Genomic DNA, 476,079 nt, shown 5'->3' with positions numbered 1-476,079 from the left:
AGATGTCCACCAGCCAGAGGCAGCACGGCAGGACGGGCAGGTGTTGCACGACGTCAGGGCAGGCACACCGGTGAGGAGTCGTCGGTTGGTTGGGGATGGTGGAAGGGGGCACTGGGGGGGGTTGGACTTGGGCTGGGTCGAGGCGGGTGGTCAGCTTCCATGCACGCATTTGTGCGCACGGTGCATGCTGGATTTGGGAAGGGCTGGGACGGGCCAGACGGGGGGACGACGATGGGGGTTGCAGTTGGTAATCGGGATGGTGGTGTCGCGGGTGGTCGAGGGTTGCATGGGGAGGGAGCGAGATGATGGAGGATTGGACGAGATGAAGTGACGAGCTGTGGGAGCTGCATGCTGCAGGCAAGTCGATGTAATGCTGGGGTGGGCCGCGCTAGCAGCTTCGGGCCGTTCTTAGATCGGATTGGCTCGAGCGGCACAAGCCTGCGCAGCAACCTTCTCCGCAGCCGGCAGCCTCTGGTCCAATTGCCGTGCAGAAACGGCCTGCAGACAGGAAGCACGGGCCCGCCTCCCATGGGACGAAAGAGCAGAAAGACCCACCCACGGGAAGGAGGGGCCAGGGGTCATGGAGCTAGGAGACAGGGGGGCCAGCCAGGGACCAGGGGTGCATACGCAGTGCTCGCAGTGCTCATGACTGCAGGACCTGCTGGAGTGCTGGGCATGGTTCCTTCTGCTGGGGCACGTGCGGCCCTCCTCTTCGGCTGATGGGCACTGATGAGCACTGATGAGCACTGATGAGCACTGATGAGCACCCAAGTACCAGACCAAGCTGCAGAGCTACCCCTGTCCTCAAAGGCCCTAGTGCACAGTACGCGCCTGTGATGCGATGCTTCATCGGTTGCGCGCGCTAAACCAGTCTTCTACAGCCAGGGACCCATCTTGGGTCTAATTTTGGCACCCACAGACTGCCACACTGCCAGACCTGCCAGGACGACCAGGACGACCAGAGTCAACGGCTGCGCTCGCCCACCGCCCTCCATCGGCGCTTGTGCTCGAGCTATCGACAGATCGCTGCAACCCGGCTGCTCGACATCCGCGCCTGCTATTTATACCTGGCCAATTCGAGCTGGCCTTGGCTGGCCGGACAAGCGCAACCGCCGCGTGAGTCGCCTATGGCGTTACGGCTACCAAGATGCTTTCGGCCTCGACATGCTCCGCTAACAATTTTGGTCCGCAGCCTCTTACTCAGCCCTTCCAGCCTGCCTCCGTGCCACCGTGTCACCGTGCCACCTCGGCACGTCTCTGGCCCTCCTCCCTGGTCCTCCACCACAAGCCCTTGCTGGCCCACCATTTATCCTTCCATGCCGCAACATGCGGGAAAGCTTGCCCTTTCCCACGGCCCAGCTCCTCCCACGTTACTTCCGGCTCTGGGGGCTGGACAAACCGAGATTTTCTTTGGGCTGATCGCATTCAAACCCCGTCCTTGACTCGCCTGCCATCCACTCGCCAGGCTCGCCTGGGTAGATCTTCACCTAGGGTCTAAGGCCACACACACGGTGACAGGCTTCGTTTTCAAATTCCAGAGTCCAAAGTCCACTCCAGATGTGCACCTCGTCCAGTTCGCGTTCGGGAGCTGAGGAGTCGGGTAGACCCTCAACACCCACACCGGTGAATAGCAAATGAGACCCTGGCCCATTGGACAATATCTCATATCTCCACCTCTGGTCTCTCTCTGTTACCTCACTCCCGTAAATCAAATCGGAATCTCGGCAGAAAGGCTTCAGGCTGAAGAAGCCATCGACAATTCCTCGCCCTCGGCCATGTCCTCAGCCCCGGCCTCGACCCCACGAGAACTCATATGGGGCCTTCCTTCATGTGGCCCGAGTGTCGGCTGTTGGTAAGCATGTGTGTATGACGTGCCCGTCACTCCCCAATTGCAACCACACTCCGTTCTCGTCTGATGGTTGAGTTTGATTAGGGAGGAATGCGAGATGTCGTCCCAACAGCCTAGGCTTTGAGCATTGATCAACGCTCAGACGTCTGGCCTTCCTATCACCAGCTTCATCTATGGCAAACTTCTTTTTTCCCCTTTTCGGAGGGGGTGTACTCGTATACGCGTCTCTTGTTTTGGAATTGTCAGCCAATAGTCGATGTGATGCGTGATGTCTAGGACCAGCCTTGCAGCTGCCGCGGTCTCGATCAGGCGTTATCTTGGTTCAACTCATTCAAAGGGTTGCTGACCATGCCTGAACAAGTCAGGCTCGCATATGGGGAAGATCCCGGAGATGGTGTCGTCGCCTTGTCATTCGGCTAAGCTAATGCATTTTTCAACCATTCAAGAAACCCACTCCCGTCTTCGTCAGCAGCCAAGAGCTCGCTCGCTCCACGGGTGCGGAATGCTATCTGATCGGACTCAAGTCATGACAAAACAATTAGTCTTCAAGCCATGAATCATGCCCAAGCCTTGGTCGATTCCCGGAATAGCGAATACCATCCACGAACCCTCATGGTGCCCCAGATTCCCATGGTTGCATGAACTCTCCCGCACAAGGAAGCACCCAGAAGCTCCAGAGTCGCCTTATGAGAGTTTGCGGCTCCCAAGAGTCTCTCAGTCCTTAGATGCGACTGTGACGCCGGGCTAGTATCTAGCATCCACTGTGGTACGCTTTCCGGGTCCCAACTCGGGCATCTGAAGATCATTGCTGCGTCTCTATACGCGAGTTCCGGGGTGCCTTCATGCCTAATATCTTCGGGTCAATGCGCACCGCGTTGTGCCAGGCGACGAAGCGGAATATTCCCTCGAAATGTTGGTGACAAGGGGCCTCATATCCCAGGGTTACCACTGAGACTGCCCATGTCCTCTAGGCGAAGCTCGAGGGAAGCTGCCCTCGCCCTCGATCATGGATCATGGGTGGCGGCGGGCAAACCCATCGTGGGCCTACTGTGGTCCACACATCCCAAATCGTCAGGTCTAGCAGATGATCTTGCCGAATCTGGATCTACATTCGATTGCATTGTTTAAGTGCAGCCGCGGGAACCCTCGCCTAGCATTATGATTGAACCTGCTCCTCTGCATAGGAGTGGGTTATCATCAATTACGTGTGGACTGTTATCAAACGCGATTGCCATTCAGCTTTCACACAGCAACTAGTGCGTCCTTCTGAGTCAACCACACACCACAATCCGGGTAGACTCATTGGCCTCGCATTCTGTCATCATCATGTGAGGCCCTCTGAGAGCCACAGGAGGTGTTTGCGTCGTCTTCATTGTGGGCAATAAATGCATGTGTATGCACAACAGGCCTGGTGCTCCGGTGAGGTGTGGATTCGCAATGAACCCGTCAAGTCCACTTTCCTCATTCAGAATGGAGTGTATCTATCACACGGCCGAGTGGATCCTGTCAACTTTTTTGTGAGGAAGGATCGGTCCTCACCGGTCTCACAGGCCAGACAAGCAGATCTATGAAAACTTGATGCGGAGTCGTGCTAAGGTGAAAAAAAAAATCATTTTGCTGTCTCTGGCGGGAACAGATTCTCCAGAAAGTCTGGTTGTCATGTGGCTCTGTGGGCCGCCGATTACAGATGGCCATATGCCGGGGACAAAATACGATCGAAATCTGACCGCCATCGCCATACGCAGCACAGGGCCGAGACGAAACGTGGGTCGGTGCCCGCCCGAGACAACGACGTCTCTCTGGTCCCCGTGGGTTCGGGCACGAAAGCAGACAAAGATGCCCAAGGTGAATCAAGGTCTCACGATTTGTACAACATGACTGAATTTTTCTCGAATGAATCAAACTGTCGGTGAGCTGCGGAACAATGTAAGCTGAAGCGGGGGGTTGCGGTGCTCGTCATCGTGCTTTGGGCCCCCGGTGGCTGGGCCGACAGAACCTGCCGCAGTGAAGCGGTCGACGGCAGGATTCACGATTTCACGATTGCATCGCGCAGTCGAGCAGGAAGCCTGCATACTAATTGTGGGACAGTGTGGCAATCGCGGGTTGGGTGACGGGAGGAAATTCTGATTCAGCAGTTTGCTCGTCAACAGCCACCCCCCCTCCCCTTCCGCTAGAGAAGAAGGCTTGCCACACTCCTACGAAGAGCTGTCCCGAAACGACACAAGTCAATTTCATGCAGCTGGTTCCGAGTTCGATGATAAATGGCCGAGAGGATATATTCCATCATTAACTATGCCTTGAGAAAGGTAAGCACTCTCGCAGATATTGATTAATGAGAGAGTGATGCTGTGTGATAGACCCCTCGCATATGCAGGTGCACCCAGAGTTCCTTGCGGAAGCGGACCGAGTGACACCTGCATAATTTGCCAACTGTGGATTATGGACCAGGTCCCAGAAAGTGAGGCTTGACCAAGGTGAAGCTCAAGCCCTACATGGCCTGCAGATTGGCCGCAGATAGCGTCTTTACCCCATGCCTGTCTGCAACTGGACTGGCAGGCAGGCAGACAAGCTGCTGGAGTGACCTCGGCGACCCATTATCTGGCACCCGTCTTCAGCTCTAGTCGCAGGCCACAGAAACGGCGGTACACAGGTCATGTGGCCCCGAGGCGTGGTCACGATGTATGCCGAACATCGCGTCGATTGGACATAGAGGCCAGGGAAGGGCAATGAACAAGATCGCTTGGTCTCCATTCTTGGACACAGCTCCCGGGCGAGCCCGTCTCACACGATATCCTCGACTTGACAGAGACGAATGGCAGACCTGGACCGTTCCCACAGGGACAAAATCTTGCTCGACTAGGGGCCGCTGTGGGCATCTCGGAAGAGAGGAGAGATCCACGTTAGGCCCAATCTAGGCTTCCCGAGGACAAGCAAGAAGAAAAAGGCAAAGATGGGGGACGACCGAATGGTCTATTCGGCCGCCTTGGCTGTTGCAACCCCCATGATACGACGATCGAGACCCTTCTTTTCCCGTCCTCGCCAGTGGGCGCCGCACATCCTCGACCTTTGAGCCATTGCTTGCTCGGGGCTACTGTGAGACCCATGCAATAATATTGTCAAGGAGGACAGGATGAGGGGAAGCGTCGCGCAGAGTCATGCAGTGCTGTGCAGCGTCTAGCCGAAGCAAATCCTCCCGTACTGCCGTCTTCCTTCCCATCCCTCCCCATGCCAACCCCACGCAAGCCACAGCTTGTGCTACATGCGAGCTTGTTTGACCTCGTCCTCTGTTCAGAGTCTTCCCAAGAGACTTGTGTCACCCAAATTTGCGGGGAACAGCTCGAGAATCAAGGAGAACCGCAACCCTTACAGTCGCAATGCAGTTGACTGACTGACTGACTGGTCGTTTGTCAGTCAGTCAATGCGAATCGAGCCACGCACCCTCTTTCCTTTTTCCTCCCCAGGGAGCCACACATGCGAACAATGAACAATGGACCTGCAGGTTGCGGTGATAGTGAACAGGTGCATGGAGGCACACCCTCTTCCTCGGGGCCCGCGGTGGATACCCCTCAGTCCTCACCCTGGCATGCTCAACGTCGCATTCTTGCTCGTCCCCTGGACCCCTGCAACATCGCCCTTGTCCCCACGCTACGTGCCCAAGGCGAGGACTCCCATGCCTCGCTCCCGCCCAATGGGCAGAGGTCAACGGCCGGCGCTTGCGAGGAGCCAATCACGGGGATGACCTCCCCAACCTCCACGCCAATCACCACCCAGAAGAAGCAGCTCGCGGGCTATCGGTGCAGCTTTCATACCATCGCTGTTGCTGTCGCTCCCTGATGCCCGACTTTGTAGCCAACCAGCCCGCGATGCTGGCCCGCTTGCCGCTGCACGGTGGGCTCGACCGGCTCGACCCTCGCTATGGATCTGCCAAAAATACACTGGATAACGCACCATGGCACCACCGCCTGGTGCTCGTGGAGGGTCGCCCTGCCCTGCCAGTGCCTGTCTGGTCTCCAAGGCGCCATGCCATCACGATTGACAAGCGAGAAGCATACACTGCCGGCCTAAGTGTGGAGGCCGGTCTAGCGAGAGAGAGAAAGGCTTTTTGCTCTTCCTTCCGCCTCTCCACCCCGCGTGGACGTATGTACCAGCTGCTCACCGATACTGCGCCGGGCTACCTCTACCTTTGCTCACCTCCTCGCAGTCGCCCCACCGCCGCGCTCTATTTGTTCGAAACGCTCTTCTCTGCCCGCCATCACACCTGTGACCGACCATTCTCATGCATATGCCGGCTCTGTGAATCTTCTCACCACACACACAAGCGTAGTGTTGTCTCGTCCTGCCATACATAACGTCCTGTAGACGCCCGCCCGAACAAGTCGTGGTCTGACCCCTTTCCCGGTTTGCGACCTTTCTTTGATTATATGAGCATAGCGGGATATTTCCTTTCAGTATTACTGGCATCGACAACATCACCAATGTGAACGGGCACTTTTCCTACTTTTTCACACGTACAAAAACACGCGCTGGCAACGGCACCACGGAACGGCACCCAGCAGACAGGTATTCCGTCCAGGTATTCTCTGGCACCGAATCTCGGAGCCACCCAAAATGGTGAGTGTCACAGCACATACATCCATCAGAGCAACACCCCAATGCACATGTCGCTAATATCGCCCTACAGGAATTCGCCTCAAGGCACGCAATGGCCGAGAGGCCACATCGAGAAATGATGGAGAAGTCTCATTTTCGCGAAACTTTCTTCTCAGTCAAGAATGTCCCACCACCCAGGCCGGACTCGGTGCATACCGAGTTTATGGAGACAGACTGGGAGGAAGATGATATCCTCAGCGAGCTGGATGACGGCGACTCGTCTCCACGTCTAAGTCTCGACTCCGTAAGTACCTTGCTGCCTGCGAGCCAGCCATCGACTGCTCTAACCCCTTGCCCGGGTCTGGACGCTGACGCGAAATTCCATAACAGTCGAGAGGCGGGCCAAGTATGACGACCTTGTCCACGTACGATGAAATCCGCACTCCCGATCAGCGGTCAATTGCGCGGTTTGAGATGGGGCCCGACCCGGTGAAGCCAATTGTCGGCCCAAGAGGACCTCACCTGTTCCGCAGTTCTATTAGCAGCGCAAATTCGGTCGAGTACGAAAACGCGCTCTCGCTGTCACCTATCACACCAAAGGTGTTCAACCGAGATGTCAACTACCAAATGCCCATTACCCTGGATATGGATCTGCCGACACCGAGGGCGCCTCGCGACGGCCCATTCCAATTCACGAGCCGAGAGCTGGAGACCAAAACCCTGGCGCAGTGGTCCCCCGAGATGGTCGCACAGTGGATGCTCAATGCTGGCGTTGAGCTGCAGTTTGCAGAGACGTTCGTCGAGAATGACATTAATGGCGCGATTTTGATTACCTTGAAGTTTGAAGACTTGAAGGAGTTGGGTATCGCCTCATTTGGCGTAAGGACCAAAATCTGGGAGGAGATCCACGTTATGAAGGACATCCAGATTGCTTCGCCCGACCCCGAAACGCCCATTGAGGACGAGCCAAGCAGGGAAGTGAAGAGGGAGGAAAGGAGACGCGACAAACAGGACAACGGCGGTGAGTTGAAACGTCGCCAGAGCAGTCGCAGGCGCAAGCACCCCAGCAACGAGGATACTATCCGGCCCGGGGAGTCCGTCTCTATCGTTGGCATCGAGCAGGTGATGCCCAAGCCACACTATTGCTCCAAAGGCGAGAACTGCCGCAAGTGGCGAAAACAGCAAAGAATGATTGAGGCATTCAAGAACGATCATCCCTTTGTCAATATGGAAAGCGGCGGTGTCATCATGGTTGCCGGCGACCCGGGGAACCCGGAGACTGCCAGAAGGATCGAGCCCGATGAGGAGGTTGTCTTTCGCCCGGTGTCTGACGCCGTCCCCTCCGTCGTGGCGTCGTCAGATGTTCTCGGTACAGAAGGGCTCCCTCCGCTGCAGTATTTGCAGCAGGCCACCCTGCGCAACGCTCAGGAGCAACAGAAGCGGGATAATGTCCGCCAGTTTCTTGAACTCCAGAATACCACTTCCTCAAGTGAGGTTCCACCGACGCCACCATTCGAGATGCTACCTCCTCGCAAGGCACCTCACGGGGGTCTTCGGTCTCTCTCCAAGTTGTCCATCCCCACTCAGGCCAGCCGCAGCCGCTCAGTCGAGGACGTGCCGGAGTCAGCTTGCCCTGGCTCGGCCTGTCCCGGCTCAGCATACCCTTCTGCGCACCCTTACAACCAACCCTCACAGCCCTCATTCGCGGCCCAGCAACGTCAGTTCTCCCTGCCGTCGCCATCACCTTCCCCGGACTCTCGTTCAAACACACCAAATGGCGTATACCGTTTCGGCACACCCTTCTCCGAGATGGACGTACCGGTCACTGCTGTGCCCATGGCACCCATCGCCCGCGACACCTCTCAGTCTGTGCCACCAGAGATGAACTACCACTCGGCTTCCAACCCACCACCCCGCTCTCTATCACGGTCCACCTTCCGCAGGCGATCCTTCCTGACCATGCCGCCTGTGGACGAGAACAATGCGACCCAGATCGCGGAGCCCCGCCGCATCCCATCCCCTATCACCACATCACAGATCTCTCCGAAGTCTAAGCAGCAGCGGCCGCTCCAGCCCCCACCACGGGTCCAATGGCCGTGGTCGCCGCCAGCCAGTGCTCGGCAGTTCGAGACGGCCATCGCCCCCTTACCCAAGGGCCCTGGGAGCAGCTCATCAAGCAGCCGCAGCAGCAGCGGGCAGCACACACCCAACAGCAGCGTCTCCTACACCTCAAAGATCGGCTCCCCGCTGGGTGGCCACGCCAAGGACCTAAACAACTATCAGTACCAGGGCTACATGAAGAAGCGCAAGACCAAGATGCTCCGCCACGAGTGGCACGAGCACTACGTCACGCTCAAGGGGACGCGGCTCGCGGTGCACAAGGACCACCAGGCCATAGACAAGACGCTGGAGTACGTGGACGTGGACGACTACGCGATCGCGTGCTCATCGCTGGCGACGACGTCCAAGCTCAACGCGGCGTTCAAGGCTATGAGCATCCGCAAGGACAGGGGCTTGAGCAAGGAGGACATCGCGGCCTTCAGCTTTCAGCTCATCCCGCAGGGCGACATGAAGGGCGGCGGCCTGCCGAGGCTTCGCAAGAGGGAGAGCTCCATGAGCGGGGCCACGGGCCATCACCAGCGGAATGGCAGCTGGGACGGCGGGTCGGATATGTCGGCCGCCGCCCCGCCGCCGCCTCCCGACGCCGCGAACGGCACCGGCAAGACGCACCACTTCGCCGTGCGCAGCCGCGACGAAAGGATCGACTGGATGAGGGAGCTGATGCTGGCCAAGGCGCTGCGCCAGAAGGGCGAGGGCTTTGAGGTCAGCGTGAACGGCAACATGATTTAGGGCACTCATTATCACATGAGTCTTCCTAGACAACGACGATTTGACGACCGACGGGAGGCTAATTGCATTTGGTAAAGGCGTTTTGGGCATTATGACTTTCTTCACTTTTTGATTTGCTCTTTCGTATTTCTCATCTTCTTTTCGAATTTCGTTTCCTCCTCTCACTTATACCACTACCAGATACGACACGATACCGATGATACCTTGAATTGTTTTTGTTTTCTTTGTATTCTCTGGAGATGAACGGCGCAAGCCCATAGTTTGGTGTGCAGGGCTTATGGGCCGAACGCGAGAGACGTAAGAGCGTTGAGATGAATTGAGTATTGCAGAAGCGGAAAACAAGAAGCGGAAGAGAGAGGCAGAGAGAGCTTGATGATCGCAAGATGCAAAAAACGACAGAATTGAGAGTGAATAGCTTAGTTGTTTGACGGTGAGACTTAGCCAACATACCACGCTCCTTCAATGGGATGGCAATCTGATAGCAATTGGAGTCTCGAGCAATTAATTTTCCTAAGCACACTCGTTTCTAACAGTGATGACCAACTATTGAAACTCTTCTTACCGTCAAACCTTTCACCAGAATGATATGGGTACCTCTTGGTTGGGTAATTGCCTGTTTGAACGAAACCATAGCTTGCAAGAAATAGTTGAGTGCTATAATAATTTATACGGTGTCGCGGGATGACTGTCAAACTTTCCTTCTCACTCGACCTATATACCACGCAACTCTCCGTGAACTCATGACAGGCTTCGACCTTGGCTATATTTTCGCGACAAGTAGAATAAGTGAAGAATTGCTCATAAATAGACTGCCAATCTGAATACCTCCTCGGACCAACGTCCCTTAAAGCGCGATATGAATGTGGAGAAACGGAACAACGCCCGCCCAGTGAGACCCTAGAGCAAGAGCCGGCCTTGCCTGGCGCCATACCCGTCGGACGAGCCCCATCCCGAAAATTGCTTGATTGACGAGAAGCGGGTGGTTGAGCTACAAATTGGCACTGCTGGGTGGAAACTGTGAGAAGGCATAGCACATGGTAGAATGTTGCCAACGAATGACGGGGTGAGTACGGAGTCCGTGAGAGATACGCGAGATCGGTGGATACTATCTTCGCGCTGTTTTATTTGTGTATATATTTGACACTTATCGTCTAGTATCACCCTGGCAGTGGTATAACAAGGGTGTGTGGGATCGCAGCGAGATTTCTCGGTATCCGACAGGCCGCGAGATCTCACATCGCATTATCTGCGTGTCGCAGGAGTCATAGACCGGCCACAGGCGGCCTTAGACCCCACACCCGCCGCGTCACGGTAAAAAGCCTGAGCCGTGTACCCTTCGCCCAGATAGATCGACGAGAGTCCCCGAAGCTGCCTATTGCTTCTTCTTCGCAGCGCCCTTGGCCTGCTCTTCTGACTTCTCGATCTCGTCGTACTCATCCAGCTCCTTCTTCTCGGCGTACCACTGGCCGCCCTGGAGGACCAAGATTCCAACCAGGACCAGCGCAAGGATCGTGTTGCTCGCGGCCATCACCTTCAGGCTATCATCCCGCCCCAGTATGATCTCTCCAGTAAGGGGACCATCGTGCTTCTCCAGATACTCCCCGCTGGTCCACAGATCGCTCGATATGGTCCTGAAGCCCTTCACAATGTTCGCCAGATAGACCCCCATGCCGATGACATAGAGGACCAGGGAGGCGCCATCGAAGAGCATGTTGCTCTCGGAGGGCTTGAACAGCTTGATGAAGAAGCCCAGGAAGCCGACGGCCATGACGATGTGCAGGAGGCGGGCGATAAGCGGCGGCGACTGGTGCATCCATTTCAAATGTGTCTCGAGCTGGTCGAAGAACGACGCGGCGACAGGCTCGGAGGTCCAGAGGAGCGGGTAGTCGTACGGGAACTGGGCAAAGATTATGCCGAGGAAGAAGCATACGGCTGTCCGACGTAGGTTAGCAGGTGGTTACTTGCGACAAGAACTAGCAAAACATCCGTAGTAAAAGGAGGGGAGCACTCACGCCCGACAATCATGAAGGTCGCGAAAGAGCTGGACCCGCGGTAGTCTTTGGACTTGACCGTCTTGGACCGGTCTATCTTGGGGAGCAAGCCTGACATGGTGGAATGTTTGGTGGGGGAGCGGGGCGGAGGAAAGAGAGTTGCGACTTGGCACAATGAAGCCAATTGGCAACGACGTTGTGTATTTGTCGACTTCTGGACCGTCTGCGCAATGAGGCAGCTGATGGCGTCAAAAGCTGATGTAGTTGAAAGGGCAAGGAATTTTGGATGCGATGCTGACCCCGAGCTTGGCCTCGGTCGTCACCTCGATAGCGCCTGGGCAGTGTAAGCTTACCTAAAGGATTGACCTTATCTTTTATTGGCAGAGGGGCCCCGAGTCACTGACAGATTCTGGACATGGCATACCCCAGCGAGCCCAGCAGCCCCGGGCCCGCTCTCAGACATCTACAGATACCCAAGCACGTGCCAAGCACCCAGAGTCGGTGCCATGGTAACCGAACGTAAACCCCTCCATGAATATATGAATAACACAAAGATGTACGGCGATGGGTCACTGATACCCCGAATATAACTGGACTATGCGCTGGACATCATCAACTTCGTAAACCTCACAAGATGATATTGCCCAGTCACAACTCACCTGCACAGGACCGCCCATGGCTTACATGAGAATCAAGGTTTGGATTACTGCGAAGATCACATGTTTGACCCAGGCTCTTAATGACACTTGAGACAGGCACGACAGTTGCTGCAAGACCCAGATGGATCAGTGACGTCTGTTATTGTACTTCGTTTATTTCCCCCTCATAAATCACAGAGCAGCTAAGAAATCGTCATATAAAAGGAAAAGGCCAAATTCCAAACTCTGAAATCACATAAGAGAGCGAGTGAGAGAGTGAAAAGAGCGAAAGAGCGTGCGGTGTTCGTTGATCCCCGGCCCAATACCAGAAGCCTGGTCCTCAAATAGAGGAGAGCAGTTGCCTAGTGCCTCTTCCTCAGGGTATAGTGTTCAGCGAGATGGGATCCTCCATGTACTTGCTGATCTTTTCCTGCGTCCACTTCCCCGTACTCCCAATAGTCGTCACCACACCAGTGGTGATGCCGCCTCCGAGCAGCACAGAAAAGATGCCGCGCAGCGGGAAGTCGTCGTAGGCTGGGTAGCTGAGGTCAAAGGGCACGGAGCTGTTGAAGAGCGACTCTACAGTCTCCTGATGCACGAGGTCCGCCGGCTTGATGCTGAGCACGACAGGGTGGATGTTCTTTACCTCGGATCCGATGGCCGGGTCTCCGAAGATGTACGTGCCGCCGGTGCCCCAGTGGTCCGGCTCCAGCGAGGCGATCGTCACGGGCTCGTCGGTGTTCGGGATCCGGCTCGCGGGGATCTGCCACGGCATCACGGGCGTCTTGAGCTCCAGGGCGACCGTCTTCACGAAGTCGTAGAACTTAGCCCACTCTTTCGGCCCGTAGCAGTACCCATTGCCGTAACCCCGGTACGTGAAGTCGTCGGCCTCATACCGGTCGATGGCCAGGAAGTCGGGTGCGAAGGCGCCGTCATACACGCCGAGAAGTTTGACGTAGTCGGCTGTCTCCTTCGCCTTGTCGATAGCCATTGTCATATCATCGGTCTGGTCGTAGATCCACGCGGACGAACCGACGCCCCAAAGGTTCACCTGCCAGCCAAACGTCGCCTCGGGCGCGACAGTACGGATCAACCAATTGACCGCTTGTACGTAGCCACTCAGCGTGTTCGTGATGGTGGATGGGACTACGGCGTCGATCTTGCGGTAGGCCAGCGCCTGAGTGAGTGGTTCGACGACAGGCATGCTGTATTCCGCTCTGCGGTTATGCTGCTGGTTGTCGCCCAGGAAGTCAGGGTTAACAATGAACCCGGCCGACACCTCGTTTTTAGACTCCTTCTTGGCCAGCTGAAGGCTCAGTATCAAGTTGCCGAAAGAGTGCTCCAGTCCGCTGGCGTCTTGCAGGAGCTTCTCACTATCGCCGAGGCTCAAATTGACCGTATAGTTGATCATAACAGGCAACACAGGCTGCCCACCAAGGTTTTCCGACACCAAGGCTGCTAGCTTGACCGTCTTGGTCGTGGCCGGGTCGTCGGTTAGGTAGCCTCCCGCATCTCCAGCTCCGTCGGTGCCGGCGTACTTGAACACGGACGTGACCTTAGCCGATGTCAGATCCTTACCATCAAGATCGACGAGATCGGATAGGGCGCCGAAGCCCAGGTAGTTGGGAAATCCCCGGACCAGAAGGTTTGGCCCGCGTGTGATCTTCAGGTCGAGCTTGGAGGAGCCATCGGACGCGACCACAATCTTGTCGACCACCTGCGTGGCGGTAAGGGTGCCGTCCTTGACGAAGCCGGGCGCTCTAACCGTGTACTTTCCCGGCGCGACGGGGGTACCGACAGTGATGGTTCCACTCTTCATGGCGATGTCCTTGGAGTAGATGAATGCTGTCTGATCAGTCGAGACAAGGCGGAAAGCAATAGAGTCTCCCGTGAGCTCCGGGTCGGCAGTCACGTTGATAGGCAGGTCGACGAATGACGAAGTGTCAATATTCTCAGACGAGAACTGATCGCTCTCGATGTTGACCTTAACCAAGGAGTTAGAGAGCTCTACAGACTGCTGGCTGGTGTACCATTTGGTGTTGTTCAAGGTTAACACAGCATCGATGGTGGCTGTGCCAGAAGATGGCAGCCTCCGCAGACTGGTGGTCTGGTTGTTTGGACTGTCGAAGGCCCTGGGTTCTTCATTGCCCACCGCCACCTGAACATGAATCTGCTCCTTGTCCAAGGGTGGAGACAGCTGACCAACAGTGATGTCCAAGGCGGAATACCTCTGGGCAGGTCCGTACGACACTGTCAGCTTGGTGGTTGAGTCCTCCTCGACAGTGATGTCTGTCGGGGAGACAGATGGGGTTGCGGTGACGGTCTCATCTGCGTTAACTAACTCGTCTGCCTTGACATTATATTGACCACTCGCCACTGTGAACGAGGTTGTCTGGCCAGGTCTCGCTGAGAGAGGGAACGATTGCCCCCCTCGAGTCAGAGTGATGGTCTGCTCGGAGTCGGACAGCGCAGCGTCCGGGACATCTGAGACCTCGACCTCGAGTATGCCGCTGGGCAACTTGTCGGCATAAAGCTCGAACGAGCCAGTGTACAGGGAGGCATCACCCCTCAAGTCACCATTGACACCCCAGGTAAACGTGTCCGAGGTGTTGAAAGTGTACGGGCCGGGAAACTGGATCGCGGCCGTAATGCCAAAAGTGCCCTGAGTGTCGCCTGGTTCGGAGCTAATGGTGCAAGTGACGTCCTGCCAGGGGCTGAGGGTGTTGAGCAGAACAGAATTGGAAGGCGACAGAAATTTGACGTAGAGCGTGTTCTGAATTGTGACGCGACTACCGTCTTCGTATTTGATTCCATCGGTGACAAGCGTACCGTAATACTCGCTGGGATTGTCGCCGACAGTTGTGTTGGACACGATGTGAGGCATATTGGCAAGGTTGCAATGATGGAGTAGGGCTCAGGCAGAGTGGGTTGTCCGAGATGGGATCAAGGCGTGTTGATATCACGATCGAAGAGAAAGCTGGAGTAGATACTGATGGTCGAGATGAGGACTGGTGATTGTCTGCTTGAAAAGATGTCCGGTAATGGAGACGGGACAGGGCCTTTATAGTTTTGAAGCGTCTTTAACCATCCAAAGCCACCCACACAATGTCTCGGGCAGATCATAGATCGCGAAAGACATGGTTCCTTGGCTCGAATCGACTCCGGTCCTACCTCGGTTCTCTAAACACCAAGCCTTCTAAGAACCATTCCAGCTGAGGATCAGCTTTGAGCTGCAGAGGTTATCATGAAGCCGGTGGATACTATGGGAGTGAGGGACAGGAGGACCGAACCTTACCATTACACACAAGACCGCGTCAGACCGCAATCATTCTATGCATTATCTACTTATCCTTAGCACGGCTGAGGCCAGAATCGCCACTAGACATCTATCTTTCACCGTCCGGCGTGGTGTGTGTGGTATCGTCGGGAACCACCTGCGTCAAGCCTTGCGTCTCGCTCCCCGAGATCTCCTCGGAAGTTCTCAGATGGGATCAACTCTTTCCTTTTCATCGCGACTGCAAGCACATGTCTCTCACCCACAGGTGAGAGTTATTGCAAGGATGAGATGTGACCAAGGCCGAGGCCTGTGAGCAGCGGTCGGCGCAAGAGGCTGGCTGAAGATAGCTGCAATGGAAATCATATGCATCGGTAGCTCCGGAGAGCCTGTTGTGGTCAATGTCGTGATGCCGGCAAGAACAGGTGGTGGGTGATACCAAGCGATGGCCAACACTGCAATATGCTATACAAGTTTGAATGTCCTGATAGTATGCAAACTAGTCTTGGCGTCAAGAATAGTTGTATATATTATCGCAGCAAACAATACTCTGTTGTATGAAATAATGTTTTACAATGCTTCATCTTATACAAAACTGAATAACATCGAGCCTCAATCACGCACGAAGTGTCTATCAAGTTATCATCTAGTCCCGAGGTTTGACTTCTCTCGAGGTCATTATCCTGTATTAGTTCTCACATCCAATTACTTGAAGCTAGGACATGAAAGATAAATCAAAAGCGAGTCAATTATTGAATGCAAGAAAGTCACAGTGTACTTAGTCATATAGTGTGACACTACATCACCACCTCCTTCCATTCGCCGCCACACAGTCATAGACGAGCTGACCGATGCGGAGATGTTTCGGAGGTCAGCCTGACACGCAGATCTTTGTGTGAGCTGAGAGTCAAGAGCATATTCGGGAGTTTTTAACGAGCTGCAGACTTTGGCGTTGTGAAACTTTGTTACGGATGAGGCTATTGCAAGCAGACCGCCCAGCGCACAATCTCACCTCTCCCTGCCGAATGCGGGATCCTTTGTCGCATCCTCAAAAATTGGATGATGCTAATCCGACTCTTTCACATGTTACCGCTTGTAAATGTCTCTCTGGTGTGAGTTCTCGTGACTGTACAGCCGGTGAACAACGTATCTTTGCATATCTGCGCGAATTTGAAGTTGCATTTGTCATAATTATTTCTCATTCCTGTAATGAACTCGGTGGACATGGGGGTCGGGAAGGCCCTCCTGATGAGATGCTATACTGGCCCTATCTCAATTAAGTTCGAGAGGTAACGGCAGTAAAAGAAAGACAGGTAGGATCCATCGTCCTAGAGCCAAAGGCCTCGACCACGACAATACATGCAGTATTCTACATAAACTTACCCCGTTCATTGAGATTTGCGAGTCTGAAGCCAATCCAGGTGCTCCTTGGTCCTTGTCTGGAGGCTGCCAAGCAACTGCTGCTGAGTGTCCCGCAGAGCGCAGTGTCTACAAGTTGAGATACTCGTCTCCGTTCTCAATCTGTACTGTATTGCCGCACTTGCCGAAGAAGTCTTCGTCGGAATACCAACATAGGAGGGTCTTCTCATCCATTCTGAGGCACATCCTGCGGACGTTCCACGCCTGTGTTATGGCACATTGTAATTTTAGTGGGTAGATGTGGTTATTTTCTTGGTTGTAGCTAGTTTTTGCGAGTTGTAGAGGCAATTCGATCAAGAAGAAAATGGCAGAGACGCGAGAATTGGCCTTCGATTAGATTACAGCCTCAGGCGTAGAGCTTTACACATTGCCCTGAGGATAGTGGCTTTGTTATTAGAGCTTTGTGTGTTATTGAGTGAGAGTGGTCATCGGCAAGGACCTAAATGAGACCAAGTGAGGCTCATGATGCACACAACTCGCCCTTGCGAGTCCCTGAAGATCAAAGACACTGATAAAGATGGTTGTTTACTGTTGTGATGGGTGCATCCTCATTGTTCTTCTTCTCGTGGCAAGGTTCTTGGTCAGCTGATGAAGCCAGTGCTGGGAGTAGTGTTGCAGGAATAGCACCCATGGGGACAGTTGGTTGTATACGTTTTTGTGATAGCTGTGATGATAAAAAGAGAATAAAGACTCGATTTCACTTTTCAAACACTCCAGCGGTCCGGACTGATCTAGGCGAGACTTTGGGCTCCGACTTCTATGGAAAGTGGTAGCGTTACCCACTCAACCCAGTCTGCCAGCAAGTGTTTGAGTAAGACAAAGTATAAGAATCTATTGTCTGTGACTGCACTCAAAAAGTTATTCGGATTTTCAAGTACGGAAAATGGTAGCTTAATTTGTAGACATCAAGTCCTAACTTGTCGGGTGGCACAACGCAACTCAAAAACGGCAACTTGGGGGTTCGTGTGAGCTTCAGCGATGGGAATTGCATAATTGATACACTCATGTGCGCAACGGTGTTGGCATTCGATGGTGCAACAGCAGGAGGAAAAAAACACAGGCTGGCAGACATGCGAAGTACCTACCTTTTTAGCATCTCCCAGGTCATAGAGCGTATTCAATAGTTGACAGGTAGGTTGAATGGTTTTATTTTACTGCGAACAGTAGCCTCTGTTGACATAGAAGACGTAACTGCAAGGTTTCCCGAAGTCTTTTTAGAAATCATTACAATTTAAGGACGCCAGGCAACAAATGCGAATTTGTACGAAGCGGTGGCTCAAAGTACAGCATGATGATTCTCGAGACCGACTGAACATGTGCAGCATTGAAAACAGACGGTGGAAGCCAAATGATGGATACTAGAGAACTGGTTTGAATTCTCTAGTAGTGTTACCAACAGCATGGTCTAAGTCCTGTAATTACATGCCAAATGTCTAAACTTTTCAATGACGAAACCGCACTTCGAGAGCCGCCGCACTCGGCACTCTGCGCTATGCCCAACAGCCGTGAAAGCAGCCCACGGAGTTTGCTTCACGGGAGTCATCACCATGCAAATATAAACCCCCAAACAAACTCACCCAAGCAGCTTCTGTCTCACCAGCTCAACCTCCTCCGCCGTGCCACAAGCCAACCCGGCCCTTTCGTCGGTACTCTGCAGCACGGCATCCAATATCCTACTCCCATCAGCAGGATCAATAGCCTGGCCCCCAGCAGCTTCGATTATCAGTGCAACAGGGAACAGCTCATACAGCCTCCGCAACTTCGCCTTGCTCTGCGCAGTCACGGGGTTGATGTAGATCCCGTGGCCCTTGACCAGCGCGTGCACCACGTCGGGCACCAGGCCACCCGAATAACGCAGCGTGTACGCATCAGTGATATACCCATTTACGAGCGCCATATACCTCGCGTCGTGCCCGGCAGCGCGCAGGTTCCCAGGCGCAAAATAGCGCGTCTTGAACGGCGGGGCGTCCAGCCGGACGGCCGTCCGCAGGACCTCGCAGTCCCGCGGCGACCCGTCGCCGCCGCCGCCCAGGGCGACCTCGAAGCAGACGTCAGAACCAGCCGAGCCCGGCAGGCGGATGGCGACCAGGGCCGTGGTGCGCGGGCCGTAGACACCCAGCACCGACGCGACCTGCCTCTCGGCCGGCTGGCCCACGGCCGTGGCGCCGTCCCACACGCCGAGGATGGTGCCGACCGTCCAGTTGGGCGCGATGATGGAGCTGCCGTCCAGGGGGTCAAAGGCGACGGCGTAGCGCTCCGCGCCCTGGACGGGAGGCGGCGCCGCGGCGTGGACGGGCTTCTCGACCGGGTCCTCCTCGCTGCTGGCCGCCACGACGGACGCGCAGCGCGCGGCGAGCGTCTGGCGCAGGATGTCCTCGGCCTCGACGTCGACGTTCAGCTGGTCGTCGCCGAAGGTGTTGGCCGTCCCGGCGAGGGCCACGCGGTGGGCTTTTTGCAGGGCCTTGGCGATATCGCTCACCGCGCCTAGCACGGCGGGTATCACTGAGCCGAAGAGCTCCGCCCGCGAGCCATCTGTGGGTGCGAGGGTCTTGAGGTGCGACTCAAGGCTCACGGGGCCTGGGGTCGCGGGCTCGCTGCTCATCGTGTATGAGTGATTATTGATGTGATTTAACAGGGGATGGTGGTGATGATGATGATGACTCAGAACTTGGGCAAGTTTGTCTAAGGCACTAGTTCGGCGGCTGGAGCGAAGATCTTTCACGATCGCTTTTTGAGACGATTGATGTAGAATAAGGTCACGGGCTGGTCAAGAGATACTTGATCCGTGTACTCTGCGATTGATGAGGTTAATCTGGTTTCTTTCTCGCATCACGTCACATATATGACTCCTGAATCAGGTGACGCCCGACTGCGCGAGCTGACTTTGCAGACATTGATATCGTAAAAGTGCGAGTATTTGTACGGACCATCAATACATCCCAGACAGTCATAACAAGCCAGGTAATCAGATGAAGCATCCCAGAATGAATGGCGCCGTGCTATGCTTTTCTCGCCCAAACGCCTACCGTAGCCCATACATGACCTTGGACTCCACACCAACCGTGCTGACCATGGCCCAAATTCATCACCCGGCACAGACAACCATCACCACTCGTCCCGTTGACCGAAAAGGCTCTCAGCCTGGACGAGCGCTCGGCTGCACGACAACGACGACAATCAAGGATATCACCATCAATACCAGCGCCACCAGTGACACCAGGATGACCGTCCCGCGACTCGCTGGGAACTTGCCCAGTATTATGTACTTCTGCGACTGGAAGTACCTGTGATAGCCGAGGAAAAGTATTAGTATGCTGATGCCGAGGAACACAGCGCCAAGGGGCTTGCCCAGGTGGCGCAACGTGTGCTGGCTCGTGCTGTCAGATGGGCTGTCCGAGATGGAGGTGTTGAGCCGGAAGAGCTGGGTGATGGCGACGCCGATGGAGGCGAAGGAGAGTGACGTCCGTAGCCATGCGAGGAATGTCCGTTCTGCAGGTAGGAATTGTAAGCATAGCGCCCAGTGTCACCGTTGTCGTCTCACGACGACCAGTGGATCTCCCCGGGGAGCGTTGAGCCCTACCTAGCGCCAGGTGGTCCCTCGCGACGGAGCCCTTGTTCTCCAGCTCTATCGACCCGAAGTTGGCCAGTGTCGCCCTCCACCACGCCTGCTCCTCCTTGTCCCCCGCGGCCCCGTTGCCGTTCTCCTGCCCGCGGCCGTTCTGCGCGCCGTTCCCGGCCCCAGGCAGCGGAGCCCTGGCAGCACCGCCGCCCTTGCTGGCGTCCCGGGCGTCATCCGGCCTCTGCGGCTCGTCCGCGGGCGCGTCTCCGTTCCTCGACGCCGCGGCCTTCCTCGCCCTCGTCCCTGCGGATTCGACCGTGCTCTGGTAGTTCATGCCCGAGGCGGCGCTGGTGTTGGGCGCGCGAGTGATGATGCCCGTGGTCTCGTCCGGCTCCTCCTGCTGGACCTCGTCGTGCTCGCCAAAGGTTGCGGTGTTCGTCGGGGTGCTCCCGCCCCGGCGAAAGAAGGCTGGCGGGCTTCTGGCCGGCGACATAGTCTCGGCGCGTTCACGGCCCAGCTGCGAGCCGCATTGCACGTCAGTCACACGAAAGTGGTAGGCAGGACAGACGACAAGGGGGTAAGGAGACGAAGTAGCAGTTTAAGAAGCGAGTAATGCGGTTGCGTCCATGGCTGTGTCATGAGACGGCCGTTGGAGACATGTGACCGACGGGCCGGTAGCGATCGGCTGCCAAACTAGGATAATCCAGCAACACCTTTTGGTGCTGGCAGAGACGGGACAGCAGTAGTAGTAAAGCCTAATGAGCTAGTGCGCATACCTCGAGTATATCACCTATCCTGTCCTGAGTGTTGACTCTCCTGATGTGCTTCGTGGATGCGCCGCTGCTCGTCCTCCGGAGCTGTTGGGGCGTGGGAATGGAGGGCGCTGAGGCGGTAGTTCTGGCCCTTGTCACATTCGGCAGAGCTCCAGCTGGGCCTGGGATAGAAGACGGGGAGTGGGAGTAGGAGGAGGAAGATGGTGGGCTTCCCCCGGGTCTTGGGGCAGCCATTCCTGCACGCCGAGAGTCGCGTAAATCTGATAAATCTTAGTGCCAAGCAGGCGGGGATCAGAAGAATCGGGAGAGTTTGAGGTTAATGCAGGGTTTGGTCGAGCACGACAGCAGATGGCAGGGCACGGCAGGATGGTCGATGATTGCGACGTCCGGAAGGAGGAAAGTGTTGCCCAATGAGAACTGGCTCGCGCTTAGCAGGCCGACCGGCATATGGAAATGGATATGGCACTATGGGAAGCAAGGCTGCAGTGCTACGCAGTAATGGTGCTATGAGCTAGAGCTGCAGGCCTCGGATCATCACGGCGGAGGAGGACAAGACGAGACGAGACGAGACGAGGGTATGCTGCCTTTTCCCGGGACGTGTATATTGACAATTGTGAGGAAATTGTGATACCGAGGCCGCGAGACCGCAGCGGATCCACCGCGCGAGATCTACAAGATCGAGCCGCCTGACCCCTCCTCATACCTCACACAGTATCCTCATCAGTCAGACCTACACTAGTCCAATGACCCCTCCTCCACCCACCCACATGCCGTAGTCAGCGAAGGTACATTGTCCAGATTGTTTAATACAGGTATTCAAGTCTCTACTGTGTGTGTGCAAGCATGCAAGCATGCAAGCATGCAAGCATCATCATGCCCACCTGATGAGACACATATAGCTCACCACACCACTAATGTAGCACAGGGGGGACTGGCTTGTATGGCGCAAAGCATATCAGAATTCTCATCATCACCAGCGCAGATCCAAATACTTTTTTCTCTGAGTATTGGCGCCCGCGCTGCCGAGCTACTGCAGATGTGCAGTTAGGGCAGACGGACCACTACAACACCCACAACCCCTACCCCTGGCCCTGGCCCTAGACGCATTCGCAATCGCAGGCTGGAATGAGACGATGCCGTGGCTTGCAGCTTGCACAGAGCCTCAAACCTCCTCGGCCTGTTATTCGAGGAGCTCGACACTCAAGATTAGACTACGATGTGGGAGAGAGGGCACTTCACTCTGCACCAATGACACGACTGATAGACCAGACCAGGCCTGATAACGCATGTGCCGACCCGACCTTGGCTGTGCAACCAAACCCGTTCGAGGACATGTGAATAGATGCAAGCCGAACCGCAAGTCCCCTCTTCCACATCTAAGTAGAGCCAGAGATGATAGAACAAAGCAAAACTTCAATCCAAAACTTCAATCCAAAACTTCAATCCAAAACTTTCTCGGATATTGCAGCCATGACAGTAGTCAGATATCTGCTATTACAAATAAAAAAAAAGAACAAGAAAAGTCGAGTACGGTACAGCGACCTTGGTGTCGAATGTCAATTAAGACAACGCTTTTCCAAACCGTGGTGCCCCATTTTGGTATCTTGACGCCATTGAAAGTCAACCGCTGATATGCACATGTGTCAAACAGACAGACAGAGAGAGGGAGGGAGGGAGGGAGGGAGAAGAGAAGGAACCAGAGAGAGAGACGGAAGAAGGACGGAAGCAATCTCACTTCCTCCGCTCTCACCTTTGCCTCGCCACCTTATTCACTCATCCCGCCATGGTCAACACGTAACTCGTGATGCTGCTCATCCTCTCGCTCGTCAGCTTCAGCCCGATTCTCAGCAGCTCCTGCGCCACGTCCGGCTCGCGCTTCTGGAGCCGGTCCCAGTTCTCCCGGTCCATTAGCCACACCACGCAGTCCCTCTCCGCCGTCACTTTGGCTGTGCGGTTTGTCTCTGAGAAGAACGGCAGCTCCCCGCACGTGGTGCCCGCCACGATGCTCTCGTACAGCCAGCCCTGCGGGAGGTCGTACTCGGCTTTGAGGATCCCGCTCTCCACCAGATAGAACCCTTCGGCCGGCTCGCCCGCCTTGAACAGCACATCGCCCTTGTAGAACTCCTTTCTGACAAAGAAGTCCTTGGCTCGCACCCAGAAGTCCTCATTCTTGTCCGAGAGGTCGTGGAAAATCTGCAGCATCAGGCGCAGCGGCTCCTTGAAGTTCTGCCACCGCGAGAGCCGCTGAACTTCGCGCTGCGTCATGGATTCCTGTGCCGCCTTGTGCAGATGGGTGCGGCGCGGCGAGCTTCCGAGCATGTCATCGCTCAAGGGGTTGTCCCCAGCACCAAGAATCTTCGCAATTGGGACGTCTAGGCCTGGCGTCACGGCGTTCCTCGACGACTTGTACGCCTCCTGGCTCGTGTAAAACGTCCGCAGGAGCTCGTTCTCGCAATCTTCCAGTGCCGAGTTGAGACTAGGGCTGAAAATTACCTGCGTACCGTTCGAGCTGGAACCTAGGCCCACCGCTCGCAGGTCGCGCCCTATCGGGCCGTCTGTGTCTACCCCGCTCAGCATGAGGATGATTTCCTTGGCCGCAAGTAACCGGCTGACTGTGCTGAAGGCTTCGCTGGCGGAGTAGTCTAGACCCGTGACTTGCTGGAGGTCTAGTATAAGATATTTGATGGGCCGTCTCGCGAATTCCTCATCAGCGATAAGCTTTCGAATCTTATCTTCGACGCCGACGATTGTCCCAAAGAACAGGAAGCCCGATAATTTCATTAGGAAAACCTGGTTGCCGACCTTCTGGAGGTAGTGTTGCTGTGACGGGTTCCTTCGCACGGTGGACCCCACGATTTCCCCGGAGTATGTTGCGCGGATGGCTGAAACTCTTGATGCCTGGAAGATCAACGACGCAAAGGCTAGGAGAACCCCGACCCCGATACCAATCACAAAGTCGTACATGCCCATCACTAGCACTATAGCGACGACCTACAATTCGTTAGCAGGCGCCCCGGGTTTCGTCTAGGCCTCAGTAGTTCACATACCGTTAAGTATTCAAGCCGGTTCAGTTTGGATTTAGGGTCCCAGAGCGCATCTACCAGCAGCTCGAAGCCCAGGATGAAGATCAGGGTTCCGACCATCATGACCGGGATAAATCCGATGATCACCGGGCCAATGACCATGACGATACCAGTGAAGAGCGCCAAAAGATATCCAGCAAGCCGATTGTTGCCACCAGACTTGATGAAGAACTGACTATTGGCATACACCAGGTAGTTCTGTATGCTACCTACACACCCGGAGAGAAAGTTGGAGAGACCGTGCAGCTTCAGCTCGCGATCGAGGCTTGCGTGGTCTTCGCCGGTCTGAAGAGCCAGGGCTGGAACGTTGATGGGAACGTGCAACACACCGAAGAAGGTGAGAGCCAGCATAGCTGGTATGCATTCTGCTACCGCTTCCCAGTGGATTAAATTGAACTCTATAGTTTGTTAATTGCTCCGTCATTAGCACTGGAAGTAGGTAGACTTACTGAACAGTGTATAAAAATACCACCAAGGTTCACCGGCGGGCGGCGCCTCAAAGATCCAGCCTTTATGCCGCAGTGGCTCAGGCTCCAGTGAATCCAGGACCACAACGAAGAACCAAAAGATGGCAGGCTCCAAGCAGATGAAGACAGGAAGGACATAGTGGTTGTCCTTGAGCTTCTTGGTGCTCGATAGAAAGTAAAGAATTATGGCGAGGCCAAGGGGTATTGTCCAGAGGGGAAGAGTATTGGCTCGGAATAGAAGCCGAGCCGTGTCCAAGTCGTAGTGAAAGCTCCCCTCAAGTCTTGCGGACACCTCAAAACCAGTCTGAACAAGGAACCAACCGACACCGCCAATACATCCAATTAGGATGTGCCGTGGGATAAAGCCGACCAAGCCCCCCAGTTTGAGTGCGCCCATGATGAAGAATACGGCACCCGTGATGAGGGAACTAAAGGAAAAGCAGAAAATTGTCGTGGCAATGACTGCGTCTGGGTTGTCCTCCCCAACAAGTGCTGTGATGGTCGACGCCATGTTGTGGAAAAATGGAACAACCTCGATAAGCTCGGAACCCACGCCCCCCTTGAATATACTGCCTGTCGAAAAGACAATCTGTGACACAATCGTGCTGACATAAAAAATCGAAATACCGGCCGGGCCCAGATTCGCAAATATGGGGTTACCCAACGGGAAGAGAATCATGCCGTAGGACAAGGCATCAAGAATATTGAGGATGAGGCCGACGACAACTGCTGGCAAGGTCTTCACCGGATCGACGACCAAAGTGTGCAGGAGCGCCTTACCGTCCCAACATCGGGGATCACTAGCTGCCTTTGTAAGACCTTGCAGGCTTCTCTTTGCACGCCCCGCTCTCTCTGCCAGCCAGCTTTGTGGCTCAAGTGGCTTCTGGCTCTCGATGTCCACTTCGGCGGCAGAACCGTTCCCATTCTGAAGATAGGAGCTCGCATGCGACCTCTGTCGCAACAAAGGTGTGTTCTCTGTGTCTTCCTCGGATACAACGTCCTCAACTGGCGCCCAGAGCTTGCCATCACTGCGTCTTGCTGTGCTCGGTCGACTGTCGTATGGGGCAGACAGGACCGCGGCCTGCTCCAGCTGGGAAGGCTGTGTATCTTTGGGCACAAATCCGTCTTTGTAGCTTTCTGGAGGTGATCTCCTCAGCATGTTTGTGAGCATCGAGGGCCCGTCATCCTGGGGCGGGTCTTGAAATCCCTCGTCAGGCGAGGGCGGCTCAGACTCCTCAATTATGGTGTCTGCCGTGCCACCAGCGGTGGAGTCATCCTCGTCATCCTCACCCACGAGCAGATCTTCAGTTCTCTGTTGCGAAGACTGAGACCTCTGACGCGAAAGGAAATTGGGACTAGAACGGGGGTTCTTGTCAGAAAGAAAATAAGAGGCAAGCTCTGCTGTGTCCTCCCGAACGCTCCTCGCGTACTGTGCGCTGTCGATAGGTGCTGGAGTCTGTATTAGTATGGTGGTGGTTGCCATGTTTGGTTGGGGCGAGACCAGATATGAATGAGATCGTTGAGCCAAGGCAGTGAGTGAGCGGCCATATATGTGTTGTACGACAACAAATTGCTCTAATTTGGAAACATGCATAGCCGGCCCAACGTGTGCCATGTGAAGACTGGAATGTAGGGGACATCAAGGTGCTCACCTGGACTGTCTCGGGCACTTCCAGAGATAAAAGAACGAATGGGCTCTCTATGAGCGGTTGAGCTCGATGTGGACAGGAGCCGTGCGTCACCGATATTCTGTGGTTTGGCTCGAGGGGAGCTCAAGAGAGCCGGAGTAGGAGTCGAGGAGTCCCGGTCCTGCGAGCTGACGGACTGAGTCCTCCTGTGCCATGTAGAGGAGCCAGTAGACGGTGATGCCATCGTCGCAGTTGTGGTGTTATCTCACGAGTCGAGCAGACCAGAGCCACATCATCCACCAACTGACTGGGCCTTGCAATGGGCAAGAATTATGTCTCGGATGGCAATATGGTGCAATCTTGATAAGCGGCCCGCGGGTATTTCGTGACGGGGCGTGGCACAGGTTGTTGCTGGGTGAATCAAAGATATCGGATCAAAAAGTGTACAGCGTACAGCGTACAGCGTACAGCGTACAGCAGTCAAGATGACGGAATATATGCGGCGGCTAGCCCAACTGCAGCGATCGTCGCTGTGCTCAAGGAATAGATCGCAGCCGGCAGAATGGCAAGTGGAAACAGCGGGTAGAAAAGAAGCAGGTATGGCGAATGCGGTACCGTGGTAGAGGCCCAGTCTGAGGAATCCAATGCAGGCGATAGCAGAGCAAAGGACTGGAGCTTGGGTGCTGGTGCTGGTGGACTTGAAGAATGATCTCCCGCAGAAAAGCATGTGGATGCCAATGCCACTCCGGTCTAGGATCCGATGTCCATGCAAAAGCTTTCAACGCGCAGGGATCCCCAGGCCGCGCCACCTGCAGTGGAATGGACAGCGACGGCTAACAAGCACCTAGGTCCAATTCTCGGGTTTGACCTGACCAGTACATGAGATTGCGCCTTTTCCTGTAGAATCACACTCTATAGAATGTCCTCCTGTTCAATGAAATTCTGAGGCACAAGTCCTCAACGGCGCCTGTAATTTGTAAAGTTGACCTGTGAGATAGTATGTACATAGGCAGGCGTTCTTTTATTGTTCTATTCGTCATTTTGATCCTTACTACTGTTCTGCACGTACTCTTGAGACCCTGGCCAAACTCTGGGATCCCTGCAAGTATTTGGGAGAGGCATCCAAGTACTGGTACTGGCCCCTAAGTGCACACTGGCGTTGGCCTGGCTGGTGTGGCCTAGCCCTGTCCATTGCGACTCGATCCCGTAGAAACTAGACTAGATAGATCCTGCCTGTGGTAGCAAAACTTTGGCCCACTCACAACATGCAACTGGAAGTGTCGATGAGCAGGCGAGGCAGGGCACTAGCGCAGTGTACCTTGTGAGCGAGCTGAGTTTTGCCCGCCCTAGCGACGACGCATGCGCACATTAATACCGAGAATTGGACAATAAGCTCAGCAGACATCACACAGCATCTGTCCAAGATGCGAGGTTAAAACAACTGGAGGGTGTGGTTTGATGAACCCGATCTGGAGACAGCCAACACATCACGTCGCGAAGTTGGAGAACTTTCCGCAGCAAAGGAGGGGCCGATGTCAGATGCAAGTCAATTGGCGAATGAAACATCCACTGAGGACGACCAGGGGCAGCCGCATGGACCGGGGGGCTGTGAAAAGGGGATGGCAGTGCGGTGGGTTGGACCGTCTGGCCGTTTGCAACGTTTGGAGAACATGTTTTTGGCTTTTTGTCTTTCCACCCCCTTCTGAACCTCTGGTCCTCTGATCTTGCGTGTGCTTATCTCCATTCCCAACGAGCACCTGTCTCAGTCTTATATCACAAGCCTTGCCTTTTCTATTCTCCTATCAGGCCCATCTACCTACCGACAGCCATTGCCTGGGTCACCCTCGTACCGCGTCTCCCAGGGGAGGCAATTTCTGGCGACGCCGCTTTCCACGGCGATCATTCCCCAGAGCTACAGAACAGAACCTGTCAAGCTCGAGCTATATTTGGCCCCCATTCCCACCTTGCGTGCAGCAGATCTGCCTAGCCGAAGTAGCTTCTCCCCGGCTCCCCCACGGCCGTCGACTCCTCATGTGGGAAATTTTCAATCCCCCATGTGAACTGCTTCTGCAGGAACTTGGCCATTACCATCTTGATTGCCTGACTGCAAGTCCATCTTGCATATCCCCTCCCACGCAGCCTACAGTTCCCCGCTTGGCACGCAGGCAGGACCGTTGACTGTGACAAAACCTCAGTCCATTTAATCCCGTCACTCCGCATGGCCCCTCATGCACGTAAATTGCCTGTGAGCCAATCCAATAGTAGAGACTGCCGACCGCGTGAGCTTGACTTCATGGCTCCCACGATGCTGGTCATGCCGCGCGGGAATATTATCAATGCCTCTTAGTATGCGTAACTTGGAAGGAGTCGCGAGAGCCCGGTGCTCCGCCATCTTACGTGGCGTCAGTTCTCGCGCATCTTGCCCTCATCGCTGGATAATTTCGCAATGCAGGAGTGCTGCAGGTGACGAGCACCCAAACAAGGTCGCGACATCCCCCTCCTGCACGGGCTCTTTCTTCTTGCTCCGATCCATTCGCCGCGGAAATGGACGAACAGCTCGCCCATCTATGAGCTAGGGGCGTGTAGCCATTCAGCCGAAGACAGTTGCAGGCCCCGCATCGTCGAAGACTCGCACCACTCGATGTGCTAGGTTGAGCGGCTCGAGACCTTGCGAAGTCGCTTTTTAACCCAGCTTCTGGAGGTAACCCTGGGCAATAAGTCGTTCTACGTCTCCCTGTCGAACGTAGAACTGGCTGTTCTTGGTCAAAGTAATGGCACTGTACAGTGATGTCAGTAAGCCATCTCGGCCAAACGCGATGTTCTTGGCCTACCCGTATTCAGTCTGGATCTCGCCCGCATCCTTGAGCACCCGCACGTCGATGAACAAGTCTCGCGGAGGCTCGAGACTTCCGGTGAGATCGATATCGGTCCACTGCCCCTTGTATGCCGCCAGTAGATCACCAAATTGCCTCACATAGTCCTCCTCTTGTGGACTGAGACTGCTGGTCCCCGAGTCGCCAGAGCGCAAGGCAGCCCCACCAGAACCAGGTCCAGCCCCTTCCCTGAGCTGCTGTCCGGACAGGTCAATCAAGTCTGCGCCGCTCCAGACCAGTTCCTCGAGCTTGTCGGTCCTCGTCTTGTGGTACGCAAGCAGACACCGCTTGTTTCGCCTCATGGACAAGTGGTTGACGAGGAGCGTGCACGCTGTTGCCTGGTCGGCGTTGGGATCGAAGGAGCCCTGGAAGGGCTCAAGAAGACTAGCGACATCGCGGTCTAAGTCACGGACTTCGCGGGCGACTTCACGGACAAGTTCGGCCTGATATGGAGGGAGATTCGCCAAGTTCTGTGTCCGTTTGGCATGGCCGACCTTGGAGAGAAGAGGGCTGGTTAGTCAGGTCCGCGATCAAAGTTTATGGACTGGGTGGTGTCCCGACAGAGGGGAAAGTACCAATTTATTCCCTTGTTCACCGTACATAGGCATTGGGACGCATTTGTCGCTACAAAAGGCAAACAAATCATTCGATGGGTAGGTTTGACAAATTCGGAGGTGGACAAGCCGGCCCTTGGGGCATGAGGTTGTACAGACGCGTCTGGTGGACGAGCGTTTTGGAGATTATTGTCGCGTACCCCAGTCTACCTAGGTCAGCAAGGACGGGAAGACTCCATCCTGGGAAACTGAGTACAGGGGGTATTAGAGCTCAAGCCTGCGAAACGTCCGGGGCTCTCTGTCAAATCGCCCAATGAAAACCACCAGAAACTTTATTTCGATTTGAGCAGCACGTCACAGGCCCTGCAGCACAGCGCGGGCTTGCGATAAGCCCCTCCAAATTTCTCTGTACCCCGCGGGGAGCAGAGTCAATGTAGTAGGGTTTTTTTTTTCTTCTTGCCCACCACCAAAAGCAGAGAATTACCTGCACCTCCTCCGGATCCCAATCGTGCCGCTGCTGCTGTAGCTTGTCTTGTTCTCCAAATTGTCTCTTCAGCAGCCGTATTCCTTACCTGGCTGGTTGTTTGCATATACACAAGCACCAACCGGTTGTCGAGTCACCACCGATCTCGCAGCAGACAATAGTCAACACCCAACAAGATGGCCTCGCAGAATCAGTCCGCGGGACAACGCATCGCCATTGTCTCCGTCTATGACAAGACTGGCCTGCTCGACCTTGCCAAGGGACTGGTCCAGCAAAATGTTCGTATTCTCGCGTCCGGAGGAACATCAAAGATGATCCGCGAGTCTGGCTTTCCCGTCGAGTATGGATGAGTCCTCCACCCACCAATATCATGTGTGGTTGCTGCGCTAGTATTGCTAACGATCTTGTCTCCCAGGGATATCTCAGCCATCACCAAGGCCCCTGAAATGCTGGCCGGCCGTGTCAAGACCCTTCACCCTGCCGTCCACGCCGGCATTCTCGCGCGCAACCTCGCCTCGGACGAGAAGGACCTGGCCGAGCAGAGCATTGACAAGGTCGACTACGTCATTTGCAACCTGTACCCTTTCAAGGACACCGTCGCAAAGATCAACGTCACTGTTCCCGAGGCTGTTGAGGAAATTGACATTGGCGGTGTCACTCTGATCCGTGCAGCCGCGAAGAACCACTCGCGCGTCACAATTCTCTCGGACCCTGCCGACTACGCAGAGTTCCTCAAGGAGATTGAGGCAGGCGAGGTCAAGGAGTCAAGCCGCCGTTTGTACGCCCTCAAGGCTTTCGAGCACACCGCGGACTACGATGCCGCCATTTCCGACTTCTTCCGAAAGCAGTACGCCGCCGATGGTCTGCAATACATGGCCCTTCGATACGGTGCCAACCCCCACCAGAAGCCCGCAGCCTCGTATGTTAAGGAGGGGAAGCTGCCCTTCAAGGTTCTGGGTGGCTCTCCAGGGTATATCAACTTGCTCGATGCTCTGAACAGCTGGCCTTTGGTCAAGGAGCTCAAGCGAGCCCTGGGCAAGCCCGCAGCTGCAAGCTTCAAGCATGTCTCACCTGCAGGCGCGGCCATTGGCCTCCCTCTTACCGCCGAGGAGAAGAAGGTCTACTTCGTGGAGGATATTTCCGGCATTGATGAGTCTGGTCTGGCCCAGGCCTACGCCCGTGCTCGTGGTGCCGACCGCATGAGCAGTTTTGGTGACTTTATTGCCCTGAGCGACACTGTGGATGTAGCCACTGCGAGCATTATCTCCAAGGAGGTTTCTGACGGTGTCATTGCCCCTGGGTACGAGGATGCGGCACTGGCTATCCTCAAGAAGAAGAAGGGTGGTAAATACCTCGTCCTGCAGATGGACCCCGAATTCGAGCCCAGCCCCAAGGAGACACGTACTGTTTATGGCATCACGCTTGCTCAACAGCGCAACGACTTTGAGATAAGCCCCAAGTCATTCGGTACTGTCATCACGCCCAAGGACGCCAACGTCCCTGAAAGCGCTCTCCGCGATCTCACAATCGCCACCATCGCCTTGAAGTACACCCAGAGCAACTCTGTCTGCTACGCTGCCAGGGGCCAGGTCGTCGGTCTCGGAGCTGGCCAGCAGTCGCGCATCCACTGCACGCGTCTGGCTGGTGACAAGGCTGACAACTGGTGGCTGCGGTTCCACCCCCGTGTCCTGGGTATCAAGTGGAAGAAGGGCACCAAGCGCCCTGACAAGAGCAACGCGATTGACTTGCTCGTCAGCGGCCAGCTGCCCAAGGACGGTCCGGAGCGTGAGGCCTTCGAGGCGACTTTTGACGAGGTTCCCAAGGCCTTCACCGCAGAGGAACGGGAGGAGTGGCTTGGCAAGCTCACAGATGTCGCTGTGTCGAGTGATGCTTTCGTAAGTACCTCTATTGTCCCTGTGACGGAGCTTGAAAACTGACTAAACTCTACAGTTCCCCTTCACGGACAATGTCTACCGCGTTGCAAAGTCCGGAGTCAAGTACATCGCAGCTCCAGGCGGCAGCCAGAACGACCAGCCCGTCTTCGAGACGGCCGAAAACCTGGGCATCACCTTCATAGAGCAGAACATCCGCCTTTTCCACCACTAAAAGGTAATCGTGCAGGAGTGGTTTTCGGGGCGACTGCAGAGCAAATGAATTAGACTGTGTAGATACCCTTTTTCAGAAACTTGGACATGACTTGCGTTTGCGCTTATCTACGACATTCATGATACGCCGAAACAGAGGCTGGTTTGGGCATGGGACAGGGAGCGGGGCGAACCAAAAGATACTTCAACACTGGTGTAGCTGTCGAGCTTTCAACATCTTTTCAATGAGGAATGGCGTTCAGTGGTTAGGCGCACTTATATGATTCTCTTGCCCATCCGTGACAAGTCCAAGTCCAGGGACCAGAGCCCGGTCGAGGTTTACAAGATCTTAAGCACATAGCAACCCGAAATGAATGGTCTCATAACATGTTACAAGTCAGTCGGGGCAGCAGACCGGTAGGCACCGACGACTGGAAAGTTTTGCGTGAGGCGATTCTCAAGAGAGAAGGGGGGGGGGTACAGCATCCCTCAATCTGGCCACATTGTTTGTGAAACTATTCGCACGCATACCTCCGCCATATCAGCTGCGTCAGGCAGATTCGAAGTCAAATTGGCATGGTCTTTGAAATTTGTCCGGTCTTTACACATTTCCTAGCTTGAAACTATCAAGATACTCTAAACATATCGATTAAAACTTCTGAATGATACCTTCTATCTACATCTTCTGCTAGATCTATCCGAAATGTGGGCAGCAACTTCAGCTCAAGGCTGCCCTTGAACGACACACTGGAGCTATGAGAGCATCAAGAATGGTCCTAGGCGGACACACGCGACCCCGAGCTGTCAGAAGCAATACACTCCGCACAGCACCAGGCAAGCAGTGTTGTGGTTGTGTGGCCCTGATTCTCCTGCTCTATAGCAGACCCAGAGTCACGGGAGCGTATGGCCGAAGATGGTCATATCCTGATAGATTCGTCAGCAAGCTGATGAGGTATTGGACGAAGTGCAGGAGTGCAATGTGAGGGAAGGATCAGAAACGCACAGAACGTGCTTGTTTGTTTCCTCATATGAACAGGGTCTTAAGCTGCTCAGAAACACGGACCAATTTATTCATCACGTAAGGGTCGTACAGTAGTGAAATATGTGATAGGGTTGCTTACCTCTGAAGTTTCATTGACACAGGTGCCGCATATCGCGATCTCGAGACGCGTGCTCGAGATGCTGCTGCTCCCTGTGTGTGTGTTGAGAATATGAAAGGAACCGATTGGAAAAGTTGAGATCGAAAACTTATTTATGGGGCGCAAGGATGCGGGTCTGAGGTGCTTATCGATAAGCCGGCGACCAGGGTATTGAGAGCTGCACCGGCGGCCGGAGCTCGAAGCTTCTCGAGATATCCAGTCTCGTCGGCGTCATAGTTAAGTTAGGTTCGGCAATTTGGTGTTTCGTGGGTCCCACCATTCTAGAATTCTATTTCATGCGGAGGACATGGGGTTTTCTTTTCTTTCCAAGTCTCCCTCTTGCAGCGTAAATTATCGCACAGTCGCCATTCCTTCACCATGTTAACGAGAAGACAACTCCTTTCATCCACACGGCGCATCGCAAGTGCGCCTACCAGTCGATCTACCGCGAGATTACTGGCTTTGCGGCCACACATTGCCAACTCAGCTTCAACACCCACGACCACAACACAATGTAATTCTCTGCGACTCCTCCCCTCCGTCTCAGCGGTCCGATACTATGCAAACGGCCGACCGCACCCACCGGGGGGCACCCACCGGATGGACATGGGCGGTGGTGGGGAAGAAAAGCCAGCGCTCGAGCAATTTGGAATCGACCTCACGGCCAAAGCGAAAGAAGGCAAGCTCGACCCTGTCATCGGGCGAGACGCAGAAATACAGCGAACAATTCAGGTCCTGTCTCGGAGAACAAAAAACAATCCGGTGCTGATCGGCCAGGCGGGTACGGGCAAGACCGCCATCTTGGAGGGTTTGGCTCTGAGAATCGTCAGGGGCGATGTCCCGGAATCTATAAAGAACAAGCGCGTCATTACGCTAGATTTGGGCAGCCTCATTGCCGGCGCCAAGTTCCGCGGCGACTTCGAGGAGCGGTTGAAGAAGGTACTCAGCGAGGTGGAGAAAGCGGAGGGTCAGGTCATCCTGTTCATTGACGAATTGCACACGTTACTTGGGCTTGGGAAAGCCGAGGGCTCGATCGACGCTTCAAACCTTTTGAAACCAGCTTTGTCGAGAGGGGAGCTCCAGTGCTGTGGTGCGACCACGCTGAATGAGTACCGGCTCATCGAAAAGGATGTCGCATTAGCTCGACGATTCCAACCTATTTTGGTCAACGAGCCGACCGTGGAGGACACAATCAGCATTCTGCGTGGTATCAAGGACAAGTATGAAGTCCATCATGGTGTTCGCATCACAGACGGAGCCTTGGTTGCGGCAGCCACATACTCGAACCGGTATATCACAGACAGATTTCTTCCCGACAAGGCCATTGATCTGATGGATGAGGCGGCGAGCTCACTGCGACTGCAGCAAGAGAGCAAGCCGGAGGATATCATGCGTCTGGATCAGAGGATCATGACTATTCAGATCGAGTTAGAAAGCTTGCGCAAAGAGAAAGACATTGCAAGCCGAGAGCGGCGAGAGAAGTTGGAAAACGACCTGAAGTCGCTGCAAGAAGAGGTCAAGGCGCTCAATGAGCGCTGGGACAACGAGCGAGGCGAGATCGAGACCATCAAAAAGACACAGGCAGATCTTGAGAAGGCAAAGGTCGAGTTGGAGATGGCTCAGAGAGAGGGCAACTTCGGCCGTGCCTCCGAGCTCAGGTACAGCGTCATCCCGTCTTTGGAACAGAAGTTACCGAAGGAGGGAGAGCAGCCGAAGACAGACGGTACTCTCATCCATGACAGCGTCACGGCAGACGACATCGCCCAAGTCGTCGCTCGAATCACCGGCATACCAGTGTCCAAGCTCACATCAGGGCACATCGAGAAGCTCGTACACATGGAGGACACTCTCCGGCAATCTGTCAAGGGTCAAGATGAAGCCCTCAAAGCCGTCGCCGACGCCGTGCGCATGCAGCGTGCCGGTCTTTCGGGGGAGAACAGGCCACTTGCCAGCTTCTTCTTCCTCGGCCCGACGGGCGTGGGCAAGACGGAACTGTGCAAGAAACTCGCTGGCTTCCTGTTCTCCACCGAATCCGCGGTTGTCCGCTTCGACATGAGCGAGTTCCAGGAGAAACACACCATCTCGCGGCTGATCGGCGCCCCCTCTGGCTATGTTGGCTACGAAGATGCTGGCCAGCTGACTGAGGCCGTGCGGAGGAAACCGTACGCGGTGCTCTTGTTCGACGAGTTCGAGAAGGCCCACCGCGATATCTCAGCCCTGCTGCTGCAGGTCCTCGACGAGGGCTACCTCACGGACGCCCAAGGCCACAAGGTGGACTTCAAAAACACCATCATCGTGCTGACCTCGAATCTTGGCGCGGACATCATCGTGGGCGAGAATTACAAGGAAAGCGATGATGGGTCAATCTCTCCCGAGGTCAAGAAGGCTGTCATGGACGTCGTCGGCGCGAATTATCCGCCCGAGTTCATCAACCGGCTCGACGAGTTCATCTTCTTCAAGAGGCTATCCCGCGATGCGCTGCGTGACATCGTCGACATCCGCCTGAAGGAGCTGCAGGAGCGTCTCAACGACAGAAGGATAACACTCAGCGTCCCCGACGAGGTGAGAACGTGGCTTGCGGACAAGGGCTATGATCCCAAGTACGGCGCAAGGCCGGTAAACAGGCTCATCACGCACCAAATTAGCAACAACCTGGCAGACAAGATCATCAAGGGCCAGATCAAGATGGGTGAGACGGCTGTGGTGTCTGTCAAGGAAGACGACTCTGGTCTTGAGGTGAATGCCGATAACAAGGCGTAAGGCTCTCTGTTAGTGATAGGATGATTTTCATGACGGCGTTTGAGGATAGGTTCCACGTGTTGTGGGAGGTAGGAGAATTCTTGACAGTGGCATGTATTGGCGTTTTATTATGTGTGTATATATCCACATCTCTTCTCATGATACCAAAAATTTCAGCGTTCAAGTCCAGCAGCTGTAGCTCATCTTTGAGTGGTGTCGGATTGACTTTCCCAATTACAACTTCGTCATGAACTGTTACGTCTCCGTACCTTAGTGACTCTTGAACTCCAGTCTCCAAACCTGCGGGAACACTACCATGCAGGGTTCGAGGTCGCACCACCCAATGCCTATGTGAAATTTATCCACCACAAGTCCAATGTCTAGGTGATGTGACCCCTTTGTCCAATAAGTACACCGTGTATGCTGCAAGCTGTCTCCAGGTCCAAACCATCGATCAAGGTCCTGGGATACCCCATCCTTTCACACGGCTGTGCGCACCGATCCCTGACACCCAAGCGAAGACCCTGAGCCCACAGCTCAGCTTATAACGTATCAACATCTGCCGCGGCGGGATGGCGAGACAAAGAAGACAGGAGGAGTTCGGCGGCAGAGGCCACTTGTCCACGTCTGTTTCGTTTTGCGCCGCAGAGGCTACTGCTTACCGTCCGGGGCCCGACCGTAGCCTGGCTTGGGTAGCTTTAGGCTTCACCATTAATTCCATTTGTTTTCTTTCCGTCTTTTGGAAAGTAAGCAGTGGTAGGCAGGCAGTAAGGAGTGTAGTGCGTGTCAACAGAGGAATCCAGATTCATCCCATCTCGACTACCAAGGGGGTTAAGGGACAAACTGTCAGAAGCTTGAAACGCACACATTACTAGTGCGGTCATCCGAGCCGAACAGATAGATACTGGCGTGTGCGTGCACTCAAGGGACCAGAGGCTCGCTCTCGCTTCTAGAACGTTTCCCTGCCGTTTCCCCGCCACCGTCGGTATGGGACTCGTCAATCGTTTCAACGATAATCAAACGTCCGTAGGCGAGTAGACAACAGCACGTCTCGGCGAGCGGCGAGCCGCACGCTGCTCGAGTACTCGGAAAGGTTATGAATGTATTGCGAACTTTTCTTCTTACTTGACTGGATGAATGCCGACCCCAACCAAGCCTTTCACACAAGACAGTGGTTGCTTGACGGGAACAGGAGAGGGGGGATTTCCATGACGCGTGCGAGAAAGAATGAGGCGCGGCGGAAGAGCAAATAAAACCAGTCTATGTAAAACGACGATAACAAGAAGACTCCTGCTTTGCGTATCAAGACGGAGCCTGGGAGACGGGGAAAGCGAGCTCATGCAAGGGTGTACCACTGATTCCTCCTTCTCTCCCACTCGCATATCTAAAGCTCGAGAGGCGGCGAGGATGGAAAGACCAGACCGGTATAATGCCTTTCGTTTTGATTCGTAACCCACTCCCTCGTATCAATGCTGTTGATGAAAGAGGGACGTGACGTGTCTTGAAAAAGTCGGAATCATTTCCTCAAATCGTACAAAGATTCCTTGCCCCGTTGCGCCCCTTGTCCCGCCTTTCTTTCCGCGAAAGACCAAGCGTGCGAAATGACCTCGACTGCCCCAATTAGCGGCTCTACTGATTCATTCGTGACCACCTTGCGATGCATTATGTCCTGGATCAATGTCCTTAAAAATCAATCGATTGTGTTGAGGTAACTTGCGAGGCACAACCGAGTCCGGACCGCCGAGGAATATCCGTCAAACGTGACACCTTAGGCGCTGCCAGCCTTGCGGAGCGACGTAGCGAGCCACTCGAGACCTTCGTAGAGACCATCACCGGAAGTAGCGCAGGTAGATTGGATGTACTGTTCGTCGGTTAGTTGATTGCGTCAGGATCAAAGGACGGTGGTTAGGCAACATACCCAGGCACGCTGTCGCAAGCTGTGGAGGCCAAGCTTGTCTGTGATCTCTGCGGCATTCATGGCGTTCTATAGAGCAGTTAGAAATGACATCCGTCAGATGGGAGACAGCCGATCGCATATTGGAAACTTACAGGCAAATCCTGCTTGTTGGCGAAGACCAGAAGGTTGGCATCGCGAAGCTCGTCCTCGTTCAGCATACGCTGCAACTCCTCCCGAGCCTCGACGATACGATCGCGATCGTTAGAATCGACGACGAAGATGATGCCTTGGGTGTTCTGGAAGTAGTGCCTCCACAGAGGTCGAATCTTGTCCTGTCCACCAACATCCCACACGGTGAATGAAATGTTCTTGTACTCGACCGTCTCAACGTTGAAGCCTTGATGTGAGTCAGCACATCAGCTGGCCCCTATTTGGTGATTGAGGTTTATTGCATGGATTGGGCCGACATACCGATGGTAGGGATGGTTGTGACGATTTCACCCAGCTTGAGCTTGTAGAGAATGGTAGTCTTTCCGGCAGCGTCCAAGCCAACCATCAGAATTCTCATCTCCTTCTTTCCCCACAGACGGTCAAACAGCTTTGAGATGGAGAGACCCATGTTTGCGAATATGTGACGACGGTTGAGCTAGGGTGTATTGAGGGAGGCGAGAAGACCCTTTATCTGCGCGATCGATTCGGGGTCAGTAAGTCGGACAATTCTTGACTGGATCAAGATGGTGACTAAGTGACTGCGATGGATGGGCGACGCAGGTGTTGATGCCACGGCAGAGAGGGCACACCTTTGTACTCGAGGCGGCGTAGATGACAGATAGCAGGAATGGGCGTCGCAGGGAAGACTCGGGCACAAGGCAGCAGGGATGCAAAGCAGGTGTCGCCAGGCTGCCGTTAAGATGGGTGAAGGTGACAGATAAATGGGTAGAGAGTGCAGGGAGGGATTGAGGTGACTGTCACGAGGCACGCGTTGTCGTTTGCAAGTTTGCCCCTTGATAGGAGGGAGAGCGACGATGACGATGTAGATGATAATGATAGAGGTGGACTTTCGCGATGTGCGCAGGACAAAGCCGGTTGTTAAGGAAAGGGGGCAAGTCAGACTCACATGCAGTGGGGTCTCACAGTGTCAGTGTTGATAGAGGTTGAGCGAGGTGATGCTCGTGGTCTTGTCGGTCTCGTGTCGTGTCGTTGGGATACTGTCGGTGTGAAGGGAGGATTGGACGTGAGACTGGGCGGTAGAAAAATAACGGGGCCTGTTGAATGAGAACAGATTGGTGGTTTTTTTCGGGCAATGGGACAGGACAGGCCTTACTTGCCTGAGGCCTTGGCCTGGCAGCGACTGCAGTGGCAGCGGTGGGCAGGTTACAGTAATCAGCACGGCAACAGGCAGGAGGCGGACCACGCCCCCTCCCCTACCCTAGCACCCTTTGGTGAAAGGCACTGCACTGCGGCCCAGATTTGCGGCGAGCACTTGGGAGCAGAAGCAAGGCATCGAGGGGCCAGACCAACCAGCGGCCACCTCCACTACTGTACTCTACGCAATACCTGGGCACGCAGCTGCAGCTGCGAGGGGTTGTGGACTTCTCCTGCCAACCCAGACCAGCCTCTCAGCCTACCAGCCTACCTGGGCAGGTGGGCCCGTGCTCCTCAATCCTGCTCTCCTGCTTGCCCATGGACCCGCGACATCTACCTCGAGCCCCTTCCGAGGTACTTCTAGCACCCGCGAACACTAGGACAAGGCCTAGGTAGCCCTCAGCCTAGAGTCTGTATCGCTCTCCACTCGGGGAATCCACCCAATCGGCGGAAGGACACGCGATCCGCTCCCCCCCAAGGTTCCTGAGCCTGCCGACTTGCTGCTGGGAACAGCTCCAAGCTTGTGAATAATCGCCAGCTTGTCCCTTTTTCGCTGGAGGCTCCGCGTCGCGACGACAGACATCACCACCAGCAACCGACCCCCATCCCCACCCACCACATCGCCCAAGATGCAGTTCCTCTCAGCCTCGTCGCTGCTCCTGGCAGCAGGGCTGTTCACTTCTGCAGTAGCACACAACATCCAGCTGCCGGCCCACGGCCGGGAGTGCTTCCACGAGTCCCTCCACAAGGATGACAAGATGACCGTGTCCTTCCAGGTCGGGGACAGGGAGTTCGGCGGCGCAGGAAATCTGGAGATTGACTTCTGGGTATGTGCTTCTGTCTTGCTGCCTAATACGAGCGGGATGACGATTCAATTGCTGACACGAGGCTCTCCTGATTAGATCACGAACCCAGTCGGTCAGTACGAGGTCTTCGAGAAGTCCACCTCCAACGGCGACCACTCCTTCGATGCCAAGCACGACGGCAAATACATGTACTGCTTTGGCAACGAGCACTGGGGCTCTTCCAGCAAGGAGGTCTCCTTCAACGTCCACGGTGTTGTCTATGTCTCCGAGTCAGACGCACCGCAAGATCCCCTCGAGGCTGAAGGTACGTGGACATAGAGGCGTCTTGCGTGCCTGCGATACTCTCACTGTAATTTTCCCCCGCTGACACGTTCTCCTAGTGCGCAAACTCTCGGAAGTTCTCGCCCAGGTCAAGGACGAGCAGTCATACATTGTCGTCCGCGAGCGCACACACCGAAACACTGCCGAGAGCACAAACAGCCGAGTCAAGTGGTGGAACGTCTTCATCATCGGCGTTGTGATCGGCGAATCTGTCTTTCAGGTCTGGTGGCTGAGGAGATTCTTCGAAGTCAAGAGGGTCGTGTAGATGTTATCGCGATGCAATGGATAGTTGATTAATACGAGCGGGCTCAGTTCTCAATACCCAAGACGAGGAACATGCAAGCCGACGCATTGTGCACTTTCAGGCGTATCAGGGAATGAACTTTATAGGCAAGCAGAAAAGGACCGTGATGGGAAATATTTTATGTATGTTATTGTACGAATGCAAAGTCTATGAAGGCTCCTGCTTGACCGATCAACCTGCTTGAATACCTTTGGGCGACACCATCGACGGGGCTAATCAACATCACCGGCTGTTTTCTACTGTGGATATCCGCACAATTACGACATGCCCGGAGGCTCGTTCGAGAAGCTTGTATTCGATCTTTAATCGGTTAGGAGATATTACGGTGGAGCACCGCAAATAAGGTCTTGACGATCCGTGGTAATCAAACGAAGGAATTTCCAGGAAGCCAACATTTCTGAATACAACCGCCAAGCCAGAAAGACCACTACTCCTTTTGAGAGAATTGACGCACCAACTCAGAGTCTCTTCTTGTGGCATAAAGTTTAGATTTAGAAAACACTTATCGAGGCGAGGCGCATGTTGCTCAATGCGCAAGTCTTCTATATTCAGCCGCAGTAAATGAAAATGAGACTTAAGAGAGCCGCAGAGAATGCAAGCTTCAAAAAAGAGTCGAGATTGTATATTTTCAAATAGTAGGTTCGACGGAACGGGCTTCGAGGCAGTGTGTGTCTTTCGACGCGAGGAGAACAGGTGGATCATCATCCGAACAGAAAGGCACATTGGAGCAAAAGCGCAGAGGTCCCATCGCCCTATACATACACAGGTATATGTGTATACACACACATATCACCAACTCAATAATTGGGATTTAGATAGACGAATGACTGGCCGGTGAAAAGAAACGGAGGATAAAGCACCACCCCTTTCTTTGCGTTCATAGATTAAATCTTGCGATTAAGAATTGATGACCACTGGCGTCTATTATGAATCTTCAAGCAATCTAGATCTGATTTAGCTTCTTCGATCCTCCCGTGTGACGAGCACCGACGCAGTCGTCCTCCCGCTCAGGTACAACACACATGCCATCAGGGCCGGTAGATCTTCAAATGTAGCCCACACCACCGATCCCGTGAGCCACAACCGAGCGTTGAGACACACTGTGCGCGGTCGGGATGCAGAGACACAATCAAGTCCCCTCAAGCGCTGTCCTATCAAGCAGATGAGTAACAAGTAACATCACGTTTGCGAACAATCCCACAACAAGGAGCGGTGTCAGTATCATTCATCACTCGTTATTAGAGCACCGTGGTGCAATTCTATCGAACACATGAAGAGTATGTACATACATCCCCTTTTCTACCCAGCGCCTCGAATGTCCTCGCGCGTAGCTGTGATGATGAGGAATCGCATCTCTCTTGTACACGGTTGAAATAAATAATAAAGGAGAGGCATCGAGGACAGGAACAAAACAGAAACCACCCTATTTTTGACAGGTGGGCGAAATCCAAGCACAGCAGGATAGCCAATAGTGTAAAAAGCCAACTACAAGGTAGGCCAGACACCCCGTTTCCCTGCTCCCAAGACATGATATGCTTTCATCAGTGTGTTTGTGACCGAATGCCAAAAAGCCTCGATGATTCGATGATGGCTCAACCGTCCCTGCCCTCCGAATATCTTACGCCAAGAACTCCTGATAGTGCTCTCTGATTGCCGACCAGCTTGTCGGCCGTGTGAGACCTGTGCAAGGGTGGACACCGTTTGGTGTCACCCTTGCTGTGTAAGCACAGCGATCCTTCCGCCGTTTTATATATGCATCCAACCCCATCTCTCCTTATGCGGCTGGGTCTGACTCAACGACTTCCTCTTTAACCGGGTCCTGCTCAACAGGCAGTTCAACCCCTTTAATGGGATGCAGCAACATTGGTGGTAGGCACATGCGCCCCTCGCCGCCGCGCATCAGGCCGACCGTGCTCTCATCCTTGCTCATATCCCTCACCTGCTCGAACTCCTCGCCGCCGTCATTGTTGACCTTCACCCCCAACCATCGACGGTAAAGGTTCGGTGCGAAGCCTGAGTTGTAGAACCATGACAGACCCTGGAGGTTGTGTTCTCTCTGGCCGAATACCGACGTCCTCGCGCCACCCGTACCGCCGTTCTTGCCGCCGTTGTAAACTCGAGCCATGTACTGAGTGGGCCACTCGCGATCGACATACAGCGGGTGCGGGACATAAACCGCTTTGTATCCGTGCTGCAGGGCTACCGTTGCCGGCCACATCTCAGGAAACGCATGGTGTTTCTTGAACGCCGTCTCGCGGTGCATGGTCATGAGCATCCGGCGGGACATTCGCGAAGCCGTGATGATCTGGGCGCGACGGGGAGGCTTGCCGATACCCTCGGACTCGTTATAGCCGGTGATATCGTCAGCCAGCAGCCAAGTCGTACCCTCTGGATCAAACATGGGGTTCAGTGTGATCAGGTCGGGTTCTTCACCAACGCCCCACTGGTACTTGTCGTGCTCGTACGCTCGTGGCGGGACTGGATCATTTTCGGGCTCGAACCAATCTTTATCGTCGACAGGGCGGACTGGGCCCCAGATGACCTTCTCTCCGCGCGAGTATTCAAGTGGCTTCGGCTTGCCACCCAGACCATTCCACATGTTGTCGGCACCGGGTGTTCCCATCTCGGATTGCACACGCGCCATCTGCTTGAAGTCTTCCCAGGTGCCGTGCTCCGCTGGTAGGTAAAAGCGACCGTTTCGCTCCCAGAGACCTTTCCTCGGCTGCTGTACAGCCCACTGCTCCATCTTTGTGAACAGATCGAGGTAGTGGCCGGTATACCGTATGTCCATTTCCCATTGCCAGAAGTAGTCATACTCTGGGTGGTTGTATGCGAAGTACTGCATGGCCATTTGCAAACCGCGATACACTCCGTGAACAGGCAAGTCCATCCCTCGAGTCCACAGGTCATGGATACCTTGATAGAGAGAAAGCATCTGCGTTTCAGTCCAAAGAGTGACCATGCTCTGCAGCTCTTTAGGAACCGTGTCTTTGATCCTCTGCTGGTAAACTTCGTCGGCGGCCCAAATAGGGTATGCTGCATCGTTCTTAACTTGGACAAGCAGGTGGACGTCGTAACGTCCGCCAGACGCAAGAGACAGCTCGGTGATGATAGTCCTCATATACAGGACATCCTCCTCTCTCCACGGATACTCATCCCAACAACGGATGACGATAGCTGTCCGGGGCAAGCCATCGACTGGCTTCTGAGCTGCCTTGTCAGTTGCCTCGCCGGTAGTCTTGCCTTTGGTTCCCTCCTTTAATTCCGCTGGAGGCCTGGCGACGTCCGCAACTGAGCCAGGTACCTGTGCCTCCCCGATCTGTGGAATACCTTCATCTCTCTTGAATAGGGTCTCGTTGGCGAGCTTCTCGTTGATATAGAACCCACGAGGAGGGTGGTGTCTGCGGGTGAGTGGCTTATAGAGCTCTGCGTTGGACTGATAGCACCGACGCTGCACATCAGCCCAGTCGGTGTTGCGCCAGTCAATTTGCTGACGATCTTTCCATACCAGTTGCGCCCCATCCTTGTCTCCGTGCTCGCCAATACCTAGACCACCAGAACGGACCGAATATCCAAATCCATACGGGCTGAGCCTGCCATGGCGGTCGAAGCAAATATCTTCGGGAAGATCCAGGAGCTCGTAGGAACCTAGCACGTTTTGAGGGAACCCGGCAGGACGCCCATCGTAGTACCGAATATGCGGGACTTTAATAGTCTGTTCGCTATCCAGGAAACACTCATTCACCGCGCCAGCTTTGGCGAAAACCGATTTCTTATACTCGGACGCAAATGCCTTGCTCGGAGGTACGGCGGAGCTCTCAACAGGCTCACGCGCGCCCGTGTAGAACGCCGGCCCAGCCTCGTCCGTGCCATTGAAGGGCATCTCATCGACGAGTCGCGGGTATTGAGGCACGTTGTCCTGGAAAGGTACTAGCGTTCTTATACCTCCATAATACCGTGTGAGAAAGTTGAAGGATTCCCAAGTATTTGGGCCGGGTGGTCGTGGCGGAAATTCACCCTTCATTATCCTCCGGTTTTCTGATATGCCTGCATGGTACAGTGCAGAGATGAACAATATTATGCCTACCAAGAGGCCGAGGCAGAGCAGGCGTGTAATCTTGTGAGGGAGTCGGTAGAGTTTCCAGCCGGTACCGCGGCGCGAGAGGGTGAAGGTGGTTCGTCTGGAGGCAATAGGACTCAGTATGGTGGCTGCGGTTGTTGGTGGTGCCAGGGTGGCATTGACGGTGAGTTTTCGCTTGATCATGTTTGTTTTCGAGGACAGGGAGGAGGTTGTCCGTCTTGAGTCTCGACTGGGCGAGGATGCGGCCGAAGAGTCGTCTTCGCGCTCGTCGTCTGTGATTTCGGAATCATAGTCCTCCTGAGAGGACAATTGATCTTTGGGGACCTTCTCGTAAACGGGTAGTTGAGGCCCATGGCCGTGCCGCGAGCGGAGGGGGTTAGAGAACCCCATGACGTATCACGTATCGAGGCAATTTGGAAGCCCGTGCCAGTGGTGGCAGCAAGCCAGTCAAGAGGAACGGGTTCGGGGAGGCAGCTCAGACATGTGGCGTTGACCACAAAGGCAGACAGAGGAGCTGCTGCGTGTCTTTTCTTCCCAAACTCGCAATAAGGTTTGTGTCGGGCAACAAACAACCTGGCTGGCCCTGCAAGGTTTGGGGGCAATGTTTCGGTCAAGCTTCGCGGTGATGATCACTGGGGCAATGGAGGCGAGGAAACAGGGCCAAGAGTCGCGAGGGTTGAGGTTGTGTTGTCTGTGGAGGGGCAGAGAGAGGTGAATAAGGAGGTTGACAGAGACGTAAGGAGTAGATTGAACGGTCGGGATGGTATGGAGAGTCGTAGGGATGCTGGCTGGAGATGTTGAGTCGAGAAGGGGGATCTGCGACTATGGGGTTATGGTGCGTGTACCCGTCTGGCTCCCACTTAGTCGACGAGTGTTCGTGGAGTCGACGACGACGCCTTGGTCAGGCTAAAAGGAGGAGGATGGATAGATGAGTTTTGCGAAATGAAGAGGGTTCCAAGGTCCAGGACCAGAGATGCAACGCAAAACATCCAGTCTGATTGTTGTAGAAATGGGAGAGGGGGTTGGGATGGAAGTCCAAGGTTTAGTTTGGATGTACCACGCACTACGGGGCACACTAGTCGTCCCTGGTCGAGGCGACAGTACCGTAGATGGGGCCGTGGTATGGAGACGGTCGCCGGATCCAAACATTGCAAGACAAGAACAAAGAGCAGGAGCGCGAGTGTTGTACCGCACAGTACCCAGCGGTGGGTCTAGAATGTGTGGGTACCTGGGGGGCTGGGGATCCCTCATGAATAGGCAGGATGGCCGGGCGACAGACAATCGATTGATTGATTTCTTGTTGAAATTTGGCAGGGCAATGCAGGGGTTCTGCAGCCCATGAATGGCCATCGTCATGCGGGTGCAGACGCAGCAGGTGATAGTACCTGTGGGTACATGGACGGGCAGGATTAAGGCTGGAACCTCAGAGCCTGCACCCGCCTGCTGCTCGAGAAAAGTTGCTGAGCAACGGGGATCCTCACCCTATCAGAGCTGCACCTCACCATCCTTCTCCTGCGAGCTGCTGCAGCTTCTAACGCCATCGGGAGCGGGTGCATTTTGCCGAACACAATTTCAAGATTGCTGAAAAGCCCAGGATGCTGGTTGCTGGATGTTAGTTACTATTTAGACTGCAATACTGCAGTCTGCTATTATGAGCCATCTCGTCCGTTCATCGTCATCACTCTTGGGATGCTTCGTGCACTGCTGGCCCCCTATCGTCTGTGCAAATGGGCGGCGCGGGACGAGGCTCTCCTTCAAGATAGGCGATGTGATGGCGGCGGCTTTCTCTTCTCCTGACTCGAGGAACAAATTCAAATTGATAATCATATAGACGTCACTAACTTTCTACACTGGCAGACTGCGGGCGTTTGGCTGCCAAGTCGGCGGACGTTCTGTGAGGGCTCCTCTTTTTTCTAAATGACTGGGAGTCGGACGCGTATCTCTCCCGTCTCTAGCGAAACTGGTTTTACAAAAAAAAATGGGGGCCCTCCTGAGACTTGAATACCCTGAGACCAAGGACAAACACGCCGTCGCAGTGGGTGACCTGACCCTCGACTTTTTCACCTAGGTACAGTACCTCGGGAGTCTGGGCCTCTGGGCCTGTCGGCGTTCCAAGTTTTGTATTGCGAGTTAATATCCGATCGCCCTGCCACGCACGCCAGCGCTCTTGATCTCAATCAATACTGTCCCGTCAATACCAGAACATGTAACAGTAATATCGTGTTTCTATTTTGGTCTGGTGCAAAGCAACGGGCGGCATTGATCCCGCCCTGGTCTCGTCGCGTCGCTCGACCTCCCCCTTTTCCGGATGATCGATCGAAGGCGAGCAACAGCCCAATCATTGCTGCCAACACCAACATCTCCGTCCGAATTGGCTTCCGTCCTGACAAGCATCTAGCGATCGCCTCTCCCGGCCTGGGCACGGTGGCGGCGGCAGTTCACTAGCTATTCCTTTTTCGTGAAACCCAACCACGCAGAGCACATGCCAACCCTAATTCAAACATTAACCTCTGCAGACACACACACTGCGAATACAGAAGACACAGTCAAGTGTCACCTGCCACAGCAGAAATTCTCCGAACTGGTGGGAATGGGTGCGGAACATAGCCCTCGCCTGGAGCCAAGTTGGACCACTCTCAGCGGCTCCATAACAAACCAATCGAGGTTGCCTTTCACATGTTGCATGCTGGCAAGCGTTGGCAGCCCCGTCGTTCGTTGGTAGCAACAACAGTAGAGAGCACTGCATCCAGGCCATCACTGGCTAGTCTCCGAAGCATTGCCCTCGACCCGCCGGGCTCCTGCAATCCTACCACTGCAGCATCACGACGGCAGGACGGCCAGCTTGCAATTGACCCGTCGTGATGCGTTTTGCTCCTACAAATGTCTGCTCTCGCTTGTGCATCCCGGGCTGTGTGAATGAGTGGAACCCAAAAAAAAGAGGTCCAGAACCGACGTCATTCCGCCTCAACTTCCCCTCCATACCCACCCCGACTCCGCTGCCTTACAGTAATCGACGACCTGGCGGCTGAACCAAACAACGGCCCAAGACGTCCTCGTGTCGGTGTGCCATTGTGTGCCATTGTGTGCCATTGTGTGCCAGTCGTGCTTGCTCCGGTGCAGGCAGGGCCAGAAGCCAGCAAAACTGAGGAGTGGGAGAGAGCTTGGCGCTTCGTGTCTGCAATAGACGTGATGTGGCGGGTTTCCCTGGACGCGACCAACAGAGCCACTTTTCGCCAGCTGCTTCGTGTTCGCTGGTCTGCTGGTCTGCTGGTCTGCTGGTCTGCTGGTCTCGTGCTCACGATCGTCCCTAGTTCGTGTGAAGCGGCATCACATCACGTTGACAATCTGACACAAATTTCCCCAAGCCGCCTGCCGTCCCCAGGGTCAAGCCAATCGCTCTACTATGGTATGCTGGCTTGACCTGGAGCATCACCAGGCGGGGTTCACGCCCCTGCCCCTGCCCACCTACCCCAACCTGCCAGTCCTCTGCCCCAGATCCACGGCCCATATACCGGAGGACTTGGCCCGCTATGCCACTGGCCGTCGCTTTCTAACATGCCCAGGCTTGTGCCTCCGACGTCGTCCCTTGGGTCGCACGCACGCAGGGCCACAAACGCATCGTTGAGAGCAGAGCGGCATAGCTTCCGCATCGGCGTGGGCGTCGGCGTGGGATTGAGGATGGTCGAGTCGGAATCAAGCCAGAGCAGGCAGCTGACCGGTAGCCTCTGCCCGCCCGTCCGGTGTGCTGCTGGGTGGTTTGCTAACCTAACTTCTAACCACGCCCTTCACTGCATGTTCACCATGCTGTGCCGCCTTCCATACCGAGTGCCGCGAGAGTCGGCAAACCCTCGTCGAGTTGCTAGGTATTAAAGCCAGTTGCTGCGGCCTACTGCATTGACAACAAACCCCTTCGCCTGACTTAGCTTTATTGAGCTTATCGCCAGCGCACGCACATTCAACCTTCCAAACCGCCCAAGAAATTGTCTCATATCTGCGTTGCCCGACTCACCGGTGTGCTCAAAGAAACGGTTCCCGCCCGAAAGGTTGTCATTGGGAAGTTTGCTGCCCCTTTTTCTCACTGAGAAGACCCTAAGCCGTACTCCTCATCGTTTGACAGAAGATCGTCTAGGTCTCAAACTGACGTCCCTGTGACCACATACCCTAATTACCCTCTAGTTCCGTCATCCTGTCCTGTCATAAATATATCACCTCGTTCGTTTGTTCCTGTAAGCGTCGTGCGTACTGGCCGAAATCATTGTCATTGTGTGTGCCTCGATGATACTGTCAAGATTTACTTGACATCAGTTATTAGACTGTCTCTATACTACTCTCCTCTCACCTTGACGTTTCAGTTCCACATATTCCTACCAAGTGGGCACAAATCCAAAGAAATACAAGTCAATTCCTGTCGTGCGTCTAAGGGCCGTCACCGAACCTACCATGTCGTTCCTCGCAACTACTCAGACGGAGCAACTCACCCCAAATGAGACCGCATCCGATGTTCCACCCAACATGGGCAGCCCTCGCTTCGAGAGAAAGAGCCTCCTCCTCGGCTCGGCCACCGACAACGTCCCAAGCCCAGCGGTGAACATGGTTATACGGCAGGACCCCTTCTCAATGACCTTGGATGCCAATGCCCTCCTTGCCGGCTCGGTCTTCCTTATCATGGGCTTGCACTTCGTCCCTCACTACCTCCTGGAGTCCTTTATCCTCGCTGTCCCAATTCTCCTACTGGTCTGGAACGACTATCAGAACTTCCTCCGTCTTGGGCCAGGCGGAACTCCACCCACCCTATCCGGCTACGCACGGCTGGCCTGGTTCCGCCTCTTCGTGCTCCGGGACCCTTTCAGTCCGCCCTCCGCAGGCGCCGTGTCCAGGCCGGCATCCGGCATCCTCGCACCGCAGAACCTCCCATACCGGCCCGGACCCCGGCCCACGGTTGCGGGCCTCGCCCCGCAGCGCCAGCTCAACCAGCACGGCTCCACGGCGGCCTTCGCCGCGCTCAAGGACGTCATGAACAGGCTGTCGGCGGCGCACGCCGCCAAGTTCGGCATCGCGACCTCGTGCATCGAGAAGCACGGCTTCGCCCTCTTCGCGCGGCACCCCGTCAACGTGTGCGGCAACGGCGAGGTCTGCCACATCCACAACTCGGACCGCAGCATGCATATGAACCTGCACCCGGACGACATCGCCGAGGTCCTTGGCAAGGGGTGGGGTCAGCGTCATCCCATGGCCTGGGGCAAGGGCCAGGAGACCGCCGGCGGGGCCAGGGCCTGGATGATGCCGAGGAGTCCCCTGCCGGAGACGTTCGTCCTGGTTTACGCGCCTCGAGGTGAGCAACCCCTGTTGAAATTCTGAGGCGTCCTTTATTTCCTTTCCTCCTGAGACGCAAGCGATCGTTGAGGTGGATCGAAGTTGCTGATTATACCGAAGACGAGACCGATCTGCGCGTGGTGCTGAAGATCATCGAATCTGCAATCTGGTACACGGTCGAGGAGCGTGTTGACCTCGAGCCCCTGCTGGAGCAGCAGTCCTAAGAGCCCTGGAGTCCACTGAGGATCCAGCTCGCCTCACAGATAGGAAAGGAACACAGGACAAAAATCTCAAAATAAAGACAAAAAAAAGGCCTCCTAGCTCCATCGCTTGCGCTGGGCAATCACTGACGCCGGGCGACAGTCACTTGTTCCTGCCTGCCCGCCTGCCTCTATCTATCAGAGCAACACACCTCCCGCCTCCTGCGGCCTCGACAGGTTTGAAACCGCGTGTCGTGTGGTCTTGATTTTATCCTCCGGACTGTGAGTCTTCACATCCTCCACTGTTGATCCCTAACGCTCCAGGGATAGTCTGGTTGTGTGGGAATTCATCATTTGCGAGCATCAAATTTTGGGCTGGGATGGGGGGTTCCAAATTGCGAAAATGGCGTTAGGTGCTCGGCCATTGCTGGGTGTTGGTGTCATGGTGTTTCATCGAAAATTCTTCTATTGTCGCAGATTGGTACCTATATCGACTATGTAGCAACAAACCGTTCACGATTCGGTGTCCATTATGAGTTGTGCTAGTCGTCTTGTGCCATCGAGGTCTTCTGATGTATGCCGTGAAGAATAAAGGAGAACACTCTCATTACCAACTCACCTCGTCCGTCGGACTCCTCAGTCATCCTCTCCCGCATCGTCGTTGTTATCCTTGGACCTCTGAAACTTGAGCCGCCCACTTGGTATGTAGGCCTCGACCCTCTGCCCGCCAAAGGCCCTCCCGTTCATCAGCTGCACACAAGCGTCGGCCGACTCTGGCTTCTTGTACTTGATGCTCACCACACCGTCCTGCTCCAGGTCGTACAGTACCACGTTGGTCACCTCGCCCAGCTTCTCGCACTCCTCGCGGATGTCCTCCTTGATCTCCAGCAGCGCTGCCGGGTCGTCCTCGAGCTCCTGCAGCGTAAACATGTGCTTGAGGATGACCATCTTGTCCTTCTTGCCCGTGCGCTGCTCAGGTGGTACGTAGGCAGACTCGTCGTCGGACCAGTCGGCCAGCTTTGCGTCGAGCTTCTGCGTTTTCTTGATCACCTTCTCCCTGTCCTTGCCCGCGCCTTTGCCATTGTTGTGCTGCTTTGCCCCTGGCTCTTTAGCTTCAGCGCCCTCGGCACCCTCAGTGTATTGTGTCTTCTTGTAGCTGGACTCCGCAGCCTGTACCCGCATCTTGCCTGACCCTAAGCCAGAATCGCTGTACCGGAAATGTGTGTCGTCCAGAAGCATGATGGCCATCTCGACGCTTGGCGGCTTGAAGAACACGATGAGCGCGTCTCCCTTGAAGTTGCCATCGCTGTCCGCGTATAGCTTAATCCGAGGCCGCCCGCTGTCGATCTCCTCGGCGATGACGCCGCACTTGCGGCTGAACACCTCGGCGACCTCGTCTACTGTCACGTCGAGAGGCAGGCCAGTGACGTAGATGGCTCTGTTCTGGGGTGGCTGTTTTTGAGTGTTTTGCTTCTTGTTTTTGCGGTGGTTGTTGGAGGCAGAGGAGGCACCATTATTGTCCTGATCCTGGAGTAGCGCGGGGTGCGTGTCAGTTTGTCACCAGATTGTTTCCCATAAGCAGTTGAACTCGGTAGGTACAGTTGCTTCTGGTCTCTGTTGCACATGCTTCTTCTCCATTGCTCATTCGGTGCGATTATAAGGCGGTTTGGCTCAATCGAAGTAGTGCTCAAGGATTGTCTCGACCGCTGTGGACGGACCAGCGTGCGCAGCTTACCTCGACTTGGTCTTGCTTCCGCTTTCTGCCGTTGCTAGGCTGAGCACTGCTGTCTGCACTTGGGTCTTGGGCGCTCCCGTATGCGTCTTGATGCTGTTGAATGAAGGCTTCCTCATCCTCATCTGCGACTGGAATCCATCGCTTCAGCTGATGATCAAACTCGAACTCGGTGCCGTCAGACTCCTGGACAGCGATGAACTTGTTGTCCAGCTTGGAGAACGAGATGCGGTCGTCATTCTCGAAATCCGCTGGATTTGTCGGGAAGGTGAACACCTCCGCGACTGGCTGCTCTGCCATGTTGTTCTTGATCGGGCTCTTCAGGCGAGGTGCGTCACGACGTAGAAAGTCTCCAGGGCGGGCTTGCAGAGAGCTGTCAACGAAGTTGGTGTCAAGCAAGGAAGCTTCCCAGAAAACCCCAGTCAGAAAAGTTGCGGCAGGGGTTGGCAACGCCCAGTCTGCGCACGGGCCTTCTCCATCAATTTCACCACTATGACTGTCTATCCAACCGTTGCTGGTTAATCCTCCCTTCGCAGACCCGTAACTTATTGAGAATCTTGCTACGTTCCGCATCGTCTATCATATGCACTAGAATGACTTCTTTTGAAGTCCATTAGACTTGAAAATTAAACTAAGAAAAAAAGTCGATTTAATTAGTGATAGGTTATATGAAGACAGGATTTCGCATCGAACACGGATCTTGATCCAAAAAATAAACCTTCTCTAATTTGAAGTCCAGGGCTAAGTCGAGGTCTGGGGCGATTCATAATCCAAAACGACTTAAACCAGGACAACTTGATCCAGGGTAACTTAATCTGCGATGGTTTTTCAAAGCGGCTTGGTCCAGGGCGAATTCAAGCCCAGGGCGACTTGATTCACAGCGACTTGGTCTATGGCGATTGACGCAGGGCAAATTTGAGCCCAGAGCGACTTGCAGTCCAGATCGGCTTATAGCCCAGGTCAACTTGGTTTACAGCGACTTGTCTACGGCAACTTGTCTACGGCGACTTGTCTACGGCGACTTGTCTACGGCGACTTGTCTACGGCGAATTTGAGCCCAGGTCGACTTGTAGTCCAGGTCGACCTACAATCCAGGTCGACTTGGTCCAAGAGTGACTTGGTCCAGGGCGACCACTCTCACTGTCTACAGCACCGTTTCTAGTCGATCCTCCTTTGCAGATGCCTCGAGGGCTATCATATACATTTTTGGAACGACCCCGCTACATTTAACTTGCTTGCTCCCATTTATCAGATCACTATACGGAAGCTTATCCTATAGATTGTCCTATAGAGGTTTATAACATAGAAGCTTATCTCATAAAAGGTTATCCCATAGGATGTTGTATTATAAGAGGCTATCCTACAGAAGGTTATCCTTTATGAGATTATTATAGAGAAGGTTCTTCTAGAAAAGGTTATATTAAAGGAGGTTATTTTAAAGGAATTTATCCCAGAGGGAATTATTCCACAGGAGGTTATCCCACAGGAGGTTATCCCACAGGAGGTTATCCCACAGGAGGTTATTCTATTTCCCATAAGAGGTTATCCCACAGGAGGTTATCCCAGAGAGGGTTATCCCAGAGGAGGTTATCCCACAGGAGGTTATCCCATATCCTATAGGAGGTCATCCCACAGGAGGTTATCCCATATCCCATAAGAGGTTATCCCACAGGAGGTTATCCCATATCCCACAAGAGGTTACTCTAGAAGAGGTTATCCCACAGAAGAGAAACCCATAGGAGGTTGTCCTATAGAAGGTTGGTTAATAAAAGATTATCCCCTAGGTGATTGTCTGGCAACGGGTTATCTTATAAGGGATTCCTATTTTCTGTAATATTTATTCACTATTATTTAGACACTGTGACCGCGAAGCGGATTCGTTCTTTACGTAGTAGCAATGCATTATAAGAATACCTGATATGTATCTCCATTCGTCCTAGCTACGGGGACCAAGGACAATTGCACGTCTCAACATGAACTATTTATTCACACAGAGCCTGTATGACGCAGGCAGCGCGCCAATCCTTCGGAAGTTGCGTTTTCGCGCATCGTTAGTTCCACAAAGCTAATCTGACTTCTTCTCAGGCGGCGCCTGGCCACCAGTCGTGGGGAGGCCCATGAAGATCTTGAAGTAGTCCTGCAGTCAAGGTGTCAGAGATACTAGATCCACGATGCAACATTCAGCAGGCCATTTAAGACAGGAGGAGCTTACATATATCATCCACTGAAGGCCAGTCAGAGTTCCAATCATCACAATACGCATGGGTAGGCCATTCCAAAGCCCCCTGAAGCCGATGTCCTTGTAAATCCTCGAGAGGACCGTTCCAAAGGCCTCGCCAGGCTCACGGTAAGCATTGAGTTTTGAGACCATGACGTCTGCTGGATGCGATACTATGGCGCAGAGGATACCAGCCAGGTAGCCACCTGTGAAGGACACGCCGGTTTGTGCAGCCTTGCTGTAGTCGTTCTTGGATCCAGGCAGACGGGCGTAGATCATTTCGACAATGGTCTCAAACGAGGCAAACTTCATCATCGTGTAGGGGATCTGCCGGGCCCAGAGCGGGTACAGGCCCTTGTACAGTCCACCCCACCCTTCCTTCGCAGTGATCTTGCTGATGCCATCGAAGGTACCGGAATACGGGGGCGGAATCGTAGCTTGCATGCGTACCTTGACAGATTCAAAGGGGCAGAGTGCGATGTCCGCAAGGAACTCGGCAGAAGCAGAGGCCGTGAGATAAAGCGTGGTCTTGTACTTTGTCGCATTCTCGGGGCCCGCGATGTCCGCGTAGGTTTTCTTGAAATACTCGTCTGAATGCGTCAGTCACTTGCTACGGAGCTGGAAGCGATGCATTCTGGAAGATCCTAATAAAAGACGGGGGGTCAACCGCAATGGGATAAGGCTTGTACTTACACCAGCCGTATTTGAAGGCACCTTGGGCTGAATAACCGAAAAAGGTCGGAGACCAGCCCGTGAATATCCCACGGACGCCCTCGATCCGGTATATCTTGCCCCAGGCCTGGAAGTTGCCTGTGTAGAGCTTAGAGTCGACCTGTCGCCGAGTTTTGACGACGTCCAGGGGCGTTACTGCCGTGTGTGTGAGACCACACGCCAGCAATCCTCCAAATGTGCACGCGGCGTAGTACTTCCCCGAGTACAGCTCAATCTTGCCCGTCTTGGCCTGGGCAGCAGCGCTGGCCTTGTTGAACTCCGCCGTCGCTTCGGCGCTGAGCTTCTTGGCCTTGTCCTCGATGGTAGAGTAGGCGGAGTACAAGTCCATGCGGGCTTGGTACGGAGTTGCCTTACTCCCTTGCGCCTTCAGGCCATCCTGAGGCTGGTGAGGGAAGGTCTTCTGAAGGGTGTCGTAACGAGGGTACAAGTGAGACATCTTGTTAAGTGAGGTTGCGTCTCATTCCAAAGCTGGAGGAATTCCAGAAGCTTTGAGATTCTCAACTAGATTCAATCAGTCAACCGTTGCAATTGGGTCGGAGAGATGAGTATGGAAACAGAGGTCCTTGGGTGCAAGGTGAAAGCTCCTGGCCGGAGTTATCGGGACCCCGGAACTCAGAAGTAGGTAGACTGAAGGTGGCTTACAGTGGAGCAGATCAAGGGACACGAGCTCTTCACACTCCTCCGTGCTGAAGCCCAATCCTGATGCAAATTTCTCTAAGAGTATGAGCTGAAGAGCCGGCTTGAGACGTCAAGCAGATGAAAGGTTACCTGGGGCACCTTGAGGTGGGAGGTGGGAGGTTGGAGAAGCTGAGAAGAGATCTGAAGCTCCTCGTCCCAAAAGCACCTGGACACACCCATCAAAGGTCCCTTCCAACCATTGGTTCCAGATATCGCACCCGGCTGTCAGACACCCAGCAGGCGGCAGCAGGAGAAACCGGCTCGTTGCTCGCTGCGGCCCTTGCGCGCATCTGTCACCAGCGCATCTCCAATGACGTCGGTGTGCTTGGAGCTACGGTTGCTCTTAACCCGTTTGCCTCAAGTGTCCAGATCGTAATCTAAAATAATTGTTCTTATATTCAGCGATTGTGCAGTAGGATATTCATTCTCAAACACACTGATTCGCTGCGCCTGGTGTTTCGATCAAATGTTAGGATGTCAGGATGTCCATTTCAGGGTCAGCAAGATGCTTGCAGTCCCAGTCAAACGTCCAAGCTAGACACAAGCAATATCAGCTGGCAGTGCTGGCTTCATGTGGAGAGGAAAAGCATCAAGAGGACAATGAAAAGGATCAATATCATCCTGCGGGTACTGGTTCCGAAACACAGTCTTCAGTAAAGAGACCATGCCTGCTCTATGCTCAACAAGTCAATTGTCTTAGTCTGACCCGCTATTAGCCATGCAGACGGGAGCACACGGCCCCACCACCCCGCCATTCAGCGGACATCAAGGTGGTGCCAAGGGCCGACCTGCGACTCACAGAAATCTAGGCCCTTTCAGGACTGAGTGACCAACGCCGACTCATACCATCGCAAGCCGACAGACACATACTTATCTACCAGAACTGGCCCGCCCCACGACACATCTTGCAGCTTCATAACCATTTCAAATTCCACCACTCAACAAGTCAAATATGGCAACAGGCATAATGGCTCCCCCATCGACGAACACCACACAGGCAAATTCAGGCCCGTTCGTCTCGAAATGGGCATCTCGGTACCGCGGGGTAAGTCATGAGAGTCGAAGAAAACCCCAGGATCCTCACCACGACAAACGGACGAACTGACCATGAAATGAACCTGCCCACCAGGCTGCAGTAGAGGACCTGCAACCACCCGCGGCCCTCTCGCTCACACCCTCCGACCCCATCTCTCTCGCCCTCGAAGCCGCCTTTGAGCGGGACTACACGCACCTGACGATCGTGGACAGCGAGACGCGGAGCCTGATGGGCTACATCTCGATCCCGAACCTTCAGTCACTGCTCGACGGCGGCAAGGTGGCGGCCGAGGACCCCATCAGCGCCGCCATGACGCGGTTCCAGCGCCGCGGCAGGAAGTACAAGGTCATCACGATGGACACACCGCTCGAGGAGCTCGAGGCCTTCTTCGAGGGCGCTCAGACGGCTGGCCAGAAGCAGGAGTTCGCCGTCATCACTGACGACAACAGGCGCTTCGTGCTCGGCGTCGCCACTAGGGATGACCTCGAGCAGTTCGTCAAGAGGAGGCCGGCGTAGGCTGCCTGCGTCCTGCCGCGGAAGCGAGCGCTGCCTGCTGGGCTGAACTGCGACAGTGGGCGGCATATGAGGGCCGGGGGATGACGGGACAGCAGAGTCTGGCAAGGTCTACGGAGGACAGGGTGAGGAGTCTCACCCAGGCCAGGCATGTGACGTAATGACCGAGCAAAAGGGAAGAGACGCAAAGGAAAAGATACCCTGATAGAGCCGAGAAAAGGTCGAGTCTCAAAACAACGGGGCGAATGCATATTCATCTATGGGCGTTCGTGGCATGGGTATCTTTTCTTAGAATTGGGCATTCACAAACGGCGTCCCTTCAACAGGAACAGGAACCAGGGCAGGGGCAGGAGGTGCGCATGCTGCCTAGGTAGACTAACAATATCACTGATCAATCCGTCCCACGTCCAGGGTTTTTGATAAATATTGAGGGCCTTGTCAGAATTGGCAGCAAGCAACTGATGTATACGCACGTTTTTGACAGTCCACGAACTTATGGGGTTTCATGGCTGACGTTCGTCCTGTGGCCCCTTGCACTGGCCTGCTCATGACCAGAGAAGCCAACAAGACCATGTATTACACACAATAAGTGCCCAGGTCGGCAACCAATAAATGAATTATACGTATCTCTTGTATGGCCACTCTATTTCACTTACTATGAGTGATCGAATTAGGGATAAGAGTGGCTTGCGGTGGAGATTGACTGCTGAGAGAGGCGACGCACATTGAGTGGGGCACACGGGGCATAACCAGAACATTCAGTTAATAGCATTTAGAAAAGTGTGTGCCATCCTCAACGAACAATTGAGGTATCGAACAGTCCTAGCACATTTAAAAGCGACCTGAAAGCGACCTGGCAAGCCCAGACTCATGATTCTAAGCAGCCCCATGATCTAGCACAAGGAAATGCGCGCCCGTGTACTCTAGCCACGTCTCTCCTGCCATCTAAGGCTCCTCCGAGTAAAAGTCGTAGACGAGCCTCATCTCGACCCGCTCGTCGCCCTTGGCCACGACGATGTTGCGCGCGTACCTCCGCTCGCCGTTGACCTCCTGGAAGCCCCAGACCTGCCAGGCGGTCCAGCCGCGGTCGAGGCTCTCGACGTAGCCGACGACGAACTCGGCCTGGGCGTCCTCCCAGCCCTTCTTGAGGAACTCGTCCTTGCCGTCGGCGATGCCGTCCTTGGACGCGACCCAGCCCGTGCGGCCCTTGACGTTGCCGAACAGCCAGTCGCTGTGCTCGCGGAAGCTGTTGTCCAGCGTGCGGTTCTCCGTGTTGCCCTTGACGCCGCCCGTCGCCGTCTGCTGGATGTCGACGTGCGTCACCCCGGCCTCGTCCACGTACTCCTTGATGTGCAGCGTCACCGTCGCCAGGCCGATGGCCTTGCGGGTCAGCCAGCCCACGCCCTGCAGCGCCAGGGCTGGGTCGGCCGAGTCGGACAAGGACTTGTTCTGGTAGCGGGGTTAGTTTTCGGCTCATTAATTTTGGGAGGGGTCAGTGTGGCACAATCCCGGGCCCATTGTCCTGCCATGCCTCACGGATATTGGCACTTACCATGACCCAGGTGCCATCTAGGTTTCGAAGGGTCTTTTCTGCTGGGGCAGCCATTATGGTTGGTCTTGTCTTGGTCTGAGTTCTAAGATGTCTTGTATGAGATAGTGATAAGGAGTTTCTATGAAGGTGGTGGTGGCGGTGGAGTTGTTGTCGACGGCGGATGGAGCCTTGTTTCTAATAAGAGCGCTACTCTGTTCGAGGGACAGTGTTTCAGCGTTGGGACGGAAAACGGAGGTGTGCAACAGGAAGGCAAACAGGTAATGTTCTGTAGGTAATTTTCCAAAGCGAAGGAGAGTGTCCTTTTCAGTAAAGTTATTCAAACAGGATTCGAGGGCGTGCAAGGGTTCGGGAGCTCTGTCACAAGAAGGCAAAAGAGGACCTGCATGACAAGCGGCCGAGGCTTTTTGGGGTTGGCTGGTCGAGGCATCGCGCCTGACGGTGGCTCTTGGATGGAACCTTGCTCGGGAAAGCGACAGGCTAGGTCTACTGTAATTGCCCAGCATGCCCCCATTGGGGAACATCTCATGTCACTCGCAACTCATCGACCACTCGCCCAGCAATTGGGCCTCGGGAGCTCTCCTAAAGGGGCAACAAGCTTCGCTCCAGGAGGGTTGTCAGCCAGCAGGTGGGCACCTCCAAGGCTGCCGATCTGGGATTGTAACCAAGACTTAGACATGGACTAAGAAGTCGCCTCTTAAAGTAAGCCATGGCGGCGAACCGACCCGGCCACGAGAAATCTGTCCTGGACATAAAAGTTGCTGGGTCCAACCTTGAAGACAGTTCAACGGTCCCGAGGTCCTCTTTTCCTCATCTTTCGCCTTCTTCCGCTTCTTGATCGTGCTTGCAATGGAAGGTCTTCGAGGGCCCACCTAAGAGAAAAAAGGAACTCGAAGAAGCACTCGACACTGCCCACGTCATTGTATACATGACATCCCTCTTGTCCCAGGGGTCTCACTCCCCCACCATAAAAGTACGGTACCAAATTCTGCTACTCAGCAGCAAGCAGCCTCGGAGACCTGCAAAGAGATTCCCACTACACACACTTATCGAGGATCGAGGGCGCCACCGCCGCCTTGCAGGGATCGAGGGGCTCTCACCTCGATCGGTCCGCCCCCACCCACCAGGCCTGCCTGTCCGGCCTGCAGGCTTAACTACTGCATGGTTCCTAAATTCTTCCCCCGGACGGTGGATTCCTCCCGCGCCGTGTCCAAACCTTGTCCCAGCACCGGCCAGCGACAACCGACAGGATGGCTGCCCCGATGGCTCGGTTCTGACAGCTTCCCTCGGGCAGCTTGGCATCATACGATGGGGCCTCTTCCTGTATGCCTCACTGCTGTGCTCTCAAAGGTCTGTGATCAAGCTCATCAACAACCCAATCACCTGCATGCCCTGATATCATCAAGATGGTGCCAGGTCCGGGCCTGTCTCGGAGGTCGTATGCGATGGGATCGATATGGGTAGATCTAGACGTTCCAGAAGGGCCGCCCTAGATATACTTTTCCTGCGGAGTCCATGCGAGAGGCTGGGCCTGGAAGACGCACATGGGCAGACAGACTGTGTTGCCATTTGCCCAACAACTCATACATACATACAGCCAGCCGGCCCGCCAGCCCTGCCAGCCCTGCCTACGCGCCCTGCCCGGACATAACCTAACTGTGATACACGAGAAGGCACGCAGTAGCATTGCATGCCAGATAACCAATCGGAGGATTTAAGCCGGCCAGTCAAAGATCATCCAAGACATGAAGGAAACGTGACAGAAGACCGCGCGGCAGATGCGGGCCCGTTGACCAAACTCGTTGTAGAAGTCGCTATGCATGTGTGTGTGATTTGTAGTATATATTTGGTCTGTATTACCCCCGCTGTTCGACCTCGAGCCGTGGACGCTTACTCACCCGTCTGCTTTTTTCCCTCGCTTTTGTTTGCTGGCTGGAATTAAATCTTCGTCGCAAGCCAGGGACCGAGTCCACGCCGCTGCTCGTGTCCCACTTCCCACGCCCTCCGCTTCTGTACGAGTCTTGTGTGATCGAACACATAGAATATGGCCCAAGTGAGCAGAGCAGGAGACCACAAAGGAAACCGGATATCCTAATGTTACATATATAGGCTAGGAAAAAATTGCGTTGTGATGTTGCGGATGGGACAGGCCGCCCCAACTAGGCTGACGGTGTTCAACGGTGGGTGAGACAATATATCCAATTTTTTCAGGATGGTTTTGACCGTGGCCTGCTGGTCCCTCGCTCCGTTCGTGGCGTCATGGCTGGAAAGAGGCAGTCCCGTCGGCATTTTCTTTTCCCGTGGATACGCCCCCTTTTGGGCCGAAAGAGCATCCTCGACCACACGGGTCCTACATCGTTCTCCTTGTCAAGCTGTTGCTTTATTCCTTATGGTGTCTTTTTGAGGGTTTCTCGCTACGGCCACCATTTCATCTTCTTATAACTCTCAATAACCTCTTCCAGGAGTTCTCGGTCGACCTTCGGTTTTTGGTACTCAAAGCCCAGCACCTTCTCCAGCCTGCTGCCGTCCATGCTCAGGTCTGTGTCCTTGAGCAGCTCCTTCTCCATGTATGGCGTCAGCGGCCCCGGCCTTGTGATGCCGGCGGCTTCAAGAAGGTCCGCCCAGGGGCCGAGCAGCTCGTCGTTAACGTCTTCGACCACAGAATCCATGTTGAGCTTGGCGAAGCTGCTGATCAGCGTTCCCTGGAAGCCTGTCTTGATGCCAAAAATCGCGCCGATCAGCTCAGCCATCTTGCCCTGCGTCGTTGTGCCCTTGTCTACGACGTTGAAAATCGGTACTGGCCCTCCCATGGTCTTGTCGTCCCAGTTGTTCTTGCCGGCCGCATACCAAGTTGCTACAGACCAAAGCGCACGCACGACGTCATCGATGTGTACCGTGTTTGTCCGGAGGTCCTTGGTCCAGAGGAATTTCATCTCCTCGTTTTGAGCTTTGTAGACGCGCGCCATGCAAAGCGCTGTCGCGACCCATTGGGAGGCGTACGGTCCGTAGACGTGGGCGAGACGGATAATGGCGAGGTTCAGACTGGAAAGAGGCGCGCTTGATTAGTTGGATGTTCCAGATGCCCACCACGATGGGACCTGTGCTTGCTCACCCTGGTATCTTTGCTAACTGCTCCTCAGCCTGCAGCTTAAACGTCGCGATCTTGCTCCAAGGTTTTAACTTGTCGGTCTCTTTGCTCAGCGCAGAATCTGACTTGTAAACCATGCCCGTGCTCAGTTCGATGAAGGCTTTCACTCCTCGTTTGGCCGCCTCCTTGCCGACGGCCAGCGACAGACCCAGCGAGCGCAGCTTGTACACCTCATCCTCCTGTGAATACCGGGTCTCGCCGCCGCAGTTGAATACGTAGTCGAATTCTTTGCCGTCTTTTCGGTCGAATATCCGGGCTAGCGCCTCTGTAATTGGGATGGATCCTGTCAGACACGTTGCCTTTTGGAACGATAGAAAGGGGGTTTAGGTTAGGAGAAGCGGTGGCTCACGTTCTCTACTGGCGTCGGCCTGCAAAAACTTGTCGCCAGCGCAGGCCTCGTCAAACTCGGGTGCCAGCCACGCCAGCTGCGGCAGGACCTTGTCGACGACGCGAACTTCAGAGGCCAGGTCGTTCTTGTGGATGTAGAGGGCCAGGAAGCGTCCAATATATCCCAGCCCTCCAATGATCAACACCGAGGGCTTCTCCGCCATCATGGACCGATGCGTGGGAAAAGGGGGCACAGAAGGGGGCGGCGGTGGCGGCGCAAGGACTCTCGCTACGAGTCACACCCAGCAAAGCAATGACGCTCGGTTCAGGTGTTTTGTTGCAGAGCGTGAGGGATGTTGTAGGTTGATTGAGGGAGGGGTGGCTCAAATTCCGTATGCCTGTGCCCTGGGCGGGGCTCTCGTCCCAATCGATGTAACTCTTGGAAGGGGGCTTCAACGAACGGTTGGCCCGGGACGACTCGACGGAAACTGGGATAGACTCGTTGTCTTTGAGGGGAGTCGGGAGGGCGCTGGCCAATGTCGAGCACAAGGTATATAGCTGATGAGGTTTTCCTCGAGAGAAATGCTCAGTTGCAGATGAGGATGCGTGGTTTGTGAGTGCTCTCAAGGGGTGGGGGGGAGACAAGTCGACTCAAGAGGAGGGAGCCGTGGGAAAATTGGTTGGTCGTCAGCAGCCGAGCAGCTGCAAAATACGCGAGATTAAAGCTATCATGGGAGCAGCGAAAACACGGTCGTTACGATCCAGGTCGAGCTGGGGGGGTTTTGTTCAGTCAGGTCCTGCTGGGGTTGGAAGAGTGGATGGGTGGGTTCTGGGGCAGGCAATCTTGAGGTTCCAATGGACGGGTGGATGGACGGCTGTCCAGGTGCCAGGATGGATGGCACCTGGGATGGACGATCGCTCGCTTCGTCGAGAAACTTAAGCCAACTGCAGGAAGCCAAAGCCAGCCCGACTTCGGAAAGACGCCGGCTGCTCGATGTGGTCCTGGAGCGAGCCTAACGAAGGGGAGGGGCTAACAATCTGATCTGGGGGGGGGGGGGGGCAGACGAACGGTCAGGATCAGGACGAACTGAGGCTGCAAGATGTCGTCTGATCGATGCTACCCTCTTCAATCGTGGACGGGCAGCCAACTGGGATGGACGATGTCCCCAAGATGAAAGACAGCGGGCGGGTGTTAAGTGGATCGGACCGGACCATCCACTTCTGAGTCGGTCGGGAAGGGAAGACTGGCCCTTCTTCAACTTTTCCTGTCTGTCGGCCTGGAACCCCTACTTGGACTCGGGCAGGGTCCTTGTATCAGCGGCGGGCCAGGCGGGTGACGTGGGTTGAAATTGAACTTGTCTAAGTAGACTACTGTAGGTAACAGTAAGGTAGGCAGGTAGTTTGGCACTCTTTGGGTAACATGTCAAGTCAGTTGAGCATAATTGCGGTCGACCAAGGACCAGGGACTTTACCAGACATCCCATGTACCTTCTACCACAGTACCTAGGTCGACTACCTACCTACCTCCCTAATCTACCAACCTGCCTACCACCTGTGTACCAAGGCAGGTGGGTACTTGCACCGCACTGTCGTCGCTGGGCACGCGCTGTAGGGCAGACATGGCCAACATCTTTTTTCACTTCCTCTCCCACTCCCACTCCCGCTCCCACTCCTCCTCCTCCTGCTCTCTCTCATATCTCAGGTCTCACATCACCACCATTTCGGATCGCTCGCAGGATAGGGCAAGGCAGCGCAAGGCAGCGCAGCGCAGGGTAGGCGCAGGGCATAGTTGCACGCCCAGCTGCATGCGGACGGACGGACAAGCCAGGCCAGGCCTCCTGATTCCTGATGCATGAGCCGGGGCTCGCTGGCTCGCTGGCTCAGTAACGAGGCAGATCTCTTCTTCAGGATTGCTCGTCTACGACGCCACCGAAATCTCCCTCTTCCAGTCACAAGGGCCGTATCTCAATGTTTCTCGGCTGCCATAGTATCTGTGACACAATGGGGTTCTGTGAGCTCTCCTCCCCTCGGGCACTTCTCCCTGTCGAGGGCCCTCGTCGCATATGAGATGTGACAGAAACGACCGCTCCAGGGGATGACATGCATGTCGTTGGAAGTGCACTGCTGTATGACAAATTACCAGACGCGTGCCGTCTGTACCACCGCAGCCTACTTGAAGGCTCATGCAGGTTGGAGCTGGAGCTGGAACTGGAGCTGAATCTTGGAACTTTGGGGCAGCAGCCATTGACCTTCTCGGCGCAGTCTGGAGATGATCGATGATCTGGCACAACCACAAACCCCTTACATGAGAATGTCGCTCTGTGGCACGAAGCACTCGGGGTTCCAGTGCAGGACAGACTTGAGACAGCCATGCCGATGCATCGTAACAGGGAGCCGCACAAAGACCCTGCTCTGCTACCTGAATACGGCACTCACCATGCTTATAATCTCTCTAACACTCTCAATCGCTCACACACGGACACAGACACACATTCACACACACACACAAACGCACACACATACACGCACACACACTTCCACCGAACGACGGGAGGCGGGACACGAGATGACAACCATTTGGACATATGCGCTTGTCTCACGAACAGCAGATCGCCCGCCCTACCACAATCTCCACGCGCAGTATCATCAGGGCGCACTGTCAATTCACGACTGTTGGCCCGCGGCGTTCCCGTCCATGATTTCCTCTAGTTTCAGGCCTGCATAGGAGCATGCGTTAGTGAGGGGAGTTTTTGGGGCCCCGGGAACAACACTACTGAGTGCCCTCCGTCGAAGGGCGGGAGAACGCGGCAGAACGATGCCCAGGTGTGTGGGCCCCAGAGGGGGGAAAGCTTCGGCCTCCTCCGCCGTAATTCTTTGCCTGTTACAGAGGTGCCCAGTACTTCGACAGGTCATGCTTCTAGAAAACTTCGATGAAACTACCCGAAACGGAAAGCCCGGTGTCAAGTATTCTTTGCAGACATTTCCCTTTGACAACGTCACGTCACCCCGTACATCAAGATTCGCGAGACTGCAAGATGTGGGTGACAAGGGGGACACGGTTGAGAAGACCAATGCCACGCCCGCTATATGGATCAGATGGCGTTGAAAACCTTCGCACACGCCGTGCCACCGCTACCGCGGCCACAAGACATGGTGAGATTCTCTCGCGAAGGGTCCGGTCCTCAACGCCCCTTTCTCATCTCGCAGACGGAACACGATCGCCTGCTGATCGAGCGTCACCGAAACTTTGAAGTTTGAAGCCTAGCATGCCCACACGCGAGTGAGTGACCCTAGATGGGGTCATCAGACTCTCGTGCAAATTTCTCGCTGCAGGAGTTGTCTATCGTCCAATTTCCCCTGCAGAAAGTCTGCAGTAGAAGCCTCCATTGAACTCCAGAAAATGGGGGCCCCGGATCCGACTAGTCTGGAGGACACCCTTCCCACCACAAACAACATTTCCAAGACCTCTCGGCTCTGGGAGAACCAGCCAAATCCCTCTCTGATTCCAATCCTCCTTCCTGTCTTGTCAAACGCGGTGCTCCGGCTGAAATCTTTGCAGCCCCTCATCCCTTTCCTCCCCACCGGGAGGCTGGCACACGAGGTGAGGTAGTGACGACGTGTACAGGCTCGATTGGGATCAAATCTCCCCTGGTCATAGGACTCTCCGAACGTACACTATATTGCGCCAGTAATATTCGGGCTACTATGGCGATCCAGCCCGATGGCCGCATCGCGGGCCGCTTGAACACCGCTCGTAAACCAGCCTGAAGGAGGAGGTCAAACTCGCGGCCACAGAGAACCAAGCGCTCACCCAGACGGGCTCACCGAGAGAGGAGTAATGCTTGCGTGCCGCGAGACAACCTCCGTCTCGTCGCTCGGCCTTCCCACCGCACCGGGAACCCCAATTAGCCTTTTGGCCGTCGTCATCCTCAGATGATACCGGCCTTAGCGAAAAAAGAGACGTGTGAATCCAAAAAACCCAGCCCTGCGTGGCTTGAAGCGAGCGAGTCCTGCACCTGCTGTACCTGACGGCGTCAAGGGGCCGCCCCTACCCCCAGGACCAGAGTGTTGGGATAAGCCTGTCTCGGTCGATCGTTCATCGTGCAGAAGTGCAAAGTCTCTTTTTCCCATGCCCAGCCTCTCAGGGGGCCCTGCTGGCAACTACAGCGGGTGGGGATGGCACACACGAACACAAGAAATGATTAGGCCTCATTCGAGGGTTGCGAACACGATGCGCATGTCTGAACTGCCTGCAGAAGCTGGTCACGTTGTCGGCTTTCCGAAAACACGCGACGGGAGTTTAACCCCTTAGCTAAGTACTTGTCTTCCCTATGAGGATAGTCTGGCCTTCGCTTCAGGGAGTCTCTCCTGTCTCTGCCGGGACATCAGACTCTGAACCGAACAAAAACCGAATTCCCTTCCTGGAGCCCTACCAGGTCTCGCCATAGATGTGGACCCGGTTGTCCATAGACATAGGACTGGATAGTTCAGAGACATAATGCGACCCGGTCCTCGCCGCAATGCTCATTGCAGGGACCGACAAGCGACAATTACCGCGACAGAGGACGTCCGGAACGTAACGGAGCGAACCTAGGACTTCCGAGCTCCCTGCCGACAAAAGTATTTCCGTGGGTGGTGACGGTGTGTTGTTTGCCAGAGCCAACCCTAAGGCGCGAAACAAGCCGGCTCCTCGGAAAACCGTGCCGGCGAACGCAGTGCTTGGGGGCGTGCAGTGTCACAGCGGCCGGAGCCGAGCCTAGATGTCTACAGTACGGCATGTCAAGTTCATTGCCTTACCGCCAAGCTCGACCGATGTGCATTACATGCAGAGAGTATGAGGAAAAAAGTCTAAAGGGATTGCATCTGACAGCGGCGGATGGGCTTTCCCAATGAGGCAAATCCGCACGCCCATCGGGCCTAGCGACTGTACATGTGTTGTGTGTTGGTGTGTATGCAAGTCATTCCGCCACCGGCGATCCTACAGAGCAAGAGCGCCTTTCCCCTCTCATTCACGCTCCCCTGCCGGCTTCCGCCATGGATGGCGGAAGAAAACTTCCTCGTTAATTAACCGAGATCCGTCGTGCTCAAATCGGATGTGCCAGGCACGAAACCGCGTAGGACGTGATGTCCCTGTTACCTTGACATAAGGCGTATGGGAACGCGAGGGCGGGAGATTATACTTCTCGAAACAACACGTTACACGAAAACGCCGTCTCATGGTCTATCGTTCATCTCCGTGTAATGAGAGCATGACGCATGTGTCGTATCCTCCATGTCCGGCAGGGATAGTGTCAACTCCTGCAATCAAGACCCGCGTGTGTGTCATGAGCCTGCCACTTCACCCGTCACGGCACGCAGCCGGCCTGTCCAGTTACGGATATGGGGCATTGGTCCCCTCACCGCCGCATGCTGCCAATGATCTCCCTCTGCGCGTCCCTGTCCCTCTGGCCCTCGCTCAGGCTGCCCGCCGATCTCAGGTCGCCCACGACGTCCTTGGCCTTGCCGAAGTACACCTCCTGCAGAAGGTTGCGCATCTTGAGCTCCATGTCCTCGACCAGGCGGCCGATGTTGGCGATGTGGCTCTCGTCGGTCTCCACGGGCAGCTCCTGCTCGATCTGCCGTGTCATGTTGCCGCTGAGGTCCATCTCGCCTAGCGTGACGTTCGCGTTGGCGGCCAGGCTGAGCATCACCGTCGAGGTCATCCGGTAGCTTGTTGTGCGGCCTCGCTCGGAAGCCTCGAAGACATGGATCGAGTCCCAGACACCGCTGCTGCTGCCGCCAGACGGGGAGGCTGGGCGAAGGTGAGACACGTTAGTTCAGCTGCGAGAGCAATTGTATAGGCAGGGAGAGACACTGAATCTTGGGAGAAACGCGCTGATGAGCGAGAGACGCCCTCGCTTATAGCCGATTTCCCCTCGCTCCTTTAGGCCAACTCCCCGAGGGCACAGGGACAAGACTCACACTTCTTCAGCAACACCACGCCGGCAAATCCGTCGTCCAAATTCCACAGGTAGACACTCGACACGCCACCCTCGTAGTACAGCTCGCGGTAGATGTCAAAGGCCTCGTTCGCCTTGATCTCCATCTTCCTGACACGCTCGCCCGGCACGGCGCCCTCGCCCGCGCCGTCGTTGCCGCCAGCACCTACGCCGCCGGGCCCGGCCTCGTCCAGCGGCGGGTCGAACTGGTTGGACCACGGCGACCGGTATGAGTCGCCATCGCGGTTGTAGTCACAGAGCAGGTAGTCGCGGCCGGACTGCTTGCAGCGCTTGACGACGAGAGGCTGGTCCACGGATGACAGAAGGTCCTCTGTCAGGTCTGGTGCGAGGCGGATGATGTAGTCAAGGTTGCGTTGGGTGTACTTGGGGTTGAGGCGGCGTAGGAGGTCGCTGGAGCATGACATCCAAGATTTAGCATTTGGCAGTCAGGGGCCATAGGCAGAGAGGCACGGGCACAGGAGCTTGGCTGTTGGCCTCTCAGGGGGTTTGGGTGGATTGGACTCACAGGGCCGAGTCGAATGGATCTGCCGAGGACATGTTGAGCTTGGCTGGGCTTCACAGGGTTGCCGGAAGCCTAAATTGATGTGAAGGATTGACGTGTAGATGATCCCGGACTGGTTGATAGTTCGCAGGTGGATGTACAGACGAGGTCGGGCCGCTGAGGTGGATGTTGGTGGTACTGGAGGTTGTTAGCTACACCGACGTTATGGGTGCCCCTCAAGCTGCCCCTCCAATCCCTGGGGGTCCCCGACCCCCCTGTCGTTGCTTGCGGCTGCCAATCTTGAGCCGCTTCCCCAGATTCTGTTAGACTGCTACCTCGCATCTTGCCACAGCAGATCTCGTCCTTGTGGAACACTGCGGCCCTTGATGCTGCTTCTGCTGCTTCTGCTGCTTCTGCGGCGGCACAAGTTGGATACGATAGTTTCTGCCCCTTCTGGTCATTGGTAGCCTGTCTATCATGCCCATCAGGGGGGACCACGTGGGTATAAACAAGTGACACGGGGCAGAGACAATCCCGACAGATCGTCTCCTCTCATGCCGTGTTAACCAATATCAGTCGCGAGTTCAAGGCCCTAGGTAGATATTGAGTCTGAATCTTTGATTAGCGCATGGCAGGTCAACACATTGCCAGCATTTAGAGCTTCAAAATAGGATTTCCCCCGCCAGTATTCCCTGCTTTCTTGTGAGGAATGGTTTGTTTGCGACAGCGCCTGGACCAGGCAGCGGCACCCAAGGACTGCGGCTAGCTGCGGGTAAAGCCCTAACAAGCGGACCTTTTGGACGACTGGGTCCTGAGACGAGGGACCTGCCCGTCTGAGGCACTCTCGCGAGGCAACTATAGCACCGTCCGCGAGCTAAAACCAACATTTGTCGGGCAGGCACAGCGGGATTGCTGGCTTATGTTACGTGGTGAAGGCCGGGAGACGTCGATAATAAATGCATCGTCTTTCCCTCTCTGCAAAGACTGCAGCTCGTAGACTCGTCTCGAGACCAATTGCGCCCAAGACACCCGCACTTGCCTACCCCAGAGCCTCACGTGTCTCCTCGTTTGTCTTCACAGACCCAACCCGACGATACCTCACCATGGATGCCAAGGAGCTCTCCAACTACCTGGCCGACTCGCCTCCGAGCGTCGTGCGCCTGGAGATCGCCAAACACTTTGACGCCCTGACCGACAAGCAGAAGCGATATGCCCACTACATCAGCAAGTGAGTTGCTTATCCGACACTCACTTCAGTACCTCAACGCCCTCCGGCTGGGTCGTGGGTCGTCTTCCTGTAGCATAATCTCCCATGGGATCTCCTCTGGAAAGCGTGCTTCATTCCCATATCTCTCATCATCTATTGCTCTTCTCTTGATGGCATTCCTCGACTTGCTAACACTCAGACCAGGGCTTCTTTTGCTGGCCAGCGCATCACCCTCAGACAGGTGTCCCCAGAATCTGAGCCCATTTTTGACTTTATCCTCTCCCTGCACAAGAGCTGCAATGGCGATTGGAAGTCACTGGGACAGAAGGCCGGCGTCACTGAGGAAGACTTGACCTTCTTTTTACACTGGGCCGCTCAGTTCCTTGGGAACAGGTAAGCGACCACATAATGCACACCCTGAAGGCCTATGGTTCGGCTATACTGACACCAGACTTCAAGTGGTAATTACAAGTCATTCGGCGATAAAAAGTTCATTCCGAGATGCAAGGAGAGCGATGTCGACAAGCTGGCTGCCACGTCACCTGAGGCTGAGAAGTTCTATAAGGCAACCAACGGTGGCATTTTCTCAGCCAGTAGTCCGGGCTTGATGCACTTGGGCTATCCGGATGATGGTCATCTGACCACCTACTACCCCGACTCCCCAGATGTCACCAAGGCGGAAGTTGCTGCAGTCGCCGACTTCATGGAGAAGAAGGGCCTTTTGCCGGAGAATACCAGGCTGAGGAAGACCAAGGATGGAGTCTTTGAAATTCTCATCGCATCAGCCCAGACCAGCATACCCGCGGAGGGAGGTGACATCGGAAAGGAGACCGATTTCAAGGTGGACGATGGCGCCTTGGCTGGAAAGACTATCAAGCTTGTTTACGGAGACCATGCCAAGGAGATGTCTATCATTGCGAAGAACATCTCCAAAGCGGCCGAAAATGCAGACAACGACATACAGCAGAAGATGCACCTCGAGTACGCCAAATCCTTCGACACTGGTTCTCTGACGGCTTTCAAGGACAGCCAGCGGTACTGGATCAGGGACAAGGGCCCCGATGTGGAGACCAACATCGGTTTCATCGAGACATACCGCGACCCAGCAGGCGTGCGTGGCGAATGGGAAGGCTTTGCCGCTATGGTCAACAAAGAGCGGACTCGTGCCTTCGGGGAGCTTGTCAGCTCGGCACCCAAATTGATCCCTCTTTTGCCTTGGAGTGCCGACTTCGAGAAGGACAAGTTCCTTGCTCCTGACTTCACATCCCTGGAGGTTTTATCTTTCGCAGGATCGGGAATACCAGCCGGTATCAACATTCCAAACTACGATGATATCAGACAATCGGAAGGATTCAAGAATGTCTCTCTCGGAAATGTTCTTGGTGCCAAAGCCCCTAACGAGAAGGTGCCTTTCATCCGAGATGAGGACCTCGAGGTGTACCAGAAATACCGCGACGCTGCTTTCGAGGTTCAGGTTGGTCTGCACGAGCTGACGGGTCACGGATGTGGCAAGCTCCTCCAAGAGACGGCCCCTGGAGTCTTCAATTTTGACAAAGAAAACCCACCTGTTAGCCCCCTCACCAACAAGCCAGTCACATCCTGGTATAAGCCCGGACAGACCTGGGGCTCTGTCTTCGGTGGTCTAGCTGGGGCCTACGAGGAATGCCGAGCTGAGCTGGTTGCCATGTACCTGAGCTGCGAATTTCCCGTGCTCAAGATCTTTGGGTTCGGCGATGGGAGTGAGAAGATGGACAGCGAGGCAGGCGATCTTCTGTATGCCTCGTACTTGTCTATGGCGCGTGCTGGTTTGGCCTCGGTCGAGTTCTGGGATCCCAAGAGCCAGAAATGGGGACAACCCCACTGCCAGGCGCGTTTTGCTATCTTGAAGAGCTTCTTGAACGCCGGTGAAGACTTTTGCAAACTGGAGTCCTCGGCCGATGATCTTTCAGACCTGAAGATCAAGCTGAACCGAGACCTGATCCTCACCAAGGGTCGCAAGGGTAAGTGAAACTTATGTCACCAAACCATGGCCCCCCTTCCTCCGCTTGTTTGCATAGTTCCAGCGCTGATAATATCATCTTTCAGCCGTGGGAGACATGTTGCAGAAGATACACATTTACAAGTCCACAGCCGATGTCGAACACGGCGCAAAGTATTTCGCCGAAGAAATGTCCGCCGTCGGCCTCGACTACTGGGGCACCAAGGTCCGCCAGGTCGTCGTGGCCAACGCGCAGCCGCGCAAGGTCTTTGTCCAGGCCAACACGTACCTCGATGAGGCGACGGGCAAGGTGGCCTGCAAGCAGTACGAGCCAACGCTGGAGGGTATAATCCAGAGTTGGGTCGAGCGCGAGGAGCAGCAATAGGGACGGAGAACGACGGCCTCAACTTTGGCAAGCGGGCCTCGACCTGTAGCCGGAATACGTGCTATGTTGTGACATGAGGAAGGGCTGGGTCGGAGGAATCTGAGCTAGATTTACAGGAGAGCCGCGGCAAATAAATGAAACATAAATCACCGAGTCCACTTATATCTGTCAAGATCACATGTCAAGTCTGCAATGCGTGACGTATAAGAAATTCGCATGCAGCAAGAAGGGCAACAGCTCGGCGCTTAGTTGTCAGTGTCACAGCTTCTGCTGTGCACGTCTTAGATTGGGGATGCATCTCGATGCTCAGCACCGTACTGGATTTACAAGCCCCCGGAGAGGAGTTTTGTCCTTCTTTTCACTTGTGCCACAACGCAGCCATACTTCTTTGGCTCTTTCTTGTCAAAATTCGTTTCATGTCCTCATTCGTGAAATTCGGCACGTGGAACCCCGAAATCTTTTGGTTGACCGGTTCTGTTTGGTTTGTGATGTTTGGTAGAATTCCCTCATTACAGACGCCGCGAACCGAAATCTTCGATGTGGAAGATGCAAGTGGCCTAGCCGTAGGTCATCCCTAAATCCGATTTCCACGAATGCCGCTTTGTAAACCCCTCCCTAAAAGCAAAGTTTCATCTTTTTCCGGAAGGTGTTCTGTGTGTCGTCGTGCGCCACGCCCCCCTCCCAACCAACAACAGCTTGACGTATCTACCACTTCATCTCGTGGGGCTTGTCGCCCTTGCGCAGGCTGAAGGAAGAGGCCAGGTAGCTCGCGAGGAACTCGACCTTCTTGATGTTGGCCAGCAGGGACTTGTCGATCGCCTTCTGGTCCGCTGCCCGGGTGGAGGAAACCTCCTTCTTCTGTAACCACAGCCCTGTTAGCTTCTGTCTCTTATATGCGCCCATTCATCACTTCTCGCTCCAAAGGAACCAGCACCAGTGACTCGGGATCGGTCGTACCTGTGGCTTCTCTCCCTGCTTGAAGAAAGCCTCCTCGCCGGCCTTCTCCTTGGACTTCTCTCCGACGAAGTACTTGGGCTGGCTGATCTCCTCGACCTTCTTCTCGTCGACTCCGGCCAGGTCAACCTTCTGGGATGTGGCGATGACGTATCGGGAGTTGACCCTGCGCAGAGGGACACCGTTGATCTTGAAGGGACCGGTAACGAGGAGGACACCCTGGTCGAGGTTCTTCAGGAGGACGACACGCTTGCCGCGGAAGCGGCCAGCCAGGAGGATCAGAATGGTACCGGGCTGGAGGGACTTGCGAGGTGCCCAAGCGCGGACGGCCTTGCGGACCTGTGATGATGCCAATGTTAGCTCCTACGCCGGGTGATTTGTTTACGACATCCACATGAATCAAGCCCCGGATATCCCGCCCTTCCTGTCGCGTTGACTTGCGCATCGATTTGCCGTGATTTTGATGGTGTCGCCGGGGATCGAGTTTTCGGTAGCACTGTCGTCGATGCCGCTGCTCTTCTTGTCGTATTTGTTGTCGTCGAGCAATATGGCCCTCATTGCGCATCTTCCTCGTCTCCACCAAATCCCTTTATGCCACCAACATCTCTCGCGTCCGTATACTCCAGGCTCCTCAACGATTGGGGCAATCTCATCTCAAGGAATTCGCAAACGTACCTTGCGAGGCTGGGCATCGGCCTCAGCAGGGTACCACTTCTGGGCCTTCTCGGAGTGGTGAGGCACCGTTCGGGTGGACTTGCCGAACTTCTTGGACTCAACCTTCGCCGACATTTTGAATTGATGGGGGGTTTTGAAGGCGAGAAGGAAAGAAAACGAAAGGTGGTGCTGTCGTCGTCGTCGTCTTGGGAAGTGTTGCTGGGGGGCGGGTCGGGTTCGCGATAAGCCAGAAAATCCAGAAAACCACTTGGTGCGGAACTGGGGTGACTGCCCACTAACAATTTCTGGCGACGGAATAAGTAGGGCTCCGATTTTCGAGCAGGAGCGACCCCAGCGTGTTGCCGGCTTCCCTCTCTGGGTGGGGCGAGCTGTGGAGGACGGCTGGCAGTTTTTGGAACAGCTGGCACCAGCTGGCATCAGAGCAGCGGGTCCCTTCCCCAAGGTACCTGAACTTCACCCCCTGTCAGCAACACGTCAGGGACCGCAGCCTTCCCGCCTGCTGCTTGGTTGGAGCTCCATCCGAGCTGCCTGTCAAGACGAATTCACGATCATCACATTCTCGACCTCAACCTCCTCCCATCAACGGCACCGAACACGGGATAATCTTCAGTCCGCCTTTGTTGAACGATCCGATTCCACACTTATCCTCCTTCTTGAGCAGTCAGCCAGCCATGTCTGTGCGGCCAATAATCACCTTCAAGGCCGGCATTTGCGAGGTCGACGTTAGTCCCCCTAACTGTACATGTAATCCGCATGCGCGCACTGAGTGGCTGACACACAAAGCAGCAATCCAGCAAGCCATACAAGGTGAAGCCATCACCACGGACCGGCTACATCTACCTTTATCAAGCTTCCGACGATGGTAGGCAACGACTCCCTCACCAGCATGCCACCACCTTCCCCTCATGACCTGGGCCCTAACCTCCGTTCGCAGACCTCCTTCACTTCTGCTGGCGCGAGCGCAGCGTCCCCGCCGACCAGCCTGAACTCGACCTCACCATGATCCCCGGCGACGGCACCTTTGTACCCGTCGAACCCCCCGCCAACACCCCCTCCGCCAAGACCCAGGGCCGCATCTTCGTCCTCAAGTTCGAGTCCTCCTCCACAAGACACCTCTTCTGGCTACAGTCACACCCCCAGAGCAGCAGTGGCGACGCTACGTGGCTCTCCCCACGCGACCGCAAGATCGGCGAGACTGTGAACAACTTGCTGCAGGGCGACGAGGTCGACGTCAACGCGGAGCTCGCCTCGGTGCGGAATGGAGGTGGCTCCGGCGGCCGGGACAGGGACGGCGACGAGTCCATGGAGGATTCTCAGGGCCAGGGCGGTGAGCACCATGAGCCTGGAAGCGGTGGCGCTGGTGCGGATGCCACAGGCGGTGATGTTCGGGACGAGGGCGAGGAGGCGCGAGAGGGTGGCGCTGATGGCGCAAGAGCGTAGGTTCCTTCTCCCCTGTCGTTGTTCCGTATCACAAGCCGACTTCAGATCCATGGGTCCTGCAAGCCAAATTGTTGGCATTGTGCCATGAAAGGGCGTCTTTTGGGGTCATAATACCAAAGAAGCCTTTTGGGCATGGGCATTTGAAGCGTGAGCCGCAAGGCCAACAAAAGTTTACGATATCAAGATGTACTCATAGACATGACTTGCACGGGGAAAGAATTGATACTATGGATCTAGACCCCGACCGTTTTACTTGCTCGCTCGCACTCTCCATGCCTTCCAAGTGAACCATCCGCTAACAGGTCGACAGAGCGAGCAACGTGGCCCCCGACGCGGCGGCGGCAGTGCGGAACTTCCTCGCCTCCCTCCAGGGCGGCCAGGGCGGCGTCCCGGGCGGGCAGCAATCAGCAGAGGGCAAGGCGTACCCGCTCCTGAGCGACCTGCTGGAGGCGCCGACGACGGTGCCTATGGTGCGGACGGCGGAGGAGAGCTACGTCGACAGTCTGCTGTACTTCCTGCCGCCGGTGGTGCTGGTGCTGGCGCAGCAGGGGGCGGACGGCCCCGGGGACGAGGTGGAGAACGAGCCGGGCGCGGATTCGGCAGCGGCGGCTATCGCGACCATGAGCCTGGGCCAGAAGAAGGCGCTGCTCGAGAAGGTGCTGCGGTCGCCGCAGTTCCACCAGTCGCTGACCAGCCTGACCATGGCGCTGCGCGACGGCGGGCTGCCGTCCATCTCGGAGGCGCTGGGCGTCCGGGTCCAGAACGGGGGCTACATGCGCGGCGGGAGCATGCCACTCGGTGGCGGGGAGGCTGTGGAGGCGTTTGTGGAGGGCGTGAAGAAGAGTGTTCAGAATCCGTGATTCATCCAGTGGACGGCACTCTGGGGTTCGAGGACCACCTGTACATGGGCATGCGGAGATAGCTCAAGCGCCACTGCTGCTTTGCCTCATGTCTTGCTCATAGAACATGTCGGCATGGGGAGTTTTGACAATAGAAGCAAGATAGAGAGCTGCATAATCACAAAGTGCAACTCATTGCATCACAATCGAAGGTTCTGAGTCACCAGGGCCATATCATGAGCATGACGTGCCGTCGATCGTTCGGTGAACATGCCAACGACATGATCTCCGACAGCCGTAAAAAGACCAACATATCAGTAACTCCTACGGGCGTGCTGTCGTCGTCCGGAGCGCTCGCCATACCTTTGAATGAAAGGCACGTTACAGCGGATGATTCCGGGTGTTTGTGGGCAGGCAATCAGTCGACAGCCGCGCAAGGCGTGTACGCAGGTCAGTCTCTGCCTGCCTTCGCCTTCGCCGTCGTCTTGGCGTACCTCACACACCCTTCTGCCGACCTCGTGAGGACGAGACGCTAGAGCGGCGGTGGCTGCACTGGCACCAGGTCAAGACTTTTTCTATTCGTGCGATGCGTCTCGAAGCTTTTGTGCGGGTGTGGGATGCGATGGGATGCACGAAATGTTGCTTGCCGAAGTCGCCCAGAGCCCTGCCGCCCACGAGACTGGACGGACGAGCGTGACACATTGCGGCTTGCCTTCTCGTTTATCATTGAATACGTCGAAGGCACAGCATCGCAGCCCCAGCCGAACAGCCCTATGGCCTGCCTGATTATGCTGCTTCCACAATAAGGCTGGCCATGGTCGATTGGCATCACGGTGCTTCCTCGGCCCTCCTCATTGAAGATGCTGTAGGGCCATGCAAGGTGGTTGGTAGAGCAGGTTGAAGCAATGCGTCATGCTCTGTATGTGGTGTGGAGGCACGGCATACGACGAAGGTGGGCTGCGAGCGTACAGTGCAAGAGGTCGACCACATTACTGTGAGCGGCGGCGACAGCCGACCCCGACTCCAATGACGATCTGCGGGGGTGTACGGGGTCGCTTATTCCTGAGCCAGACAGAGCGAGATAATTCTTTTAATGAGACGCAAGGGGGCCGAGCTTCTGGCATTTGCTGGAGAAGCCAAGCATACAGCGGACAGTAAACCGGCGATCCTGGCTTCAATGGGCAGAGACAAAATGACCGTGGTGTTCGAGAAGCTTTGATGGTGCGGGATATCGTTAAAGGCTGACATGGCTGCACGGAGCTTCCAGGTTTGAGCCCAAGCTTGATACCGTCGGGTCGGTTTTTTTTTACCCCACACACAGACTACTGGTAGGTTGTGTGTTAGCAGGCGCCTGCTATGGACAGGATAGTTGCCACAGTATGCGTAGGGCTTATTAGAGCACAGAATAAGCAAGAAGCAGGCTTGTCCCAGAAGTTGGTGAAGACATCTGTCCCTTCTGGATGCGGCTTCATCGTGTGGCGCATGTCACGGTACACTGTATACCACATCCCCTGCCTCGAACAACGAACCGACTCTTGTATGAGCGAAATAGGATGGTTCGGAGCACGCAGAGCTGGCGAGTCTCGGGCCGTGAGATGGCAGCACCTGGCAGAAGAAAAACGTTGTTGGGCCGATGCACCAGAGAGGGTTGGCCTGTCGGAGCAATGTAACGTCGTCGACGATCCAGGCGCGGGATACAGATGGTGCGTCCCACCAGATCGGGACGGTCACCATGGGACACCACCTATAGTCGAGAAAGAGACTGAGCGAGTCCAGGCGGGGCCAGGTAGTCACCCGCAGGGTAAAGGAGTGAGGAGTGAGCGAGTGCCTACTGTCGAAGAGCAGTGGTTGCGGAGGTCACGAGGTCTCGAGGTCTTTTTGCTAGCGGCGGATGGCTGTGACGTCCGAGAGTCGCTGATGAAACAGATTCGCTGGCTGACTCGAACCGGTCGTCCGTTCTTCAACGTTCAGCGTGGTAGTGCCCAGCCGCATCTTGACACGCAGGTTCGGTTGAATCGCATCGTGTGACCCCTCTTGATGATGATGAGAATGTCAAAACGAGCAACGCGGCATGTTCTGGAACCTAGACCTGGACCTGGACCTGGACCTGGAATCTGTTGTGCGCCCTGGCGCGTGGAAAAAGTCAATGGCTGCATTCCTGTAGTCTCCAGCGGCCAGTAGGGGGTCTGGAAACCCGGGACAGGCCATGTGGCTTTGGGTGTGTCGACACGGTGCGTGTCTGCAACTGATGTACCTCCCGATGGATTCCCTGACCGTCCCATACCACACAGTGTATGACCACCTATTTTCTGATTGGGCCCGGCTGTCTGGCAGAGAGGGGAAACGGCGAGCGACCCCCCCTCCAATGACCGCAGCAACCACGCGCTTGATCTGCAGCTGCAGCACCCCTGCCCTGTCTTCTAGTTCTGCTTGAGCGGATGTCGCTCGCTGTCTGTCCAAGGATTGGTCTAGGGGTCGGCTTTTGGCTTTGGGTTGAACCTGGCACATGGAAGGCTTCTATCGCGGCATCTGTACGACCTGCTTCCTCGAGACACTCAACCCTACGACTGCGACACGGGGGACTTTGCCGCCTCAGCAGAGTTGCAGTAGGAAGCATCTGCACCTGCACCTGCACCTGCACCTGCACCTCACAGCGCCTATCACACTGATCCCACGCCGACTCTGGAGCCAACGGCGGATCAATCAATCGCTCCCTTCTTTTGAGCCCGGCTAGGTTATTACTAGCTTCTCCCTTAGGGCCCTACAATGGTGGTGCAGTGGACAGGCCCACGGAGTTCGCGACATCTCCCTACCGAAGCGTGTGTACGGGTTAGTCTAGTGTACTTAGCACGCCTAGGTACTGCGTGGTAGAGTCCAGGTCGAGGTCGAGGTCCAGACCATCTCGACATTGATGATGATGATTATTATGCTCGAATACAGTGACATGGCTTCCAAAGCTCCTCCAACACCGCCACATTGGAGGAAACATCTGCAAGTTGGTCGTCTGGTCTGGTCTGGTGTCTGGTCGTTTGACGTGTGGCCACTTCCTGGGGTTCTTCTGCTCGTTGCAACCTCCGGATATTCATAGCCTGCCCACCCACGCTCGACGATCCTTCATGCCCGTCAAGCCGAGTCAAGCCAGGTCGACTCGAGACGATAGTGTGAAAAATGCCTCGCCACACAGTATGCCCGCCTGTCACCCACTGCCTCTGGCAGTCGGGCAGTCGGGCAGTCTACGTACACAGCACCTAGTCCACTGTACTGGATCTTGTATCTGCAGTCAATTCAAGCTACTCCACAGACAAGCCAGCCCCCCTGCCCAGTCACTCCAATTTGGCGGATGAACCGATCCCCAAGGCCATGGCTGCCATGGGGAAATAGGCAAACTGCCCCGGACTTGCAGCATTAGTAACCACTTGTAATGATTCCTTCCGCCGCGCCTTCGCATATTCCCTCGACTGTTTGACTGGCTACGACAAACTGCTCATTAGTCTACCTGCCCTCCTGTTGCTGCTGCTGCTACTGCGACTGCTACTGCTACTGCTACTGCTACTGCGGCTGCTCCTACTCCTGCGCCTGCTGCTGCCCTCCTTACCACCGCAGATCACCTCGCTTACTCGCTCAACCAGGTAGCTTGCCCTCGTGCTGCTCATATTGTCGCTTCATTTGCGACCTCTTTGGCGAACCAATTCGTCCTTCCAACGCCCTCGCCCATGCCCTCGCCCTCGCCCTCGCCCTCGCCCAACTTACACGACGAACCCACCTCCCGAGATAAATAGAGAAACACGCCCGCCCGCCTGCCCGCCGTGCTGCGTTGCATGGGAAGCTCGACGCACATCCGCGCCGCACGATTGCATACCTCACTGTCACACACCCGCCACTACGGCCAGCCCGGTCAGAATACCTCGCCTCGAGAGCTGACCTGATTCGAGCGGGCAAAGTCCCAGGACTGTTGCGCACATCCCGAATGTTGGACCTTCGACCTCGCCCATCTACCTGAACTCCTGGGTTCGGCCGGTCAACCGGTTCGACGTACCCTTCTCCTCCCCCGCGCATTCTTCGCTCGCTCAGGCCACCAACACATTCGCTGCTACACTATCATGGCGGGCTTCATGAAGAAGCTGAGAAGCGCCAGCACTGTGAGTCGCATGCGACTGCTCCTCTGCGGTCTGCAGTCCTGGCACAATACTCTACTGGGTCCTCCATGGCGTTGTTTCCCCAGACAAGGGCTAATTCAAAATACACATGGCTTGTAGGGCGCTTCGACTGCTACGAAAGACCCCACACTCAAATCTAAGAAGGACGAGCCGCCACAAGAATTGACCCCGCTGGAGAAGCTGCTACAAAATGCAGGGCCGGTACGGGGCGACGGAAGTGACAAGTTCTTTGGCCTTGAGAATGTGCGTTGCGAGCCTTGCTTGACCTCTGGTTCTGACACGAGCTAATTTGGTGTTTCTTCAGTTCGGCAACACATGGTACGAGACAGTTTACACCACATTCGACGATAATGCGCCCAAGACACTGACCGTGGCACAGTTACTGTAACTCCATCGTACAGGCGCTCTACTACTGCGAGACCTTCCGAACTAATGTTGTGAGCTATCCACCGCACACGCCCGTAGGGACACCGAATGGACAACAGAGCCAAGTCAAGGTCACAATCAGACCGCCGATGAATGGAAATGCTACCACTCCGGCAAACAAGCAAAAACCGTTGACGGCCACTCAGGCCATGAAGCAGAGACAACAGATCAGTACTGGGCAATTACCACCCGGGCAGCAAAAACCAGAGGACAGGCCAGATTCCCCTGAATACAAGAAAAAGCAGGCAATGATCAAGGGTCCAGTGTTAGAACTGGCACAGGAAAATACCCAGGCTTATGGTATGGACGAATGCACTTTTACGGGCCTGAAGGACATTTTCACGGCTCTGATCGAGAGCAACACCCGGACAGGCGTGCTCAGCCCTCAGCGGTTTCTCGAAATTTTCAAGCGCGATAACGAGAATTTCCGAAATCAGAATCACCAGGACGCACACGAGTTCTATGGCCTCGTGTTGAACGACGTTATATCAAGTGTGGAAGCCAATGCGATGCGGTTGCAGGAACTCGAGACGACAAATGCAAATGGATACGCAAACTCGGTTGGAAATGCTATCGGAGCTTCAGCCGCACTGATGAAGGCCCAGCAGGCCATAGGGACGACTTCTCCCGGGACCGGCTGGGTCCACGATATTTTTGAAGGAGTTCTGACATCAGAAACGAAGTGTCTATCTTGCGAGACTACCTCACAACGAGACGAGACGTTCCTGGATCTTTCAATCGACCTCGAGGAGCATTCATCCGTGACAGCCTGCCTGAGGAAATTCTCTGACGAGGAGATGCTGTGTGAGCGGAACAAGTTTCATTGCGACCAGTGCGGTGGTTTGCAGGAAGCTGAGAAGAGGATGAAAATCAAGAAGCTGCCAAAAGTATTGGCTCTTCACCTGAAGCGATTCAAGTACACGGAAGATTTCACTCGGCTGCAGAAATTGTTCCATCGAGTGGTTTACCCGTATCACTTGCGCATGTTCAATACCACAGATGACGCGGAGGATCCCGATCGATTATACGAGCTATACGCCGTCGTCGTGCATATAGGAGGAAACGCCTACCATGGACATTACGTATCTATCATCAAAACGCCAGACCGAGGATGGCTTTTGTTCGATGATGAGATGGTAGAACCGGTGGATAAGCATTTCGTCCGGAATTTCTTTGGTGATAAGCCCGGTATGGCTTGCGCATACGTCCTATTTTACCAAGAAACCACACATGAGAAGGTCATGGCAGAACAAGAAGCGGAAGGTCTCGAGGAAGTCCGGTTGGAGCGTGAAAAGGCCGACTTAGCACTGGACCGCGTGAAGTCGAATGGTGAGCCAAAATCACCACTGCTCAGGCAGCTCACCACGCCTATCTCGCCGATAGACGACAAGGACCACTTCGCTGTGCTGGACCATGCAATAACTGCACCTGGGGTCTTTGATCACCCACCCCCAGTACCGCCTATTCCGGAAAACATTCCCGAGCCCGTACACACACATCCGCTGAATGCCGCACCGCCTCCAGCACCAGCCGTGGAACCCAAGACCCCTGTCACTCCTGCGCGGCCCTCAGAAGACATCCACACGCCGAAACAAATTAAGGAGGACAAGAAGCTCGAAAAGAAGGAGCTCAAGGCTGCCGAGAAGGCACGTAAAGTCGCCGAGAAAGAAGCAGCCAAAGAGGAAGAGAAGCGACGCAAGGAGAACGCCAAACGCATCATGGAGGCACGCAGAACTAACGAAGAGGAGCTGCAGAGAGCGCTGGCCGAGAGCAAAGCAGCGGCCGTGGAGGAAGAGAAAAAGCGCAGAAAGGAGGGCAAGGATGTGGTTGCGTCGAGTCCTATCGCCACCACCAACGCGAGCCCCAAGTTACTGAGCCGCGGGCACAGAGGGAGCAAATCATTGAGCCGCAAGTCTATGGGCTGGCTGTCAGGGAGCTCCAAAGACAAGGACAAGGACAAGAACAAGGACGAGAAGATCCAAAAGCAAGACAGTGGCCCGTCCGAGGGAGGCGACGCCAACGGCACCGAGGCCAGGCCCTCTTCCAACGCGGACCGGCCCGAAAAGCATGCTCTCAAAGAGCGTTTCAGTATCAGCGGCATCGGGCGGAAAAAGAGCAATGTGTTTTCGTAGACAGTGAAATTTCAGCGGGTCTCAGCCGAGCAACTGCGCCTGCATGGGCGTTTCACGGGACTTCTTGCCATAACCACGAGAAGATGGTCGAGCAAAGGCAAGGGTGCCGCGTTGAAGCTGCTGGCCTCAACTAGCATGGCTCAAGGAACAGTCGTGCACCTCGGCCAAGGGCTGGCTATGTCTTGGGTACACTGGGGTCAACTTGAGCGGACTTGATTGTGGATAGCGAAACCAGTCAGCGTTTGGCTTTGGCATTCTGGACAACCAGCCCGTTGCGACGGCCTGGCTGGTATATATACCAAACGGAGCAAAAATAAATACAGACTTGTACGGTCGCCAGTGTGGATGGAAGGAAGCCGCCCGGATCTCACAAGCTTTCTCGAAGGTTTGTTCTTGATGTACAATGCCTGAGGTACCGTTCACGAAGCGAGCGCGTACATGTAAATATAATAGAAGACAGCGAAATTTAATTTCCGGGTCTCACAAGAGATTGTTTAGAAAAGCTCACTATCTTGCAGCTGTTCTACGGACACCAGGTTTGCGCGACGATGAAGCCCAGAAAGTGTCATGTTGACACGAATTGTCACCAAGTGGCTTTTGCAAATGTGACAGAGACTAGTGAAGTCCTATAGAGTTTATACAGTAGTTCATATATTGTAAATCGACGACCTCTGAGCTGGGTATGCCTGAAAGAGAATCATCCTCATCTGCACCCGGCCAGCCTTCCAAGGCAAAGGACTGGCGAGTGACCTTCTTAGCCCCGAGGACATCGTAACCACCGTTCAGTAAAACGTGGCCACCCGTTTTTCCCTCCCAACCAACGCCTTGACGCCATGCACATCCGAGCATAGGTGATTTTGACCATATATGCCCGCTTTGCCCACACCATCCCTAAGCATGCCAAAATAACACAAAATGTGTCACGTAGCCAGATAGCTACTCTGTCTCCTGACTGCGCGAATCCGTCTGGTCTCGAGGTTCTCAAGGTAGAATAGAGCGCTGAGCAGCATTACCCATAGGACCGCTCATCCTAGGATCAGCTCGTAGACTATTATCACGGCGTTTACGAATATGAGAGGGACTGTTTGTGTGCGGTTGGTGTCAGCTTTTTGTCAAATGTACGAACTTGCGCCACGGCCACAGCCGCCAGGGGAGGGAGGCAAGGGATGTGCCCTTGGTCCGACGTACATCTCACGACCATCCGCACGCTCGATATCAAACTCGCAACCTTGCTCCAAACGCTGGCATCTGCTCCTGATTGTCCGAAGGCTGGGTCGATGGATTTTGGGGAGAGGTTGACTATGGGTTGAGAGAGGTCAGTCTCTTGGATATTCTGGCTGGTTACTTGTTCATGGGTCGGATCGCCCCCTTTGCCGAACTTGACAGGCGATGCGCGACCACATCGTGGGACTGATACGGGGACTGGACAATTTCTGGGCTCAGTTCAACGTACTGCGCGCGAGGAATCGGTCTTCGGAGAGGATACACATCGCATTGAGGATGAGGATGACGACTGGAGACGGTGTTAGTTCCTTGTGTCCGCAAATGGAGAGTCACTTGAACTGACCGTAAAGAATCCCACTGATGAACCCCATGATGAGTGGTGTTGCGGCTTTCGCAGCCGTCGAGCGAGAGTCTCTTGGTTTCGTGGAGAGGATCCGCAGTGTGTAAATCCCAAGGTTGCGAACAAGCTGTCGCCAAAAGGAGACCACACCAGGGATGGATGGATGCCTGTCTGCGCGGCCTGTGAAAGATGACAGAGTACTGGCCTGTGCTCCAGCTTTGGACCCCTGCAGCTCTGGAAGGTGTCCACTGTCAGCGGGTGGCTAGTGTGGTCCCCCAGCTTGCTCACGGCCGGCAGCGTTACGCGCATTGCTTGAGCTGCCTTGAGCTCCAACGACATCAGCTCGCCAAACCATCGTCCCGTCGTCAACCTCATCGACCCTTTGCCCAACCCACTTGTCTTCCGCCTTCGCACCTCCACCATATTCGACCGCGGTGGCCTTTTCAGTTTCGTCTCCATTCCTTCAAGCATCTGGGTGAATCATTTCGAGAGAAGCATACACACAACCGACGTCACCATGGATACCCTCGTCGCAAAGTACAGCCGGCCGGCCTACGCCCAGAACGAGGGCCTTACAGAGCAGGATGAGATGGACTTCGTCGATGGCGTGCCTGGCCCATCTCTGAAGTTTGCCATGCCCCCAGTAGCACAGGTAAGGTCACTACCTTCACTCTCGACCACTCTTACCGTCCATCTCGCGCCTACTTACACTACATACAACCTCTGCAACTGAAACCATCACTGACAATTCCCCCATTAGCCCTCATCCTGGCTCCGTGCCGCAACCGACGACCGCTCGAACCCACAATGCCCCATCAAGATCGCCCACGGTACCACGACCCTCGCGTTCCGCTTCAAAGGCGGCATCATCGTAGCTACCGACTCCCGCGCCACGGCGGGCAACTGGATCGCCTCGCAAACCGTCAAGAAGGTCATCGAGATCAACAGCCAGCTGCTGGGCACCATGGCTGGCGGTGCCGCCGACTGCCAGTACTGGCTGGCGTGGCTGGGCATGCAGTGCCGGCTGCACGAGCTGCGGCACAAGCGGCGCATCTCGGTGGCGGCGGCGTCCAAGATCCTGGCGAACCTGGTGTACCAGTACAAGGGCATGGGCCTGTCGATGGGCACCATGTGCGCGGGCGTGACCAAGGAGGAGGGCCCCGCGCTCTACTACATCGACTCGGACGGCACCCGGCTGTCGGGCAACCTGTTCTGCGTCGGCTCCGGCCAGACGTTCGCCTACGGCGTGCTCGACGCCGAGTACGACTACGAACTGTCGGACGAGGACGCACTGGAGCTCGGCCGCCGCAGCATCCTGGCCGCCACGCACCGTGACGCGTACTCAGGTGGCTTCATCAACCTCTACCACGTCAAGGAGGAGGGATGGGTCAGGCACGGCTTCAACGATACGAACCCAATCTTCTGGAAAACGAAGCTGGAGAAGGGCGAGTTCACCAATGTCACGAGTAACCTGGACTAGATGGAGGACGAGGGGTTGAAGGATGGGGCTTAGAAATGGGCATAGAGACATGGACATGGCAAACCTCGAGATTGGTGGTGGGCTAGACGCAGATGGACCTGGACTTCTTTAGCATGGGCCCAGGCTATCTCATCATCTCGACTATATCCATGGCGGCTGCAGAAGTTGACAGACGCCCGTGTACCTGTACAAATAAATGACAAAGTTTTGCAATGCACACTGTCCCCGACCTCAACGCTATGCTAGATCGCTGGTTGGATTATGACACGGCCCACAAAGTGTCCTCGACGCCCTCTCATGCGAGTTGCGATTTCCATATCTTACAAATCACATGTTATTCCGCGACAATCTGGCGGAAAGCAGTCCCTCGAGACCGTCCATTGTCTCGAACACACCGCGTAGCACAGGCCTTTCTGACAGCCCGCTGGTATGGTCACCTATTGATCCTCAGCAGGATCGATATCCAATTTGGGACTTGCCCCTCACACGTCCCGGTCTCGTTTACAGACCAACCCATCTTTTGAGCGAATTGAGTCCTGTTCGGAGCGGCCCCTCAGGGACCGGGTTTTCCGCCCGCGGAAGCAGCCGTACGACGGTCCTCTTCTTCTCAGGCTCGACGGAGGTGTCATCCGCGGTCGGGCGCAGCCGCTCGAGACGCTTCTCACCCTTCTCCTCTTTTCCCTTTTGCTTCTCGTTCCGCTTCCGCACCTCCGCCGCCTGGTGTATGACCTCGTCGGTGGACACCTTTGTTGGTCCTGAGGCGAAAGGACCGACCTTGGCCCGGGACTCGCCAGCTCTCTCGAGTCGATGCCTTGGGGTCCAAACCCTGTCCACACCGGCACGACTTGGCGATCTGGGGCCAGTACCGGTCTCTGGCCTTCTGAAAGGGTCCGCTGCTCGCCGACTGATAGGGCGCAAGAGCTCCCTCTCTTTCTCTATCAAGTCTCGCACCGAACTCGTGTGCTCCCTGCCCCTCCTGCGGCGCTGCAGTCCTGACGGGGACGACGTCCTCCGCGCCAACTGCGTAGATGAGTCTTCCGACTGGGCTGGGCGTTTTCGTGCCTGCGTCGATGGAGGTCCTGGGGTCCCTCTGGGCAGAGAGTCTGGCTCCTCACTGTTCGGAGCGTGCAGTTCACCCTGCAACGACGGTCGACATGGACCATGTTCCACACTTGGCTTGCCGTCGTCATACTCGGCCTTGGCTGTAGTGATTTGCTCGAGCTTGCGCTGAATACGTTGCAGTTTCTCCTCTAGTGAAAAGGACTTCTCATTTGCTTCACATCGATTTGTTTTGTCAAGATTCGGCTTAACACTTGCATCCGACTTCGCAGGAGCATTTGATGTTGAGGAAAGTATTGGCTCCTGGGGTTGCAAGTTATCCGGTACCTGGGACGTGTCCTGCGGAGGAGCCGCCACATTTTCCGTAGGTTTCAAAGAGGCGGCGTCACTGTTTTCAACCCAACAGTCGACGCCTGTCAAGATCTCCTCGATCGGCCACTCGCCTTGGGGCAGAAACGCGTTGTCCGTGGTCCAGCCAGCTTGATACATCTTATATCCTGTCCAGGCGATCATTGCAGCATTATCAGTGCACCAAGCGGGTCTGGGGGCCGTGACATCAATATCACCAAAACCTCGTGCCTGCAACATAGATGCGGCAACTTTCCTAAAAAACATATTGCTGGCCACGCCCCCAGAAATGACCAATGCCTGTGGGGGATTGGCCAAGAGCTCTTCGTCATTCTGCAATGCAAGAATGACCCTGCTCATGACGTGCTCGAAAGCGAGCCGCATGGTGTGATAACCCAGCTCTTGCCTTTCATCGGTCTTCATATCAGACCTCTCGTCCATGATCGCACGGACCTTGCCACCCAGCCCCGTAAAGTCGTAAATCATATCTCGCGACTGCCGAAGAGGGGGAGGAAGAGCCCACGTGCCGTTTTCTGATTGATAATATTCGATCTCGTCCTGCCGTTTTCGAGGAGCCTCATAATCGTGACGCATCAGGTCACGGTATTTCTCCTGGCTTTGGCAATAACCGTGCATGAGCTTCGCATAGACGACAGCATCTGCATTGCTTGGAATAGCGCTTGGTGGGAGGACTGAAACTTTGTGAGTAAAAGATTGCTACTAGACGCTAGTTCCAGATAAACGATGCTGTGAGGCGGCCACAGAGGTCTTGGTGTTCAGGGCCTCTATAACAAGAACAATCCTGCAGGCGAGATTTGAGAACTACTTACTAACCCTGGCGCATTTGTCCAGCATCTCTCCGATGGCAGTGGCTGAACCCTTCTCGCGCGGATTAGTGATGCCGCGCTGCGTCGACGCCAGGACCCTATGCTCGGTGACCGATTTGGTGTAAAGCAGCATTGTGTGGCCACCAGAAACCCTGATCATGCCCCATAGTCAGCGACCGTGTGCATACAGACGGGAAACGGGGAGGTCGTACAGCAGAGTGAGAAAGGGATACCGTGGCTGGGATCCTCGATTGGCGAGTGATCCCTCCAGGTGGATAGTAAGGGCATGTGCTTGCATGTGGTGGACACCGACGAGCGGTTTATCGAAGGCGACAGACAAAGCCTTGGCAAATGAGACGCCGACACCCAGACAAGCATTCATGCCTGGACCTCTGGTGACGGCAATAAGATCTGGCACGTGGCCTTCGAGGGAAAGAAGAGCGTCGTGTACAAGTGCGGGGAGATTCCGAGTGTGTGACCGAACCGCTTGTCTGGGCTCTATTCCACCGAGTTTCCTATTTGCACAAGAGACCTTGAGGTTACGGTGCAAATGTGACAAGTTCTCTGTGATGTTCAGGAGCGCGACACATGTGTCATCACAAGATGTCTCAATACCCAGGACGTAGAAACCCCGGCGCTGAATGCATCTTCGAAGTGATGGACGGCAAATACTGAGGTCCCTGACAACGCCAGGCCGGACCGCATGTAGCCTGAGCATAGCGTAGATACAGACAGAATGGTCCAAGGTCTGGAGGTTGAATATCTCAGCATCTACAAAGGTAGCAATGCTGCAGTGAAAACGCGCACAGCCGATGCAAATGGGTTTACACGCCTTGACGCGTGGCCACACTGGTAAATAAGCGGCCGAGTGACTAGGTGGGTTGTGCCGTTGAAAATATGTGAGCTGGCAGCCCTGGTGGTTGACGAGGCAGGGTCTCGAAGGCGAAGGGGGAGATGGCCGAGGCTGTAACTGTAGCTATACACGGCTTGGGCCAGCCTTCGGCGATCTGCTGCTTAATCACACATTCTGAGGGGCCTCGTCTGCTGTTTAATGTCAGACTTTAATCGTCGACTGTGAGCGTAGATAATCGGCTGGAGTTGAGGGCCAGAAAGAGAGAGAGCAAAGCGGAGGTGGTATAGAATTGGACGTGGGTTTAGTGAGGTGAAGTGAACATTTATTTTTGAAGGCTGCAGGGGGGCAGGGTGCGGGTTGGACGCAGGCTTCCCGCACCACCCCTGCCCATGTCCACACGCACTGGGGCAGAGCAGAGAATACTGTGACGTTCAATAGCCTTGTTTCTTTCCCCTGTTCTTCATTTCTTCATGGTGAGAGAGGAAGGAAAGGTGAGGCACGAGAACAGAAACCCCCAGCAAAGAAGACAGATTTTAGCATTCGAAGTTTGCATGAAATGCACACTGGGCTCCCTCAGGTCGGCTTCGGTTGCGCTGCCATCCCTTGACAATGTACATCAAGAAAATACCCTGGGCAAAGGTAGAATCTGTCTGAGTACTTTCTCGTACCAGGTATCGATGAAGGAATCCACCCAACAGGACACGGATGAGCATCAGTCGCCCAATTGTGCCTGTGGCCTACGAATTCGAGTACAACCCTCGTCATTTTCTGGTCTATCATATTTGTGTAATGTGATCAACCAGTTCAAAAGTCACTGCGTCTGCGCGCTGGAAATATGAAGGGGTGCTCTGCTATACTTGCTCTGCTACACCACAACTATAACTACAGCATCAACGTCAACACACTTGAAATTCTCACCAATCACCAACCGCTCAGCTTTCCAAAGCAAGCGTCAATCTCAAAGTGGAGAAGAAATGAAAGAGTAAATGCCGTCACTAAACCATTATCTGCCCAAGCCTGACCTCAGCTAGATGTTTCCCGTCACGCCCGGCGCAATCTCCTCCAGGATCTGGCTCAGCTCTTCCCACACCTTCTGCCCGGCCCTGTTGCCCTCGTCGCTCTTCACAAAGTCCGACACGTCGTAGTCCTTCACCACCGCGTCCGACATGTACTTTCCGTGGCTCTCCTCGCCCGCCAGCCCGGCCGCCACCAGCGTCCGCGACCCAACCTCGGTCGACCGCGCCAGGAAGAACTTCATGACCGTCAGCCCGAGCCCGGAGTCGCGCGACAGCTCCGAGTGGCACAAGCCCGGGTTGAGCATGTTGAGGACGACGCCGCTGCCCTCGAGCCGCGGCGCCACCTGCCGGATCACCAGCACCTCGAGCAGCTTGGACACCATGTAGCGGTCGCTCATGTCGTCGGTCGCGTCCAGCGCCGAGATGACCGACTTCTCCCCGCGCTCCGGGAACTTGGCCCACGCGTGCACCTCGGACGCCACCACCGTCAGCCGCGGCCGCACCCCGAACTTGCGCGCCGTCTCCTTGAGCTGCGGCAGCATCAGCAGCGCCAGCAGGAACGTGCTGACCACGTTGACCGTGATGGTGCTCTCGTGGCCGCCCACGATCCGCTTCTTGTCCGTTGCGATGCCCGCATTCTCGCACAGCACGTCGACACGCTCCAGGTCCCGTGCCGCCCGCGCCGCGAACGCCTTGACCGAGCTGTAGTCGCTCAGGTCCAGCGGCCACACCTCCACGGTTCCTGGTGCACACTGTGTCGTTTGCTCGATGTCGATCTTGGCGGCCTCGCCGGCCTTGGTGTTGCGCACGGCGAGGATTAGCTTGGCTGCGCCGAGCCGCGCGAAGTGCCGGGCGGCTTCCTTGCCCAGGCCTGTGTTGGAGCCCGTTACGATGACCGTTTGGCCATTAAGCATCCGGGTGGGGTACGCCGGCTTGACGAAGAGTTGGCGGTAGAAGAAGGACATTGTGGGCTGGAATTGGTGCTGCTTTTTCAATATGTGGAACTGGGTGTTATGTGCTTGGAGATGCAGACACCTGAAAATAATACCCCAAAGCGAGCAGAGATAATGGGAATCTCCGAGCTACATATATATAAGCTATCGACCCAGGGCGGTTTGAATGTCTTTACTAGCCCGCCGACTACATCATGGATGAAGCTTAATGGACGGCTGGGGTTAAGCGGCGTTAAGCCCCTCGGCGTAGCGCCCTCGTCCGACCCTTACGGTACCATAAAGCCTTCGGCATCCTGAATTGATCCGATTCGATCTGAACATTCCGGGAGCAACAATTATTGCGAAAAGAACTGCCGAGCAAGGAGATACCAGTGTCGCGTCAGTGCGATATGTCCGTGGCTCAGTACTGCATTCCAGCGCTTGGATTGCTGGCCCAATTAGCTTCGGGTTTTCAAGAGCAGCCAAATCAGAATCGCTTATTGAATGTATCCGGAGATAAGTAAGTCGTGAGAGGATTCATACATTAGAAGTCTACCGGTTCGGTGTAATTGTTTCTAATGCTACTATATGGAAAGCCAAATATGCAATCATCCAGGCTATGAGATGCCACCATCGATCCAATCATTCAAACCCACCACCAGCACCTATACTAATAAAATGTAGAAAGTCTCGGCCCTCGCCCTCACTTACACCCCTGGGACGGTAAAGTCGGGGAAATTGGGCCAGTTGCCCAGCTCAGCCGGATCCCCCCCAATCCGCACATAAACGCCCACGGCTGGCACGCCCCCGTCCACCACAAAGAATTGGTACCAACCAGGCGGGCATACGTGCGCGTTGGGCGGCGCGTCGACGGTGCAGCTTGTACCCGCACATGATATCTTCGGCACCAGGTTCCGTGCGCCCATGCTATTGCCGTGCGTGCTGTGCACGGCGCCCAGCAGTGTGACCTTGATGGCGCCATTCTGGGCCGCGCCGCCCAGCGTGAACGGGATGCCCGTCGCGCCGTACGCCCAGTCGCGGTTGGCGATCGTGAAGGTCGGTCGCGGCTTGCCCTCCAGCAGGTATGGCGGGCTAAAGACCTCAATACGGTACTCCTGGGGGTTCTGAGCAGCGCTTGTATCTTGGGGGTCCGACCCCGAGATGAGGACGCGCCCGTCGAGCAGCGTGATAGCCTCCGAGTGGTAAAGCCGCGCGATGGTCGTGTTCGCCATGACGCTGATCCTGGATCCCATTGGCTTTGAGGTGTCGTAGAGCAGGGCGTTGAGGTTGGGCTTGTTGGCGAGGTTGAAGCCGGCCCAGCCCTGCACTGCACCGTTCACAATGAGATATGTACCGTCGGGGAGGGGCGCCATGCATGTCATCACGCGGGGCGAAGGCATGCGCTCCAGGGTCCATGTCGGGTTGGCATCCTCGGGAAAGGTGGTTACACAGTTGTCAATCGCGTTGCCTGGCCCGTCGACGGTGCTGCCTCCGCAGATGAGTACTCCCAGGTGGTCAGTGTAGGGATACACCTGCGGCAAGAGTACGGCTGTGCCTTCTTGAGGGTATGTCCTACCACCCAGGGTACCATAGACTACACCGGGTACGTTCGGCAGGGTCTTCGTGGTTTCAAAGGTCTGCTCGTCCAGAATACGCGCTTCATTCCAGTATTGAACGAAGATGCCGCCGGATGGGAGCACAGAAACGAAGGGATACAGGTTGTTGGGGTTAGTCCTGTCCAGCCACTGTCCAAAGAAGTCAGCATCGAGACCTGCCAAGGGAGGATGGCATAAAGATGAGGGTTTCTTACATCCATATACAACGGCGCTGTGCCAGTGTGAGGCAGCACCTCGATCGAAGGCACAGCCGCACCATTGGACCCGACCTCACCACCAATGACCATAATAGACCCATTCGCCATGACCAAAGCCGAAGGGTACCAGCGTCCGACCTGGAGGCTAAGCTCATTGACGTTCTCCTGCCAGTCGTTCGTGCCCCAGACACCAGGCGAGCCGTCGGGCCAGTACAGCCGGACACCCTCAGTCGACTCACCAGACCATCCGCCCACCGTCAACTGACGGCCCCCCTTGTCAGGAAGCACCACACCAGCCGCACAGAAGAGATCCGTCTTAACGTGCAACGTCCTCCACGCGTTGGCGAAGTTATTCACTTGCGTGAGGTCGAGCTCATATGCACCCGTCTCGTTGCCCGGCCCGGTGCCCCACTTGGACAGGAAGCTGACCTTGCCGGTGATGGACTCGGACACCATCAAAGGGATTGTCACACCTCCAATGAGGAACTGGTATTCTCCAGCTGCGGCACCTGTGGGGTAGCTAAAAGTATAGAGAGGTTCTGTGCCGTTCCAGAAGTACGTTGAAAGTCGGCTCTCACCTCCGCATATGGCCGAAGAGTTACCCGCGCAGACCATACTGCAGCCTGTCTCGGCTTGCTTCGTAGCGTTGTTCTTTGTGATATCGGGTGGATCACCGCCTTGAAACCATGAAGTCAGTTTGAGGCTGGAAGACCAGGGCATGTCAGGATTCAGGAGCGACTCACAATAACACTCTTGGCCGTACTCCAGGCCGGCAGCTGCGTAACCAAACGACGCGCACTTATCCAAGCATATTGCGGGAGTTAAGGTTCCGGCGTAGATGAGCTGCCACGGGAAGGTCCGTTGGTTGGCGCCATTGGCATTGTCATTGTAACATCCCTGGTACGTCCAACTGCCCACCTGCCCGATCGGCGCTGGAGGCAGCTCGACACCAGGTTCTCCTTTGGAGACAATGGACAGCCTGTCGGGCCCACCACATGTCTGCGTGGTGTCTCCCGCGCACGCTGAGTTACATTCTGTGGCTGATGTAGCCTGGACACCGCCATTCGAAATGCCATTCCCACAGAAGCACTGGGTGCTATACTCGGTTCCTGAGACGGTGTAGCCGGCGTTGCTACATGTGAGGGCGCAGGACTGGGGGGTCATTGTTTGAGAGTCGGGGGCCATGAAGGAGAGAATACGGTTCTGGTTGTTATCGACCCAGCATCCTTGGGCTGACCAGCCCGTTGGAAACCCTGTGGCTGCCGGCGTGGAGGCCGTTGACGTGCTTGCGGATACAGTGGAACTCGGAGCGCTGGGCACAACCCCGTTCAGAGAGTACATGGAGAGGCGACTGCTACCTCCGCAGATTTCCGTCTGATTTCCATTGCACACCATGTTACAACCACTCGTGGCCGGTGCCCCGCCGTTTTGGATGCTGTTGTCACAATCTGTGGAGGATTAGCACAGAAGGAACATTGTGGACGTGGCATACAAGAGAGATCCACGTACAGCATTCATCTGAGTACTCAGTGCCAGCCAGTGAGTATCCGGCTGCCTTGCAAGCTGAGATACACCCGGCATTTGTCATCTGTGCCGCTGGAACGGTTCCAATGCCGTGTGTCAAGGTCCTGCCACTTGATCCCTCTCTGAGCTCGATGTTAGGAAAAGAATTCATCCATGTTTGCCCGGTAAGTTTCAGAATGACTTACGAATAACAGCCAATGTAGCTGTATCCGTTCGCGCCTGGGTTCGGCTGAGGGCCCACAGGCTGAGAGCTGTAGTATAAAGTCAAACGATTCGCTCCCCCACAGGCTTCGTTGGCATTACCCGTGCAGGGTGATGAGCAGTCTGCTTCGGTAACATTTGCTGCGGCGGCTGCAAGTTGGCTTCCACAGTCTTTCGGATACCTGGTCAGCGCTTGCTCATGGAAAAGGTGCGGCGTGGATAGACATACAACACTCCTGGCTGTACTCCGTTCCGGCATATTGGAAGCCCCTGGATGAGCAAAAGCTGATGCAGTTAACAGCGGTCATGTTCGTTGCGTCATTGTAGGCGGCTTCATTGATTGTTCTCCCAACGTCCCTGCATCACAATATCAGTCATAGCGGTCATCTAGGCGCATCAATGCCTGCTTACGTGTAGCAACCTTGGTATTGCCATGCTCCAGGTAGTGTAGCAGATGGGCTCAGGGCTCTTTTAACGATCACAGCGTTGCATGTGGATAACTAAACATTGTGAGCTGGACGTCGGGCTGTCTCGATGGTGAGGACTACTTACAAAAGACAGAAGCACAAGCACGGAGGCCTGGGGGCCGCAGACTGTGGCCTTCATCGTGAACGAAGCGCCCACCCCGGAGCGAAAACAGGACGAGTGTTGGATCAACGAGCGCAGACGGTGAGGTTATGCAATGCTAACCGAGGGCCCGGAAGATGGGAATCGCCAGTGGATATATCATGACGATAAGAGCGCCGCCAATCTGACCCGTCAAGCTCAAGTACACAGTAGTATCGTCCCACGTCTGCAGACACAGTCAGCGAAAATACGAGGCTCAGACCATCAGCTCGTCCTATCCTGCCCAAGAGCGGAATCGTCCACCCTCAAGGTCAATGGGATTGACAAGCTTGGCCTCCCCGAGAAACGGGGTGGACAGGGGACAGGCCGGGCTGCAGATGAGGACATGGGTTGGCAGCAAGTACATAGGTAAGCTTGGGGGTTAGCCTCATGCACATTTGCTCAAGCGAGCGTTGAGGCCTAGACAAGCGCGTCGTATTTGCCAAGATGGCATGGAGGCAGGGTGTTGACTGTTGGGCAAGCTGGACTGCATGTCCAAGCCGAATTTCGGGACTTTCTGTGATCGACGAGCGGCTATGTGGTTGTACTGCAGGTCAAAACGCGTGACAAGGCGGACTGGAAATTTGCTGGGAGACAAATCTGGAAGACCCTGAGAGGAGAGCCTCTCTCGTCATTCGATATTGATTGAAGAGCCTTGGTACCGGGCTTCATAATGCCTGGGGTCTTTGTATGTATCTACTTAGTAGTACCACAGTAGATTGGGTTGCCCGCTAGCAGCCCTTCTTGAATACTAATATCCACCTAGGTAGGCAGTAGGTCCAGCTCCTGGATCCATGTCATGGTTGCTCAAAAACTTGATGGTGACCCTGGATAGGCTCTCGACTGTCTGCCTAGCCGTGCTCTAATCGCCTTTCTTCGCTGCTGGTGACGGACATGACCAATCTCGGCACCGCCAACTCGGTAAAGCCGGCAGAGAGGTCGGTATCAAAGGGACGAGGGTGAGAAAATGCGAGGAAAGGGGAGGCGAGAAGCCAAGGCAGGCAGATAGCAGGCAGAGATAGAGATCAGAGATTTTAGATTTGGGATGCAAGAGGTGTGGATGGCTCCTGCAGGAAACATCCCGCGCATATCATCCATGTGCATGTAGTTTGGTTAGTCCACCTGCCCAAATGGGAAACTGGCCAATCCAAGCGCGTATCAGCAAAGCAAGAGCTTGCCAACAGCACAGAGCAGACTTCAGTGCTTATCCCGACAATACGAGGGCGGGCCAGCATCCTGATCCTACTCCTCGTCTCATCCGTCCGTTTTCCTCTACAGTACTTACTGCTTGCTGATGCTGCTGCTGCTGCTGCGGCTACTTCACGCCCACCACCCAACCCACACCACTGCCGTTTATCACTACCGCTCTTCAGCTCCTCAGTACTACTATCCACTGCGTACAGTAGTCCCTCGTCCTGCACAATGGCGTCTTGATGACCTGGCACCAAGGTCACTTGATTGCTGTGCAATGCAGATAGTGCTATCCATTGCTGCGATCTCCGTCAAGGGTTCTGGCCTCTGCCGGTAGCGAGTAACCCTCAGTTCGGCATTATTGTGGGGTGCATCGTTGGTGGTGGCATCGTGAATGTGAAATATACAGGACACTTTGTCAGCGCACAAGCTTACTTTTCTTCGTGCTCTTCTTGGTCTGTCTCTTCGCAACTCGACGTTCATCGGCCCATTTCTCTGACCCGCCATCTCTCTTAGAAATTGGCTGTACGCCACAGTCATTCTCACTCTCGTACCTGCAGGCACACGGAGAAGAGCTTCAAGAGCCGGGCACCTGGCCGTGCTCGACGATTCCAACAGCCCTCAACTCAAAGCTCTCAACATGATGCACGGTTGCTGTATGACTGCCCGGGGCGGCGGTCAGCAAATTGCAGTCCGTCGGGACCCTACATATGGCAGGGTCACATCGGTGATTACCACGCGCCACACCAGAGCTTGGAGTGGTACACGTAAGTAACGACGGCGTCCACGCTCGAGAACCCACCTGCAGTATGACTCAAAGACTCCGCGAGGCTTCCAGCTGGCTTTCACTGGGAGGACAGTTAATGGACTGGTTCTCGCGATATTTTCTGGTCGGGCATGCAAGTCCTCGAAGCTCGGCAACCGTCAGCACTGCCCACGTATCTTCATGCCAGGAATGGAAAATGCACCACAGGAAGCTAGCCAGAATCAGATACAGCCTCCAATGGCACACTTCATCTTCTCGGTACTCTAACCGGTTTGACGTCGGCTGCATGCATGGAAGCAGGCTTTGCATGTCTGTCCTGTAGTCTCGGGGGATATCGAATGCGTTTCGGCACAGTCTGAAGCAGCTTCGATTTGTCGAGGCTTGGGTCACCTTGGTGTTACCCGACCATCTTTGTTATAGTGAGTTCTGTCGGCAGTCGGGTTCAACGTTGGGTCAATTTCAGCCTGACATCATATACTGAAGTTTGTATAAGCCCATGCACACGGGGGTTTGTCATCTACTCCAAAGTCTGCACAACTTTCTCGACGTTAATAGAACTACGAGCTCGATGAACCAACCGCTGCCTAGTTGTTGATGCGCCGAACTGCGCTAATAGTAAGAGTCTCACACCATCAATCTATATCAGATGGTGCCTCTAGCCAGCCACATGCGCAGCCACGATGGTCTCCAGACCACATGCCTAGTACTGCTAGATGGTAAGAAAAGTTGGGCACCTCTCTACATACGCGGGCTCATTCTCCGCAAGACGGGGCTTTCGTCACCATACCGCTGGGAGAGTACATGTGCAACTAAGCTGAATGTCTCAGATGTTGCCGCTTCCCGTCCGATGACCTCGAAGCCTTCTCCCGCGTTGCCAAGTCCACATGTCAGGTCATCGTCTGCCCACCGCCCAGAATGAGACATGCATAACTCACGTTGAGCGCCCACGCAGCTTTCCAGCTCCTGCAGCCGCGGAAAGCGGCTGTGTGAGAGCAACACAGGTGCACATACTATACGATCCCGCCTTTACCCCACTGGTTCCCATCGTGGGATCATCAGCCACGCCCCAACGTCTGGGTCTGGCCCGATTCGGCCACATATTTCCCTCTCAGCACTCAATCTGCGCCGCCGTTCTCAGCCCTTAGATAGGGTGAACAATAAGCCAGTCCGTCGCTCACTGGCTCGTGAAGGAGGCAGCTTACCTATACTCTCGCGGCGCTATATGACAGACTATCGACTGCTTCACACCCACAACCACGGTGCCCGTCTGACCTTACGAGCAACCCCTTTCGATGCCGCGAGAACAGCTGATCATTATCCCACTCTCCATGCCTCGGCACTTGCCTCATAGGGTCTTCCGTTGCTGATACAGCCCACGTTGTGTCTGTAAATAGAAAGACCATGTTGCGGTGGCCACAAGCTTAAAGTAATAGTCTTGTAGTCAGCTTACCGGGGATGACGGTCCCTGAGCCAAGCGTGGAATCAGGTCCCACCGCTCGTCCCGTATAGTTTGTGTCGGGATTTCCCGTACTCTTATCTGTGTTCCTGATCTCACTGCTCAGATCCACTCAGCCGGGAACGAGCATACTATGGATATCCAGGTGAGAGGCTTCGGACCTCTTTTCGGCCAACACTTTTACACTGATTAAGCACTGGTGTAAATGCTGCCACCTGGAAAGGTTTAGATTGATTGCACGAAATTTCCAGTCTATATGATCGATACTCTATCACTCACTATCTTGTCGCCACCTAGGCAGACTTAACTCAATCACTTGTATCCATACAGGTTCTTGAACTTCTCAAGAGTCATGTTATTCTCTTTGACCTTCATCATCATGTTTTCAAGATCCTTCTCCGATGGGTCCATGATATCGTGGGCGTACATGCCGAGCAGCAGCAATGTCTTTCCTGCGAATAACTTCTCCACGAGAGCCCATTGTCGTTGGGAAGTTCGGCGGCCTTGGCGCCATCTTTGACAAAACGTTTCAGCTCATCCAGACTGGCGGGTTCTTTCTCGGATCCTAGTTTGTCAGCGGCCGAAACAACTGCTGCGAGCAAAGAGACAGTGAAAGTAATCCAGGTGAGTGCGTCTTCCTTGCCTTTGGCACCCGAAGGCTGCTTGAATTCGACGGTGCCTTTGCCGCTCTTACAATCGAGGAAGTTTCAGCGGAAAAATGATGCTAGGAACAGCTCCTTCTTGCGGAGCTTTTTTCTGTATGGTGAATTCTCCGACATTAGACACATGCGCCGAATCACGCTATCAACCTCAGAAAGGCCCTTGAGTTCCTGAAAAACCTGTAGCATCTTAAGCGACTTTAATTTGGCATTATGGCGATTACTCTGACACTAGATGTTGGCCCGACGAATTTCAGGAACCAGGGAATCGATGAAGCGCTCGAAATAGACGGCAGCCACTGCCAACTTTATAATCCAATTGAAAGTTCAGCCGCCCTTAGCATCGGAGAAAGATGAATATTAGTGCTCATTTAGGGCACTTGTTTTTCAACAATGAACTTAGAATCTAGAACTAACCACACTCTGGTGATCTGGTCTGGCCACTTCTCATGTAGATAAAGAAGAATAGGCGATACGATTTAAAAACTCCCTGAAAGTACCAATTATTAGTATGCAATTGCAAGTTGCTAGTAATGACATGCTGTAGGTAATTCAATGCTTATAGCGTGACTGACGAGGAAAATTAGGAATGGTTGTATCTTTGATCAACGATTACTCCTGATAAAATCGATCTCATTTTTTGTCAATTGCTTGTTGACATGGTTTGGGATTCTCGCCCTCGCAAGCTCCTGGCTTACGTCCGAAGCAAGTAAAAGCCAGTCTTGATAATTATGAACCTTACTCCCCATCCTTATCTCTATCTCAACCCCGAACCTGAGTTCGATTGAGTGAGACATTTCCAAGATCCCAGATTAATGCTGACCAGGAATACTCAGTTGGAGAGGAGGCGGTAGCAGTATTCGGAGATGAGAGTTGTGAAATGGAGCAGCTTTAACTGGATGGGGAAGCTGAGTGGGATGAAATAACAAGTGTTTGCATAGAAACTTATAATTTTTGAGTAGTTTTGTCGCCTTCAGAGTATGAACTTGGATCGGATTGATGGATAAAGAAAGAGAAGGGTGCGAAGGCATTGCTATTTATGTTGTTCTAGTCTTCTGTCCACCCATCCTGTCACCGTAACGGTGGCACGCACACCCAGGTGAACATGCTCCTCTAGTGGCTCCAGTCAATTTGGCTGGCTGTCCAGGCCGCCATGCTTGCAAGACCGAAGACCACGGATGTGACCACCATGTATGCACCAAAATAGAGGCAAACCTCCAAATTCAGTCTACGACAGAACCAAAATTTGAAACCTGCGCTGCAAAGGCGACGACGACAAAGGGCCCATGAGAGATGACTGTGACCATTTCTCCAGGTCAGGTGAATCCACTTCCTGGGAATAGAGACTCTGTTAATAGAGTAAACCCAACATGAAGAGATTTCGTTATCTCCATTTGTTCTGCGTGCAGGAGGCACCGCTTACGGGACCAGTGGAGATGACACGATTCTGAGCGTGCTGTAAGTTAGTATGGAATACTATAGAGCGACTTGACTGGATACCCACGCTATCGACACTGGGCAGAGGAAGCTTCTATTTATAAGCGAGCACCACAGCAGTGAGAAATAAATGTAACAAGCAACATAGCATGCAAAGTCCCCAGGTCGGCAAATATGTGGGAGGAAGACGTTACATACTATGCAGCGTGCAAGGGAAGAGTACTTCTAACTTTAAAATAGACGGGTTGGACTATTCTCTTCTATTGTCCCCTCTTCCTGTTCAAGGGAACTCAGGGATTTACATCTTTACGTCGGCGCAAATCACTTCGAATACCAGCACAACAACTCACGCACTTGTACGTACTATGCCATTATGTAAGTGTGTCAGTGGGTTGGTTCATTAGCGAAAATCCTTCCAGCCCAGCACATTGCGGCTAAGTAGATAGCTGATGTTCCCAACACCAAACCCCAGCCACTTCACTGGCATACAAAACCAAGCAAGCCAACCTGGGAAGTACCTACCACGAATGCTGCTTTAAGCCCTTCACGCTTATTTTTGCAGCATCACAAATTGATCAAAGAGCGCCCCAATATCCGAGGACATGGACAACAGTACGCGTGATCAGCCGGACAGGGCATCCCCGCCACTGGAAATTCCAACCCAAGAAGAACAGGAAGCTATGAAAAAAGCCATGATGGAGATGCTGGAATCCAACCCCGAATACATGAACACGATATTGCATCTCTATCGCCAGCCCGACCTGGAATCGAAACCCAAAAACTTATTCTTCTACGGGTCCCTCATGGATCCCGATGTCATCAGAGTGATTGCAGAGACATCGACTGAACCAGACCTGCACAAAGCTTCGATCCACGGCTTCAAACTGAAAATGTGGGGGTTCTATCCGACTCTAGTTCCTGGGGACATCGAGGACACAGTCCATGGAGTGTATTGGCAAGCAGAGAATAACCGGCAATTGAGCTTGCTCCAGCGCTACGAGACACACCGATACAGGCCAGCAACGTGTTCCATCCATGTTGAAAAGGATGGGAGCATCATCGAAGATGGGCTGACATTCGTGTGGGCCAGCGACCCGGGAAGCAGCGAGCTCAAGGACGGAGAGTTTTTACTGGAAAGATATCAGTTGTACTTTAAACCAGATGCGTTCAAACGAAAAGCTTAGGTAGCGACCTGTAAGATATTTGTCCCGTGACTTCTTGCACTCTCTCATCTGCATATAGAGGCAGATGGTGGCTGAGTTAGATAAAAGATGTAGGCCGAATGGGAGCACATCAATCGTATATCTCACATTGGCCCACTTTTTGAGGTGAGAGACTCTACCACTGAAGCGCTCAATTAAAACAAAGTAGCTCTCGGAAACCTTTGCGTGACGGCGGCCGCGAAGCTTATCGTGTAATAGGTTTTGCTAGAGGAAGCCACTCCTTGCAACAATTGAAGGCATCACAGGCTGTGTGGATAAACCTCAACGCCAAAGTTCAGCATTAGTGCCAATTCCACCGCTTTGTGATGGTCTAGGAAGATACCAAGTTCTAATGAGGTATTCTCGTTCCCAGAACCCCAGAGCCTTTACATGTCTTTGACACTTGTTGCCGAGTGTTGTATGGGATTGAGCCACGCTCGCCCATGCCAGCTTGAGGAGTCATAGGCTCGAGGTTCTCAGTCAGCCTCAAGGATAGCATGGTTATGTTTTCTTGCTGGCTTCGGCAGGGCGGTGCAAAGAGTCACACACAATGAGACCGCAGGATGACATTGTGCAACTGCTTGGCAATCTCTGGCGGAGGCTCCACCGAATCCAGACTCCCGGGGCGGGACTCTGGTGGCAAAACGGCGCCTTCATTCGGGCCCGCTGGCCCATAAGCGGCTAGAGGAGCTCGCTTGCAGGGGTCTACAGGGGTCTACAGGTGCCTATTTTGACTGCATCAAATCGTCCCGGTCATCATTCATTCTGAGTCACTCTTAGACGGCTTCGCCTCGGCCGGAATCTCTGAATTCCTGGACGACTGTGAAATCTTTGTTTCCCACCTGCGCCCTGGGGGGTTCTGGTAGGTCCGCTCCAGATAAGACCCAGCCAAGTCGCCACCTGTGCACTAGGGAGGAGCCTCGCTTGTCTTCTCTGCACCGAGTCTACGAAGCAACAAAGTTTTACGGCGACTGCATGCAGTGGCCAAACGGATTACCTCAGCCTCTACCAAGATCGACTGCCCAGCCATATCGCCTTCAACTTTCATCTCTTCACCTCGAATCACTTTCACAATCTGCTTCGAGAGGACGCCCAATTCTTCTGTAGATTCACCAACGTTTACAAGTCGCTGTATTTCAAAAAGCGCAACGCCACACCTCAGCACGCTGGCTTCCCGACATCCCAGTCTGGGACGCCACAACTCACCATCCACTCACATCGTCATGGCTGAACCTCAGGTCACGCCGGTCACACCGGCACCGACACAGTCATCCTCACAGAGGGGCACTTCAAACTCAAACAGGAGAGGCAGATCCGGCCGGGGAAGAGGCCGAGGAGCGCATAACAGAGCTCTCGCTCATGGAAGCGGAGGACCACCGCGGTCGAGCGGCAATGCTGACCCAGCCACCGCACAAAACCCAAGCATGCCCGCCGAGGAGAGGCCTTCTAGCTCAGTAGAGCCCAGAATTGCAACCTCAAGAGGCAGGGGGGATAGGAGGGGCGGGAGGCGAGGAGGCAGGGGAGGCCAGGCTGGCCAGGGAACCCAGATTGCTCCTCGCAGAGCATTCGGCGGGCATCTGTCATCTGCAGTGGATCAAGAAGCTGCAACATCTCTTAGTGCCGATGCTCCTTCCTTCGTCCCAGGCCAGCCCATATCACAGAGGGAGAGGCGACCGCCCAAGTCGAAGCCACAGGATGCGCCAAAACCCCTCCCCAGAAGAGCATCCAAGTCTGAGGCGCCAGACTTGACGACTCGTATCCACGAGGACATCGATAATGGACAGTACGAATGCGTCATCTGCTCATCTGAAGTCGTTCGGACGTCACGTATATGGGCGTGTACCACTTGCTGGACAGTTGTTCACCACCACTGCACCAGAAAATGGTACAAGAGCCAGATGGAGGGTGAGCAGCCCCAAGGCCAGGAACCTACATGGCGATGCCCCGGCTGCAACTCGAAGTTGACAGAAGAGCCGGGCCCCTACCACTGTTGGTGTTCCAAGGAGTTAAATCCAAGGTCGACCCCCGGCCTACCGCCTCACTCGTGTGGTCAGACTTGCACGAAACCACGAGCAACTTGTCCACATCCGTGCCCCTTGTCATGCCACTCGGGCCCATGTCCTCCCTGCACGCTCATGGGCCCTGTTCAGCCTTGCTTTTGCGGCAAGCATACCTCTCAGAAACGATGTGTCGACACAGATTATGTCAACGGCTTCAGCTGTAACGAGGTTTGCGGAGATTTACTACCCTGTGGAGAGCATTTCTGCAGTCAAACTTGTCATCCTGGTCTTTGCGGGTCTTGCAGTGTCCCAGTGCTTTCGACCTGCTACTGTGGTAAGGAACGCAAAGAAATCCTTTGCAACAGACGCGAGGACGTACTCGAAAGTTACAATTTTGGACAGTTGCAGGCCGATTCCACAGGAGAGCCCGATGATCCCACCGGCACCTGGTATGAAGGCTCATTCGCATGCGAGCAAGGCTGCGGGCGGAAATACGACTGCGACTTCCACACGTGTGAGAAGCCTTGTCATCCTCAGGATGAAGAAGCGGCCCACTGTCCGTTGTCTCCTGATGTGGTCACACACTGCCCTTGCGGCAAGACTCCCCTCGAGGAGATCATGTCACAGCCTCGACAGTCATGTCAAGACAAGATCGCCCATTGCACGCAGACCTGTGGCATCAAGATGGCATGTGGCCATTTTTGTCAGGAGACTTGTCACACCGAGAAATGCCCACCCTGTTTCCAGAAGATGGATATTTCCTGCCAGTGCGGCCGGACAACCGTCGAGTCCACTTGCCAGCAAGTGCCTCCCGGAGAAGTCCAGCAACCAATGTGCTTCCGAACATGCCGAGCGACCTTGAATTGTGGAAGGCACCAATGCGACTCCCGCTGCTGTCGCGGCGAAAAAGCTGCAGCCAAGCGTCAGGCGAATAGACGCAGGGCTGGTGCTGCTACCGAAGATGTTGAAGATGAGCACATTTGTTCTAGAATGTGCGGGCGTCTTCTGACATGCCAGAAACACTTCTGTGAGCAACTCTGCCATCGAGGAAGTTGCAACTCCTGCCTCGAGGCAATATTTGAGGAAATTAGCTGTGCTTGCGGTCGCACACGGCTCTATCCTCCTCAGCCAGTATGTATTTATCAGTCACCAGCCCCCAGTCCGACATTCACTGATCTTGATCTTGTAGTGTGGTACGCAGCCTCCTCAATGTAGGTTCCCATGCACTCGGCCTCGAACGACGTGCAATCACCCCCAGGTTGAGCACCAGTGCCACCCGGACGACGTGGACTGTCCAAAATGCCCGTTCCTGGTCGAAAAGCGATGCATCTGCGGCAAAGAGATCCTGAAGAACCAGCCATGTTGGTTTGAGGAACCTCGCTGCGGCCGGCCTTGCATGAAAAACTTGAAATGCGGGTATGTTTTACACATTCATGAGCTCGCGTGGCTCTTTAGGCTTACTGACACATACACTTTAGTTTGCACGCATGTCAAAATCTTTGCCATCGAGAAGGTGAATGCGAGGATGTGAACATTCCCGGCACGCATTGTTCTCAGCGATGCAATAAGCCCAGACGGTCGTGTCCGCAGGGTCACGAATGTGTTGATGAATGTCATACACCATTGCCTTGCAATGAGGACAGACCATGTCAATCGGAGACCTTCCTAGTTTGCGACTGCCAACGGCGCAAGCAGAAAGTGAAGTGCCTATCCACCCGAGTCAATCCGGAAGGGCCACAACGCGAGCCATTGAAATGCGACGACGAATGCGCCCGGCAGAAACGGAACCGACAGCTTGCCGAAGCGCTCAATGTCGACCCAGATCACACGGATGATCACATTCCCTACCAGGCCGTCACGCTCAAGCTCTTCCGGGACAACACCCAGTGGGGCCAGACGCAGGAGCGTGAGTTCCGCGTCTTCGCCGAGTCGAACCTGCGCAACATGCGGTTCAAACCCATGAAGTCGTACCAGCGGCAATTCTTACACGCACTGGCGGAGGATTTTGGTTTGGACTCCGAGAGCCAGGATCCCGAGCCCCACCGACATGTCAGCATCTTCAAGGGCCCGCGCTTCGTGTCCGCCCCGAAGAAGACACTGATGCAGTGCGTGCGGATCGCCAAGGCAGCCGCGCCAGCACGTGCAGAGGCACCCACGAAGCCCGCCCAGCAGCCGTACAACGCCCTGCTGCTGTCGAGGCCGAAATTCGGCCTCACCATCGAGGAGCTGGACTCCGCTCTCGCCGCCGACCTAGCCTCCGCGGTCCCAGCAGAGCACAAGAACAACCTCGCCTTCGCGACCAGCTTCCTCCCTACGGACGAGGTCCTCATTAAAGCCACGACTAAGACGATCGCCGCGACCATAGCCTCGGGGACCCTGACCCCGGCACAGGTGGAGTCGCTCCTCGCCACGCTCAAGCCAAAGGTCGCCAAGGCCATTGCGGCCGGCGGCCTGGCCGGCGGGGTGGTTCTGTGCACGGCCGACGCCACCTCGCTCCACGTCCTGCGGCGCGAAGGCGACGGTTCCGGCGGCAACGGCGGCGGCTGGTCCCAGGTCGCGAGTCGCGGCGCCGCCCGACCTAGGCAGTGGGCCGCGGCGCCGGTCATCGACGCCAAGGTCCCCGGTACTGGGTTCGTCGCGCTGCGGCGGCTCGGCGCGAGGAAGCAGGATAGCAAGGGGGAGGTGCCCGCGGAGGAGTAGGCTGCGTTGTGTCGCTTACCGGCTGGAAGGAGGAAAACAATGCAGACAGCTACTCTGCACAATTGTTCGGCCTTTCAATGTGAGCCGAGACATACATGGTCAACAATTTTCCTTTAAAAGCCCTTGGCCAAGCTGAGCTGGAGGGTTGTTTGACGAGATGCAATCTCGCTTTTACTCCCTCGCGCAGTCGGGCTCACACAGAGCCGGGGCGGGCTCCAACGAGTGAGCCAGGACCTCCATCTACCACGTGCATGGACCGTGCTATTTAAAATCCCATGCACGCTTCATCCATAGCAATGGCGATAGCAATGAAATGATCGTCAGTCCATGTGCATTCTGTGCGCTGATCAGCCCCGATGTGATATGATGTCGCTTGTGGTTAGCACCTTGGACCGGAAATTCTACGCGAGATAGGCGAGAGTAGTAAGATTTATCTCTCCGTCCTCAAAATGAATCCCCAGGCATCTTTGCTTTCGTTTTTCGGTCTTTTCTGAAACACCGTCATTTCTCACCATGATCACCGGGGGGACAAGGGGTGGGGGTTTCCCTTCAAACAGAAATCTCGACATTGGACTGCTTCTTTGAGTGTTGTCGCTGCTGTGTTTCTTTTCTGAATACTTTGTATGCTGGGACCCACCCAGATCCCTGGCCCAAACCCCATCATTGGACGGCCGTGTTGTTACCTCGAATGCTTCCATTCCTCGTGCACTCCAACACAATTGTAAAGCTCTGTGTGAGACAGGCAAATACCGGCTCCGACGTAAACATGGTCGCTTGCTAGGTAGATAGATGTTACAGTCAAACTTCAAAAGGGGGTATCTTTATCAAAGGCGCGATTTCTTCCCACTCCGCAGGCCAAAATAGCCTCGTTAATGCATGCCTAACGGCGCCGGTCTGCCAACCAGCCATGCCGCCAGATGCCCTCCCACTCGAAGCCGAAAATTCCACGTTGATACAAATAAGTAAACTTTTTCTGGGTTCCCGGACACCGGGGGGCGGTGAGAGACGTCCGGCACCGCACTATGGCCCTTAGTTCACGACCCATCCCGCTCCAACTCCAAGAACTCGCGCGACTACATGCGACTCTTCTCGGGTGGCGTGGTGGGATATTCCTGGGTGATGGACGCGATAAAGTCCGATATGGACTCGAAGTAACCCTCCTCGAGCACGCTAGAGTTATGATCGCCTCCGGGGAGCGGCTTGAAGATCTTGTTCGGTGCTTGCGATAACTCGTAGAGCTTGCGCATGTGACTTGGTCTGAGACATACATAGTTAGCGCGAGACATCAGGTCATGCATGAAGACAGCGATATGGCAGTTACAAGCCAGAGTATCCAGTGCCGGCCAAGCCTATCAAGAAGGATACTGCTTCGGCATATGGAAATGAGGTTCTGTGTGAATGCTGGAGTGCGGAAGTGCTGTAGGCCAAGACGAGCTAACGGAAGGTACTTACGGAACAATCTCATCCTGTTGGCCAGACAGAAATAGGACGGGCACTTTTGTGATGCTGGGTATTATCGAGTCGCTGGGCCAAACTTGGTGGCATAAAAGCGACAAGTACTTCGCAGGGGGGAGGACGGACGGAATGAGCTTCCGCATTGAGAGGAAGGTGTTCTCCAGGATCAAACCCGCAATGTCGCCGTCTTTCTGGTTCTCTGCCACGAGCTTGATGCTCACTGCCCCGCCCAAGCTCTGCCCATAGATCACGAGTTTGTGACTACTCGTCTCTGCGCGGTCGCGCAAATAGTCGAGAGCGGTTTGCGCGTCGAGACATATTCCTGACTCGCCCGGCTCGCCCGTGGAGAGACCATAACCTCGATACTCCAGCATGAAGACATTGCAGCCCGTGAGACTGATCAGCATGCGGGCGATGGGTAGACGGTGCCCTATGTTGCCAGCATTTCCGTGGAACATCAACACGGTGACCTTGGAGTTGCGACCATGACGCGGGCCGCGCATGTAGAAGGCGGACAGCTTTTCCCCGTCATTGGTGGGGATCATCAACTCTTCGAAGTCTTGTATGCCAAACTGCGAGGGTCGGGGGACGTCTGTTCGGGCATTTGGTGGCATGTGCGAGGGGTAAATAAGAGCCCTGGGAGTTTGTCAATGTCTTGATACTAGACTCGGCGAGCTGTCATGTAGGCTGGCAGCCTGGACCAGAGGGACTGGGCACACTGTGGAAGGGGGTCGGGCCAGACTCACTTTTGCTTGAAATAGAGAAGGGAGGTGAGCACAGCAGCAACGCCCTTGGTCGCGATCAGATTAGCGAAGTGCCTCAGGTCGCGCCTTCGGTCGTCGGTCACGGACCGGCGCATTCGGAGGTGAGGGAGGCAGATGCCGGGGCGAGGGCAAGTCGAGCGACATGTAAAGGCGCGGAGGGGAGCAAACAGAAGGGGTGTGACATAGGCAGCACCGGGAGCAGGGGAAGGGAGGCAGTATGCCTTACAGTCGAAGCTATGGCCGGCAGACGCATCCAGGAGGCGGCGGTGTAGAGGAGCGTGCCGGATTGCTCCAAGAAGCCTTGGGATGGAGGACCGGGGGAAGACATCGTAAAGAACAAAAGGAAGGAAGGAAGGAAGCAGGAAAGAAAGGAGATCGACCGGAAGATGTTGGGACTGTAGGAACAAGCGAGGTCTGCCCTAGATCCGTGAACTGGGTCTGGGTCTGGGTATGGATGGGTATGGGGACGCGGACGGGTAATGGGACGGACGGGCAGAGGCAGAGGTAGAGGTAGAGGCGGGCGGAACTGGCTGACACCACAGCCGAGACGAGACTGGCAGGGCAGGCGGGCAGGCAGGCCACTGGTTGACAAAAGCAAGTCGAAGAGGTCGTTATTTGATGTGTCGTGCAGTGAATTGTAATGTAATGTAAATGTAATGTCATGCAATGTGGTCTAATGCAATGCGACTTGTCCCAGGCGATGTGAGGGCGGGATGGAGCCTTGTGCAAGTTGATGCCAGACGAGTTGGATGACTTTCGTTGAATGAACAAAACGAGCAACGAACGAACGAACCGCGAACCTCGAATTGCTGAGCTCCATGCTCCATGCCCCATGCCCCATGCTCCATGCACCATGCGGGCGCAGCGAGATGGCCTGCCAGGGTACCTCGGTACCTGGATACTTGGGCGGGCCTCTGCCTGGCCTGCCAAAGCAGTGGTACCACGCGCGGGCGACCAGGGCCTTGGGAGGTCCCGGCAGCCAGGAGCTCCTGGGGTGTCAGGGCGTCTTTGCTCGCATGTGGGGCTCTGCTGCGTGTCCCGCCTTTCATCCGCTCAGGGGTCCAGCTAGCCAGCCCGCCGTCTCAAGAGCTGCACAACACCGTGCCAGTGTGCAATGTAATGCCCTAGCAATCCGGAAACTGCAGCCTTGATTACGACGTCGTGATGGTACCACACGATGGATGCGTGGCATATGCCTTCTCTGCCTGGAAGGCTCCTGCGCAAGCATGATGGTGCCGAGACGTTGGCTGTAGAGGAGAGCCGTCTGGAACTGTCTGTGGATGCCTCGGGACTGTTGATCTGGGTGTCAAGCATGACTAAGTTGGCTTGCGAGACCATGTCCACATCCATCTCGTATCGGGCGCTCTTTGACGGGGTAGTCTATCAGAATGTCAGATCTGTTGATCTGTAGTTGAGCCAGTATCCAGTCACCGCGCAGTATCCACCACCTGGCACAGTGCTCGCATGCTCGCATGCTCGCCGGGCCAGCCCGCCAGCATCTAATTACACCCAGTAGCCCTGGGCTGAAAAGAGAAGACGCCGTTTCAACCTTTTCCTCATGAGCTGATGTTCTGTGGAGCTTTTCTTCTATTTCTTCCAGGTGGGAAAGAGCAGCTGGCCCCTTGATCCCTGGCGCCGAAGAGACGTGAAGATCTGGGCATATCTATCACGACACATGACCTCGGCTACAATTCGCAAAAGTTTTCTTCCAACGTAAAGGACTGGGTCCGACTGGACGACATGTGTGGCGAGTGCAATTTGTGGAAAGTGTGAGCATTTCCACAATTCCCAAGGCCAAGAGATATTCGCCGGCTAAGAGGGTGGGCTCCCTACAACAAGCCCCCCTAGCTGCCGCGACTTGTTCGCAAGCCAAATAGTCGCCAGTAGCATACGCGTTTGTGGCTTGGTGCAATCACCTCGGGAAGCATACCGGCTGTTCATGTTGGGCTGCCTGGCAGCTCTTATACCCAGATTGACTGCACCGGACTGCCCGCCCAGGATTGTGCTGACACAAGTCCTTCATCGGTGCGTGGCCACACGTCTCGGAGTCGAAGAAGCTTGTCGTGTGCAACCTGAAACACATTTCCCTGCTGCCCCAGGGCGACTCCCTTGTCGACCCGGTGGGGACATTGGTCTACCCCAAAGGTACTGTGGTAGAATCACGTTCAGATATGGTCGAAAAGACAGGGTCATGCCTCGTTCGGGCTCCAGATTGAATGACAGCGCGCACCATCCACGCTCCAGCCCGTCCAGCTGGAAGTGAGCTTATGATTAAGCTAGGCAGGAAGCTGTCCGGCTCCGAAGATGGACCCGCGAGTCTAGCGGCGTCAAAGACCGGATGGCTCTAGATCCATGAGCCCACTTGGAGCCGGCCAACCGCGACTTCAGATGAAGTCTGGAAGAGATTGAACCTTCGAGATGCTCGGACCCCTCGTCGGCGTCCGTATGCGCTCAGCAACATCCTCGAGCAGTTGTCAGAGACGATGTCCCGAGCTGAACCATGTTGCTCGATTTGGATGGGCCATGACCTGCTGTGGCGTGCTCTGGCCGATCAGTCATTGAGGGCACTGTATATGCTCAGAGTCCTCGATTTCCACCAGGGGACGAGGCGCCTGGTTCATGACAGCTCGCACTGAGTCAGCCCCCAAGTTGATCAGCTGGTCTCGAAGGAGATGAGAGTGAGTGTATCGTCATTCGTGTGGCTTGCTCTTCGATGGACTTCAGATAGTCCAGTCCTAGTCCTATTATAGGTCTCGGTATCTACTATTGTATGTCACACAAGTCGCGGCATTAACGAGGCTTTCTATCTCTGGTAACCTACCATGTAGTCAGTAAATTGAGGAAGCTAGGCCGGTAGCTGGGAGCTTGACCCCCGAGTTTCCAGAAGAGAGAGCTGGGCTGGCTGACGGCCAACTAGGCTCACACCCCGACATCGGCAATTCTGCTCGACCTGCTTGGCATCCGCACTTGGTGCTTCACACAGAGGATCCAACCAATCGAGCACGCGCCTGTCGTTTCGCGCTGGGGCGGGAGGAAAGTTGTTTTGGCGACCAAGAAGGGCAAGGGCCGAATCCAGAATGCAGAGGCCAGAGGCCAGAGGCTAGATGGCCCGTGGCGCTAACAGCGCTCGAGAGAAGCACGAGAAGGTCACCACGTCAAGGTGCAGCTGTCTGTCTCCCTCGCTGGCTCGTCCACGGCCTAAGCGAACTGCATGGGCGCCCGACTAGCAAAAACTTTTCCACTTCCCGAGCCCGTCTTATCTCGCTGGATTGTCAACAGTCAACAACATTGGCCAGACTGGCGACAGAAGAAGAAGGAGGAAAAGAAGCAGCAGAAGCGGCAGCAGCAGCAGCAGCAGCGTCAGCAGCACCAGAAGGACTGACGCCCATCGTGGTCGAACCTCGCCGACCTCTTCTTGATCACACCACTGTTTACGTGCTGTCCTGACTCCTGAGGCTCTGCGGATTCTCCCACGCCCAAAGATCAAAGATCTTGTCACGGCGCGCTCTTCTTCAGCCCTGCGACCCAGACCTGCGGCAAAGAAACTTTCGCTATTCTTTTCCGTCGCGGCCCCACCGCTCGCTTTTGCAGTCAACAACCGCCAACTTCAGTCACAGTGGAAGAAAGCCTCTCTTGTTGCATCGTTCCCAGCACGACGGTTCTCGCTTTCGCGCCGGCCTTTGATTGTTATTGTCCAACCGCCGCCAATAAGCCGGGCCCAACGGTTCAGTTCATACAGTCGCGCGTCCAAGCTCAATCCTTCATCACTTCATCTCCATCCCTCCATCCGCCTCCAACTGCAGGGCGTTAAATTTAACTCGCCAACCAACCTGGCTCTGTCAGTCTCAGCCCCGGCGTCCAAGGCGTTTCAGCTGCATCGCACCCAAAACTACCGTTCTCTGTCGACGAACTCTTTTTTTGGGCACAGGTACTGTAGACCTGAAGACTCCCAACGGCAAGTTCGAGGTTCGAGGTTCGCCGAATCAACGTGTGTCTGTGTACCGAGCAGGATCGCCGTCTCCTGTTGCCCAGCCAAATCCTCTGGCAAACATAGCCAAAGAGGCAAATCTGCAAGACAGCGCAGCTTAGTGCAGCGCGTCCAGTCAAAGACACCCACACGTCCTGTTCGTCATCTTCGGCTCCCTGGTACCAATCACTTGCTCGCCTAGTTCTCAGAGAGGGCACGAACGGCCACTTGCGATTACTACCCGCAGCCAAGATGGTGAGCTTCCAGTGCGAAGGTAAGTCAGGACATCCCCGACTCGACCCTGCCACGAGATCACCCCAATCCTTCATCACTTGATTAGACTCTGTGCCACTATGGTGAGCTCATGTCTTGTCTACACATCCTCCCCGGCCCTCCCTATGCACACCCCTCCCTCCCTCCTACGCCATCTTGGTGCCACACAGGCCGGACTTGATGTCACACACCCCCTCCACCATGTCCTCCCTCTGTCGCATTCCCGCCCTCCAGCTACTGCCCCTTTCCGTCTGATGGCATTGAGACCACCCCCAGTCCGTGTCTCTGCTGCATTATGACAATCCCAATTCCAGTATATCCTTCCCCAGAACCCAAACACCCACGCACGCCTCATCTCGGGCTTTATGCAACTCCTTCTTATCAACCTTCCGCCACCTGCGCATCATCCGCCTCATCGAAAGCAAACTGACCTTCTGTCCCAAATGTAGCCTGCGGTGATGTCTTGACCAAGAAGAAACTTGATCCACACAAGAACCGTTGTCGTGGCGCTACCTTCACTTGCATTGATTGCATGGTCCATTTCTACGGCAACGATTATCGATCCCACACGGTATGACATCCAATGTTACGCTAGGCGTACCACCTGGGCCAGCAACCCCAAACTGATCAGCTCGCAGAGTTGCATGACCGAGGAACAGAAGTATCAAGGAGCTCTTTACAAAAACAAAAAGGCAAAGACTGCACCAACAAACACACAGTCTGCGCAAAAGGACATGGCTTACGCAGCTTACGTGGAGGAGGTCGCCGACTATGAGGGATGGGAGGATGTACCGGCCGCACCACCTCACGCTCCCAGCCCGCCAGCGACTTTTGGTGGTTTCAACGTCTTCGACTATCAGGTGAACGCAACACCGAGCGCCTCCACCGTCGCAATACCACAGGCTGTTGGTCCAGCCCAGGAACCTGCAGAGAGCACGGAGCTGGTGCGATACGAGTACAAGCGGGAACCCTACCAAGATATCGATGCGGACATGATGGCCGACGACGAGGCCCTCATCCAGTACGGCTCAGGCCCTGTACCGGCCGAGGCCAACTCCTATGATACGCCTGCACCCAGGAGGGAACGAAAGAAGGCAAGCAAGGAGGACAAGAAGGACAAGAAGCGAAAGCGTTTGCACGTGGACACCCGTGACCTCGAAATGCCGGATGCGCCCATCCTTCACTCTGATCTAACCGGGGGACTGAACCGCCTCATGAGCAGGCCGCATGCCTTCCCCCCATCACCTGACTATTCGGGTTCTGGCGGAGAGGTTGCTGAGAACCCTGCGAGTCCATTGAAAAAGTCGAAACATTCCAAACACCACAAGTCCAGCCGGCCAGATAGTGGGATTTTTAGTGGTATTACCTCAATGCTTGCAAGCGGGAACTCGAAAACGGCAACCAAATCCAAGAAGCGCAAGCACACTTCCACAACAACGTCAGCTTCCACCAAGAAGCGTCATTCCCACACCTCAAAACGACTAGAAGGTGCCAAGGAGGTTAAGATGCTCGAGTACAACAAGAATGACGAGGGAGAGTCCAGAGATGGGCCAGGCACTTTGGTCGTCTACAAGCCTCAGGCAGACTTATTCTTTAGCCTGGTCAAGAAGGGTCTGGACAGCCACCGCGGCTGCAGTGTGAGCAAGGCTTTGAGACGATATCACCGCGAACGCAGCAACACCGGCCACGACGTGTCCAGGTCAAGGGAAGAGAAGGAGCTGTTCCGCTCGCTACGCCTGCGTCGCAACGAGCAAGGGGAGATCGTGTTGTACAGCGCACCCGACGAGGAGTGATGGGTTATCAAGTGGGTTTGCAGCATATCACGGTTTTGCATATCAGCCGCCGAGGCGGCATCTGGCCTTGACTTGGCTTGGAGTGGAGTTAACATGGTGATTTGGGACGGTCTTAATGATACCTCAATGTGTACTATGGGCTTGATGCTCTGTATTTGGAAGACAAAGCGCTTACTCTTGCACCCTTCCCCAAAAGGGTTCAATGCAAAGGCAGCTCTGTATGAACGGAAATGCCCTGACGGACGGTTAGGACACCTGGGATCCTCATGTCACGTATTTTCCACTTATTAGGAAGCGGTCGCAGACTAATGGGTTCGCTCCTCAGCTGGATCTCAATGGAGCTTATAGAGCAGGGACAGGAGTAGCGGCCAATCCTGCACGGGCGCTTCGGGTTTCATGTCTTCTTTTCCTGGTTCCAATAGCCTGGCCAAGTAGACCAATTTTACTCATTCTTGGGTGTTTCTGATGAACGAAGTGGCCGTTTAATTTCGTCTTGGAGGTCTAATATAGCATAGCCTCCTGTGAGAACGATGTCCTAGGAATGCTCGCAACCCTGCTCACCCATGGGACTTCGCGAATGTTTCAGCCCGCGGGCGCTCTTTTTCGTACTCATAAGTTCATTTCGCTATTGCACATCCGATAATGGTTACAAGCTCGCCGTCCCACAACCAAAGCTAGAGGCCGCCTCTCAGCTTACGCCACGCGCAAGGGCAGGATGTGCTGCACCAAGGCCTCCCGCCTGCACAGCGGGCACTCGGGCTTCTCCCTGACCCAGTCGCCGATGCACGACCAGCAGAAGACGTGTCCGCACTGCGTCGCCGAGGGGTCCTTGAGCTCCTCCAGGCACAGCGTGCACTTGCGCTGCGACCGGCCCTTGATCCATGCCATGACCGCGTCGCCGCCGCCGAGGTCGTACCTGGCGCCGTCGCCCCTGGGCACCGGCGTGTGCGTCGTCGCCCCGATGGCGGCCTTGGACCGCCGGCCCCCGGCCCCGGCCCCGGCCCCGGCGCTCAGGAGCAGGTCGTTGTTGCCGCTGCCGTAGCTGTGCGCGTGGTCGAGCGAGACGTCGGCGGCCGCGGCGGAGCCAAACGCCCGCTCCCGGATGGCCGCCTCGACGCTGGCGTCCTCGGCGGTGCCGGCGGTGGCGAGCGTGGACCGCATGTGCAGGTAGGCCTGCACGGCCAGCTGCACGACGAGCAGCACGCCCAGCACCTCGTAGCCGGCGCGCCCGTCCCTGCCCTCGGCGGCGCCGCCCGGGTGCTCCGGCAGCCGGCGCGTGAAGACGTAGCGCAGCCCCGTGAGGCGCTTCGACAGCGAGTAGTAGGCGCCCGTGAAGTAGAAGGTCGCCAGCACCGCGGCGTGCAGGTGCGCGCCCGACGTCAGCCCCGTCAGGTGCGTCAGCACGTACCGCTTCACTCGGTACTCGGCGCTGTTGTGCGCCGCCTTGTGCTGCCTCTGGAGCTCCGCCAGGCGCCCCTCCAGGCGCTGGCGAAGCCGGCTGCGGACCTTAGGCAGGAGCCGCGAGAGGACGTAGGGCACGGCGACTGAGAGGGCGATGAGGCTCGACCGGCGGCCGATGGACGGGAGTTTTGGGCCGCCTAGTGATGCTGCAGCTGTGCTTGTTTTGTCATCGTGATTTGAGGATGTCAGCTTGGGCGTGGAGGGCTCCTCGATCTGTATCAGGTCGCAGTACTCCTCGCCCAGTGTGCGGTTCCCTATCAGGGTGGTCAGGCAGAGGTAGAGCAGGTCAGCCGCGGTGCGCGACTCGTTGGCCCATGCGTGTGCGGAGCGGGCGCCGAGCAGTCGTCTGTGGAGGTCGACTAGCTGGTTCGTCAGCAGCCCTTGGAAGTATGCGTCTTTCTGGTGGGCGCGGATGATGTCTGGTGCAGAGGCGTATGGGAAAGGCGACGAGGCAGTGCTCGACCGCGCCGCGGGCAACTGAGTGGTAGAGGCCATAGTTTCAAGGTGTATTCTGCCCAGGAGTCGTCAGCAGTTCACCTAGTCGACTTGCGAGCATTTTCCTGGCCGCGTCGTGGTCGGTGACGAGGCAGTAGCTGGGGGTCTGAACCGTCAATCTCGAGGCTTCACGTTGTGGTTGTAAGGCTGATAACCGGCATACCTGGGCAGATGAGGAGATGTGCCTCGGCACAAGACGCCCACTGGAGCGCAGGGGTACCGTCCAGGTTGACAGGGAAGGCTGGTCCCAATTTCAGCCGCTAATGCAGGCAAGGGGGCTCCGCTGCCGATGACGTTCAAGCCCCTAAAATTAAAGAGGCACTTTTCAAACTGCGACGTGTGCATGTAGAGACTACGTACGACCTCCACGTAGCTTGCTTATCGGTGTGTTTCCTCCATCCTCAGCCTGGTCAATCGACGCCCTCTCGACGCCCTAGGCCCTATGTCCTACGGGATCTCCTCTCATTCAACCCTTTTCGATGTATTCGGCTACCAGACAGCGCTTCATAGGAGGACGGATATAGGCAGGCGACCACAATGGACGGCGACCCGGCGGTTGAGCCACAGCTCGACTCCTTCAGCCTGACCTTCCCCTTGCCCTACCGCGTCGCCTTCATCGTCGTCCTAGGTAAGACACCAACCCCCCCCCCCCCTCCAATTGACAGGTCTTCACTGGCCGATGCTAACCACTGTATTCCTCTTGCAGCTGTCTGGGGATGGGGCATCAACCTACACCATCTTTACAATCTCAAGATTGATGTGCCCTCGCTCATTCGCTACCCACAACGGCCCTCAGCCTCCCATCCTCCCCACCACAGATCGACCTATCGGCTCGCGACCGTGATATCGTCGACCCTGGCCTTCTCAATCGTCACCTTTTGGCTGTTCTCCCACCGCGATCCGAAGCTCGTCGTCTACTATGACTGGATGCCCATGACCTACCTGGTCGTCCTGGCCATGCTCTTCATCCTACCGTTGCGGCCCCTTGCGCTGTCGCATGGCGGGCGGTCCCGCCTCGTGGCGACGCTGAAGCGGGTGAGCATCGGCGGCCTCGCGCAGGCCAGCGACGGCAAGTTCGGCGACATCCTGCTGGCCGATGTGCTGACGTCGTACGCCAAGGTCTTCGGCGACCTGTTCGTGTGCATCTGTATGATGTTCTTCCACGGCGAGACCGGCAGCGCCACCGACCGACCCGACCGCAACTGCGGCGGCAGGGTGCTCGTGCCGCTCATCATGGCCCTGCCGTACCTGATCCGGCTGCGCCAGTGCCTGATCGAGTTCGTGCGCGTGCGCGCCGCCCCCTACAAGGAGAGCGTCGGCTGGGGCGGCCAGCACCTCGCCAACGCGTGCAAGTACGCCACGGCCTTCCCGGTGCTCCTCTTCAGCGCCCTGCAGCGCAACCTGCCCAACGACGCCCCTGGCGTCAGCAAGGTCGGCCTGTACCGCGCTTGGGTCGCCGCCTGCCTGGTCAATAGCCTGTACAGCTTTTACTGGGACGTCACCAAGGATTGGGACCTGACGCTCTTCGCGCCGAAGCGCGAGCGCGAATCGCCTGAGCACGCGTTCGGCCTGCGGCGGAGGCTGATGGTCGGCGGGCCGGCCCTCTACTACCTCGTCATCGCGATGGATCTCATGCTAAGGTGTACGTGGAGTCTGAAGCTCAGCCCGCACCTGGATCACATTGTCGATTTCGAGTCCTCCATCTTCGTCATCGAATTCCTCGAGGTCTTCCGCCGTTGGGTCTGGATCTTCTTCCGCGTCGAGACCGAGTGGCTGCGGAATAACAACAATGCGGGTCTGGCGGTGGACGACATACTTTTGGGTGACTATCAGGGCAAGTATGAAGACGATGAGGAATAGGGCTTCTTGTTCCTTATTCTGCCAAGGCTTTGTGAGAATGACAGGCGGTTCGATTTCTACACCAGGGGTTACGGTCTTGGGTAATTGTTTTTCATAGCATTTCGCAGTGATGATACCACGTTTCAAGAGATTGGGAGTTTGATGGCGCAATCATAATTAGAATTGAATTAGTACATATCAAGCCATTCCGACCTGACTTTTTTTGGTTCCTTGGTCTGAGAACGCCGCCCTATGCCCAGCTAGACTGTCTTCGCTGCCGTGCAAAACAGCAACTGGAGTCTTGAAAGCCAATCCCGTCATGAGCTCAGAACCCCTTCTATCTTTGGAAAACGCCAGTCATGAACCATGCTCATATTGCCTCCGCCGGCAAGAGTAAAGCAGAAACGAATGGGGGGGTATCGTAATAATTTTCTTGGTCTTCTTCCCTTCACAATTGGCAAAATCATCGCCACGAATCTTCAGTACACGTTCAGAGGAACCACGTCAGCCATGGCCGCTTGGGGCTGTTGGGCTGCTTGAGCTTGTTAGCGCAGTAGCCCGGGAAGTTGATCGGCTTGCTCGCGTCGCATGTGCACCGGCAACCGACGCCGCCTTCCTGCTCCTCGGAGTACAGGGCGTCGCCCAGCGCGACCGAGCCCTCGAGCTGGCCGCCGAGCGTGTTGGCCGGGCACTGTTGGTAGCTGCCGTGGCGATACGCGAAGTCGGAGAAGTGGTGAACCCGCTCGGGCCCGACAAGCATGCCGAGCGCGAGGGAGTGGACTGCAGCGTCACCCCACTGGAGCATTGGAGTTAGCATACCCTAAACCTTGTGGTGCGAATGGCGTCAAATGTTGCGACCTACCCTCTCGTGATAAAAGCCCTCCTTCTGATCCAGATATTGGAAAAGGTCCTGGTAGCTTTTGCTCCTGAAGAAGTCCAGATCGGCAATCTCAAAATTACTCCAATAGTGGCACATGCTCCACACATCGCCAAGCTTGTCATGATGGGGCAGCCAGCTAAAAAACCTCCGGAACGGGTAGGGCAGCCAGGACGCCGACATCATAGCTTTCCACAAGTCATTGGTCGGGATCTTGTTGGCTTCCTTCCAGTCAGCCATGTGCCGGAAGAGGCTCGGGCAGGTGTTGCCCTCCTCCCACAGGCTCATGGTCCATCCGTACACTTTCTTGTGCTGGGCCATTTTCACAAAAGGGTCGTAGGTGATCGAGCACGAGAAGTCGACGTTGGGTTCTAGTCGCCAGTACCACTTGTATTGTTGCAGGGCTTCCAGGGTGTAGAACTTGCTGTAGAGGCGCATCTGCCGTCAGTCACGAGAATCACCAAACCAACTGAGTGTGCACGCAAAATTGCTTGGCTCATGGACGTACCCTGAAAAGAAGCGGCACATGTGATGGTATCCTTCTCTGCCTCCGTAGTGTACTCCCCTCTCCCCTTGCTCCAGAATGCTCTGCTGCGCCGCCTCCTTGTCGATCCACGACGGGTAAGTCCACTCCCTCTCTGGGATGACCTCGAACTTCGCCTCCCCGCTGACGGTCTGGTTCATGATGCGCACGAACTCGGGGTCCCAGGGCTTGTCGTTGAGGAAGACGTAGGGGTAGTGGAACCAGCGGTTGAACTTGGCCTCGACAGAGTCGACTGTGCGCTTAGCGGCGTCAATCTCCGAGTTCTGGGCCAGCATGACCAGTGCAGCGTTCTCGCGTTTGCCATGGACGTCTGGCTCTCGGCAGCCCAACTGGAAGGGAGGGTCGAGGTCGTGCGAGGGGCGCGGGATGTCGAAGGTGCGCCAGTGGAGGAAAGCTTCGATATAGAGGGGTATCAGGATCGAGGCGAGGATGATGAGGAAGCGCCGCGAGGGGCGAGGTAAGGACTGGAACATATTCACGGCGTGATTCCTAGGTGGCTTGTGAAGTTGTTGAAGAGTATCGCATTCTCGTCGCCTAGGCTCTACTGGTGGTGAGAAGGACTGTTGGCTGCTCTGCTCTGCTCTGTTGTGTCCGAACTTGCCGTGGACGGATGTGACAGAGCTCTCCCTTTGGAAGGCAGGAGTAGGCGAGAGAGGGACGCGATTGACCGGAGGCGACGGTCACGGACGCAAGTGACGTGAGATGGACGTGGACTGAACTGGAAAGGACGAGACGAAACTCGCGAGGAAAGCAGATGCGACGAGCTGGATCTTGGATCCAGGCTTGAAACCACCACACGCAAAGGAATGCGCCACTAGGAGCTTTCACGGGCACAGCCTTGTTGTAGTCTAGATAGTAGATAGAGATGGGAGAGGTAATAAATCTGCCATATCCACTCGGATGTCAAGGGCAGGACAGACGTCGGCCAAGCCCAAGGAAGGAAACTCTGGGGACCATCCTTGGATCAAGCTGTCCACGATCGGTCTGAGCCTCTGCGGAGACTCGCGTCGGGCCAGCATCCACCGTCGAGATGAGGGAGAGCCAGTCCCAGTGACGCAAGCAGCCAGGAGACCCATAGCCGTCAGCAACCAGGACTCAGGAGGACTCAAGGACAGACAAAGGGCTCGCCAGAGCCCGACTGAGGTATCCGACGTGTCCAGTCATCAGCGTGCGCGCGCACAAATTAGTATGGGCCAGGCTGGGGCCAGGGCCAAGGAGGATTGGAAAGTCAAGCGGTGCCAATCCCATACGGCTCCACCTTCACGAGGAGGATCTCGTCTGGATGGCTGGATGGCTGTGTCTCACCTGTTGCATTGCTCACCCGCGGAAAACAGACAACCACCAGCCCAACAGATCAACAGACCAACAGGCAGCAGGAAAGGCACAACATGGCCATCACCCATCATCGGATTAGTTCACTAGAGCTGTTTCGCCAGTTGTTGTCCATGAACGGCCTGCACTAGCAGACACCGAGTCGGCTGGCCCCGTGCTTTGGCGCCCCGACTTGACTGGTTGCGTGTTTCATCGGGGAACCAGAGTAGCAATGCAAAGCAACCACGGCAAGAGCAACAGCTCTCCCCCGGATCAGGAACAAGAACAGACAGCCTCCCCAGCGCTTCGCCTGTTCTGTTGTCTGTCAGTCAGCAGATCGTCGGTGGTGTGGTGGTGATGGTGGTGGTCCTGCTGATGGTGGGAGGCGGTGAGGTGCAAGGAGTTGGAACCTTCTGCCCCTCAGCATTTCTAAGATTGTCAACGACGCGACCGAAAAGTGGGGCCTAATGATGGCGATCGGTCCAGGAAGGGGAACTCTGACAGAGACTGAACGCGCGCTGCCCTCCCTCACAGCTGCACAGCACAAATCATTCCTCAGGGGCTGGGGGCATGAGCACTGAGGACTGATGGGCTGAAGACAGACCGACGGACCGAGCCCCCTTGCTCCTTGCTGCTGGATCAGATGGAAATAAATCCGCACGTCTTTTCCCCTTCCAATTCGACGTGGCATTGCCAAGCTGCGACAGTTTGTGACAGGCTTTCGTTCGAGCTAGATGAGATCTGTCGGCCCAAATGACTCTCTTGGCCGTCTGTTTTTGCCTGCTGTCACAAATCTCCCTCCCTCTCATCAAATATCGCAACATTCAGCCGGCGACCAGACGCCTGTTTCTATGGGTAATCGCTATCATCTCACCCACACGCCCGCCGATCGTCATTGTATGAGCCACGGCAACACAAACACATGCCCTGTGTAGCCCGGACATCCCTGGTACAATCCTTCCAGAAGGGGTGTCGTCAATCAGTCCCCCAGGCCAGGTAACACCAATGCCGTTCCGGGGTTCCGGGGTGGCTGCAGGATCTCTTTCCGTCTCTTGGCGAACGCGGGAAGGGCGCAAAATCCCCCGACGCCGGAGACTTTGATTGATTCATAAATTTTGCACTATTCCCGGTTGCTGGTTGGCGGTCCAGGCTATGCAGCCGAGACACAGCGTGGTGTTTCCCAACGTCTGTCCCAAATGGCACTGCTTGATTCCTCAGATCCACAGAACAGGTGCCTTCAAACCGCTGACTACCCGCGGTAGATCCTTATTCTTTTCCCCCGCCCGTAGAACGGCGTCAAGGGGCATTGTGCAGATGTGCACACAGCGCCAATCAGCACGCGTCCTCATTTGCGCCAGCTTGGAAGCCCTGGTGCCCTCTTTACCAAGTCTTGCAGCAAGTGGGCGCTCATGATTCACGACAAAAGACTACTTGACAGTCAATGGGCTGCTTGTGGTGCTGTGCGTAAGGATTTGAAGCTGCAATTGATCTTTTTTTACACGGCGACATATCGAGGCTGGGCTTTTTGGCCCCCTTGGATACGCACATCTCGCTTTCAGCTTCAGCAGAATGAGCTGGGGCAGAGGCGCGGTTCGATGATCCGCCCATACGCCAAAGGACGTCGGCTTGGTGCTCCTTAAAAGTCCACCGACGCCCGTTGTGGCAGCGGCTAGTGTCCGTCATCATTGATCATGAATGACAGCAATGCAGCATTAGTTTGAGCTAAGCATGCGGTAGGATCTACTCTCCATCGTGCATTTCTTTGTTAAAAAAAAGACGGGATGGCATCGTCAAGTGACACGGGCTGAAAGCGGCTGGTCGGCTGCGCCAATCTTACGCCGTCTTTGTATGCTGGACCCCAAAGGATGATAGCACCGCGACCACAATCAATATAGTCAGTTGGCACCTTCAGGTGCACATCTCGCATCCATGCTGTCTCCGGACAACACCGTGGCTTGGTGATACTGGCGAGTGATACTACCTGAACATGAATACGGGCCACCACGATGTTGTCGGCGCCGGCAGGGTGCCGGCAATCATCATGGACGCCGATTTTGCACCGCCGAAGCATTCGGCCGACTACGAGGCGAAGCCGTTGCCAGCCATTCCGCCTCGGACATCATTCTCTATTCCAGACTTGAAGAACGCTTTCAAGACATCAAAGCGAGACTTGAACAACAGGCACTATGTCGACTGGGATAAGCGGAGTGATGAGACACCGGTCATGTTAGACGGTCGCAATGGAACACCACGAAGCCGCTCTCTTCCAGAGAATGACGCGAGTAGCATTCCTACGATACCATCTAATGAGATACTGTCTCCTCAACCGAGACATAGCAGGCAGAAGATACTTCGCCTGACTGGAAATATCAGCCCGTCCATGAGCCTGGCCTCCTTGGAGCCATCGTTACATAACTCAGCGCAGAAGATCAAGCAGCTCACAGGATTGGAGGATATCGGCTCGAGCAGCTCCAGTGAGACCCACCAACAACCAGAGCAGTACTCGATCCCGGATGAAGTGTCCCCTATATCGCCAGCTTCCAGCACATATTCCATGGAGGGCTTGGAAGCGACGATCAGCGAGCCCGACTCGGACTTCTCTGAATACTCCTTACACAGCGACCCCAATGGGTTAATGACACAACTTACCGCGCCCACCTATAGTACCCCCTCGAGTCGACCCGTCTCGACGGCGCCCGTCCCCGAGGCCCCAAGGCTTCGGTTGAGCAGTTTTGCTTTGCGGGAAACAGACACGTCCAGCCAGCGCGGTTCGCTGACAGACTTCAAGGCCCATTACCGCCAAAGCAGCAACACGGGCTCTTGGGGGTCGTCCAGGAAGAGCTCGGCCACCGTTGTCCCTCACTACGCCAGTGGCAGCGACACAACCAAGTGCAGCCCGCGCGCCTCGGAGTTGATGACCAGTGTAGACACGGGCCCATCTTCCCCTGTGTACAAGCAGCGCAGCCTCGTTTGGGACGCCAGCCCAGTCGAGGCCCTCACCGTCGATGGGCATGACCAAATCTCGCCGTCGTCCTCACCGCAGCCTCTTTCGTCACCTGTCTCAGTCGACCGAAGGCCAGGGAGCCTCTCCGACCGCCGCGCGTCCAGCAGGGGCCGCGTGCCAACACCGCTTGAACCGAACGGGGAGTCCCCCAAGCCCGGGAAATACAGCGTGCCCCAGCGGACGCCCTACCCGCCCCCGAGCTCGGCGCGGAGCGCCTTCGACAACGACGAGGAGGACAGCAAGCGCACCTCGATCCTGGCCAAGGTCTTCGGCGGCGGCAGCGGCAGCAGCAGCAAGCGGCAGTCGCGCGCGCCGACGCCGTCCTCGTCGCCGTCCCCCTACGGCGACCACAAGCTCTCCGCGGCCGCCAGGGTCGCGGCGCCACCGCCCGAGTCCCCGCGCTGGTCTGAGGGGCCGGACGCGCCGCGGTCGCCGGCTGAGGCTGGTTCTACGGGGTCGCGCAGCCCGCTATCCGCCAGCGCGAGCTTGTTCCAGCGCGCGAGGCAGAGTGTGGGCTTGCGGAGCAGGGCGGACAAGCGGAGAGAAACGCTGAGGGGGAAGATCAGGGTTGTTGAAACTTGAGATGCCCGGGCTGGGTTGCGGCGCGATTGGGTTGGTGTACCGGGTGGACTTGTACGATAAGTGAGATGAAATTGTATTTCTGCGTGATACACCTTACCGAGACTGAGGGAATGCAATCTGTGAACCACGAAATAAGCATCTAGGGCTGGTACATTTTATTCTCAGTGCGGTAAATAGCATTGAGACAGAACATTCTGATCCTGGGCCATCACATGAACAACATATCATGAAACTGCACTTGCTTAGACCAGGTGACAACATTTGACTTCGAGCAGATACATGAAGTGATGGCTGTTCTAGCAAAAGACCATGTTGACCCAAACGGGGGCATCGTTTCAAGTGTCTGACAGCTTACTCTGTACAAGGTCTGATCCGATCATATAGTCAGATTCTAATTGCGTAGTTAACGAATTGAGTCTGCAGCGATGATCAATTTGTACATCATTGGCAGGTAGAATAGTCAATACACAGACAGCAGTTCCTGGCCAGCAATTATTATCAAACAAGCTGAGAAATATTGTTATGGGAGATAGGCAGTTGGCTACTCATCCATTGAGAGCCCCTGACATGATGTAAGGAATGTACTCTTAGCCACTCGTTCTCTTAATCCTTATATGCGCTGGGCTGACCCGTCTGAGTGGCAGCTACCAGGCTAAGAATCATAAGAGCGCTGCGACAAAGCAGAAGGAGGAGTTGTACAATGCTAACGCTCCTGTTGTTAATATGGGCGGTCACGGTATATATCCCGTGCCGTCCCGAGCCTGGACTTCTTAAAGCAAGTATATACCTTCGACAGACTTGTTTAGAGGTGTCTCATACTATTGTGGGCCCAGAACTCCCGGGATATATCGCCCCCCGGGGGAGGGGGGTCCGCCATAGGTTCCGTCCATCAGGTTGTCTCGAAACAAACACCCTATAATAATTTCTGATAAAAAACTCGCCCAAGTCGATTATATCTAGAAGGTGAGAATGGTTACTCGTGCTCGCTCTGGACGGTACCCTCAGCCAGACAGACATTCATCGCAATATTGTAAAGACCGGGTTGGCAAAGGGCACGCTTTTGGATGAATACGAGCAACTAGCTCAGGCCAACTGTTTGTAACGTGCTGTTACTGGTGGTTAGTAGGAGGAGGCGTGCCTGTCTGCTTTGCGTTGGACCCGACTGTCTGGAGGCAATGTTGCATCCATCTTATCGAAGGTTTCAAGGCTGTGTCTCAATGTCTTGACAAGGTCTCATCGCGAGTGACTGAGTGATTGGGTGTGGCTGGACTTGAGGTCTAGGGACCACGAGTCTAATCTAATTAAATCAGTTGAACTACTGTAACTAACAAATACTGTAGCCTTCCTCAGCCTGTTCCCATAGCGGCTCTCGCCTCTCTGTGGAGGCCCAAATGTTCGCAGGCACATGCCACACCATACCACCCGTTTCGTTTCATGTAGTTGCACTTGGGCAATAAATGACTTCGCATATAAGCACTTCGATCAAAGCAGGCACTTCGACACGTCACGGCTTCCGTGACCAACGCAGCAGTGGTTGAATTGGGTCGGACTGGTGGCGTCTTTAGCCTCCAAAAGGAATGAGGCGGCGGGGTTCAATGGCTGGCAGCTCGAGGGACTCGATGGTTGGTTCAAGGATGAGCCCTCAAGCCCGCAAAAGCAAACACACGCGCCGGGTAACGTTGAATGGGGACAGAAATTGCCATCTTTATGCCTTGCACAAGACGACGACTGCTCGTCGGTCGTCCCCTCCGGAGTACGGATCTTGGGTCAATGCCGGGCCCAGAGCCGAACAGGCGACCCACTCACTGCTGCTGCCAGATGGGCAACCCGCGAGCCGCAGTGCCGCACCTGCGCCTGCTCCTGCGTCTCCCCCCACACACATGAGCAGGAACAGGAGGGTCCACAGCCGCTTCAACCCACAGCCCGACCTCCCACCTCTTCCCACCCTACTTGCCTACTGTCACAGTACCTGCTTGCCGCACCTCGAGAACCTCGAGATGAATTCCTTGTACTTCAATTCTGGTGCCTCAGCCTGCTGACTTCCAGGTGCTCTCTTCTGCCGTCTGCCTCCCCGGCCTGGCCGTGTCTCTGCTCGGCCACCGTCACTGCTCTCCCCCCTCGATGCGCTCGATTTTTGTCTGACCGTCCTCCCCGCGGCCCCTGTCGCTGTGTTGTACTGAGACTGTACTGCACTGTACTCTGGATTCTTGCCAGTCTTCTCTTGCACATATAGACTACACGAGCCATCTCGGCGCAGGTTACATCAGTGTCGACCCCTCGCCCTCGTTGTCGCCAGAGAGCCGGGTCCCACGGCCCAATTCCGAGTCTCCCGCCATCCCGACCAGCGACCCCTTCCGCACCCGACGACTCTGACCTGATCGACACGGAGCATAACCAAAAACAGTGCTTCTGCACCTCTCGAGCTGCACCGAGTGCGCCACTCCTGATATGCCGGAGAAGCCCTTAACGGTCGCTGCCTACGCGGCCGGGGCGTCTCTGGCCGCCGCAACCCTCATCTATGTTTTTGCGCCCACCTACTTCCTCGACAGCGATGCCGCCGCCTCCAGCTCCACCAACTTCTTGACCGGCGGCGGCCGGAAGAAGGGCGTCATTGTCGGCCTCGCCAACCCGGCCAATGACTGCTTCATCAACTCCATATTACAAGCTATCGCCGGCCTTGGCGACCTGCGCGTCTACTTGATCCGGGAGATGCACCGCCGCACCATTGACGAGGGCTGGATATATACTCAGGCTGTTCCGAGGGACTTCAAGGAGTATGCCAACGGCGACAACGAGCACATAAAGTCGGAGCCGGAATGGAAGATCGAGGGCCAACAAAGGGGTCTCGTCACACAGGGCTTGAAAGAAATGCTTGACCAGTTGAATGAGAGACCGATATACAAGAAGACCATCACTGCCGCGCCGCTTGTAAAGTGCCTGGAGGAGGCATTCCGTCAGCGCATTAGCAGACAGCAGCAGGATGCGCAGGAATTTCTACAGGTCCTTGCCGAGAGGTTATGTGACGAATACCACGCGGGCCACAGGGCAAGGGGCTACGCCAGATGGAAAGTGGGACTGGAAAGCTCGAGCGGACCGCCCGGCGACATAAACGGCGACGCTTTCAAACAGAGGCTCTCTGAGCTAGCAGGTCAAGAGACGGCTGAGAATGGTCGCGGCCCAGGAACTTTTCCCTCCACGCAAAGCAAGGTCGCCTTCAGCTCACCGGACGATGATGATGAGGAGGGTTTCCCAATGGAAGGGAAGACGGAGTCTCAGATCGAGTGCTTGAGCTGCGGATTCAAGCCGAGGCCGACCGAGTCGAGGTTCTGCACGCTCACGCTCAGCGTTCCGCTCGACGCAACTTCGACAACATTGAATGCCTGCTTCGACGGCATGTTCAAGACCGAGTACATAGAGGACTACAAGTGCGAAAAGTGCAGGCTAGTACACGCTCAGGAAGTCTTTAAAGCTGAGATGGAAAAGTCGAGGTCCGAGGATTTCAAAAGACAGGTCCAAGAAGCATTGGACAAACTCCAACGCGCAATAGATACGAATCCAGAGGAGCCGCCAGAGGACATCGTCTTGCCGGACAGTAAGCATGCGCCGAGACGCAAGATTGCCAGGCATACTCGGGTCACGGTTTTCCCTAAAATTCTGGCCATCCACCTCAACCGTTCCATCTATGCCAGGCAGACATCCCTCAAGAACTCAGCAAAGGTCGCTTTCCCAGAACGGTTGCCGCTAGGAGGGCTCCTCCTTCGCAGAAAATACAAGCTGTTAGGCCTTGTCACCCACAAAGGCAGCCATCACAGCGGCCACTACGAATCTTTCAGGAGGCAAAACATTCATGCTCCGTACTCGAATCCAAATACGTTCCAAGCTTCTGGCATCTACAGCAAGACTGCTAGTCCCATGTCAACGCCTCAGATGAATCCCACGAAGCGGTTCTCAGAGGACGGAACACCCATGACTGCCACGCCCGATCTTCCCTCCCCAGCATCAGGCTCGACCCCGTCACTAGACCACGTCAACACGAGTCGTCGGAGCTCGCCGAATCTCAATGGTAATAGCAGGGGATCTGTCAAATTAGGGCCGACCTCCGCACCGAGGGAGAAGGACCCCGAGACAAGCAGTCTGAGGTCAATAGCTGCGTCAGCCCGGTCAACAATGTCAAAGATGTCCCCATCGAAACACGGAAGCGTCAGTGGCGGCAGCCGGGCGGGGACACCCACATCAAACGGGACCGCGGCGGCGTCCGCGCACACGATCAAGCCGCCAAAGAAGAAACAGCAAGACCGCTGGTGGCGCATCAGCGACGAGAAGATCAAGGAGGCCAGCACGCGGGAGGTTCTCGGCATGCAGCGCGAGGTATACCTCCTGTTCTACGAAATCGAGCGGGATGGCCTGTAGGACGGCCGCCCCGACCCAGGCAGCGATGGGGGCACGCTCGGCTCCTCCCTGTACACGAGGGGCGACGTAAGCTACCTCGACGGCAGCGATGACGACGGCCCGCCGGGGCGACTGCGAGGTTGTCTGCCCTGCGGCCGGGCGAGCGAGCGTTTTCACGCCTTCGCGGCCACGCTGAAGGAGCGCCGCCGCATCTCATGGTCGTCCGCCAGGGATCACCGGTACCGCCAGCTGCATGAGGCGGCGGCATGGCTATAGATTGTGGGGTGCTTGCGCATGGGCGGTCTTGGAAATGGCATTGCATTATCTTGGAAAATTATTCGGTTTGGTCCATCAGCATTAGATCGGAGAGGTGTAGAACTTCCAAATCGGTCAGCATGGGTGGTTTCTAGGGGTTGCGAGGTGGGCATGTCTCTGGCGGACGCGGTGGGTTAGAGGAGGGACTGGCCGATGCGCGCCTAGAACCGCCGGAGCGGGAGACCTGCAGCTTGTACAAAAGCATTTCATAAAAGACCAGTTCAAAAGAGAAATTATTCATCATCTGCATCAGTACTTGCATGTCTTTTTGTGCCGCCGGCCAACCCTGTCCGTTCCTGCTTGCCCACATCCGTAGGAGTCTCGACGACTCGTGAGTGGCGCAGATATATTTTTGCCTCTGGCCCTCAGCGTATCAAATGTGCATATGTTGGAACGAAGTATTTGAGGTAGCTTGCTTGGCATGCGAAGAGATTGGACGCCATTGAATTACATCTTGATGGCGAGATGCCTCCGTGATGATGACCGGCTTCAGAACTAGCACGATAGAGGTTTGAGAGAGAAAGGGATGAGTCTAGCGGGGGAGAAGGATCGTTATCTAGGTACTCATACATCTACGGACATGGCATTGTTGTTCGTGATGGAGAAAGAGCTGAGCCTCCAATTTTGTGCGTGGCGTGTCAGGATAAGCTCTCTATTCTACCTGCACTTAGCATGTAGATTCTTTCCAGAGCAGATAGTCACAGGGATCTCACAACCTACGAATATAATACTTAGGTCATAGTGGCCTGGTCGCAAGAGTAGTGGAGTGTGGAAGCAATCTGTGCAAAAGCTCTTGGTTTGGAGATCATTCAGAGTTACTTACAGGGTGCACCGCACGTATAGACTACTTGTTTCGCGGAGTGAACAACATCGGGTGGCGGACGGCGACCACCACGATGGGTTTTCCAGAGAAATGATGAACCCCATGTGGTATCTACGCATGCTGCAGCTTAGCAGACCGTGTTCTTCTAGTGAATGGTTGGACATTCACGGCATCTCCACTAAGATCGAAGACTATGACAAAAACGAGGATGATCCACGACACCTAGAATTCCACGAGGAAGTACACGGACTTCTACACCCTCAGGCAAAGCGGCTGCGACCCCCGCAACGTTGACGACATCCATGACAAGGTCGAGGTCGCAAGTATGAGTCTGGCAAGGCTCAGCGGGACGCAAAATCATGACAAGAGACGTACATCCAAGACCACCCCACAGCTAGTTCGAGACGAACCTCACGGCGCCCCTTACAGTGTCGCAGGCCCGCCTGCCCCTAGTGCGAATCCCAGGGATGTCTGTGATGCGGCCGAGGATCCGATCGATGCAGGGCTTGTCAACAGTCAATATGTCATTGTGAATGAGAGAGTAATAAAAAATCGAAAGGACTTCAATATGTTCTAGTTCTGCTCTACGAGATAGGATTTTGGCACCAGTGAGAAGTCCAAATTTGGCTGTTGGTAGTATTCTTATTCGCGTATCCTTGGCGGGACGGGCCGAACCTTATGTGGACTAACACGAGAGGTCGGGATGAAATATCAATTCCATACACAAGCGCATCTGTAGGCTGCTGTTAGTGAAGCCGATATTGTGAAAATCAGCGCCAAATTACATTGATCAATTGTTTGCTCGGTCATCGCCTCATTAAGTTCAGGCTCCGGTTGCTCTGGACTGTCTAAAGATGCTGTCTGTCTACCGGCGTTTTACGCCGTGGGCCTTCCTGTCGTCACACCATCATCCAACCGCACTTTCTTCCTCCCTACAACCACACAAGTCGCCCGACATCCGTACTCGTGCCTCCTCGTCTTCGAGGCCAGCAAAAATGGCTTCTCAAACACCCACACCACCAGAAGGACCACCACGAGAGCCCCCACGTCCGGAACCACCACCGCGGGCCACATCACCTCCTCCACCGTCACCGTTGGCTCCTTCCTTCTTCTGCCGCTTAGCACCGCGCCTTTCCTCCTCATGACGCAAGTACTCGTTGAGCACGTCCTGTCGCTGCTGGATCTGCTGGTCATTGGCGACAACTTGGGCGTCCGCAACGCCGTGGAGGCCGCGCCCGCCACCATGAAGCGTGTTGGCGGCACCAGCCAGGGCCAGCGCAGCCTGCTCGCCCTCCTCGCGCCGCACGCGCGCGACCTCCGGATCGTCCAACAGCTCGCCGTGCAGGCTCTTGGCACCGGGCTTGCTGGCGGCCTGATCCAGCTCCGCCGACAGCGTCGAGTCGACGGGCGACGCCCGCGAGAGGGGCTGCTTCTGGTCTGTGTTGTCGCTGTCGTCCGACTCTTCAGAAGGAGAATAAGGCCAGCCGTCGTTTATTATGATGTAGTCTTCGTCGTCGTTGCCCTGCTTTCGTGGCTGTTGGGCGTGGCCCGGCGGGGAGCCGGCCCAGCGCCTTGCGGTCTCGTCGTAGTGGCTGGATCGACCGGCGGCAAGGTCACGGGCGAACGCGGGGATGCCGAATGGCCGCTGCGTGTAGTCCACCACGTTCGGAGAAGGCTGGTGGTCTCTTCTCTGCACCTGGGATGATTGGACGATGATGTTGGTCTCCAGGCCCGCCTGCCGTGGTGCTGGAGCTGGGACTGCCGTCTGTGACTCCTGAAGACCCTGAAGGCTCGAGGTGGTGACGGGAGGAGGCCCACTGACAACACGGGTCTCTGTGACGGGACGGATGGGTTGCTGTTGAGACCGTTGCTGCCCATGCTGCTCTAGTCTCTGCTCCCGCGTCTGTTGCTGCTGCTTTTGCTTTTGGGCCTGTTGTCCCTGCTGCTGCGCCATCCGAGTGGCTCCCTGAGCCACTAACTGCTTCTGGTGTTGCTGCTGGGGAATGGCCTCTACATTTCGCCGGATCGTTTGCTGCACGGGTTGCTGCGATAGTTGCTGTATAGCTTGTTGCGCCCGTTGCTGCTCCTGCTCCCATGCCTGCTGCTGCTGTTGCTGCTGCACTCTCAAGAATCCAAAGGGTTGCTCAGCGTTCCCATGGGACAATGGCGTACGAACCCCAGCCTCTCGAGGATACTGGGCAGAGCGAGGATTCTGTCCGCCTTGTGCGAGCCTGCTCTCCCGTCCACGGCCTTGGGGCGGCTCCTGAGATGGTGAAGCGCGAGGGTGTGGACTTCCGCCGTAGGGCTGGCTGAGGTACTGAGCCGGGCCAGGAGCAGGTCGAGTATTGGGCATGTTGCCACGCGGCACGTATCCTCTGCCATTGTACATCGAGGCTTCAAGAGGCTGCTGCTGAGAAGGGCTGTGGTAGAATCCCGGGCCAGCAATGCCTTGAGGAATTGGGGCTGGAGTGTATGCCTGGGCATAAACTCCATGGTAATCTCCAGAATTCTGGGGGATCACGTACGCGTTTGGAGGGAATGGCTGAGCAAAAGCATAGAAACGAGGATCAGGCTGCGGCTGCAATCCAGGAGCGGTAGAAAAGTGGTGTCCATACATTGGTCCTGGTGGCATGGAGAGCCCTCCCTGGCTATGGAGTTGACCGTGCTGGCCAGGCCTAGACATTCCAACATCATGCTGCAAAGCATGTGGCGGCAATGGAGCAGCTCCGGAAGGGTATCCAGGGGGAAGCTGGCCGTACGAAGAGGGGCCATGGCCGGCATACTGATAGTTATCAACGGGCGTGTTGAAATCGCCGCTGGAGCGAGGATTCATTTGCTGCCAAACTCTCGGGTCCTGAGATCCATTTCCATGAATAGCAGGCCCGTGCTGGTCACCAAATGGATGAGAGCCCTGAGGGGGTAGGGGGTTCCGAGGCTTCTTCTGGTGCTGTTCTCGTCGGGTCGTGTTGGGAGGCGCAGACTCGGTGACTTCGGCCGCCTTGCGTTTCTGGGAACGTTGAGGCTGGGCAGAATCCCTCCACTTCAGACCGTCGAAGGTTTGGGCATCCATTCGGTGCTTTTCGTCTTTCTCCAGCATTCCATTCTCAATGCACTTGCGGCAAATCTGAAGAGAACAATTCTCGCACATCTGCAAACCGAATTTGTTTTTGGTGCTGTTGCCGGCGCTACAATAATCGCAACGCATGGTCACTATCGTGGCCAACTTGAAATTCGTGTGACGATCCATTTTTACTCTCCGAGTAGGACTGTGCAATGAGAATTGGTACAGCGTGGGGAGGTGGGAGTATGTTTGTTGACGGGCTTCTACCAAGGCAGGGTAGGAAGACCGTTCTTGAGTGCAAGGACTGCAGAGGGTGACTATCAAGAGCCACAACAGAGGGGAGATGTAGACACCTAGTGAGCGGGGAAGAAAAGATACAGAATCTGCTGTTTACTGTGCGGTCAAACAGAACCTAACAGTGCAGAAGACAGTTGGTGGTGGAGGATTTGTTGTGTTATCAAGTGATTGGCACGATCCAGTCTCGTGTATGGTGACTGGACCTAGATCAGGAGTAAGCTGAGGTGAATTCAAGACTGTAAACCAGCCTGTAAATCAGCGATGAGTTCACGATCCAGACTTCGGGAACAAGTACTGCTGCCATGCAAGAAGGAGATGGGAGGCTGTGGGCCGGGGACTGTAGGCTCCCAAGACTGGGATGGTATCAACTGCGGTTGAATGCTGTGAAATAACTCACCACCTTTATGTTTGACTGTTAGCAGGATTCACTGCTGTCTGAAGTTTCTCTGCCAAGTAGAGTGTGGGCTCGCTACGAAGTTGTCCAAGGGAGGCTGTCCACAAACGCAAAAGTGAGGCGGTAGGAGAAAGGCAACAGAAAGGTTTATTTCGAAGTGCGAATGTGATCATGAGAGGCTCAGTGACTGGTGAAATATTGTTGTTCGCGCCCTCATACATCTCCACGCCGTTCTGGAGCAAGCGTCTTGTGAGCTGCCACCTGACAGTTCGGACGAATTCCAAGTCAGAAATCTCCCATTTCAACTCTGACAATCAGAGGGAACGGAACAGTCGTTTGTAGAGGGGACGACTTCCTCCCAGTAGTCACTGATCAGACGGTCACTGATCAGGAGAACAGATCCATGCAGTGACTGCATGTTCAAACCTTTTTATTCCCACCCTGCTCTTCCCATTATGGCAGACTCTCCATTCGTTGCAAGACCATTTCAGCCTGCCAGAAGTTGACGTGTGTTGGAACTGTCCATCGAACCGATCATCACAGCTTGTGACTCTGCTTCAGTAATTTGATAGGAAGATACCAGATGGGCTTCCAGACAATTCCACTGTTGCCGTCTTGTGTCATTATCATGTAAACGACATTAGCATTGCTCGACTATTATCTATATGTGAAATAAGGACCAATAGGTGAATGAGAACAAACATAGTGAGTAAATTGGCTGTGCTCCCAAGCTGCAGCAGATTGATTATACAACAAATCAACATCGTAATAGTTGATAGTGCAAAGAGTATACGCAAGCTTGGTGGCCCTCAGGCTGTTTGTATCTAGGGGGATAGCACAAGAGAATCTCCTTGCAATTCAAGTATAGTTCAAGAATCTGTCATCACCAGTGACGGGAACACCATTTAGTCGAGCAATAACACCAGACCAGTCTTTCATCACTTTTGTGTGAAACAGCAAGAATGGGATGCAAAGACTCCGACAGACACGGGGTGGCTCACACACTTGTGTGTGTCACAGTTCACGGCTGTGATTACTAAATGTATCTGAGAGAATGCTGACAAGTAATAGCTTGTTGAATCATGAGTGTCTACTTGAGCAATGCTGACCAATTTGCACCAGTATGCTCCGGCTTAGCCTTGCCCATAGCATGTAGTTGGGTAGCACATCGCCGGGATCTATCTCCTCAGCCGTGCCAGGGGCAGCATCTAATGTTAGCCATAGCCTACCTTCCTGCCGGCCAAAGACTGAAGGCGACAAAGAGAACCCTGTCAAGTCATTGACACCAAGACCAGAGACACCACTCGTGACTAGGCAACTCGGAAAATTCTGATCTCCCAGGGAAGACCTGCCCGTGATGAGGCAATTTGGCAAAACCACGAATTCCTTGTTCTGAACCCTTGGGCTGGCCGGTCCGGTGTTGCAGGCTAGCACTAGCTCCCGGGCGACCCTGAGGCGACCCTGAGGACCCTCGAAGTTCTTGGAGCTTCCAAGAGCCCAGGGATCCAAGCTCCGGGCCAGAGGTGGTTGATTTATGCCCGTTACAGTCAAGCCGGCCGGCGTTGGGCCTGAAATTGCAAGCGAGTCCCTCGCCTCGCTTGCATAGCACTGCAACGCGTGGCAAGACTGATCTCCGTGAGTTGAGTGACGACCCCCGGCGGTGGCGAATCCATGCGAGTTGTCCATTTGATCGATATTCGATGACAAGATTGGATTTGAAGCTGAGAGAACTTGTTGGTGGTGCAAACGCGCAAGGGGTGAATGCGCAAGCATGCTGCATAAAGAAGATCCCAGGCGCATGACAACCTCACTCGGGGCCGGGCCGCGAAGGAAAGAACACTCCGGGTCAACGGGGATGGAGTTGTACAAATGAGCCAGGGATTGCACTTGGAAAACTTTGAAACTTCCAAAGTTCTTCGCCCTACGGACACAAGCCTGTGCGCTTGCTTCTCTTGGCCAGATGAGATTTATGGATCATTGCAACGGTCCGGGAGGAAGGTTTGATGACGGGCGTTGCATGAACTCGGGGGATCAAGATAGAACACGGGTGGGTAAGGAAGAATCGAAGGCAGGGGATGCTGACCGTGATGGCCGATGTAGAGAGACAAATTGCAGGCACCGTCAACAGTTCTGGCATTTCCTCTGTAAGTATTGGGCGGATTTAGAGGTTGACAGGCTTGTGGGTTTCAGATGGTATCCGTCGGCTCTGCCGGTTATTGCAATACTCTTAGCTGGCATGTCTATGAAGTAGGCAAAAGGGAGAGAGCACATCTGACCCCAACAAATTCAGGGTATCGGGTTGCCTTGGCAGGGTCCTGGTTGTTGCAGCCGAGGCACCACTGGTTTTGGGCAGTGTACTATTGTCGGCGCAATTCAAGACGGCCGAGTCTGCATCGAAGGGTGTTTCTCATCTCACCGCCCCTCCCGCCTGTGCTGTCTCGTCTGTCAAGGGTATGATGCAAAAGTGACTTTTGGCATCATGGAAGACGACGGGTCCGCATCCTGCATGCCACGATACATCTGGGTCTCTGGGGAATCCAAAAAGGGGATCCGGTGACTCCTCAGGGGAAACGTCTGGACGAAGAGGTTCAGTCGAAAGACGGGTCCGGATCTTTCGGGCGGTGAGCTCCTAGCGCGTGGCCAGGGATGGGCGTGCATGTTGCAGCCGCGATGCGATCTGGCATTGTCACATCGACTGGTACCGAAGCCAGCGAGGGGTCCGACAATCCATTCGCAAATGGGGCGCGCTGGAGAGAGTCAATCAAACTTGGTGTAAGACGATTGGTCAATGGGCGAGTCAATTTCCCGCTTCGCGTCTCCACCCGGCGGAGACGCGATTTTCCCCAAGACGCGTCTCGCTGCTGGCGTTCAAGCTTTGGCACCGCATGCACATCCCCCCCCCATTCCCCCCTTCGTTCCACGCTTCTCTCGTTTCTCTGGTGCTGGCCACCCGAGTGAGGTGGTTCGTAGGCTACTATTGTGAGCCCATCCCACCCGATGCTGATTTGTGCATCAGGCGCACATGGCGCACAAAATGATTGTAGTAGGCTGTCTCTGTCTGAAGGCAGTGCTCCGTCATGCCATCAACTGGTGGTCATGCTCTCCACGATGACACGCTCCGTTGCGGATTCCAATAGTCACATGGCCGCTCAAGAACCAATCAGGCCCATGTGCCTAGCCATGCTGTACGGTGATTAGATGGCATTCATCGAAAAGGAAAACCTTCTCTGCCATTGTTGAAGCAAGATGGCATTGGCCAGACTTCCCGCACGGTGTGAGAAGAAGCATTCGTAATCACTTACCCCTCCTGCTCCCTGAAAATGCAAAGGCGTGGCTGGTAGTGTATATGTGAATGGCTGGGAGAAAGTGGGAAGTTGAGAGCCGGGGAAATCCAGTCTGCAGGGCGAATGTAACAGAAGCATCGCAGAAGCGGAAGTGGTTGCAGAAGAGGGGAACAAAAGGGACGGTGCGGTTCCCGGAGCTCTCCACGATGGAGTCAGGAGCCAGAAGTCCATGTGCGGCGCTGTGCAAATCCCCCGGGGCCAGGAGGAGTCACTGTCATACCCTGGTCCCACAAGAATGACTTACACGCCGTGTAGCCCAGCCCAGTCAATGAAGATGACCGGACCTACGGTGGACAACAATCATTCCTGGCTCAGTGCTGTTGCAGCTGTGGCAGCGAACGTCATCGGCGGGCTAGATTCAGGGCTCGACATATCTCACGGGCGACGGGTGTTATAGATCGCGATGGTGGAAGATGGAGACAACGGTTGAGATGTGAAGTTGCATAAGAGGCCAAGATAGCACCCTGTAGCCTCGAGCAAGGGTGGTCACCGTTGCCATCCCCGAACGGTCGGAATATTCTAGTGAGTTGCCATGAAAGGCCGAAGGAACCTGCAAAGTATGATGTAGTCACCGCCGTCCCAAGGCGTGGTGACGATCGACAAATGCGCGATTGCATCGGTGAATAGGCTGTTGATGGCGTTGTCATCCCAGCACGACTGGTCGACACGAGGACTACCGGACGGGATACGTCGTGATTGTCTGCTTTGTTTAGAAATCAGGAATCGAGATTGTCAGATTGTTAGATTATCCCCTTGGAGATGAAGGCGAGCATCGCAAGGGCACACCAATTTAACGGGTCCCTGGGTTCGTCTGTTGTTAATCTCTGGCATATTTCAGCGGCCCACCGAGGGTATCTTGACACAGGTGTACATCGACCCGTGCGAGTGCATTCGGGAGCACCCTTCGCACGGCCATGTTGTCAGCGGTCAGAGCAGCAGTCAGCGGGCCCGGTTGTCAAGGGAGAAGGGCAACGGGAGTAGGCGAGACTGTCAGACTCACCTTTGAGACTAGAAGAACCACGAAACCGAACTAGACAGACCAGAGGGGAGGGATATGCCCTCTAGGCATCGAGCAAGGAGGATATCAGCGTCCTGCAAGTGGAAAGGCTCGCCTGCCCATGTTCCGGAACTGCTGGAGGGGGACATATCACAACCAAGAGAGGTCGGCACAGGGTGTTGAGCGCGCGAGAGAGAGAGAGGAAGGATCGTGGGACGCACCATGCCAGGTCGCCCGTGATACCAACCACAGACCGACTGTTGTCGTCCGGTTTCCCCTCACCTGAGTGCGGTGTGGATACATGTCAGGTGTGACTGAGGGTGAGAGGATGGGTAAGTACTGTAGATAACCTGCAGATGGACTGCAGGTGGACTGCAGGTGGGAATGCATCTGCCCCTCTTGATGCGAAGAAGGGCTAGAGGGCCAGCAGGCAGGGCAAGGGACAGGAGCAGAGGGGGTAGCGAATGGTCGAAGGGGGTTGGAAGACAAGAAGGACAAGGCAACGCAACGCAACGCAAGGCACAAGTCGGTGTCAGGTACTTGTCATGGCTGTGTCAGGACCTGCAGGATAAGATGCTTGAGGCGGCAGTTCCCACGGCTCTGGCCTGGTGAGACTCAAGTACTGTGCAGCAGACGCAGATGCAGATGCAGACGGCGAGGAATTGAGAGGAGAGGAGCCAGGCAGTTTGCAAGTCAGGTATCGCGGTGGTGCGCCATGTACCTGGGCCATCTCGGGTACCTTGAGACAGGGACATGGTCAAGGTCAAAGGTCTGAGCCCCAGACCCCCTGTCGTGCCGCCCGTGCCCCACTTGGGCGCAGGTGCAGTTGTACTCTACACTCCCAAGTGGACCGGCCCCCATCGAGCGGCCCCAGCCTGTGGCCAGTACGGTGGTACGTACTCTGGGTAGCCGGGTCAACTGGGCGATGGCCTGGGTCTGACCCTTATTACGGGCGACTTATTCCCCTCTAGCCTCCTGCGCTCCCGCCCTCTTGTCATCCCAAGTCTCTTTTTCCTGCTCGCCGCCCGTTTCGCTCCTCACCACCAACACACAACCACCCGACTTCTGACACCCATTGTCTGCCCCTGCGACGACCGAATTCGATCCAATTTGATCGCGAAGCTGCTCCTCATCCCTCGCGACTGCTCTCAACAACTGTTTCCGCTCTTCAGCCCGCCGCGCACGCCTGTTGCCCCCGGCGCATTCGCTCTGTTGTTGTCTTGTTGACTCTATCGCATCCTGTCGCAAACCAGTCGCATTTGTTCGCAACCCTGCTGTTCGCTGTCGCAGCTACAATTCCAGCCCTTCAAACCGAGACCCAACCGTTGCGACCCATCACAAGACTGCGCGCATCATTGAAAATGTTACTGCCGTCTGCCCTCTCCTGCGACCCGTCGCATCCGCGACTGCAATCCGCTCTCTTCATCTCGCCGCCCGCGAGCCCTCCTCAACTCTCCACCCAGACCGCAATTGGAAACCTTATCAACTCTTGCCGTAACCTACACACTATGCTGTCATCGCCCATCCCCAACGAGCCGATTCCAGATGCAAACTCGCACCTCCCGTCGCCGCCACTCGCCAACATGCCCAGCCCTCTGAGCAAGCCGCGCCTCCGTCGTCGCAAGGCTGAGCCAGTACCAGGTCCGTCATCATCGCTGGCACAGGCCGAGCCTCTCCGATACAGGATCAAGAAGCGCGCACCGCCTCGCGGAGCGAACAAGAGAAGACGAGACGAGGATGACGACATGGACCGAGAGGACGAAGCGCGGTCAAGCAGTGACGCTCTTCACGGCAAGGAGAACATCAACATCTTTGACTTGAACAATGAGAACAAGAGGGACACCGGCCTGTTCGTCTTCAAGGGTTACTCCGACACATCATCACGGGCCGCCCCATCAACGCCTAAAAGACAGCGGATCGCACCACCAGACGTCCCACGCGGACTCACTAAGGAAGATTTCCACAAGTTGGGAGCACCAGATGCGTCCGAGATCGAAGTTTCCAAGGGCACCAACGTCGAAGTGGGCGAGCGCGGTGATCAGTGGAGTCTAGAAGATGACCATAAGCTAGTCGAGGTCGTGCTGGAGAAGGTCAAGAACATGGATCTGTCCAGTGAGGTCTGGGATGACTGTGTTCGGAATCTACCAGGGAGGGACCAAAGCAGCGTGAGCTTGAGATGGAGAAGTCTACTCAACAGGGACAAGATAGGTCTGCAGAATAGGGGTGCGAGGCCGAGGGCGAAGCTACATGGGACATGGTGATCCCAAGTCGAGGCCTACACATTCTTTTCTGCTGCTGCAATGACATTGCAAACTGTTTCGTATATTCTTATTTTATTCACTGCATCATGATAACGGCTGGAGTTGGACGACTACTACTAGACAGGGACACTGCACTGCTTTTTCTCGAGGCAAACCTCGAAGGCACTTAGCGAACTGCGATGGCTAAATGAACAATTACCGTTTCTCAAACACCGCACTGTTGGTGCTTGCTTGCTTGCTCTCTCTGATGAAACAATACTCACCCTCACATATACGTATAGCAAGTTATAACCCAGCTATAACGGGTGACCAACCAAGCATCACCCAAAATGCGGCTACGCTAACAGCGCACCGGTTCATCAGAGCGACAAGCCATCCAGGCAATAGGTACACTGGGGCCGCTGGACCGTTGCCAGCTGAAATGCTACAACAACAGACTGTCCCTTCGGCCACACTCAGCTGGCTCGTCCCAAGCAGCGATTTGTTCAGGTAGAGCGACAAGAGACTGGGGGATTCCAACCTTAACGGCGCGGCCTGACCGCAACAAACGTCAAGACTCTGGCGTCGAAACCTTGTTGATAGCTGGATATGTGCTTTGTGCAGCTACCTACCGACTCTTTGCATTGTTCGAATTGGGAATCGAATTGTAATTGGGCCAGCGCAGCAGAACATGATCGTTCGTGCGCTCGCTCGCCCGGCCTTGATCCCCGCGAAACCTTCACGCTTCTTGCAGACCACATTTGGCTCACCAAACATGAGCGAATCGAGGGATCAGAGAGATGGGTTTCTCTGAACCCCCCCCGCCTCCCCTGATAAGATTACAATGCAGTCGAGGACGGCACGAGGCGTCTGGGATGGATCCAGCACGGCGGGGGAGAAGGGAGAGACGGAAAGAAGCAACTCGACACCATGGCCCCAAAACCTTAGATCCCGTCAACCATGTCCGTCACTCACACCCACGTACTCCCCTTACCTTCCCGCTCTCCCACTGCTACATGCCTAGACGAACCTACCTACCGGCCGACGGGCCCTGCGCACAGATCCCCTCCCCTCTGCCTCCCCCGTGCTATAGCATAGACAGCGGCAAGCAGCTATAGCTTCCTATCTCCCGCTCCCCACTAGCCAGAGCTAACGACTTGACTGCAGGGCTGGCAGCACCTAAGAGAGAGAGACACACATAGGCGGCGAGCGAGGGAGGCAAGGCCGGTAGCTGCCGCGCACAGCCCCCGTCTTGTACCGGGCTGGCCTCGTTTCATGTGTCTGGACTATGGGTGATCTGAGCGGGAGGAGGGCAAACACTTGTTCAGATGACGCGCACGGAGCCCCTTCATACACACCTCCTCTCTGCGGGTTGAGGTATCGATACGCTGTGTATCTAGTGCGTGTGCATTGAAGGTGGTCCTGTAAGGGCCGGCGGGGTGATGTGATGCTGGCACTGGCGTTGAGAGGACTAGGAGGTGCGCATTGCTGGCCTAGGTCGATGGTTTCAGAGACTCATCTCCCTCGCGGCAGGACGGTTCCTCCCAGATGGTTGAGGAAGGTCACGCCGATCTCGAGGTACGCTCTACGGACTCGTTAGAGCGCGACTATCAGGTCTAGATGCTTGAGATGGGTGTCGAGCCTCGCAGCTGGATGTCGGGGCGTGGCTGCTGGGGCTCGAGGCACATGACCTGACTATCTCCCCCCGTGGAGAGGCTATCCCCTCCGTGGAGGGGACCAAGCGCAGACGAGCAGTTCATGCCGGTGGTCCTGGCCTGCAGGAGCGGCCCGGCTCAGTGATGGCGAGCTGAAGTGTTGGTCTTTAGGTGCGAAGACCTGGAGGTTGAATTAACATGTCTTGGACAAGATTGAGTTAACGAAACGACCTGGACATCACGACAGACCTTCCGAACCAAGACTCTTCCCATCAATGGACATGGGGCACCTTTCAGCTCTCAATACGATTTGATTAGCTGTGGTGAATGGAACGGCGCTCGACCTTGTGGCTGAGGTGCTCCAGTCCGTGGGTAGCATACGAACTGGAGCCGTTGGGGGGGGGGGGGGGCTCTTGTGGACTCTGTCACATATCCATAGTGATTTCGCATCGGTGTGCTCCTTTCAGATTCTATCCCGAGTGAACACCACGGTGGGTCTCAAGGCACTCGCCGATATTGTCTTCTGGTTGGAGTGCTATATATACTATATACCAGCCCGAAGGGCGTTGATCTGTGGATGATGGTTACGAAAACATGAGTAGAATGATGTGATAGCATCCAAACTCTCAGATCATTCACGTCAGGAAGGCGGTAGGAAGGTATTCGAGGCTGGCAATCAGAGCCATTGAACGAGTCTCGGGGTTGGAGGGCACTAACAAGATATAGAAAGGGCCCATCAAGGACCTAAATACGGACTCAAGTAGGCACAAGATATCGTCCTACAGGAAGTAATTCCACAGGAAAAGTGCCTGTGGCAAGTAACTCAGCTCACCTGCCGACGTTTGGGATCCTAGATACCCTAATCCAGAAGCATCACACTTCCTCTATCATTAATATTGTTGCTGGTACCTAAAACCGAGATCCGTCCTGATAGCACCATTATTATTGTTGTATATATATACACATTCTTATCTCCATTCAAGGGCCGGCCCAGCAACTGCACATGCTCACCATCCCTCCAGCACTGTCGCCTTCACCCACAGGCCCTTTGCCGGCCTAGACGTCACACCCGCTTTAATTTCCATGTTCTTCTCGTCCATCTCCGCCTTGTCCCTCAGCTCAAATTCCATTCGGCCTACCCAGGCCGCTAGCAAGCACGCGAACTCGGCCCTGGCAAAGTTCATGCCGATGCAGCTCCTAGGACCATGCAGGAAGGTCTCATAACTTAGCTTGGAATCCGAAGGATGGGGAGAGGGTTTCTCAGAAATGTACTCACCATGAAGGCATAGTTGCTACTCGAGCCGCCGGATGCCGCACTCTTGTCGCCGTCGTGCTTGGGCATCCACCTGTCAGGGTTGAACTTGGTGGCGTCGGTACCCCATAGGGCGGTGTCCTTGTTCGTGGCGGCTGGGGAGATGACAATGCGTGTGCCCTTGGGGACACGCCGGCCCTGAATGGTGGTGTCGACGGCAGCCTCGCGCAGCGTCATGGGCACCGGGGAGAAGTACCGCAGGACCTCGGAGCACACAGCGTTGAGGTAGGGCATGTGGTCAATGTCGAGGCTGGAGATGCTGGCGCCGCCGTCATCGATGGACGGAAGCCGCTCCCTGATCTCCTGCCGCAGCCGCGCCTGCACGCCCGGGTGCAGGCACAGCATGTATATGGCCCACGTCATGCTGCTGGCCGTCGTCTCGTGGCCCGCGGCCAGGAACGTCATCAGCTGGTCCACCAGGTTGTCCTCGCTGAAGCCGCCGCTCTCGAGCGCCACCGACAGGATGTCCACGTCCGTCAGCTCCTTGCGCGCCAGCTTCTCCTTCTTCTCGCGGATCAGGTCGAAGCACACCGAGCGGATCACCTTGGCCGCCTCCTGCACGTCCTCGTTGCGCCGCACCGGCAGCCGGGTGACAAACCACGCCGGAAGGATGAGGCCCAATGTGGCCAGAAAGCGTGCCTGGCGCGAAGGCCTGAAGAGATGGTTGTATGTCTGGAACAGCTTGTTCGTCGGGTCTGCTATGGCGCCGAAGTCCCGCCCCAGACCAGCGAGGCCGATGATGTCGAGGGTGATCCGCGAAGCCCATCCTCCAACCTCGAGTATTGCTACTTTGGCTCTGCCCGCCTTCTCGCTCGCTGCCTTTTCTGGGTCCTGAGAGGCCGGAGAAGCTGGTTCCTTGGCCGCATCAACGAGGATCTGCTCCGTCATGGCCTGGACACCTTCGCGCGCCTTGTCCCAGAATACGGGATACAAGTCCTTAGTGTGGCGGAATGCAAACGCGGGCATGAGGTTTTTGCGCTGGAATTTGTGCTCCTCGCCCTCGGCCAGGAGGACGCCGACGCCCAGGATGCGGCCGATTGAGTACCGCACCATGCCGGGCTTCGCAAAGTCGTAGTTCTTGGTGACGAGCACCTCAGCCAGGGCCTTAGGTGAGGTGAGCAGGAGGCGCTCCTGGTTGAGCAAGCCCAGATAGCGGATCATGCCATTGTTGGGCACGGAGTTGACCCTATTGTGCTGTCAGTGTCCGAAGCTGGGTGAGCGAGGGGAGATATCCGGGTCTGTTACCAGTCGAGCATCGGGACACCCGTTGGAAGTTCCCGAATCTTTGCGTATTGTCCATTGATCCATGATGGATTCGGTGGTTCAGGCAAGCCTAATAGAGGCGAGAAGCATTTGGGATAGAGGATGACGGTCCACGACGCCCAGCAGAGGAAGCTCAGTAGCCAGCTGACGGCGAAGTAGTTGGTGAAGGTTGATCGTGACCATGCCTGTTTAAGCGTCGAAGTGGCGACGTATGCGGCGACGGCAGCAACCGCCGTCACCCGTTTCCATGGGAAATCCATCGCGCGCGGTAGACCACTTGTCTAATAGCTTTTGGGCTATACCGTAGCAATAGGATCGAGCCCTGGCTGGGCTAGTTGTGGTTGGTCAATATATATACAGGTCGAGTTCACGATTCTTGCTGCTCCACACAAGTCCAAGTTGGAACGTAAAGTGAAGATCAAACGAAATATCCAAAAACGCTCAAGAATTATCGGTCTTGAGAGTTTGTCTGTACAATTGGCAGCGTCGAGGTACGCGCCGGAAATTATTCCCACTTTCGAGGATGTGTTGCGATCAGATAACAAACAAGGATTGGTTGGGTGGGGGTTGGGGTATTCCAGAAAAGTCCGTTTGGTTTGAGAAATGAAAGTCTGGTCTCGGAATTGGTAACTGGCTGCACATGGACGCAGGGACTCGTATGAGATCTGGGAGCAGACGCAGTTGTTGAAGACGTGCAAGGGGACGCAATGAGAAGAAAGATGGGGGGACAGGCCGACCCATATCAAGGTCATGACGTCCCACCAAGTCCCCAAGTCCTCCAGGAGAAAGACAAGAAACGCTAAACCAGACAAGGAAAGAATAAGATGGAGACGGGCAGCGTGCGAGGCGTGGCCTGCGTGGGCAAGGCGGCAGTCCGTCTCCCGTCTCCGGTGGGCAGAATTGTCATTTCAACGGGCCCGTGTTCGATTGGCTGGCTGGTTTGAAACATTGGCGAGCGTTCCCTTTCGTCGGATGAATTACACAGACATCTGTAACGCGATGGGCCTGCACTTCGATCCGCTGCGTGACAAACGCCCAATCGAAACGATGGCTTAAAGCGGAAATGTTCGCGTGTGGAGCCAGCAAGCAACTCAGTTCCTGATCCCAACTTCCCAGCCAAGATCAACCCAGAGACGAGATGCACTCGAGCCAGATCACCCTGAAGACAAGATCGATGGACCCTGTTCTCGAAGAAGCAATATGTTGGTGGAGGGCGGGGACATGCGAGACCCATGGAGAGATCCTCGGCGTCTGGGTCAACCCCCCAGCATGGCCTGGCTTGTGATGATCGGCTGGATGCTACAGAACCCTTCTAAAGCTCGCAATGGTGCCGATTGGCACATGGCTGTCAAATGTTCTCCACCGCCGGCAGATCCCACCCATCCTTGAAATGAATACTACAGCCGGCGACTTACAACGGACGCTGGACATTCAGTCTGACCGGCCATCGTGCTGTTACCGTGATCAAACGGAGGCGGAGCTCTCAGACATTCCGGCGACGCGGGTCGCCAATTATAGAGCCTCTAATGTCTTCAACGGTTGACCGACTGGATGACGGGCTCGAATGTTTCAGGTCCGCCCTCAGGGTCCAACCCTTTTAGCATTCTCCCCGCCATCCGCCTGGCCACTCGCCTTCTTACCTGTTTAGGTATGCATGTCGTCTGCCAGCTTGACTCACCGCATACGAATTCGAGGATTGTTAAACTTTGCTTCTGATGTCCGTTTCCTCACGTCTACCTTGATTCTCCGTCCCAAGACAATCAATACTTTTGGAGACAGTGTCTATGTTTTGTTATGGATGCGGTGACAAGAAACCACTGCAGAGGGGTGAGTCGAAGCAGGCAGAGGCTTAACTTGCGAGGTTTCCTGTACTTTTCGTACGGCAATCCTACTTTCCTGGCTGCGCCATTTAAGCAGAGTAGCTCTGCCTGCGGTATTTGATGAGTAATATCATGTGAGATGAATGTACTGTGACCGCACCATCACAGCTTGTATCGATCGTGACGGCCGATATTTCTCCAAGGATCTCATATCCCACCCACCAAATTCGGGCATCCTGGTCAACCTTGGAGTCATCTGAATACCCAAGCTCAGAACCATCGAACTAGACATCGGTCCAGATGTGGAAGTCCAGCGAGGGAACACCAAGTGAACTGAAACCGCAGCAGTAGTGCGCAGAAGACGTCTGGGGAAAGGGACTTCAAGCACGCTCCTCGCGTCGGCAGCCCGAAAGAGCAGATAATGGATGTCGGACAGCGAGTGCTTTAGTTTCTTCTTGGCTATTAGAACAACTCGCAGATGTAGAAAGAAACCCCAGGGATGATGATGGCTGCAGCGTTCGGACCGATTTATGCTCGAACTATAATCAACCTCCGTAACAGTCGTAGTGCTGTCATGTGATACCAGCTTTTTCCCTTTTCCAATTAACGATCAAACTACTCTTCATCTGTAGGGATGACAATGCATTCTTCCTTGTCCCTGTTTCAGACACCAGTATTAACATTACACCGTTGAGTCTCGAGGTACTGAAGCCTGTCATCCGAGCCCGGCCTCTGCCTGACACCCATCCTGCACGTCGACAACCGTTGCCAACCAAGTTTTCATCTGCGCCACGAACATCTTGCAATTTCCCTTTTCTTCGCAATCGCACGTCTTGATTCCGGGGCTAGATTTTCACGGCCTCCAGGGGAAGCGATACTTGTCCTCTAACCCTTCTTTTCCCTCTCTTTGTCGATCCAGCCCAAGAACATGCCAACGTCCTTCGCTATCTGGCCTGGCACGGCCTTGGTCTGCAAGAACATAGGCAAGACACCCTTCGCATCGCTCGCAGTAGCCATGATCCACTCAATCTTCCCTTTGTCATCCCCTTGACCAGGTAACCTCCTCACCCTCTCCACACTGACATACGCCCCGATGACGACGCCCTTCTCTACTGACAAAGCAGCCTGATCCTTCATCTGCCCCGTCGCAAGGTCAGACACCGTCACCGAGACGACCACAAACTCGTCCCTAGAACCCTCGGCAGCGCCGCCACCAGGCAGCGCCGTCGCGATGAGCTGCACTATAGGGAACACCCGCGGCTTGAGCGGCGGCGGGATCTTATGTTTCATCTCCAGCAGGGCCAGGCCGAAGCCGCCCCACGAGATGCCGCCCGCCTCCACCGGCTGGACCTGGGCGGCGCCGGCCCACGTGACGGCGGCGCGGTGCGCCAGCACCGTCGGCGTGAAGGCGTCCTCCGTCTCGGCGTGCCGGTCGCGGATGCAGTCGGCAAACTCGGCCCAGCTCGCCGTGCCCTTGGACGCCGCGTCCGCGTGCACGCTGCGCCGGCACGCCCACGTCTCCGGGTCGCCCTTGCCCGCTGCTCCGCCGCCGCCGACGACCCGCTCGCTGAGATCGATCTTGGCGGTGGACTCGGGGAAGCTCTTGGTCCCCTTGGACTTCCAGAGCGTGTTTGATGCCGGCGGGGCCGGCGTCGCCGGGTCCGTGAAGTCCGCGGCCCTGGGCGCCGCCGTGTCGATAAAGGGCACTGCCTCCTCCAGGAGCGCTGTGATGAACGGGGTCAGCTCCTCGGGTGAGGCGGTTGCAGAGGGGAGCTGTGATGATTTGAGGCCTGCCAGGTGGAGGAGAGGACCTCCTTGTTTGTCCGTCATCCTTGCTTCGGCCGTCGTTTAAGTTCCCTAGTATATTTTGGGACGATGGCTGCAGTCAATTATGTGAGTTGCAATGTGCTTCCAAGGGAGATAGTTGTCAGTTTGTGAGTGGTGCATGTATAGATGAAACGAGCTTCGTGGATGACGAGGTTGGAGATGCCTGTCGGCGAGCAGCTGTAGCGAACCGGCCTTCTCTGCGTCATTGAGCAGCCCAATGTCACTCACTCACTTTGTGGGCTGCAGTTCGTCACCTCATCAGCACACACCTCTTCGAAATGAGATTCCCTCAGCGCAGTCTTTCGTTCTGACGTGCACGGTAACCTCAATTGAAACCGTTCTGGACTGGACTCAGGTTTCATGGCCCGATTTGGTGCGTCCGAGCGAGAAACAAAGTGATGGAACCGCAGATCAGGAGCCCGGGCCGTTGACAGAAAGCTTGTCTGTCTGTCCCGTTCAAGCTCCGCAAGTGGGGACTTTGGCTGCAGCCCAAGGCCTGGGTGTTCTATGTTCTTTACACAAAGTGATTTAGACTCCCACATGGTCCTAGTCACAATTTAAGAACACAAGGTCTGTCGAACCTAATCGAAACCTTCCCTCAAGATGGAAACCATGGCTCGCGTCCCTGGGACCTGAACCCGTTAGTTGGGACGCGAATGCATTTGGGGACTCGCGAAATGATCATGCTAGAGTAATTCGTTTCAAGGAACCATTGTCTTGCAGATTGCATGTATTTTACTTCATTATTAGGATTATATGATGTTATTGCGCGGTTATACACCACGACTCGATCCTTCTATCGTGGCTAGCACCCTGGCTCCGTGCTTTTGTTTTCCGAAGCCCCGCCCCACCCTCAAGTCTAGTTCCGAACCGTTATATACAGTCGTAATGAATCTGATCAAAGAAGAGACGATGATTCATGTTCTTCCTATCGCTTCTCCCAGTAGATGGGGGCCGGCTCAAGGGGCCGCGAGAAGAGCGAGGCATAGTCGGTGCCCACCGTCTTGCCAGTCGAACCGTCCACGTTCCTGAGCTTGAACAGCCGAGTGACATTGGCCACGATGGTTTGCAGCTGCAAGTACGCGAACTGCTCGCCGATGCATCGATGCCTGCCAGCGCCAAAGGGTAGGTAAGGGGACGAAGCACCCTTGCTAATCAGACCATAGCCGTAGTCGACCTTCTCCTCGTCATCATCGGTCTTCAAAGACTGGCTCGGCGCAAGAGGGTGGCCCTTCTCCCATCGATGAGGCTCCCACACAGCGGGCTCGGGGAAGTACGCTTCATCGTTGCCCGACACGCCCGGTGCGGCCAGGAGAGTGTGGCTGGTAGGAATGACAAACTTGGTTCCAGGGACGGGCATGGGCGACTTGACCTTTCGCATGATGGAGTGGATGGGGGCATGCATCCTCAACGTCTCCCTGATGATGTTGGCGTTGAGTGGCAGCTTAGCCAGGTCCTCGTACTCAAGAGGCTTGTCGATGGACCCAAGCTCGCGGATCTGCTCCTGATACAGGTCTTCCACGATGTCGGGTCGCGAGGCGAGGCGGCACATGATCCAGGAGCTGGTAGAGGACGAGGAGTGCTGGCCGGCCATCAACAGGGCAATCATCATGTGTGCGATCTCATGGTCAGGAACCGGGGTGCCGTCCTTGTAAGAGGAGTTCATCAGATGGTACATGATGTCGTCAGCGCTCTTCTCGCCGCTCTGTCGTCGGGCCTTGATAGTGTCGGTGTAAATTTTGGCAACAGTCCGCTGGGCATGATCGCGCCTCGAATTGTGGGGCAGAGGAGCCCAGTGCAGCATGAAGTTGATGGGGCTAAAGCCCATGTCCAGATCGTGATACAGGTCAGCCAGGGACTCGTCGAACTGGTCGCGAACGGCCTTGCCCTGGAGGGCGTGAGAAGCAGTGAAGATGGTAAGCTGCGCCATCTTGGGTGGGATGTTGACGACGCCGGATTGGGCCTGGAAATCGGGGTTTCGCTTGAAATAGGACAAGATCTCGTTGGTGATCAAAGGAACGTAACTCCTGAAAGCTTCGGTCGTGAGGACATTCTTGATGAGCTGTCGTTTGTCACAATATCAGCGTAATCCAAACTAAAGCATATCTCAGCACGGGGCGTAGACACACCCTCTTCTGCTCCATGAGCTTGGCATTGGGGCAGTCGTAGACGACGTCCTTGCCAAAAACAGGCCCGGTCAAGTTGTTGTAAATCTCCTCCGCGTTGACGTCCTTTTGCTTTCCGTTGAGGATAAACTCGTTGCCCTGGGGGCCGACATAGACGGTGGTCTTCTTGCCGAGAAGAATGAAGGTGAAAACATCGCCATGCTGCAGGCACATTCAAGTCAGCAAGTTGATAGAGGACGTATGATGGATGGCGGAACTTGATTGACCTTTTTGCTGTTCTCCTTGAAGAATCGAGGGGGGTCCATGCCGTAAGTCACGGTGCTGCCGATCAAGGGCAGCCAGTGGAAGACGACAGGAGGCTCATTGGGATTCTTGAACATCAACTGGTTCAAGACATTGAGAATGATCGAGACGACGACAAAGGTAACGGCAACGATGCCGACCTGAGACGCTGTGCCCAGCTGGCTGAACCGTTGGGCCAGCGGCCCTGCCACCTCTTCAAGGAGCCCCATGGCAGTGCAGTGATGTTGACAAGATGCGCAGCGCCGGTGGAAGAAGAAGATTGATGTCGCGACCTCAGTGGTGGTAAATTGGACTGGCGGGCTGACACGGCTTCGACAGGAAGGTCAAAAGGGGAGCGAGAGTAAGGAATCGGGCCGGACGAAATAAATAACAGGAATCCCCAATTGAGACGGGCGTTCGCGATGGAGCGAACATTGGCGGTCTGCTAATCAATGCGTAGCAATTATTTGCGCCCCACTATTTGCCGCAGGACGACAACCAATCAGCGCCCTCAACGTTGAGGCCCTCTGTGGACGCTCTCTCTCTTGATCATGCCACTTGTGCAGCCCAAACCCTTTGACGACATTTTAGAAGTGCCGAGCTTTCTGTGCTGCAACGAGGCGACTTCGTCACTGCATTTCTGTCGTTCTACCTGGTGATTCGTCGCGGTTGAATGATCAGCCATCTCGTCTGAATCTATGAGTGCTGACCAAGTCTCGAAGAAGAATACGAATAAGAGATAACAGATAAGAGATGCGAATAAGAGACAGCACGCCACCACTCAGACTAGATTAGCTTCACCCGGACAAGATCTCCCGAGGCTATCTTGCAGCCCCCAAGCTTACATTCAGTGCTCCTAATGCAGGGACACTTCTCGACATACAGCCAATCAGTCTCAAGGACAATATAGGTCATGGACCGAGATCCGATGCCGACCAGATCAGATGCCGCCAGTCTGCTTCGTGGGCGAGGAGGCGCAGCAAGTCCGATTCGTAGTCACATCCATGCCATATGAAGCAGAAGTGAAGTCTTCAGTATGCTACTGGACTGGCTTGCCCGGGTGGCAACGAGCATTCAGGCAGAGTTTACCTGCTTATGCTGAACGGGCGCCCCTGGCCACCGTGTCGTAGGCCAGCTTGATGCTGTGACCTGTTTTGAGCATGATTCATTTGGAATAAGAACAGCATGAAACATGAATCCACCGCCATGATCATTCCGGAAGAATTGTCACAAGCTGACATTAACCCAACGGCTAGACAATTTGCGAATGATAGAATCTTGGACCTTGTCGATAAGTAGCAGCAGTGTTGATTTTTGATACTCGTTGTCTCGAGACTTGGGCTTGCCAGTCAAAGAATCAATACGATGTAGACGAGTCTTCATCAAGTTATATACCGCAGTACACGCGTCTGTGAAATGTAAAGTCACTGTGATGCTTGATTCACTGTGCTGAGAGACTGTTACAGGCTGAGATCACACTGTTAGTTATTGTATGTCTCTCGCGTCCGGACTGTTCACCATGCCAAGTTCCGGATTAATAAAGGGGTACAGAATGAAATAGTGAGAAAGATCACCGGTATCTCTATCCTGGCAAGGCACTTAATCATGCTAGTGCCTAGCACCGAAAAGTTGTTCTCAATGAAGACTCAGCTATTTCCTTCCGAGTGGGCACTATGTCTATTGACCGTAATGTTTATGTATCTCGGCATATGCCAACAACAATAAATACTGCATCGTCTCGGAAATCCTGGAATATAGCACGGTACTAAAACCTTTACTTACAGTTAATTTGTCTCGACGATAGACGCTTAATACTCACCTTTGACTGTCTGGACTATTAGTAGATGACAGTAGTACTTCAATCCGTATGGCTTCAATTGCATTCGGATATTTTTGCCCCAATATGCCTATGAATTAGATTAGAGCAATACGACCTGCTTTTGATTCACAGCTGTCTAGATAACTACAGAGCAGACTCGTGGTTCCTAAAAGAAATGACATACTCGTCCACATACGGGGCTGCTCATACGTTGGTCCTGGCCCTCATTGAGCGCTTCGAGGTTACGGTACAGTGCTAGATGTTCTTTCCTTTGCTCGTAGTGCCGTCTCCAGAAAATTCCCCATCATCGCTGTCCAGCTCGAATGCATCACCAAGCTCTTCAGTCTGTTGATCCAACATCTGTAGGTCTCTCTCCTCTTGCAACCCTGCCTGACCCTGCCTCTCGACCTTCAAGAACAGTGTCAATAAGCCCAGATCATACGATGCTTTCATTGACCCTGCCACCACAAACGCGATCCAGAATCGGTCAGAACCGGCTAAGATGCCCGTGACTGTTGGGCCACCACTCTGACTCAGTGTCTTGACTACATTCACGATACCCATCACTGCAGTCCTCTCCTCTGCTGCCACGACCTTGCTCAGGAACGCTGACCGCGGTGCTTGATCCATGCTCGCCAAAAGCCCTCTTGAGACGAGAAGGACCACAGTAAGCCAAATAACGTTCGGCGAAGGTAGAAGCGCCAGAAAGATCGCAGAGGGAAGGTGAGTAAACACCATAGTCTTTACTAGGCCAATGCGTTTCGAAATGGCAGATGCAAAGACGTTCCCGATACTGGACATGATCCAGACCACCGACATGATGTCTCCCAGTGTGCTCTTTGGCATGTGGAACTTGCGGTCCATGTAGAAGTTGATGAGAGAATAAGGGACCATGCCGGAGGCCAGAGAGTCAACTGCGAAGAGTGCGCATAATCGGAGGAGTGTCCACCGCGTCTTGTTCGACAATTGCGCAAAGCCTAGCTTCGGCTTTGATTTAGGCGAAGGGCGCTCGCTCGGGCTCGATTGTGTTGCTCCATCGCCACCATCCTCTTCTGTCTCGTCGGCGGCCACAGCGGGCCTGTTTTGCTTCGCTCCCACCGGCTGGTAGGCATTTTTACCTCCGTCGACCTCACACTGAGAGCTCAAGAGGGTCGTGACTACTCCTTTCACGACACCCACTGCCCCGTACAAGCAGAACACAGCACGGTAAGCTTGCAGCTCAGTCCAGCCTCCCTTCTTCAAGGCTTCCACCAGAGTCCCCGCCCCAGCGAGCCCTGCTGCACTGCCCAGCGTGCCGGCGACGACGTACCAGGCAAACGCATCACTCCTTCCTTCTTCCCCGACCAGACCGGCAAGCACGCTCTCCTCTACAGCCCGGAACGGCCCGATCTCGTTGCCCGAGACAGAGATCACGCCCACCACTGCGGCGATGAGCAGGACCCAGTAGTTGCTGGCAATAGCAAACACCGCCCCGGCAAGGACCATGCCGAAGCAGCCGAGGAGCAGGATCCGGCGGCGGCCCGCGGCATCTGCGATGAGGGTGAGGAGCAGCGACAGCGCAACGTCGCCGAGCAGGGTCAGCGTCATGAAGAGGCCGATCCGCGTCTCGGAGATGTCCAGGGACGCGAAGAACAAGGCCAGAATAAGCGAGGCAGAGCCATAAGCTGCCATGCGCAGGAACCGTGTGAGGTAGATGAGAGGAACGTCGCGAGGTGCATTGGCGATCGTCAGGAGGCCGAGCTCTGCGGCGAACTTCCTGAGCGTGATAGCCATGTTGGTGTTGATAACTACCAACTCCTGGATTCGTGGTGGCACCAGTCGTGCTTCAGGGCTACGGCATCCGCGTGTTGCACCAATATCGTTATCGGTGAGATCGGTAGTCCGCTTGATAGGGCAAGCTACACAAAGTGAAGTTGTGTGCTCATCGAAACGTGTGTCCTGGTGAAGGTTGTTCAGGCTCTTCCACCCCTCAAATGCTCTGGTGGCCAGTCAGTCCACATTATGATGGGAAGAACTTTTTCTTTGGGAAATTTTAATGGAGTCGGGCTGTGACGCATCTTGCAGTAGCTGGAGCCAAACAGACACAACCGGCTTGATGTTGGAGGCTCGGAGCTCCGATTCCGCCGAGAAGCGGAGCTCCTGCCGATTGCTCCGTTCGGCGACGGACGGAGGTAATCTCGAGAAGACCATCATGACCTGATATTTCTTCTATGCTTTCAATACGTGGCAGGCCGTAAAGTGCACAGCCTGCATGTACTGTTCGAATAGTTCTATCCATCTCGTGTGGCCGAGTCCTCGCCACTCAATTCAACGGCAAGGTTGCCCGACTTGGCCCTCGGCCGTAACCACCTTGTTGAATCTACCACTAACACTTCGTCGCATGAGTCTTTATAATACTCAGGACTTCCACTACAAAGACAAATCAGATAGTCAATATGAGGGCAAGTTACAATTTTTTCTGGTTTAAACCTGGCACTTCTTTTTCACTATGCCCATCTGCCTAGCCTCGAGACCGGTACAGAAATCAACACTCTTAATGAAGCACCTCCAGATCTCGAGCCCAACCCGAATTTGCCTTGATAGGTTCTGTATATTGTACGGGCTAGAGATGATACCCGTGAGGTTCATCAGTCGGCCAAGATTCGTCCTGCATGCGCCCACCGTAGGTCATTGAAACGCAGGACTGCTCGTTCGATCTTGCGCTTCATGGGCAGTGCTTGCAACCGGGAAAGCATATTCGCATATACATATAATGGACAAGGTACTTAGTGTTAGTATGTATAATGGTTGGCTGATACTTATAGAGGCGACCTATGCACATGCACTAAAAGAATACCGACTCCCCGGACGCTAATATCGGTCCCGAGACCCATATACAGCCGGGCACGGGGAACGCGTCCATTGCTGTCAGCCTCGACGTCCATATTTCATTGGGCGCACATGCCAAATATCATTGTTCGACATTGCCCGGTCCAAATATACGGCTTGAACAGAAGTCATCTCCTCGGTATCGTTCTAGGCTGGTTCCCATCGCCGCCATCGTTTGTGTTCGCCTACACAGCTTCGGAGAGATCAGTTTAGCTTCGTTATAGTTAGACTCTGGACTGCAGAGTAGAAAAAGCACTGTTATGACTGACTTTTACAAGACTGTCACACACGCCCCCAACTACGGAAAGCAGGAAAGACGTGATAAGTACGAGTTCAGGTACTCCAGCCTATCTGTAGTAGCTTCGTTTGGTCCGGCGATACCTTGAGTCAAGCTCCCGTGTGCATTTGTGTGTGATTCACTACTTGACCCCGTCACATCACTTCGGTCAGTGATCATGCCTTTCTGGTCGTGAACTGAGCTCTGACCGCGGCTTCGCCCGTCAATCCATCATATCATCCCTTGAAGGGCGATCAAATCCTCCGTGATTCTTTGGGGGGGGGGGGGGGTCTGAAAGTCTCTAATCAATCTGTGCCATGGCTTTGCCGGGGGTCCCACGTTCATTCGAACGCCACCGTCATTGGAAGAGCGCCAACACCCAGATGCCCAGCATGAACAAGCTCATTGCCGGGCTCGTGACCGTAACCCCATTCTCTTTCTCATGAAATCCCAGAATACCGTGCCTCCATCGGCTGCCATTGTGCTCGTTGATACTAAGACAATCCGAAAAGTTCTGCTCTGAAGCCAATGCTGGTGGAGCCTCGCACCACGCAAAACAGCTCTCGGCGATGCTGATCGGGTTCGTCTCGCAGCATGCCACAAGCGCTGAATTGCTAGTATCGTTGGATGCGACGTATGCAAAGGTTATGTTGGATGGCATGGGGAGCGCGGAAGGATCTGGGACACCGTCGGGGCAGTTGGTCATGTTCTGGAACATTTCGGGCTTGCGGATGGGACCCGGCAAGCTCTTCGATGAAGAAAGAAGAGCGAACGACGTGAAAATAGGGTCTGAAAGGGGGGGGGGGTTTAGTACTAGATCACCCAACGATGTTGTAAGAATGTGAGGTCGGTCTCAATTGTGTCGACATTCCCTGGATGGCTTGATTCGATTTGTGTTTTATATACTTCCATTGCTTGCGTCTCAAAATTCAGCTAGATCGCTACTGTGCTGAGTTGAATGATCCCAACGGTAGAGTCTTTTGTGACTTGTCAACTGATATGGAAGACGAATCAGTTGTTGCCCAGCCTTTGAACTGAATCTTGAATACAACTGTGGCTCTTTTTTCGGTCCAAGAGTCTCTCAAATCATGAACTCACCGGAACATTGCCGTACGAGCTTCCTGTTTCAGCGGCGGACCAACAAAAGCACCAAAGACTACTCCACTTGAGTATAATACGGCTCTCCACAACAAACAACAAGGGAACAGGTAGCCTGCCAGCGTTGGCAACGGTGACACACCGGAGGGCTGCCCCACCTGAGCCATTCGATAGCACCAACAGCCACATATTTGTGGCTTGGCAGTGGAAGGTATGCTACTGAGAGATTCAGTGCACCGCTAAGAAAAGCGGAAATGCCTCTATAAACACTTCATTACATGATCGTGATGCACTCACCGCACCCTACGCCGCAAATAGGCGGGTCGTCTTATTGCCTTGGACAACTGAGAGAGAATTTCGATACATGAGAGGCAGGAGCTCCAGTTGTTGTCAAGGAGGAATATCTAAACACATTGAATGATAATCTAGAAGGTGATCCGGTGACTGAATTTCGAGGAGATATTTCAAGCAATGTGATCGAAGCATCTCAAGAAATCGCCCATTATAAGCTGAATCCAGAGGAGTTGGACTGGCCTGGGTCAAGACGGCTGGGATGGACTGATGAGGAAATCAAATATCAACAACGAAGCCCCCCCCCCCCCTATGCAAATTACTATACTATCGGCACGGCTAGTGAGCTTTATTCCAGAGGAGTGATCAGGCCCATCAGGAATGTAATATCATGAATATTAGTTTTGGATGCATCGACACAAACACACAGTATAGATCGTCGCACAGCCAAAGGGGCGATGGTGCTGTGGCTTTAAGTCGCCTTGGGTTTAACATAGAAGTATCGACTATTCGCTGGCTTCCGTTGCTTTTTTTCTTCTGTGCAAACGCGGAGCTGTTCAAGCTGTCTACCGTACAAGCAGTGCCTCAGAAGTCAAGGAGGCGTACGTAATTGATGTTGGCTTTCTCTGCGACCACAGTCTTCCATAAACAAAGTCCTCTGCAGGAGGACACCAAACGGTACTGGAGGTCTATTCACCGCCGTCAATACATCATGCGTATTAGTCATTTGAAATCAGGATGATCCATAAGGAGACCAAATATCCTAAGATTGGCAGAAACGGAATATTTATGCTATGTCCGTGATGTATAATTAGATACGGTATAGAGTTATAATAATATTAATTTTCCGAACTATATGAAATAAACATGATAACTGTAAGTTGTACCATCATTCGGAAAGTCCATTGGAAAAACTCTGCTGGAGGTTGTACAAGACCAGTATGAAAGAACAGATCAAGGAAGGATGTGTTTTCGCAACTTCGCTGGCGATAGAGCAGACCTGCAGCATTACCGCAGGGCGTAGGATTGACAGACGCTTACGTGCCAATTCGAATTAGTGGCTGCAGGTGGCAAGTGTCCAGCAGCGGCACAGCGAATCACAGGCGTTGGGGGCACCTAACCGCTTACGTTTTGGCGCTGCTGTGAGGCTGACCACCCTTACACTTCGGGAGAGCGGTCCTGTACCATCAACCTGACCTCACTCTCATTTTCATCAACCTTGGGAGACTCTGTCTTTTCCATCAACATCCGGTGGTCGCAGAGTCTCAACAAACATTATGAGCAGCCGGCTGAAGTCTATACTCAAGAACCCGAACCGCGTACGCAAGAAGCCAGCCGCACCCAAGCGGACAAGCAGCGGTAACGGCACCGCCGCCACCAGCAGCAGATCATCGCCCTCGTCCTCGTCATGGAGCGACTCACTCCCGCGGACGAAACCCGGGCCCCCCAGGCCCAGGCCCTCAAAACAGCAGGGCGATGACGAGGAAGACTTCTTCCACGACAGGCTGGACGACACCGGCCTCGTGCACGCCCTCGCCACAGACCTGACGCTGCGCGACGTGCCCCAGGCGATGCGCTACTCGCGCGAGCACATGTTCACCCCGATGCCGGACCAGCCATCATCGTTAGGCCTGAGCTCCTCGCGCGTGGCCGAGGTGCTGAACGCCCGGCGAGCGCTGCCGCCCGTGACGACCGTCGCGCACCTGCAGGCGCTGCTGCGCAGCCCCACGGCCGTGGACCGCGAGGCGGCCGAGCTGGTGCGCGCCGGCGCCGTGCGCAAGGTCGTCGTGCTCCGCCGCGGCCGCGACGGCGGCGTCGGCGAGTACCTGGTCGCCAGTGCGGACCTGGAGCGGCTCGTTGAGTCGTCGGGCGTGCTGGACGAGGAGGCCAAGGGGGCCTTCTGCCGCTGGCTAAGGGACAACCCGGCCAAGCTCAAGGCCTGCGCTGGCGATGGCGGACTGGAGCCGGGTCATGTCGACCAGCTTGTGAGGGCGGGATTCCTGACGACGTCTCATGACCGCGACGTGGGCAGCGTCACGTCTTTGTTTGCACGGCCGGAAGACCGGGGCACCAACATCAGTCTTGCCGCCGTGTCGCGCGCCGCTGCCGGGTCCATGGAGGCGGTGGGGGGCAGCGGTGCTGTTCATGCATCGGGGGGCAGCGGTGCCCGTTCTGGGGGCAGTAGTACATATCAGGGCAGCCCTGGTGTTGACCTCTCGCTTGCGGTGCCCGGGCAGGGTCCATACCTGAAGCTCGTGTCCGCGGCATTATCGCAGCTGACAGCAATCCTGACCAAGTCGGCCTATAGAGAGATGCCGGAGACGCTGCTGAGGGAGAGGTGGGACGGAGGTGTGGCTAAGCAGGAGTCGAAACAACATGCGTGTAAGAGGGAAAGGCGGGAATTTGCTGGGGTGTTGCCAGCGAAGACGAGGAAATGGCGAGACTTCCATGGCATGGCCTTTGACTGGATACTGCATGAGGCTGTTGGCGCCGGACTTGTGGAGGTGTTTGAAACGGGAAGCGTGGGTAGAGGGGTTAGGCTGCTGTGAAGGAAGCAGAATAGATACCACGGGCGGGGACATAATGCATCCCGATGCCCATGCCCGGCGTGTTCTCTCCGGCCCCGCTCGCGTTCGGATGTGATTGCGACGTTATAGCCGGGCCCCATTCTAGGCAATATGATCACCGTCCGAACCAGCAGGCCCGGAGCCACGGTACCCATTTCCGAGGTCCACCATCCTGTGTTTCACGTACAGCAGTGACCTGCTCGACTCAGCTGTGTCGTCTGACGATATCACCGCGCTCAATGCGCTTGTCTGTTCTTGGGGATCCGCCGCCCCTCTCCATCCCACCACCATCCTAGAGGGCTAGGAGAGCGCTGAGAGGCTAGTGCAAGAGTGCCCGGCTACCTGCAGAGCTATGACCTCCCCGAGAGTCTATGCAGGCCGTTGTGTTTATCTTGGATCAACCCGGTCCCGTCATGCCGCCGGCGGCTCGGAAGCGGCGTGTGGGGATTCACGCCCCCAACCAGGCCATCCTAAAACCCAGCACCCCGTTTTTGACGGGTGCCAACTTGTCTAGCTCACTGCGCCGTCGTCTGGAAGTGCTGACATCCGTACACCCTATCGAGCGCCACCTGAGATCCAGTATGAACAAGAAAATAGGATGAGCGCCACGGCGGCGGCAGGGGCGACGGAATGGCCTTGACTATCGAAACGTGTTCAAGCGTGAGCGGGGACTGCTGAGTTCGACGTCACTACTTAGGGCGCACTGAAGTTTTTTTTTGTCATGTTTAGATTTTGCCAGTGAATGGTCTCTCTTCATTGTATGAGTTTGAGCACTGTGGAAGGATGATCGTGACAGCCACGCCAAGAGACCCGCGTGTCTCGAAATCCTTTTGGTAACCATGTGTGAGAGGAAGCTAATCGTACAGAACGCGAACCATCATTGTCCCATCGGATCTCGCTGCCGCACAAGTCTTATATCAGAGTTGTGATATTGCAACCGTTTTGGATGAACGAGGCAAATTCCGTGCATTGGATTTCCTCGGCAACACCGCTCACTGCGTTACACGGATACACCTGTGAGGCGAACAGTTTGCAGGTCCAGCACGAGGTGTTCAGCTCTTTGACACTTGTCAAAAGGAAAAAAGAAGGCCTTCTCCGTGATCGACCATGCATATGGCTGGACGGCGTTCCCACGATGTCGCGCAGTATGCGCCGTTCTAGAAACCGAACTTTCACCGTTGCACTACTTCTCTTGTCATCCGCAGCGCAATGGTCATCAGCGTGTTGTTGATATGTTGCTGGACCCCAAGCCGAGCCTAAGGAGGCTTGTTTCCCCGAATCGGCCCTGCCTCGCATATCTTGAAGCACTAGCTCCTGCAGAGCTGGCGCGAGACGCAGAATTGCGCCTTAGTGGGCACTGCATCATCACTCTCGACAGCTTCGCTGCGCAGCAGGCGGTGAACAAGGTCCGAGAGAGCAGCCACTGGAACAAGTAGGATTCTCAGACAGGATCACCTTGCCCAAATCGAATTGAATTGTGAGGAGGCAGCTCCTCTGTTGCAGGAGCCGGGTTACAGAACAGCCGAAGCTTGGTTGTAAGGCTCTGGGGTAGCCTTGCAAGCTGCCGAGGTCAAAGCGCTTGATCCCCTCAGCCAGTCGGTGGCTGCTACCTGCAATGAGGGCAAAATGGCGGGCAAAAGTTTGCTATCGTGCTGCTGACAAGACGATGCTGCGAGATATTATGCCGAAGAACAGTAATATGATCAGCCCGTGGGTGTGGCAGAAGTGTATGCCAGATCCTGGCCTATCCACACACCAACCATACAGAAGTGAAGAATATGGCGTATGAGTCGTCATGGTGTTGAGGTATCGCGATGGTAGGGTGTATTGGGCAGTGAATGTCGACAGATGATATTTCTGAAAGCTTGTCAGCCAAAGGAGCAATCATTGCGGCGTTGAGAATGATCACCGCATGCATTCGAAACCGTCTGTGGACGCTCTGACAGTCCTCAGCTGTTTCTTGGTTCACGGCCTGGCTGAGATCCCCCTCGCCGCCCATCCAGGGTTGACATTTATGACGAGAGGCTGGCTGCTAATACCAAGTCGAATTTGGTAAGAACTATATTCTAGAATCAAACGAACGTGCGAAAGTGCGGACGAAAAATTCCTATCCAACCATGGGAAACAATTGTCAGACGCATACAGTCCGAAAGACGATCCTATGAGGACAGGTTGCTGTGGCAGGGAACCAGCATCTTGACTTCCGTTTCAGGAAGCCCGCTCAGCAGCTTGCCATGCCGAACGTGAGCCAGGTTCGCCCGGTATTCAGGGTCGCGGACTCCATGCTCCAAAAAGTCTCGCTCACTCTCGCGCGGAACGGTCCTTTCGCTTGGGCGCCGTCTCTTTGATGCCAACATGTTTCGGCCCTCGATGTAAGTCTTGTGATAGCCCATCACACGTGCGGTCTTGATTCGCCAATCTGCAGAGAGCCGAAACGTCACAGATCTTCCTCGGCACGAGAGTCAGCGACCTGCAGAAATGTCGGGTGGACGAGTGCGACCGAGGGTATGCAGCAGGTGCTCAGACCGAGGGGCGGATCTGTCAATCATCAATCATCTCATCTCAACCATGTACGTATGTGCTTGAGTATGCAGGACGGATGCGTCGGGAGAGGATGTTCCCACGCAGCGGCAACGAGGAACCAGACGAGGCGGTTTCGTTTCGTTGCTCTGAACATGTGCTCTGGCAAGGATATCTGCGGCGCAGATTTTTCAGCCTCCGTGACGAAACCACAGCCGTGTGAGAAAAAGAAAGAAAAATTCGAGGGCCGAGATGCTGTTACTCCTGACCCGAGCCCGGGGCTTGCGCTTTGCCAATCCCCTATAGCTCTGGTGAAGACAACTGCAGCAGTCAATAATGCCAACACCCCTTATATTGAGGTGACGTCTTACAGTGACATCTTATAGACTCGGAATAGGGATAGGGAGTAGTTGCAAGGGCAACACAGGCATGCTGCATCAACGCTGTCATTTCCCAGCAAAACTCTGTAGGATAACACCGAGATTCTGTTGATGCTCTTGCGCCACTTCATGGATGCCAAATTTATCACGGTCGTGCGGGAGACCCTTGGCCGGATAGTTCTGAAGAATCAGGACAGTACTGCGTGGTACGTTTGGCAACGGGTATAGATTGCCGTATTGGGCTGCTGAGGGCCTCGCTCGCAGATCACCGTTCAGTGGCACCCTGCGGAAATTACGGCGAGTGCATCCGTGTCGTGTCAACAACAATTGTGAGACGGAAAACTTTCCTCTTTTGTGTCTCATCTGTCAATCCGGCAAGCTTTCATCTCATTGACAGCGGTACGGAATACCCCGTGCTGACCACAGGAAGGCCTGTGATCCTGGGGTCAGGCTGGGCGATGACAGCTGGTGGAGAAAGCTTGCGGGATTGGCGCCAGAGGCATAGTCGACATGACGAGCCTGTGACTGCCATGGCCTGCGACAGCCGTCAAAGCTGTGTGTGTGAGTGTGTGTGCCATGCCGTTGAGGACGAGGAGTGGAAGACGTTGCAGTCGTGACGCCGAGCGAAAGGATATTGAGGATACGACGTCGAGGGGTAAGGGCTGAAATGAGCCTCGGGTTGGACCTCGCCTCATTCCCGCAGGCCTCTGCCGTGGCAGACAGCTAGAATATGCAGCAGCGTTGGACTCGACAGCTTAACTTTGCTGCATGTCGGGCAGGTGGCCAGGAACAAGATGAGAGAATGGGGGTCTGATTGATCGAGCAGAGGAACTGCGTAGCACCAAGCTGGCAATCAGACGGGCAGGGTGGGATGGGCACATGCTTTGGGTGCTACACAGCCGGGCAGGTCTGTGGTACTAACCGTGGTACGGGCTGTGGTACAGGCTGGCGCGCCATCCCCGATGGAGACGGCCCATGGATCCTGTGCACCCAACTCGGGTCACGGATGGGTGTTGCGTCCAAAGGGAGGGTTACATCCTCGATTCCCCGGCCATCATCCAGAGCCCAACGGCGATGGGCTGAGTGTGAAAGTGTGGTACAGATTTCGGTCCCCTTGCGTCAATAATGGCCTAGACGTGGGCAGAAGGACAGAAGGGCAGGCGGACGGGCTTGGGACGTACGGGACAAGAAGCAATAGCCTCCTGTATGTGTTTCCCTACAGCACATTACCTCCCCGAAAAAAGATCAGACCAGACTTTGGTCGATCTGGGGAACCTTGGAAAGAAGCAAGCCGACGGTGGGCTGCGTGGTCAAAGTGTCCTGCAATATTGTGCAGGGTGCATATACTGTGCTGCACACATTTGATAGTACACGAGCATGTACATGCAGGTAGCACAAATCCCAGGTTGATTCCTCAGACGGGGCAAGCAACTGGCCCAGAGAGCAGGCCTTACCCTGAGCGGAGAGTCATCGATAGGCAGTTATCAAGACAGGCTCCCCGCTGTGACGCTGGACAGGGATCGTGCAGCAACAAGTCAGGGACCCCTATGGGAAGAGAAGAAGGTTGGCCCTGGCAGCCCTGCTTGGCCAGGGTCAAGTCAAATTGCTGCTTGCGAAAACGGCAATGGTTCGTAGGCCTTGGCTCCACACATGAGAAGTCAATCCTTCACGATCTGCCCGACCGACTGACCGATTGATGACTGGATCGTGACCAGATGCTACGCGCGAGGGACGAAAACGGATGGTCGATCTGTCAGTATTATTAAATCGGTCCCATCACTGCCCCTTCTGTCATCTGATGAGCAAGATAGAAGAAGAGAGAGAGAGAGAGAGAGAGAGATCAAGGGGGGGAGAGAAGGTGGAGCAAGAGGCACACTGAGCACAGGGCACTCATGGCACACAGCACCAAGAACAGAGAACAGAGAACAGACAGGCGGAATGACGGACAGACACACAGACGTTGATTGTCACGTTAGGTCATCTTGTAGACTGAACGCCCCACGCCTCCTGCGCCGCCTTGCGCACCGCCTTCAAGCATGTGTGGTTTTGATTTTATTGTCGTCTCCATTTCCGTCGAGTCTGAGCACCCGAGCGTGGCTTGTTCGCCCACCGACACAGAGAGAGCCTTTTTTTGCTTGGGTTGTATATGTGAGTGCGTATGTGGTGTTTAGTGTGTGTTGCGTTGCGTTGCGTTGCGTTGCGTGTCGATGCGTGCGTTGCAAGCCTCCAGCCCCTTGGGTCTCGATTGGTGTGCTCGCCCCCCTGCGCCTTGTGAAGTTGTGTCGAATTGTGCTGTGCGAATCGATTCATTCATCACTCGATTGTTATATTGGCAGTAATAGCACTGTCCAGTCTGCGTGCAGATCGTCCTGGCACTTATCAGCAACCCCGGACGGCGGTCGCCCATCGGTCCCCACCCTGCAGCCGCCGCCCCATAGGCCTCGTCTCTCCAGGCCCAATTTCCTGCGTCCCCTTCGCGTCTTTGTGCCGTCCATCCAGCCCATCTTGGCTGCTGCTCAGCACCTTCCTACACCTCACACGTCCTCGACTTGGACCCGAGATCCAAAAGTCTATCCAACATTGGCTCCCATTTAGACTATTTCGTGGAGGAAGAAGCAGAGCACGAACCACAGGCTGCACCCCCAATCCGTTCTGGTCGCTGGTGGCTGCTTCCGTCCCGTGTCCAGCAGCCCTCTTCCCTGCCCCTCGAGCTCTCCCGTTCTCCCGTTCTGCCAGTCCACAGTACCAGTCACTGCTAGTTACCGTTGGCCCCAAGACCGGTACCAGAATCCCCCCCAAAACGGTCGACCACGAACACGACACGACAACTGCCACCCACTCGCTGCCCACTGCCCACTGCGTCCCATCTTTTCGAAATCCCGACTGATCTCGACTTCCTCCTCCCCGCTCGTCTCGTCTTGCAAAATCTCAAATCCCGAGAGTGTGACTGCTCTGTTCAATTTGTCACTCCAGCCCGTGCTTGCGATTGCACGCTTCGGCTCCACGCTCGGCCGCCTTGACCAAACCCACTTTCCACTCACCGCGAGACCTCCTTACTTTTGCTCGTCACCGCGTTCCCATTGCGAGGCCACTGCGACCTCTCGATCGACAAACGAGCCGCGAGATCCCGCTACAGCAGGCGTGCCATTCCTGTCCTAGATCCGGGCTCGTCTGCCCTGTCGCAAACCGATCGTTTCCTCTGAACCATACACATCTGCACAGGGAGGACGGAGGACGACTTCGTGCGTAGGAATCTGAGACGAGGTCGAAAAGGTATGCAAGGCTATGATCTCGGGAGACTCCAAGACCTTTCCTTCTTCAAGCTGTCGCGCACAAAGAATCCCTTTCACTTGGGCACCAGCCTGCCGTGTGCAGGTAGCCTCAGATGTTGCGGATTTGATATAACACCCCTACATCGCTCTGGTCTCACTTGCCCTTAATTGCTCTTCGAACCAGCCCCAGGTTATACTGCGTTTGGGCTACGACCATTTCACATGCTGTCTACTAGTACGACAGGGCTGTTTTTTCAGGCAGTGCTCCTCCCATGCAGCATCCCCATGTGAATATCTGTTTCTGAGTGTCCAGTCGCTGACAACCCTTAGCTAGCCAGCTACCCCAGTGCTCCTCCTGGGTACTTGAAGAGGTCGGCTTGTGGCTGTTGCATGAAGCCGTTTCACTTCCTCTTCCTTGATAAGCCGGGTTCTGGCCCCTCCGCCTAGCTTGTTTTTTTTTTGGGCGGATCCCTGGCACCACATCGAAGTTCCTTGGACGAAGACGATCAGGGAGTCCATGGTGCAATTGGATACTACATCACCCTGAACTGTGTTCGCTCCGCCACCCGAGATCTCGGATGCCAGTTAATGGACGGGCTCTGGTCGTTCCTTGGGCAACTACAACAGCCCTTTCTTAGGACAACCAACAACTGGTCGACCACATAGTCTTCCTGAACCTGTCCCTAGCATACTCGTGCTCCAACTGTCGTTTGCCGTCGAGGGGGACGAAATCGGCACGAAGCTACCGTTGGGTAGCGTTCCAAACTCAGGATGACGACCGCACTTCCCAAACCACAGCGGAATCCCCATGCGCCGCCGAATATGGCCCTTCCGGCGCTACCTGTCGCCAAAACGCGGAAGTCATCAGGTCTCCAGCAACCGTCCACCCCAGCCAGATCATTAATGACCACACCCAAGAGTGGGTTACGAGCTCCTTCTTCCACCCAACTCCCACCGCCAGCTACACCAGCTCCTACGACTGCGTTGCCGCAACCACGCTCAGTGTCCGCTGCCATACAAGGGACCAAGGCCCTGCGGAAAACAGTTAGCATCAACTCGTTTCCTCAGCCGCCTCGTGGAGACACTCGTATGAGCAGTGTTCCACCAAGCCCCTTGTCAGGCGGCCGAAGGTCAAAAACAGTCACTGCGACAACCTCAACCTCGAATGGAACACCGAGTCTGCTGAACGGTTCCGGCGAAGGAAAATCTGTGACAAGGGCGAGTGCACGATTCTCTGACGGTCTGATAAGCGTATCATCGCCTCCGCAAAGCCGGAGCTCCTCGGCACAAGATTCCTACTCGACGTCGGCAACAACCTATGACGACCCAATTGACGCCTCAGGAGCAAAGTCGGGCGCAGACGCTTCCAGTAAACAACAGTCGAAAGGGGACACCAAAGGCAATGTGATTGTCAGCGTAAGGGTGCGGCCGGACGCTGGAGGTCAAGACCATAGACCTGATGGAGAGTGGATGGTCGATGGACGGAAGTCTCTGATCGGATATCAGGGCAAGGAAGGGGGTGACTATTACTATGGTACGTCAGCGGAGGACATCAGGAGGGTGTTTTACATCGCTAACCTTCCCAGACAACGTTTTCACGACGCATGATGACAACTACCGAGTCTACGATCACCTCGCGAAACGGCTCGTCCGACGAGTCATGGAAGGCTACCACGGGACAGTCTTCGCTTATGGAATGACAGGAACGGGAAAAACATTCTCAATGCAAGGAACTGCTTCGTCGCCTGGTGTGATCCCTCTGGCAATCACCGATATCTTCTCGTACATCCGCGAAACGCCTTCCCGGGAATTCTTGCTTCGAGTCAGCTATCTAGAGATCTACAACGAGAGGATCCATGATCTTCTTGGCATGCCGACCGGTGCGACTGTCGGTGGTCCGGTGGCCCAGGAGGAAATCAAGTTGCGGGAGGACAGTAAGCGAGGTGTCTATGCGACTCCGCTGAAGGAGGAAATCGTGCAAAGTCCGACACAACTTCTGAGAGTAATCGCCCGGGGCGATCAAGCGCGACGAACAGCAAGCACGCAGTTCAATTCCCGGAGTTCTCGAAGTCACGCGGTAGTGCAAATCGTCGTTGAGAGCAGAGAGCGCGTACCTGGAGGGCCTGCAGCAACGGCCGAGAACAAACGATCTGGTCTTTTGCCCGGCGGTGTGCGGGTCTCGACTTTGAGCTTGATTGATCTTGCAGGATCAGAAAAGGCTGCCGAGAGCAAGGAGCGGCGGCAGGAAGGTTCACACATCAACAAGAGCTTGTTGACTCTGGGAACTGTTGTGTCCAAGCTCTCGGAACACAAGGACGGCAAATCGGACAAGGACGGCAAGCACTTGCCCTACCGAGACAGCAAGTTGACCAGGCTGCTCCAAGGTGCGCTGTCAGGCAACTCGCTTGTTAGTATCCTCTGCACAATCCAAATAGGGTCGACAGGAAGTGCCGCATCCGCCAACAGCCACACAACCGAGACACTCAACACGCTGAAGTTTGCGTCGCGGGCGAAGAACAACCTAGTCAGTCATGCGAAGCGTGCTGAGGAGGCATTGGGTGCTGGCGGTGAGGGTGGCGCGAGAGTGCTGCTCGAACGATACCGAATGGAAATCACGGAGCTAAGGGCGCAGCTGGAATCACAGGCCAAGAAAGACAAGAACGAGGACAGCGCGGAGAAGGTCAAGGACGCCAAGGAGGAGCTGGCGCGAGAGAAGGAGGCAGAAGCACGGCACGAGGAGCAGATGCTGGAGATGCAGCTTGCTCGAACGGCGCTCAAAGAGCGCATAGATCACCTCAACCGATTGATCCTGAGCTCCAAATCGATAGGTGTCAACGCCAGCGGAACTTGGAGCTCTCTTGGTTCACATCCACGGTTTTCGCAGGCGTCCATGAGGTCCTCGCGGTCGTCCATGACACCATCCCAAGTAGGTAGGCCCATGCTTGAGCGTTCGGCGTCTTTGACTTCGTCTTCGTCCACGATCGGGCGGAGACCCAGCATGGACCACCGAACATCAAACAGCGGCAGATCTGCAGGGGATGAGGACGATAGTGTCGGCGAGTTCGGCGACGGCATCGCATCCTTGTCGGCCCAGAACCGGGCATTGCAGGCCGACCTTATGGACAAAAACCGATACATCGCGACTCTGGAGAAGCGCCTGCTCCAGGCCCGGAGGGCAAGCTCATCGCGTACGTCAGGTGGCCTATCTTCCGGCAGCAAGGGAATCATGGTTGGCGAGGACCACAGCGTGTCGACAGCTCTGAAGGAGAGGGACGCTGAGATAGCCGAACTGCGTGCTCAGCTGGAAGACAAGGACCGAATGCTCATTGCCCTGCGGAGTGCGGCTAGGAGAGGGGAGATTGCTGACCGAAGCATTGAGACCCGCGCTTCTCAACTGATGATGCTGGAGAACGGGCCGCGCTCCAACCCTACCTCGCCAACGAGCCCCCAACGCCCGCTGTTTCGGCACAGCAGCGTCAGATCCTCACCCAAGGACCGGCGAAGCGTAGACGAGATGAGTCGCATTCTGGACGAGATGATACAGGACCGAGTCGAGACGGGCCACATCGTCAAGAGCACCCGGGGTAGCGTCCGCGTCGTGGCCCCAGCAGAGAGAGAGAAGCCCCTGGTCGACCGCCTTGAGCCCCTCCGGCAGAGCAGCGAGAGCAGCCACCGGCCTTCAGTCGTGCTCGAGGTTTAGAACATTCTTAATTTGCGACAGTTGCTTGGAAACCCAAAAGGCGGGGCCACGTTGCGATCGTCCGCCGCCGCATAGAGGCGCATCAAGCCGAGAGTGTCTCTATTTTTCACTGCCGGGAGTTGGCATTGATGAGGATGAAGAGTCATGAGCCTGTGAAGTCAGCATGGCGATTTGCTTCTTGAAACTTTTTTTTTGGAACCACTGGGATGGGTGTTGATTCGGACTGGCGAGGGACTGATAGTCTGCCCCATTTCGTGGCCAACTGTCTTGGTATTATTTTTTTCATGCATATTTTTCTTTGCTTTCTCCTTCTCATTATACCCGAAATTTTTGAGGCACGGTTAATGTTGGGTTCTGCGCAACGGAAAATGGTATGCGTCCGACTAGTGTGTGTGTGTGTGTGTGTGCGCGCGCGCGCGTGAGTGGTTAGGAGAGTGGTCAACGTGGCGGGAATGCCAATGGCCACGAAGAAGAGCGATATTGAATGGGCTTTTGTGTTTGCGGGAACGATATTATTGATATCTCTAGTGCAAAGGAAGGGAATGAAAGGGAAATGGAACCGTCCGTTACCGGGGAGGACGAAGAACCAAAAAAGACCGGAAGGCTCAAGGCTAGTTGGTGCTCTCTCGATTACGAGCCCGGCTAGTTTTAACGATTGAGGTTCTTTGAGCCAGCGCCTCTTTTTTGCTCCTCTCTTTTCCTTATTTTTTAAACTGTATACCTAAGGTCGGACATAGCTGTCGATGAACGACGAGGGGAAACGATGAATTGATTGAGAGGGCTATTATCATCTCGTGCTACACGAATAACTTGCTTGCTGTGCGTATGAGTGTGTGTTGGGGAGGAGGAAAGTGAAAGTGTGACAAGTCCACTTTGATTATCCACCCGATCAACACCACGCCCCTCGCGGTGGCGATGTCCGCCCTCGACGGACGGACATCTGTGACATGCAAACAAACAGCTTGGACCCAGGGCCTCGGACGGCGGCGGGTTTGGCTCCCCTTTGGGGCCATCTGGAGGAGGGGGCGAGGCATGGTACTTGTTTGGACGCCAGGCATCCCGAACTCTGTTGATTTCTTGCGGGCGAGGACAAAACATCGGACGACATCGAACAGGCTTTGGGAGTTTTCTTGAGCAAGCAGGATTCTCACGAGGCGGTCTCTGTGAGCCGTGCGATTGATCCCCTCGCGGTGTGCGGTGTTGTGTGTGTCAAGCTACCTAGGCCGTTCGAGGTTCTGCGCCGGCGGCTGAGCGGGTGTTTTGATATATCTCCCGCACGGCCCACGACCGGCGCAGATAGGTGTGCCACCTATGCACCTATGTGTGTTTGTGTCTATGTGTGTGTATTACGGTGAGAGTTGGCTGCAACAGTTGCCGGCTACGAGAAAGGCAGGTTGCCAAGTTGGTCGACGAGCAGGTCCATCGTGTCGTGACTTTGATAGGCTGCGGTTACGGTTACGACGACGCGGTATGTACGGCCGAGTGACCGAGCGAGCGAGTGAGTAGGATAGGACATGGTAGAACATGCAGACTGGAGGTTGGTGTATGGATTGCTCTGCGTCAATTTCCCCTAATCTATCTGCGGCCGCGAGATGCCTCGACGTGGCAGTCTACTTTCATCTATTAGATTGCCGTGAGGTCTGTCTCTGCGGTCCTGCTAAATTGGAGTCGCATAGGTCTAGATTAGGCTGAGCTAGGATGACTCTCGCATGAAGATGGAATGTGAGCATATGTGAGTGTGGCATGGGTGGTCTCGCGGCGATATTGGACGGTTTGTTGTATTTTTGACTCGTCATCCCATCGTCGTCACGCATAAGGTGTTGTTTGTCAGATGTATATGTGTACACACACACATATATATACACATATACACATATACACATACACAAGCACAAACACAATTGATAGCAAACACTTTATCCAGAGGACTGAACATGGCAGGATGACACGAGTGTCGCAGTGGCAGCCACAGTCGTGTTACGGGGACACAGGACAGGCAGATATCACGGTGAGGAATCCTGCCTCGGTATTCATCCGTGTAATCCACTGCCGGGCCATCCTACGCTGCGCCTTGTCCCAACGGGAATCACAAGCGCTGACATGACACATGGCCATCTTCCGAACAAGATTGAAGAGATGGCTCTAGGAGATTTTTGGGGTCGACGGGGAGGGAAGGAGAGGGAAGGCATAAGAGCGTAGCGCGAACGAGGGTAAATTCCGTAGACAGAAAGGGGCAAGGCGCGAGAGTTGGGTGCGGAGCAAGGACCCTGTAGGAGTTGACGTCCATCTTGGGCATTCTTGGGTGCGGTGCTCGAGTTTCTGTGATTGGTCGCGTCGTCGCCCTGGGTGTCGAGGTGTTTCAGATGTGACATGGTTCAGGGGTCTAGGGAGATTGGGACCCTTCCTCTGCATTTGCGGCTCGGCCGCTGACGATGACGATGATGTCCATGTCAAATGTCCATGTCAGAGAGGAGGGGAGAGACAGAATGCGCCTGTTCCTAGTTGGAGTTCCGGTTGAGGAGAAGGTTTCTTCGAGTGGTATGGCCAGCCTGGCGCTGTATAGTTGAGGAGACGAGCTCGGAGGGACTTATGCCTTTCTTCACGGATCGACAAGACCGGTGGGTGTTGGGGGCCAATCGCGGGGCGCGCGGGGTGGCGGACGAGAGAGAGGAAGAGAGAGCGAGAGAGAGAGTGTGTGGCAGATTGAGGAGACTAGTCGTTCTGTCACTCTGTCCCTCGCCCCACCTAGCAGCTCCTAATTGCGTCGTCCTGCCCCCGTTGGTTCATCTGGCCGTCTGTCTGGTCAAGTGACACTACTTGTGTATTGTGATGTTACTTCAGCCTGTTGGTTGGTTGGTCGGGCGTCGGGCAGAGTCTAATCAAGTTGACTGGCACGACTGACTGAGCAGCCCTGGCAGCTGGCTCGGTGATATTCATCAGGCAATGACGATCGGTGGCTTGGAATGCTTGGATGCAGCGAGCTGAGAGCCGATCACCTGCTCTGCCCCTCGGTTTGTTTCTTCCTTCACAGGCCAGCACGGCCAGACAGGCTGCAGGATGAAACCCCTAGCCCTCTGCCAGAAGCTGTCAATGCCATCCGCCCACCCGTCATTGTCACTGTCACTGTCACTGTCACTGATTGTCATCGCAATAGCCAGGTGCCAGCCTGCTAACACGGCTCGAGCCTTCCCTTGGTGCCGCACCAGTCGCCCTTCCCCTCCTGATTGGACGCCGTCATCGTTGGGACCAGCAAACAGCTGCTCGCAAACGCAGTGAAACAGTGAAACACTGACACCACCCGTTCACCTCACAACCATCCATATTTATCTATTAAGCATGCCCAGCATGTCTAACCTACCTAGCCAGCCAGCCAGCTCAGAAAGAGCCCCCCCCCCCGGCTGACGCGGCGGAGTTGTCTATGTGAAGATCATCTCAAGGACGCCATCACACCGACGCCCTGGGTCCTCCCCTGTCTTGCTTGACGGGATCGCCGCCAAGAGGGGCTGCCGAGGGAGTGGCATGACAGCTTCTGCTTTATGCGCGCCTCTCGTGCGTGCGTCTGTCCCCAGGTTTTTTTGGGCCACAGGCTTCTCGAATAGGAAGAATATCTGGCTGTCACCCCCCACCCCCCTGGCTATTTCCAACGCTCTGCTCGACTCACTCGCGCGCTCGACCGGCTTGCAGGGGCCCTCTTTTGAACAATCCGAAACTTCCACCTGCTGGATCTGTATAAGCTTGTTGTCATCGAGAGGGGCTGCCTCGCTATTTGAGGAGCAAAAGTGGGCTGCACCTAGCGAATAGAAGCCCCACGCCATCCCCGTTCCCACGGCTGCCCTTCCGGACAAGATCTGAAATAAACTGCACGCCTCGTCCGCGCTTCCGAGGCTGCCATCGCAGTCCCACTAGGCCCCTCCCTCTGTCTACGTCTTCGTCCCTGATGTTTTCAAGTCAGCGAGCATACCAGGTTGGCTAAACTTGGGGATTCTTCTCTCTCCTCTCCCAAGTTTCCAGCCGAGGGGAAAGGCAGCTCAACTCGGGATATTGCCCTTCCTATTCACCCTCGCCATTTCCTGCCGTTTTGTTTCAACTCAGGAGACAGCCCAACGCCCGACCCATCCTTTTACCACGACCGTGGGTTTCTCATGTGGAGCTCATCAACAGATGACAGCAATCTTGGCACATGACACCCGTCTTCTCTTCTCATCGGCTGGTCCATCAGCTTGACTCAGGGACGCTGTTCTTTTTGGCCCATCGTTATCACAGCAACTCAGGAACCCGCCCATGGACTCCTACCTTTCCTCGGCCTTTTGATGAGCATACGGCTGCTTAGTTGTGAGAGTCCTCGCGCTCTCCGCGGTCGCATTTCGATTCTCGCTGCCCTTGGCTTAGGGCGGCTTTTACTATTTTTTTATTCTCCACTTGCTCTTCTGCTGCTTCTCTTCTTGGACACTCTGTTTGGTGGGTTGCGCAGTGAGCGGTGGAACTGCGAACTGCAACCCAGACGATCACCATTTCGCCACCGCCTTAAGCTCACCTCTTCCCTTGTATAACGGCGAGCTGGCACTGCGTCCCTTGACTCCGCTTCAGGAGTCAGCGGGAACTCCTCCTTCGACGAGATGACACCGCCCACAATACAGGTGACGCATACATCGTCACCGCGCTCACACAAGATGATCATCTCGCCGCCTCGCATCAACCTGCGGCGCGCCGCCTCCTACAACCATTCCGACAGGGGCCCGCTATCCTCTTCCTCCTCTCGGTTCGGCTTCGACCACCTCATCTTCAACTCCCCGCCACCCTCGCCGGGTCTGCCCCTGCCGCAACAAGCTCCCCGGATGCGGAAATCGTCCAGCACGCCCCGCCCGAGCCGCGTCGTCCGGTGCTTGCTATGGCTCTCCGGGATGCTCCTCATCCTCTACCTGGCGACCCAGTCGATTCGCCAGGGCCAGGTCGTCCCTGCTATAGGCTGGGGCAAGTCCTCGGACGAGGCCTACGAGATGGTGGGGCAGGATGACCTGCCGGACTTCCCTACGCCCATCGTGGTGACCGACCGGAGGGGACGGGCAAAGTGGACAGTCTCGATACCATCTGACTACCAGTTTCCCCTAACGACGAAGGAATACAGTGATGTTTGTGCCAAGTGCAGGGAGGTCGCCATGAGGGTTCACGCGCTGCACACGCACAACCCTGTTGAGAAGGCCCAGATCAGTTTCAACCGAGGAGATGCTGGGAACGATCGGTATTTTATGGATGTGAAGGAAGCAGAGAAGCACGGATTCCTCCCTGGGGCGGTGGGCACGGTGTCGGGCCGCGAGGGTGACCTGCTAGGCGTGGACAAGAACATTCTGGCCGACAAGCCGGCGTGCACGTTGAGCCTGACTTTTGTGCTGGAATCAGACGACGGCGGGCTGGGCAAGACTCTTATGTCACTGTGGATGGCCTACGGCCTCGCCAAGCGGGAGGGCCGCGCATTCTTCATCGAGGACGCCAGATGGGCGTACGGCGAGTACGCCAACATATTCGACATGCCTCCCGCGCCGGCCTGTCGGCCCCCACCCCGACACGAGATGATACCCTGCCCGCGTAACGCACGGCACCTCGTCGTCTCGTCGGCCAACGCGCGCGAGATATTCGGCGCCCGCGTCCCCGACGGCGACTCCTACGCCGAAGGCGTGGCCGCCAGCCTAGACCACCGCCCTGCGCAGCGCGAGCTTTTCTCCCTCGCACGCGACGGCTACGAGGCCCTGTTCCGGCTCAACAGCGCCGACCGCGAGTACGTCGTCAACCGAATCGCCGAGCAGAGGGCCAAGACGACGTCCGCGGCCGAGGGCGCAGCGCGCAATGGCAGGATCGTCGGCGTGCACGTACGTCACGGCGACCGCCACCCACTCGAGTTCCAGTACGCCGACAGCTACATCCCGCTGGCCACGTACGCTGACGCCGCACACGGCCGTCTGAATGCGACGCTGGGCAGTGGGACCGCCTCCACGGCGAGGTCCAAGTCCCTCCTGGTCCTCGCGTCCGACGATCCGCTCGTCTACGATGCGCCCGAGTTCCGCGGCGCCGCGCGCGCACAGGAGCAGATCCGGCTCGCGGGCAAGGAGGAGCTGCCGCAGAGCTCGCGGCCGGACAAGTCGGTCATGCACAAGTTTGTAGACGAGACGTTCGGCTGGGAAGGTGGCTTCTTCGCGGCCATGTTCTGGAACCTGGGACTGTCGCCCGCGGCGGCGGCCGGCAACAACGCCGCCGCCGCTGGCAGCATAGGGCTCCCGCCGCCACCACCCGCCGGCGCCGAGACCATCCGGCTCAGGAGCCTGGTCGGTCGTGCCTACATGATGGACCTGGCGGTGCTGGCGGACTTGACTGAGGGCGGCGGCGTCGTGTGCGGCGTCGGCGCCATGGGCTGCCGGCTGCTGGCCGTCATGATGGGCGCCGAGAGGGCCTTTGTCCGGAATGAGTGGATCAACGTTGACGGCGAGTTTGGGTGGACGGGGGCTACCTGGCTGTGATGTGAATTCATCCTTCCACGTTTTTATTTCCCTGAACAAGAAGAGGAATATTTTCCTAGTAAGAATTGAGAGAAGTGAAGAGAAAAGAGAGAAAGAAAACAAATGGGGTGGGGAGGGGGCACTACTGCATCATCGCATCATTATGTGTGCATCCAACCATCTATCTATCTGCATAGCACACCGAACGACATTTTGCATGGACACTGGCGTTGAAAGGGAGGGAAAAGACGAAGAGCGAGTTGGAACTTGACGGCCACAACAATGGAGTTTTGATTTGTGATACCACCACCTTCAACAACAAAAATATTGTACTTGGACACAGAAAGAGAGGCCATTTTTCCTTTATATTTTTAGTTGCCTACTCGCTTAGCAGACAGACACTCGTTTGTGTAAACCTTCGTTTGGAAAAGACGCAAGGGAAATAATTTCAATTCATTTTATCTTCCAAGAACTTCCCAGGTGCTGAACGTTGTGTGAAAGGAACCGCAGCTGTACGGGCTTGGCTGGGTTGCCCGAAAGGGAACAGCAAGGCAATTTGATTGGCTGCGAGTGATGCTCAAGCTTGTAACGTTAGCATGGTCACCATCTAACCGGCAGTTGCTTGGCACGCAGTTTGGGGGACAAGGTCGAGCTTGAATTTGAGGAGCCTATCTAACTTGTCTGAGCGTCTTATCGTCAACCCATCGACGAAATCCTACACCCGATGTCCCCCGTTGTCAACCCCCTTGCCAGCTCTAGTACACGCTGACAATAAAGTCCTCCCCCCTTCCAACCAGGGATCACAGTAGAGAGCAATTGGAAACAGCGCGACGTGAAGCGCAACTGTCCCCCAGAGGCGCGACCAGCTGTTGCTCGTTGGTTCACTTCCAACTCCCAATCAAAGCGTTTGGTTTTTCCTTCCTGTTGGCACTCACTCCGCGGGGAGCGGAGAGAATGTTGGCAAAATGGAAGGCTGGATTCTCCTAGGCCTAGTCCTAGATGCTGGCTTCGGAGCCAAATGGCGGCCCGCCGGAGCATTTCTGCATGTTTGCTGAAAGCATCAGGCAGCGGGTGCCCATTTATATCGCGCTTGTCTCCTTCAGAAAGAATCCCGCTTGATGGTAACGCGCGGCCGAGGTATTCTGAGATCGTTTTCAGAATCCCACCGCAACGCGACATCGACTGCATTTGTCCATGCCGCGAATGTTGTTCTACTGGATCATCATCGCGAAAGGCTGTCTATTTATAGGCCACCCGCGAATAAATATGATGCCTAGACGCCGTACCTGTGCCATGATGAGGCGAGGACTGCCACTTGACGTTTGGAAAACCACACATGTCTGGCTGCCCGTGACGTGACGCGTTGTCGAGGATCAAAGTGGTCTTTCTCCACACGCAGTGACCAGCGAGTGGGTCCACTCTCGAGCTCAACACGATCGACCGATGTGAGTGGTGTTGAACTCGCGTGGTTTGGGTGTCGCTTTTACCGTGGTAAAAAAAAAAGTAGGCGCGAATAGAGCAGCATTACCTTCCGTTTTGCGCTTCATCAACCTCGCAAATTGCGATAGGTGTCATTGAGCCTTTTCGTGTCCTGCTCAGGACAAGTTCGGTCCAAAATCGAATCCACTTGTCGAGAATGTTAGCTGGCATTTCACAGAAAAGGGAAGGAAAGAGGGGCAGACACACAAAAGCCAGAGACTCACAAGATGTCGCAGGATCCTTATCACATCGTGAGATAAACTGAGGTCCTAAAAAAAAGGTTCGTTGAAAACGCCGAATAGATGCTCTGTGACAGTCTGTCTTCGTTGATGACATCTCACGTACGTCTCCTATTTTTTTCGTGAACACGGTCTTCCAGTATCCGGATTCCTGAAAGGCCTGAGTCTAGATGCCATATCCTATTTGCTCATCAGTCGCTGAGCTGGAGAAGATGGAGGAGTCTAGAGTGCTCACTATGATGACTCCATGGAGATGGTGTCCGGTGGAGTGATCCTTCATTTCGTCGTGATCATCGTCCACAACCCTGTCGCCAGCACGTCGCTGCTGGACGACACCGTTGGGCAGTTTCAAGTCCTGCCCAGGACCATCCGATTGCCAGCCACTTGTAGCTGAGCAACTCGCGGGGCCTTTTAACGTCCTGCCCAGGACGAAGCTGACCCTAGCGGCGTAGGCGGTCAAGTTGCGGGGTCGCTGGCAAGCCAGGTCGGCGTGATGCCTTGCTGGTTGGCTGCCTCATTTCACAGCCATCGATTCAGACTAAGCAGCGCATCCCTTGAGAGCTTAGAGGAAAGCGACAGGCTTTTGATGACCTGGTGCGGTGGAAGGGTGATGTGCATCGAGGGGGCGATGTGAGGTTGACAGGCAACCTCAGCCTCAGATTATCGAGCTACGTCATGATCCTGTCTGGTGGTCAGATTGGGAAGGGTGCAAAAGTCAATGAGAAAAGAGTCGAAAGCTGGCTTGTTATGAGATGGGCTGCCACCCTTAAAGAATGGGAGGGTTGGGATTATTAAATAGCGGGAGGGAGGAAGCCAAGCTTAAGTAGCAGGTCGACGGTTGAGGTCCGATTTAACCTTGATGGTGACGGCGCGGGGACGGCCTTGTTATGCAGGTACGTACCTCAGATTGCCCGTGCGTTCTAGAGCTGCTGACATAAGATGTGGGGTACGGGAGCTCACCACCTCAACACCTCCCAGGTGACAACATAGCGAGATGTGAAGAGTGCTGGGGGGTCGATGTATAGCTAGAGCAGTGGCCTCGTGCGCATTTCGGAGATTCTGATGCTATCGAAACGGTCATCTTGTACCAGGCTCTTTTGACAGACCCGGCGGGGGGGGGGGGGTGATGCATCACAACCCTCAATTGTGCAGGAGGAAGAACGGAAGGCATCCACAGCGATTGCATGGCTGGGCAGCTCTTATGTCATCTGCAAGGAGTCAGTGAACCATGAATTGAACATCACTATTCATATTTACCTAAGTAGACAAGAGGGGAAGAGAAGACCGCGAATGCGTGTGGCCTAGTGAGTAATGCTGGGGAGATCCAGACAATTGGCACCCCATGGATTGAGATGAAATTCCGAGCTCATAAGCCATTCTTTGTCGGCATCAGACGATCTCGGGTCCCCCGAGCAATTTGTGACTGGCCCGGAGGAAGTCGCCATGTAGTCCAAGGTAGCGGCTAGCGGACTGGATTCATTTGGAGGAAGGAATAGAAGGAGGAAGTACGCATCTGAGCACCTGCTCCCAGCTGTCCACCGACGTACCTTCCAAAGCATGGAGGAAGGCGAAGGACTGCGCAGAAATCTCAAATTTCTACATAAAGAACCGATCCTTAGCGGCTTCATCTTCTCATCTTCAGACGGACCTCTGGGCTTTTCCTTCTTTGTGCAGCCAGGGCTGCCGACTCCTTCTGTATTGCCCTTCCCATACTCTTTCTTTGCCAGGCAGGCCGTATCAATATCATCCTCTCATGCGGCAATGACGCAGTTCAGCCCCACGGCCATGGCAGAAGCTGTTTCTAATTTTCTTCTGACGGCACGGGAGCAGGAAAAGCACAGCGGCCTGGCCAAGCGATTTGACGAAGAGATCAGCTCCTTGCGTGACACCATCGCCGACCTCCAGCACCGCCTCGCCATACAAGAAGGCCGCCCAGCCAGCGATAATTCTGCTGCCGTCAAGCGCCACGAAGAAGACATCAAAGGCCTGCAGGACACTTTCGACTCCGAGCAATGTCGATACGACAAAATAGCAGCTCGAATTTCGAAAATCGAGGCGGACAACACGAAACTGCTGGAGGAAAACACAGATATTTTTGCAGAGCTCCGCCACATTGAGTCTCTGATCATGATAGCCGGTATGAGCTGGCTTAATTTATATGCTGGACTGCCTGATCCCACTGACCATGGTTCAAGAAGCCGCACGTGCCCAACATCAAGGAGAGCATTCTCGTTCCCTGGTCTCACGGCAACTCGCCACAAAGCAAGGAGAGCTGCAGCGACCTCCACTCCGAAACCTGAAACCCCAGGACGTTTATGGACAGCAACTCCTACCTCGACAAGAAGCCGAAGAAGAGACCGGCTTTTCGTCTCCCAGAGGTTATAGTCTCGATCGTGCGCACCAGCAAGTCAGATCACTCGAACAGCCACGCCTCCGAGGCGTCAAGCGTTCTCGCATTGATGACGCTGCTGAGCCTTCTCGCCGAAATCTACCAGCTCAGGGACTGGACAATACGCTTGGATCTGAGAAACCCCACTACCCCGACACGCATCAGATGGAGAGGAGTGGGGAGATAAATGCTTATGGCGAAGTCCCTAATCGCAAAGAAAAGAAGCTGACACGTGAGCAAGCCCCGGCGGAAGCCAGAGTGAGAGCCTTTGCAGACCATTACCATTCCATGCGGCGCGAGTTCCCTGAACACAGGCACAAAAAGGATCAGCGACCTTTCATCTGGCGCTTCATCGACGGTGTAGAGGACCAAGAGCTCTCCCGTTGGTTACAGGAGTGCTTGAAGGAGAATCTGCCCAAGAAAGTGCACCAGGCAAAGCGGCCCGCTCGTCGAGCCGGCGGTCGAATCGTTGCTTTGAACCGAGACGTGACTTGGGAGGAGGTTAGGGATGTTCTAAAGACGACCCCATTGCCGGCCCTCACAGACTGATCGAGAGGTTGTCAAAAGTCTTCCCACATGGAGGTCCGAAGCGCACGAGGATCTGGCTCCTTGGAGTCTAGGTCAAGAGGTTTCAGGTTGCTGACGTTTGGCGTTGTTGGGTCTGGAAGGGTTTCAATCGAGGGAAGCATGTTAGCAGGAATTGCAGGAGCTGAGAACATGGTGTCATGTGGCTTGCTATAGGCCTTCTGTATTGCTCTCTGTTCCAGGTGGCATGTGACAGTGTTTGCAATTTGACTCTATGATGACCACTGCAGCGGCTACCGTGACACCAAGGCTTGAACATGAACCACTTTAATCTCACCGTGACAACCTCGTATCATTTGCTACCGTCACTGACTCCAGAGTACTTATTGAGCCAACCAATGACCTCCTTATGCCAAACCAGTGAATTCTCTGGTTTCAACACCCACTACCAAAGCGTCAGTCGGGACGGTTCAAGTGAGCTCTGAAGCAGCGGAGTGACTTACATGGTTCTCATCTGGAAAGACGAGAAGCTTACTGGGCACGTTCCGAGACTGCAGCACATTAAACGCCGCCAATCCCTCGGTTATTGGCAATCTGTAGTCGAGCTCGCTGTGGATGATCTATAGAAACGGTGCGTCGCGCCCGGTCAGTACGCCGTCTCCTCCTATATACACTAGTCCTACAGTATGTCACTAAGCCCGGGGGGGGGGGGGCTACTTACCAACTGCGGCGTCGCCCACTGGTCCACGTACTTCGCAGGATCCCACTTCTCGTACCCCTCCCTGTTCTTCCACAGCTCGCCCCCAAAGTCGTGTATGGGGAAGAAGAGCTCCTCGCTCGCGTACTGGTTGAGGGTGCTGAAGACGCCGTCGTGGCACGCGAGCGCCTTGAACTTGCGGCCCAGCGGCTGGCCCTGGATCCAGTTGATCATGTAGCCACCGTAGCTCGCCCCAGCGGCCACAGCGTTATCAACATCAACATAGCCACTCAGCTTGTCGGCCACGTAGTCGAAGCAGCGGACCAGGTCCTGGTACGGCCGGCCGCCCCACTCGTTGCGGATGCCGTTCTCGAGCGCCATGCCGTAGCCCGTCGACCCCGTCGGGTTCGGCATGACGCACACGTAGCCCTGCTCCGCGAACACGGCCGGGTTCCACCGCGTCGACCAGCTGTCGGCCCACATCCCCTGCGGGCCGCCATGGATGAGGAGCGCCAGCGGGTACTTCTTCGCCGGGTCGAAGTCGGACGGCTTGACCACCCACGCGTGCACGTCGTAGTCGCCCGCGCCCGGGAACCAGATCTCGTCGACCTGCGCCCGCGACAAGCCGAACGCCCGGCCCTGCTTGGTGTTTGACGAGACGAGGCTGGTGCTCTTGGACGAGGGGTCTATCACGGTGTACAGCGAGTTGTCCGTGAGGCTGGAGCCGCTGGCGAACACCTTGCCGCCGGGGTACGCCCTGACGTCGCCGATGCTGCCCTCGACGTCCGAGATGACCTCGGGCAGCCCCTTCGCCAGCAGCGGGCTGGCAGCCAACCGGAACAGCTTCGACCGGCCCAGGTCCTCTGCCACGACGTAGAGTTCCTTGTCGTCGGAACTCCACAGGATGCTGTCGGGCCTCCGGTCCCAGCCGCCCTCCCCGTCGGCCGTCTCGTAGAACTCCTGCACATTGGACAGGTCCTTGACGTCCGGCACGAGCAGCAGCCGCGTCTTGTCGCTCTCGTACTGGATGTCGCGCATGCGTGTGAAGGCGACTGACTTGCCATCGTGGCTGAACGCGGGCGCGCCGCTGTAACCGCGCAGCTTGCCTGTCTTGATGAGCTGCGGAGCCGGAGGCTTGGACTGCGTGAAGCTGGACAGGGGTACATAGTACAGGTCGCTCTTGGTGTGCGTGGCTGGGTTAAGGTCCGGGTCGCGCGCCACAAACACTATCCCCGAGGAGCTGATGTCGAAGTCGGCCGTGCCACCGAAGGGTGGCACGGGACTCTGGAGCCGCGTGCCGGCGAGGACGTTGGTCAGGCCGGGGGACTCGAGGGCGAAGGCGCCCGAGGTCTTCTTGAGCGAGCCGTAGAATATGGCATTGCGATTCTCGCTCACCCAGGAGTCCCAGTGCCGGACAAAGAGGCTGGTATATACCTTGGCGCTGGAGTGTGGTTTCTTCTCATTCTCCGGGTTGTGGATTGCTCCGGAGGGGTCTACCAATGCGGAGCATGCCACTGCGAAGGTGTCATCGCTCTGCTTGCTCACCTTCAGGTTTGAAATGCTCCCGCTAAACTTGCTGATCTCTTTTGGTCTGAGAGGTGGGGATTAGTATACGTCAAGAGAGGGTAAGATTAAGTAAGAGAAACTCACGATGCGCCTGGACTATTCACGTCGGCGAGCACGAGACTCGACGTGCCCTTCTCGCCGCTCTTGATCAGGACGAACTCAGTCTCCCCTACCCACGTAGGTTCGCTGTAGCTCGAGTCGGTGTACAGAGTCGTGGCGTGGCCAGACTTGAGGTCAAGGACCTGGATTGAATTGGTCTTCTTATGCTCTTGGAACGAGTACGTAGACACCTGGGTCTGGTTAGCTGTGATGTACTCTCGTCCCTTGATGGGCTCTTATCCCGTCTCGTTGCGCCTCATGTCTCTTAAGAGGACGGCAGGACAGGTCAAGAGAGAGGATGGAGCAGCTCACAGTATACAGGACCAGCTTGCCAGAGCTATTGGGGCTGCCCGCGGATCTACGGGGGGCCGAGAGCAGCACCTCCGGGGTCAACTTGGCGCGGATGGTCATCATGAAGACGGTCTGGGAGCTTCCACACGATTGGGGGGAAAGCTGAGGAGGAGGACAATGGTGACAGAGGTAGAAACGAAGAAGAAGCCCCCCACAGCCTTATACTCTTATCCTGCTCTTCTCTACTCTACTACCGTCGCCTTCTGCCTCAATAGGTAGGTAAGGGACCTGCACGTCCTTGTCTCAGTCAAGACACCTTAACGTGCCTGTCCGGCCCATCAACCCCGCAATAAGGCGGGTCCAGGTTGCTCAAAAGAGGAGGAGGAGCTCCTTGTACCCCTCACGATTATGACATTGACGGGCACCCTGATGACACGCTGAGCTGCTTCTCTCGCCCAAGTGTCTGCCGGCAGCTTTCTCTTGCGGGAGAGGGGGCCTGAAAACTGGCTCGCCAATGCACCCTCTCCGTCCCCCTCGTGTCTCGCTTAGGCTTTCCGAAGGATAAAGTGTTGCATACTGTACGGTGCCCCATGTGCACAAACGCACACACACATGCTTGAGGATGCATGCACTGTCGATCTAGGCGTGCCCCGCAGCTGCACACCTCTTTTCGGTCAGGGTGAAGCTCTTTTTCGCGTGGGGGGAGCCGTGCTGTATTATGCTTGGCATTCCCTACTTGCTTCATGCTGCTGCATGTGACAGCCCTATGTCAGAAGAACACATCCGTCCATCCGTGACTCTCGGCCGACGCTGCACGTACACACGGAAGTACAGTCCAGCTCATACCTTGGTCTCCCTGACACCCTATCCGTCCGAAACGCCTCGCTTCAAGTTTAAGCACATATTTAAACAAGAATACAACCCAGACCATGCTCTCCTCTGTCTCGTCCTCTTCTTTCCATGCTCTGATTCAAAAAGCTCAGACGATGGACTCTTCTTCCTCGTCCTGATCTTGCTTAAAATCAAAAGGCTCAAAAGATGTACTCCTTGTCGTCTCCCTTTCCTCCTCTAATCCATGAAACTCAGATGATGTGCTCCTGGTCCTCTCTCTGTCCTCTTCTGATTCATAGGATTCAGACGAGGAACCCCTCGTCCTCTCTCTTTCCTCTTCTAATTCATAGGATTCAGACGATGAACCCCTCGTCCTCTCTCTTTCCTCTTCTAATTCATAGGATTCAGACGATGAACTCCTCGTCCTCTCTCTTTCCACCTCTGATTCATAGGACTCAGACGATGAGCTGCTCGTCCTCTTCCTCTTTCTGTTCCGAGTCTCGGCCGGAGGGACGTATTCATCATCAGAATCGCCCTACTTTCTGGATGCGCCAAAGTTGGTCCTGACCTTCTTGACATTGATGTCGCTCTCGCTATCAGCGGCATCAACGCTCAGGCTAACAGCCTTCTTCTTATCTTTCTTCGACCCGCCACCGCCGCCCGCCTTGCCCGTGGACGCCGTGGCGCTTGTCGGCGTGGGGTGGTTGCTACCACTCCCGCCGGCGAACGTCGTGCTCACCGGCGTCGGGGCGTGACTAGAGCCCGGCGTGTTTGCGGTAGAGTCGGCTGCGTTCGCGTTGTAGGAGATGGACGACCTCGAAAAGACCCTGTGCTGCTCCATGGTGCCCCCTTTGCGCCGCTGGGCCGCGGCCGCGTTGGTCCCCTTGGTATAATTGTCGAAACCGGTCATGATGTTCCCAGCCTGCGTTGATTCGAGATACTCTGTTTCATTGTTATAGATCTTTTCTTCGATGTTGGCCTGCAGCGGGAGTTATTGTTAGAAGATGGCACGACCAGCAGCCTCGGTCGAGAAGTAGCAGAAACACTCACCAGTTTCCTCTCAAGATCGCGCCTCTTGGCCAAGAGCGTCTTAAGCTGTGTGCGCGACTGCTCGTAGAACGGCAACCCGCCAGGCGCATCGGCGCCCGCGGCGGTCTGGTTATTCTCCGTCATGGTAATGACTGTGATGACGGTGATGGTGGTTGTCTTGGGCTCACTGCTCGAAAATCGCACAATTTGGCGTCCTCTGGCCAGTGCACCCTTCTTTGCGCCTGGTTTTCGCTCGACGGGGTATCAGTGTTCGTCGAAGCGGAACTGGAGCTTTCGACTTTCAGATCAGTAGGCTCCGTCGTTGTCTCGGTAGTGATATTTGTTCCGCTCTCAGGACCACCTAGGATCGAAGTAGGATCGTCCAGTGGCCCGGGGGAGGTGTATCCTGGTTGGGGCGGTAGCGAGGCGTCGCGGCGTGCTGTCGCATCCACGAGACTCTCTCCTGATCGACTTAGTCCCGCCGCACGTAGTAACGAACTCGACACGTCTCGAAGACCTGTAGCGGAAGGTAACTACCCTTGAGGCTTTGCAGACTCCCCTTGCGCGTCTTGGTCGGCCCAGTGACCTGATCGGTCAACAGAGAGGGACAACAGTGAATATCGGTATCGGAGCGCGTTGCGCAGGTGCTGCTGCGCGACTGAATATCCTTGAGAGGTGGAGAATCCGGCGTTGAGGCGGGTGTTTTCTTGTGTAGAAGACTGGACTGTTGTCTCCTGCTCTGAGTCGGACTGCGTATCGTCGTCGCTGTTTTGAACGTTCTCGTCGTTGGCGTCGCCTTCGTCGGCGTCGTTTTCTTCAACGTCAAAGGGAGGATCGAAGTCTTCTCTGGCAGATCGAAGAGCTGCAAGATGGGCTGCACGACGAGCTTCGCGATGATCTGTCTCGGATAAGTTTCGACTGTTGGCTGACTTGTAGCTGAGCTTGATTCTCTTTTTCGCCGGCATCGTCAGGCTGGGGAACGGGTTGATTTGGAGCTCTAGAGTACAGTAGTGGGGCTCGCCCACTGCGGCCGCAAGGCTAAACCAATCACCTTCCGAGATTGCACTTACAAATGGACATGTATCTTGGTGATGAGTAGAGCGATGTTATCAATGACTGAAGTTGTTACAAAATCAACGAGCACCGGACAAGGCCGGAGCGGCATTTTGTCTCGCGTTTGAATTGGAATAGATTGCGCTTCCCTCGCGTTGATGTTGTTGTATTTCGAGTGGAAGAAGGCACAACAGAATCATATCCATCCGCCTAGCGCACGGTACCCTGGGGCATGTTTCTAGGCAAGGGCTACCGGGACAGTCATTTAACCAGGGAACGGTCGATTTTTCGATTCTCTGTGCGAAAAACACATCATTCACGCGCGAAGCAAGAGGATTTGCCAGACGCATCCGCAAAGGGTGGTCTATATGACGCCCTTGTAGTTGAGGCTATGGAAGGAGCAAGGGAAACCCAATGCTATGGTGGTAAAAGAAATCACCCGCTTTTGAAGGTGCGAGGATACAACATATGCCAGCTGCTAGCTGGACTTATAAAGTACCTGTGCCTGCGCATGTATATGAGTTGCTTCAACAGAGGTTAGCCTCAGACATTGCTCGGTCCACTCTTCGAGGATCGCCTCAGCTTAATCAGCCGCTCCCGGAGCAGCCTCTCTTTTAATTCAGTGGCCCTCTGCTGCGTGGTCTTCTGCTGGGGCTGAGAACTCGGGAAACATAACAGCTGGTCAGTAGGTGTCTCTCGCGTACAAACTTGAAAGAACCGTGTCGCCCCTCCCATCCTTCCAGTCAAGGAGACTAGCGTACCTTCGATGAGGCGTCTGTCGCTGTCGTCGTCTTGGGCTCGTTGTTGTCATCTTTGGCAGGCGATTTGGGTTTGGGTCTTCTGTTTTCGTCTTCGGAAACATCAGCCGAGTTGTCTCGCGAACGGTCTTTAGATGAGATAGAGGATGTTTTATGTTTTCGTGGGCTTCTCTTGCTTCCTCCTCTTCCTCCACGGCTCGAGCTCCTGCTCCGGCTTCTGCTTCTGTATCTCGACAAGCGTCGGGAGTCACGCGGGGAATCGAACGGAGACCTGCTACGACTTAGCTCGCGTCTTCCCCGACCGCGGACTCGACGAGCACCACCAGGAGAACCACTCCGGCTCCGGCTGTCTCTGTGACGTCTCCTGCGTGGTGGGCTTCGTGAAGGTGACAAGGACCGTCTGTCCGAGCCGGACGATGACAGTGACCTGCCGCGCCTCCGCCTGGCAGGTGATCGACTCCGAGACGAGGAGTAACGCCGACGCTTGGGCGCAGGCGAGTTCCTATCTGAGGAAGGTGACCGCCTGCGAGGGCGGTAATTGTTCTCTCGTGGCAGTGGAGACCTCGATCTTTTGCGTATGTCATGTTCAGGGGACGAAGAGTTACGTCTTCTCGATCTTCGACTGCCGTGTGCACTTGATGAGCGGGAGCGAGAACGGGGCGGCGGGGAGTCCTTCGAGGGCGATCGTCGTCGTGTAGGGCGTCGATCGCCAGGCACGTATGAGTCGCGACCTCGGGTGGGTCCGCGGTAATTATCGCGACCTCCTCGCCTGGACGGTGGCGGAGATCTTGAAGAACTGCGTCCTCGCCCAAAACCACGTCCACCGCCACGGTATGTGTCTCGGTCGCCCCGCCCACCACGGTAGCTGTCGACGCGACCCCCTCCTCGGCCACGGCGAGATTCGAGCTCCTCACGTCTTTTGCGGGCTTCTTCAGCAGCCTTGTCGGCCTCGATCTGATCAATCTATGTTAGTGTTCAAGCCTTAATTGGTCTCGTTGGAGAAGCGTGCCTTCTCTTGTATAAGCTCCAGTTTCTTGGCCTCTAGCAGCTCCTTGGGCACGCCTTGAGGACTGGTCTGGGCACTGAGGCAAAGATTCCATAACTCTTTGCAGAAAGGCGCCGTGTCTTTGTCGAGAAAGCCGGTCAGCTGAATCTGGAGAGACTTGATGTCGGGCTAAGGAGGACGGGGCGTTAGCAATTGGGTGAAACCAGAGGCGGGGGCCGGGGAGAGGCAACTCACGTATCGAGACCCCTCAATGAGATTAAAGCAAAGCTCAATAACCACGTCGTCTTCACTGCCCAAGATCTCCGAGATCTTGCCCGCAATCCATCTATACACGGCGACGCGTCAGTCGCGTCGGACACGCTATGGGGCGGCGGTGGCGGCAGGAACTTGACCTACTTCTTCATGACCTGCAGGTTGACCTTGGTCATGTCAACTTTCTGGCTGAACTCTGGAGGGAATTTGGTGCTCTTGAGGAGCTTCGCATCCACTCCTGTCGCCATGATGGGCAAACTGCTGGATATGCCGCGTCGACTGCGATGTGTTCGGGGGAACAAAAGCGCAGCTGTGACGTCGGGGTGCAATTTTACTGTAAAAAGGGCGGCGGTAGATGGGTGGGGTCGCGAAGCTCGAGTGCCAGCGGTCAGTTTCAGTGGAGCTTCAGGCTCGGGCCAGGCTCGGCTCCCCTGCACAATGATGACATTTTTTTGGGGACGTATATTTACATATATATATATTCATCTCCTGAACTTATTAGTTGGGTCAAAACTGAATCGCAATACCCATTTGCAAGGGAAGACCGAGCGGTAAACAGCAGGCTGTGAAAAGGGTTGCAGCTAGTCGGAGCATTGGGGGCTTGCTGCACGTGTTTTGTTCTTACCTGAAGATGCCATTGCTTCCTGTCAGGTAGTACAGCCAAGGAAATGCGCAAAAACGCCTGAAATTGGCTGCAGGCGATGAGGACTTACTGCGAAGAATGGGTGATTCGCTACACAATATAGTAGTATGGTTGCATCAACCGTCTATTGTACAGACCTATTCGGCCTCCCAAGAAACAAGCATAAGTATGTTTTTTTTTGTACACAATCCCACCAAGTCGTCACCTTGACGTCTTCATTACCGCCGTTGGTCGTTCCCAAACCAGATCATTTATAGTATACCCCGTCCTGTTCCAAAGTCCAAACTGCACCGTAACTAGCAGTCAATATTGGACAGAATTTTCCATGCCACAAACGCCTCGCGCCAAACAATCCCTTTAATGCCTTTCCATGCGCCGCGGACGAAAGTTTGTTTGTAGACAGATTCCCGCTCACTTGCTCTCCGTGTTGCCCGTCGCGTCCGGCTTGGGGAAAGTGTAACGCGACGTCGGTCGGGGTCTCTCCAGTGTCTGCGGCGCGTCACCTCCTTGTTTGCCCTGCTTCTCGACAGCGGCCTTTTGCTTCGCGATCATCGCGTCGATCTTCTCTCGCGCCCTGATCAGACTCGTGTTGTCCTGCTGCTTAATCTTATTGCGAATTTCGTAAAGCGCCATGAGCGTGCTCGCGCGGTCGACGTCGTCCTCGGGCTATTGCACGAAGTTGCACGTCAGCATACTGTCTGTTTGTCATCGGTCGACTAGCAAGATAGACCTACGTCAGAGCCTCCCCGCGGCGTCCCGGGCATGGACCCCTGGGCTGAGTTGGATCGCGTCATGGGGGGTGTCAGGATGCGGCGTCCAAACTTGTCGAGACGGCTGTTGGACACCGAGGGAGAGGATCGCGATGCGCCGGCAGTGGGTGCGAGAGGCTTGAGGCCGTCATGCTGGTTCTGAGCCTGGGCCTGTGTCTGTTGTTGCTGGTTGAGGGCCTTGTTCGCGTTCACGAGGGCGGCTGCTGCTTTCTTGTCGGCGGCGCTGAGGTCCGAGATATCAGCTAGCATCTGGGCCAGCTGAATGGACTCCATGATGCCAGCATGCGATGGCGTTTGGGTTCGAGGAAGGACGTGACAGAAGTGGTGGGTTCCGCAGTTGGGCCAGCGGACAGGTGCTATCAAGTGCTATGGTAAAGGAAGATTGGATGATGCGGTGGGTGGTGAGACGACGGCGAGGGCTGGTGAATGGGGTCCGACGGAACTTCGGGTTCCAGCTGGATTGTTTGAGTCGGAGTTGGGTATCCAGACAACCATGTACGTAATGAGCTAGGCCCGGGTGGAATGTGTCTTGTAAGTAGGGTCCAGCTGCTGTGCAGCGGCTAGGTCAGGGCGGCGGGTACGGGGGCTCGATCGAATGCCAGGTGTCACAATCCTTTGTGAGAGATTCGCAACCATCGGGGGATCTTTGGCAACGGAGAAATGTGCGGAATGAATGCAGAGTAGTCTGGGAGTCTGAGAGGCGCTGGGGGCGGGAGAGCTATCAGCCCAATGTTGTCCCGGGGATTTGTGCAGCCTTTTTTGGCCTGAGTTTTTCTAGAACGTCGGCTCCGATCTTGCCTGTGTGGGGAAGCTGGGCTAGCGGGCGGCGGGGAAGAAGCGGAGGTCCACAGTCGACCCCCCCTGGCCCTCCTTCCAATGACTGATTTCCCCAGACTTTTCCCACTCATCCACGGCTCGTGCCAACCCTGGCATCTGCACTGCCGAGTGCTCAATTTAAAGCCATTTCAATGAAATCTCTCTTGTTTGACATGCCAGGGCAATTTTCATTGAGTGGTCCCATCAATGAATCAAGCCCGAAGTCAAACACAGATCCCGGGCAGCACAAGCCAAACATCTCTCCTCTCTCCAATGCCTGCTCTCACATAGCACCATCCAGGTCTCATCATAACCTTGCAAAGAGACATACGTCACTCTGTCGAAGAAACAAGACCTCCCAATTAATTTGTCCTCCGAGATGCAGGATCCTACACTCTGTGGCTATGGGCAGTCTCGTTGTCTGATGATTTACCAACCTAATGTCATGTCATTCGGCTCAGGCAGCTCAGACCCGGGGTTCTGGGAGCCTCGTCTCTTGCATGCGTTGCTGCAACCCATCCAAGGTTTTATGCTACAGTCCTGAATCATCCGTTCCATCAGGCATCTAAGGTATCCTTGTTCTCCATGCGTCTTATTCAGGCACTGTCAAAGCAGCGCTGCAATTCGAAAACAGTGATCATAAGGTCAAAACGCTCTGGATAACCATGCTCTGTATGAATATGTATAATCGGATGTATGTCTACAAACCCTAGCTCCCACTTGGGCCAACGGACACGCGGAGAAGATCAGATCCATCCATCGGCTGACGTCCACAGCTTATCTCATCTCGAGGTATTGCAAACCCTAACAAAAGATTCAGACCAACAAGCGAGTGTCACCAGTGAGAACTTCAAAGAAATATCTCGCCCTTCATGACCACCTTTGCCGTACCACCAAGCCTCACCTCTTGTATCGCCCTCGTTCCTTCCTGGCCAACTTTGGAGACAATGTGCGTCTCGATATCGCTCTTCCTGCCGAGCTCGACTCCCTGGATGATGTGGTACCTGCTCTCATCGGCATCTCCTTTCAGACTCAGATAGCTCGTCAATGCCGATGCTGCAGAGCCAGTCGCCGGATCCTCAAAGTCAAGTTCCACCATCCTCGAGCGAATCGTCTCATTCCTCACCCCATTCTCATCGGTAGCAACAGCCTGCGAGACGTAGTCTAGTCCAGGCTCTCATTAGTGAAGTCCTCGGATTTCTTATTACAACAACGTTTCTCATGGCCGTGGGATGAGTCCTTTTTATGGCTGGCCATCTTGCCTGCCTACCCTTCAAGGTCCATCCAATAATCACATAGGAGAGCGGAAGGTCACTCACAATATCTCGCCGTGAATCCGTGACCCCATGATCCTGCATCCAAGAGGCTCACGTAGTCACCGAGGTCCAGACGCTTGCGAACGTCGACCTTGGCGAGGTGCTCGAGGCTGGGAAGCTCGACAAGCAGGAAGGTCATCCCCTTCACAATGCTGAAGATGGGTGCGTCGAGCTCGGCAGTTCGGATAGCGTCATCTTCGTGGAGCGCCGGCTTGATCTGGGCTGTGACGTCCTTGTCGCCCAGCTCATAGAGCGAACGCAGCGTGCGCGAGTGCAGGTGGACGTCGTGTGGGATGCTCGCCGTCACCCCGCCGTCCGCTGACTTGCTGATGCGGATGGGCCCGCACGGCGGGATGATGGTGTCGATGAAGTCCCAACCTAGGTGTTGGAGGAGCAGATACGTCGACCCTATGGTCGGGTGGCCCGCGAAAGGGAGCTCGCTCTCGATGGTGAAGATGCTGACCTCGCGGACGCTCGATGAGCGGTCCGGGTGCTGTAGGGTCTCGCCGGGCCGGAGGTAGAGGAAGATGGTCTCGGAGAGGTTGAACTCCTTAGCGATGAGCTGTTGCTTCTCCTTTCCCAAAGCGGCTCGCTCCTTGTCCTCGACAATGATCACAGCTAAAGGGTTGCCGAGGAAGGACGTGTCCGTGAAGACATCAACCGTGATGAACTGCATGATGACTTGAGGGCGAAGCGGGGTTTGATGCGAGGGTGAAGAGTTGAGAGGCTCAGCAGTAAGTTCTTGACAAGCCTCGACCAAAGCCCTCTTTTATATGTCCTGGACACAACACCCCATAAATCATGGCCGTCAGAGCTTTTGCGCTGCGGTTAGTGAGTCACTGTGAAGCTGGCCGGAATCTCGTTCTGAGTGTACGAGTGTATCGTAAGGCGCTAACCTGAATGGGTGGGGGCATTCCTTGTCTATCCCTCAAACCTTCGACGAATCCCGACTTGTGTCACTGTGTGACTGGCTAAACTACACATAGTCTTGGTTGTAAGTGCCGGCTTGCCATGTCAGTGGCTATCTAATAGGAAGAGCAGCCATCCATGATGGTTGTGGTTTTGGGTATGATATCATCGGCAACACCGTCCAACGGAAAAGCAAGACATCATGCCAAGACTGGTCATACGATTGGTTCTACAGGGCTCAATCGCATTCCTTGAACCAGAATCGTACTCTCGAATATCAGTATACAATCTTGTGGTACGAGGACAGGCTCCTTCATGTGGTACCAGCATAGTGCTCAAAGAGGGAAAAACCCACCATCAATTATGTAGTCTTCCTCTGCAGAACTGCTTTGCCACGGAGAACACAAAGTCAAACTGAATTGGAAATGTTCTCTGCCCCAGTTCACTCCATTTAACACTGACCAAATACATCTCAAAATCCTCATCTCTAGATGTATCATATCATCAAACGTTGTTTTAGGCACAAATCGAATACTCTTGTGTGTAGTCAAAGGCTCGGCTTAACGGTGCGAGCTTTGATCCCGAGAAAATTGGAGTTTAAGTTGTGGTCGATATCTCAGTCCTCTTTACCCAGTGCTCTCAGTAAACGTATAGGTACAGTATCTCTACTTGCTATGCTTCTTAATAAGTTGGCTTCATATTGTAAATAACAGCAATGTCCACAAAGTAAAGCTTACAGCCCACACAGATGATCGATAACCAATCATCGCGACATTAAAAATGAGATGAGGCGTTATCTTGTCCTCCTTTTCCCCTCTGCTCATATCTTCCAAGCACAAAGGTCTCAGAAGAAGGTGTGTAGAACTCTTCAGTCTACTTGATCATACTTTCCAACGTCGTTCACTGGCTGGAAACTCTCTCCATTACATCGCAACCGGGCTTGGTCCCCACACTTTGGCGAAAATGATACACAGCTAATATGAGGGTTCCAAACTTGGGCTACGCTATCGAATATAATTCACGTCATCATTATCGCTATAACGATTAGATGAATTGTGTCAGTCGCGTCAAGAACCACCACATGTACTTCCAGCCCGAACCGTCCTTGTCAGCTTTGGGTTGCACGTGGAAATCATATTGTATACTTTTGAATTTTGTGCCTTTTCCAAATCCATCAGCTTCAAGCAAATACCGTCTTGGGACTAGCATCTAATCATTAGAGCTGTTAATATGAGCGCCCATGCATTCATGGGTAATTTCCATTCCCCAGGAACCTCCCGGCTCAGCGTAGAGCCTCTGAAACTAGCCTGATACCACTCGAAGATCTTACACACCACCGCAACTTTTTATAGAGTCTCTTAATCACGTCAATGTCAAGAACTAACGAGAAGAGCACCTTTAAAGAATCGCAACCACACAGCACCAACAAGTCATTTCGGGATGTCTGTGCTGTGTCCCGTCAGGCGTTTCCCGTTTCTAGCGGCCTGTCAACGCCAAGGACCGGGCCGTCACCCGCGGGGGTCCGACCCGTCCCTAGTTTACCGTTCCTGGTGGGCAAAACGGCAACTAGATCACAGACCCATGGATATCCTTCCTCGCCTCCACGTCAGACCGCGACTCCCCGACCTCCGACATGAAAAACTTACAGCGTGAGCTTCGCTTCCTTCGATCATACCCCCGGATGTGACATACAAGCTCGGTGCCGAGAATGTGGCTGACCGCGCATTCTTCGTGCTGACCATGGTCTCAAGCATTGTGCTCCAGTTGGGCCAAGCTAGCGAAAGGATCGCTCGCTCAAGTTTGCCATGTGAATCTGGCCTGAAGTCGAGGCCATGTAGAACAAGCGGCGCCGTTGTGTACACGAGCGGGGCGTTAAGGAATATCGCGGCTGTGAGGCATGTTCCAAGACTTCTGCAGTGGCCTGCCCCTTTTTGGGTTTACATATGCTCCCGTTAACACCGAGTAACTTTCCACCGGCATTGAATTCACGCCGTTTTTCGCCGTATTTCCGAATTTGACCCATCATGATTGGGAAGCAGTGCAGTCGCAGCTAAGCTTTCGAAAATGAGGCCTGAATGCTTGGTACGTACTGCTTGTTAATCGAAGGGGGGAACTCACTCCCAGATCCGTTATATGCCGTCCGTTCCTTCGGGTACCTTCGACACAAGATGTTGCAGTTTTCCCCAGCAACATTTCGGCCCAGAAGATAGAATTTTCTTGAACTTATGATGGCAGAGAAAGGACCAATCTTCCTCGCCGAGGAGAGGAGTATCAGCAATGATGTCGTCGAGAATGCCTCTGGCAAAACCCCCATCGCGGCGAGCATCCGTGAAGTCGATGGGCTTGTGGTCCTTGGGATGGATCAAGATGACGTGAACTTCTACGAGAAGTTCACGCCGCAGATGAGATTAAGGCTGAACCGCAAGGTACGTTCTGTCATCTTCTCAACACACCAGCTCAAGCCATCACCATACGAACAGACCGATCACTTGCCTCGAGACGATGTATGTGACTGATTGTCTGGCCGTTCAAGATTGACCTGCGATTGCTACCTCTGCTAGCCACCCTATACTTGGTCTCGAATCTGGACCGGGCGAACATAGGGAACGCCAAGATTGAAGGCCTAGCTAAAGACCTGAAGTTGACTGGTGTCCAATATAATACTGCGCTAGCAGTGTTCTTCATATCTTATATCCTCTTCAGTAGGCTTCTGGGCATCGGTTAGACCCCTTCAAAACACCCAACTGACCGTCGGGACCAGACATCCCAAGCAATATCATCCTCAAGCAGATCAAGAAGCCATCGTGGTACCTCGGCGCGAGCACCATCACGTTCGGCTTCATCATGACGATGCACGGCGTGGTCCAGAGCTTCACTGGATTGGCTCTGTGCCGCTTCCTCCTCGGCATCTTCGAGTTAGTGCCTCCTTCCCCAGATCTTCAAGGCATAGCCCATGCGCAGCTGCTAACCCAATGATTCAGGGCCGGGTTCTTCCCAGCTGCCACCTACATTTGCACAGCATACTATCTCCCGCGCGAGTTGTCACTCCGCCTCGGTGCCTTCTACTGCACAGGCGCCATCTCCGGTGCATTTTCCGGCCTCCTTGCCGCCGCCATCACGCAGATGGACGGCGTGGGTGGCTACGAAGGATGGCGTTGGATATTCATCATTGAGGGCTTGATGACGGTCGTCATAGGAGTCATTACGGTCTTCTGCTTAGTCGATCTGCCCTCGAACTCGACTCGGTGGCTGAGTCCTGATGAGTTGAGGTTCCTCGAGGTGCAGCGGAAGCTCAAGCAGGGGGGCCTCAGTGCCGACGGGAGTGATGTCGAGGGCGGTGAGCTAGGGTTCCAATGGTATCAGCTGAAGATGGTCTTCACGAACTGGCGCAACTGCCTCCTGGCCCTTTGTCTGGCGTGCCAGGCTGTTGGTTTCTACGGTGAGCTCTCTGTCTTCTGGCCCCTGATGTCGGCTAAGCCTTGGCTAACCACGTCTCAGGCGTCAAGTTCAATCTGCCTACGTTGACAGAGTCCATGGGGTTCACCAGTACAAAAGCGCAGTTGCTAAGTGTGCCGCCTTACATCCTTGCGGGCTTCATGTGTGTGTTGATACCGCACCTGTCCGACCGTTACGGAACCCGAGCTGCCTGTAAGTTGAGTGACTATTGGACACCACAGAGACTCTTCATCCCGGCCCCTTCTCTACATAGGTACAAAAGAACAATACTGAGGATATCACAGTCCTGATACCATGCTTCTTCGCTATGACTGTTGGCTTCGCCGTCGTCTTGTCCTTCCAAGGCGACCTCCACGGCTCACGTGTGGCACGTAAGCACAAATCGTCTCCTTTTACATTTCCCCGTGTATTGTGTTTGGCCATGTTCCAGAATGCACCACTTTTGGCTCCGCAGCAGGTGATTAACACATATTAGCCTCTTATATCATGATGTGCATTGCCATCATGGGTCTTTTCTCAGCGTGCCCATTGCTCATCTCATGGGGCACGAACAACACTGCTCCCGCTGGCCGACGAGCAATGATCTCTTCAATGCTTACTGCCGTGGCAAACTTTGGTGGGATAGCTGGCAGCTTCATGTTTTTGGACAGGGAAGCTCCAGTCTACGGTACGTCCGTTTCCATATCCAAAAACTCACAGCTCTCTCAAATCGCTCGTGAGCCAAACAGACTGCCAAAGTTACTGACGAAAAGTTGGACAGACACTGGATACGGGCTATCCGTAGCCTGTGGCGCCACTGGTATGATCGGCTCGACTGTCTTGTATATTTCCTGGAGGCACTTGAACAAGAGACGCGCCGTTGTCAACGAGGGTGAAATGCGGGATAAGTATACTGACATGGAGCTACTACGCCTGGGAGATAGGAGCCCCTTGTTCAAGTATCAATTGTGAAAGGGTTAGCTCTCGATTCATTCTCTGTTGGCAAGCACCACTCGGACTGCAGGGCAGAGTGGTACGAGTAAGCGCTCACATCGCGAGAGTATAAGCTGCCGTGATGGTTTTAGATGGTTTTCTTGAAAATTTGGAATTGTGGAGTACATTAATCAATTATCCATACATGTTAGTGAGACCTCTGTTAAATATCACCGTACCTAGCACCTTCGACCAGGAATTGTACTATTCTTGATTTGTTTCTTCTCTACACGGCTCTTGTCTGTGGGTTTTGGGTTTTCGTTCTCGGTTATCCATGCTGGGAATCCTCTACGTTCGTTAGCATAGAGATCCCTACAGCATTGATTCCAATGCACAGCCTCGGTACCGTAAAATGTCGAGCAATGAGGCCAGTTCTGACGGCTTCCCTCATTCTTCAGAACAGCCTCCAGAAATAAGCCAAGGAGAACGAGTGAGCCACAGCAGTAAGACACAGGACAAAAGGCTACCACAGTACATGTACAACTATGGCTTCTTTGGTAGAAAAGGATAGAGAAGCGGATAGAAAGAATCGGACGAGATCAAGTCAAAAGACACCTGAGAACGAGGAAGGCAAGTTGAAGATGTGGAAGCATTATTTGGAATTACTAGAATATCCGCCACCACTCAAGCAAATGAGTGTGCGATCTGTCTCATGGTGTCTGTCACCAAACAGACAACCAATCCAAAAAGCCCATTAAAAGGATCTAAATCAGCATCGTGTATGATATCGCAGCAAGAACCAGACCAGCAAGTCCAAGCCCACCACCGCCTCAAGGTCAGAAGCCCGTGTCCCCATGATCGAGTCCCCGAAGCCAGCAAGGTCCAAGAAAATCAAGAAAGAAGCAAGTTGCTCGAGCCATCTGCCTGCCCATGAGGGTCCTTTTATGTGTTGTGTGTTGTATGTTCATATCCATTTCGTATTTTCCATCATCATTATAGTCATCATCAATTCGTAAATACAGTCCTCATCTCAGAAAATGTTTCCTCCACTATATACTCCTCCCTTTCGCTGAGAAGGCCAGCTGCTCAGCAGGCGCCGCCGTAGCGGACGCCTCTCCTGCCAAGCTCCTTGCGGCCGACGGGATCCTCTGGGAAGACCCAGCCGCGGCTTCGCTTCGCCTCCCTCTTCTCCGCAAGCTGGGGCTGCGGCATCCATGTGTCGCGGGCGAGAGCCTTGCGCCTGGTGCCCTCAGCGGGGGCGCCAATCTCGGCGCGCGCCGTGGCGTGGCCCTCGGGGAGTGGCTCGTCGCTGGCGAGCATGCACAGGCCCCAGAGGGCGAGGCAGGCCGTCATGGGCACGCTGCTACCACCCTCGCTGTCGTCGTCCTTGGTCAGGTCGACGAGGTCGCTGGCGGCCGTGGCGAGCTGGCAGCTAGTAACCTCGAGGAAGCCGAAGTGAGGGGTACCCTCGAGGCCGTTGCGCACGACCACGAGCTCGATCTCGGTCAGGATGAAGCCGTAGCGGCAGCCGTGCTCCCGCATAACATGGTGCAGGTGAGCCAGGCCCTTGAGGTACTCAACCTTCTTGACGTTGCCCTCGACGCGCATGCCCGTGTTGAACCGGTCGAAGGACTTGACCAGTCCGACGACGCGGGCAGACGGCTTGCCGCCAAAGATGGCCGCCGCGGAGCTGGCGTCGCCGGCCATGGTCGCGACGAACATCTGCTCAGTGTCCTTGGTGGCGTGGGGTCCGGACTTGGACGGCACGCTGAGCTGGACGGGGCGGTTGGAGGACAGTGCCAGTGCGGCGTTGAGCTTGGGCAGGTACCAGTTGGCGTAGATTGAGTGCAGGGCCGTCTCCGTCTCTGGGTGGCGCTGCGAGCTCATGGGGCTGGGCAGGAAGCTCTCCGGCACCGGGCAGGTGAGAAGGCTGTTTGCCGCGCCGCCAGACAGCGACATGATGGTGGAGGTGTTGAAGGAGGTCCATGGCCGGATTTGCCTGACGTCCCACCAAAAGTGCTTGATGTGGGGGTCCCTCAGGGGGAAGGCAATGGAGTGTACCAGACTGGGCGACGGGTTGGACGTGGTCAGGTAGTTGAGCAGGGTGGTGGTGGGGGCGGGCGCCAAGGCTGACGGCTGCAGCACCTGAACGGGCTCAATGGGTTGAGGCTCAGGTGTGAGACTGGCAGCCGAGGCCATGGGCGAAGAACCACGCGATGCGTAGGGCTGCTGGTAAGGCTGGAAGTAAGAGGATGGGGCCGGAAGGTTTGACAGGTCCGCTGGTGTTGAAACAGGAAGCGTGGCCGGTGTGGGTTGAGGAGTTGGCGTGGGGCTGCCTGAGTGAGCGGTCACCTGTCCGGCGGCCGGGACGTAGGCGGGCATGTGGCGGTAGGTTGGGAACCCATACTTCTCTATCGTGACATCGTCAAGATTGCAAGACGTCGCACGCTGTCCGCGGTAGTCAATTGTTGTCGTTGTCGTTGCTGGGGCGAACTCAGCATCTGTGAACATGACTGGGGAGCACAGCAGGCTTGAGGTGCTGTACTCTTCTGGGAGCGTCGAAGGGAACGAAGCAGCAGACACAACCGGGTTAGGGTTGTAGCTGATCGTCTCTGGGTTTGTGTAGCTGCGCTGGTGTCCAGGGCGGTAGGCGCTTCTGTTGTTCACTGGGGCTGGTGCCGGCGAGGTCCTGGCACGCTTGGAAGGCCTTGCCTGAGGCTGAGGGACCGCGTTCGGCACAATGTTCTGATCCTGGGAGCGGATCTTGGGCAGCAGCATGGGGCCATGCGTCCGGATGGGAGACCGGGACGGCGTGGTCCGGCGTGTGCTGGTGCTCACAATGGAGTCGGAGGGCGACGACTCGAAGGAGTAGATAGAAGACCCATTGGAGACGGTTGAGATTGATCGGGAGTGGCCAGAGTGGCCGTGGTTGTTGTGGGTGAAGGGGATCTCCAACAGTGAAGGGTCAAAGGTGAAGCTTGGGGGTGTAGCTGGGTTACACGGAAACGTGAAGTCGAATTGAACATCCCCTGCCAGACTGTATGGGACGACGATGTTAGCAATGTTGACGATGAGAGTGACTGGCTTGTAGATCATACAGCGCCCGCGGCCACCTGATCTCCAAGCCCGAGGATCGACGAAACTTACGTGGACATGTTGTCGAGCAGACAGGTGTCAGTGTGTCTGTTGAGACACACGACAGCAAGATTATAATTTTAAAAATGGGAAAAATGAGTCTGCGACAAGGGAGGCCCGCTCCGATAGGTGTCGATGTAGAGTCGCAGGAAGATAGCAAGAGTAAAAAGGGGGGGTGAGGTGAATGAAGCACAGTCGCTGCGAGGCGATCTGAAGAGGCAGGTCACGTATCAAACGGCCGGCCTGGGCCTATTTCTCTAACAGATGTTGAAGGAAGGAAAGATTGTTGAAAGGAGGATAATAGGTTGGGAGTGTGAAGTCCGAGGAAGACCTCAGTGAACACAAGTTATTGATGCGACAGAAAGGATGGAGAGATGATGCAAAACAAGCGGCATCGTTGAGGGGGGATGTGGCAGATGTTTAAATCTTCGTTAGAGAAGTGCCCGGATGAGCGGTCGACCAGAGGTGGTTCAAAACAAGTAGTCCAGGTCTCGCGGTCCATGTCGAGCGTCCGGAAGCCCAAGCCGACCTGGACAGGACATGGGCGCGGACGCGCCATCAGCCGACTGCAGGCGTGTATAAGTCGGGAGTGGAGCCTCTCGGGACTTGCCCATGGCCATAGCGCCGTAGTAGTAGACCGGCAGAGCAGAGGTGATGACCGGGGGGGTGAGGGAAGAGGGAAGTATACGGATCAGGTACGATGGTACGAGGCCGAGTATCTGCGGCTACCCAAGATGCCCACTCGGGCATTGTCGAGATAGCAGCGCGGCTGCTCTGATTACTAGACCCAGAATGATCCTGAAACACGAACTTTGAGGTAGCCCGTAATCCCGGCGCATGTCACTCGACGTAAAGGTAGGGCAGATGTGGTGACCAGCCTTGTTAGAGAGTTGTCAGTTCTGGCGGTCCATGTGTGGTGGTCTGGCGGCCGGCGACCACGAGACCCGCCAAGACGCGGATGAGTACCTGAGCAGCTCATACTGGGACGGTCAGCGACGGAAGTACCTCGGGGACACGAGTGATGTCCTTGGTCTGGGGGGCCAAGGTACAACCTACAAAGACCAGGCTGGGCTTGAAAAATGCGATCCTAGAAGCCCATTGGAAGAGGCGGTAAACGACCAAGATGGAGCCACCTTGGGACGCGGTGTGGATGGAAGAAAGCTGTCCCCGGTCCGCAGTCGAAAAGGAACGAGATGAAGTCGAAAACCCTGCAGGCACTGCATAGTGCTACTGCAAGGCCAGCAGCTGGGTTCCTTGCGAGCTGGTCCAAGCTCCTTTCCGCAGAGGGAATAAATCGACGTTGAGCGCGGGAAGGATGGGATGGGACTAAGTCCTGGGGTCGGCTCTGTCGACGCATGCTTCTGGAAGCTGAGTGGCTCGACGGCTGTGGGACTATATGCACGCACCCAGCCCTGCATTGGTGCCATTGGCGTTTATGACTCACAAAATAGACACATGGCAGGCTGTCGCAGGAACAAATCTAGCTTCTCGGTCTTCTGAGTTGCTAGCAACGCCAGGGAACCTCTGCTGATCGGTAGGTCGAGCCATCGCAGGAGCAGGGGCCGAGCTGCGTGAAGGTGGCATCGGGCGTGCATGTCTACTGCACACTATCGCGGTGTGTTCCCTGGCAAAGCTGCTAAAGCAATGTTGGCGTGCCGGGTCGGGTCCGCCGACCTCTGTCTCTCCCTGCCGTCTGGCCCCTTGATGCTGGTCTCTTCTGAATTTTTCGGTGCTCGCCTGGTGCGGGTGCGGACGCGGGCGCGGATGCGGGATGCAAGACGCACCGCAGACGCAGACGCAGACGCGGGTTCGTTCGTGGGGTGGCGAACACCTGGGCAACCGTGGATTGAACGCGCTCTGGATCCTTTCGGGACAAAGAAGACGCGATGGGGGCTGGAAGCTGGAGAACACGTCGAGAACGTGACCTCCGCAGTCCGCAATCTGCACGCTGGCTAGTACGCGGACAGTTTCCGTCCAGACCTGACCTCGGCCAGCCTTCATCGTGAATGATTACCCCCCTCGAGTAAACCCCTCATCAGCCAGCTGGCACATGCTGACTGATGAAGGACGCCCCTCTCTTCTGGCCCAGTCCCGTTGGCCCTGACTGTGAGTGGGACTGCGTACTTTGTACTATGTACAGTACCATGTACTGAGCGAGGGAGTTGAGTTTGCCCTGGTGGCCCCCGTTGTCATGCCTGACAGAGGCAACGTCACAACGTCACTCGAAAGTCTGCATTGATGAGGCAATTTCGCCAATTCGAGCCCTGGCGGCAGCGTATCCCACGCGATGCGGGGAGCTGGAGTGAGTCCACCAAGCCTCAGGAGGGGGTTCACGATATGGCCAGGTTCGTGACCAAGCTGGCTCAGAGCCTGGTGACACCCAGGCCGAAGGGGTGGCCGGGCAGTTTGAGGCTCTGTCTCACTGGACTGGTCAGGCCGCAGTGCGCCGATGTCCCCATAGTCCTGCGGTCCACAATCTAGTTACCAAGTCTACTAGGTAGTACGTGTTGCGCATATCAGGCTCAGGCTCAGGCTCAGGCTCAGCATTGAACCTCGGCCCCCTCGAGGAAGGAATTGATTGACCAATGCCCCCCGTTTGCAAGATGTCCCGATGGGTTCTGCTCTCGTCATGGCTTCGTCAGTCATCTCAAACTGTAGCCGACGGTGATTGCCCCAGCGTAGCGAAATGGCGTCTCTGCAGTATGAATGGCTTGAGCGAAGAGTACGCGCTTGCTATTTTAAGCGCGAGATTGATTGCTCTGTGCAATGCTGATGTCGAAATGCAAATGCACTGTCAAGACCAACATGTCTCTGTCTGTGCGGGCAAAGCTGAGCAGGAGCTGGGAACAGAGAAGGAAAGACGGGCGGCTATTGAGATTGGACTGTGGCCGCGGGCAGGTGCCGCTTAGGTAACCAGCCACAATTAAGCGGGCGGCTAGAGACAAAAGATCATCTCCCTCTCTGTCTCTCTCTCACTGCCTCATCGTCAAGGGCGTCTAATGAGACCCCCGTCCAGCTGAGCCGAGCCGACCTGACCACCTTGAACCATATGGCATGACGGTGCGAGGAAGATCAAATCTCGCGTGTATGATCGCTTGATGTAATCAAAAATCAAAAAGAAGCGCGCGGTGGTCAGCTGGCTCGGCTGTGCTCCTGAGGAGTGGAAGCCCTCGCGCCGTCTCATTGGGCTGTCTGGCGGCTGATGAAATTGCCCTACTATGTGTCTACTACCTGGGGACATGAGAGCACCTGTTCGTCAGCTCGCCTGCCCGTCAGAATGGCCCTTCCGCCCCCCTTGCACAGAAGAGCACAAATCGGATCTCCAAGATGCCGTGTCCCTCTCTCAAGCCTCACCCCTCACCTTACATCGTCTCCTTGCACAGCCGCACTCGAATTACATAGCAAAGCGCGTAGCGACACCGGCTCATCCTCACCGGGCAAGACAGATGGTTTGATCTTCGACCAAGCAATCTACATGGGAGACACCTGGCAGCCCCAGACAGCCAAAGCAAAAGCTGCCCAGCAGCCCAGGTGGTGTGTGTGCAGCACAAGCCATAGTGTGGCACCTCCAAGGTCTCCCCATGGTTCTCCTCCCCCCCTCCAATAGAACCCACCCAAGCAAGATCTTCCCGGATCATCTCAGCGATCATCACCCGTGACACCGGAACGGGGCGACGGGGCGCAGCAAGACTCGCACAAGCTCTCCCACCCCCTCTCCTGACATCTGACGGTAGCACACACACACGCACCCAGCGCGAGAATCGCTCGCTACCCCAACCATCCCTCCTGTAATTGGCTAGCGAGCACGCGCTGACCTGGGCGTGTCTCCGGCGCGTTGCAACCTTCGATCGGCGACCCGGCGCCGTGGACTAACGACGTGTGCCGTTCCCATCCTTCATTCATGCATGGTGTGCCCTTTCGGACGCAGTGTTACTACCGACGATGACTCTTTCGATTTTCGCCCCCGCTACCCCGGCCCATCCTCCACATTTTCCCAGTCTGCCTGTACATCTCGCATTGCTGCATCTTGACCCAATTGACCTGGGGGAGATGTTGCCTTCCTCTCGGTCAACGATGGTACATGGTCCGTGATCACGATGATGATGGTGGTGATGCGGTGTGCCCGCTGTATCGGATGGTGCGCAATGTCCACTTTTTCCCAAGATTCCGCATAATGTCAAATTTCCCCTTTCGGACCACCCGCGATCGACTTGGGTATTGCGTAGGGCAGGCCTGGCAGGCCTGGCAGGCAGGGTGCGATGTCAGGATGCGATGTCAGGATGTCAGGATGTCCGGATGTCAAGGATGCTTGCCAGCTCACCGCCGCCGTCAGCGAAGGGCACGCAACGCATCAGGCAAGCCTGCATATCCACCCCCACAACTTACGAGGTGAGTCACAGGCGCAGACACTGAGAGATGATGAAACATCCCACCACGACCCAAATCTGAAACATGAAACAAAAACTGGGAACGCGGCCTTGCGGTCATTGAGTGTGGGGAGCGGAAGATGCGGGTGTGTCCAACTGGTCGGGCTCGCCTTGTTGCGTCTTGTCTTGTCTTGGTCATGGTCTCTGCTCCCCGTCTGTCCCTTTTCGTCCCCCTTGTCGTTGAGGCAGCGAACGACAGCCACTCGGGGCTAGCACCCACGCCCCACCACCTTGGACCCCTACACCGCAAACCACCAACTGCCCAAGGTGCAGTACCGTAGGAGGAAGTCTGGATTTTCGCTTGCCTCGCTTCCCTCGCCTCGGCCTCTCGGATCTGACAACTCGCCTATCTACGCATAGTGGAGCTCGTTGCCAGGTGAATTGCGTGAGGAGTCGTTCGTGTTGTCTCCATCACCGCTCTTTCTGAAATTCCTCTCTCCAGGGCTCTCTTTACCCCCCCTCCCCCTCCTCACCCTCGCTCAAAAGTGGATTCAACGAACCCTTGGAAAATTCTAGAATTTTCATGCCGTGCTGTCCGAAAAAGGGGAAGAGAGAGAAATGCAGGCATCTACAAGGAAGCACTGCCTCTTTTCGGCATTCAGATTGTCTAGAGAGGGGGAAGACAAGATCGATTGCGACGTCGCGCGAGTCCACTTCTCAATTCTGGATTCCGGGTCTGGATGGAGCCAGGCTGGGAATCCGCGGAGCAAACAGGGACGACCGAGATGCCACCAATGCCAGAGAGCCAGAGTAAGGAGAACAAGTAGTAGACCAGCAAGGCCTGCAAGGTCACCACACAAATCAAAGCTGGATGTGACGAAATCCGAGTGACGCCTCTCCCACCAGCACCCATCTTGGCTGCCCTCAATTCCCCGGGATCACTCCCGCACGCAAAACTGGTCCCTGAACTCAACCAAAGACTCAGAGCTTCCCAACCAATGCTTCACCGCGCCCTCGTCTCACCTGAAGCCCCACGGATCCCGAGCCATTGGGACTCTCTTAGTTTCGCTCCTAGTCAGGAATGGTGTCATCTCTTTCGATTTCTTCTGTTGACTTTCTCTTTCTCTTTTTTCCCCAAGCCCACTTGGGGCCCCAGCTGGAAGGATCTTGCAAGTCCCAAGCTTTTAGCACTTTTAGCATGAAGGCTGTATAGTGCCATGTAGCGTCGCCACTTACTACCTATCCACCAGCCCAAGGGTATCAAGCAGGCAGACACATCTACGTCTACATAGTCAGATAGTTAGTTAGCCGTGCGAGAAGGAGCACAGCCTCGCCCGCTTGCCAGCACAGCAGCCGCAACACAGATCTGCACGCGACCACCAGCGTCAGCTCGACACGTCCCCCATCCATCAACCCATCCATCCATCCTCCTGACCTCGCGTCGCTTTGAGTTCGGTCCAAAGTCAGACCTGCGATCCCTCCCCATCCACCCAATCCACCCAAGTGGGAAACCAAAAAAAGGGTTCCACACTACCCCCAACTCCCATGACAAACCCTCTCTGAAAAGAGGTTGGCTTTGGTGACGTGTTACGCAACTGGGGCCAACGCGATCCCTCCCCATCGTGGCAAGAGATCTACGATTAACTCATGGGGTTTGGTGATGGGATGGTGACTGATGCGGGAAATATCGGGGGTCCATTGTGGATAACAGGCACCGAGGAGCGAGGGCCTCGTCGTTCATTCCCAAGACTATAGTAGTCTAGTAGAGGGAGGCGACCAATTATGCTAGACTAGATGCGTAGACGGGGGCAATGCGATGAACCGCCTCCGTTCATGCTGAGCTGCCCGCTTCTGTCCATCCCATGTTGCTATCGTCCCATCCCTTCCATCACGTCCCGCCCAGTCGCAATTATGCTCTTACCAGCCAGCATCAATGCCGTCCTTCGCCTCCCACCACTTAGAGATGGAGCCCCGGTCAACGTCCTCACCAGCAGGGAACAACAGACTCACCCATACACGTACAGACACATTCCAAAACCACTCGATGTAAGCAAGTCGACGAAAGGGTATCTATCCATTGTCAAAAAGAGTATAGGCGAAAAGCATAAGACAAGAAAAGAAAAAGAAGAGACATAGACCACCCATGCGCTCGCTCCCTGACCTCGACACCATACAATCCAACCCAGTGCCTTCATTATCAGCATCCCCCTTTCTTCCGCCAATTATGTGTTTGGGCGCCCTGTCCTTGTCTTTCTCGCCACTCTATGCAGAGAGGTCCAGATCATTCGCGCCTCGTAAAGTCCTGTAGATCCTTTGCCTTCTTTTTCGGGCAAGTATCCCGCGACGCATGGTCGGCTTGCTCCTATCTACTCTCCCCGCCCTGCCCTGCCACTGCCTCGCCAGTGCTGCCCTCTCGCGGGGTCTCGGTAGGGCTAGGTGATTCCTCGGCCGGTAGCGGTGGCAGTGGAGCGTCGATCCTCGAGCCAGTCGCGTCCGGTTGTGAGGTCTGGACCGCTCGGCCTTCCCCTGGCGATGCCGCTGGGGGACCCGGGTCAGTTTTAGCCTTGCGGTCCGCCTGGATCTCGAGGCCGGCCAGCGCAATGGGCGCGTTGAGGCCCGCGTAGCCGCCAGCAGTATCATTGGCAACCCCACTGTCAACACGGGTTTCGACCCCAGCAAGGGCCTCCAGATAATCCGGTCCGTGGTTCCCTGTGCCGGCATCAACCTTGACCTCGCTCAACTTTCGCTGTGCCCTCTTCATGCCCTCTAGCCTCATCTTCTCCACAACCAACATGCCCCTGGCAAGCTCCCTGATGGCCCTCCTGCCCATCCTCTCGTGCATGTCCTGCCAGCCCGCAAGCTCCATCGCCACCGTCTGCTGTGTGTACCTCAGCTCGCGAGACAGGTTATTGACCTCTGCCTGGCCGGCACGCATCCGCTCCTCACGCTCCTCATTAAGTCGCTGACGTGTGTCGTCAAGGAGGCCCAGAGGCCAACGCGTAGAGCGGCTGAGAGACGAGTAATTGCGCTCCACGGTACGACGCGACACATTGATCTGGTTGATAAGCCGCGGCGGGCGGGCCAGCGCCGAAAGTATGGCATCAATGGTAGATTGCAGCGCTAACAGGGTCGAGTGAAGAGTGGAGTATGGATTGACTGTTGTTGGGGACAGCGCGCGGACGTAGGTCTCAAATGCTGTGATGTGTGTGTTCGGCAGGAAGGGTAAAGTTGCTACAGCTCGGTGAAGTAAGACCGAGGAGTCATAGAGATCTGTGAAATCGCGTTAGAAAACAATCGCACCCAAGAAACTGTACACGTTCAATAGACATACCAAAAGTAGAATTGCCCACGATGTTCGCCCGCCGCGCAACACTCTTGGTCGAGTGGTTGACCCCGCGGACGTTCTCGCGGGCGTGATCCACGAATTGCTCGACCTCACGAACATCCTCCAGTGGCTCGAACTCATCGCGGACCTTTTCCGCACGAGTTTCGGCTTTGAGCTTACTCCGCTGCTCCATCATATCTGGCTGAAGGTCCGGCACCAGGAAGAACTCCCACAACATCTCATGAGTCGCGAACGTCGGGTGGGCCAGGAGGATGCGGAGGAACCAATCCATGCGGACCTGCAGGTCCTTGAGAACCGCCCGGCTGGGCTTGACCGGGATTTGAAACGGGGACCGCAGAGCGGCGAAGGACGGTATCCACGATGCCGGGTTCTCCATGGCCAAAAGCTTCGCGAGGTGCTCGAAGTCTGTGAGTGACCGCCTACACGTGGTGACCGCATAGCTATGCTTGTCTACCGGTGCGCCTGACTTCAGGACAAACCGCACACTGGCATCTTCCACAAAATATGACCTGACGACAGCGGTCGTCCGGGAGTCAGGCCCTGGGGGCGCAGCAAACAGCACGAGGTCGTCTATCTTGTTGCGAACGTCGTCGTCTTTGGCCAAGTCCACAGCCGTCAGGCCTCGCAGCTCCTTCGCAGTGATATCCACTCGCGCATCGCCGAAGAAAGCGCGCACCACATCAAATCGACCGTATTTGCTCGCGACCATGAGTGGCGTAAATTTTCTGTCGTTGATGGCGTTGACATCTGCATCGCATTTTTGCAATATTCGCAGACAAAGCTGGGCATCATTAACAATGTGCAATAAGGTGTTGCCTTTTCCATCAATGTGGTCATCGAGATGAAGAGGCTGCCCGTCACCTTGACAGTCTCTTGCGATTTCCAGGGCTTGCTGTACCATGGTGTGGTATAGTGTGTGGTCGTACGACCTGCATATGGCAAATAGAGGTGACTGGCCGTTCTTGTCCTTCTGAGTCCACGGCATCATTCTCCCGTAGTCGACAATGAGGTAGGGTGCATGGAACAGGTAGTGAGCCACACTGCGCCCCCAAACGTCTTGCTTGGCGAAGTATGCTCGCATGTGCTCCTCCGTGATAGTAGGCTCGTCAACCATGAACTTGAGAAGGATGTTAGTAAGCCGTTCATGGCCTAGCTGCACGGCAGCACTGAGCAGAGTCGTCCCCTCGTTGTTGCTATCTGACAGGACAATGGCTGGTGTATAGTAAGACTTGAGGTCCAACAAATACGTCAGTGTCTCTGGACGCTCATTCTGAACAGCCATCATCAGGACTGATTCACCAAACGAGTCCTGTGTTTGGGACAATCGTTCAATGGATGTGTCGCCTTCGATACCGCTGCCAAGGGTGCCGATGCTCGCAGCTCGAGAGTGGAAGGATATCTCAGAACCGCTTGACAAGCTTCGCATGTCCATGGTTACCCTTTTAATCTTCCTGATAGGGAAGAAGTCGTCTGTAGAGCCGGTAACATCTTCTTGTCTATTGAAAGGGAAGACGTGGCTGAGGTCAGATCCCAGCGAGAAACGCTCGGAATTACTGAGCACAGTCGAGGAAGCCCTGGAGGAGCCATTCGCGAAACTCCAGCTGCTGCTTGTTGAAGTGCGCCGGCTTGAACGCCTCGAGGATGCCGCAGCAGCCTCCTCCTCGTCCAGAGCATCTGCGACGGCGTCCCCGCTAGGTTCCATAATCTTTTGCAAAGTCTCCAAGTCACCTCGAGCAGTAGCATCCCACAATGACTTGTTCCGACGACTCGCTCTCCGGAGTCCGGCTGAGTCACGGTCAAGATATAGCAGTACCGCCTCGAATGTACTAAGAGCGTACCCCATCTCACCACTGTCTACATCATCGACGAAGATGAAGTGGCGCATATACAAAAAACGTGCCTGCAGGTGCTTGACTTGTGCTCTAATCAAGATAAAGAGCAGCAGCGATACGAGAGTGTCGGCGTTCATCGTGAGAATTCCTTTCTCTGAGGAAGAACTTATTGACCGATTGCCAGGCACCGGGGGTGTGTCGCCAAGCTCTGTCACTGACTTCATTGTAGACAAGAGAATGTCCATCATCTCCGGCGGACTGCCGGCATTTGTGATCTTTTTGAACTCGTCGATCGCTCGTGTGAGTCTGGAAATGAGAGCCTGCTTACCCCGGTGACCACCTTCAATCACGATGCCAAGTTGGGAAACATCCACAAAGTCCATTTGGCGGATCTTGGCCTCAAGCTCCAGGTCTTCTGGTCTCTTCAGAGCAGCCAACCGGGGAAATAGCATGTTGTGCACATTCTCCGTGACATAGCGCTCTATCAAGCGCTCTACAACCGGACCTGTCAACTCAGTCGTCGCTCCCAGCAGAGACAGTTGTTGCTTATCCACATTCTGGAACAAATCGATCGCGTTGGTGACAGCGGTCTCGAGCGAGACTCTCAGAACCTCTTCATCATCTTCAGCATAGAACGGCTCCAAAGCTCTCTTCCCGCTGCCGCCATTGGGAGAGGCTTGGAGCTGTGACATGCTGTTCGATCTGGCTTTCCTAGTTGCCGCAGCTATCGGGCCATCCGGAAATGGGTCCGGGATGTGTGTCGCAGATGGAGGTGGTGGGAGAGGTCTCTCTATAACGGCTGTGAATTCCTGGAAGAGTCGTTCAAGGCCAGCCTGCATTTGCCGCGCAATCACGGGGAAGTGGTTCAGCAGATCGTGAAAGCTCTTGATTTCCTTCTTCTTGGGGACCATTGAAGACTCGCTTGATTCGGAAACGGGCGAGGCACCATTCTGTTGTATTGCCATGGCTTTCCTTGTTCCTTCAACGAGCACTGCTGGTATGATCTTGATCTCCTCCCAAGATCCTACTAAAGGTCGTGATATATGGTAGATTAGCCATCCTCTGGGCTCCAGTGTGTCGGAGTAGCATATGGAATCGCCGAGGAGGTTGGCAGAGGCTAGGACTTTGAACCCTGTGAGATGGGAGAACTGTCAGCGTGTGTTGCGCGGATTCCGAGCGAGAAGTCGGTGGCTTGGACGCACCTTTATTGGTGTAGATGACATTGTCCTTGATGACGACGTTCCTCCCGTTGATGGTGTTATATTGCTTCGCTTTCCCTCTCATCTCCCGCAGGTTGGGTGTCGACTCCTTCCCGCCGCTTGCAGCAGCGCCCGTTGGCTTCGCCGGGTCGGGGATGCGCAGCACATGGCTGGCGAGGAACTCTTCGGTGGAGACAGAGTCGGCGACACTGGAGCCGGGGGCCGCTTCGGTCTCGCGGGAGGTGAGCAAGACATCGGTAGAGGGGACTAGGAGGATGTGACCTTGGGCGGGAAGACACTGGGCAGGGAGAGGGCTCTTGAAGAAGGCGGCGAGGAATGGGTTTAGGGGTTGCATTCATTCGACTGTGCTTCCGCAACTCCCCTGTAGTCGCTCTTCTTTGGCATTGAAGTGCCTGCAAGCTCGTGTGATGCGCAGGGGACGGATGATGGTGCCGCCCAGGATATCAGGAGGTGGGTGAGGTGAGGTGAGGTGTAAGGACGGAACGTCGAGGTTGGATTTCGCTCCCGGATCCGGCCTCGACCTGTTCGGGGCGCACTCAAGTCGCAGATGCCTAACGGAGCTTTGCCAAGAACTCGCCTCGCTATGAGCAAGCTGATAGAAGCTTTGAAGCTGCACTGGTGGATGTTCAGCCCGGGGGCGAAAAGTTGAGAGATGGGCGATGTGTTGGAGCTAGAGGGTTGGGCTCAGGAGAGAGCACTTTTGGCCTGGGGAGAGCTTGGAATGATGCCAGAGACATGGACACCTGCAGTTTTGGAAGAGTGACTTCAGCGGCCCACAATCTTGGCTCAGCCGCTGCTGCTAGAGTGGGCACAGGCGCTGCAGATCGCGGGGCCCACTCTGGAATGTTTCCCCCGGACCGCAGAATGGGTACTTGTCCCCTGTCACATGTTATTATTATCGAGATCATCTAGATATCTACTCAACGCGAGGGGCAATTCTCAAGGACCAAACTCAATCTCGACAAGTTGCTTGTTGGTGATCTGTTCGCTGTCGTATCTTGCTACTATGGTACAGTCATGACGCTCAGGGGCCTCCATCTGGACTTGAAAGCCTCCAAGGGTGGTCCTGGTCGGGTGTTGAGCAGCTTTGACGATACCTGCACTCACCATTATGGCCTGGGCTCTAGTCTGGGTGCTACCCCAACACCGGGCACAAGTGAGTACGACGTGGAAGCAGCTGCAGACGTGGACTACGACATGATTTACCTACTCTACCCGCCTATCTACATAGCACACGTCATGTAATTTCTGCGATACCAGTCGGAACACAACCAACATCGCACACTCGTGATCCTGCTGAGCTTGTAGATTCGTAAGAAAGCATTCAGCTATAGACCTTAAGATAAGCTCTGATCATAACCTCGTTCCTGGACTAGTAGATTACATATTGTGATAGCATTCTTGCTGTCTGAGACTGTCTATATGAAATACTTTCGGGGTATAGAGCAGAGCTCTATGTAGATATTTAACAGGCATCAGCTATACATACATACAATACACTCCCAACAAACACTGTAATACAACCCCTCGCTTACACCAAGCAACGTGGCACACAGATTTAACCCTCGAGTCGCACATAAGCCAACCCCTCCACGAAGCTATCACCACCCGAATATCCTGCTGAGGGTTCCTCCACACCCCCAATCACACCCCATGCCAACCTCGCCCTCACAGCGCAGCACTTACCTCCAACTCCAGAGTTCAGCCCCAGCACATCTGAGCACCTCCCGCGGCCGGATTGTACGGCATCGGGCCGGAAAGGCTAGGGTTGGAGTAAACAACAGTGTCACTGTCAGACTGGACTAGACTGCGGTCGAAACTCTGGATGTAGATAGCATCGATAGCACCGAATCAAACGTAGAGACAAAGTATGAGATCAGAATTTCGCTGAATTGATAATGATGGCCATCGATATGGCATGGGTTTTCCCAAATGACTAAAGGCAAAAGTTATGCACCAAAAAGTGAGCACCATCCCCTCCCAAAAAAAAAAAAAAAAAAGATCATCGACTCGATCGATATCAAGACAAATGTTCCCCCGCCCACCTTCTGTACTCCAGAACTCCGACGACCCTCGACTGAACCAGGACCAACCCATAGCAATAAACTCCGGTGTAATGACCCTCTTCCGTTCCGTGCTGTGAGTAATACAAAAGAAAGGAATCCAACGCACTGCGGTCAAGACTACTAAGCAATCGTTTTGGTGGCCGCATGAAGAGATGTCTGCTTGGACGTTGCGGACCACCACTGCGGGCCGCCGCTGTCACAATAGCTTGGCCATCCAGTTATCCAGCGGTGAACTGTCGTTCGTTTGGTTGCACGATTCAATGCCCTCCCGATAGTCCTGCATCTTATAGCAGCTGGGATTGGCCGCGCGGTCCATGACGTTGAACGAGACCACAGGCCTGGAAAGGACCCCTCAGTGGTTCGACGGTACCTAGGTAATATCGAGCCAGCAAGAGGCCAATGTCCATGGCCAATGCTAATTGTCGACCTTGATAGTGGGTTGCAGGCAAGACTGGGTCGACTTTCGAGGAGATACACCAACCCAACGCCATAGTAGCCGCCAAATGTCATAACTCATAACTCACGCAGTCAACATCCTACCGCTGCTGCTGCTGCTGCTGCTGTTGATGCAGCTGATGCTGATGCTGCTGGCGCCTCCTCCTCTCTTCCTCGCGATTCTCATCCTCAGAACTCCCTTCATCAAGATTCAAGGCTGCGGCGTCGTTGTCCTTACCTCGAAGATCGACAAGCCTCGGTCGCTCGCTGGATGTCCGTAGCATTCTAGACCTCTCATCGGAATTCTCGTCAAGCAGTTCGCCATCGGCAGTGTCGTATTCCGGGGGCTCGATCCAGTCTCTCGGTACGATACACGGAAGCGCAACTCCGATGCTCGCAGCTCGATTCAGCCATCCGGGTCCAGGCCTTCCTGTTAACCTCTGGCAGAGGTACGCCGTAAAGTGGTTACAATTCTTGGTAAGGAGGTTGTATGATGTGCCCTGGAATTCCTGTGAAACCTCGTGTATGATTGCATCGATCTCGTTCTGTGGTGACAATGTGAAACCCTGGAGGATCTCGTGCTTGAATGTTCCGCCCGGTGGTAAGGTCTTGGGCTTCGTCCAATACACACCGGTGACGCCTCTCTTATCGTGCCCGCCGTATGCATATTCTCTGCCGTTGATAACGACGCCGCTGTGTAATAGGGATGTGCCGATGGCCCATAGAAACGAGGAAAACCTGCCCGGCTAGTTGATGTCAGATTGGAGAAAGAGGGAAAGGGAAGTCTTTTGAGCAGATCGCGCGTACCGGCAAGAGGTCATAGACATGGATGACGATCTCGGTCTTTTGCAGCGACAACGTCGACCGATGCGACCTGACTGACTTGGAGGAGGACTTTCGCGGAGCCATCTTGCGATCTGGATGTGGATTCTGGCGATGGCGACGGCGACGGCGGAGGCGGAAACGGAGGATGCGGGGGGATGTGTGGTTCCTAGCTGGTAGTTAAAGGGCCACGATCGGCAGAGTGACGGATCCGTCAGGGTCAGACTGCCATGTGCAGTGAGTAATGAGCAAAGATGGGTGTGTATAGGTGGGTGAAACACTCGAGATATGTTCTGCGTATGAAACAGGGGACCGGAGTAATGGTTCGTCCTTCGAAACAACGCGACCGCTTGGGAGCCCGTTGCTGATGGCTCTCAATTGACGATTGGGGCTGGAGAGAAGGCGACCGAGTAAGGAGGCTTTTGGGATGCGAGATTGGGTCGCTGCTGACGGTTAGATGCTGGTGTGCTCTCGCCCCATGACATACACCTGCACGCCTGCATAAGATAGACAGCTGGGTGGGAGTCTAGCACATTACGTCCGAGGCTGGGGGATCCTCCCCTCGCCTGGGTGGTCAGGTCGCCGCGACGCCAAATGAATCGGCCTGTCCGCATTTAGAAAGCCCCAGGTCGAATTTCAAGGTTCCCCAGAGGAGCTCGGTTCAAGGCGAATCATTAGCGGGGCTGCAGCTGGCCGTACCTGCTGCGTATCCAACGTATCAGCGTATACGACTGCGACAGCGTACTACAGTACGTAGGCCACCCACGGCTTGGGCTTGGGTGGGCTCGGTGGGCTGTCTGGGCGGGTGGTCCCAGGCGTTCGGCGCTGTGGTTTTGCCGCTGCCGACCGAATTTCCAAATTTGGGGACGGCTGAGGTCACCAAAGAGAGCCAACCCCGCTGAGGGAATCAAATAATAAGAACTTGGAAGCGAGGGGGACAGAGCTCTGCAAAATTTTGAGCTGCTTGTTGTTGAGCAGGAGAGCAATCTCTTCCACCCTCCAACCACCAAATTTCCTCCCTCCATTGACACGAGAAAAAAAAGTGAACAACTCGGGAATCGAGACCAATATTCCCTCGAGTATCACAATTCTTCTCAGAGGTTGAGTTTCGGCGGCCAGAGTCGCTGCTGTGCTTGGGGCTGGAAACAGCCCGTCCAGGTCGCGACCACGTCTCTCCTGCGACCCCCGCACCCTTTCTCTTCTCTTCCTCGAAAGTTTTCCTTGCCCGCAGCTAGCTCTGCTTTTCAACCACACCCAGTGCTTAGCTGCACCTTCATCTACATTTCCACTCGTCACTACGCAAAGAAGAGGAAAATGCCTCCCAAGAAGCAAGTTGAGGAGAAGAAGCTGCTTCTCGGCCGTCCTGGCAACAACCTGAAGAGTGGAATCGTGAGCCCTCCCTCGATGCCCCTCCCCTAAACCCGACCATCTGCAACCTCAGGCCGCCTCTGACTTTCTATCAGGTCGGCCTTGCAAACGTCGGCAAATCCACCCTCTTCCAAGCCATCACCAAGTGCCACCTTGGCAACCCTGCCAACTTCCCCTATGCCACCATCGACCCTGAAGAGGCCCGAGTCATCGTCCCGGATGAGCGATATGACTGGCTGTGCGAAAAGTTCCAGCCCAAGTCAAAGGTCCCCGCCAACTTGACCGTCTACGATATCGCAGGCCTGACCCGTGGCGCGTCCACTGGCGCTGGTCTGGGCAACGCTTTCTTGTCGCATATCCGCGCGGTCGACGCCATTTTCCAGGTCGTCCGCTGCTTTGATGATGCCGAGATCATCCACGTTGAGGGAGATGTCAACCCCACCCGTGACCTCGATATCATCGCCGAGGAGCTGAGGCTCAAGGATATTGAGTTTGTCGAGAAGGCTCTCGAGATGCAAAAGAAGAAGACCCGTCAAGGTGGCCAGAGTCTTGAACAGAAGAAGGCCAGGGAGGAGGAGGCCACAATAGAGAAGATCCTGGCCTGGTTGAAGGATGGCAAGGATGTGCGCAAGGGTAACTGGGGCCCCAAGGAGGTAAGAACAGTCCCGTCTTTCTGTCTAACCACCCCCTCTCCGATGGAGCCGGCTCCGTCCTGCACATCTATCTACATGATGACAAAGGGCCATAGTGCCTGATATAATCCCAGCTCGTTGAATGCCTCACCAATTAACGCTAGAGCGCATACTGAGATAAAAACTCGTCTGATATACCACGAACACACTTCATTTCTCTATCTATCGTCTGCTTGTTTAACGGAGAAGCTGACATTATCGATAGATCGAGGTCATCAACCCTCTCTTCCTGCTTAGCGCCAAGCCCGTGGTATATCTGGTCAATCTTTCTGAGAAGGATTACATCCGGAAAAAGAACAAGCACTTGCCCAAGGTTGCGGAGTGGTGCAAGGAGCATGCCGCAGGCGACCCTATCATCCCCGTTTCCGTGTCCTTCGAGGAACGCCTGACGCAGTTCGAGACCGAAGAGGCGGCTCTCGAGGAGTGCAAGAACGTCGGCGCTGACTCCGCTCTTCCCAAGATCATCATTGCCATGCGCAAGGTTCTCGACCTGGGCAGTTTCTTCACAGTCGGTACAGACGAAGTACGGCAGTGGACCATTCGAAACGGAACCAAGGCACCTCAGGCAGCTGGTGTAATCCACACTGACTTCGAGAAGACCTTCATCCAAGCTCTTGTGTATCCTTTCACAGCCCTCAAGGAACTAGGATCAGAGGCAGACTTGAAAGCAAGCGGTAAAATTGCTACTAAGGGCAAGGACTACGTTGTCCAGGACGGAGATGTTTTGCACATCAAAGCTGGCGCGGCCAAGAGCTGAAGTGGTCGCTTAATTCCATGTCTTGAAGCCGTTGTGGGTGTGAGCGGGTAGCAGGGCACATAGTCCACTATCCGGTCCCACCGCAGCCACGATATCTAAGTGATTAGCGGCTAGAACTCATTCTGATGAGCCTCCTACCACCTGCAATACAAGAACATCAGCCATTACCTTCGCAGCATCCCGCGTCTCTCTTAGTGCATGAAATGAGTCAGGAGGAGCTGTTTCGTGAGAGTAAAGTATGGGGCAACCGCTCGCGCTTGGTGAACGATTATGTGCAAGATCACCTGTGTGGTTATGCTCTGGTCACTGAAGTGGCCATCTATAGAATATACTCATTAGTCTCATGACAGATTGTCAGGATATCGCTGTCTCTTCCAGCTCAAGTAGTCAGTCACCGCAGTGTCTCAGCCCGACAATAGCAAATGCACTGGTTTCATTTTGCGCTGACCAGCAACAGCCTTGCAGAGCAGTTTATCCGAATTGTCATCTGTACCTGGGGACTTCATCGGGATTCTGTAGTTTGAAAACGGTGAACGCTCGTAACAAGCTTCCGGGGTAAGCATAGCGAAGGAAACCGAGATTTGACTATAGATGTGCTTGCTGCCTGTTCCCCCCTCGCTAGTCTTGAATCTCGCTAGTTTGGCACGGCATGGCCGCGTTCCTTTGTGAGACCTCCCCACGAGGCCCCCAAGCAACTCATCACGACGTGGATGCCGCTCAAGGCACCGGCTGCTGCCTCCTCAGCAGCGAAGCAACATCCATGGGAATTGCTGGCTTCCAGCCGTGCATAAAACCCGCCAGCCAGCTCCAAGGATGCCAACAGACTCGGCCCACTGGAGATCCTCTCTGTGCTCATTTTCTCACATCAGCTCCCCGATTTCCCACGCGATTGACTGCAATTAAACGAATCACCACCAACTGAGAAGGCCATAGCCGACAGGAAACTCAAAATGGGTGTTTACCCAGGTCTTGGGCTGCCTCTCCGGCACTGGCCCGCAGCACGATCTGTTCTTAGAAATCGACCCCTTCAATATCCCACAGCAGCCCATCCAAATGTGAGAGGATCAGATTCTGAGATGCTCCCTGTCCGAGAAGTTGCAATGATGGGAGTGATGAACAGCCTCACGGACAAGAAAGACTGGCACAAAAAAGTCTTCGACGAGGCCATTGTTGAAAAATGGCGAGAAGAGGCAATGGCGATTCCTGACCAAAATCTTATGACAGCGGCTGCTGCACCGTCAAGTGATTGGTATAGAGCAGGTCCAGTGGATGTGGGCACTGAGCCTCGCCCTGAAAATACTTCGACAAGGGTGGAGGGAATCATGTCGAAGGCAGCTTTTGATTATGTACGGATTTGGTCTATCTGCACTTACAATTGTCAATCGGCTGATCGAATATACAGTGCATCCAAGAGCTGCAGAGCAAAGCTCGTTACTTCGAGGAAACTGCTCTCATACCAACACTTGATGCATCTGCGACTGTCATAAAGTCGGACGTGTTCATCAGCGACGAGCTCCAAGAAGCCTTGAGGCAGGCCTTCAAAACACTCCAGGAAGACCAGGCTGATGAGCCAGATTGGCATCCCGGCAGTCGTGATATGGTACAAGACTTGGTACATCCCTCAATGTACCCTCTCATTTACGGCCGAAGCAGGGCACTCAACGATGAAGTCGTTGGCGTGACTGAAGCGATTTCGCATTGGGCTGGGAAGGGCGAGATTGTCCCAAAAGACACTACTCCGGTACCAGAGAGGGCCCGTAGGACCTACAATGAATCGGAAATTCCAGATTCCTACTGGTCTTCTGCTTACCAATGGCTGCCGTCTAATGTCGGTTTCCGCGAGGACGGCAGTGTTAAGTTCATGAGTTACATCAACAACCTGCACCCGGAAAAGTACCCAGAAATCTACAACACAGTAGAGAGACTGATTGACAGGGCTCTACCTGCATGGGACCATTGCCTGCTGGAGACCAGGTCTTTTCGCACGTGTGGCCCTGGTCGGCGGGGATCGCGGTTCTCAATCCCTGAGAATGCTGAGTACGCCTTGATCTCTGCTTATCTTGTTTGCAAAACACCAACATCTCAATCTCGGGCTCAATACTGGACAGAGTACTGATCACAGACTTAGTGACGAGGAAACGGCAAATTGGAACCCATCAGACATGAGCGAAGTGGCCAATGTCGAGGTTGACCTAAGCCAGGATAGGAGGTTCGACTGGGTTGAAGAGGAGCAAGAACGAAAATGGAGGCTCTTACGTACGCCTGTTCTGAGAGAGCCGGATCCTTTTGTCGAAATCAATTACGACCCCTCAAAAGTGGTGGATGATCTGGACACCCCTCTGCATAGCCCGCCAACCCAACTCAAAGAGTCTGCGGCTCTCATGCGTGGCCTGCGCGAGAAGTTCCAGACATCAGGACTTCAAATCATCGTCAAGATGGCTTCCATCGAGCTGACTCCCGGGAAACCTGAGTTCCCCGGGGGAGGGTGGCACATCGAAGGTCTCCTCAACGAGCGAATCTGCGCGACTGCACTCTACTACTTGGACAGTGAGAACATCACTGATAGCAGCCTGTCCTTCCGCATGCATACTTCGTCCTACCAAGACGATCTCCAGGACCGCGTTGGTCAGGATTCATATCACTGGCTTGAGTGTTGCTACGGTACCAGTCTCTCCCACGGCAGCTCCTGCATTCAGAACTACGGTAGTGTCGAGACTCGCGAGGGGCGATTTCTAGCTTTCCCTAATGTCTTTCAACATCGCGTATCCCCCTTCAAACTGGCTGACCCAAACAAACCGGGCCATCGACGATTCATCGCGCTCTGGTTGGTCGACCCCCACTGCCGCATCATCTCAACTGCCAACGTACCGCCGCAGCAGCAAGACTGGTGGGCGGAGTCTGTATTCGGGAAATCCGAAGACAGCCAAGCGTCAGCCGCAAGCCGTCTGCCCGGCGAGATGGTACAGCTACTGCGAGAGAAGGGGGTTGCCCTCCCAAGCAGTGGCTCCACGGCCTCGCTGCCTCCGGAGTTGCTGGACATCGTGCGTGGTGGTTTTGATCTGCCAACACTTAGTCTCGAGGAGGCGAAGAAGCATCGGCTGAAGCTAATGGAGGAGAGGACTACGCACCACGGAGAGGCTATAAGAAGCTGGGAGCAGGCTAGTTATAGCTTCTGCGAGCATTAGTCGGAGCTTTCGCGCACACAAAATGCTCTTGTATTTCCACTTGACTCTACCTTCATTTTCCTTTCCTTTTCTTTTTTTTTTTTAAAAAAAAATTGAAGAAAAAAAGCAAAAATAGCACATGGTAGATTTAGTCTGAAAGCACCAAGGTTGTGGGAACCCCATTGCTTGTAAATGCAGATACCAAGACTCTCCAAGAAGGCAAGTGGATTACATGAGCCTCAGCAAATAATAACCAAATCAATTACTTCTCAAATACTCCAAAGGTCCAATTCAGGTTCGAAAGGAGAAGTGCGAGTGCTTTGATGTGGTAAACGCTGTGAAATCTCAGTCGGATGAGCAGCCAAGAACAAGGTGAACTTTATGTCTCAGATCTATGTTACGGTACATCAGGTTATGAGGTGAGTAGCACACTCCAGTATAGAGATTAATGCCACTTGAAGTGACGATACTGAGGGACGAGGATACTAGGAGGCAGCCCAATACCAAAATAAAATGCATCGTCATCTCCTCAAGCCCGTATCTATTCAACAACGGAAGCGTCGAGGTCTCATTTGTAAACTCATGTAGAATATCTGCACAACGACTTAGATACTGCCCTTACATGAATCATACACGGTCTACATGCAACCATGAATGCTGCGTAGGGGCACGATGGATATACACTCAAGCAAGGTTTCGACCAAAGTACTGACCGCAGTAACGTCGCCAAGCTCATAGTTTCCGGCCTCCCCTCAAGAGCAATTGTTGTTACAAACATGGTTGTGTCCGTGTAAGAAAATGCCGATTACGGTAAGTTCGGAGTTGATTTTCGGCTGTGAACTCACGGTCTTCGTGATGCTATGGTACTATACACGGTCACACAACAGCTATGTGACAGTTTCGCAACAACATCAGAGCTTTCTTCACTCATCACACCCAGGTGACCGAAAGAACATAGAGGATTAAGAACAATCGGCCCGAATACAAAATTGATCCCCAGGAACTTGGTGTGCGGGGAAGGTCTGAAGTTTCTGCAGCTCAGCTCCAAGAACAAGGCGCAGTGCTTGAAGCCACTTTGGATCTTCCCAGTTTGTTGGGAGAACAGGACAACGTTCGTCAATTCTGGAACTTACCGCACCTTGTAGCCTATTATTACATACATTTTCCAATAGTATCGCATGTTGCTATCGACTCGCGTATGAACTCGCCTCTTGTGCGTCATCCACTCTTGCCCCTTGTCTGCGGGTTCTCATGCGCCCAGACAAGCCGATGTATTGGCAGTGGAACTCGAGCAAGGTTGCGATGCGGAGATATGAGATAGGCACTGTCAATATTATGCTAAAGCCCGTTTATTCGTAAAGTCCTATCCTAAAAACCGAATGTAACGCTCTTGGAGGGCTGTTGTGATGTGGACGCAGCCTGCAGGGCTCCACTATTGCAGACTGTTGGACGGAGTGATGAACCAGACTCAAATATCACGAGGTCGCCAGAATCTCCTCTTCGAAATTGCAGATATCTGGGCCATGATTTTATCTATGTCTATACTTCCTTGAACTTTGGCATAACAAGAAACATGGTTTCCGCGAATTCTAGTATCTTTGTTTCGGCAGCACGGTATCTCCAGATTGCTCTGGCTTTGGCTCAAAACGAGCCCTCCCCGGGCCAATTACCTATCACAGCCAACTGTACTAAAACCGTAAGTGTGGAACTGACCCACTAGGAGATTAGCATGATACATTGTCAACTTCTGAGCACTGATTAAATCGATTATAGTGCAAGCAATTGGGCACTGAGTTCCCTTCTATATTTCATCCAGGCAACGACGACCCAGACTTTGCAATCTGGGATGCCAAAGCTCAAGGAGTTCAGCCAGCTTGCCGTGTGGAGCCGGGTAATGCCGTCGAGGTAGCCAGAGTTCTCGAGATCGCGGTTGAGAATCGCTGCCAGATTGCCATCAAGAGCGGTGGGCATTCCACTAACCGCGATGCATCCAACTCGGTCGGCGGAGTCACCGTCGACCTCGTGAGGATAAACCATGTCAGATTGCTGGATGACCACATTCAGGCCGACTTTGGACCAGGACTGATCCTCAGAGATGCATATGCTGCTCTCGAGCCATTCAACTTGAGCAACTTTGGCGGCAGGACAGCTGATGTCGGACTGGCCGGGTACACAATCGGGGGCGGACTGACCGCTCTTGCTCCCAAATTCGGACTGGCTCTTGACAATGTTTTTGAGTACGAGGTGAGCATTTGTTTCGAGTCCCATTGCGACGATGGATGGGCTATATGGCGAGTTGAAACTGACCACATCTACGCCAAGCTCGTGCTGCCCAACTCGACTATAGTCAATGTAAGCGAGCAAGTCCACCCAGACTTGTACTTTGCACTTCGTGGCGGCGGAAACAATTTCGGAATCATCACCAACTTTCGGGCACGCGTTGTTCCCCAAGGCCAAAGACTTGGCGGCGGGAAGACATATTCCGCGAACTACACCGATCAACTCATTGACCAGGGATACCAGCTTGCCACAACGCTGTCCAATGATTTGGACATGGCTTTCCACAACCGTTACTTCTATACTCAGTCCGAAGATTCCTTCAGTTGGAGTTTCTTTCAGGAATATAACCAGCCTGTCCTCAATCCATCTGTCTTTGATGGTCTCAATCAGATTCCTTCCCTCACAGATCAAGTCCGCATTGACCACGCGAGTGTCTTGTCACTCGACGAGGTTTCTCCACATGGATTTCGGTAAGAATGAATGGCCATCATCACTGCATGTTCGGGCGGTGTCTTCTAACGCGACGCAGACGCCTCTATGCCACAGTAACATTCCATCCGTCCCGGGAGCTTCACAGAAAAATCATCGACATCTTTGCCGAAGAAGTACAAGGCATCAAGGCGACAGCCAACCTCACGACGGCTATTGTTGTGCAGGCCCTACACATCAACTCAATCAAGGCCATGAATCAACGTGGAGGAAACGCTCTGGGTATTGAGTCTGACGGGTCATTGCTGAGTGAGTCCTCGACGCCCACAGCCCGCAATAGTACATCTCACACACTAATCAATCCACACACCGACAGTTGCGCTCCTGACACTGGGATGGGGAAAATCGGAGGATGACACTGCCATTTACAGCTTTGCTGAGAGGTGGACTAATCGTTCCAGGTCAGAGGCCGAGGCGAAGGGTCTCTTTCACCCTTGGCAGTATATTAATTATGCAGGTCCATTTCAGGACCCATTCTCGTCCTACGGTGAAGCTAGCAAACTTCGACTTCAGGAGATCCAGCGGAACACAGACCCGGCGGGAATATTCACTTCACAAGGACTTGTCCGGGGCTCTTTCAAACTGCTATGACCTCATCTTTGAGACTGTTCAAACGTTTAACTCTGATACCTACAGCTGCCCTTTGATTAACGGCTCCGACACCACTAGATTGCATATAGAAGGAGAGTCTGAATGACAATGAAACTGAAATCATGAATTACTTCTGATTGCGTCTTCGTGTTCTTTGTAATTACCAACCTTACAGGATTCGCTTAACCGAAGGAGGTCTTAGGGACGAAGTGAGTTGCTGCAACTTTCGCAGGACCCCAGCTCAAGTCTCATCGTAGATGAGATCATCGGTGTTGAAACCAGACAAGGGAAATAAATGTATGCTTCCAATAAGCGTGAATGCGACCGGTTACTGTCCCGCAGCCTGTCCAGTGGTCTGCCCAGCGCCACACAGCCTGCTTCGAGGAGTTGTGATCTGTGTGATAAATTGGAGGGCGCCCATTCCATATCGGTGATCAGTTATTTGGTGGTCTCACGTATTTCATCTGTTTAGAACTGACCATTCCACTCTTAGGTAATCAAAAAGCTTATTCACAAGAGGAGAGATCAGTTTTTAGACATGTCGAGAAATTGTACAATGATTAAGCGGACGACGGATACAGACCCGTGAGGGTAGTCGTCAACTGTCCTACCCAACATCATGCCCAGCCTTCTTCTTACAGACTTGCTCAAGAGTCTCTACCACAAGACCCCTCAACGGCGGTGTCTCCTCCTCTCTTTCCTCTCCATGTGCTTGATGATCTCCTCGGACAGAGGGTACTTCAGCTGGTTGATGATTGCTCCGTAAAACCTGAATTCCCGGCCCCTATGCTCGGTGCTTCGGTACTTCTGGGCGGCCTCCCTCATCAGAACATCCTCTGTGTCGCCGTATGCGGCGGCGTACCGTTTTGCTGTATCGACAATATAGACAGCTTGCAGGGAAACATCGCCGGCGTCAATGTTAAAGTCTAATCGACAAAATCATATTAGATGCGTTACGAGCTGGATGGGGTGGACGGAATGAGAATAGCTGACCTCGAACAAAGTCGAAGTAGGACCTATAACCCTCTTGGGGTTGGCATTGTTGGTATGAGGGCATCTTGGAAACTATATGGACTTCGCTGTGGTGTGAATTGAGCGTGTCACAATGACGTTGATCTGTATGTATCAACGGATCGAACTGGAAGCTCTGTATATGCGGGTGTAAAGAAACTGCTGAAAGCTCTAGTATTTATTTTGCTACGAAATCCACGGGTCCATATCACTTGCCTTTATATTCAACGGAGAGACTGCAATCGAGTCGAGCTGATGATGGGAGTCTGCAACATCTTCGCATTGCATCTCTGTGCTATTCACGTTGAGATAGATGACGTTGGGCAGCAGCGGTCCAGCCTCTGATAGTCACAAACAGCACAGGTATAACCGAGGGCGGCAACAGCGGCGGTAACAACGGCGGTGTGGACTGCTTCAGCGGCCGTAAGACCCTGGCTCGAATCTGTCTCGCGCCAGCCCGCTGCCGTGCACCCAGACTAGAACAACATGTAACAAGTAGAAGCTTCCGGACCACAGCATTCATATATACATGTCAAGTTACCCAATCCCCCTCGCTTGTGCTCACGAGTGGGGGCGGGGGTGTGTCGTGGAAAGTAAGGTGATGATCCGACAGCTGAAAACTGTTTGCTGCCCATGGGGTTGTGTATCAATGGCTCCCAAACAATCAGATAACACAGCGTTGTGATCCGAGCTCAACCCGTCTGCGCGAATGCTCACCGCTGTCTCACAACAACCAGGGCTGCCACTTGGCCAGCTCTTGAATGTGCTCTTTCCAAGTGGTGATGGGGTCCTGAGTCGCTGTCGTGGCTCCCATCTCCGAGACTTTGTTCTCCTTGACACCATACAGGTACGGCTTCTCATTAGCGTAACAGGCCGTCTCTGGTTCCTCAGGAAGCGTTCCGTTCAATATAAAAGCCTTCGCCAGATCTTCTGTGCAATTAGACAGGTCCCGGGATGAGTGACCATAGCCGTGATGAGCGATGAGCCTGGCATTTTTGCCCATCTCGGCCGCTAGCCGTCTTCCATTCCTCAGTGGCGTTGCGGGATCGTGAGTTTCCGCAATGAGCAAAACGGGATTCTTCAAGGTGTTGTTCAGAGCTCCTCGATATGCCTCAGCTACGTCTGGCCAATAAGCTGTAAAATGACGGCAGGGAAACACATTCGAAAAGCGCGAATTGCCCGAGATGAAACTCTTCGAAGTCATGTTTGCCCAGAGGGAGGACCACCTTAGAGGATGTGTCAGCAGATTGTTCCCACTTATCTCAATGCATCAATGTCGTAGAGAGTCTTCATCCCTTATACTTCTCACGAATCTACCCTCAAGACCGCATAGGGAAGGATATGAATCTTAAAAAAGCACTGACCAGTCAAGCCCCTCGGGGGGTGCGTCATATGCATCACCACAAATGACGATATAGGTGAGCTCATCTGTCGAGGGCCTGGGCGAAGGCAGCTGAGGCAGAGTCGGGTCATATTCCCAGGCTGATAGCTCAAGAAAACTGGCAGCTAATGTCGAATTTCCGGCTTCAAGATCATAGAGCATCTCAGCCAAGGCCGGCCAACTCTTTGCATTGTACAATGATCCGTAGATGGCGCTGATGAGAGCAGAGTAAGTGACGAGAGAAGGGCCACTGTTCTTTGTATAGCCCGGGATTGGGTCACTGATTAGGCCCGTAACTAGTGTCTCTACGCGCTTTTCCAAATCCTTGAGCGTGACTGGTCTTCCACCATGTGGTTTCGCCAGTGCGCAGTGCTGCGGTCCAGCATTGAGGCACTCGCCTAGGAAGCCGTCACGGAATGCATCGGTCACATTGTCCAGGGCAGTCCAGCCCTGAGTGGCAAAAGGTCAGCACAACCGAGTGGAAAGGAGGAGAAGCACAGATAGTCCCCAGCTTCACTTACAAATCCACCAAGCAACCGATGATCGCGGACGTATTCCGTCCCATCCAATATGATCCGACCAACACTGTCCGGAAACATATTGGCGTAAGTCTGTCCGATTCCAGTCCCATAGGAAACGAGGTAACCGGTCAAGTCATCCTCGCCAAGGGCTTTCCTGATCTCCTCTAGATCCCTTGCAACTAGCGTGGTCGTCATAAAGCGCCCCAAGTCGCCATGCCTCTTCCAACAAGCATGGAAAGTTGCATTGTTCATTGCATCGGTTATTCTAAGCTGCGTCTCAGGGTCTGAGTGCTGTTCGCGGTACTGGCCAGTGAGGGCGGACCATCTATCTCTATCAGCATCATAGGGGTAGCAGGATATGGCCGGCTGACTCGCGTTCACCCCCCTAGGATCCCATCCCAAGGTATCAAATTGGGAATATGTAAAGCGCTCTGTGAGCTGCTGCCCAGAGCTCCAGACCATGCGTGTCCCGCTGCCGCCCGGCCCCCCAGGTTCAAGGACGAGCGTTCTCTCGCTCTTGCTACCAGCCCCAGGAGGGGAAGACCCATCCGTACGAGCGAGTCCTGACACTTGGAACTTGGTCACTGCCAGACGAGTGATGCGAGGATCGGATTCGTTCTTATAGTCCAGTGGTACGTCGATGTAACCGCAGAGATAAATGCCCCGACCGGCGTATGGATCCTCGGAAGAGCCAGTCGTGCTGTTCCCCCAGCTCCAATGGTCCGGGTCCGGGTCAAATAACTTGGCCCAACTAAGTTCATGGTCTTTGTCGTTCAATGCAGGAGGTCGAGTGATGTTAGTGCATGGCAGAAACTTGAACGCGTCGTTTGGCTGCGGGAAATTCCCGTATGGAGAGAGTGCGCTGTGTTGGTGATGAGAGCAGTGATGACGGAAGACCGGCCATCCCCTCGTCGCAAGGTGATACACGCTCACAAGACCGACGAGGCCGAAGAGGAGCGCAAATGGGGAGCGCCGCCTTGTCTGCGGCTGAACAATTCCGCCTGATGCAGAGATCTTCTCCATTATCTCCGGGCTGCCTGCTTTAGTCGGACAGTTGTGAAGTTGACCGGAGAAAACAACGAGGTCGTTGCGTCGTTGTATTTGTGGATATGATTACGCTATGCCGGTGTGAAGTCGCGCCGGAGCTAACCCGGAGAAGAAGGATCTAACCGTGTAGTCAGTCATACAGGGCTAGAGCCTTAATTAACCCATGTCCTTAAGAGCTCCATTCACACCCTCGTCGCAAACATAGTCACAAACAACGGTATGAAAGCGGCGGCTTAACAAGTCCAGGTAGTACACGCTATTCAAAACGTGCCTATGTAGACTTGAATCCGGCGTTGTGTTTCTCAAACACTTGCCACCTGGTGCTACATTTCTTCAGTGAATAATTTGTTGATTCAGCTGTAAAATGGGTTTAACATGACCATTTACAATCTCATAAAAATAATCTCTTTTCCCCCTGCACCCTTTTCAAAATGCTCTTCCTATTATCTTCGCCCATCGCATGTAATTCCAGGAATGGCCCATCTGTGCTCACCATCCATAATGTTATCAACCATCAAAATACTAAGCAGCAGTTATTTCTCTGCTCTTCAACGAGCTATCAGCAACGTACTCAATACCGAACTTGCTGTCGCCACCTACAGGCAGGTCATTGACGGTTTGGCTATCTGAGATGTCGCATGGTGTGACAGCGCGTTGACCGCTGCACTATAGCTAGGGCTGTTTCCTTATTCAAAAAGTCGGAATTCCAGAACGCCTTCTAGAACACAGTGCAGTCTTAAATAGCTGTGCCGTCACACATGAGACCGCAGTCGTTATATATTATAGGCATTGCATCCTATCCACGACCACAGGAATCTCTGTGCCGATGTTGCAGACAAATTAAGGGCCATCAAGGTTGATCTTCAGAGTGACAGCACTTCCCAGTGTGAGTATCTTATCCTAGATATGACTAAGTACGAATATGCATGCTAAATCACGCTCGCCGTGGTCATTAATCCTTTCTCCCCAACCCTTTGATTATATGTGTACACTGCTGCCTGTAGTGGCATGTGAATCTTGGCATTTCGAGTATTCCTGTATTAAAGACTAAAATAAAAATAAACTAATTATCAAGCTTTTAAAGAATAATTTTAAAAAAAGAAAAGGAAAGAAAAGAAAAGAAGGAGAAAAGGAGGAGAAAAAGGAAAAGGAAAGGAAAGGAAAGGGAAAGAAAGGAAGACGAAAGAAGAAAAAAAAAAGGAAGAAAAGCTTGCCATCAATCAGAGGTAACCTTCCTTCTTACTTTTTTCTTAGCAAGACAAGGTCTTGTTCAGAATTCTACAATATGAGCGAGACTTGCGGGCATTGTCTCTTCTATTTCTCTCCTGTGACACCTTACGGCGGTGTGCCCCAAGCCAAAAGGGGGTTTTGGAAGGTCAGCCCTGCTGCACACCATAGGAATGGCAGAAGAAGTAAGTGAGATTGAGTCACCTGGCAAGTGGACTTGCGGGGCTTGGAATATTCTCACCGAGCGTGGGTAGGATGAGTGCGCCTGGCTCGAGTGGACCAAGGCGTGCGAAGTGTCGCATGGCCTGAGAAGGATCATCACCCACCGGTGCGGCCGACAATACTGCTGACAAGTGTCCGATTTAATCATCTCAGCCTTACAGCATGGCAGGGGGAGGAAGAGGCTTGATGCCCTCGTGAAAGCTATCGTCTCTGCCTGGTTGAGACTGTGGCGGTGGGGGCGGGCACTCGCAGGCTATGAGCCTCATCGCTCGGTCGTAAGCGAATGTTGTGCTTGGTGGCTGTGAGACGCACAAATAGTTCCATGGGCCTATGAAAGAAAATGAACGGGTCGACAGCCACATTTGGACATTTTGGTCATCGAAGTTGAGACAGCGCGGCACAGGGCCGGTGAAGGATCGTCCCTGGGGTAAGACGAACAACATGGCGAAGTTGATCACCTGTCGTGCAGAATGACTGTTCCTTCCATCAACTCTCTCTGACCACCTTCATATTCAGCATTGCACGTTTCGGTCAAGGCGCGAATTCACGATGCCTGGTCCTCAAGAAAGACCAGCGGAGCATAAAAGGTTGGTTAAGCCCTCAGCAATGAGATTCATCGAGATGTTATAGTCAAACCGCATCCACTCTGCCACGGATCTTCAAATTCTACTCTCAGATCACAATAGCGTCCGACTTCTTCGCGTCCGACTTCTTCGCGTCCGACTTCTTCGCGTCTGTATTTTCTTTCTGAATTATTACAATGTCCTCGCAAAACCCAGAAACACAAGCTGCACCGAAGCCAGTTGAGACATCTCCACTGCTCGCTTCTGCCGGCCAGCCTGGAGCCACAGAAGCGCGAGACCAGCAGCCACCACAGCAACCACCGCAGCAACCACCACAGCAACCACCACAGCAACCACCGGCCTTCAACACGGACGCGAAGATCTCAAACAAGAATCCTACGACGCCCATTGCACGTCTGCCAAAGGTTGACACAGACTTATCATGGGCAACACCCGCTGGCCTACGGATGAGAGACAACAACGACGACGGCCAGGTGCTCCTCGTCTTCAGGCGGGCGGTCGGGATCAATAGCGACCGCGCGAGCACCTTCACGGACAGCGAGACGCTTGAGAAAGGGCGGCGGCACGCAGTTGGCGTGTATAGGAGCGTCATCCAGCAACAGCGGCGGAAGAAGCTGCAGCACCACACCCTCGGCGTCATCCTCTACATCTCCCATTTTATCCAGATCATCGTGGCGGCGGTGCTGACCGCACTTGGCCCCAACGCGAAGTTCTACGAGGTGCCTATCACCGTCCTCGGCGCCGTGAACACGGTCATCGCCGGTATACTGGCCCTGCTGAAGGGGTCTGGGGTTATTGAGCGGCTCTCCAAGGACGAGGTGGAATTCCGAAAATTGCAGGACTGGATTGAAGAAACGGAAGCTATGATCTCGGTCGGGATCTTGGGTAGGAACCGGAAGGAAGTTGGGGGCCTTGTGGAGCAAGCCTTTCGCAAGTACAATGCCTGCTTTGGGCAGTCTTACGAGGTCATGTCGTCGTCCAACATCCAGGGGCTGAGCGACTCCTCCAGGGATGGCGACAGGTAAAATCAGAGTGCGAGAAGTCCGAGCTTACCAGAACGGTCGATCCTTTCCCCATATTCCACGCTCAACGCAGAGCTTACAGGGCTTAGCCAGGCAGCGTTGTGACATTCAGCCTCACAGTTTTCACAGCATTTCCCCCTTTAGGAATAGTCTGACATAGAGTAATATAGCATAGAATTTTATTGATACACAACTAGATCTCACGTAATATTGCAAGCGGGAGGACGGGAAAGCCACATGGCTTAAAAAGAATATGAGACGAACATGCTGTAAGCATCGGTGTGCTTTACATGAGATCTCAAATGTGACCCCCACTCTGATGCACGACAGGGCTGACTTTCCAAAAACTTGTGAGGGCCCTGTAGCCAAGGCACCTATCGATAACTTATCTTGTCAGCCCACTGCCTGTAAACAGCTTCCAGCGCACATACGCAACTGCGTTACTTCAATTTTTTTTTTGGGAAAAAAAGAAGGGGGGGATATAAAATGAAGAAATACTAAAGAAAGAAAAGAAAGAAGAAAAAGTAAATATATCTACACCACGTGTGCAGGATGAGATGTCGCCTGGCATTGGCACACCAAAATGTTAGGCACGTCAATAAAAGTAAGATGGTTTTGCTGTAAACAAGGGCCAGCCGTGTCATGAGAGCTCCAAATTACATTTATTGTCATTGTCGGGTCGTTCCTGCCTATGATTGTCCCCAAATCTTGCAATGCATCTGCGCTGGATCGTCCTTGTCGGTGAATAGAGGGGTTCGATGGCCCAGGACGACCGCATTGTTTGAACTCGCCAGATGCTCGTCCCATATTCACGATAGTTTCTCCACCAACCCTGGGAGACGGGCATAAGAAGATGGAAGGTAGAAATCACTGTTGGGTAGCGGAGGTATTCAAGGGTTGCGGGTCCACAAATGCCGTCAACGTCCCAAACAAGAGGTTTCCAGGGGAAGAGGCGCTTCTCGTAGTCAGGCGCAAAGCTGTTCGCACCCCGTTATTGAAACTAGCCACTAGGGTATTAGTGACGACCCGTGAGTGCGTGGCCCACTTCAGTGCTCCGGCTCATTTCAGCTCCTAACCTTGGTTCAACCTCATCAACCCCCTGTTCGCGCTGTGCAGGGTCCTCGCAGAAGTTCGGTCGCAGGCGCTGTTCGCATATGGATTGAGACAAGAGCAAGCAGCGGGGCACGACTCAATGGGACATCGAGTCACAGGTTGAAATGGGCCCATTTGTCTGGCGTGTCTTTGCGAAAACCTGTGAGGGAGCGATGGCTTCGCGCGTGACGATCATTTTGCAGACGCGCACAGATACCCTCCTTGATAACTGCAAAATCTATCCAGTCTTCTCTTACCGTTTGTTTAGTTTCGAAGTGTCAATCTTGTGACATTTGGCAAAGCCCACAGCGCAAAGACGGGGAAGGGAAGATAGAGACAAAGACCAGTTCCTGCGTTCTGGGGCTACTTCATCTAACTTATTGACATCATCGAGGACATGAAAGACGAAGTAGTTTCAATCATCCAGTTTACATTGAGCAATCATGTGTTGATATTATGCGGCGGGAATGCTGCTATTAGACTAGCCGTTTGGAGTTGAAGATACCTATCTCCTAGGTGGGTATTTTGCAGCATACAACCTTTGGGCACAGAGGTCAGCCGTACATCGCGCTGCACCGTCCCTAGGAATGCACCGAAATGTCTCGAGATTCACCAGTGTCTCAATCATAATGGGCTCAGAGAGCCTTTCCCATTACACAAATTCAACGGGATTGGCTATAGAGTCGACCCATATCTATTCTTTGATACGTCGCATCACAGATGAATGCTTTCTCGACAGCATCCAGTGAGCCCAGCTAAGTCCTCCCTACCCGAAGTTCGTGCCGAGTGACTACGTAAAGCTCTCTTTCACACTGGCCAGCATTGTATTTATGTTCAAGCCAATCGGCGTCACGGCTGGAGGCACTGTCTTTGTCTTACTTGCTGACCAACAAACGCCACAGCAACGGGGCCCGAACCGGGCCCCGGAGCTGAAGCCAGGAAAGGCTCGCCGCCGCGCAAATTGTGTTGAGGAAACTCGATTCCACCTCAAATTGACCCGGGCCCAATGTGCACCGAAGCAAGATTGGAGCGTCAAGCTGCATTTGGAGGCCTGATCAGCGTTTAGCCGTTGCTTGGCTTTTGGTCTGATCCACTTTCAACTTTCATTTTCCGCGGCGGTGGCATTATGGCCAGCCCACAGCATCATGAGTCCCTGCCGGCCACACTCAAGACAAATCCTGCCGCGAAGGATTCTGGGGCGCTATCCTCTGAACTTGCCGAGTCTGCGCCAAAGACGTCTCGAGGCCTGCAATTTTGGCTCATCATTCTGTCGGGATGCCTCGTGGACTTTGCAACCGCGCTTGACGCGACCATCGTCACGACAGCGCTTCCCAGGATCACCACCGATCTCAAGGGAGAGTCCCAGTACGTCTGGCTTGCCAACACCTACGTGTTCGCCTGCACGGCCGTCATGCCTTTTGTTGGTCAGTCGTCCAACATCTTTGGTCGTAGAATGCCTATGATCATATCGGTGGTCCTCTTCTCCATCGGCAACGCCCTGGCTGGCGCGTCTGTCGACTCCAACATGCTGATCGCCGCCCGAGTGGTCACCGGCCTGGGAGGAGGGGGCATCTTCGTACTAAATGACTTGATCGTTTCCGACTTGGTGCCGGTTCGCGAGCGTGCCAAATTTCTCGGCATTCGCATCGCCATCGCAACGATCTCCACCATTATCGGGCCTGTCCTCGGTGGAGCTCTCGCGCAGGCATCATGGCGGTGGGTCTTCCTCATCAACCTGCCCTTCGGTGGTGTTGCGCTGCTTATCATGGTTCCCTTTCTTCGCCTGAGATACAAGCGCGAGCCCACCTGGGCGAAGGCGTTGGCACGCATCGACTTTCTCGGCAACGCCATCTTCATTGCCTCGATATCGGCCGTCCTGTTTGGTCTCATCATGGGAGGTACTCAGTACCCATGGTCTTCGTGGCACATTATTGTACCCCTGGTGCTAGGTTTTGCGGGCTGGGTTCTCTTTCACGTCCATCAGGCCTCACCTATTTGTAAAGAGCCAAGTATGCCCCCTCGGCTTTTCAACAACCGGACCTCAGTCACCTGTCTAGCCCTGGCTTACATCTCCAACAGCCTGCTAGAGTGGATCGTGTACTTTCTCCCGATCTATTTTCAATCCCTAAAGCAGGCTACACCGTTGGAATCCGGAATCGATGTCCTCCCCTTCAGTGTCTTTTATGTTCCGCTTGCCGTCCTGACCGGTGGTCTCATGTCCAAGTTCGGGAGATACAAACCGATACACTGGGTGGGATTTGGCTTCACATCGGTGGCTTGCGGGCTGCTCGCTATCCTGACCGCCACCTCTTCACGTGCTGCTTGGGTCTGTTTTCAACTTCTTCTGTCCATTGGTGCCGGCTTCACTATGATCAGTATCCTTCCTGTGATCCAAGCCTCGCATCCAGAATCGTACCTGGCCACGGCAACAAGTACCTTCGCCTTCGTGCGTAACTTTGGTTTCGTCTGGGGGATCACCATTCCCTCCGTCATCTTCAACGCACAGGTGAATCGAAATTTGTTCTGGGTTGAAGACGATGCAGTTCGCCAGCAGCTCAGAGACGGCGGTGCCTATGGCTACGCTGGCACGGGATTAATCAATGGACTTGAACCCGTCGTAAAAGAACAAGTGTTCGATGTGTACAGCTCAGCATTGAAGGCGGTGTGGGAAGCTGCTGCGGCCATGGCCGGTGTGGCTTTTTTCTTGGTGTTCCTGGAACAAAGTCTTGAGCTGAAAATGGACCAGGAAACAGAATTTGGTATGGAAGAGGAGAGGAAACGGAAGTATGAGAAGACTGAAGGAATCAATCGTGAATTGGAGCTTGGAACAGTGGAGTGAGCAGGATTAAATTTGTTGGAGCTCCACTGGATTCTGTTCTCTATGTGCTGAATCATATCTGGGTCTCAAGAACGTTTCTGATTTTAGCCCCTCCAAAGCTCGTAGAGCTAATCCAGGGCTTCATACCTTCTGTTCGGCCATAGCCGCGAATAGTTTAGCAGCAGTCTTATCGATATCCTGGCATAATGCAAGTCATTCTAATCATCTTTGTGTCAGAAGGTTTCCACACATACATGCGCCCGGGGCTCCAATTACCAAAACATATCCGAACGGCTTCCATGTCCACCCGGGAACCGAAAATAATTGGGGATCACCTCAACCGTGATTCGTAATCTCATGGACAGCTTTACCGGTAATCATAGGATCGGCTCAGCGCGTGTCATCCCTAGTTCACTTTTACGACAACGCTGTGGGTCTCTTCAATATGGCCTCATTCTTCATTTCATCACCTGGGATTAAGCTCGACGTCCAATCACACTCTCAAACATGTATCACCAGAAACAAAGCAGCGTTCTGTACCAAATGGCAACAACATGCCATATCAATCTGTTTTACTGCTTTCGTATTTTGTGGCTATTTGTGGTGGTATTTGAGGTGTTACCCGACCAAGCAACCAACAGGAAATAATATTTTTGACCTCGCACCCCTCATTGGTGAGTCCTGCTTACGCTGCTTGCATTCTTCTGCAAAGCCCCTAGGGACTGGAGTGAATGCTAACTATTTCAGATGGCCACAATGATTTCCCGATATGGGTTCGGGCATTCTACCAAAACCACATCTACCAACAAAACTTTAGCGGAGACATTGAGCTCTTTGGCCAGGTGGACTTCCCTCGCCTAAGGCAGGGCCGTCTCGGAGGCCAATTCTGGAGCGTATATGTCGAATGGTACGTTCTATAAGTCTTCTAAACACCACCGGATGATCTCAAATACTCCGGCTTACACAAAACAGCCCTCGGCAGTCCAGTAACTACTCAGACGAGACCTATCGGGAGATTGTCCACGACACCCTGCAGCAAATTGACCTTGTCCACCGTTTAGTGAAGGAGTATCCCTCGCACCTGGTCCACGCCTCCAGCGCCGCCGATATTCGTCATGCATTCGACGCACGGGGCCATCACCAACGGATCGCGTCGCTGATGGGTATCGAAGGCCTGCACCAAATCGGTAACAGCGCCAGCATCCTGCGCATCTACCACGCCCTTGGCGTTCGCTACACCACGCTCACGCATACGTGCCACAATATCTACGCGGACAGCGAGGAACCCGCGGCGCCGCTGCACGGCGGGTTATCGGATGCGGGGAGGGCGTTGGTCCGGGAGATGAATCGGCTGGGGATGATAGTGGACCTATCGCATACGAGTTTTCAAACGCAGCGCGATGCATTGGCGGTTGCTGCTGCGCCGATGCTGTTTTCGCATTCGAACGCGTTGGGAAGATGCAACCACACCCGGAACGTGCCGGATGATATCCTGCAGTCCGTGAAGCGCAATGGTGGTGTCGTTATGGTCACCTTCTACCCGGCCTTCCTGGAAGAAGACACCACTACTGCGTCATTGGAATCTGTTGCAGACCATATCCAATACATCGGTAGGATGATTGGTTATCAACATGTTGGTATCGGGTCTGACTTTGATGGCATGCCAGCGGGCCCGGAAGGCCTCGAGGATGTATCCAAGTACCCGGGTCTCATCAATGAGCTGCTCAGGCGGGAAGTCACACAAGACGATTTACTCGGGGTGATGGGTCTGAATGTTATTCGAGTGTTGGAACAGGTTGAGTCAGTCGCAGAAGTGATGAGGGATGTTCGACCGCTTGAGGACGACGTGAAACCATTCTTTGAATAACAGCCGCTTAACCTCGGAAAGAATCAAATTCTCCTTGAAAAATAAGGATCGTCATGATTTTCATTTATACAGGGATCGGTATCAGGGCCCCTATGATCGGCCTTGTAAGTGGAAATGGTGAAAACCGCGCTGTTCCAACCCGAAGCCTCAAGACCATGTCCCCCACGAGAGGTATGCTGCACCACATCGACATCAAGACCCAAATGTAGCCAATCACGTTAGCAACTCGTTGGACCCTCACACCGAGGGGCCCACCAATGGACTTTCGTGCGGCCCATATTGCAACGTCTTCTAGGGTGATGGCCGCGGCCTGCCAGACGAAGAAATACAGGAACCCGAGAGAGCTTTCCGCCGCTGTGATGTTGGACGGACGTGGAAGGCAGAGTTGGCCCAGAGCATGGAAGATGCCGGAGATACTGAAGGCTAGGTAAAGTTTCGTGTAAGATGAGAGGTTGCAGCCGCGGGGGATGCCAAGGGCGGCTGTGAAGGCATCAGTGTATGATGTGAGCATCTGGCATGTCCACGTAACGTCAGTATCGCCCCCAACATACTCGCATTGACAAGGACTCTATTGAAAATCGTCTTTGCCCTAACGAAGTGTATGACATCGAGAAACTTACATGCCGAAGTTGTTGATGCCAAAATGAACCCCAGAAAGAGCGCACCGTTCTGAGATGCTCGAACGATCCGAACATGGGAGGCCAATCCTGGTCAAGCAGTGAGCAAATGAACAAGCAAGGCTTTGTAAGATTGTTTATCCTGACCTCTGGTTTGCTCAGTCCGAGCAAGACCGCCAGAAATGCCCCTTGTGCGTACTGCATGCTCAGCATGAAGTAAGGCAAAGCCGCGAAAGAGGCCGACTTCGCGAGTCTCAAAGTCACATCGGGATGGCGCAGCGTCAAGTGTTTGCTGTCAGTCCACCCAACGTCGTCGTTCGGACTGGTGAAATTGAACCTGCGATGGAGCTCGTAGCAAAGATCCGCAATGAAGAAGCAGCCGATGAACTCCAGGAGGCGCTTCCCCAAGAACAGGTGCCTGGACGTGCTTGGAGACTGCGGGATGTTCTTGACCTGGTGGCTCCAGCGGATGCCACGCTGATTGAATATGAGGGCCGCGGTCCAGCGAAGCTTTCTAATTCCGAACGCAGCGTAGGATCGTGCTTCGCGTGCCGGCTTATCGATCCGCCAGAATTGGTCCTCGGGCCCGTCAGATGGCGAGAAAAGTAGTTTCGCGAGCGTGGCTAGATGAAATGACCAAGAAATCGAAAATGGTTGGGCCAACCCGAAATCTTTGGTGAAGTATGGGTGGAAATTGCAATGTATGGCCAATGCGATGATGAGAAAGCTGAAGATCGTTCGCCGCCCGCGGAATGGGCTACTCGCCAGCGCGGAGATCTGGCATGTCCATAGCAGGATGTGAGGCAAGATGGAAGAATCTGGCTCCTCCAACGTCATATTGGGAGACGCTCCACCCATGATCCTCGGCGTGCGTGACAGGGGCACCGGACTGATTGGATCTACTGATCGTACCTCGAAATGCTATATGTTGAAATAAAGATGGGTTTTGATCTGCGAATTGAAGTTTGCGTCCGTCTGAATAGCGGTAATAGTGTTTTATTGGTCTCGATCCTCGTCGCGTACGTACATACCTGAATCTTCCCAGAACTCAATGGGAAGTGCTGACCAATATCGGGTCCCGCGACAAAACCGACACTGTCCAAGTGTATCGCCGGACGGTCCCCGAGGATGGTAAAATTCGCGGACGACATCATACCAAGAAACGGATCGTTTGAAGGTATTAATATTGCAGTCGCTTCTGTGCTCATTCATGCAAAAGGAGAGTCACGTTGAAGAGCATCGCTACTGGGCACCGGTAAAGCAATCTCGACGTGTAATCATGACACAAGCGCACGATACCGAGGCCAGCTGTGAGCCGAATCATCCCTCAGACGTGTTTCGACTCCTGACCGATCTCACTAATGATCTCGAGCGCCACTTGCGACTGCTGCAGACACATGGACCACGCCTGCTCGACAGCCTCCATGACAGCAATCAGCTCCCTGACACGAAAAGTTTGGCGCAAGCCGCTCACGCGGTCGACCTCTTACACAGGATTCAGGTGCTTCTCGACCCACCGCTTTTGATCCTCGCCGACCATTTTCTGGGTAAGTCTGGTGGTGCGGTCACTCGAACGTGACTCTCGTTCTGCTGAACTATACATGCGCTTACTCAATGGCGACTAGGGTATGTTAAATCGAAATGCCTACTGGCCGCAGTTGATAGGGGAGTGCCCGATGCTCTCAAAACGCAGCCCCTGACGCTGGATGGACTGGCTCAGGCAACACAATCTCGCAGCGATCGTCTGGGCCAGATTCTACGCATTCTCTGTAACGCCGGGATTTTCGCTTTCGAGGAATCGACCGGTCACTACTCAAACACCCCGGCTTCTTCCCTTCTCCGGTCCGATCATTGGACACATTGGCAGAATTGGGTCAAGCTCTACGGGAACCAATTTTACGACATTGCTCGTGGAATCCCGGCGTCGGTTCACAACGACTCGAAGAGATGGGCGGCGCAGGTCAATTATGACACAGATGACAATATGTTTACCTTCTTCAAACGACAAGGCTGGGTTCCCGAGTTGCACCGAACGTTAGGAGGAGGAGCCGCTGCGCAGATGCCGGGAATTCTTGCGGATTATCCTTGGGAGGAGGTCTCTCATGATGTTGTGATGGATGTTGGTGGGGGCAGCGGCGCGTTCATCGCCGGCTTGGTCCGCCAATATCCTACTATGCGCGGGGGCATTTATGACCTGCCGCACATAATCGACCATGTTCGTCCCTTCTTCCGGCCAAGCGGTCATTTTTCGGATATTGAAGATCAATTCCGCGATGAAGATCTTGTCGAAGGAGACTTCTTCGAGTCAGTACCGGCGCGTGCGGTGTACACTATGAAATGGTGCCTCCACGACTGGAAGGACGCTCAAGCGGTGGTAATCTTGAAGAACATCCGGCAGAGTATCATGCTGGGGCCCAACAGTAGGTTAGTGGTCTTGGAGGCTATTTTGTCGGATAGTCAGTCAGATCGGTTGAGCCAGTACGCGGACATCAACATGATGATGACTGCTGATGGTCAGGAACGAACGGAAGCGCAGTGGCGGGCATTGGCTGAACGCTCAGGCTGGCAAATTAAGGAGATCTATGATTTAAGAAGAGCCTGGGTGAAAGCTATGGATTTCAGACCTGTAATAGACAACCCCCAAACGGCAGAAGGGATTGTGAGCCGATAAGAGCCATCGGGGAGCGGTTCGGTAGCAACCACGGGTCCCGGAAGACCCGGCGAACAATAAACTGACAAGACCAGGTCTCATAGGCCCAAAGTTAATGCGAACTGGAACGGCATAAAAAGACCCTATGTAAATTCTCAGTTTCCTGCAGACACGATAGTCCTCAAATCAGACATCAGCTAGGGGGTCCCATCTTCAAACCGTTACTCGCTGGCGAACGATACCTGAGCAGTCAGTGACCATGCCGGATACCACCGTGTACGACGACGACAACGTAGCTCTCTTAACCAGTGAAAGCAACGATGACTCTCCGAAAAATGACAATACCACGTGCGCTCTTCCTCAAGCTTTCCCAGTCGAACGCGCCTTACCAATCGCTCTTCTTGCCGCACTGGCCATGGCTTCGACAGCTGCGACAGCCTACTTCGCCTTTGCGAGCCTGCTCTGCAAAGATCCACTCCATTGCAGGAGCTCTGAAACCAGCAAATATGCTGGATTTATGGCTGTTGCCACATGCATTGCCAATATTCTTGGCATGTCCGCGTTAGGGCATCTGCAGAAGGTCGCGACTATGAATTGCAAATTTGGTCTGTTACTCTGGATGACGATCCGTTCAATGAGTGCGGTGATGCTTCTGGTTGGCGGTGAGCGTCTTTCACCCCATCGTCAGACGAGACAGGAAAATCTAATCTGTGAATGAAAGTGGCTGTTGATAACATCTATGTTGCTCTCTCGAGCCGCATTTTTGAGGGACTCGCCTCTGACAATCTTTTACACTTTACCCTCAGTTCCATATATGCGCAAGCTCAAGGTGATGAATGGGAAGCATCTTCACTCATCAGCTACTCGCTTGCACTTTATATGGTGGGCATCTCCGTCAGCCCTGTTGTAGCAGGCCTATTCAGAAGCTTCACCATCAGCTGTTTTATTGCCATCGGTCTCTTCAGCTTGTCTATATTATACACCCAGGTTTGCATCAAAAATCACGCCTCAACAGAAAAGAAAACGCCGACAAACACTTTACTGGACAATGAGAATCGCCAAAATCGAAACGATTTAATTAACCCCATTCGTGAATGGTTCGTCACTCTGCTGTCACCATTGCGACCTTTCCAGAATCAGCCTGTGTATGTTCTAATCGGCTGGAGTCTCTTCACCTATAATATCATTCAGTCGTACATATTCAATGCTTTGTTGGTGTACACATCAGCCAGCTTTGGCTTCACAGGAAAGCAGAACGGTTTTATTATATCCATTGCCCATTCTGTGGCAGCATGCTATGTGTTTGCCACCCTGTATCTTGTACCGCGGACTATAAAAGCATTTAGAGCGAGACGTGGGGCATCTGTTTCACCCAGAGCAAAGTCAGCCGCCAGACGAAGAGACTTTGTTCTGGCCCTGGTCTCACTTTCTATCCAGGCTTTGTCATTATTGGGCCTGGTCTTCGCCACCAAACCATGGCAATTGTATGCTATCACCTTCTTTCTCTCATTTGGTCTTCCCACCCCTTCGTTCATCAAGGCATATTTTGTGAGTCTCTTCCAGAGTAACGAAAGACCAATAGCTCTAGCAGGGTTGGCTGTTATGGAAACCTTGGGAAGTGTAGTAGGGCCTCTCTTTTTCGGTGGATTGCAGGCGTATTTTACAGCAACTGGAAGCGTCTTCTACTTCGCTGCTGGGCTGACTGGACTCTCACTAATGCTACTGAGCGTCGGTGGGCTACTGATAAGGATAACGATCGTTGAATCTGAGAATGGGGGCATAGATTCAGCGACGAGAGTCACAGTCTTTCAAAGAGTCTCAGAATGATTCAGCTTGCACATTGGGATCAAGAGGATGCAGTTTCATCTGACAAAAAAAATCTTAGATTAGCCAGCAAACGCCATTCATAAGGTCATCCAAAGTAGGTCTTTGACCAGTATGCTGATTGGGTCAAATAGAGGTGGCTACGTTGGCAATGCACAGGCGCAATCGTTGGGGGTCTATACCTGTCAAAATGAACAGGAAATCGTTAGGTGTCGAGCCCGTTATAGCACAACAACCGACGCAAATGTATAGACGCGCGTATTCAGCCTCAACAGCTCAACCATTTTTTACTCGTACAACAACAGATGAGCAGCCTAGAGCCAGCATTTGCCAGACTCGACTTCCTGCCGGTCCATGGCCCACACTGTGTTGGATGGCTTACGGCCCGACCATCTATACAGAGCCATGTGGTACTGGGTACCTCCCAACCGGCTCCCGGAGACATAAGCCGCCGCCACGCGAATTCCATGACATCAATTGTGATCGTACAATAGCAATTGTCCACATTGTATTGTACACCGGGAAAAAAAACAGGGAATTAGTCATCTTTCAATCGACTACCTAGGTCCTTACGGCCTCTACAAACCAGCCATACACCAGCTTAATTGGACTGTCCCTTTACCAGCCAGTAGCCCTTTAAGTCCCCAAAATTCTGTTTGCACAAGGAAGCAGAACATCCAAGCAGTGGCAATGCCTAGACTTCCGCAAATACACGACCATCCTCTCGATGTGGCGACCTGCGCAGCACTTCTGCTCGCACTCGCAGCCCTAACCCTCCTTGCGTCGCCCGCACGAAGTCCCTTTGTCCGAATTGGCAAATCATGGCCTTCCTCACTGCTCTCTGGAAGATACGCTTCGACCTTCACAATGGAAAAGCAAATGCAAGAAGGATATACGAAGGTAATCACGCTGGGATTCCGTGACTCTGTTTGGCGAAAACTTACGTTTTTCTGCACAAAAGGTCATCACAAATTCTCAACGACCATTTGTGATGAAATTCTGGGCCTTGGACTATGTCTTCCTGCCAGCCAAATACCTTGTCGATGTCAAGCGGGCAGATACACAGACTTTAAATTTCATGGAAAATATTAGCGAGGTTAGCCTATTCAAGGATGAGTGAACACCTCTTAATTTTGACGATGATACTTACTACGACTAGGCATTCAGCCTGTATGCCTCAGTCGGCGATCTCTACTCATCGGATCTCATGGCCGATGTAGTGAGAAGGGGCATCAACACTCGACTACGTATTTATTCCTTCAAAACATTGATTTAATAGGCCGGGATTTGAAGCTGACAACGTGAAATGTAGCAAAAGTGGTATCACTTCTCAGTGAAGAATGTGACTACGCGTTCGGAGAGGAGATTGGATCGTCGACAGAATGGACCACTTTCACTGCGGCAACTCTACTTGGGAACATAATGCACCGTACCACCAGCAGAATACTTATCGGCCCAGAGCTCTGCCGCAGCGAGTCGTTTATTCGCACCTCCATGACATTCGCAAATTCAATTTTTGTCAATGGCCTTCTCCTAAGCATGCTGCCACTAGGGCCCTTCCGTCGCGTAGCGAGCCAGATGCTTTCAGTATTTCACCGAAGAAACCTACGGAAGGCTATGCAAATTGTGCTACCGCTTGTCGAAGCACGATTTGAAGAGTTTCAGACTCGGTCCGTAAGGCCACGGAGAAATGATTGGATGCATAGGGAGGGCCATGGGTGCGTCGATGCTATAGAATGGAGTCTTGAGCTCTCAAAGGATCTGCATGTGAAAGATCACAATCCACGACGAATCGCCCTATCGCTGCTGCACAATCTGTGGGCTGGCAGTGCTGCACCAGGTGGACTCGTTACACAGATGGTCTTCCAGGTCCTCCTCGAGCCACCATCGAAGTACCTGACTCCCCTTCGTTTGGAGGCTGAAAAGGTTATAGGACTGCATGGCCGCACAGATAAGGCGCTGAGCAGCATGCCGCTGATGGACTCTTTTATTCGTGAGATTAACCGGCTCTACCCCACAGGTTCTGCTACATGCGCGCGAACCGTCATGGACCCGCGAGGCTTCACGTTTCACGACGGGTTGAAGCTCCCTTCGGGGACGAGGATCGCGATCCCAGTGCTTTCGATCCAGACAGATCCCGAGAACTTCACAGACCCTCTTGCATTCGATGGTTTCAGATTCGCTCAACTGGGAGAAGGGCTCTTTGATGATACGGGCGATTGGAAATGGGGTGCTGCCACCGTCTCAGAAACTAATCTAGCGTAAGTTCAGGATGCATCGATTCTACCCTCACGCGAACAAGCTGAGTCCTGTATACTAACTGCAGACACACTATACTTCCAGATTCGGATTCGGAAAGCACTCTTGTACGGGACGCTTCTACGCCATCAGAAAGGCCAAGCTCATTTTTAGCAAGCTCATCCTCGAGTATGAGTTGCAGTGGGCCGGGGATGCTCCAAAGGCCATGCCATCCAGATTGTCTGTCAACGGACAATTCGCCCCAAATCAGACTCAAAGGATTTCTATAAAGCGAAGAAAGTCGTAGACACCTCAAACTTGCCAAACATAGATCATATGGGAAGTCTCACGGAGAGTCGCAGAATGATACAATACTCGTTCGTGAGCAGTGGCAATCTATTCCGAGCTAGACGTTTGGCTTCTAATGTCGGCAGACTTGGCCGCTGTAACCAATTTTGTTACTGTAATGACTGATGATCGTGATCACAATCCCTGGGCGTGTACGAGACCACGCCAATTTTACATCATCGCCAGGCACCTCCTATTCCTCAACTGGGACAACATGACGGTCTATCCCGATTTTCTCCCACCTACTAAATTGTCTTTACACATGGTGTGGTGGCCGGAGCGAGGCTCTGGAGTGTTTGAAAGGTTCTCGAAGTTCTTGTCTTATCTCCGCTAGCTGCATAGGTAACCTATAAATTGTCGTCTTAGTGTTTCCCCTTGCATTCCTCATGCAAATTTGTTTTGGAAATTGACAGCTCTTAACCACAGAGCCCGAGTCCAGAGATACGACGGCTTACCTTCATGGAATATGGCATATGTAAACCACTATGTAAGGAGCAACTAAAACTCTACTGCTGATAGAACTAAGTGAGACTCACTCCTTGACTTGCAAAAATATCTGGCATGGACGGACGGAAAGCTTTCAGAACCGGACCGTTTGAGAGTTGTGATATATACCCAGGTATCTACGAAGTAGGCAACTACCCTGGCAGTCAAGGCCGAAGCTCACTGGCCCTCTACATCCAGATTCTCATCCTCAAGGACCCTCGTCCTGGACACAGACTTAAGCCTATTTGAAATAACTGGATAATCATCACCAACCACCAAGGCCTCGATTGCCTCTAGCACCAAGTTTGCCATCAGATGAATGCCTGTCTCTTCGAGACACTCATCACTATATTCCAGTCTCATACTCAAAGAGCCACTGCTTCTAGCTGTGAACTCGGCCATAATGCAAAACTTGGCACCTTCGGTCCAGGTGGGAAGAAACTCGATGCCCTCGACGGGAAACTCAACTTCTTGGCTAGGCTCGTGGAAAGTAACCATGACGTCGAACAAGGGGTGATTTGGAAACTTGGCTCCGATACCCAGGTGTGATAGAAGCTGGTGCCAGGGCATTGCATGCGACAATGCCGCTCTACATGACTGCTGCACGACACTGATGAACGAACACACGTTTGTCGGATGCACGTCCGACTTGTCCCGGGACATCTCGAGCCCCAGTAAAGGATACCGGATTCGGATCGGAAGCGGCTCAAGGAACAGACCGACAACTTGCATGTCCTCTTCAGACGGCCGGTTGAGATATGGCGCCCCAAGGACAATATCACAGTCTTCGGAATCGAATTGCAAGGCCAAGGCCACTGCTGCGAGAACGAGTTGATGCATGGTGATCTTGTGCGCGGAGCAAAAGTTGCGCATGGCCAGGTGCGTTTCGTCGCGGACATCAACAACGTGAGATGTCCCCGACCAGGTCGTCCGGCTGTTTTGCTTGAAGAGAGTTCGGCCCTTGCGTGAGTCAGAAACGCAAGGAGCGCCAGCAAGATAATCCGACCAGAAGGATAATTGTTCAGACGCAGCAGGTATCGCCCGCGTCGTTTGGAAATGCGTCTTTCCTACGGGCTTCAGCTCTATGCCGTAATAAGTCTCCGCTACGTCTCGCAGCAGAATATTTAGGGTCGTCAGATCGCAGATGATGTGACTGACCACAACGAGCATGTGCGTTCGAGAGACCGAGACTCGGATGAGGTCCTCGCCCGCCTCGAGGTGGAATGGAACGTTGACTTCGTGGTGAACGTCAATCGCTGCGACCTGTCTGCAGGCGGGTGGTTGTTGAGCGTAGTGCCTCACCAGGCTTTGGGAATCTAAGTCCCACCGGTACCTGGAACTGAGGATGGGATGTCTGCTGATAGAAGTGTCCCATGCAGCAATGAATCTCGCTTGGTCGAGAGAGACAGGTAGCCGACAAGCGTAAGTGACGTTGAAGGACGCTTTGCCGCAATTCGGTTTCTGTTGGTATTTCTGCCACCATTCAGCTTCAATCGGCGCAACACCTTGATCGCCGAGTACCATGTCCACGCAATGTGTTGGCTTTGATCTTTGTTCTTGTGAGAAATGAAATAATGCAATATGTTCCACCATAGTCTTGATAGTCCTTGTCTCCAGGATCGTCGATATCGGAATGGGTCGCTTAAATGATCGCGAGAGACGACGTTGAAATGACAACGCGAGGATCGAATTTCCCCCGATATCGTCAAGAGAAGACTCCAGGTCGATTTCAACGCCATGTTGCAATCCAGCCACCGCTTTAAGCTCGGAAATGATTATTTCCTCGATGGCATTCAACCGTATTGTTTCCACAGTATGTGTTCTCTGGCAAATTGTTGTGGACAATGGTTCGAAGGCGGGCTGTACTTGTACTGCGATGGCTTTGTAGTCGAGTTTCCCAATTGGGGTCACAGGGAAAGTGCTTGCGGATTTAATATAACGTGGAACTGCGTAAGCAGGGAGATGTTCGCGAATCCGAGCCCCAAAATCGTCCAAATCCAAATCAGCGGGCTGAACCAAAGCAACGAGGTGGTCCCGCATACAAACGACTGCAGCTGCAGTGCAGCGCTTGTTTGCCATTATCATTCGGGCCTCGACGTCACCCAGATCAACCCGAAATCCTTGGAGTTTGACCTGGCGGTCTACACGGCCTATGAAGGACAACTCTCGATCCTCATTCCAGTATGCTCGATCCCCAGTCTTGTACATAGACTGTCGGGCATACTGCGGATTGATGGAGTCTGGTAAGAATCTCCTCGCAGTCTCTTCAGGTCGACCAACATAGCCAGCAGCAACTTGCACACCGGTGATGTAAATCTCGCCAATAGTGCCCCACGGAGCCAATTTCTGTTGATTATCAAGGACATATAGACGGGTTGAGGCACACGGAATGCCAAGCGTTACGAGCTGTCTCGGAATCAGACGCTTGATCGTTGCTCCACAGGTCGTTTCGGTAGGCCCATACATGTTGAAGACCTGTTTCAGTGACGCCCAGGTATCGCAAAGACTTTGAGAAACAGCCTCCCCGACAAAATATACGGTTTTTAGATCTGGAAAGCTGTTCGGATCGAGAGCTTCGGCCAACGACGGAGTGAGAATAGCAGCGTCGCATATTTGCAAATGCTTGAATGGCTTTGATGGGTCCTTCAATACCAGCGTGGCGCCATAACTTAAAGCTGAAAAGATCTCATGAATGCTGCCATCAAATCCCGGCGACATGATTTGAGCGATTCTCGATCCAGGGCGGGCTTGTAGTCGAATATCGATATCGTTTTGAAACGATACTAAGCCATTGTGGCGACATATGACACCTTTGGGCTTGCCTGTCGAGCCGGATGTAAAACAAATATATGCATCAGCATTAGGACGTACCACATGCTGTCGAGCCTCCAGGACTGGTGGATCCATTCTTGCAAGTAGCTCTTCTATAGAAAGGCAGGGCTCGATCGGAGCAGGCCTGGATGACAGAGCTGAGGTATTACCCACAAGAAACAGCCTTGCGCCAGCGGCTGCAAAGTTTGTTCTTTTGGTGATGTCAGGTAGCCGCTCATCGAGAGGACAGTAAATCGCACCGGCTTTCAGGACCGCGTATATGGCAACGATCCAGTAGACTGAGCCATCAGCATGAACGCATATGACGTCGTCTGGCCTGATGTTGCAGCTAGTCAGGAGGTAGTTGGCAAGGGAGGACGACATCTCGTGTAGCTCGGCATATGTTAGGACATGAGGACCACGTTCAATAGCCACTTTTGTTGGGTATTTCTCCGCAGCTCGAGAGAAGAGCGAGATCAGGTCATCTTGAATAGAATCTGATGTAAGCCAGCCAGACGACCAATTCCCCATTCTGGCCAGTTGCACTACCTGTTGATTGCCGATGATAGATTCCAAGCACGACCCAACGGTCTTCCCGGGCTTATCTATTATAGCATCCAGAGCTGCGGCAAACATCGTGCCCACCCGACCAATATGCGCAGCAAAGAAAGTCTGGGTATTGTAAGAAAGACAGGCACGGCCACAATTCCCAACTTCGATATGAAGTGGAAAGTCCGAGACTACTCTGTAGTAAGGATGCTCGATCGGTTCGAAGGAATCGCCAGTCAGGGCTGGTGGCGTTTCCAATCGGACGTTGACGGCCGAAGAGAAGTTTCTTGAAAACCCGTGGTCCGGCTCGCTCCACTGAAACGAGGTCAAGCGCACGAGCGAGGCAAAGACCTGGCTGACATATTGTTCGACGGTCGCCTCAGCATCGATCGAGATGTAGAATGGCAACGTATTGATCGTAGGCCCAACAACAGTCTCTACTCCAGCAATGGGAAGGCTCCGGCCGGAGAAGACGACGCCAAAACAAACGTGGTCGGATGCGGTGTATCTGGCCAAGACAAGTCCCCATGCCGCGTAAAAGAGCGACGCCACAGTGACTTTGGCTCGTCTGCAATACTCCTTTAGCTTATCCAACTCGAATTGAAGCCAGAATGTTCCAAGACGATTGTCGAAGGGGATGTTTGAAGGGAGCGGAAGTGGCAGGCTCAGGGCTGGGGATGGGTGGTCTTTGATTTGTTGGGCCCAGAAGGCAGTTGCTGATTCGCGCCCTTGTTTCTGAAGAGACTGAAGCTGTAAGGAGAAGGAAGTAAACGAAAGGGCCATTTGAGGCTGTGTCTGGGCTCTGTCTCCCAAGCGGACTCTCGATCGAACAAGAGCACATGAAGCGGCATCAATGATGGCGTGATGGACCCGCCAGATCACGGCGCTCTTGCCTTCATACCCGGGAGATTCTTGGAGCGTAATGACCCTGAATCCGCATTCAACCAAGCTTTCGGGAGCAGTAATCTCTGAGGGGTTTTCAACTTCTTGTCGATATGCGGTCTGGTTCCTAGTCAGCGGTTTGGTCCAATGGGATAGGTACCCAGCCACATATTCAAGCACATCCATATCAGTGCATACCTCGTTGTCCACGGTGATTTCCTTCCAAATAAATGTTCTTCCTCTGTCTTGCTCGAGATAAATCTCAGAACCGTCAATTTTGAAAGATTTGTTGAACAGTTCCTCGGTGCCCAAGACTTCCATCCATGCTCGCTTCAGCTCAGGAATACGGTCCGTTCGATGCGTCTCGATATACTCGATAACGTTGTGGCCGGGGCTGAACTGGGTGGAGCGAACTAGGCAACGCTGCATTTCGGTTACTGGACATCTCGAAAGTGACTGCTCGGCCCAGGTCTGAGCCACTGTAAGCGAATATGATGTGCGGCGAATGCGCTTCGGGTGTGGTTCAATTGCGTCGAAACTCGTGATCTTGGTAGAGCCATCCGGAAAGCCCGAATGCAATAGGGAAATGTTCTTGACACGCGAAGAATCTTCGATGACAATTGCTTTGATGAGATGGTTCAGTAATCGCGTACGCGCGTTCGCGGATGGCAGTACAATTAAAGGGTCGCAGCAGCTCACAAGCAAGATGGATCAACTTTCTGGCAGAAAAGACAGACTCGAATGTAACCAGTATTCCGTACTTGCTCAATCCAGCTTTCAGTCCGATGAATGACAAAGAGTCACCCCCATTTTCAACAAAGCTGGACTCCGGATCCACAAGCGCCAGAGGTATGTCTAATGCAGTCGAAACTTCAGAGAGAAACAAGTCCCATGGTTGGGTGTGAGAAATTGCTGATTGCATAGTAGCAGGCACAGCAAGACCGCGGTGCTGAATGCAGCGGGAGACTTTGTCTGTCATTGTATTCGACATTGTTGGTTGACGGCTCCTTGGCATGTTTCTCGTTGAATCAGTAGTCTTATCTCTGTTTCTGTAAGATGGAGAAGCCGCCTTGATAAACTCTTTTCTTCCTGATTTTCCCTCTCACAATAAGGAACATCCGCAGCAAGAACCTGTTTAAGATTCCGGCCTGACGGGAACCGAGGAAATAGTGCACTCGATACGGGCCGAATCTTTTCTTCCAATTGTCTTAACTAGATCTTATTATCCGATGCTCATTCGCCTCCGAGTGGTAGACCCTACTGTCAGAGTCCGAAAAGTGCCACCGCTTTTGGCTTGCCACCGAGTCTAAGAGCACTGGTCACCGAAATTGCACGCCCGCGTGTACTATTGGTTGTTTCGAGCGGATTAGAACACATCTGCTGCAATGGAGAGTTACGGGCTCTCGGCACGAGGTGCTGCAAACGTGGAGGCTATCTGGCCGCGAATTGCCAGCGCCGTAGCAGACAGAGAACAGCAGACAGAGGATTCTAGCATTGACATGGGAACGTCTGAGAATTGGCTCCTTCGACATGAGCTCATCGATCTCTACAAGAGGGCTGTGCAGGATGACTTGGCAAGCAAGGTATGTTTGAAAAAACCCAATAATCCTACCAATTCAGCTTTAGGTCCCCAGTTGAGTCCTGCACAGCATCTCTCTTATCCGGACGGGTTTTCCGGTGATCAAGAACTCCTCAGAGCCCTGTCGCATTTCTTCAATCGTTTCTTCAAGCCGTGTATTCCCGTAGAGACCGCGCATCTCGCGACTGCTCCCGGTGCAGCATATGCCTTGGATGCGCTTCTCTACAACATATGTGCAGTCGGAGACGCCATCCTCATTCCTACACCGTGCTGGAGTAAGTGGGAACTGGAAGTATTAGAACGCCAGAGATATAAACGGTGCTAAAATCTTCTTCACAGATGGATTCGATTGGCTTGTCAAAGCCAGATCCGGAGTGCAGCCGAGATTCGTTAAAACGCAGTCTCTTGACCGGGTCTTTACATCTGATGTAATTGAAGCATTAGAAGCGGCTTTTTCCGAGAGCACGATATCGATCAAAGGGCTTTTATTCACGAATCCTCAAAATCCTTTGGGTCAGTGCTACCCAGAGTCTGTCATCAAGGACATCATCGACTTCTGCAACAGGAAGAAGATTCATTTCATATCGGACGAGATCTACGCCCTATCCCGCTTCTCAAACATGGATACTCCAGACCCAGTACCGTTTGTCTCGGCATTACAAATTGATGTGGAGGGTATGGGATGCGATTCCTCGCATGTGCATACAATCTGGAGCACCAGCAAAGATCTGGGCTCCAGTGGTCTACGAATGGTATCTCCAAGCCCCTTCGTTGGATTCAGCCCGTCAATCTTAGCCGGTCTTAACAAATCAATCTTTTTTCAGGGCTGCTGCATCACACAAAACAACAAACCTTTGGCCGTGGGCCTAGCGTTGGCATGTAATACCCAGATGTCGTCTCTGACCGCCATCGCCTCCAGCCGCCTGTTGATGTCGCCAGAGCTTCCGCATCTCCTTCACCTGAACTCAGAACGCCTTGGTCGGGCGTATGGCACGATCACTTCTATGCTGAAATCCCGGGGTCTGACTTACATCCCCGCAAACATGGGCCCTTTTCTCTTTGCTAGACTCGTCCCCGACGCGCAGACGTGGGAAGACGAGGCGGACACGGTTCACGCATGCAAAGAGGCAGGGGTGTCCATTTCCGCGGGGCGTGGCTATCATGTTCCCGATGGCGAGAAAGGCTGGGCAAGGCTGAATTTTGCCCTCGATCCGGACAGATTAGCTGAGGCACTCCGCAGACTAGGCGTTGGGCTCGACAGCGCTTTACGAAAAAGAGGTACCGTGGAACGCGTGGGCGAGTATTCTTGATGATCCTTAGATTTTTCAAGATATGTATGTGGCAACGATGGAAAATCCAAGAACCATCTCGTTGGTCGCTTTGAAGCACCCCAACTCCAGAAGTAGCCCTCGGTCACTGCTGTGGTAGCTTCACTTGATTCTCCACGTTGTGGCGCAATTTGAGATGTACCGATATCATTTACAACTCTTTAAAAGTCCCCGAGAAGAGGATACGGCTTTGCGCGCATGACGAAAAGGAGCGATACAGTCGTAGCTTCCAGTGTGGACGGCTCCCGAGGTTGGACTGCTTCCCGGATTGAACAAGCGATTTTCATTGTCGGGTACCGGAACTGGTGCAGGGCGTCTAGCCTGGACCTTGTGAGTTGTTTTAATCACACGGTGATCTGTCACCAATCAAATCAAGTTGGACTTTGTCTTGAACTCATCACTTGCGCGATCGAACAGTGTCCTCTTACATGTGAATGATTTTTTTAAGTTGTAATTTCCAGTGGTCTGTCCGCCGCGCCATCTTTCCATCCCCCGGCGAAGTCTTCCTTGCTCCTATCCTTCTTTCCAGCGCTTTCTTTCCAACGAGAGACTTTTCCACACCATACATCCTTACGAGACTTCCTCATAATGTCCACTGTTAAGAGCCAAATGTCCTATCTGGAGCCTTGGACGGACAAGGACGCTCCGTACGTCCGAGGCAAGGTTGAAGAATTATTCCCGGGCACCAATTTCGTCAACCGGGAGTACACGGTTCAAATACACGACGCGAGACCGAAGAAGAATGAATTTGATCTTGACGTCCACGGCTTCTCCTTTTATGATGATCAACCGCTTTCGGAGCATGTTATCCAAGCCATCCGGTCAAGGGATAAATCGCTCGTCGAACGGGAATATTACCCCCTGGCGGAGGATTTGGTCAAGAAGGTTACAGGAGCTAGCAAAGTGATCATATTTGACCACACATACCGGAAACGGGACCCATCACTCGCTGTTCACGAGAACCCCAATGGCAGGGAACAGCCAGCTACTGTAGTAAGTGCTCCGTTCGGATCTCAGAGATTCATTCTCGACCCTGACAAAATTAAATTCGTAATAGGTACATTGTGATCAGTATGAATGAACCCTTTATGCACACATATATCATCGTGCTTATGTTCGGCAGAGGCCCTCTGGGTGCAGTCAAACGGGTTCGGCGCCACGGTGGAGATGACGCTGAGGCCTTGCTGCAAGGACGAGCACAGATTCTCAAGTGCGTTCTTACATATTGTGATTCTTTTTTGTCTTGTTTAATCGAAAACGATAAAGCTGACAGACTACATAAAAGTGTCTGGCGTCCCATTCATGGGACAGTGCAGGACTGGCCACTGGCACTAATGGACTATCGAAGCATCAAGGATTCCGAAATTCACCCAACCAGCATATTCAAGGAACGCTTCGAGATGCAAGGACAGACCGTGTCTATTAACCACTCCGATGATCAACAGTGGTTCTATCTTGATCAGCAAGAGCCGACAGAAGTGACATTCATCAAGATCTGGGACAACAAGGAAGACGTGGCAAAAAGTAAGTCCCGGAAACCTATTCTCCACCAAACCAAATGGATCAGTGTCGTTTATGACAAAAGCTAAACGTTCCTAGTGTGTGCTCACTGTGCATTTCTGAAGCCTGAGGCACCTGTTGACAGACCGCCGCGGGAGAGTGTGGAAGTCCGCTGCTTGGTCTTTAATTGAAGTTGGCCCAGCCGATACCTTCCAGAAGTGAGGTCCGTTGATTGTCAAAGTGTCAGTTAGACTTGAGTAACTGCTTTGTGTTGAACCTATGGCCCGGTGTCAACTCCCACTTTTTTCTCTTAATATAATATGTGTATAAACTTGTCCCGCACGTGGAGCAAAACACTTTCCACCACGCCTCCACGCAGATTTCTGAAAACGAATCAACATTGTCAAGGGAGTTGTGCGTGTCCCTCCCCCCATCCCTAAGAAAAACTTCGTTGCGCTGTGACCTCTTAGCCTGTCATCTCTCTATGGACCACGGTTCGCATAAATCCTATCGTAAAGATCGAACCATGTCTTTCCGGAGCCAACTGGTGGCCGTTAGTCTCCTCTCCCCCAAATTGGCGCGTGGACATAATCGTGGTAAAGCCACATGGCAATTACCACAGCCCGCACGATGAGCACGACCCAATCCGGCGCATTACCTGTCTTGCTCCTCCTCAAACTCGCCTTCGTGAGTCTCTCCATGGCCGACATGACCGGCACCCAGAAACCAAGGAAGATAGCTGCACCCATGCGGGTTACGGCCTCACTTGGAGGTGGGTATCTGGGAATTCTCTCCAGAAACTCCTGGTAGGCCGCAGGCATGCGAGCCTCTGCGGCCCCTGACAAGAGGAGGTTCTATATTAACGTTACGCAGAAATCAGCAAGCTTGAGCATGCGCCAAAAAAGATGGCACACAGGAGAGGTAGGTGTTGGACGAGCGAGATAGATGACGACCGGGCTGGGACAGCAGATTCAGCAGGGAACAAGATGAATACCATGTAACGAGCACTCGGCCTGGCTTTCCTTCTCAAGACCGTCACCAGTGACCGTGTTGCAAATGTGGCGTCTGCCGGAGGGGTCTCAGGGTCACCCCCCAGAATGCCATCAACGTCAAGTCTCTGCGCCCGGACCTCCACTTCTGCGTAGGCGATGCCGCCCCCCTCTGATGCGAGGATCTTGGTGTACATCTCTGGCGTGACTTGATACGCCGTCCCGATTAGTTGCACTCGCTTCTCGTCCCTTAGACCACCACCGCCTTCACCTATGGGCGAAATGCTTGCAAAGGCGGGTTCTGAGTAGGGAACCCCGGCGCTGTCCATGGCCAAGCTCCAGCCGGGTACTGTGACCACTGCGGTAGCGAGGGGCACGATACCACGATCGTGGATGAATTTCGAGGAGCTTAGGTTCGAGCCATAAGCGAGGTACCACACATTTTCTGTGGGGGGCGGCGGAGCCAACCTCCGAAGAATCAACATGGTGTACCAATATTTCAAGTGCTTGAGCAGAGGGGCTAGCAGATGGAGACTGAGACTGGGTTCGAGGACTGAATACTTCGATAGGTAGATACTCTAGGTATGTTGACTAAGCAACTTGGCACAGTAATCTCGTCTTGAAGAGGGAAAAAATAGCTATGCACAGGACTGATGACAGACGCGGCCATGAACTTACTTCGTGGCCAGGACCACGTTGGCCGTCAACTCGATCCGCAACCCGCCCTCCCCCTCTAGCCGCTGAAAACCCTCCACCTGCCCAAAGCTGTGCACAATAACATCCATCGCCTCGTCCCAGCGCGTTTCGTCCGACGGCAGCCACCCGGTGACCGGCGGACCAAGATAGCTCCAGAGGACGCGCGCCAGGTGCCGTTCGTCGCGTGCCGTAATGGACACGGTGACCGAGCGCAGCGCGACCCGTCCTTCGTCGAAACCGGCTCGCACCACCGCGTCCCGGAGATAAGGGCCCGACCACCACTGGGGTGGTATCTCGCGCAGCGGCGGTGGCGGCGGCCCGGGGTGGTGGGTTTCGGTATCCGGACCAACGTCGCCGGCGCTGCCGGCGCGGGTCGCGAGGTGCGCGGCCCGCACGGGGTCGACGTGCGGGAGCCGTGCCCACGCGGTGACAACGGCGGTGCCGCCCGTTTTCAGCGTGCGGTGCATGTGTCGCAGCGCGGGCAATCCTTCCTCGGGCGTCAGAAATACGACAAAGTTGGCGATGGAGAGGTCGAAGTGGTCAGCAGCAAAAGCGAGCTGCTCCGCGGGCATGTGGGAGACGGTTACCACTGCCGGCTGCTCGTCGTGCGCGTCGTGCAAATTGGCACGCAGGCGGTCGAGGTAGCTGTCATCAATATCGGTCGCCTCGATGGAGACGCCCGGGCCCCGGACGGCGGTCGCGGCATCCTGTGCGGTGGTGAGCCTCTCCAGGATGGCGCTGGTCACCTCGCCCGATCCGCAGCCATTGTCGTGAATCTTGGCGTTGGCGGGTATGGGCGGCAGGAAATCCAATATGGCTCGAGCGACGTCCCTTGTGGAGTTGGCGGTGATCTCGGCGTAAAGGTCGACGTCCTTGGTAATGGCCTGCTTGGGTACGAAGGCGTTTTGGCCAACGGGCGTAGCCATGCTGTGCGCCTGTTGAGTTGAATTTCTGACTGACACACACACAGCACGGCGCAATCAGTGTAATCGATGATATGTTTTCTGGATGTCCATTCTAGGAAGCTTTTTTCATCCACCGGATCCATCCCTACCATTAATCCCATCCTAGCCTCAGTGGACATTTGGCTCGGAACCCGGCCGGATCCAACTCCTACGGCGTCCGATTCTGGGCAGGTTCCAAGAGAAGCAGGTCACTGAAGGACACACGCATGTGCGGGAACAAATTTTGTGGCCGCCAAAGACAGCAATTTTGCACGTAGGTTCAAGAATAGACATTGTTAGCTACGACGGTACTAGTATTACAGCAAGGCCGGACGTGCAAGACAGACTCGGTCGTTGATGCCTCGCTCCAGCGTTATCGATCTGGGTGGCTTACTTACAGCAATTGGATCCAGCCGTCTTCATTTCGCCTCTCTTATCATGTCTTCTGCATCAAACAATCAGGAGCATTATGTCATGGAGGGTGTTGAAGGCGAGTTACAGAGGCTCGCTGATCAACACGCGGTGTTAAAGCATGCCATGGGAGCGCTGACGGTTGCACCTGTTGACTTTTCCCGTCCCAATCTGCGAATTCTGGACTCGGGGACTGCAGACGGTATATTCTTCCCCGACCGGTCCTCACTTCAAAAGTATCTAGACAAAAAAGACATTAGAACAAGTAGAGGCTGACACGAGCCGTGGTTTTCCCTCGTCGCTGGAACAATAGGTCTGTGGCTTCGTGAACTCCAAGAATCTCTCGGAGACCGCGATGGCACGCACGAGTATATCGGCACCGATATCGCGTCCGCTTTCTTCCCGAAACAGGTGGCCCCGGCCTTCGTTTTCTGCAATCAGTCCATCACACAGGACTGGCCGCAAGCGTGGGAACACTCCTTCGACTACGTTCATCAGCGCCTCACGCTGGCCGGGGCCGCTCAGACCCCCGTGATCGACTGTGTCACCCGCCTTGTGCAGCTCGTCAAGCCGGGAGGATGGATCGAGCTTGTCGAGGCAGACTTCACGGGGCCTTCTACCAATGGGCCGGCCATGAAGCAGTTTGAGACCATGATGCGCCAGTTCTTAACTGCTGTCGGCGTCGGTTTTGAGTACGCGCGGCCCTTGAAGGCATACCTGCAGGGTGCTGAGCTCCGCAATGTGCACGAGCGCATCTTTAACATTTCTTATGGTGCTGCGTGCAAAGATGCCCAGATCGCTACAAAAAGCGTGTCACACTTGGTGACGGCTTCGAAGGGCCTGTGGGAGTTTACGCACGGTGAGCACCAAGGGTAGCGCGGCCCTGGACAAAATTGCTGACAATCTCGACTAGCTCAAGCCTCCGTCACACCCAACAGAGGCGAGCTGGAAGACTTTCAGAACGCAATTCAGAAGGAGTTGGAAGCTCAAGGGGCCCATTTCAAGATGGTGGCAGTGTGGAGTCAGACATCTCTGTAGTAAGCAAAGTGGAATGCTCTCAATCAATGGCCGGATGGCCTTTCAAGTCAAGGTGGAGAAGTTTAAGGATGAGGGAGAGGCATCAGTACATAGCAGCAAGCGGAACAAGTGAGTTACTTGAGTTAGTACACTGGTGGACACTTGAGGTCTCGTCTGTCACCACTGGCGAGATTGTCCTCAGGACTTGCATAATCTTGGTAAATATGTAAAATCGTTCTACACGGTCCTCTGATCTCAGAAAGACGTAGAAGACCCTGCTGCACCCATGGCGTGATCATGCATGCGCATGTGAACACTGAGTCTGTGAAATTTTTGTTTGTGTTTGACGGAATGTTTAAAAACTGAGCAGTAAAGATTGGCCTCGTCTACTTCTTAGCAACAGCCACACAAGCAATCATCTTCAGGACCGTCTCCCCCTGCTCATTCTGCGAGATGCCATCGCCGCTCTTCAGCTCCTCGACGATGTCCGCGATGGCCTCGTCCCACTTATCCTCGTCGTTCTGAGTCCATCCGGTGGGCAGCGTGCCCAGGTAACTCCAGGCCAGCTGGGCCCAGCGCTTCAGGTCGGGGATCTTCAAATAACAGTCCTTGGTAGAACAATCAATGTTGTCGGACTGGAAGCCGCCGGCCTCGAGGGCCTTGCGTAGGTCGGCCTCTTGGAAGCCCTCGAGGGGGAGGAGGGTGGGCATGGGCCCGTCGCGGCCGCGTGTACGCCAGTGGGCGTGCTGTAGAGCGTCGACGTGCGGCATGAAGATCCAGATGGAGGCGATAGCGATACCGCCGGGCTTCAGGGTACGATAGACCTGGCGTGCAGCGGCATCGTGATCGCCCAGGCAATGGAAGGCGAAGCTAGTAAAGGAATGCGTAAAGTGGTTATCGGCAAAAGTTAAGGCCTGAGCGGACATCACAGCGGTGTCAACAGGCCATTGTTTCTGGGCAACCAGGGCGGCAACACCCTGTACAAACTGCTCGTTAACGTCGGTAGCATCGATATGGATGCTTGGCGGTGGTGGCAGGGCCATTATGGTCTCGGTGACCGCACCGGAGCCGCAGGCATTGTCGTGAATAACATCGCCGGCGGAGAAGGGTGGGACCAGGCCTAGGGTGAAGCGGATGGCCTGCTCGCTGACATCGCCCTGGAGCTCGGCGAGATGCTCCGCCTGGTACTGGGTGATCTGCTTGGGCTGGAATGGCATGGCTGAAGGCTGCTGCTGGTGATGGTGGTTGTGGCGTGGGTATTCTTGTGAAGGGCTCAAGTTCCGGCTCAGGTTCAGATTGCGCTTCTACCTCAAGGTCTTGCCCCAGGTAGCAAGGAGCAGGGCAGGGTGAGCAGGAGAAACTGGGCTGAGCGAGGCCGGAAAGAGAGAGCAGTAAATATGCTGGGCAGGGAAAGAACACACGTCTATCGTTCCCTGTTTGTGAGGTTGACAAAGGTAGTAGCCACGGGAGGCAGCAGGCGCGGTTGAGCCCCCAAACCCCAATCTTGCCGAGATCGTGCACTCACATGCAGCGTCTCTTTTGTCCCTGTGTGAAATGAAAAAGAGGGGAATGTTCCACAACATGCAGACACGAAAGGCCAGGCAGGACTGGTGTGACCACGCAGCTATGCGCAGCTGAAGAGGCGGACAAAGCGAACGCTGTGTTTGCAGACCGTTGGTAACGTCTGGTGCAACCTGTTGGCACGGCTGGCTGCAACCTGTTGGCACGGCTGGCTGCAACCTAGTGGTGCAACCTGTTGGTGCAGCCTACCTATCTACCTATCCAAGGGATTGGCCAACCTGTTGATTGCTTGTCAGCCTCTGTAGAGGAGGAAAGGGACCCCAGGCTGGATAGCACCGTCGTGGTACCTGCGCAGGGCTGACAGGTACCGTGACTCCCGGGATATCTTGCAGACATCAACGCCCAGAGGTGTGAGACTAGCGAGATACCTAGGAAAAGAGCAAGCAAGCAAGAGGCACAGACAACACGACCGTGACCAGGCCATGTCAGGCTGAGCCTGACTCGATTATGCTTGGTTGGGCCTTTTGTACGCTAGCGCCTAGATAGGCACGTAGGTGCCAGATAGGTGACGCAGAAGCGTAAGCGGCGCGGTTATGGCATATAATTACGATAAAAGACAACCAGTGACAGACGACGGACACAGCTGTCACTCATCGTTCTGCTCAAGTGAAGTATGCAGTCAGGCGCAAGCGCAGGGCGGCCCGCGGCCCGGCACGGGCACCGGTGTTAGCGCTTACCTGGTGGCGTGCCTTGCTGAGAACCATACATATCATTGCCTGTCTGGATACTCGGGCACACACTAGTGCCCCCTGCCTCCCCACCAGCGAGAACCCCACATTAAGTGCCGCTGCTCTCCCCAGCACAAGGCATCCAATCACCAGCCGCACGTCAACGTCCTTTCCTCCTTCGGCACCAACACACATAAACCGCATACACTCACTGACAAGTCGCGCAACACTCCCCAGCCAACCTCGGGGGTGCATGCGGGCATAGAGGTGCGCTGCTACCCAATATCAGGTCGATCAAGGATTCTCTGAGACAAGGCCCCACCCATGTCCCCGCGTGCCTCCTCTCCAGCGTTGACCGGTACGGGTAGTCGGATCATTCCCAGCCAGCCTCGCTGCCTGCTACCCCTCCCTGGCGATCGAGAAGCGCATGGCCAGATCACGCAGGCGCAGTTCCAAGTCGAGATAGCAGTTCCCGCGTGCCTCGCCGCCTCGCACCGGATCCGGTCCTGTGGCCCCCTGGGCCCCATTCACGTCAGGCCCAACCGTAGCCAGCGCCTTCAGCTTTCCTAGCACCTCGGATGCCTGCTGCACCTCCCTTAAGACGGATTGGGTGCGGAGGACCGCCTGCTCTTCGACGTCGATGGCCGAGAAGTCCCCAAAGCCGAACCCATAGCTGCTAGGCAATGCCCCTGTCACGCCCCGTGCGCCCAGCTGCCGGTCCTTTTCCTGCACTACGGTTGTGAAGCAGGCCTCGAGCAGCTCGTAGATCTGGTACATCAGCGCCGTAAAGAGCATCATGCAACGCAGGTTGCGCGAGCCCTGCTGGGCCCCGATCAGGTGGCCCAGCTTCTCGAGCGCCTTGCGGATGATGCTGAGAAGGATCTTGAATGTCCGCAGCTCGGCCATGATGTAGCTCTCGAGGTCGCTGATCACCTGGCAACACTCGATGCAGCACTGGCTGTCGACCTCGTTCCGCGGCCGTAGACCCAGGGACATGGGCATCATCTGCTGCGCCCTTGCAAACGTTGCGTCGGCGGGGTCGGCGCTGGCGTCGGGCCCAGACGGGCCCCCCTCGGCCATCGAGGTGGCGGCCGTGTGGCCTTCGGGCGACTGTGCCATCAGAAACTCCGCCAGATCGGTATCTAGTTCTGCAAGGTCGTAGTCCTCACAGCCAGAGACGCTCGCCATCGTCGAGTTTGCAGAGCCGCTGGCCGTGACCCGGCCTGTGCCAGCATCGGGGTGCGCCACGTGAATACTGGAAGGGTCCTGGGCCTTGTCCGTGCTGATGATGGCGGCCGGCACGTTGGATGATGAATTGGAAGATGGTGCAAGATGCCACTGGTGGGTCGTCCACGCCATGATGTCGTCCTCTGCGCCGTCATCCTCGTCGTCTTTGTCGCGCAGTAGCTCGTTCGATGCGTCAGTATTGGAGGCGCTCGATGGCGGCGGCGTCGAGCCCGTGGCCACCGAGCCTTCTGTCGAGAAGCTGGCCCGCCCTAGTGCCCTTGGTTCTCGCTGCTGCTGTGGCTGCGATATCTCGTGGTAGTGGTGCTGATGGTTGTGACGACGATGATGATGCTCGTCGTTTGGCGGCGGCGGCCTGCCCCTGGCTCGGGGCCCTTGGACCCGACCAACCCTCGACTCCATATAGACACACGTGGAGCCGGTGCTCCGGCATCGATCGCAGCCTGCACGCTCGCCTGAACATTTGACCTTGGCTATGCTGCATTGCGTACACGCACTGCGAAGGCGACTGGGCCGTGAACGGCTGCTTGCCGCGCATTGTGTGCTGGGAGGGCTGTCCATCAAAGCTTTTAGCGACCGTATCGTCTCTGATTTCAAGTTCTTTCCACTTCTATTTGTCCCCTTCAATTGCACTTCTTGTTTGTTTACACGAACCTCTGAGGAGTAGGAAACATCATAACCGGGTACGGGCCGCTCCTTTCAAAGAATAACTGTGCTGGAGCAGTGGCGTTTTCATTGCACGGCGCGAGGTCAGGTGCAGTGCTCGATCGAAATCAGGATGCGGGAAGGAATCGTGTAAACTTGGTGCGGCGCCAAGGTGAGATCTAAGTACCCCAAGAGTCACATGTACTCTCTACGTGCAGTACAATGGTGCTGCGTGACCGGCTGATCTTCCAGGTTGACCCAAGGCAGGCGGCAACAGGTAGAACGAGTGGGAAGGAGAGCGACGGATATAGATGCCCCGTTCACCTCGTGTTCTCGCCGGTATTCTTACTGAACGCACGCCCCCTACAGCATGTGTCTACTGGTAGCACAGGAGATCTTGATCCGGGTTTAATTTGTTCAAGATGCAAACATCGTCCCAGGCTGGCATCCTATGTACCTGGCACCTAGTATGGTGCCAGCTACTACCCTATAATCTCCTTCACTGCTACAGATGCAGAGCCAACAGAAAAATTCGGTGTCAAGTTCTCCACACGACCGCAGATCTGTAGCCATGGGGCCGGCAATAGAACTTTAGAGCGCTAGGGGTGTGATCCTTCGCAGGGAGTGTTGAGGCTCAGCCCTACTACTTGAGGTACTTGGTAGGTAGGTAGCATCATTGCCTCCCTGCAGGGCTGTCCCGACACTGGACAACCATTGACAGTTGTGACCCGTTGTTCGGAGATGCGTGCTCTGTAGCACGGCGAATCAGTGCATAGGGCTGGACGGTCTTGGGGAGGGCAAGTTCCGCGAATGGAGTGAGGATAGGACATCGACTGATCGCTGGGACATCCTGACGAATTTTGCTTCTGGTTGGTACAACGTGAGAGTTTCTTGGTCCTCGTCATCCTCAGTTCATGCTGTGCAGCCATAAATGGTTATCTAACACCTCCCGGAGGACGGGCCGAACTTGTTTAGCTCGATAAGCTGTTGGTAGCACCGACCGAATTGGCCCCTTACGAAGTTGCATCTGCAGAATTATGGAGAAAAAAGGCCCAACGCACCTCCCAGAGGTGATTGAAGCGTCCCATTTGGGAAATATCCAAGCCAAGGGCGCGAAGCCGTCCCCCTCCCCCACCTACCTACCCACCCCCAAGATGGAGCAACGACATGGAGGACGCCACCACCGGAGGTGAAAATCGCTTCACTTTTGCGTCTGACAGCTGACATGCGTCCAAATAATTCTTGTGGCATCCCTGCGAGCCTCGCTGGTGCCAGACTTTACGCTGGCCCGGGAACTCCCTCGGAAGCTCATACGGATGAAGGGGAAGAGGGGGGGGCACGCAGAGGTGGCAAAGTATCGGTATCACCAACATATTCTAGGCCTGTGCCGCACCACTAGGATCAGGCAAGGTGTCACTTTTGCAACAGTGCAACGCTGACATGCCTCTTACACTAGCACTTCCTTTTGCACCGAATGGTCGTGTTGGTCTGCGCAATCCAGCTCTCGCAGTCTTTGTCCCAGGTGCTCGCGGAATCCAGACTAAGCTGGTAATTCTCCACGAGATGCGCCACAAGCACCCCGATGATGAGATCGGCGATGTACTTGCCCAGGCACTGTCTGGGACCAAACCCAAACCGCCAATATTGGTACCTCAGCTCGGGGGCTTTGCGGCACAGGAACCGGGCGGGTCGGTACGCCTCGCTGTCACGACCCCAAAAGGGGTTGCGGATATTCATGGCATGTGTGTCGACCACGAAGTTGGTCCCCGCAGGGACGAGATAGCCACCGACTACACGATCCGTGGGGGCGGCCTGCGGGATAGAGAAGGCTGCCGCGGGCCTGAGGCGCGCGGCTTCGCGGATTGAAGCAGCCAGGAGGGTATCGTTCTTGGATAGATAAACCGCCCGCGCCGAGGAGCACTGTCCACCTCCCTCCGAAGAGGGGCCCATGGCCTGGGCGATCTCCTCGCGCAGTTGGGTCTGGACGTCCCCGTGGGCGGCCAGGAAAAGCAAGTTCCACGAGATGCCGCCAATCATGACGTCCAGGTTCGCAAACAGCACCTCGTCCAGGGTCTGCAGCACGTGTTCGCTCCGGACAGACCCGGACGACGACGACGACGACGACGCACAACATGCGTCGTACATGCGCACGACGGGGGCGGTGTTCTCCCCCGCCAATCGGCATCGAGCGCACGCGGCATCGTTAAAGGCCCTCCACCCAGCTTGAAACGCCCGCAGCTGGCGGTTCGTCCGCATCGGCAGGAAGCGGCTCCAGGCGAAGCGCGTCGTGCCCCCCTGGATCACGCGGCGAAACAGGGCCTCACGCAGCGGGATCAGGGCGGCGAGCTGTGATCGGAGGGCCGGCGTCAGGTCGCCGTACAGGTGATCTGCCAGCATCCAGAAGGGGAGGTGGCGCTGATCTGCGACCGGATCGAGCCTTTCTTGGCTCTGCCGGCCTGGGGGGCCGCCGCCGAGGAGGTCGGCAAAGTGCGCCCTTGTCATGGCCACCATGCGATCGATACGGGCGACGGCAGCTCTGCGGGTGAAGGCCTCATCCGTCGCGGCACGAACCTGTCGCCAGTCCGCCCCGGAGATCAGGCCCAGGCAGCTGCCCAACAGCTCGCCCATGAGCCAACCGGCATCGTTGTTGACCCCTTTGCAGTGCTGGTCCGAGTCCCGGAAGGCCGCTTTCACGTCCTCTGGCCGAGTCAAGACACTATAGGTACTCAGTTTTTGTTAGCAATCGATCATGCTCCAGCCAAATGTGAAGTTGAGAAAAGGGGAAAAAAACAAGAATGACCAACATTTCTGGAGTCATCCCACTCCATATCCGGTATATCCAACCGTACTCCCGAGCCCAGTCGTGACTATTTTTCTCCCCTTGCAAGAACTTTGCTACATCACCTTGTCCGTTCGGCCATTTGTAAGGACAAGTCGGAATGGAGATGGGACTTGTGTCGCCGTAACAGCGGATGGGATGCTTAATGATTAAATATTGCTGGGCCATGTTAAATTCCATCCGTTTGTCGTGGCCAAGGACCCCTGCAGACATACGTTCATGAAATATGACACAAAGTCATTTCCTTTCGCGAGCACGTCTACACGGAACGCAACGAGGCATGACACTGCGACCAAAAGCAGCGGGATGAACACCTCCGACATTGATGAATACATAACTTGGATCTTCCTCGGCAGAAACAAACGTTTGACCCGGTCATGAAGCAGAATCAAGTTCTTCGAAATATCTCACAAGGCGTACAAGCCAGCCTGTAGCAATTCATTGTAGTTGATTTCTTTTTAAGACACCCCGATAGTCTTATCAGTCAATGCCTTGCTGAGTGCTGAATTTGTTGCCCCAAAGCCGGTACCCGAGGCTCACCGGAGTCATCGGCCGGACTGACGTGCTACGAAGTGCAATGAACCTTCTCGTCCCAAAAGGGGTGCGCGACCCACGAGCTGACCATTCCTCTATCCCGCCACGTTTCACTCGTTATCGAATTGATGCCCATAAGTCGGCCCGCGCTCCACAACTCCCCTGACGGCATTCCTTGCCATCATTCTATTACCCCAGGCTCGAATTTGCGGGTAATTTCCAATTTCAACGTCCAGAAATTGGAACATCCACGGCATGGCGAAGGGAAAGTATGAAATATCTGCGACAGTCGGCCTGTCGGGGAGAGCAATGTACTCTTGGTCTGGGAGCCGGAGCCGGCCCTCCAGAATATCCCACTGCCTCACGCAGTTTTCGTGCAACCTGTGTGGTTAGCCGCCATTCTCTTGGTGGCCTAAGGTGATCTCAGAGCCTTACTTTTTAACAGTCTTGGGCAAGACCTCTGGCCTCTGCCGATTCGGATAGCCCTTCAAAAAGTACAACCAGTATTTTGCTGTAGGACTAACCCCATAGAACCGCAAGCACCTGTTTAGCCTGATATGGCCCACGGGGGGGATGTGAAGAGGCAGCACTAAGGACGTACCCAAGTCCAGCCGTCTGGTACGCCGTCCATGACAGGACGGCGGCTCTTTCCGCCGCATTTCTCCCAGTCCACAAGCCATCACTGTCGTACCGGTCGGCGAGATACTGCATGCATGCGGTACTCTCGAAAACGACGATCTCCTTCTGCGCCTCTGGGCACCAGTCTTTAATGGCGGGAACATACTTTTCAGGGTGAATTTGGGAATACCAAGCAGACTTCGTATCAATCACGGAAATGATGTAGTCGATCTGCAGCTCCTCTGCCAGGATCAATGGCTTCATATAATTGATGTAACTGGTTTGATCCGCTTTTTGATGAGACAGGGATAACGGTCAAAAAGATGTCGCCTAGGAGTCGTGAGAGTGAAGGGGACGTGCCGCGTACCTCTGATTATGTAAATGATGACCTGACCATCGTACCTGAGGTCCCCTTGGACCTCTCTCGCATTCGCTTTCATTCTGGGTGTGGACTTCCGGTTTCCGTTGGACTATGAGCGTTGGGTGATTGTGGCGAGGAATTTGAATTGGTAAACCTTGGTATATCGTCCACTTTCGGCGGCCGAATACTCTAACTTGGAATCACCTTAGCACCCGGCGATATGCAGTCAGAGCTACAACGCCCGGGGCCGGGGAACTATGGGCACCGAGCGACGCCCTATCTAAAATGCCCTATACATGGTCGAATTCCCTCATTTGCCGTTGCCGCTCACGTCGGGATCGTGTGATTTGGAATCGGGGTTCGGTACACATCGTCTCGAGTGGAACGGTTATGTAGTCAACAACATCACGAATTCACAGACAAGATCCGTGTAAAGAATTTCAATGTAACATGACGATACGAGTATTTGAAAATCCCAGGTAATACTACAAAGGGAGTGAAATTGTTGAACGTGCTAATTGTACCTAAATCTTTAAGACCCCTGTTGTCGTCGGATACATCACGCCCCGAATCAGTCTTGTTCAGAAGAACACATCAGCTGTGAATATAAATTGCGAACACGCAAATGGCTCCACCTCTTGCCTTGAACTCCGCCTACTCGTAATTGACGGTGTACTCGTTAGTGACATTGATGTCTCTTCCCTGCGAAACATTAGGCTGGCCTCCCCGGGCGCTCAACTCTATGCCTGCTCCGTGACCGATGCCCTTGTTCTGGACACGACTCCTCTCCACGTTGCTCGAGCTGTCATTGAGACGCGCAAAACGGGCTTTCGAATCGTTCTCGCTGGCAAAGGCGACGGAGTCGTACGACTGGTCCACCGTGCTTCGGCTCCGCTGGGTCAAGGACAGGAGGTGGCTGGTGATGGAGTTAAACGTGTCCGAGATCTCAGCCACGGCGGGTCGCAGACTGGGAACACAGCAACATATGATTCCTATGGGCAATTCGAGTGTTTGCAGCAGAATCGTGAGCCAGAGATAGTCGGTGACATCGGCTTGCGGAATCCCCGTGAGATCAATGATGCACACGATCTTGAGGAAAGATATGACCGTGGCCCTACGTCACACTGTCAGTACCATGCGCTGCCACCTGAGCGTCAGTTGGAACCCGGGAGGTGAGCCAGCAGCTTACACAAGTCCAAGGCAGAGCAGACCGGACAGGATGATTTTGTTTCTCCTGGCAGCTTGCAGCTGCCAGATCATCGGCATAGGCAGGACCACAATCGCGAGGTCGAAAAAGACGTGCAAGATACCAATGGAAGCACAGTAGGGTTTGTATGGGAAGCAGGTGCCGGGCTCTGAAACATTCCATGACTTGCTGACGGGAATACAGCTGAACACCTCGGAGAAAAATCCGCCAACCCAGAAACAGGTGATTAGAATAATCAAGCCATAGCATGACCACTTGAAGAAGGGGGATATCCCGAAAATCCGTATGTAGAAGAAGAGAATCGACAGCTGGACGACGGTGACCGTACAGAACCAGAGGATGAAATTGGCGAAAATGATCTATCCGGTCAGTAGGCAGACACGATACAGCATTACAGTATTCTCGGCGTACCTTCAGGTAAGTGACGATAGCATTAGGATCAATCTCTATGACAGTCGCGATTGGAAGGCCTGCCCCTCCTGCGAAGACCGCCGCCATGTTGATTCCTTGGAAGATCCAAGTCATAATCTGGCATATGATTAGTGCGCAAAGCCACGACAAGAGAGGAGAGAAGACTCACGAGCGCGGCAAGGCAAAGCCAATCATCGAACATGATGGCTTGATTTCGTATTCGCCTGGAGCGAAATCTCAGTACGACACACACAGTCGCCAGTGTGACTCCGATCACAGGGGCAATGACAATGCCCAGCTGATGGCTGTTTGTTGCCTGAAACTTCGTCATGTTGCTGGGTTCGGCCGGATACTAGAGCTCGGAAGTTCAGATGCACGAAGAATTTGAAGGGCGCCGACGGGGGAATAAGAGCTCTGAGCCAATGTACCTCCTGCAAGAAAATTAGTAGAGCCGGTTAGAAATGGAAAGTTCTGTCTCAGTAAAACCCTTATATCCTTCAAATCCGCATTATGGGCCCGTGTCTATGAGCAAGTGACACATTCCTTCGAGATATTTTTGGAAGTCCTCGTCCCAACTGCATTCACCATAAATGGAGAACAGGCGGCAAGCATGGACCGTTGGGGGGGATTGGGCAGACCAGTCGATCGAGCCGTCTCGGGGCCCGGCGAGTCGAATATAGGTAAGGTATGCATGTCAGCAATAAAGGCAAGACCGCATATATGCCCACCTCAACTGAGTCTCATCTTCCGATAGACTGCTAACAGCCTTGTTCAGCAATTTCTGTTGTGCAGCTCGAGATCGGACCGAATTGCCAAGTGTACCGGTACTTAGGTGGTACATGTACATTACAAGCCTTAGTTCACAAGGACCTTGTCGCGTTCCTTCGGAGGTCTTCCAAGTCTGGGGAACCTCGCCGCAAAATCAGTTGACTGTGGAGCATAATACATGAAAAACACTGCATGTATTGTTTTCGTTTGTGTTCGCCGTTACCCGAGATTATGAGCCTCATTGCGACTGTTGAACAAGACTCACTGAACACACTCCACTCTCTATCCGAGCTGAATTGCATCGTCAGAAATGGCGGACGATAAGAACCAGACTCATTATTTCCTCGACGGCAACCCGGAAGAGCTTGAACGTCTCAGGCTCGGGCAAAGCGTAATCAACGATTATGTAGGCAAACTCGTCTTTGCCCCGGTCGACTTTGACAGGAACGGGCTGCGTGTCTTGGATTCAGCCACGGCTGATAGTCAGTGCCCACACTCTCTCTTGTTTTTGATCTGTCCATGGAGAGGGGCATTTGCTAATGTCAAGCATCATTAGGTATTTGGCTGCAAGACGTGCGAGGCTCTGTTCCTCAGCCAGCTCGCGACACACATGAATTTGTCGGTACAGACATCACCGACATCTACTTCCCCCGGCCACAACCGGAGGGTATCAGTCTCTTCACCCAGTCTATAACCCAGCCATGGCCAAAAGAGTGGGTGGCAAGTTTTGACCTTGTACACCAGCGCATGGCACTCCCAGCAGCAGGGAAGACCGCCGTCCATGACACCTTGCGCGCGTTCGTTGGTCTCGTCAAACCGGGTGGTTGGTTGCAACTGGTGGAGCCGGACCATTCTGTGTCCAAGGGCCCGGCCATGGCAGACTTCTTCCGGCTCCTGTCCGATGTCTTCGCCTTCATGCAGACAGGAACAAACTATGCGTCACAGTTGAAGACGTGGATGAAAGATGAATTGGGCCTGCTGAATGTGGAGGAGCACATATTTGATGTTCCCATAGGGAAGGCGAGTTCTAGTGACGAAATGCGTTTAAAAAGTGCCAGGATGATCGAGTTGGTGGTGAAGGGGCTCGCAGAAGTTGCAAAGAGTACGTCTGATTTCTCGTCACAATAATCTTGTCATACTTCGCAACTTGATCATAATTAACCTGTTTTGGAATATTCATAGGTATTTCAACGTCATTCTCGGCTGAAGAACTGCAAACTCTTGGCCCAAGGATCCAAAAAGAAGTTCGCGAAGTGGGAGGAGTGTTTCGGCTGCATTTCGTATGGGGAAGAAAGCCTTCAGCATAGCAGCAGGAGGTAGGTCGGGCTCTTTTCGCTATCAATGACTCACCAAGGTGATCAAAAAAGGAGAAAAACATCAGGTGTTGTCATGGTCATCAATTGTCAGAACAACAGGAAATCTTGTATTTATTCTTCAAATGGGCATCATTACTATTCTCTTCGACCACATCTTCCAACAGGAGTGCTTCTGAATAAGTACCTGCTTCACTGCCCCGTCGCCTCAATTTTACATTTGATGCCATTCAATACATGCTGGTCTTGCTTCAGTTTGTCGGGGAACCCCTCTAACTTGAAGCCCTGATTCCTATGATTCCCTCGGGCCGGCAATGTTCTTGCTATTCCGCAACCTGCGAAAGATCCCATACTCATAGCATTGGGAATGTTTCTCAAAGGAGAACAGCAGTCCCCTGCTGCAAAGACCCCTTCGATGTTGGTTGAATTGAAGGGCGGCGTCACCTTCAACCCGAGCCCGGAGACATATTCGCAGCCTAGCTGATCAGGTAGGCTAGCATCGACCTGCAGGTCGGGCTTGTGTACCAAGAATGCTATAATTTCTGTCTCGGCAGTGTCGAACCATACCACTAGCCCATGGCTGTCCTTGGGCTTGGACAGTCTCCTCAACTTTCTATGGTCGACACGTAATCCATGCTCCAACTTTTCACGCAGCTTATCTGCCAATGGCTCATCGCCATCGGTGTAGATGGTAACAGTATCGACAAACTTCTGAGCGTCACGGGCATTCGTGATAGCATGGCCTATATGTGCAAGAGTCCCTGTTGCTAGCAATCCAGCAGAGGAATCACCTCGTAGTTCGAAGCCGAAGCAGAACATGCAGTTGAATCTGCGAAGCACAATTTCTTTAGGATCATCCGCCTCGAAAAATTGCGCAGACTGGCTGTAGGACTCACATCAACGTCCCATAGTTTTCAGTGTATCCCTCGATGGCAGGGTATATCTCCTGTGCCCCTGTGGCGAAAAGAAACTTTCGACCCGTCCACCTTGCTCCCTGGGAGTCGAGCACCTCGAACAACCCGTCCATCTTTTTTTGGGCCGACTCGAGCCGACGTTGCACGAATTCAACGAGACCCGATTCCTGGAGCTCGGCACGCGATGCCGTCCGCATCGCCTCAGGATTCTGACCCTCCCATCCAGACGTCAGACGAGTCTGGCGCGCGAGGGAATTTCGGGGTGCGCCCGAATCAAATACCAGGCAGGTGTGCGTAGCCCGGTAGAGCGTCAGGGCCGCGGAGAGGCCGGCATAACTCGCCCCGACGATGATCACGTCGAACACTTCTGGGTTTGCAAGCATTTTTCTTTTTTGACCTATGCGCAAATAGAATCTCATCCGGTTGTAAGAGACCAGTTTCGGAGTCAAGCTCCAAGATCCGCCTTGACATTTGGATACGACGGACATGGATGGGGAGGAGTGCACCGGCGCCCGGTCAGTCGGCGCGCGCGGAACGTGTTGAACATCCGGCTACCGCCCCGGCCGGTTCCCGCGGCAGAGACCGAATCGGCGAGATTCTAAGGCCCAGATGAAGGAGATATTATCCATATAGAGCTTCTAGGACGACAGAGAGATGTGAGTGTCTCTGGAGTCGCGTGGACCTCAAGCATACACACACATTCACATCGTCACTATTTACTCAATCATGGGCTCAACTACTTCAGCTAAAGTTTATGATGCTTTGATTATTGGCGGCGGGGTGTCCGGGCTCGCTGCGGCACTCACCCTGGCTCGTCAGCAGCACACAGCCGTCGTGCTAGATTCAGGAGCCTATCGCAACGCACCGAGCCCTCACATTTACAATATCCTGACGTGGGATCAGAGTGAGCCCTCGGAATTTCGTGCAGCAGCTAAGAAAAATATGCTTGACTATTACTCCACCATTGAGTTCGAAAAGGCATATGTGGTATCTGCCCAAGAAACAACGGGCAATGTCTCATCACACCAAACCTTCACAGCTTCCAGTAGCGACGGCAAGCAGTGGTGTGGGAGGAAGATAATACTTGCAAATGGCGTGCGCGATGTCTTCCCGGACATTGAAGGCTATGCAGACTGCTGGGCGAAAGGCATGTGAGTGATCTTTCAAAGAGACGTCCACGACCAAGAGTGTATGGCCCAGGCTGATTGCACTCCCCAGCTATCATTGCTTCTTCTGCAAGGGTTATGAAGCGCGAGGTGTCGAATCAGCTGGCATTTTAGCGATTCCCGATATAGGGACTGTTCCAACAGCTCTCCATGCAGCTCGCACGGCGGCTAGGTTCACCAAGTCCATCACGATCTATACACACGGCTCCGACGAGCTGAAGACTGGCCTTCAAAAAGCACAAGGTGACTATCAGCTGTTCAAGACCGACAGCCGTCGAATCATCCGTATCGAAAAGGGCCCGGGATTCGCTGATGTCGTACTGCACTTTGAAGGAGGGGAAACTGTCACAGAAGGCTTTCTTGGACATAAACCCCCGACAGAAGCAAACGGTGACTTTCACAAGCAGCTGGGTCTAGAAATGAATAAGATGGGTGATCCTGTCATCAAGCCCATGTTCTGCGAGGCATCGAAAAAGGGCATCTTTGTTGCCGGAGACGAAGCTTCGCCCATTAAAATTGCTAACCAGGCCTTGTTCTCAGGCTCAGCGGCTGCTGCAGCAGTCTGCGCCCAGATCCAAGCCGAGGATGCTCATCAGCCATGTATTTTCTGAATCATGATTTGGAAAATGTTATCTGCCTTGTCAGCTTGAGCGATGAAGGGGACTGTGGTGTGGTGTGGTAGTCGAATGGCCTGTCTTCTCTGTGACATGCTTCCTAGGTCGTGGAGCACTGGTACTCAGGGAGATAATGATGTTTCAGATCTCGAGAATTGGAGCTTTGTCATCCCGCCCAAATCAGATGAACGGGTACAGGGCCGGGGTCATCTCTTTGAAGTATTGTTTCCTCTTGATGTATGCTTTCGTCTAAAGTATTGGGCTTCTCTTTGATCGAGAGGGGAAAGCATGCCACAATTGCAATGATATTTACAATTGTGCTGCAGGAAAGTAAGGCTATTTTACGACTGAAAGTGGTTTTGATCAGCTATAGCTTCTATAAGACTTTATCTGAAACCACAGAAACCATAGTCAAATGCCATAGCCTGAAATTCATGGCGATACCAGTCTCAGGCGAAGAGGAGCAATTCATCGCCCTTGGGCCAGTCTCGATACCGAAAGTCGCAGGCATGACCTGGAAAGCGATCTGCTGGCTCCCACCTATGGTCTTTGAATGATTACTGTTTCCACGTTTGATCCGCGACACGCTGTCCGGTCAGCGACGGGTGGATAGATGAGAGCTTCCAGTTGCCCTCAAGTCTCGCAGCCTCATTTTTGTCAATCCACACGTCTAGGTGATTGCCGACACCTCATGAAACTCAGTTCATAGCAAGACCGATCGCTAGATTGCTACTGTGCATGAATCCGTGGCGTAATAGTATCATCAAATGAGGGCCACGGCTGTCGTTCTCAATGAGACTTTCCATGCTGACGTGGGGAGGGGAGATCATTGACACCAGTGAGCATTATTTCAGCATGCATATTCGTACTTGGTCTTTGAAACTCCCTAATAAATCTTTCTACGCACCAAAGTTGTCGAGATTGTTGTGGGCGCCATTTATTAGGCTTCTAGTGACTATTGTTAGAGACGGAAACAAACTTTTGATTTATAAGAGGGGCAATAGACACAGGCTTTCAAAAGAGTTGAATTGAATCCTTGAGCAGGGTACCTTGAGAGCACTACCCGCTTGGGGCCTTGAGTATGACGCGCAAGGGACACTGAGTAAGTAGTCACACGAAGGGTTTCCAATCACATCGTGGCTGCACTGCTCTCGAAGTCGTCAGTAACATGGACTGGACGGCCGACACGACATGTCTCAGCCCTAAGTCATGTCGTATCCAGTGACTGGGTAGACAGCTGCCTGTGAAAATTTGCCATCACAATGTGGGTATAAACACACTTTGACACTTTTAGTGACAGACTTGGAAGGCTTTTGCTTGCTGTATGGAAGTGATGCGTTGCTGGTATGTGTTGTGTTACTCGCACGGCCCCCTGAGCGAGGCCCAGCACTTATTTGCACAGGTGTTGCTGAATCAGATGTATGCAACCAAGTATCCAGTGATAGCCTTGGGTCTGTTTTATTGAATCCAAATATGTTTATGTGCAATTTCAATTTCCAGCTCTTACTGGTGAGATATATACAGGAATGTTGAAAAGCCCGAAAGACCTTAGCCACACCTTTGACTTGATTACATGATTACATGATTTCAATTTCGTAGGAGGCATACATGAATGGCCCGACCCCCTTGTAATCGTTGGGGGACAGCGCAATGGATGTGTAGTACTGAGTTCAGGTTAGCATGTTCTGCAATAACTTCGTATTGAAAATCAGACACTGTAATTGTAAACTCACCTCGAAGGTAGCGTTGCTGTTGAGAGACCCAACGAGGACTGTGCCCTCCCAATCCAAAGTGCCATCGTCGTTCTCAACGACGAAGTCGTCAACAAGCGCCTGATATGCCTTCTTTGCTGGCTCCAGGTAAGTGGCAGCATCAATCAGCCCAGTCCTGACGCCCCTGAGGAGGCCGTAGGTGAACATCGCACTGGCGGACGACTCGATGTAGTTCTTCTCCCTGCCTGGGAAGTCCATAATGAGCCACCAGCCACTGGTGGCGGAGTCTTGAGCTGCCAGCACGCCCTTGGCCAGGGCCTGGAAGTAGCCGGTCAGTTTCTCGCGGCCCTCGTGGGACTCGGGAATCAGCGGGATGGTCTCGAGCAGAGAGACCATGTACCATCCAACAGCACGGCTCCACACCAAGGGGGCAGCGCCCGTCTCCGGGTCAGCCCAGATAGCCTTCTTCGACTCGTCATAGCCGTGGACGAGCAGGTTCGTCGTGTGGTTGCGGGTGTACTGCTCGATGTTGTCGAACTGCTGGACGATGTCGTCCCACGCAGTGGTGTTGTCGCTGTCGTACAGGCTTGTGTACTTGGCATAGAAAGAGTCGGCCATGAAAATACCGTCTAGCCACATTTGATTCTCATAGATGGGAGCCCTGTGCCAGAACTGCAATAATATTTAGCTTAAATCTTAGGGGGAAAATGGAGGGAGGTGTGGGTAGGAGTTTAGACACTGTCTGCACAAGGCTTGTCTGATGAACTGTAGCCGTACAATGGTTTATACGATAGAACAGTAAGACGTCCTACGAGTTTGACAGGTCCGTATTTTCAATATGATGAAAAAGTATGAGGAAGCTGCTTACTCCACCTGAAGGCGTGCGTGGGTGTCTGTCGAGCATGCCACGGATCCCATCGGCAGCGATCTTGTACTTCTCCTCGCCAGTTCTGTTGTACCACCAGAGAGCATTCATGCCGAAACGGTACTCATCAAGTGAGTAGACTTGATTGAAGTCAGTAAATTCAATGCAAATTGCTTTGGGTCAAGATATAGTCGGAGGACACGTACAGTCGTACTCGTACTCCTTGATAGAGCCATCTTCATTGATGATGGACATCTGTGGCTCGTATGCATCTGCAATGGACTCATTTTTGGTGAGAGCGTATGCCAACTCGAGTCCTCCATAGATGACCGCGTCTGGTGTTTTGTCAGCAAATGATTACCCCACATATTTGATAGCAGCCACTTGTTGCGATTGTAGGAAATCCTCTTTCAAGGCTTCGACAAGGCCTAAGACTGCCCAGGGAGACGAGAGTATTTTGAAGAAGTACTGACTTGTGTATCCGAAGTCCAACTCTATACCCTTGCGAATATGGGTATCGGCCATACGGGCCAGGTAGGACGTGGTGGATGTGTTCGTAGCACGGCCATCGAGCTTCAGATCGACGGCAGCGGCAGCAGCGCCGGACGCCAACAACAGGGAGGACCTCATGATGGAGTATGTGGAACGTGAGGTTGTTTGGTAGCGAATGAGAAGATCGGATGGGCTGCTCAATGACAGCCTCTCATACTGCAGTGGCCGCGCACCCAGGCCATCTCTTATACCGTTCGCCCACGGGCGGTCCAGGTACCCGATACACACCTCATCCAACAGTGTGGAATCACATTGCTTGGCGACACCTCAAGGTGGACTTCTTCGATATAGGGGTACCAAGCCCTCTCGGTTGTTTGTTCTCCCCCATGATTCGTCTCCCCGGACGAGTTCTCCTCACTGAGGGCCGACAGCTGCAGATCGCTTTGTTTCCATCAATAGAGGGCCCTGTTGGAATTCTTCCAGAGGTGCAATGCAGTTCTTGGCTCTCCACCATCTTGCTTGGCGACGGACAAACATGCGTTTCCTGCGGGGGTCCCTCGTCTGTAAGCGTGCTCCTTTATTAAAACAGAGGGTCCAGGGGCGTGCTATTGCGTGTGCCCACGAAACACAACGAGTCGACGTGATGGCTCGCTCTCGGCCGCGGCGGTGGTGGTCCTTCATTGATAATGACAAGCGTCGTGCCGGTGGCTGCCTGAGAACCGCGCGGATTCGGATATCCTGGCGAGCCGCATTCTGACCGAAGCCTAAGTCGAATTGGCTCGGGCTATCCACACTGACTTTCGGGTTACTGCATAGCGTGATCGGGATGACTTTGGAATCAGGAAGTCTATCACCGCCGCAAAAGGCTTGGCCGGCCACGGAATTTTACTTTCTGATGATACTGCCCACTTCGCACTCATTACATAATCACGTTCTCCTAGTCACTTCATATCTATGCTCTCAAAGGGTCTTGGCCCGTGCCTTCTGGCGGTAGCTTTCAACAGCTTCCAAGACTGTAGCGATGCTTGGAAGCGGCAAGCTGCAATTTCTACCAAGGCAGGTTGGTGGCCGCGGTTTTTGGATTGAATACAATTTTAGGAACTGAGCAAACTCAAGTTAACATGCTTTCTGATGTCGGCATCATCTTATCCATTTCAATCTCGCTGTGTACTTCCCCCCAAGCTCGGACCTCCGTGGCTTCCCAAAGGAGCGTTCGTCCCCTCGCATTTCATTGCCTTGGTACAATTTGGGTTTGCTGCCGTCTAACATGGGAGTACAGGAAGTCTTCTACGTCCGGTGACAACGTATGGGCCGAAGTCACAGACGCACTGCTAGTCTGGCTGTCCGAACGCGGACGAAGCGAGGATGTGACCTTGGACACGCACCGCAACAGAACCCTTGATGCTGATCTTCGTCTGCCGCCTGCATTTTTCTGGACATTCAGAGGCGCAAATTCTGGCGCGAGATCATCCGTTCGAGCTGAGGGTGGAGGTGCGAGATCTTCCAAGGTCACTACTGGGACGTCGGATAATCTTTGAAGTGGGTGGCAGACCCTTGTGAGACTTCCATATCGGTTTCCGGGAGAACCTTCCCAGATGCTGCCGTCTCTGCTGATAAAGGTGTATGTCTCAGTATCAGCATCATACCCGATACGGGTCATTCCCTCTGGAAGGTTGTCCCCGTCGGTGTCGCACTCTTCAAATCGAGAACGCATTGTGGGGTAATGAGAGGTTGAACTAGACTTCGTTCGTGGAGATGAATGTGATCAAGTGTGCCTTGGTATGGATGAGAGCATTTGTGTCATGGCAGATGCGAATGCCATGAGAAGGCTGGCATGCGTTTAAAGCCACTTGAACGCCCCCAAAAGGACTGCAGTTGTCCGTCGCACAGGGAGCCTTGGTGAGGTATATCGGCATGGCACCACATGCTCGGTGCAACGGCCCCCAGGGCTCGGCCTTCTTCACAGCCTGGGTGGTATGCAAGACGAAGACGTCAAAAGCAGGCTCCAGTGTTACCTACGATGCAGAAGTATGCTCTCCGCTTGCTCTTGGCATGAAACGTGCTGCAGGCTCCCCGCTATTTTCGATTGATGCCTCGCTCCGTGCCGCACTCCGGGGAGGTTCTGAGCCGGGTGATCCTGATCGCCTCCTCTGAATCATAGCCCCCAAAGCTTTAGAATCTGTTGATGGACCAACTTTGATGTTCACTTCGGGGTGTCGAAAGTAGAAGCGGTCAACCCAATGTCTGCCAAGCGTGGTCTGGATGCCTGACAGGTCGCACACGTGTTGTGCGTACCGGTGCACCATTACCTTGGCTGGGGGACGATTGGCCAGCTTTTCGAAGAGAATCCAATGGACGATTGATTCTTCTAACGCTGGTGACAGCTTCTGAACAGCCTTATGGGCTTGACGTTGAGGCTTCGCACCGTGCATTCGCCCGTGTAATGTGCCCACGCCGACTCCATACGCCTTGGACGCTTCTGCATATGTCATCTTGCCCTCTGAAAGTTCTTTCAGGGCAGCTTGAATTTTGACTTCTCTAGGGATTGGAGACTCCATGGTGCTTTCCTTGGTGTCATGAAAAATGTATGTTGTAAAGATCGCATGGAAGCAGTCGAGGGGTCGTGAGAAAAGTTGAGGGTAGTGACGTGCCTAGATACTCTGTTTCGGCCGCCATTCGGCTTCTCGGGTAGCCGTTTGGTGGTGGTAGTGACGTGTTCCGTTTCCAGGGTGCATTCCAGTAGCCGAACAGCCACTCTATATTGGAGATGATGCGGCTTTGGAGAGCCCTTCACGTTTGGAAGTTAAAAAGATTAATATCATGTAGATACCAGTGACATCCTTGCAACGACATCACAACGATAATATTCGAGACATTGTCCCAAACTATCCAAAGCTGTCTTCGAATGTTTCCAAACGGCGTTCTGCAGGGCGTATTGGGCGTTCGATTTCACGAGCAGCACCGATTGAGCCTAGCGGGTTGATCGCCCACGAGCTGGGTACCCCTGGGAGCCCAAGCGTGGGGGAGGCGGCCTGTGCGCCCCGACCTGCCCCATCGGGACTGTCTGGGGTATCTCATTGGAGGGCTTCTCCCTAAGAAAAGCACATCTGCTCGTTGTTGCCTCTCGGCTCTGCAGATCAAGGTACCTACCTACCCGACGCGGCAGTGAGCCAGTGGTGCGCATCTGTCTCGAGGGGCTCTTGAGGCTCTGGGTCCGTGGCAGCCTCAAGGGTCCGTGGCCGTGGTGAGCCCGAGCCCAAATTGACCGCAGCAGACCCGTCTGCCTTGACTTGGGGGCCCTTTTGCTTCCGTGCATGAGTACCTACGAAATGATCGGTCGCTGAATCGAACTATGCCTTAAGACATGTGTTTTAAAGTGGTGCCTGGAATAGAACCAAGCCTCCCTCCACAGAGCTCCATGGCTGAAGCCGGCTGTGCTAGATCAGGCACTGCGAGAAGCGTGGGGAGAGTTCTGACATCCGGCCCCAAGGTCACACAGAATCCTTCCTTGCAGCCATCTCACACCATCCAGTCATGATGGCCAGTTTGAAAGTGGCTGTTGATAAAGATAGACCTCCGAACACTTGCACATTCGGAGACTTCTTACCAGTGGTGAGATCTGAACAGGTGCAGCTACTTTTGTATCAGCCTTAGTCTGACACCAGCGCGGAGAAAACTTTTGCTCCGTCCACAAAATTCCAGTTCACGTCTGGCACCAGAGCTGACAGAGTCCCCAAGGTTTTGCAGATGAGCCCTGTTATATGCGAGGGTCCATGAATGGCGGTCACATCATCCCTGTCACCGACCACGGTCTTGTCCTAGACTCAATGCTCCAAATCGTCCATGTTGGCCATCTTATTTAGAGCAGAAAACAACTATTGGGCACGAAACAGGCATATCAAGTCATTTATTCTCGCTTGAATATGTATACACTTCTCACAAAAGCAAAACGAAACTTCCTTTGCCCAGTGTACTACTTGTGACTGACTACTAATGTCGATCGTCACTATGTCACATCTCGACCAGAGGTTCCGATAGCCGCACAGTCACGGCAAGCAATGGTCCATTGATAACTAGAACGCGCATTCGCAAAATAGAAAGATGCGCATGCAGTCCTACTTCAATCTGGGTTTTGCCCGTTGCCGCAGTGCCAAGTCAGCCTCGAGCTTGCGTATACGGTTGACGACTTGTGGGCAGTCTGCATTCTATCTCGTGGTCTTCGGGCGTCACAGCTGCGGCCAGTCGTGCGCATGCGAATCCCTGGTGGCCATGCAGACAAAGCGTTGTGACACGACGTCGCGTGGGCGGAGCGTCAGACAGATTCGAGTGCAGTTTCCGTCTGACTGCGGTATCGAAGATGGCCTGTAGATATCACAGCACCGCGACACTCGGACCTGCGCCGCTGCGAGGAAGACTTGGGAGCGTGGCTCATCTTGGAGGACGACTATGGACGCGTAAGAGCGGATCCGAGGACAGCAGATAGGAATCACACACCTATCTCATCTACAGGGCTCCTACTGGTTGAATATTTGAATTGACTACACATGTCTAAGCCACGGATTCGTGAAACCACAACGCATGGTCACAGGCTTCTCCAGAAATGAATGGATTCAAAAGAAAGATAGAGAGAGAGGGAAAAAAAGGAGAAGAAAAAAAAACAGCAAGGGAGAATAGTACTGACTCACAGCGTGATTCAAATATCAATGCCCGAAGACCCATTCAAGGCATGCTGTGAAACTCACGATTGTCTCGGGGGTGGTAGGCGGACGAGGATGTGCGTGTCGTGGGAGCCGAATCTAGAGCCACCACTTTCTATACCACTCAGGCCATGCAGATCTCTTTGCACGTGAACAGGGTCACGGCCTCTTTGATACATATCAGACTGCATTTGACAGGGTCTTCGAGTCACGCGATCAAGACTTGCGCGGCCCTTTTGAATCTGGGGATGTGTTGGGCGGATTTGCTTCTGGCTGTGCCATCCGACAGAGTGGTCACATCTGTGTGAATAGCACCTTCATGATTCTCTCTCAACTCGGCTCTTGCTCCGCTCCCGGCTGCTCTCCCAGTCCTACTGTCATCATAACCTTCGACCGAGCAAGATTGTAACAGTAAAGGGTGGCAAATGATTCGTTGAATTCACCAAAGTTTACTGCTGGGCAATTCCTGTCCAGGACAGACTTGCGGCGGTACAGTTTTGATAAACCTGTGAGGATGAAGGTATAGACACTCCGATTCATTATGTTTAGACCAACAAGTACCATCAATACCAGCCCTCTGGGGTTAGAACTGGACTCAGTGAGATGTGTTAGCTGCAGGTCGGTGTACATCAAGCTGAAGTACGCAGATAAATCATCTCTGAGTCACTGCACTCCCACTGTTTCCTGATATTGACGAGGCTCGCAGCAAAGGACATACCATGAGGCCCAATCGTCGCCTCAACGGGCGACCGGAACCTTCGCCGTGACTCATTAACCGCTGGGCAAGTCTCCTCAGACCTTGGCAGTAGAACACGAGATGTAGAGCGAACGTCAATCTGACGACAGGACGTGCATTTGAATACTTTTGTGCTCTGTTCCCACCACCCGTCTCCGGAGACTGCCTCTACAGCCAATTGTCTCGATCGTTGCTCTGGTTGAGTCCTACGATGAATGTGTCCTTGGCTTTGTATCGAGCGTGCCGTCCGTCACGGTTGTAAAGGGGGGGCTTGTTGGGGGGGGGGGGGGAAGGTGCCGTAGTAAAAGTGCCTGGAGAGAATCTTCACTTTTCTGACGTATCCGAGGCACTGCGCCTTTCCTTGTAATTTTGACGTTGATTTCTAGCAAAGACAACGGACTTAGATCTAGGCAGTACTCAGATGAATTACTTCACTTTTGCGGCTTGAGGTCTACGCCGGGGCTGTTGCGAACATCTCGCATTTCCACGAGCACTGTCCTGGTGGAATTGTTGAACTTCACATTGAAGACAGGAAGCGCTGATGCACGATGCGATACCGGAGTCGAGGGGTGACCTTGGTGGAGTGCCACTTTCGATGAACAACACAGATGAAGGAGACGTGGGCTGAGCCTGAGTCTATGAAATCAACAGATCAAACCAACAGAGGACGCGGAACCTCTGGGGGCATAGATCGAATCGAATTTAGCGACAATATGAGCGTTGAAACTCAACGTGTCAAGAGCCCAACATGAATTCCTAGAATGGACCACACTGTATCGTGATGGAATCACAGTATTTGATCCCTCACCTATCTCGTATAACATTCAACAATTAGCTTCATAGACACGTTGAGCGCTTGCCAGCTTTCATGGGATCGTGAATCCCCGGCTTCACGTTGGTCGGGCGGTTCATGAGACGAGCCCTCAGCCGTTGCAATCCACTTGTCAGGCACCCGACGATGCAAGTCGACGATGTGAACAAAGACTTCCTCCGAGCTGCGGTGGCGAAATGAGTGCCATGTCTCATCAGATGGAACGGGGCTGACTGTTGTTGGTAGGCTGACCGAAAGCGTAATCCCCGGTGGAAAACCGATAAGGTTGGAGGAGGATCATGCGGTTGTCTCTGTTGGAGTTGTGTTGATTAAACTGGGGATGGAAAGATGACTCTTTGGCAAGCGCGCCATTCTTGTCTGATGTTGAGGTTCTCGTTCGAAAATCGGTACTGTCACGTATTCACAAAAGCACGATTTCTTTTGAGCAAACAGCAGGTCTCGGCTTTGCAACGGAGCCGGTCAGTTCAGTCCCAAAATGGATGAACTTCGGGATGTGTAGAGTAGCATCCCACTTGCGGCATGCGGTCATCAGGGTAATCCCTGCCGCTGAGATCTGACCCAAGACCCACAAGTTCCGCCCGTCCGCTCCAATTGAAACTCGCTACAATGTTGCACACAGTGGGGTTCTCGTGGACGGCAGAAGGGTAGTCCAGTTCTGGCATCGCTTGACTGACGTCTGGGCCCGCGAGCAGAGGCACTCTTCCCTTCCTCCATTTCTCCGTGTCATGTACTCGTCGTGTTCCCCGAGTTTGATGGGATAGTTCTGTCTTCCTCTGCCATTCACTTTTATTGACCTGGCCGAAACATCCCCTTTCCTTCCACGCCCTTGCATTGTTATTGAGCACCAAGTTTGCTGTGGCTGAGTCAAGCCTTTGCTTTGCCTTGCTTTGCATGTGATCGCGGTCAGGCTGTCTCACATTTTCCCTCCTTGCTGCAACATACTGTCAAGACATATCAAGAGGACGACGGCGACAACAACACATAGCCGACGGTGCTACTATACCCCAAATACGCCCAAAATGAGTCCTACGATCACGAGACCCGACCTCAGAGACATTCTGACGCCGCTCCTACCTTCGTTACCTGCTGCAGCGCTCTCGACTCAACCCGCGCCAGCAATATTGCCACTCCTGTCGCCTATCCTCCGACAGCGTGTTCAGCTCTTGTCCTCAGCCAGCACGGAACCATGGCTGCGTTTACTATCCTACGACAAGGGCAAGGATGCGCGTTTGGCAGAGGTGGCTAGAAGCGACAGGCTAGAGCCGCACCCCGTTTCGGGCGAAGTCGAGATCGACTGGGACTACGACGTCCAGACACAGTATAGACGGTTGGATGAGGAGACGCTGCAAGCACTTGTTGTTCTCGAGGAGTTTGAACTGTTCTTTCGGCTCGTGTACTGCGTCAACGACGAGGCAGGAGGTGGCGACGGGTGGCGGGTCGGCGAGATCAGCGTTCCAGACAAATCGAACCCGTTCGCGTCGTTCGAGGGGTACCCAAGCATCGAGGTGGCGGAAACCTCGTTCCGGCAGCAGGGCGAGAACCTCCACAAGCCGAACCCACAACCAGCCAGCTCTGCGGTAACGCACCTGGCTGCCGAGGAGAACCACGAAGAGGAGGACGATGACGATGATTACTGGGCCCGTTATGATGCCACGCCAGCGCGCACACCACAGGTCAACCGCTCGCCTGCACCGCAGTCAGCACAACAGCAGACAGTGGCATCTACTCACCAAGCCGTCACCGAGGAGGACGATGCATACTTTGCCCAGTACGACAACGTGCAGCCCGCGATGGACAACCACGACCCAGATGAGGCTCAAGCGGCACAAGAGATCACGGGTTCAGTACCTCCCCTGGGGTTGCAACACCCGGCAAGCTCGGGCCCGAGGGCAGGCGAGGACAGCGAAGAAGCCAACGAGACCAACGGTGGGTGGACGCTGGCGCCGTCGCCGGGCGGTAGGTCACAGGAGGAGGAGGAGAGGACGGCATCGCTCGCACACCCTAGGCCGGAGTCTAGTGCGAGCTCGAACGGGTCCAACACGGTGCTGAAGCTGGAGGAGCAAGCGGGGCGGCAGGAGTCGAGCGAGTTCGGCATCAAGCAGCACGTATCACGGAGCATCAGGAGCCTGTTCCTGCTGTCGCGGGCGGCGGGCATCGACCGGGACGAGTTCGAACGGATGGTGAAGACCGAGCTGGATGTCCTGGGGATGGTGGAGGAGGACATGTAGTGTAGGCGGGGCCTCGGATTACCTGGTACCTTGGTCACAACTGTGTGCATTGGGTTCTGTTTTATAATAGCATGGTCATCGCGTGGGCCGTTTTGTCCGCGGCCGCGTGGGGAGATCCGTGGTGGTGCCCACCTAAGCGGTGCATTTCGGAGTCCGGTCGGCGCATTTGTTAGTTAGTCTGTTATACTGGTAGCGTTTCTGTCGCACGATAGCCCACATTGGATGCATCACGACATAGTCTGCAATTCATGACATCAAGTATGCCAAAAAGAGGTGCCCTTTATCGTGTCCATGATAAGAGAAGAGAAGGAGTGTGTTTGCATGGGGCTGGTTCCATTTGATTGTCCTTATACTGCCCCAGAATCTGTTGGCGGCCCAACAAAACATCTACAGTGGCCGGGGTGTGCTGAACAGCAGCAAGCCTAAGCACCAAGAGCACCTAGCTCCCGGGCCTAGAGAGCCAGGATCTTTGTAGGCAGCCGATAGCATCACACCGCCGCCTCCCTCACGTGCATGTGATTGACCTGTCAATGTATGGAGTTTATCCTATGAAACTCATGTGTCGTTCAACTCTGTTTACTGCGAGTAATCGGATATTTTGAGGGTCTAGTTTTTGTCTGGTTGGATATCTAAACCGGGAGGGAAAGGATCCTTATGTTTGGGCTGTTCAAGACGGTTGCTGCACTATGCCCTGACCTCATCCTTTGAGACCCCTCGTCATTGCTGCAAAGAGCTCTGCTAGGTCACGACTTTCCTGTCTGTACAACCTCAAATCAATGCAAATCAACCACAACTTGGGCAACTTGGTCTCCTTCTTCCCTGACATTGATCCTGTTCAACACATTCAGGTCTGAGCTGCTGGTTTTGACATTCAGGCGATTATTGTTCTGTCTGAGCTGCCGAAAACTATTGAGCTGTCTGTTCAGCATCAGGTCACGTACCCGTTAACTTCAAGATGGCACCCAAAGCTGTAGATATCCCCACTTTCGCGGGCACTCAGATCGCCCTGCTCGACGCCGAGCAAAAATCAGAGATCGCAGAGACGAGCCAGCTCATCTCGGCGCACTCGCCGTCGGCCCTGCAGCGCGCCGGCGTCGCCATCACCAACCTCACCGTGTCATCCCAGCGCACTGGGCTCGGCGGCAAGACGGTCATAGAGCTGACCGCGGATTCCGCAGTGTCAGCCTCGGACGGGGAGCTGCCCGAGCACGGCATCCGTACTGGAGACATCGTCCTCGTCAGCGAGCAGCCGGCTGGGAGTGCCAAGAAGCGGGAGGTGAAGGACCTCGAGCGCAAAGGTGTCAAGGGCGTGGTCACGAGGGTGAGAAAAGGTGACGTCGGCGTGGCGCTGGATGAGGACAAGGAGGATGTCGGGGCAGCGCTTGGTGGGAGGGTGTGGATCGTGAAGCTGGCGGACGAGGTGACGTTCAAGCGGTACTATTTTCACAAGAATCGTCGATGCTCTCAGTACTGACGATGACAGGATGAACCAAACAATGGGCAGACTGCAGGCCATGTCCGAATCTGAGCACTCAATCTTCATGAGAGTCCTGTTTGGCCAGTCGAGCCCTACGCCAATACCCGAAGATCTAAGCTCTGACCCCGATGTTGGAAAGCTGGATTGGTTCGACCCGAGTCTCAATGATTCGCAAAAAGACGCTATACGTTTCGCTCTGGCGTCGAGGGAGATCGCATTGATACATGGCCCACCTGGGACTGGCAAGACGCATACTTTGATTGAGTTGATCCTGCAGATGATCAAGAGAGGTCTACGGATCTTAGTCTGCGGGCCGTCTAACATCTCAGTTGACAATATTGTCGAGAGATTATCACCACATAAAATCCCAATTGTTCGTTTGGGCCATCCCGCACGCCTCCTCCCCTCTGTCTTGAATCATTCACTCGACATTCTCACGCGCACTTCTGAAGCTGGTCAAATCGTCAAAGATGTTCGCGATGAGATGGACGCCAAACAGGCATCAATCAAGAAGACCAGGAATGGCAGAGAACGCAAAGCAATATATATGGACCTCAAGGAGCTGAGGAAGGAGTACCGCGAACGGGAAAGGGGCTGCATCAGTAATCTGGTCAAGGGCAGCAAAGTGGTCCTGGCAACTCTACATGGCGCTGGAGGCTATCAGCTACGGAACGAGCAGTTCGACGTCGTGATCATCGACGAAGCATCCCAAGCTCTCGAAGCCCAGTGCTGGGTACCATTGCTCTCAGCGAAAAAGGCTGTCTGCGCTGGAGATCATCTCCAACTACCACCTACTATCAAGTCGCTCAACAGCAAAACCAAGACAAGCGCAAAGAATGGCGACAAGGTGCCAAAAGGGGCAACGCTAGAGACTACCCTTTTTGACCGTCTTTTGGCACTTCATGGCCCGTCAATCAAGAGAATGCTCACCACTCAGTATCGAATGCACGAGAAGATCATGCGCTTCCCTTCGGACGAATTGTATGATTCCAAGCTGATCGCTGCCGATGCAGTCAAGGACCGCCTTCTTAAGGACCTGCCCTACGACGTGCAGACCTGTGATGACACGACGGAGCCCTTGATATTCATCGACACACAAGGAGGGGATTTCCCCGAGAAAGAAGACGAGGAAGAGACTCCCAAGAAAGCAAAGGCATCGCTTCGAGGCGACAGCAAGAGCAACGAGATGGAGGCTCTGCTTGTCAAGCAGCATGTTCGCACTCTCGTTGACGCTGGTGTCAAGACTGAGGACATCGCTGTCGTGACGCCTTATAATGCCCAGGTATGTATAAAGTCCCACATTTGGACTGTGCCATACATTGCGGGTCTTCAGCCTCACGATCCATCCCATCTTGACAGCAATATCGCATTGTGATATAGTTCATGCAGGACGATCGCTGACAGGGTATGCTCTTATAAGCTAGCACAGCTAGCCCCTCTGAAAGAAGAATTTCCTGGTATCGAGCTTGGAAGCGTCGATGGCTTCCAAGGCCGTGAAAAAGAGGCAATCATTGTCAGCCTCGTCCGAAGCAATTCAGACGGTGAAGTCGGCTTCCTCGGTGAAAAGCGCCGCCTCAACGGTATGTTTCACCCTCCCCAAAGACTCGGTATCCGCTAGTGAGACCTGGACAAAGAGTCTAACCCGCGGCAGTCGCCATGACACGGCCCAAACGCTCTCTTACTATAATTGGTGACTCGGAAACGGTGCAGAAGTAAGTCGAGACGCTCTCGAATGAGTCCCTTTGTCCGGAAGCACTTGCGATGCAGATGTCAAACAGCACTGCACGGACAGACGGCACACATGAGACAACACCAAACTCCACGGATGACGAAGAGCTAACCTTGGCCTGTTCTCGGCAAACAGAGGCAGCAAGTTCCTGAAGCAATGGATGACATTCCTCGAGGATAACGCAGACCTGCGGTACCCTGACCTCGCATCCTTGACGGCGGACGCTTGAAGTGAGCCGTCGACGGTCGTTCGTAAAGCCATCCACTCGGTCGACCCCAATCTAGAAGCCCCACCGAAGCTGAAGGTGCTCAGACATTCAACATTGGACGGACCGCAGGAAAGGTCTGGCCGGAGACTCAGGTAGGCATCCTACAGCGGGCACCGCCGAACCACCTTTTACTGCAAGATGAGGCCCCTCGTAGATCTAGTCAGATTTAGACGGTCGAGGTATCTCGGCTCTGCGAGAACGATGCGAGATTGCGCCATCTTGCTCGGTTAGTTTGCCCTTGACTGAGGGATATATTTCGTGGGACAAATGGTCTCGAACTGTCGGTCAAATGGCAAGTACGATCGGCTCGACAACGCCCGACGCAAAGATCCATATCGTATGGGTGGCTGGGAGTCCATATTTCGCACATTTTGACCATACGAACAGCGAGTATCCCCCCCATCTCAGAGCCACGTGCAGAACGGCGCTGTAGAAATCGGATGAGATCATCGAGCTCACCCCTGCGGTTTCAGACTCTTACCGAGGTCTAGGGGTCAGAGCGCCAGCAGGGATGAGCTGTCCAGCAGGGGCTGTCGAGCAGCCGCGGGTCTGGCGTACCTTTTTCCAGAACTCCGCGAATACGACCACACTATGCGGGACATCACTGATAGCGACATTGAATATGATCTTAGGGAAATTAACACGTCAATTAGTGTCGACGAAGCTCTCTCCAATGGCGTCTCCAGGGTCCGGGACGAATCAGAGTACCAAATCGTCTCGCTGCTTTGGCGGGGCTCATGCTCGAGGCGAGAGTACCCGCCATATGCTGGTCTCCTCTTCCCCTCTGTGGCCCATGGCCCAGCTTTGTGGCAGGATGAGGGGGTATGCAGCCCCTCCGACCGAAACGCATGGGCAAGCAAGCACATGCAAGTGACAGATGCAAGCGGTCCTGACAGCAAAAATATAAAAATAAAAACATTAAAAAAAATAAGGGGGTTAGCATATATGTACTGCGCATTATCATCGAACGCTGCGTAGCTTCGTATTCCTCCTCGTCCGCACTGCAGCTGCAGTTTCATCTGATGGAGACCTGGCTTCTGGCTGGCTAGCGCGTCTGTCGTGCCCAAGATCACCCCGGGGTGCAATCGAGAGGGCCGCGAGTGCGTCGTGGACATGGAGACCCTAGCATTTCGCTTGCCTGCTCAGTCGCTGCTAATAGTGTCAATGCTCGGGACGCTCGAGTTTAAATCTGAACATCAGACGACAGCCGGAACTTTTTTTCTGACCGCGATCTGCGTGTTGTCTTGCTTAACATGGCCTATCTGTCCGGAGGACTGTATGGAAACAGTGGATGCCCAACTTGGCCTTTTATTTTTCATGACTGCGGTACTGAGGTCAACCAAAAATCTCAGATCTCTAACCTTCCAGTAGCTCCAAAGCTAAAAGTCGCGCGGCATGAAGACTGACCATGCCGCATGACGGTTCGAAGATCCTCGAATCAAAGCGGGCTGATATGCGGGATGTGCCCTTCCCTTGGGTAACATGGCTTCAGGCAATCCGCTTGTCGGACCAAAGAAACAAGACATCACGCCAACCCGGGGCACGCAATGATGTGCGCGAACACAGACGCATGCGCACCCTCCGTTATCTTCACCAACGACGGCCGGCCGGCTGAATTTTTTTCTTCATGGATATTTATCTGGCGCGCATTGCGCTTACGCATCGACGGCGCGCGCGCCGCGCAAGCGGGAGCTTGTCTTGGTGGACTCAACCAAAGAATGCGGTTGGGAAGGGGGTTCGAAACTGGCGTCGTCCAGTTTTTCCTAGAGTTGAGCGCCGGAGCCGACTTCAGGCTATAAGATGCATAATATTATAGTAGACTACGCAATAGACGTGTGCCTCCACCCGCCGCTAGACTACCCGAGGGACCTTCTAGATCGATGTCTGGGTCACAAGCTCTGGCTGGTCCAGACGAGTCGACAGCGGAAAGCTTCTTGCTTGCTGCTTGTCTCGTCACTTTCCCCAAATGCTGGGGGCGTGGGCCAGAAAAAGGAAGCGTATCGGGAGTCACAGCACCACCTGCATTGGTTGGATGCCCACCCCTCCTGTGACTACCACAACGCGTCTGCAGTGCGTCTAAATATGGCCAACTGGATGTCACGCAACGCACACTGGGGGCAGTCCCACGGACAGCCACACTGGACGCTCATTCGTGCTCTGCCCGCGAGAAAGCGACATGCAGCGACTTGCCGCCCCAAGGATCTTGTCGACTGCCACAGCCAACTGACCCGAGTCGGGGGTGGGGTCCTGAATCAGCTAGCATCGACGGCATGGGTAGCTGAATAGGAAACCAACACGACGCCAGCCATGGTTGCGCGGGGTTGGCTCTTCCACAAAGGTCCCCATGCGAAAGGATGAGCACGTTTGCTTGAGCCTCACGCCACAGGTGCAACAGTAGCTGCACGTCGAAAGGGGCTCAGGCTACGGTGGCCAGCCGATGCTGTCTCGCCGGTGGCCGCCGTTGGAAATGCCCGGATCCAGTTGCGAGACCTTTTGCTCGGCCAGGCAGCCAGGCAGCCAGGCGGACACACACCGTCCGTGCTCATCAAGCATGGGAGGACAGCAGGCCGGATGTGGTCCAGGCCGACACGTCTCTCCGTATTGCGGCGTCGACGAGTCGCGGGACCTCACTGATGGGGTTGATCACTGCATCAGGGGTGTGATGAAGGAACTGTCAAATAGATGTTGGAGGATGATCAAGGGCGGCCAGCCCCGCGGTCTTGGACTCCAACGGGGGTTCCTTTTCCCGATCTGGTCTGTTTCCATCGGAACTATCAAGGTCTATTAAGGATATGACGGTCTATATCGAAGGGTCGCGTTGATCATGGCCTGCGTGGAAAACACCCAAAGTCGGATTCCCACCCACGCAGCTCCCAATACTTGCAGCTTTGATCGTCGGTGAGATGATCCGAACAGGCCGTGGCTTGCGGCTGCGGAACTGTGGCCGGTCCAATTCGTCGTCCAGCAAATTAGGATCACGGTCCTCAAGGCAACTCCTCCGAGCTTATCTCAAGATGCTCTGGTCCGTCACAAGACGCAAAGATACTGACAAGAGGCGTCGTGGGCCAATTGTCGCAGGTGACCAGAACAGTATCAAACGCCGGACGTGCAGCTGCTTGGGCCCTCTTCTCTCACGCCCCTTCTCCACCACCTCGATCCTAAAGTAGCATGCCTGTCCCCTCCCGCATGGGCTCCCTGTCCTCATCCCTGCTGCCCATGCAGCATGGCTGCTGGGTGCACCCCAGCATGCGTGTCTCTTCCACTTTTACGGGGGCCACTGGGTCTCCAACTCGTGTGCGTTGCTCGTTTCACTGACCGCATCCTTCCAAGGGGCGGGTTCATTACATATCATCTTGATGTGCCCATCGCGGGCCGCCTGTTGACCTTGATGTTCCCTTTCTCTGCCGTAGGGACCAACGCCTGACCAACGCAGGTCGAATCAGCACGGTACATGATGCAGATGCTGGGGTCTGCCATGCTGTCCATCGTTTGGTCATACTCTAGCCCATAATCTTCAAGGTCTCTCCATCTTCGGCCAATTTGAGAACGACGCCACTGACTCGATTGCTGCTGCTTGTGGCGGCGCCGGTTGGCCGTCACACCACCAACGGCGAGCTCGCATCCTGTTCGAACGCATTGCATTGGATCCGGGACCCTCTAGGCTGGCACGCATTGCTGACCATGTGGATCGATGCAAGACCGAGGCAGAGTAGAACAGTTGTCGAGCTCACGACCGCGAATCATCTTCACCGCATGAAACAGTCGACATAGGGTCCGACTACCATTAATCGTAATGCCTCATGGCTCTTCCGGACCGCCACCAATACCAACATCTAACATCACCAATATTGATATCGCCTCGCCGCCGCAACACTCCCCCCTGGCGGTTCAGAGGTTCAACTCACCCATCGAACACGACGCTACCATGAAGAAGACCAAAGTCTTCGGCCCGGCCTCCCCTACCACCGCCCGGCCAAGAACCGGCCACCAGAGTATCCGGGGCCTGAGAATATCAGGTCCAATTCCTATGACAAACCCCATAGAGGACGATGAATTCCCAATAAGGAACCCAGGGACCGGCATCGCAAGTGCAACACCGCTGGACAGTGACCCTATCCCGCCGCCGCCGCCACCACAGGCAATTCCGACCCTCGCCTCACCCGTGACACAGGCCTTCTCTCCTGTCGCACAGTCAGCGCCGATTCGTGCGGACATAGTTGATGTTCCACAGACTGTTCCGGAGCACCCCGGCTCGCCGTCGCCACACCCGTACTCCCAACAGCTCGGGTCTTCCGGGCCAAGCCCCGAGGGCGGCGCCTCTTCCGGCGCATCGGCCGCCAGGAGCTCTCCGGCACGGTATCAGCGAACCAATCCATCCACCACCACCCGTTTCTCGACCATAAGCGCCAACTCCGGAAAGACGGGCGACACGTCTCACGATGTCTCAAACAGTCCACCGCAGCGCAAGAAGTCTACGCTGCGCTCCGCGCTCAGCAAATTTCTGAGGCGGAAAAAGAAGGAGGGCAGCCTGAGCTCTGTCAGCGAGACCGATCGACAGTCTGCCCTCGGTGGGCCTTCACAGCATCGCAGTGTGAGCAATTTCTTTCATGCTCATATCCGTCACGGAGAGCTCTATTCGCCTGATTCATTGGCTAACAGTCTCCTCCACCAGGTTCCGCCAGCTGCAAGACTCGATTCTGCGCAGCAGAATGAGCCAGCTAAGCGTGTGGCGTCCATGCCTGTTAACGAGTTCGACCGGGCTCTCCGATCACACTCGATAGGTCCAGATGACATTACGGCCATAGAAAGCGCGCGTAATTCCTTGTCGTTCGATGCTCTAGGCTCATCGCCAAATCGTAGACGAGCCGCGACCGCGACCAACAGCAAGCTGTTCCTCATGATGGCTCCCGGCCCACGGAGTCGAGGAGAGGAATGGGCGGGCTTGTCGCCTCGGCCAGCAAGCACACATGCGCGCGGGAGTCGCTTTACTGAGGACGATCCTGAGGAGATCGGTCGGGCGCTTACCAGTGACACTGGCGGCGAGAGTGGGCACAAGCGACGCTCGCGGTCTTTGTCGCAGCTTTACGAGGTTGCACAGGAGCAGAAGGATGCTAGACGCCGCAGTCGCAGCGATGAAATCCGTTTCTGGAGGGAAAGCTATGATGTTCCAGGACCACTGTCACCACTCTCATCGAACCCGAACGAGAACGAGACAGATATTGGCAACGAAGACCAGTACGAGCATGGCCGGGCATCCATGAGCGTGGCGGAGTCGCAAATGGGTGACAAGGTGCCAAAGACACCACCGCAGCCCTTCAATTTCGGAACATTGTCTTCCATGAACGAGATGGCGGGGATGAAAATTACGCAAGCCGCAACTCTCGACGAGAGATTCGGTTGCCTTGAAAACCGCGTGTACAGGCTAGAGCGAGTAGTGAGCCAACTGTGCCACTCGGTCCCAGGGTTCAAGAGTCCTCTCATGGAAGTCAATAACGGAGCCGGGAGTCGCGGCGGACGACAACGGTCAGGCTCTGGGGCCGCGTCTGGATCTGGGCTACACCAAGTACCCGTCAACAATCCGACTTACGCTTACAGCAACGTCGTGCCACCCATGATACCCTCTATTTACCAGACCGGCAGCCGCGATGCTGGCTTGGCACCATCTTCCCGCCGATCGGTAGACACCACGGACGACAACACTTCCCATATGTCCTTTGGTGAAGGGCGGACTTACATCGACTCCCTGCACCCTCCTTCCTCTTCTGCGACACAGAACCAATCCGCCACTGGCGTCCCACCGCCTCAGGCCCCCGCGCTTCTAAGGCCAACATCAGAGTCCACTGTCCGTCCGGCCACCAGCATGCCATCACTGGGGCCCCGAGCGTCCCAATCCAGCAGCGAGGATTATCCGCAAAACAGCGCTGCTCTCGTTGCGCAGCTCGAGAACGAGCGGGCCGCCCGATACGCCCTCGAGGAACAGGTGCGCAAGCTATCGGAGCGTATGAACAACCTCTCATCCACGATGTTCGCGATGGTGCGAGACCCAGCAAAGTCAAAGTCGAGCGAGCGCCTGAGGCCACAGACAGCGACATCGGCCGTCGCATCCACCAACGCGGCGCATCTGGCGCCCATTTCGGTCAACACGACCAAGGCCGCCCCCACCGTCGACCCGTCCAGCAAGGCGCAGAGCATCTTCGGCAAGGACAGCCGTTTCAGCAGCGTTACCAACTCACCCGTGGTGGAGGTTGCCGACGACGAGTTCTCCGAGGCATTCCAGACGCCTAGGGAGGAGCCCGGCGCGACGCCGGGGCTGCAGCAGTACGAGCCCTTCGGCGGCGTCGACGAGTTCGGTGGCATCGCGCAGTATCCCGAGGAGGACGAGGACGAGGCTGACCTGAAGAGGAAGAAGGCTGCTAGGACGTTGAGCTTGAGCCAGTTGACCATGGGCAAGGGGCTGCCGACGAGGATTTAAGCGGTTTCTGTTTCACAGCGCGCCTTTGATTCCTTTCATCCGAGGCCAACCAGCCTTCTCAATATTTCGTCCACTCCGCCCATTCGAACCACCATACTTCTACTACTACCTACACTACCGAAGCACGAAACGACCACCCAGTGTAAACCTCACATCGACCCCTTCAAGTCGTACACAGAAAAAAAAACCACCAATGCTTTTGTCAGACGAAAGATACCCAGTCCTGCCATTTCATCTGCTGTATTTTTAGACAAGTCAATTTTTCGCCATAATGCCAGGGCATCTAGCAAAAATAGGGAGCGGGCAAGCAAAGCGGGCTGCGCCTTTTCTTCATTGGGGGTGGTGGCCTGTGTGTTTTTGTTTTAATCCTTCAAAACCGGGGTGTTTGCTTGGGGGCTGGAGAGGCGCGTTCTAGGCGTGTTCCAGGGGGGAAGAAGGGGGCGGGCAGATCTGATTCCATATTTATCTACTTATCTCGATCAAAGATGTAACCTCTATGTTCTTACCTAGACCGGATCAAGGCCTTGTCACATCTGGTACTCCTGTCTCCGTTCAGGATATGTCTTGTTTCTTCTATTCACTTTGTCGAATTTAGCTCAACCATTCAATTTCTGTGTTTCCTTTCTTCCCTTCTTTTTTTTTCTCTCTCTCTCCGTTCTTCAACGTACTCGGCTGATGGCCAGTAGGAGTTGGCTGGCATGCATGCAGCTTGTCATGGGGATGGATGCTGGTTGGCCATTCACGAGGCCACGTCCGGTTCGACTTCGACTTTCGAGAGCAGAGCGCAGCGCAGCATTGTCTATTTACGCAAGAAAGCCACTGATTGTTTGAGACATATCTATCCTTCTACCTAGAGATACCAATAAAACGTAATTGTTTAATTGACCATGGGCGCTGCGAATTCGAATTTCCTAGCTGGGAATCGACAATATTCTTGTCTGGATGGGATCTATGAGCCCCACCACGACAATTTGTAGACCTGGCGCAACGTGCACGGATTGCCGTGCCATGGTGGGCAATACTGTCCTCCTAGACCTCAATTGATCCATCCATTGCTTCTCGCAACCTCTTCTCATCTTCTAACGAGGTCCACAAGGTCCAGCTCTAGGCTTTCTTGAGCCATTCCACGCTCAAACATCGTCTTAATGCCTCTTGTCTTGTCTTTCAAAGGAGATCTTCCACAGATCAAATGAGCTTCCTCAGGTCCTCCTCTGGGCACCCTCAACCTTGTATTTGGTAGACTGCTGAGCGAAATGTTGATCCCCCGACTAATGGGTGGTGAAAACGAGGGGACATGAAGACAACTAATTGCAGGCGAAACGATTGCCGTCTCGTCGAATCAACTGTTGGGGAATGGTACTGTATATCTCCATGACACTACCTTCTTGAGTTTCATCCAGCCCGTTCTAGACAACATGAGCCCATTCAACGGACCCTGAAATTAGCTTTATACACCAGAGTTCAAAAATTAGGTTCTGGGTTAATCCAGATATTTGTTTACATCGGGTTCCAATGCCTGTGGGAAAATACTCCGTTGGCCAGTGGGAGCGCAAGCTGATGTCATTCCGCAGCCACTGCAGATAAGCTTATCATAGTGAGACAAAGCCACTCGGAGTAAATGTTGAGCTCCAGGTCCACCCCTTTCTGCCTTTGACGAGGAATGAGAACGGGAGCCTCGTTGATCATGGACATTGTCTTCGATATTCTTTGACGGCTTAGAGGACAGGTTGGCGAGAGATCCTTTGCAACAAGGGCACCATCTCCATTCCTTCTGATCGCATCCTGATTGTGCTCAGCCGTGAAGCTTGATCGACCACACGTTTGTTCTTTTGCACGAGCGGCTTCACCGACGGCGCACATTGCAGAATCTATGCATGTCTCCCAAAGTAGAACAGCTCAAGGATGAGGTACACCTCCAAAACCAGCAAAATCAATCAGGCCCGTCCACTGACGTCCATTTCCAGGGCTCTCGACTCCAGGTCGTCGCGGCCGGCGCCGTGGCCGGCCTGATATCGCGCTTCATCATCGCGCCTCTCGACGTCGTCAAGATCCGCCTGCAGCTTCAGTCGCACTCCCTCTCCGACCCTCTCTCGTACGAACACATTCGCGGGCGCGGACCAATCTATAAGGGCACCATCTCGACCTTCAGGACCATCCTCGCGACCGAGGGTCTCACGGGCCTGTGGAAGGGCAACGTCCCCGCCGAGCTCATGTACGTCAGCTACTCAGCCATCCAGTTCACGACCTACCGTTCGACAACACAGCTGCTGCGCCGGGTCGCAGGCGAGCATCGGATCCCCGGCTCAGCGGAGAGCTTCCTGGCGGGGGCGTCGGCGGGCGCGGTCGCGACGGCGGCCACGTACCCGCTGGACCTGCTGCGGACGCGGTTCGCGGCGCAGGGCAACGAGGACAGGGTGTACACGTCGCTGCGGCGGGCGGTGGCGCAGATATACCACGACGAGGGCCCGCGCGGCTTCTTCCGCGGGCTGGCGCCCGGCCTGGGCCAGATCGTGCCGTTCATGGGCATGTTCTTCGCGGCGTACGAGGCGCTGCGCCCGCCGCTCGCCGCCCTCGACCTGCCCTTCGGCGGCGGCGACGCCCTGGCCGGCACGCTCGCCAGCGTCGCCTCCAAGACGGGCGTCTTCCCGCTCGACACCGTCCGGAAGAGGATCCAGGTGCAGGGCCCGACGCGCGCGCGGTACGTGCATAAGAACATCCCCGACTACGTAGGGCTTGGGACTTTGGGGACTATGCGGTCGATCTTGCGGACGGAGGGCGTGAGGAGTCTGTACAGGGGGCTGACGGTCAGTCTGCTCAAGGCTGCGCCCGCGAGCGCGGTTACGGTATGGACTTATGAGAGGGTGTTGGGTACACTCATAAGCCTAGATGGGAAGATCAAGGAGAAGGACTTGTGAGGGTTTTGCATAGCTGGCGTACGGAAGAGGAAAACAAAAGTTAATGGTAGATATCATGGCACACGCCGTTGCGATGGCAACATCCCGTTCGTGTTGAGTTGGCTTGTGTCAACAATTCTTCACGAAACGATGTCAGGTACAGAGGCGATAGTCACAAATGGATTCTTAATTCGGACATCAAAAATATCAATGATGAGCCTCCATTTCATGATACGGGGCACACAAAGCCCTCACACCAGCACTGCGAATTCATCTATATCCCATATGATACAAGCCTAGTTGTCAATCCGACCAGGGCTTTAATCCCATCGCTCTAGTCCACCATGTTTTCATTCCGACGAGATGCTTTATTTTCCCTTCCTCACCCATTCCTCAACCGTCTCCCTCGCACCCTTGACCTGCTCCTGCAGCTTGTCCCGTCCGAGCTGCGTGTGCACCCGGGCAAAGCTCACACCCTGCCTCCAGCTGTCCTTGATCTGGAGGTGCGCCTGCGCCACGGGCGGGTAACGCTGCTCGTACTTCCAAGCCAGGTCGCCCGTGTTGCGCATGGTGTAGGGCAGCACGGTCCAGCCCATGCCTACGCCGAAGGCGGCCGGGACGGTGGCCCTCAACAGGATGTTGCTCCGCCGCGTCACGATACTGCCGGCCATGGCGGCCACCAGGACGTAGACGAGCCCCGGCATCAGCTTCTCGCCCGACTCGGGCGGGGGAGCCAGGGAGGCGATGGTGTCGGTGAAGGACTTCTCGAGGTGGAAGGCGCTGTCCATGGTGCGGTTCACGGCGTCCTCGGCATTGCAGGCGTGGCGGTAGATGAACAGGCGCACTTCGCGGATCTGGGCGGCGAGACGGTCGGTGGGCGTGGGCCCATGGTGCTGTTGTGGGTGGTTGACGACCTCGGTCAAGGTGGGCGATGCCGGGTTCTCGGGTGCCAGGGTTGTCGAGGACGACGGGGTGTCTGGTCTCGCGGCGGGCTTCGCGGGCGTGAGAGTGGCTGTTGTGGGCACGACATCGAAGTCGTCGTATATGGGCTTCCTGGGCTAAGAGCAGGCTTCGGTGTCAGTCCGACTTGTCCTGGCAAGACATGGCACGGCACAATATTGAACCTAGTGGGTGGCGTGGGCTGGTCGTACGTGAGAGCTGTGTGATTCTGGAGCTTCGGCATGGGCCAGCTTGGGGGAGAATGCGACAGCTCCAACGAGCATGGACGCTGCCAACGGCGCCGCGCGCTGCGAGAATAAGAGCGTGGTCAGCAGAGGCCTGGAAGTCAATTGGGGCGGTGGGTCAGTGTCCTCACCCGTTGCAGCAGGACTCTCGCGGCCATGATGAGCTCAATTGGGTCGGTTGAGGGCTTGAACGAGGGTCGAGGGGGCTCTGGAGCAGCGGCAGGTGTCGAAGTTCCAGGTTGAGTTTGAGGGAGAAGTAGACTCGTACTCAGGCGTGCATGGGTATGGCCCGGCTGCTTTGCTCTGCTTTGCTGGTGTCGTCAAATTCCCGCCCACTTCCAGCAGGCGGCTCTTTCCGACGGCCGGTTTTCTCGAAAATTTTAGCGCTTTTTCGTCATAGCACTATCTATGTCTACTCTATTACAGCAAACAGGCCTACGGAGTGCAGCGGCCGGAGACGGGCTAAAGTCGGCAATCGCGAAGCAGGATAAGCAAGCACCTGCAGCTCTCTGGTTTCTGAAAGATCGCCCCTCGGGCATTGTGCGACATGACTCCTTTCGTTCTCTCTCCACATACAAGTTGCAGTCCAGTGGTTCAGTCCTTACCTTGACTTGACTTGGTTCTCGCAGAGGCAACCGACCTCCTCTCCTCGTGTGTAGGCACAGCAGACCAGATAGACCGGACAGACCATGAGATGTGAAGGCCCAGCACCGTCGCCGAGACAATGATCAAGTTCGCCCAACGCCCGGCAACATCAGCCTCGGCGTCGTGGGTATGCTCAACATGTCTCCGGCGCAAGGCCCAACAAACCCTCCAGCACTTCCCCCGAGCAGCAGCCCCGCGATGGCAACACACGGCTACCCAGACTGAGACAGCACAGCCGCCTCCATACACCTTCTCTATCCCGCCCTCCGCCACCCACACGACCGCCCGCGCCAAACACGACGATGCAGACCTGCGCCGCATATTCGACTCTCCCTCGGCATGGCTGGCCTTCTCAGGCGCCTTCAAGGGAAAGCCCCGCGTTGGGCTCTTCCGCAATGCCTACCTCACCGAACCGCAGGGCTTCCTCGCCTTTGCCCAGGTCTCTCTGACACGTGCCCAACGCATCGTCGAAAAAGTCCTCTCCGCAAGCTCCGTGGTGGAGTATAGGGCCGTCGTTCGCGACCTTGACCGGCTGTCCGACCTGTTGTGTCGCGTCATAGACCTCTCAGATTTCGTGCGCGTCACACATCCCGACAGGCAGATGCAGGCCGCGGCTTCGGAGGCATGGACTATCGTATATCAGTATATGAACCAGTTGAATACGACCACCGGCCTGAATGAGCAGCTTGGGAAGGCGTTGGACAACCCAGATGTGTCGTCTGCCTGGTCGGAAGAGGAAAGGGCTGTGGCGGAGATCCTGAAGCTGGATTTCACAAAATCGGCCGTCAACCTACCCCGGGAGGCGAGGGAGAGGTTCGTTGACCTATCGTCAGAGATAGGCGATGTCGGTCAGACGTTCGTGGAGCAGATGGCCCCAGAGCAGCCCGTCCTTACGTTTCCGAGCAGCAAACTCCAGGGTCTGGAGCCCACGATAGCGCGCAGAATGACCCGGAGGGGGCGCGTCTACCTACCTGCCCTGAGTGGCGAGGCGTCTCTTGCGCTGCGCACCGTTCATGACGAGGATACAAGGAAGGCAATCTACTATGCTTCGCGAACCGCGTCGAGGAGCACTGTACAACAATTGGAGCACTTGCTCAGCTTGCGGGCCGAGATAGCCGACCTGTCTGGCTTCGAGAGTTACGGCCACATGGCACTGCGTGACAGAATGATGGCCAAGTCACCCGAATCCGTCCAGCAGTTCCTGAGAGCCCTTAACAAGAACAATGCGCCGATTGTCAGGCGCGAGATGGAGGACCTCATGGCCTTTAAGCACGGCAAGACGGGTTTGTCTTCTTCCGACCTGCAGCCTTGGGATAAAGACTACTACATGAACCAGATCAGGGATCTGGAGAGGTCGAAACTCAAGCGCGAAGACTTTTTGTCTGCATACTTCTCGCTTGGAACCATCATGCAGGGTCTGTCAAGGCTCTTCACTCGCCTCTATGGAATCCGATTTGTGGCCAAGGAGACGATGCCGGGCGAGACGTGGCACCCTGACGTGCGGCGGCTCGACGTGATATCCGACACTGACGGACACGTCGCAGTCCTATATTGCGACCTGTTCTACCGGGCAGACAAGTCGCCTAACCCGGCGCACTTCACAGTGCGATGCTCACGCGAGATCGCAGGTTCCGAGCTTGAGGAAGCAGAGGCTGCTGCTCAGCAAGCCGTAGCGGGCATTCCTGACTTCGCCTCGCCAGAGGAGGCTGCCAACGATGGTATGGCCATGTCTCGAAGCAGTAATGGCGTATTGAAACAACTACCCACCATCGCACTCGTCTGCGACTTCCCTCAGAGCCAGGCTGGCGGTGACAAGCCCGCCTTCTTGACTTACGGTCAGGTGGAGACGCTATTCCATGAGATGGGCCACGCGATCCACAGCATCCTGGCGCGGACCTCGCTGCAAAATGTCTCCGGCACACGCTGTGCGACCGACTTGGCTGAGCTGCCCTCGACTCTAATGGAACACTTTTGCGCAGACCCAGAAGTGCTGGGCCTCTTTGCTCGGCATTACGAGACGGATGAGCCGCTCAACTACCAGATGGTCGTTGACAGGATACGACAGGCCCGGCGGTTCGAGGGCACAGATAACGAGAACCAGATCCTCCTTGCGATGCTAGACCAGGAGTATCATGCCCCGCGTGCGGCAGGCGGATCCCTTGACTCAACAGAAGTCTACCGCAATCTGCAGCTCGAGTACGGTAATACTCCCGTCGACCCGCCAGGTTGTAGGTGGCAGGGCTTCTTTGGCCACTTGTTCGGGTACGGTAGTACGTACTACAGCTACTTGTTTGACCGCGTGCTGGCCGAGCGGGTGTGGAAAGAGGTGTTCTCGTCGGGACGGGATGGTGCCGCCATCAGCAGGGAGAACGGCGAGCAGTTGAAAGAAGGTCTACTCAAGTGGGGTGGGAGCCGAGACCCTTGGAAGTGTCTGGCGGATGCGCTGAAGGATGACCGCGTGGCGGATGGTGACGAGAAGGCCATGGCCCTGGTGGGAAGCTGGGGCACAGGAGCCACAGTCAAGGAGTGATGAATGCTGTCTGTTTGATGACAAGAGCATGCGTAGACGATACAACGCCTCTGGATATGAGGTGCATATAAAAACCAGGCGTGGCTGTCAATAGACAAGGTTTGCAATGAGCATATACCTTTGTATTCAAGCTTTTTAGAACCAGTTCCGACTTTGCACCTTCTCATTCGCCCTCTTCAGCAGCGGCCGCAGCTTATTCTCGGTCAAGTTGCTGTCTAGGAACTCGACCGTCCTCACAACCTTCTCACCTGTCTCGTCCATCCAGAACATGAACACATACTCGCCCTCAAACTCCCACTTCTTTCTCCTTTCTTCCTCATCCCCCTGCTCATCCGCCAGGACCTCCTCCTTGAAGTGCGCCCGGCTCGTCGCCCACACCGTGACCTGATTGCTGCTCTCGCTCTCGACGTACTCTTTCGCATACACCGGGAACCCCGTCATGATCTTGCGCAGGGCCGCACTGTGCGCCAGAAATTGCTCCTTTGTGAACGGGCCCGGGACGACCAGGGAGGCTGGCGCGAACTGGTGGGTGTGATCTGGTGCCAGGACCGAGGCCAGGGTGTCTGTATCTAGGGTCTCGAAGTGGCTGATGTACTTCTTGGCTGTTTGCAGGCGTTTCGACTCCATATTGCAGTATTTTGTGGTTGGCTATTCGTAGTGAAGCCCTTGATTGTAGTGATGCGTGTGTAATGTATATCTACTACAATCCTGACATGCTAGTCTAGATATCCCCAAGTATAGTTGGGGCATTGGGTGTAAGCAACCTTGATTGATGTCTTATATCCGAGGGATCGTTGTGTACACCTTATGGACGGAGTTAACGTCCCTCCGACGTTTGCACGATGCGAGACAAGCGAGCTAAAACCGAGGCAATGTTCTTGACCGAGAGACATGATTTCAATTAATGACAGTAGAGAAGGCAATGGACTACCTGATCTCAAACCTCTCAACGCCATCCTTCCCAACCTCCCGACTAAAGCGCGGATCCGTACCATCCAGCTCCGCCGGAGTCAACTTTAGCATCCCATCCTTGCCCCTCTCATATGTTCCATCGGCCAACAGCCCAGCTTCCTCTACTGCCTGTCCCTGCATTAATGTAGGCACGATACACTCCCCCACAAATGCCCATTTCTGATCACTCCCATCCTCACCGGCAGCATCCAGCGGCCTCAACACATACGGAACAATTCCACCGAAAAGCACAGTGACCACATCTCCCGGCCTCATCGCCGCGGGCCCGATCCCAAGCTTCCCATCCTCGCAGTGGAATACCCTCCGCCCAAGAAAGGCGTTCATCGAGCACAGGGCCCGCTCCGTGGTATACGGGCTCTCCTCCTTTTCCACGGCGGCCCAGAAGTCCTTGAAGTCGTCGTGTCGGAGGGCCTCGACGTCCCACGTGCAACGCTCGCGCCAGTAAATCAAAAACTCGCCCAGGTTGTCGACGCCCATCTTCTCGCCGTCCAGCATCTCGGTGGACTTTCGCATGCCATACTTCCCGGGCAGTGCGTTCGTAGCCGCCATGCGGAACCCACCATATTCCGCGAGGAACTCGGCCTGTTTCTCCGGGTCGTTGAAGCCCGGGACGGTGTTCTTCTCCAGCGTCGCGCTCCACGACGCGCGGACCTGACGGTCTTTGTCGTTGAGGTAGGACAGGATGATGAGCATCGCGTCCCTGTTCTTGTCCGGCAGGCCGGAGAACGAGATTTGGCCTGCCGTGAATGGTGCCGTGACGTCCGACACGGTGGTCACCTTGAGTCCTGTAAGTGTGAGCGATTTCCCATCTGCGCCGAAAGTGTCGTCGCCCGGAATGAATAGTTCTCCCGCGTTGGCGTAGTATCCATGCTCCTGTCGGAGGGCCAGTGGCTCTGCGAACAAAGACTGGTCCCATTTTGGCAGCCAAGATGGAGAGGTGGTGTCGATCTCCAGACCGTGCTGTACGGCACTCAGAAGCCTCAGATTGAGATCTTGGGCAAGCATGCGCTTCGTGGCGCTAAGATAAACCGACTGCACCTCTGCGGTATAATCCGGGTCGACGAGCGTCCCTTTCTCAGGATCATTGCCCGAGAATGGCAGTCCAAGAAGTGCGAAGATTCTGTCCCTCGGATCTGTCGACTTAAACTTCCCCATTGTTGTCGCCAGGACGGCAGATAGGTCGAGCTTGGAGAAGCTCGAAATCGCACTCCGCCTGGCGAGTGGGAGGACATATATCAGGAATGCATTGTACGCAGCAGAGATAGGCCAGTCCTGGTTTGTTGGCCACCCTCTGGTCAGCAGCCATGCCGCGCTGATTCCGACGAGGCCCCAGTCGATGGAGTGGCTACCCCAGATTATCGTCGCGTTCTGCCCAAGGACCAGTTCCTGGATCACCCAAAACCGGCTGAAGTATTCAGTCTGAAACATGGCTTGGAGGGCCGTCCAGCCATCTTCGTCGATACTAAGAGCTTCTTTTCGAGGCTCAAATGCTTCCTTGTAACTTGTAAATCGATTTGGGTTACTCGCAGGGCGCCAAGAGCGAACAATATCGCAAATGGTGGTGAAAGCCAGCTTTGCATAATTCGTCTTGTCTTGCCCGAGCCAGACGAGGACTCTTCGTGCTTTTGAGTAGATTTTGCGCATGATCGACACTTGCTGACCACGCTCAGAAAGGTCCGCTTGGTTGATGCAGACGGCATCAGCCCAGATGTATCGCCTGTGATCTGCGTGTCGAAGTCGCTTCAAGGCATTCTCGAGGTTTTTTGGAATCATGACGGTCTGACTGCGGACTCGAAGCGGCACCTGGTCCTTTGGATCTCCCCATGTATATGACATAGTTTCATATGCCACATCCTTGTCCAAGTCCACGACTTCAAGTCGTGTTTGGAGATCCGGTCCTGCCGATTCGGGCTCCACGATGAGAATCCTGATGCTGTGGTCATCTGGTAGCGGCTCGTATACCGTATCGCTCTCATGAACATCCACCTCGAGCCAGGAAGTTGTGTCTTGGAGCTGGTCGATTTCGCTGTCGACAATGTCAAATGCACATTGCTCCACAGCCTTTCCCGCCTTCAGGAAGATCGCCCTCGCGAGGTGATCAGCCTCTGCCACAAACTCAGGCACGTCGTAATCTGGAGCTTTGCTGTCGCCGCCACCTGCCGGCCCTAAAACATTTGTTTCTCTGTCCCGGAATTCTTCTATTAGCTGCATGGGAGCACCCTTTTCGCAGTGCCCCATTACGAAGACCGCTGCTATTCCAGTCTGGTCTCCCTCGATGTCATCCAATTCCGTTGTCATAGTGACCTCCTTCTCACCTTGGACCCACAGCCCCGTAACCCATGACGAAGGCTCGTCATCCGACCAAATGTGCTCCTTCCCCACAACGCCGTCCATGCTGAACGAAATTTTTGCTTTCGGGTTGATCCACACCGGGTACAGGAACGTATCTGTACGGAAAGCAGTCTTGTCGGCCTTGAGCTTCTCGGCTTTCAGGACGCCCAGGGTCACAGATCCTTCCTTGGAGGGATCAAACTCCCCGAGGTGGTCAGTCTCCGGCGCCTCCTTCATCATCCGCCACATGTCAATGAAGACATGTTTGTAGATCTCGTAAATCTCCGACCGCCATGGAGAAACAACGCTCCTCACATCAAACGGCTCTGCTGCAGCCAGAGCGGCCGGGTTGAGCACCCGGAGCTCGGTGTGTGATAGCCAGAGGCCGTGATCCCACCGCACCTCCTCAGGATCATCTGATATTCCGTTGCCAATGGCTTGTGTTATGGCCTGAAAACACGCCTTGAGCGTATTTTCCTGAAGGAGCTCCTCGTCTGACAGGGGCGGGTCCACCAGCCACAGCCTCCGGAGCATCGTCGACACTTGACGGACGACCAAATTATGCGAAATATCGATGATACGAACCACCGGTTCGCGGAGTGGCTTGAAGCCGGCATAATGATAAGAGTAATCGAAAGACATGATTCGAAGGTTTAGTGAGCGAGTCGATCAATCATTCTGGTGTTGAGTGCGGCACGATGAGGGGGCAATGGAATCGAGGGGTATGGGGCGGGTTTATACCAAGAGCTCCGCCTCAGATCTTCTCCGCGATCCTGGCGGAGTAAACTCGGTTTGATTTCCTCCATTGGCCTAGGACGTTGTTTGCGCATGATCATCCATGGCTTATGAGCCAGAAGACCCGGACAGAAATAAGCTTTCACTTATTGTGAGGGAAGTCTTGGATTGCGGTGATGGATGGTTGATAGCTTTGCATTGGAAACCCCACCATCCGGCGCTCCGATACAGCACCAACAATACAAGAATCACCAGAAAATTCCAAATTGAGAGGATCAGAAAGTGATCCACTTTCTCATCATAAAGATTTCCACGGCTGACTTAGACAAATGACAAACTAAGTTAAAGGCAAAGATCCACCCAGAAAAGCGCATGAATCTGAGACGCGATATTCAATTACTACTGTTCACACTAGGGCACCTCGCGCAGACCCAGACTAGCCGGCACTCAAATCTTGGGGTGTTGAGCAGCTTTACATTAAGGACACACTTCCGCCTTCGCTTTTCGCATTTCAGGCGCAGGTAAATACGGTAAGAGTTCCTCCACTGGTCGTTGATTTTATCGAACTGCATTTGACTGCAAGCTCAACCCGGGCCCGAGGACGACTTTTTCGACACTATTTGCCTTTGTCATCAAAGAAGAGAGAGCATGCCGAGTAGACCCAGCTCATGTGCCAGATCGATAGCTGCAGCAGCACTTTGCCCAAGATCCTCGCCGACGTACAGGTTCCCTGCGGTGCATTGGCGACTAGCATCTACGGCCAGCCCGTCGTCTGCATTTTCGACTCGAAGATGAGGCTAAAACATCGAGGTATGTTGAGGTATGAATGACCTCTTGGCTAAGTCCCGGAGGAGGTTAATAAGTCCGTATCTAGCCTTGGTATCAACGGTAGAGTAGCTGCGAGATCCGGCATAGGTGTGGTATAGGTTATTGCGCCCCGGCATTGTGGGCAGTTTCTGCCTCCGGCAAGAGAACTGTAGGGTGTTGTCGGCACAAGGCTGAGTTGTGTGAAGCACTTTTTACAAAGTGTATGCCCGTTGCCGCAATTTATGTAGACCGGGCAGTCGTAGTCGTTGTTGACATCATAGTCGTCAGCGCATACGGCGCAGCTTTGTAAGGATTCAGCGTCCAACTGTTGCTGAGTCAAACGCACACCAGTCAGCTCGACACCAAGGAGTATCCTGAGCCAATCCTTGTAGAATGTTTGCCAGCGGTTAAAGGCTGACCTCTCAACATTGTTGATTGTAGGGTTTCTTATATTTCCGTCGAGCAGTAGCTCTTGATAGCACGTTGATCCCCAAAAATCTCGCACCCAAGCGTCCCTCTGAATATCGGGGCGGAAGGGGCCAGCGTTTATATAGTCGTCCATAACAAGTAAAGTCAACCGAAATCGAGAGTTCATGTCATCGGTCTCTCTAGCAGTGTCGTCTGATAGCTGTCTGAGGTGCCCGAATTGGTTGTACCAGGGCATCATGAGAATAGAGTGGAACATCCTCCCGATATCAAGCACCCGATCCCTGGAGAGCCCAGCGTCGAGAGTTATTAGTTCGAAGATGAATGATAGTGTCCTGTCGATAAAACTCTCATTTCTGTGATAAGCATCAAGTTGGCGATCTCCCCGAAGTATATCTTCACCTCTGGCGGCCGTTATCTCAACTCGGTTCAGCTCATCTAACTTTTCCGTGTTCAGTCGTCGCAAACGAGTTTGGAAATCCAATGTGGTGAGTATAGGGACATATTCCAAAGTATCCCATGGGATGCGCGGCACGCCCGGTTTCATTGGACCTGGTAAGTCATCGGCTGCAAGGGCTTTCATGAACCCGTGATATTCTCTCACACTATCAATCCACATCTGTACTGACCACATGTTCGAACCGTTGTTCCAAAAATCAGGGGCTTGAATAGGCCACAGAATAAGACCCAGTTCTCTAACAAAGTCAGATAATAAGTCGTTACCTATACGCCTCCTGAGGGCTGTCGAAACATTATTGAGATATGGCTTCCGCTCAGACAGGTGGGTTTCGTCTCGTTGCCACATGCCCACAGGATCCTGAGTTCCGTGAGTCGTAGCGTGTCGGCACTTAAGTTCGGCCAGGACGAGTTCAATCCCCCTGTTGAGCAAACCGTCCCCGGCACCCCAAAGGTAGAATTGTTCTCCGGCTAGTTCGTCATCATCGCCACCTTCCCTTTCCAGGCGTAACTTTTCGTATTCGATATAGAATGCTAAATCCGGAAAATTGTTAAAAACGCTCTATTCTCATCACTTAAATATACTCTACCAAGTAGTGCATATGTTTGCGAAAGCCCTGTCCAAGGGCAAACAACTGTTTCAAAGGTCGATACTCACTGGAAACTGTATGTTGCACAACTGTAGTTAGAAGGTTGAGGAGGTAATGATGGTAATTGGTTATCGCCAAGTTATACGCTTCAGGGTTTCTAGCCTTGCCATCTACAGTATGATACCGCATTACAAGATCAGCTTCGCTGTGAACATCGCCTTGGCCGGTACAATCCGGGCAAGCAATTCTGTAGTCTTCCCGAATCTCATCAAGGCAGTCGAAACATCCAAAAAATGGCGAAAGTTGAGCATGTTCATCAGTTCGTCCGCGCCTCCAATAGAGTGGTAAAGCCTATAAATTATATTCTTTTCAGTATTGCTTGAATGATACACCCAAAGGAACAGTGGGGACTTCTTAAGCTCCAAAGGTGACAACAGTTAGACATACACATCGCACGATTCTATCGAGCTGGTGGCTGCAGTTCTGATAAAAGCGTCTCAGACAGATGCACCTGAAATACAGCTGTCAGAAATGCTGATCCATCCGAACAGAAACAAACAGTTACTTACATATTTCTAGTTGTTTGTTCCAAAGCTTGTTGTCTGACGACTAGGCCGACTGGAATTTTATAGATTGCTCTATTCGCGCAGCGCTTTCGGAGCTACCGTGCTAGTGTCGTGAATACACTGAACTTAGACAACTCCTAAACCCAATGTTGTGGCAATAGCGTCTCCGTAATGCTACAACTAATTCGAAACTGCTAGGTTGAGTTGTTATCCTCAATAAAAGATTCTGATGTTTGATTGATATATTGCCCTGGACTCGTCCTTGTTCGTGTGGTTGGTTTCTTTGTACATTACCTGCCCTTGTGCCGTTTTTGTAATTACTTCCATTTCCCCTTTTGCTTTCTTCCGGTTTTGGTTATCAGTTCTGTAGGATGTTAGCCTGCTTGATGACGCTTTGTTTATAACTAGTCTAGCCATATCTGAATGACCCTCAATTGAAAGCTCAGAGTTTTCTTTATGCAGTTGAAGAAATTATACATCTGCAAACGGATTGTCTTGCCATATTGATGATGACAGCTTTCCATTATCTGCAGATTTTCTGAGGAGATCTGATGTAAATATGAGGCTCGGCAGATCTGAAGCGATGACTGCGACTGAGTATAGGGTTGAGACTGACTGGCTATAATGACAACCATCCCTGAGAATGCTGGTGCGCGCATATCTTGAGCGGACGGGCCGTGAGTCTGGATGACGCCGCTCATGATGTGGGCTGCGAGGGAAAATGACGAAGGCTTGCTGTGGGTGGTGGAATTTGTCCGCAAGTTCTCTACTTCGTGTGCCTAGATGGGAAGCTCAAGGAGTTGGGCATTAAACTGCAGGCCTGGTACTTCGTACTCACCAACAGATCATGTGCGTTGAACAAGCATACCAAAGATGACACTGCACTACCTTCATGGTTTGAAGCGTGAGATGGTGTATTATTGGAGAATGGCAACCTGATTGTAGTGCTTCTCGCACCCATAGCATTCGTCTCGGGCGAAAGGGAAAATTGCTTTCGAGATGAGGTTTTTCTCATCCATCCGTTGCATTGTTGTACAACGTGCGTTTCCAGGGACTCTAGCACCGAGCCTTGTCATTTTGTTCTTTTGAAGTTGTGTTTAGCTTTGCCCCTGAGAGTCATTGAGCTGATCATCTTCATTTTGATGAAAAATTCAAAATACCCGCGCTCCATGCCTACCATGACGCGCAGAAAACACCTGCTACATATTCAAACATAGCGTACCCGATACCGCAATACCTAAAGCACCATAGGTCCTAGGCCCCTATCCTCCAACGCCCGATGGACAGCATTTTTGACTCCGGTAAAAGCTTCCATCCAGCCCTTCCTGCCCTTGCTGTCCTCGCCGTCATCAACAAGCCAATCCAGCCATCTTATTAGTTTTTTAGCCTTTTCCATGTCCCTCTCCTCTATCACGACTCGAGCAAGGTACTTTTCAAAGACCTCAACATCGTCCCTGTGCGGCCCCTCATCCTCTGTCTCCCTGTGCCATGCACTGAGCATATCCTTCACTTCTTGGACAGAGGTTAGCGAGGTTGCTGTGAATGCCACCTTGGCGGGTGGTTTCGGGAAGGCAATCTTGGTCTGACCACCGGCGGTCTCCCTCGCCCGGTCAGCGGCGCCTCGCCGCCCCAAGCCTTGTAGATTGAGGCCCAGCCCCGACCTATGAGCGAGCTTGCGACGGCGGTGGTCGGCGATGACTTCCTTACGGACCTCCTCGGGTAGCTCGGCCAGGAAGGCTTGGTCAATCTCCTCGATCTCGTCAGCTTCATTTTCCAGTGCGGACCTCCTGTTGCCCATCGTGACAAAGCTTGTCTGCATAAGTCCGGCGCTCGCGTCTCGTTGCCTCTCACGCGTCCTGCTCAGCATGCCTCGGATCCCGCCCCTGCCTCGCCCCCTTTTGGCCGGGCTTCTCTGGGGCTGTGGGCGGATGATCCGATCTCGACGTGGTGACTGTGGCTGGGCGGGCATGCTCTGTGCATTTCGACTTCGTGGACCATATTGTGCTAGCACCTCGGCCTTCATTTCATCTGGGAGTGCATTGAACACCTCAGGGTCAATGTCGGGTGGGATTTGAGGCTCTACCACCGCGGGGCTCTGATCGCGAGACTGACGCCCGCTTGGGTTCTGAAAGGCAGGAGAGCCCTCCCTTGATACTCCTGATTCAGGATCTCGACGCCGTTGCTGTGCCATTAACCGGCTACGAATGTCTTTGGGGAGCGCCGCGACGACTTCAGGGTCTGGATTCGATGGCATGATAAACTGCGTTCCCATGACGTTCAAGGGCGTATTCGCCTTGTCATCGGCCTCATTTGCCCTAGACAGGGCAAGAACAGGGTGGACAGAGGGCCCTTTCGGCTTGCGAGGAGTGAGAGGGTTGTCCGAGATGGGGTCTTCCGACACATCTCGCCTTGTCTGTTGAGCCGCAACTCTTGATTTCGCAGGGCTACCCGCATCAGAAATTTCATCGAGACCCATAGGCGCCATGGGCGCTACCACTCTCTTTGATGAGTGGGAACCGGATGTGCCAAAATTGAGCCTTTTCTGGCTCCCGTCAGGCGCTGCTGAAGGCTTGATCGGCTCCAGCCTTTGCATCTGGACACCTAGACCTCGCAGGTCTCCAGGGCTAAATTTGAAGGAACGCAGGATTGAGATGGCCTCCTTACCAATCTTTTCTGCATCATGAGTCGCAACACCGAATACTGTGCTTTTGTTGAATGTATCGCACTTCCCATGGCCCAAGTGTTTTGCAGGGTCCAGTGGAGCGTCTAGAGCCCGGCGCATGATCTTCATTGTAAGATTCGTGCCCTTGACACCCTCGTTTAACAAGCGCTTCTCCAGCTCTTGGCAGAGGTTCAAGACAAACTCTTCAGCCTCGGGCTGGTTGAGGAAGCGAATGCCCCAGTTGACTTCTGCTGACACGGATTTGCGGATCGACACATCGCCCACTTCAGCACGATCGATGCCCCTTGAGTATTCCCAAATTTTCTCGCCAGTCTTCGGGCCCAGTACAGATACCAGACGCTCTTTTGATACATCTCTGATATCCTTGACCAGTCGAATTCCTATTTCCTCCAACTTGCCGCCGATACTGTACGCCACGCCTGGTAGATCCTCCACCTTGAGCTCTCCTAGAAATTCGAGGACTTCCTCTGGTTTGATTTGGTATTGGCCCGCCGGCTTCGCTTTACGAAGTGCAACCTTGGCGAGAAGAATGTTTGCGCCGATCCCCACGGAGACGTGACACCCCGTCTTTTCCCTAATCCGCTTGCGTAGGTCAGTGGCAAGCTCATTTGCACCTTCTTGTTCTCTCCAGATGCTGCCTTCAGAGACACCATGGCCATCAGACCCTGAAGCGGCCAGGACGAGCATGGTGATGTCCACTAGAGCTTCATCAATACTGACACTCTGGACGACACCACCCACTTCCAGTATTGCCTCGTAGAACAGCCTACTCGCCTCCTCGTAGGCAGGAAAATCATATGGCAGAACCTTGATGTCCGAGCAAAGTTCCAACGCTCTTTTCATCCACATTCCATTCTTGACACCAAACTTTCGCGCAGGATAATTACAAGATGCAATCTCTGACCCTGTTCCGGTGCCGTGTGCCACTACAGCGGGCTTGTCGACGTACTCGGGTGCACTTTTGAGCGAGACCGCGCAGAAAAAACTATCAAAGTCGACGTGCATAACATACCGCCGAGCTCCAGGTCTGCGCTTGATGATCTTGGTCGTGCCGCTGCCTTTTTCATTGGCGAGCCTTTGCATCTTAGACTTTAGTTCTGCTTTCCATGTGGATAGGTGATGTAGACGACTCTCAGAGTAATACTGCTTCAGGAAATCTGGATTCGCGGTTGAAGATTTTCTTAGTCTCGGATCGGACAGGAGCCATGCGTTGTGCTCCTCGGAAGTCAGAGCTGAGTCGTGGGATATAGGGCGGGATGGATCATTTGGTTCGTGTGATATTTGCTTGGGTGGTTGCGAGACTTTTTGATCCTGAACAGAACCATGCAGCTCTGAAGAAGGGCTTCCTGCCTCCCCGAAGCTCACAGCAGTATCTGTATCCACGCCTGTCTCCAGTGTTTCCTCTGGTACGGGAGACGAGGTTTTCAAGTCTGCCATTTCCAGGTCTTTCAGAACATCATCCCCGTACTCATCCTCGATGCTTTCAAGTGTCTGGAGTTTCGAAGGAGCATACTTTGATGGCGTTGGGGTTTGTACTGTGGCAGATGAGCCTGGGAAGGAACCCTTGTTAGCCGGAGTCGTAGGCTTCTTGAACTGGCTTGTGTAGAAGCTGCTCTGAATCTGGTCATTGTAGCCTCTTTGCGGCGTGTTCGCTTGTGAAGAGATCTTGCCATCTTCACCGAACTTGATGACTTTCTGCCTCGGACCCTCATCGATCACCCGGTAATCTGACCACGGTAGCATACGGCCCGCAGCAATCGAGTCTACAACCCAAGCTGGTTTCACTATTCGGTAGTTACTGAACTCCGTAGCCTTTTTTGGCGTGAGTGACGAGGCGATTATGTGAGTGGCCATCGTTTTGGAGTCCAAGTACTGCAAGAAACCTGCGCCATGTTCGACGAGCTGCTTGTGGAGGATGTGCAGGGGCGGTTGTGTGTATCCGGACACATGAGCAACGACGTTTTTGAAGATCTGGGCCTTACTGCTTCCTTCACGAAGCTCGGCATCCAAGTTCTGAAGCTTGATCTTCTTGCGCCGGAAGTAGTCGGAAAAGCCCCCAAAGGCGCTACCTTCGTATTCCTCGCCGGTTTCATCGGAAAAGGTGTGGCCCTCGATGCGCTTACGCACCGCGTTCGAGTTCTTGTCGAGACGGCTACCCATTGTGAATGAAGCTCAGATGGCCTCGAATATCAGCACTTCTTCCTGTGTGAGCCAAGTCGACAGGACAGCAACATTAGAGTCATGGTGCGGGGGCGCTTGGCCACGCTTCCAGGCAGAAAAGCATGAGCTCAAAGCCTGATTATAAGCTCTATAAGGGTATCAAGCAAATCCAGCCATATCAACATGAGTGTCTTGTGTGAAAGGCGTGTGAAACTGGACGCGCGGGTTATCTGACGTAACGCGTAGGCTGTCGCCACGAACTCAGCTGACCACTTCCGGTGCCGAGATTCTCCTAACCCTTGGAGGAGGGTGTTTGGGAGGCATGTTGGGGGGGGGGGGGTTGGCGGAGCAGGCGCTTCATCCAGTGGGCTAAGCCCCGATAACTCGCAGCGTCCAAATCCAACTTCCACCATGCACCTCAACGATTCGCTCTTTGGAGGGAAGTTTCTACGTGGAGCAGGTGGTACAAAATGAACAACGACCAATTTCGGAAACTGCTTTTCGCCAACTTAGCCAATTCGCCGAGCGGAGCTCAGGATGGCGCTTCCCCATCTCCACGTGCAACTGGAGGTGCTGGGTCCTCAGCTCTCGGGTCGCGACTGAAGTCCAGCATCCCGATGACACCGTGAGTTCTACCTCAGCTTCTTTGGAACAGTTCTGAGGGTGGCATAAACACTGACACACGGTCTTCGCAGACGATCTGTGGCTGGTGCAGGCTCAGGCCGCGTCGACTTTGCGCGCCAACTCGCTGAGCGCAATAACCAAGACCGACCGCAGAAGAAATTCCGAACCTCTGCACCGAAGGGCACAAAGTTCGCGGAGGGCTACGTTGACCGCGCAAAACAGAGACAGGCAGAGGAGGAGGAGGATGATAAGGCAGCGCGGATACAAGCGCTAGAGGAGTCCCTGAAGAAAGAGGAGATCGATCAAGCCACGTTTGAAAAGCTAAGAGACGAGATTGCTGGCGGTGATCTGTCGAGTACGCACTTGATCAAAGGCCTCGACTTCAAGTTACTCGAGAGGGTCAGAAGAGGCGAGGATGTCTTCAGTGGAGCAAAGCCCAGCCAAGGGCAAGCGGAGCCATCGCCCGAGGCCGAAGACGAACCCGAGGAAGAGGATGTGGACGACGCATTTGAGGAGTTAGAGGAGAAGGAGGTCACTGCTGTCGAGAGGGAGAAGGCTAGGAAGAAGGGTCAACTAGCCACCACGACGCTGGTCCCAGGACAGAAACGGACGCGGGACCAGATCCTAGCCGAGATGAAGGCTGCCCGTGAAGCTGCCAAAGCACAGCAGGAGTCGGCTCTAGGGTCAAGATTTAAAAAGATTGGCGCCAAGAAGGAGCCAGGCTCAAGGATAGAGCGCGACGCCAGAGGCAGGGAGGTGCTTATCATTGTCGATGAAGACGGCAATGAGAAGCGCAAGGTTCGGAAAGTTGCAGCAGAGGTTGAGAGAGAGCGCGAATCTTTCAAGGTTAATCCTAATGCCGAAGTGCTGGGTATGGAAGTCCCGGAGTATTACAAGAAGAAACTAGAGGAGCAGGCCGACGCGGACGAGGAGGTGAATATGTTCTCTGATGTGGAGTCAGACTACGATCCACTGGGCGGCATATCATCCGATTCGAACGACAGTGACGAGCCTGACGCCGACGAGGCAAAGAAGAAGGTGGCAAAGGCACAGTCTCAATCACCAAAGAGCGAGGGCGAGGTCGACTCTATAAGCCAAGATGCAGTTCAAGAGGACATGCGGCCCCCACCCAAGCCGCAAGCACAACATCCTCGCAACTACTTCAAGTCCAGCTTGATATCCGAGGAAGAGAATGCGCGACCGGCCATGAGCGATCCCTCGGTTCTGGCTGCTCTCCAGAAAGCAAAGACGCTCAATGCAGCCACTAAGTCGGAGGAGGAGCAGAAGGAGGCAGATAGGCAGGTGAGGCTGAAGAAGATGATGGCGTCCGCAGATCGCGATGCGGAGGATATGGACCTAGGATTCGGCACGAACCGCCTGGCGGATGAGGAGGAGTTGGAAGACGACGGCAAGACCAAGCTGTCTAAATGGGGTGCTGACGACGACGATGAAGAAAGAGGCGGCGGCAAGTCCAAACGCAAGCGAGGGCCCAAGAAGAAGAAGGGTGATGTCAACAATGTTGCAGACGTGATGAAAGTCCTCGAGAAGAGGAAAGCGGCTGGCTCGTAAAGACCCGGCATGGGCTCAGGGGAAGTGGGCAGGTATGCACCAGTGAGCCAATACTGAATTGATGATACCCTCGAGCATGGCCAACTGTTGGCGAATAAAGCGTAGAAAAAAATTATTTGTATATCCAATGATGGCTGACTGAGTACCGATCGTGATGCAGTGCTGTCCTCCTCTCACAATGTCCACTGGGCTGCGAACATGTGATAGAGGCCGTGAGCCCGCTTTGTTGCCGGGTGAAGCGCCGCAAAGAAGTGGGCGGCTTAGACCCTCCGCCTCGGCGACCGCTCCTGCGACACACCGAACACTGACCGCAACTGACCGTTCCGTTTGCTGTTCCTTGCACCTCGCTCTGACTACACCTTTAGACTTTGCTCTCGCTCTTTGTTTCGAGGTGTCCCCACAGTCACTGCTTCTGAACACTCCATCTCCATTCATTTGAGAAAGCAGACACTGCATTCTGCCGATATGACAGAGGACGAGAGAGTCCCAGTCTGGCTGGACGCCGACCCTGGACACGACGTGAGTTGCGTCTCCAAGCATCATGAACCCTCAGACTCGCTCGTTCGTCTTTGATAACGCACAATTCGAGACGAATCGCGATTGAGAGAGACCATGACGGTTCTTAACGACTCCTGCGCACATTGTTGAAGTCTTTCTGCTTCACCGCAACTCATATCCCAACCCGTTCAGAAGCACCACGTCTTTAATTTAAGATCTTTCATGCTGACCGGAGTCCAGGACGTCTTCGCGATTCTTCTCGCAGCATATCACCCAGGCATTAAGCTTTTGGGCATATCGACAGTCTTCGGCAATGCTCCGCTAGAGTACGTGCGTCCCGGATTCGCAATCGTTCCGGACCGCGCGCATCGGAGACCCGAAAAAGCATGATGGGTCAGTCAGCGGTCTTCCCGCGGCGCCTCTTGCTTTGGCAGATCCCGGTCCAGAGCGCACCACCGTTTCGTCCCTGTCAACACGAGGAGGCCTGCAGCTGACCACAGCCTCCCAGGAAAGTAACCTGGAATGCCACCAGCGTGCTCACAGCCATTGGGCAGCACCAGAACATCTCTATCTACCCTGGTGCGTCGTCGCCGCTCCAGAGGCCGCGCCTGTCCGAGAACGCCGAGGACATCCATGGCGAGAGCGGCCTGGATGGAACGTCCCTGCTGCCTGAGCCCCTCGTCCAACCACGGAAGGACGTCGCCGCCATCGACGCCGCCGCCGCCGCCTTGCGGTCGTGCAAGCCCGGCACGGCGTGGGTTGTCGCAACGGGCAGTCTGACAAACGCTGCCAAGCTGTTCCAGACGTATCCGGACTTGATCGGTCATGTCAAGGGACTGAGTCTCATGGGGGGCGCGGTCGGAGATGGCTTCACCAGCGCTGTGTACGGCATTGTTGATGGTAAGGCTCGCATCGGAAACTGGACTCCATGGGCCGAGTTGTGAGTGTGCTCTATTCTTCTCATTCTACTGCGTCCATGAGACGCTCATCAACACTGCTTCCATCGATCATTGGGAACGACAAATGAACTGCTGTCTTTGACAGTGCTGAATTCTGGCTCTCGACATTAGACTTCATCGTGGTTCGTAACAAGTGTTATGCCTTTGATGAAGTCCTAGCCTATGATACTTCGCATGCCAACCAGACATGGCCAGTGTCAGATTCCATTGATGTGACCGTCACACTGACACTCGAGGATATAGCAACATTGTCATTGATCCAGAAGCTTCCGCATTCATCTTCGACACCAAGGAACTCGCAGCCAAGACAACCATCTTGCCTCTTGACACGACACATCTTGTGCTCGCGAGGCAGGATGTCCAAGAGCTACTTCTGTACGGGGCTGACAGGGTGTCCCTGAACGACTCGAAGACAGAGCCGGTCGAGACCACCGGGCCTAGGATCGGCAAGACAGTTCTCCGAACGATGCTGGTCGAGTTGTTGATGTTCTTCGCGAAGACATACAAGTGAGTGTATAATATGATCGATCAGTCTCCATGAAGATATGTTGAAGCTAATGGCCTTGCCTGTGCTTGACAGAGACATCTTTGGCATCATCGAGGGCCCTCCTCTACATGACCCGCTGGCAGTCGCCGCCGTACTGACTGGCACTAAATGGGAGATTCCATTTGACGAGTGCGACCCCAACTCATCCTCGGACAACCCGAACAAGCGCGAGCGCTTCGCCGTCAAGGTCATCACCGAAGGGACCCACGACGACGCTCTACACCGGGGATCGCAGCTGGGCCGCACCATCGCAACGTTGCTTCCGGCTGGAGAAGAAGGCGTGCGGATACCGAGGGGTCTCGATACCACTAAGTTTTGGCACGTGTTGGAGGAATGTGTCCAGCGTGCTGATGAAGCGAATGCTGCCGCCGCGGCGTCGCGAAATTAGTTGGTTGAGCCCCATCATTGGGAGAAGCTCCATTACGCAATGGACCTCCACCGGACCTCAGCTGCCACGGCGCTGATCAGGCAGTCATCAGGCGTCAAGTTGCAATCACAGTGCTCTTGTACCGAAATCTAGCCGGCGAAGGCCATCCCTGCCTTCTATCTTCTGTAGCATTCATCACTTGATACTAGACAGCATAGAATCCATCCATCTTGACCGGATCCGGGAAACGTGAGACCATCCAGAGCTAATGGTCTCCAAGTCACATTCGAACTGGGCGGAAGCACATGAGAAGGTACGGGATCTGCCCCGTACAGCGATGCCATCCAAGAAAAAACATCCCTAGCCTTCCTAGCCTTCCCTTCCCTTCGAAGCCCACCGCGCCTTTCCCTTTCGACCTCCAAAGCCTCCTAGTCGTATGGAAAATTTCCCGTTCCGTCGCGTAGAGACCGCACGATGTGACCGTGAGCCTCTGGGCAGCCCAGCGCCGATCGCAAATCTAACGAGGTTTGGGGGACATGACAAGCCACACCCGTCAGCTACTGTCCCGGAGCACGACCGTGTTGGTGGAGGCAATGGCATTTTCTCCGCTCTCCAGACGGCTGTCTCCTGGTACGATGGAGCCATCCGCCCTTCCCCCGGGATTTGGCGTGTGCTCCGATCTCAGATAGGCGAGATTTCAATGCTACGATGAATTAAGTTTTTTTCTTCTTTTCCCTTTCTGTGATAGTTTCTCCACCACCTGTGAGGGTTTCACCTCGAGTCACCACGAAAGGGATGGCTTTGCGGTAGCGACATACCTACACATATCACTAACGTTGACCTTTGCGTCAGCTAGGCGGTAGTAAGGAGGCTGTGCGCCCATGACAAGCCACCCATGAGTCGAATTCAGGAACAGGACCGCTCCCAAGACACAACGGCCGAACTGTCGTAATGCGACATGCTATAGGTGTCCGGGGGTGAGGGGGGCACGCATTGCATGGCGCACAAGTCCCCCAGCCCACAGGATACATCGAGAAAAGAGAGAGGGAAGATGACGCCTGCGGCTCGGGAACTCTAATCTACGCGAAACAACACAGACTTTCCCTCCCACTGCACGGCGGAGGAGCCAATCGCCAGACTAGCCTCTGTCGAGCGTGACCTGGTTTTACTGGACCGTTGATCCCAGGGTTGATCGTCGGCATAATTGTGCGAGGTGCGCCATCTGCTCCATCTGCTATCCGGTCGTCCCATCTTCATGAAGGGCCATGCCAGCCCTCATATAAGCATTGCGCACGACGAGGCAGGGTCCACGCAGGCACGCAGGGAGATGGGCAGGCGAACGGGCTTCAAGCATCAACTCGCGCGACACCTGCCTGTCCCTCTCTCGCAGATCGGACGGAATAACTTGCTCAAAACCGCCATACACGCACATCTTATAGGGCCTAGAAGATGGGAGGAGGGGGATCTGGTCGTCGGAGCAGAAAGCTGGCAGGCTGAACCGAACCGAAGCGGCTCGCCCGAGACAAACCCGCAAGGCTGTGCCTGCGCCTAGTCAACACCTGCGCAACCTTGGAACCTGGCCATGCATGAATGCGCAGCACCGGATTTTCCGACGGCGGCCTCCGTTCTCCAAAGCTCGGTTGGTTTTGTTGATCTTGAGTCGATCATCTGCACGTCTCATAATAGTCCTGCGAAAGCAGAGTGGGAAGCTTCGAGAGATAGTGGCCGTTATCAGGCATAATCCGAATGAGCCAACTGAATCGAGACTTTAGTCTGTTCTACAAGCTGGAAACAAACGGGTCACGGCCGCAAAAACAACCCACTTGGGTATTCTGGACGACTAGTACCTGCGTAAGCGCTCGAGCCCGGCTGTCATCTTAACGTACACAGCAACGGTATCACAAAAGGTGTGCAACTTAGATGTGACTCGGCAGTGACGGAGGTTTAAGATTGTCCCCAATATGCGATGCGTGCATCTCAGAACGTCAAAACTGCACAACATCCATGTCCACCTCGTGAGAACAGACTCCAGACCTCCCGGCACCGAAATGACATGCCAAAACCCACCATCCTGACGTCGTAACACAAAACGCCCGTGCCCTTGGTCTGGCAAATGCCAACCGGCCGTGGCCGTCAGGGAGCAGGCAAGGCTCCCCGAGATCTCAATCGCGCCCGAATGGTAACCTGCGGTTCCCACAGACATGCAGCACGCACAGAGAAAAACAGAAGACGTTGAAAAAAAGAAAAAAAAGAGACGTGCCCCCGGAGTTCTACCGGATCGCCATCGATCGGAATCTGTTTCGGCGCCATCGATCAAAGAAGAGCCATGAATAGCAACGCCCTCTCGAATCAAGAGATGTTCTTGCACTCGCAGGAAATACAGTATCGCCGCCGTAAAGCCTCGTCAGCGTGCTATGGGCAGAAAAGCATCCGCGCAACTCTGCTCAACCTGAAGCTAAAACAACATCATCATCATCATGCCATACGTAGACGTGTACGCACCCAGGGAGGGTTGAGAGGGTGTTCCAGAACATGGCAGAACCTCGGCCGCTGGTTGCTCACCAGGGCGCCCGGCCGGAGCAGACTGCCCACAACGGTGTGGCAGAGGAAAAAGGCCCTCCTCGAACAGCGCTGCAACGTGCCATGCTGCTCGGTGTACACACCGGCGTCGAGGTACGCACTTCAATGCGGGACTAGTAATGGACGGGGCCACTTCCAACTTTGTCGGAGTCCAAAATAGTTTTGAAACAGCCGAGGCGGGCTGCACCGGCGTATGTGGGCGACCTGGGTTAAAAGGACGACCGCACTGTTGCAGAGTCATCGATAGGACCTTGATCAGCCGCTTCATGGGCCATGGAAGCGAAAAGCATGGGGTGGACCCAAGGGATCTACGCGTCAACCTTCTCTCCCGGCGACGTCTCGACAGGGCACCCTTTTCACTATGGCCACAGCCCGCTGGGGAGTGCCCTTGACACGTCGATGGGCAGATCTACGGCTTGTGTCCTGACCTGACCAGTCCTGGTACTTGGGACGATACTGAGTCGAGTGAAAGCAGGCATCTCCTAGTAAGATCTTGACAAGATAGTCCCTGTCGGACAATGTCTGCTCTCTCCGCACAAACCTGAGATAAAGCTGTCAGTGACGAGGCATTACCGAGGCAGCACAGTCCCAATTGGCCAGATCATCGGAAGCCAGCGGGTGAGCAGTGCTCATGGAGTATTGGGATAGTCCACCCAGCTGAACTCTAAAACATCGGATTGTATAGATTGATTGTCTGAATTAATGGCATGGAAACCAAGGCGGGAGGGCGCAACTCGTACCTGGCAGATCCTCCGAACCTTGATTCGCCGCATCCCCATCCCAGTGTCCCAGGAGCCAACGAGATGCCAATCGCAAGCCGTCGTCCCAAGGCGTTGCGTTGCGGGAGACGCGGCTGGCCCCCAACAGTTGCACGAGCTCTCAAGGTTCAAGAAGCGTCCTGCAGGATCTGGAGAGCACTGCGATGGTGTGGTGACCCGAGTGAGGGCATAGGATGGTTTCCCCAATGAGAACCCGATCGCGATGCCAAGCAGTGAGCGTGCATATGCCGAGGTCGGGTCCAGACGAACGGGTCACCCCGAGAGCGTTGGTACGCAGTGCTGTTGGTAGCTAAGCCTCGCCCCCATCATAACACTTTCGACTTTGGTGCGACTGCCAAACGTCTGCAGCGGCCAGGATGCATCAGGATCCCCTACGACCTGCCCAGAAAGGTAATCATCCCCTTTGAGGCAGAAAAGACGCTGCCTGGGAAGGATGCCAAAGTACAGTACATCGCAAAGGCTGCAAAGGTCAGTGATAAAGAGTGACGCATCTGCCTTTTCTGCGCGCCGCTCACTAGGCTCAGGCAGTGGCCGAGACCACCCCCGCCGATAGACATCATTAGGATGCAAATGGGATGTCCTGCGATCTGCAAATGCGTCACCACCAATGCCCGTTACGTCGAGGGTTGGTTGCCAGTTCGGGCGTCGGGTGGAAACGAGGGACACGAAACAGGCTCAGCCAATTCGCAATGCAGCCCTCTGTTGATTACCACCCGCAGCAGGCTCAGCACTGCCCAGCTCTGCGCTACGTCAGGCCATGACGCCGGGCAAAGTCTTCAACCCGCCCGCGACTCTAGGCCTATGATCTGCTCCGAGGAAACCGTAGCGCACAGCGCAGTCTAGGGGAGTCCCTTGATGCAGCTTGGGACGACGGGGACGACTGGGGACTCAAAAAGTACCCGGTAGGCTCGTACTCGTTCTTTGGCCCGCTGTCATTCACGGCGAGAGGGGATGGCCCATGATGTCTGTCCCATGTCAACGTCAACCTCCCTTCTGACGTTGATGCATTCAGGCCCAGCGAGTGAGCAGCCAGACAGGGTTTTCAGAGCTTCCATTGTGAACCGTATCTGCGGTTCCAGCTTTTCGGCACGCATGGGACAGCCTGCAACATGCGACCTGCACCCCTGCGTCTTCCCCTCAGTTGGCGTCGAGTCTGCTAGTCTGCGCAGCACCCAAGCAGCCATTGAGCTTTCAAGCGGCCCTGCAGTAGTGCGCTCTTTGTGCTGTAGCTTCGCAACCACCACGCAGCCACCACGCAGCCAGTTGCAGACAGCACAAGGACGGGTGGTTTCAGGTCTGAGACTTTCCCGCTTTTGACAGCCCAGAAGACCATGCTTCTGTCAAAGCTTGATGATCGCTCAACGATATCATGATGGCAGCGTACTTCCTTTTATGGGCTGCCGTCCTATATTCTAAGCCAACAGGGCTAGCTGCAGCGCGGATCGCAGCATTGGGAGCTATTGCAGCATGTAGGGGGACGTAACATGTGACATGAGCTGCTTTTTACCCAGTAGACTATGTGCTGCCGTAGCACACATCAAGAGGATTCGAGCTCGGTCCGTACTCCGCGCATCCTGTTCTTGGCCGGGTTTCCGACTGTGCCAATTGGCATCTGATACGTCCGTCCCGAGTGCCACCGCTGCAGCTCACAGGCACGTTCCTGCGAGTCTTACACTGCCTCGATAAATGTCCATGCGGCAGATGGCCTGACAGGCAAGGCTGTTACTTTTCCGACGGCCGACAGATGCCTGGATCTGAGACACTCCAGGGCAGAGGCTGCTGTCAACGGCGGGGTACCCATACCGTTGAGATTGCGGTCCCATCCGAGACAGTTTGGGCAAGAAGCAGCAATGGAACGATCGTCGCCCTCGCCGTCTACCGCCGAGACGCCTAACCACATCAAGTCTAGAATTGACAGCCCCAGCATCGGTGTGCGAGGCAGTTGGGGAAGAGCCCCACGGTCAAGGACTTGGAAGATTGTCGAGAGGCGATCGCCGGATGCTTTGAAGAAATGCGACCGAACGTTATCTCTCGTGGCAGACATGCCAATGCAACCACCCCCACGAAGGATGCGTGTACAAAGTCGTTCGTGGGGTCGCTTCTGCGGGATGAACTGTTCTCTCAGCCCTCACAGGAAGAAGAGGAGCTGGGGAACAACAATGGAGAAGGCGGTCTGGTGCCGCTAATGTGTCCAACCTGCGTTCGCGAAGTTTCCGCCTGCTACTGCATGCCACACCGACAGTGACGCCCTCCTCCTGCACTGCTGGCAAGCATGTTCTAAAATCCTTCTAGACTGACCTAAGGCCGCGACAGTGTTCATGATGGATTGCCCTCGGCGTGCCCGCGCCTGTCATCATTTCATGGGCAGCGACGGTATGATCGCCGCCTCAGTGTAAACATTGCCTATGCTGCTAGGTCGCAGCATCGTGGACCTCAATAATACTCGACGACAGACTATTGGCAGCCAGGGATTGGGTGAATCAAAGCGTCGGGCGATGTTGGACGCATGCGATAAATGAAGTGGATGGCGCGAGTCAAATTGAAGCGGCGTCGCAGAGCCGACCTGGACCCCACCAAGCTGCCGAGCCAGCAGGCCTGCCCACTCCTGCTCCTACGCCGCTTGTTCGAAGCACCTCTCAGCGCCCGCTGAAACCTTCGAGAAGGACAAGGAAGGCTCTGCTAGCCAGGACCGCGGAATTGCCAATTGGTCACCGGCCCCGCAAAAATACTGCATTGATGGAGGCAGCAAGGGATTCCTTGTCACCGTGCGAGAAGCTCGAATAAGCCCGAAGAAAGTGCGTGCCTGATGGGTTATAGTGAAGAGTCAATGTCGCCAGTCGAGGTACAATCATCTCGACAAAGCTTTCACCAATTAGAGAACGCACCGACGCCGTTTTCACACCGGTTCTTAGGCAATGCATCTCTCGCCCGTTATGGCATGACATTGTTGAGAGTACAGAGCTCAATCAGAGCTCACCGCATCGAACTGCTAGAGTTAGGCATGGGAATTAGAATGGCGGGGTGCTCCATGAATCCTTGCAAGGAGCTCAAAGCTGTTCACAAGTCGCGTTTAAGTCTTCCACAACTGTCTGCCCTCGGTCGAAATTGTATCGCCGCCTGTGGGCAGAGTAGTTGGTGGTTTTGAATCAGTCAAAGGACCGAATGGATGCATGTCGAGACTCCTCATTTCCTCCCAGACTTCCTGAAGACTGACAGAGTCTGCGGCTTTAGCACGTGAGTCTGCTCGTGGTGCCTAGCAGAGGGGGTCAGGTGACGCAGAGATAGGCGAGTCGCTCGCCATCCAGGTCCTGAGATCTTCGCGGTGAAGCTTTCGATGCTTAGAGGATCCAGGCCCGCAGAGATGGTACGAGAGATTGCAAAGTCTAGGGGGTCCCTGTCTGCTTCATGCGAGCCACTGTGGGAATCCGGGGCAGCAAGCTGCTTGGGCCGGGGAGGTCGGCTTTTCCCACCATGGCCCTCTCTGGGCCGTCTCTCGAGCCACCAACAAGGAACTTGACGGCCGCCCGCGGCCCGCAAACCAGCGGTCCGTAATGGGACCAAGCCTCCGCTGGAACTAAGTGGTCAATATTGGTTTTCCAGCGAATCCAGCCATGGGTCCAGGACATTGATATACAATAGCCACGAGTAGCTTGGCCGCCATCAATTTGGCTGCTAGCTAAAGTTGGTTCGATGAGCAAGCGACTTGAGACCCTGGTGGTACTTCGTAGCCAATGCCACAATACTATACCACAATAATCATGTGAAAGAGGTATTTATCCCAAGACGGCTAGCATTTGTCCACAGTGGGTTCTCCTCGCGCCAAAACGGTCCTCGCGGCGAAGATCTAGTAACGTTGTGGGGAATCATACTGTAGCATGGCACATGCCTCGTTGTCCATCTTCGTCGGGTTAGGCATAGGGTGACTGGGGACACGACGAGGGCTATCTGCCGGCAGTCGTGAATGGAGCAGCAACAACACATGGCCAATCTAGAATGCCCTTCAATGACGTGCGGGTATCGCTACCTGATCCGATCCATCAGTGTCTCCGCGAAGGTCGACGGACACTTCCGAGAGGATCCAGAGGACATCGGATCATAGCAACCGGACTCACGATGAAGTTGAGTTGAGATGCGAGACGTTCCATGGCAGAAACGTATTCCACGACCTTGGACTTCAATCAAACTAAGTTCGATCAACGCCCGCCAGCACCCAAAAGATTGGTGGCGAATTCGGATCGTGAGCGGGCAATCCATGGTAAAATCGCGCTTATCTAGGCCCAGGTCCCTGAGCCCGGCGACGTGGAATGGCAGCCGCAGATCCCTCTGCCAAGCAAAGGCGATGAGGGCCTCGATGGAAAGACCGCTGTCTGCTTTCATGGAGGCTGCTGGGCTGCTCGACACCGCCGGGCACCGTGTTGGATTTCTTGACCAACAATTGTGGCCCCCGCCAAACTGCTGCACTCATTAGCGAGAGTGTCTGCCGGTTCCGGCAGCCCTAGACCCTGGCGTGGATGTAACCTTGTGGTGCAGAGTTGTCAGGTTCCGCTGCTTAGCGAGCCCTGACAGATGGATACAGGACCACGGTTCGCGGGAATTTAGCAAAAGACGGTCTGACGGCTCATGGGCAGCGGGAAACGGGGCCGGCCACTAAGCCCGTCAGTATATACAGTACAGAAAAGCGAGTACTGTGCACAGAATGAGCAGGGCTCGGTGTCGGCGAGACGTGTGAACATGAGGGCCTGAATGACTCGGGAGCGACGGCGGGAGGTCCCGCCGGGTCTGCTGTCCCATCTGCGCTTCAGATCTCAGCAAGAGACCAGATCTGAACGTGCGATAGGAATGGGGTGGTCAACGGCCGTAAGGAGCAGAGTACTAACCATCGGAGGCCATTCCTTCTCTGTTCTGCCTGTCGTCGCGTCCCAGCAGCCTTTGGGTGGCTGTCGTAAGACGAGCCGACCGATTTTCGAATTTTCCGTGTTGGGTGAACACGCAGTACCTGCATTAGATTGGCAAGGTTGTATGCAGGTACGAGAGGCTGCCACCACCAGTGTCGACGGCCGAGTACCACAGAGGCTGAGCTACATGGTGGCTGCGGATGTACCGACCAGGACGGGGGATGCAGACGGCGGGGACGACAGGGGTGGTTTCATCGAGGGAGCCCAGAAAACCCCTCATACAGTCTCCAAACGGACCAGACGGAGCAGCAGCTGGAACCTGACAGATCGACTGGAGTTGGTACTGCGCATTTATGACAGGCTTCCAGAAGGGGACAAATGGCCGCCCGCAGAATGAAGCAGGAACGTTTGCATTACGGCTTGCAGTGGAGAAAACGGAGACGATCGGTCCATTATATCATGCAAACCAACGCAATCAGGTGACAGGCCCAGACTCGGAGCCGCAGACCTCGCAGGCCCTGCAGGAACACCGTGTGCTGGTACGACAGCGAGCAAACAGACAAGCATGCAAGCAAAGCAAGCCCTTCACCGCGGGCTGCATCGGGAAGGTGAAGACTCCGCGGGCGACAGGGCGACGACGAAGGTCGCTTGGCCCTTGTCTGCGCGGTGGCGTACTGAGCTGAGTACGGAGTACAGTACTGTTGCTGTGGGATACTGTCAGGCTGGCAGCGTGCCAACACAGGTAGTGTAACTGTTATCCGTTGGTTCAAGTGTCGCCGAGGGAGGAACACCCTGGCCCATGAGCATAGCACAACATATCCACCGGTTGGCTGTCGAGGCCAGCGAATGCCCCGATGCCATACCCAAGTTTCTGAGGATCGTCGGCGACGACGTTGTGCGCCATAGTATAGCCTGCGATGCGGCAAAACATGAAACAAGAACCAGTGGATGAACTTGGTGCAAGTTGCCCACGCATTTTTGCCATTTAGGCTGGAGGAGTCGCATTGGTCGCCCAATCGAGGCATGCTGTGCATAGTGCCTAGGTAGTGTCTCTGTGCGTGAGTACTCTACTGGACGAGGCGGACGGTCCAGTGCGGAGACTAGCAGTGGTGCTAGGAAGTATGTTTCAGGATGTCGAAGCAGACGACAGGTGATGGTGGTCGTGAAGACGCAGATCCTGCCTCTTGTGATCGCATGTCCTCCTTCGCAGGTGCTCGTACGGTGCGATTGGAGAATCTGGCTCATGACCAATGCCATGGACTGATGCCAGGGATTGAAATGAGTACGAGCTCTTGAGGGGACACAGGAAGCGGGAGCGGAGGCGGAAGGCGGAAGCAAGCAGTCCCATTGTAAATGCCGTGCTGGAGCGATGGTGTGGGTTGACGAGAGTCAGAACCCAAGTCGATACGTCGGGCCGCCACAACACGAAGAGAACTTGCCGCACTTGGGGGGCAAGTATGCCACCGAATCTATGGGGAGGTGCCAACTGCTTGGGCTCACAGCCACCACAACCACGGGTTGTATCTGGCGGATCGCCTGAATTCATACCTTACATACATGCACGCACGCGCACACGTGTGCACTCGCTGCGGGCCTGAGAGCGTGAGCACATGGGCCAGAAGCCAGCGCCATCATGGCTTCAACGATAGACAATCTTGGGAGTATGTCGCCTGCGATACCCGGTGCTCTGGATCCTCTGCCACCATGCTGGCCTAGCCCAGGTAGGGCTGATGGCTTTCCTGGCAAGCAATTCGACAGACGCAGCCCAGATCCTGGAGCAGCCACAAGACTACTACTACAGATCACAGGTCACAGATCACAGATCACAGACCACTTATCACAGCGCGCGCGAGCCGCTGACATGTTCCAGACGGCGTCAACATGTGAAGCTATACCCGTCGGTCGGGGAGGGGAGGCTGCCGTTTGATAAGATCAAGCCGGACTGCCGCCCACTGCGACCTGGACACACCAACGAGGTTGCCCAAAGCGTCACGCCAAGCACCCTCAGAACCAGACCGTCGCGATACCACCAGCGCAAGCAGCGCCAGCAGCCTGAGCAAAAATCCGTGCGCCGCCTTCTGACTGGTCATCCGGGCCAAGCGCATGCAGGAAGCTCCAGGGCAGTGGCTCTCTCAACTGGCTACTACGGCTGCAGCCGGCGTCTTACCCAGGCCTCTGGTTGGCCTCTACGCTAGGGACAGACGCATTTCGTCACAATCGATTTGACTTCCTCGTTTTCCCTCTGCTAGCGCCATCGATGAGCCATCATCATGTCCTCGCACTCTCTGTGCCTCTCGTTCCCTGCATGTCGGGTTCCAGCCCAGCACGTCTAGGCAGCCCTGAGGAGATGAAGTGCAGAGGAGATGCCTCGAGAGTGGGCCGCGCCGCATCAAATAACTCCACAAACAGGGCTGGCTGCTATCATGGAGGCAATGTGTGCGTTGCGATGCCCCATTCGCTGCGGCCGTCATCTGCAAGGAACGGCCAACGAGCTTCATGACGCATCGTCTGACTGAAAGCTTGGGAGCGAGGCCCGCTAAGATGACAAGACACCCATCCAGTCATCCATCTCGCTCCAGGAAAGACACTTGAAGATGCCATGCACACGCCTCTAAGATGCAGTAATTAGGCCCTTTGGTGCAGGTGCGATATCACTCAATCGACTTATTCTTGGATGCGTCGTCGACAGAGTTTTCCCTCTCCTGATTTGGAAGTGATCCTATTGTTACCGTCACACGTCCCCCTTTAGCCCCTCTGCCGTCAGCGTCGGTCCGAACTATCAAATCTCACTGCAGATTTCAGATTTTTCCTAGATCCGACAGCCACTGCTAATGCGGGCCTGTGTTCAAATTTGGCTTTGGGTTACGTCTTCAGCCTTTGGCGCAATATACTATAGTATCTTGTGTGCCCGAAGCAACTTTACCCGCCGGACCACTTGCCCGTAACTGGGCAGTAGACCTCGGTTTTGGAGGACGCAGCAACTTGGATCGCATTGCCACCTCGTTTGCCATGCACAGCGGCTCATCCTCGGCCATGCCAGTGAGACGACACTTTCAATGCTATTATTGACTCAAGAGGCCTCATCAGAAGATCGGCTGCCGCGCTTGACAGCACAAACCCACATTGCATGTTTCGACTTCCCGGGTCGACTGACAAGCGCGGTGGCGTGGCACGTTAGCTGGGCATGGGAAGTGCCTGAAGATCACTGGCCACGCATAAACTCTAGTAGGGCCAACTACATGTGCTGTGGTAAAAATCTGGCGGCTGAGCCTCCCACCCTAGGCGGAACAAGGCCTGAGCTTCCCCTACTATGGCGACAGGCACACTACTGTGTAGGCCATCACACATCGTCAACAGTCATGGTGACCACTGGATCGGCGCTTTGAACGGTGACGGCGCGACGCTTTGGTGTAGCTCGTCGGCAAACGGGCGTTTCTTATGGAGAGTGTCTCGCAGTCATCTCAGCGTCACGTTCTGCACAATCTTTGGCACGTTCACCATGCCTAGCGCAGGCAGAGCACGTCCAGTCACCCTTTTCGGGGGGAGTCATTGGGCGAGCGACTGGATGTCGAGAAGCGAATGAGTGCGTCGAATTGCAGCTCTGCGCGCGGACAGGCGGACCAGTCGATCCTCGAGTGCGAGCGACATGCTGAGCGATTGTGTGGTCAGCGGCTGTCCTCTGAGTCCTGTCCTATCAAGTGGAGCAGGGACCCACTGCTACGCCGGCGTTATGCAGAGCACAAGACAGGCACAGTGCAGTATGTCTCTTGTGCAGTACCTGTGGGGTCTTTCTGGGCCCCAACCAGCAGCTGGGAGCGAATCCAAGGACAGGAGCAAGCCTGCACGAGTGACAAGCGAATTGTCGCAACCCACCAATTCCAACGCCCTCTGGGTTTTGTGCGCTGGGCGTACCAGGCGTGCCACCCTCCATGTGCCGCGAGTGGGTGAGCATAGGGTACCTGTATCCTTCCCACAGTGCTTCTCAAATTGCGAGCGACAACACGTATGAGGAACCACATCACAATGGTGCACTATCATTGCACGGATTTGCGTCTGCGCCCGCTCGTGTCAACCTCGAATGAAAGACGGTCTCTTGTCTCCATCACCCGCGAGCTGACTCTCCCACCACGACAGCGATCAAGTCAGGATTCAGCGTCAGAATTGCCCACTGTTGCCAGTCTGCCTGCCCGACATGAGAGCCCTGGAGACGATCGTGTTCTCGCCGTGACGTATACCTCAGCTACAAATAGTACAGGAAAAACAGCGTGCGCGGTGGCAAAAAGTCATTCGTATGCCACACGAATAGCTGAATTTGCCCTGTCTTCATGCTCGTACTGAGCATGCCACACGCCTCCTCTGCACCGAGCAACTGACCAGTAACAGCGCCAGGCTCTCAGGCGGTCTGTAGGCGTTGTCTTAGGGAACCCACGGTACACAGTACTGGGGGCCTTGTTCACGCTGTTCCGTCTGTGAGCTGCGAGGTGTCGTATGTGGTGGACTTGCTGGGCTCATCATGCACTGAGCAGTAGTGCCCGTCCAAACTTCAACCAGCGGACCAGCACACGTCTTCTGTTTGGTGCTAGGGTGCCTGTTCTCCACCGCTGGGGCCCTAGACCACTCGGGACCCCGGGACAGCCATGGGACCCACGACCCTGATGGGCCATGTACCCATCTTCGAGCGGTACATCCGACCTCGCGGTCACAGAGAGGTCGCTAAAATAGGATCCGGCTAGCGCACTCTGCCCACCCACCCAGCACCCAAGTTCCTCCCACCATCTCCAGCCCCCTGCCCCAGACATGCGAGCAGGGATGCTGTTTCTGCACCGTCTCGCCCGCCGGGGTTCCGGGACTGGAGCCCTCGTCAGCGGCGGGCGCAAGTGAGACAAGCAGACAAGAGGAAAGGTGGGCAAGGGTGGAGGTCTGGTTGGGCCATGGGCAGGGTTCCTGGTGCATGGCATCCCATTCCGCGGTGTGGTGGTCCAAGGCCAGGGTAGGGACCGGGAGGCGAGCCAAAGCCCTCCCCCCCAGTCAGCGACTCACCCTACCCTTTCTAGGCAATACACCCATCCGCTGGTGGTGCTGATCCTTTTTGGGAACCTTTCTACTATACACTTGCCCTCATTCTTTACATATTCTCTGGGGTTTGCCCTTCACCACACTCATTCTTGTTTCCACTTCGTGATCGGCAGATAGCTAGACGTTTCCCTCTTCCATTTACATATTGGTTCTTCCTTTCTTTACCGGCCTCGACTTTGGAATATCCATTCCATCCCCTCTTTCAGTATAACTCGTTATTGCTACTACGTACAGACGACAACGCGTCCTCCACTCTCTCTTACCGCCTTGCACCCTTGACCCAAGAACAGAGTCAATATCCCAAGGCCCGGTCCCTCCCAGACGAGTTTATGTATAACAGTAGCCCACGAGCATCCAACTAGACAGTTCTCGCTTCACCGACTTGAGACTGTCAACCATTCCTTGAACCGGATCGATCCGACACCACACCATCGCTAGGCCCACTTGCCTCGACAGCATCTCTATTCAAAGAGACGTGTACAATACCCCACCATCACCACGTCGTATACATATAATATCGTAACTGCGGACCAAAGACCAGAGTCGGGCACACAGACAACGATCACACATCACAGCTTGGTGGGTGGGAACAATACCCGAGACGTATACCAAGAGTACATCAAGGCTGATACAGTTGAGACACCAGACCAGCACCACCACAATGGAATCCATGATGGCTCAGCAAGCAATGGCTCCGGCCTTCTTCTACTACAGCCCAGACCCCAACCCAGAGAACAGGCATCACGGGCACTTCATCCCTCACCCTCAACCCCAATCACACCACGCCCACCCCTACGCACACCACGCAGTGCCTCAACAGATGCAGATGTTCCCTCAGGTGCCGGTGCTCCCATCGACACCACTGCCTTCGACACCAGGCTTCTCCCGACCCAGCTCCTCATGCTCACAGCCACCCATGCACACCCAAGGGAAGCACAGCTTCACCAGCGCTCCCCAGCAACAGGTGCTCACCCCTCAGGCATCCCCAGTGCGGGTTCACCAGGCGCTCCACAGGCCAACGATCGTCCTGGACACGGTCAAGTTCGACGAGACAGATGGCATGTGCTACCCTCAGACGCCACCACTGTCTGCCGCGGGCAGCGTGATGGGCAGCCCTGGCAGCTGTGACATGCTGGCGACCCCTCTCAACCCGATGTTCTCGGGCCTCGAGGGCACCCCAATGGGCATCAAGGAGGAAGTCGATGTTCTGCCCGTTGAGCAGTTCCCGATGCTGGAGTGGAACACATGCTCCTCGCCGCCAATGACACCAAGTAAGTCGATACTCCATTGCAGCATTATCCCTAGTCGCGAAAAGCGGACTAGTCCATTTGTGGACGTCGAGCCCAATTGTGCCAGAGTGAAAATCGCATTGTCCTGCGAAAGACGTATCAGGCGCGGATGTTTTTTGTCTGGAGAGAAAAAAATTACACAAGACGGAGCATTAAAAAATTGTCGCCGCCGTTGGCAATTTCTCTATTTTCTTTTTCGCAGTCCTGTGGTGGAATTTTGGAAGCGAAGAAAAAGAGTGCTGACAAGTGGCTTTTTTCCCCTCTACAGTGTACCTGCCCCAGCAGTCGCCATACCAGGGACACGTACAGTTGCACAGCCAGGTTCAAGCTCAGGCACAGGCCGCCCAACCCCAGTACTGCGCATCCGCACCCGCGTCCCCTGCTCCTGGCCACCAGTCCGACCTTGCCATCACCAGCTCGTCCGTTTCGTGCCCATCTCTTTCTCCCTGCCCTTCGCCCTACGCCGCTTCGGAGCAGGGCCTCGACTTCTGCGATCCTCGCAACCTGACCGTCGGCACCGTCAACCCCACCCTTGCACCCGAGTTCTCCGCCCTGCCCACCTTGTGCGCCGGTGACAACGAGGAGAACGACCTTGTGCTCCGGGGCGACGCATACGGCCAGCAACAAACATCCCCTGCAATTTCGCAACACGCCTCCACCTCTTTCGCCGAGGTCACTCCCCCGGTTCCCAACGGTCTGCCAATCTTTGACGACTTCTCCGACCTCGACTCCGAGGACAACTTCGTCAACGGCCTCGTCAACCTTGGCGAGCAGCAAGCCCAGGCGAGGTCGCGATCCAGCTCGGGAGTTACCTCGCACAGTTTCTCTGAGTACTCCGAGTACTCCGAGTCCTTCGGCATGCCTTCTCCCCCAGACTCGGCTGCAAGCAGCAGCGACGGTCACCGTCAAAAGCGAATCAAGACGGAAGGCGCTGCAGACTCTGAGCAGGGCAGCTCCGAGCCTCAGCAGACCCCCGAGCACCAGAACCAGAGTGGCAGCGCCGCCCCAGAGTCAACCACTCCCAACTGTGGCTCCTCTGGCGCTTCCGACAATGGCAGCACCCCTCAGGTTCCCCCCTCAGGGCCCAACCGTCGTGGACGTAAGCAGTCCCTGACCGAGGACCCCTCGAAGACCTTCATCTGCGAGCTTTGCAACCGCCGCTTCCGCCGACAAGAACACCTGAAGCGCCACTACAGGTCCCTCCACACTCATGATAAGCCCTTTGAGTGCAACGAGTGTGGCAAGAAGTTCTCGCGCTCAGACAACCTCACCCAGCATGCACGCACCCATGGCTCTGGAGCCATCGTCATGAACTTGATTGACGACCCAAACATGGCTGCCGCTTACGGCCACCCGCCACCAGGCATGTCTTACGCCCCTGCAATGGCTGGACCACCAGGCCCTGAGGAGTACAGCCACTTCGGCAAGGTTCTCTTCCAGGTGGCTTCGGAGATTCCCGCCAATGGCAGCGACATGTCGTCGAACGATGAGGACAGCAACGGCAAGAAGAAGAGGAAGCGTTCTGACTAAAGCGTCTTCGCTTCCGCGAGCTTGCTCGCTTTTGTTTCCAAATCTCGGCGGCTCTGCAAAAGACAAGACGCTGCATGACTGAATGAACTTTTTTCACGACTAGGCCCACCCCGCTACCTTTACGCGGAGCAAGCCACCCTTAGGGTTAAAGGGAAGGATCACTCCACGTGGGTTCTTGCTACGCACAGCAAGCTCACGACAGGTCATGAGGAGTTTGATCAAAAGTCTACGCGAGGGTAACTTTTCAAATGCTGCATTTACAACACCCTGGGCCTTCCTGTATCACTACTACGAGGTTCTTTCGGTCTCGAATTCGGAGTTCTTTCACCTGAGCCAGGGAATGCATGATGACAACCAAAAAAGGGAGGACAATTGAGAGCGAATCGTTTTTCGGGGGAAAGCAAAAAAATTTTGAGGCGAGTTTCTGATCCTTGAAGGGACAGGACAGCGGGAATGTAAGGAGTCCAGTGTATGTATGATACCGGGGCCGAAGTCAATTTTTTGTGTGAGCGTTCTCGCAATGGCAAGGAAAGGGAATGGACAGGCGCGATGGCCTGGTTTGACGGCCGCGAAAAAGCCTTGTCTGGACAGGCACATGATGGAATCTGAGAGCGGAACTTAGTAGCTTGTTTGTGCGAAATCAAGTACCTTTTCTTTTTGAAAGTCGTTCTCCGTCTCGGCAGTCAGTCTGTGGAGCAGGTTTCTCTTCTACATTGGTTGTAATTCGTCACAAGCAATTGGTACCACGAGACGGGAAGCAGGACAAACGTCACTTCAGTGTAGCTGAATCCAAGAAATACAGCAGAATCGAATCGAATCGAACCTCAATCCGTACCCAGTGCCTTGACCCACAAGTCCCAGGGCTTCAATGTCTGCCAAACGAGGTGAGACGAGAGTGAGATCGGACTCTGGCTGGTGCAGGTGGTCAGAATTCGATGCGGTGCTCTGGCTCTTACCATGCGATACGACGTAATCCTGCCGTGGCAATTGGCCCATAGGCAGGTATCGTATGTCGTCGATATCAGAGGAATAAAAAAAAAACCTAGGCTACGTTGCTTACTTCCGAACTAACCGATTTGGCCCCCGATCTCCCCTCCCTCACCCTCCTCTCACCCCAGAGACCCGTTCCTGCATCCTTTCAGCTGACTGCATGCGAGACGCCTTCGTCTAGAGACTTTTCCACTCGGGTTGAAGTGCTGTACAAAAAGATCATACAGCACACGCACATACTTGCCCTCACCCCCTGCCCCTGAGATCCTGCCGGAAATGACACCATGCTGTGCATCTCGACATCTGATGCGCATTCATCCTCCCCGTTGCACCCCTCCAAACCCCCTCCATCCTTCCTCCCCCAGGAAGACCCCACGTGAGTGGCCAGGTTAAGGGCGACCTGCCTGCCATCCAGCCTACCCTTATCGGTGAGGATTGGCTCGGCGGGGACGGTGGGCGTGCTTGTGCGTCCTGGCAGGCAGGAGGCGCAAGACGGGAGACACGCCACGGAGGGCATCGGGTGGTCGTTCGCGTGCTCGTAGGGCTATGAGGGGCACGGCGAGACACAATGGCGCCCGGGTGCTCTGGGCGCCGGTCGAATCCTGTGCGAGGGATGGCCTCGTGTGGTCCTGCTCCTCGCTCTGCCAGCCGAGCGAGCGCTGGATGGCTGATGGCTGGCTGGACTGGGCTGGCTGTCAGATCTTGTGGATCTGTGGCCGATGTATCTCTCGCCCGGGAGTACATTGCTGCCATGGCGCCTTGTGTCTACGTTGGTGCTGCTGGTGGCAACTGTTTGGCTGGCTGGCGTGGGCCACCGCTCTTGGGTTCCTGCATCGTGGCTGCCTTTGCCGTGATCAGATGGTGTCGATCTGAGAGACAGAGACGTCAGGCTCTGTGGGTGATACCGTTAGAGACCATCTAGCTATCTTGGGCTGTATCCCCCGAGACGATGATTTGGCCCAAAGACCGAATGACACGGTCTCACATAGATTGACCTGACTGCTCAGGATTCATTGGTTGCCCGTATAGTATAGTATCTACTGTAGTCGGGCAATTTGTTCCAGTGATCAAGATACTTTCGTGTTGGGCACTGATGATAGCCGGCCCTAAAACCGTGTGGCAAGCTCGGAAGCAGCAACGTAGACAGTAGATAGACTAAACAGCCTGTATTCCTCCAGCTCGGACCGCGCCGATCTTAGACCACGCGGCGATGTTCTTCAGCATCTGCAGAGCTGGTGGATCATTAGTTTGACTATTGGCGACTATTGCGCACAGATTTTCCAAACACACACCATTCAGGTCCAGGTCGATCTCCCAAGTCTTTGCTTTCTCTAGTGCAATGTTTCTGCGCGTCCAACAAATCACGTCAACGATCGACCAGCACCCCTCTGTCGGTATCACCCAGGGTCCAAGGGCTCAAGGGTTCAACCCTTGCAACCCTTGCCAGGCTAGACCTCGCCGACGACTGGGGATGGCCGTCGAAAACTTTCAACAACGTGGGGATATCGTCTAGGAGGACTCACCCCAAGGGACGAGACTTAGGGCCCCAGCTACGGATCCAGAGATCGACGCCAAGGCAGCCTGAGCAGTCATTGTCGGAACCTGACGAGGCCTGACTCGTCATCGGCGCCCTCGTGAGTCGTCTCTTCAGGCCGCATCAACCTCAGACAGTGTTCCGCTACTATTTTAGAGCGCGATCGTCAATGGCCTGGAGGAACTGACTACTCGGACACCACCGAACCGAGGAGCAGCACGTAGAGGACGAAAAAGTCTTCTATCCTTGGTCACTTTTCGACGTACTGTGCGTGCACGTGGGTGCCACGGCATACGACACGAATCGATACGACCGCGATAATCGGGACCTGACATATTGGGTGCCACAGTTCCCGAAGTCCGCAGTGAGGCTGAGTGCCGGGACACGACACATCAGTCCCGACACTACGGTGGGGATCTCTTTCTGTCGGGACAAGGCCAAGTCTGACGTCTCCGCTGGTGCGCGCGATTCGGTGTCGGTCTCGCAGACGAGACACACGGATATCCAGCCATCCCAGAAGAGTTGGGGCCCTTCAACCTGCCAGCCCGCTCAGGCCTGCCGCGGAGACACTCACTGGCCACCATGGCGCCGCCGCCTCGGAGTGATGGTGGCTTGAATGTCATTGCTTTGATATCTGGTGGCAAGGATAGCTTCTTCTCTGCGCTGCACTGCCTGGAGAATGGTCATCGCGTGGTCGCCCTGGCAAATTTGCACCCTCCGCCACCATCGGCGCCAACTTCTAGACCTGTCAGTGACAAGACAAGCTTTGGCTCTGGCTCTGGGCCGGGTGTGACGGGAGCCGGCGGTAGCCAACATGACAGTTCCCAGCATGCTGCCGGCAGTGTTAGCGATGATCCAGACTCAAGTCTGGCACAGCTGAATCTGAACAGGGACCAGCCCCAGGAAGACGGCGCGAGCGCCGATAGTGACGAGGAGACGGACCTCAACTCGTTCATGTATCAAACGGTCGGGCACCAGGTCATCCCACTCTACTCCAAAGCTACCGGGATTCCGCTGTACCGGCAGCCGATTGTGGGCGGCGCGGTCCAGAGCGGGAGGGAATATTCGACCGCCTCTACGACCACTGAAGACGAAGTTGAATCAATGCTCCAGCTGCTAGAGAAAGTCAAGGCAGCCCACCCAGAGGCCAACGCCGTCAGCGCCGGTGCCATCCTCAGCACGTACCAGCGCACCCGCGTCGAGTCCGTGGCCATCCGCCTGGGGTTGACGCCGCTGGCGTACCTGTGGAAGTACCCGGCGCTTCCTAGCCCGTCATCATCCGTGGCAGGCGCTGATGATGACGAGGCCCAGCTGCTCTACGACATGGGCTCGGCTGGGCTGGACGCGCGCATCATCAAGGTCGCGTCTGGGGCGCTCAACGAGAGCTTCCTATGGGAGAACGTGGCCAGCGCTAAGGGCGCGACGATGCTCAAGGTGGCCGCGTCGAGGTTCGGTGGTGAGGGAGCGGTTCTGGGCGAGGGCGGCGAGTTCGAGACTCTCGTTGTTGATGGGCCGAGTCGGCTGTTCAAGAAGAGCATTGCAGTAATCAAGGATGATAGGGAGGTTATTCGAGAGGGAGGCGAAACCGCGTGGTTGAGAATTCGGTACCCCAGGGTCGTGGAGAAGGTGACGACCGAGGCTGATGAGGAATCATTGGTCATTAGGAGGCCAGGTCTCCTCGATGAGAGGTTTTTTGCGACGCTGGAGAATATGAAGTCTGTTGATGAATCGGATATGACCCAGGACACTGAAGAACGTGTCTCTTCCCTGAGCATGGGGCCTACACTACAGACTTGGGCATTCATCGGCCACCCAAAACACGGCAAGCTCTCGATTGAGGCAGATACCAGCATCCTCGTCGATGCAATCCGTGCTCGTCTCCGGGAGCAGGAACTCACGCCGAAGGCCATCGTCTCCACAGTCATCATACTCCGCTCAATGTCTGACTTCCAAACCATCAACAAAGTCTATGGCTCTCTCTTCTCTGACCCCAACCCACCTTCTCGCGTCACCATCGCATGTGGCGATATCCTACCCGAAGACACAAAAATCACAATCTACGTTACTGTAACAGATCCAGCGAGCGCAGCGGACAGGCAAGGTCTGCATGTGCAGTCCAGATCATACTGGGCACCCGCCAACATCGGCCCCTACAGCCAGGCCATCACCTTACCGATGGCGGCCACAAAGGAGGCGGCCAATGGGCCGCGGATGGCCCACATAGCAGGCCAGATCCCGCTCGTGCCGGCGACTATGGACCTGCCGACAGACGGCGGGCTGGAGATGCAGCTAGTACTCTCGCTGCAGCATCTCTGGCGCATTGGTGTCGAGATGAGCGTGCAGTGGTGGACGAGCGCGGCGGTGTACTTCCCCCGCAGCAGCAAGTCGAAATACGACCTCCCGGCGCAGGACAAGGCGATGCTCGCGTGGAGGGCGTGGAGGGCCGCGCACCAGTGGGTATCGCCCCGGCTCAGCGACGAGGACAACTCCGGACCGGACTTGTGGGACAGGAGGTTCAACGCCAAGTATCTCTTCTACGGCAACGGCGAGGCGGACAAGGCCGAGAAGACCAGCCTGCCGTACTACGCCAACACACCCCGGGATGACGAGGAGGAAGAGGGGCCGAGGAGACCCGTGCCCTTCTTCTTCGCCGCCGAGGTCGACGAGCTGCCCCGCTCCGCCGAGGCCGAGTGGCACGCCCACGCCGGCCTGAGCCACGTGGAGTGGGAGGCCGCGGGCCGGTTCGCAGTCCATGACGATGAGAGCTTCGACACGGTGCGCGGCGGCAGGTGTCGCATCGGCCACTCGGCGGTCGTGCTCGGGCCCGGCGAGGAAGGCGGCGACACCTACCTGCACAGCTTGGCCGCCATCGAGGCCCCTGGTGCTGGCGACACCGCGCAGCAGCAGGCCGCTGCCCCGGCTCTGGAGGCGCAGATCGAGGAGGCTAACGAGCTCGTGGGCATGAGCTATGAGAGCCGCTTCGGGTGCGTGCCGTGTGTCGGATCTAGTGAGGCGAAGGCGGAGGCCAGATATCCCATGCCGTACCTTGTATATGTCAACTGCGAGGTCTTTGAGCCTGAGCAGATGGGGTCTATCATGAGGGAGCTCGGGATGGCTGTTGTGCCGTGCGCGTCGCTGTACAGTGGGCCTGGTGGCGGCACTCGGTTTGCGATGGTGGCACTGTATAGGACCTTGTTGGGTCCGGTTGTGGACGGGAAGGAAGGACATGAGGGATGAGAGCGTCAATGGCGCACACTATCGACAGAGTGTCCGTCGAGGTGATTGGTTGGGGGGTGTCTTGAAAAGAAGTCATGCGCCTTTTCATGATTGAGGCGTGGAAACGGGTCTCTGATTTGATGAGGTGGTTTGGATCACTATTAAAAACTTGTCTCAGGAGGACGGTGGTGCTGGTTCAAAAGTGTACATCCAATTATGAACAAAACGTCTAGAATAGTGATACCCAACCCATGCGCGCTATGCAAAGCTCATTATCTAATGTTCTAAGTACGTGGTGTAAATGTCCTCGAGTTGCCCTCGGCTTGTGAAGTAGCAATATGCTAACCCATGTATATATCGCGACTCTGTTTCGAACCTCTATTGACACCACTCCACCGCATTAATATAAAATTCTCTTCCGAGCCTGGCGCGAGCCTGGGCTCAGTGGCAGATTAACCGCCTCACTCCTCGCCTTCTTCACCTTCTGCTGCGTCCTCGGCACCAGTCCCGCCCAGAACTGACAACGCGCCGCCTGCGCCGCCTCGACGGGCTCCATGCGGACGTTGTTGGTCTCGAGCACGATTCTGGTGCCGTTGCTGGTCCCAATCTGGGACCCCCAGCTCTCCCACTCGGGGGATCCTGCGGCCCTCAGCGGGTTGGGATCGCGCGTCTGCACGAATGAAAGGAAGTAGTCCATGACGATGGGGACGATGGGCGCGTTGTACGTCAAATAGCTCTCGGGGACGTTGTTGGACGCCAGGTTGGTCGGGCCGAAGACGGCGTACGACTCCCACAGGTGCGGTACGCCGACGCCCGCTGCGACGTTGTCGTTGTCAGTCACGTTGTACCGGTACAGCCACAGCGCCGATGCGGTGCTGGTGCCCTGCGAGAAGGAGGCCTGCGTGTACGCCGCGAAGAGGTTGATGGCCGGGCAGATGAAGGTCGCTTCGCCGTAGGCCATGCTGGCGCTGGGGAACCAGGCATTGTGCTGGGGCAGGGCGGCCATGAGCGGGTACGTGCGAGTGATGGCGGCGGTGTCGTCACTCGTGAGCAAAGGATAGTTATTCTGGAAAAACTCGGCCATATCCTCCGGCGTGGCGGCGTTGGTGGCGAAGTAGCTGCCCTCATCATTGTCGTTCCCGAACAGTAGCGGCACGTCGAGGAACTTGCCCTGCGCGAGCAGGTTGTATGGCAGGTCCTGAAGGAAGTCGCCGTCAATGCAGGGCGTCCAGTAGAAAAGGGGCAGTGGCGGCTGGGTGCGGCCTGGGAAGATGGAGGGGACGTTCTGCGCCTGGAGGGTCTTTGTGTCCAAGGCGCGCAGACACGCCAACTGGTCCTGCTGTGCTGCACAGCCTGTGGCGTTGGTAAGGCGGTCGAATTGGTATTCCAACTGGGGCACGAAAGGCTGCGCAGGGAAGAAGACAGACTCTGCGATGCCTGCTGTGAAGAGGTTGTCGTTCCGGCCGCCAAATGCCATAAGATGCAGAGCAACGGACCCTGCTCCGGCAGAGGCTCCATGGATGACTACATTGTTCGGATCACCCCCGAAACTCGCGATGTTTGACTTGACCCACTCCATGACGAAGCGCTGGTCGAGCAGACCGGCATTAAGATTACCGTTGGCCTGAACCTTGGAGCTGGCCAAGAATCCCCACATGGACACGCGGTAGTTGAAGTTGACAAAGACGATCTTGTTCCCGGACTGGCGGACAACCTCTTCGCCGTCCCAGTTCGCGTTAGAGTTGGAGACATAGCCGCCGCCCTGGATGAACAGCCAGACCGGTAGATTGGACGTCGTGTTGGCGTTCTGTGGGGCCCAGACGTTGACAAAAAGGCAATCCTCGTTCTCGTAGCTTACAGAAGACGAGACCGAGATTCCTAGGCAGATGGGCCCGAACGACTTGGCCGACTGAGGTGAGGTCGACGTCGGCGGAGCTGCCGGCGCCCTCCACCTCAAATCTCCTACGGGTGGTGCTGCATAACGCATCCCGAGGAACCGGTTGATGCCCCCATCCAAATTCGTTCCGACATAGGTCGTGTAGCCCAAGTTGACCTGCGGATCCTGGCCCGGCTAGTAGTGGTCTGTCAGCAATCTGAAGCATAGTAAGAAAGATAACAGCAATACATGCACACTATGCGAACACAGGGTCTGGTGGGGTCTCGAGCGATGCAAGCTTCACAGAAATATAAATAGGTAGAACTCAGAGAATAAAAAACAATGTCAATCTCCTCCCATGAGGATGACAGGCCACAGAAATACCGGCTCAGCCAACTCGTCAACAGAATGAGGCGATAATTTAATTCTGACAATGTAAACAGCTCTCAACACATGTACCAGGAACGCCAGGAAGGGACCACAAGGGACAGCGCCGGCATGTCGTTCATCATCTTACAATGTTGAGCGTTCCAAGATTAGTCGGAATGGGGGTGGCAGCAGCGGCAGTCAAGGTCGCTGGCGGAGGAGGGGGAGCAACAGAAGTGAATGTGGGCTCAGAAAGAAGAGGAATAGTAGAAAGAGGGTTTGGCGGGCGTTGTTCTGAATCTGACGAAGCCTGTTCGGTCTGGTTCCGAGTAGAAAAGGCGCCTACCTTGAGGTATCCAAGCAGCCCCAGGACCAGCAGCACGACGAAGGCGACCAGCAGGACGGCAGCGATGACGAAGGACCATATCGCGATGCGCCTCCTCCACCACGGCCGCTTGCCCTGACCGGGCTGCTGCTGCTTCGGCTGCTTCTGCTGCTGCCGCCCCTGCGCGCCCAGCTCGGAGGCGTCGAGCTGGCGGGCATGGTCGCCGTCGCCGACGCTGCCGGCTTGCGGACCGGGCCCGGGCAACGGCCAAGACTCGGGATGCGAGTTGGGTTGGTCCGAGTCCGAGTCCACAGAGGATCCGACCTTGGGGGCAGCAGCTGTCATCGAGACAGGCGGCGGTGCTGGCGGCGGATCTCCTCACACACAAGCCCCATCGGCTCTCATATCATGGTCCTGCAGAGTAAATCCGGGCCGGATCGGTCGGTCGGTCGGGGGGTTCGGAGGCTTCGTCTTGGAGGGGGGAAAAGGGGAAAAAGCAAGGCAGAAAGAAAATCAGCAGGGCCAAAAAGACTTATACGAGCAGGGCGTCGTAGTGCGTCGGCGTCAAACATTTGAATCGGCACAGGGGGCCGAGCAGAAAGTGTATGAGATGATAGGAAGTGTTTTGGGAAGTTTGAGATGGGATGAGTAGGAAGCAATGGGCGCCCACGGCGGCCGGTGCTCAGCCGCAGCAGACAAAGAAAGTGATTGGGGGAAGAGGAGGGAGTAAGATAGAAACAGCAGGCTTGGCAGCTCGTGGGCCTGTGCCTGTCGATCATCCGGGACAGCGGCACCCTGGCAAGGCTCTGTAACCTGCTATCATCCGTCACCATTGCACCAGGCGTCCGGGGACAAGAGACACGAGAACAACACACAGACGCAGACTCCAGACACAAGACACAGACACATACGCGTTCACATCAGTCTGCCGCACTTGTCGGGAATGTCGAATGGCCCGGCTCTGCGGTTCAGACAACGCTCAGCCGGTCAAGCTAGCACACATAGAACCCGTAAGAATTCAGTTCCTGGAACGAGATCGACATCGAAGCCTCTTGCGTCATGCGCATGATACACCTGTGGTTTCTCCAGCAGGGCTCCAGGGCCAGGAGAATGTGGAGAGCCACCCTTGGACTGAGACAACGCATGGCAGGGCGGCAGGGCGGCACGGGCGTCGGCTTATTCCTTATTCCTTATTCTCTTATTTTTCGTCCTTAGTTCCAACTCCCAAGCGATCTCCCAAGCATCCTACCGGCCTGGGCACACAGCCCAGCATCGATGCCATGAAATGAGGTTCCAATGCCAGACCGAAATGCACATCCTTTCGGCGAGTCACTGAAGGATGCCGTACAAACAGTAGATTGCCACCTGGATCACCACAGGCAAGCCTGACCGACGGGACCTTTCTGGCCCGCCATCCGAGCCTCCCGTGTCTCTCCCGCGTAGCCACACAGCGAAGGTTTCAAACCGCCAAAACACCCACTCCCACTCACTCACACATCAGACGAACAACAGGACGCAACGCCTCGTGTCCCCATTGGGAAACCCAACGACAGATCCCACGCCCAGCCGAAACCCTAATCCAGACGAAGAGCAGAGCAGAATAAGGCAGAGAGCCCCGCATCAGCGCTCTGTGATTGGAATTGGTGGCTTGCCGCCCCCCATATCGAGACAAGACATAAATAACACCAGAATGCCCACATTTGTTTTCAAGGCTAGCCACTCACACATGGATTTCCTGTTTGAGCCTTCCCGTCCGCCTCCCGAGTCCCGAGGCCCGTCCGAAACCAAACCAGCGGCTCCCATGGGGGATCCGTGCCCATATTCCGTAGCAAATGAGAGCGAATCAACTAGTCTATTCCGTCAGAGGTAGTCGCGCTCACATAGGGATGCAGCATCAAGGTCCTGCCATGTCCTGTCTGTCTGGGCAGCGTGCCTACCCATCCGTTCGTCCCCTCATCGCACGAGAACGTCCTGCACGATGCGAGTCATCCAGGGAAAAGCAGCAGAGGGTATCCCAGATAGACATCTCTCCGTCAGGGCTGGGTGAGAGAGAGAGCCTCCTTGTCCTCCTCTCAAGCATATCGGCCATCAACCAGCCATTTCTCAAAATCGAGCCAGGTGCTCTTGCGAAGAATAAATTCAACAATGCTCGTTGTTGCTGGTGCATACAAGTAGATAGACAGCGCCAAAACATGTTTTCCGTTGAAGAATCAACTAAACGCTGCGCGCACCAGACACCGCCAGCCCATCCAGTAAGCATGACCGACCGACCGCAAGATAAGGATACATCTATCGTAGAAGCTGCTCTCCCAAGCGCCACCCTCTTCTTCCTTTTCAGTGGAATAATGCCTCTCATACATACAAAACTCAGCTCAAGAACTCCATCTCCCCCAGCCGGTCCTTGGCGAACTCATCCTTGTACCGGTCCCAGATAGCCCTCAGCTCCTCGACGTATAGATCATGCAAGCGGTCGACCTCCGAGTTGTCGGGATTGTCGGCCTGGGCGACCATAATGGGGCGGCCGACGACGATGTTAAGCGGCCGACGGTACGGCATCATGCCGACGTCGTAATTGAAGATGCCACGCCCATGTAGCAGCGGTACCGTGAACTTCCATACCTTCAGCACGTGGCGCTGCAGGCCGTGCAGCCACGGGTGCTTGTGGGGGTCAAGTTGGTCGTAGAGGTCGTTCTCGCCGAAAGCCATCACGGGTACCAGGTCCGCCCCCGTGCGCATCGCCAACTTGACGAAGCCCTTTCGCTCGTTGATGATCAGCCGCGCCGTGCGTGGCTGCGCCTCGAGCGACTCGCGCGCTCCACCCACCACAATGGTCACCGCCCGCCCCATGCCCTCGCCGTTGAGGCCTCCGCGCGTCAGAATGTTGGTGATGGACTCTTTGCTGACCGACAATACCCCCATGGAAAAGACATACTCGCGGTAAAGCGGCAGCCGGAAGTTGGAGTCAAGCGTCAGCAGGCTGTTTGTGATGCCGGGGAACTTCTGCGAGAACCCCAGCGCCTCCGTCGCGAATGCCGCCCATGCTCCATGGGAGATGATCCCGTGCGGGTGGTACCCAAAGATGTACTTGCGTGTTGGCAAGAGGTCGTGGGTCTTGTGAAGTTTGGCAGGGTAGTACTCGGCGAAGTACTTCCAGATGGGCAGCCTGCGAACCCACTCCTTCCGCCTCCTGAGCTTGCCATCCACAGCGTCTGTCGCGAACAGAATCGAGACCAGGTAAATGATAACTATGGTGACAGTGAGCAATCGACGCCGCAAGGGAAGAGTGAGTAAACGGTGAGTGACTTACGTAGTGGCCACAACAGCGGTATCGCACAGAATGCAAAGAAAATAGACAGCGTGGTCCCCATACACAGACAATGAAACAGAACGGCCAAGGTCTGCAGCCGGCGCTTGAACGGTACCTTGAGCGGAGCCCAGCGCAGTCCTGCGACCTCTTGTGCCTTCTCTTGGTCTTGGCGCCGCGCCGCTTCCTCCCCACGGTCTTCTGCGTCAGAAGGGATATCGGGGTAGTCGACCGCAGTAGAGCCCTGGCTGGAGTGAGCAGACGTGCTGTCCTGCTCTTGTATGCTGCTTTTCTCAATACTCCTAGGCTTGGCGTTATCAGGCTCCGTAGCCTGCCCGTTCGTCTGGGCCGTATCAGATGACCCTTCTTTGACTGCTTCCGCGAATGTCAAGCTGCCCGCTGCCGTGGGCTGAGACTCCTTCTTATCACCGTTCTTGTCTTCAGTGCCTTCGGCCTCTGACCTAATCGCATCACCGTCAGGCTTCTCTGCTACCGGCTGGTCGGCGTTGGCCTTTTGACTCGGGTCTGACCCATTGCTCTCCTCTTTAGTCTCTCTGTCTTGCCTGTCTGCGACGTCGGCTGGATCCTCCTTGACGGCCTCGGCATACGACGTGGGCTGTGAGGCTGCCTGGTCCTCCGTGTTCGCCCTGTTCTTCTCTTTAACTCCATTGGTCTTCTTCGACTTCCGCTTACTCTTCTTGCTCGCGTTCGAATCAGCGGGCTGTTCTACGTCGTTTGACGGCTGTGCAGCTGTGTCACTGATGTCAATATCTCCTGTATCTCTCTTCTGAACTCCATTTCGGGAGGACCGGCTCGTGCAGTCATCGATGAACTTATTCAGCACAGCTCCAGCATTAGCAGTAGGCCTTTGCGACGCCTTCTTCCTACTCAGGCGTATGGTCATGGGGGACCCGAGCGGGGAGACTGCGGCTGCCATGGGAGAGGGGCAGACATTCTCTTTGCCCGAAGTGGCCCCTGCTCCGCCTGCGTGGGCAATTACCGGCGAAGCCATGAAGAAGGACGGGTGCGTCGGCGGACTGCTGCTGGCGCTGCTGTGTCTGTGATCGTCCATCTCGAGCTCGAGGTCCGGGCCCGGCTGCGTCGGCGCTGACGAAAGTGGCATGAATGTTGCTGCTGAAATCTCACCTGCATCGTTGGAGGGAGCCATGATAGCTCCTGCTCTGGTCTCGCCCTTGATTCCTTGAGTCTCGGACGGCAAGGTGCTTTGTGATCGGACTTCGATATCCCTTAGTGAAGACGACGTGGTGACGAGCTATGTAGTGGGAAAGGAAAGACAAGGGCTAGCAGCTGCCGAGTAGCTACGGTAGAGCTCTAGAGCTAGGTATGCAGGCTCTTTCTTGGCTGCGTCAATTGGGTAGGATCCTGGGAAACTTTCATGTGTCGTGACAGACTTGCACAGTTACTTGTAGAAAGAGATAGCAAAGCCCAGATGATGGTGGGTGAGGGAAGAATGAGACTTGTCTGCTCAGATCGATCGTCAGAAGATTCCGGGCTGTGGAAGGGCCCGTCAGCAAGGGGCAGCGCAGCAGCGCAGCACAGCTCAGCGCACAGCAAAAGTCCCGGACGGGGCGAGTGTAATGACGTTGGTGTGAGAAACTGCCCGAATGGAGGTAGCTAACGGCTGCTCATGCTGCTGAGGACTCCACTTTCACATGCTGTGGTGAGACAGAATACGCCTACCCCTGCCCCTGTCCCTGGCGTGACATATTCGGTGAGCTTCTTACGCAGTCAGGCAATACCGATCCAAACCTCCCAGCAGCTGCAGCAAGAGCCGTCCGTGCCGTGCTGTGCCGTGCTTTCCATCACGAGGAATGCCTGGAGCGCACAGGCTCGGGTACTCCAATTGAGGAGAGCACTGAGTCAAAATCTAGATAAACACACGGAGGAGCATCATACTTCAATGTATGGTCCAGCAAAATAGCTGCGTCTCTGGGAGTAGGGATCCTCCCTCCCCTCCACCAGCTTTATGTCTCGATCCCCGCCGGCATTTATGCATAACTTCAGATTGCTTGCGCCCTCTCCAGCTTTACACTCGTTCACCGATTCACGCCAAGTTCGAGTGAGAAAGGGAGGGAGAAGCTTGTATGAATTGGACCAGCTCAGTCGCAGACCAAAATTAAATCGCTTTCAAAGCTCAAGAAGCTCTCCAGTGCCCAGGTATCCTCGACCACCGTCGATGGGCAATATGTCAAAAGGTTATGTATGTATATACAGCAATACACACCCTGAGGTCAATCTTCTCCCACGCCAACCCAGTCTCTCTTTCTCTTTTCCTCTCCGTCTCCGATATCTCAGTCACCCCCAAGATCTTTGTACAATATGCTATGGGCTCGATGTCTCTCGAGACATTCGTCCAAAAAATAAAAGGCCCGCGAGGAAAGTAAAAGTAGGGCCTATCGGCCTATTCCTCTTCCTCCAGGAATGGGGAATACCAGAAGAGCAACAAGGGAACCAACAACAAAAACAAAAAAAGTTCAAGAAAATAAAAGGCAGGCCCCGCTATGCCCTTGCGGTATCTTAAATTGGGTTTGTTGTGCCACCAGGTAATCCCCTCGAATCGCAAATGCCAGGAAGAGCAAGGAATTCGTTAATGCTCGTAAGCAAATCTGCCAATGACCCTCCCAAGGTGAAAGAAGAAGGACAACTCCTATATGAGAGGTAGAAGGAAAATATGGTCATCATCATGAAAAGAAGAAGAAAAGAAAGAGGTTTCTTGCAACGCCGAAGCAGCCAAGGGACTATGGTGCGCCGGTGGTGGTGTGGGACCGAACCTTGCCAAAGAACCGTGACTTGGACTTGGATCGCGACTTGGTGCTCCTTGCATCGTCGTTCTCCTCGTCCTCGTCGTCATTGTACTTCGGCTTGTGGATCCTGCAAGGACGTACTTAGTGTCATGTCAGAGTGTAACAATAATGCAGTAGAGACTCACCAGCTGTTGCCGACCATGCTCATACCCTTGGCCTCAGCCGCGCGGTATAACTTCGCCGCCTTCTTGAGGTTCTTCTTGCAGCCGACACCTTTGGCATAGCAAAAACCTGCCTCAGCAAGAGCATCGACGTCGCCCCAGCCTGTTCAACCTTGGTCAGTGTCGCTCCTAGTGTAAGAGGTGGGGGAGTGGGGGCACACTCACTTCCAGCGATTTCGAAGCAACGCAAGGCAAGAGCCTTGTCCTGCTCAATGCCCCATCCATTCATATGGCTTACACCAAGCTCGTAGATGCTCAGGGCCAGCTGCGCTTTACGCGTCTTGCGCCCTGCCACATCCACGTGCTGTCCTTCCTTCGCGTTGCTCTCGTCCTCTGCAATCTCGACGCCTGCGCAATCGGCAGCCTTGCGAAGCCATATCACAGCTTCTGCCTGGTTGGGTCGCATGCCCCAGCCGTGTCGACATGCCAATGCAAAAAGTAGCATCCCTACAGGATCGCCTTGCTTTGCGGCATAGCGAAGGTGATAGGTCGACTCATTGACCTTGCCTTCTTCATGCAGAGCAATTGCCTTGCTGACATGCTCTTCCGCTGGTGTATCTGCCATCGTGGTTGCGACAGAGTGCTGGGAACGGGCCTTGATGGTGCTTGCGTCACTGGTTGTTGCGGTCCCTAACCGCTTCTCGCTGCGCCCCCTTTGTACGTCCTCAGAGGCACGCCCGCCGCTAGTGGCCGGTCGGTTTTCGCTCGGTGACGGTTGTGTTGTGGGACGTGGCACATCGAGGCTCGTTTCACCTGAAGGTCTCCGCAGCTCGCGACTTGCTGAGCTGGAGGGCCTGGTTGGAGGGGATGGCGGCGCCTGACCACCGCAAGGGATCGTCTGTTCATTACTGGGAGCAACAGCGGGCTGCTCCCATTGGAAAGTCCCTGAGGCCGGTACTCGATCCTTGGAATTCGACCTTTGCATCGTCTTTCCTCGGGGAAGGTTGAACTTTGAGTAAATGTATGTCGATGACCCTGGCTTTCCATCCTCGGCTATATCTGGGAATCCCTCGCTGTTCATACTGATCGGAGTATTGCTTGCGTCGTCGGCCAAGAAGAAAGATGAATGACTGTCGGAGGAGGGCTGCCGCGCAGGCGGGTCCAAACGTACTGGTGTCTCCAGCCCAGGTGTTCCTGCTCGGCTCATTGGCCTCGAGAAGTTGAACGCTGGGCGTGGTAGTTCGGATATGTTGGAGCTTATCGAGGGAGATCGCTGCTGGTGATTAGGGGAGAATACACCGGCACTGCTCGAAGAGAGCTTGCGCGATCGGTTAGAGTGAAAAGAGGAGCCGAGAACATCATCGTCAACACCATCTTCTGTCGTCTGTGACTTGATGCTGGAAGTCCTGGCGGGGAATGTAGTCCTTGGGGGAGCGAGAGACTCGTGCGAAGTCTTGTGTTCCAACTTGCGAGGTGACGACAAGGCTTGGCTCGGGGTTGTCGATGGCTCGCCCAGCAGCTCCGGTTGCGAGGACTCCACCTCATCGGTCGCCCTGGCATCGATGCTGGCACTGTCAAAGGATGAAGGCGAGTTTTCTCTCCTAGCTCCAAAGTAGCTGCTCTTGTCATCATGGCTGCCCAGTGGTCGACCTCGCAGTTGCTCAAAGGAGTTTGGTGTTGGTATGGGAATCGAAGTATCCGGGGTCGGTGGGATTTGGCTCATTCGTGGGTGCATGGACTTGGGACGATCGGGCGACTCTGCAAATTCCGCCCTCATCCCGGGACCAGCGGAGTGTTGTTGAGGTCCATCACCACCGGTGTCAGAACCAGACTCAGCAGACATTGACCGGAAATACTCAGATCTTCCTTGCACGATAAGAGGACTCTCTGTCGTCAATGGAGGCAGTCGGCTCATTCTCCTACCAGCTTTGGCGCTCTCCTCCAGCTGCTTGGCCAGCAGCCGGCTCTGCAGAGCGAACGCATCGAGAGGCGAGAGCTCCGGCGGATGCTCCCCGGCAACATGTAGGCGAGGAGACCTTAGTGGGCGCTGGACGGAGGCTTGAGACTCGGAACGTATGTCGATGAAATTGGGTCTTGTTGGAGTCGACATGGTGAACTGCTCAAGTCATTGAACCTGGTGCAGCTGAATTTCCAAGAAGGGTATGAAAGGGTCAGGTTCGGCTCGAGAGTGGTGCGCGAAAAGGTATGACGTCGGGGAATGATTCTCTCTAGTCGAGGAATGCGCGAAACGGGCGTTCTGTCGGCTGTGGCGTCGACTTCCAAATATGGCCCAGAGTCGGAGGGTCGAAAAGTCGTCCAAAGAAGGGAAGAAAGGAGACAAGCAAAGTGACTGTATGCTCTGCGTCAATTCAGAGGCAATTGCGTATCACCCGGCAGAGACGTGACGGTTGTGCAGTCGGTTGTTGGCTGTCAAGCTCGGTCTGTGAGCGGCGGCGCACGAACAATGTATAGGACCCCTGAAAGCGGTGCGGTAGAGACGCGGGGGAACGAGAAGATCGAGTAGGGATGCTAGGTTGTCAGAAAGGATAACGAATCCGTCGCTGGGGCCGAGACTTTCGAATCTGCACGCAGAAATGCTGCCAGCGATCGAATGACGCGTAGACAGACCGTGAAAATGGTAAATCCTGTCGGGAGAGGGTGTCGTGGTGGCGTTGGGCCCCTTTTGATGGATTCCTGCTTCGGACCCTGGGCGACAGCAGCGAAGGACTTTGGGGTTGGCCTAGTCGGGATCTCTCCAGAGCTGCTTGCACCCGTCACTCAATGAGGTTGGAAGGGCCGTTGGAAACCCGTTGGTCCACAAGACCGAAACAATTGGAAACCCTTCAAACAACGAACGCAAGGGCAGAAGTGGGAGAATGAGTGAGGCGGGGGGGAACGAGCGTCTTGTTTCTCTGTCTGTCTGTCCGTCTGACCTGGAACCTCGGGGCCTCTGAAGAGACACGAACAAGCAGGCAGGCAGGCCAGAGGAGTTGCTTGGCGATGAGGTGACCCGTGGACACCACCGCAGCAGAAGTCAAGCCCAGTCAATGCGACCGTCGATCGTCTCCTTCCAGATGACTACTGACTGCACTGGTCCCGACGACGCTGGAGAGACGGACGGGAAACGCCTACCAGGTGGGCACACCAACAGGAAAAGGAATGGGTTGGTGGTGGTTGTCGTGGTGGAAATTCATCGAGAAGAGAAATCAATCGTAGGGACTTCAGGAGACAGGCACGGCAAGGACAATTGAATTGGCAACCCCATCACCCGTCCACAGAGAATTGGCATGAGTGAGAGACCCTCCGGCCCTGCGAACGGCCAAGGTAGGTACCTGGGTACTTAGGTACCTGGGCACCTGGGCACCTGGGTGCATAGGACATGGGTAGTACCGCTAAGGCCGTCGATGCAGGGGTGGCAGGCTTTAATTGGAACAGCCCACTCAAAAAGCCCACCTCGCTAGGCCAGGCGCAAGGATCATGGAGGCGTGGTTGGGAAAAGACGGACGAACCCTGGCGTGCCTGGAGCTCTCGAACGCCCCCCCTTTCTTCCAGCTCTCTTTCCATGGCTGCTCTTCCTGGCCACCATCCATCCATCCAGCGATCGTGGCAACGTCTTCATCCCATCTCAGCTATTATCTAAGCCAGCCTACCCAGGCTGCCAGGCCTATGCCCATGGTCGGGAGGCCTGTTGACGTCTGCAGATCCACGCACCAAGTCCGATACCTCGTTCTCCAGACGTAGGTAGAACAGACCATGATGTACCCTTCGACGCACCTGCCTAGTGCCCGGCAATTGCATCTATCCGTCTCATTCTGCGGGTAGATGGATGGACATGACGAGCTTTTCGGACTTTCAGCGCAGGAACACAGGAAGTGAGGGGAAGAAGAATCCCACGGGCGACCCTGGACCTCTTGTGCTGCGAGGCTCAGTCGTCTTGGGCAACGTAATACGAGGTCTCTGCTGCTTGTTCCTGCTTGCGAGCGCCTTCAAGCGATCCACGCGGATCGATCAGCTGCTAATCGGCCGCGATGGGAGATCTCTCTACCATAGCGGTATAGTGTCGCCATATCCAGGTAGTGCCATTAGTGACGGCAGGCGTAGCCTCGCGTTCCAGAACACATGGGCCATGGATGCTGGCTCTAACTTGAGCAAGACCATAGACCGCTCTCGCCCGGTTCCTCGGGTCTGTCGTCGCACTGGCCTGGCTGGCTGCTGGCAGAGAGCCAACCGCACGCAGGTCCAGGTCCACAGCGTCTGGTCTGCTGCAGTTGGTGTTGGTCCGATACGAGGCTGTCAGGGCTACCTACATGCGTGCATACTATGTACATGCGTGCCTGGGTGTCACGAACACGGAACGCGGGGAGCATACAGTACAGCGATCGATTGAGCCATCGGATCCAGCTTTTGACATGAATCACGCGACCGACACTGCCCTCAGGCTCCATCGCCAGCCAACGCCGCCCAGCTTCAACGGGCTGACTGGCTGGGCTCTCGAGGCCCATGCTTCAGCATTCCAGGCTTGAACCTGGATCGGGCAAGATTTCAGAGTTGCATCCCGGGCAAAAAACCCCCGCTCCTCCAGTCTTCACAACGGCTGTCATGTCTGCATTGGTTCCATCACTTTGATTGAACCCGTTCAGCCGTCCAGACTATCAGGAACCATCAAGTCACCTGGAGCATCCAGTCCTGCCAGTCGGCAAGCCCCGCTACCACCTCACTTGTCACAAAATCTCACAAATGCCACCATCGTGGCTGTTCCCTCCGGGGCTAATGAAGCTTCCCCCCTCGAACTGAGATGACCGACATTAGCTCGCCGATCCCGCCGATTCCAAGACGCGTCCGCCCTAAAATGATCCCCCGAGCTTCTTCCTCGACACAGCGAGACGAGGGCGGCCGTGCCCCCTTGTGGAGAAAAGGGTGTTTAGTCTGGGTGGTACCCACCTCGGCCGACATTCCCCGCGGAAATTAGGCTTCGAAATGAGGCCGTCCCCATCACAGCGCACTGCCGAGCAGCCCATCACGTAAACAAAAGAAAGAAGAGAGAAAAAAACGGCGACGCAAAGCGACTGTGCGGCCCCGGCAAACAGACTCCACGCTCACAGTCGAGCCCTCAGGCCCTGCGAAGATCATTTTGTGCATCGGGGCAGCACTTGTGATGAAGCCCTGAAATTGCACCGTCGCAGCCTCGAGATGAAGTTTTGCTTCTTCATGACACATACATACACCAGGCTTGGGATTCGCCGGGCATCAGTCGACCAACCACCCTCCGCCCGCGGGTCCCCTTCTCTTCCACCCAGAGTCGTCGCCCATGTGCTGCTGCTGGTAACCGGTGGGTACCGCTGCAACGGCCCGGGGTCCCCATTTCGCGATGTCTCGGTGATTGGGGCGCCGCAATTTGGCCACACATCACCCCGCCCAGATCACTTCGTATGTCCAATGCATACATAGTAATACATGGGCATTAAGCATAGCGTACCTGTATATGTGCAGAATGTCGGGACTGCCTTCACTCCACATGGGGCGGCCACGTGAGCGCGCGCAGAGCCTCCTACCTCACTATGCACAGGTACAATTACGGGATTGCCTACCAAGGCAGGACTAGAACGCGGTCCTCTTGCCTGTAGCTGTCTTCCGGGCCAACCCCTGTTTTGGTAGGGCGATTGTTTCCGACCGAGCTCCTTTGCGAGCGTCTGCTGTGCGGGCGGGCACATGCTTTCTCGCAATGGAGTATGCAGCTGGTATTAATTATCAGGATTTCATGCTATCAGCTCAAAAAGAGCATAGCAAATCAAGCCTTACGTAAATATTGTTCTCTTGTTTGTTCTATTACCACCACATTACCTAGGCAACGTCCCTGTGCTAGTAGCTGCCCGGGCAGGAGAGCAGTTTGGAAAATTAAGGTGTCAGCAGCTGGCACCAGAAAGCTTAACAGGTGCATCAAAACCCGATCGATCGCGACATTGAGCTCGCCGCGTACCGTGTTGTCGACGGCGCGTCGGGCAAATTGGGTGTGCATTATTGACAGTACCATAGGGTCGACATATCACGCACTAGCTGAATCAAGCATGGTAAATCTTACCATTTCAGAGGCGATACCAATATAATCATCTTGGCTTTTCTTTTATTCGCCGTTCATCTATTTGTGGTGTGAGGCCTGCGGCTAGCCTTCGGTACCGTACCCAGGCACCATGCGTGCCTAGGTATCACGCTGCAGCTGGTATCTCCATACAGCACCACCTTTTTGCTGAGGATTTCTACATACGTCAACATTGAATTATATCACTGATCAGTCTTGATGAAGCCCAGTGCACTAGTCTAGCTGATGCGCAGTAAAGTTTCCCACTCGCAGTGCTTGCCGGGGAGAGCACTAAATGCAGGATTGTGAACCATTTCCTCCACCCAGTAGGGCTGGCTAATACCTGTCTAGGTGTATACTTCGTCATTGGTCAGAGCTGGGCCAGTCATTCTTTTAGAGGCGCTTCAGTCAGTAACACGTCTCGGACTGCCATGGTGAGAATTTGATTGAAGCTTCATGGATATTTCCTCAGCTACCTCAGGGCTTTGCTATCTAGCCATTTCGTAGCTGGCTCCTTCCTCAGCATCAGCTGGTAACCCGTTTTGTGGCGCCGACAACCCAGTTCTACAGCTAGGTGTTGCCTTCTTGAAATCAAGTGGCCTTCCAGGCGAGGCTTCTTCGATTGGTGCTTTCCCAGTCGGATTCTTTTGTGTTAAGGAAGGAGCCCGCCAAAGCTGTTGTAGACCTTCCCATTGAGAAGTCGCCTGTCTTCGCGCAAGATCTCTTGTTGATCTTGTTCTCCTCTCGCTCTTCCACTGCCTCTCTTTTTGCACATCCTCTTCAAAGTCTGCGCATTTTTCCCCCTTGGCCTGCTTTGAAATGCAACATTATCTTCCGAGCTTGAGCACCCCCATGGATCTTTACCTCTCCCGTCCATTCGTGTCTTTGTCTTTGTACCCGCGATAGTTGCTCTCAGTCTTGCTTGACCCGCTTTGCCACAGACCCTTCCGGTATTACTGCTTCATGAATTAGGTAGGTGATCTGATTCCCTTGGAAGCTACACAGTGGTGACAGGCCTGGGGCAACAACAGACGTGTTGTGTATGGTTCGATTCCTGAGACCCGATTGAGCACGTCCTTTGGGATCACGGTTTTCTTTTTCTTTTTCTTTTGTCCAAGCCTTCTCAGTTGACGAACTGACGAAAAGAAAACGGACCTGTCAGGTGTTTTGAACCAGCAGCGTCGTCCCTCTATCGTATCCATGGGTTTCTGGAAGGTCAGTTTCTTGCCTCCAGAGCTTCTATCTCATGAGCGGTGAGAGCAACCATGATTAATTCAGGTTCTCCAGATATACGTCAGGTTTCTCCGATGCTCCCACAGTGATGATTGGTAATGCAAGTTTGGACCGACTTGGCCTGGCTTGGATTCGTGGTGTCACAGTGAGAATTAGGGAAGGACCAAGCCTTATTGTTGATGGTCCGGTGGAATTGCCTGGGCTGAACCTGATTCGTGGGGTATCGGATTTGCCGATGGCTTTGTGGGATCCTCATGTTCGTTGAATTGGGTTGTGCTCCGAGTCTCTGAGCATTTGCTTCCACTTTGAGTGGCTCTCTCAATCAACGCCTGAAGCCCCTTATCAAGACTGTCACCACCTTTGCGGATCTCAAGTATCGCCGCTGCCTTCTGAGCGGCAACTTCAGCGTGTCTATTGCCCTCGACACGGGAATGCCCCGGTACCCAACGCAGCTCGACCTCAACTCCGAGGTGGCGGGAAAGATACTGTGAAGCTGTGATGAGTTTCCGGTGTACAGGTACGCCGTATAGTTCTTTTTCAGTACGGTTAACACGGCGAAACCTGTTGACCCTGTCCATTGCGGCTCGACAATCTGAGAAAACGGTGACCTTTCGAGGGGTCGGTTGATCCTTTGCGCACGTTATCTCCGTGGCGGCGATGGCCAAACACTCTGCGATGGCAAGAACGCCGGCTTCGATTTTCCTGTTCCCTGCTGAGACACCAAGACCAAATAAGTTTCTTTGCCAAATTTGGTTAGTTTCCGCTGGACGTCGTCTATAAACCACGGCAGCGCCTGCTGATCTCATGTTCGTTTTCTGCCCCGCGCCTTCATCCTTTCCTTTGGCCCGTTCCGCGATGCTGGCGCTGCTCACGAAAAACACTCGGTGGGAAGGGTCAAAAGGTGCCGCGGAAGCCTGGGTGGCCGCCTGAATGGCATCTTCTCTGGGCTGGATGATGATATCGCCGCAGAACCGGAGGCCAAACCCGTCCGTGACGCCATGCAGGAGAGCCAGCTCGTTGCGATAGTTTTCCTTTCTTATCGCCTTCTTTGCCAGATTCTCCTGGCGCTCGATCTCGCGGGCGCGCTTCCTGCCGCGCTTGGTCGGCCTTTTCGCGAGAGGCTTCTTCTTGGTCATTTTTGGGCTTGGTTGGAGTTGCTAGTCTGCTTCTTTCTGGGCTTGACGACTTGTGGTTTGCGAATCCATTTGTATATCTTGAGATGTCATCATAAAAGGCATTGATGTGTGTCTTTGATAAAATAACTCTCTCCAACTTATGAGAAAGCTGGGTTGGTTTAAATAGGACGGTTCTCACAATTGCTTGATAATGATTATTGTCCATAATACATTCACGACTAGTTGATTTGTCCAACACTAGGCTTTGAACTAAAAATCGGATAGTTAGCCCTTGCCCATGCCTGATAGTTAATAACCAAAATCCGATGGCTTCTTATCTCAAGGCTCCAACTCCTGCGGATAATTGCTCATTCTCATTGAACTGAGAAACCTCACGGAGGCGAATGCTGCGCGTTGAGAGGTATGTGTCTTTCAGTACAAATAATCGGGTATATCTACTGTAAAATAACAAAGTGTGGGATAACTGCCAACTTCTTGCTGTAGTCCGTCTAGTCGCTGTCGACGGGCTGGCTGCGCAGCCTAGCGATGCGGGATTCCAGAGGGAATCGAGAGTCTATATTTCCATTGTGAGAAGAAATCCCTCAGGAACAGGAGTCGGCAGCTAGTGACCCCTACCATAACATGCATCACAGCATAAGCACATGTCTGAGGAATCACGGCTCTCAAGGCCACACAAGGTGTTTCGCAAGCCCCTTCGACGGCGTTATAGAGGTAAGAAGAAAATAAGCCTGAATTTTCCCGACTACCTAACCCGAACGCCAGCCGATGCAAAAGCAAAATAAAAGCGCAGGGGATTCCTCGAGAGCTGCGGATGTAACTACACCATACAGCCAGCTCAAGGCCCCTTTTCGCCCTCCCTGGCGCGCTTTGGATCCCTATCTATAGATCCTTGGCCCTGAGCTTCCTCAGCCTCGTCGCACCTTCAAACACAAACCGGTCCACCGCGGCCGCGACCGTCAGGGTGCCACCGAGAACGGCGCACAGCCCAGTGAGGAACCCGGCAAACGATTTGGCCGGCTCCTCACGGTTGATGACCTTCATGGGCGAGATATCCTGGAAATCAACATGTCAGCTTGACAGGCCTGGTAACTTAAGTGTTCGGACTGAGTACGAAAGGAGTGGTGACTTACATAAGAAAAGAACACGCCGGGGATGCCGCCCTTAGAATGCAGACGCTCCGCGTGGCCCTCGGCAGAGTCGTCGCCGCCAGACAGACTGCGCTTGTGGCTCGTGACAGAGTACTGGTGGGTTTCGATGCTGCCATCGTCATTCTGGCCGAATTGGCCGAGGGCGGCGTTGGCGTCGGATATAATATCGCGGTACTTCTTGCTCCAGCTGAGGGGTAGGTAGGAGGTGGGCACGATCTTGACGAAGTACATGTAGTTGAAGTTGGGGTCCTCAGTGACCTGCTCGAGGCCGTCCAGGGGGTTGATGTGGTGGTTGGTCCAGGTGAGGGACTTCGTGCCCAGCTTCTTGGTGATCTCCTCAGGCAGCTGGGGTCCGAAGCGCAGCTGGTGGATGGTGTGCGAGAAGCGGTGGCCGCCGGCGACGGGGGTGTCCCAGTAGTTCTTAAGGTCGTGGACGTGCATGTTGCCGTTGCTGAAACTGCGGCCGGGGGCTATATGGAAGTTACCGACGACCTTGTTGACACGCAAGCTGCCCTCGATGCGGCAGCCCTCGTGGCGTTGCTCATCCAGCCTCTCGGCGTAGTGCTCGCGCATGCACTGCTCGACATTCTCGCCCCGGCCGAAGGCCCAGGAAGCCTGGGCATAAGCCTCTCGCACCTCGTCGCAGGTCTGGCAGCACCCGGGCTTCATGGCGCCGGCCGGGGAGGCCGCGCCGTAGCAGCCACCGCAGTAGTCGGGGTCGAGGTGCTTGGCGGTCTCGTCGTCGTCGTGGAGGGCCAGGGCCTTGACGTCGATGACGCCGCCGCCGTCTGACTCGGGGCGGAGGCGCACCTTGCTGACACCGTGCTGCACGCCGTGCTGCTGCTCGCCAGAGACGTCCATCACGTCGAGGGTCAGGAGCTCGCAAGGGATCCGCTGGAAGGTGATGTTGAGGTGGATCTCCATCCGCTCGCCTAATTGAGTGATCGCCACTCGTCAGCCCGCCTGGTCTGTGGCCATGGGATATGGAGGGGATGTAGGTGGACGTAGCAGCGACATACCTCGCCCTTTATCGACAATTAGCTCTGGGTGTATTACTGTGCGCCTGTAGTCTGCCCATTCGCCGAATGCCAGGTACAAGACCACAAGCAATGAGACGATGGTGACAATGCCACCAGAGGTTGTTCGGATGCGCGCATCTTCGACGGTCTTCGTAAAGGCGTCAAGCCTCGTAAAACGAGACTTTGCAGACATCTTGATTGCGAATGCGACCCAGTTTGGAGGAAATTGGCAGCTGCAGTGTCACTCCAGAGCTCCCAGCTTGGTGCAGAGAGAGGGATCGAGGGGATGGAATGCGACGGGACCGATCCACGATTAAGGAGCGGCGGGAGAAGGACAGACAGGTGTCATGGAAAACAGCAGTCAATTGGAGTTGACCATGGAGCAGAGCAACTGAAGCCAGCCAGCCAGTTCAAGCGAGAAGTGACAAGAGGGCAAAGGAGAGTAGGAAGGTGGAGGTGGTGGTGGTGGTGACAGCTTCAACGAGGCTGATGAGCTTAGCCTGAAGTGCGCTTCACTGGTCTGGTCCGAAAGGCCACCTCACATTTTCTTCTGCGGTTGCGCGGCTTGCAGTCCCACGCACGTGTAAGCCGTGCCTGTAGAGCACAAGCTTCCCCGGTCTTAGCACTGGGGCGTCCCAATCAGGACCTTGAATTGGTATGCAGCCCCCACTGGACCCCCTGCAGTCAGCCACCGGGGGCCCGCCATGGTACGTCCCGATTCCCAGGGTCCAGTGTCGGGTCCAGTGTCTCTGGCTAAGTGCATGTACCACACCAATTGTCCAATTCAGTCATTGATAGGACTGACTGCCGGCTTACGATTACATTCTATCTCACCATTTTCTACCGACGGTACTAGTTTCGTTCGAGTTTTCGGTCAGCCAAGTGCGTCATGATATGACGCCAGAGCCATGGATTAAACGCAAATTCCTGCTCGCAGCTCGCAGTCGGTCCGTCCTACCAGCGGGGTGGGACTCAATGGTCGAAACCAACAAGCATTGCTCCCCGAGCGCTATCTGAGCTCGATGATGTGAGCAGTCACAACATCCAAGGGCTAGCATGCCATCTTGCTTCCGTCTCAGGCATATTCCGATAGCGATTGCGGCGCAGCGCAGCGGGAGGATCACCCTCGCCTCCCTCAAGAGGAAAGGCCCGTCGGCAATAGTTGCGGATGCGTGGGTGCGTGGATGCGTCCACTAGACTACTCACCCTTTTTGTCCTCGGCGTGATACAGTCAGCAGTATCATGCCTGGTCCATATATGCGGTGGACGTGACTCATTAACTCATCAAGCCAGCTGTATATATATATTATCAAGGCCTGGTCACCTCAAGCTGTCTGTCACACATCATTCTGGGTTCCAGGACGCCAATGTATATACAACCGTCGCCACTGGACCAACGCGGAATTCTTCCGAGCGAATACCCCTGAGACGGCCCAGCACTACCCTCACGATGGCCTCAGCCACGGCACACGCCCCTTCAATACCATCTCTCCCAACAACGCCCATACTCACCCTTCGCAAGACTCTCATCCGCCCCTATCACCCCAGCGATGCCCCAAACAGCTCGAAGCAGGCCAACGACCCGGATATAGCCAAGTGGATGCGCAATACCTTCCCCTTCCCTTACGAGCTGCAGCATGCAGAGTCCTTCATCAACAACATTGCCCTATCGGACAAGTCGGCCAGCCCCTTACGCCCGGAGGGTATCCTGCTCACCTACGCCGTCTGCCGCTCCTCGGATGGCGCCTTTGTCGGCGGCGTTGGCCTCAAGCCCTTCAACGATGTCGAGGCACGCACCATCGAGATCGGCTACTGGTTCGGCCGAGAGCACTGGGGCAGGGGATACGCCAGCGAGGCCGTCGCAGCCTTCACAGCCTGGGCATTTGCGACGTTCCCTGACTTGCTCAGGATGGAAGCTAAGGTTTACGAGGGAAACGGCGCGAGCGACGCCGTGCTGAAGAGGGCTGGATATCAGTTTGAGGGCGTTAGGAGGAAGGCTATTTGGAAGAATGGGGAGTCGTTGGATCAGAGAGATTATGGGTTGCTGAGGGACGAGTGTCCCGCGTTGGAAGGGGTTATCATATGAGGGTATGGGCTCTGTTACGCTCAGCTTCCTCACTTGTTCATACCGTGGGCAGCCTGAAGACGGTATCAGTAGGAATTTTGCGGAAACTGCAGCAGTGCGAGCTCGAGACGATACTATATACAAAGCCCAGCGACTGCGAGGGCAAGACAGCACGGCTTTGTCCTGGCGACAAATCTCGGTCAGAAAAGAGGCAAAAGTTTGAATTTGGTCAAATTCCTTGGTGCGGTCTATACAAATAAGGAGCAACTCGACGGACAGGCGATCAGTGAGCGATTGGAGTCTCGAGATAATCTTAATGAGCACGGCATAAAATACCGATTCTTGGCTTTGATATAAGCACCAGGAAAAGGCCTTCCCGAGAATAATAAGTCCACTCTTCACCAAGTCTCCTTAAGATACACCAATCATTGTACAATTGCTACCTCACGACCCGCAGGCCCCCAACATGCTCACTTGTCCAGACCGCATCGAAATAATCCAGCTCCAGGGCGCTCTTGGCGTTCGGACCATCGCCATGGCCACCACGCTTGCTCTTCTTCTCCTTCTCCTGGGCCCCGGCCTCGGACAGATCCTCACAGGTAGGCGTCTGCAGGTCGTCGCGGAACGTGTCGGCCACCCAAATCAGCACGCCGTTGGACCAGCCGAAGCCCACTACCACTTCGTACTCGCCCCCGCTGCCGGCCTCGTTGAGTGACTGGTCCGAGTACTTCTCGAACATTTGGCCACCGAGGTCCTGCGGCGGGTTGGGGAGCGGAGGCGAGCTGGGTGTCCCGCCGCCTGTTGCGCGCCTTCATGTGGTGTCTTGTCAGCATTATTTTGTCCCCTTTTACAGTCTGTTCTCGCCCGACAAGGATCCAGCCAGGTTGTGTCAAAAGCAGCACAACGTGCCTCACTTACCAAGTACAATACGCCGAGTCAAAATACCTCTGCCCCAGCCTCAGCGCTAGGTCCTGCGTCCACACCCAGTCCTCGCTACCACCACCATCTTCACCACCCACTTCCGGCGTCTGCAGCAGCGCTTCCATGAGCATGTGCATATGAGGCGGCCACACGCTAGGCTGATCCCACTGCTGACTAGTGACAAAATTGGTCGGCGCGATGCCGCCCTTCCGCGAGCGCAGGTACTCGTCGACGCGGGCGAAGGCGCGCCTGACAGCGGCCGGGTCGTCCTTTAGTGCGGCTGGCGCGGCGCCCGTCCAGAACGGCGTCAGCTGCCCGACGTTGAAGACGACCTGCTGGCCCAACCCCGGCCCGGCCTCGGCCGCCAGCGAGTCGGCGTCGCGCGCCCAGAACACGTCCTGCCGCGACGCCGTCAGGTTGTAGTCGAAGTAGCCGCCCAGCGTCGTGTTCCACAGCACCTCGTACATCGCCTCGCTGCGCGCCGCGGCTTGCGCCTCCCAGGCGTCTGCGGCGGTGGTGTTTTGCGCCTCTTGTTGCTGGCGCAGGAACCCGGCGATGGTCACCTCGTTCCAGTACAGGATCGCGTTCAGGTCCACGGGGATCATCTCAACGATGTTGTATGATGCCAGCGGGAAGTAGCTGTCGTTCGCTGCGATGATTGGGTCCTTCATAAACCGCGAGCTGAAATCCCAACCGGACTCGGCGCCTGATGCGAGGTTCTTGTACTGCAGGTCCTTCTCAGCCTGTGTTGTGTTTCTGGCTGGGTAGATGCTGCCGTCTCTTGCATAGTATGACGCATTGTTGACTTGTGTGTAATCCTCGTAGTAGGACTCCGGCCGTGGCTCAGTGTTGGCGACATTGTATCTATTGCTCGCGTAAGTGATTTGAAACTCCAAGGGGATATGGCTTCAAGCTTGTATCCTTTGGTTGCTCACCGATTCAGCGTGTAGTTCTTGTCTCCAACTGTGACCTGGGCTGTCCGATTCGACGTGAAGAAGTCATGTTCCCGGATCAGCAGTGGAATAGCACGATCTAGGATCGTTGTGTCTCCCGTCTGCTCAACATAAATCCTGACCATCTGCGCCAACAGTGGCGGCTGTGAACGGTTGAGATAGTACAATCTGGCACCATTTGGTACAAACCCATAATCCTCTATGAAATCCAGGAAGTTCTCGATCTGATTTCTCGCGATCCCAGTGAAGTTGCCACCACTGCGAAGCAGGCCATGCAGAATCCAGTATGAGTCCCAGTAGTACGGCTCCCTGAATCGCCCCCCTGCGACGACGAAAGGTCGCTTGATGGACAGCAGGCTGTTGTTGCACTCTGCGCAGACGGCCGACTCGTTGACCGACCGCGTCAAGTCGGGCCACAGATCAATCACGGCCTCGGTGAACTCCCTGTTTACCGCGTTTGCGATCCCGTCGAGGAATGATGCGTTGACAACCAGGGACTCTGGGTCTATTGGGATGACCTCCTGCCCAGCGGGAGCGAAGTCGCTGGTGAGGAAGTCAAGGAGCTCAGTATTGTTTTGGATCGGCTTCGTCAACTGATCATAAGCGGCTTGGACCTCTTCCAATGGAACCCTCGTAGGCCTTGAGGCATGTCAGCCATGGTTCCTCCTTCTGTTCTGCACGCACATGAGACTTACATGTCCACAAAGGTCTTGGAGTCAGCGAATGGTCTCGCCCTCTGGATGGAATCCAGGATGTCGCCGTAGCAGTATAGCGCGGAGCTACATGGTGCAATGTTATCTCCATCATAGTAGATTCCGTCGAGTGGTTGACCGTAGCTCGTTGGAACAGCAGCGACCAAGGCTGCCAGTGTATAGAAAGATCTCATCGCGTTATGAACTACTCCTTACCGAGTCCCATACTGGGCGCGCGGCCTTGGCAAGATGTTGCGCGAAGGGATTACTGTGCTGACCGAGGCGGCGAGCGAGGCCTGTCACCGAAGTCGTCTACAAAGCAATGTGAACCGATCAGCGTGGGAGGAAGGACGTGCAGCCGTGGAGTTATTTATGCAAGGCGTAGAGTCATACGATCGTTCGCACTCTGACCGACATCGTGGTGCGTCCCGACGGGCTTTTGTATTAAGCTCACGATCCGCGCAGGCCGGAGATGAGTACACAACGGCGTCATTGTGGAGCGCATTACGCAAAATCAACCTTGGAAAGCTTGAAGGTTGGTTCGGCTTCTCTTGGCTGACAGTATGCTTGGGACCAGCCTTCGAGATACCTGGCCTTTATTTTGCCAGCTAATACTGACCGGTGCAAGTGAGGCTAGTCTCGGGCTGCGTCTGGGCGCGTAAGTGTTGTGAGGTCGACCGTCATTAATTTTGAGGCCGAACGCTTTCCTGAGTACTACTGATCCCAACATTACTTGATTTCTTTGTTTGGTGGGCAAAAGGGACATTCCCAAGGCCTGAGACAGGTCAAGACCTGTCCTATGCAGCTTGGAGGAGCGGAGTCGGCGGGCCAAGAGACTTGGTATGCCTGGCAGAGGGGTTTGGTGGTTGTGCCTATAGTTCAATATTGGGAAGCGAAATGGTGCACGGTTGGGGATTGGCGAAGAAGTACATATAAGCTCTCGGCTAGGAAACGCTTGGAATCCAAAATACGAGTCTGGGGGCGGGCCGACAAGAGGCAGCCGGCGACGGGACGCCATGCCACCAGCCCAGCCAGACAACCGGTTCGAGAGACAGCTTGTCGTCCAGTGTCGAAAGCCGGGAAAATCAACGGATCATCACGCCGTTGACTTGGCTGCAGCACAACAAGTGTATTCTAGAGCCGTCTACTTGTAAAGCGCCTTCGCCCCGTTCCCATTGGCAGCCTCCACCCCCTGGCCCTTTTCCGCGATAATTGTCTTGAATATCGTCTCCAACCTGGGTATCACGACGTCGGCGTTCTGGTAGCTTTGGTAGTGGCAGATAATCCTGCCACCGAGCAGCCGCAGGCCCTGCTCCCTGCCCAGCTCGTTGATGCGCGCGTCGCTGCAACCGGCATCCTTGAGGTCGAGCCACACCATATTGGTGTGCGGCGGGTACGTGAGCTTGCCGCCGAGGTCCGTCCATATCTTGGCCACCCGCGTAGCCATCTCGTGCGACTTCTTCAGGAGCCCGTCCTTGCCGCTCGGGTCGCTGCCGAACGTCTCGTCGACTGCGACCCGCGCTGCGGCCGCCACCACGCCCGATTGCCGGAGCCCGCCGCCGATAGACTTGCGCGTCCACCGCGCCTGCTTGATGGTGCTCTTTGTCCCGAGGAGGATGCTCCCAATTGGGGCGCCGAGTCCTTTGGAGAAGCACAGCGTGAGAGTGTCGAAGCACTCAGCGAACTCCTTGATGCTTCCAGCCCCTGATGCGGCGACCTCCCAAAGGCGAGCGCCGTCGAGGTGCATCTTTATGCCGTGCTCCCTTGCCCACTTTGAGATGCGCTGGACCTCTGACAGGGGCATCAGCATTCCGTTTAGGGTGTTCTCCAACGAGATGACCCGTGTCGGGCATGTGTGGACGTTGTCATCAATGTGCGCGTGCTCTTGGATATCCTCAAGCGTCAGGTGAATGCCGTTGCTTGGTCGCACGCTCTCTAACATTGCGCCGGTGAGGGCGGACACGCTGCAACCAGTGAGTGACGATGGCCAAGGGAGCTCGTTCGATTTCACTTACCCTCCAGCCTCGTACACCACGATGTGGGAACGGTGATCACAGATCACTCCGTGGGGTGGCTGGGTCAACAGAGATCTCAGCGCAACTTGATTGCCCATAGTGCCCGACAGCATCAGGAGGCCGGCCTCCTTGCCGGCCAGGGCGGCACAGTGAGCTTCCAGGTCAATAGTCGTAGTGTCCTCTTCAAAGACATCGTCCAGGAGAGTGCAATTGGCAATGGCCGCCAGCATTGAGGGGGTTGGCGTTGTCTGGGTGTCACCTGGTGGCAGGTCAGGATTTTGTTCATTGTAATCTAGAATCATGACGTTTTGACTTACTGCGAAGGTCGCAGCCAGCGGCGCCCCGGTAGCCAATCCATGCGTTTTGCTCCTTTGCCGCAGGCATTTTGAAATTTGTGAGGGGTGCGTCTGATAGATTACAGGCACTGCTTGATAAGTGACGGTGGTGTTGGAGGGCTTGAGATGTATAAGGTGAAGCGTGGCGATGTTTCCTGGCAGTATATGTAACGCCTCGAAGAACGCGGGGGAACCGGTCCGGTCCCGGCCATCGTATCGCGCCGCGATATAGACTTATGGTCATACTGTACCGGTCCTGTGCTCTTCAGAATTGCCCGGTCTTGCTCGACGATGCTCAATCGCGCAAGATTTGGAGGCTGATCAATCCATCCCCTTTCGGATGACATCCGGGAGCCAACTGTTGACGTTGGGCCGGAAGCTTGCATGTGGAAGGATAGCGCCTACGGAACCCGGTTCCAGAATCTCGTTCAATTTGTGGATCCCCCTTTTGAAGCTCTCAAAAACCACTCCGTCGACTAGACTACTGTACATTGTCACAGTGGACGATATCGGATCTGATCTGATGCGTCACTAGCATGTTGAGAATCGGAGGCTCAACGGTCTTGAGGTGAGATTGGTGCAACCTTGGCACATTGGAGACTTGAAAACCGAGCACAGGTAGACCAACTCCAACAGACACCACAAGCTGTCCATCTATCCCTGGGCAGAATGCCTCTATCTACACTTACACGAAAACAACCACTTCCGCAGATGAGCTTCAAGTCTCTTCCCAGGGAATTGTCAATTGGCTCCTACAGTGTTTATCGATGCCCTCAGCGGTCTCTACACATCTCTTTGGTCCCTTTGGCATTCCCGGATTGACTTCTCCTGGTCCGATGTTACTCATGCATTGCCTTCCTTTCCAGTCCTACAACGGACCGGTGCCATCGCGATGCGGCGATTCAGTCAGGCGTCCATGCCACCATTCCATTAGATAAATCCTATGCACATGAGCCCGGCAATTGAACCTTCTCACCTGTATCGCCACGGGATGCATCCTCTACCCGGGCTTCCTCGTCCGTACTGTTTCACCGCTAGGGCATCTGGAGGCCTATGCCGACAGTAGCCGTATCAAATGGATTTCGTTGACGATTGCCCATATTATCGTGGCATTGATAGCAAAGCGTTGAGGCCTTCTGAGGGTTTTCACCTGCCTAGATTGGGTTGGTCCTGAGGTCGAGTCCGCGGATATTGGAAAGTGTGTCCAGCCTTCGTCATCACTGGGCTTCATGTGGCCATATTTTTCATGGAGCGCTCACATATTACTCTTTTGTCAGACAAATATTGCAAGGACTCGGTCTTTGGAGTTAAATACGGTCACTGGATATAACCGCAACCATCCACAAGGAAAATATGCTGGAAGCGTACAGGAGCGGCGTCGACTAGGTGCTCGTTTTTGGAAGAAGGTAATCGGCAGAGCGATTGCCCCTTGTAGTTGCAGATGTTGGTACGCTTGAAGAAAGCTTCGATGCCATCTGCCCTTCACGTTTGATCGAGTCAACCGTTGTGTCATCGTTCAAGCGTGTGAGACCTTGGTTTTGGGGGAATAAGTCCCTGATCTTCAACGGCAGCCAGAAAAGACTCATATCTACTGCGACAAAATCACACACCGCGAACAAAACTTCCCAGAAGACTCCATTTATGTGGTCGTATAGATGTTCGCCGGTCTTTGACCAAAAGGCCTTCCATCTTAACCTTTCCGACCCAGCTCGAGACGACACAAACATGCCCGTTCTTCATGGGGGCGGACAGCGTCGATCGCACTGCGGCTTTGTGGACTTTATCGCCTCCAAGGTACCAATGCTGAAGTAATTTCCAAGCTAAGAAGCGACTATGCTATGTCCCTGCAGTCAGATTCTTGGGTGGAAATGTTGGATAAGCCTTGAGTGCCGCTGTATAGTGCCTTGGGGGGGGGGGGGGGCGTGAGTGCCTTCAGGTTCTGCGTCCTAGCAAGTGTCTTCGGACGGAAGCTTTGCCGCAGCGATACATAACGTCTGAACCTTGGCACTGGAGATACTGTGTCTTTTGTTCGCGCCGAATCTTTTCTTTTAGTGTTAGATCTCTTCTTCGCGACAGGTCTTTGAGTACTTCTGCTGCAGAATGAATATGATTAAGTGGCTTGTAGTCATTGACCAAGTAAGAGCTACACTATCCTGGACAATAATGACATGACATACCAGGGCGGGCATACACAGTGGGTGAGCGTTTACAAGGGACACATAGATACAGGCTGTCTTTGCAGGTACCAAACCAAACTGGGGCACAAGAAATAAGGCAAAGAATATGACATGCCGCATGAAATTGTGAGCCATCATCTGTGAAGAGTGCCCCTGATTCTATGTTTCCAACAAGCACTTCTCACTTGCCCCGATTTAGGATACACACAAAGCTCAAATCAGAATCTTGTTGAATAAGTCTTCCAGTATCATATCAGCTGTAATGCTGTGTGTTTCCCCATCCATGTCTTGTGATCTGTGTGATATTCTTCCTGGGAATGCCAACGCTAGATTGCCCCCTGAGTTCACAGTATAGAGCAGCATATCTAGCTCGCAACCCCTCTGTCATGTAATCCAACTGTAGCTTAGCTACCTGTGTATAGAATTCGAGCTTGCTTCTTGTGTGATACCTACCTTGAAGCTGTTTGCCCACTGACAGCTCCGAGGTGAGCTCGGCGGAAGCACAGCAAGTACAGAGTACACTCAACCATACCACAGCCCAGCACTTGCCGAAAGCGTCTTCTGATGCTGCGTTCTTCTTGGCGAAGTTGACAATCTAGAGCATCCGAGGTGGTTCATAAATTTTCTTTCCAAGATTCCGCACTGAGTTGTGGTCACCTGCTCAAGTGTCGATGTTTTTGCAGAGCTCCTGCAGCTCCTAGACATCGCATCGTCAGACATCGCCGCGGGAACCACAGCCCCTACGACAAGCTTCACCTAGCAGGAGCTGTCCACTTCCACTTGGTCCCTCTTCTCCATCAAGTGGACGAGTTCCGAGCCGAAAACCTTCGTCCTGCAACAAACATCACGCAGCAGCAGCTGGCAACTCCTTCACACACCTCCTCCCCTTCGTACCATCACTAACTGAACGTGTACCGGACCAGAAGCAACTGGGTCCTGCAACGAGCATCAACTCTGCAGAAGCAGTAAGTACCACTTTCACTTAACACCTCCCCTTTCGTCCATCACCAACTGGACGTATCCCAATCCAGAACCACGCTCCCTCCCTTCACCAACTGGACGTGTACTGGACAAGTTCCGAGCCAGAAAGCACCGCCCCTGCCGAAGCATCACTCCAGTAGAAGCAGCCGGAATCACTTCCACTTCCTTCCCTCCCTCCCTTTCCTTCAACATCAAATGGACGTGTGCTGGACGTGTCCCGAGCCAAGATCACCTTCCTCTGGACTCCCGGCAACTGCTGCAGTCTTTCTCATCAAATTGACCCATATCCCGAACAGCACCACCCGGCATCTCATCTCTGCACTGTCAGAATCCGCAAGTACGCAAGACATTTGCTCCGCATCCCCGGAGAAAACATCGACACGTAAGTCTGCACACCCCCTTTGGCCCAAAAGGTGCTCTGCATTCGACGTGGTCCGCAGCAGCTGGACGGACCAGACCATTGCAGGGCCTAGGCTGAATTTTCTCCATACAGAGAAGCTCAGGATGGCAGGCAACGCGAATACCTCGTCCAGCACCACCTCCTCCGCCGTCGCCCGCAAGGACTACGCGGATGCGGACTGGTTTAGTAGGGAGCGGGACGTTGTCCAGAAATTTGCTCAGGCCAGCAAGAGGCTCGGCGGTATCCCCGACCTGAATACGAAAATCCATGGCGAACAGATGGAGCGCACCAAGAATTACCTAAACGAGTTGGAGTTCAATACCAACATGTCGCCGTTGCTGATGAGGAAGGCAAAGATTGATCAGGGTCTTGAGTTGTTCTCCCGTGCGGATTGTCATTTCCCAGAGGATGTCCAGCGTCAGGCTGAGAATCTCTACCAGCGCTTCACGGCCGTGAACTGGGACACTGTCACGGCACCAGTGGTATCAGCAGCACCGGCGGCGCAAGCTGTGGACAATGACGATAACTCTGGCGGTGACGAGTCTGTCTCTGTCTCTGCCTCTGACTCCGACTCTGACTCCGACTCTGACTCTCCTCCGTCCGCGGCGACCGCACCTGCTGCAGCGCAAGGCAACACCACCGGCACAGTCTTGCTTCCTGCCAGAAACGACCCGCACTATGGTCCAAATGGCATCATGCATGGCCTCCTGCAGAAGGTGGGCAAAGCGAAGACTCACATATTCGATCCCGACTACCCTCGTCCTTCGGCACATGTCTCTGGTCATAACGGCGTGCAGGTGGGTCACTGGTGCCCCACCCAACACCACGCGATGGTATGCGGAGTCCATGGCCAGCGGGAGGCTGGCATTTCAGGCAACGAACGCGATGGTGCGCATAGTGTCGTCGTGGCCGAAAAGTACAAGGGTGTGAACAATGAGTAAGATAGTCATCCTCTTCTCCCAGACTGTGATTGTAATCAATTGACACTTGCTTCAAAGCCTTGGCAACACGATCTACTACTCGATCCCCGGAAGCGCGGACAACAAGGACAAGCATTCGCCGCCTGATAAGCGTGGCACCAAATGCCTGAACGTGTCTCTCCAGAACGGCAACCCTGTCCGTGTGTTGAGAGCCGCCAACGGTACGGCTTACGCGCCCAAGGTCGGTATCCGTTACGATGGTCTGTATCAAGTCGTCAGGAGGGAGGAGAACCACTGGAACGACAAGGGCGGCCGCTTCACCCTCTTCGTCCTGCAGCGCCTTGCCGGCCAGGAGTCGCTGGCGAGCATTGGTGCCAGGTCTCCGACTGCTCAGGAGATCACGGATTACAACAACTGGCGCGCTCGGGGCTGAGCTGTGCTGTGTTGTCGCGAGAGGCGGGCGTTTGGTGTTCGGGAGGCTTTTCAGGGTGTGTTGGTGGGATCTTCCGGTGCCTTCTTTTTTAGGACCTTTGCCGGGATCTCGAGAGATTTGGGACGTCCTTTTGCGGGCAGTGTACTTTTAATCAACGGAGACAAACCCAGGTAATTCACAGACTGGCTAATGAAAAATCGACGTGAGGGGCGTCGGTTATTGATCTCAGGGTTGTGGTTCGAGACGTGTTGTGCGTGATTTGGCCACAGCTTGCGAGTAACCCACAGAACGGTTAGGTACTCGCGAGTAGGCAGAAAGCGACCAGAAAGCCGGTCAAAACCTATCTAGATGCTGCTTAGCTATCTCGAAGGTCATCCTACAGGAAGTTGTCCACTAGGAGATCGTCCCACAGGAGGTAGGCTGTTATCTCAAAGAGGTTATCCCACAGAAAGTCGCAGGTTATCTCGGAAGAGGGTATCCCACAGGAGGTAGGGGGTTATCTCGAAGGAAGTTATTCCATGGGAGATTGTTCTACGGGGAGGAGGCCATGTGATGTGAAAGCGGTAACGCAGAACACCAACCGCCGAACCAGGAAATGTTGTCAAAAATTGATTTGCTAATCTTACTAAGCCCCAAACCACCGCCCAGGATAGCAACGAAATCAGCTTCTAATGTACAGCACAACCTTAAAAGTATGGAAAGTCTTTCTTTTTAATCTCTCGTCTTCGATGCTATACTTCGATCTGATGGGAGCAAACACGACAACCACCCCGAGACCTCAAGGCCCCAACGGTTTAGTAGTTCAGCTCTCCACCGCCACCACCGCTGGCCTGGTCCAGGTCTTCGTAACTCTTCAGCGTGCGTCCTTGAATGGCTTCGCGTGGCCCAACGGCCGCGCCACCACCAGCGCCATCTCCCCAGCGACCTCCACGGTTGGGGCGGCCACCCCCCATCATGTTGCCACCCATCCCGCCCTCAAAACGAGGGTTTCGCGGCCGATCGTAGGGGTTGGATCGGTTGTTATTGTAGCCTCTCCCGGCAGAGTTGAAGGCTCCACCACGGCGAACGGGGCCGCCGCCGCCACGGTCATCCCCTCCGCTGGACTGGCTCCAGTTTGCGGGGCTACCCATGGCGCCTGCAAACATTTGCTGGAAGTTAGGCATGGGAGGGAATCCCATAGGCAACATATTGTTCAGCCCATAGTTCGACAGGTTAAAACCTCGTGGCGTACCCGTCGGCGCTTGACCATTCGCCGGCGGAAAGTGACCATTGGAATTGGCGTCCGTCCGTGAAGGCGCTATGTGAGCCGGGTCAATCACGTACGCATTGATCAATTCATACTGGGTATGTGTTAGCATTTAGTCTTCGCAGTCTAAATCATGCGTTCACTTACGTCTTGTTTGAGACTGTCCATCCAGTCCACGTGCCGTTTCTCAACATGCTTGCGCCAGAAGTGCTCCTCTTTGAAGAGCTTTTGACACTCGGGGACCTTGCACCTCCACTTGTGCTCATCTTCCTGCTTGACGAACTTGGCCATCTCCTCACTGACGGCTTCGTCGATGGGTTTACCGCCGAGCTTTCGGATATCAACCGCGTCTGGCTCCAAAATCTGCTTGATCTTATCCTCGAATGTCTTCACCCAATTGTAGGCGCGCTGGAGTTGTTGTTCAGACTTGCTGGCGTTTCTAAACTTTCGGTCTGGCTCAGTAGTCTCGCCCTCTTCAAGTTCAGCGGCATCCGAACGCTTCTTGGGGAAAGGCTCGCCAAGAGCACTTGCGCGGGCAACCTCTTTAGCTGAAGAAGACAGCGTGCTCCTAGGCCGACGAAGGTGACCTCCAGGGCACTTCCGAGTCAACTCATGAACAGAATCGCTTTCAAAGACGCAGAAGAAGCAGAAATTGAAGACGCGGCGCAAGTACTCGATGAGAAGGTCAAGTTGCTTCTTCTTGATCAAGAGCTCCTCATCATCGACCTCATCATCGTCAATAGCGCCCTCTTCTTCATCTTCTTCATCTTCAGGCTCGGGTTCCTCCCCTTCGTCCATAGCCTCGTCGAGGTTAACAGACCGCTCCTTCTTGACCTTTTCCTTCTTGACCGAAGCCGAAGTCACAGGAGGCTGCAGACGTCCTGCATTCCTCAACTCATCAACCTTCTCCTCTACCTTCAGAACAGCATTGAAATCTGAGCCATAGTCCGCCTCAAATTTGTTGACGAGTTGGTGGACGAGAGTTAGGTCCTTGTCGATGCGCTCCGGAGATGAAAAAAGGTCCCACAAGGCCTTCTTGCGCGGGTTGGCGGGCGGGTTATGCACACCAACGTGGCACACAAAATCACCTCTGACCTCATCCTTCACTGTCTTGCTGTTGATGGCTTCCAATGCCTTGTCAGCCGTCGAAAGCGTCGCGCCAGGGCTCTTAACTTTAATGTCACCATCCTCGTCTTCTTCTTTGGGGTCTGGGCGATCAATGATCGTTCCAGTCTCCGCAGCCGGGTGAAGCATGATCCAACCGATGCGATGGTACCGCTTGGACGGGTTAGGGTCGCTGAGTGAAAGCCATTTGAAGCCACCCTCTTCCTCCCCAAGATGCTCCTTGCAAAACGCCTCCAAATTCTGACGGCTCACACTAGGAGCGATCGTCTTAATGAGAAGGGTTGGCTGAAAGAGGTTCTCATCTCGGAGGTCAGAGTTGCTAGCAGGGACCAAGTCACCGACACCAAGAACTTCGTTCGCCGCGGTGGCTTCGCCCTCCTCTTTCTCGATGACACCACCGGCGCCGTTGCTTTCACTCTTGGGGATACCCTCCAAAGTGAATTCATCAAAAGTGCCGGATTCCAGATCTTGTTCCCATTGAGTGTACTGTCCCTTTCGGAACTCGGTGAGTTGAGCCTTCAGGGGATCTCTAATTTCGGGAACATAGCGCTCACGGAACCATTGCTCGTCTTTGTGTTGCTGAACAAAGGTCTTGGCCATCTTTGCCTGTAGGCTTTCCTTGTACGAGTCATACGCGGCCTGAATCTTGGCCTTTTCCTTGTCGCGCTCCTCCTGGGTGTTGGCACGAACACGGTCGGGCTCCCGACGGCGACCAGTGCGCTGACGCTCTTTCTCTTCCTTGACTTTCTCATTCAGCCTCCACCATTCGCCAAAGTAGGAAAATCCCACTTGATAAGGTAGCTTCAACGGGTCTTGAATGGGGTTGGCCGTCATAGGTTGAGGCGGAGTTGCCTCTTGCCCAGGGACATATCGATCAATGTTCGCTGGCGGAGAGGTAATGCGGCGTCTGTCATCTCTGTCGCGAGGAGGATAGTCTTCCCTGGCTCGCCTAGGCTCATACCTGTCGACGGGTAGAGGCGATCGTGAGCGGTTGGACCGACGTCGATCGTGACCTGTGAGACCAATAGTAAGCATGTATTGCGACGAAAGAGCCAACGACCTGGGAGGGATAGAAGCAGGCGTTTTTTTCTTCTTGAAACGTGCGCTGATCTACATGGATCCGCAGCAAGTTATGCCAGTTTGTACAGAGGAGCCAGGTAAAATAACGAACCGGGAGATCTGCCGCGGTAGAAGCTGTCGTCCGCCCTGTCCATCTTGCCTCTCGAATCCTCACGAGTCCAGGCCCTGTCCCCTGGCGAGCGCGCGGAGTCTCTGTAGTATGAATCCATTGTGCTTAAGTCGTCGTACTTCCTCGAGGGGTGCGGGCGAGAGCCTTAGACAGAGGGATTGGTTGGTCTGGAAGAGGAGCTTGGCGTCGGCACTGGTCAGGTTATATCAGGCAATTGCCGGAGACTAGAGGAAAGAGAAAGCCTAATGTTTGGCGACGTGATTGCCGTTAGAGAAAACATTCTGACCAGGACAGTTTGAAAAGAAGAATGAAGATGGCTTTGAAGACAGCAAGAGGGCTGAGCGATTGGATAAGAAGACCAGTAGCAACGCAGATTCCGTCCGTAGCAAACGATGATGAGGTAAGAGGACAAGAAGTGGAAAATATTGGCTTGGAGCTTGACAAGACAAGACAAGCAAATGATGATAAATGCGACAGGTGGGCGGGTGGGCAAGAAGCAGAGCTGAGGCGAAGCTATCGTCTTTGGGACATGGCAGAAAAGGGGGGGAGTGATTCCACGAGGGGGGACCGAAACTCAACGGAAAAGGTAAAACGAACAATTGGTATGAGTGCGACTGCGCGACCAAAATTGCGAGTCGGGATGCAGGCGCTGTGTTGTTGCGAGATACAGCAGCTTGACGTCCTCTCGTCCCAGGAGTGGATATCCCCGAGGATGTAGGTAGGTCTGGTCTGGTGGTTGAGGAGAGGGAGGAGTCGGCGGGCCACGCCGCCAGACCAACAAGAGCCGCCGCCCTGGGGCTAGCGTGGCCTTACATAATGGCCCAGCCCACTTCAAAGACACCTAGCTCTGGGTACGAGCGTCTGCAGCTGGGGACCTGGGTACCTGGGTACTTTTAGTCCAGTCAGTCTAGACTATATGCATCTACTGTATATGGGAGCTGCAGCTACAGCTGGAGGAGCATGGGACCGTCCAGACTGCTCTCCACCTCTCACATTACGAATTGAGCGATCCTCACTGGGGTTATAGAGCTCCATTTCAAGTTGAGTAACTTTGTAGGTCAAACTTTCTCTGAAAGGAAGCAAAAGAATCCATAGCCAAGCTCAATTGCGGCTTGGAGCTGCTGGACGCTCACATGCTTCATTGCATGTCGTCATAAATACCCGAAACGACCGGATCATACTGAGCTTTCCCATCGAGTCTCACCACCATCGCCTGTTCATCTCCAAACACAGCATTCATGCTGGAAGGTACATAAAACAAGGCCACTCAGCAGCTGTAAGAATAGAATCCCCAGACTCGACTCCAGCGACAGTCGCAACCATGACGACCTACATACCAGCCCTGACAATCCCCCACGGCGTCTTCGCCAACCCGGCAGCCTCCATCCTCCTCCCCATCGGCCTCGGGACAATGGTCGGATACAGCACTCGCCGTGAGTACACACCACGCACTCTCAGCTTAGCCCTCGCCGAGGGACAACCGGCTCTGACAACCACACAGCAAAGGAAACCCAAAAGACCTACCAGACGATCAAGCAGCCCCCCTTCCGCCCACCGCCCTACGTCTTCGGCCCGGCGTGGACGCTCCTGTACGGGCTGATGGGCTACGCCGCCCACCGCGCCATCACCGCCGGCCTGAGCCCCCTGACGTCCACGCCGCAGCTGATCAAGGACACGAAGCACTCGGCGACGCTGTACACCATCCAGCTCGGCCTCAACCTGGCCTGGATGCCACTCTTCTTCGGCCTCAAGCGCCCCATCGAGGCCACCGTCGACATCGTCGCCCTCCTCGGGCTGAACGTGTACCTCACCAAGCTCTGGTGGCCCATTGACAGGACTGCTGCCTACTGCATGTTGCCGTACCTGGGCTGGTTGAGCTTTGCGACGTACCTCTGCTCTGGGGCTGGATACCTGAACGGGTGGAGCTTTAAGGAGAAGGACCTTAAGAAGGAGGAGTGATTTTGCTAAGTTGTGAGACCCGTCTGTCCATTCACGAGGGGTGAGATTCAACTTCAATGCATGGTGCCCAAGATTTTTGGAGACACGAAATATCCACTTTTGCTGTCATCTGCCCAATGAGCTTGTCTCGCACCGATCATTTCCACTACGCACGAGTCTGGTCATTTGAAAGGGATACGGTGTTGTGTGAAGAGCATGTCAAAAATTTGAAAGCCTTTTGATCCGGCTTGGTGTCATCTATGAGGCGGCATTCGTCTACTTATGTCCTCCTGTACTCTATATCATATCCCCGCTGATGGGAAGATATCAAAACTGCATGGGCCTTGCCCAACAAGTTGTGCCATCTATCTCTCCGTGTGATTTATGTCTGGGTATCCAATTCATCATGAAAGCGGCACGTACTTCTTCAACCCATCAAAGACCATGAAAATGAACGCCGAGCTCGGTGCTGACCGTAAGCATGTGATGCCGCACCCTCTATAACAACCCCTCAGCCCCGCCTGCTGCCACAGTGCAACCGCCTCCGCCCAGAACGACCTTCTCAAGGTCGACCCGTCAGTGGGGCTTGTCTGCATGCGTGACTTGATCGTGTCTGCGGGGAAGAACAGGAAGTTGTAGGCCACGCCAGCAGAGGCGCCCGCCAGTGCCTGCTGCCACAATGGCAAGGGGTTGGCCAGCATCTCATCTCTCTGTGCCTGCGTTTTGGCCTTCTTCAAATTCTGGTTCATGAAGAACTTGGAAGTGGTCTCCTTAGAGCCAAACCATGCCGCACAGCCTCCCGCCTCTCGGATAAGCGTCCCCATCTGACCGTGCCAGAAACCGAGGAATCCGTCGTGTCGGAAGATCTCCTTGACAACGCTCAGCGGTTTGAGAGGCGCCCTTCTGACCGCACCGGCCTCATGTTCCGGCACTTGAATTTTGCATTTGACGAGTTCAATGGGCGTCAGGACAAATGATGTGAAGATCCCCGAGAAGGCGCCGGTGAGAAACAGCGCCGGCAAGGGCATAGGCTCGTCGCGGGGGCAGAACCCGGTCTTGAACAGGGTCTCCCTCCCTATCCGTTCAAAGAAGAACAAGCTGCTGTTCTCGGCCGCTGCGCCCACGAGGGGCGCACTGATACCGCGGTACAGCCCGAGAACGCCATCTGCCTTGATGGACTGGCGGAAGCAGTCCAGAGGACCCTTGTAGCGTAGAGGAAGGTGGTCTGGCTGCGACTGTAGCCGGACCTTGACCGTGTCGAATGGGTACTCGATGTATTTGCCAACAATGCCGGCGACCTGGAGGGGTCGTTGTTAGCACGCAGCACGCTGAGTCAGGGGTGTGTGAAAAGGCATACCGATCCGTATAAGATGTCCTCGATGGACTCCATTGCCGCCGTTCGTGTCTTGACGTCCAAGGGCGAGGGAATGGAGGCCGGCCGAGGCGTGTCAATAGCCACTTGAGTCGAGGTCATATTGGTTGTTGTGTCGGGAGAAAGCTGTGCAGCTGGTGCGTCGGAAGTCGCGGGGAAAAGTCGTCTGGAGCCTGAACAGGCCTTGATGAGTCGGTCAGTCAATGCGCCTTTTACAGACCAACGGCACTGTCAGGTTCACAAGTCTGCGCAGCTGCGCAGCCGGCGTTGGACGGCGAGGAGCGCTGATGGTAGCCGCCAGGAAAAGGGCGAGCACACCTTCACGAGCCGGGGGCCGCACCCAGCTCACGCTGTCGCATATGCACGCAACCAACGGCCGCACTGAGGGGAGGGAGAGTGGTTGGGTCGTGTTGGAAGAGAATGACACGGGGAGCAGGGCAAATCGAGAAGGGGGGGAAGGGTTGGTGACCAACTTTAAGAATAATGCAGGCCTGGAGCGGGCCAGGCCAGGCGCAGTCACCGCTCGTCAAGATCGGCCTCCAGGTTCGACCGACAATGGGCGGGGCACATGGGGGCACATGGCGCAGAGAGTGCCGTATTTCCTTGGAGAGGAGCAGAGATTCAAGTCATTGGGCTCGTGTTCAGTAAGTCAGGTAGTACGGGTAGCGTCCGGAGGGGAGGTTGCGCGAAATTGGTGGCCCATTGCCCAAAGCAGGGAGCCTATGATGCCTCGGATTGATGCGGGCGCGGGTGCCAAGCCGCAAACTCTTCGGATCTGATAAGATTTCTCGAGTTATCAGATGCGAATTTGCGCGGGGCAGGGGCGATCGGAGTGGATTCTCAGCGGCCCCGTTTGCTCCAAGAATCGCGTGCGCCCTGGACCAGGGGCCTAAGACATTTTTTACAAACGATTTAATAATAGAAATTCATTTGTAAACAACACTGGGAACGCTCTTTTATTCTCCTAAAACGACTTTTTGGACCTTGTAGACTTGGCCAAGCTGATTTCCCGGTGAGGAATTTCAGCCACAATGTTTATTTTCTTCCCTCCTCCAATCGCACAAGAACAAGGCCTCTGACACAACATGTGCTGGGGTCTTCAGAAATAGACACCTTGGACAGAAATCACTGGCATCTATGTGCTTCAGTGCCAGACCGCTAGGCCCAGCTGCAACACCTCTAAGATCATGATCCCCGGAATGAAGGAATGCCGCATGCTCCCAAAGCTCATCGAACCCTTTTGGCAGTCACACATCAAATGTAACGCGTGCTGAAGATCAGAGATGTGCAAGTATTCGATTACGGATGCCCGGAGTTCCATGTCTCCATGATCAAACCTGCTGGACATTCCTGGACGTCGCGAACTGGACCGCTAGTAGGACGTGAACCCCTGTATGCCTCCCACTTCCAGTCGTCCGGTGACATGCCATCACCGAGCTGGTGGAACGAGGTAATAGAAATGCGACATCCCCCACGCTTTGAATGCCCCGCAGAGGCCTGAGGTCTCTCGATAGTCAGGATGTAATCCGTCAAGCATCTTGAACAAGAGCCTGGGAATTCCCAGCATGCCTCGAGGTCTCTATCCTCCAGAGGAGCCGGACGCAGGCCCCACGGGCGGCTTCCTGGCATCTGATTAATGTCTATGTGCGGGCAGATTGCATAAGAGCTTGTGGCTAGTGCCTGTCGAAGTTGCTTGTCGGTGCGGGCCTGTAGCGTGTGCTGGACACTGAGGAACAGCTCGTTGCTAATGACCAGTGCCGACCACGTCTGGCACCAGAGGCCACCGGGCCTGCGCTTAAATATGTCGAACGTTTGGACCCACGCCGTCTGGTTCAGATTCTTGGGAGGGATACCCTTGGTCCCACCAGATCTGTGATAATTCATCACAAGGCGCACATGGTGGTAGCCGAGGCGGTAGTTTCCTTCGGAAAAAACAGAGTTGGACTTTGCGGCGCAGCTTCTGTCAGGACGTGTTGGTCCCCACGATTTGTCGAAGCGACGCAGCTTTGAACAACTGCAACAGAGGTAGAATCGTTCGCCGAGGTCTCGCTCGAGAAGAGAGAGGAAGGAATTTCGACTTCCCATTTCTAGTGGAGGTGGCTTCCCGTTGCGAGATAGAACAGCAAAAAGGTACTTGCATGCCATGGCAAGGCTGCAGCGGGATGCAGGGTCCGTGGCGAGGTGGTCGCATATCGTTAGGATCAATTCTGGTGGCAATTGAAGTAAGGGCGGCGGAGGATAACCTGCAGGCTTCCGCCTGAAAAGTGCTGGTAGCTTTAAACACATGGTCAGAAAGTACGGCTTTTTGTTTGATGTCGACATTGTATCTGTTTTTCAATGTGATTGTGGCTTGAGGCTTGAAAAATTGACAAGCAGGTATGCCAGACCTACTCAAGAGCGTAATATAAAAGATGCCCTCAAAAAGTCGATTTCGATAAAGGGCAAAAAGCCAAAATGGCTGAAAATACTAAAAGTGATTAAGTCAATTTCTACGACACTATCATATCACTGACTGTGACTAGTCAACTAAATCTATCTGTACCGACCTCAAACACCAAACACAACAGGATACATGAACAGCCATACGCATGGCACACACGTATCAGACGTTAGTGTCACGGTCACACTTCGACATTATGTGTATATTGTAAAGGCCTGCCGCTGCAAGGGCACGCTAGTACAGACGTTGAGCACTGAGATATAGAAAACAGACATAAATCTAGCCACACTTCTCGAGCCTCATACGTCCCGGCTCACAATAAATGCAAAAGGTCAATAGATAAAGCTGCTGTTTCCCACGTACAATCAGATCAATCAGAACCCTTAGCAGTACGCCTGCTACGTTCACAAATGACCGCCGATTACAACCCAAGCTATTGTGCCTTAAGGACAAGCGGTGGTGGGATCACTACGACACTGTGAACCAATACGCGGTGGGCCACAACTGGCCATCCGCTTTCTTTACGAAGTAAAAAGACTGACAAAACGTTGATTGATTTACAGGCGAAGTCAACGTCGTGGTTCGAGGGCTTGGCTATACCAGAAGACCGTCTGCATATTTAATTCTGTTGTTGACAAAGGCAAATGCTTGCTGGAAGCGAGCCAAGGTAGTGCTGCGCTAGTTGATACTCAGTCATTTGCTAGCCGTTGCTCCCTTAAAAATATATTGTTCATTATATTCAACATCAAAACGACTTCAGTGAAGGGCCCACTAGTATCAACAGCACTACGACTGGGCCGTGATTTCATATAAGTACTGTGATTTCACAGACATTGGATTGGGATCTTAGTTTTATTTTACCCATCAGGAATATTACAGGACTAATAAGATTTTCTGCCTTTACTACAACGGTTCTCCTCTGATCTTCGCTCTCGTAGTCAAAAGCTACACCGTGACCTCGTTAAGACGTATGGAAGCACAATAGAAAGCATTAATCAGCGTGTGAGACTTGGAAAGGAATTCCCAGCCTGCCTTGCCAAAGCTTCGTTTACGGTTCACCATGAGGAGGAGCAGGACGATCTAGATATTGTATGAACGGCCAGCATTCACTCGTTAGAATACTTCTTCAATTTAGTGACTCCAAGAAGGAAATACTTGGAATTCTTTTTGTCTTTCAAATTGGTTACTTAGGTACTCCTTATGGCATATAAGAATATTACATATTGATTAGTTGCTCAGTTCTCACTAAGTCTTTTATGCCTCTGAGTAGGCATAATGTTAGATTAAGAGGCTCGAAACTCCACGGATACGGCACTACAGCTTCTGATAAAAAAACTCATCTCTCCTGATATCTCTCAGGTCTCAAGCCTCCAGATCGAGTCTCGACTAAGTGTACAAAAATATACCCGGGCAAAGAGTCTAACTAGCATGTGCATACGTCGCACTTATCTTGACAAAGCTCTAAGATTCAACACAAGGTAGTGTTCAACCCCGTTCTACTAAGCAGTTCTCCAATGATCATTTCCACCGTAGCCCTATTTGCCCTTGGCTAGCATGTGGGTGTTCTGATCGTGATGCAGTCTCAATATTATTGAATTTGCCCACATATCACTTCATGTGCGGCAACGGCGTGCCACGTATTTCAACCAATGAGTCCTAGCTCGGTTACGCTGCTGTCACACACAGTCTGGTCGAATTAAAGCGCAGCTTTATGGGGTTCTCGAGTTGCCTTGTACGTATGACCACACCCCCACCTCGCCAGTTGCGTGAGACCCGGTGAGCCTTGACGGGCGTCAGGATGTCACCGTCATACGAACTCGTCGCATTTCTGACGCCTTATCAACCGATGTATCGCTCGAATGCGTGGTAGAAGAGCTTTATAGTAGTACTTGGAGGTGTGATGACTGCATATAGTCTTATTCAGAATCGATAGTTCGTACACTTTTGTATGCAAACCCTCTTGCCGAACCGCCATTGTGAGGATCTTCATCGCCGTAAACATATGGTTGGAAAATTGCAGAAACAAAATTCCTATTACGTTCCATTTTCCAGGTAAGGGGGGGGGGCATATGTTATGACCAACAGTGGGAGGGCAGAGGCGCCAACCTAGGTACAAGACCCCTTCTCTGGCTGGTCAACGTTATTTTTTTTTTTGGCATACCACCATGTTTGGTAATGTGCTATCTTCAGGCGAGAAGGAGGCTCTTTTGACATGTATTGGGTTGAGGTTCCCAGAAAAGTCACAGATTTCTTGTCCAAATACCAAGAGGTCATCGCCGCTGGCCCCCCACAACCACTTCAGCTTCCCCGCCCACAGGTGTGCAAGACATCAGCTTATGGATAACATCAAGACCAGGCTACTGAATCTGCATTTTCCCAACGTTCATTGGTGAATAGTTGGTGGGTAAACAATTGGCTGGAGACAGTTGGTTGGCGAACATTCGGTTAATACACAGTTGGTTGGTGAACAGTTGGTCGTACAGTTCGCATAAATCCACTACACCGCTCCGGCCGAGCCGCTTCAAACCCAATTTCTCAACGATCCTAGGAACATTACTGCAGCAAGTGAAGTATCTGACATATCGTACGTTAGATGACGTGAAACATTCAGCCCCGCCTTCAGCTGTTGTATTCTAAATACACTTAAACCTCCGGTGCGAAGTTCACTTCTTTTTCTCTTTCCTTCTGCGGCCCCCATCTGCTTGACAACAACCCTAGGGAACGATCGTGATCATGGATGAGCTAGTTCAGAAAGCCATCCAGCAGTCTGTAGCCCAGAAGAAGCCATCGGAGCTCATTCCATGGAAGGCCGACGAGCCATGGCCACAGCCCTATTACTCTTGGGACTTGGAGAGCGAGGTCTGGCAGCCCATCAAGCCAACACGGGGAACGTCTCCGACTAAGGATGAGGCGGAATCCTCGGACATTACCACCATAGCTCTGTATAGCTGGAATATCGACTTCATGTTGCCGTTCGCAGAGGCACGGATGAATGCAGCTTTAGCCCACCTGGAGAAACTCACGGAAAGCTCGGGCTCCACCACAGCCGTCGCCATAAACCTGCAAGAGTGCAACCCCTCCGACCTCATCACCATCAGCCAGAAGCAGTGGGTCCGGGACAGGTTCTACATCACAGACCTGGACATCTCCGCATGGGCGTCTGGCCTGTACGGCACGACCATGCTCGTTGACCGCCGCCTGGAGGTAGGGCCATGTTTCCGGGTACACTACTCGGCAACGCAGATGGAGCGTGACGCACTCTTCGTCGATGTCACGGTGCCAGCGACGTCCAAGACGGTGCGGCTGGGCAACTCGCATCTCGAGTCTCTGGCCCTCGACCCCCCGATGCGGCCCGCGCAGGTGGCCACCGCCGCGCCGCACCTGCACGCGGACGGGCTGGCAGGCGCCGTCATCGCGGGCGACTTCAACGCCGTCCAGCCGTTCGACGCCGCGCTACACTCGGATAATGGCCTCAAGGACGCCTACCTCGAGCTCGGTGGCCAGGAGGGCGGTGAAGATGGGTTCACGTGGGGCCAGCAGGCGCTGCCGGCATTACGGAAGCGTTTTGGCTACTCCAGAATGGACAAGGTGTATTTCTGTGGCGCCGGTATCAAGTTGCAGAACTTCGAGAGATTTGGTGCCGATGTCGAGGTTGAAGAGGAGAAGAAGAGGCAGAAAGATCGCCTGCTTGCTCTCGGCTTCGAGAAGGCTTGGATCACTGATCACCTGGGCATCAAAGCCACGTTCAGCCTCAATAGTGATACTCATCTATAGGTGATGGTACACCCAATGTAAAAAGCATTGCAAGTAAAACGTTTCTAGGATGAATGAACAAGGTCTCGGTCTATTCTCACGTAGTTTGAAGTTACTGGCAAACAATTGGGATATATTTAGGGTGTACGGCTGATCAATGACGGTCTGCACCGAAAAATGGCTTACTTGGGATGTGAGTGTTGCACAGAAATCATCCCATAAAGTAACGTAAGATGGGCGAGTTGAGAAGAATGAAGGTATCCTGAAAGGCTAGCATTGATTGAGGGTATCTACCAAGCGCTCTTTGCGCCAAAAGCAGGCGCTTCCGTCTTTCTGCCTCTGACTGGTTTTTGCTGGGCAGCTGGGTCCCTCCTCAACTCATCCGGCACCTTGGATATCGGGGACTTCATGATCATCTGTTTCAGATCATATTTCACGTCATCGTCTTCACTGCCCAAGAATGTGATTGCAACACCACTCTTTCCCGCACGACCCGTACGACCGATACGATGGGTGTATGCCTCGATGCTTGGCGCCATGTTGAAGTTGATGACCAGTGAGACGTCCGGAACATCGATACCACGTCCAGCAAGATCCGTTGCCACCAGGATCTTCGACTCGCCCTTGCGCAAGGAGTCCAATGCCGCCTCTCTCTGCTCCTGGGTCTTGCTGCCGTGCAGCGTGACGGCGTTGAGACCGAGTCGCTTGATATCGCGCGCGACCGTGTCACAGTTTCGCTTGATGTTGACGAAAACGATGATGGGTGGGTCGTACTGGCCTGAATGTAGAAGCTCTCCCAACCGCTTCTTGCGCTTGTCCTCTCCATTGATGAGCTCGACCCGCTGCTCAACTGTGTCGACAGCTTCTCCAACGTTGCCGATGGTCACAATGGCTGGTCGTCGGAGGTACTGCTTGGCAATTTTCTCGACGAGTGGCGGCATAGTGGCGGTGTACATCATGGTCTGCCTATATTTAAGGTCCTTGATGCCGATATTTTGCTTCATGAGCAAAGCATTCTCGGCCTCTTCCGTGTCCGGCTTCTCGTTGCTGACGGGGAGGGCATCGAGGATCCTGTTCAATGCCTCCTCAAAGCCGAGGTCGATCATTCGATCTGCTTCATCCATAACGATGTAGCAGCACTGTGAGAGTACCAGGAGACGTCGTTCGATACAATCCTTGAGACGTCCTGGCGTTGCGACGATGATCTCGGCACCATTCCTCAGAGCAAAGGCCTGTTCTTCCAGAGAGTGTCCACCAACAATACTGACTGTATTGAAGCCTAGAGGTTCCGCGAACTTCTTTGCCTCCGATTCGATCTGCTGCGCCAGTTCACGGGTCGGCGCCATGATGAGAGCGTAAGGGCCGTCGGCCTTGTTGTACTCGTCGAGGGCCGGAAGGCTGCGGATGTAGACCAGTAAGGGCAGGAGGAAAGCTGCAGTCTTTCCTGAACCTGTCACAGCTACTCCGATCAGGTCACGCGCCTGTAGAGCTATGGGGATCGCAGCTCTTTGGATAGGCGAGGGATCATCATAGCCCACTTGCTTGATCACATCCAGGAGGTCTTTTGGCAGGCCCGACTCGCCCCAATTCCGCATTGGATTCGGAATCGCTCCGCCTTTGGTAGCAATGCCAAAGTCTTCTTTGAAAATACGCCAGTCTCGCTCGCGCATTTCCGTGAGATCCTTTTCAGACCAGTGCTTTCCAAGCGTGTTTCGAGCCGCCGACTTCTTTTTGGCCGCCTCGAACTGCTCGAGGTACTCTTTTGCCCGTTGAGGATCCCTTTGCGCCAACTTGGCAGCAAAGTTCCTCGCGTTTTCTTCTGCCACCTCGTCCCCGAAACCAGCCAGCCGACCAGACCCGATGAACGAGGATGCTTTCTGGGCATAAATAGGATCGTATTCTTTGCTGGTATCTTCTGAGGCATCCCACTCAAAGTTGAACTTGTTGCCCGTCCTCTTTCGTTTCTTGTTGGCGGAGAAGGTACTTTCATTCACCTGAGGCCCCATATATCGCTCCCTACGGAGCGTCTCTTCGTCATCCTCCCAGGTCCGCTTACCCTTGCTGACCTTGTCCGATTCTGCATCTTTCTTTCTGTCACCATTCACGTGCCCGTTGCTGGTCCCATTGTGGCGCATCGCCTTGGGGCCGGTAGGAATGGCTGAGGAGTTCTTCTGGTATCTTGGGTCGCTCAGGGCCAGAAATTCTCTTCTTGATCGCTCACTGGACTGTTTTCGCTCTCGCTCCTTTTCTGCCTCTTGCAATTTCTCTTCCTCGGCTTTCTTGGCCTGGAGCGCCAGCCTCTGCGCTTTCGGTATGAATCGAGGTTTCTTCGCTGCCGCATCAGCTTCCTTCTTCTTCCTGATCAGCTCCTCCAGATCGAGGGGGGCCTTCTTCTTTGTGCCGTCCATTCTGGAGGTGTCTTCGAGGTTCGTTTTGGCTGTCTCAGGAGGATCTAGGCGGCGAGTCTTTGGTCTGTGGTGTCTCTTGCGGCGCCTTGCAGTGCGCGTTCCTATAAAGACAAAAACCGTGTCACGGCACACTGTCTATCAAGGGAAAAAGACTTGTTCCAACTCAGGAGAGTGTGAAATACAATGTAGGGTGGTCTAACGGAAGAAAGAAGGCAACCTATTTAGGAACCCGTGGACGAGGGACGCCGATTATGTAAGGCTTATCGGTATCGGCAAGGTCCACCTTTATTGACATAGCTCCAGGGGAGTTCAGAAGCCGTGAGAAGCGACGTGGGAGGAGCCGTCGTGCACGGACCACCGGGGCAACCATGCCGGAAATCTCTAGTGCATGCATGCATGCGCGCCTGCGAGCTGGTATCGGATCGCCTTGCCTGCCGCCCAGGCCGTACCGCAGGGCCGAATTTTGAAGTTCATTCGGTCCTCACCTGCGCGGCTGGCTATTCGAGATCGCACCTGGCCTACGTACTCAATTCCCAAGCCATCACAACGTCCGCATCTCGGGAGGAGGAGGTCGGCCGAGACATCACAACATGGCGACCACCAGCGTATCACAGTACGTCAGCCTGGCGAAGACGTTACCTCCCAAGCTCCAGCGGTTCTTCGCACGATACCCACCAACCCAGATCCTCAACCCGCTTGCGGAGGGTGAATTCCCCAAGACTGCCTACCAACAAGAACGGCGGAATCCATTCCAACCCAAGAAGTTCCACCCCACAGGCAAGGTTCACAACCCAGTATACTCGCTCAGGAGGCAGGCGGATCTGGTGAAGCTGGCTCGTGAAAATGGTGTCGAGGAGCTGCTGCCCTTCACGGCCAAGAAGACGGAGGAGCAGCTGAAGTTCCGGGTCAAATATGGCTTGAGGGTGAAGGGCACGGGCGTGGACCAGAAGGTCAAGGGCAAGATCCACGAAAGACAATTGGCTACCAAGTGCGTACTGGAGATCTGGCTGTCGTTCGCAGCTACTTTAGGCAGGACCCGGGCTAACCATGCTACACCAGGATGGAGAAGAGGAGAGAAGCCATGCTCAAGATGCCGGCGCTCATCAGGGATTGGAAAGCGGTACGTCTCCCGGCACTGCATGACCCAGTTTGTACTGTTGCTAATGTACCTCGCAGGTTGGGCGGAAGAACTGGACCAGATGGCCCAAATAGAGAGCATGGTCGTGATGGGATTGCTCTTCACAATGTACAAAAATGTACCAGAAATGAATTTCAACAAAGCGATATTGCGCTATCAAGAATGTCAACAATATCGAACAACACGCAGTGTCTGAATGTTTGACTGTCTCCGGCCCAGATGTGACCAAAGCTCTCCAAATATTGCCAAGCTGCTGCATCAACCCCTGACACAGAGGATTGCTTCATTGATCAAAAGGGCTTCGCGCCTCAACTCATCCTACGGAACAAAACTGTTATGCACCAAAATCTTCTTCACAAGATGTTGAATGTGTGTACATGCATTTGGTCTCCAATGAACCCAATCTAAGAAGATAGCACGTGACTCGAATAACTCAACCAGAGAAAATCTTCATCCGGAAGTGCCAATGAGATCATCTTCTCAACCGACATGAGTGACCATCACAGACATCACTGCCCACAATGACAGAACCAACTCACTACGAGGTCCTGGCCATACCAAAGAGCCTAATAGAGGATACAAACAAGGAACAAATCCCCAAGATCATAAAACAAGCCTACCACCGTGCACTCCTCCGCCACCACCCAGATAAGACAAACACGCCCCACCGGACAACAGCAGCAGCAGCAGCAGCAACAGCAGCAACAACCACCACACCTCCCACCGTGGACCAAATAGCCCTAGCATACACGACGCTCTCATGCCCCGCAGAGCGCGCCGCCTACAACCGCCAGCTCGCCCTCACCCGCAACCCCACAGCAGCACCCGGCGACAACAGCGCCGCCGGGGGCAGCACCACCTTCCAGACGGGGATCGAGACGATCGACCTCGACGACCTGGACTACTCCGAGGCTGGCGCGACGACGCGGTGGCACCGCAGCTGCAGGTGCGGCAACGAGGAGGGCTTCGCGTTCGGCGAGGACGACCTGGAGGAGGCTGGGGACCTGGGCGAGCTGATCGTGGGATGCCAGGACTGCAGCCTGTGGCTGAGGGTCTGCTTTGCTGTTGTCGAAGACGACGTTGATGATGGTGTCGGAGGAGGAGGGGGAGGAAGTGGTGGTGGTGTCATCGAGAGTGATGGTGTGAGCAGCAAGGATGAGATCTCACGTGGGGGTCCATTGGGGCACGCGGCGCAGTCAACGGGGCAGCCAGGCTGAAGGTGGGCGTCACATAGGACGCGTTTAATCCAGCAACCCTCTCCGCTAGTGGGCTGCTTATGATGTGGAGATAAAGGCGGCGCACATCAAAATGCTCTCTACGGGCAGTCACCTGCTGCTTGACGCAGGAATATCGCGACGCGCAAGCGCGTTTGCCCGTCGAACCAGCCATCCCATCTCATATGAGATGATTGTTCCAGATCAGGTACGAATCGGCACAGCACAGGTTCACGTATTATGAGTTGGGCAGAAGGTACTCATTCCGTAAACTACCTAGACTATGTAAGTCTGAGCGTTGAATGAGACAGGCCATTAAAAACCAGCAGTGTAAAAAAAGTCAGAGTAAAGTCAAGTCAGCTTTATTGTCCAGACGATCGCGGTCCTTCCGTCATTAGAGTCTAAATAAGAGCGATTTGAAGAGAGAGAACTCCAAAATGCTTCTTAGCCCCGTGGTGGATGACTTCAAAATCGTCCGTCTTTGTGTATTTGCGTCGAGTAAACCATGCCGCATTTCTTTGATTTCTCCGAAACCGCACTCCAATGACACCGATTTCCTCCAGGGGGGATCAAGCATTGTAAACCAATCCGGTCACGACGATAGAGGGAAAACGCGCGATACCTTGCCCTTACTCGGCAGCCTTAGGCTCCTCGGGGGCAGGCTCTGCGGGCTTCTCCTCGGCCGCGGCCGCAGGAGCCTCGGCGGGAGCATTCGACGCGGCAGGGGCGGCCTCAGCATCGGACGAGGTCCAGAGCGTCTAGAACAACGTTAGCTGCGGCTTTAGTACATGACCAGCAGAAAGACCTACCAGGTTGTCGCGGAGCAGCTGCATGATGAGGGTAGAGTCCTTGTAGCTCTCCTCAGACAGCGTGTCGAGCTCTGTGGTGTGTGTGATCAGTATCGAGGTGTTGTCACGCGATTCCAGCCTAGTTTGGATTGTGAGCTTACCAGCAATGGCGTCATCGAAGGCCTGCTTGGCCAGGTGGCAGGCCTGGTCGGGAGCGTTCAAGATCTCGTAGTAGAAGACGGAGAAGTTCAGGGCAAGACCCAGGCGGATGGGGTGTGTGGGGGGCAGCTCAGTCTGAGCGACCTCGGTAGCAGCCTTGTAGGCCTCCAGGGACTTGTCGGCAGAGTCCTTGCGCTTGTCACCGATGGCGAACTCGGCGAGGTAGCGGTGGTAGTCGCCCTTCCTGTTGAGGGTTATCAGTATCGAAGCGGTCGGGTCCCCCGAGTGCGCGAAATCCTTACATCTTGTGGTAGAAGACCTTGGACTCTCCGGTCTTAGCGGAGGGGATCAGGTGCTGATCCAGGACCTCCAGAATATCCTCGCAGATCTTGGCGAGCTCGGCCTCGATCTTCTGACGGTACTCCTTGATCAGCGTCACCTGGGTGCTGTTGCCCTTGGACTCCTCCTTCTGCTCAATAGACGTGACGATTCTCCACGAGGCACGGCGGGCGCCGATGACGTTCTTGTAGGCGACGGAGAGCAGGTTTCGCTCCTCGACGGTCAGATCACGGTCCTCGGAGGCAACGATCTTCATGTTCTCGACCATCTCTGCGGCCAAAGTCAGCACGGCCCACCGGGCGCCAGACCGTATCGAACGCGATACATACCCTCATAGCGCTCAGCCTGCTCGGCGAGCTTGGCCAGGTAGACAGCATCCTCGTGACCCATTTTGTCGGAGTTGAATCTCTAAGTCGGGGTTTATTGTCAGCTGAAAGTCGGAATTCGGGCTTGGGAGGCAAAAAAGGCTTCAGGAGCGATCGCAAGGGCAAAGTGAGGCTGATAAGGTTGATGTGACTGCCAAAAGATGGGATGATAGTGATGGAAGCAGATGAGTAGCAACGTGGGCACGTTATTAGAGAGCTGGGGGTCGAAGCGCTGTTGCGCGTGGTTGACTTCATGACTAAAAAGGAGGCTCCCCGCTCAGCGGTGGGGTTGCGCGTGTAGGCCAGGCCGGCGACCCCAGGAGCCGCCGTCGGGCTGAGCAGCGCAGATGCGCTCCCGGCCTCGTGCGACTGGGAACTCTGGAGATGGGTGCGCCGTGGGGCAAGAGGTGCAGTGTATGGAGGGCATATCGGGGCAGGGCAAGGGCAGAGGCACAGAGTCGCAATGACGACAATGATGCAAGGCGACAGCCATCTCGCGACCAGCCCAGGTTGATGCTGTCGGGGGCGGGGACTGTTTGTTTTGGGAAAGGGGGTTGTGTATGACACTTGGGGGTGGGTTGAGGGAGACTGACCTGATTGCAAAGGAACGGAAATGGGATGTGGTTTGGTTTTTCGACTTTGTTTACTGGTGAAGAAATCACGAGTGAAGGATTGTGGTTTATCGCAAGATGGGAGGGAGAGGAAAGTAAGTGGGAAGCGGAATGGTTGAGGTCGTTGATGGGGGAGGTTGCAGGTAGACAGGTTGTAGGATGGAAAATTGGGGGGTCCTATCATGCAATGCGGCAGCCCCAGCCCAGCCCAGTCCAGCGGCGCCAGCGAGCAAGGGCCACCACTCATTCCCGCACCCGCACCCTCCCATTCTCTCTGCCTCTGGTCCCATTCACTCACGGCAAGGCCAGGCACTGACTGATTGACTGACTGGCACTTGACACCTGGGAGGGAGGGCCAAGCCAAGCAAGGCAAGCCTGTCGGCTGCTATATGTCTACACATGTACGTACCTGCTGCAAGCCTGCATACGTCGGAATCCAGGTAGGTACCTAATCTATCTAGGCACAGTAACGTGTCTGATGAGGGTGTAAGGGGAAGCCGCAAGCCACGCCTCCTTGGACTGATCCCTTGGTGAGGCACGTGAGTCTGTCTGCTCTGTACTGTACTGTACGATGTTGTCTCTCCCTGTGTCTGTAGACTATCTCTGCGGGTATCCAGTACTCGCGTATCTCTCTAGCTCTATCTCACCCTCTCGTATATTTCCGTCCAGCTGCCAGCCTGACAGGAAATTGAAAGCGCACCTCTTTTGCTTTTCGCCCTATTGGTTTTCCGGGGGCCTATTGGGATGCACTGCCACTGTCGCTTTTCACAGGTGCAGTGATACAACGTCATTATCCAGTGGGCGTATGCCAGCCCAGGCTCTATTTGTAGTTTTCTATCACGCGTTTTCACCTTCTACACCCCTTTCTCCTTCTGGTCTACTGTGGCCATTAGCATGGCGTGACTGCCTGCTATGGGATCCCAGGGCTTTTGGACGTGGATGCATGAGACGTCTTACAGTGCTCAGAGTTTATGCGACTGCCCTCCCCAGGCCTCCTTGCTGTCCCAGGTGACTGCCCTGGCGTCCCTGGGTCAGGTTGGTCTTTCTGTTTATTCTGGTAGCGCCTGCCTTGTAACAAAACAAGGCTTTTGTTTGACTAGGGGCCCCTTTCAGTTCCTGGAGCCACCTCGTGGTCAGGTACCTAGGTACCTAGGTATTCCGAGGCGCCCATCTCAAACAGATTCCACCTTGTTGTACTTGGTGAATAGTGACAGAATACTTGGTGACATGTGAACATCTAAATTCAGATGTTTTGATATTCAGTGATCCTAGTTCTCCAATTTCACAGTGGAGTTGGAGGTTTGTTGCAGCCAGAGTGCTCTGGGCAGCGGCGCTTCTTCTGCCCAACGCCAGGACAGTCCTCCCACCATGGACTCATGGACTCAGGCCAGCTACAAGGCTTGAGGCCTGGAGGCAACCTAAATTACCCCATGCTGTAGCAAGATGCCTCCACCACCAGCAAAAGAAGAAAAACAAAGAATTGCCTAGAGCCCACTCCTGTCCTTCCGATGATCCAGCTGCCCTACAAAGTCAGCCCCATGCACAAGTAGTCTCATTGGTCGGCCACTCTCGGGACAAAGGCAGATCGATGCGACATCTGGCTTTCCCCGAAACCCTTGCTGCTGTCGAACCTTGGAACGGGCCCCACCACCCAAACCCGCGTCCACCCTCTCTTCACTTCGTGCCTCAGGCTTCAGGCAACCGACATATTCCGTCATTGGCCCGTCCGCCAGCTCTCTCCAACTAGGAGCTCTCTTCCCGGTTGACGCCCACACTGCACCACACCCCGTCGTCACCGTCACACCCTCCCAAGCACAGTCAGGTGCCAATTGAAGCTCCGTGAGTTCCTCTGGACAAACGTCACCCTTCTCTCCCCGCTAATCCTCAAGCTCTAGACACCCCTCGTCTGCACCTATCGACACTGTCAAGATGCTTCGCCAATCCATCACCAAGCTCACCCGGCCTGCCAACACCAGAGCCTTCTCCGTCTCCACCCGAGTCATGGCCGCCGGCGACACGGGAGCTCCCCCCAAGGGCCTGGGCCAGGCGTAAGTTGATCACCACCATGCACTTCCCAATCCTCACACACCAGCACCAGTACCGGGCGACCGGAAGCTCCCCTCCTCCTCCCGTACCGTGGGCCTCGGGGTCCGGGGCCGAGTGGGACAGGGCCGCTGGTCCGTCGCCGGTGAGACCGAGCATAAACAGCGGGGGTCGCAGGGTCCACGATCAGACCACATATCACGCGTCCAACGGACGACACCCTTTGCACCGCATGGATAGTTGTACGGGCTTATATAGGCTGGCACGCAGGACAAGACGGCTAACAGTGAACCTTGCTGGCGGTGTTTAGCGACGCCTTCCAGAAGCGTGAGAAGGCCAACGAGGACTACGCCATCCGCCAGCGCGAGAAGGAAAAGCTCCTCGAGCTCAAGAAGAAGCTGGCCGAGCAGCAGGCTCACCTGAAGCAGCTCTCCGACCACATGTACGTCAACACCACCGCCAACTGCAACCCCAGCAACGGCCACACCCTGCCGGGCCCGGTCTGCCCCTCCGGCGTCAGGGAGACATGTGATGCTAATTGCATCCTCTACTCACAGTGACGAGATCACCAAGGAGCAGGGCGGCGAGCACAACTAAAGCAGTCTAGGCTTCCTCCGTAGCGAGACCAGGTAGAGATAGTCAAAAGCCTTGTGGGCAAGCCCGAGAGAATGATGCAGATTAGTGGACGATCGAACCGAATAGCATGGCAGGCAGTCATGGCGGATCGCAGAATGATGCTGACGATGCTGTATGACATTTGACGGGTCCAAATACCGATGATCACCCTTTTCAAGGCCATCAGGCGACCACTACTTTCTTCGGAAATCGGAGTACTGTACATTAACACATGCATTTGCGTCATCATATTATCTCCCCTGCTATGCTCTGTCTCGAGAGAGACGTTGGGGAAAACAGCTATGTGCATGTGCCCATATACCTCGTGTTTCTTTTCCAGTAGTCCATCCACCTCGGTGGTAATATGAATACAAAGGCTCTAGAGTAATCGGACAGCCTCAAACACGACCGATGCCCACCATTTGATCTAAAGCTTCCTTCCATGGCTGGGTTCGAGGTCGACAAAATCTCAACTGCCGCTGTTGCTCACCTCCGACCCATGTAAGATCGGTAAAAGCTCTCCGCGGCATCACTGTCTGGGTTGCCAAATTTGCTGCCCATATTGTTGCTGGCCTTCTGCGCGGCGTTCACCTTAGCCTGCAGGGCAGATGCGTTGGTATCGATCCACTGTAGCTGTTGAAGGTGGCCGTTGAGGACACGGACGATTTGACTGAGCTATAAACCACGTGTGATTAGTAAGAGGTTCCTAAACGGAGAGGAAATTTCTCGGGTTGGGTGGTTGACTTACTGGGTCATCAGGCTTGTTGCCCTTGCTGAGCGACCCTGAGATGTCGTTGATCTCGGTGATCATCTTACCCAGGTCCTTACCCATCTCGTCCAACCGATCTGTCAGGTTCTCGGCAAGCTTGTAAGTCCGCTCACGCTCCTGATCAGGTCCAGCAAGCTGCTCGTTGCCACCGATCTGCTTAGAGTACATGTCGTCGACCTCCTTCTCATACCGGTCGAGGAAAGACTCCAGTTCCGCTTGGTGGCTCTCGACAGACTGCAGCTGTCGGTCAATCTCATTGCTAGCCTTCTCTGCCTCGTGGGTCTGCAGGTAGAGCTTCTGGATCTTCTCGCCGTTTTCAACCAAGAGACGGTCCCAGGCTGCAACCTTGGTCGCTTGGTCTTTGAACTCCTTCTGATACTTCTGGAGATCTGTGGCCCACCGCGTTATGATCTCGTCCATAGTCTTGTTCTTCAGTCGGGGCAGTTGTGAGGGAGGGCCCATGGTTGATGCAGACATGTTGTTCTGAGCCGCACCTGGGGTAGCGGTCTTCTCTGTGCTAGCAGTGGCGGTTGCTGGCGCAGCTGTGCTTCCAGATGTGCCGGCCGTGGTGGCAGCTGGCTTTCCGCCGAAAAGAGTGTTCGCGCTGGGAGCTGGGGCCGCCGCGGTGGATGTTGTGGCGGGTGCGGGTGCGGATGTAGTGGTGGCCGAGAACAAAGACGGGGTTGCCGCTGGAGCCGAGGCGGCTGCAGCTGTTGTTGTCGTAGGGGTCGAAGCGGATGCAGAGAACAACGAGGGTTTAGAGGGTGCTGTCGAACTAGCTGTAGTAGAGCCACCAAGGCTAGGGAAGAGAGACGGCGTTGAGGCAGCCGTCGTCGTTGCGGCGGTGCTCGCTGGCGCTGTTGTTGAGGCAGGTTTCGCGCCAAAGAGGCCGTTACCGCCGCCGCCGCCGCTCTCAGCTGGTTTGGATGCAGAAGCGCCGCCACCAAAAAGGGACGGAGTGGACGAGGCGCCGCCGGTAGGGGCAGCGGCGAACGGGCTGGCCTTCTCGGTCGACCCAGTGGAAGCAGGTTTTGCGCCGAAAAGGCTGGGGGTCCCGGAACCGCTTGCGGCAGGTTGAGAAGTGGGCGTAGAAGTAGATCCACCGCCGAAGAGGTTGGAGCTGGGTTTTGATGCTGCTGCCGCTCCTCCACCGAAGAGGCTCGGAGATTGAGACGTTTGGCCACCTGCTGACTGGCTGAAGAGACTCGGCGTTGGCTTGGCCGAGTCGGAGGGAGGTGCTCCTGCTGGAGTGGTGGACCCCAGGCCGCCAAACAGTGGCTTTGTTGGAGTCGCCTGTCCAGCTGGAGTGCTGCTTGAAAACAAAGAGTTGCTCGTGCCAGCACTTGTAGATGGAGTCAAGCTGGTTCCAGTATTCGCACCACCAAAGAGACTTGCTCCCGTCGTCGAGCTGCCTCCGGCTGCTGGTGTGCTGCCTCCAGCTGCCGGGGTGCTTGAGCCTCCTCCAAACAGGTTGGACGAAGACGTAGCGGGCTTGCTCATCCCACCAAAGAGACCCCCGCCGCTTGCTGGGGGCGTGCCCGTCGATGCAGCACCACCGAACAGCGAAGGAGTAGACGAGGATGTGTTGGTCGTCGCACCGGCGCCGAACAACGACGAGGTCGCAGGCTTCGAAGCATTGCTACCTCCAAAGAGGCCGCCGCCGGCCGCAGCAGGTTGCGCTGCAGCTCCAGCACTATCTTTCTGTGCGCTGCCGAAGGAGAAACCGCTCGAGGGGGTTGAGGACTGATTACCAAAAAGCGAGGTTGCGGGTGTTGATGAGGAGGGTGCCCCCGAGGTCGACGGCTTTCCGAATGAGAAGGACATTTTGGATGGGGTTGTCCGTCAGAACCTTGGCTATGATTTCGGCCAATATGATCAATGGATCTAGAGGGGTCGTGAGAGGAGGAAATCGAAGTCGCGACGGTGCTGAAATGTCCAAGTATCAACACAGGTTGGGGACCCCAAGGTTGATCGACTGGCGGAAAGAAGTCAGCAGGCGCCTGGACATCAAAAGAGATCTGTAGGGCAAATGTCCTGCCTCACTTGAATGGCTTGGGTTTGGACAAGAATGGCGCACTCCAGTGAAGGCGTGCCTCAGGCCCTGCGGTCTTGGACGTGAAGTGACTATGTTGGGCGTTGATTGGAGAGTCAAGGTTGGTTGATGTTGTCGCGACAGCTCTCAAATCGTAGCGCGCCGACTGAGCTCCCAGTGCTGCTCAGTGTCTGCCGGCCGCCAAACCTTGGACCAAAAATTTGGAACAGGGATGTTGTCCCTAAACCACAGCCAAAGCACAGCGCAGCTCACAGGGGCCTGAGATCTTTCCGCGTGTCCCCACCCAAGTTTGCGTAGTAATGGATTCAAGAAACCTGGTAGACCTGAGTTCAAAGTATTGGGTACAGGCGTTTACCCCTCTACATCTAGACGTTCGAGACTGTTCTGTTCTGGAGCAGAATATTCCACAGAAGCCTGTCCTGAAATGAAACAGGGTGTCCTAGCAGAAAGACCCAAAAAGTAGTCTACTCGGTGTTTTCTTGTGGCATATTCAATGTCCAGCTTGAGCAAATACATGGATGCCAGTAAACAGAAGTCACCTTGTCACAGGTCAAAGGAAGGTTGGAGTCGCGTTTCTGATGGGTGGTGAGTTACTGGCTGGCAGGCAAGCAGGCAGATGGTGGTTGAAAATTAGGCCGCTCATGGTAAAACGGTCCGTCTTGCTTGGACGCAGCTGGCCAAGAAGGTCCCTCCTGGGCAGGCCTGGCTGTGCAGCCGTGCAGCTCCTGCCAGTAACCTTGCGACGTGCCGGGCAGTACCCCACCCTCAATCTGCTGTCATCGAGGGTCTATTAGGTCCAGACTCCTTGTGAGACGTCAGGATCGAGGCTGGATTCGTCGATCGTCTCCTGTTGATAGCTACCCTTATTACCTGTCGCGGGCCTCTACCCTACTTCATGCAGAATCCCTTCCAGCCTGGAACGTTCTGAACAATCTTGAGCATCTCCAACCCCAGCCCGGTCTCCTTATATGACTGACTACCCCGGACATTGAGACTGAAGGATACAACTGTCCCCTCCCTCTGTCCCCTCAACCACTGCCAGACAAATCGCTCCTTTGCACGTGCTTTCGGCCAGCACGCTTCTCTCCATCGCCTGAGCCATCTCGGGCGCCTTTTCTTTCAGCCTTACCTGTTTTAGAGGATCCGATCATGTCTGGCAGGCGGGACAGCCTTTCTCCTCCTGAGAGGAGTGGCACCAAGGATCCAGGAGCGCATGAATTAGGTACTTCTTCTTTCCTACGTGTCTCCTTAGCTGTCTGTGTATAGCGGGATCCAGTGCTAACGTGTTCTGTGACTAGATTCTGATTCCGAGGACCACTTCTCCGACGCTCAGTCCGCCCCTCAGAGCCCAAGTGCTTCCCCTGTTCCCAAGCTTCGAGTGGAGAAGACCAGCAATGAGCCTTCCTATGGCGAAGTCCCCGGGACGGAGGCGTACAAAATGCGGCAGGAGGATGCTGAGCCGGACGAGATAGCGGTGGTCACTGAGGAGCAGAAGACGGGTCAAGAGGAGGAAGAGCTCAGATCACCCACTCCTGGCGGCCATCCCATCCCCAAGACCGTGGTTGAGGAGAGCGTCGGCAATTCAGAGGAGCAGTCCCACCCAGAGAAGAAGTACACGGCGGACACGCCGGCAGATCTTGTTCTCAAGCCTGATGGGTCGACGGACGGGGAAGAGGGAACTGGTACGAAAGTGTAGTTGATCCTCCTCTCAAAAGCTCAAAAGTGCTGAGTATTTCTTTTGTAGATGAAGAACCAATATCACCAGCCTTGTCCTCGCCACAATCTGTCCGCTCCAGACGAAAGTCCTCTGTTGCCAATCACGAAGGTGCTGATGATGATGGCTTCGGAGATGACTTTGACGACTTCGAAGACGGTGATGACGACGCGGATTTCGGCGATTTTGACGATGGCTTCCAAGAGCCTGAAACGCCCGGTGCCCCTCCAGCACCAGCTCCATCGTCGGTACCGGCTGTACAACCCCTATCATTTGTGTGTGGCCTCTTGACATATTCTGTTTCATTCCTGGGTTCCCTTGCTGATTACTCTTGGCAGCCTATACCGGACTTCGACGGGATGGACACAGACGATATCCTCAGCACCACAGAACCCTACCTCAACGCTCTCTTCCCCACAACAGCTGAAGATGAGGGCATCACCATAACCCCACCATCAAAAGACAACCCAATATTTCTCACTCCCCGATCCGCGTCCCTCTGGTCCCAATTAGTCGCCCCACCACCGCTGCAACCGCCAGACTGGATTCGCTCACGCATCAGGCGACTCTTTCTCGTCTCGCTCGGTGTACCTGTCGACCTAGATGAGATCCTGCCCGCATCAAAACAGAAGAAACTAGTCTTGCCATCCGTCCACTCACCCAGAACGTCCAATGACTCCCGCAGATCAGGATCGAAGGGCCCATCACGTCTCAAGACCCCACAGCCAGGCCAGGAGGGCGGCAGCGGCAGCCCATCAGATTCTGGGGGCGGGACCGGTGGCGGAGGGGGAGGAGGGGCGCGCACCGGGACGAAACGCAAGGCGCCGCCGCCAGAGTTCGACCTGGTGGCCGCGAAGCAGCTGTGCGCGACTACCGATGAGGCCCTGGACGGGATGACGGACGCCGAGCTGAAGGAGCACATCAAGAGGCTCGAGGGCCTAGACGGCACGGCCAAGACGGTCCTGAACTACTGGCAGCAGAGGACGGACGAGCAGATTGGGGAGAGAGAGGCGTTCGAGGGGGTCATTGAGAACCTAGTGAAGCACGCCCGTAAGACGAGAAAGTAAGGGCAAGACGATGAGACGCAGTTATAGATATCGAGTGGGCCAAGGCACTCAGCGCAGAGCATGGCGGGCTGTAATGGTATGCCGAGAGCCTCGTCAATGTTGACTGGCGGTTTGGTGTTCCGCATCGCAAAACTCCAGGCAGATAAAACAACGCATCGGGACACTAAGAGGTCTACTGATGAAGTTGAGGACTTAATAATACGCACACTTTTTCTGTACCCAAACGCGTGGTGTGACTGAGCTTTTCTGTATTCCTAACCTGCTTGCCTATGGTAACCCTACCTTGTCACTGGGCCCTACAGCGATACCCTTCCTTAGTACGTATGAGCAACAATGCTACCGTCCCATCATCCGTAGCTCTAGCCACGACGCTGTCTCATCGGCTTTTCACCGCAGCGAAAGATTACCGAGGCCCTCCCCAAAAGAGCTTGCTTCACGGATTCTACAGCGGAAACCGTAGGGAAAGGCAACCAACTCATTGGACCTCTCTGACAGGGACTTCGCCTGCATGAAACTCACTAAAAGTCGCCATTTTTCCACATTCCTGCTCCGTGTACTCCAACCCGCCTAGTTTGTGCTGGGCTGCAGAGTGTTGCCAGCCGCAATAGTGGCCCAACCAATCAGACGCCAATGCTTCTCGATACGCCTGGACAGAGCAACCTTCTCTCCAATGTTTGTGCAGGCCGGAGATGTCAGGATCAGCTTCGCGGCGTCCTTCTTGATGGCTGCCACCTTGGCACCTGTTGATGTGGAGCCGATGTTGACCATGATGACCTCGTTCTTAGCCAGCTTCTCGACCTTGGCCTGCTTGCCGTCCGCTGTGCGGACACCGAGAAGGCGACGCAGTAGGTAGAAGTTGACCTCGATCTCGGAGTAGATCTCAGGCAGGCGTCCCTTCAGACCAAGGACGAAACCGACAAGACGATCGGCACGGCAGAGCGTAGGGTCGATGCGGGTTCCGACACCGATCAGACCTCCAGGAACGGCGTACTTCAGGTCGTTGGACTCGGAGTTGAGCGACACGATCCGGCTGAAGATGGGCGTGCACTTGAGATCTCCCTTGTCGTCACGGGTGACGATACCTGGTCGGATCTCAATCTCGTCGCCGAGCTTGAGCACACCGTGCAGGATAGAGCCACCAGCGACACCACCCTTGAGCTCTTCGATCTCGGCACCGGGCTTGTTTACGTCAAACGACCGAATAACAATCATCTGAGGGTCCATGCTGAAGTCTCTTGGAGGCACGGGGATTGTGTTGACGATGGCCTCGTTGACGGCATCGACGTTGAACTTCAGTTGGGCGGAGATGGGGATAACGGGCGACTTGCCAGCGACTGTGCCTCGGATGAACTTCAGGATCGAATCGTAGTGTTGCTTAGCGGCCTCTTCCCTCATCAAGTCGACCTTGTTCTGGAGGATGATGATCTTATCGAGCTTCATGATCTCGATAGCAGCCAAATGCTCGGAAGTCTGGGGCTGAGGGCAGGATTCGTTGCCAGCGATGAGCAACAGCGCGGCGTCCATGACGGCGGCTCCTGACAACATGGTGCTCATGAGAATATCGTGACCGGGGCAGTCGACGAAGCTGGGTGTAAGGAGGTTTGGTTAGCCTTGCGATGCCTCTTCGGCGCGCGTTAAGTGGCGTGGCGACTCACGAGACGTGTCTCAACAATCTGTATGTACCACCGCATCCGTCCCGTTCGCAAGGAGGGTCGACCTCCTTGTCGCTCTTGTAACTCCTAAAGCAGCCGGGCCTTGGACACGCTTGGTTGTCACATTGGTAGATCTTGGCGTTGGCGTAACCAAGCTTGATGGTGATATTACGGATCAGTTCGTTCTTGAATCGGACAGTCTGGACGCCCGAGATGGCCTTAACGACGGTGGACTTTCCGTGAGCGACGTGACCGATGGTGCCGATGTTGATCGTTGCTTGCCTGGCAATGATTTCTGGTGTGAGAGGGGTCAGGGTGGACACGTCGAGGTCTTTGGGCTCGGTCTGAGGGGGCAAGATTGGTCGCTCGACGACGGGGGCCGGGGCGGTCTTCTTCAGGGCAGGCTTGAGAGGCTTCTCTTCCTCGATTTCGTGGTCCGAGAGACCCTGGCCAGCCTCAGATCCAGAGGACTCGTCGCCAGAGTCGGCGACATCGTTCCCAAATTTATCGATTTCGCCGTTTGCCGACATGATGGTGGTGATGCTGTGTTGGCGGGGTAATCGATCAAGGACAGTCTCTGTTCGAATGTGTGATTAGGCTGAGACGTTGGAAGTCTGATGATCTTTCAAGTCTGTCGCGGTATCTAATGTGATGAGTACGTCGCGTTGGTATTGGACGTCGACTGTGGGATGTGGTTGGTAGACAGTCGGCTCCGTACTGATAAAGTGTCGCGAAAGTGTCGATGTGGGATCTGACCAATTTGACTCACCTGTGCACAATGACTCTGTTTGCCTTGGCCCCAAAAAAAATCCGGTGCTGGCCGCCCCTGCGACCTACCAGAACCTAGAAACGACCTGGGGACCGGGTCTAGCCCAATTCGGTAGCTAGCTCTGGCGGTCCGGCCCACAGTTCGCTTGATGTCGTGCGGGTTAGGAGCTCTACATGGTTCTGAAATCATAGCATAAGACTGAGATGTTTAACGATGCACCACACAGTCCTCTGAGACAGGTTGTCCCATAACAGAAGGTCCTAGAGCAAATTATCTCATAACAGCTTATTACATAGCTACATCATATAGTATTCCATGACAGATTATTTAAGGGCAGATTACCCTGCAGTAAATCACAAATTATCATACAGTATGTTACGTGTTACTCGTGGCAGGTTATCCTATGGTAGTGCAACTCATGGCAAGTTATCCCATGGTAGGTTATCGTGCAGAAGGTAGAGTTACAATGGGTTATTCCATGACAGGTAGTACAAAGCAGGTTGCAGGCTATCCCATAGCAAGTTATTCTCTTTTAGCTTCCTCTATCCATACATATCGCCGCTGAAGTGACACCAATATTCCCCGAGATGCGCTGTTACGATGGTGACTGGCCTCAAAGGTCCCAATAGGGGGGTTTAGGGTTCGATTGAGAGCGTTTGTTGGGACAGAGAATGGGAGGAATCTCTCCTACTGACTTCCAGATCTGAGGTTGCACCCTCAGTCTAGCTACTTCATCCAAATTCAACCTAATTTTATCCTTGACGAGCAGCTCACACCCCACTGTTGCCTTCATTCGGGACAGTTCGACTAATCAAAGTAGACTGGAGACTCCGTGTACCGACTATGGCTGGGGATCCGCCAGAATTCCACGTCCAGTGGATTTTCTCACACCGGAACCACTGCAAATTTGGAGACGCGGCTCACTATTAACCTGAAATGATACAAATTCCGTGACTCAGGATATTTGGCTATGTCTTGGAATTCGTATCTGGTCAACATTGTCCGTGTTGATTCAAACTTGTCTGTTCTAAGTTTCCCATGGCCTGTGACTGTGAGCTAGCTATTGGCACTAGCAGAAGGAGTCAGTCGCTCCGAGACAAGGAAAGAGGAGCCATGAGTCACATTGTTCGAGAAGTTTTGCAATCCAATGAAAGATATTGTTGGCCATTTTGTCATTGCAGCTCGGCACAGCCCACTCCCACGAGTGTTGTATGGCTGCTCATCGTTTTCGGCGCCTCTGATCGCAATAGCCGAGCCAAGGCTTTTGTTACAACTCCTATCCAAATATTTTTCAACGGAGGGCAAAGAGCACAATATCTAACTCGCACTCTAGGGGATGGCTTTGAGAGGGTGGCAGTCTGTCTGGGAAAGCAGTCGCCACTGCCGAAGAATGCCATGGCTGGATGACGCATTGCCGGGACCATTTTGACGTGTTAAGGTGCAAAACATTCCTAGCACTGCTCGCTAAGCAAAGGCAGGGTCGCGTAGTCGTTTCTGCTTTTGATGTCTCGAATGAATAAGAAAATGGACCTTTTTCTTAAAGAGACAAGAGAATGCTTGGACGAGATGGGAAACACCCTCACCTCGTGGGAGGAAACAAGAGGTATACAAACGAAAAAGGTATGTTCGCTCGAAGGAATTACCGGAAACCATATTATAAACAATCAAAATAAAGCATTGTACCGAGCTTGACGGATTTTGCAGCTCATAAGGCTTTAGATTGACGTCCGTGAGACGTACGGGAGGCTTGCCACATGCCCAGCCTCGTACTCCAAGTCGCGCCATTGGCATGAACCAATCAGAGATCGCGATGGGCGTTGACTTAGACGAGGCTGAGAGGAAGTAAGAAAATTGAAACTTTTGAATACATTGTAACTGATAGATTTTGAGATCATCAGATTGAAGACTGAGTTGCACTGTATATATATCAATCCTGATTGCCATTCATTTCTGCTTCAAACTGCCCAGGAGCACGCGATCACTGATCGTTGTACGGCAACCTCACGGTGAGATCCTGAGAAGCTGTCCAAGGCCAACTCGTTTTAAGCTAATCGGAAAGCTACGTGATACTCAACTAATGGTTGGATAGAGCTTGAGACTGCCAGTCTAGAGGATGCGAGGCACTCTTCTTTTCACTCTCGGGTTGTGTTCAGTGTAGCTGGGCAAGTCCGCGTCTCAGGGACCAAGGCACCATTATGCACGAGCAGCTTTTGGTAGAACTGCAATATTGGAAGATCATTATGTCTTAATTATTTTAGGAACATATTGCTAGTCTAAGTCTTAACTGCCTTCAGGATTCGGCCTTATCTAGCGTTGCAGGCAGGGCTGTTGGCGGACACAAGAATTAGACAGAGAAAGTCCGAGCTAGAGACACAACCCATCTCAAATCAAAGTATGTAAGTCGTTTCATGCTTCATCAAATACTTCCGTGATTATTGAGTGTAGTTTAGAAAGACTGTAGGTCGCAACCGTTTTAGCCACGCATTATGCAGCGTTGAGGCTGGGGCTCGAGCTTTTCGAGACAGATGTGTTACTACTTTGGTTGGAGAATTATAATACGGCATGAAAATTAACAATGAGGTGAATTCGCGGTCTCTATTGTACTACTTAACTACTCTCTTTTGACTATATAAGTTTTGAATCCTCACAAGGTACGAAGATGACTCCCAAGAAATTTCGAATAAATGATGATACCATCTATCTAACTAAAACAATGCTCTTATTTCGTGCGAGAATATCGTAGTTGTGCTGGTTGAGAATTTAATATGACGGACTAAACTTAATCCTCATCATCTTGCTCATAGTGAATTTCGATTACCTGCTATTACTGTCACAGTAATCAGGTGTCAAGAAGGGTGAGCTAAGAGTATATGGTTTGAGGCAGTTGTGTAAAGATAGCATGAACAGTATTTTAATGAGTTGATATAGCTGTTCAAGAAAATAATTTTAGCTTTACTAATGAACCGCTAATGAACAGCTTCATGCATTCTCAGTTTTGAAATGGTGCGTCTACTGTAGCATATATTCCCTCCAGCTGATGCCCATGTATGCTGGCTCAGGTCAAAGACAAGAATTACATTTTCACAGCCCCAATAAAAACGTACTGAAGCATCCATCTCGCTGTTCAGAAAACAGCCATGAAATTCCCAGAACACGACCAATCATCTCAGGCAGCCATCTTTTCGGCCTCCATCAATTCCAGAAACGAGTCCTTCATGCAGGTACTCAGTGGGGTGTACTTGATCCCGAGGACCTTTTGTGCCTTTCCACTATCAATGGCATACACGGCGCCAGTTTCAAGCTCCTGCCAGCCCGCTCCACGATTACCCACAGGCATCCGATCTTTCAACTCGGGGATGCTATCCCTCACCGCATCCGCCACGCTCTGGTAATCGAAATGAGTTGCCAGGATGAATCGCTCGCCACCAGCTTCAGGCTTCTCGTACGCGGCAATGTGCGCGAAAGCGACGTCCCGCGCGTCAACAAATCCCATGAAGTCCATCTCGGGCATCTCCTCCCGGTCCACCATTTTCCACAGAGCCGCGCTGGACTGGTTTAGTCGGCCGAGCCCCCTGAGCGGCGCGACGTGCGGTCCAAAGATCCAGGCCGGGCATAGGGCTACGAGGTCGAAGGCGGGCTTGTTGGCTTTCATCCACTCCCACTGGCTCTTCTCCGCCAGGCCCTTGGACGCGCAGTACGCGGCTGCTGGCTGGGCGGTCGTGGCCTCATCGTACGTCATGGGGTTCCAGTCAAGCTCAGTGTACGTGTAGTTGGGGCGCTTGCCTGCGAGCATGTCCAGGTTGGACGCGAACGAGGCGGTGGTGACGACCCGCCGCACGGAGCTCCCATACCGCGCGACCGCCTCGAGGATCGTCACGGCGCCGTTAATGGCTGGGTCGAGGAGCTCGCGTCGCACGTCCTGGTAATCGAAGACAAAGGGTGAAGCTGTATGGATGACTCCAGTGACGTCTTGACCAAAGGCGTCCTGGAAGCTCTCGAGCTTGGTGATATCTTGGACAATTGTGGTAGAGAGCTGTGAGGAATACGTTGGAAACGTTGCCTTCAATTGCGCCGCTGACGAGTCCGTTCGGACGGCGCCTTTCACCTTGTAGCCTCTTTCAAGGGCTTCCTTAATGATGTGACCGGCTACGTATCCGTTCGCGCCCGTGACGAGTAGTGTCTGGTCGGATGGTGAAGACATGATTTAGAGAAAATGCTATCACAGAAGATGAACACGGGGCACTAGAGCTGTCGTCAAAAGGCGCATGGTGGAGAGCCATGTCAAGTCAACGGACGAGAAGAGTTCTTGCCGCATTTATACTCTCAAATATTCATATGCCGCAACAGCAAAGAATTTAATATCCTTATCTTGTAACAGATTAATAGGCCTTGGGTGGCTTCTTCACCTGTCGAACTGTCAGAGGGTGCTTACTCAGGAATTTACAGAGACACTGTCGGACTGCATCTGCCAAGGCAACCCATCGAACAGGACTCTCAAGCGTTCGATTCTCCACGACAACTGATAGGCTTTGGGCGCGCTGTGCAACCAGGTACGCGTGTTTCAAAACTACAGAAGAGGTGGGTTACTACTGCCGAGATACACCCGGTCAGAGTAGTGCTTACCTGCCTCCATCGAATCAAGACATGGGAGGTAGCAGCCATCGGACAAGTATGTTCTCCAGGCCATGGCGAAGCTCCGCGCAGTAATGAGGAGATCGGGGTTCATCTCCAGTCGTTAGAAGCAATCGCAAGTGATATGAGGATTGGGAAAGAACTATTTACCTTTCAGCATTCGCCATTGATAAGCCGCTGACATTGGTGTAAATATATGCGACGGCTAAATCTACCTCGTACTATCTAGCTTTCTGTGTCCGCTTGAAGTGTTGTGGACGCCTCACATGCTGGACGGTAAATGTGACGCCCTTGTCAACTGCGGCAGACATCTTGGCGTCGTTACTCGAGAGGAGGAGAGAATGTTGCAAGGCGAGATATTCTGGAAAACACTCAGGTAGCATACAATATGAGACGTTCGATGTGTTTGTTGATCCATCATGTTATCAACAGCGCTCTTAAGAAAAACTGAATCTGTAGTTGGCTACAATAAATACCAAATTCATGGCTGTAGATACATTGGAGTTGGCTCGAACGTCGCAACGTACGTTCGCTGATCACTCCTTTACTGTCCTAGGTTAATTACGTCGATATCATGCTCCCGTGAAAGAGTTGATTCTTTACTGCGTTAACTCGCTTCTTCGATCACAAATTGTATTCCTACTATGTTGCTCAAGCTCAAACACATGGCACTATCAGCCTTGAAGTCAAGATAGTCAACAATTATGAGATCTGGTATTTATACTTGTATTATTCTACGGATCATGTAATTCGCTACCACAAGATGATGTGCTCTATCTGGGACCACTCATCAACCGCTTTCGCTAGTCTACCCTGCTCACGCTCCCAACATCTAGATAGGCTCATCCCTCGGCTCAATCAGCACCTCGTTGACCGAGACATGCTCGGGCCTTGTCACTGCGTACACAATGGCACCAGCGACGTCCTCCGGGTCTAGTATCTTGGCGCCGGTGGGCTCACCATACTTCTTGACGGCTTCTGCGTCCGTCGACATGCCCAGCAGGTCGGTGGCGGTGTTGCCGGGCTGGATACTAGTGACGCGCAGGCCAGAGCCGGCGGTCTCGACCCTCAGCGCCTGCAGGGTGCCCTCGACGAAGAACTTGGACGCCGAGTACACGCCTAGGCCGGGGAAGACCTTCCTGCCGGCATCGGAGCTGATGGCTACGATGTGGCCCTTGCCGCGGGCGAGCATGGACGGCACTGTCGAGGACAGGCTGTGCAACAAGCCCTTGCAGTTGACATCGACAGTGCGCTCCCACTCCTCGGTGTGGACGTTCTTCATGAGGGTGAAGTACATGACACCCGCGCAGGCGACAAGCAGGTCCACGGGGCCGAGGGTCTCCTCCGTGGTCTTGATGAGAGCCTCGACTTGGCTGCGGTCCGTCACATCGGTAGCTTGTGCGAGGACTTTCACACCCGAGGTAGAGGTAATCGTCGACTTGAGCGAGTCGAGGACCTCGACTCGCCTCGCAGCAATGGCAACATTTGCACCTTCGGCGGCAAGCGCCTTGGCCACCGCAGCACCGATGCCTGATGACGCCCCAGTGATGACAGCGACCTTGCCAGCGAGGGGTCCTCGTGGCTTAACTTGGACGGACATGTTGTCGATGGTCTTGCGAGGTGGGCGTGGCAGCCAACCTCGGGCGTAGAAGTGTTTGGTGTATGTCTGAAGCAACTTAGCGTCAATCTTTGGTCGGGCTAGGCCAAAGACGCCTTCGAGGACTGGCTGGGTCTTTGCGTCGTTCAGTACTGTCACTTCTTGGATGAAATCGACAGTGGGCATGCCAGAGCGGAGAATGTCGACCGTGAAGGAGCCTTCCCCCCACCGCCCAGAGCCGCGCTTTGTTGACCACAGCGATACCCACTTGTCCCAAGCAAGCTTTTCCGTGCTGAATCCTAATTGGCTCAAATAGCTAAATACGTCATTGGCGCCGATTGGAGAGGGGTCACCGAGGTGGAAGATGCGCTGGGTCATGTCTTGGTGGTCGGAAAGGGTCGTGATGGCCTTGCTCACGAAGTCGACCGGGGTCATCTCAAGACGCCAGTCTGGGATATCAGGCGCGTATCCAATCTGTAGAGACTCCACCACAATAGCTGTCAAGAGATCCCAAGCATTGGTAGCGCCAGACTTGCTGTGCCCGCTGATCGTTCCGGGGCGGTAGATCCTTGTGGGCAGACCGCGACGATTGGCTTCGATAACAAGCTGCTCTGCAACCCATTTCGTCTGGCTGTAACCATCCTGCAGCTTCGTGGGCACATCGTCCACGTCAATGATCGTGTCCTCAGACCATCCGTCGCTTGACGGTGGGAGCACACCGTTGGTCGAGACATGGTGAACAGGCGCACCTGCGAGGCATCCCAATCGCAATATCTCACGAGTTCCACCGACATTGGGCGCTCGTAGAGCAGCATAGGGGTAGACGAGGTTGACCGTAGCCGCAGCATGGATAATGACATCGACTCTCGAGGCAAGCTCCTCAAAATGATCAGGGGTAAGCCCCAGGCGCTTTCGTGCGAGATTGGCAGGAAGAATCTCGATGCGATCGATGATGGAGTCGTTCCATAGACCAAGATCTACCAGGTTCTTGCGCACCCTCGCCATGCCAGCCGACCTCTGGTCGTCTATGATGTCGTTAAAGCGGACTACGCAGATCACATCTGCTGCAGTATTCTCGAGTATGGAGTGAAGAATGAAGGCGCCCAAGAATCCAGTCGAACCCGTCAGCAGCACTGTCTCTGCGTCACTGAGCGGACGCATCTTCGTGTTCTTGGGCTGAATGTCGGCCGGCAGAACGGAGTCGGCGCGAAGCACCGCAGGCAGGTCTGCCTGGACAGCGGCAGTGTGGCCGTCACGGGCCGCAGTCACAGCCTCAACGTGGCCCTTTATAGTAGGGTCACCAGCTAGTGATCCGATCGGCACAGAAAAACCAAAGGTCTTCGTCATGCGGTTGGACAAATCAGCGAGAGTCAAAGAGTGCCCACCGAGATCGAAAAAGCTGTGCTCCTTCGTGACGGCAGCTGGAGGTATGCCTAAAGCCGCAGCCCAGAGCTCACCAATCTTCTCAGGCTTGATTGTCGTGTTGTTGTTGACCTTCGGCTTGCCAGGGCTATTGGCTGTGGCCGTTGGGTCCGGAGGCGGCGGCAGGCTCTTCAAGTTGACTTTGCCCGAGACTTCATGAGTGGGCAATTCGTCCAACTGAACCCAGAAGGCTGGAATCATGTAATGCGCCAAGTGCTCCATAAGTGCTCTACGCCCTTTGGGACAGAACCCAGACTCGTCAATCGACACCGCAGGACGATCGGCATCATCGGGTGCGTCCTTGTCTGGGACAACATAGGCGACTAGCTGTCTCTCAATGCCATCGCCTCGGGCAACGACCGCGCAGTGGCGGACAGCCAGATGCTTGACAATTGCATTTTCCACTGTTCCTGGCACCACACTGTAACCGCGAACTTTGATCATGGCGCCAACCCGGCCGGTGATTTCCATCAGACCTGATGGAAGGATTCTGGCCATGTCGCCGGTCCTGTACATGCGAGCCCCGGGAGTCTCGCTGAACGGATCAGGTACAAAAGCTTTTGCTGTCGTCTCCTCGAGATTAAGATATCCACGAGCCAGGAGCCCACCTCCAATAAAGAGCTCGCCAGAAACACCAGGTCCGACCTGTTTCATGTTCTCGTCAAGGACGTAGGTGTGCTTTGGATCCAGGGGAGGCCCAACTGGGCAGTAGGGTTGCTCGGGATTGATCATCTCCTTAATATCACCGCAAGCAATCTCGTGCGTCTCGCTCGCACTGTAACAGTTGAGCAGACGGGTATTCGGCAGAGCCCTCATCGCCCGTAGCATCAGGTCGGTTGTAACCACCTCGCCGTTCAGCCACAGAGTCTTCAGCTCTGGCAAGCGCTCGCCAAGTCTCGCATGCCTGGTGAGAATTGTAGCAAGAAGAGTCGGTGTCATCAGAGTCTCAGTGATATTCCTTGAGGAAAGCAGATCCACCAATGACACGGGATCATAGCTTGCTTCGTCCGGAATGCAGAATGTGGTGGCTCCACGAAGCAACGGGCGCAGGATCTCCCACACAAAGAACACATTGCAGGCAACTCGGTCGCCGGGCCCGAGATCGCTCAGCTTAAATCTCAAGTCGTAAGATCGGACCGCCGCCCGGTGAGGGTTTGCAATGCCTTTGGGCTTTCCAGTGGTTCCTGACGAGTACGAGATGAAAGCCAATTTCTCCAGGTCTTGCTCGTCGACTGATGTGCCCACTCCCCGCTTAGGGTCCCTGTTTATTGAATCTGGCTCATCCATTACAATAAGAGGGACATCGGCCTTGATCCGGCCGACATGCTCTCTCTTAGTGATGATGGCAGTCGGGCAAGCATCGTCAATGACATTTGCCAGCATACCTGGGGGGTAGGCGAGCTCGAGGACTAAGAATGCCCCTCCAGCACGGAGGGCGGCTAGACATGCGATCACATAGTCGGCACTTCGTCCCATGAGAACGCCAACGGGGTCGTCCCGGCCCACACCATGTTGTGCCAGTGAGCTGGCAAGCTTGCTGGTAATGTCATCGAGCTGGGCGTAGGTGTAAGTATGTGACTTGTCTTCCAGGGCTATAGCATCAGGAGTTGCGATGGCCTGTTGCGAGAAAATGGCAGCGAGATCTTTGTTGACGTCGATGATAGCCATGTTGACAGGAGGTGGGAAAAATTTGGAAAATACGGCAAATCAGACGTTTTAGTCCCTGGGGTCTTCCTCAGTGTTGCCGTATGCTGGCTGCTTTCATATGATATGCAGGGGTTGGCGTGGTGAGTGAGACTGTGGATTCGGGTCTAAGAGGTAAGTGAGTCTTGACTCGTCGTGGAAGTTGAAGGAAGCCACCCGAATATATCCAGAATGACAAGGCCCTATTGCTTCCGTGCTGGCAATGGACAACAGCGGGGAAAGCAGTCCAGCTGGACAAACTGACGATCCAGGGAGGATTGGTGAAGGCTTGATTTTGTTGAGGCAGCAAACAATGGACCTCACGAGTCGGTCACCAAAGAGTGCCGGGAATGAATATGAGTTGAGTTTTGATGTCCAAGAACGGAATCACCAAACAAGACTAGATGCTTTGGACTCAGAATTATGACTATTTTGATCACATCCAGAAGAGTCAAGAATCAAACATGGAGGAGGTTGAGCCCACAGTGTTGGTGGTAGAAGAAGGACAACAAGAGAGAAATTGCAGAGGCATCCCAACACCCATGGTGCCTTCTCTCACATGTGCTTCTGAGCAACATTTATTTCGTCTTTCAACGCGAGATAGCAAGGAACACCCTCCTTTGACCAGGACGATAACGGACCAGCGCAGCCTTGGTGGCCCTGGCGGTAACGCTATCAAGCTTAGACTACTGGGGCGGTCTACCTAAACGCCGCGGGGACAGGGGGAGGGACCCCACGGATCTGGTAGAGGCTAGCCTTGGGGGTGTCAGCTAGTGGCGCACAGCGGTCCCGAGAGCCGCTGAGCCGAATGCTTGTTGTACCGTGTCTATACGTGTGTGAGGCGTCACTCAACGTTCATATTCTTCCCCTGTTCCTTTGTGCGCTTGGTTATATATCGCAGGAAACGGTCCATGACACAGCCCTCAGCATGGCTTCAGGCCAGGCTGATCTCGCTGCATGCTTGTACAAATGTTTCTTCATGAAGGCCTCATAGTCAAAAAGACCAAGTATATAGTCAAGTTGTCTCGAGGTTTACGTTGTTCGTTGTTCCACAGCAGTATGCCACGTCAACTTCAGTCCCGGACAACATCGGAATCTTCGCATTCATATTCGAAACTCTGCACTACGCATCTAGGTACTTAAAGCTTATCGAGCCGCCACAATCATAGCCGCCACGGCTCTCGGGATACCATCTATGCCACTGTAAAACTAGTTTTAGACGCGGCTGATCGGTGATAGTAGCGTCTTGTGTCGTCACTCCCGTCCCGCCAGCCGCAGGCGACGAGCTTGACACGGCGGACGGCAACTTGCACATGCCTGGCACGGCCTTGGAAACGAACACTTGGCCTGCGGGCGCTGCAGGTTCCAGCCACGGCACGAGGGATTCTTTCGTGGGGTTTGTTGGCGCTAGGGGCGACATAGCACGACAAGGGTCTCAGAAAGATGGACTAATCGAATCGTCAACCTGGGCTGGCAACTGGCTGGCTGAGCCTGTGTGCGAGAACGGTCGCCTCCCTTCTAGTGTGCATTTTCTCCGCCATGTGATGCATCCAAGATGTCACAAAAGCAAAACTTCTTAAAGCTAACTCGCGACAGTATGTTCCGAGTGTGGAGGGGCCTAGGAGATGCAAATATGTGTTGGCTGCGGTATGGGCTCAATCTTAATCTTCACCCAATTGAGAGGTTCTCGTGTGGAAAAGGTCTGCGGGCGTTTCCGCGAGACAACTGGCGATGGAAGAGTCTAGTCTCGGTATGGCGTCATCTGAGCTTAAGCTGGTCTGGGGTTACAATGACAGCTGGGCCACTGCGAGGCACGCTGAACTATGTTGGCAGGAAGAATACCGCGAAATTGGTCTCTGTGAGCTGTCGAAGTTGGTCTGCTTCTCGCAGGGCTGTTGACAGCTATATAGACACAGTTGAATGCAGCTAGGCTGCGTAGAAGGTGCTCAGAGGGCTTCTTCACTACCTAGGTTCATGGAACCTAACGAGGAATGGGGGTCGGCAAATCGACTGGATGGTTGATCGTCTGCGTTCGCCGCATCAGTATATGTTTCCACCCCCGAAACAAGGTGGCAGAGCCTCGCAGTGTGTAAGTTGATGAGGGTAGTTCACCACAACTGGTAATGGTGATGCTGAATCCCCGTGAACATCCGAACACTCACTCTCTCACGGAGCCAGAAAATATGAAATCGTAGCTTGATAGCTGCACCTGGGGTCCGTGGTATCATCTGCCACCTGTATGCCGCAATGTAAGGCTGCAGACAGCCGTTCCCAGAAAGTCGGCCAGCTGAATGAAAGCATGCAACGTAAGCTCTCAATGCCAGCAACACCGTGCATCGTATCGCCGACGTACTCGCCGCACACACAAAGATGAAGAATTAAGGAAAGTCTGAATGTCGAGTCGTCTTATCCCATGCACTGCCATCTGATGTGGCACATGCAGCACGCGCGCTCCAATTCACTTCTCAAACTTCCATCCCACCCAAGGTCTGCTCGAACACCTCGAAGTTGCCCTCGTTTTTGCGGTCCAGCACCGCGAAACATACCTCTTTCCACCATCCACCCTTGAACTCATCCTGCTCCAGAACCTCCTTCCAGCACTCCGCAACCTCTTCAACCGGGTTCCTAAAAGCGCCGCATCCCAGCGCACCCAGCACAAGGCGATCGTGTCCCCTGGAAGCCGCCATCCTCAGCGCTAGAGTCATTTTCTTCTTTGTCAAATCCCTGTCTTCCTTGTTTGCAAAGATCTTTCTCTTTGCTCCACTCCCTAGGACCTGTCCATCTGAGAGCTTGGGGCGGCGAATCGCGGCCACACTGAGAACGCTGACTACTGGCAGGTCGTCTACTGGCGTGTCTGGCGCGACAAGCTGGTGGCCGTTTTCTGTAGATGACCGAATGATGACCACGTCGCGCGTGTAGACGCCTTGCATGGCGTTCCATGGGTAGTACGCCTTGTGAAGGCTCAGGGACAGGGACGAACGGTAGCACAAGGCCTCTTCCTGTGCCATTGATCCGTTCAGCCACCCTCCACCTGGCGAGGTATCTGATGCCAGATTGAGCACGGCTGGCCTGAACAATGGGTTCTTGGTTTGGTTGGAATCGTCCGAGGACATCATAGATATAGCGGCCTCGAAGGTGTCCTCATTGATGACTTTGATTGTGGTCTTGGCGTGCTCCGGGCAGTCTTCCTTCTTGAGCTGTGGCAGATCCGTGTTCAGTGACAGAAGCTCAGACTCGTCTCCTTTGACATTAGGTAGGCGGTTGAGGATGTAAGGGAGAGCAGCCTGAGTCTGTCCGGCGATAATCGCGAGTGCTTGCTTGGCCTCTGATCGCTGACCGCCGTTGAAGAAACCTCCGCGTCCGCCACCTCTGCCACCTCTCCAGGTAGACCGTCCGCGTCCGCGCCCGCGCCCGCGACCGCGACCTCGAGTGGTCGCATCTTGATCGCTTGACATGGTTGCGGATTTTCGAGAATGAGACGGTTGGGTGTGAAGGGAAGGTAGTACACGAACAAAGTGTTGTCTGGGCTGCGAAGTACCACCGTTCTCAACTGATTCTTCAGTTGACAGTGGAAGCTTCCACAGTGCAGTTTAGAAATTGTGTCTATGCGCAAGCCTGTGATGATTATTTCGCAATGGTTCAGTTGAGTTGAATGTGAGTGAGTGAATGAGTGTGGGTGAGAGTGTGTTTGACAAGGTACAGGTTGAGTGTAGAGAGGCTGCTGCCTCCGTTAGCGCAGACCCCCTTTAAAGTCGCGACTGCCTGCATTTGATGGAGGCCAAGGCACTCGCTTTCAAGCAGAAATGGACAACAGCTGCGTCCAGAACCATGCGGTACAATGAAGTTCAGGCGTGAAATCGTAGCTTTCACAGTTTCGTCCTGAATTTGCAGCTGGTAAGCGCTTGGGTTACTCTATTAGTAGTAGGGGTATCGTTTTCTATATGTGTGGCACACATACCTCATGTACATTGCCAGGCCTACCCACTGGCGCCCGACCATCATCATTTGCCAATTGAGATTTTAAGTAGACGAGCCTTCCATCTGATTGCCATTCTCCGTGCATCAGCTGTCTGTATGTTGGGGTTGACCCAGCACCTCAGCCATGTTGATGGCCCCTTCCATGTCATTCTTGTGGAAGAGGAACAGTCCCTGGATGGCAGCAGCACTCGTGTTCCTCGCCGTCTTCTCGTCAAACATACCCATATCGTCAAGTTTTTGCAAGAACCGCTTCTTGCCATTACCGTCCTGGTCAACATCCCCATAGAAGCGCTCAAACATCTCTCCCGCCTGGTATCTGCTTGCCTCGCCCACGCGCACGATCATATCGACCCGCCCGGGACGGATCAAGGCAGGATCCAGCCTCTCGATGTGATTCGTCGTGAGGAACGCAATCCGTTCCTCGCCCGCAGACAGCCCGTCCAGCGCATTCAGCAGACCCGAGAAGGTGACCGAGGACCCGCTGTAGCCGTCTGTGTCCTTTTGCTTCCTGTTCACAAAGGCGGCGTCCGCATCCTCCAACAAGACGATCGTCCTCTGCGGTAGCTTTTGCATCATCATCGCTAGCTTGTCGTCTGCCATGCCCCTCTCGCTCAAATTGATTGTCGCAATGGCGAAGTTCAACTCTCCAGCCAGCGCGTGAATGAAGCTGGACTTGCCTCCTCCCGGTGGTCCGAAGAGTAAATAGCCACGGCGATATGGTATTCCTCGTTCGGCGTACCACTCCTGTCTCGCGATGAAATCCTTGACATCCGCCACGATCCCCTCCTTGACACCCTCATCCAGGATCACGCTACCAAGCGGCCTCTTGCGTCTTGGCTCTCCGAGCTGCTCCCAGTTGAAACCGCGGACGGTGTACACCACGGTCTTCCCCTCTGTCGCACGTGCCATCATACCATGCGCGTCTCCAAAAATCTCCTCAAACACATGCCGATGGGCCCACAGCGTCGTCAGCGTCATCGTCTCATGCGGCTCACCCGTTGCCATCTCCGCCGTCGCGCTCTTGTCCCTCTGGACCATGATGTACACGCCGGGCGCGTGCCTAATCACATGCGAGCCGTATCCAGGCACCAGAGAGAAGTGCGCATGCGTGGGCGCACCTTCGGCGCCGTTGCCCTTCCCCGGCGCAATGGACCGCGTGGTGGTCTTGACGGAGAGTTCCCGAATGCGCGTGAGCCGGCTGGCCAGGAGTCCAGGGGTCTCGCGCGGGCGAGAGAGATAAGCCAGGATCCATCTGTAAGACGGGTCGTTTTTTGAGATCTCGACGTTGACGAGGAGTTGCCGTTTCAGCAGCCGGGCGCCTTGGATGGCACCGCGGCGGGCGAGGGCTGCGGCGCTGCCGAGTGCTGCAAGGCCGAGACCCCCGGCGAATACAGGGGACTCGAGGACACTGTTGAAATTCAAGCCGTCCATTATGGCAGGCTTTGGTTGCGAGGCCGGATCCATAGGCACCTGCATCGTCGGGCTGTGGGAGGCTGAGATGAGGAAAAAGTTCAGATGCCGGGAGTGGTTGACCAAGTTCCTGGCAGGACGTAGTGGGGTCTTCGCTGATCAATTTCTTAGTACCTCTCTTGCACGACCACAGTCCACAATTGCTGGCTGCTTGTGAGTGGCATTTTACAATAATCGAAGGACCAGACTGATTTTTTCTGAGATCATAAACCCATTCCTGCGTGTTTTGCAGCGCTTCATTGGGGCCTGCTGCCAAGTCATGGAACAAAATGACTTCTATGATGGGTCTTTTCATAATAGTACAAGAGTTTTGACACATTACACATGAGCCTACAACTCACACACGCATGACTCCATCCAAGTGGTTTTTATGAGAGCAGATTATGTTCGCGGTCATTGGCTTATTGACCGACAATATTCCCATATCCCCTCCCAAGCCACGCGCCCCTTAACCCAGACGTCTGGGTTTCTTGCTTCTCGTACCACCAAACTTCAATCTCGTCGAATCCGACACCTTGACGATCTTGTCCCTGAGCAACCGACCCTCGTTGCCCAGGATGACCTTTGTAACCGCTTCTCTGCCAGGACCGAACCCTCTAAGCACAACCTCAAGTGAGCTAATCTTGTTGTGCCAGCCCTGCTGTTGCAGCTTGTCAATGACATAAGCCCCGAGCTGGTACGCCGAGTCGTAGTGTTTCCGCTGGCTCTTCCGGAAGCCCAGGTTACCGCATGATAGGGATACGATGGCGTCGCGGTTCGGCTTCGTCACCGTGACGTGGGTGTTGTGCTTGTGGCTGTAGATGTGGAAGTGGAATGGCTCCGCGCCCCAATCCTCTTGCTTGTCTGCGCCGTCCGAGAGAGGGTCCAAGCCAGCTAATCCACCCTGTCCGAGGACGGACGTATCGACATACCGAGTGTCGTTGACGGCACGGCCTGAGGCCAGCTGCGCGGCAGGTATGGTCTTGACGAGATCAGCCATAGTCGAGGCTTTCGTCTGCGGCTGTGCTGGAGAGTTCATCGGAGGAGAAGAGGGCCTAGGAGCAGATTTTGTGGTAGTTGTTTGTGGCTTATTGAGGTAGCTGAGGAGGTTGCCTTTGCCATCGCCTTCGGCTGGCCTGCAACACGAGGTCGAGAAGGGCTGGGCCAGTTGTGTCGCCGCGCATCGTGTCCTTGGTATTGACGGGATTGACAGCCTTGTGTATAGTTTGCTCGCCAATTGGCGGCCTGTTGGCGAGCGGCTCATCCTCAGGGTGTGGGTTGTGGTTGTTGTCGCCGCCGTCTTCGTCTTCGTCAAGCGGGTTACAGGTCGCGATTTTTTCCCACCGACGTTCAATATGCTGCACTCCAGATTGATGCGATTTGGAGCTCCAGTCTCCGAAAAGTTGCAGCGCTCAGGACCCCTGTAGCCGCTAATGCGGAGAACCCCGGCCCTGTGGTTTGCCTGCCATCAAGCTCCGATTCTTGCCCGCCAAAATGGCCCATATGGTCGCTGCAAAACCTGGATTCTTGCATCACGCCCCCAAATTTCAAAAAGTTTCCATCCTACTCGACATCAAGACCGTCTGGGCCCCTCTCCTCCGCCTCCTGTCACCACCGGGACATTTCTCATATCTTATTGAGAGGTGGGCGTCTTCTCCATATCATGAGCTCATTTAGGACAATCTCGAGGAATGCTCCTCCAACTTCTTTCTCGCGAGCTTCGGCTCTGAATGTGTCCGCAGTTCCATATGGCAGGTCGCCAGCGTATCGGAGATTCATATCGAGCCGTCTGGCGTCGCCTGGCCATGACAGTCATGTTATTTTGACGTCGAGCATCCCTTCACAGCTCCCGCCATTGCGATCTCAGTTCTTACCCGAAACCATCCGAAGAGCGGCGCTGTCGCAGTCGCAATTCCGCGCCTTTTCCATATCATCACACAGCCGACAGGACGTAAAGTCTGAGGCCAAAACGCAGGCAGAGTCTCCGAAGACAGAGCCTACAGAGACAGGGTCATCCGCGACAGAAGAGCAGTCTCAAAAGCAAGAAGAACCCCAAGAGGAGTCTGGAGAGAAGAAGGCCGAGGAGGAAGGGGAGGAAGGCAAGAAGGAGGAGAAGAAAGAAGATGCACCCCCACCACCTCCCCATGGCGACAAGACACCATGGCAGGTGTTCATGGAAACCATGCAGAGCGAATTCAAGGCCTCCAAGGAATGGAATGATTCGACAAAGCAACTCGCCCAAGGCGCGACTGACTTCGTGGAGAGCGAAAATGTCCGACGAGCACGGGAGGCATACGAGAAAACTACCGGCGCCGTCTCGTCGACCGCGGGTAAGGTCCTCAAGGGTACAGCTGGCGCAGTCGGCAAGGGCGCTGCGTGGACATGGGATACACCGGTGATGAAGGGTGTCCGCAAAGCGGCGAATGTCACCGGAGATGCCATTGACAAGACGACTAAGCCAATCCGGGACACCGAGGCGTACAAGAGCGTGAAGAGTGTCATCGACGACGGCAGCAGCTCGAGGTATGGTGGCTGGGTAGAGAAGGAGGAGCGGAGGAAGCAGAGGGAGCTGCGCGAGCAGATGGAGAACCCCAATGGGCTGAGAAAGCACGAGGTTCTCGAGGAGGACCCCAAGTATGTTGGACCTGCTTCATTACCTTTGTTCCTGAGCTGAGATGAACTTAAATCCTAATCATTTTCCGTCCGCAGCGCCGGCACCAACGTCACTGTACACAAAGATGCGCAGTGGAAAGAGGCCTGGAATAACTTCAAAGACCAGAACAAGTTTGTACAGGGACTTTTCGGCATGAAGGATGTGTACAACGAGTCGGAAAACCCTCTCATCCTTACCGCGCGCAGCATAACGGATCGTGTGGCGGGGTTTTTCGCCGAAAACGAGACGGCAATGGTCATCAAGAAGTTCCGCGCGATGGACCCTGCCTTCCAGGTGGAGCCTTTCCTGCGCGAGCTGCGCGAGTATATCTTACCGGAGGTCCTTGACGCCTACGTCAAGGGTGACGTTGAGACGCTGAAGCTGTGGCTGTCCGAGGCGCAGTACTCGGTATACGAGGCTCTCACCAAGCAGTACCTGCAGGCTGGGCTGAAATCAGATGGGCGCATCCTCGACATCAGGCACGTTGACATCCTGAAAGCGAGGATGCTGGAACCGGGCGAGATTCCTGTGTTCATCATCACATGCAGGACGCAGGAGGTTCATGTCTACCGGAAAGCGAAGACGAACGAACTGGCTGCCGGCATGGAAGACAAGGTTCAACTTGTCACATACGCCATCGGCGTGACAAGGACGCCAGAAGACGTGAACAACCCCGAGACGAGAGGGTGGCGATTGATTGAGATGCAGAAGAGCGCGAGGGAGTACATCTGATGTGGCGAGAGATCGTCTCACCTCTCTCATCAGAACGACCCAATGCATCCCCAGAATAGGCCTACCCGTCGCGTCTACTCCCCAACACCCACACGCTCGCGAATTGTCTACAGCCTCATTTCTATCCGTCCCGACCGACTCTGAACTTAGCCCTACTTTGGACGACCCGGCACCGTGCCAAAGGATTGTCTTACTACTATGTCTCAAAACATGTAAAATTTATACCAGCGAATCGGAATAGGATGGCGGGATCTGGTACCCAGTTAAAGAGGCATCCGGAAAGGCGCAGGCATGGAAAACACCACTCTGAAGGGTCAATCTCACATCGATGATGACGCCCGATGTACTTTGATGACAACCGAAACTAAAAACAATTACCTAACGTAAAGCAATAAAGTGTCCAGGCGCGCAACCCGTCCCTGGCTATTGCATATTGGAACGCTTGAAACTAGCATGATTGGTGACCTTATGGGCTGAGAGTGGACCACGTCTGCTCCTTTCTGCTCCTTACCGACAAAGATTACAGGAACTCACGACTACCGCAAAGGAGACAAAGTCATGGATAGTTTTTAATGTTCTAACTCATACTAGCAAGAACGTCTTCCCCGTCACGGAAACCCGCCCCTCAAGATCTGGCCACAAGCCTTCCAAAACCTAGACGCTCGCGTGAAGTCTCGCTTGGATTCCCCTTATTTCAACATAACGTGTTGATGCTCTCGAAGCTCTTATTCCTCGTGGTGCCCGACAAGCTGATTCCTGGCCTGACTGAAGACTGCAAAGCCATTTACGGCATAAGTACCCAGGTAGCGTGACCAGGCCGGCCATTCTGGGCAAGCCGTCGCTACTAAGAGGGATACGTGATATTTCCAGGTTCACATGAGCCTGAATACGACCCTCGTCCATGTCGGCGCCCTTCCTCCTCCGCTTTGGGCGGACAGCTCCTGGGATTGACACATGACTGCCCGCTCTTCACGGTAGGTGAAAGGGGGTGAGCCGAGGCAATGACTGTGACCTCCACAGGAATACCAAGAAGTTCAAGATCTCGTGGACGAAAATCTGGTCCTCTCAATTTGTAGCTCAGGCAGGCGCCTTCTCCTCCTTGGAACCTCCCTCCAGCCCCTCGCCTTCCTTTTTAAGCGGCTCGCCGTCGGCGTCGAGCCCGAGCGCAGCAAGCTCCCGCACCAGCTCGTTAATCTTGATGACCTTGGCGATTTGTTCCGGCAGCAGCGCCTGGCCGCCTTCCTTCTTGTCCTGGAGTTCGCGGGCCTGCTTGAGCTTCTTCTTCAGGTTCCTCGCCTTCTTCTCGCGCTCCGCTTCGGGGTCCAGCACGGGCTCGGCGGGCCCCTCTCCCTTCTTCGCGTTCTCCCCGGATCCTGCCCCGGAATTGCCGTTCGTCTTTTCTGATCCTCCCGTAGCCGTGCCATTTTCTTCCGCAGCCTTAGCCTTCTTCCGGGCCTCCCGCCGCTTGGCGTTCTTATTCGCGGCGGCGGAGCCAGCAGTGGATGGCGCGGCGGTGTCGTCGGATGCTGCCTCCGCCCCGATCACACCGCCCTTTGCCGCGCGGCTGCGGAAGCCCTCGGCCGTGCGGTTCTTGTAGACCTCGACGTCCTCGGGGGGCCGGTAACCGGGCTTGATCTTGATGGCCTTGCGGGTGGAGCCGTCGGCGCGGACAGACTCGGGGATGTGGCGCTCGCCGGAGGACTCATCGGTGACGATGCCGGCGTTGGTGGGTTGTGACGGCATGCTTGGAACTGGGGCGTGCAGATCCGGGAGACTTTAGTTATTATGTATGTATGGAGTGGTTGCAACAAGGGACAGATTTGGCTATTGTGAGAAGAAAGCCCTGTGTGAATTATGCAGTCGGATGCGCCCAAATAAAGTCACCAAAGTTGGAACCGCCCCAGGAATAGCGGAGAATCGAACGATGAGCAGCACTCCGCGGTGAGCGTCAGAAGAGCGATGACGCCCAATTTGTTGTAAATGTAAATGGACGGCGGGACAAAAGGGCTTGGTGGGGTTGTCCAGTACTCGGCCGCGTGGTGAGGCTATCCGGCCGGTGGAGCCTTACGGAGAGCTTTAGCCAATCAGCTGGACGATGATTCTGGCCAGCCAAGGGAACCATCGGGATGGCGTCGCCAATTTTGAAGTCGACTTCCCAGCTTCACCCGTCCGGCTCTCACGCATCTCAGCGACGAATTGCTATTTCCACCGACCACTTCCCACGACCGCACTATCGTTCAAGTCTGACACTGTCACATCCAGTCAAAATGGTACACCTTGCCCTGCGCCCAGGACTCAATTGAAATTGCATCAGCTAATCGCGCAACAACAGGCCGGCCAGACCACCCTCTACAAGCAGGTCACCCCCGAGTCCACGACAGGCGATTGCGAACGAAAGGCTAACCGGATGATCTGAAGTGTCCTCTTTCGCAGCAACTACGCTATGCTGGGCGCTGTCTTCGCCGGTGCTTTCGGCTTCCAGATGTACGCCTCCTTACCCGGGCTGGACCCGATCCAAAGTCGACAACGCGACGCGCAGAAACAGATGAAGCTGACGAGCGTGTGCCAGGGCCTATGATGTTACAACAACAAGAATGTGGGACAACATGAACCGAGGAGTATGACCGCCGCCCACCTTTCCCTCCACCTCGTGGAATGAATATCGAGACCCCACAGGCTAACAACCACGTAGCGCCAATGGAAAGATGTTAAGCAGAAGTACCTCGAGGGAGCTGAGGAGGAAGAGTAAGGAGTCCGAACCCGGAGAAAAGCCGACATGGGCGAAGTGATTGGGCTTAGGGGAGAGTACGTCAAGGCTCCAGAACCAGACGGCCCCTGACGAGGGGTGTACTTGTACTGCATAGACGAGGGCTGTTTAGACGAAAATGACAACGTGAAGAACTTGATCGGTTTCGGTGCACTCGAAAACAAGTGCACTCTTGTCTTTCATGGATGAATATTGGGAAACGCACGCGCCGCATGTGACAACACACTACCGACTATCACTTACGCGCAGCGAGTAGGCTCTTGGACGAGGACGAGTATGAGGTTGAGAATTCACGCAATGTGACAAAACGAATGCACGCATTGGCAGATGATGAAGCATGATTTTCCCTCGTGAGGCCGCTGTCTTGGAGTGAGAATGACGGGCAAGCTCAGCACTGCTATAATATTAGCCTTGTGCAGTCGCCCGGCAGGTCGGGAGGCCCAAATTTTGCATGACATTCATGCCAATGAAATTTTAGTATTGACTTGCACTTCTTTTGCGTTGCTGAAGACCAATGCTTGTGGCATATTCTGGCGTGTCCCTACCTCTCAGCCTTGAAGTCGCATGATCTGCTGCTAAGCCTGCGTTCATAGATTCTTGGGTATTACTTATGTAGCAGGTATTGGCGTAAGGAATCCTTGGTTCACCAGCTCATCGGCATACGATCTTTTAACGTGCTGTGAAATTTTCTTGTCTCGGTGATACACTTTCCAGAAAAAGCAAAGGTATTTCAAATGCCAGGCACGCATGTTAAGACTGAAGTGTTAATCGAACATAGCTTGGCTGTCAAGTGCGGGAAGCCGCTGGATGGGTGACACATGTGGAAGGTACCTAGGTATATCGCATGCGCCCTGTATCCCTGCATTCTGGCCCGGACGCACCTAGGGGCTAGGCACGTATGTGCAGCAGGGTTGCACCGTAGTGGGCTAGTGAAGCCGTGACGCCGTGACGGCACTCCATCTACCCACAGCGCAATTGCTAGTGATACACGCACTGCGCATCCATCAACCGCTGCCACTCGCGAGTCCGAGTTGTGAGCCTTTGCTGCAACGCGATCACTAATCCAACCCTCTGCATGGCAATGCTTCTTCTGCGAACCGAACGCATCCAGAGTTGAAATTGCCCACTGTCCGAGGCATCGGATAAGCGGGAACACATTTGTAAGTACTGCCCTCTCGAGGTCCCTTAGCTCATCGACCCAGAGTCCGCCACTGCAGACCCCGCGCTCAACACCACAGCAAGCTGACTTTGACCTTCCCAGCTTTTCTCTAAGGAGTCCTTGCTGCCGATGCAGTCATTAATGCTCCTATCAACCCAACATTAAAATTGCTCGACGAACTGCACACCTTCCAAGAGGCCAAGGGGCCATCTCCAACCAAGCGCAAGCCTGCGTCCAGGTCGCGCGACATCGACATGAGCTGAGCTCTCCAACATGGACCCTACAATGTCAACACAAGAGCTGCAGCTCTGTCAGTTTCTGATGGAGCTGCCCGCTCAGAAGCGATACCGTTACACCAAAGAATCGGAGGACCTCTTGCTCGAAAACCTCTTCAGGTTCATGTCTGGCGGCAAGGACGAGTACCTTCGGCTCTTCTTCCCAAACGGAGGACCTGTTGTCGATGGCACGATCCTCAAGCTCAAAGACGCCCAAGGCGCTGTAGAGGGAGCAGAATATACAGAGTCCGCTCGCGGCATGGCATGCGGGCACATCTTTAAAGCAGGAGAGGCCTCATACAGCTGCAAGACATGTGGCACCGATGATACCTGCTGCCTCTGCGCAAAATGCTTTGATGCCACCGACCACACGGGACACATGGTGAGAATAAGCATCTCACCAGGCAATAGTGGCTGCTGTGACTGTGGCGACCCGGAGGCATGGAAGACGCCTATGTTCTGTACAATACACTCGACCTGGGAGCACGAGCAACCAAAGGGCAAGGACAAGGAAGTCGCGAGGTTGCCGGACGATCTAATTTTCAGCATCAGGATGACAATAGGCAGGGTCATTGACTATCTCTGTGACGTTATATCGTGCTCGCCCGAGCAGTTGCGTCAGGCAAAGACAGCGGAGTCGATCAAGCGCGACGAGGAAATGTCGAGGTTAAACTCGACGTATCATGGCGGCGATGTGGGATCTCCGGGAGAATACGCCATTATCCTGTGGAACGATGAAAAGCATACCATCACTGAGGTTAGAGACCAAGTTGCCAGGGCATGTGCAATGACTCAGCGGGAAGCTCTCCAAAAAGCCTACGAAACCGACACGATCGGTAGAAGCATCCTCACATACGACGAGAAGGTTGAGACTCTCCTTGCAAGGGCCAATACGTTGGAGCAGATCCGTGTTACCGTTACGATACGCTCTTCTCGTGATACCTTTCGAGAGCAAATGTGCGGCACGATCATCGAGTGGTTGAAAGACATCTCGGGCTGCGCTGTTGGACAGGATTCTTCCATACTGCGGGTCATTGTCTGCGAAGAACTTCTCAAACCATGGCGAATGGGAAGTCCAGCTACCCACGCCATTGTCGGCCATGAAGGAATGGACGACGAGGACAAGGAGGACCAAAAAGAAGACACATCCATGAACGTTTACACCCAATTCGCGCTGTTGCAGGCTGCCAGGCTTCAACAAGCGAGAGAGGCGATAAGGCGCGGTATAAACACGAGAAACATGGATGACAGCGAAGACGATGACGATGATGATAGCGATGCCGATGGCGAAAATCACACACCATCTTCGCAGGGAGACATGGACGAGGACGTCGAAGAAGATGAGGAAGACGTTATGATGCTTGATTCTGCGCCGGGTGCTGCCGGAGACGTCAACATGTCTGACTGGCGAGCCGATGAGTCTCTAGAAGCAGACGAAGCAACCATGGCAGGCTATCCGCCGCCGCCTCCCCCTCCAGTGCCCAGTGGACCTCGTCGGAACATCGGAGACCGAGATCTGACCCCATCTGATTCTGATACCGCAGAGCCTCTTATACCGTCATCCATCTATGCGAAGAACAGTCTCGATGTGCCCAAAACGCCAGGCGTGGCGCAAGACGAGCAAGCAACGCCGCCCAAGTCGGGCCGGTATTGGATGCTCGCGCCGGCCGCATACGTAGAGACCGAAAATGTTCCGCCATCAGAAGATCTGTTCCAGAGGGTACGCCTAGACTGGATGATCCTCTTTGACCTCCGGATGTGGAAGAAGGTGCGCAACGACATGCGATCTCTCTACATATCCACCGTCGTTACAATCCCTGAATTCAAACGCGTTCTTGGCCTGCGTTTTGCTGGCCTTTACACAACCCTGGCCCAACTCTATCTTATTGGAGATCGAGAGCCAGACCATTCGATTATCAATCTTTCCCTCCAAATGCTTACCACGCCCTCGATCACCGCAGAGGTAGTGGAACGCGGCAATTTTTTGACTAGCCTGTTGGCTATTTTGTACACCTTTTTGACGACTCGTCAAGTCGGCCATCCATGGAATGTCTCGGATACTGCGGTCTTGGCTTTCGACTCTGGGTCTGTTACTAACAGGCGCATGTACCATTTCTTTGCCGACCTCAAGTATCTTTTCCTGTCTCCACATGTGCAAGAGCGGCTGAGGACAGAGGACCGGTATATGTTGCAGTTCCTCGACCTCGTTAAGCTTCATCAAGGCATATGTCCGAACACAAGGGCGGTCGGAGAGCACGTTGAGTACGAGACCGACACCTGGATTAGTGCATCACTCATTACACGAGAGATAAACCGACTGTGCCGCCTTTTCAGCCGGTCTTTCACAGGCGTTGAAGACACGGACGGCGTCTGTCGTGCCATCCGTCTTGCAGCCAAGACCGTACTCGTGAACTCCATTGGTGCGGAGCGCGCACGATTTACTCAAGCTGAAATCAAGGACGAAGTGCGCTTCAAAGCTCTGGGCGACTTTGAATTTGATGGCGAAAACTCCAAATACGATGTCGTTAAGTTCATCGTTGAGGAGCAGCCCATCAGCTTTCATCACGCTCTTCACTACACCCTGTCCTGGCTGATTGAATGTGGCAAGTCTATGTCTGTCGAACAATTGCGAGCTGTTCTCAGCTTCACAGCCCAAGAACTCAAAGGCCACCCTCGTCTCATGGGCAAGCGGGCGATGCCGAGACGCGATTACGGACCAGAGGATTTCCTTATGGCGGCGTTCGATTACCCCTTGAGGGTGTGCGCATGGCTAGCTCAAATGAAGGCTGGAATGTGGGTTCGCAATGGCATGAGTCTAAGGCACCAAGCTGGAACGTATCGTGGCGTTGGACAGAGGGATGTTTCTCATCATCGAGACATTTTCTTGTTGCAGACAGCGCTTGTGGTGTGTAACTCAAGTCGAGTGCTCGCTTCAATCCTTGATCGTTTCGGCATGGAGAAATGGGCCAAAGGCTTATTTGAACAGAAATCCACCGCTCAGGATGATGCGCAGCATTTGGACATTGTCGAGGACATGATTCACCTCCTCGTCGTTCTCCTGAGCGACAGGACGTCTTTAATTCGCACCGAAGATGAGCCAAATAGCCGCATTTTGGCCATGCGCCGCGACATCACTCATGTGCTCTGCTTCAAGCCGCTTTCGTTTACTGAAATAGGAAATAAGTTGCCCGAGAGATATCAAGAGCAAGAGGATTTCACCAGAGTCCTTGATGAGATGTCTAATTACAGAGCACCAGAGGGTGTATCAGACATTGGCACGTTCGAGTTGAAGCCGCAGTTCGTCGAGGAGGTCGACCCTTACATCGCGCACTACAACAAGAACCAGCGAGAAGAGTCAGAGATGGCCTGGCGTAAATGTGTGGCCAAGAAGACTGGCAGGCCAATTGAGGATGTTGTGTACGAGCCGAAGCTGCGTCCAATCCCCGGCGGCGTCTTCGCCGGCCTGGCCGAGTTCACCAGCACCGGCATGTTCGCCCAGATCATTTATTACAGTCTTCTGTACCCGCTTGTGTGCCAGAAGCTCACACCGACCGTGCCCTACACGAGGGTTGAAACGTACTTGCAAGTGGTGCTGCACCTCATTCTCATCGCTATTGCCGAAGACAAGCCACCTGGAGGAGACTCGTCGCGACCGTCGTTCATTCACACCGCTCTGACACAGGTGGCGCGAAGCAACTTTATGCAGGAAGCCCCCACTTCCAAGACTATTGTATCTCTTTTGGATATGATGTCCACCAAAGAGGAGCTCAAAGGTTGCCACCCTAGAATCGCTCTTGTACTCAAACGCATGCGTCAGAAGCGACCCTCCGACTTTGAGGCAGCATATGTGCGACTTGGCGTCCCAGTTGATAGGATCAGCACCGCTTCGCCGGCAGCCATTGCCAACGCCGATGAGGAGCGAGAACGCAAGAAGAAGGCAGCTTTGGACCGCCAGGCGCGAGTGATGGCCCAGTTTCAACAGCAGCAGAAGAACTTCCTCGCAAACCAGGGCGATATTGACTGGGGCGACGTCGATGATTTGGAAGACGACGAATTGCCTGAACCAGTTGAGGAGAAGAACTTCTGGAAATACCCATCCGGGACATGTATCCTTTGCCAGGAAGACACAGACGATCGTCGGCTATACGGAACTTTCGGCTTCATTAGGGAGAGCGGGATCTTACGGCAGACGGATCTGTCAGACCCTGACTTCGTGCGAGAGGCATTCCACACGCCCAAAGACCTTGACCGATCTGCTGAGCCTATCCGACCGTTTGGAGTGGCTCACGAAAATCGTAAGGACGTGCAGAAGGTCAACCAACAGGGACAGACTTTCGTTACGGAACGCCAGATTATTGGCAAGGGCTTTCCTCCACACGCAGTACGGAATGGACCAGTCTCCATAGGATGCGGCCACATCATGCACTATAGCTGTTTTGAAGTCTATTTTGAAGCGACCCAGCAGCGGCACAAGCAACAGATCGCGCGTCACCACCCCGAGGACCCGTATCGCCTAGAATTCGTGTGTCCACTTTGCAAAGCCTTGGGTAACGCCTTCCTGCCGATCGTCTGGAGGGGCCAGGAGGAATCATATCCGGGCGTGCTGCAGACTCCCACAGAGACTCAAGTCTCTTCTGAAGCGTTTGCAGTCTTTCTAAAGGAGAATCTCTCTTCTACACATAACGCGGCCCTGGCATTGGAGCCTCAGTCTCACTCAGCCCAGAGGATGTTCTCACAATACACCAAGGGCACACTACTGCCCAACTTGGCAGAGAAATCATCTCATCTCGTCGTGGACGCTTGGGATTCCGGATCGCAGACACCATCCGGCGGTACGCCTTGGGGCGGCGGCACACCCGAGTCAAGTGGACAGTCGTCAGGCATGGGCGAGAGCAGCAGCGCGATGACTGAGTTGGTCGTCGTCTACCGTCGCCTCCGAGATACCCTTAGACGGAATGGCCTTGTGGGAAGGCACGGCCCTGATCAGCTCGAACGTATGAACGAGCCGCTTGGAAACCCCACCGACCTGTGCGACAGCGATGTCTTGGCCCAAACCGTGGGCTTCTCGATCTCAGCTGTGGAGATACAGCAGAGAGGGCAAGATTCCGAGTACGGCTCGCTTCTGCTCGAGAAGATACCCGAGCAGGCTCTCACTCACTTGCGCATTTTGGCAGAGACTGTCGCTTCTTACATCGCCGTAGGAGGCCAAAAGTATGCGGGCCAGAATCGAATCGATAGGGAGTTCAAGAAAGACAGCGAAAGGCAACACTTCCAACTCTTCGTCCCAGATGGAGAAGACAAGTTGGCCGCCTACACACCACTTCTTACGCAGGATACGTTCATTTTCCTCTGTGAGAGCGCCTTCGGCTTTGCTGCAGCGAACGGCATCGATGTCTCATACCTATTGCGCGTGTGCTATCTTGCTGAGATGGTCAAGGTTGTCTACCGCACGGCCAGGATCACTTTCCCCAACCACGAGTGGATGTCTAGTGATGGTCTGGAGGATAGAAGTCTGATCAACTTCGCCGAATTCTGCAAGACCGTCTTCAACATGGACCTGGAGTACACGATACCCGGTGATGCGAACCCTCAACTCGACCACGGGTTCGATCAACCGTGCTTCCAGAGCATTGCCGACTTTTACACCTTCACCAAGAAGTACGCTCAGATCTTCCTTCGAAAATGTGTGGTGTTGCTTTACGTCAAGTACGGTGTCGACTTCAACAGTCACATCTCACCCCAGCCAGAACAGGATGAACTCGACCGTCTGACCGAGGCTCTTCGCCTACCGGACTTCGATAGCATGTGCGCGGCGCTCACGCCTCTAGGCATACACGTCGGCTGGCCGGGTTCCCTGTGCGATCAGCTTGTCCGTGGATGGATCCGGCACGAAAAGGCACACTGCTGGGCACGAATCAAGTCCAGAGATGTGGCTGTTCTTGACGTGGCCGACCGGGACCGGATGCTCAGCCATCCGGGCATATTTGAGCTCGTAGGGTTACCAATGAACTATGACACGCTCATCGAGGAGTGTACTAGGCGACGGTGCCCGCGGACGGGCAAGGATATCTCTGATCCGATGATCTGTCTCCTCTGTGGTGATGTTTTCTGCGGCCAGAGCATATGTTGCTCGGCAGAGGACACCACGACGACGCTCAGGCGGCAAGGTAGCAGGAGGAGGATCGGTGGGGCCCAGCAGCATATGCGAAAGTAAGTTCTTTGACAGGATCGAGTCTCGGAGAATGTGGGACGCCAAACTAACAATCTGCAAAATTAGGTGCCAAGGCAACGTCGGGCTTTTCATTAACATCCGAAAGTGCGCGACTTTTTACTTGCACCGGCTTAGCGGGTCGTGGAGCAACGCGCCCTACATGGACAAGTACGGCGAGGCGGATATGGGGTTGCGGCATAGTAGGCAGCTGTTCTTGTCGCAGAAGCGCTACGACTCGATGCTGCGGACCATGTGGCTTAGCCACGGGGTGCCATCCTACATTTCGCGCAGGCTTGAGGCGGACATCAACAATGGCGGGTGGGAGACCATTTGACTAGATGGTAGTGAAGAATATTTCGAGGACGAGTTCATGGAGGAAGAGGCAGAGGAGGAAGAGGAAGAGGAAGAGATGGACCCGGACGAGACGGGTGACCAAGACCGCGATATCCCTCGTCCTCCTGCTGCCGCCGGATTCCGCGGACTCGACGCGCTCCTCGAACTAATGCGTCAACCGTTCCCTCCTCGCCCAATGCCGCCTGTCGACCAGGCACGGGAGACGGACGATATTGCACCATGGGCCCTCGACGACGACGACGAGATGCAAGTTGGCGATGCCCGTGCGCCCTGGGCCCTGGCCAACAACGACGGGGACAATGATGACGACTACGAGGATAATGGCGATATTGGCTGGGCGCCGCCAGTGTACGGCTGGGCGCCGGTGCCTGTCGATCTCGATGCCATTTTTGATGGGCTGCAGAGCGATTATGACGATGATGTTGGATTGGATGAGTCGATCGGTGAGGACGAAGACCGTGAGATCGGCGATATTATCACTGCATCTGAGGGCGTCCCGTTCCCTTGGGGAGGCGGAGGAGGAGAGACTGGGGAACCTGACGACTCGCGGCAGGATGATGACGATGATGGTGTCGATTAATTCGACCAGTCGCTGGAGAAGCGAAAGACAGAAGGTCCAATGAAGTGGGCAGGAAGGTGAGATGAGTGAGATGCCGAATCCAGCATAGATTTGGGCAGCAAGTGTTCAAGGAGTTTTGTGTCACAGGAGGGTCTCGTTGATTTATACACATGGGTGGTTTTTACGGATGACGGAACGGCACAGCACAGCACAGCACAGCACAGCACAGCACAGCACCAGGCGTATTTTCATACTGCATGGACATTATGACAGATAACCCCTCCTGATAGACACCGCAATTGATGGATTCCCTTTCGAGATAATTGATAGACTGCTTTTGTTGCCAAACCCTCACATGTAAAATGAAGTACCACATCTACCTGGGTACCACTGACTCGACTTGTCAACCACGACAAGGAAAACCCAACGCCCGTGCTATGCTTTGCTATTCAGGATTTCCACGGCCACTTCGCCCGCGGGTATCGAAGCCCCCCACACTTGGGTGTAATTAACCTGGACCGAGATATACCCTTCGGCTGGTCTCGAAATGCAGACAGGAGGACCACCCGCTGCGCCTCACGCGGGACTCCCAGCTTTGCGCCCTACTCGCTCATCGGGATGTCCCCACCAGCCGCGGCCTTGGCCTCTACCTCTACCTCTACCCGCTTGTCCTCCAGGTCCTCGACATGTACGTGACCGTTGCCATTTACCTGGACCGCCGCCGCACCGAACCCGGCCTCGCGCATCTCCTCGTCGGCCGCATCGTCCTCGTCAGCGGGGTACTTCCCGTTCACGTCCCCGTTCACGTGCCCGCCCTCGGGCTCCGGGTACCTGTGGCGGTGCACCACGATCCGCATGTCGTCGCCGCAGGTGACCATGGTGCCCGAGTCGCTGTGGACGTCGACCCAGAAGCAGACGCCGCTGTGGGCGCGGGGGATGCGCTGCACGATCTCCTTTGAGCGGACATCCCACATGACGACGTCGCCGTCCTCGCTCGCTGAGGCGACGAATGGGGCGCTGTCGTAGTCTTCCTCTTGTTCTTCGATCTGCTGCTCTCCATTGAACGGCTCTTCCTCTTCCTGGCCCATGTCGCCATTCTGCATGAGCTTGCGAGAGGTTCCCGGCCGGCGGCGATATAGCACTCCGAAACAGCCACCTATGGAGTAGCCCTCGTTGACGTGGCCCTGATAGGTCTTTTTTACGGCGCAGGGCATGTTGATGAAATCCCACAAGCGGACGCACGAGTCGGTGTAGCTGGCCAGCACGAAGCGGCCGTTGGGCGAGAAGCAGACCGAGCTGGCTGAGGGGTTGTCCTCGTGGACGAGGGTGCGGAGGCACTGGCCGGTGGCGGTGTCCCAGATGCGTCTGCCGTCTCGATTTAGCGACTCGTTTATGTATTGGAAGAAAGGGGGAGGAAGTGTGCTTACATCAACCCATCCGTAGAACAGCTCGCCACCAACGTGCCATCCAGACAGAAATCAATCCCGCTCACGGGGTCACTGTGCGCGGGCAGACTCCGCATGAGCCTCCCCGCGCGCACATCCCACAGGAAGACAGCCTCGTCGTAGCTCCCGCTCGCTAGTATATTCCCCTTGGGACTGAACGCGAGGCAGTAAACATAATTGTGGTGACCAAGCAGGGGTTTCTTCCCACCGCTGCCCCTCACGCCCGAGTCGCCAGCGCGCCCACCGATACCTCGAGCGCTCGTGCCTATCCTCCCCAGGGCGGCGGCGTTCTCGTCCGCACCGCCGGCGTGTGCTGGGTCGCCGGTGGTCCTGTTCCATAGGCGGATGGTCTTGTCGTCGGACCCAGTCGCGAGGGTCTCGCTGTCGGGGCTCCAGGCCAGGCACGACACGCCTGCCATGTGGCCGACGAAGGTGTCCATGTGGGCGCCCGTCTCGGCGTCCCAGATCATGGCAGTGGCGTCTGCGGAGGCGGAGGCAATCCACCGTCCGTCAGGGGAGATGCGCACCTGGGAGATTGGCTTCTCGTGGCCGCGCAGCTCGAGCGAGGGTTCGAAGTTCGGCCGGAGGGGCTTTTGCGACGGGCGGTCAGGGGTGGTGGAGGTCGAGCGGCGCGGGGTCCGGCGCGAAGAGGTGCGTGAGCGTGAACGTGAGCGTGATCTGGATCTAGATCTGGATCTTGAGCGGGAGTCTAGGCGCGATCTTGATCGTGACCGTGATCTTGACCTCGACCTCGATTGCGACCTGGAGTCTGAGCGCGAGCCAGCCCTCGATCTGGAACGTGACCGTGATCTTGAGGGTGGGCTGTATGGACGGTTGTCATCTCTCTGGCTTTCGTCGTTGTGTGGATCCGTACTCTGCGACCTGGATTGGGGTCTCGCATGGCGTATTGAGAGGCTGCGTCGCTGGCTGCGTTGTGAGGTTGACGCTGGATTGTCGAGTTCTTGCTCTCGCTCTGGCTCTGGATCTGTCCCAGGGGAGCTGTGCTCAGCACTGCCATCGTTTCGCTTGCGCCGCTTGGAGGACTGGGCAGAGGTCCTGTCCTCGAGCTCAGGATCAGACATTATGGTGCGATCTCTGAACAGCTCTGAGGAATTGAGGCCTGGCGTGACTGATGTGTCTGGATTGGTGGAGTTGTTGAAGCAGCATGTTCTGCGACACGATGGAAATCCCACCAGCAGCGACAAGCAATTCAGAAAGTTCGCAGCTGGGGGGTGCCCCAGGCGGCAGGCAAAAGAGGGCCAGGCCGTGCCAGGCGTACAGGGATGGCGGCAGGAAGGTTGCAGTTGCAGGAGCTGGGATTAGCAGTGCAACTAAAGCCAGGGATTCATTGGTGACGTCTTAAGCCTGAGCTTAATTTGTCCCCTGCACCCAGCACCCAGCACCCAACAACCCCAGCAGCTGTCAGCGCGCGCCGGCTGCTGCTCGAAATTCTCAGAGCCGCGGTAATACTGCAGATAATAATAAATTGATCCGATCTTCACACACACACAAGACGTACGAACCCAGCCATGGCTAAGGGCGGGGAAGCTCTCGATATGGGCAGCAGTTGGGTTTCAATATCGACTTGAGAAATCCTTCCAAGCATCATAAGCCGTCTCTTGATATATGCCTCTCTCCCATCAGACAGACAGACTACCGCCGATTCGCGTCTAGTCCCGGCGCTCATCGCATGGGTTGCCTCAATCTCTTTTTATTTCCCCTTTCACCTGCAGCATACTTCCAACAACCACCCCCCATGACAAATTTCGCCCGCCAATGACCCCGTCCGAGCCAGGCGTGACAGGTCGTGACAGACAGGACGGATAATACAGTAAAACAGACAGGGACAAGACAGGATGAGATTGAGATAGCTGGTGATGCGATGTGACGTGAAGCTGAAGCTCATATAATCCTCGGTCAACTCACCTCGCGCCTCATCCACTCTCACCACCTCACCGGCCGCTCTCACCTGGCCCAGTCAACCTCACAACTCCCCAACATGGAGCATACGCACCCCCCCGAGGTCAATATCACCACCCTCAACTGCTGGGGCCTCAAGTTCAACATCTCCAAGCTCCGCCAGCCTCGCCTGCAAGAGATCGGCCGTCAGATCGCGCATGCCTCACCCGCACCAGACATCCTCTGCCTGCAGGAGGTATGGGCTCACGCCGACTACCTCGCCATCCGCCGCGAGACCGCCGCCATACTGCCCCATGGCAAGTTCTACTATAGCGGTGCCTTCGGCGGCGGCCTGGCCATCCTGTCGCGGTGGCCCATCGAGGAGTCCACCATGGTGCCCTACGCCCTCAACGGCCGGCCCACCGCCTTCTGGCGCGGCGACTGGTACGTCGGCAAGGGCGTCGCCTGCGCGCGCCTGCGCTACGGGCCCGGCGACCGGGATGTCGTCGAGGTCTTCAACACCCACACCCACGCCCCCTACGGCGAGTCGTACCGCGTCCACCGCGAGGCCCAGGCCTGGCAGATCGCCAAGCTGCTGCGCGGTGCCGCCGAGCGCGGCCACCTCGTGATCGCCGCCGGGGACTTCAACATGACGCCACTATCAACATACCATCGCATCATCACAGGTACTGCACCCGTGCGGGATGTATGGCGCGTCCTGTATCCCGACTCCAGCCTGGGCTGCGCGGACGACGACATCGAGAAGGCGAGGGGGAGGAATATGCCCACCGCGGAATTCAACCTTGTCGAGAACGGGGTCACGTCCAATAGCGTCTTCAACACGTGGCGGTGGCCGCCGTCAGAGCAGAAGAAGCTCGGGGCGGGGAGGCCCATCATCGGCGTCGACCCGGGGCGCGCGGACCCGCGCGGGAAGCGGCTCGACTACGTGTTCGCGAGCACGGGGCCGCGGGAGCTCGAGGACGGCGTGGGCGGTTGGGTGGTCAAGGACGCGCGCGTGGGCATGACGGCGCGCCACCCGGAGCTGGGCTGCAGCCTGTCGGACCACTTCTCGGTCGAGGCGACGCTGGCCTTCCACACGGCGCCGCGCGACGCCGCCACCGAGGCCAGCCTCAAGTGGCCGCTGCCGCCAGGCGTCACCTCTTCACTTTCTGCCTTCCGCGCCTCGACCCTGTTCCCCCGGCGGTCACACGACACCAAGGACGCTGACCACCCGGACGCCTCCTCCTCCCTGCCGCCCGCCCGCGCCGACAGCGGCGGCGGCGGCAGCAGCAGTCCCGCCAACGGCGCCTTCCTCCAGCTGCAGACCCCGACGCCCTCATCAACACGGACATCCTTCATCCAGCGGCCCCGGTCCCGCAGCCCGTCAGCAGTCGCTGCGGACCACGACGCCCAGCTGCTCTCCTCCCTCCGGCCCTCGCCGGGCGGCGGCGACCCGTCATTCACATCCCTGTCCCCCTTTGGCCGGCCCGAGGACTTCGACGCCCTCCTCGCCAGCATGGAGGCCTACCAGGCCCGCGAGGCCGATCAGGCCTTCCACCGCGCACTGCACTTCGGCTCCTGGGTGCTCATCACCATCGCCTGCTACGTCGCCGTGTGGTTCGTCCCCGCCCACCACGGCGGCGGCCTGTCACGGTCCCAGAACCACGCCATTAACTTCGTGCTCCTGCTCTTGAGCAGCCTCGGCCTCGTGGCGGGCTGTGTCGACGGGCTGATGGCCTTGTTGTTCTTCAGAGGCAGCGAACAGCGTGCACTCAAGGAGTACGAGTGGGAGCTGAGGAATGCCAGGGCGCTGGCTGCCGGTGAGGGTCACGGGGTTGTTGAGGAGGTCAGAGGGCTGAAGTCATGAGCCCAAGGAGCGGCTCCAGCCCTCGATTTGGCGTACCCCACGATCGTCTATTAATCGTAAGGGTCCATGTATATATTTTGCTTGAGAAGCAAAAGAATATTAATCTATTAATGTAGACAAGAACTGAATGCGGTCTATTCATACTCCCCTCTAAACTTTGCGGTCGGTGTTCCTCCACTCTCAGCTTCCTACCCTTCTATCTATACTTTTTCCTCCACAATACTTTTTCATGCATCCCTCCCAGAGGCCTGCGTCATGCAGTCTCAGAGACGGGCAAGCTCCATGGTACAATTGTGTCAGTTCATACTCATCCTTCCCCGATGAAACGTTCTTAATGGAGCAAGGTGCTCAAAGCCCGGCGGTGGTCTCACATGGCCTCCCTCATCCAGTGGCACCACACTCGTCGCCGCGTGCAAGCCGCTACTCGCTGTGCTTGCACTTGCGGGTGGTCCGATTGGCGTGCCCATTCCCATGCTTGTCGACAAAGGCAGATTTGTCGTCAACGTCTGTATCTGTGCCTGTGTATGGGCCTGTATCCGCTTCCATTCATAACCCATGAAAGCTGTCTTTTTCCTCAACTCCATGGCCGGTCTCTTTGTTGCAGGGTCGCGCAACAAACGATCGCGCGGGCGCTTCTTCTCCTTCTTCCCGTAAATGCGCACAAGTGCTTTCAGTGTATCACGCTCTGATGCTCTCAGTCCGGGCTCCGTGTCGACTTGCATCTCAAAGTTTCGGAGGCGAAGACTATTATAGGGGACGTTCAGCCAAGAACGTACCGCGGCTTGGATGCCGCAGTCAAATGGTTGCAATGTTTTGGCAAGGAGAGCCTCACGTTCAGCACGCTTCTTGGATATGGCGGTGGCTACGATTCTGGCGGCCGCAATCACGGGCGTGGCTGCAGCCTTCGGCGTTGCAGATGACTGACCCTCTTCTCGCGCTTGAGTGAGCGGTGTTGAGTTCAGAATTGTTGACAAATGAACATGGTTGACAGTCGCGGCAGCCGATGAGCCAGGATCTGGCACAGTCCTGTGCGTCTTCTGGACGATAGGTCCGCTAGCAGCCGCCCCGTCCAGACCGTCGATTGCGTTCCTATCGACAACAGATATTGGCGCTTCCGGCTGAGACAGTGCCTCATCTTCGTCTTCCTCATCGCTGTCGGACAGGTCGGTGATGGGCTCTTCGTCATCAAAGTACTGTGTATCATCGGTCGACCGAAGCAATGGGACAAAAGGCGGGTCGAGTTCGTGGAGCCTCTCCCAGGGGACGCCTCTGAACCATTTGTGAGCTTTGATGTCTTCGGCATCATATGGAAAAACGAAGCGGTCTGTGAACTCCTGGTTCATCCTGCTGCCGTTGCTGCTTGCAGATTGCGAGCGTTGCTGAATGTCCTTGTACTGGTAGCGTTGGCTGCACAGCCGGGTTGCCGCGTCTTGAATAAGGCTAGCGATGAGCTGTTGGCAGCGGCCGGAGACCAGTGGGCGAGAAGGAAAAGCAAACGTCGAGCGGTGGTTCTGTGTGTTTTTCCAAGTCAGCTTCACAGACGTCCACTGATTAGCTGCAAGGCTTTCCCACTTACCAGAATGTTCTGCTTTGTGTGTTGTCTCCCTTCATCAGTAAGGAACGGAGTATGGCCGTAAAGACATTCATACAGAATAACTCCGATGCTCCACCAGTCGCAGCGGCCATCGTACGCGGCTCCTTGGACTACCTCCGGGGCCATGTATTGGCTGGTTCCCACGACTGACTTAGCCGACGTCCTCATCCCACAGCGGTTTCGCCACTGCAGCAGAGGCTCACCGTCACCGAAGCTCTTTTTTTCGTGCTTGTTGAGACTCATCATGATGTTTGAGCTCCACTTGACATTGTGAGACAAAGTTCGGGCATCTTGCCTGTCCTGCTCGTCACCCTCGACTTTGAGATTGAGTTTCTGGACGATTGAGTTTCTGGACGATTGAGTAACGGCTGGCATGGTAGTATGAAGAATCGTGGGACCAGTGTCCGTCAAATGCAAGGCCAAAGTCCGATATCTTGAGGTGTCCCGATGCCGACACAAGAAAATTGTCAGGCTTGATGTCGCGGTGGATGCAGTGCAGTGCGTGAGCCTCCTCGACACAGATAATCATCTCGGCGATGTAAAAGCGTGCTACAGGCTCGCTGAGGATGTTTTCTCTGATGAGAAGGCCGAGAAAGTCGCCGCCTGGCATATAGTCCATGACCAGGTAAAGGTTGGATGCGTCTTGGAAGCTGGCAACCAAAGGCACGATCCTGATACGGTCATTAGCAAAACGCCTTCAGTCTTGGTTGGCGACTCAGTACAAACCACCTGGACCCCTCGGAAGCAACAAGAAAATCTCTCTCAGCCCTGAGATGGCCTTCTTGGCTTGTGCGGAGCATCCCGGATTTGCGAATGACTTTCATTGCATATACCTTCTTGCCGGACTTTTTGTCTCCGGCGTTCAGCTTTTCTTGGACCAGCCTCACTACCCCGAAGCTTCCCTTCCCAAGAGCCTTGACATTCTGGTAGTCATTGCAGCATGAAGAAGCCATACCTCTGCCCCCAATCAGGGCTTTAATGGCCCGGGTCTTCATCACCCGAGTCTCCCGCAAATAATTGGTTTCGTTGCGGTAGAACTGGTGTCTCAGCCGGTCCTTCTCAACCTTGGGGACTGAAACGCCCATCTGCCAAATTTCATTATCCAGTGAACGCAGGCGCATCTCACGTGCACTGGGCTGGACCAGGCGCTCATTGAAATAGGTCTCGAGATAGATCTTGGCAGCGGCAGCCTTCTCAACGGTGGCCACAGTGGGTGTGATCTCCGTCTCGGCATCTTTTTCCTCGATTGTGTCCAGGCTACCGCTGGCAGTATCAGGAACAGCCGATAAAGCATGCTGCTGATTCTTCCATCTGGCCAAGGGGCTTCTCTTCTCAAAAGAGTTGCCAGAAGAGGTTTTGGACTCGACGGAGGTCTTTCCGGTGGAGTCAGACTGTTTGACAGTGTAAATGCTGGAAGTCGGGCTCGACTTGGGGGATGACTTCGACGATTCCATATCAGATTCCTGTAGTGACGACTGGAACTTCCCTGCTCCAGCCTCCTAGGACTGAAGAGGAGGTCGCATTTTGGGTGAAGGTCGGCAGACTATTGTGGGCTCGTTGGGAGCTCGAAAGATGATCGATGCCATTTTCCGCAAATTATATTCCGTTTTGGCTGAGTCCTCGCCTACGTACTTAGGCTTCGCCTCGCTTTGAGCTAAAGGTATTTCCTTCAATATATTCAAGTTGGCTTGTACATCCAGAGTGCCGGACATTGTTGATGCTAACAAGAATAAGGTCTGAGTTAGTCATTGTCGCCATCAAGGTACGACTATAGAAATGCAGCCAGAAGCTCACCGTGAGTGCGACTAGCAAGCGACTTCAGGGCAGATAGCAACCTTGAACCTCCGCGGCGAAGCTTGGACGGCGGTGTACAGGGAATGTCAGTCTCTGTTGCTGTCCTCGATCGATGAATTTGAGATGCACTCGAAGAGAAAGAAGTCCGGGACACGATGCTCGATGTCGGAGTAATGTTGTTCTGTGAATGCCTTCGCTTCATCTCGACGAGTTCAGTCCCATTGGAGATTTGAAGTGAATGACAGTTATTCCATTTACGACTGATTACACCAATTGAAACGATGAAAAGAATAGAAACGGAAGGGATCCCCAGATCGTTCGCCTTTAGCAAAAGAGCGAGTGGAGAGGGATGCTCAGAAGCAAAGTATTAAAAAAAAAGGTAGCAGAAATTGGAGAGCCAGGAGAAGTCATGCCTGTGTGCTGCATTGAAGTCGTGTTTTGGTTGCGCCTACCGGGTCAAGATTTGTTACGTTTGTTGGTGAGCATTGTGCCGCAGCACCAGAGGCAAGAGCTGGGTTCAATTTCCATGGCCATCGTGCTTGCTGATTTCGATAGGTCCTGGGTATGATCATATTCAGAACATTGAGGACTTTCTTACTGGCATAGTGCCCAACGCCTTAACGTATAGTACTGATCAGACATAGTATTTCACAAGCTCATCTGAATTATTTGCACTATGGAAAGCGGCGTGCAACGAAACAACACGAAAAAGTAGAAGACACAGAGAAAGCCCAGTCAAGAAACCTCATGTCTTTTGTACGCCATCCAATGCAATGCAGACCTCGTCATCCCTTCCGATAACATCTGCTACCCGTGTCTAGTGTGACCGGATCCTCGCAGACTGTGTGTAGGTCAGAAGACTCCGTTGCTGGTAAATCGACCACCACAACCAAGAAAAGCCCATTAATTCCTACGGGTGGCCACGTGCAAACTGGCTCCGTGTGTTGATGATAGGTGGGTGACTACCCTGAGCCAATGTCCAATGGACTATCCGGAGACTGTCCACTACGGATCACAAATAAAGGCCAATTCTGCCCTGACAGCTTACTTGATCTCGAGGAGCTTGACGTCGAAGATCAAGGTGCTGTGGGGCGGGATGCCTGGGACACCCTTGCTACCGTAGGCATGGTGAGCGGGAATGGTCAGTCGGCGCTCCCCACCAACGGCCATGCCAGCAACACCGATGTCCCAGCCCTTGATGACCTCGCCCTTTCCAAGCTTGAATGAAAATGGCGCGCCCTTCTTGTTGGCTGTTTCGTGATGTCAGCATACATGCCCCAGTGCTCACTCGCATTCCAACGGCTAACGGGATGCATAACTTACAGTCGAAGACCTTGCCGTTCTCAAGCTTGCCAATGTAACGCATGCCGACCTTGTCACCGCTCTTAGCAGTCCGACCAGCGCCAACCTTGCGGTCATCGATCTTCACACCCTGAACGACCTTGACACCAGTAGTGGCGGCGGCCTTCTTGCCCTTCTCAGCAGGAGAGCCAGTGGGACCTAGCTCGAGGTTCTTGGCGAATTGGACCTTCTTCTCCGACTTTGGTGTGTCCTTCTCGGCAGCCACGGCCTTGCCCTCGTTGTTCTTGAGCTTCTTGGCTTGCTTCTTGCTGAGCTTGGAGTCCTCCTTGCCCTCCTTGGCGATCAACTCGTCCAAACCCTCGGCAACATCCTCGGCAGGGCGCTTGTTCTTACCCTTCTTCGTCTCCACCAGTGTGGGAGCCTCCTCATCAGTGTCGATCTCCTCGACACGGCCAACACCGTCGATGTCATCGAGCTCGTCCTCCGACTCGTCGCCGATGAGCTCGTCGAGCTCAGGGGGCAGGTCGTAATCATCTTCATCGGAATCCTCCTCCTCGCTGTCGGAGGCGTGGTCCTCGTTGATAACGTAGTTCCCGGTGACGTAAATAGTGTGGGTGCCTGAGTTGACGAAGAAAGCCTTCTCTTCCTCGCCAATAGTGAGCTCCAGAGGCTGCTGGTAATGCTGTGGTATCGTTAGTGGGAGCAGACTATTTACGTGGCGGCGGCACTTACAGCCTCTGTGTCAAGAGTGCAGACCACGAACTGCTCAAGGTCGAGACCGGCGAGCTCATCGTCCTCGTCCTCGGACTCGTCCTCAGATTCTTCCTCATCATCCTCCTCCTCCTCCTCCACCTCAACAGCCTTGGCCTTACCCTTAGCGTTGGCGGCCTTGGTGGGAGTCGCCTTCTTGCCCTTCTTCTTGCCAGGTGCGCTGTCAACCATCTCCTCATCAGAATCCTCCTCGTCCTTGGTGGCGTCCAACAGCTCCTTGAGAGCCGCGGCCTGGAGGGCCTTCTTAGACTTGGAGGGATCGCTGGGGCCGCCGTTGGTCTCCTCATCCTCGTCCTCGGACTCTTCGTCGTCGTCATCGCCTCCGCCAAGGAGCAGATCGCGCAGGTACTCATCATCCTCGTCGGACTCGGCGTCTAGGTCGCCAATGGACTGCTTGACAAGCTTCAAGGTAGAGCGGGGGCGACGAGGCACTTCGGCATCTTCCTCAACCTCCTCGGTGGGGTCAATGGCTGCCATGGTGATACGGACCTGCTACTGTCAGCCATCGCGACGAATGAATGTGTATGTATAATGCAATTGAGCAAGGCGCGAGTGGTTGCATCATATTGCTCAGATCTCCAGGCCGTATCCGGTTGCAGGAAAGGAAGATAGAAGACCTACAGTAGCAGGGAAAGACTGGCTGACAGGGACCAGAATGTCTCCTGGAGGGACCTCAAGCCCGAAGAGGGCGACAGGCTGCAAGGGCGACATGGTGGACGAAGGGGCGTGTAATATGGCCGAGAGTTTGGTAAAGGGAAATCCGTAAAATGCCGTGCAGAAACGACAGGCTGAGTGGACAGGAAAGGGTGCGCAACAGGACGATGCCGACCACGAGATGGGAATAGAAAGTGAAGGCGAAAATTTGCTTTGCGCTTCGAGGAGCAGTAAAGGAAACAGGATGGAAACTTGAACCAAGACCAAGACCCTTGGGAAGAGAGAACCGGCCTCGAGATTTTTTGAAAAAGTTTGGATCCACCGATAGGCGATAAGCCGTGCACCTGCAGGCCAGTGGACCAATCACAGGAGCTATAGTGGGCCAGGGTGGAGACTCTCAACGCTCATGCGGGCGCTAGCACTTACACCGAGCAACAGGGCAACAGGGCAACAGGGCAACAGGGCAACAGCAGGCAGAGAGGCTGGGCTAGGCTGGGCCTGTGCATGCAGGCAGGAGGCAGGAGGCAGGCAATACTGTAACCTACGCAATGTTTCCTCTGGTGGGAGGTCATTGTTGCTGTGAACGATTTCTCCCCTTCAACTTCTGCAGAATCACAGCCTTGAGATCCTGACAACACCTTCCATCATCAATGCCAGGCGCCCACGGTGTCATCAGCTACAAATGATGTCTTGGATCTTGGGCGTGGCTTTCAGACATCGAAGCCACCTCCTCACCCGGCAATAGTTCTTCCATCTCAGGAGCCTCTCCGACCCCAGGAAGCGAGCATGAGACAATAATTGCTGGCGTCGTCCAGCCGATGTTGCTCTATGACACTCACAAGCCTCTTCCAGCCTTCCATGTCGCCTACATGACATCAGGAGACCTGGTCCCAATTTCCAGCCCATCCGTTGGAGGACCGACTGACTCTCTGTGGCTCTGAATAGCCTTCGTTCAGCACAATGGAGAACGAAGCACCCAGTCGATGCCCTAATGCCTATTGTGTTTCCTGATGGTCCTCGAGCGAGCTCAATTGGTAGTCAATTGGGAACCCATGGACCAGAGTTTCCCGGGTTCAGAGCAGACAGCCGTACCTTGATGATAGAGTCTTCAGGTCAGGCACACCTGGAAGTACAAGTGTGCAGCTGCCCCTCCCCTCCTCCTCAAGCCATTCCTTTTTCGGTCTCGACGAGGGAGACTGGCCAGATGCCCAGGCATGCGGACAGAGACATGGGTCATGTCTGGAAGAGTCTGTGGGGTAATACCATTACGGGAAGAAATCCTGCACATCTCCCGCAGTGCGGTATCCCACGGCCTCACCTCGCTCTGGGCAGCATCCCGCCGAAAACACCCCGTGGTGGGAGGCGGGTGCGTGCCCATTTTCGGCAGCATCTTCCGCGCTCAAGTGGAAGTCTAGCGACTTCTCGACTTGCTCGATCGGCTATATGGCCGGATGTCGAGACTCGGAGCTGGGAGACCGAGGCGGATGCAGTCATCAACGCGTTGCGTGGGTGTCTTCGGCCCTTTACTGCAGCTACCGAGGGTTGAGCTTTCACCACAACCGAACTTCATGACACTGACACTGCGCCCACTACTTCACGTGGATTGTATGAGGAAATTCACAAGCAACTTGCCGGCCAGGTCTGGGAATGGATGGGGCACGTGGCTACCCAGCCGGAAGGAACTCGGCCATTTCTGCTGTACCTGCAGCTCGCCGGCCGACATGTCATCATGGATTGCCTTTCCATATACCCGCTCGACGACCATGTCCTTACTATTCGTTACTGCTAGCAAGTGACAGCAGATTCCAGTCATGATTCCGGGGAAATAAGATGGCGGGACCATGTAAATCCTGACTAGGGAGTTGGGGTAATTGAGTCGTCACCTTCACCCACCCTCCGCCTCTACAACTCACATAGGCGTTTCATGACACTCCCAGCTGACCACCTTGCAGCCACTTACACCGACCTACCATACTTGATTCGCTCCAGTAACGCATTCTTCCTGGGTCGGGCCGTTAAAGATTCTTGTCCTTGCCGTCTTTGCTCTCTACCGCTCATTCTTGCCAATCACACCTCCAGGCACCCAACTCTATCCGCGTCCGTTCTTCTCCAACCTGCCGAATCTAGGTTAAGTGCTCATCGGCGAGATGCGGTCTCCTGTCCGTCACCCACTGGGGGGTGACTTGCGGCTTTGCGCCGCTGGAACCGCGTGCGGCGCCGAGGTCAACCACGCGGCTCCTTGTTCCGGAAGACAACAGTGTTGCACATGTAATTCTCAAAGGCAATGGCAAAGATTGAGGCGTGGGAGGGGGGGCTTAGGCCTCGCGCGAGTGAATGGTCACAAGAGTGACAGTGTTCCAGTCAATGGAAACAGCTGTACTTTTATTTCGCCCCAAGCTTGGTCTCGACAATTTTGTGATATAAATGCCCTGTGGCCACCGAGTGATTGAAGCCCGAGAGCAATGATGTTTCCCAAAGTCGTGAGGTATAGAGATCGTGCTCCTTTCTTTCTTCCACTCCTTCTCCGTCCAGTATTTCAGTATGATTCTCGGCCCTCTACTCCCCCTGCTTGTAGCGGCTACTTTTGTCGCGCCAGCCATATCCCTCACGCCCGCAGGATGGCGGGCACAGAGCATTTATCAGGTCATGACTGACCGCTTTGCTCGAACCGACCTGTCAACGACGGCGACTTGTGATGCCTCTCAAGGAGTCTATTGTGGTGGCACGTGGAAGGGCTTGATCAGCAAGCTGGACTACATTCAGGGAATGGGCTTTACAGCTATATGGATTTCCCCTTTTGTCGAGCAGATGTCTGGAGACACGACAGACGGCTCATCGTACCATGTAAGCAAAGATTGATGCCTCGCCACTTCGTATCAAATGATGGATCGATACTGAAGCCCAGAGTCTCCCTACCTTTCAACTGATGAGAGCATTGCTAATGATCAATCATAGGGCTACTGGGCACAGAATATATATGCGGTCAACTCAGCCTTCGGCACATCCAGTGATCTCGTCGCGCTTTCTGCGGCTCTCCATAGTCGGGGAATGTACCTGATGTTAGATGTCGTTACGAACCATTACGCCTGGAATGGCTGTAGTAGTTGCGTCGACTACAGCGTCTTCGACCCTTTTAACTCAAAGTCATACTTTCACGACCCGTGCTCCATCAACTACGACAATCAGACCTCCATCCAGGTATGCTGGCAAGGCGATGAAGTCGTTTCCCTCCCGGACCTGCGCACCGAGGATAGCGACGTCTTGAACACCTTCAATAGTTGGATCAAAGACGTCGTGGCCACTTACAACATCGACGGGATTCGGCTTGATAGCGCTAAGCATGTCGACGACGCCTTCTTGCCCAGCTTCGAGGATGCATCAGGGGTGTACATCGTTGGTGAGGTATTCAATGGCGATCCAACTTATGTTATTCCCTACCAGCAGTACCTTAGTGGCTTGATCAACTATCCTACATATTATTGGATTACGCGAGCTTTTCAATCGACCTCGGGCAGTATCTCTGACCTGGCTAATGGAATCAACACTATGAAGAGTCAAGCGACTGATTTGAGCTTATACGGCTCGTTCCTAGAGAACCACGATAATGTCCGCTTCCCCTCGCTCACTAGCGATATGAGCCTCGCCAAGAGCGCAATCGCTTTCACGATGCTTATGGATGGCATACCGATCATATATGAGGGCCAAGAACAACACTACCAAGGCGGGGACACTCCCAACAACAGGGAAGCCATCTGGCTGTCTGGCTATGATACCTCGGCAGAGCTATACAAGTGGATTACCAACCTGAATGCTATTCGCAAGTTGGCCATCTCAAAAGACTCAACGTATCTGGACTACTCGGCCTGGCCCATCTACACGGACTCTCATACCATTGCTATGCGCAAAGGGTACACCGGTTATCAGATCGTCGGTGTGTACAGTAACGTTGGCTCGAGCGCGAGCACGACAGTCACCCTCACGGCTGCGAACACGGGTTTCACTGCCGGCCAGGCCCTGACGGACGTGATGAGCTGCACTTCTTTCACCGCCGGGTCGAGCGGTGATTTGGCAGTGACAATTAGCGGCGGTGTGCCAAGAGTGTTCTACCCGACTGCAGCACTCAGCGGGAGTGGCATTTGTGGTGAGTAATTTCTCAAATTCCACAATCAAGAAGGGCAATGGCGAGGGGAGGGGAAGATGAAGAGCTAGGTGGGATCAGTGTACTGGGTTCATCCTCCATGAAAAGGAACTTCAAGTCTTTCACATGCATCTTTGGTACATGCGAATGAAGATGGGAATTGGATAAAGCCCTCAAGGCAGTCTCTAAACAAGACCAGGAGGCGGCTCGCCCGCGCCAACCACCACGACGTCGGCAGCAGGCTGTACCGCGACGTCAGTCCCCGTCACCTTCAACGAGCTCGTGACGACTTCCTATGGGACGACGATCAAGTTGTAAGCCCCCCCCCCCCGGCCTAAAATATCACCCCCACCCTCAAGGTCACGTCCTGTCTTGTGATGTTTAATCGTCGGGCACGTGGCCGCGCACGAGTTGCTCGGTAATACGGCAGAGGCCAAGACTGACGCGATATCACCTTGCCCGCACCCGCAGATCCGGCAGCGTCGCAGCCCTAGGCAGCTGGGACACCAGCAAGGCCATCGCGCTAGACGCTTCCCAGTACACCTCCGCAAACCCGTTGTGGTACGCAACGGTCAACCTCGCTCCCAGCAGTGTGGTCCAGTACAAATTTCTCAAGGTCGCGGGGTCCAGCGTTACCTGGGAGGCTGACCCGAATCACACCCTGACTGTGCCTTGCTCCGCTACCACGGTCGCATCGAGCTGGCAGTCGTGAATTGGTTCGGTACTCATCGGGAGTGGTTGGCTTGGTGATGGTTTGGTACATAATTCTTTCTCGGGTCCTTTACTTCTGTACATATGTACTCAATTATAGACAATGAATGTGGTCAGTAGAAGACGTATTCTGCCATACATCATGCCACTAGAACTCAATTGTCCCGTTCACTTTGCCATCTTGCTATCCCATGGCTGGGGCTGCTGAGGCCTGAGTTCGGACAAGGCTGGTCGCCAGCTGTTAGTCTCCCTGTGGACCGTGACACTCCCATTTAAACAACGAAAAACACCATTTTTACAACCCAGTAGCCCAGCCGTCAAGACAGATGACACTTAATTATGAAAATGCTAACCAGATTCCAGAGCCGTGTGTTCGACTTCGCAATGGGTCGCATTGGGAAGAGCGATGGCCTGTCTCAAGGCTGAAGAGAAGAGAAGATATGACCTTGCAATCGAGGTCATCGACAGTACAGGTGGTGGAGTTGCCATGATGATAATGCATGACAACTTCGAAAGATACGAGATTGGTGCTGCAGCTTTAATTAGCTTGCGGCGAGTACGAAATGTCCGGTGAAGTAAGTATCCAAACATCCCCCCTCCTTGCTTACACATGTCTGCTTGACGACTGGGCTCTGGGCGCTGCTATCCTATGATAAATTCTGCTTGATTGACGTTCTCGTGGTTCGAGCCACATGGGCATTTTTTTTAAAAAAAAAAAATGAAAATGACTTCTTTTCTCCTTACCTCTTTGCCTATGTAGAAGTTTACATACAAGATCAACCAGTACATGAATCTCCAGCTCCACGTGATTGCTTGTGTCGTTCAAGAACCCTTGAATGGTTGCTCAACTACGCAGCATGTATACGAAGTGCAGCGGAAGCATGACATGTGGCTTGATGTCCGCTCCTAGGAGCACCAACGAGTGGGCGGGGCAGAGGTCAGAAGTACTTCCGTACGTTGCAGAATGCTGCGTGCTAAGCCAGACGCTCTCAACCTCTCAGGATTCAATCAAGAGTACTGTAAGAACGGTCTTCAGGCATGTGGTATTCTTATAGCTGACCAACGATTCCAGACCACTCCCTGCCAGTCGCCCCGCAAACTGCGTCACTCCCATTCAAACAACAAACAACGCAAAATACTATTTCTTCACAGCCCAGTAGCCCAGTCCCCAAAGCAGATGAAACTTAATTATGAAATCGCTAACCAGATCTCAGAGCCGTGTGTTCGCTCCCAGGTGTGACAGAACGAAAAGTCCATGTTGGCAAAACCAAGTGCCTCATGGCAGGAAACGAAGGCCGCAAGGCAGAATGAACCCTCCCAGGTGGTGAAAGAGATCCGGTGCAGTAATTACATCCCCTTGCCATACATATCTGCTTGAGACTGGGCTCTGGGTGCTGTAAGTGTGCGATGACTTCTGCTTGACTTGTAACCTCGCTGGTCGAGCAACATGACGATAAATTATTTTTATGTCAAAACTTCTATTTTCCTCCACGATTATCCCTACATAGATGATTCTAGACAATTTTCAACAGTCAATCAATTCCCTACTCTTCCATGACGTGGGTGTGTCTGTCATGAAAGAAGCCTCAACGCGTCGCGTGTCTAAGCAAATACATGGCATGCGTACGAAGTGCGGCAGGAGCAGAAGGTGAGCGTTGATGAATGGCACCCCAAAGCACGAACGAGCAAGTTGAATCACAGGCCATAAAGTTTCCACGCATTTCAAGATGTGCCTTGCGGATGCTATCAAGAGTAATGCTGCAAGGGCAGTTCATATGCAAAATGCTTCTTCAGTGTTCTAGCTGATCAGCATCGTTTGACTGCTTATGCCTTCAACTCAGGCCTCGCCGTCCTCTTCTCCCTCCATTTCCAAAGTGCAATCAATGTTGCTCCAGGTCCGACAGCAACACAACCGGCCGTGAGCCACACAACGCGTTTCAACGTCGAGCCCTGAATGATCCCCACCCTTTTCATTTCCATGAAATTGATTATACACCACATTATAGTCGCCACAACAGTCATGAGAAGGTCATACTTGATAAAAACGCCCACACCTTCCACAATACTCGCCACCGGGGTCGCTGTCTGGCTCGGCAGGAAGATGCCAACGATGGACAAGCCAGACACCCAAATGACAGCCAGTAGCATTGCAGCGTGTACACTGCCCGCCACGAAGAAAATAGCATCGTAGAGCCGGCTTAGGCTCGGAATATCCAGCCCAGAGTAATCCTCGACGGCCCCGTGCTTGGCCGTCACCGTCGACCGGACAAAATACCTCGCTATTACCTCGGCCAGCCACGACGTCAACACAGGCGTGACCTGCCAGAATGCGATGATCTGCTGGATGTACTTCTGTACTCCAGTGGAGACCATCGGCGCGGCCAGCAGCGCCGACGGGACGAGGAAGCCGAGCACCAGGGCCGGCAAGACCGCCTTGCTGAAGCGCTCGGGGACGAAGCGCTCGGCAGGCATCCAGTACGCCGTATGTGCGGAGCTCCTGAAAAATGCGAGGACGTAGAGGGGCATGATGAGGCCGAGGCCGAAGAGCTGGGCCAGGGCGAGCCAGATGCTGGGGCTGTGAGTGTGGGGAAGCAGGTGTCAGTATCTTCTCTGTGTGTTTTCTTTTTTGGGGAAATGATTCTGGAAGACTTACCTCCATACTAACGACCAGGTATTCCTCCTCCTGCTACCCTCGACCACGATCACCGCAATGATGGGCAGGAAGACGGATACGAGAAAGTAGCCGGCGTGCAACTTCCTCTCCAGGCTCGCCACCTCCGTTACGTCCTCTGCAACAAGGGGCAAAAATACGGCAACCAGCGTCGTTAGTAGCTCATCCACGCCGGATAAAAAGCCGTTCGGCCCGATCAGCGGCTTCAGCTCTACCATTCCTTTCCCCGGCACCTCGACGCTTCTTTGCCAGACCGCCTCATCCACGAGCCTGAAAGTCCCGTTCGAAAGGGACGTCTGTAAGAGCAGGCGCACCCCTAAAAGACCCAAGCCGACAAGTGTGATGGTGGTTACCAGGCTGAAGAAGGCCGTCCTCGGCACGGGCGCCCGAAGGAGCTCGTCCTCGTAAGGAAACGCACGCGCAGTCGGCTTGGGCAGCCACGCCGGCAGCGCCTTGCTATTTTCCGTCGACGTGCCCTGCCGCGCAACCTTGAGGCTTGTCGCGCCGGGGTACGCCTCAGACAGCAGCCGCAGGGCCGACCGCTGGCCCTTGGCCGGAATAAAGTACCGGTTCATGAACTGCAGCCAGGGCGTCTCCATGGCGAAGCGGTGCTGGGTCGTCGTGGAGACGTCGACCAGCGCCTTTGCGCGGGGCCGGCGGGATTCCTGGGTTGCAGCGAAGACAGATTCCACTTCGGCGCGGGATGGGAATGGAGATTGCTTCAGGAGGGCGAGGAGGTTGTTAGTGAGCGCGGCGGTCGTCTCCAACGCGCTCATACCTCCGAGCCCGATGATGGGGTTGAACTAAACAGAAGTCTCAGCGTATTGACTATTACAGCTTAGTCAAGGGGGGAAGCTGTACCTTATGCACTGCATCACCGACCACCAGACACCGCCCATCGTACCACTTCTCCAACACGCCCTCATGTAGCGGCGTGCTCACGCTCGTGATTCGCCGCTCGTACAGGTCCGAGAACTTCACCGTCTCCGTGACAGCGTCCGGGCCATGGATTTTTGCGGTCTCGGCCTCCTCCTCCTCACCGTACGGTGGCAGCGCATCTCCATAATACGTGTCTCCCAGGTTGGTGAACAAGCACCAGTAAGTCCGGTCGTTGGGCCCTGATGCGGCGAAGAGTGATGAAGAGTAGTTGGTGACATGGTGCATTGTGTTCTCTTCTATGCCTGGGACTTTATCGGATATGCCGAATAGGCATCTGTACTGGACTGGAAGATCTGGGATCATTATTAGCAATGGATGAAACTGATCATTTGTACACCATGATCCTGGGATTTCCCGCTTCATCCAGCAATGAGGAGCGCGCCTCGATTCAAGGAAGTCGAATGCGCTTGAGCAAATGGAATGTAGAGCACAATCACGAGCGGCAAAGCCTGATGGGATCCGAAAGTATCCAACGCATCTCTTTGAACGCCCAATGTTCTCCAAAGGGCACGAGTGCCAACATATTGAACATAAAAAAGAGTCACTGAAATAGCACGAGAAGCATATTTACCTTTCTTAGAAGTGCCGTTCAACTCCGACATCTTCCGGGCCACAGTACTCCGGATGCCATCCGCCCCGACGAGAATACTTCCCCGATAGACAGAACCGTCCTGACATTCCACGACGACGCCCTGCTCGTCTTGCTGAAAGCCAACGACGCGCCGGGAGGTCAAGACCTTGTCCTTCTGGCGGATGTTCCTGTACAGCACATCGATAACCATCCTTCTCTCGAAGAAGATCATGGGATACCCATGGCTAAAGGTCACCCCAAAATCAAAGCCCAAGTCAGCTCCTCGAGGCCAAGGCAGAGTCAGAGAGTCAAGACAGCGAAACACAGAGAGAGGCCACCAACCGCTGCATCAGATGCTCCTCCAGATGCTCAACATGGATCAGCTTGGCGCCGCCGGCGTCGCGGATGATGAAGTTGTCAATCGAACAATTCACCAGCTCCAAGACGTCCGCGTAGCAGCCCAGCTGGTCCAGCACGCGGAAGCCGCTCGGCAGCACAGCGATACTAGCGCCGACCTGCGGCGCGACCTGCGCGTGCGCCTCGAGGACCACGAAGTCGACGCCCGCCCGCTCCAGCGCCAGCGCCAAGCTTAGGCCCGCGATGCTGCCGCCCGCGATGACCACGCGGAAGTCGTTGCTGCCGCCAGACATTACCTTCAGTGTCTTATTCGTGTCCTTCCTAAGGTAGGTTTATCTTGTACTTGTCAGACGAACATGCGGCCTGTGCGGTCGGCTGGGGATAGGGCGGAGGGAGGAGAGGTGGTAGTGGTAAGATAAGGTTTGAGAATGGTAGACTTCCCGAGGTTTGCATGTGCGCGGCGATGTCGCAACGGATGGATACCACTATGGAGACGGAGGTTTCGGGGGTCCGCTTATGCGTTGATCTCAACTGTACCGCGATCACGGCACTTGGGTGGCATTGTAAGTCTTCCCTGCATCCAATTACATTATACTGTAATTCGTCATCTCAATGCTCCCTATTCTGTGGTTCACTGGGTGCTTTTCTAGTGAGCAACATGTAAATCACTTCGAGGGAGCACCTAAAAAGGGTTACTTGCCCGACAAGAATCCTCTCAGACCGTTTCTCGACAATCTTTATTCAAAATGCAACCAGTACATAGGCATGAACTTGGGTATATTCCTAAATCAGAACTAAAAGGTACCACGAGAAAAGATCACCTCAGAACACATGCTAGAAAGTGCAAAGCAGCAAAAACGCCATGTCCCGCAAACATCCTAACCTATCGCAACACCTCAAGAAAGCGCCAGTGCCGTCTTCGCGTTGTTCCAGTACGTCAGGCGGTCGGGCTGAGCGGACGTAGAGACGCCCACGCAGCTCATGTACGCCTGGAACCAGTCGTCGGCGGAGCCGCTCTTCGCGGCGCTCTGGGCGCTGGTGCACTGGGTGCTGTAGAACCACGGGCCGGTGCCGAAGTTGTACTCGTCGGCGGTGACCAGGTCGAGCACGGTCGACTCGGTGGGGCTCTTGGCCGCCAGCGCGGGGATACTGCTGGCGTACTGGACGTTAAAGCTGCCCATCTGCCTGTGGTTTTTTAAAAGATTGGTCAGCACAGTATCAGACGTGGTGAGGCATAGCAATTCCCATAAGGAGCATATTGGTACTTACATATTGCTGGTACCCTGGCCAGCGGCGGCGTTGTTGAGGTTCTTTTTGTATTGCATCTGCTCGGACTCGTAGGCTATGAGAGCCAGAATGCCCCCCTGCTCCGTCTGCGTGCCGATGTTGTAGTCGGTCATGGCCTTGACCAGGAATGGTGCGGCCTGGGCGGCGGTGCGGCACTCGTCGCCCCGTCCATCGCAAGACGCAGACTTTGGCATGATGGTCTGGAGGATGTCGGCGGACGTACGCTTGGTCAAGGTCCTAATGGGCGTGTTGGCGGTGGGGAGAGCCATGGCTGCGCCTGTGAAGGCGAGCAGAGTGGTGAGATATTGAAATTGCATTGTGCAGTTGTTGTTGTTGTTATGATGTGACGTGATATTGATGTCGGTTGGAAGTGTTCAGTTCCAGAGAAGTGTCACTTGAATCACACTGGGTCGAGGTAGACAGACACTATAACACTCTGATGCCGTATGCTGGTGGCACGAGTGACTAAAGATGCCCGAGTGGCTAAAGTCACTTAAGTTTATAAACAAGGGGGGCGGGAAGATGCTTTGTACAATGCCGCTGGTCGCACAATGTCGACGTCGGGCGAGAATGAAAATGAGATTGTAAGTGCTCGGCCAGGAGCAGCAATACAGACAAGCACAGCGGGCGCAACGGCTCAAAGGAAGGACTGTAGACGGTGGGAAAGAGAGTCGAGGCAACACACGGTGTTGTTGGGTTTCAAGACTGGCAGGAAATCCGATAGTGAAGAAACGAGTGAGTGAGAGTATCGTCAGTATCACCGAGAGGAACACGAGTGGCTCACTCGAGCCTTTTGAACAAACCGTTCGCCCATCCCTCCATCCATCCATCCAGCCAGCCAGCCAGATGAGTTTCCCCTTCCAAAGGACCAAACAAGCCCAAACCATGCGAGCTGGCGAGCACCAGTAGACCACGACCCACCGCTGCATTTGTCCCTGGGCCCCGCGCTTGGCCTCCGTGAGCAAGCAAGCTTTCTGTCAAAAGGGTGGCGATCGCCATCCAATACCGGCAGATCCACAGGGGTGTCGAACCAAGCAACAAACCCCAGCTCGTTCAGTTCTCGATTCCTGGTGGTCACAGCTACACGTACAAGACCACAAGGGATGAACCGAGCTGGGGGTGTTTTTATGGCCCCGCAGGCGGGGCAACAACTTTGTTTCCCGCAGCCGGCCAATCAACACCGCAGGCCAGGGGCGGGATCTAGGCGTGTCAAACGGGCCTAAGAGGGGTGCTGTGCCGCTTTGAAACAGCCCGGCTCAGGGGCGTTTTGCACAGAGGTGAGCGACGGCCGATCGATTGGCTGCCTCGCCGCCGGGTGAGCTGTACGGGTGAATATGGAGCCCCTGACTGCTGACTGCCACAACAACTCTGGCCCTGTGTCTGTGTCTGCTGCACTCAGGCTGACGGCCCTTTTGGAGGGAGGAGGCCCTTTGATCCCCCTGATCGCGATCCACACGCACTCGAACACGAACTGACTGACCCGGCTGTCGTATATATCTACGGCCAGGCTGAGCAGTTGGCCTGGATTGTGACTCGGCAAAACTTGAACGCATTTTATTAAAAGGTGGCGAGCAAAGCGGACAAGGGAGATCTCTCCCATCATTGCCTTGCTGGGTCAATCAGATCAGCCAGCCCCTGGATGGGTGGGGAAACCATTGAAATACGATATCATGCAGAGGCTGATTACTAACTGACATGCACATCTTTTTGTTGTAGACCTTGCTATTTCTAGCTACGTAGCTAGCTAGCGAGCAAGAGAGAGGGAGATGGGTATTTTGGTTTTGTACATCCTGCCACTTACTTTCGCCCTTGCCGCAGGACTCTTTTTGATCCCAGAGGAGGCCGTATGCCGAGCCATACTGCATGCATATGCCGCGGCCTCAGTTCCCATGCTCCAAACAACCAGCACATTCGCCCTTGGCCGACCAAATCATGCCAACCGACCAGCAGCAAACCAAAGCGGCGTGCCGTGCGCGCAATCGTACTCAATTCACACATCTCTATGTCTCTCTCATTTCGAGCTGCTCCCAGGAGTGCTGAACGAGAAACCGTCCCCGCTGCCGGGGGAAGGGCCGGTTCGCCCCTGGCCCGCGCTGTTCGCGTCACTACCGAAGAACGTTTGGAACTGGTTCTCAGTACCCCACGTGGTATTTTCCGTATAATTTTGCAGTGCGTCCTGTGGTATTGTCAGCTTGCTTGCAATGTTGTCTTTGAGGAACCCCTCTGGAGGTTGGGGCCAGACTTACCCAGTCGAAGTTCTGCCCGATGTCCATGCCGTTGCCGAACATGGACGAGAAGGGCGACCCAGGATTCAGCCCCAGATCACCTGAGAAGTCAGGTGTCATGCCTGTACCCTCGCCGACCGGAGGCACCGACAGGTCCATTCCTGGGTATGCCGTGCCTCCGGGGCTCTGCATCGTGCCCCCAAATGCGGCCGCGGTAACGGGTGTCAGACCCCCTGAGGACATCATGCCCAGAGTCATGGCCGCTGATTGCTCCGGCTCGAGACTGGCACCACCTATGTTTTGGAAAAGGTCTTCTTTTATCGCAGTCGGAGGCTGCTGTGGCCCGGACGGGGGTGCGCTGGCGGTTTGGCTTTCTGCCCCTGGACTCCGGGTCTTCTCAAGCATGATCTTGATGATGTTGTAGGCTTTGACCGCCTCCATCGACCCATCTGTCATGCCCTCCCAGATATCCCGCGTCGTCTCAAGGCTGCGAATCATCTCCAGACGCTGCTCGGGGGTCCAGAAATTCGCCGAGAGCGAATCCTGCCGCCCTCGGCCGGCTCCATCAGTCTGCTTGTCGAAATGCAAGTCGAGAATCACCAGCATTGTAGGTAGGAGGAATTCCTTTGTCGCAATAGATGCGACGTACCATTTGATCGCCCGGAGTCGACCATTCGGTTGTGACTCCCTGTGCAGGCTGATCAAGTGCCGCAGCATCTCCAGCGATGCCTCTATAGCACTTCGTCTAGAGTGAGCGTATCTGGGGTTGTGTCTCGACCGCGCCAGGTATTTCCGATGCAGAAGACATACTATCTTGAGGTACAGGATATCGACATTGAACCTCGCGACAATCATGGTAAGAGGGTCGGTACATCCCTCCAAAGGCTGCATTTTCAGATGTGGCGGGATCTCATCTCTGAGCTCCCGCAGTCTGGTATCGAACCGCAGGATGTCATCATATGCCGCCTGCTTCCCAACTCTGTTGGTGACCTGCAGTATGTTGCCCAGCTCCAGGCAGAGCTTGACCTTGACAATCATGTAGCTGATGGGTGTCGGCTCGCTGCTTGGCCGAGATGGCGGGAGGACTTTGGTGTCTGGGCCGAATTCTTCATCGAAGATGTTGTGTGGCAACTGGGTGTCACAGTCCTGATCGTAAATCATACTCGGCAAAGAAACCTGATGTGAGAATACGACATCGGACATTCTCACAAGAGCCCATGTTCGCCTTCTCATTTCCTATTACAGACAGGGTCAGTTTGATTGATCACGCAGAAATAAGTATGATGCACTCACAGCTTGAAATGGTGTAAGATTTGGGAACCATTTTGCATCCCTGTGGTATCCCATTCGAAATGCCACGCGGGTCACCAAGGAGCATATCAGCCATATCGACAGGTCCGCGTCCCATCTTGACGAGAACTCCCCAAAGACGTAGAGCAACATGGTTTCCACCGTGTACTCGCTCGGTTTCGTGTAGTCCGCGGTGATGAGACACTGCACGGTCCGCAACCGATATTCAGCGGCCAGCTCAAGAGTCCTACCTTTCCACTCAGGCGGCTCGTCTCCGACCTTGTGATAGCTCAACATAGCGAGGCACAGGATGGAATAGAGCAAGCCTAGCCACATGAGCGGCGTCTTGCCAGGGTCCTGCCAATGCGCACGCAGTTGTTGGTGAAATGTAGGAGCATGGATGATGTTGACAGCGTTGTCCATAGAGTTGAAATACCGGCCACAGAGCGTGAGGACGGCCGATTTTGGAGGCAACTCTGCTCTCAGCTCGACGTCCGTCGCCGGAGCAGCGCCCATCAAGAATGTTGGCCCATTCCGAGCATATGATGGTTTGCTCAGGAGCACCTTCTCATAACTCCTCTCGAGATCTTTCTTGTGGCTGTTGAAGTAGTTCTTGACCTCAGAGATATCGGCGAGAATGGTATGCCAGTGTTCCTGCCCAATGTACATAGACTTTCCCCTGTCGGGGTCCACCTTGAGCACACCAAGGGAGTTGGCCAGCCCGTCATCGATATCGCTGTCCTCCTCTTCATCGTCTCTCATCTCCCCATCATCCTGACCAATCCCCGCGGACGAAGAGTTTGGGGTTGCCGAGTTCACCCCGGGCCCTGATTTCGTGCTGCTGCTGCTGGCCGTTACGGCGGCGGCGGCTGCGGCGGCTTCTGAGGATGAGATGGTGGCGCCTCCGTGCATCAGAGACAAGACCAAGCCTTCCAGACGGTCAATGCGGTTCTGCATGTCGTCAGGGCCATTGCCCTGTTGATTCTGGTTTCTCTTCCGGTTGGAAGGAGTCGCATAGGAGCAAGCCAGAGTGTCAACGCCTTCCCGCTTCACACAGTTGCTGCATGGGTGAGTCCGGTCGCATTTCAGCTTCCTAGACCGACATGGATAGCAGCTCAGGGGCACTCTGTTCCGTTTGCGAACAACCCGATGTTGGTCGGGAGAATGTGCCCCTGAGGATGGTGTGTTCGAAGGTGGTGTGGGCGTCATCATGGGCCTTGGCTGCCAGTTATCCAGGCTGAGGCCAGTGGACTTGGAGGCGACAAAGGGATACGGTAAAGTACGATCTTCCCAATATATGCGTGTCCTAGCGCAGTCGACTCTCGGGAATCGAGTGACACAGGCACAAATGCGGTCCGTCGAAAGCCTCCTCCTCGGCTTGGGCCCAGGAGATACGGTTATAGACGGGATGCGCGGACGGTGTCAGCCTGCAGTCGAAAGGCGCGGGCGCAATTAGTCGCGATCAGTGTGGCCGTTGTCGCGGGGTAAGCGGCCGGTTTGGAGCAAGGGCAAGGGCCTGAGAGCACGACAAAAGAGCAATTGGTGCGGGCACCAGGCCAGGCAGAGAGAACGAGCAAACGCTGGAGCCCGAACACGTCCCGGCGCAAAAGCAATTGGCAGTGCGCAAGTTTCGCAGGTCGCAGTGGTGATACGGAGAGATGGCCAGGACTGCGGAAGTGCGCAGTTGGACGGTGGTCGCGCGAGGGCACAGTCCATGCGCGGGGCCACGGAGCTGAAGAAGTCAGAAGAAGGATCAGAACCCCGGGGAGAGAAAAGCTGGGGCAGATCAATGCGGTCGACGGCGGTATTATATGCAGCGCCGCCTACGTCGGGATCACAGGAGTGGAGTGGTGTATTTGCACAGAGTAAGGGTAGCGCCAGACGGCTACCGCATGCAGATGCAAAGTAGATGCAGATAAGTGTGGGCTGCTTGTGAGCTGTCCGAGCAATGATAGACGAGAAGTGCGTGAGAGTTTGGGAGAGGCCCATCACGCGTCGGGTTTAACGGACTTAAGGCCCCCAGAAGCCCACCACGTCAGTTCAAATCGATGCTGGCTCCCCCTTCCCCGTTCATTCCCAGCAAGCAGTCTTGGTCGATCATTTCAACATCAATGCTACCGAACTTTTGCCGCTGTGAAGGTCGTTGTCTTCAAAAATTCCAACGTCGCAGGACGAGGTAAAGAAGTGGGCCAACATGCTCGGTCCGACTAAGGCAGTCGACCCTGGTCTCGACTCAACCAGATACACTACTCGAGTTCTCGTCTACGCAGCCAAGGAGGACAAACGCAATGATGGGAATTGAGTCGCTTCCCGCACGGACACAAGCCTCTGCCATGGCATGGCGGTGGGCGGGCAGGCTGGCAGGCAGCATGTGCTGACGACGGCATGCTCGCTGGGCGTCTTGACCAACGCTACGACCAGCATCAGGCGCTAGATTGCGAGTGTGCTCACCTCCTCACAGGCTGAACCCAGGACCGGTCTCCCGATATCCAGGTTATCAGCATATTTATGTAACATCCACCGCTAATCTCCTCGCCGGGTGACTCATACTGATCGTCTCGTCTGCAGGCCGTGGCACTCTGACGTTGGCCAGGTTGGTCAGTGAAATACGCGTATCGACCCAAGGGACAGGGAAGCTCCAACTTTGCGTGATCTTCTTTCCATCCAGCGCAACGTTTGTCAGCCAGCCCAGCATTCTCGGCCCAGTTCCATGCACACCGTCCAGCCCGTCCCAGCACAGCCTCTTGCGTCCAGCTGGCCCATCCTGGACTCCTGTCGACGGTTATCAGGCATGGCCAAGAGGTGATGCTGTGGTGCTTCAGTCCCCCTCAACATGCAACCTGGGACAAGCGACCTCAAATTCTCGCTATCGTACAGCCACCATCGAGTCATGGCTCGCGCGGGGCATCGGCCGTACTGGCCTGCCTGGGCGATTGCGAGTTCCACAGCGGGCCCGCCCGTCAACTTATGTAGTGTGTAGTGTGCCGGTCTGCCCTCCGCAGTCTCCACCTTCGGCCCCGATGAGTTTCGGCCCCGCCTAAGGCACCTCACTTGCCTCGTTGTAACTTTTGCAAAGAAACGCGCTTCTGTAAAGTTGGGTTGTCCGCCATCTGCTGCAAGTCCTCTCCTACTTCGATTGATAAGCATGACGTCGAATGCAACTCCTCAACACTCAACTTGTGCGGCTTGGTCGACTGCTATTCCCTGAGATTGTTCACTATTGAACCACCCGGCTGGCATTGACGCATTGCAGCATTTTGCTGTGTCTAACAAGTGTTCACAAAAAGTTGAGACCATGAGCAAAGTTAAATGAACATATGGCATTATTGAGAGGCAGGGTCTGGTGAGAAATCTACCCCTGGGCTGATCATATCAGGGCTGGCTCTCTCAGGGCCATCTTGCCATGTCACTCTCCACAAGCTCGCAACTTGCGATATGAAATCTCTTACATTCCGCACGGGCGCTGTTCTTGGGCCGTCGAGTACAATCAATTGGGAGGATGGAAGAAAATTGGGAAGATCGACGACCTGAGTGTCATAAGGTTGCTAATCTTGGGTGACACTTTTCAGGATGGCTCATTTCTAAACATCTCAACAAGAACAGATCACGATGCTTATGATGGAGTCGCAGTCAACACCAAAAGACTTGTAGTTGTCCTTGCTGTGTCAAAGGTATCCATGTGTCGATAGAGATGACCTGTGCACTTCATGTGGCACCCAATTTGCCGAACCCAGGCAAGTCAATCAACGATAATATTAAATATCGGACGGCAGACACCGACAACTAGGTCGTCCAAGAACGTGCGGCTTTCCGCAGAGATGAACAGCCGAGCCATCATGGACAAATCCCTGCTTGGCAAACAACATTGGCGATCATAGGTTGCACTCCATCGATTACCTCTCGTCAATCACCACGAGAGCACCTGCCAAGCATGCACTCTTTGCCTCAGTCCCTCGCAAGGATAGACAGTCAGATGCGGTTTCTGGCTTTGAAATTTTCAAGGCTATCCAATCAGACAGATATCTCCGTTTTCTGGCACCTCAGATGAAGATTGCCACCCACCAGGGTCCATTGCCGGTATTTACAACAAAGGGAGTCATGTATGCGGCTACTGGCTGATCCTATTCTGCACCTGGCCAAACTGTACTGGAAATACCAAAGTGATTATCGATCTCCAAGACAAATTGATTCTGCCCTGGTCGAGAAGCGCCGTTGATTGCCGAAGAGCACGAGCAATTCAGATCCGGACTGAATGTCACAGCACATAAAAGCTTCGAAGACGACCAGCACAGACCACCGTTGTCCGTGTCCCTCGTAATCATCCCAGCTCCTCGACATGGCACGCATCACTATAGACTATCAAGTCATGGCTGACATATACAGAGACTGGATGAGCGTTCATTCACGAAATAATTAAGGGCACCTGCTATCGTTCGGGACAGTATGACGTACCACACTGGTGGTTTATATCCGAGCTCAGTATGCTCATGCGTCTGATGGTCTGTCATGATATGATTTTGTCTCACTTGAAACGTTGTATACACATATATATCTGTATTTATATATATTGTTTGGGGGGGGGGGTCTGGCTGTTTGTACGTATCCTATCTACGATATGCTGGGAATCTGCATGAACCCACTCTATTATTTTCACTCCAGTATCAGCTACGACCGCCACCGCCATCCAGAGTCGCAACATCTGAGTTTATACCAGCGAGCATCACCGTCGGCTGACGGAAGCATAATGCGATCGATAATCCGCCTGCTTGTAAGATAAGTGCTTTTGCTCAAGATTCTCGGGAAGACGACGCATGGGCTTGGACCCGCGAGGGTACCATCATGCTGGCTTGTCGATGATTTGGGGAACTCCGCAGAGGCGAGAAACAAACGATATCAGGGACACAAATAGAATTTGTTTCAGTCGAAGACTGCAAGATATAACTGCCGCATGATCCCAGGGCATTGTATGTTCCGTCTGAAGTAGCGGAGCACCCAGGAAGGGGGTGAACGCTTCGTGAAACACAGTGATAGAAGCTTGACAGGCTCGCAGGAAAGTGTTTGATACGCGAGCCTGATACTCGAAGTGGCGAAACGAAGCAACGGGGCAAAATATAAAGCCGCCCGCGATGGTTTTCCCATCAATTGACGTACCGAAACCTGACATGTTGTGGGTGATATGGAGATAGCCAACAATAGGTAGGCATCAACAGGGATACAAGGACTACATGGGACCTGGTGGATACCATGGATAACACCTACAGTGTGGGCAGGGTTAGGAAATGCTGACCCAAATAATGATTCCTCTGTGGTAAGGCATCTCTAGAAACAAGTCAAACATTTCGAATTTCATCCGAGACATTATGTTTTTCGGTACGCCCAATATCGATTGGGAGAATGCCCACGTCCGGGCAGCTCGAGCGCAGTTCAGCCCCAATGGCAGATGGCGCTGCGCTTCTACCGATCACCGTTGCAGGGGAATTCTACTTCCAGTCCAGGAAGCTCAAGGTTCCGAACCTGCGCCTGCGAGCTTATGTGAAGGGACGGAGAGTCCCCTCTGCGCACCCTCGCAGGGCCAAGGCGAAGCCGAAGACACCGAACGCTAAGCCTATGGCCTTGTGCGATCTACAACTTGCGACAGGGCGTGGCTTCTGGCTGCGAACCTTGCACCCCCAACAAGCCTTGTGCTGATGATATTTCACGTCGCGTGCTCCAGCCTGCACGGGCCGGGCAGGAGCCTCTGAAAGCATATGCCTGAGCAAGTCTTATCCCCGGCCTCACTCCCACGGAAGTCAGGGTCGTGCGCCAAAGGTTGAGGGTCGCATCCTGGCAAGTGAGCCGCACATCATGGATCAAGCTCTGAGAGCTGGATGTGACGGCCGCAGCTGTCAGCCCACGGAGACATATGTACCCGTTGTCGCCCGGGGCGACGGGCATATCATGATTGCCCAGGGCCAGAGAGCCAGGGTGTTTCCCCCCCTTAGTCGACATCTTCACACTGTTACCGAATTTCTACGAAGAGACTTGAGACCCAAGGCAAGATGTGCTACCAAGAGACACGACTACATGCCATCTGCAACCACACAGCCACTGACCGTATCGAGTGCTCTGACAAGTGCGCGCACTTCGACACCATCGAGATCCAGCTCAGCACGTACTGTCAGTCCTGCCGCCAGCAGGTCGACAACACGGCCATCCTGAACTCGGTACTGCGATGGAAACTTGCTCCCTGCCCGGGCCGGCGCAAGAAGATACGGCCCACCAAGACCAATGCTCTTGAACTCTCTCCCGCTTCAGGCCAGGCGAAGGCGAAACCATCGCCCGCGCCGGCAAGAAAACTGTCAGGCGCAAAGTCCGTAGGTGCCCTCAGGGAGGCCGCCTCCGCGCCACCCACCAGAGAACTGCCGCCTACTCCCAAGAAGCTGAACGGCTCGGCCTCGGTGGACAACCTGGCGGCCTCGGTAAACAAACTGAGGCTCGCGTCTCCCCAGAGTAACACGCCCAAGCCGCGGCGTTCCCTGGACGAGAAACCGACGCCTTCATCCCCACAAATGCGACGGAGAGCCAGCGAGGCCTTCGATTACGCTGCGGAGGGCGATGGGCAGGGGCAGCTTACCCGCGCTCACACCGTCCCGAAGAGCAGGCCTCGGACTGCTGTTCCCCAAAGGGTGAGTCGGTCCTAGCTACCCACGTCCTGTCGAACTTGACCCCAGCTAACAAAGGCTTACAACGAACAGGCTCCTCCTCCACCGCCTATTCAGGACACCCCCAGGGCAGATGAGCTCAAGTCCCCTCGGCCATCCCTGCACAAAGTCCCGGAGCAACCGCCAAGGCCCGGCACACCGGTGGTGAGAGACAGCTACATCACCAGACCCAGCACAAGCACCAGCACCAGCACCACCAACGACGCACGAAAGTCCGCCCTGGTGCAGCAGACACCGCTGTCGCCACCACAGCAGCAGCAGCAATCACGGCAGGCTCCGGACGTAACAAGCCCTATTCCCAGGACCGCCTGGTCCCTGCGGCGCAGCAAGTCGTCGTCGCGGATGCTCGCGCTGGCGAGCACGCGTGACTACATGCACGCCAAGCTGTGCGGCGGCGGCGGGCTGCCGTCGTCGACGCCGGCCAAGAACCTCTTCCCGCCGCCGCAGAAGAAGCTCATCGATATCCACGACCCGGAGTGGCTGGCGAGGCACGGGCTCAAGTGGGACGCGCGCGGGCTGGGCCTGGTCAGTGCTGCGGTGTGAGCGCGGCTGCAGCCATGTCTATGTTGAGCTGTGTGTGTGTGTGCGTGTGTGTGTATGCTAGTATGTGTCTGCTAGTGCGTGCATTCTGTAAATTCTGAAGGGGTTAGGGTGTGTACCAGAAGATTCGCTTGATACGCGGTTAATGAGTGAAATGATGATGGACGGGAGAAAAGGAGGGGCGTTGGTCTTGGATTTTGGGGATATTCTGAGTCAGTTACGGATCGACGGCGCATGTGGATCGATTTTCTTGGGCGGCGCGGGCGTCTGAAAGGCATCTAATGAGGATAATGATATGTTTGATCAGTTCATCGAAGAGTCCTGATTTACAGCGTCTGCACAAAGTCCCGTACATCACCGTCCCGGGGCTCGTCCGGATATGATAGCCTCAGGGGTTCCCCGCGCCGAGGGACGCGGTGATGAGGGCGAGATCGCGATTCTGGCGCCTCCTATCTGACTCGTTAGCACGGTCATCAGCAGACGAGGGACGTGTGTTAACATTGAGTCAGCTGCTTCTGCCACCAAAGACATGTGCATCGCCATATGCAAGGAGTCCTTGTCGTTGCTGTGTAGGGCTCACGCATCAAGATCGGTGGGTGTGTGCCGGGAAACGTAGGGTGACGAATCCGTACTGGCTGAGGAGATCACCTCTGGAGCGGTGGGCGGTGCCCGTTTGGTGATCGACCCGTCGAGCTGATTGTCATCTTTGGCAACCCAGTTGTCCAAAGCATGTAGAAGTGATTGAGGGCCACTGCTGGGCAGAGAGTGTGTTCACATCATTGACGCGAAGGCAATTTCGACCTCAGCCGCCTCCGAGATAAAAATATTTCATTGCCTGAACAGAAATCGCTAGAATAAGTAGAAAGATGATATTTACTCCTTGGGCAACAGCTCCTTGGGTACACCCCCTCTTACAGGCGAGGAGCCACTCCCCACCACCGTGGTCCTGTCACCATCGAGGTCGGGATCATATTCCGCCTCCGCTGGCCCCTTGACCTTCTTCCCATGTTTGATAGCCTCGGTCTCGTCCTCCATTTGAATCGACCCGCTGCGTCGGCGGGGTTGGTGAGGGTTCTCGTCGTTCTCATTTTCGTCCTCCGCAATCCTCTCGTAGGAACCTCCCGTCGCACCGGAGTTTTCGTGACCTTCGTCGTCCTCTTTGCCTGCCTGCTTCTTGATGAAGGAGTCGATGATATAGTACTGCATCGCATTCATAATGAGCGGGAACAGCATCATCACGAACACGATCTGGACCCTCTCGTTCCCCTCGGTCCATCCCAGGGCCCAGTCTCCAACGCGAGAGATCCAGGGCAGCATCAGGAAGATGATGAGGACACAGAACTTCATGCCGAAGAGGCCGCAGAAGTAGATAATAGACTGCTTGAGCCACCACCACGCGTTGGGTGGACTTCCGTAGTTGCCTGACTGGATCGACTCTGGCGGCTGGCCGAGGGGCGTGTAGGAGACGAGGCCGGTGAAGATGCGAAGAAGGAGGATGAGGATGGGAATACCGAGTGTGGTCTGTGAAAGGGTCTGTTAGTCACCGTGAATAGCAGCAGGAAACAGAACTTGTGTGTCCTGAAGACGACTTACATCAATAGCAAGATTCAATAGATAGAACGAGCAAGGATTCGGCGTGTAGTCGTCGTCGGGTGCTCCCCCATCCTGCCCGTCCCGCGGCACCAGGCTTCGCACCACCATCATCGACACAGCCCGCACCGTTGCAACGGAAGCCGGCTCGACCTTGATGGAGAAGCGCCCGCTCGTGAGCATCGACATGAACACGTTGGCGACGTGCACCAAAACCGAGCCAAACACCTGCTTCGACGCGTCAAAGAACCAGATCTTCAGGGGCCGCTGCGGCCTCTCCCGCCATCTTTTGTAGACCAAAGACATCAGGGCGAGCCCGCCGAGTGCCAGCTGGACGAAGAGCGCAAAGGGGCCCAGCAGGCGGCACTCGCCCTGGTCGTCGCCGTTCTGTCCACCGATCGCCATCGCGGTTGGTGTGGATGCCACGCTTGTCGTAGTTATCGTTATGCTGTCGAGTCCATCGACGCCCACTGGTGTGGGCAAAGGTGCATTTGGTGCGGTGGCTATTGCGAAGGCGGCGGACGAGGTGAGGTGTTGGCGATCAACAAGCTCGCGGACGATGTGATTAATCGCAGCGTTCGCCAGTGCGGCCATACAAGCTGAGTATAATAAGAGATGCAGTGTGGCTCAGCCGTAAGGTTTGAAGGAGTTTGGGGGAGTCGAGGCGAGGAGCGTCTTGTGACTCCGCACACGCTTCAGGCCTGCAGAATGTCGACGTCAGGAGGGGGGCTAGAGCAGATGCGGGAAGGCAGATCTGCAAGTAAGCCGTGCCGTGACCCTTGGTTGGATGTTCAAGAAAGAAAAGTCGAGGTAATTGATGATATGAAGCTTCTAGTAAAACTCGCCCGCGGTGTTGTTGTAGTTGGTTGAAATGTGCAATGATATAGAAACGAAACGAAACGATGACACCTCAGCCTTAGTGGTGCTGCTGCGTTGGTCAAAAGCAGGGTGAACAAACCGCCTGGCCGCAGTTCACAGGCCCAAGGAGCAGGAGTGGTACAGTCAGTCAGTAGGCACACAGACTGGGCAGATACTGTTAGGGAGAGAGGCGATGCAGTATGGCGCTTGAGGCGGAGGTGCCTCCAGGCTGGCAGCGCTGGTCGGCTGAGAAATCCTTGGGCCGGTTCCTTGCCGAATCATGAAACGTCATTGACCTAGGAGGTCGCATCCTCAGGGCCAAAAGAGGGTCTGGGGGCTGCAGGCACTTCGCTAAGCTTAACTTCGATACAGTCAAGGTTCCGAGCAGAAATGGGGTTCCGTCAAGCCCCGAGAGTTGGTCATCACAGTGCAGCGCGGCTCGGCAACAAGCGTGCAATTTCACAGTTTAAAGCACCTGGGCACACATCTCGGATCCTCACCGCCGAGTCTGCCAGGTAGTCTGGGTCTAGCTCTAATAGCCCCTAGCGCCTCTCCTGTTCGCGTATCGCTTGGGCCAACCCTTAATGTTGCATTCCGAGGCAGGCGGGATGGCTTCATTCATCACAGTCCACTCAAATCACAATCTGTTTGAAAACGGTATAGGCAAGCCCGATCAGTAGTACATCGACAGTTTCCCGTGCTTTATGCAGGTACATCTACGAGTGACTCAGCAGTACGACTGCCATAGAAAACACATCGTCGGAGAGGAATCATCGGAGAGGAGTCATCGTGATCTCAATTGTGGACTTCAGTCCAGATATGCCCTGTCACGGCATAGCACAAATCGCCCTAGTGATAAGCTCGATAGTCGTCACAAAAACACAAAGAGAATCGGTCCAACGGCGGGTACCTTGATAATGAGAAACGCCCTGCAACCGCCCACGCGTAGAGAATGAAGGCGGTATCCTTGAGAGGCCAATCTGATGCTGAGACAACGAAGCAACGCCCTATCGTTCACAATGAAAGTGGACTCCCTATACCATGATCCTGGAGTCATCCGTTGCATGAAAAAAACCAAGTTGATTGAGCAAGACCCGCGTGTATGTTCACACCCGTGTTCTGCTTCCCTGTCCACCACGAGTTGATTGCCGCTTCGAAATTTCGTTCGTCTGGCGGCCATGATCAAGCGCATTCGGGGACGGTCGGGAGGAGACCACGGACGAAGCCGGAGAATGAATTCCTAGATCCTCCAGTCTTCATAGGGGTCGGCCTGCTCTTCTTGGGAATCGGTCGCGGGGCCGATCTGGGAGAGGTGGAGGTTTTCGAAGTGGAGGTTTTGGAAGAGGAAGACGGGCCTGCAGGACGTCGTGTTTGCAGGTGCTTGTCCCGAGACCCGTCAAATTGTCAATCGATACCGTGTTGTTTCTTGAGCTGCGCTAAATTCTCCTTGCGCGCCTCCAGGTCCTCTTTTGACTTGGCCATCTTCTCTGGCTGGTGGTATAGTACTATCGGACCGGGTTAGTCAACAGGATGGGTTGGGGGGGGGGGGGTCAGGGGTTTGGATAAACATACCGACAAGGTAACGGCCCTGGAAGTTGAAGCCGTTCAACTTGTCGCACGCCTGCTTTGCATCCATGACGTCTTCATAGACAACGAAGGCAGTTCCCTTTGTGTTGCTGGCAATGCCCTGGCGGACCTGGCTGTAGTGGATGTCAGTATCGAGGCCGACACTGGATCAGAGGTGCCACATACCGGATGGGTCCGTACTTGCCGAAGAGCTCGAAGAGCTCCTCCGGTGTCACGTTGTAGCTGCAGGGACATGTCAGTATCGATGCGTTCAGATAAGATGATGCGGATGCGAGGTTGATAACGAACCTTAGATTCTTGACGAACAAAGCTCTGGACATGACGCAGACTTAGTTAGCAAGGCTCCTCAAACCCGGGGGGAGATCATGGTGAGACCAGATAGACCAATGCGTGAGGCAGCAGACGCCTCGTATCGCCTGCAGGTATGGAGTGGGGGATGGTGGTGGTGACACCGGGGCAGCAGCCTGGGCGACTCAAGAGCAAGGGAGACAGGCTACGTACCGATTTACCTCCGGAGCGAGTTTACCGGCGCGACTCATATCTTGATGGCCGTGTTCGCTGGTACCTTCACAATCAAATGACCGTAGGTAGAAGGATCTAGTGATCGAGGTTGAGGTGGATGGATGCTGATGGGGTGGGCGAATGGGGGGGTTGTCCAGACAGAGGGACGGTGTGGTCGGAAGAAGGATTGCGAGAGCGAAGGTTGCTTGGGAACGCGCGCGGATGGTCGTCCCCACTTCTCAGGCAGCACGTGCTCCGATTTGGTCTCCCGGCACGGCGGCGCCTTGCGTTAACACCGTTCGTTTTCCGACCGTGCGGGCAACGGCTGGCCGTTAGAGAGAGATACGGTGCTTCCTCCTTACATACTATCTCTCTTTGTCTCTGCACTGCAAACCCGCTTGCAGCTCGCGGACTCATCCATCTCACAATGCAGTACCTATCTATTCTCATCTACCCTCGAATTGCTGGGCACGCATGATGCGAGGCGACCTCTGAAGTAAGCCATGACGTGTAACGTGGAGACCGAGGGTTAGGAGCTGCCTCCTTTTCATGCAAAGTGCCTGTACGTGATCAGGCAGAGCATATGGAATCCTATAGGCTTGGCAGACACTGGGGAATTTGAACAAAGAAGGAAAGACAACTTGAAATGTGTGTACATCATTATTTGAACAGTAATCTACGGGGGGTACAGATGGTGTTCAAGCCTAGAGGAGGTTGTTAGCAGGGGGTATTGACTACTCTGGTCATATTCGGGGCTTTGGGATCCCTGAGCCTACCTGCCTAGATATGGGTAGCCAGCCCACTGCTGCCTGCCGGCAGTGCCTAGGCGTTCATGCTCTTGGGCTCAAAGTAAACAAGCATCTCGCGATGGTTGACCGTAAACAACGAAGCATGCCAAATGTAAATAAAAATGAAGAGAACGACCTGAGATTGCTCTATGCTCTAGGCGTTTATTTTGCTCATCCCTCCGTGGCTGGTTTATTGGACCAAAAAAATCATTCGCCTCTACGTAGGATTAGCTGAGCTGCATGTACTAGTTAATGAGATAACCCGCCTGCCGTGCTTGCTTAGCTCCACCGCCGATGTTGTTTGCCCTTGATTTGACCTCCTTCTCCATACATAACATCACTCTCGTTTTTGCCTCACACAGTACCAGGTAACATTGGATTCGTACCCGAAACTTGCACTCTCTCTACATCCTCGAATCTGTCTCAAGGGGTCCTCATTCTCTCCATCCAAGTGGAAGCACCTGGGGGTGGATTATTGGCGCTTAGCCCGCCAGCTGAGAATCAGCAGATTCGGCCGTCGCTATGCCATCGCTCACTCAGCCTCTCCAGAAGAAGAGGCGGCACGACGACTTCGACGCCAACGCCGAGTACCATATTTTGTATGGAAAACTTCACGGAACACCATCAGCTGCGTCCTTCGCTGACAAGCTCAACCTCAGCCCACAGGACCTCCACCACGACATCTACCCCCAGCGTCATGGAGTGCCGCCCAGGAAGATCATCTCGCTCTCTAGCCCGCGGGCCAAGAAACTGCGGATGATGACAGAGCAGCCGGGTAGCGAAGAATCACCATACGCGGTCCACGCACTCCAACAAACAACTCCAAGGCCGAACCCCCTCACACCATCATCACGGCACAACCACACGAGGTCACCATCCGCCAGCAAGCTAGCACCGAGAACAACAATAACGACCAATTTGCTCGCCCCCTGCCATATCTGCCACCGGAAACCGACGAAGAAGACCGAGCTCGACTCATACGCGGACTGCCAGGGCTGCGGCGAGAGGACATGTTACGTCTGCATGCGAGAGTGTCTCGGTTGGGGGACGACCTCGCGGGACAGACATGGTCTCGACAAGGAGATCCTGATGCGAGATGAGTGTTTCAACGGTGAGGGAGGGGAAAGCGATCCAGGAAACGACCACTCGTTTAATATGGAGGACGCGCCGGCGGAAGAGGACACACACCTCGACCACGGCAGCCCAGAGGCCGACCACAGGATAAGGGAAGGAACATGGGTGAAAGAAGGCGGCACGGGCCACCGAGGGAGGATCTGCAGCCAATGCTGTGTTGAGAAGGGAATGGAAGGGGAGGTCACCTGCCTGGGCTGTCTCGCGACCTAGGATCGAGGGGATACCTTTGGAGCTCTGGGCGCGGACGCCCAATCCCCTGGGCAAAGCCCGGTTCACAGCGTGAGCTCGGCCTGACCATCGATTTGACATCACGGTCACTGCACGAGATGGCGCGAATGATTCACGGCTCACTTCACATGCATTCTCTTCTCAAGACGGTGGGGGCCGTGAATTTCAGCCCAAGGATTTTGCTGGTCTATACAGATATTGCCAGCTTTCATGAATTGCTTTTGGGAAGGAGACTTTTGGAAAAGGAATTGGGCCAGTAGCAGGAGTATGGAATGAACTACGGAGGACACATGTCCAATGGGAGTAATTATGTAGATACCACGGGAATGGGAACCAGGATATAACCGGATGTGATCATCAGATGGAGTCCTCTTTATGCTGTCTAACGTGAATATGCCTAGCAACTCCTTAGGTATCCCTTACTCATACACACAAGCCGTCATACTACCATAGCGCATCCACACGAGCCTCGGGGATGTCGTCTAGTTGTACTGCATGTATGATGCGGTAGAGTTGAACTTCAAGTTGCCCTTGATGACCTTCTCCACAGCACTGAGGAAGTCCTTCTCCGTCGCGACCTTTCTCCTTGCCCGGATGGCAAACATGCCGGCCTCGGTACACACACTACGCAGCTCAGCACCTGTGGCATTTGGGCACAGCCGCGAGATGAGCTCCCACCGGATGTCCCGCTCGACGGACATACTCTTGGCGTGGATACGGAGAATGTTCGCACGACCGTCGAGGTCGGGTAGCGAGAACTCGATCTTGCGGTCGATACGGCCCGGTCTCATAAGCGCGGGATCCAGGGTCGAGGGCCTGTTGGTCGCAAACATGACCTTGATGTTGCCACGGGCGTCGAATCCGTCCAGCTGCGTGATCAGCTCCAGCATCGTCCGCTGAACCTCATTGTCGCCTCCCGCGCCATCGTCGAACCGCGCACCACCGATAGCGTCAATCTCGTCGAAGAAGATGATACAGGCCTTCTTCGTGCGCGCCATCTCAAACAACTCCCGGACCATACGGGCACCCTCGCCGACGTATTTCTGTACCAGCTCGGAGCCGATGACACGGATGAAAGTCGCGTCTGTCCGATTTGCCACAGCACGCGCACAGAGTGTCTTTCCAGTTCCCGGAGGTCCGTACAGAAGTGCTCCCTTGGGCGGGTCGATACCCAGGTTGACAAACCGCTCGGGCGACAACAAGGGCATCTCGACGACCTCACGCAGCTTCTCGACCTGCTCTTTGCAGCCTCCCACGTCGCCGTATGTGACGTCGGGCTTCTCCTCCACGGTCATCATGGTGACGCTCGCATCGATCTTAGGCGGGAGAGGAAGCATGATCTGATACTTGTTGCGGTCGACGCCGACGCGCATGCCCTCCTCGATATCGGTGGGGGAGACGCGCTCGCCGAGCTGAACGACAAACTTGGCGATTTGCTTGACGTTGATGACATATTTGCTCTTGGAGTCATCCTTCTCGTCTGGAATGATCTTTGTGCACCGCGCTACCTGAAGCGGTTGCTCTTCGGACATTCGTTGACGGTCGGCTGGGACGTCCCAGAGGTGTGGTGGTGCGAGGCCGGTGTCTGACTCTTTCACGCCGATTTTCTCGTCCACACTTTGTTGCCTCTCTTTTATTTGCTGCTCCAGCTTCTTGAGGGCGGCTCCGTATGGCGCGGCGCCGTAGGTTTTGAGGACTTGGATGTCCCTAGAAACGTCGTCAACACAGCTTACTCTCCAAGTCGGAGAGGGTCAAGTACGGACTCATCAGAGAGGGGCGTGATCTTCTTCTCCTCTACCTCATCGTCGGCGTAGGTCTTTTGGTACTTCTCCCAGTTTGAGCCGGTGGCAGACGGCTGTTGTTCCATTAGCACCGGACAGCTGCGACGGGGACAAAACCGAGTAGGCTGGCTTACCATTTTGGCTGGTGTTGGGAATCAGATGGTCCCCCCAAAAAAGAATGCTCTGGATGTCAATCTGGTGGAGAATAGCTTGATTACGCGATGAGAGGCAAGACGGTGAGGGTTAAAGGCTTGTGTTGATGATGGGTTGGGGTGACGTTGAGGTTGGAAGGGGCGGCTTGGTGGTTGTAAGCTTGGGCCCGTCGAAACGATTGCGCTGCCGTAATCCGAGGGTGCCTGCTGCTGCGTTGCTGTAGTCTACTGGCTTCGAGTTGCCACACCCCTGCCAGGTAGGGTGGAAAGCTACCTGGTAGCTGCAGGGATCCCAGAGCTTAGCCAGCAGCCAGGTACTTAGAGTACGTAGGAAAGGACCAAGAAAACCGGCGAGACAGTGATTAACAAGACACCAAGATACTCCCTAGGTATCTTGTAGGTCATCATTATATATTCAGATCTTATCCCGTAACTGTGATGAGAGCAATTCAGAGACGAGGCAGCTGTTGTCAATATGTCCACTGAAATCATGTCGGCGCTACTTTCTATCGAAAGGGCTGCAATTCGGAGGGCTGCAAAGCGCTGGCGCTTGCGGCAGGCAGCCAAATGCCTGCCGGCTGCCCTACGCACCTACACACCAGAGCTCTCTCAGCAGTAGGTTACTGTGTAATTCCCAGTACACAGGCACTTTATCATATAGGAGTTCATCCTGTTAGATGGAAGCTGTTCTCGAAGTACTCTGACAAGTTGTGTCAGAATGAATTATGATACAAATATTAGAAGGTTATCCCCGTGATACTTCATCTTATAGGAGGCTGTCCCGCAGGAGGTTCTCCTGAATGGGGTTATCCTGTAGCCCGCAGGAATCCAAGATGTTCAAGAACGACATGCTCAGCACACGGTTCCTTCCTGTAGGCTTTCCCATGGAACAGTGAGACGCAGGGTTTTTGGACCAATACTGGGGTGATAAAAAGCCAGTAATTGTCTCGATTTGGGCCTGTCTTCGCGACGACCTCATTCACCTTGAACATGGCCCCTCCCTACGTTCCTAGCCCTACCTCTACCCCTGCGTCTCCGGGCTACCAGCTTGTGCTGGAGATACTTGCCATAATAGTCGCCCTACTTGCCTTTCTCGCCATTTTTATAACCGGCTGCTACGGTCCTATCGGGTGGAACAACGAATGGCCACTGATCCGTGCTCTTCCAAAGCGCTGGAAGTACCACATATACCCCTGGAGAGTAGACGACCCCTCGAGAATCGACACGCCTCATGAGTTGAGCTAGACCAGATTCGATCTAGCTTAGACCCCACATGAACAACAGCCTACTGTGGTAGAAAATACACAACCTCTGCGCTCCCCAACCCGCGACCCGCGATCCGCCAGACATTCCCAGCAACCATACCCAAGATGGCGACTGCAGCAGAGGCACCGGCAAGCGGTGGAAATGGCGGAAATGCGCACTTCCGCGTGAGTACCAAGCTCCTTGAAGCTCCCAGAAGCTGCATGGACGTGATGGCATCTAACGACCCCTCTTAGAACAAGGAGAAGCCCTTGGCTGTCCGCTCCTCCAACATTGTCGCCGCACGAGGTATACTCACCCTCCACACTCGTCATTGTGTGCATTATACTAATATTGCATCCAAGCGGTTGCCGACGCCATCAGAACCTCACTGGGACCACGCGGCATGGACAAGATGATACGTAGCGGGAAGGGCGAGACGATAATCACAAACGACGGCAGCACCATGTTGCAGAGCATGTCCGTCCTCCACCCTACAGCCAAGATGCTCGTCAACCTCTCCAACGCACAAGATGTCGAGGCCGGTGATGGTACAACATCAGTGGTGGTCATCTGTGGTGCCCTGTTGGGCGCAGCCGACCGTCTGCTGTCAAAAGGCATTCACCCCTCCGTCATTTCCGAGTCCTTCCAGCGAGCTGCGACTGCCGCCGTAGAGGTCCTCCACGACATGTCACAACCCATCGCTCTCACGGATACCTCGGCGCTTCTTCAAGCCGCGAACACCTCACTCTCCTCAAAGATCGTCTCGCAATACGCCAACCTGCTCGGCCCCATGGCCGTCAACTCCGTTACCAAAACCATAGACCTCAAGACCGCAGACAACGTGGATCTGAAGAACATCCGGACCATCAAGAAGGTCGGCGGTACAATTGAGGATAGCGAGTTGGTGGATGGCGTGGTTCTCACCCAGCCTGTGATCAAGAATGCTGGCGGTCCCATTCGCATGGAGAAGGCCAAGATCGGTCTCATCCAGTTCCAGCTCAGCCCGCCCAAGCCAGACATGGAGAACACAATCTCCGTCAACGACTACCGCCAAATGGACAAGATTGTTAAGGAGGAGCGCATGTACTTGTTGAATATGGCCAAGAAGATCAAGAAGTCCAAGTGCAACGTCTTGCTCATCCAGAAGTCCATTCTCCGAGATGCTGTCAACGACTTGTCACTCCACTTCCTCGCCAAACTCAACATTCTAGTTGTCAAGGACATTGAGCGTGACGAAGTCGAATTCATCTGCAAGTCCACTGGTTGCAAGCCTGTCGCGGACATCGACTCCTTCACTGAGGACAAGCTCGGTAGCGCTGACCTCGTGGAGGAGGCGCAGTCCTCAGGAGCGCGCATGGTCAAAATCACTGGCACCAAATCTGTCGGCAAAACCGTTTCCGTCGTCGTTCGGGGTGCAAACGCCCTTATCCTTGACGAGGCGGAGCGTTCACTCCACGATGCCCTTTGCGTGGTGCGATGTCTGGTCAAGAAGAAGGCGCTGATTGCAGGTGGTGGTGCTCCAGAGATAGAGATTGCCGCTCAGCTGTCGAAACAATCACGAGAGCTGACAGGTACGGAGGCCATCTGCTGGAAGGCCTTCGCGGAGGCTATGGAGGTGGTCCCGACGACACTGGCCGAGAATGCTGGCCTGAACCCAATCAGAGTTGTCACCGACCTGCGACACCGCCACGAATTGGGCGAGAGGAACGCGGGTGTGAGCATCAAGAGTGGAGGTGTCAACTCCAACATCGCCAAGGAGAACGTGCTCCAGCCGCTGCTGGTGAGCACGAGCGCAATTGAGTTGGCGGCTGAGACGGTCAAAATGATCCTCAGAATAGACGACATTGCACTCAGTAGATAATGGGGCTGCACGCAGGTCGGTGTAGAAATAGGTCAGCGGAAGGGAAAATTGGCAAGAATGGCATGATGAGTTTGCTCTAGAGTACCGCATGCTCTTAGCATAGTCAGATTGCACCACATAGAAGCACAATTTCACACGAAAACTGACAGATGAAGGAGCGATTGCTCAAACTGAATCCCCCTAATCTCGACACGAAACGATACCTAGGATTGGTTACGTTACCGGATTAATACTATAGAACTGCTGCTCTTCACGTGTAGTTTCATACTGTTCCCGTCCTCGAACACATTCGTTTTTATGCAGGTGAAAAAGCTTGCTTTCAATTCTATCCAAGTCCTATGCTTCTTCCTATTCTCCACTCACATTTCCTCGCTCCTGTGTTTCATATCTGGAAACAACACAATACTCAATTGAGAGTATCATGAGTACGTCGGCCGGCGCTAGATCACAAATGTAAATACAATAGTAAAACACCCCAGAAGAGCTCCAAAGTGCATAGTCGCACGAGAATTTGCCATTCCTCAGGAACAGTGATTCGAATCCACGAAAAACAAACCCAATTCTGATCATCATCACCCAGCAAAGCCACCCAGCAAAGCCACCCAGCAAAGCCACCCAGCAAAGCCACCCAGCAAAGCCACCCAGCAAAGCCACCCAGCAAAG

General features: G+C 54.6%; 148 protein-coding genes across 148 annotated transcripts; 63 read left to right on the top strand and 85 right to left on the bottom strand.

The window, feature by feature from the left end:
* Positions 1-6,457: 6,457 nt before the first annotated feature.
* J7T55_008320 (hyphal anastamosis-9) lies at positions 6,458-9,289 on the top strand (the record flags this gene model as incomplete). Its single annotated transcript, XM_053138625.1, has 3 exons — positions 6,458-6,460; positions 6,531-6,743; positions 6,830-9,289. 3 exons carry the CDS (start codon positions 6,458-6,460, stop codon positions 9,287-9,289), a joined length of 2,676 nt encoding a protein of 891 aa, XP_052997597.1.
* A 1,372-nt stretch (positions 9,290-10,661) lies between these two features.
* Positions 10,662-11,398, bottom strand: J7T55_008319 (er membrane protein sh3; the record flags this gene model as incomplete). The annotated part of the gene is made up of 2 exons (XM_053138624.1): positions 10,662-11,221; positions 11,302-11,398. 2 exons carry the CDS (start codon positions 11,396-11,398, stop codon positions 10,662-10,664), a joined length of 657 nt encoding a protein of 218 aa, XP_052997596.1.
* An 896-nt stretch (positions 11,399-12,294) lies between these two features.
* Positions 12,295-14,802, bottom strand: J7T55_008318 (uncharacterized protein; the record flags this gene model as incomplete). Its single annotated transcript, XM_053138623.1, has 1 exon — positions 12,295-14,802. One exon carries the CDS (start codon positions 14,800-14,802, stop codon positions 12,295-12,297), a length of 2,508 nt encoding a protein of 835 aa, XP_052997595.1.
* A 3,382-nt stretch (positions 14,803-18,184) lies between these two features.
* J7T55_008317 (sedoheptulose-bisphosphatase) lies at positions 18,185-19,213 on the bottom strand (the record flags this gene model as incomplete). The annotated part of the gene is made up of 1 exon (XM_053138622.1): positions 18,185-19,213. The coding sequence occupies one exon, from the start codon at positions 19,211-19,213 to the stop codon at positions 18,185-18,187; it is 1,029 nt and encodes a 342-aa protein (XP_052997594.1).
* A 534-nt stretch (positions 19,214-19,747) lies between these two features.
* J7T55_008316 (uncharacterized protein) lies at positions 19,748-21,177 on the bottom strand (the record flags this gene model as incomplete). The annotated part of the gene is made up of 3 exons (XM_053138621.1): positions 19,748-20,100; positions 20,192-20,687; positions 20,947-21,177. The coding sequence occupies 3 exons, from the start codon at positions 21,175-21,177 to the stop codon at positions 19,748-19,750; spliced, it is 1,080 nt and encodes a 359-aa protein (XP_052997593.1).
* A 1,539-nt stretch (positions 21,178-22,716) lies between these two features.
* J7T55_008315 (uncharacterized protein) lies at positions 22,717-26,365 on the bottom strand (the record flags this gene model as incomplete). Its single annotated transcript, XM_053138620.1, has 4 exons — positions 22,717-23,934; positions 23,991-24,424; positions 24,476-25,942; positions 26,146-26,365. 4 exons carry the CDS (start codon positions 26,363-26,365, stop codon positions 22,717-22,719), a joined length of 3,339 nt encoding a protein of 1,112 aa, XP_052997592.1.
* Positions 26,366-28,804: 2,439 nt separating this feature from the next.
* On the bottom strand, positions 28,805-29,612 carry J7T55_008314 (dna replication complex gins protein psf1; the record flags this gene model as incomplete). The annotated part of the gene is made up of 3 exons (XM_053138619.1): positions 28,805-28,898; positions 28,953-29,488; positions 29,595-29,612. The coding sequence occupies 3 exons, from the start codon at positions 29,610-29,612 to the stop codon at positions 28,805-28,807; spliced, it is 648 nt and encodes a 215-aa protein (XP_052997591.1).
* Positions 29,613-30,208: 596 nt separating this feature from the next.
* Positions 30,209-32,138, top strand: J7T55_008313 (bifunctional purine biosynthesis protein; the record flags this gene model as incomplete). Its single annotated transcript, XM_053138617.1, has 3 exons — positions 30,209-30,372; positions 30,448-31,927; positions 31,983-32,138. 3 exons carry the CDS (start codon positions 30,209-30,211, stop codon positions 32,136-32,138), a joined length of 1,800 nt encoding a protein of 599 aa, XP_052997590.1.
* Positions 32,139-33,633: 1,495 nt separating this feature from the next.
* On the top strand, positions 33,634-36,015 carry J7T55_008312 (heat shock protein 78; the record flags this gene model as incomplete). Its single annotated transcript, XM_053138616.1, has 1 exon — positions 33,634-36,015. One exon carries the CDS (start codon positions 33,634-33,636, stop codon positions 36,013-36,015), a length of 2,382 nt encoding a protein of 793 aa, XP_052997589.1.
* Positions 36,016-37,762: 1,747 nt separating this feature from the next.
* On the bottom strand, positions 37,763-38,510 carry J7T55_008311 (dp-ribosylation factor; the record flags this gene model as incomplete). Its single annotated transcript, XM_053138615.1, has 4 exons — positions 37,763-37,855; positions 37,913-37,978; positions 38,044-38,288; positions 38,363-38,510. 4 exons carry the CDS (start codon positions 38,508-38,510, stop codon positions 37,763-37,765), a joined length of 552 nt encoding a protein of 183 aa, XP_052997588.1.
* A 1,375-nt stretch (positions 38,511-39,885) lies between these two features.
* Positions 39,886-40,648, top strand: J7T55_008310 (emp24 gp25l p24 family gold; the record flags this gene model as incomplete). Its single annotated transcript, XM_053138614.1, has 3 exons — positions 39,886-40,083; positions 40,159-40,366; positions 40,443-40,648. 3 exons carry the CDS (start codon positions 39,886-39,888, stop codon positions 40,646-40,648), a joined length of 612 nt encoding a protein of 203 aa, XP_052997587.1.
* Positions 40,649-42,461: 1,813 nt separating this feature from the next.
* J7T55_008309 (uncharacterized protein) lies at positions 42,462-45,158 on the bottom strand (the record flags this gene model as incomplete). The annotated part of the gene is made up of 1 exon (XM_053138613.1): positions 42,462-45,158. The coding sequence occupies one exon, from the start codon at positions 45,156-45,158 to the stop codon at positions 42,462-42,464; it is 2,697 nt and encodes an 898-aa protein (XP_052997586.1).
* A 4,050-nt stretch (positions 45,159-49,208) lies between these two features.
* On the top strand, positions 49,209-50,305 carry J7T55_008308 (uncharacterized protein; the record flags this gene model as incomplete). The annotated part of the gene is made up of 2 exons (XM_053138612.1): positions 49,209-50,100; positions 50,202-50,305. 2 exons carry the CDS (start codon positions 49,209-49,211, stop codon positions 50,303-50,305), a joined length of 996 nt encoding a protein of 331 aa, XP_052997585.1.
* A 612-nt stretch (positions 50,306-50,917) lies between these two features.
* Positions 50,918-52,313, bottom strand: J7T55_008307 (nuclear mrna splicing factor-associated; the record flags this gene model as incomplete). Its single annotated transcript, XM_053138611.1, has 2 exons — positions 50,918-51,808; positions 52,017-52,313. 2 exons carry the CDS (start codon positions 52,311-52,313, stop codon positions 50,918-50,920), a joined length of 1,188 nt encoding a protein of 395 aa, XP_052997584.1.
* Positions 52,314-54,078: 1,765 nt separating this feature from the next.
* Positions 54,079-55,399, bottom strand: J7T55_008306 (Mitochondrial phosphate carrier protein 3; the record flags this gene model as incomplete). The annotated part of the gene is made up of 3 exons (XM_053138610.1): positions 54,079-54,150; positions 54,226-54,821; positions 54,925-55,399. The coding sequence occupies 3 exons, from the start codon at positions 55,397-55,399 to the stop codon at positions 54,079-54,081; spliced, it is 1,143 nt and encodes a 380-aa protein (XP_052997583.1).
* A 1,194-nt stretch (positions 55,400-56,593) lies between these two features.
* Positions 56,594-57,193, top strand: J7T55_008305 (cystathionine beta-synthase; the record flags this gene model as incomplete). Its single annotated transcript, XM_053138609.1, has 2 exons — positions 56,594-56,686; positions 56,771-57,193. The coding sequence occupies 2 exons, from the start codon at positions 56,594-56,596 to the stop codon at positions 57,191-57,193; spliced, it is 516 nt and encodes a 171-aa protein (XP_052997582.1).
* Positions 57,194-58,135: 942 nt separating this feature from the next.
* Positions 58,136-58,796, bottom strand: J7T55_008304 (uncharacterized protein; the record flags this gene model as incomplete). The annotated part of the gene is made up of 2 exons (XM_053138608.1): positions 58,136-58,639; positions 58,743-58,796. The coding sequence occupies 2 exons, from the start codon at positions 58,794-58,796 to the stop codon at positions 58,136-58,138; spliced, it is 558 nt and encodes a 185-aa protein (XP_052997581.1).
* Positions 58,797-61,153: 2,357 nt separating this feature from the next.
* Positions 61,154-62,438, bottom strand: J7T55_008303 (nad dependent epimerase dehydratase; the record flags this gene model as incomplete). Its single annotated transcript, XM_053138606.1, has 3 exons — positions 61,154-61,781; positions 61,852-62,152; positions 62,237-62,438. 3 exons carry the CDS (start codon positions 62,436-62,438, stop codon positions 61,154-61,156), a joined length of 1,131 nt encoding a protein of 376 aa, XP_052997580.1.
* A 3,176-nt stretch (positions 62,439-65,614) lies between these two features.
* On the top strand, positions 65,615-65,824 carry J7T55_008302 (uncharacterized protein; the record flags this gene model as incomplete). The annotated part of the gene is made up of 1 exon (XM_053138605.1): positions 65,615-65,824. One exon carries the CDS (start codon positions 65,615-65,617, stop codon positions 65,822-65,824), a length of 210 nt encoding a protein of 69 aa, XP_052997579.1.
* A 1,786-nt stretch (positions 65,825-67,610) lies between these two features.
* J7T55_008301 (F-actin-capping protein subunit beta) lies at positions 67,611-68,750 on the bottom strand (the record flags this gene model as incomplete). Its single annotated transcript, XM_053138604.1, has 3 exons — positions 67,611-68,005; positions 68,176-68,603; positions 68,719-68,750. 3 exons carry the CDS (start codon positions 68,748-68,750, stop codon positions 67,611-67,613), a joined length of 855 nt encoding a protein of 284 aa, XP_052997578.1.
* Positions 68,751-69,797: 1,047 nt separating this feature from the next.
* J7T55_008300 (dipeptidyl-peptidase 3) lies at positions 69,798-72,264 on the top strand (the record flags this gene model as incomplete). The annotated part of the gene is made up of 4 exons (XM_053138603.1): positions 69,798-69,922; positions 70,106-70,294; positions 70,361-71,901; positions 71,987-72,264. The coding sequence occupies 4 exons, from the start codon at positions 69,798-69,800 to the stop codon at positions 72,262-72,264; spliced, it is 2,133 nt and encodes a 710-aa protein (XP_052997577.1).
* A 705-nt stretch (positions 72,265-72,969) lies between these two features.
* J7T55_008299 (60s ribosomal protein l6) lies at positions 72,970-74,007 on the bottom strand (the record flags this gene model as incomplete). The annotated part of the gene is made up of 3 exons (XM_053138602.1): positions 72,970-73,122; positions 73,222-73,557; positions 73,894-74,007. The coding sequence occupies 3 exons, from the start codon at positions 74,005-74,007 to the stop codon at positions 72,970-72,972; spliced, it is 603 nt and encodes a 200-aa protein (XP_052997576.1).
* Positions 74,008-74,564: 557 nt separating this feature from the next.
* Positions 74,565-76,193, top strand: J7T55_008298 (uncharacterized protein; the record flags this gene model as incomplete). The annotated part of the gene is made up of 4 exons (XM_053138601.1): positions 74,565-74,615; positions 74,680-74,755; positions 74,828-75,329; positions 75,644-76,193. The coding sequence occupies 4 exons, from the start codon at positions 74,565-74,567 to the stop codon at positions 76,191-76,193; spliced, it is 1,179 nt and encodes a 392-aa protein (XP_052997575.1).
* A 4,079-nt stretch (positions 76,194-80,272) lies between these two features.
* Positions 80,273-82,887, top strand: J7T55_008297 (ubiquitin carboxyl-terminal hydrolase; the record flags this gene model as incomplete). The annotated part of the gene is made up of 4 exons (XM_053138600.1): positions 80,273-80,311; positions 80,429-80,572; positions 80,634-80,647; positions 80,709-82,887. 4 exons carry the CDS (start codon positions 80,273-80,275, stop codon positions 82,885-82,887), a joined length of 2,376 nt encoding a protein of 791 aa, XP_052997574.1.
* Positions 82,888-83,912: 1,025 nt separating this feature from the next.
* On the bottom strand, positions 83,913-84,874 carry J7T55_008296 (Protein transport protein YOS1; the record flags this gene model as incomplete). Its single annotated transcript, XM_053138599.1, has 5 exons — positions 83,913-83,968; positions 84,076-84,186; positions 84,341-84,400; positions 84,455-84,578; positions 84,653-84,874. The coding sequence occupies 5 exons, from the start codon at positions 84,872-84,874 to the stop codon at positions 83,913-83,915; spliced, it is 573 nt and encodes a 190-aa protein (XP_052997573.1).
* A 94-nt stretch (positions 84,875-84,968) lies between these two features.
* On the top strand, positions 84,969-85,931 carry J7T55_008295 (proteasome component pre2 precursor; the record flags this gene model as incomplete). Its single annotated transcript, XM_053138598.1, has 2 exons — positions 84,969-85,103; positions 85,212-85,931. The coding sequence occupies 2 exons, from the start codon at positions 84,969-84,971 to the stop codon at positions 85,929-85,931; spliced, it is 855 nt and encodes a 284-aa protein (XP_052997572.1).
* Positions 85,932-86,432: 501 nt separating this feature from the next.
* On the bottom strand, positions 86,433-88,298 carry J7T55_008294 (glycoprotease pgp1; the record flags this gene model as incomplete). Its single annotated transcript, XM_053138597.1, has 2 exons — positions 86,433-88,030; positions 88,169-88,298. The coding sequence occupies 2 exons, from the start codon at positions 88,296-88,298 to the stop codon at positions 86,433-86,435; spliced, it is 1,728 nt and encodes a 575-aa protein (XP_052997571.1).
* Positions 88,299-90,045: 1,747 nt separating this feature from the next.
* On the bottom strand, positions 90,046-90,999 carry J7T55_008293 (short-chain dehydrogenase reductase; the record flags this gene model as incomplete). Its single annotated transcript, XM_053138595.1, has 1 exon — positions 90,046-90,999. One exon carries the CDS (start codon positions 90,997-90,999, stop codon positions 90,046-90,048), a length of 954 nt encoding a protein of 317 aa, XP_052997570.1.
* A 674-nt stretch (positions 91,000-91,673) lies between these two features.
* On the bottom strand, positions 91,674-94,939 carry J7T55_008292 (uncharacterized protein; the record flags this gene model as incomplete). The annotated part of the gene is made up of 7 exons (XM_053138594.1): positions 91,674-92,711; positions 92,777-93,456; positions 93,523-94,227; positions 94,289-94,425; positions 94,489-94,675; positions 94,734-94,861; positions 94,926-94,939. The coding sequence occupies 7 exons, from the start codon at positions 94,937-94,939 to the stop codon at positions 91,674-91,676; spliced, it is 2,889 nt and encodes a 962-aa protein (XP_052997569.1).
* A 1,939-nt stretch (positions 94,940-96,878) lies between these two features.
* J7T55_008291 (uncharacterized protein) lies at positions 96,879-98,952 on the bottom strand (the record flags this gene model as incomplete). Its single annotated transcript, XM_053138593.1, has 6 exons — positions 96,879-97,005; positions 97,104-97,149; positions 97,814-98,030; positions 98,345-98,451; positions 98,518-98,621; positions 98,852-98,952. 6 exons carry the CDS (start codon positions 98,950-98,952, stop codon positions 96,879-96,881), a joined length of 702 nt encoding a protein of 233 aa, XP_052997568.1.
* Positions 98,953-101,221: 2,269 nt separating this feature from the next.
* J7T55_008290 (uncharacterized protein) lies at positions 101,222-101,803 on the top strand (the record flags this gene model as incomplete). Its single annotated transcript, XM_053138592.1, has 1 exon — positions 101,222-101,803. One exon carries the CDS (start codon positions 101,222-101,224, stop codon positions 101,801-101,803), a length of 582 nt encoding a protein of 193 aa, XP_052997567.1.
* Positions 101,804-103,044: 1,241 nt separating this feature from the next.
* On the top strand, positions 103,045-106,521 carry J7T55_008289 (nf-x1-type zinc finger protein nfxl1; the record flags this gene model as incomplete). The annotated part of the gene is made up of 8 exons (XM_053138591.1): positions 103,045-103,648; positions 104,040-104,155; positions 104,224-104,333; positions 104,839-104,952; positions 105,011-105,032; positions 105,080-105,182; positions 105,300-105,334; positions 105,601-106,521. The coding sequence occupies 8 exons, from the start codon at positions 103,045-103,047 to the stop codon at positions 106,519-106,521; spliced, it is 2,025 nt and encodes a 674-aa protein (XP_052997566.1).
* Positions 106,522-107,594: 1,073 nt separating this feature from the next.
* J7T55_008288 (uncharacterized protein) lies at positions 107,595-108,835 on the bottom strand (the record flags this gene model as incomplete). Its single annotated transcript, XM_053138590.1, has 3 exons — positions 107,595-107,778; positions 107,974-108,612; positions 108,723-108,835. The coding sequence occupies 3 exons, from the start codon at positions 108,833-108,835 to the stop codon at positions 107,595-107,597; spliced, it is 936 nt and encodes a 311-aa protein (XP_052997565.1).
* A 4,124-nt stretch (positions 108,836-112,959) lies between these two features.
* On the top strand, positions 112,960-114,773 carry J7T55_008287 (lyar-type c2hc zinc finger; the record flags this gene model as incomplete). Its single annotated transcript, XM_053138589.1, has 3 exons — positions 112,960-112,981; positions 113,048-113,063; positions 113,576-114,773. 3 exons carry the CDS (start codon positions 112,960-112,962, stop codon positions 114,771-114,773), a joined length of 1,236 nt encoding a protein of 411 aa, XP_052997564.1.
* Positions 114,774-115,466: 693 nt separating this feature from the next.
* J7T55_008286 (ring-1 protein) lies at positions 115,467-116,729 on the bottom strand (the record flags this gene model as incomplete). Its single annotated transcript, XM_053138588.1, has 1 exon — positions 115,467-116,729. One exon carries the CDS (start codon positions 116,727-116,729, stop codon positions 115,467-115,469), a length of 1,263 nt encoding a protein of 420 aa, XP_052997563.1.
* A 537-nt stretch (positions 116,730-117,266) lies between these two features.
* Positions 117,267-118,589, top strand: J7T55_008285 (exs family protein; the record flags this gene model as incomplete). The annotated part of the gene is made up of 2 exons (XM_053138587.1): positions 117,267-117,357; positions 117,436-118,589. 2 exons carry the CDS (start codon positions 117,267-117,269, stop codon positions 118,587-118,589), a joined length of 1,245 nt encoding a protein of 414 aa, XP_052997562.1.
* A 469-nt stretch (positions 118,590-119,058) lies between these two features.
* On the bottom strand, positions 119,059-120,462 carry J7T55_008284 (glycolipid 2-alpha-mannosyltransferase; the record flags this gene model as incomplete). The annotated part of the gene is made up of 3 exons (XM_053138586.1): positions 119,059-119,364; positions 119,431-119,869; positions 119,954-120,462. The coding sequence occupies 3 exons, from the start codon at positions 120,460-120,462 to the stop codon at positions 119,059-119,061; spliced, it is 1,254 nt and encodes a 417-aa protein (XP_052997561.1).
* Positions 120,463-123,287: 2,825 nt separating this feature from the next.
* J7T55_008283 (uncharacterized protein) lies at positions 123,288-124,886 on the top strand (the record flags this gene model as incomplete). Its single annotated transcript, XM_053138584.1, has 1 exon — positions 123,288-124,886. One exon carries the CDS (start codon positions 123,288-123,290, stop codon positions 124,884-124,886), a length of 1,599 nt encoding a protein of 532 aa, XP_052997560.1.
* A 2,448-nt stretch (positions 124,887-127,334) lies between these two features.
* J7T55_008282 (ubiquitin carboxyl-terminal hydrolase) lies at positions 127,335-129,296 on the top strand (the record flags this gene model as incomplete). The annotated part of the gene is made up of 1 exon (XM_053138583.1): positions 127,335-129,296. The coding sequence occupies one exon, from the start codon at positions 127,335-127,337 to the stop codon at positions 129,294-129,296; it is 1,962 nt and encodes a 653-aa protein (XP_052997559.1).
* A 2,120-nt stretch (positions 129,297-131,416) lies between these two features.
* Positions 131,417-133,618, bottom strand: J7T55_008281 (uncharacterized protein; the record flags this gene model as incomplete). Its single annotated transcript, XM_053138582.1, has 1 exon — positions 131,417-133,618. One exon carries the CDS (start codon positions 133,616-133,618, stop codon positions 131,417-131,419), a length of 2,202 nt encoding a protein of 733 aa, XP_052997558.1.
* Positions 133,619-139,867: 6,249 nt separating this feature from the next.
* J7T55_008280 (uncharacterized protein) lies at positions 139,868-140,767 on the top strand (the record flags this gene model as incomplete). The annotated part of the gene is made up of 1 exon (XM_053138581.1): positions 139,868-140,767. One exon carries the CDS (start codon positions 139,868-139,870, stop codon positions 140,765-140,767), a length of 900 nt encoding a protein of 299 aa, XP_052997557.1.
* Positions 140,768-143,408: 2,641 nt separating this feature from the next.
* On the bottom strand, positions 143,409-145,236 carry J7T55_008279 (cytochrome p450 97b3; the record flags this gene model as incomplete). The annotated part of the gene is made up of 3 exons (XM_053138580.1): positions 143,409-143,618; positions 143,678-144,899; positions 144,959-145,236. The coding sequence occupies 3 exons, from the start codon at positions 145,234-145,236 to the stop codon at positions 143,409-143,411; spliced, it is 1,710 nt and encodes a 569-aa protein (XP_052997556.1).
* Positions 145,237-147,681: 2,445 nt separating this feature from the next.
* J7T55_008278 (uncharacterized protein) lies at positions 147,682-148,626 on the bottom strand (the record flags this gene model as incomplete). Its single annotated transcript, XM_053138579.1, has 1 exon — positions 147,682-148,626. One exon carries the CDS (start codon positions 148,624-148,626, stop codon positions 147,682-147,684), a length of 945 nt encoding a protein of 314 aa, XP_052997555.1.
* A 925-nt stretch (positions 148,627-149,551) lies between these two features.
* On the bottom strand, positions 149,552-151,261 carry J7T55_008277 (cytochrome p450 51; the record flags this gene model as incomplete). Its single annotated transcript, XM_053138578.1, has 3 exons — positions 149,552-150,685; positions 150,753-150,950; positions 151,007-151,261. 3 exons carry the CDS (start codon positions 151,259-151,261, stop codon positions 149,552-149,554), a joined length of 1,587 nt encoding a protein of 528 aa, XP_052997554.1.
* Positions 151,262-153,105: 1,844 nt separating this feature from the next.
* On the bottom strand, positions 153,106-155,043 carry J7T55_008276 (major facilitator superfamily transporter; the record flags this gene model as incomplete). The annotated part of the gene is made up of 2 exons (XM_053138577.1): positions 153,106-154,828; positions 154,934-155,043. 2 exons carry the CDS (start codon positions 155,041-155,043, stop codon positions 153,106-153,108), a joined length of 1,833 nt encoding a protein of 610 aa, XP_052997553.1.
* A 1,310-nt stretch (positions 155,044-156,353) lies between these two features.
* Positions 156,354-156,713, bottom strand: J7T55_008275 (uncharacterized protein; the record flags this gene model as incomplete). The annotated part of the gene is made up of 1 exon (XM_053138576.1): positions 156,354-156,713. The coding sequence occupies one exon, from the start codon at positions 156,711-156,713 to the stop codon at positions 156,354-156,356; it is 360 nt and encodes a 119-aa protein (XP_052997552.1).
* A 1,948-nt stretch (positions 156,714-158,661) lies between these two features.
* J7T55_008274 (uncharacterized protein) lies at positions 158,662-159,933 on the top strand (the record flags this gene model as incomplete). The annotated part of the gene is made up of 1 exon (XM_053138575.1): positions 158,662-159,933. The coding sequence occupies one exon, from the start codon at positions 158,662-158,664 to the stop codon at positions 159,931-159,933; it is 1,272 nt and encodes a 423-aa protein (XP_052997551.1).
* Positions 159,934-166,894: 6,961 nt separating this feature from the next.
* J7T55_008273 (Kinesin-related protein 11) lies at positions 166,895-169,823 on the top strand (the record flags this gene model as incomplete). Its single annotated transcript, XM_053138573.1, has 2 exons — positions 166,895-167,657; positions 167,710-169,823. The coding sequence occupies 2 exons, from the start codon at positions 166,895-166,897 to the stop codon at positions 169,821-169,823; spliced, it is 2,877 nt and encodes a 958-aa protein (XP_052997550.1).
* A 4,670-nt stretch (positions 169,824-174,493) lies between these two features.
* J7T55_008272 (uncharacterized protein) lies at positions 174,494-176,332 on the top strand (the record flags this gene model as incomplete). The annotated part of the gene is made up of 1 exon (XM_053138572.1): positions 174,494-176,332. One exon carries the CDS (start codon positions 174,494-174,496, stop codon positions 176,330-176,332), a length of 1,839 nt encoding a protein of 612 aa, XP_052997549.1.
* A 3,458-nt stretch (positions 176,333-179,790) lies between these two features.
* Positions 179,791-180,967, top strand: J7T55_008271 (uncharacterized protein; the record flags this gene model as incomplete). Its single annotated transcript, XM_053138571.1, has 2 exons — positions 179,791-180,166; positions 180,225-180,967. The coding sequence occupies 2 exons, from the start codon at positions 179,791-179,793 to the stop codon at positions 180,965-180,967; spliced, it is 1,119 nt and encodes a 372-aa protein (XP_052997548.1).
* Positions 180,968-180,978: 11 nt separating this feature from the next.
* On the bottom strand, positions 180,979-183,719 carry J7T55_008270 (prolyl oligopeptidase; the record flags this gene model as incomplete). Its single annotated transcript, XM_053138570.1, has 5 exons — positions 180,979-181,176; positions 181,447-181,563; positions 181,665-183,231; positions 183,291-183,496; positions 183,618-183,719. The coding sequence occupies 5 exons, from the start codon at positions 183,717-183,719 to the stop codon at positions 180,979-180,981; spliced, it is 2,190 nt and encodes a 729-aa protein (XP_052997547.1).
* A 1,243-nt stretch (positions 183,720-184,962) lies between these two features.
* J7T55_008269 (uncharacterized protein) lies at positions 184,963-186,421 on the bottom strand (the record flags this gene model as incomplete). The annotated part of the gene is made up of 3 exons (XM_053138569.1): positions 184,963-185,406; positions 185,478-185,698; positions 186,043-186,421. The coding sequence occupies 3 exons, from the start codon at positions 186,419-186,421 to the stop codon at positions 184,963-184,965; spliced, it is 1,044 nt and encodes a 347-aa protein (XP_052997546.1).
* A 1,127-nt stretch (positions 186,422-187,548) lies between these two features.
* Positions 187,549-188,773, bottom strand: J7T55_008268 (uncharacterized protein; the record flags this gene model as incomplete). Its single annotated transcript, XM_053138568.1, has 4 exons — positions 187,549-188,221; positions 188,371-188,441; positions 188,508-188,598; positions 188,670-188,773. 4 exons carry the CDS (start codon positions 188,771-188,773, stop codon positions 187,549-187,551), a joined length of 939 nt encoding a protein of 312 aa, XP_052997545.1.
* An 806-nt stretch (positions 188,774-189,579) lies between these two features.
* J7T55_008267 (uncharacterized protein) lies at positions 189,580-190,211 on the bottom strand (the record flags this gene model as incomplete). Its single annotated transcript, XM_053138567.1, has 2 exons — positions 189,580-189,834; positions 189,903-190,211. 2 exons carry the CDS (start codon positions 190,209-190,211, stop codon positions 189,580-189,582), a joined length of 564 nt encoding a protein of 187 aa, XP_052997544.1.
* Positions 190,212-191,604: 1,393 nt separating this feature from the next.
* On the bottom strand, positions 191,605-192,746 carry J7T55_008266 (phenazine biosynthesis; the record flags this gene model as incomplete). The annotated part of the gene is made up of 2 exons (XM_053138566.1): positions 191,605-191,918; positions 192,074-192,746. 2 exons carry the CDS (start codon positions 192,744-192,746, stop codon positions 191,605-191,607), a joined length of 987 nt encoding a protein of 328 aa, XP_052997543.1.
* A 2,458-nt stretch (positions 192,747-195,204) lies between these two features.
* Positions 195,205-197,386, top strand: J7T55_008265 (inner membrane transport protein yfav; the record flags this gene model as incomplete). Its single annotated transcript, XM_053138565.1, has 8 exons — positions 195,205-195,405; positions 195,513-195,681; positions 195,741-195,894; positions 195,961-196,418; positions 196,478-196,627; positions 196,720-196,806; positions 196,956-197,102; positions 197,196-197,386. The coding sequence occupies 8 exons, from the start codon at positions 195,205-195,207 to the stop codon at positions 197,384-197,386; spliced, it is 1,557 nt and encodes a 518-aa protein (XP_052997542.1).
* A 1,047-nt stretch (positions 197,387-198,433) lies between these two features.
* J7T55_008264 (uncharacterized protein) lies at positions 198,434-200,502 on the bottom strand (the record flags this gene model as incomplete). Its single annotated transcript, XM_053138564.1, has 2 exons — positions 198,434-200,384; positions 200,495-200,502. The coding sequence occupies 2 exons, from the start codon at positions 200,500-200,502 to the stop codon at positions 198,434-198,436; spliced, it is 1,959 nt and encodes a 652-aa protein (XP_052997541.1).
* Positions 200,503-207,211: 6,709 nt separating this feature from the next.
* J7T55_008262 (uncharacterized protein) lies at positions 207,212-211,581 on the bottom strand (the record flags this gene model as incomplete). Its single annotated transcript, XM_053138562.1, has 3 exons — positions 207,212-208,119; positions 208,181-211,159; positions 211,230-211,581. 3 exons carry the CDS (start codon positions 211,579-211,581, stop codon positions 207,212-207,214), a joined length of 4,239 nt encoding a protein of 1,412 aa, XP_052997540.1.
* Positions 211,582-212,264: 683 nt separating this feature from the next.
* J7T55_008261 (uncharacterized protein) lies at positions 212,265-212,492 on the top strand (the record flags this gene model as incomplete). Its single annotated transcript, XM_053138561.1, has 1 exon — positions 212,265-212,492. One exon carries the CDS (start codon positions 212,265-212,267, stop codon positions 212,490-212,492), a length of 228 nt encoding a protein of 75 aa, XP_052997539.1.
* Positions 212,493-213,849: 1,357 nt separating this feature from the next.
* Positions 213,850-214,657, bottom strand: J7T55_008260 (uncharacterized protein; the record flags this gene model as incomplete). The annotated part of the gene is made up of 2 exons (XM_053138560.1): positions 213,850-214,494; positions 214,556-214,657. 2 exons carry the CDS (start codon positions 214,655-214,657, stop codon positions 213,850-213,852), a joined length of 747 nt encoding a protein of 248 aa, XP_052997538.1.
* Positions 214,658-215,884: 1,227 nt separating this feature from the next.
* J7T55_008259 (GTP-dependent nucleic acid-binding protein engD) lies at positions 215,885-217,387 on the top strand (the record flags this gene model as incomplete). The annotated part of the gene is made up of 3 exons (XM_053138559.1): positions 215,885-215,959; positions 216,034-216,591; positions 216,836-217,387. The coding sequence occupies 3 exons, from the start codon at positions 215,885-215,887 to the stop codon at positions 217,385-217,387; spliced, it is 1,185 nt and encodes a 394-aa protein (XP_052997537.1).
* Positions 217,388-218,337: 950 nt separating this feature from the next.
* J7T55_008258 (uncharacterized protein) lies at positions 218,338-220,572 on the top strand (the record flags this gene model as incomplete). The annotated part of the gene is made up of 4 exons (XM_053138558.1): positions 218,338-218,353; positions 218,429-218,733; positions 218,790-219,424; positions 219,516-220,572. The coding sequence occupies 4 exons, from the start codon at positions 218,338-218,340 to the stop codon at positions 220,570-220,572; spliced, it is 2,013 nt and encodes a 670-aa protein (XP_052997536.1).
* A 1,552-nt stretch (positions 220,573-222,124) lies between these two features.
* J7T55_008257 (FAD binding domain-containing protein) lies at positions 222,125-223,911 on the top strand (the record flags this gene model as incomplete). Its single annotated transcript, XM_053138557.1, has 4 exons — positions 222,125-222,247; positions 222,325-223,301; positions 223,361-223,569; positions 223,637-223,911. 4 exons carry the CDS (start codon positions 222,125-222,127, stop codon positions 223,909-223,911), a joined length of 1,584 nt encoding a protein of 527 aa, XP_052997535.1.
* A 672-nt stretch (positions 223,912-224,583) lies between these two features.
* Positions 224,584-224,968, bottom strand: J7T55_008256 (uncharacterized protein; the record flags this gene model as incomplete). The annotated part of the gene is made up of 2 exons (XM_053138556.1): positions 224,584-224,837; positions 224,905-224,968. 2 exons carry the CDS (start codon positions 224,966-224,968, stop codon positions 224,584-224,586), a joined length of 318 nt encoding a protein of 105 aa, XP_052997534.1.
* A 678-nt stretch (positions 224,969-225,646) lies between these two features.
* J7T55_008255 (uncharacterized protein) lies at positions 225,647-227,847 on the bottom strand (the record flags this gene model as incomplete). The annotated part of the gene is made up of 3 exons (XM_053138555.1): positions 225,647-226,148; positions 226,287-226,753; positions 226,825-227,847. The coding sequence occupies 3 exons, from the start codon at positions 227,845-227,847 to the stop codon at positions 225,647-225,649; spliced, it is 1,992 nt and encodes a 663-aa protein (XP_052997533.1).
* A 2,233-nt stretch (positions 227,848-230,080) lies between these two features.
* Positions 230,081-230,929, top strand: J7T55_008254 (c6 transcription; the record flags this gene model as incomplete). Its single annotated transcript, XM_053138554.1, has 1 exon — positions 230,081-230,929. One exon carries the CDS (start codon positions 230,081-230,083, stop codon positions 230,927-230,929), a length of 849 nt encoding a protein of 282 aa, XP_052997532.1.
* A 2,215-nt stretch (positions 230,930-233,144) lies between these two features.
* J7T55_008253 (uncharacterized protein) lies at positions 233,145-234,857 on the top strand (the record flags this gene model as incomplete). Its single annotated transcript, XM_053138552.1, has 1 exon — positions 233,145-234,857. The coding sequence occupies one exon, from the start codon at positions 233,145-233,147 to the stop codon at positions 234,855-234,857; it is 1,713 nt and encodes a 570-aa protein (XP_052997531.1).
* A 424-nt stretch (positions 234,858-235,281) lies between these two features.
* J7T55_008252 (uncharacterized protein) lies at positions 235,282-236,703 on the top strand (the record flags this gene model as incomplete). The annotated part of the gene is made up of 3 exons (XM_053138551.1): positions 235,282-235,510; positions 235,584-235,743; positions 235,809-236,703. The coding sequence occupies 3 exons, from the start codon at positions 235,282-235,284 to the stop codon at positions 236,701-236,703; spliced, it is 1,284 nt and encodes a 427-aa protein (XP_052997530.1).
* Positions 236,704-236,767: 64 nt separating this feature from the next.
* Positions 236,768-238,474, bottom strand: J7T55_008251 (uncharacterized protein; the record flags this gene model as incomplete). Its single annotated transcript, XM_053138550.1, has 3 exons — positions 236,768-237,214; positions 237,324-238,241; positions 238,352-238,474. The coding sequence occupies 3 exons, from the start codon at positions 238,472-238,474 to the stop codon at positions 236,768-236,770; spliced, it is 1,488 nt and encodes a 495-aa protein (XP_052997529.1).
* A 4,010-nt stretch (positions 238,475-242,484) lies between these two features.
* Positions 242,485-244,442, top strand: J7T55_008249 (uncharacterized protein; the record flags this gene model as incomplete). The annotated part of the gene is made up of 6 exons (XM_053138549.1): positions 242,485-242,694; positions 242,756-242,890; positions 242,954-243,041; positions 243,107-244,055; positions 244,138-244,272; positions 244,364-244,442. The coding sequence occupies 6 exons, from the start codon at positions 242,485-242,487 to the stop codon at positions 244,440-244,442; spliced, it is 1,596 nt and encodes a 531-aa protein (XP_052997528.1).
* Positions 244,443-245,043: 601 nt separating this feature from the next.
* J7T55_008248 (uncharacterized protein) lies at positions 245,044-250,087 on the bottom strand (the record flags this gene model as incomplete). The annotated part of the gene is made up of 3 exons (XM_053138548.1): positions 245,044-249,228; positions 249,307-249,731; positions 249,808-250,087. 3 exons carry the CDS (start codon positions 250,085-250,087, stop codon positions 245,044-245,046), a joined length of 4,890 nt encoding a protein of 1,629 aa, XP_052997527.1.
* Positions 250,088-250,493: 406 nt separating this feature from the next.
* On the top strand, positions 250,494-251,997 carry J7T55_008247 (1-aminocyclopropane-1-carboxylate synthase; the record flags this gene model as incomplete). Its single annotated transcript, XM_053138547.1, has 3 exons — positions 250,494-250,691; positions 250,758-250,962; positions 251,027-251,997. The coding sequence occupies 3 exons, from the start codon at positions 250,494-250,496 to the stop codon at positions 251,995-251,997; spliced, it is 1,374 nt and encodes a 457-aa protein (XP_052997526.1).
* A 606-nt stretch (positions 251,998-252,603) lies between these two features.
* Positions 252,604-253,737, top strand: J7T55_008246 (uncharacterized protein; the record flags this gene model as incomplete). The annotated part of the gene is made up of 4 exons (XM_053138546.1): positions 252,604-253,008; positions 253,156-253,225; positions 253,327-253,539; positions 253,661-253,737. The coding sequence occupies 4 exons, from the start codon at positions 252,604-252,606 to the stop codon at positions 253,735-253,737; spliced, it is 765 nt and encodes a 254-aa protein (XP_052997525.1).
* Positions 253,738-254,069: 332 nt separating this feature from the next.
* J7T55_008245 (uncharacterized protein) lies at positions 254,070-256,126 on the bottom strand (the record flags this gene model as incomplete). The annotated part of the gene is made up of 3 exons (XM_053138545.1): positions 254,070-254,369; positions 254,549-254,972; positions 255,183-256,126. 3 exons carry the CDS (start codon positions 256,124-256,126, stop codon positions 254,070-254,072), a joined length of 1,668 nt encoding a protein of 555 aa, XP_052997524.1.
* Positions 256,127-256,582: 456 nt separating this feature from the next.
* On the top strand, positions 256,583-257,593 carry J7T55_008244 (uncharacterized protein; the record flags this gene model as incomplete). The annotated part of the gene is made up of 3 exons (XM_053138544.1): positions 256,583-256,757; positions 256,869-257,414; positions 257,469-257,593. The coding sequence occupies 3 exons, from the start codon at positions 256,583-256,585 to the stop codon at positions 257,591-257,593; spliced, it is 846 nt and encodes a 281-aa protein (XP_052997523.1).
* A 365-nt stretch (positions 257,594-257,958) lies between these two features.
* Positions 257,959-258,789, bottom strand: J7T55_008243 (Ubiquinone/menaquinone biosynthesis C-methyltransferase UbiE; the record flags this gene model as incomplete). Its single annotated transcript, XM_053138542.1, has 1 exon — positions 257,959-258,789. The coding sequence occupies one exon, from the start codon at positions 258,787-258,789 to the stop codon at positions 257,959-257,961; it is 831 nt and encodes a 276-aa protein (XP_052997522.1).
* A 1,431-nt stretch (positions 258,790-260,220) lies between these two features.
* Positions 260,221-261,604, bottom strand: J7T55_008242 (uncharacterized protein; the record flags this gene model as incomplete). Its single annotated transcript, XM_053138541.1, has 2 exons — positions 260,221-261,427; positions 261,558-261,604. The coding sequence occupies 2 exons, from the start codon at positions 261,602-261,604 to the stop codon at positions 260,221-260,223; spliced, it is 1,254 nt and encodes a 417-aa protein (XP_052997521.1).
* Positions 261,605-263,163: 1,559 nt separating this feature from the next.
* On the bottom strand, positions 263,164-264,632 carry J7T55_008241 (cytochrome P450 monooxygenase; the record flags this gene model as incomplete). The annotated part of the gene is made up of 2 exons (XM_053138540.1): positions 263,164-264,427; positions 264,616-264,632. The coding sequence occupies 2 exons, from the start codon at positions 264,630-264,632 to the stop codon at positions 263,164-263,166; spliced, it is 1,281 nt and encodes a 426-aa protein (XP_052997520.1).
* Positions 264,633-265,194: 562 nt separating this feature from the next.
* Positions 265,195-266,142, bottom strand: J7T55_008240 (glutathione S-transferase; the record flags this gene model as incomplete). The annotated part of the gene is made up of 3 exons (XM_053138539.1): positions 265,195-265,465; positions 265,686-265,992; positions 266,070-266,142. 3 exons carry the CDS (start codon positions 266,140-266,142, stop codon positions 265,195-265,197), a joined length of 651 nt encoding a protein of 216 aa, XP_052997519.1.
* A 575-nt stretch (positions 266,143-266,717) lies between these two features.
* J7T55_008239 (uncharacterized protein) lies at positions 266,718-268,012 on the bottom strand (the record flags this gene model as incomplete). Its single annotated transcript, XM_053138538.1, has 4 exons — positions 266,718-267,177; positions 267,253-267,629; positions 267,682-267,798; positions 267,851-268,012. The coding sequence occupies 4 exons, from the start codon at positions 268,010-268,012 to the stop codon at positions 266,718-266,720; spliced, it is 1,116 nt and encodes a 371-aa protein (XP_052997518.1).
* A 747-nt stretch (positions 268,013-268,759) lies between these two features.
* J7T55_008238 (methyltransferase SirN-like protein) lies at positions 268,760-269,577 on the top strand (the record flags this gene model as incomplete). The annotated part of the gene is made up of 2 exons (XM_053138537.1): positions 268,760-268,931; positions 269,006-269,577. 2 exons carry the CDS (start codon positions 268,760-268,762, stop codon positions 269,575-269,577), a joined length of 744 nt encoding a protein of 247 aa, XP_052997517.1.
* Positions 269,578-269,954: 377 nt separating this feature from the next.
* On the bottom strand, positions 269,955-271,059 carry J7T55_008237 (thioredoxin reductase; the record flags this gene model as incomplete). Its single annotated transcript, XM_053138536.1, has 2 exons — positions 269,955-270,591; positions 270,659-271,059. The coding sequence occupies 2 exons, from the start codon at positions 271,057-271,059 to the stop codon at positions 269,955-269,957; spliced, it is 1,038 nt and encodes a 345-aa protein (XP_052997516.1).
* Positions 271,060-271,402: 343 nt separating this feature from the next.
* J7T55_008236 (FAD/NAD(P)-binding domain-containing protein) lies at positions 271,403-273,013 on the top strand (the record flags this gene model as incomplete). The annotated part of the gene is made up of 4 exons (XM_053138535.1): positions 271,403-271,827; positions 271,895-272,442; positions 272,561-272,693; positions 272,881-273,013. The coding sequence occupies 4 exons, from the start codon at positions 271,403-271,405 to the stop codon at positions 273,011-273,013; spliced, it is 1,239 nt and encodes a 412-aa protein (XP_052997515.1).
* Positions 273,014-274,033: 1,020 nt separating this feature from the next.
* Positions 274,034-277,239, bottom strand: J7T55_008235 (cell wall glycosyl hydrolase YteR; the record flags this gene model as incomplete). Its single annotated transcript, XM_053138534.1, has 8 exons — positions 274,034-274,120; positions 274,190-274,840; positions 275,037-275,173; positions 275,240-275,368; positions 275,507-275,718; positions 275,814-275,966; positions 276,148-276,333; positions 276,911-277,239. The coding sequence occupies 8 exons, from the start codon at positions 277,237-277,239 to the stop codon at positions 274,034-274,036; spliced, it is 1,884 nt and encodes a 627-aa protein (XP_052997514.1).
* A 22-nt stretch (positions 277,240-277,261) lies between these two features.
* Positions 277,262-278,083, bottom strand: J7T55_008234 (uncharacterized protein; the record flags this gene model as incomplete). Its single annotated transcript, XM_053138533.1, has 2 exons — positions 277,262-277,540; positions 277,721-278,083. 2 exons carry the CDS (start codon positions 278,081-278,083, stop codon positions 277,262-277,264), a joined length of 642 nt encoding a protein of 213 aa, XP_052997513.1.
* A 4,726-nt stretch (positions 278,084-282,809) lies between these two features.
* J7T55_008233 (uncharacterized protein) lies at positions 282,810-284,018 on the top strand (the record flags this gene model as incomplete). The annotated part of the gene is made up of 1 exon (XM_053138530.1): positions 282,810-284,018. One exon carries the CDS (start codon positions 282,810-282,812, stop codon positions 284,016-284,018), a length of 1,209 nt encoding a protein of 402 aa, XP_052997512.1.
* A 955-nt stretch (positions 284,019-284,973) lies between these two features.
* Positions 284,974-287,453, top strand: J7T55_008232 (dna helicase; the record flags this gene model as incomplete). The annotated part of the gene is made up of 5 exons (XM_053138529.1): positions 284,974-285,452; positions 285,502-286,777; positions 286,916-287,075; positions 287,147-287,207; positions 287,360-287,453. The coding sequence occupies 5 exons, from the start codon at positions 284,974-284,976 to the stop codon at positions 287,451-287,453; spliced, it is 2,070 nt and encodes a 689-aa protein (XP_052997511.1).
* A 3,832-nt stretch (positions 287,454-291,285) lies between these two features.
* Positions 291,286-293,964, top strand: J7T55_008231 (uncharacterized protein; the record flags this gene model as incomplete). The annotated part of the gene is made up of 2 exons (XM_053138528.1): positions 291,286-292,083; positions 292,165-293,964. The coding sequence occupies 2 exons, from the start codon at positions 291,286-291,288 to the stop codon at positions 293,962-293,964; spliced, it is 2,598 nt and encodes an 865-aa protein (XP_052997510.1).
* Positions 293,965-295,838: 1,874 nt separating this feature from the next.
* J7T55_008230 (mitochondrial deoxynucleotide carrier) lies at positions 295,839-296,879 on the top strand (the record flags this gene model as incomplete). Its single annotated transcript, XM_053138527.1, has 1 exon — positions 295,839-296,879. One exon carries the CDS (start codon positions 295,839-295,841, stop codon positions 296,877-296,879), a length of 1,041 nt encoding a protein of 346 aa, XP_052997509.1.
* Positions 296,880-297,226: 347 nt separating this feature from the next.
* J7T55_008229 (uncharacterized protein) lies at positions 297,227-298,200 on the bottom strand (the record flags this gene model as incomplete). The annotated part of the gene is made up of 3 exons (XM_053138526.1): positions 297,227-297,916; positions 298,010-298,105; positions 298,174-298,200. The coding sequence occupies 3 exons, from the start codon at positions 298,198-298,200 to the stop codon at positions 297,227-297,229; spliced, it is 813 nt and encodes a 270-aa protein (XP_052997508.1).
* A 566-nt stretch (positions 298,201-298,766) lies between these two features.
* J7T55_008228 (mitochondrial intermediate peptidase) lies at positions 298,767-301,217 on the top strand (the record flags this gene model as incomplete). The annotated part of the gene is made up of 1 exon (XM_053138525.1): positions 298,767-301,217. The coding sequence occupies one exon, from the start codon at positions 298,767-298,769 to the stop codon at positions 301,215-301,217; it is 2,451 nt and encodes an 816-aa protein (XP_052997507.1).
* A 135-nt stretch (positions 301,218-301,352) lies between these two features.
* J7T55_008227 (uncharacterized protein) lies at positions 301,353-301,844 on the bottom strand (the record flags this gene model as incomplete). Its single annotated transcript, XM_053138524.1, has 1 exon — positions 301,353-301,844. The coding sequence occupies one exon, from the start codon at positions 301,842-301,844 to the stop codon at positions 301,353-301,355; it is 492 nt and encodes a 163-aa protein (XP_052997506.1).
* Positions 301,845-302,144: 300 nt separating this feature from the next.
* Positions 302,145-305,162, bottom strand: J7T55_008226 (heterokaryon incompatibility; the record flags this gene model as incomplete). The annotated part of the gene is made up of 1 exon (XM_053138523.1): positions 302,145-305,162. One exon carries the CDS (start codon positions 305,160-305,162, stop codon positions 302,145-302,147), a length of 3,018 nt encoding a protein of 1,005 aa, XP_052997505.1.
* A 725-nt stretch (positions 305,163-305,887) lies between these two features.
* J7T55_008225 (uncharacterized protein) lies at positions 305,888-307,122 on the bottom strand (the record flags this gene model as incomplete). The annotated part of the gene is made up of 2 exons (XM_053138522.1): positions 305,888-306,027; positions 306,279-307,122. 2 exons carry the CDS (start codon positions 307,120-307,122, stop codon positions 305,888-305,890), a joined length of 984 nt encoding a protein of 327 aa, XP_052997504.1.
* A 2,215-nt stretch (positions 307,123-309,337) lies between these two features.
* J7T55_008224 (uncharacterized protein) lies at positions 309,338-312,943 on the bottom strand (the record flags this gene model as incomplete). Its single annotated transcript, XM_053138521.1, has 1 exon — positions 309,338-312,943. One exon carries the CDS (start codon positions 312,941-312,943, stop codon positions 309,338-309,340), a length of 3,606 nt encoding a protein of 1,201 aa, XP_052997503.1.
* Positions 312,944-313,413: 470 nt separating this feature from the next.
* Positions 313,414-315,136, top strand: J7T55_008223 (uncharacterized protein; the record flags this gene model as incomplete). Its single annotated transcript, XM_053138519.1, has 2 exons — positions 313,414-313,568; positions 313,639-315,136. The coding sequence occupies 2 exons, from the start codon at positions 313,414-313,416 to the stop codon at positions 315,134-315,136; spliced, it is 1,653 nt and encodes a 550-aa protein (XP_052997502.1).
* Positions 315,137-315,601: 465 nt separating this feature from the next.
* J7T55_008222 (inosine-uridine preferring nucleoside hydrolase) lies at positions 315,602-317,528 on the top strand (the record flags this gene model as incomplete). The annotated part of the gene is made up of 5 exons (XM_053138518.1): positions 315,602-315,655; positions 315,875-315,960; positions 316,143-316,574; positions 316,837-317,100; positions 317,174-317,528. The coding sequence occupies 5 exons, from the start codon at positions 315,602-315,604 to the stop codon at positions 317,526-317,528; spliced, it is 1,191 nt and encodes a 396-aa protein (XP_052997501.1).
* Positions 317,529-326,887: 9,359 nt separating this feature from the next.
* On the bottom strand, positions 326,888-327,109 carry J7T55_008221 (uncharacterized protein; the record flags this gene model as incomplete). The annotated part of the gene is made up of 1 exon (XM_053138517.1): positions 326,888-327,109. The coding sequence occupies one exon, from the start codon at positions 327,107-327,109 to the stop codon at positions 326,888-326,890; it is 222 nt and encodes a 73-aa protein (XP_052997500.1).
* A 4,389-nt stretch (positions 327,110-331,498) lies between these two features.
* J7T55_008220 (cutinase g-box binding protein) lies at positions 331,499-333,656 on the top strand (the record flags this gene model as incomplete). Its single annotated transcript, XM_053138516.1, has 2 exons — positions 331,499-332,108; positions 332,395-333,656. 2 exons carry the CDS (start codon positions 331,499-331,501, stop codon positions 333,654-333,656), a joined length of 1,872 nt encoding a protein of 623 aa, XP_052997499.1.
* A 1,412-nt stretch (positions 333,657-335,068) lies between these two features.
* On the bottom strand, positions 335,069-336,239 carry J7T55_008219 (uncharacterized protein; the record flags this gene model as incomplete). The annotated part of the gene is made up of 4 exons (XM_053138515.1): positions 335,069-335,324; positions 335,803-335,878; positions 335,939-335,977; positions 336,170-336,239. 4 exons carry the CDS (start codon positions 336,237-336,239, stop codon positions 335,069-335,071), a joined length of 441 nt encoding a protein of 146 aa, XP_052997498.1.
* A 523-nt stretch (positions 336,240-336,762) lies between these two features.
* On the top strand, positions 336,763-339,417 carry J7T55_008218 (endonuclease-like protein; the record flags this gene model as incomplete). The annotated part of the gene is made up of 1 exon (XM_053138514.1): positions 336,763-339,417. The coding sequence occupies one exon, from the start codon at positions 336,763-336,765 to the stop codon at positions 339,415-339,417; it is 2,655 nt and encodes an 884-aa protein (XP_052997497.1).
* A 379-nt stretch (positions 339,418-339,796) lies between these two features.
* J7T55_008217 (carboxylesterase) lies at positions 339,797-342,308 on the bottom strand (the record flags this gene model as incomplete). Its single annotated transcript, XM_053138513.1, has 2 exons — positions 339,797-341,467; positions 341,790-342,308. 2 exons carry the CDS (start codon positions 342,306-342,308, stop codon positions 339,797-339,799), a joined length of 2,190 nt encoding a protein of 729 aa, XP_052997496.1.
* Positions 342,309-344,330: 2,022 nt separating this feature from the next.
* J7T55_008216 (diacylglycerol o-acyltransferase 2b) lies at positions 344,331-346,435 on the bottom strand (the record flags this gene model as incomplete). The annotated part of the gene is made up of 2 exons (XM_053138512.1): positions 344,331-345,208; positions 345,271-346,435. The coding sequence occupies 2 exons, from the start codon at positions 346,433-346,435 to the stop codon at positions 344,331-344,333; spliced, it is 2,043 nt and encodes a 680-aa protein (XP_052997495.1).
* Positions 346,436-348,026: 1,591 nt separating this feature from the next.
* On the bottom strand, positions 348,027-350,303 carry J7T55_008215 (uncharacterized protein; the record flags this gene model as incomplete). Its single annotated transcript, XM_053138511.1, has 3 exons — positions 348,027-348,159; positions 348,218-348,356; positions 348,419-350,303. 3 exons carry the CDS (start codon positions 350,301-350,303, stop codon positions 348,027-348,029), a joined length of 2,157 nt encoding a protein of 718 aa, XP_052997494.1.
* Positions 350,304-355,672: 5,369 nt separating this feature from the next.
* Positions 355,673-356,638, bottom strand: J7T55_008214 (uncharacterized protein; the record flags this gene model as incomplete). Its single annotated transcript, XM_053138510.1, has 1 exon — positions 355,673-356,638. The coding sequence occupies one exon, from the start codon at positions 356,636-356,638 to the stop codon at positions 355,673-355,675; it is 966 nt and encodes a 321-aa protein (XP_052997493.1).
* An 879-nt stretch (positions 356,639-357,517) lies between these two features.
* Positions 357,518-358,998, bottom strand: J7T55_008213 (endoplasmic reticulum-golgi intermediate compartment protein 3; the record flags this gene model as incomplete). Its single annotated transcript, XM_053138508.1, has 3 exons — positions 357,518-357,691; positions 357,769-358,718; positions 358,806-358,998. 3 exons carry the CDS (start codon positions 358,996-358,998, stop codon positions 357,518-357,520), a joined length of 1,317 nt encoding a protein of 438 aa, XP_052997492.1.
* A 1,257-nt stretch (positions 358,999-360,255) lies between these two features.
* On the top strand, positions 360,256-360,891 carry J7T55_008212 (cetyltransferase; the record flags this gene model as incomplete). The annotated part of the gene is made up of 1 exon (XM_053138507.1): positions 360,256-360,891. The coding sequence occupies one exon, from the start codon at positions 360,256-360,258 to the stop codon at positions 360,889-360,891; it is 636 nt and encodes a 211-aa protein (XP_052997491.1).
* A 418-nt stretch (positions 360,892-361,309) lies between these two features.
* Positions 361,310-363,853, bottom strand: J7T55_008211 (periplasmic trehalase; the record flags this gene model as incomplete). Its single annotated transcript, XM_053138506.1, has 6 exons — positions 361,310-361,679; positions 361,789-362,655; positions 362,727-363,383; positions 363,440-363,523; positions 363,653-363,732; positions 363,830-363,853. The coding sequence occupies 6 exons, from the start codon at positions 363,851-363,853 to the stop codon at positions 361,310-361,312; spliced, it is 2,082 nt and encodes a 693-aa protein (XP_052997490.1).
* Positions 363,854-364,580: 727 nt separating this feature from the next.
* J7T55_008210 (threonine aldolase) lies at positions 364,581-365,835 on the bottom strand (the record flags this gene model as incomplete). Its single annotated transcript, XM_053138505.1, has 3 exons — positions 364,581-365,400; positions 365,452-365,710; positions 365,769-365,835. The coding sequence occupies 3 exons, from the start codon at positions 365,833-365,835 to the stop codon at positions 364,581-364,583; spliced, it is 1,146 nt and encodes a 381-aa protein (XP_052997489.1).
* A 3,613-nt stretch (positions 365,836-369,448) lies between these two features.
* On the top strand, positions 369,449-370,697 carry J7T55_008209 (ydg sra domain-containing protein; the record flags this gene model as incomplete). Its single annotated transcript, XM_053138504.1, has 2 exons — positions 369,449-370,281; positions 370,343-370,697. 2 exons carry the CDS (start codon positions 369,449-369,451, stop codon positions 370,695-370,697), a joined length of 1,188 nt encoding a protein of 395 aa, XP_052997488.1.
* Positions 370,698-371,491: 794 nt separating this feature from the next.
* Positions 371,492-374,357, bottom strand: J7T55_008208 (arsenite resistance protein Ars2; the record flags this gene model as incomplete). The annotated part of the gene is made up of 3 exons (XM_053138503.1): positions 371,492-372,037; positions 372,091-374,081; positions 374,240-374,357. The coding sequence occupies 3 exons, from the start codon at positions 374,355-374,357 to the stop codon at positions 371,492-371,494; spliced, it is 2,655 nt and encodes an 884-aa protein (XP_052997487.1).
* A 1,221-nt stretch (positions 374,358-375,578) lies between these two features.
* Positions 375,579-376,216, top strand: J7T55_008207 (translocator protein; the record flags this gene model as incomplete). Its single annotated transcript, XM_053138502.1, has 2 exons — positions 375,579-375,690; positions 375,759-376,216. 2 exons carry the CDS (start codon positions 375,579-375,581, stop codon positions 376,214-376,216), a joined length of 570 nt encoding a protein of 189 aa, XP_052997486.1.
* Positions 376,217-376,599: 383 nt separating this feature from the next.
* Positions 376,600-377,669, bottom strand: J7T55_008206 (mino-acid transporter arg-13; the record flags this gene model as incomplete). The annotated part of the gene is made up of 2 exons (XM_053138501.1): positions 376,600-377,493; positions 377,553-377,669. 2 exons carry the CDS (start codon positions 377,667-377,669, stop codon positions 376,600-376,602), a joined length of 1,011 nt encoding a protein of 336 aa, XP_052997485.1.
* Positions 377,670-377,770: 101 nt separating this feature from the next.
* J7T55_008205 (uncharacterized protein) lies at positions 377,771-378,306 on the top strand (the record flags this gene model as incomplete). The annotated part of the gene is made up of 2 exons (XM_053138500.1): positions 377,771-378,211; positions 378,283-378,306. The coding sequence occupies 2 exons, from the start codon at positions 377,771-377,773 to the stop codon at positions 378,304-378,306; spliced, it is 465 nt and encodes a 154-aa protein (XP_052997484.1).
* Positions 378,307-378,866: 560 nt separating this feature from the next.
* Positions 378,867-379,889, bottom strand: J7T55_008204 (uncharacterized protein; the record flags this gene model as incomplete). Its single annotated transcript, XM_053138499.1, has 1 exon — positions 378,867-379,889. One exon carries the CDS (start codon positions 379,887-379,889, stop codon positions 378,867-378,869), a length of 1,023 nt encoding a protein of 340 aa, XP_052997483.1.
* Positions 379,890-382,740: 2,851 nt separating this feature from the next.
* J7T55_008203 (endonuclease exonuclease phosphatase family protein) lies at positions 382,741-383,781 on the top strand (the record flags this gene model as incomplete). Its single annotated transcript, XM_053138497.1, has 1 exon — positions 382,741-383,781. The coding sequence occupies one exon, from the start codon at positions 382,741-382,743 to the stop codon at positions 383,779-383,781; it is 1,041 nt and encodes a 346-aa protein (XP_052997482.1).
* A 269-nt stretch (positions 383,782-384,050) lies between these two features.
* Positions 384,051-386,168, bottom strand: J7T55_008202 (dead deah box; the record flags this gene model as incomplete). Its single annotated transcript, XM_053138496.1, has 1 exon — positions 384,051-386,168. The coding sequence occupies one exon, from the start codon at positions 386,166-386,168 to the stop codon at positions 384,051-384,053; it is 2,118 nt and encodes a 705-aa protein (XP_052997481.1).
* A 590-nt stretch (positions 386,169-386,758) lies between these two features.
* Positions 386,759-387,380, top strand: J7T55_008201 (diphthamide biosynthesis protein 4; the record flags this gene model as incomplete). Its single annotated transcript, XM_053138495.1, has 3 exons — positions 386,759-387,156; positions 387,228-387,288; positions 387,345-387,380. 3 exons carry the CDS (start codon positions 386,759-386,761, stop codon positions 387,378-387,380), a joined length of 495 nt encoding a protein of 164 aa, XP_052997480.1.
* Positions 387,381-387,827: 447 nt separating this feature from the next.
* On the top strand, positions 387,828-388,523 carry J7T55_008200 (diphthamide biosynthesis protein 4; the record flags this gene model as incomplete). Its single annotated transcript, XM_053138494.1, has 1 exon — positions 387,828-388,523. The coding sequence occupies one exon, from the start codon at positions 387,828-387,830 to the stop codon at positions 388,521-388,523; it is 696 nt and encodes a 231-aa protein (XP_052997479.1).
* A 626-nt stretch (positions 388,524-389,149) lies between these two features.
* On the bottom strand, positions 389,150-390,196 carry J7T55_008199 (dna damage checkpoint protein rad24; the record flags this gene model as incomplete). The annotated part of the gene is made up of 5 exons (XM_053138493.1): positions 389,150-389,278; positions 389,330-389,400; positions 389,470-389,711; positions 389,770-390,076; positions 390,136-390,196. 5 exons carry the CDS (start codon positions 390,194-390,196, stop codon positions 389,150-389,152), a joined length of 810 nt encoding a protein of 269 aa, XP_052997478.1.
* Positions 390,197-392,711: 2,515 nt separating this feature from the next.
* Positions 392,712-393,422, top strand: J7T55_008198 (uncharacterized protein; the record flags this gene model as incomplete). The annotated part of the gene is made up of 3 exons (XM_053138492.1): positions 392,712-392,830; positions 393,136-393,267; positions 393,383-393,422. The coding sequence occupies 3 exons, from the start codon at positions 392,712-392,714 to the stop codon at positions 393,420-393,422; spliced, it is 291 nt and encodes a 96-aa protein (XP_052997477.1).
* A 504-nt stretch (positions 393,423-393,926) lies between these two features.
* On the bottom strand, positions 393,927-396,033 carry J7T55_008197 (uncharacterized protein; the record flags this gene model as incomplete). The annotated part of the gene is made up of 2 exons (XM_053138491.1): positions 393,927-394,115; positions 394,189-396,033. 2 exons carry the CDS (start codon positions 396,031-396,033, stop codon positions 393,927-393,929), a joined length of 2,034 nt encoding a protein of 677 aa, XP_052997476.1.
* A 1,378-nt stretch (positions 396,034-397,411) lies between these two features.
* On the top strand, positions 397,412-399,043 carry J7T55_008196 (uncharacterized protein; the record flags this gene model as incomplete). The annotated part of the gene is made up of 4 exons (XM_053138490.1): positions 397,412-397,484; positions 397,561-397,944; positions 398,007-398,251; positions 398,315-399,043. The coding sequence occupies 4 exons, from the start codon at positions 397,412-397,414 to the stop codon at positions 399,041-399,043; spliced, it is 1,431 nt and encodes a 476-aa protein (XP_052997475.1).
* Positions 399,044-399,610: 567 nt separating this feature from the next.
* J7T55_008195 (eukaryotic translation initiation factor 2 gamma subunit) lies at positions 399,611-401,225 on the bottom strand (the record flags this gene model as incomplete). Its single annotated transcript, XM_053138489.1, has 2 exons — positions 399,611-400,628; positions 400,699-401,225. The coding sequence occupies 2 exons, from the start codon at positions 401,223-401,225 to the stop codon at positions 399,611-399,613; spliced, it is 1,545 nt and encodes a 514-aa protein (XP_052997474.1).
* Positions 401,226-404,630: 3,405 nt separating this feature from the next.
* On the bottom strand, positions 404,631-405,665 carry J7T55_008194 (nad dependent epimerase protein; the record flags this gene model as incomplete). The annotated part of the gene is made up of 1 exon (XM_053138488.1): positions 404,631-405,665. One exon carries the CDS (start codon positions 405,663-405,665, stop codon positions 404,631-404,633), a length of 1,035 nt encoding a protein of 344 aa, XP_052997473.1.
* A 1,263-nt stretch (positions 405,666-406,928) lies between these two features.
* J7T55_008193 (uncharacterized protein) lies at positions 406,929-410,783 on the bottom strand (the record flags this gene model as incomplete). Its single annotated transcript, XM_053138486.1, has 1 exon — positions 406,929-410,783. One exon carries the CDS (start codon positions 410,781-410,783, stop codon positions 406,929-406,931), a length of 3,855 nt encoding a protein of 1,284 aa, XP_052997472.1.
* Positions 410,784-413,263: 2,480 nt separating this feature from the next.
* J7T55_008192 (mitochondrial chaperone bcs1) lies at positions 413,264-414,253 on the bottom strand (the record flags this gene model as incomplete). The annotated part of the gene is made up of 1 exon (XM_053138485.1): positions 413,264-414,253. One exon carries the CDS (start codon positions 414,251-414,253, stop codon positions 413,264-413,266), a length of 990 nt encoding a protein of 329 aa, XP_052997471.1.
* Positions 414,254-414,860: 607 nt separating this feature from the next.
* Positions 414,861-416,252, bottom strand: J7T55_008191 (mitochondrial chaperone bcs1; the record flags this gene model as incomplete). Its single annotated transcript, XM_053138484.1, has 1 exon — positions 414,861-416,252. One exon carries the CDS (start codon positions 416,250-416,252, stop codon positions 414,861-414,863), a length of 1,392 nt encoding a protein of 463 aa, XP_052997470.1.
* Positions 416,253-416,694: 442 nt separating this feature from the next.
* Positions 416,695-417,489, bottom strand: J7T55_008190 (uncharacterized protein; the record flags this gene model as incomplete). Its single annotated transcript, XM_053138483.1, has 1 exon — positions 416,695-417,489. The coding sequence occupies one exon, from the start codon at positions 417,487-417,489 to the stop codon at positions 416,695-416,697; it is 795 nt and encodes a 264-aa protein (XP_052997469.1).
* A 230-nt stretch (positions 417,490-417,719) lies between these two features.
* Positions 417,720-419,610, top strand: J7T55_008189 (uncharacterized protein; the record flags this gene model as incomplete). Its single annotated transcript, XM_053138482.1, has 3 exons — positions 417,720-417,868; positions 417,981-418,859; positions 418,935-419,610. 3 exons carry the CDS (start codon positions 417,720-417,722, stop codon positions 419,608-419,610), a joined length of 1,704 nt encoding a protein of 567 aa, XP_052997468.1.
* A 1,077-nt stretch (positions 419,611-420,687) lies between these two features.
* Positions 420,688-421,353, bottom strand: J7T55_008188 (rna binding protein; the record flags this gene model as incomplete). Its single annotated transcript, XM_053138481.1, has 1 exon — positions 420,688-421,353. The coding sequence occupies one exon, from the start codon at positions 421,351-421,353 to the stop codon at positions 420,688-420,690; it is 666 nt and encodes a 221-aa protein (XP_052997467.1).
* A 2,456-nt stretch (positions 421,354-423,809) lies between these two features.
* On the top strand, positions 423,810-430,356 carry J7T55_008187 (uncharacterized protein; the record flags this gene model as incomplete). Its single annotated transcript, XM_053138480.1, has 2 exons — positions 423,810-430,021; positions 430,089-430,356. The coding sequence occupies 2 exons, from the start codon at positions 423,810-423,812 to the stop codon at positions 430,354-430,356; spliced, it is 6,480 nt and encodes a 2,159-aa protein (XP_052997466.1).
* Positions 430,357-430,392: 36 nt separating this feature from the next.
* J7T55_008186 (uncharacterized protein) lies at positions 430,393-430,956 on the top strand (the record flags this gene model as incomplete). The annotated part of the gene is made up of 1 exon (XM_053138479.1): positions 430,393-430,956. The coding sequence occupies one exon, from the start codon at positions 430,393-430,395 to the stop codon at positions 430,954-430,956; it is 564 nt and encodes a 187-aa protein (XP_052997465.1).
* A 581-nt stretch (positions 430,957-431,537) lies between these two features.
* On the bottom strand, positions 431,538-433,398 carry J7T55_008185 (wd repeat containing protein 5; the record flags this gene model as incomplete). Its single annotated transcript, XM_053138478.1, has 4 exons — positions 431,538-432,300; positions 432,363-432,970; positions 433,113-433,202; positions 433,255-433,398. 4 exons carry the CDS (start codon positions 433,396-433,398, stop codon positions 431,538-431,540), a joined length of 1,605 nt encoding a protein of 534 aa, XP_052997464.1.
* Positions 433,399-434,379: 981 nt separating this feature from the next.
* J7T55_008184 (dnase i-like protein) lies at positions 434,380-436,146 on the top strand (the record flags this gene model as incomplete). The annotated part of the gene is made up of 1 exon (XM_053138477.1): positions 434,380-436,146. One exon carries the CDS (start codon positions 434,380-434,382, stop codon positions 436,144-436,146), a length of 1,767 nt encoding a protein of 588 aa, XP_052997463.1.
* A 296-nt stretch (positions 436,147-436,442) lies between these two features.
* Positions 436,443-439,194, bottom strand: J7T55_008183 (uncharacterized protein; the record flags this gene model as incomplete). Its single annotated transcript, XM_053138475.1, has 4 exons — positions 436,443-437,657; positions 437,723-438,040; positions 438,096-438,411; positions 438,467-439,194. The coding sequence occupies 4 exons, from the start codon at positions 439,192-439,194 to the stop codon at positions 436,443-436,445; spliced, it is 2,577 nt and encodes an 858-aa protein (XP_052997462.1).
* Positions 439,195-440,578: 1,384 nt separating this feature from the next.
* J7T55_008182 (fk506-binding protein 4) lies at positions 440,579-442,318 on the bottom strand (the record flags this gene model as incomplete). The annotated part of the gene is made up of 4 exons (XM_053138474.1): positions 440,579-440,784; positions 440,858-441,509; positions 441,569-442,096; positions 442,229-442,318. 4 exons carry the CDS (start codon positions 442,316-442,318, stop codon positions 440,579-440,581), a joined length of 1,476 nt encoding a protein of 491 aa, XP_052997461.1.
* A 2,484-nt stretch (positions 442,319-444,802) lies between these two features.
* J7T55_008181 (glycosylhydrolase family 13-2) lies at positions 444,803-447,111 on the top strand (the record flags this gene model as incomplete). The annotated part of the gene is made up of 4 exons (XM_053138473.1): positions 444,803-445,105; positions 445,217-446,402; positions 446,599-446,713; positions 446,871-447,111. The coding sequence occupies 4 exons, from the start codon at positions 444,803-444,805 to the stop codon at positions 447,109-447,111; spliced, it is 1,845 nt and encodes a 614-aa protein (XP_052997460.1).
* A 1,823-nt stretch (positions 447,112-448,934) lies between these two features.
* Positions 448,935-451,941, bottom strand: J7T55_008180 (fad binding domain protein; the record flags this gene model as incomplete). The annotated part of the gene is made up of 5 exons (XM_053138472.1): positions 448,935-449,685; positions 449,764-450,584; positions 450,643-451,013; positions 451,292-451,536; positions 451,634-451,941. The coding sequence occupies 5 exons, from the start codon at positions 451,939-451,941 to the stop codon at positions 448,935-448,937; spliced, it is 2,496 nt and encodes an 831-aa protein (XP_052997459.1).
* Positions 451,942-452,544: 603 nt separating this feature from the next.
* Positions 452,545-453,252, bottom strand: J7T55_008179 (uncharacterized protein; the record flags this gene model as incomplete). The annotated part of the gene is made up of 2 exons (XM_053138471.1): positions 452,545-452,833; positions 452,918-453,252. 2 exons carry the CDS (start codon positions 453,250-453,252, stop codon positions 452,545-452,547), a joined length of 624 nt encoding a protein of 207 aa, XP_052997458.1.
* Positions 453,253-454,946: 1,694 nt separating this feature from the next.
* J7T55_008178 (fungal specific transcription factor domain-containing protein) lies at positions 454,947-457,659 on the bottom strand (the record flags this gene model as incomplete). The annotated part of the gene is made up of 3 exons (XM_053138470.1): positions 454,947-455,111; positions 455,182-456,396; positions 456,454-457,659. The coding sequence occupies 3 exons, from the start codon at positions 457,657-457,659 to the stop codon at positions 454,947-454,949; spliced, it is 2,586 nt and encodes an 861-aa protein (XP_052997457.1).
* Positions 457,660-462,488: 4,829 nt separating this feature from the next.
* On the top strand, positions 462,489-463,694 carry J7T55_008177 (uncharacterized protein; the record flags this gene model as incomplete). Its single annotated transcript, XM_053138469.1, has 2 exons — positions 462,489-463,115; positions 463,185-463,694. 2 exons carry the CDS (start codon positions 462,489-462,491, stop codon positions 463,692-463,694), a joined length of 1,137 nt encoding a protein of 378 aa, XP_052997456.1.
* Positions 463,695-464,079: 385 nt separating this feature from the next.
* On the bottom strand, positions 464,080-465,875 carry J7T55_008176 (uncharacterized protein; the record flags this gene model as incomplete). Its single annotated transcript, XM_053138468.1, has 4 exons — positions 464,080-464,140; positions 464,272-464,442; positions 464,569-465,212; positions 465,285-465,875. The coding sequence occupies 4 exons, from the start codon at positions 465,873-465,875 to the stop codon at positions 464,080-464,082; spliced, it is 1,467 nt and encodes a 488-aa protein (XP_052997455.1).
* Positions 465,876-467,543: 1,668 nt separating this feature from the next.
* J7T55_008175 (pre-mRNA branch site protein p14) lies at positions 467,544-468,265 on the bottom strand (the record flags this gene model as incomplete). Its single annotated transcript, XM_053138467.1, has 5 exons — positions 467,544-467,644; positions 467,712-467,839; positions 467,892-467,948; positions 468,015-468,038; positions 468,228-468,265. 5 exons carry the CDS (start codon positions 468,263-468,265, stop codon positions 467,544-467,546), a joined length of 348 nt encoding a protein of 115 aa, XP_052997454.1.
* A 1,272-nt stretch (positions 468,266-469,537) lies between these two features.
* On the top strand, positions 469,538-470,359 carry J7T55_008174 (uncharacterized protein; the record flags this gene model as incomplete). The annotated part of the gene is made up of 1 exon (XM_053138466.1): positions 469,538-470,359. One exon carries the CDS (start codon positions 469,538-469,540, stop codon positions 470,357-470,359), a length of 822 nt encoding a protein of 273 aa, XP_052997453.1.
* Positions 470,360-470,859: 500 nt separating this feature from the next.
* Positions 470,860-472,295, bottom strand: J7T55_008173 (26s protease regulatory subunit 7; the record flags this gene model as incomplete). Its single annotated transcript, XM_053138464.1, has 3 exons — positions 470,860-472,084; positions 472,141-472,232; positions 472,293-472,295. 3 exons carry the CDS (start codon positions 472,293-472,295, stop codon positions 470,860-470,862), a joined length of 1,320 nt encoding a protein of 439 aa, XP_052997452.1.
* A 1,005-nt stretch (positions 472,296-473,300) lies between these two features.
* J7T55_008172 (uncharacterized protein) lies at positions 473,301-473,555 on the top strand (the record flags this gene model as incomplete). Its single annotated transcript, XM_053138463.1, has 1 exon — positions 473,301-473,555. One exon carries the CDS (start codon positions 473,301-473,303, stop codon positions 473,553-473,555), a length of 255 nt encoding a protein of 84 aa, XP_052997451.1.
* Positions 473,556-473,680: 125 nt separating this feature from the next.
* J7T55_008171 (t-complex protein 1 subunit delta) lies at positions 473,681-475,416 on the top strand (the record flags this gene model as incomplete). The annotated part of the gene is made up of 3 exons (XM_053138462.1): positions 473,681-473,740; positions 473,810-473,861; positions 473,918-475,416. 3 exons carry the CDS (start codon positions 473,681-473,683, stop codon positions 475,414-475,416), a joined length of 1,611 nt encoding a protein of 536 aa, XP_052997450.1.
* Between the last annotated feature and the right edge of the window lie 663 nt (positions 475,417-476,079).

Source organism: Diaporthe amygdali (assembly GCF_026229845.1).
Source record: "Diaporthe amygdali strain CAA958 chromosome Unknown NODE_4_length_2575358_cov_65_588622, whole genome shotgun sequence".
Taxonomy (NCBI): domain Eukaryota; kingdom Fungi; phylum Ascomycota; class Sordariomycetes; order Diaporthales; family Diaporthaceae; genus Diaporthe; species Diaporthe amygdali.
This window is presented reverse-complemented; position numbering and strand designations above follow the sequence as displayed.